At 40.6% G+C, this 481,712-nt stretch overlaps 1 protein-coding gene and 2 long non-coding RNA genes across 10 annotated transcripts; 1 reads left to right on the top strand and 2 right to left on the bottom strand.

Annotated features, from left to right (window-relative positions):
- Positions 1-30,994: 30,994 nt before the first annotated feature.
- Positions 30,995-338,931, bottom strand: FRMD4B (FERM domain containing 4B). Of its 8 annotated transcripts, XM_070576833.1 has the most exons (25): positions 153,811-154,208; positions 152,835-152,984; positions 152,387-152,472; positions 147,468-147,533; positions 145,620-145,714; positions 138,472-138,564; positions 125,807-125,891; positions 96,092-96,148; positions 95,282-95,304; positions 71,371-71,454; positions 69,775-69,840; positions 68,373-68,430; positions 66,856-66,942; positions 54,363-54,439; positions 51,816-51,954; positions 51,212-51,353; positions 50,012-50,145; positions 49,797-49,916; positions 48,404-48,632; positions 45,718-45,774; positions 44,340-44,487; positions 41,329-41,448; positions 39,741-40,552; positions 36,307-36,436; positions 30,995-32,655 (listed from the first exon to the last, which is right to left on the bottom strand). In XM_070576833.1, the coding sequence occupies exons 2-25, from the start codon at positions 152,866-152,868 to the stop codon at positions 32,535-32,537; spliced, it is 3,063 nt and encodes a 1,020-aa protein (XP_070432934.1). In that variant the 5' UTR covers positions 152,869-152,984; positions 153,811-154,208; the 3' UTR covers positions 30,995-32,534. The 8 variants fall into 8 exon arrangements, with proteins under 8 accessions (XP_070432934.1, XP_070432939.1, XP_070432937.1 ...); XM_070576838.1 differs by lacking the exons at positions 152,387-152,472; positions 152,835-152,984; positions 153,811-154,208 and adding exons at positions 245,469-245,596; positions 338,653-338,931; XM_070576836.1 differs by lacking the exons at positions 152,387-152,472; positions 152,835-152,984; positions 153,811-154,208 and adding exons at positions 245,469-245,596; positions 338,341-338,838.
- LOC139076132 (uncharacterized) lies at positions 213,450-220,856 on the top strand. The gene is made up of 3 exons (XR_011527421.1): positions 213,450-213,654; positions 219,368-219,573; positions 219,911-220,856. It is a non-coding gene; the product is annotated as an uncharacterized lncRNA (long non-coding RNA).
- Positions 338,932-463,591: 124,660 nt separating the features above from the next.
- Positions 463,592-471,174, bottom strand: LOC139076131 (uncharacterized). The gene is made up of 2 exons (XR_011527420.1): positions 471,036-471,174; positions 463,592-463,849 (listed from the first exon to the last, which is right to left on the bottom strand). It is a non-coding gene; the product is annotated as an uncharacterized lncRNA (long non-coding RNA).
- Between the last annotated feature and the right edge of the window lie 10,538 nt (positions 471,175-481,712).

The raw sequence follows: 481,712 nt of genomic DNA, 5'->3' as shown, positions 1-481,712 counted from the left end.
TTTTATGAGAGGGCTGGGAAAAAGACTGTTACTGTGTACCCTTTTCTAATTGCCAAATTTCGAACTTTGTGAATGTAATGCATATTCAAAAACACACGTGTACCATATGAAAGTTAAGATAATGCAAGTAAGCATAAAGAAAATAAAATTTTCCCCTTATTTCACCACTAAGAGCTACTGCTACTAACATTTTGGTTTATCATTCCAGTCCTTTCTTCTAGGTATATGAACTCAATCTTTTGTCATCTGTTTTCTTTGACTTACAATGTTAGGAATTTTTTTTTAGGTTATTGTATATGCTACTACTACATACATTTTAATAGCTCCCTATTAAGATTCTTTATATAGATGTACCTAATTTATGTGAGCAATCCCCAGTTGTTGGATATTTGGACTGTTTTCAATTCTCACAAGCACAAGCAGCTCTTTAAGAAACATCACTGTAGCTAAATGTTTACATACATGCAAGGTTATTTCCTGAGGATAAATTGAATACATTCCAAGAAGTGAAACTGCTGGGTCAAAGAATATAAAGGAATTAAAGGCTTTTCATGCATATGGCTGATTCCCTCAATATTGCTGCAACCCATCCTCAATACATATATATATATTATTTACAAATTATAAACATGTTACTGTTCAAATATTATATTTATAATTTATAAATATATTCATTATATTTTGTATATTATCAAATAATATGTTCTTAAATATGTTATATTTATAATATTTATAAATAAATGTTAACTTTTTGGCATATGTTTTGTTATACGGATGTATGCATATAAACATTATATATACATATATACATTATATATACACATGTGAAAAAATTAAATGTGAGAAGTTTTAAATTGGCATTCTAATATTTTCTTCCTACCCTAGTGGTTTATCTCAAATACCCCAAGGTTAAGAGGCTTTTCGTATACACGGCTAAATTATTCCCCAGAAAGACATTACCAATTTACTTGATTGGTCATTTGTAAAGTAAAGAACACAGGTACGCAGCGGCAACCTACCACTGGCTCTCACCTGTCGGGTCCTCTGTTCCTCCCTGTATAAGGGAGTAAGCGGTTGGCGTCTGTGGGCAGGGAGCTAAACCACTTTGCAGATGACTGATATTTGTCATTTCGTCAACTTAGTTTGCAGAAGAATGGTCTAAAGAGCCTCAACCAAAAAGAGTTTGTGTTCAAGGAGGTTTGGGAAATGTTATATTCTGCTTCTGTCCTTTAGAGATTTGTAAAACTCACGAGCTTTTAGAGACTCTGAGAAACTATACACGAAAAAAACCCGGTTTTTAACCCAATATTCCCCAGCCTTATCTAGTTAATTCATGCTTTTTTTTTTCTTTCAAAAATCATGCTTTTTTTTTTTCTTTCAAAAATCACTTAATAATATCCTGTACAAATAACTTTCCACAATTCATAGTTTGGGAAATACCCATCTAAATCTAAAAGAGGAGGGTCTGAACTCAGTCTGCTGGATTCAAGTCGCAGCCCTACTCCTTATAACCATGTGACATTGGGCAACTTAGCTCGGTTTCCTCATCACATAAAAGGGCTCTGAGAATCATATTTACTATATGCAATTATTGAGAGAACTAAATGAGGTTATAGACAGAAAGATAAATTAGGTAGGATGGTCCATGACAGAGAGTAAGCCTTCAATAAAAGTTAAATATTACTGTTCTCATATTTCATGGATAACCACAGAAACATTTAAAGAAAAACAAAGGCCATTGTAAAACACAATACATTTTATAAACCACTTCCATGATAGAAACACTATATTAATGGCAATAAACAAAAGGACTTAAAAAAAAATCTTGTTGCTTTTACAGAAAGCAAGTAAAAGACTTGTAGATGGAATTGCATATAAAGAAAATAGAAAGCCACCATTTTCATGTAAATATGAAGCTCTCCTGAGAAAATCATCTGAATCGTTGCTTGTAAGCTTTCAGATTCAAATTCTCTTCTGATGACTGCCTCTTGTTTTAATGTGACCGAATGTTTCTGATGATGAGCAGATTTAAGAATTTCTGTAAGAGGTGCTCCTTCGGCTAACTTCCATGTTGCTGAATGAGTTTAGGAAGAGGGTACATTTCTCCCAGCTGCTTCCACTGTGCATTTTATCTACATGCTGACTGGGAGGGTTTTGCTGGTGTAATTAGCTTCATTTGACACACAGATGATTTAGCTGCATTTTCTCTTAATGATGTGCTGCTGCTGCTGCCACCTCAGCAGTTTCTCACATCAGAATCCAGCTCTGATACTCAAAGAAAGTAGCTAGCTGTAGCATAGTCGATCGAATTTTATAGCCACACAGGGCATCACAGATCCGAATCTCTGGTAGAGGTTATTAAGTACATGGACGCACTGGGCCCCACCCAGAAGCTACTGAACGGGTCCAGGAGCTTTGGGTCCAGGAATCTGTATTTCTTGAAAGCTCTCCAGATAATTCTGATGTGTAATCACAGAACTATTGCAAGCCAGTCCTTGTATAGATCAGGCTGAGACAGCTTAAGAAACTTTGCATTTGATGTGGTTCAGAACACGCTACCCAAAAATGTGGCACCTTGGCATTTTGCATATTTTAAGCTGAAGGAATATGAGAAATGGCAGATGCAGGATGGACGCTCTGCCCTAGCCCTCTCCCCTGAAGGAGGTCATAAAACCCTCCCGTGAGAGGTGCCTTTCCCATCCCAGAAGGAAGGAGCATCTTTATCTCCAGACAGCGTGATGCCGAGAAGAATCTGAATGAACAAGACTTGCTAAGTTTCCTCCCATTTACTACCTTTTGCACATTTGATGCGGGATCGGTGAGCCGAGGAGTCGAAAGAAAGATTTCTTAGACTCTCAAGATCTGGCAGTAGTGCTCTTTTATTTAGAGAATAGTGTGGAATAGCATGGGGACAGGACCCATGGGCAGGCAGAGCTTCTGCTGCTGCTGCCGCTGGCATGGGGACAGGACCCATGGGCAGGCAGAGCTGGTGCGTGGGGACAAGACCCACGGGCAGTCAGAGCTCCTGCTGCTGCCGCTGCTGCTGCCCCCGCTGGCATGGGGACAGGACCCATGGGCAGGCAGAGCTGGTGCGTGGGGACAAGACCCACGGGCAGTCAGAGCTCCTGCTGCTGCCGCTGCTGCTGCCCCCGCTGGCATGGGGACAGGACCCATGGGCAGGCAGAGCTGGTGCGTGGGGACAAGACCCACGGGCAGTCAGAGCTCCTGCTGCTGCCTCTGCATGGGGACAGGACCCATGGGCAGTCAGAGCTCCTGCTGCTGCCCTGAGTTGAGGGTTAGGGCTAATTTTATAAGGCATGGGTACGTGACTTATTTTTACTGGAAAAAAAAGAAAAGATGATGTAAAAAGTCATTAAATGATTTCAGTGCAGATGGGGTCTGGTTATTGTGCGGTCATATAACTTTAGATACGAATCTGGCCATATAGATCGGCATGCAGGTGAGGATGCCCCGGGCTTCTCTCCCTGGGGCAGTCCTAATTCATACCATAAAAAAAGTCCACTGGGTCATATAGTTTGGCATGTAGGCCAGGTCACCTTGGGCTTCTCTAGCTGGGGCAGCCTTAATCCACATCACATTCCCTTTTGTCCTGTCACATTTTTCCATGACTTTCCAGTCTTCATCAAACCTAGTACAAAGACGCTCAAGTTTAATGTTTCATGGGGTCTTCATTTCCTTATGAAGGCCCATGTATCATGCAAAACTTACATTAAGTAAATTTGTTTGCTTTTCTCTTGTTAATCTGTCTTTTGCCAGTCCAATCTACAGGGCCCCAGCTGGAGAACCTAGGAGGCTAGTAAGAAAAAGAATTTTTTCCTCCCCTACACTGGGCAAGTCAGCCTCCATGCCTCAGTTACTTCATCTGTAATAGTGGGATAATAAATGTATCTACTTCATAGGATTTTTGAAAAATCTAAATGACATAATCATTAGTAAACGCTTATTTAACATTACTTATTATTATTATTTTTTTAAAGATTTTATTTTTTCCTTTTTCTCCCCAAACCCCCCCGGTACATAGTTGTGTATTCTTCACTGTGGGTTCCTCTAGTTGTGGCATGTGGGACGCTGCCTCAGCGTGGTCTGACGAGCAGTGCCGTGTCCGCGCCCAGGATTCGAACCGACGAAACACTGGGCCGCCTGCAGCGGAGCGCGCGAACTTAACCACTCGGCCACGGGGCCAGCCCCTAACATTACTTATTATTATACTTTCACAAATTAACTGTGTGACGCTTTTCTGCTTGGAAAGTACCTGATACCTAACAAATATTGTTCAAGACTGAAAAACGAATTTTATTTTGCAATTTTATTCTCAAAATTTATTCAATGTTCAGTTTTATTCTTTCCGAAATAGCATATAGAATACATGTAAAAGAAACGTGTAAAGCTTGATGCATTTAAGAAAAGTCCTGATGGTAAGAGGAAGCACTTCTTTCTTGAATCCATCTATTTTTCCATCCCACATTCATTCAGGAGGGGGAAGACTCTGGATAAGCCATCTCTTTCTTCAGCCCCAAGCACTAAGTGTAATGGACACAACTTCTATTTTCACACGCTATTTTCTTATGCAATTCCGTTTGGATCACCAAGACTCTGCTCACTGGGTACAAACTGCCTGAAGATTTTTTGAGTGTGAAATAAATGCCTACCTCTCTCCTCAAATTTCCCTAACCCATGACCGCATTGCCTCAAGACGGGCTCTTAAATTTATGAGGCAAGCGCTTCTCCAGAGCCAAAATAACCAGTCTGTCTTGCTTTTACCAGACTGCAGAGTAGTTTGAATTACAAGAGGGAATTTACTATTTTGTCTTAAGTGTTTTATTAGCCATCTTAAAATTCTTAAATAGATTTGATTTTGGTTTAATTTCAAAATTAAATTAATTCTACAACTACTGAAGGGTGTGAGGATGTTATTACACACTACTAATACTGCTCTTACACTAAATATTGCTGGTACTACCATTACTGCTATTACCACCACCACTACTAGTACTGTTGCTACTATTATTAGTAGTAATAATGTTACTATTACTGCTACTATTGATGCGATAACTGCTACTACTGTTGGTACTTTTATTACTATTAATATGACAGCCTGCTGCTACTACTGCTATTAATTTTGCAGCCACACTGCTAACATTTTTGGAGCACTTAACACTGCTAAGCCTGTGATAAGTGCTTTATTTATGATTTGTCAATTTCTTCACGTGACAATCTGGAAAGATGAATACTTTTGTCAACCTCCTTTTTCAGATATTAAAACTGAGGCACAGGCATTTGAGCTAACGACTGAGTGCCTCTAAAGTCAGGCCTCTTAATCAGTGTCCTCTACTTCTTCCCATCAGTCCAGCAGAAATGGCACCTCACATACCTACAAGGTTGGAATCGCACAGCACAGAATGCAATTGCTCTGCTTGTTGGTGCAAATAAAAAGTAGTGAAAACTGGCAGATTGCGAGTAATATAATCATCAAGAGCAGTGCTGTTATCATCCAACACCTATTGAGAAGGTTAAGACATTCCCAGAAGGATTCTTGGATCAAAATTTACCTGGAGAATGCTGGGTTAAAGAAAGCTAGAGATTTTCTTAACCAAAAAACTTTGAACATGCCAACAAGAATTGTGAATTTCTGAATCCAGAAAATAGTCATTCTTTTCTGAATTGACCACAAAAAGCTTTTTACCACAGGACGTATTATAAGACTAATGTTCCTAAGAACATATTTTGTGAAATGCTGATCTAAGGAAGTAAAATAAAATAAAGCAAGCAATATATCTTTTGTGTTTACATAGGAAAAAAGACTGGAAGGAAATACTCTAAAATGTTACAACTCCACGTGGAGGGATTACCAATGACTTTTATTTTATTTCATTTTATTTTTTGATCCAGCCTTCTTTCTATTTCCAGAAAAACAAGTAAATGCTGGTTACTTTTTAAAACATAGAAAATAACCCTAGATCATTTTTAAGTCAATTTCAGAATAACTGCTTTAATTTTCTTACTAATTTGGGCTTAAGAGGATTCTGCTAAAACAGGTGAAAAATAAATGCAGGTGTGATCAGATCTGCAGAACAAAACACTTTAACCCTTAAATCTTCAATATCTTTTAAAACAACCCACTCCTAGTTTTCTATGAGATTTGTGATTACAGCAGGCAAACGTCACGTCTTTCTTCTTGGATGCCTCACAGATATGACTTTTACCAATTACTTTGACACAAGTCCACATTTTCAAAGGCAGAGATATTAAAATATTTAAAAACCAAGAGCAAGCCTAAGATTTCTTGAGGGTTGTCTGCAATACATTTCATCATAAAGAGATTTCTTCAATCAAGCCGTGAATTCACATTCAGTTAAAAGCAAGAGTGATTGCATAACAATGTGACTGTACTTAATGCCACTGAACTGGATATTTAAAAATGATTAATCTGGTCAACTTCGCAATAACAGAAAGCAAAAGTAATGAAATATATTTAGGTAGCATATTTTATTCTGAAAGATCCTTACAACCTTAGATATTTAAAAAAGTGTCTTCATAGCATTGTTTATTACCGTGACCTGGAAACAACAAATTCCCAACAACGTGGGCTGATCAAATAAACCATATTCTACTCCTACCGCCTGATACCACAAAACCTGTTTTAAAAATGGATGTAGTTATATTTATTATTACAGAATGACATCTATAATTTATTAAGTGAAAAATGCCTATTATTAAATGGCCTACTTTGTTAAAAAATTTAAAAACATAAATGTAATCCATATATATTTATTTCATATATAAGCTCAGAAAAGAGTCTGACAGAATCTATATCAATATAAAACAATGATCTTTATTTTCTGCTTTAAACATTTCCAAGTCATTTGAATATTTTGCAAATGCATATAAGATTGTGATATGAGAAAAACCTTAAACCATATTTTAAGTGCATGTTAATATATAGATAATATCCTTGTAAGGATCATTTTGCATCATTAAAATGTAGGCCATTGTATACTGGCATTATCATGGAAAGGCTAGCATGACCCTCTGTTTTATTGTCTTTAAATGAAAACTTAGGAATAGAGACAATTTTTTTTCAAGGAGAAGACAATAAGAAAATGGGTCAGGGAGTCAAATTATGTGGGGGACAGTGAAAAACCATAACCAGTAAAATCAGTATTTTGAACATTTCTTCCCTCCAGATGAAATGAATTTATAGACTTTAAAATAATCATACCTAAAATGTTCAGAAAAATAAAGTATAACTTTTAGTTTTAAAATAGATTATATTTTAGATAGATTATTATGTAATAGGTAAATGTGAGAAAATAAGTGAGAAATCTTGGAAATAAGCAATATAGTTATTGAAATAAATCATGTAACGAGTGGGCTAAACTCTAGCTGGACAAAGAGTACATCTTTTAATTGGAACATAGAGCTGAAATGTTCAGAATGTGGTGAGGAGCCAAAAGGTTGAAAAAGCAATTGAGGTATGGGGAATGATTTTTAGGCTGCCACATTCATGTAATAGGAAATCCAGAATAAAGAGAGTGGAGAGAATGGCAAAGAAGCAATATTTGAAGAGAAGTTATTGCTAATTTTCCAGAATTGAAGAAAGACCTAGGTCCTCAGAGCGAAAGTGTTTCCTGAATACTGAGCAAAATAAATTGTAAGACATTTTAAACCATCTGCAATCTTAAAACATCTATACCTGGCCACACTTAGACAACTTGCAGTAAAATTGCAGAACTTCAAAAAAAAACACCAGAGAGAAAAAACTTTACAGAATAATAAAAATCAGAACAACAGAAGATATCCAAAATAAAAGAGTCAAAAAGTCAAAAGAGTAGTATGAAAACATGCATGGGCAACACAAGCACAAAACCCAGGAGAGTGGCTCTCTCTGGGCAGAGAAAGAGGCGAGTGAAAAGAAAAGAGAGACTAGGACTTCAACTCTAACTACAATATTTGATGCCTTTGAAAAATATCTGAAACACTGTTGGTGGTAACGTAAAATGGTGCAGCCACTATGGAAAACAAGATGGCAAAATGGTAAAAATAGAACTGCCATGTGATTCATCAACCCCACTTCTGGATATATATCCAAAAGAATTGAAAGCAGAGTCTCAAGAAGATATTTGCACATCCATGTTCATCTCAGCATTATTCATGACAGCCAAGAGGTGGAAGCAACCCAAATGTCCATCAATGGACAAATGGATAAGCAAAATGTGGTATATACATCCAATGGAATATTATTCAGCCTTAAAAAAGCAGGAAATTCTGTCACATGCTAAACATGGATGAACCATGAGGACATTATACTAAATGAAATAAGCCAGCCACAAAAGAGAAACACTGTATTCCTCCACTTATATGAGATACCTAGAGTAGTCAAATTTATAGTTAGAAAATAAAATGGTGGTTGTCAGGGATTGGGGGGAGGGGAGGTGGGACTTTATTTTAAATGGTTATAGAGTTTCAGTTTTGCAAGATGCAAAAGTTCTGGAGATCCATTTCCCAACAGCGTTAACATACTTAACACTACTGAATTGTAAACTTAAAAACGGTTTACATGATAAATTTTATGCTAGGTACTTTTTTACCACTACAGTCATGTGCTGCGTTTCAGTCAATGATAGACCATATATACAACAGTGGTCCCGAAATATTAGTACCATGTGGCCTAGGTATGTAGTAGGCTATACCATTAGGTTTGTATAAGTACACTCTATGACGTTCGCACAAAAACAAAATCACCTAACACATTTCTCAGAATGTGTCCCCATCCTTAAACGATGCATGACTGCATTTTAAAAATGCTTGAAAAAATGTTGAATTAAAAAAATATCTGAAGCAAATAATTAGATGATAAAGCTGAATGTTGTGTCCACTAGCATTTATTATATAAGATTCTATACAGGGGCCAGCTCCGTGGCCAAGTGGTTAAGTTTGGGTGCTCTGCTTCGGTGGCCCGGGGTTTCATGGGTTTGGATCCTGGGCGAGGACGTGGCACTGTTCATCAGGCCATCACATAGCACAACCAGAGACACTCACAACTAGCATCTGCAACTATGTACTGGGGGGCTTTTGGGGAGAATAAAAAAAAAAAAGATTGGCAACAGTCATGAGTTCAGGTATCAATCTTAAAAAAAGATTCTATTCATTTTTTTCTGAATTATTTCACAACATAAAAGCCACTTTCTTTTTTTTTTAAAGATTAGCACCTGAGCTAACAACTGTTGTCAATCTTTTTTTTTTTTCCTGCTGTCTCTTCCCCCGCCCCATACATAGTTGTATATCTTAGTCGCAGATCCATCTAGTTGTGGCATATGGAATGCCACCTCAATGCAGCCTGACGAGTGGTGCCATGTCCGCGCCCAGGATCCAAACTGGCAAATCCCTGGGCCACCGCAGCGGAGTGTGCGAAGTTAACCACTTGGCCACAGGGCCAGCCCCAAAAGTCACTTTTTAAAGAGTTGACGGTATCGAGTCCACTAACGGAAGAATAAGTAAACAAATATTGTACATGCATGCAAGAGGAGACCACTCAACGATAAAAATGAACTACTGATATACACGCAATGTAACTGAGTTTCAAGAACATTAGGTTGAGTGAAAGAAGCCAGACACAAAAGAATACATGCAGTAAGATTCCATTTGTATGAAGATCAAGAACAGGCAAAGTGAAACCATGGAGATAGAAACCAAAGGAGCAGTTGCTTGGGGAGGATGGGGATTGACTGGAAAGTTGGCACTAAGGAACTTTCTGGGGGGACAGCCATATCTTGATTGGGGTGTTGCTTACGTACATGAATATGTTTGTCACAACTCATCTATTTGTTCACCTGAGATTTGGGCATTTCGCTCAATGCACGTTTTAACTCAATATATAAATAAAATTTTAAACAAAAGCTGAAACTGAAAAAAAAGTAGGCCGTTCACAAGTGGAATAAAGAACCACAACACAAGTGGCACCAAATGCCTGAGGATCCAGGCAAAGGGCACTTCAGCTGATTGAAATGCAAGGAGAAATTCGGATATCACAATTCTGTTACTCAAGAAGCCTTCAGGACACTGGAGAAAAGGCCAGAGCTTCAAGAAACCGGAGAAGCACAACCTGAAACCATGTTCAGTGTCTCAAGAATTTTATCAAATCTTACTAAGGTACAAACAAGCCTCCTCTTTGGTCCCTTTCCAAAGAAAGGGCTGGAAAATATGGTCATCGAGAATAAGTTAATTCTTTCTCTCTCTTTAAATTAACTTGATTTTAATTAGATAAGCTGTACTTAATCGTTATAGAAAAAATAGAAAATATAGATAAGTAGAAAGAAAAAATGAAATCAGCAGTTAACAGATAACCACTCTTAACATGTGGTTACATGTGGTTTTTTTTTTTTAATGTTGTAACTTTTTCTTTCAAGATTCTTTCCTACCTTTTTGATTGCGTGAGATTCTGCAAATCTCACTTTGCAGAAACCTGTGGCTGTTTTTGTTGGCAAGGATCCAACAGTTAGATCATGAAATTATGCATATTTGCCCATAAGCTCATGGTGTGATCTGAAAATGTTTTCCTCAGTTTCTCTTTCTCTAAAGATGGGTCTATTGTTGTCTAAGAGAAATTAAATTTGTCTTCCAAATGTTACCATTTCTGACTAGGAATGTTTTGTAATTTCAAGATAGCAGTATTTCTCCATGAGTGATTTCTTCCTACAAATATAAAACCACCATTACCTATGCTTGTGTAGGAAATGTGACTACAAATGGTCGTAAAACATGATTTTTAAAAATGAGTACATTGGAGTTCACATGTCCAAATGAGCCTTTTCTCTTCCATAGTCTTTTCGGTAGGATGTGTACTTATCCAAAGGGTCTGTCATTCATCAAGGCATCTTTGCAATGCCTCTTTGAGAGCTGCCTTTAGCCTGTGGTGCATTCTGTTAAATATTCTCAATTCGACTATTCTCCATTAGAACACAAATGATGTAAGATCAGACTGTGTTTGTCTCATTTGTTTTATCCCCAGTGCCTAGAAGAGATAAGCAGGGGCTCAAAGTGACATGTTAAATCAATGAATGAATGGTAATAAATTTTCAGTTATGGAGGGTCAATTGATTGTTGAATTAATTTATAGTCTCCCAAGATGACTATTCCTCTTTCTCCCTCCCTCGCCCTCCCCTCTCTCTTTCCAGTGTGGTTGGGGGTTAATGAGTGAGGGTTAGGGTGATAAGGAGCAGATCTGTGGAGGTAGGCAGGGGCTATGACATGGTAAGAGGTCCCTATTTTATTCTAAATGCAATTGGAAGCAACTGCAAGAGAATTGCAAGGGAATAAAATGATTTTCATCTTAAAGATTCCTCTGACTGCATGAGAACAGATTTCACAGGTGCAAAAGTGGAAGCAGGGAGCCTTTAGGAATCTGCTGCCATGTGAGCTAGAGAGGTCATAATGGCAATGGTGAAAAGTGGATTGTTCGGAATGTATTTTGGTGGTAGGAGAGACAGGACTCCAGGAATCTAGTTAGCAGGAACTAAGGGGGGGGGGGGGAGTGTTTTCCACATGCCATATAGAGACAAATTAATCCCTACCATTTCAGTCTTCAGATTTCTCAGTTGAAGATTCAAATTCCAGAGAATGGGCATCTGATTATTTTAGCTTGGATGCCCTGGGGAGGGTGGGGCACCTTGACTGGCCACGCCACAAATACTCCCAACCAATGAGGAAAAGGATGGTGCCCCCAAAATTACTGGAGTGCTCTTCTCAGGAGAAGAAGGAATGGTTGCTGGATTGGCAAAACTACAATAGATATCCCCTACATGTGTGCTAAGTTTATAACCACATCATTGATTCTTTTTAGAAAAAAATATCATAGCATAGCATATTATGGAAAACGTTAATACTAGTTAATAAAGAAAGCATTAGTGCAACACACAAGTAAAATAGCAGTGCAAAGAAATTAAGATAATTCCTAAAATTTTCTCCCATATCTAAGCTGCCTCCAAAATCAACTTCAAATTGGCAAAATTTGCTATGTTAATTTTTAAAATTTTGAGTCCCTTTTGTTGCATGTTTAATTCTAATTGGCTTTCTGGAACTCAGGTGAAAACTCCAGTTTCAGTGATAAAATCATGTTGTCTCTAGAGTGTCCCAGGAGTTGCTTTCTCCATCTCATTCTCTTTCTGTTTGCTGCTCCCTTAGCCGGCATAATGCACAGCACTTGGTATTACGCCAGCTATAAAGTAAAGCTGTAAAGTAGTAGGAAAACCACTTAGTTGGATATCAGAAGGCTAGAGCCTGTCTCTTACAAGCTCTTTCCCGTGAGCAAATCATTGACCCCCTCTAAGTGAAGTTTCCCCATGTGTGAAATGTTATCAGTGTGGATACCTGGCAGGTGGTTGTTGGAACAGACTGAGAATGTCTGTGAAAGCACTCAGACATTTGTGAAGAACTATGCAAATGCAAGTTATGATTACTTATGTAGACTATTGCAGCATTAGGGATCCTGATCTCTTTGTATTTCCTGTCAAGTCGTCTGTCTCACCCTCCTTGTTTATACATTTGACTTGGAAAATTATCTGTATCCTATCTTCCTTGCTGACCTCAATCTGTTTCAAAAAACAGCTTAAATATCACCTCCTCCAAGAACCCTTCTCTCTTCTCCTGTCTGTTAGAAGTTTCCTCTTTTGACCCTCAACCACCTGTGTTACGTCTATCAGAACAGGCAGCACCTGGTACTGGTTCATGGCTTCAAGGCTCTCTCGTTAATTCTGTTTCCTTGTGCATTATATCTTCCATTTCAGGATTTTGTTGTCTTCCTCTCGTGATGTTAGTTTTCTCATCTGTTTGATGATTTTTGTGTGTATGTTGACTTTCTCATTTGAGATGAACTGTAAGCCTGTCATGAATGCTAATATCTGCAACTGCAGCCTGACTACAGTGATTACAAATAAGGGCTGGGCATGCTGTTGAACAGGATAAGCCAGTAGTTAGTTCTCCAAATGGTAATGTTTTCAATTAACATATTTTTTTTTCTTTTCTTCACTGTGTAAAAGAGAGGAGAGATGACATTCAATTGTATAAAAGATAAAAGATAACTGTTAGTAAAATGATCTAAAGTTTCCTTGGTTAGTCCTTGCATTCTTTATAGTGAAACATTTGCCAATGTCTCAAGCATCGAAAAGCTTTATAAGTACAAGGGCCATATCTGTTCTTTACGTCTTCACACAGTTCAGTGCACATAAAAGCTTATCAAGCATTTTGGTTGAGTGAATGAATGAGCCACTTAGGTGGCTGGGGAGAAAAGGAAGAGATGTATGGCACTCATAAGAAATAATTTGATAAGTGTATGAGGTCAATAGGAACACAAAGAAAGCCGCAACTCATGTGGCCCTTTCTCTACCCTAACATTTAGAACTAGGCCCTCACATCAGAGTCTGCACTGTGCGACAGAGCTTACACAAGGGGATTTCGCCTCCCACCCCATCAGGACACAGATGTCATCATCTTGCAATTGTGTGAGCCTGGAGAGCAATCAGAGTGTCAGCTTACATAGCGAGGCTGTTGGAGGTTGTATGACAACTTTTAAAACAACTTGAACCAAAAATAACTAATCGTAGTCCAAAATAGCCAACCACACTACGGCTGGTCCTCAAGTTGCAATTGAAAGTCACAGTCAATTCACCTTATGAACTCTTGTTATTCTAGATTAAATTGTGGAATTAGAGATGAGAACAGCCACAGATGAGCAGAAGTGAATCAGAGTCATCGTTTCTCTAGTTTTGAAGGCACAGCCAATGTGCAGGATTATTTGAGAACTTTTTGGGTTCACTGATCCATATTACATTTCTCAGTAAACCATTTCATTGGGCCAGTTTTAGCAATATGGTTCTTACCAACTTTGGAATTTCCTATTTGAAAACACATGTTTTCTTCCAGGAGTTCAGAAATTTAACCATCCAGAAAGGAGAAACCACCACTAAACTATTAGGAGAATTAGAACTGGAGGCTGATGTGTGGTCACTCCACCACCATAATTTTTTTTAGTCGAAATGCGGTTGTTTCCCTAATCCTGTGACCTACATCATTCCTTACGTACTTCACGTATTTCCTGGGTTCTATTTTTAAATTAATGAAAATGTCATGTGCTAAATACTTCAAAACAAATTTCACACTATTGGCTTCAATTTTTCCCCCTAATAAACATCACAAAGTGATTGATTTAATGATTGCTCTCTGTCTTTGGTTGCCAGACATCTCCTGACTTTACTCAGCAAATGTTTCCATGTAACACAAACTAGCATCACTTTAAAAAATACTTGTAGGCATGATCGAGGTTTCTAAAATTGAAAAAAATATTTATCTGCCTCTGTCCAACTGCCATCCACTGAAATGCAATCTGGGGATTATAGAGGGTCAGATGGTGCCTTTACAATAACAACTACCCAGCAACTAGAGGAATAAAAGAACAAAGCTCTGGGAAAGAGGCAAAGCTGTAGGGGCACAGTATATAAATGTTAATGGTTAGTGTAGGCGCCAATTTTGGGGGAGAAATTATTCTGCTGTAGTTTCTACTAAAATAATTTTGGAGGCTTCTTATATGTCATGGCATGTATAATTTTTATTAACATGATCTTCCCCTTTTTTCAAAATGTATATTTCAGGAATGAAGAGAAATCAAATTCCAAAATTTCATGAGAAAATAAAAATTAAGGGAATCCCTAGCATGTTTCAATCTAAAGTATATTTATTTCTTGCATTCATCCTAATAGATTTTCTGTCTTTCTGGGGATCAGAATATATTTTAAAAGCTTAAACATCTCTTGAGAGCTCAAATATGTGTGTATAATATGTTCATTAATCAGGTATTCAAATTGAAATACTATTTTAATTAGTGCAAAATTAGTTCATGTACATCAGGCAAGATAGGTAAACAGAAAAACTACCCAATTGCTCCCAAGGCGTCTGAATAACTTGCCAAGGCCATGTCAGGGCATGACCCAGCAGAAAATTACAACTACTACCACTGACTGAGGCTTATATTACAGGGATGACAAATGTGTGGCACTTGTATCCCTACTTCCCCTTGTCATGTCCACAGCAGACACCACTAATTGATCATGGCGCTCTCTCTATGCCCAGGAGCAACCTAAGAATCATTCACAGAGCCCCACACCGGGCAACCACTATCCATCAAGTAGGTGTCTGACATGAAACCTATATTCAACCCCTAATTAAAACCAGATATTGAGCAAGATGGACTAACAGGTTGTTCCTCACTTATATCCGCCTTCGATAACAATAATTTGGCATCCATCCACAGACAAAAGTGCCTTTGTAGGAGGTTTGGGATCCAGGTAGGAGACTATGAAACTCCTGTGCAGACCAAGACCGAGGAGAGCAGTTTTGAGAAGGCGGGCTCACACCCAGATGGTCGCCTTGCAGATCATGGTCTTGGCTACAGACCCAGAAACAGCTCTATACCCTGAGAACTTAGCTAAAACCCCATTTGGCTTTTGTTCTGTCACCAGCACCTTATGCCAAGGGATCCAGGAGGAGTAAAGCTGACCCATACATCGAGTAATAGGCATACAGACATCAGTACCAGTCGTGGACTCTGAAGTGGACCATGAACGAGCTCCAGCCCTTCTTGGCTGCAGTCTGGGAGCCCCCGGAGTTAACCCCGCCAAACTCAGATTGACTGTAGATTCTCAAAGGGCCCTGAAACAGGGCTTCAGCCTGTCCCAGCCACAGTCTGTGAGCAGGCCTGCTGGCACAGGGACCCAGCAGGAGCATTCCTATCTGTGCCACTGGAGGTCGTGAAAGACCCCTATACTCAGCTCCAGCCCCCTCACAGATACAGTCTGCCAGCAGTCAAAATCGGTCACGAGAGACAAAGAAGGTCACTAAATAGTGATAAAGGGGTTAATGCATCGAGAGAATATAACAATTGTAAATATAAATGCATCCAACATTAGAGTACCTGAATATTTAAAGCAAATATTAAAAGAACTGAAGAGAGAAATAGACAGCAATACAATAGTAGCAGAGGACTTCAATACCCCACTTTCAATATTGGGTAGATCTTCCAGACAGAAAATTATTAAGAAAACAGCAGACCCTGAATAACACAATAGACCAGTGGGATCTAACAGACATATATAGAATATTCCATCCCACAGCACCAGAATACATGCTTTACTCAAGCACACATGGAAAGTTCTCCAGGATAGATCACATGTTGGACCACAAAACAAGTCTTAACAAATTTAAGAAGACCGAAATCATATCAAACATCTTTTCTGACCACAATGATATGAAATTAGAAATCGATAGCAAGAGGAAAACTGAAAAATTCACAATACATGCAAATTAAAAAACACTCTCCTGAACAACCAATGGGTCAAAGGGAAATCAGAAAGTATCTTCAGACAAATGAAAATGAAAACACAACATATCAAAACTTATGAGATGCAGCAAAAACAGTTCTAAGAGGGAAATTGATAACCATAAATGCCTACATTAAGGGGGAAAACCCCTCAAATAAACAATCCAAGTTTATGCCTCTGAAAGAGAAGCAAAGGATGAAGTTCTAAGAGGGGCCCCAAATTAGCTCACTGATTTTACCACATTTCCTCACAAATAATAATACATTTCCTGAGTCCTTACTATGTGGCAGGCACTGTGCTAAACTTGACATCATCATCTCATTTGATAATCCCAATACCCCTCTGAGAAAGTTTATCAGTTAGAAGTTGTATGGGTGACAGTGTACCAATCCAAGGCCCCTGGGAAACCAGTGGCACTCTCAAGCCAGAATTGGGGGCAGGAATAAAGGAAACTGTCCAGGAGATATGGTGGGTGGGCATGGAGAGGGTCTTACACTTCTAGACCAGAGGGACAGGGGGATGGAAGTCAGTGGAACTCCATCAGTGGATGGAGAAGGAGCTGAAGGAGAGGACCATCTAGCAGGGGGTGTGGCTTTTGATGGAGGAACACAGCCACTGCCCCATAGCTTGGAGGGAAGGACCTGGGGGAATAAATTCTCCAGCCTCTCTCTTTCCCTCCTTCTCTCCAATTTCCTGCTAATGCATCCTCTTGATTGAACCCCTTTGGAAGCTAGAGGCCTCTAGCCTTTTATTATATTTCATGAAAGTTAGCCTCCTCTGGGGACAAAGCACAGGGCACGCATAGAGCTCGATCTGGAGGATCACACAGAATACGCAGCCCAGGCATGCGTACAACATTTTTAGTAAATGAGATTTACTTTTACTAAAAAAGTTGTCTGCCATTTATCTAAAATTAAAATTTAATTGAACATCTTACTTTTTACTTTCTAAATCTGACAATCCTAACTTGGACACACTGCCACCCCAACAAAATTAAGAGTTTTAGTAGATGGGGCTGGCCCCGTGGCCGAGTGGTTAAGTTCACGAGCTCTGCTGCAGGTGGCCCAGTGTTTCGTTGGTTCGAATCCTGGGCACTGACATGGCACTGCTCATCAAACCACACTGAGGCGGCGTCCCACATGCCACAACTAGAAGGACCCACAACGAAGAATATACAACTATGTACTGGTGGGCTTTGGGGAGAAAAAAGGAAAAAAATAAAATGTAAAAAAAAAAAAGAGTTTTAGTATAGAGAAGGGTGGTAAAAATACTGGCTACAGGTTGAGGTATAGCTGCCATAGACGAGTACTATTATTATTCCCATTTTACAGATTCAGACGCTAAGGTTTAGAGAAAGGGAAGAATAAGTTTAAATAGTTAATCAGTGTCAAAGCTCGATTAGATTCCATTTAGGCTGAACCCAGTGTCTTTTAGCCATTACATTATCAGCCTCCATAACTTAAGAAGCTTCAGAAAGCAAAAGAGAGGTCAAGTTAAGAGCTTTTTAATACAGTGATGTCCCCACCAGTGACATGTGGCTCAGTGGAGGTCAGATCATCATGGAGGTCAGGTCGTCACCAATCAGATTAGCAACCCCTCCTCTTAGAGCAATGGTTCTCTACTGGGGGACGGTTGTCCCCTCAAGGGACACGTGGCAACGTCTAGAGATATTTTCAGTTGTCACAAGTGGGGAGGGGGCGCTACTGGCATCTAGAGGCTAGAGGCCAAGGATTCTGCTAAACGTCTTACAGTGCACAAGACAGCCTCCCACAACAAAGATGTATCTGTCCCAAAAGGTCAATAGTGCTGAGTTTGGGAAATCCTACCCTAGAGGAAAGGATGAGTAGAGAAGTGAGGAAGAGCTCCCATCAGTAGGTACCCCCCGTACAAAGAGGGACTTGGACAAAGACAAAGATAGCCCCTAACATCTGTCTTAGAGAACTGAGCACATGCTATTTTCCTTATTAGATTTAACTTTCCCTACAACACAAGAGTAAAAGTGAAGAATATGCCAGGAGAAGATGTTGTACAACCAGAGAGACCAAGGATTTTAGAATTTATAACGGTTATTAACACCGTTATAGACCTATTTGTTTAAAACAAATTGCAGTATGTAACCACGAAATTTGACATCATTTAATTCTTAGCTAAAGCCAAGCATAAGTAGCAATAAATATGCTACTTAAAATCAGATTTATAAGACCAAATAGAGATTCTGTTTAGGTTTTTTTGGATCACCTGCACTACTGCTATCTTCTATGTTGGGAATGAATCTAGAGGATTAGGGTGCACGCAAATTTGATCTTCCCAGACTGGCTTTGCTTTTCATCCTAGAACAGCCTATGTCAAAGAATGACTATTGATAAGTGTTGAATCATAGATCCATCTATTTAAATTGACATATATATCCCTTTTCACAGATTGTCTTCAAAGAAGGGATAACAGTTGCTTTATTAGTGTCACTAGTGGATGACTGAGGGCAGAGAGCTAGATAGGGCCATTGTTCTACTTGTTAAGAATATATTGTTGATCAGAATCTAGGCACTCTGAATTTGGAACTATTTTCTTTCTCCTCCAGGGTTTATCTGATTACCTTGCTAGCCTTATGGCATGGTGACTTTTGATACTGCCCCGACATAGACACTGGGCTAAAGACGCCTATATCCCTTGAGATTCTTGGTAGATCTCCAGCCCAAACCTTCTTGCTCTGTTGAGACCATGCCAGTCCTACAGTATATGTCAAGCCAACAGCTTTGGAAGGATAGATTGGACCTTCATTGCTAGTCTAGTATTGTTTATGCATCAAATCTATACGTCACCATTTGATTTTTGAGGTGCTTGTGTTAGCTAGAACCAGAATTTTAAATCTATTAAAGATAGGAATTCCATCAGGCTTTTCCAAATGGGCCTCTAGCCAAAGGGTATTGGTTACTCAAGTAACCAAAGAGGATGGTTGCAGAGAGGGCTCATTTCTAAAGTGGTCCAATGGTATTAATCCCAGGGAGAGGAACCAGCGTGTGTAGGTCACTTTCTCTGTTAAGTACTGGACATGTATATTTCCTATCCACAACAACAAATCAGCTTCCTCATTTTCACTTGAGGGATAAGAAAAATGACCTTGGGCATGTAAGCTAGTAAGACATTAGTTCGTTTATCTATAAAATGGGAGTAATGAGTAGCTACCTCATGTGTACGTTGTGAGGATTAAATGGGCCAACACATGCAGACCCTAACTATATGACAGGAGCTTAACCACTGTTGGGTCTCATTATCATTATTCTACTAATAAGAATATGAGAAAATGACCCGAAAGCCTTTGTTCTTTCCACTATAACACATGACCTCCAAATAATAGGAGTCACAATTTTTTTAGTTTTATTTACATGTAATCTTAGGGATGGCTCAGATGGACCATACACATTGACCTTTTTCTGTCCCCCAAGTTTAACGTATTATTTAATTTCCAGAACTCCTCCTTATAGTTCCTAAAGAAGAAGAAAAAAACCTAGACAGCAACTTGTGCATGCTGCTCCCTAGTCTTAAGGTATCCTTTCCTTCAGATTTTAAGAAAATCATGATTATTTTAGTCTGGTGTGCTTGGATTACAGCAAGATAAAGGACTCATTATAGTAAGGATGATTCTGTGGCTACGGGTCCTGGACAGGAACCCATTAATTGGCTGGTGCCCGGCAATAATACGACAAACTGCTCACTGTTGACGCTGCTCTTGGCCGCCCACCACCCAATATTGCCTGATGCTTGATGATGATGATGATTACAAAATACATCCCTTTTTTAAAAAAAATTTAACAAGATAACAGCAATCTTGAACACACACACAAACACCCAAGTCAGAGGTCACTTACTTCAGGAAGACTTCCTTGACGCCACCCTGCCCACAGCTGGGTTCACTGCCCACATCCAGTTCCCTGATCATATCACTTTGCATTATATTACAATTACTTATGAACTTGGCTGACTCCCTGATTAGACTGCAAACTTCTAGGGTCACAGCCCATGCCTGAGACTGTGGTATTCCCATTGCCTAGCACATTATAGGTAATAATTTAATAAGATAGCTAATAATTTATAAATAATTATTTCCAAATATATTATTTAGTAAATAAATGAAGAGCACGTGAAAAACCAAGGAAATAAGACTGAATACATAGTGCATTTGCACACCCTTGCAGGGAGGCATTGGAGAGATTGGGGGGAGTTTTGAATAGATGGATGGTGGTCTTTGGAGATTAATTAAGCAGTAAGGTGAGCTAGCTTACGTCGACCTGAAGTATTCAGACCTGGTGACGTGGACCGTTGAGAACCATTTTTCCCCATATTTTTTTTTATCGTGGTAAAATACATATTGCATAAAATTTGCCATTAAGTGGCATTAATTGCATTCACAATGTAGTACAATCATCAGCACTATTTATTTCCAAAACTTTTTCATCACCCCAAACAGAAACTCTGTGAATGTTAAGCAATAACTGCCCATTCTCCGCCTCTCCCCAGCTCCATGTAACCTCTAGTCTACTTTCTGTCTTGATGACTTTGCCTATTCTAGTCATTTCATGTAAGTGGAATCATACAGTATTTGTTGTTTTGTGTCTGGTTTATTTCACCTAGCATAGCGTTTTCAAGGTTTACACATGTTGTGTAGCATGAGAACCATTTTTAAGCAGAGGAGTTGACTGGAGACCATGATATCTTGTAAAGATAGTGTTAGAAGCTGCATAGTAGTGAGGCATGGATTTATTATTGTGTAGAGCCTTTAATACTTTTAGTGGCTAGAAACCTAAACATTTCACAAGTGTGTCACCTAATTTTGATCAATATGTAGAACTAATATTTGCTGGGACTGAAGGCACACATGGTTTACAGTGCAACCTGCAGACGGTGATCCGTGTTGCAATGACATGGCCAGATGGGGGATACAATTGCTGGGAGGAAGGAGAGGAGCCGTGAACGACCGGTTGGAAGGCAAGTGAAGAGGGTGCTAACAGCGGATGCTTTCAGAGATGAGCATCATTGTGCCGTAGTAGTGGTCGTGTGGTGGTTATTGCTGGCCTTTTACATCTCGTGGGGCCCTTAATACTTTCTAGTGGCTGCCAAAAATGCTAGAATTGGAGAGTATACTATGTATACAAGAGATTTGATAACCAACATACCTAGAGTCATAACATGCTCCCATTTTAATATGTGAAAAGTCAACCCTACATGCCAGAGAGAGCCAGAGAGACAGAGACAGAAAGAAAGTTAGAGAGAGACAGAGAGAAAAAGAAAGGAAAAATAACTTTAAATTGTGCAAGTGATTCTGATTACCATTTCACTCAATGAGCGTGTACCCCAGAGTGGATGCGAGCTGGGAGATATACATTTGTTTTCTCAGTTTCCATAGCGTGATCTTCTTGTGCAAGAACATACATCTAGGGTTTAAAAATAAGTACTTTTCGTACAACGTGGTCATGAGAGAGAAGCTACTACTTCATCTGGGGCTCAAATGAAGGAGGATCACTGCATTGTAGAGTCAGCCAGGTTGGACTGACTGAAAGATGGTGTATCACTTTTTTTTTTCCCCGAGGAAGATTAGCCCTAAGGTAACATCCGTGCCAATCTTCCTCCACTTTATACATGGGTCACTGCCACAGCATGACTGATGAGTGGTGTAAGTCTGCTCTTGGGATCCAAACCCACCAACCCAGGCCACTGAAGTGGAGTGAGCCAAACTTAACTACTAGGTCATGGGGCCGGCCCCAAGAGGGTGTACCACTTTTTAATGTGGCACATCTCTAATAAATTTTCTGGCATCATTTTGACCAGACACAATTTTCACTTTATGGGTTGACTTTAGAACCTCACCCCTCCTCTGATTCTAGATTCGTCTCCGTTATAGGATTTCATGGACAAGTTATAGTATCCTGCAAGATTTCTTGAATATGGTCTGCAGTGCTATTGAGATTTTGGGATTGCAAGTAGCAGAAACTCACTAGAGCTGGCTCCAGCTTAAAACAAGAGATGACATTAGTTGAAGGTATTTTTTTAAAATCTGCATTTGTATATGCAGGTATGAAGATGGAAGGGTCACAACAGGTACCTTCCAAGAAGATAGTAGACTTTCCTCTAAGTGTGTCTCAAGCTGTAATGTGCACCCTATTAAAAATGCATCCTTACTCAGTAGGTCTGGGATGCAGCCTGAGATTGTGTATCATTTAACAAGCTCCCAGGTGATGTTGATGCTGCTGGTCCTCTGACAGGTTTTTGAGTAGAAAGATCCAAAGCTGCTATTTTGACACCATCCAGTCTCTGAGGCTTTCACTTCCCAATTCCAGATTCCTAAGAGGGGATGTGACTGCCTTAGCTTGGGTCAGGCATGCACCCCTGGATCCATCAACTACACCTAAGGGATCAGGTCATGAAGTAGCAAAGTCACCACCACCACCACTAGCATGTATTGAGTATTTCCTCTGAGCCTGTCGCTGTGCTATGCGTTTTATACATGTTATGTCCTTTAATCTGTACATGGACCCTTTGAAGTGAGGGGAGAAAATGGAGGCTTAGAGAAGGCAAGTGACTTTTCCAAGGTCACATGGCTAGCAGGGGTCAGAGCTGGGCTTTGAACCCACACTGCCTGACTCTCAACTTCAAATTTAACTGGGCACCATTTACTTTTTGTGTGTGTGTGTGAGGAAGATTGGCCCTGAGCTAACATCTGTTGCCAGTCTTGCTCTATTTTATATAGGATGCCACCACAGCATGGTTTGACAAGCAGTGATAGGTCTGTGTCTGGGATCAGAACCTGCGAACCCCAGGCCATCAAAATGGAGAGGGCGAACTTAACCACTACCCCACAGAGCTGGCCCCTGGGTATCATTTACTAATATTTGCTAAATCTGGCAGCACAAGTGAAATTACACTCTGGGGTAGAAACACATTAGCCTGCCTCACTTTGTAAATGGGAGGTATGAACATGATAGAAAAGGCAAGACATGAACTTTAGAATCATTCCAGTCTGGGGTAGATTTCTGCCCCTATACTTTTTTTTTTTTTGAGGAAGATTGGCCCTGAGCTAACACCTGTTGCCAATCTTCCTCTTTCTTTTTTTTCTCCCCAAAGCCCCAGTACATAGATGTATATCCTAGTTGCAATTCATTTCAGTTCTTCTATTTGGGATGCCATCACAGCATGGCTTGATGGGCAGTGAGTATGTCCATACCCAGGATCCAAACTGACGAACCCCACGCCACCAAAGCAGAGTGTGAGAACTTAACTACTCGGCCACAGGGCTGGCCCCTGGCCCCGATGCTCAATTATGTGGCCCTGGGCAGTGTATTTGAGCAGTTCCCTTGGTTCCTTTCTCTCTGTAAAATGGGTGTGTATAAGGTACTTGCCTCACCTGGTTGTTAGGACTGTCAGCACAGTGCCATGCAGGGCCAAGCCGCATTGGAGTCAGAGACAAAAGTAAAAATCACTAATGCTGAACCTGTCTTTATTTGAAATTTTGATATTTTCTTCATCATGGATTTTTTGGGAGGTTTTGAATTTTTTAAAAGACTACATTAACATATATTTTATCTCATCAACTGGATTTTCTGGTGCCCCCTTAAATTTTGCACCTGAGCAAGTACCTCACTCATTTCACCCTAATCCCAGCCCTAGCATTCAATGAATGTTAATTATTATTAATATTTAATATTTTAATTTTATTAATATTTAAATTTAATAATAATGTTAAATACTATCAACTCTTTTAAATTCCATGTCCTTTCAGTGTCACATTAGAAACAATAATGACAACAAATATTTATAAGGGCTTACTGTGTCGCAGGCACTGTGCTAAGCTCCTTGAGCGCATAGTTTTATTGAATCCTTACACTTCTGTGATATTGTTACAATTATTATTTCTAATTTTAGAGAAAATGATATTTTAAAAAATTCAAACGACTTCCCCAAGAAAACACAGTTACTAAATTGAGGCGTCGGGCATTCGACATTGAATATTTTTCTGCAGGGATGCAGAAACTTATTTGTATGCATAGTATTTGAATTTCGCATGCTGGGGCCTCCCCATCGGAAACCTCCTGCCTGCAAAGCCCAAGCAGCCCTCTAGGTGTCCTCGGTGACCAATTTTGTAATTGCCAAAATCCCAGGCCAAACTATTTTTAGGAAAAGTTTTCTCAAGCATGCTCTTCCACACATTCTTGTGCCTGCTTACAGACCAAAATGGAAGGTTCCTGGTCTGAAGAAAGGCTCTACACTGAGCAGGGCCAAGCTCTCCCTGGACAGGGAGGTGTGATGCCTGTCTCCCCAGCGCATCACCTGGAAGGGCTTCTCAAGCATCTGTTATTGTCCCACTGCCCCAGGCCAGAGGCCTGGCAAATGCAGTTGCCTGATGTCCTGTATCTATGGGACATGTTCTGTATTTAATGAGTTTGTTTGGTGTCCCTTACTGATTTTTTTCCCAAAAACTACAAAAATTTAGTGGTCATAGCTATTTTACAAATTCAAACGGCATCCTGTATTTTCGTTTGCTAAATCTGGCCCCTCTATGGCTTGTTTGCATTCTTATGCACAGGAAATGGCAGGTCCCGGTCTCTGAGCCAGCAGCAGGGCCAAGCCCAGCATGGAGCCTGCAGGGCAGCGAGGGCACCCAATTGAAGGTGCTGACTCTTAGGCTCTTGTAAGTGCACCTTGCCCTCATCCTGGCCTTGCAGGAGAGCTCTGGCTGAAAGGTCAGGAAAACACCTTAATCAGCTTGACTCCTTGGGTCAAAGCTTCTTACAGCCTCCCCCGCAGTGGACTCCAGAGTGGCCCGAATTCATACTTTCCAAAGTTTCTGATTAATGCATTTGGGAATTGCCATTCAGGCCTGGGTAACTTCTAGATATGTAACTTGAGCAAAATCCTTAACCTCCTCAAGCTTTTGTTTGGGATTAATCATTGCAAACTTGCTGTGAGGATTAAATAAGAAAAAAATATTCCAAGTGCCATGGCAGTACCCGAGGCATGATCTGTCCTCGACAATGATGAGTTGCTTCAACAGTGTTGTCATTTCAGTGGCTAACGTAAGGCAGTGCAAATCCTCAGAACCCTAACTTTCCAGATCTGGTTTAAAAGTCAACATGACTCACCACCTTTATTTCAGGAGATGATTTATATCACGAAGCACCTGCTGGGGACTAGATATTGTGCTGAGCTGTTTATGTACATTATCTTGTTCGGCCCACAAATTACCCTCTTGCAATATGTATTAGAGAGGAAACTGAGGACTAGGGAGGTTAGGAAACTTACCCTGGTTCATACGACCAGCAAGCGGTGAGGCTGGGATGCCCAGCAGCCAGTCTCCGGGTCCTCCTGACTTCAAAGCCCACACATTTAACCACTGCTTTATAAAGATGGTGATGAACGCCCAGACACCCACTGTCAACTCCCAGGAAGGCTTCTTTCATGGTAATTGAAGGGCTGCTGGTAATGCCCTTACCAGTCTTGGGCTGCCAGTATCCCGATGAGATCTTTCTTGCTCTGGCTTCCCAATCTTTGACTTCCTTAGGGAGCCATTTTCTTCTGAAAACGAGGGGAGGACAACATAAAGAATGGTGTTCCGGGAAAAGTCATGTGTTTGTGTTGGGAGCAACCCAGGCGAGAGGCTGTGATGTGAGTTTAATTCACCGCATCCAGAGCCTCAGAGTGCATTCCTCAAATGCCTTTGCTCCTTTCCTCCACCCTTCTTGCAAAGGTAATTCCCGCCCAGTTCGCTGTGAACTGGCCTTTCATTAGGAGTATCTTCAAGCTACACCCTGACCAGAAGTGTCTGAATTACACATCTTGAAGTTGCAGGCTACCCCGGACTGGCCTTTTCCCCGGTTATTTTCACCTCGCTGATGTGATTTCCAAGCTTGCTGGCGACCCTCCGTCTTCCTTCCTCCCCAGGCCCATCCTTTTGTTTATTCCATCTCTTACCTTCTCATTTTCTTTGGTTTCCATTTAAGAGAGGTGCTTGGTAAGCAATTGCTTTGTGTGTGTGAGAAGTGTGTGTGTGTGTGCATGTGTGTGAGAGGAAGACAGGCCCTGAGCTAACATCTGTGCCAGTCTTCCTCTATTTTGTGTGGGATGCCGCCTCAGTGTGGTTTGATGAGTGCTGCTAGGCCCACGCCTGGCATCCGAGCCTGCGAACCCCGGGTCACTGAAGGGGAGCGCACAAACTAAACCACTATGCCACAGAGCCAGCCCATACCAATTGCTTTTTATAATGTCGTGGTTAATGATGAGCATGAGATTTGGAGTCAGACAGATGCAGGTTTGAATTTTAGCTTTACAACATACTTTGTGGTCATGTAACCGAGGCCATGGTAACCGTTCTGAGCCTCTTCATATCCTTTTCTGGGATAAGACCACCTTTGTCACACAGTTGTAGGAAGGATTAAATGAAGTAATGTATGCTAACCCTTAGCCCATTGTTGAGACTACAGCGAGAGCTCAAAAATGGCAGCTTGCTTTCTTATTGCCTATATTGCTCTAATCCTGGCATAATGTGCCCTCCTATTCTTTTAGTTTCTAAAACTGGCTAAGCTTCTCCCAGCTTTATGGCCTTGGTGAATGCCATAAGGCCATTCTTTTAGCACTAGGAGAGCTTCTTTTCTTTTTTGCTTAATTGGGTCTTCTCTTACCAATCCCCAAGTCCAGGCTTAAGCATCACTGTCCCAAAGGGCCCACTGTGTCCTACCAACTTAGGATATCATCCGTATCCCCTTTCTTCTCTCATCACCCTTGGCTCTTCTAGGACTAATGATCATTGTAAGTTATTCAAATTGTTCGCTTCTGTTTCTCTCTCACTGGACTGTAAGCTTCAGGAAAACACTGTATCTTTACTGACTAGGACAGTGACTGACTGACACATAGTTGGTATGCTAATATTTGTCAGATATATGGTTTTTCAAATAACATACAATCTCTCCCCCACCCTCAGAAAACAATCATCTCCTTTGTTTCCTCCCTTCCTCCTTCCCAAATTGAGAAATCTCTGCTTTAAACACTGGAGGGCAGCACCCACAGAGGTTGATGTGACACCTTTACCTAGATAAGTCACCCAAGGCTTCCCAATGGGGCAACTCTGGGTGGTTGGGATGGAAAAACTATTTGTTGTGTGGGATCATCTCATGACTTGCAGGACATTTAATGTCCCTGGTTCCTAAATGCCGGTACCACTTGAGTTTCCAAAACAAAGCAACACATTTCCAAATGTCCCACAGAGGCTGGTAGAGCCCAGTTGAAAATCACAGACTCTTCATGAGCACTTCATTGGGCACTTCACAAGTGTTATGAGCATCAAGAGGAGATGATTATCTAAAACTCAGTCATCAGGTCAGCTCCCACTCCCTGCCTGGTCCCAGTATACCTGTGCTTGTCAAGGCTGTTGATATTCGAAAGAAAAAAAGCATGGAGAAAATGTGTTTGCGTCTTAACGTCAAGAATCAGATAAGTATTGCCAACACAAATTTCGTGCATATGTCCTACTTTCTTTTGCAGGGGAGACAGACTCTTTCAATAAATAATCAAAGGGAGAAGAGGATGGAAGTGTTTTAAGGACATTCTGGTGGTGGGCTCAGATTCTAAAGGGAGATGAATCTCAGATTCACTCTTTCCAAAGAGAATCAAAGAGTATAGCCCAAAAGCACATACATCTGATAGAACTGAATTCCGAGAGGGCTCCTCAGGGCATTGGTAGAAGAGCACATAAATTTCATACTATCATACTGCCCTGAGCCATCAGAAATGGGGACAGATCAATAGATATTTGCAGAGTTTCTGATCAATATTTAGCTCATTATGGCTATCTGTGATTGTAACAAGTATATTCACTGGTGTGAGACATTTTATTGACTAGAAAACAATTTAAAAAATGTTCTGGGTCCTCTGATGAGCTCACGTAGCAATAAATAATGCAGCCTACTGGGCAGCCACTTAAGACTAGGTAGAATCCTAGATAAGGGTTATCTCGACCTGTGTTTGGACTGAGACCTGCCTCTTTGCCTTTCTGCCACTGGTAAATGGAAGAAAATTAGGTCCATTATCTTTAAGAAGCAATGAGAAAGGAAAGCTGAGCTTAGCGTGTAGTCAGTCAATTTTCATTACTATATTTAAAAAAAAAAATCATTTGCTTCCCTTGCTATAGAGAAGCTGTTCTTGGAACAAGGTGGTGGTAGTTTAGGATCTGGAGTTTGACAAGTCAGGATCTGTTTCCTGTTTTTCTCCTAACAGCTGAGTGACTTTTTGGCAAATTACTTGACGTTCTTAATTCTCAGCTTCTTTATCTGTAAAATGGAGATAGCACTATATACCTCATTGGGCTGTTGGGATTAAATAAGCAAATATCACGTGAACACCTTAGCACATGGGTGACACACATTGAAGTAGAATTCTACAAATGCTAACTCATCTTTGCAGCAGGCTATTTTCTTTTTTCTACTCCAGGGTGGTACAAGGATGGGCGTGGAGAGGAGGCAGAGGAGTAGGAACAGACTTACGGGAACCCCGAGGAGGGGACAGGAATGGAGCGGGAAACATGAGCGATAAGAGGCTCCACAAACTTTGAGCTGAAAGATGAGTTAAGTTTTGCATCATCTTCTGGGCTCCACATAACGTGTTAAAAGATTCTTCTCTCTGGATATAAGCTGCATCTTCATACCCCGTGAGATAACAGGGGATCACAGATGACTTGCCCTATTAACGAGCAGGGATACAGAGCTTTCTTCGATAGAACGCCAGGTCAGTGCAACTCAAAGGGTCATCTAGAGACTCTGTTACTGGAACTTGGGACGAGGCAAGCACAGAAATTGAGAGTCAGTGTTTAGAAACTTTGATTGCAACTTGACAGAGTAGTTTTATGTCTGATGAATCTAATAATAAAAGAATGTATATTTTTGTATCTGTTATTTCACTTATCTAGTAATTTGTTTTTTTAGATTAACTTTTTTTCCTTTAGTAATTCACTTTTATTTGACTCTATAAACTACAGGCCCACAACGGTTGGAAATTTTAAAAACTGGTCTTTCACCATTGATAGTTGGGAAGCACTACTCTAGAAAATAGTCCAAACTTTTCTACTCTACTGAAGAAGGTCGTTATTCTAATTCTGAAAGCTCTTAAAGACTGACATTTGGGGAAATTCTTTAGTCTGAACCTCTGTTCCTAAGAACAGGCCAAACTAATAGTTTAAAACAATTCTGGAATCTTTATTGCTTAAAACATTAAGCTTTTATGAATACAAGGAAGAATTCTGATAATAGTCTCAAATGTAGGAAAAAATTAAACATCAAGGAAAGTGAGGCAACTTTTTAAATCTACCTTGTGAAACATACATCTTTGTGAGGTAGATCAATATATATTGATATGGAGTGAGGCCCAAGGTGTGTTAGGAGAAAACACAAGTTATAAAACTGTACTTATGGGGCTGGCCCCATGGCCGAGTGGTTACGTTCGCGTGTTCCATTTCAGCGGCCCAGGGTTTCGCCGGTTCAGATCCTGGGCACAAACATGGCACTGCTCACCAGGCCACGCTGAGGTGGCATCCCACATGCCACAACTAGAAGCACCCACAACTAAAAAAATATACAACTATGTACTGGAGGGATTTGGGGAGAAAAAGCAGAAAAAAACCGCTGTACTTATAATCCGATGCTGTATTTTAAACAAAATGACTATATGCATAGAAAAAATCTGAACAGAGAAAAAATTGATAATTTTTATATCTGGTAATGTTAGGCTTACCAGGCATGATTACGTTTTTGCTATATATTTGCTTCATGTATGAATTTAAAATTTTTACTTTTGAGTATATGATATTTTGTAAGAAAAAACATATCAATATGATAGGTTGAAAAATTTACCTCTGTCACTTTTTAGTTATTAATAAGCATACAAACAATATGATTGAGAGATTTTTTCAAAAAAGATAGGGGGAATTATACAGCAGGCCTGCTGCACTTCCATTTCTATACCTTCCTTTTCCATTTGGGAGCCAAGTTCTATTCGTTCTTTCAAGGTGCACTTGCAATTCTCAGCACACCATTTCTTGAACAGGAAAAGGTTTATTTTCATGTAAGGTACTTGCACAGAAATATTAAGGTCTCCCTACATTTGACTTCCCACTTTCCTTTCCCCATTGTGCAGGATAAAAAGATGTCAGATGAAACAGTTTCCTGAGTTTAAAAGACCTTTTGTTAGTTTGTGAAACTAGGATGAATTACTTGTTACAAATAAACAACATTCACAGGATTAGGAAGCCTAAAAACTCCCATCAGTTATCCTCAGTGAGGCAATAAACTACCATATTTCATCAATTCTAAGACAATTTTATAGTAAGTCGCAGCATCATTTTACGTTTCACTAAAAAAGAAAAAAACACTGTGAAATCAACTAGAACAAGCCATCAATCAAAAGATTCGCCCTGATTTCAGAGATATAAATACGAGAGAAAAGGTACATCTTGGAATCAATAAAATACGGTAATACCATAACTGCAATCTTGTCCAACATGATTACTTGAAGTAGAGAATTTTACACTGCTTTGTATGGACGCTGAACATAAATAGAAGAATATGGAAACATTTTCAGTAGCACACTTTTTGTTTATTGACCTATGTAAAAAAATAATAGGTCTTAAAAAGTCAGAACAGTAAAAGAATATGCAAAAGGGTATTTCTGTTTCTAGAAGACTATACAAATATGCAAAAAGGAATAAGTTACTTTTTTGGATGTCTTTTTTTTGTTCCAAATTTTTTCCCCAAACTTCATTTTTAATGATACAAATGACTAAGGACCAGTTTAACAAATCATCTTTATGTATATATTACATGCTTTGGAATATAGATAGAAAATGTTCCAAAAAAGGTTGTTCGGAAACTTCTCTATTCACAATATGAACAAGAAACCTGTATAAAAGGGGGAGAAGGAGCACCTTGTACACAATTTTGAAGCAGAGTAGAGATGACAAAAAAGATCAATCTGGAATATGGAAATATTTGTTCTTAAAAAAAACCTACAATAAACCATAGCTAATTAGTTCTTCCAAGGAAAGTATGAGGTAGTTTTAGCCTCATAATTAAATCTACTGCAGCTTGGAGTTTTTTTTATGACCAATCTTGTTTTTGTCACTTGGAGACTTAGAACCACCTGTGGAATCCAGACAGTATGCTTAATTTTCTAATGTTCACCATTTTAAGGCACGCAATTCATCTAAAATGATGTGGGTTTGTTGTTGTTGTTTTAGGTTCTTTCTGTATTACCTTAAAATACTTTTTTAAACGCTCGATTATTAAACTTTCCATATCAAGTCTGCCATTTCAAAGGACAGCCAGTTGGAAAGTTACCAGCCTGAATAATAGCTCATCATGCCATTGGTGTAGAAAGAAAAAAGGAGCTCAATGATATTGTACCTTAGAAAATTCTCCAAGCAGAGTTTGTCAATTATTCAGTGGACTGCTTCATTTTCCCCAGTCTGCTACCATAAACTTATATTACAGGATGCTACAGCGATAAGTCTTTCCAGAACCCATTTTATGGTGTTTATGAAAACCATCACTCTTTATAATATCCTAAAAACATTTACACTCATTCTGAACTTCATGAAAATCCAACTTCTCTTCAAGTAATTTTCCAATACTGTCTAAATTGTTCATGTCTGTGTAGAAATAGCATGTTATTCTTCACCAGCTCACAAATTCAAACTTTCTGATGGTGAGGAATGACTCAGAAGCTTCTAGTTTCCCTTCTCTCATCATCCTGAATTGTGCTCTGAAATTTCCCCTCTCCTTCTTTCCTAGTGGAGACCCTGAACGCACTGTTCACAGTTTCGAGGTTTGCCTTCAACAACTTTAATCCCATAAAAAGTGCTTGCTATTGATAAAGGCCGAATCCTCTCTTGGCAACGGTTCAATGTGTGGTCCAACCTTGGTTTGTCAGGTTAGTGACTGGACTTTGAAAGGCAAGTTGTTGTTTAGGGGCTCTGTGTGGCTTAGTGTGTGATTCACTTCCACCTCAGATGCCCTTAGGTTTCCAAAGACCAACAGCCTTCTGGGAAGACGAACACATTTTGCAAGGCACACTAGTGTGAGAATGCAGTGCTTGGTCAAGAGGTCCAACTGCAGTTCAGACTAATGTTCCAGGCTTTGAATCTTCATGCCAAAAGAGCCTCTGCTCACTACTGTCCAGGCTGTCTTCCAATCGGTTTCCATCTGTACCGTCCAGTTGACTGGTCTCTGTGTACTGTCTATGAAAGGAAACCAGAAAAGTTACTACTTGTGGTCATTTTTGTTCCCAGGGAACAAAGATTACTACACTCAAAGGAGTTAGTAGAAAGCACGGTTAAGAAAATCACCCAAAACTTGGAAATAAGGCAAAACATGACTGCGTGTTCTTTCAATGTCATACTGGCGCATTGTCCATCAGGCCCATGCAAGGATTATTTAGTTCTTTAGAGAGATATACCTTTGTCTGGCTTACATTTACCATTGGATTAGGATCCAGATTGTGTTAAATTGCATGTTAACTTGTAGGTTTTTGTTTGGAAGAAATACAAATAACTTCTGTTTAGTATAAAAGATTATGGTTATAGTTTTATCGCCCTGGACATTAACTGGTTTTGTATCTAATTTAGTAATCTTATTCTAGCATTTTCTCTTTCCATGTACTGAATTCAGTCTCTTGAATTCTCTTTAAACCAGTTTAACCATTCTTTTAGTTCTCTCACTAATGAGTTAAATAAATCTTTGACACATGTCCATTTTCTCTTTATCTTATTAAAAAGTATTTTTTGACAGCCACATTTTAAGTATTCTTCAAATTAAAGGGATGTACTAGATGTTTTCCTCAGAGACAAATGTTTAGAGGGAGACAGGGGCACCTCAGAGCATATTTTACATCTCTAGGGTATACAGGTCAAGTAAATTGGAAACAGCATCACATTTAAAGATCATAGGCCTTGGGTGGGATATCCAAATAAGAGCATCCTATTACACAAACCACTCCAGTAAGCAAAACCTCATTCTTAAAACCGTAGTTTAGAATAGGTTAGATAGTTAGTAGATTTCTTATTTTAAATTTCAATGTCTTTTAGTAAAGTGATTAAAAAGCCTTTGGAAGAAGAGCTTTGGAAAGAAGTACTATATGAATCCACATATTTAGTATTTGCATCTAATATAAAAAACAAAGTCAGATTTCCTTAACTTCACACATCAGTCAGGGCAAGCAAAACTTCTGCTACGCAAGAAGCAGCACACAGATCGGCGGGACTGTACTTACTACAGCTGGCTACCCTTAGCAAAAGAGAATTTAAAACTGATCTCATTTCTGGAGACACAACCATTTTCCGGGACAGAAGCCCTTGGTTTTGCCTAGTAATAGGTAGAGTTAGATAAGGAAGAGAAAGAAAAATGGAAAGCAGGAAGTGAAAGAAAAAAAGTTATTTGAAAACCCAGTTTGTAGAGCCAAGAATTTTATTATATTATATATTAGGTAGCATAAGAGACTTCAACATTTCTAATTCTGGAACGTTGATGTCACTGACAATTATACCAAATCCTACTAGGAAAAAAATTTTTGTTGGTAAATGTTTGTAGCTTTCTCTAGTATGAAGACCTGGACACTCCGGGGGAAAGGATTCTCTAAATAATATGCACTTCACTTATTTAACAAAACATTCACCTACTGCTAAGCATTTCAAATCTTTAACTTAAGGGCAGATCTAAGGTTTTTCATTTTTATCTTGAAATCCAATTTCTCTCTTATTTTAAGAATTATGTTTTCATCAAAAATAACTTATGCAATCTTTAAGCAAATTTCTAAAGCTTTACAGATGATTGTTACTATACTTGCCTTATTAATAGGACAGGTTAAATTAATCAGACTGTATCATAATGAAAAAATCCTAAATAAAACAGACAGAAATAAGTGCTCCCATAACTCCAGGGCTGGTGGGGAAGGAGGGTAAACTGGCAAATCTTTCTGGAAAGCAAGAGTTGGAAAAAAAGACACTTTTCAATTTAATCTATTAATTATACTTGTTAAGGTATGGTATATTTACTGAGTGGAATATCATATTGATCACATACAATAAGGTTTAAAGAGTTTTTTAAAAAATATAGGAACATACTTATGTTATTAAGTAAAAAAAGCCTGGGATGTAGAATTCCATATATGACAAAAGATGTAAAATTGTATATATGATATCATTACGACCATGTTAAAAATGGATACAGAAAAATGGGAGATACATGCCAAAATGTTAATAGCTGCTATCTCTCGATGGTAGAATTATGGGTAAACTATTTCCTACTTATTCATTCCTTTACTATTTTCCTAATTTTCCGTAATGAGCTCATATTATATCACACATATGCATGTGTGCGTGCACACTATCTCTCTCATACACACAATAGGGATCTTTAAATAGTTTCTAATTTCCCGTACGTTATGCCCCCTCTGTTATCAGATTCCCCTTTCAAGCCATCTTGGGCTGGCTGAAATAGATGGGCAGACTTGGTAAAAACAGATGTTCTCTAAAAATGTTTAGCACTTCCTGAGTCCAATGAAAGTGGTGTTAAGGATATTAAAACCGTCTTATGCACTGAATGTTTCATATCATTTCTAACTAAGTCAACAAAAAGAAAAGTAGAAGTATACAAACACGACAACTATTAGCAAACGTCTCATGCAAAATGATTAAAAAACTGAGCTGAAAAAGTTCAGCTCAAATTTTGGGCCAAAGTCATTTTAGTTCCTGCTCCTAACGCATTTTCAAGAATTATTTACAGAAGCCCAAGCTATTTGACATCCTCTGCGGTATATTTTCATTAAAATTCTATTTTGAGCACACCCTTTGTTGAGTTCAGACAATTGGCCTAACATTTCAAGCCAAGAAAAACTCCCACTGAATACGGAGAAGAAAAATAAGGCTTCTGGAGTTGAATATCTTCAATTTGCTTATAACACTGAGTGCTTCAATAAGAAACTTATGTCTCAAATTCACCAATATAGACATCTTTATAAGCTACAGTCTGTGAGTCTCCTATGCCTGAAGGAATCTGACGTAAAGAAAACAAAATTAAATTTTCTAAAAAAACCTCAGAAAATCCTCTACTTCTTGGCACCATGGGTGCGGATCATATTCTGTGAGAAAGTGATAGGAAGAAATGATCTCTTCAAACTTAACTCCTGTGTATACAAAGAAGTGAAGAACATGCAATTCAGAATTTGCAATCTTTTTTTAAATCACATTTTAAACAATCGATTCTTGAATATTTCCCTAAATGTTTACAAAGAACTACTTTCACAAATAGGACAGCTGGCTGCGTCTGTTGCTTCTTTTTAATGAACAGAGGGTCAGACACAAAAAGGCAGCAAATGTTTGAAATCAAGCCCGCCAACTGACTGCGAGGAATCTTGGTACGAACAGCCTTTTCTGGAGTAGAGATATTTCTCCTGCAAGGTTCCGGAAGAGTCTTAAGTGGATACACCAATAATACAGTTTCAAGTACTACAATTAAAAAAACCCTTCAGACACACAATGTAATGTAGGGAACTCTGAGAACAGGGTCAAATTTGAGTGAGCTGGATTGGGAGTCAACAAACTTTTTCTTAAAGGGCCAGGTATTTTTGGTTTTGTTGACCATATGGTCTCTGTTCAACTACTTAGCTCTGCCCTCAGTGTAAAAACTGTCATATATAATATGTAAATGAACGACTATGGTTGTTTTCCAATAAAACTTTATTTACAAAAACAGGTGGCAGTTGGTTTTGACCTGTAGACTATAGTTTGCCAACTCTTGAGGTAGGTTACTTCGCATTCATAAAGTAAAATAGGATCCCTGAGTTCTTTTGACCAAGTAGAGGCTACTAGAATTTGCAAGCATTGCTTCCTCACCTGCCTGGAGAGGGCAAAGGATTGTAGATGTTGCCATAGCAGCTGGTGTAAGAATGTGCGGGGGTCTCGTATTCAGATAGCCCTACGGTTATCTGGGTCCTCCAGTTCCCAGAAGCATTTGTAGAAGACACTAGAAATAAAGATAAAAAGAGAGATAAAGTTAGTGGAAATATTCAAAGTGAAAACTGTTTAAGCCATTTAGATGTACATTGTAATCAGCTGTGTGCAGAGTTGAGGTTAAGAGCAAGTGTTTGGAATCAACCGAGTTCCTGTTCCAACTTGGTCACTTACTGGCCGTGTGACCTTGGGCAAATAGCTTATCCTCTTTAAGCCTCAGGTGCTTCATTTGTAAAGCAGGGATAATAATACAAATATGTTCTGTGTAGGCATGATATCAGAATGAAATAAGGTAACGTATGAAAATATTTAAGCACTGTGCCTGATACAGAGTAAGCACTCATCAAATGATAACTATTAATATTATTATTAACGTGAATAAGGTTAATTAAAAGGCATGCTATAAAAAATAAACCAAAAGACAATCCAGAAAAAACACTTCTCATATATTGAGAGAATCTTCCCATTCCGGCTATGGTGGCTCGATACATAAGGCTTCAGCTGTAAAGGTAAGACGATGAGTTTGAATTTCTCGGAGGCCTTTGGAAGAAAAGCATTTCATAAGTTGACTTGTTGAGACTTGTCTGTCACTCAGCCAAAGGCAACACTGGCCACTAGCAGAACAAGGCAAATTTTTTGCCTTTAACAAAAAGGTGGGGAAGAGGGGAGGATAACAAGTACAGGAAGAATTTCAGGAAGAAGAGATTTAGTTCTGCTGAGGCACTGAACTGGAACAAGACAGGGTATAATTTGGGAGCAAAGCCCCACGAATGCCTCATTGCTGGGTGTTTGCTGTCCTCTCTATAAAACCAGTCCTGCTCCATGCCTAGGACGCACAAGGTGACCATGATGCCATGCTCGTCGTCCAAGACTCACAAAACCAGCACTGCTCATGGATCCTTCCAGCTCTCCTCCATTTCCTGTTCCTGGCAGCCAACTTCCTCCTCTTCTCTCACACCTCAAAGCACTTGTGTGGGACAAACACATTTCAAAACTCATCTGTGGGGGCTGGTCCTATGGTCAAGTGATTAAGTTCACGTGCTCCACTTCAGTGGCCCAGGGTTTTGCCAGTTCGGATCCTGGGTGCAGACCTAGCACTGCTCATTAAGCCATGCTGAGGCAGTGTCCCACATGCCACAACTAGAAGGTGCCACAACAAAATATACAACTATGTACTGGGGGGCTTTGGGGAGAAGAAGGAAAAATAAAAAGAAAATAAAAATTAAATGAAGTATTTTAAAAAACCCCAAACAACTCATCTGTGGCCCTCGATGCTCCAAGGTTTTGACTCAAAGACATAACATACTTTGAGCTTCCAAGAATGTTTCATCACTCTAAGTCGGGTACTGTGTGGCTTGGTGGTTAAGATGTCAGAACTGGGAGAGAATTCCCACCCCAGCACTTACTAGCTTCGGGGCAGGGTCATTTAAACTCTCTAAGCCTGGACTGCCTCAGCCGCAAGATTAGGACAATAAGAATAAACATAACAACAGTGCTCACCATATAGAACTGTCGTGTACATTAAATGAGATAGTGCATACAAAGTGCTGGGCATGCCACATGGCACTGGGTAAGCTGCCAGTAAATGGCGGCTGTCATTACTACTGAAACTGAGTCACCGAAAGGCTGGAAGTTATGACAAAGCCCCTGACTAATTTGGCAAATAATTGGAATCTTATCTCTCTGTGTGAATGAGGCATGCCTGTTGTAATACCTTCCTGTAGCTATAAAATGTAGGCAGGAATGAGGAAAATTCCACAAGAGAATTCCGGGAACCCCTTTAATTCCTTAAAAAAGTGATGCCTTTTGATCGATGGGGCCAATCCTGCTGGTATCAGCAAGGCTCCTACCAGGTCTGAATCAGGAAGTGTTAGCTCCATTCTCACCTTTGCCCCAGACACTGAGCCAACGGTCAGGAATGCTGATTCCTGAGTCACACCTGCTTCTCCCTGGCCTCACCGTGTAAGGAGGCAGTACCCCAGCCCTGTGCCCTGATGACCAGCCACGTACACCTCAGCCCTGCCTGTTTGATTCTTTCTTTGTAACACTATGTCCAGGTTTGGTTTCTCCAAGTTTTTCATGCAATGCCCTGAACTTCAGGGCGAAGAAAGGCGTTCTTCGATCAGAGCCATAAACAACGAGAAATAACTCCAGGGGCCTTTTCACATGTGAGGTGTAGTAATGGATGGGAAGGCCTTAGCAGAAGTCCAAAGTCCTACACAAACAAGAGAACTTGAACCCAAACAGAAATCTCCATGGAAATACCTCTTGTCAACAAGCTTATGAAACTTTTAAAGGTGCAGTTTCACTGACTACTACACAATGATTCAGAAATCCATATGTCTTGCTAAGGTGTCACGCTTAAAAGAGATGGCAAGACTCGTGACCTCAGGTTTTCACGTAATTCAAGAACTCATTCATTTCTTAGAGCTTTACAATTTCTAATTCCCATACACTCCACTGGCTGCTAACTAGACCGTGAGCTCATCAAGGCCAGGAACTGGTTCAGCACTGGCTCCTCAGCATCTTGGATGTGCCTGCTTGTTTGCTGAATGAATGAAACCGTAGGCAGACATTCCTCTTATCCTCCTATTTCTCTACTTAAAGTACTTAGCACAGCTGGGGGTGAGCAGTTAGTCCACCACAAACGTTAGCAGCGTTAGGGGACAAAGTCAATGCATGAAGGGAACATCTCTAATCAAAATTATTTTTGAAAATTCTTTAAATCAACCATAACGTGGAGTATATATTGAGTCAAGACAATGCAAAGTACTTAGAACAGTGCTAGGCATAGTCCTTAATAAATGCCTGCTCCTATCAGAATTATCAGAAGCCTTATGCAGTTACCTAAGGGTTCAGAGGAAACTGCCTTTTAGACGATCAAATTCCTGGTGGTCAAGAAGGAAGGAAGTATACTTCTAACGTTTTTGGCTTACCTGAAGGGTTTACTCTATTCTTTTAATGTATCAAACCTCAATGACCTGAACACATTTGAGAGATGTGACTGTCAATGTGAGACCTAGAAAAGATACAATATGCGGAAGTCCCTAACAAAGGGCAGCATATAGAATAGATGCCTAATAAACTTTGTTGGATTTCAATCTACAACTTGTTTCATCAGACTCGTGTGGACCATGTTCCTTGGAAAGCCAGGGGAACTGTTGTGAAGTTGGCAATTCTTACTGTAGCTCCACCCAATAGCTACCACTCTCATGACCTTCGGGGATGGTCTCGCGATCTTTGAGGTGAATGGTTTCCGGTGGGCAGGGGACATGGTAAATTAAATCCAGGTGTCAAGTGCCTCCACGTATTCTTACCTGAAGAGTAGGAAGATGCTCGACTGCTTGGAGAACAGGGTATTTGCAGCCCGGCAAACCCCAGGCATCTCTGCGATCCCCTGTCTGAGTCAAAGCTAGTCTGTGGGCTGTGCCCCTGCTCCTTTTGCCCAGAGGCCCGCTGGTACCAGCCACGCAGGTGCTCTGCAACTAAGGCCTTGTGGATGTTTTTGGTGATATGCTCCGACTTGGCAGCTGCCTTCCTTGGCAGCCGGAGAGTTGCATACGGGTTGTGGGGTACCCGGTCAACCTCGTCTTCATGAAAGGATCTGCTGTAGTCCCTTTGGCGGTCGTATCCATAATGGGCTGAGGACCGGTAGGAAGGATTGACACTGTACTGTCCCTCAGTGTCATTCTCATAGACATAGCCACCACTGTAATAAAGATCACACTCTGTATATGGCGTGTACCCAGCAATATAATAACTAGAAGATGGTTGCTCCTGACTCTTTGAGTAGACGCCATTCCTCAAACTATCCTTTTGTGCTAGGTTGGGCATGCTTCCTGAATTTGAAGTGGAAACATTCTGTTTCTTGGACCTTCTCCGACCCCTGGCACGAGTGTCCAGAGTCTGGGTGGTGTAATAGGGGCCGGCAACTGGTGTCACACAGTAATACTCCGTGCTTGATTGGCTGGTGTAGGAAGACCCGTCATCAAGGATTTCTGTGCTGCTGCTTCTTTGGGATTTGGAGAGGGAGAAAAATGGCTTATCGTTTTCCATCTCAGAGAGCAGGTGGGACTGGGACTCGAGGCTTCCACTCCGCTGGCGGCAGTGCTGAGATGAAGATTCAGGTCTGAAAGTGGAGAAAGGTAAACTCATAAATGAGAAAAAAGAAAGCACTGAAATAAGAAAAAAGAACACCATGCTGAATGATTTAGTAGCTCTTGAACTGCAAGAGGACTTTTAAAGTTTCCAAAGCTGACCGCACAACAGAAGCTACTGGTTCACATAATCTGTTGGTTCACGTGTAAGTTCACTATCATGGTCAAAATGCGAAAAAAACCAGGTTCTGTCAATGGCACAATCCACATCCTTTCTTGAGGATAGAAAAGATAAACTGAGGATGCTCAACCTGCAGCACAGCCTTAAAAACCCCACATGCCTTTGGAGGGTCCCCTCCTCCACCAGGACAGCAGGATACCTACACCAGGGTGGAGGCAAGATATTTAACCTCTCTGAATCTTGCTTCCTCCTTTGTAAAATGAGGACTAATACAGTATCTAATATCTACAATTAAGCTTGTTGTGGGGACTAAATAATATAGGGAATATAAAATAGTTAGCACAGCCTTCAGCAAACACTTCAAAATGTTGCTATTATCTTCATCTTCCATTGAATAATGAATGACAATGTCTGGCTTGGAAAATTAAGGTACAAAAATATCCAATATATACTCCAAAAAGTTCATTTTCTTCACCGACATATTTGAAACTGTGAGTAGAAAACACAGATCCACAAAATAGAATCCTGCAGCAGAAAGTCCCTTAAAATGATTTAAAAACACAATGTGAAACAAAACCTTAAAACAAAATCAACAGAGTCAAAGCAAGTGGAATAAAGGGCTCTTACTCCAAGTGGCTGCTGCTGTAGGCATTTCGGGTAAGAACCGGTGTGGTGGGCATGCTTCGTCCTCCTTGGGGCCGCCTCTCCAGGGTTTTGTATGGGCTGCTGTGTGTTGACAGCATTTCTCTGTGATGGGAAGAAGAATTCAGGAAATGATGAGCTCCCCAGCATCTCTGGTAAACTTGTCTCTGCTAAACAAATAACTTGTCATGAGCTGATTTGAAACTTAGTGGAAACTGAAGGAAAGGGAACACAGGGAGAAACTTGGGAAGGGTGTCTGTGGTTTAGTATCTGGTACATCCTAGATGAGTTTTAGGGGAAGCACAAGTGGTCTGATTCTCTGAGTCATAAATATGAAGGAAAAAAATGAAAGACTTTAAAAAAAGAATGTACTGAATAAAATAGATTGAAAGCAACTAGAACAAGGGTCAGCAACTCCTTTTTCTAGAAAGAGTCTAATAGTAAATATTTTTGGCTTTGCAGGCCCGATGATCTCTCTGTCTTAGCTACTCAAGGCTGTCCTTGAAGTGCGAAAGTGGTGTAGACAATATGCAAGTGAATGGCGTGGCTGTGTGCCAACACTTGACTATGAACACTGAAATCCAAATTTCATATAATTTTCACATCACAAAATATTATTGCTTTTGATATCCCCTCCAACTATTTCAAAACATAAAAACCATTCTTAGCCCATGAGCCATACAAAAACAGGCCACAGGATGGATTTGGCCAGTGGGCTGTCGTTTACTGGCCCCTGGACTAAAAGGAAACGTCCTTAGATCACGTTGCCTACTTCCCTGCACAGTGAAGACACAATTTGAAGTCAACTTTTTAATTAAAAACGACTTGATTAAATTTTTACATATTATAAAAGCACACCAAGTTCACTGCAGAAAAGTTAAAAAATATAGACAAAGAAAAATTTAAACGAACATAAGCTGATACTTCACATATAACCAGTTAATATTAAATGTTTTCAGGTATTTTTCCTAAGCATATATACTTATAAGCATTTATACTTTTTTTTTCTTTTTAAAGATTGGCCCCAAGTCAACATCTGTTGCCGATCTTTTATTTTTTTCTTCTTCTTCTCCTCAAAACCCCCCAGTACATAGTTGTATATTCTAGTTCTAGGTCCTTCTAGTTCTGCTGTGTGGGACGCCACCTCAGCATGGCCTGATGAGTGGTGCTAGGTCCGCACCCAGGATCCAACTGGTAAAACCCTGGGCCACCAAAGCAGAGCATGTGAACTCAACCACTCGGCCATGGGACCAGCCCTACATTTATACTTTTAAACAACAAAGGATGAGATCTTACTGTATATTTTCTTTCAAAACTCACTTCAAAGGGAAACAAACTTGTATCTACCGTTTTGTGTTGCTTAATAATCATCTACAATATTATTTTAATGACTGTATAGCATTCCACTGTGAAGACTTAACATAATTTATTTAAACAATCCACTAGTTGAGCACTTGGGTTAATTTCAATTTGCACTAGTGTAAACAATGCTGTGATGAGCATCCTGTAGTTAATTAATTCAATAGGAAAAATTCCTGTAAGTGAAATTCTTGGATCCAAGAACAAACTCATCTTAAGCTATTGGGGAGGTGGGCATAATAATTTTTAAGATAATGATTCCCAGTTATAATTCTTCCTTTTGTTAAAATAGGTTTGTTTTCCCTAATAGAATAAACATGCTTGTCCAGTGCTATCTAATAGGACTTTCTTCAGGGATGGAAATGTGCTATATCTGTGCAGCCCAGTATCATAGCCACTAGCTACGTGTGCCTATTAAGCTCTTGAAATGTGGCTAGAATGACTGAGGAACTAAATTTTTAATTTTATTTACTTTTAATTAAACTGGACAGCACAGCTCTAGACACTTGAATCTCTACTGTTTAAGACAAAAAGTTCTTAAGTGCTAATCCACAAACTGGGGCTGACATATGATAAAAGTTTTCACTGGTCTTTGACAAATTAGAACTATTACAAAGCATTGGTTTTCTTTTCATAAGTGAAATATTATTTAATTTAAATAATCTTCCTTTATTTTGAGATTAATTTCCATCTTCACTGAGATGCAGTATAACTTATTGACTAACATCACATCACAAGTTTTGGAGTCAGGCTACCTCGGTTCAAATCCTGATCCCAACATTTACTAGCTGATAAACCCAACAAGTTATCCGTGCTTTCTGGTCCTCGGTGTACCTATATGTGAATAGTCACGATAGTATTAATACTATCAGGATTGTTATGCAGATTAAATTCATTAATATATATTAAAACACTCTGAACAGTGTCTAGCATATAGTAAGTGCTCAATAAACATTAACTTCATCTTATTATTATTATGACGATGGATGTATTTCCAATATTTAAATGTCATTTTTTTTCATGAAATCATGGTGCTGTTTGTTTGAACATTCTGATTAGGCAAAATAAAGAGTTGGTAATCCTCTCTTGGGTCCTATTAAAAAAACAGTATTAATCTATGCAGACAAATTCTAGCAATCGCTGGTCCGTATCTTTTTAAAATCTGGTGTTATTGCCTTGATAATATTTACCTGAGACACCTGAGAAAAAAGTTGTATAATCTATTTTACAGATTACAAATGAGTTGGAATCCCATTTTTATTTGAAAGATCAGAAGTCAGTCCTGTCACTTGGTTTGGTAAAATGGTATCTAATGACAGTTTCCTGAGAGTATGGGTTATGAAACTGAACTTTGGATGCTGTACCCAAATCTAGATTATAATTAATGTTCTTATAATTTAACATAAATCAAATAGACTTTAAAATCCAGGAAACAGTAAAATTTTTTTAAAAGAGCTCTTAAAAAATACTTCCACTTGCTGTCACCAACAAATAACTGGGCTAGTTTCAATGCTTTGGTTTTACAAAATAACCCCTTCTGAAAGGAGAAATAACGTAATACAAAAATGAGTAGACTATTTTGGAGGAAAGAGCTGATAGCTGTGAGGCAATCACTTATTGATGATGTGACTTCTCACCTGGACTGCCTGGTATCCACAAACTGCTCATTGATGGATGACTTCCTGAAGTGGATTCGCTCAATACCAAGAGACTTGGGGGGAAGAATTCTTGGAGAATGAGGTACTGAACTTGATCGCTGCCCAGCAACAGCGAAGGTGTCATTGGCTAAAATAAGTAAATGAATGAATGAATGAATAAATAAGTAGGTAAATAATAAATAAGTACATAAATATCTTCCCAACACCCCTTCCTCCAAAAAACTAGAATATTTGGTGAACTAAGTGTTCTTCCAGTGATGTTGTTTTTAGAAGGATGTAACTTTCCAGAAATTTGTTTTTATATTTTATATGCTAAAAAAAGAAATTACTGAATACTCTTGTGGGACCTGATCAACTTTTGCCAATTCAATAGGTGCCACTCTGAGCAAAGAAATCACCCAGGTGGAAAGACTGATATAGCTTTTCTAAAGCTATATTACAGAAAAGCTCCAGTGTGTAAAAGGCTAAGAGGAAGTTGGCCTGGATCATTTTTGTTCAACTCCCCTTTTAAAGCTCTTAGGCCTCTCTGGCTGACCAAAGGCTCATCCTATCATTGACAGTGATGAAACTGATGTATACTGAGTCATTAGAGACTTATGTCTCCCACTGATATTTGTATTTTCAAAGAGGAATGGCAAGCATGACTAAACCTCAGCTCAAAGGAAGAATTTTGAAATGGTGGAATTTCATGCACCATAAAACTTGGGGGGAAGATTAAACAGCAGGAGTTAGTAGCTTTCCTGAATTCTTTAAATCACATTTGATAGCTAGCTACTCCTCTGCTTAAGTACAAGGGATTACAAGGAAATACTCTATCACTTGATATGAAATCCATTCCATCATGAAATGTGTTGAACAAACACAGGCCATCACAACAGATACAGCCTAACTCTATGAAACTGACACAATGACATGTAACCCAATTTCTAAAATGTGTATTTCTTCCTAAGGAAAATAAACTAAACTCCCAGTTATCCAGAATACAATGATCATCAAAGTCTACACTATAATTTCCTGGTTTGATATTGGACTTCAAATATATAAGATGTCACCATTTGGGAAAGCAGGGTGAAGGACTCTTTGTATTATTTATGCAACTCCTTGGGAATCTATAAGACTTGCTCATGTTATGTTTTCTGATTCCCTAAAGTCATGCAGTTTGTACGGTACTGCATTTAATGCTAAGTTAACCTGTGTAGAAGTTAACTGTAATCCCCCTTTCCCAACTGCTCTGCATAAATGTAAGTTAGTTGAATCTACTGTCCCCTAAAGAAAAACAAAGGCTTACCTTACTAAAAAAATTATCTTAATATTTCAGAATATGTAACATTTAAACCAAAAAAGGGGCGCTACTTACGATCGTCATAGGTGGCAGTGTCAGACAAGGAGCTGCTCTCTGATGGGATTATGTCTTCTGCAAATAAAAATAACTACCATTAGTATGATTGTGCATTTACACATCTATAGTGAGTTTGATCAAGCAATTCTCAATGAAGCGCATCTTATTTTATTTCAATAAATGTAACTAATTACAGTGCACTAAGAATAATTAACTATTATAAGAACAAAGTCATTTACTACTGATGATATAAACATCTTACATATTGTACAGATATTACATTGGACTATTCCTTAAAATGGAACAGACCTCAAGGCAGTTTTGGTTTTCAACTAGCTTCCACACAGAGCAAAATCTTTACTCTATACACTGAGGGCTTACAACTAACAAACTGGAAAGAAAAATCATGCCATTCATGTCATAAATGCTAACTGTTATATAAAATACACTTGAATGCTCATCTGAGAATCTACTGTTAGTATAGCTTATTTTTTGACCCCTCCCCTGATGAAAAGGGGCTTTGATTAACAGAGTGTTGACACTTTGCAGTGTATGAGCTTTTCAATTAAACCAGGGTTTCTCAACAGTGGCACTATTGACATTTAGGACTGCATAATTCTTTGTTAGGGGGAGCTGTCCTTTGCACTATCGGATCTCCAGCCTCTACCCACTGGCTATCAGCAGCAGCGCCATGTTCAGTTTTGACAACCAAAAATGTCTACACACGTTGCCAAATGTTCCATGGAGTACAGAGCTGCCCCTGGTCAAGAACCACTGAATTAGACAGACTTGGGTTCAAATCTTGGTTTTGTCAATTTTATTGACTACAAGACCTTGGGAAAATTACTTGATCTCTCTGAGCATCTGGCTCAACACTGACACGGAGGTAAGAATAGTACCTAGTGTGTAGTGCTGAGCGTTAAATGAAATAATGGACATAAAGCCCTTAGCCCAGCTCCCAGTGCAAGAGAAATGCTCAATAAATGTTAGCTATATTTATTACTTTTATTACCTAGACACAGCATTCTGGCGAAAGAACTCTGGTGATTGGAAATGCCCATAATGATCTGAGTATTACTGGTGCCCATCAAATGTTAAAAAAAATCTATTTAGTAAAAAGAGATATCTCAGATGTGTTGATCTGCTTTGGCAAATCATTCCATACTCTGTCAAGTACTGGAAAAGTTACAGGCAACTATGACACCTCAATGTAAGCTTCAAAGCCATTATGATGGGAATCTCCCCCATCCAATCTCAAATGTCAGTCTCTATCAGAGCCAGGCAGACTATCTCTTCATTGGACACACAGTGGAGCTTGAAGACGAGGCAGTTGCCAGTACAGTCAGCTGTCAGGCACACTTTAAAAATCCACCCAATATATGCTCAACCATGGGCACCATCTGCTGCCCAAATGTCAGTCACTGTAAAGGAGAACACTTGAATCTCGCACAGTTTGGTAATGAATGGGCCACAACAAATGGCTACGAAAGTAAAGCCCCCTGCTAATCACCCGTCTCTCTAGGTCCAAAATGTAACCACCGCCAAGGCCAACTGGATTTTGCATTCAGAGTCAAAGCCATCCTAAACTGTCCAGCTGTAGCTGACTAACACTTATGTGTGGATGTCTCTGTGTTCACTTTCCAAAAGCTGTATCTCTGCTTTATAAATCATATAAATCCTATAGTTTATGTGATATGAACTATATATATATATATATATATATATATACAAATCATATATCCCCTAAAGTATACCCTAAACTCAAGTATACTTTAAATGTAGGTACCATATTTTGTCAAATCTAAGATGCATAATTATTTTATGTCCCAGTAAAAAAAAGTACTGCCAACCATAATTGTAGCACACCATCTATAAGATAGTATCCCAATTTCACAGATGTTTAAATGTGGGGAAAAAAAAACCAGTCTTGGAGTCAAAGAAATATAATCATATTTCAACCAAAAATCAAGGCTGAAAACCATGCTAATAAATATTTAAGGCCAATTGGACTTGAAATCAATCTATATGAGATTTCTCAGTTTCTTTTTCTGAATATGAAAGTCTTAGACACATAATATTGAGAATTTTGAAAACACAGAAGAGTACTAAGAAGAAAATTGTTACTTGAAATTCTACAACTATTAGTATTTTGAAATATTTCTCAACCAGTCTTTATCTGTGCATATTTATACAATGTCAAGATCATGTTGTGGTTACAATTTTGTATCTTGCATTTCTGCATTTCATGTTTTATCATGAATATTTGCCCATATCTTTAAATAGCTTCCTATGCACGTGTGTTGGATAGGTCCTTAAAAAACTGTATGGTCTGCTGCATTAAAAGCCTTTGAGAAACTACTGGGGAGGACTCAGCTCTCTTAATGCCCTGTGTTGTCAAATGTATTTCTTGCACTGACATCAGGCCAGTTAAAGGTGAATCTGTCTTACTATGAAGTAATATTGCTGTGTATTTCTTTCGTCCTGAAAATTAAAGCAATGGAATAGTATAGTATAATAGTGTGAATGACACTGAAAACCAAGTTCACACACTTGTTAACTGAAATCCCAAACCATTTTCATCCTAGAAAATTTACTTTTAATCTTGTTCTTTCTTTTATCTCTCACCAAATGAATTGCATTGGAAACGCTCCATACCATCAAGAGTATTGACTATGTGACTCAAAAAACCTGGCTTATTACTAACCTGGTAAAATAACTGTTGCTTTCTGGCTGGGTTTCTTTCCACATCTAATTCGGTATTCATTTATTGCATTTTCAATCTCCTGAAGCTTTTTCACTGCGTCCGCGTAATCCTGCTTTCGTTTTTTCTTCACGGTTTTGCAAAGGTCTGGCTCATTGGCAAGTTTCTTTGCAGCTTCAACCAGCTTTTGCTGTATCAAGAAATTGCTCTCCAGTTCTTGCAAAGCAGGATCCTGCATTTATACAATGATACTGTTTTATTTTTATGGACACGTACAGTCACTCTCACACGCACTGGATAATAAAGCGATATTTCTTGTGCATTCACAGATCAGATGCTTTTTGAGAAGAAAATCTTCCTAAGTTTTACTGGATAGGTATCCGCAAACAGTTTCCTAGAAGACAACACCTCCTTCACCCATTTACTTAAACTTCTCAGTCCAAACCTCTCTCCTTTTCAAAGCAGGGAATGTCCTTTCATTCATTCAGTTGGTTGGGTGAAGATCATATTTTTTCAAGAGAGGATTCTTAACCCAAGATTCACAGATACAGAAAGTCTGAGTCACATGCACAGCTTTAGAAACAGATAAATTTGGGTTTGATTCCTCTTTCTGGTGGTTCCTGGTTGCATGACCCTGGACACACTGCTTAATTTTTTAATGCTTCAGTTTTTTTCATTTGTAAAATGGAGATAACATCTACCTTATAAAAGCATGGTGAAGATTAAATGAGATAACATATATACATTGCTTAACTCAGAGCTGGGTATACAGTGAGCACTCAACAAATAGCAAAGCCACTCTATTACTGATGGAAACTGCTAGCATTTTCTAAAGGCAAGATGGCTAAATTTCTGCAACAAATATGAATAGGGTCATACTGTCCGATGATGTGTAAATGAGAAAGTACACACTATATTGGCTAACAAATCTTTTAACTTTGTTATATGTGAGTGCTGTACACATATTACCCCATTGAATACTCCATGTATCCCTGAGAGGGGAGAACAACATTATCCTCATTTTATAGATGAAGAAACTGAGACTAGAAAAAATGATACTTCAGGGAGGGCAAACTATTTGCCAAAGGCTACTTAGTCTTAAGTGGAAGAGTCTAATGCTGGAGTTCTTAATACTCATAATAATGTTTCTCAATTTATAAACATTTGGGGTTCTTTTGACGCTATGTTTGGGGGAGTCAAGTAGTGAGCAATAACTCAATTTTAATTGGACTGTGCATGAAAGAAAGACTTCCATTTGGTCTACATTGTCAATTTCAGCTGGTGAGATGAAAACGTGCAGCAGTGACTCAAAAACCAAAGGAACAAGCCAACCACACTCATTCGACAGCTTTTCTGTCTCATTGTTAACAGAAATACTCAGAACCGGTGCTCATACCTCTTCACTGGGCAGCAAGTTGTCATCTAATTTGAACGCAGTACCTACACGCCTTCTGACCTGAGGAGGTTTCTCACCTATGTTCAGAGGATACTCCTTTGGTATTTTGCCTGTGAGCTCCTGTAAAACAGGACGGAATCGAGAGGGGGATAATTGACCTTGGCTGGAGCGGTCAAACACAACTTAAGAGTCCAAAAAAAGCAGAAGACACTCACAGCCTCCCGCAAACAGATCTTCTTAAGCTCCTCGACTTTCTTCAGGAGTTTTTCTTGCAACAGCTTTTCCTTCTTCTTGAGTTCAAGAATTTTCTCTCTCTTTTGCTCCTCACTTACTTCTGAGTCTTGAGAACCTGGGGGGGATGGGGCGGGAGCAGGGAAGGTTTATACAAGGGCACGTTTCCTTCCTTTGCAAAGGACAAAGGATTTTAAAGCCAAACCTCTTATTAAATAATAGTTTATTTCTTTTCTCCTTGTTTCTGAACATAATAAAAGGAAACTAGAGAACATTTTCTCATGCTTCTGGGCATCAAACAGAACCTCGTAATAAAATGTGCCTTTTGCATTTTGGCTCAGTCATTTTAGAAGCAATGATAAAATGCTTAATGTTTAAGACACACCCAAGGAAAAATTTCATTTTTCTGAGCAGGAGAGAAAGTAAGATGTACCTTGAGATAGTCGTTCAGAATGTTCTTTTAGAAAGCAAGCAAGCAAGGCAAAAGAATGTTCTGTGCTTCAGATTCACAAGTTGGCAATGGGATTTAGATGGGAAAATTCACATTAGCGGAGTTACATATACTTAGTGATAAGAGATTCCAGAACTTCTACAGTGGAAGGGCTTAGAGGCAGCCATCACATTGCCTGAGGGGATGGGGTGGTTCAAAGCTTGTAGTCATGTTTGATTTTATGATAGACATTAGAGAATTAGAATTAGACAATTGTCTGTACCAAAAACTAAATGTCGGGGCCGGCCCAGTGGCGCAGCAGTTATGTTCACATGTTCCGCTTTGGTGGCCCGGGGTTTACCGATTCGGATCCCGGGTGCGGACACGGCACCGCTTGGCAAGCCATGCTGTGGTGGGCATCCCACATATAAAGTAGAGGAAGATGGGCACGGATGTTAGCTCAGGGCCAGTTTTCCTCAAAAAACAAAACAAAACAAAACAAAAAAACCCCTAAATGTTGCGGGAAGAACCTGACAGAATTTATGGAAAGAAAATATCCTTTCTAGCCACCCCTAGGCACTCACTATATTTGCATCCAGTGTTACTTATACAACCTGGCTATTTATAATTTAACTTTCTTTATACTCTTTTTTAAAATTAGTTTAAAATTTGTATTAGAAACTGCTGCATACGACAAAATTAAGTGTGAAATAAAATAAAGATTGCTTATACTTCCTCTAATGCAAAATGTTACCTGAGGAGATTAAACTGCCATTGCTTGCCATGATGAACTGACTTTTCGCCTCCAATGTCACCAGTTTGGAGACCCTTGGTGTTCCCGTCTCCGTCAAATCCATGGCGATGTCGTCCAAACTCCTGGCTGAAGGAATTTTCGCCTAAATTGAACAGCATTGAAATGGAATTAATTCAATTAAACCTAATTCAAATTAATAAAACAATTAAATTACTATAGAATAAAAATGTCAACATGGAGGACAATTTAGAGTTTTTATATATTAAAGAGACACTCTTCAGAAACAAAATATAAGGCTTTGCAGCTAAAATATTTTAACAACTATGCATGATTCTCTCTCGTGGTATAGTTCAATCGTTAGCTTTAAAATGTCACCAGCAACACCACCAATGCGTATACACATGTGTGCCAAAAAGTTGGTAAATCTTACTACTTTCTAGTCAGGCTATATATCGCTCATCTTTTAAATGTAAGAAAAATTAAAACAGTTGGTAGAAACAACAAAAACCCATGTGCTTGCATCTTTTCTGAGAAAGCTTTTCTTCTGAACAGAAAGCAAATGGCACAGGAGTTTGTCTCTATAGAAATGCTTCTAGTTACTTACTTTGCTTTGCTTCCGGTCCAAGTAAAACTGATGCTGACTAATGGCCATTACCCAGATGGATTTGATGAGCGAAGAGTTTGCATACCACGTTTGCACAAAGAGGCCACTTTGCCCAAAGGTTCTTCTTGACACTGAAATCCTGAAATATTAAGGAAAGCACTCAAATTATTCACCTCTGGCCCAGCACAACACAAAAAGTACCCAGTGAATAATGTTGTTAACAAGCATTCTTTTTCATTGTTATTCTGCTGCCATACTCTTTTTCTTTTTTTTCAATTGAAGTCACATTGTTTTGTAACATTATGTAAATTTCAGGTGTATATCATTATATTTTGATTTCTGTATATACTACATAGTGTTCACCATCCAAAATCTAATTACCGTCCATCACTGGACACGTGTCCTTTTTCTCTTTTTGCTCTCCCTGCTCCCCTTCCCCTCTGGTAGCCACCAATGTAGTCGCTGTATCTATGTATTTGTTGTTGTTTTTATCTTCCACTTATGAGTGACATCATACAGTATTTGACTTTCTCCATCCACTCTTATGCTGACAGGGTCCAAGCTTCTGATTTTCTCCTTTTATGAAAAAACCAATCACATTTACATAATAGCTTTCCATAAAACTAGCATTTTAAAAAATGCATACATACACACTCAAAATCAGGTAAGAATTAGTCAAAATGGGCCAGCCCCATGGCCGAGTGGTTAAGTTCTTGAGCTCAGCTTCAGAGGCCCAGGTTTTCGTCGGTTTGAATCCTGGGCGCGGACGTGGCACCGCTCATCAGGCCATGCTGAGGCAGCGTCCTGCATGCCACAACTAGAAGGACCCACAACTAAAAATAAAACTATGTACCGGGGAGCTTTGGGGAGAAAAAGGAAAAATAAAAATCTTTTAAAGAAAAAAGAAAAGAAAGGGGCTGGCCCGGTGGCGCAGCGGTTAAGTGCACATGTTCTGCTTCGGCGGCCCAGGGTCCACTGGTTTGGATCCCGGGTGCGGACACGGCACCGCTTGTCAAGCCATGCTGTGGTAGTCGTCCCACATAGAAAGTAGAGGAAGATGGGCATGGATGTTAGCTCAGGGCCAGGCTGCCTCAGCGAAAAGAGGAGGATTGGCAGCAGCTTGGCTCAGGGTTAATCTTCCTCAAAAAAAAAAAAACAAGAATTAGTCAAACTAGAGGCTACGCTAAAAACATTTAGGTAAAAACTATAGGGTGTGCAATCATCACAAAAGGTTGGGAATAAATGTGATAATACTTATAAAACAAAGCAACGAAGCAGGGTGGAGGAATTGGATGAAGGGCGTCAAAAGGTACAGATTTTCCGTTCTAGGATAAATAAGTCCTGGGGAGATAATGTACAACATGGTGACTCTAGTTAATGCTGCTGTCAGCTATACTTGAAAGTTGCTAAGAGAGTAGATCCTAAAAGTCTTCATTACACACACAAAAAGTTTCTCTTTTTTTTGGGTATCTACACAAGATGATAGATGCTAGCTAAACTTATTGTGATAGTCATTTCACAATATATGTAAGTCAAGTCATTATGCTGTACACCTTAAACTTAAACAGTGTTGTATGTCAGTTATATCTCAATAAGACTGAAAGAATAAAATAAAATAAAGACAAAGCAACTAAAACCTGAGGGATCTGCAGTTTCCTCAAGGTGAAAGAGCATCTCAGTTCTAGGTAGACTTCTTGGGCTCTGAAATTATCAGAGGGTAAATAATAATATTGTCTGAAAATATGCAAATCTGAAACTGATCCAGGGTACTGCTTATGCACCAAATGAAAAAGAGGAGAGAGGGTCGGAGGAAGAGAGAGCATGAGAGAAGGATGGGGGAGAAAGGCAGATAGACACTGTGTGTGGCAGGGGAGAAAGGAACCAATGTTCTTTGCAGGAATTTAGCTTATCTCTTTAAGCTATCTTTTTGTCACAGCTGTTTTCCCCATCCCCTTGACCTCCAAACATCCATAAACGAATCTGAACAGCAACGCTGATAAAGAATTCCTCTGAAGAGCTTGGAGAAACTATAAGCCTGCCTTCACTTCAATCTGATAACTTGGCAACTGTTCTTTTTAAAGTCACCAGAAATAGCAAATTTAAAAATGAGGAAAGGATCTGAGTAGACATTTCTCTAAAGAAGATATACAATGGCCAATAAGCAATGAAAAGATGCTCAGCCGTCATTAGTCACCAGGGAAATGCAAATCAAAACCAGAATGAGCTACCACTTTACACCACCAGAATAGCTCTTAAAAAACACACACACCACTAAAAATAAAAAGCGTTAGGGAGGATGTGGAGAAACTAGAACCACACACATTGTGCGTGGGAACGTAAATGGTGTAGCCACTTTGGAAAACGACCTGGCAGTTCCTCAAAAGTTTAAAGAAAGAGTTACCATTTGACCCAGCAACGCCACTCCTAGGTATATATCCAAGAGAAATGAAAACGCATGTCCAGGCAAAAACTGGCACATGAATATTAGTAGCAGCATTATTCAAACAGTCACCAGGAGCCTGGAGAAAAAAAGGCTGTGATCCTTACCTCCGTGGATCGTGAACTTCAACAGCAAATTTTTTCTCACGGAAATATAAGTTCTCCAGCTGTTTCCATTGGAATAACTACGAAATGAAGAAAACAGAAAAGCCACAAAGTTTTAATTAATGTTAACTTTCATTAAATCTAGAAATCAGCTTAAGAATCAAATAATCAAGAAGGCGCGCTAAGATTGAGCATGAATATGTGTTGCGATCTTTTTACAAATCAACTACAACCTGAAACCATTTGACTCCTCCTTCTCAAAGTAATCTTCCCCTCACCAATAAATCTTCCTTGAACAATAAAACCAGGCAACTGTGGGGAACATGCATACTATTTTTCCTCTGACTCAACTAAATAAAAGAGTTATTGAGGAAATTCTCATAGATTCCAGTAAGTACATACCTTCTGATCAAAGATATTGACTTCATATTTAAATGGAAAGATAGTCAAAGGGATGTTTCAATGAGACCACAGATTAAATTTCAGAAGAACGCAAAGTGAAAGTAAAACAGAACCCCAAGGAGGGGTGATGCTCCATGACGCCAGCTTCCCTGCCTACAAGAGTTCCCCTAAATTAGACAGAAATCTAGCTCCAGGAATTGAGGCAGGGGTGGGGTGGGGGTGAAAGCTGGAGATGCCCTCCTGGTCTCTAAGCCTCCAGTTTTTGTGGCTAGAACCCACTTGTATATCCCCACCGCTGACAATCTAATGCTGCACTCAGTGTTAGTTGTCAGCTGGTTGGGAGAAACAGACTTTACTAGCAATATCCATTCGAAAACTAAATAATTTGTAAAAAGTAGCTCATTCACAGAACCGAGTGTGCCCTGCTGTATTTTCCAGGCTCATGCCCAACCCCTTATGGGAGACCTTGCAGCAGCCCGAGCCTCATCTTGTCTCTCAATTCAGACTTCATAGTTGAATTCCTCTCCTCTACCTCCAGTCTTGATGATTAGGGAAATAACAGCATGGTGATTTCACTCCATTATTAGACTTTGGCTGGATTTTAAAATTATGCTCAAAGAATCTTAAAAGGGCATTTTAATTGTCTAAATAATAACTTCTCTGCAATGCTCCATCAGCAAAACCATTTCCTGAAGTACAGACACCAACACTTTTCATGAACATGTAAACCTCATGGAAGGGAACAGCATGAGCTTGAGGTTCCTGTGATATGCAAGTTAGGAGACAAGAGTGTTCGAACTGGACCCCTGATCCCAAACAGTAAAATAAACCAGCCCTTCACACTAAGAACACAGCCCTTCGGGGTCTGAACATGTAGTCATCTGTAACAACACTCGCCCGAGCTGAAAGAGGAATTAGTGAAAGTTTAAAGCTACATACCGAGTTCCTAAAACGTCCATAGATTTGAGGCTTTCATTCTTTTAATCCAGAGGTTCCAAAAATGGGACAGAAACATGAGGGAAAACCCCATGGTTCTCTCTAACCTCCCCGTCCTAGACGGCAGCTCCGGTGAGTTCTGAACTGAGTTTCACAAGACACCTAGGTGTAACCGAATTTCACAAACCGAGCCTCCCACGGCTGACACGCCACTGACATCAGCAACCCTATCAGGCGACACCTCCCCAGTTCTACTCGTTCCTCTGATCGGGAAGAGGCAAGCAAAGCTCTCATGAGCAGATCTTCCCAGAAGAGAGACAAATTTTTAAATGCGGTAGAGTTGAGATTCCGATGATATTTCCTGGGAAGTAAATTGCTTAAATCCAGGCACAAATTTCACCAGAGGCTGGCTGAGGGAACTATTTCTACCCGGTTTACTCACCCTGGCCGTGAACAGGTTTTACAGGAAGAGCCACAGTGCAGCCCAGCAGTGTTTGCCTTTGTGTCCATTCCCACACACATAAAAACCAGGGCCGGACTTGAAACATGATCTCTGAAAGCCACTGCCTCCCCCTCTTATCACTGACAAACATGAAATCCTATTCGGCAAACATGCTCCCTGCAAGCAGAAGTCCTCTTTCAAAGGTGAAGGGCTTCAGTTTATTTAAAGAATTTGAAATAATTAGACGGCAACTGGGCTTGCCAAAGAAGTTAGGGAAATAAGACTGAGTTTTTAAAGCCTGAAAGGCAAAGCCATTTCCCACCTGATGTGTTAAAAGTTTATGCAAAACGTGATTTCATTTATGTGTCTGTAATAGCATAAAAGTGGATTAGAATGACACAAACTCAATTCACCATAGCGGTTGCCACTGGGGTGGCAGTGGCAGAACGTATGAGGGGCAAGTGGTACGGAAAACGTCAACATTACCAGTAATGTTTATTGCTCTTACTAATAAAGATAAGATGAAGTAAATATGACAAGATATTAGTAACTGTCAATTTAAGTGGTTATGTGGGTGTTGTCACATTCTTAGTACTCCTGTATTATTTTATCTCAAAATAAAAAAATAGAAGTTTATATAAAATGGACATAAGTTGGTCTATTTTAGACAAAAGTGAGATTTCCACCTCCTAATCATTTGGGAGGGCTCTATTATCACTGTGATTCTTATCAATGTTTCAAGTTTTTAGGAAGATACTTCTAATTGTAGTGGCCCTTGATCTAGCCGGCAGCTGGAAATAAGCTAGTTTTTCTTTTGAAATGTCTGAAATCATTCTTCTATTGTGCTTTTAAATTATTTTGGTGTTTTTGATCTCAGAGATCAGGATGAAGCTCTGAAAATGGCAATGGAGCTGAGGTGAAGTGAATTCATTTACTGAAAGACCACTCACGCAACATTCCTAGGACAGTGCCCGGCACACAGCAGGCAACTGACCAACCTTCGTTCCCTTCCTTTTTGCCAGTGTTTTCCTTAAAGGATAAATAAGAGGCCCCCTCTGGCCAAAATCATGCAGAGATTTCAGACCAATGGAAGAAGGGGAAATTGGTCAAAGAAATATCCCCATGCTGACCTGACCTGGGGTCTCTCCATTAGAAAAATGGCCTGTCATATAAAGAATACTCTAAATCACCTGAAAGAAGAAAAGAATTGCAAAGAGACCATTCTGCATTTGAGGAAAGATATCAAAGTTCAAAGGAAGGTAGAAAGAAACTAAGTGTGTTTCGCATTTTCTATTATTTGGAGAACATTGGTGCCCATATGGGTTAGGACCATTACAGATGGGATGTAATGCCTTATACAGTGGGACTGTTCTAGAGTTTACATATGTATGTGTGTGTATACACAAACAGATTTGTAATTTTCATATTAAAACCGAAAAAAATTGTCCAAGCCAAAACTCCCACTCTTGGAGATTCGAAAAAAAAGAGAAGCTTTATTTGCCTTGCAACAGAGTTGAGTACAAAACTGGATTCTTCTCAAGTGATCATTAAACGAGCATACTAACAATCATTAATTAGTAATTATTGTTGTTTATGTGGCACTCACTAGTAGCTATGACTTAGAAATTGTGTTGTTTTTAGAATCTATGATGTTCATGATGAAAGGAAATAATTGTATGGCAAAAATAAAACTATAAATTAGGTCTTCCAGATTTCTTTCTACTCCACACTTGTCTAGAATGATTAATTGTGCCCTTTAGCATCAAAAAAAGGAAGAAGATAGCAATAGATAGAGTAATAGCTGAGATTAACTCTGAGATTGCAAAATAAATAGAGATAAAATACAAAAACTAAAAGAGGAGCAATATAAGCAATGATATTAACAAAAAGATAATCAAAAAACTACAACAGAAGAGAACATAGCCTATCTCAGTAATCATCCTGTCTTAAAAAAAGTGTCAAAATATTTAAAAACTGACACAGAAAATCAAAGCCGAATCAAACTCTATTTTGAAAATGAACTTGTGCCAAATATTATAATGAGACTAAATTCTCTGTCTCCTTAGATGTAAAGGAAGTTGATGGTTTTAGAACAATTTGCCACACATTATTAAGGTTTATTTAATGAAATGCATGAATTGAATATTTAAGCCATTTTGTTGAAACCTATAATCAATATTTAGTTAGATCCCACCATCAGAGACTTAAAAAACTAGAAGAAATCACCTCTTTCCCTTTCCCATCTCACAATTACCATGGTTCCTAAATATTGGAGGCTATAGGAAAAAACACGATAAGGAAAAGCAGAGGGACTTTTAGGAAACCAGGTATCACATACTTTATTAGCTCTTGGAGTCATTTATTCATTCCATGTCAGTCAATAAATATTTCTTGTCCACCTTCTATGTGTAGAGTCCTATTCTTGTCAGCAAATAATGGACAGCTCCCCTCCCTCATGGGGCTTACCTGACCCAACTGGACCACGTCAGACTGCCTTGGTTTGCAATGTTGTTCTACCACTTGTGTTTTATTTGGCAAGTTGCTTAACTTCCCTGAGTCTCAGTTTCCTCATCTGTAAAATGGGACCAACAACGCCTGCCTCGGAGGGTTGTTCAAAAGGTTCCGTGAGATCACGTTTATGAAGCACTTAGCCCAGTGCCTGGCTCAGAATAAACATTCAGTGAATGATAAAGCTAGTTGTATTGCTATGAAGGACTCTCAGTCCAGTTCTCTGATTTTACCATGTCTTTGTGAAGAGGGAGAAGAGCCACTGAATAGCAGAAACAGAACTAGACACAGCTGTCTGGATCCCACATCTGTCTTTCCACTGATGAGAAACAGTCAAGTGATTCTGTTGACACATCTGTGTCACTCAGGTTTCCAATTCTGTGTTTCAGCTGCTGTAAAAACTGCTGTTTATTTCTGCTGATTTTATCCGTGGTTTCCTGATCCACCCTCTAGGTAGGAAATCTGTTCACTGTTCCTGAATGATGGAGGTCACAGATGAGGAGGGATGGGCGGGTCGAGGGCACAGGGAGATGTGTGGAAGGAAGCTCCCTCCCATCTGGAGTACCCAGAAAAGAAGGAATGTGCCCCAGCACGTACAAAAACGCTGAGAAGTGTGCACCTGCCACTGGCAAGGGGGCCCTCCTGGGGTAATGAAAGACCAAAGGAAAGTCTCAGATAGAAAGGATCAAACTGTCTTGGAATCTTGATGAATTGAAAGTAGATGTCACCCAAGGGTTTAACACTAGGCGAGGACTGGAAAGATGTCATCGGAGGCTTCGGGGTTTTTTTAATAGCATTTATAGTTTAGGTTAATCTTTAACTGCAGATTCACCTGGAAATGACTAAATTTGGGATAGTCATAGCTGTAGTGTAAGATTGTACACCAAACAATGACTCACATAGAGTGATCTCTTGCTAAAACTGGAAGCAAAACAAAATCATTGTATTATTGATCTATTCTTTTTTCATTTAAAAAAAGTGACATTGATGAATATACCGTTAGTACCCATGAACCAATTAGTGGATCTGTTTCGCCTTCTGAGTACAACAAAAATAAGATTTTGCAAGATTATGCGCTTTTAGAAAGCCAGATTGACCTACCTTCTATCGAGCCAGCTGTCCATCTATCCGTCAAACGTTTATGTGACCGAGACTGAGTCTTCCCAACAACCCCAAGGGGAGGTGCTACTTTTAACCCCATTTTGCAAAAGAGAAAAATGAGGCTCAGGGAGTACATTGGCCAAGGTCACACAGCTAAAGAGGGGCAGATCTGGGATTCATGTCTAGATACAACCTGGCTTCAAATACCCCAGAAACTAACCACACCACACCATCCTGTTTTTCTCACCTGGGAAGAGTGTTCTAGGAACATTTGTTATGTTAACAAAAAAAAAGAAAAAAAGGAGTAATTCCCAGTTCCACCTCACTAGGGGAAAAAAGCAGTAATTCTGGCAGCCATTTGTAGGAAAAGACTCTGAGTCCCTCACATTTTACTTAGACTAGTGGTTCTCAACCAATGATGATTTTGCATCACTTCCCACCCCCAGCCACAACCCCGAGGACATATGGCTATCACACTGAGAGGAAGTGCTACTAGCATCTTGAGTGGGGAGGCCAGGGATGCCGCTGAACATCATTCTATGCTCAGGACAGGCCCCCACAACAGGGAATTTCCTGGCCCCAAATGCCAGTAGTGCAGAGATGGAGAAACCTTGACTTAAAGGACACTATTTGGTGATACAACTAGGCTTTGGTAGGTGGAATGTATTGATGAAGAGGATCAAATTTTTGCTCTAAAATAATGAATTCTGGAGTTCTAGTTCTCCAAACTAGGTCATGCCTTTTGGAAAAACGGTTGTTTAGGTTGCTTTCTAAATGCAAATGTTACCTACCAGAGGGACTTACAACAACTGATCAGACTAGAAGGGGCCCTGCTACCAGCAGCAGGTTTGCCGAAGTAAAACTTCATAATATACCCAAATGGTACACACTCAGGCAGTGCAAATTACTTTTCCGGATGTGATGTCACAACATCATGCATGTAAAACATCACGTCTTAAATGCAAGGAGTAAAACGTTCTGAGTATTTTTGAAAAAGTTTAGCTGAAGTAGTTCTGGGTTTCAGGAAATACAAAATATAAAAATCTGATCACCTAAGAGGATGTCATCTCACCCAAATTTCCTCTGTGGCCAAATCTCTAACCTCCCAAGGGTGATCTAATGACTTCCTGCTACCAGAGTGCTCACTACATGTATTTCGTACAAACAGGGCTGAGCTGCTCTCATGGGCACCTGCCTGGCTCTTCTGGATGCTGGCAACCCGCATCTCTTCTGATAGGCTGGCACCTAATCTGGTTATTAATTATTTTCAATAAAATCCCTAAGTTTGAATATAATGCTGTCTTTCCAGATGAATTGTCAGGTCCTTGATGACAGGGACTTGGCTATTTCCTTAAATGTATCCCACTTATTATTTAGAATATAAAGTACTAGCTCAGGGCCCTTGAAAACAGAACAGCCTCGATAAATTTTTTTTTGGAAGAATATAAAATCAGGTACATTGCACTCTTGTTAGAAATTTGTTCCTGAAGGATGAATGAATTTAAACCAAACTGATCTCTAGTCCTAAGTACAGAATGAAGAAAGCGTTACTGTTTATGCCCCTTCATAGAACAATTTTTCACAATGCTTTATGTACTAACTGGTTTTCTCTGCATTTGCACTAGTCCATCCTATTAAAGAGCTATCTTTCATTTTTCTGTGTGTGCCAACAATTCAGCCTTTTGGCAAATGCCTAGAAATATAAAGTAAGAGATTAAATAATGAAACCTAATGATTTTAACTCTCCAGCAGCCGTTTCCTCTTCTTCAAACATCATCTTTCAGTTTCTACAGGGAACATTCTTACTCTTTGAGCTCTAGCAATAGTGGTCTCCTCGCAGTTTTTATGTGCCTACCTCCTTCCCATCAGCATACACTGTTCTCTGACTAGAACTGCCAACCCATTCTTCCTAAGCCTGACTCCTTCTGACCCAATGTCATCTTTCTCAGAAAGGCCTTCCCTGAACACAATAAATGTTCCCGACCCATCGCTTTATTGTCCCTCCATCTCAATTGTTTCCAACAGAGACTATTCAAAATTTATAATTCTGTCTTTATTTCTTTGCTTACTTGTTTCTCTCTCACTCACCATCCCCCTAAAAGACTTCAAAGGAAACAAACAGTGTGACAGAAACTACTTATCACCCTCAAGATCTATTTTTCTATTTTGCCCATGGCTACCCACCTAGAGCCTACACTTCCCAGAGTCCTTTGCAATTAGACTTGCTGACTTTATGCAAATAGGGCTGCTTTGGATTCTCGCCATCTGCCTGCTGGTTGTGACATGGAAATGGAGACTCACCATGCCCAACTGATTCTCTGAGAGTTCTCTGTCTTGGAAGAACTGCTTAAAATTCTAAAGGAGATTAAGCATAGGAGAGGAAGAGAAGTACCGATGCTGTCCAGTAAACTTTCTGTCAACTAGAGTATAGTGTGAAGGGAAAAATATCTACTAAGTGTAAGAATTCACCAACTCATTGGGTCCCTATAATGATCTGTGAGGTAGAGCAGACAGAATTATTTGAATCTGATAGTTGAGAAAATAAAGGCCCAGAAAGGTTGAGTGACAGCTCCAGGTCAGCCAACCAGTAAGCAGGAGTGCAGGACTGGTTCTTATTTTAAATCCATGCTGTAAGATTTGAGTTCTCCTCCCACTGACCCTGCAGAAGGTTTTAACAATCAGATTGATTATTGGTGTGGCTGGAGCTTAATTATACACTTTACAAACAGGATGGGCCAGTCTCCAGGTGACATTTTGCAATTCAACTTTTTTCCTCCACACCATACTTTGTTTTGTATTGATGTAGAAAGTGCGACTGGAGCACATACATTCTCTTCTTCTCCTACAGTTAATCTCATCTAGAATTTAAGTAGCATCAGAGGTAGCATCCTAATCGAGGTCCATGGTGATGTGGGAATGGTGGAAAAAGCAAGGATGGGTTAGAAATGATCAAGATGGCTGTGCTTAGAAAAATAAGCAAGTCACTGAGTTTAAATGAAATGAACCCTGTACTTTTAGGACAAGGAAACAGGAAGACTTTTGTGCTTGTTACTTAATTCACCTGGCTCTAGGCATTTGGGGATTCCAACAGTGGGAAAAAAAAAAAAAATCAGTTAACTGAAGGCTAGGAACACTTTCCCCACCCTGAGATGCCCTGGGGTGATGAGGTGCATCACAAGACTTTCTTAGCATGTTATAATGCAGAAAGATCCGAATCTTGAAAGGCAGTTTCTCCCACTCTAGTCTACTTATGACACCTTGACTAGCACGCCATTTTTCTTTTTCCCATCTCTGATAGGTTCTGGTTTTCCCAGATGAAATAACTTGCCAGAGGGCTACAAAACAGTCATGACATACACTAATTCTTTACTCAGCCACTGACCTACTGTCAACTTCTTTGTGAAGAAGACATTTTTCCTTGAAATACTAGATGAACAATAAAAACCTAAAAGGAACATGGGTTTGTATTTTTTTTTCTTTTAAAGTAAAACTTCATCGTTTCTAAGTTCAAATGTCCTACGACTGGAAATTGAATTCTGGTATGTTTTCACATTCCATAAGAGTGTGCAATGACACCTTTCACGCACAGAGGATTAAAAAGAAAAACTGTTTATGATCTGAATTTTTAATACCCTGAATTTTTGTGGTTTGTAATTCAGAATTTTAAAATTTTCTCTTCAACTGCATCCTGCCTTTGGGCATTACGATTAATGAATTGGGAGGGGTGGAGTGCTTACCAGTCTCGGAAAATAGAAAATTTCAGTGTGAACTCTCAGATGGAACACTAGGGCTATGCATTTGTAGCAATGTTGGGTCCTTCTCTAACCAAACAGTGATCCAAGAATATTTCTCACACCCTTCTTTATTGTCTCTCTCCCTCACTACTAGTGAACAACTACCAGTTACAGAGTGATGACTGTCTCAGGCACCATGCTAAATGTAATTTCATTTAATTCTTGCAACCACCCTATGCAGATGGTGGCATTACTATCAGCTGCAGACAAGGAAACTGAATTTAAAGAGATTAAACCACATGCCCAAGGTCACAAAGCAAACAGACATCAGAGACAGGCTTTGGGTTGCTTCCCAAACTCTTGCCCTGCACGATTATTATACACAGACTGAAAACAACTTGGCCTCCATGGGTGGCAAAAGCCTTATAGCCAAAATACATGAAGAGCACTTGCTGGGTGTTCTGGGAGGTAAAACAAACACAGTCACCAACACTCACAGGCTCTAACTGATAGACATTATGAGGAGAGGACAGAGGCCTCAGCCTGTGGATCTTGGACCAACCCTTTTTCAAAACAGCTTTTTGGCCTCAGTCAGTCTCTCTTATTATTGGCAAATCTTCTTCCTTCTGGCCTGTTTTTAAGTCACATAATTATAACACAGCAGGCATGTGGCGCAAGAGGCTGAACATCTAATCTACAAGGCTTCCCATTCCCGCCTTTGTTTCATTTGAATTTGCCAATCTGACCTTCATTCCTGCCCAGCAATTGGTAACTTGCTGTGTGCACAGGTGTGTGCAAGCAGCTGAAGCACGATCCTCCTTTTATAAGTCAGTGCTCACGGCCCTTTAAATGATGCATTCTTTCATTTGTGGCAACTGGGCCAGGACAGGGACTCATAGAACATCCCCTCTCCAATTAAACCCTTAAGTTGTTTGGACATGAAAAAATAAAGATACAGAAGCAAAATTCATATTTAATGGAAGAAGAAAGGAGGAAGCAAACAAGGGTACCGAGTGGACAGCTGCTAAAATAACCAAGAAAGAAAAGACAAGGCAGTGATAACACAAGAGGGCCTGTTTATGGTCCTTTTTGAATTGAATGCATGTCTTGAAAATGAAATAAGAAAACTCTGCAAACTAAACAAAGGAAGTGGCTTCTGACTCTTGTCTAGACTCTGGAATGAACAAGCAATTCTGATTATGATCAGTGTCAAACAATATTTACCAATTTCTATGAAACTGTGAATGTAAAGAAAGGCCTGTGAGTCACGAGCAACTGAGAGGAAATTAACTGCAATATTTACTGTGCAGATTCTGATTCACCATTATTTTGGAAGAAAGCCTGGTTGCTTTCAGTGGGTGCGTTTACGTTCTGTGGGAATCTCAATTCTATTAAGCCACATTAGCTAAATTACCTGTGAGTTGATTTAAATTATATTTCACATGCAAGATTCAGAAAAACCAGCAAGACGCCTGAATATTATTTCTTAAAGTGAAATTCAAGGGAGAAATAAATTACCAAAAAACATTAACATAGGTAAGATCTACCTTAAGAAAACATGATAGGCAATAATTTGATACCATAAAATAGATAAACTTGGGGTTATTTGCTTGGGCTGGGATTCATGATGCTCCAGCCCACTCTCCCCCACAATGAAAATAACCATAACGTCCATCAAAAGAGAATTGGTTGAATAAATTATGCATTTCAACATAATGGAATACTCGGCAGCTTTAAAAAGAATGAAAAGAGATCTGTTTATAAGTGACCTGAAGAAATATGACACGGTATGGAATAGAGTACATAGTCAGATTTCTTTGTCTCTGTAATAGCTTAGTATATACACAGACAAAATCTAAATGAACCAGTATCATTCTCTTGACAGTGGTTATCACGGGAGAGGGATGGAATTGCTGAAGGACTTTCTGCCCTAATTGGCATGTTTCTGTAGTATTCACTTTTTTTTGTTTCTTTTACAATGAATATTTATAACTTTTGGTAAAAAATTAAAATATGTAACTAAAATAAAAATGGTTTTTAAAAATATTTGAAAAAATTATACACCTATCATTTCTAACATTATTTATTGGAAGTTTATCTTTGAAGCGAATTTTCAAGTACAAACAAATTACTCATATTCCTCCTGGAAATTAAGTATTCCTTACTTCAATTTACTTTGGTCATAGGGCTTACAGAGACAGAATTCTAAGTGTATGACTACATACATGCTCTCTTACTGTCCCTCACACAGATGGGTCTTGGTTATTAAATAATGCTTTATTGTTTTTATTGATAATTTCCGATAAGAAGCCTCAAGGCCCAACTAGTCTGATCCAGGAGAGCTGAATTGCCCTAGGCCATCCTTTGGTGCTGTCTGTGTCTGTTTCACAACCATAAAATGGGGAGAAAAGGAGAGCTTTACTTATTTTCTTAACTCAAAGGAAGAGGGTGAGTATCGACTGAAGCTGAGAGAACACTGAGACGAAGAGTGCCATGAGATGATTACAAGGGCCTAACTTTATGAAAATTATGGCTGTTTTTCTAATACACATTAAAGCAAGAGACAGATGGAAATGATAGAAGTTATTTAAGGCTGTGATGTCGGGGTATGATAATAGAGGTGGCCTGACAATGCTCTGTTATTATAGGCCATTGTTTCACTGCTGGGATGGCATCAGGCACAGGGAAGGTAGCAAAACCCGCCAGCATGAGGAAGGCTTCACGTCATTACGATACTGAGTAGGCCAGGGCAGCCAGATGGCTACCTATATGGACTTACCAACTCTTATATACTCAAAAATGTATGCTTACGCTTGAGTCAAGAGAAACAGCTTCACAATCAAATTTTGAATCGAAAATAATGTAACTTATCGGCTCTGGAAAATCCAAATCCGGCAGAGTAAGACCCTTTAATAAACAGCAAAGAACTTATTTTTCTTTACACAAAGCAGACATGTTTAGTGTGGAAAATTGTGAAACAAAGATAAGCAGAAATAGTAGCAGTAATAGAAAGAAGATTACTCATAATACACCACTGAGAGGTAACCAGCACCCAAAATTTTGGCTTACGTCTTTACAATTCGCCCATCTGTTTAGCTATCCAATGTAAATATGTCGATGTATGTATATGTGGATATATATTCTATACATACTAAAATTTAATAAACAAATGACATTATCATGTTTATACTAACTTAAAATAGAAACTTAACTGCATGCCCTCATAAACTATGTTGTAATCAACATCCTTGTAGTTAAATCTTTGTATATACCTTTACTTCCTTAGTATCAATGATCAGATGCGGAATTGCTGGGTCAATGTGCATGAATGAGTTACAAAAAGTATTCTACACCTAACCTGATTCACACTTACTTTCCGAGGTTTCACCTTATCTTGTAAATCATACTGGCCAATTCCTTTATAGCTGATTCCAAGCCACCAAGGAAGTCCTTGTTTATCCTGGAAGATGGAAAAGCATGTGAACCAAGACCTAATTGTTAAGTCTTCTGGAGGTGAAGTAATATTTACCAATTTCATCCTTTAACAAGTATCAGCAAGTCAAAATAAAGCTGTCTTGGTAAACAAAACATTACTTAAAAACCTAACTTGTTATTAAAATGCCTCCTTAGAGTTTCTCCAAATAAGATCTATACGTCAAAACAGACCAATACTATTAACACGATCAAAAAGCATGAAGCATTGCTGTTTTGATTAAACAGTTGGAGAGAAGAAATAAAATGTAAGTAATTCAACTAAGAATTAATCCAGAGTACAAAGCCAGTTATCCATTAAAAAAAAAAAGGAAAGAAAGAAAAAGAGAAAAAGCTCTTTGTTCTCTTGAGAAGTAACCAGCTATAAAGGTCAGGGAAGTTTCCAAGAAGTACAAAGATGAGAAAAGTGGTTCCAAATCCTGATGTTTACAATACACTTAACAATGACCATGCACATACTGAAAAACTCTTTTGGAGAACTATACAAGTCAATGACAGGATGTTTGAATAACGACTTTCAGGTACCTATGGGGAGGGAAGGAATATATTTTTTTCATAAATTTATCTTTCAGACCTTGCCAAAGCAAAGGATGTATTGACACAGAGAAAGAAAAACTCAGGCTTAAATACATACATATATGCAAACAAATTAAGAACCAATAGAAATTAAAGTTGAACTGGTACACATTTTTAGTACAGGGTGCCCTACAATTTGCAGTTATTTAGTACCCAATTCCCCACCATTTTGAATTGCAAACATTGTCAGAACTTAGAAAATCACTCAAGATCCATCAATTATACAATTATTCCTCTTTCAAACAAGACTCCCTTCTTAACACTGCTTTACACCTCATCATCTCAAAATATTTCTTAGTCAATCTCTCCCTGCTTAAACATCTGAAAATACTACACAAATACAAAGCATACTGATTAAAAACTGATATTACAAATCCTGCAGAAATTTGAGGATATTATGAAGCTATTGAAATGACACTGGAGAGTGCACTATTCTCATACAAAGGCATCATCAAAGGAATATTGGGTAGCATTGGCCATGTGAACGATTGGAAAAGAGAAAAATCAGCACGGATAGCCAAAGGAATAGGTTTGCCAAAAGAGAATGACCTGAATATCTCAGGACTAAGAGAGGCTTTGGGAAAACATTGGGACATAGCACGTATTTTGCGAAAATAATGTGCTTTATAATTTGCTAAAAATGATAAGATATAATGAGGCTTTTATTTTTTAAGAAAATTAATCCTATTCTAACTGCTGAAATTTCTAGAGACAATTTACATAGATAAGCATACTGATTTACGTGATTTTAGAAAGTTGTTGTCCACTAACTCTCAGGAAATAACAAGGGCATTATGACATTTGTCAAGTAAAAGTATTTACCTTTACTGCATAATAATGGACTCCATAAGTCGGTAGAGCTTCTACTATTTTCATATACCTATGGAAAATCAATCTATATTGTAACTTCTTATTAAAATAGTCAGAGGGTCCTTTTGGGAAAAGTGATTTAAAGACACATAGTTTGTATCTACTTTCCTCATTATAATCATTACCAATGTCACTGACCAAAGGAGAAATAGAATAAATTACTCTAGGGAGGAATATATTACACCTTGTCCAAATGTTCTGAGGTTGCTAACAAAATTCCAATTTTAAAAAGCTATAGGAAATGCTATTTCCCGCATATTAAGATTTCTATCGCTTAGAAACATATTGTACTGTATTATATACCCAAATTGCAAGTATTTTTTAAACTGAGAAGCTAATGATGCAAGCAATGAGAAACAACTTTTGCGTCACGCTCATAATAAGTAAAAAATAAAGCTATTCCATATATTGATTGTGGTAAACTCTTAGAAATATATACTTAACTCTTAAGTCAAACCTCTTAGAAATATACACTTGAAAAGGGTGAATTTTATTGTATGTAAACCTGATTTTAAAAACTATGCTCCAGGGGCCGGCAGAGTGGCACAGTGGTTAAGTTCACACGTTCTGCTTCAGTGGCCCAGGGTTCGTTGGTTTGGATTCCGGGTGCAGACATGGCACCACTTGGCAAGCCATGCTGTGGCAGGCGTCCCATATATAAAGTAGAGGAAGATGGGCACAGATGTTAGCTCAGGGCCAGTCTTCCTCAGCAAAAAAAAAAAAAGGAGGATTGGCAGCAGATGTTAGCTCAGGGCTAATCTTCCTCAAAAAAAATGTAAAAAAAATTAAAAAATAAAATAAAAACTAGGCTCCTCCTCAAAGCTACAAGAAACAGATTATCCAACACCAACACTGTGTGCCCCACCCAAAGTAGAGTCACAAACCATGCAACTAAACACGGCCTCCAGATAGGTTGTGTTTGCCTCATACTATATTAATATTTTCTTAAAATTATTTTGCCATGTTTAAAATTGGGATTTAAAAATCAGAATTTCCAGTTTTTCTTGGAAAATATCAGAAAATCTGGCAATGCTATGCCTGAATTCTGAAGCCGAGTAGCCTTGCCTCTACCCAAAGCAAAAGCTCTCCAGTTTACCACAGTTCCCACCATTCCCTAGTGTCCTACACTGGCTTACATTTTCATTTCTGTTACCTACCTGACACTGGTGGGCATCTAAATTGATAACATGAATGTATGGAATGACCACAGACATTTTGTAATTCATGGTAAGCTATTTCTAACCAGATGAAGACTATATACACACAAACTACACTACTGAAATCATTTCAGATGACCTCTTCAAACAGAAGACATGAATATTCTATGTAAGCAAAAGGAAAGAAAGATACTTACTGAACCACAGCTTGACCCCGAGTCAGACCTTTGACTTTCAAATAATGCTCAATTACCCTGTCCTCACTGTAAAACAAGGAAGTGAAAAGCATGGCAATGGCTGATTACAGGAGCTACAGGCTCAACTTTAAGATTCTCAGATGGCTACGAGAGAAGCTCAAGAAAGGCCTTCACCAGCTGGTTTGGGAGAGAGAAGCTGGCTGACTTCTGTTTCTGCAGGACATGGATTCCTGAACCTCAGACCTTTGACTATCTCATCATGATTTCTTAATTTATATTTTATATAATAAACTTGTATAATATATATGGATATTTTTAAAAACTTAATTTTATTAGAAAAGGAAACATAATGTCAATGTATCAAATGAAAAACTAATATCCTTTGCCATAAATGAATGGACTATAATAAATACAAAATAATGTTATTAAATGCTAGTTAGAGAGCCTTGTTGGGGAAATTAAAAGGGTTACAAAAGAAAGATTAGCAAGTGTTAGGTATTAAAGACATTTTCCTTTAATTATCCAGAAAGATTTCGAAAGAATTAAAACTGCTTCTGAGTCTGTGTTCAACCTAAAATACTCTATTGCCACTATCTGGGGACACATACACTGCTTTTTAACAGAAAACCCTTCATTATTATCCTAGGATAAAACTTGACTAGAAAGGAGAGAAGCTGGGTGAAGTCTGGAAATTTCTGACATCATTCAGCTCTTGCAGTCTACTTTCAGACAGGTACTTCTTTCAGCCATATCTCAAGGAGAACCTAAAGTAAATGTTTTTATCTCTACACAACCAGTAACCAATGGTAATTGGTCCTTGCTTTTTTTTCTTAAAAAACTATCACCCAACAATGATTCATTTAGAATGTTCCAGACTCAGGATACAATGTAGCCTCAGTACTCACTTTCATTATTTATTTGGGAAATGTATTCTAACTTTCATATTAAAGCTATTAATGTTGAACATTTATTTCATAATTAGTTTTTCAGTGGAAAGGAAAACTGGCATCAGGATTTGGAGCCTTAAACCAAAAAAAATATATTTAAAGGGAACGTAAGTAATTCAAAGGGGGAAAAATGTAGTTTTCTAGGAAAAATGTCATATGGAAAATGGGTACTATGGATTCATTAAAATACAAATGAAAAACACAACTCAAAATACATGATTTCCAGCCATAGAGAAAACCTCTGGCCATTTAGGTCATCTCTGGCCACAGAGAAAACCTCTGTCCAAGGAAATCTGTATTTCATAACACTTATATTCCATTCTGCTAGGTTAAGGCTGCGTTACACAGTGACTGCACATCTGCTGAGCATTATGTCCCCCTAGAAGCACACTCTACAGAACTCGCATGAGCTTGAACGAGAAGGCACACAGCCACTCTTCACAAACAGCTGCAGTCTTGGTGCGATGATCTCCAGCGCGCTTTGACAAGGTCCTTTCACTGAAAGGATCAAGGTCTACTTATGGTCACTCTGACACATTCGATGGGCAATTTGATATTTCCCTCTCTTATATTTTAGTTTCCTGAAGAGCACGTAGTTCTCATGGGAGGCTAGGATAATGGGGTCACCTGTCAACTTGCTGTGGCTTACCAGTAAGCGAGGGATGGATGCTCCTGGAGAGTTTTGGTTGGAAAGGCTGGTAGTGTCTTTAAATCTTTCCTGGCATTTTCATCACTATAAAGAAGAGTAATACAGTAATGTCAGTCAGTGTTACCTAAAATATTACTCAAGCTAGTCATCACAAGAAATCTGAAAAATAACTACAGCACATTGGGCTCTATCAAAACATTGTCAGTACACATAAGGCTATGGACTATAACTAGAGGGAGCCCCCAATTTGACAACCCCTCCAAGTCATTTGATATATATTTTTCTTCTTCTTCTCCTCAAAGCCCCCCAGTACATAGTTGTACATTCTAGTTGTAGGTCCTTCTGGTTGTGCTCTGTGGGACGTCACCTCAGCATGGCCTGATGAGCAGTCCTGGGTACGTGCCCAGGATCCAAATCAGTGAAACCCTTCAGCGGAAGTGGAGCATGCAAACTTAACCACTCGGCCATGGGGCCAGCCCCTCATTTGTTATTTTGAAGTTTTTGTTTTTATTTTTTAAAGATTGCCCTGAACTAACAGCTGTTGCCAATCTTCTTCTTCTTCTTTTTTTCTTCTTCTCTCCAAAGCCCCCCAGTACATAGCTGTATATTCTAGTTGTAGGTCCTTCTGGCTCTGCTACGTGGGACACCACCTCAGCATGGCTTGATGAGTGGTGCTAGGTCTGCACCCAGGATCAGAACCAGTGAAACCCTGAGCCGCCGAAGTGGAACATGCGAACTCAACCACTCAGCCACAGGGCCGGCCCCTGAAGTTTTTAAAATGACAAAAAAATTAAAATAATAGTATTAAACTGCCATAATCTCACTTTCCTTACTCCCCTCATAAACTTGTAGCCATTTTCATTGTGTATTTCTAGTATGCATGTTTTATTATATAATCATGATTATAATTATGCATATTCCACATTCTATTTTCACACAGCATTTTTCAAATTTCGTTACACATTTGCTCCACATTCCTATAGCACCCTCATAATTTTCTTTAGTGGTTATATAATATTCAAAACTATTCACAGATTATCACCAATTTTTCATAATCGATATCATTACAATAAAAAGGCTTATGGAGACCTTCCTATTACTCATCTGTTATTTCCTTACCACTCTCTGAAATAACATAGACCAAGTCGCCCATCTGTGGAAATCACTTGAATAAAGATGACTTGAAAATGTGTTTCTAATGAAAGCCAAGGTATCCCTTAAATTGCATCAAGCGAACTAAAATGTACCTTGTGTACTAAGGTCAGTTATTATCTAATTATACAATGCCAAAATTCTGGTTGTCAAAAGAGAAGGGTGTGGTCTCTCTGGAACTTAACAGAAAGGAGAACAGGTAATACGACCCAGTCATAATTGGCCCTGCACTGTGCGAGAGACAATACTTGCTCACTGCCCTGAGTATTTACGGAGGTAGCCTATGAGGAAATAGATGTGACTCTAAGGTCTATTAAAGCCTGGGATAAGTACATGAAAGAGCCACTCCAATTCTGGATTGAACTGGTGTTCACCAAACAGCATATTGGTAACTCTTCTCCTACTTTCTACCTCATGGTATCTTTATCATTAGCTGCTCTCTGTTGAGAGGTTACCAAGAGCCAGCACCATGCAATGCACTTTTTGGGCATTATTTATCTGATGTAAGTCTCATCACAACTCTTCCCACGCGGTAGGTACTATTACGATCCCCACTTTACAAGTAAGAGTGTGAGGTTTAGAGAAGCTAAGCCCCTTGCTCAGTGTCTCACAGCTACTAAGTGGAGCCAGAAGGCAAACCTAGTCTGTTTGGCGTCAAAGGCCAAGACCATAACCACTGTATTCCATTACCTGATTCCCCGACAGAGCAGTGTCCTAGAGAGCCAACATAAACATTCTCATCTCTGGCAAGGCATAGCTTCCTTTCACTCTCACCCCTAGTTACAAATGGAAACACTGAACCAACTAGTTCCAAAACCCATCATTTATGCATTTTTACCTTAACTTCCCTGGGGTTTGCCCCAATGTGAATCATGATATTAAAAGAGATCAACCCCAAGTGGAGGACCAAACATTGAACCCAAGGCGAATCTCCTCCCAAAGCATTCACTCAATACTCATAGATCAATTATTATAGATCAAACCAGGGAACCAAGCATGGCCTGCAGATAGGTTTGCTTGGCCCACCTTACACTGCGCTGTATTCGAAATTGCTCACTCCTGTCACCTGATCAGGTTTGGTGTAAGTGGTTCTCCTTCAAGGTCTGCAGAAAGTTTGTTCTCTAGTTCCATCACCAAGTTTCCTGACCATGCCACGGGGCAACCAAGCGACTCCACTGAGCAAACTACACATAAATTTACCAGCTTTTAGTAAGAACAGATAGTTAGAGTTGAGTGTCACCTAGCTTGGAGACACTACGATTTGCACCTGTCAACATTACATGTCAAAACCAGGTCTGTGGCCCTTTCTAAAGGTGAAAGATCCGGCTTTACAAATTACTACAGGAAACAAAAAGTCACTTGGCTCCTGTTCTTACATAAGGATAAATCTCCCTATTCATTTGAAATCTGAGAGTATAGCTTAATGGCATTGACAATCTTGAGAAACTGGTTTGGGCTTCCTGAAAACCAAAATATACCACAATCCAATTTACTCATGTTAAAGGTCACCTGTCAACGCCTAGTAATGATATTTATTTTTCTTAATAATTTCTTTTATGCTCTGTCCTTCAAATCCCATTTCCTTTGCAAGGAAGTTGGCTTGTGAGCTTTTTATGCAGGGTAAATACATGTATATGTTCTAATAAGGACAACACTTTCTGTAATTAATCATCACCACCAACCACATGTGTGTTATCTTCTGGGTCCATGTGAACTATATGCTATGTTCCAAGAACTCAGCCTAGCACTGACTTATTTCTTTGGATTATAATTGACTTTCTAGCAATCAAGACCTCACTAGAGTAGAAGCAGCTGTCTGCCATAAATTTATTTGTTCATTTAGCAAATATGTATTAAGTGTATACCGCATACCTAGCATGTAGAAGCAAGTCTCATATGATGGAGTTGCTTTTAACTTAGGCAAACAAGGTCAGCCAAAAGAGAGAGGAGAGGGGGGAAAGAAACAAGGGAGAAATTTTATCCATCATTCTATTCAACAAGCTCATGGTTGAGAATAATTATGAAATGAGAGGCTTGAAGCTGCTGCCCTTCAAGATGGCTTTACTTCCTGTGTCCTCAAAGCACCAGCAATTCACAACACTGAGATTTTTCCAGCATTTAAGCATTTAATACATGCCACTAAACATATATAGCATGTATTTAGTGCCTAACTAAAGAAACAGCTATGCATTTCAACTGGAGAAAAATATTGCCAGTGTTGGATTTGTTGAAAGATAAACTTTGGTCTTTGACATGTCATCTTCCCAAAGAATTCTCAAGAGTAATTTTAACCATACACAATTAGAACCTATCCCAGTTGTAAGATGTGATAAGATGTTACTCATCTAGAAATGATGGCTGAATAAATCAATAAATTACCAAAGGTTAATCATGAACGAGCAACCTAAATAACAATGAGTATTCATTCATTAAGACTTTTTGGGTACTAGTCAATTACTGGGAAGCAACTAAAACGTGCATTAAAAAGGAAGTGGATTAGGGATCATTTTAAGGAGAATTTAGGCTACTTTAGAAGGAGTTTACTTGAATAGGTGGAACACAAGAGATTTTAGGGGCAGAGAAACTATTCTGAACAATACTGCACTGATGGATACACGATATTATGCATTTGTCAAACCCTAAAGAACTGTACAACACAGAGTGAATCCCATTATGAACTTGAGTTAATAATAATGTATCAATACTGACATCATTTCTAACAAATGTTCTAGACTAATGCAAGATGTTAATAACAGCGGAAACTGGGCAGAGCGGGGCTGGGGGGGTATATGGGAACTCTCTGTACTTCCTGCTCAATTTTTCTGTAAACCTAAAACTATTCTAAAAAAAATTCTATTAATTAAAAAATATATATATCTACATATATATACACTTTAAATTAGTGGTTCTTAACCTGGGCAATTTTATCCCTCAGGGGACAGTTAGCAATGTCTTCAGGCATTTTTGACAGTCATGATTGGGGAAGGAGGTGTTCCTGGCCTCTAAGAGGCCAGGATGCTGCTATACAGCCTACAATGCACAGGTGCAACAACAAAGAATTATCCTGCCCAAATGTCAATAATGTCGAGGTTGAGAAACTCCGACTTTGACTATTATAAAACTCCTGATAACTGAACCCTAAAACTTCTAATTGTAGCTTTTAGACTTAAAGGATTTTTCTCTAGTGTCAGTCATAGATTATAAATATTAGAATATAAATACATCTTTTTTTTTTTAAAGATTGGCACCTGAGCTAACAACTATTGCCAATCTTCTCTTTTTTTTCCTGTTCTATCTCCCCAAATCTCCCCCGTAAACAGTCGTATATCTTAGTTGCAGGTCCTTCTAGTTGTGGCATGTGGGACACCGCCTCAACGTGGCCTGACGAGCGGTGCCATTTCCGCACCCATGATCCGAACCAGTGAAACCCTGGGCTGCCACAGCGGAGCGAGAAAACTTAACCACTCGGCCACGGGGCCGGCCCCTAATCTTCTTTCTCTCTCTTTTTTTTTTCTAAATACATCTTAGATGCAAATGTCTAACAGGAGCCAAGTGAGAGAAGCATTAGAAAGTCAACTGCCTAAGCTAGCTGAAAAAAGGGAAGTCAAACTCAGCATCAGACACAGGGATACAACGGGGAATGGTGAAGACTGTGAGGAAGAGAAGAAAACACTGCCCATTTGAAGAATTACTTAGGATATAAATTTGACCGTGTATGACAGAGATCAGCATTTTAGTTAATTTCTCTTTACATAAAAGTCAGACCTCGAGCAGCACAAAGTGTTCTGGGGCCCAAACTCTTCTCTTGCTGCTTCACCATCCCCAGCCTTCACATGGTCCAAGACAGTCCATCACCATGTTCACGTTTCAGCCATCAGGTAGGGGAAAAACAACGAGGGAAGGCAAATGTAGTCCTTTAGGAGCAGAAAGTGAAAGCTGCCCACTTTCCCTAACCCCACCAGCCAGAACAATCACACGGTGATCCCTAATTGCAAAGGACACTGGGATATGTAGTCTTTTTTTGGACAGCCACATACCTAGCTACAAATGCTACTAATATGGAGGAAAGGGAGATTGGATACTGGGGAAGAACAATCAGACTCCACTGCTGATAGGGAACCACCATGTATACCCAGGTAATCTCCGCCATGTATGGGACTGTGGATCTACTATCGCCTAATGATTGCCTTTTCTCAAAAATAAGGCAAAAGTGCAAAGTTTATGTAAAATATCTGAACTTTAAAATATTGCCTCAACTAAAAAACAAAAACCTAAAATGAAAAATAAAAACTGAAACATTGTGCATGCCGTATAAAACATGCCAGCAGCCCATCACCATCGCTTTGACATAAACCATTTCTGACATAAACTTTAGGAAAGAATGGATAGGGAGATGCCTCCACAGCTTCTCAACTTGGTTTCCAGTTTTAGAAAATTTATTAACAGTGCAAACTGTCAGTAGTGCATGAAAAAAAAGAGACATATAAGTAATTTTGACAAATGGGGAATCTGGACTATCCCAAATGATTACATTCCCAGGAAAGACCACAGCCTTATTTTTTTGTATTAGAAAGATTACTTTTGTATTAGAAGATTACTTCTTCAAATTTGGTCATTTGTGCCATTGCAAAACATTCTGTCCTTGTGAACACACAACATCACTTTCCTCTTAAGAACCCATTAAATAACTCATTTCTAACAAACCACCGCTGATATTGAGGTGACTAACTGTGGACCTAGCTACAACACTCAAAGAGGGAGCATCAGAAGGATCAAAAAGTGGCTGAGACAGGCAGCCTGGCAGAAAAGTGGGTTAAACCTTTCAACAAACAGTGCACAGAAGGAGAAATCCAAACAGCTAACAGACAGAAGCAAGCGTTCAGCTTCATAAGTACTCAGGGAAAGGCAAATCAGACCCTCAAAATGAATCACCATCACACACCAGAGTGCCAGACTTAAAATTCTGACAATACCTAGTTGCCACGAAGATGCAGGGTAATAGGAATTCCTATCCATTGCTAGTGAGCATGTCAATTGGTATGATCAGTTTGGAAACTTGCATACCTTATGACCCCGCGATCCTTCCTGGGTATAGCCCTACAGAAACTTGCACAAAAGAGTAAGGTTTATAGCAGCATTGTTCACAATCAGTCAAATAAAGGAAACAACCCAAATACTCCCAAACAGTAGAAATGTCAAAACTATAGTGTATTTATCCAATGGAATACCATACAGCAAAGAAAATACTCTATAGCTTCACACATGATGAGTCTCACAAACATTAAGCAAAGAGACCCAAAATAATATATACATCACAGTCCCATGTACACAAAGTTCCAAAGTAAGCAAAATGAAACTAAAGAGAAACATATCACTTTTGTAGGTGATAAAAGTATACAAGAAAATAACAAATATCTACCAGAGTCAGAATGCCTCGGGGGGGCGGGGGGGGGGGCGGGGAGAGTGTATTGGGCGGCGGGGGGCACAGGACACACTATATTCCTCATTGGGTGTGGTTATGTGGCTGAGCATTTTCTAATTTATTCTTTAAACCATACACAAATGTTTTATGCATTCTTCTGTATGATATAATTCGCATCAAAAACTAAATCAACTACGGCTAGTGGGTGGAAGCGAGGGTGCTGAAGAGCAAGCCCACGGCTGCTTAGAGGGGAAGTGCGGCAATGCTAATGCGTGAGCTTAGAACTTACTGAAAACTGATGCCACCAAGCTGTCAGAAACACCGGCACATTATTCTAAAGCTCATCCCGATCATTTTCAGAGTTTAGGACCCAGCAGGATTTCCCGTTTGAGTGAACTGACAGCAGCTGAGTGCTTATTAGTTCACCCTCCAAAGAACCTGGGTGGGGAATTTGCCTGGGAGCCTGAGGCCACGTGGATCCACTGAGCTTATAGGGGCAGCCAGGTCTGGCTTCAGCACAGAAGGCCCCGCCCGGCTGGCAGGTAGGCAGGGCAGGAGGCTGGGTTTCTATGAATCAGTATCAACCTCAGAATCCAGAGGGAAGGCCCGAAAGCATCTGGGAGGTGAGCAGGCCTGGGCGGAGATGTCTCTGCCTTTCCCCAGCAGTAAATGCACTCACCCTGTCTGGACATTCTTGACCCTAATGGCCATGGAAATGTTATTTTAAAGATGCACTTGACCAGAATTGCCAAGAGAGATTGGTTTCTCCGGGTCCGAGCCAGAGAGAATGCCCATAAATCTACAAGACTTGCTACTTCTCCGTAACCAAACCAGAAATTACTTTTCCTCATCGTTTCAGCAGGAATTCAGATGTCACAATGAAGAACATATCTGCGTTTTATCTGATTATCTAGGCTGAACCCCTCCTTTAGGTATTCCAGATTCCTATTCTGACAGCTTTCTGGAAGGAAGCGGCCCATGAGCCACCATTTAGCCACTGTGACTACTCTTCAGGCGATGATTCCTTTTGGCATTCTCAAGCCCCCTTTCATGGGCTGTTGTTTTTCTTTACTGACCTCAAAAGCCCTGGAGGAATGTGCCAACCTCACTCATTTTTGAGCAAGCCACATGGTTGGCAAAACCGAGGCCACCCTTTGTGTGTGCTGGAGCACTTGTGTGGAAACAGCCACCCCCAGCAAATGTGTGCACCTGTTAGTGGCTAATTGGGAACTTGCTCCCAGCGACAATCAGCCACCTGCCATTCTGAGGCTGCCGTGCAAGGGAGGGCAGGCAATTAGCAAACTGTGGGTGCTAGGGCTTCCTAGAGCAAACGAACCACGGTGTTCCCTTGAAGATGGTAGCTGTTTGTGCTTGGAGTGGGGCATCCCTAGGTTTCTAGGACAGCTTGAAAAAAAAAGCCAAGCCCCAAACTTCCCTTTTCTTTTCGATGCTAAAGCTCTTCCTTACCTGAAACCCAAAACAAAGGTGTCTAAAAGGCGCATGTTAAATATAATGAATGACCCAATGGAAAAGGCTGTAGAAAATTCACAACACAAAGAAATAAACTAAGCTATTTAAAAAGCAACTTGGGACTGGAGTCTTTTTCTCATCCACAGACAAGCATAACTCAAAATCTGTATTTCATAACAATATATATACAAACGTAAAAAAAGCTATAGTTAATGCCTGTTTCAATCCTCAAGATAAAGACACATGTAGCCTAAATATTAGGAGAAATGAAATAAAGCGTTCTGAAAAGGGGCCTCCGAGAACTTGGGCAAGTTGTCACAGCTGAAAGCTCTAACACTGTGCTCCATGCAAACTAAAGATTGACCGTCATTAGGAATTGTGCTAATTGGAAACACTGGCCAGTCTGCTGGTGATGCCTTGTACAGACCCTGGGATCAGCCACTTCCTTATCCACGCGTGCTAGAAACCTGTGGTGGCCGTCACAGTTTTGCACTATACTGAAGGAATGGGCCAAAGTAATGATCGTGACGGTCAGAAAAAGTGTATTTAATGTCTGTTAAATGGTGTAACAGGTGCCAACTTATGACTACTAAAGCATTCGAGTGTGTAAGGATGACAGCTAGCTTAAACATGTCATTATTAAAAGGATCTTGGTTACAGTGTATAATTTCCTGGACTAATCTACTGGCATTGATCAATAGCACGTGATTAGTAGTTTAAGGTATGTTATCAATGTACTTGGAGCAGCTTTTCACTGGCAAGACTGCCTTCAAATCACCCTTTTTAATTTAAAAAGTCCCATTTCTCTCAGTTTTCTGGGAACTCGGCCTTCAATGATGAATGTACTTCACTATCTCCTTGACTTAGGAGGTTCTAACAGACTGTTAGGGGGTTCTAACAGTATATTTCTCTCTACCAATTCCTAGGAAAGGGATATTAACGGTGAAAAGCAAAAGAAAACTGCAGTTATCACAGTCCCCTGACCAGCAGCATCAGTATTGTCTGAGAACTTGCTGGAAATGCAAATTCTCGGGCCCCACTCCAGACCTACAATATTGGAAGGGCTGAAGGTGGGACCCAGGAATCAAATGGCTTGAGAACCACTGCAATAGAATGATAGAATAAACACATCATAAACCATGGGGAGAATTTCAAGAAAGAGATCGTAATCAACAATTTAAAATAAGCAAGAAAGTCAAGGAGGCTGAGGACAGCCCAGGAGGTTGGGTCAAGAGACTCTGAGAGGCTGACCCAGCAGTGAGGCTCACTGAGCACTGTCCAGTCAGTCCCCAGAAGAAATGCTTTGAACTCACAGCTCACACTCACAGGGCATTTGCAGGTGGCAGACGGGGCGTAACCCCCTCTCTACAGGCCTTTCATGTTACTATCACCAGCATCCCCATTCCACCGAAGTGAAAACTGAGATTTAAGGGAGATTAATTTAAACAAACAGCAAGAAAGTAGTAGATGTGATTCCAAACCCCCACTTTAACCACTCTGCCTAGCTCTTCCGGGATCCCGCAGATGGAGGACAGGAAATGGGGCTCGAGCAGGTGGGGAGGAAAGGGGGGACTTTCATCAGCTTAACTTGGGGCTTCCGAATTTTTAATTATGGTGGCCACTGATCAGTTCTATTAAGATGTTTGCTTCTTGGGTGAGGACAGGCTGTTTTTTAAACTAGATTAATCTGGATTAGCCAAAAACTGGATTAAGCCGCATAAGAGATCTGAACACAGATAACAAAACTGAATACGTGTCATCACTCAGGGTTTCTTGAACCAAACCAACTACAGTCGATAGTTGTCCCCTAATACCAAAGATCCCAAATTTAGTCTTAAAAAGAGCTACAAAATCAGACCCCTGTCCTTTCAGCAGAATTGTAAAACAGAGCATCCAAACTGACTCTCACTTTGGGTGAGAAGCCCAGTGCCCCGACAAAGGCTCCTTCAACCACACGAGGTATTCCTGATGCCCAGTTTCTTATATTGACTCAAAAAATTCATAGTAAGATCTCTCCACCTGCCGAGCCCTGGGACAAGGACAGGGAGAAAGTTGGAAACAAGTTGACACTTCCATTCATAGTCAATCATACGCAAAGGCAGAAAGCTAGGGCTCAACCCACTCAACGTCGTCTGATGCCGCTGCTGATTATGGCAAAGAGTGAGTTTGAAAAACTGCTTACAGACCGAGATAACGTCATAATAGCTAAAATGAAGTGCCCTCCTCTCTTTCCACCCCTCCAGACCAAACCCCAGGCAGTCCAGTGAGCGAGCTCAGTTCATCTGGTCCAACTCCTGCATTCACAGATGGGGGAAACAGAGCCCGCCGATGTAAGCTTACCAGAGGCCCCGCAGTGGGGTGGCGCTGGATCCAGAGGCCCCGCAGCTGGATGGCTAGTTCTCGGGACTCCAAGGCCAGAGCAGCAGAAGGTGCAGAGGAGGAAGGAGAGGAGGGAATTGGAAAGCTGGGGTGGAGAGGAGGGGGAGGGGCCGGAAAAGCCAGGCTGGCCGGGCCAGACCTCACCCCCCGCCCCCTTCCAAGTCACAGGGTCTTTCCATTCTTGGAATTTCCTCCCCACCCCGTTTAAACATTTCTTAATCACACCTCAAGCCAAATCAGGTTGTAGCCATTTACAGAGTGGAAAGTGAGAACTGAAAGGATTATATAAGCCATTCTCCTGGTCGCCTGCTAAACCTAGGGATGTGCCCCCCCCCCCGCCCCCCACCGCAGCTTCTGGGGAAGGCGGAGGGTGCAGCGGGAGCTTTCATCTTGACAAAAATGAAGTTCCTTCACTGGGGTTCAGGTGGGAGCACGCATCTCTAGGCTGCCTCTGGTTCCCAGCTCCCTCAGACCTCTCAGCTCCCTCACACGACAATAAAAGAAACTCTTGTGGGCTAGCCCGGAGGCGTAGTGGTCACCTTCACGCGCTCTGCTTTGGCGGCCCGGGGTCCGCAAGTTCGGATCCCAGCACCGCCCTACACACAGCTCATCAAGCCACGCTGGGCAGGTCCCACATACAAAATAGAGGAAGACTGACACAGATGTTAGCTCAGGGCCAATCTACCTCACCAAAACCAAAAACTCTTGTGGCTTTAAAGGAGACTGTCCTGGGCAGGTGCAGTGTGGTAGATAAGTGCTCTGCATTTTACTTGTAGGAACTCATTTAATCCTCATCACGAACCTAAATGTAGGTGCTATTTCTAATTTAGAGATAAGGAAACGCAGGTTTAGAGTGCTCAGCTAACTGCCCACCGTCCCACCAGAGCTGGCACAGGTGCAGCCAGGATTTAGATGCAGGCTCCTGCAAAGCTTCCACACACTTAGAAATAAATCAACAGACCAACCAACCAGCTGGACCTAGACCTGTGATTTGCAGTAATAAGGTTTGGAGTTAGAAGCGGATTCAGTCCCAGGTCTCCACGTTCCTATGGGTTTTGTGGTCTTAGGTAAACCAACCTTTGTTAGCCTTGGATTCCCCATTATAAAAAGAATAGTGACCTGACTTCAAGAGTTCTTGGGAAGATGACAATAGAGTGTGAAAGGCATCTGCCTATATTCAATACATGTGTTCTTTCCTTTCTGATCGTAGCACATGAAACCAAAGATTTTACCAACCACTTGACTCCTACCACTTTAGGACCAGGCTGGGAGGGGATTATTACCAGTGAGAAGAATCCCCAGTGGGTGATCTAGGTTAGAGTTACCAGAGTAAATATTTAGGACATACTTATACCAAAAGAATTACTGGCTGTTTATCTGAAATTCAAATTTAAGTGGGCATCCAATATTTTTATTTGCTAACTCTGGCAACCCTAAGGGTTCGTAAGAAACCACACAGGAAAAGAGCTTTGAAGGGAACTGCCAAGTCCCAAGTTGTAAGGAGTTTTAGGACGGGGTTCAACAGAATCCACAGTAACTGGTAGAAGTTCAGCCTTGAAACTTGCTCTTCCCACATCAGGACCAATCCACGGAATTTGAGTCAGACCCTCATCTCAGCACTTTAACCAAGATGCAAGAAATCTGCCTGTGTTCTGGGAGAAATAGTGTCCTCTCAGCTAGAATTCCTTTGTCATTAAATTTTTGTTTGCAGACTAACTTGTAACAGAGGACAAATTATGCCATCCGTCTGCATGCTCGATAGGGATCAACTGTCAAACTACTTTTTTTAAGTCTAAAGAATTTCTAATAATAATGAAAATGTGATGAGAGATTTTTCTAAACATTAGCCAGCTTGCTGAGGATTCTAATCCTGTCTACTCCGAACTTTCAACTCTTTTAGAAGAAATACAATCCATAAGAATGACTTAGTCTGGGAAGCAGGTTAACATGAAAATCTGTTAATATTTAAAATAAAAATATTTTACAAATTCATAGACACAGAAAGTAGAATGGTGATTGTCAGGAGCTGGGGGCAGGGGGAATGGGGAGTTGTTTGGTGGGCACAGAGTTCTATTCTTGTAAACTGAAGAGTTCTGGAGATTGGCTGCACAACAATGTGAATAAATTTACACTACTGAACTATATGCTTAAAAATGGTTAAGATGCTAAATTTTACATTATGTATATTTTACTACAATTTTTAAAAATTATCTCTCATACAAATCTAGAGTTAGAAGAAAGGGCACACAAAACAAATAATCAATACAGAGAGTGTTTTCCTATAAAAGAATGTAAAGTCAAAGAAATCTGTTCCTGTCCTGGGAAATATCCTACTAGACAAGTGAAAATTATTTATGGTCACCTGGAAGCCCCAAAGCTTTATCCCTTCTTCCTGCATGTGTGACTCAACGTTTCCTTCCTGATCACACAAAAACTGGATTAACCACATCAGCCATTTGAACACAGATAATAAGACTGAATATGTGTTATGTTGCCACTCAGTGTTTCTTGAACCAAACCGAAAGGCTCTGAATGTGTATCAGTGAGGGAATACAGACGTCATCCCCCAAAATGCCATCCCTTAGCTCAGGTAGACGCTGGTTGGTTTGATCTTTGAAGAGTAGAAGTTCATGTCATGTTACTTTCTATTCATACGGAATACCAAACATCCAAATATCGTAACCAGCCGCTATCTGAAAAGCCCAACCAGGCTGAGTTTCATTTTAGTACCAAGTAGCAGTAATGGGCGTCATGACCACATTCACTCCTAGAGAGGGAAACTGACAACCCAAATAAATCAAGAGAGTTATTTCCTGCACAGGATCCATCCTCACTGTGGTGTTAGCATCTGTTTAAGATGTATTAAGGTGGAACTTGGGGTTTTTTGTTTTTGTTTACTTGCATCAAGTATTTAAACTGTGAAACACAAAGTGTTTTGAAATGCAAAACACTTAAGCTGTGAAAAGCAAAGGCCTTGATTCCTAGCTTGATTCTGCCCCTAACTGCCTTAGTTTTCTGTGAAGAGGAGATGACACTCCTTTCCTCACAGGGTCATCTTAAAGTCTAAATGAGATAAAAGTCTGAAAAAGAGCTGTGTGAACTGCGAAGAACTATCAAAACAAACAAAAGTAATTTCTTCTATTCAAACACAGGCAAAACCTTTCTTTTTGAAAAGCAAAAGAGCAAAATAGCTTAACAGTTTGGAATACTTACTACATGCTAGGCATTGAACTAAGCACACATTGTGAGTTCCTGCACATAATCTGCACAACAATCCTCTTCCACAGGTAAGATTACCATCCCATTTTACAGATGGAAAAACTAAGACAGAGAGGTGATGACACTTGTGGAAGTCCATAAAGCTCCTCAAGGTTAACGTGGGATTGGAACCCAGCGTGACTCCAGGGTCTGAGCTAGTGCAGACAACATTACATTACCACCAGAAACAAGCCATGCAGAATCATCTGGCACGTGGGTCCAGGAGTTCCCCAGTGTCTAATTGCATTTGCATTATCAGCCCAGTCGAGTAGATACCATTAAACATCTTTGAGATTCACTTTTGAAGAATTATCTAGGGGAAAGGCAGAGTGGAAATTCAAAGGATGAGGGTTCACATCTAAGTTCCACTATATGTGGAACAGATACGTGACCTTGGCCACCAGGCCTCAGCCTCCACCTCTGCAGAGGGCAGATCTCAACAGCTACAATTTAAAGATAACATGACATAAAGACTCTTAGAGTACCTGGCACCTAGTAGATAATGGTAAGAGCAGCGTGCATAATGATGAAATGAGAGCATGAGCTCTGCTGTCAGTCAGGTGGCCTGGGTTTGAATCCCAGCTCCACATCTTATCAGCCGTGTGACTTGGGCAAATTACACAACTTCTCGGGGCCTCGGTTTCCTCATCTGTAAAATGAGGATAATAATACTACCTAGCTCACATAGTTAACACAAGGATGAAGGGACTGAATATTTAGGAAGCTTTTACAAATGAATATTCCAGGTGCCAGGCACTGTTCCAACCCCTTCATGTGCATTTTCTCTCTCGATGTTCACAACAGCCCTAGGAGGTAGAGATTATGTTACTCCTCACACCTCAGACCTGGGAGATCATGCATGTTGCAATCAGAAAAGAGATAAGCTAAGAGATACCCAGACATATATGCAAAACAGCTGGCTTGTAGCATTCTCTGTAGTTCCACCTTTCTCGATAGAGCACCTGTTTAGACCCCCACAAGAGAACCCCTTCTTTTAATAATGCATTCAACATCCAAGCCTCCTCAATGCCTTATGGTTTTCAACCGCCAGGACCAGCTACACAATTTGCCAGACCCAGTGAAAAATGAAAATGTGGAGCCCCTTGTTAAAAAATCATTAAGAATTTCAAGATGGTGACAGAAGAGCATCAAATCCAGCGTGGGGCCCTTCTGAGCAGAGGACCCTGTGTGACTGCACAGGTCACACACCCATGAAGTCTGCCCTGCTAACAGCTTTTTCCCTGGTAGGTTTCCACTGTCTTAATTGCTTCCTTTCTGCCTGGCCAGCCTCAGGCGCCTGTGCCCAGAACTGAATGAGCCTGTTCACAAAGGCACACAGGCCGCTGGGAGCCAAGAGGCTCTGGAAAGGCCTCCCACATGCTGTAGGGGGTCAGGGCTCCCTGCTCTGGGTGGCAGAGAAAGGCTTTAAGCCTTGGTTTGGGAGTTTCTGTTAGGCAAAGTGGGCAGTCTTCCACAAATCTTACATTCATTTTGAAAGAGGACACAGTGCGGGAGATCTGTAGGTCACCGTGCTAAGCTCTGAGTTTTTTAAAAACACAGAATAACATCTAAAAACATTCGGGCAGAAGCACTACATTTTCATTGTCGATAAGTGAAAACACACTAATATGCAAAGAAGAAGAAAAACTAAACATGTCTCTTCCCACCATCCTCAGACAACTGTCAGTCGCAACAACGATAATAGCTTTCTTCTGCCCCTACCACAAACCAGGTAGTGTGGAAAGCAAACAATACTGTATTGCATATTTGAAAGTTGCTAAAGGAGTAGATCTTAAATGTTCTCGTCACAAGAAAACAAAATTTGTAACTATATACGTGATTAATATCAACTAGACTTCTTGTGGTGATCATTTCACAATATATACAAATATCGAATCATTATGCTGTCCACCTGAGACTAATGTAATGTTATATGTCATTCATATCTCAATTAAAAAAAATAAGAACTATAATTATCCCTATTTAAAGATAAGGAAACTGAGGCTTCGGGATGTTCAGTAACTTAGCTAAGATTGTTCACCAATGAGAAGAGCAACCCAGAACCAAACTCAGCCTTGTCTAACTCGAGAACGCACTCCACTGTAGTCTCCAGGGTGGGGAGGTCTGCGGGTGTGCAGAAAGGAAATATTAGAACTTCCAATGATGTCTATGTGTGTCCATTCCTTTGAACGTGTTACTCTAGCTCATCCCTTTGGACGCATTATTCTTTTGTGAATATTTTAAAATGCACATGATTCTACATATGTATAATTATATAAATAAATAAATAAAAAGTATACAGATATTGAGACTGGGGCTGTATGAACAAAAAAATTCAGACGCCACTGCACTATGCTATAACTTATAGATCAGTTTTTATACATGTATCATGAGTTTGAATATATTGGTATACATGCTTTTTTAACAAAAATTAATAATATATATACTTCTGGTTTTTTCCACTTCATATATTGTAATCACCTTCGCATGTCAACAAACATTCACCTACAAAAATATTTTTAATGTAAGCAGTGGACTTTTTAAGTACTAATTTTGATGGGTAAGATCTGATCATTTAGAACAAGGATTTCATGTCAGTCCTACATTTCTACGCCCTCACCCCACCCCTACCCCAATAAATGGTGGAATTTAATCAAGTGTCTGGAAGTCAGGGACTTTTCTTACAAAATGCATCTCTCTTCCCCAAAGAATTGAAATCAGGGTTTCAGAGAGATATTTGCATACCCATATTCATAGCAGCATTGTTCATAAGAGCCAAAAAGTGGAAATAACCCAAATGTCTATCCATGGATGAATGGATAAATGAAATGTGGTATATACATACAATGGAATATTATTCAGCCTTAAAATATAGGAAATAGTGACACATGGTACAACATAGATGAACCTTGAGGACACTACGCTAAGTGAAATAAGCCAGTCATAGAAGGACAAATACTGTATGACTTCAGTCATATGAGGTACCTAGAGTAGTCAGATTCATAGACACAAAGTAGAATGGCGGTTACTGGAGGTTGGGGGAGGAGGGGAGACGTGTCATTGTTTAGTGGGCACAGAGTTTCAGTTTTGCAAGATGAAAAGTTTTGGAGATGGATGGTGGTGATGGTTGCATAACAACGTGAACGTATTTGATACCACTCAATGTACACTTAAAAATGGCTAAGACGGTAAAAAACAACAAAAACGCATCCCATTCTAATAGATGAGACTTAGTGGAAAGTGGAAGCAAACTTCCAGGTATGAAATTTCCATTCTGTACAAGGCACCTTGCAAGACACTTTATCGCATTCAATCCTCACAACAAAACTCTTAAGGAAAAGGGACCTTAGGTTCAGATGGCTTGACGATGGCTCAAGGTCACACTACCATCAGATGAGGAGGGCTTTGCTCAAACTCATGCCTGCCTGTCTGGATCCAGAGCCTATGTCTTTCCCCAGTGTCTCTTATAAAGGATGCAGAAGGATTGTGGTTCAGTAACAAAAGGAAGACCGGAAATTCAGTCTGCCTCCATCACCAAGCCGTTGCTTGGTCCAGCACCTCCTACACTGTGGGTATTTAATTGACAAGAATGAACGCAGTTGAGCAACGAGAAAAAGGCAAAGTATTCAAGGATACTGATGACCAAGTGCTCATTTCCTGCCTTCTCACTCTTAAGCTATCTCCTCAAGTGGCTAATGTTAGACTTGGGGCCACTCCACTGATAACACCACTTACCACGGTAGAGTCCACTGCCTACTGTCTCTCACTGCCTTCCATCGGGACAGCAAGGATCCATGCAGGCCTCCTCACACAGGTGTAAGCTAAAACGGGAAATCTGAGCTAGTCAGGGAGACCTGGGGACTGTAGGTCTGCTCTTGTCTACCTGAACTGTCATGACCATGTCACTCCTCAGTTCATCAGCTGTAAAATGAGGGTTCAAACGCGCAATATTGAGCAGCCCCAACATTCTATGCATAGAGCAGATGAAAACGTGCCCATTGGATGGGATGGATGATTCTCTCCAAATTCAGGGCTCTTTAGAAAAAGCAAGTTCAGAACTTGATGAGTGTTTACCCTACCTAAGAGTTAATGGAATTAAAATTGAGGGGAGTAATAAATCTGGCAGGGAGTACGAAGAACAGACTTGCCCAAACTGCTTACCTTTCAAAGGCGTTTTAATACAGAGCTTTCAGCAAATAAATAAACCCACACTTAACAAAGCGAAGTCCTTGAAACACTGGTCTGGCAAGATGCTCACACATCAGGGACAAGTGTCCCTGCTTATGAGTCTTCTGGGAGATTCGCCATGCACACGAGCAGATTGGAAACTTCTCGAACAAGACCTGAACTTTGTTCAACTTTTAACCAGGTATTTCCCATACTTATTTGCCCGTGTTTCACTGTTTGTTATTATCTTGTTTGCTTATCCAACATAACATCTCTTAACATCTGGCCAAGCCATTGGGAAATATCATACCATAACATAGTAATATAAATATAATGCCACACAAAGTTTCTTAACCTCACTTGTAATGTGGGGATGACATTATACCAACCTCACAGGGTGGAGAGGACAATTAATGAGTTAATGTTTGTAAGACACGTAAAGCAGCTTAACACAGAACTATTTACAAATCACTAAAAATAAATAAAATATTAATGTACTGAACTGATTTACGAAAGAACTTGTTTGTACCCTTAAGTCAAACCTTAAAATAGAGTCATTTCACAGGGAGAAACAAAAGCTACTTCCCAACAGATTTTTCACAAAAGCATTTTGCTGATTCATGAAAGCCCTGGCCTGAAATAAGACAGAAATGTTCCATTTCTGTCAAGTCAGCCTTCTTTATTCTGCCAGCAAGGAAGGTAATGATTCTTACAAGTTGATGCTGGGATAGAAAAAAGGAGGCTCTTGACAGCCGTAAAGAACATGAGGCTTGGGGTCCTAATTCGGCCACTCTCTAGACAGTAAGCTACTTACTTGCTCCAAAGCTCAGTTTCTCTGTCTGTAAAATGGGGATACTGGGCCTGGCCTGGTGGCGCAGCGGTTAAGTGCGCATGTTCGCTTCGGTAGCCTGGGGTTCGCCGGTTCGGATCCCAGGTGCGGACATGGCACTGCTTGGCAAGCCATGCTGTGGTAGGCGTCCCACAGAGAAAGTAGAGAAAGATGGGCACGGATCTTAGTTCAGGGCCAGTCTTCCTCATCAAAAAGAGAAGGATTGGTGGCAGATGTTAGCTCAGGGCTAATCTTCCTCAAAAAAAAAAAAAAGGGGGGGGATACTAATAGTGCTTATTGTCACAGGGTTGGTGTGACGGTAAACACATTAGTAATAATAACAATGCCATGGAATATTTATTGAGACAAAGAAACTGAGTTCCAGAGGGGTTAGTTACCCATGGTTATACAGCAAGTGGCTGGGCCTGGATTTGAACACAAGCAGCTAAATTCTAGAGCTCCTGTCTTCACTCCTGCCTCCCCATTGACGCCAGGAAGTGCTTGGTGCAGCCCCTGCCCTGGGAGCTGCTATTTTTATTATTGTCACTGATTTTAAGAGCCCTGGAAATGGAAAGATATTTTAGAGCTTTGAGTGCTCCAGAGGTGTAAGAACGAGGGGGAGAAGTTCTTCAAAGTCTTTGATTTTTTTCCCCTCCCTTCATTAACTACTCTCTGGCATCCAGAGAAGTTCCTTTCCCATGGGAAATAGCTGCATTTTGTGGCACAGCTGTAAATTGTGAATTATTCCTTCCCATTTGAAGCTAGGTGACAATACACGCTCATTCTGACCCAGCACTGAATTGTAAATTGTAGTCACTCACTTTTTCTTATAAGCACAAGTGCCCTCATCCCATAGTTACTTGGTAACTTCAACCTTTTAGGATCTTTAAAAACAAAAATGCTTTGCTGTTACAAACTCATTTGTGTCTGGCTCACTGATAATGCTTTGCCTCCTCCACGTGTCAGCTTTCAGGAATTCTGTGTGTTTGTGTTGTGTTACCCGAGTAGCTTGTTATCTTTGCAGCTTAAGGGCTGACTTGGAAATTTAGGCTGTCAACTATTTAAAGAAAATGGAAGTCCTCCCTCCACTATTTTAATTAACTTTCAGAGAGCAAGGTTTCCTACTGGTTATGATAATGCAAACTTAAAATACTCTTAAGGAAACATGGCAGGAAGCAAAATAAAAAGGGGAGGATTGTTGTTTTTATTTATTTTTTTATTTTTTAAATTATTTTATTTTTTCCTTTTTCTCCCCAAAGCCCCCTGGAACATAGTTGTATATTCTTAGTTGTGGGTCCTTCTAGTTGTGGCATGTGGGACGCCGCCTCAGCATGGCTTGATGAGCGGTGCCATGTCTGCACCCAGGATTCGAACCAGCGAAACACTGGGCCGCTGCAGTGGAGTGTGCAAACTTAACCACTGGGCCACCGGGCTGGCCCCAGGATTGTTGTTTTTAAAGGCAATCTAGAGAGAAGAGTTTGAACAAAGCCACAAAGGCAAAACAGTACAAAGTATGTGGAGAAAAGAGAAGAGAGGCATGACCAGATATTAAGGGATATGAACAGTAGGGTATGGGAGATTAAAATGTAAAATGCGGATTAAGTAGAGCCTTGAATGCCAGGTTAGGGTGTTGGAGGGTGGGTGTCTGTGCGATGAGAAACCGAAAGAGATTTTTGGAACTTAACAACAATGATCAAATCTATACCTTAGAAAGACAACTGGGAGTTACGTGCAGGTGGTAGCGTGCGACGGAATCAGAACAGATCTGGGAACTCTCTGGGTATGGGACATAGTCTCTTTGGGCCTAAATTTTCCATCTATTAATTTGTTAAATGGCGATGATAACAATAGCAGTGGGGATTGAATGAAATAAGGGATGGACTTTTTAAATAATGTCAGAGAAAGCACTCAAACAATATACACACATGCACTTCAACAGTCAGGTTGAGTGTAGGAGAAGGAGGGCTGAGAAAGCTAGGACTCTGAGAAAGAGAATGAAAGACGGGAGCTGTCTGACAGGTGGAGAAAAAGGGTGGGAAGGGAAAGGGGAAATCCTTAGAGATGATTAAGAGAGAACGGCGACGTCATTTAAGGGGCGACAATGGAAGAGGAGTTGGTCTGGGGGCTGGGATCCAGGTGAGCCCAGCATTGGAAATGCTAAATTTGAGACAGAGAGAGAGATTCACAAGGAGTGGGTGGACCAGAGCAGCTTTAAGAATTAGCCATTCAATCACTGTTTAAATTGAAAAACTACATCGCCCTGGTCTAGGAAGGATACTCGGGACATTTTTTGGTCTACATTTAAACCTCAGTGAGTAAACTCAGTGAAGTTCTAAAAGCCAAGAGCTGCAGCCACATGTAAACCAACAGAAAAGTGAAATTCCGAATTGCCACTAAGGCAGCTCTTGATAGAAAGCCAAATTCCTGGGAAGGAAGGCCCTGGCCCCTACATTTCTGCATCCTCAGGGCCCAGGCCGGTGCTGACACATTTTAGGCATTCAGGAGATGTTACTGAATAAAGCTAGGAATGTCGTGTAATTTTAATTTAGCAGTATCAAGAAAGGGTAAATTCCATTTTAGCCCTTTACCCTTTGCCTCCTTTAAGGAATTTTTCTTTGCTTGTTCCCACTTGAGAAACATCACTTAAGAAAATAATCACGTTAACCACAATCCAGACAACACAAAGATGTTCGTCACAGCATTATTTATATTAGCGAAAAATGGGACAGAATTCATATTTGAAACGACAGGGGAGTGCTGAATTATGTCCATCAATTTGATGGAATATGAAAGTGTCGACGCAGGCACTGTTCTAAGCAGTTTGTAAACATTAATTCATTTAATCCTCACAGCAATCCTATGGGGTGTATACTATTAATATAAGTTCCATTTTACAGATGAGGAAACTGAAGCTTGGAGAGTTTAAATAACTTGTTCAAGATTACATAGGTAATAAGGAGCAGACCTGGGATTCCACTGAGGCTATCTGGTTCTAGCGTCTCTGCTCTAACCACTGTACCACATTGCCTTATGGTATGTTACGGTGCCTGATTTTCTTAAATTAGTTTTATAACAAAATTTTGGAGGAAAAATATATCCTTCCATACAGGATAGGAGATGAGATAGGGAGGGGGCGGTAGCAATGAACCAAATTTCTACTTCATTGACACTGGCATTGACCCAATGACAAAAGTTCACAGTTCTTATTCTTTCTTTCACTCTCATCAGCAATAACTAATGCTTGTAAAACAACTTATAATTTACAAAATCCTTCTACATTATTTATCTCCTCAAAATCACCCTGCAAAGTCACTCTTTTCATTAATCTCAATTTACAGATGAGGAAACTGAGGCCAGAAAGGACAAATGCCTCACTCAGGGTCATGTTGCTAGTCCTATGCTCCTTCTACTACTCAGCATGGTTTAGGCAATTTCAAAACAGTGTCCTCCATTTCTGCAGCCTACTAATTACTCAGGAAACCACCAGGAACAAGTTGCAATTAAGTAAAAGGAGTGGTTTGGGCTTAGCCAGTCTAACTCACCAACCTTGAAGTCTTAGGCCTACAAGATCTGGCCTACCAAAGGATGGTCCCTTCTAAGCCGCCTTCTGCTCCAGGCAAGACATCTCCCCTAAGGAAGGTTTGTACAATCAACCTTTCTCTGCTATTCTTTCCTCTACCACGTTATTACAGCATCTTCAGACCCACTTTAGCCCCAAAAGTCTCTTCAGAGGTTGCCAAGAGACAAGACAGAATGACATAATGATGAGGGCAATACCGATACTATAATAATTAATAATAATAGCCCAAGTGTATGAGGAGCTTGCTACATGCCAGATACTACCCTGGGCAACGTTTACATACATTTATCTCACAACAGTCTTCTGGGGTAGGTGTCATTTTCCTGATGAGGAATGAGGCTCAGAGGGTGTCCATCACACGCTTGACCAGGAGAAAGTGGGGGAGGAAGGGTTAGCAGTCCACAGACCGCAGAGTGTGAGCTTTTGGCCCCGAATCCCTCATTTATAAATCAACTTCAGACTCACTCCCCTACATGACGGCATTCCTTGCATATCTGATCTTCCTAGGAAATACGGCTCCTCCAGGAAAGACAACAGCGGAGAACACAGCAGCCCTTGATGTTAACGATCTAGAAACTAATTCATCCTCCTTTTATCCTCTGGTATTTTCTTTTAATTAAAAAAAAAAAGGTGAGTATTGATTTTTATGATTCCTTCAAAGCATATTTCCTAATCTAAAAGAAAATTTTTTAAATAATAGAGTACAAAGCAGAGAATAGGAGAGTGTGGTAAGGGCATCACAGCGTGTTAAGTGGACTCCCCAGTCATTCTACCACATGGAACGGGCAGCGAGGGGAGTGCTTGCAGTTTGTGGAGAGAAGGATTACTCATGACTGGAAGTTTTCTAGCTTGGAAGGCATTATTTGGTTATCAGTCCGTTAAAGAACACACTATTCAAAGACTTGGCTGGGAGTGAGGACGAGGTGATCTGTAAATAATCTATGGGGAAAGTTTACCAGGAGTGGAACATTAACATGGTAGAGGTGAGGCTTTCAATGGGTCATTGGCCTGTGAGCTGTTTCTAATTGGAGGCCTTGCCTCCACCTTTAACTGCTTCTACTTCTCCGACTACAGCTATTGCACGAAAAGGACAGAAAGGAGCAGGTAAAGGGTGAATTCAAACAGAAACACTCTGATGAGGTGGCCAGTCCGGCAGTTAGAACCAGCCAGCAAGTGCTCGGTGGCAACAATACAACTGTTAGGTCAAGTGTATGAAGGGTGAGGCCCCTTCAGGGCAGCTGCAAAAAGAAAGCCCCCATTGATCCCTTAACTAAGCAGCTGATGGATTTAATCTTTGTGTGCTTACGGTATAACTCTTCAAACACAGGATTATTATAAGTTTAAAAAACAGCAGCACAGGCTACCAAAGCTTTTTATAGATTGCTTCATTTTGCTAACAGATGACAGAAAGTGGAACTTTGGAGGGCTTCTGATTACAATTCCCTGTCACTTTGGCTTGAAAAAATTGTAAGAAAGCCTCATTCCCCGATTCATTCACAAAAAGAATAGGTCTCTATTTGAAGACGGAAGAGACCTCGGTCTCTCGCCTTGGGCTTCACTTTCTTTTGATTTTGCCTCCATTGTTATTTAAAGTAGCATAAAAAAATTCGGCTAGGGTTATTTTGCATAGTGATATCAGAAAAGGAAACATTACCTGGTGTAGTCCCCTTTGGCTTCCTGAAATAAAAAACAAAAATAGATAATCAATTTGTATGTATGTTAATTAAGCTTAGGGAATTTTACTCTTGATGGTTTTCCCCAAAGTCCCTGAGTTTTGTTTTGCAGAATGTACACAAGGTACACTTTCCCTATGACCATGGAGAAGAACGTGGCACTGATGGGAAAACACTAGTATCTATGAAATAGTTTTGACTCTTAACAGAAGAGACAAATAGATCTGAACAAGCCCAGGCGATTATTGCTCCTTTTATGTTTCTAAGATCACGAGGATAACTGCTCTTCTATTCGAGTGGCACATTTTTAGTCTGGCTGCAGACCTCTTAAATCATGATACAGGTAAATCAGCGCATACTATTTGTTTTCTCTTTTTAAGTCAGCATGGAACACACTTGGTTTTTCAGCTGCTAGTAGAGGGCTCTTTAACTCAACCTCAAGAAAACATACACAAAAGTTACTAAATTTAAATGAAAATTACAGCTGTTGTAACAACTGCTGCCTCCCAAATTCAGTAACCCCGGAGCTCTTTTCCAGAAATATGGTCTTCACTTTTTTCCCTCAGCGCAGTCTAAATTTCATGTTCCTTTGAGACATATCCACATCACACTATAGCTCATGCAAACTACACTAAAACAGAAAACAGGAGCTCAGGTTTTTCACTGGCAAACCACCAGCCAGTTTAAAAATCCGTCAGCCACTGGCCCATGCAGAAGTTTCAAAGTTGCAGGCAGTTCACAGAAACCAACAAAAAAAAGGAGTGGGGCAGAGGCAGTGGGTGGATTCTTACCTGTAAAACCAGCGCCGCTAACTTGAAGGTGGTTTCACTGTCTACTTCGATCTGCCCCTGTTGGGAAAGGAAAGCATCACTGAGCACAGGCTGCCCTAGGTTGTAGCAAATGGCTGTGGAGCTGGGGAAGCTGTCACAGCTTGGCACCTCGAGTTTACGATCAAATGCAGAGCATACCATTGCAGGGGAAAGGGAGGGGGGCGTGGAGAGCCGCATCCTCCGTTAAGGGGAAGCCACATTGTGTGTGCGTGCGCGTGTGTGTGTGCGCGCGCCCTTTAATTAGCTGTGGGGAAGTTTCTTTAGAGAGCAGCATTCTGGAAGAAACACGAATAACTTTGAGGCTGAAAATTCAGACAACTTCTAAATTAATAATTTTTCTCTCTACAAGTTCACTTTTAAGCTCTGCAGATTTTCCTAGGCTAGTTGTTCAGTATTTTCCAGAGATATATTTTTTCTCTGTGTCATAGCATGGTTACTTCAGTAAACACACAATGCAAATATTATTAATAATATAAATTCACTTATGTGACTTCAATGACATATTATTGAATTAATATATGTACCATTATAGATGAAATGTGAAACCTTAAGAATCAGTTACAGCAAATGCTTAGAAGACTAAAATTCTGTTGCTTTATATTGAGGTTTGATAAACTCTAATTTACCATTTTCCCATTATTTTATTTTTTTCATCTTTCAAGATCCCAAAGCAAAACAGGAGTTCTGGGTTAACAGGGATCTTTTTCAGTGGCTTGGTTGGAATGTACAAATGTGTATGGAGCAGGTATTGCCTCTATCAATAATACTCACATATGCCTTCATTTATTTTGTTAAATGTGGTGATATATACAAGTACCATTACTACATTATGTGACAGATTACAGTATTGAGTGGTATAGAGGGATCTTTATTTAAAAATTTTTTTTTTGGTGATATGCTAGCTTATAAGCATAAGTACTGGCAAATATAATTCCAAATAACCTCCTCCTTGCGCAAATTCTGTATAATTTTTTTTTTTTTTTAAAGATTTTATTTTTTCCTTTTTCTCCCCAAAGCCCCCCGGTACATAGTTGTGTATTCTTCGTTGTGGGTTCCTCTAGTTGTGGCATGTGGGACGCTGCCTCAGCGTGGTCTGACGAGCAGTGCCATGTCCGCGCCCAGGATTCGAACCGACGAAACACTGGGCCGCCTGCAGCGGAGCGCGCGAACTTAACCACTCGGCCACGGGGCCAGCCCCTCTGTATAATTAATACTTGAAAGTCCACAGTATTTAAAACATGGAACTCATGGGCCTGGAAATTGCCCCCCACCCTTTTTACCTGTTGAATCCGGGCTGGAGAATTTTCTAGTTATACCAAATGAATCAGTGGTAAGTAATTAAGTAGTTTTTCAGTAAATGCACACTAGGTAGGTTTACAGAAGCAGTTAGCTCCGTGAGGATTTCTGCAAGGATTATGCTTTTCTCTCAGGTTTCCACATGATTTGATTGGCGTTCTCAAAAAACACAAACTAATAGCAATAATTCTTTCAAAAGCCATAAAATAAAATAAACAAACCAAAACCCCAGAACATTACAATGTCAGTAGTGATAATTATCGGTGTTTCCCTTAATTACAAAATGAAAACAAATTAATTTCATCCTCCAACATCTAAGGATCCCCGCTGAAACCCGAGGCCCCAGATCTGCTTCAAAGTTTTTGGCTTCAAAAGCTGACAGGCCCAGAGCCTTGGAATTCAAAGCTCGCCTATAATCTCTAGAAACAGATTATAAAATCAAAGAGAAGCCAGGTTGATTGTAGGAATCAATCGCCCTCTGTCTTTCAGGCAAGAGACGGTGGTTTTCTAATCTGGTGAAAGACGATGATGCGGTTAATCCAACAGGTGAGGTGGGTGTTGATCAAGATTAAATTTTAGAAAGGTTAAATTCCTTACCTTCAAAGAAAAAGAAACTCATGCGGGGGGTGGGGGGGGGAAGCTCAGAGTGGGAATTCAAAAAACTTCTTTGAGTTTGAAATTAGGCCCAAACTCAGAGTTAAAGTCAAATTTGTCTGAAAATCTCAGAGAAGAGGAAAAGTGGATTATTTCGGATATTAAAGTAACTAAACCTGAATAAAATACATTGAAAGTTATTGCCAACACTTCTGACACGCCATGACCCCCTTTGCCTCATCAGAACATTAGATGAGTCATCAAACAATATTTTAGACACCAACTTTTCAATTTAGTAAATGGAAGTTCAGCAGATAAAAAGACCTCAAACAGATACTCTTAAGGATGCTGCCAAATAATTCTCTACCTTAGAAGAGTTATCAAATATTAAAACGGCTGAAATGAGGAGCTGAAGCATGAAAAGTACCAGGCTCAGACAGCTCCAGAAAATGGGGGAGGCAAAAATGCAATTCACCTGTGGACTTTTCACCTCCACGAGGGGCCCCAACACAATTCTGGTGGAGGAGGGTGATGGTGGGGCCTATCAAAATCTTGTTCCAGGGAGACAGGAGAATGCATGGTTTGGCAAAGCCTCACATTCTTTTATACACCTCAGCCCCCACCTCACCTTCCTGTTAACCACTGTTCTGGAAATCCAAGGTAACATATTTTGAGTGTGAACGCTGACTGCCGAGGTTACTTGACTTGTCCATGGAGTTAGCCAAACAATGGATCAACCAAGAATAATACCATCTGCCTGGTTCTCAGCAATTATGTATGGTGAAATTTAATTGTCTTGTAAAGAACTCCAGAATTTCATGCCTGAAGTGTAAAAGTTCTTTAGAAACTGTAGGCTGCCCTAAGATGGAACATTTCTTTTACTTACAACCATGGCAACAGAGGTAACCTTATAGGGACTGGGCAAGCTAACACTTGAGAGGGGGATCTCCTCAAAGAGAGAGGTAAGGGGATCCTTCAGCAGTTTCCATGACTGTCAAGGATAAACAAAGAGAAGCGGAGAAGTGAGTCAGATGACGTGGCTGAATGCACAAAGGTAATATGAAACAGTATCAAGTCCTGGTGCTCCACCCTCATGGCTAATTTAGCTGGATTATGGATTCAGTCACAGGGTCGCTGGGTTCAGGCTCCACACTGGACATCTTATTTTTGCCTTGGCTCGTTGGCTCAGTTGACCAAGACATCACGCTAATGAGGTGAACTCTAGGTTTTGATTCACAAGTAGGAGAACGGAATAAAAGAAAGTTTTAGATCTTGAAAGGGAATTTAGTAAAAATAGGCCTTCTATTATTTTACAGATGATGGCACTGAGGATCAGGGAGATGAAGTGCACTACCCAATCCCATAGCAGATGGTGACTCCGGACTCCCTGTCTAGTGTTCTTTCCACTCTACCATGCACTAGTCAACTTTCTATGACTCCAGTGTAAACCTCTCACCAGGAATCTTCCAAAGGCATGCTTTTGGTAAAAACTGGAATCAGGTTAAGACTGGAAAAGTGACTCCAAATGCCACTTCCTCTGTTGGTGGGACAGTATGTCATCATCAAATGGACACACTCATAGCAGAATGGGAACATTATTTCTAAAGAGCCGTCCTGCTTTTTCTGTGTCGGTATAGTGCTCCCTGGAAACTTCCTCTGCTCTATAGCAATGGACATTAATAACTTGGTCACAAATACTTAGGATTTAGAACTATTTGGCAAACTGGTGAGAGATCTCAGTTAATTTCCAAGTCTATTACTAATTAGCTATTTATTTCAGGGTTAAGTCTACATAAAAAATTAACTCATGGAACAGCAACAAATAAATGTAGAAGAAATGAAAGAGACAGACAATTACTGTTTGCAAAGATCATAGTAGTAAGTGATTCGGGCAACTGTCTTCAATAAATACAAACTATTGGGTGAAAGTTAGATAAGAAACAGGATAGGATATTTACATAACCACAAAGGATCTCACCACAGGGGAAAACTAATTACAAAGGGTAAAATGGCATGTCTTCAATGGGAATATTTGACAGATACCATCTTAACCAAGGGATGAGATATCACCAATAACTGGATAGGCCAGCATCAAGTGCTCCTGATGGTAAGCATCGAGAAGGACACAACCTCACGTAAAGACAGCGCTGTGCTGGTAAATGCAAATATTTCACCACTGGAAGTGGGGGAGAGGGGCAAGCCTGATCTGTAGCATTTGTTGATTTCCATGGTGTAAATACTCCCACGTGGCTGATTTCAAGCTACCAATATGACAAACCAGAACATGGAGTTGGGAAGAAATGTGAGAATCTGCTCTCACAGTGGGTACGAGGGGCTCTAGCACACCACTGAGTAGTATTCCTGCCCAAAATACATCACTAGATCTAATCATGAGGAACCATGAGATAAACCCAAACTGAGGGATATTTTATCAAACATCTGGCCTATACTCTTCAAAAATGTCAATGTTGGGGCCAGCCCGGTGGCGCAGCGGTTAAGTTCACACGTTCTGCTGCGGCTGTCCGGAATTCCCCGGTTCGGATCCCGGGTGTGGACATGGCACCACTTATCAAGCCATGCTGTGGTAGGCGTCCCATGTATAAAGTAGAGGAAGATGGGCACGGATGTTAGCTCAGGGCTAATCTTCCTCAAAAATAAATAAATAAATAAATAAATAAATGAAATAAACAAATAAAAAAACAAAAACAAAAATGTCAATGCGATGAATGCCAAAGAAAGGCTGAAAAACTGTTCCAAAGCAAAGGAGAGAAATAAGTCATAACAACTAAATGCAGTACGTTATCCTGGATCCAGAGAAAAGCTCTTATAGAGGGCATTCCCAGTACAACTGGATTGTGTATTGGGCAATAGCTTGGGTTCAAAGTTAAATGTTCTGAATCGTTATATGGTTATATTAGGGATGTCCTCAATCCGAAGAAATATACAGTGAAATACCTAGGGGTAAATAGTGTAATGTACTCTCAAATAGTTCAGAAACAAATTACACATATTTGGGGGAGAGAGAGGGAGTGCCAAGTGTGGCAAAATGTTAACAACTGGTGAATTTGGTTTGATAGACATACTGGCATTTTTTGTGTGATTCTTGTAACTCTTCAGTAAGTCTGAAATTATTCCAACATAAAAAGTTTGTAAAAAAAAAAATTGACATATTTTCCCAGCGTGCTCTTGACTGTCTCCTATCCCTCCCTTTTTCTGGGCAGAATAAGTCATTCTTTTGGAGGGTTGCTCCTTTTCCTACTGGCTCTAGTGGAAACACAATCTTCCTTCTGTGGGCAAGTGATGGAAGCTGGTCCAAGGACCTTCCCAGGGATTCTCCAAATTAGAACTAAGGGAAGAAAGGCCCCAGCCTCTGGGGACAAAGTTGGGACGATGCGAACCAGAGAGAATCAATGCCCACAGATGGAGAGAAGGGGGCTTCTTGACATTGGGTAGTCCATTGTATCCACTGCTGAGCTGGGCCAGACTCCAAAGTCTGGTTAAAATTCAAAAATTGGCAAGAATGAGACCTTGGACCCTGCTTAGATGCTCTCATTTTGGTTTACCACTAAGCCTGCAAACAAACAGTGCAAAGAACAGATGTGATAAGGACACAGATGAGTGAGTGGATGCAGCTCCCTGGAGCCTCTCTAATTCTCTCTGTGGACACATCTAGGTGGAGGGAGTAATCTTCCAGGTCAGAGAAGCCCAGAGCTATGGGCTGACTAGTTTTTACACAGTTAGGCTGGTGGAGGGGCCATGTCAGCGCTTAATACCTACCTACCTACTATCTAATCAGGCAGTTCTTTCTAGGGCATAGAAACATACTTCCCTGTGTTAGTTCCTATTTTCTAGGGGTTATCATGCCCCTTGAAGGCCAGGCCATAACTATCATACCTGCACCCCGTTTCTCCCCATGTGTAAATGAACCAATACTTCTGCTTTTTTCATGCAAGCTAGTTGTGAGAGGTAATGTCTCAATGGAGGATGGTCTCAAGGATATACGGCCTGTTGGTTCTTCTAGACGCGGGTTTTGCAATGCAGGCACAATTGACATTTTGAGGCAGATAATTCTTTATTGTGGGGGGCTGTCCTGGATGTCGTAGGGTGTTAAGCAGCACCCCTGGCCTCCACCCACTGGATTCTAGTAGCAGCCTCCTCTCAGTTGTGACAACCACAAATGTCTCCAGGCATTTCCAAATGCCCCCTGGGGGGCAAAATTGCCCCAGTTGAGAACCACTGCTCTAGATTTTCTGTTTTATTCTTGGATTAGGCTAGAATCATCAGAAACCTACAAAATTGGGGCTGGCTCCGTGGCTGAGTGGTTAAGTTCGCGCGCTCCGCTGTGGCGGCCCAGGGTTCGGATCCTGGGCGCGGACACGGCACCGCTCATCAGGCCACGTTGAGGCGGCGTCCCACATCCCACAACCAGAAGGACCTGCAACTAAGATATACAACTGTGTACAGGGGGGGTTTGGGGAGATAAAGCAGAAAAAAAAAATATTGGCAACAGTTGTTAGCCCAGGTGGCAATCTTTAAAAAAAAAAAAAAGGAAGATTGGCAACAGTTGTTAGCCTAGGTGCCAATCTTTAAAAAAACAAAAACAAAAACAGAAACCTACAAAATTGACCCATAAGGTTGGTCCCAGGTAAAACTGCTTTTTTGGAACTGTGTTTTGGCTTTATACCACTGGCTTATATTGAGAAACAATATAAGAAACAACCCTCAGAAACTCATTATTTCAATAACTTGAGGTGTGTTGTGGAGGACATAGTTAATTACATCATATAATGTCATTTTTGGGAACCCGCGGGAGCAGTTTCTGATTTTTTAGGACCAGTGGTGACTATACCCCCACGAGCAGCTGCTTTGTTTTTCCCTTAATGACCACTGTGAGTTATGTAAGCAATCCTAAGTCCCTCCTTTGCTTTGGCTCTCAAGAGAAGCTGAATTTCAAACTGTGGGCTAAAAGCTTTATACTAACTGTGCTAATTGTTTTATATTAACCTTAATCTTAGCAGCATCTAATTATTTCTACCTTTATTTTCTCACTGACAAATAACTCTGATTTCATCACTTACTATATTTTAGTGTGTTTCTTGTCTTTTTTGTTGAAGTACATACAGCAAAATGCACAAATCTTAGTGTACAGCTTGATGAATTTGACATGTGTGTTACACTCTTGCAACCATCACTCATCAAGATATCAATTCTCACTAATTTTTTCATCTTAGGGGAACGTATGTATTTTCATAAACCACATCGAATCACTAAAATTATTTTTGCTAATTAGAAAAGTATAAAATAAACTGCAAAATTGTTTCAACTTGAAACTCTTTGATTACTAACCAATTTGAGTATTTCCTCTGCAAATGCGTATCATTTGCTATTGCCCGTGTGTGAAATGAGCTTTGGTTCGCTCAACGTATTTGAGAACTTATGTTTAATTTGAGCTACCGATATTAACCTTTTGTCTCATCTATTGGGTACAAAATGTCCTCCTGCAGTGTGTTCTCCTTCTCCGGGGCCTGTGAAGTTAGTTTGGACTGGGGCCAAACTGCCCGACAGAAAGAATCTGTGGGGTCCCAAGCAAATGATTTTTTCTGAAACTCAGTTCCTCATCTGCAAAACGGGGAATGATAATCTTGAATTTACTGAACTGTTTAGAGCATTCAATGGAGTACAAATACAAAGCATTTATCATAAAGTAAATCCCCTAAAGACGCTCTCAATGTTATTCTGGCTGTACTCAAGTTCACCATGTTGCTTCTTACTTTCTTACACATCATTATGTCTCTGGTTATCTACTTTGCTCTGGGCCACTGTTCAATTTTTGTGCAGTTCATAACATTTAATCCCTGTTCCACTATAATACATCTCAATATTAGATAAGACAAATGCTTTAATTTTCCATAATAGTCTTTGACATGCTCTTTCACTTATTTTTTAAAGAAATTTTAAAATAATCTTGTCAAGTTTTTAGAAAGATGTAATAAATTGTCCTCATGTTTCTACTGAAATTGCTTTTATAGTGATCATAAAGTTTTATGATATTCCATAAAGATCACACACAGCCTATGTTAAGATTAATACTCAGCATTTCCTATTTTCCTATACAAATGGGCCTCCTTTTTCACTCTATTATTTCTCTAGTTGTTCACACTACATAGGGTTATTATTGTTGGTGTATTTAACTTGTATTCAATTTCTTCATCAAAGCCCATAATGCCAATAAGTTTTAGCTAACTTATTTCCACTTTCTAGGAACGTACTGAAATTGTCTCCAAATAATATTTTGGCGCAGCTTTTTGGAACGCACTGGTCTATCTGATTGCATTGTATGAAGCAGACATTTTACTGAACACACTTCTCTCATACACCGCTGGTGGACTATAAGTTAGTTCTGGACCAGCTTTTTTGCAAGGTCTGCTAAAGCTTACCACACATATACACTACGGCCTGGCAATTCTGCTCCAGGTATACACCTGACAGATGTGTTTAAATATGCCCACTAAAAGACGGGCACTAGGAGCTTCGTGGCAGCGCTTCTGTGATAACCAACTACCGCAAGCTACCCAAATGCCAATCAACGGGTAAATGTGCTGCAGTAAATTCATACTATGGACTATTAATCAGCAGTGAAAACGAACACGCTGGCTGAAACTACATACAATAATAGGGATGAATCTCAAAAAAATAATTTGAGCAAAATTGGCCAGACATTAAAGAGTATATATTGTATGACTCCAGTTATATAAAATACAAAGTTAGCCAAAACTAATAAATGCTATTAAAAGCCACAGTACTGGGGGTATTGATGACTTGAAGAGAATATGCAAGGGGCTTCTCAGGTGCTTGTAATGTTCTGTTTCCTTGATATTGATGTTAAGGACACAAATGTGCTCAATTTGTGAAAGTTCACTGAGCTGCACAATTACATTATATGCATTTTTCTATATGTATGTTATAGTTCAATATAAAGCTAAGAAACAAATAGAACTCCTTCTCTTCCCTGTAGCCTTTTCCATCCTGCTTAATGGAAATTCCATCTTTAGTGGTTTAGATCTAAGATCTCCATGACACCATTGGGTACAGAGTTGGGCAGTGAGCTACCTGTGCAACTGTATTTAGTGACCCTGTTTGCACTTTCTAATACATTGTACATCTTATTTATTTTCTTTATTGTCTTTCTCCCCACCCATCATTGCTCCTGCCTAGTAAGTAAGATCCTTAAGGGCATGGCTTTCTAAAAAAATCTATTTGGCCCTAGTTATATCTCTAGGACCTAGACCACTCCTGGCACACAGAAGGTTCACAATAATATTTGCAGAGTATCAACTAAAAGAGTACTAAAGTAAAAAGTCAATGGGAGTATTTATATCTTTTCTTTTAAAAAAGAGAGTGCTTCCTGTGTTCCTTGATTCACCATACAGTTGATTTGTCTTGATTTTCAACTCAGAGTAAGGAAGCCTAGCTTTCTGAGCCATGAGAACCTAGCCCAAGCCTCTCCAGCTACGGGAACAGTAAGCAAAGTACCCAGGGGGCAAGAACTAGACACACAGACTTAAAACACTGAACACAAAGAGGGGTTAGGTGTCAAAAAGTCTTACTCTTCTCGCTTCACTTTCTAAAAACGTAACAGGAAAATGATAATACCTGTCCCACATACTTCATGGAGTTTTGAGGACAAAAAGAAAAACGAGATATAAAAATGCTTTGAAAAAGTAAAAAGCATTACAAGAAAAGCCAACAAGTACAGGTATTTTTGTGGGTGTGTATCAGAGTTTCAAAGTATCTGGGCAGACCACTTCCCAGAAACTTGATCACAGTGAAGATAGGAGCGAAGAGAAAGAGAAAGCTTGGAGCTTGTGAATTAAGTGTTTGGTTGTGGGAGGATAATACAAATGAACATACGAATATGGAAATGAGAAAGGAGGGAAAACTAGCCAGACCGTACTTTCCTGAGGTCCAGCCCAGGTACGGTTTGTGCAATGCATTTTATTTTTAGGTGGACAAGCGGCACATACTTTTGTTCTGGGAATGAAGTTCCAACTAGTTTAAATAGAAACCAGATCTTGATTTCTAGATAGCAATCTCCACTGAAAGGGAAAATGACTGACTCCAAGGCTACGGCAGTGGGAGCACTGTGAGCATCAAAATCAATGACAGAATGGATTTAATACATTGACTAAAAAGGAATCCATGAGTCTGTACTGATATCGAAAAATACTTTTAAAAGCTGGGGAAGGAGGAGAAGGAGAAATTATTCTTTACAGATGACGACTCAGAAATGTGGAAGGTGATGGAGTTAGAGGAGCACCATTTGAATCAGCATGGTACTGACCTAGGCAAGATCACCACCGGAGGCCAAGACCACCGGGTCAATGACTGTTGGGAACCAGGATGGTCAAACAGCCTCAAAGTGTCAGCTCCAGACAGGTGACTAACTACAAATGGGAAAAGATGAACAGAAAGCTGGAAGATGCCACCTTAACCAAGGACAAGGTACACTGACATTGCAAGCCTCTTGGTGAGAGACACTGAGAAGGACATATCATCACTTCTGTAGTACTGCTGCCACAAGGACAGTGGACTAGAGTAGTGGCTCTCAAACTTCGATGTGTAGCAGAATTACCCTGGGGAGCTAGTGACGAATACAGGGATGCAGGCTCACAAGCCTGTTCACCAGGATAGGATGAACCAGGACAGGGGGCGGGTCGCTGCATTTTATCAAGTCCCCAGACGATTCTGAGCCATGTCTAACACAACACTTGTTTGGAACCACTGAATTAGACAAACACATATTTCACAAACTGAGAGACATTCTGCCAGACAATTGGCCTATACTCTTCAAAATACCAGTGCAAGAAAAGCCAGAGAAAGACTGGACACCCGTTTCCAATTATGGAGACTACAGAGTCATGACAACTACATGCACCATGGGATCCTGGATCAGAAAAGGAAAAAAAAGCTATAAAGACCATCACTGAGACAGATAGAAACATTTGAAAGAGACCTGTGAATTAGATACATACAATTTGTGAAATATGGGATTAATCTCAAATAACTCTAAACTTCACACAGGCAGAGATCTGTTTAACTCACCATTGGACACCCAGTACCTGTAGAGTGCCTAGCACAGAGTGGACATTCAATAAATGATTTTAAATGAATTAATCCATACTTTAAAAAAAACTAAACGTTTTGATGACAATGTTCTACAAGATGCTGCTGCAAAAGGCATCATCCGGACTATAAGTCCTCCTCCTCCCAAATCTTACTTTTACTTCCCCCTGTTCCGAGATCTTGAAGCTCTGCCTCACTCCTTTTAAGTCCAGGAAGAATGAGATTGTCATGTGGTCAAACATCAGCAAGAATGGCTCCACCATTCTGCCAATATCTGAATCCTTTTTACAGACTCTTGCACCAACATAGTTTCAAAGCAAGGGAGTGAATGTTTATGAGACTGCCCTGAAAATTAGAGGTGTGGTGATCTACAACCAAATTGTCATGCGATGCAAGAAAGGCAGGGAGCCTAAATAGGTCAGGCTCTGCTAATAAGCACAAAGAGTCCAAGGCACCCACATCTGATAAATACAAGGGGAGACAATTGGAGAACAGATGAATAACCATCATTAAACAAACACTTAGAACCAAGCTCTCTACTTCTGCACTTACCCTTATGCATTAGAAGATTACATACACAGCAGACTTTAATTACACCATTCTAATTGCTTAAATGTACCCTGGCACCAACTTAGGACTACAATTTGAATTTGTAGCAGTGGAGTGTTCTGATGCAAAGCTAGTCATATTAAAAAAAAAAGTGCAAGGTGCTTACAAGATAATCAAGGATGATTAGAGGGAGAAACGGGTGAATCAGGAGAAAGAAAGTTATGGTCATGATGTTAAAATTAAGCCTTTGAATAAAGAAGGCTTGCTAAAGTTAATTTCTTGTCTGGGTTTTTTTTTTTTTTTTTGTAAGCATGGCAAGCATTTTCTCTTTTTTTTGTTTTCTTCTTCTTCTCCCCAAAGCCCTCCAGTACATAGTTGTATATTCTACTTGTAGGTCTTTCTGGTTCTACTATGTGGGACACGAACTCAGCATGGCCTGATGAGTGGTGTTAGGTCTGCGCCCACGATCTAAACTGGTGAAACCTTGGGCTGCCGAAACAGAGTGCACGAACTTAACCACTATGCCACTTGGCTGGCCCCTAAAGTTAGTTTCTTATCTGGATGTTTCTTTGCATGAGTAACTATGCAATAATACTTTTATTTTCAAGACTATTGTGCATCCATCTGATTGGGCCTCTCATTTATTGTTTTTTTTTTTCCAATAGGGCATACTACGTTTAAAATATTTTACCAACATTCTTCTTTTATTCCATAATTGTGGCTATTTATGCTCAAGTACTTCTTATCAATGAGAACATCTTATAATAGCCCTCTTGGGAATTTTGGAATAATATTTTCAATAACAATACCAAACCCAAGAAATACTTAAGTGCTGATTATCTGCTCCAAGAGGTTGACATATATTAATTCATTGAATCCTTAGGACAACAGTGGGAGGAGGTAATGTTTTTTGTTTCTTCTCCCTAAAGCCCCAGTGCATGGTTGTATATTCTATTGGTAAGTCCTTCTAATTCTTCTGTGTGAGGTGCTGCCACAGCATGGCAACTGACAGACAGGTGGTGTGGTTCCACAACCAGGAAGCGAACCTGGACCACTGAGGCCACTGGACCAACAGGGCTGGCTCAGGAGTTAATGTTATTACCTTACTGCAAGATGAGGAGACTGAAGCTTAGAAAGATAAAGCAGGTTATTGCTTCAGGCCACCCAGCCTGTAAGAGGTGGAGTCAGGATTCAAAGCTAGACAGTTGGGACTCTCCCTCCAAAGTAGCCTGCTCTTTCCCGCATCATGCACTGAGCCATACTTTGGGTGGTCTCTCCAAGGAGTGAACAAACGATCTTGGTTGGTGTCCAACACCCCGAAAATACTTACCAACTTCACTTCAGCTGAGATGTAAATTGTACTCTGATGTACATACTACATGTGTTCTTAGCATGTTTAAAATTGTAACCATTTGTGGCCAATTCAACAGGTTTAACTGAAATGGATATCTTAGTCTGTTTCCTAATGGATCCATATTGCAAGACATTAATATCAGTGCTACTTTATTATGAAATGGAAGTCTTTCATTCAATTTCTTCTTTCTGAAAAATAAAAATATAGCCCTTCAAACCTCTTCCTTAGGGCCTTAAGCATGTGTAATACTGTAGAAAGGCAAATTACATCTGTTTCTGGTATGGGTTAAAAAAATAGATGACAGATACATGATAGATGGACAGAAAATTAGATGGATGGACAAAGAGAGATAGTTGGTATGGGTAAATTCATTTATGGAAGTTTCTTTGCCATATTCCTTTTGAAATACAAGATTTTTGTCTTCAAGGATGTCAACCTAAGCATTTTCAAAAGCAGAAAACACATAAACAAATTTGATTTCTAAAATAAATTGAGAAAACATCTTACAGAGTCTTTTCACCCAGTCCTAGATTTTAAGGTATTGTATTTTCAGTTGAATCGACCATGTACCTCCTCCTCCGTCTGTCCAAGCCTTTATCATACTATTTTTATGACTTTTGTTGAGTAACAATTTAGCTGTAATGCTATTCTTATAGGCCATTTCTGAGATCATGGTTTGCCAAAAGTATCAGTACTGGGTTTACATGTTTTAAGATAATTCATGTTAAATGGCTTCATCATGAAATACAGGTCTTATATAATTGGATTTTTAGTAGCTCTGCTCAATGTATTCAACAAATATTTGAGTGCCTACTTATGCTGGCAATATATCAGTGAGCAAATAACTCATTCTTTGTAAATTTACCCTGACTAGTGCCAACTGGAGAGCATTTTCCTGTTCTCTACTCTAGAACCATGTCCTTTTACCTCTTTGGGCTTCAGTTTCTTCATCTGAGGACCCAACATCTTCCCCATTAGCACCTTAGGGAAAGTTAATGACATAGTGCATATGGAAAGTCCTTGAGGATTAAAACTGGCGTGTGTTATAAGCTATTATCATGAAAACTTTGATTCTCACAAATGCACAAGGCAGTATATATTTGAATTATTATGGTTTAAGACAAACAATTTTAATGTTAGGAAAACACAGAAGGAAAACCACATGAAACAGAGAAAGGCGAAATATTTACTATAAAACTCTCAATAGCCCTTTAAAATATGGTATTAGATTTCTTTGTTCCTTGTGGACTGGCTAGTCTTCAAACCAACTCTGTTTGGTTAGTGACTTCACTTGGTAAATATCAATGGCCGGTTATTATGAGAAGGCACACTTACCTCTCTGTAGACAGAACTTACAGCCTGCAAAATTCAATTTCTGATCTTTTAAATTATCACAGCATCTTGAAATGAGCTTGAGGATTAAAATATACACACATATGCACGCACACACACACACATGCACATATGCAAACACTCTCAAATCCCAAAGGCTAAAAATCTGCTAGGTTAGCAGATATACCAAATATATTTCAGTTCTTGGTAACTACTCAAATGTTGGTTGTTGAACGACATGGAATAATTCCAGGACAAGAACCATAAATGTGATGCTGACAGTAATGGATGGGCTACAAAGGAATATGCTTCATGTTCTGTTAGGTTAAATCGAGCTGAGATTAATGCCTCTCTCTTAAGGCGTTATAAATAGGAATAGTAACACTTTCCATGAGTGTGTACTTAAAAAAAAAAGTCTCTTTGCCATGAACAGGCAGCTGGAGCAGTACTAAATTATCAAAATATATTTCTAGGATTTAGGAGAATGTTTCCCTCTCAAAAAAACTCATGTTTTGATTATTCTGGAGCCTGTCATCTGACTTTTGGAATGGTTCATTTCTCCACTTTTTCTTCCATCCCTGCTTTGTTGCTGCCTACGTGGGAACTTTGGCTGTACTAAGAAGGAAAAAGGAACGTGAATAATATTCAGGTAGTTTGGCTGAAAGGTTGGGGTGGGAGATTACATGGGAAGACTTGTCTCAAATGAGGTTTTAGGATTAACTGGACTCCCTCTGCATATTCTCTCAATGCCCCAGTGTCCTAGAGGCAATCAAAAGTTGATGACTTATGTCCTTGGAATTCCAAGAAAAGATGTCTGAATCTAAGAGCAGAGAATCGTGTCAACTTATCCTTGTAGCTGATTTTATAGTGATTCTCCTACAGGTTTTCAAAAGGCAGTTCCAGTGAATACAGCAACGAAGGTTACAGCACGTATGCTGACGCTCCTGTGCTTTAAAAGCCGATCATGCAAGGCCAAAATGGTATTCCAATAGGCTTAGTATATTAAATTTCAAGGTTACACGTACAATATCACCTCTGGAAAATTGAATTGAGGAGCAGTAGCTCCATCTTAGGTAGCAAAAACAAAATAAAATTGAAAGCTGAAAAAGTCTAATTTTATGGTTGTTACTCTGAACTGATTTTCAATGTGGCCTGATCGTTTCACAAGCCCATTTTGCAAAATTTGATCAATTTGGTTGCTAGTGTAAACGACATTTATTTTGCTCACATAAGAAATATTTGCTGAGGGCCTAGAGTGTATGGCAGGCTCTGTCCCAAAGGTTGGGACATAAAGATGAATAAGAGTTGACTCTGGTCCCAAAGAGTTAGTCCAGTTGCAGGGTGACAGATATGTAGACAAAAAATTCAACACAATGGGAAGAGAGGTAGAAGAAGTATTTAAGGGATATTTTGGAGGTTGGGGGAACTTAATTCCCTGTAGGAAATGGTGGTGGTGGTGGTGTGCAAGGGGAGGGAAGAATTGCTTAACGGGCAGGGACTCTGGAGCTGAGTCCTAAAGGATGGCTGGAGATTTGCCAGAGGGAAATGAAGGGAGAGAGAAAGGCATTCAGTAGACAAACCAAAACATAAAAAAGAGAAAGACATTCAGCAGAGGGATAAGTATATAAAAAGGGCACCAACGCTTGAGAAAAACTGGTATTAATCAGGGAGCAAAGAGTTATTTCAGCGTGACCACAGGGTGAGTGTGGGAAGAGGCCAGAGTGATCAGCTAGGGCTTGTGTGTCCTAGAAAGGGGCCTGGTATGTAATAGTAGTAGTAATAATAATAAAAATATGAATAGTGCCAGACATGGTTCTATACACCTTGCATATGTTAACTCAGCCGTTTGAGACAGGAACTAACTCATCCATCGAGGTAGGAACTATTAGTAACCCTACTTCACAGTCGATAAAACTGAGGCTTAACAATGTAAGTAACATGCCCAGGTTAGAGCCAAGGCCATGTTTTTGAATCCACGCTGCCTGGTTTCAGTTTAAGCTCTCCATCACTGCCTCACACCGTCTCTCTAGGTAGCAGGGGCAGGCTAAGATGTTCAGCCGGGGAGGTACTAAGTCTTGCTGATTTTAAGTTTTAAATGCCTCAACCCTGCTATACATTTGTTCACCCTCTAATTATTCCCTCATTCGCTTAGTCATCCATTCTAACATCTAAGTCCTAGAGATTCCAACATAAAGAAAACCTCGTCCTTACCGTCAGTGTGCAAGTTTCTATCCTAATGAAATAAAAATGTGAATTTTCAAAGCATCCCGGCACTCTTTTCCCATGTTGCAGACTTAGTCTTAAAACATAACATATAAAATAGAAAGAAAAGTGGACCAGATGAGGACACAGGAGCCAAAATACACACAGAGTTAAAAGTCTAACAAAGTGTCAAGGGTAGGCAGCAGCTGATCTCAACCAAGAAAAATGTATGCTCAAAAGAAAGAGGTATGTCAAAATAATATAACTAATGCTCTAGTGTGGGGATCATGGATCAATTCCTTTTTTAATTTTTAGTACTTTTCTGCATCCTCTAAATTTTCTATAAGCAACATTTTTTTCTTTTTTTTTACAATCAGAAAAAACATTCTGTGTCTTGTCTTTAAGAGCTGACCTTTTGTCTTTCTAGATAAAGCAATTAGGAATTTTCAGCTTCCACTTAGCCCTGTCCAGGGAGGAAGATGCCTGAGTGTTTTTCTAACAGAGGGAGAGTGATCAGGAAAATGTTTTTACTCTCTCCATATGGCTTTAAAGAGCTAAAGTTTAATGAACGTACTCATTATTTTTCTTTATTTTTAAATTTAAAACTAATTCAAGCTTCTTGTTAAAAAAAAATTAGAGGGGGTTGGCATGGTGGTGCGGGGTTAAGTTCATACATTCCGCTTTGGAGGCCCGGGGTTTGCCAGTTTGGATCCTGGGTGCGGGCCTATGCATCGCTTATCAAGCCATGGTGTGGTGGACGTCCCACACATAAAATAGAGGAAGATGGGCACAGATGTTAGCTCAGGGCCAGTCTTCCTCAGCAAAAAGAGGGATTGGTGGCAGATGTCAACTGAGGGCTAATCTTCTTCAAAAAGAAAAAAGAAAGAGGAATCTAAGATCTTTTTATGTTTATCTTTCCATATTTCAGTAACATCTTCCATGGGACAATTCCTAAAGTTGGTGGAATACTGGGTGAAACTATATACTCCATTTTAATGGACAGGGCCAAATTGCCCTTCAAAGCCACATGGGCTTTTAAGGGAGCTTTGGTGCCTCCAGGTTCACACACTTAAACTCAAATGGCATTAAGATTCTACAGGCATTACGCAACGTGCTCTATCATTGTGAGTGTGGTAAGAGCAGGTGGGACGATAGGCTGAGACTCTCACCAACTCTGCTAATGAAAGGGCACACCTAACAAGGTCTCGGTCAAGAAATGAGGTAAGAGGGAAGATAAAAATGAATATGATTGGATAGTCTTGCAACAACTCTATCTTTTAAAAGGATTACTAATGTTTGGCTCACTTGTATGTCCACATTTCTTCAAAGTACAAAGAGATGAGTGCTTATTAGAAAAGAAAAGGGAGCACAATGAAATCTATTAAGGCTTTTCTGAGCCATATTCTCCTCCATCTTGATGTGTTATCTACACCTGCTAAGCCTGGAGCAGAGGAGGTCCCAAGTGGCTCAGTACCCAGGTCAACATCTCTTGATTGACTCCAAAGACATTTTATTTCAAGAATCAGAATAGACTTAGGTTTTCTCCAGTGGCCAGACCTAAGCTAGGGTAATATCCAAGAGGCTTACGGTTGTCTCTTTTTTCTTTCTTATTTAATGGTTTAGCATGTCTCTAGGACAGCATTTTCAAAAGTGTGGCCAGCAATCCATTAGTAAGTATTGCTTGAAAAAAGAATTTCATAGGCAAGTAAGTTTGGAAGAATTAGGTTAAACAAAATCACACATTTTTGCATTGAAGGACTTCTTGAAGCCTTTAATATGTCAATGCACGTGGTGAATTCCCAAGAAAGTGGTCCAACAGTCAGCTCCTTAAACTCGTTCGGTATGAAAATATCTCATGATCATGAGACAGACTTGAGCTGTAGAGTTAAACTACAGTATTCGTGTTTGTGTGTGCGTGTGATTACAAAATACTAATTCTGTTTGTGAGATTTCTTCTACTGCAGAGCTAGGAAAATGTCCCAAACTGCTTTTTATATAATTTTAGAAAGGAGTAACAAGCAGCATCAGGAATTCTGGGTATGCTCAGTCTCTCTAAGATCCCTGGCATCTTTCAGAAATATTACATCTTAGAAAGTATTATCAGACTTATTGCCTTTAAAATAAACACAACACACACCTACACACAAATGTACCGGTGAAAGAATCCTTAAGACTTAGGATAAGCCACAGGAAGGTACTAGTGCTAAATATTACCCTGATAACGCAGAACTCATAAAAAATCCTGGCCCTTAATAGGAGCACAAGGATTTCTTATTGAACGAATGAATGAATGAATGCATGAAGACAAATACTAGGGTTTCTGGAGCTAGACTGCCTAGTGATTACTCCACTACTAATGAGCTATTTCTGCTTTCATTTCCTCAATTGTTAAAGAAATAGTAATTAACAGTATTGGTTGCTGTGAGGGTTAAACGAGTTAATACATGAGAAAATCAGTGCTTGCTACTTGGCGAACCCTTGATGAAGTCAAGCTGCCATCCTCCTCTTTGTCCTCACCCCTGTGCATGATCTCTACCAGAGAGTACCTCTTGAAACCCACTTGCTCTTCCTTTTCTGCCATTTTCTGCCTTTTCATTATACTTTTATACACACCAAAAGAGACAAGGTGGCCAATACTATTTTAATTTTCCAAGCATGTCTTCAAAGCACTGATTTAAAAAAAGGGGTGGTAGTGATGAACGTTGATTGATTACTAAAATCACAGATATGGGCAAGGAGGCCACCAAAAATAATAACCGGGGGCAAAGCTACAGTCCAGTTTCATGCATTTAGGTTTTTCCAAATGGGCAACATGTTGTCCAAGGTGGACCACAGCCCACATGTTGAATGCTTCCAGGGCTACCCAGTGTCAGTTTCAGCATTTCCACATCATCACCGCCTGGCACAGGTGGTTGTTTTGTGAAGTCAAGGTGTGCCCCTCTGCATTCTCACCAAGGAGGCCAAACAGGTTCAAGAGCCCTCACTTGAAAGACAGCTCAGACAACAGCGCTCTCCCGAGGAATGCTTGACCCATATGGGCAGTTCCTAACTTTCTGGTAGGTTCTGTTCCAACATGAGTGCTAATGCACTTCTGAAACATCCTTTCAGAAGTGCTTTGTCCCCCAGCTCAGCCTGGGAAAGCCATTTGGCCCCTAATGTCCAGAGGCACCTTATTAACCACCATAGGCTAAGAGCATCGGCATTACAACAGTGTTCAGAATATCAGAAAGAAGGAGCTTAAATTCAGGATGCCGTGGATATGCCTCCCCCACATGCCATGGGTAGACAACTGTCATCCATTGAGAGGCAGTATGGGTAGTGGTTCAACTCACGGACTCTGGCATCATACTGCCTGGGATGAATCTTGGCTCCTCCACTTATTCACTGGGTGACCTTATATGTTCCCATGTGTAAAATGGAGGATAATAATAGAACTTACCTAAGAGGGTTAGAGTGAGAACTAAATGAATGAAAACACACAAGGGAGAGCCTAGCAGATTATATACAATCCTTGTTAGTTGCTATGACCTGTCCACTCCATAACAATAGCCCCTGAATTCTAAGTTACTGAGGACACTTGTATTTCCCTAGAGCAATGACTAAAAGGGAGCTAAGACAAACAAGAGGTGCTTTTAAGGGCCAGGGTCTCCTGGTATAACTCGCCAAGGATACTTTGCCCACCAACTAGCTCTGTGACATTAAGTAAGTTACTTACCCTCTCTGTGCCTCAGTTCTTTTACTTGTAAAAGGGGATCATAAGTTTCCTTCTTTGTCCGCTCCAGTGAGGATCAAATGTAATTAAATGTATATCACTTAGCACAGTGCTAGCCCACAATAATGGACAGAAAAGGCTCTTTGGATATTTCTTGCCTTCCCATTATTCTCAGAGCTGGAAATAGATTCATACCTTCCTCTGCTCTCCTGTTCTTCAGGTGAAATGCCTTTTTCTTTTCTAACTGCCAGTAAAGACAAGGAGGAGAAATGAAAACGCATCCTTCTAGTGTCTTATCTCTGGACCCTGATTCCGATTTCTCAAAGCAAGGTTTAACACGTATTTAACATTCTGTGTGCTTAACACGCAGAAAAGTCAGTGGTTCTTCAGCTGAAGGGTTCAGGAGAATTACCTGAGAACCCTGTTGAAAAGGCTGATTTCCAGCTCCCCTCTCAATTCTGATTCTGTGGCCTGGAGAGGGGAAACGAGGCAGGAAGCTTCTCAGTAAAAATGAGCACTTGTGATGAATCTGATAAAGGGAGTCAAAGGTCGCACCACGAGAAATGCTGCCCTAATCTCAAAAAATCACTTTGAAATGAGAAAAACATCTCAAGGAGGTTAAGCACCTTTCCTGAGACCACACAGCTGGTAGGGCTCAGAGGTAGCCCTAGCCCTGAGACCCTTCCTTAGAACTACATTTCCTTGTCAAGATCAATCACAGTATGATTCTTAATGTATTTTCTTATATTGCAAATTACAGCAGGTCATAGTGGACAGAAAACAGAAATACCTAATTATCCGGATTACTTTTTAAGGGCAGGCCTATATTCAGCCAGATTTTGTCATAACTACCGCTAAGGTAGACTTTTTTTCCAGAAAACAAATTTCATTTACACTGATGTTTAAGTTGGGATTTAAAATACCAGAAGAAAAATCAAGAAATCCTCAGAGCATTTGCAGTTACAAACAGCCTCAAACAGTGGTGGCAGGCAGCAGGCACTCGATAAATAATTGCAGAATAAATACTCTATATGCATTTAGCTCTAGCAATGGCAGAATTTGGCCTATCCACTGATGGCTTCATAATTTGAGTTGACCAGAACTAGTTTTCTATAAGATTACTATTGACCTTTAATTGATATCTAAATAAATTAGAGAAAAAGCTAATAGGCAATCTAAAAGTCAACAGGCATTTGACTTTTTGAAAAAAATTAAAAAAAAAAATGTGACTTGTTAAAAAATATTACACAGGACACGAAATCTTCTTCTTTACAGAAGCATTCTCACTCATTCTTTGATGAAAATTGTAATTAGAATTACTATAGCATTGCTAAATGTTATTAAGTAATACCTGGAAAATGAATTTTTTACAATTTTAGATGTTTAACTTCTTAGTAAGTTTAGATGCATTTCATACTCAATACTAGTCAAATTATACATCAGATAAGCTGTTTTTGTTTCTCTCTTGACTTCCTGGGAAGCAAGTGTTGATCATCAACAGCACCCATTCATTTATTGAGTTGGTCAACAACAATTCATTGAATGCTCTATTTGTATCAGACTGTAACATGAGAGTTTCTTTTGAAGCAAACAAAAGTGAGAAATCTTTATCCCTTTTCAGACTATCTGGGATACCCAAATTCAGAAATGAGGCACAATATTTCTTCCAACACATTTAAGTGTCGCCAATGGCTTATTCACTATGTAGTAAGTGAAATGATATTTACAAAGCCATTGGGAAACACCAGTGTTTCAAATGACACACTCATGAGGCTGAATTTGTGAATATAAATGCATATTGACATAGCTATGCAGAGTTCCAGCAACTGTATTAAACCTCATCACAAGTCCTATTTCTTACCAACCAAGCATGCAAAAAGATATTGTGGCTTTGTCTGTATTTACAAATGAAAGCTCTCTTTTCCTGTCTGTATGGTTCTGTCCTCAGTGAAAGGAAGGAACTGGCAGCAGGGGAAAGCTGCCTGGCAGGGAGGAAGAAGTGTGTGTAGGGGGTGATTAGAGGTGCTGAACACATCACTGGTGGGAAGAATGTCCCCTGCACAGAGTGAAAGGGAGCCCCATTCACTCTCAGATCTACGAGTGAGCCCCAAGTTAACAGCACCTACCACTATCAGTGACTGACGTTCACCAATCAATAATCCACCTACACGTGTTCTACAGCTGATGCTACATTGTCATAAAACTTATTTACTCCTGTGGCCATAATTCAGATGATTTTCCTTATACGGAATGTTCTTAAATTATCACACATCTTAAGAAATTACTTGAAAGCTGCTTTACCAAACAGTTGCCTGATCCTGTTATCACTTACCAGATCCTGTAACATCTCTTGGGACTGTTTGTTACTAGTCATCTGCATTTTACATAGATAGAAAATATTCAACTCTAAATTCCTACAAAGGAATTAAAAAGAAAATTATCCCAATAACAGTCATAGGGCATAGTGCCTTACAATATTATTTTTTGTTAAAGTTCTAAATTCTTTGACAAATCATGACACACTCCCTTTTAGACAGGAGCTCCCAGGAACTGACATTCATAAGATGGAGTAAAGTTTAAAAGGACTCTGCTTTTCACTACTTCCTCAAGACCAAAAGAATTTAGCATACAATGCTACAAGAGAACTATCAGGAGTTAAAATTTGCAGCCTATCTTTCTTTCTATCAGCAACAGAGCAAACAAGCAATCAAGAAGACTATTTCATTGGACCATGCCCAGCTGGGCAGTGAAAAATATCACAAGGGGTAATTGTATTTCTCCACACAGGAGATGATGACCAACTGTGGTTTACGAAATGTCTTCCTGACTCAGTAAATGCTGCATTTGCTGTATAAGTGTCTACTTATCAGTCACCCTTGGAGTTCTTAAGGAAGTCCAAGTCTCAGAAAAGACAGGCTGCAATAAAGCCTTTGGTGCTGGAGACATTTTACTTTCTCCACAGGATTTGCCAAAAACTCTGCTTTGAGTACTTCTGTTTCTGGCTAAGATGGAGTAACAGGGACTAGACTGACCCTATCACCTGAAAAAAACTTTAAAAACCTAGACAGTGAATATGAAACAACAGTTTTCAAAACACTGAACATCAGGCAACAAAGGACTGAACCTTGAACCAAGTAAACTCCATGACTGCGCCCACTTACTGCCATGAAAAGGTTTCCAGGCTGTGAAGGGGAAACCCAGACAGAGCACGGTGGACTCTCTGAGTTGAGGAAATGGAGCTGAGAGACCATAATGGATAGAATTTGCAGAACAGAGTGCTAGAGAAAAGACAGCTGCACCAACAGAGAGTCTTGAAGGTATGCAGAAGGCCTTCTTTGAGTATTTAGCAGAATATTGATCATAGTGCATGGAAAGAGACTACACATGGTTGGGGAAAGAACTTCCAAAAGGGAAGGGTGCCTGGTCCTCATGAAGGACTGGAAATGGTGCCTGTTCTCACCACCCAGACTGAAAAACTCATAATTCATGGAGCATCAGGAAGGTCTTGCCTCAGAAATGGGGAATAGTTAGCTCTAGAATGAGCAGTGCTCTGGGCCAGCCTAACAAATCATAAAAGTAATAACTGAAAAAAATCAAACTGCATCCAAGGAACTGAACTGTAGTCCCCCCAAAAATATCAAGAATATTTATAGGAATATAAAAATATGCAGCACCCCAAAATACAAAATTAAACAATGTCCAGCATTCAATCAAATATTACCAGGCATGCAAGTAGGCAGGAAAACATGACCTATAATGAGGAGAAAAATCAGTCAATCTAAACCACCCAGACTTGACACAGATATTAGAATAAGCAGATGAGGACATTAAAACAATTATTATAACCATAGCTCCTATTTCAAAAAGTCAAGTAGTCACGTGCAAGATGTAAAAAAGATCTAAATCAAATTTCTAAAGATAAAAACTCCAATACACAGGATGCGATAAGTGGCAGATTAGATTGCAAAAGAAAAAATCAATGAACTTGAAGACAGCAATAGAAACTATCCAAAACAAAATGCAGAAAAAATAACTAAATAAAAGGAAAAGGGCATCACTGAACTGTGGGACAACTTGAGGTGGCCCACTATGTGTGTAATGTAACTGGAGTTTATAAAGGAGGGATGGCGGGGGCAGAAAAAATATTTGAGGAAAAAATGGCTGAGATATTTCCAACTTGGATGAAAACTATAAACTCACAAGTCCAAGATGCTCAATAAACACCAGTCACAAGAAACATGAAGAATGGGCTGGCCCCACGGCCGAGTGGTGAAGTTTGTGTGCTGCACTTCAGCGGCCTGGGGTTTGTTGGTTTGGATCCTGGGCATGTACCTACATACCACTCATCAAGCCATGATGTGGCAGCATCCCACATAAAAGAACTAGAATGACTTGCAACTAGGATATATGACTACAGACTGGGGGCTTGGGGAGAAAACAAAAAAAAAGAGGAAGATTGGCAACAGATGTTAGCTCAGGGCCAGTCTTCCTCACCAGAAAAAAAAGAATACCTTAAAAAAAAAAGAAAAGAAACATGAAGAAAGCTACACCAAAGCACCTCATAATCAAATTGCTTAAAGCAGTGATAAAGAGAAAATCTTAAAAGCAGCCAGAGGTAATTGAATGTTTATACAAAAACAGTAACAGTGATGTGTGCATCTATAACATACCTAAGTATGACACGGATAGCATAAAGGCTGAGAGGGAGGAAATGGAAATATACTATTGTAAGTTTGTACTACACATGAAATGGTCTATCACTTGAAGGTAGACCTGATAAATTAAAGATGTATACTATAAACCCTAAAGCAACCACGGAAATAATGAAACAAAGAGTCATAACCAATAATTCAACAAAGGAGGTAAAATGGAATTATAAAATACTCAATAAATCCAAAAGAAGGCAGAAAAAAGGAACAAAGAACAGATGGGACAAATAGAAAACAAATAGCAAGATAAACTTAACCATGTTAATAATCACATTAAATGTAAATAGTCTAAAAATCAGTTAAAAGACAGAGATTGCCAAAACGGATTTAAAAAATCAAGATGCAACTATATGTTGTCCATAAAAAAATGCATTTTAAATATGCAGACACAAATAGTTTTAAATTAGAAAGATGGAAAAAGATTTACCATGCTAACACTAATCAAAAGAAACTTGGAGTGGTTATATTAATACCAAACGAAGCAGATTTCAGAATAAAGAGGATCATTTTATAATGATAAGCAAGAGAACATAGCAATCCTAAATATTTATGTCCTAATAACAGAACTTCAGAATACATGAAACAAAAACTGTAGAACTGCAAAGAGAAATAGAAAATCCACAATAATATCTAGAGATTTCAACACCCCTCAATAATTGATACAAGAAGTAGATATACAATCACAATAGTAGACCTGAACAATAGCATCAACCAAGTTGATCTAATTAACGTTTATAGAACATTCCACCCAATGACAGCATAATATACATTCTTCCCAAGTGCATATAGACAAGTTACCAAGATGGAGCATACTCTGGACCATAAAACAAGTCTCAATAAATGTAAAAGGATTAATCCATACAAAGTGTGTTCTCTGACCACAGTGGGATTACATTAGAAATAAATAACAGAAAGATCTCTAAAAATCTCCAAATACTTGGAAACCAAACTACACTCTTCTAATTAACAATGAACTTATCAAAAAAGAAATTAGAAAATATTTTGGAATGAATGAAAATGAAAACAGTGTATCAGAATTTGTGGGATCCTACAAAATCAGTACTTAGGGAGAAATGTTATAGGACTAAATGCCTATATTAGAAAAGAAACATCTGCAATCACTGATCTTAGCTTCTATCTTAAGAAACTAGAATAAGAAGAGCAAATTAAACCAAAAAGGAGAAGAAAGAAAATAACAAAACGATAAAGCTTATAATAAAGATCATAGCAGAAATCAATGAAATAGAAAACAGAAAAACAACAGAGAAAAATCACTGAAACCACAAGCTGGTTGTTTGAGAAGCTCAATAATGATACACTTCTAGCCAGACTGATTGGAAAAAAACGAGAGAAGACACCAATTATTAAGATCAGGATTGAGAGAGGTGATATTACTACAGAATGCATATGTTAAAAAGATAGTGAGGAAATACTATGAACAACCATGCCTATAAACTTGACAACTAATAAAAAGGCATGCAGATTGTAAAGGGAGAAGTAAAACTATCTTTATTAGCAGATGACATGGTCATCTATAAAGAGAATCTGATGGAATCTACAAAAAAGCCACCAAGAGTGATAAGTGAGGGCTGGCTCCGTGGCCGAGTGGTTAAGTTCGCGCGCTCCGCTGCGGCGGCCCAGGGTTCGGATCCGGGGCGCGGACATGGCACCGCTCGTCAGGCCACGTTGAGGCGGCATCCCACATCCCACAACTAGAAGGACGTGCAACTAAGATATACAACTGTGTACAGGGAGGGTTTGGGGAGATAAAGCAGGGAAAAAAAAAAAAAAAGCTTGGCAACAGTTGTTAGCCCAGGTGCCAATCCTTAAAAAAAAAAAGAAGATTGGCAACAGTTGTTAGCCTAGGTGCCAATCTTTAAAAAAAATAAAATAAATAAAATAAAAAAAGAGTGATAAGTGAGCTTAGCAAGGTTGCAGGATTCAAGATCCACACACAAAAATCAATTGGATTTCTATATACTAGTAATGAACATTCAGAAATTGAAACAAGAAGATACCATTTACAATTGTATCAAATAATATGGAAGACTCAGGGACAAATCTGACAAAAGACGTGTATACTGAAAACTACAAAACACTACAGAGATAAACTAAAGATGATCTGTATAAATGGAGATAGCTACCTCTTTCACGGGTCTGATAACTCATCAATTCTTTCCACATTGGTCTATAGATTCAGTGCAATCCTAATAAAAATCTCAACAAGTTTTGCGGGGGCTTTTTGGGTAGAAATCAATAAGCTGAATCTAAAATTCATGTGGAAATGCAAAAAACTTAGAATAAATAAAGCAGCTTTGAAAAAGAACAAAGTTGGAGTTTGTTCTGATTTCAAGACATTATAAAGCTGCAGGAATCAAAATAGTGTGTTACAGGCATGAACAGTGACAAATACATCAATGTGGCAGCATAGAGAGCCCAGAAATAAACACACATATATGGACAACTGATTTTTGAAAAAGGTGCATAGCTAATGCAATGGAGAAATAACAGTCTTTTAAACAAGTGGTGCTGGACCAACTGAATATCCATATGCCAAAAAAAAAAAAAAAAAAGAACCTCAATCCATACTTTGTGCCGTATAAAAATAAACTCAAAATGGATCATAGACCTAAATGTTAAACCTAAAACTCTAAAACTTCTAGAAGAAAGCACATGGGAAAATCTTTGTGATCTTGAGTTAGGCAAAGTTGCTGAGTTATGACATCAGAAGTGTGCAATCTATAAAAGAACAAATTGATAAAATGGACTTCATCAAAAAAATAAAAAGCCTTCTAGTCTTTGAAAAACATTGAGAGAATGAAAAGCAAGCCACAGACTGGAAGAAAATATTTGCATCCATATAAATGATAAAATACTTGGATCCAGAAAATATACACTCTGAAAACTCAATAGAAGAAAACAAACAACCCAAAGAAATTAGGCAAAAGAGTCAAACATAAAGAAGATATATGGATGGTAAATAAGCACACGAGAGATGCTCAACATCGTATGTCATCAGGAAAATCCAAATTAAAACCACGATGAGATACCACTTCACGCTTATCAGAACGGCTAAAATGAGAAAGACTAACCATGCCAAGTGGTGACAAGGATATGAGGGAACTAGAACACTCATAAACTGCTGGTGGGAGTTTAAAATAGCACAACCACTTTGGAAAACAATTTAGCAGGACCTTAAAAAGTTTAACTTATCTACCATATGATCTAGCCATTCTACTCCCGGGAATTTACCCCCCAGAAGGCAAGCATATATGCATACAACGGCTTGTACATGATTGTTCACAGCAGTTTTATCTGTAATAGTCCCCAAACTAGTACCATCCAAATGTCCATCAACAGGTGAACGGATGATTATTTCACAATATACACGTGTATCAAATCATCATATCGTACACCTTAAACTGACAGAATGTTATATGTCAATTATATCTCAGTAAAGCTGGGAAGAAAATTGAAAAAAGCCCACAGGTGAACAGATAAACAATTTAAAGTATAGCCATATAATGGAATACTACTCAGCAATAATCGATACACACAATAACATGGATGAATCGTAAAATAATTATGCTTATTGAAAGACGACAAAAAGATTACCTACTGTATGATTCGATTTATATAAAACTCCAGAAAATGTAAACATCTACCATGAGAGAAAGCAGATCTGTAGTTGCTGGGTATATGCACTATCTTGATTGTGGTGATCATTTCATGAGTATTATGGATATATGTTAAACTCATAAAATTGTACACCTTAAATACAGTCAATTATAGCTCAATAAAGCTGTTAAAAATACTCAAGCAGAGCTCTGCCCTTGCTGAGTCTTACACCAATTAAAGTTTTGTGCGTGCAGTGGGCCACCTTTAAGATTTTGGGAGCCTAGGGGAAGAGCACCAATGTCGGTTCTCTAACTCATAGCCTGCTGCCTTGTCTTTCTAGGCCAGGCACCATCCAGCTGTCCCTGGCCACCCCTCAGATTTAAAGCAATGTATATGGGCAGAAGGGGCTCCCATTGGCCCTGAAAGCAAGCATGGGATCTGAGATCCTGAACACTGAGACCATAACCTCGAAGGGAGGAGCTAGGCTCCAGACGAGCAGACCTTGGCCCACAGACTCCCTGCCCTGGCTGAGGCTGTGGTTTGAGGAGGTCAGAGTGGAGGCCTTTAAAGCAATGCTAGCCTGCAAGGAGACAGGATAAAAATTGAGAATGTGTCAAACTTTCATAACAATTTGACATGGCTGCAACATCCAAGCATGGGATCATTTTTCTAGCAATTCATGTTTATTGAATTTTCCCCAAACGCAATGTGTCCTCCACACCTTGGATAAAATTATAAACAATAAAGCAAAAACTGGTCCCTCACCACAGATAACTGAGACACTGCTTTAAAGCACGTGGTTCTGAGCAGAGGCCCCTAAACAAATATGGTAAATGTAAGGCATACTCTGATAAAAAGATTTCTGGCCCCACTTTTGTGAGGTTTTCCATCAGAATCTGATTGATCATCTTCTGTGTCTTTCTGGGCATTCTGTGTAGAGGATTAGTTGCAGTTAAGGTAGTAGTGATTGTGTGTGAGCAAGATTCCTCTGCAGATGACTGGCTTCCTCACTCAGAATTTGAGAAAAGCTGCCATTTTTTTTTTTTTTGGTGGGGTAGAAAATATCAACGGAAAAGCCTGTGGCCATTTTTCTTCGTTGGAACATCAAAAGACAGACAACACCGTTTCTTCCTCCAACCGCAGTCCCTCTGGAATCATTCACTCAACATAACAAACAGGCACCTTACCTTGTGCACACAGGACTTTGCATTCAGGAAAAACAGCTCCACGGTGGTTTTATCCTTTAGAAACGATATGCTCTCAATGTAAAACCTGAAACACAGTACAAAAGTTTGTTTCCTTGGATTTCTTTTCTTCTCTCAGCATGATTTCATTTCCTCATGTAGTCTCCCCAAAAGCAGAGAGAGAATTTTGAGCAATTAAGGGATGGCTGTGCGATTTTTTCCTTTAAAAGAAATCTCTAACACATATCTAAGTGTGTCTGTATGATGTGTGTGTATGGACACGTACGTGCAGATAAAATCTCTTGCAGAAGGCCTTTGTGTGTTGGAAGGTGAGTTAAAGAGAAATCCAAAATGGTATCCAACGGCAAACACAACCATATCTGTGTTCTCCATTCTCTGACACACATTCTGGGAGTTCCTAAGACCTCAGACAGCCTCAAAACAAAGCCCAGCTGAGCTCTGAGGGTGGAAAGCAGAAGTCGGCTGAGTAAGCACCACATAAGTGAACCCTGAGGCTCGCTTGTGGCTCAGTGGTGTCCAGCCTTGGGGTGGGTGTGAGGGCCCCACGCCTACCTTACCCCTCCACCAGGCAAGTTTCAATCACACCCTCCTCCCTCTCTCTCATCCTTCCAGGCTCTGGGCTTTCCCTTGGCTGGAAGCCAAACTCTCAGTAGTACTTAATCTTGGTCTTTTCTCATGCAAATCAGAGGATTCTGGGTCTCAGTCCCCCCACCACCTTTTTCGGGCTTTTGCTGTACAATCTGTGAGGCCACAGATTGCAGGTCTCTCTCTTAGTCGAGCTCTGGACAGCCCCTTGTGGGGAGGGGAGGAGAATCTTTAACAACCTCTGTTTTCATAATCCCATAACGATGAAGCTGGTGGGTGACGGCCGGTGCTCTGGGGTGGGTGAGCGAGCCAGCTGAGGCCCAGAAGTTTTTCTGAAGTGTTGGAGCCTCGCCTGATGAATAATGCATGAAGAGACATCATGCCCCAAGACAGGTCACAGCTCGGGGCCTGGAAGAGAACTTGCTCTGGAACTGGTGAGAGTCAAGAGAAACCAGGATGAAAGTGACACCGTGAGCCTGTCCTTAGCTCTGCCAAATCATGATAAACCTTGGGCATTTGTTCCCCCCACCCCCAACAATGACCAAACATTTGATAAATAGATAAAACTGAAAAAGGACACGAAAGATTTTATCACTGAGATGGTAAAATTATTTGAAAAATTCCACCTCTAACGTTGAATCATCAAGGGAAGTTCCAGAAAGAGAATAAATCCTTTATATTTCTACTTACAAGGGTTTATCTCACTTATAAGGGAGATTAGTGAAGACTGATGAGTGTCAGGTTTGTAAGAAGGGAAGGTTAAGTACTAAGGTAGGGAGGGAAATGAGGAATTGGGGGGGTAATAGGCAGTGAAATCAGAAAGATCTAGAATGTGGCATCCCACCTCCATCATTTATTAGCTACGTGGCTTTAGCAAATTAGCTTCTCTGCGTCTTTTCTAAAATGAGTGTCTTGACTGCACTTACCTCATAGGATTTTGGAAGGCTTAAATGAGATAATATATGTAAAACACTCAGTAAATGTTAACAATTGTTAAAAAAAATCCATTTTTTGGAATTTAATGCTATATGGCCTGGGAGAAGTGACTTAAGCTTTCAGTCTGAGATCCTTTACCTATAAAGTGGTGATAATGACTTTATGGGATTTAAATGAGCTATATTATACATAAAGTGCCTACTACAGTTCCTGGCACGTGGTATGGATTCAAGAAATTCCTTGTGGCTCAGTAAACCTTGCATTGTGTTAGAAAGGCTTCAAGGACGTGATGGGATTTGAGCTATATGTGAAGGCCAGGAAAAGATGGTATTCTATAGGATAAAAAGAAATCCAAGTGGGAAAAATATTGTAGCTAAAGAGATTCTCTTTGGGATAATGTGACAGACATTCATAGTTCGGCTTTCACCAAGACAGGATTTGTATAATCTGGGTATTCTCCCATCAGTTTAGTTTCTCCTACTCTGGCCACTGCTGGATAGACCAAGGATAGTCACCTGACTCAAAGGCAGCCAATGAGTAAGCTAGCCTGGAAAGAAGAGAGTTCAACCCAAAAGAGGCTCCTTATAGGGGATAAGCAACGAACAAACCAATCACGTATGATCTCTTAGACTGAGAGACAGAGAAAAAGGTCAAGAGGGAAACAGTGGAGGCAGAGAGAGGCACTAAGCAGAAGCCATGAGGCAGAGACAGAAGGACAAGTGTCAACAGCACGAGCTGACAGAGCAGAAGCAGAGAGTAGTGAGTCACCGCGATGGTGGACACAAAGCAAGCAGGACCCGAGGCCGGCTACTGCTGTAGACCTGGGATGAACTGTGTTTCTAAGTTTCCTTGCATCCCGAAGGACCTTCCATTCAACTGGGTGGTGGCTGTGGTTTCCTGCTTTCTTTGCCTTTGCATGCATTTTTATCTCTGTCCACTAAGATAAGATGAGCGGGTTTCCAGTGGGCAGCCTGAAAGGGCAGCAGTAATGTCACAGCTGCTGTTTCCTGAGCTCTTACTTTGTGTTGGGCCACACACTAAGTGCCTTCCACACAATGTTTCATTTAATTCTCAAAAGAACCCTGCGTAGGAGAAACCTATCAGTACGCCCATTTCACAGATGCAGAAACTGAGTTTTAGAGATCTGCCTACATGCAGGGTTAGGTCTTGATTTGGGTCCCTTTGACTCTGTAGACAATGTTCCTAAGCAGAACCTCCTCCTGGGCTGTCTCTCCTAGTTCCCTCGACCAGCGCTTAATAATTGTGTGTGGCTCTACCATGTTAAAAAATAGGCAGAGAAACAAGACTAGTGCAATATCCCCCAACATGTTAACATAGAAAGAAGTATGTTTGTTCTCTATTGCTTCAAAAAAGAGAATCAGAATCAATGGACAAAAAATATAAGGTGACATTTTGGATTAACCTATGAAACACCTTTTTAAAAGCTGGAGTAGTCTCCGAAGGGATAGGTTTTCTCAGAGGAAGTGCTCTCCCTGCCCTAGAAAGAGTCCAGATCAGACCCGCAGAACTTAGGGTCTGTTTTCTACACCAAGATTCAGTGATTTTTCTTTTTTCCTTTCACTTTTAATTACATCAATATGTATTTCTAACAGAGAGGGATTGTAATAAAAGTATAACCTTAACGAGTTTTCACACTACCAAAGTCATAATAATTCCCTAATATTTAAAATCCAGCCCTTATTCAAATTTTCCTCTTGTCTCCAAAAGTTTTTTTTTAAAAAAATTCTACATTTGTGGGCCAGCCCCGGTGGCCTAGTGGTTAAGTTTGGCGTGCTCTGCTTTGGCAGCCTGGGTTCAGTTCCTGGGCATGGACCTGCACCACTTGTCAGTCACCATGCTGTGGTGGTAACTCACATACAAAAAGAGGAAGATCGGAAACAGATGTTAGCTCAGGACAAATCTCCCTCAAAGAAAAACATTTCTATGTTTGTGTTACTAAATAAATAAAGCTGCAGTGGCCCGCAGCAGGAGTCACATTTGCAAAAGCCTTAATGGTCACTGGCTATATACATCGAACAGCAGAGCACATTCCTTCTATTGAGCTAGAACTCCCTCTCCAAGGTGTGGGCATGTGACCCCAGCTAGACCAGTCAGATTCTTTCACCACGGGATAGAAATATGATTAGAAAGCCTAAAGATCAAAAACGGTCAGAGTCCACTGTTCTGCCAGCAGTCCCCTGATGAAATTGTCCACTGGTTTCGCCTCCCTGGATCTCTACAGAAGCCTGGATTTCTATCTTTTCTGAGGCCTTGTCAGTTCAGTTTTCCTTCAATTCTGTTAGTTACCCACAATTGCTTTCTGTTGCTGGCAACCAAAGAATCCAAATTAATAGAGGGCTTCCCATGTGCTGGGGACAACACAAAGGACTCAACACGCATCATCTCATTTCATCTTCAGTACAACCGGAAGCCATAGATAGCAAATCATGAACCCATTTCACAGAGGAGAAAACTGAGATACAGAGATGTAAAGTCATCTTCTCCAAGCCATACTTGGAGGAAGTGGTGGAGCCATGATTTGAACTAAGGCCTGTCAGACTTCAAAGTTCATATTCCAAACCAATATGATGTAATGCTCTCCTACAATAATGATTACAACAAAATATAACATGTACACAGTGCCATGGGGCCCAAGGGAGGGATGTCATCAACTCAGCTTATGAATCAAGAAGGAGAAGGCTGCCAAACTGCAATTCATAGGCCTAAGTGTCACAGGACACTAAGTGTCCCCTTGGACAATTGAGCCGAGTCTTAAAGAATGCATGAGTTCACCAGGTAACGAAGGTAGGAAGGGCATTCCAGGGAGAGGACATACTAACCAGACCGATCCTCTTGCTAGTCTTTGAGAATTTAAGAAACCATAGGCAGGGAGCTGGGTGGCTGCGCACCAAATCAATTTGTGGCTTGTCCAACTCTACACAGATACCTTTGTGCTAGAAACTGGCTTCACCTTGTTTCTGAAGCCCAGGCCCCTGACTACCTTCTAGTTCCAGTAAACAGGTCCCTCTCTTGTTTCCCACTACTTTCTGGCCACCTGCCCTGTTGCCTTCTCCCTTTCTGCCTAGGCATCCGATTACCTGCTTTCTGAATCCATGATCCCTTCTCTCCCTCAAGGGGGCCATTGTAACGACTTCATATTTATGGAGTGTATGAAAAGTACATATGGTCCTTCGGGAGAATAGCTCCCCAGACACACCTATCAACACTTACCGTGAACTGAAAACAAAATTTAGGACTTCTTAATGACACGAAACGGACTATCCCAGACTCAAAAAATAAAAACCTTTTGTTTCAGCCCTTTTTTGGCAAAAGGATACTGTTTCTTTTCTGTGTGCTTGCTGAAATAGCTCACTAAGATTTTGTGAAGCTGAAGCCCATGGTTAAATTTTCAGCCTCATAATGAACCCAGGCTTTCTGACTAGGCATGTATTTGAAAACAAACCTCACACAGCTTAACAAGTATCATGTCTTGAGCAGAGGATTTTCTTGGGGTGGTTTTGTCTCCACTTTTTGTGGTCTTCCCAGTAGCATTTATTTTTCCTTTCTTGATCAGACGAGTGTTCACGTAACCACTCATCAGTGATAACAGAACATCACACCACAACAGCGTGACAAAGATGTCTTGGAGGGGAGGCAGGCCTGTCAGCCAGACGACAACACATGCGTGTCAAAAAGCAGAACACTCACGTTGTTTGGAACGGGCTGTCCTTTAAGCAATCACTTACACGTAGTGGTCAATATTTACATCTTGTGGCACTTATTCATCATGGTCAAAGTCAACACCGTGGAGTTGGGGAGATACTAGTTTGAACTCCAGCTCCAACACTGATGCATCTTGGGGCCCTGGGCCAACCGCTCCTCCTCTCAGTGCCTCCCTTCCCTCACTTGTGCAACCATCCACCGGAGAAATGAGAGACGTTTTAAACGCGCTCACCTTAGTGGGTGGCATGTCGTTCAGCAGTGATATTATTCAGCAATATATTATTATTATTATTCCTCTGACAATTGGACTATAATAAACGGCATTGACTTAGTTGGGAACCTCTTTAAAACTTTAACTATAAAAACAAGAATAAAAATTCTAGGTATCTTTCCTAAGCTCTATCTCTCAAGGAAGCAAAATGCTACAAAAGTGTCCATTTTGACACAGAATGGGAAGATACTGAAATGAACGTTCTTTTGACAAGCTACGACTTTTCTCCCCAATTGAGCATATGTTCTTTGTTTTCAAGGGCCTCGCTGTGTCTGAGTGATATCTTCAAAGAAGGTGAATTGGGCAAGACTTGTCAATTATTTCGCATTCTGAACAATGCTGAGTTTGTGACCGGCATGCAGTGAGGGCTAAAGCAAAATGCCTTATTCTGGGTTACGTTCAGTCACCGTGGGTAATTTTAGGCACTTAATGAAGCCACCTGCCCAAGTGGATTTCTATCAGATCTTAATCCACATTCGCAGCAGGGAGATCTTTGTTTATTGCTTGTAATGACCCTACAACGTCATAGTCTCACTTTATAATGCATGCTGAAGACAGCAGTGTAATTTCAGTGTATTTTACTTTCTCCAAGCACATCACTTTTTCCAAGCTATTATGCAGTGCTTGTGGGAGTCCCATATGCTCCCTTTCATCTCTGGGAGGGGTGCAGTCTTCGAGAATTCCCCAAGGGAAGTACTATTTGCTTCTACAACGTGCTCTCCTGCCAGGAAACTCTTTCTCACTTCTGAATTTCCAGGCATTGCCAGGAGACCCAGAGACGGCCCTCCAGGTAAGCCTGCAGAAACCTGCCCCGCTGTTCCTCTCCCACAGTGTGACTCCTTCTGAGTTCTCCAGGGAAGGGCTGGAGGCCCAGGAGGGGTCGGGCCTTGCTATGACCTGTCCGAAAGGGGAGGGAACCTTCTGCCCCAGGCAGAAGCGTCAGGGTCATGTGGTGAATATTTGCTTCACGTGGTAAAGTACTTGCTTCTTCACTTCAAAACTCCAGAACAGCAAAACAGCATGTCCCGTCCTCCATGAGGACAGCAGAGACACATGTTCTGAGAAGGAGGCAGGAAGGGAGGCAGGAGGGGTAAGCTGGATAGGAGGTGACGGCTGGGCACGGTGAATGATGAAGACAAACGATGAGTGCCGCCATGCAGCGCAAAAGTGAATGGCTCAGACCCAAGCCAGACAGTCCCAAACCTTCCACATTCAAAGGCCATATATCACATTATGGAATTTTTTACCCACTGAACATGGGATTGAGAGAATCTCTGTTATTTGCATCATAAAAATAGTGAGCATTTAATGAGAGTCTACATTACATGCTAACACTTATAATCCTCCAATAACCCCTGTACTACTACCAGCTCCAGCTCCATTTTATAGGTAAGGAAACAGGCCCAGTAAGAGGGTGCCAAGAGCCACACAGCCAATACATGGAAGAGGTGGGATTTGGACTCAAGTATGATGCTAATGCACTGGTTGTCAACAGGTGGGAGGAGTGCATTTGGCAATGCTAAAGACATTTTTTGATTGTCTTGACTTAGAGGGTGTTATTAGCATCTAGCGAGTGGAGGCCAGGGATGTTGCTAAACATCCTACAGCACAGCACAGCTCCCTACAACAAAGAATTAGCTGGCCCAAACTGACAATAGTGCCGCTACTGAGAAACCCTGCAGTAAAGGCCAAGCTTTTAACTTCTGCACCCGGCAGCTTTTTTCACCCTTCATAATACTCATTCTTTCCTCTGCCGTTTTGAGGACAGATTACAGAGAGGAGAGAGCAAATTCCCATAAACAATCTCTGATATTTGATCAAGGAGCACACTGAGAAATATAATCCTGTAAGAAACTGGGATCGGGAGTGAGCAAGAGTTTTGAAGGATTCTGTGTCTTTCTAGAACTCTCATATGAATTAGGATGTCGGATCCTCAAAGATGGAGGCTGCTAACCCACTGTCTGGAAGTTCAGAATGGGTTGGACCACTTAAGAGGTCACAGTTGATATTAAGGCAACCAACAACCGCATTCCTCAGGTTCTGAAATAAGGCGCTTTCAGAAGGGAGTGTGGTGGGTGGGCAAGGGCTCTGGCTGACCCACACATCCCCTTCAAACAGCCTCCACTGAGCCTACCATAGGAGGAATCAGTTATTTCTCTGGGCTTTTTAATCACATTCCTCCATGAAGAGATAAATTTTCCTGTCCTCTCCTTATTGTAAATTACTTACTCTTTGATAGCGTTAAAATAACTCATGGCTATCCAGTCACAAACATTTTAACTCTTCTTCCTTTTATCACTCCTCACACTTATATATATATATAAAAAATTGCTCAAGTAATAAGTTCATTGTAGGAAAAAAATATAGAGATAAGCAAAAAGAAATGAAAATCATTCCCACAGTCATTCTATCCAGAGATGAACTATTGTTAACATTTTTACCTTTTTTTCCTATCTGTATAAATATTTTACATAAATGTGATCACATAGCACACATTGTTTTGTGGTCTGCTTCTTTTCCCTAGACTATATTAGGAGCATCTTTCCACATCAGTAAATCTCGTTCTTCATCGTAGCTTTACCTGTTGTGTTGTATTCTATACATTTGGCTCTCTTAAAAAAAAAAATCTAGTGGAATGATGGGGACCCACGGCTGGTAGTTATGATGTTTCCTCTAATTAAACTCTTCCTAAGGGCCTGATGTTCCAAAACCAGGCCACAGGGTGCTGCAAAGGCACTCAGCATTCTTTCTAAGGCTCTGTGTTTGCAGCAACTTTGACAGAAATGTAGCAGTTTCCCCCAACGTTTCCTACAAGAACTCCCCACTAACGCAGAGAGTTCTCAGCCCCGAGAAAGACAAAGCTTAGGGCTACCTCTGAGTGGCCACTTACAGTCCTAGGGCATAGCAAAGCTGCCTTGGAAAGAGGAGGAAAAGAGAGGAGGACGAGAGGGAAGACCGCAAAGGAAAAAAAAAAAAAAAGAGCAAGAGGTATTCAGAAGAATAAGGGAGTGAAAGACACTGAGCTCCTGGCTTTGTGTGGAGCTGGGTGGTACCAGCCTGAGCCACCTCTGCTGGCCCTCCCCTGGGTGAATGGGCGCTTTTCCAGTGAGGTCAGGCCAAGTCCCTCCCCTCCGATTTAAATTCTTGCCCGCTCACTATCAAGCTTTTCAAATGCTCACATCTGGGCTGCATTACCAAAGAGGCCCATGTGTTTGCTGAAGATAATTTACAGCAGCAGATAAGAACCCCCGGCCTGCAACAGTCCCCCAGCGACCTGGGGGAGTCTGGACTCACATGGAAATGGAGAATTGGTTAAATGAATTATGGTGCATAAATAAATTACAGGGCATCTATACACCCATGTGTCACATACAGAGTTAGTACATATCATCTAGATTTTATAACCGAAGAAAAGACGAAGGTTTCATCCTGAAGCTCGTAAAGGGAAAACTAAGTGCCCTCACCTTAAATGTTTCCCTTCTTCCACGCAGAGGCAGCCTGTGTTTCTGAGCTGCTCCCTGCATTCTGGGGGATAGTAACCAGGAGAAAGGCTTACCCCCCAAATCTGCAGGACCCCAGTGCTTAGCTCAGGAATCAATGAAACAATACATGTCAAGTATTTAGCCCAGTGCATTGTACAGGGTTAATGCTACATTTCAAAAAAGAGGAAACTTGAGAACAAAACTGTATGATATTTTTCTTTTTGATAAATGCTACAATTAAAAAAAATATTTTCTTATATTTGCATAACACTTTGTAAAATCATTTTGTATCCCCTGACCTCTTTAATTCTCACAACCAACTTGCCCAAGACCATATTCACCCTCTCCAGTGCACTGTATCAGAATCTGGCCATGAGGGTACGCGAGCTGGGGGATTTGGGGGTTGGAAGGGCGTAACTGTGCAGTGTGAAAAATTTCCTGGGATGATTCAGATACGCCCCCCCCTCACTCAGAGAAGCTCTGAACTGCAATGTACTTTTTCATCTAATCTTTTATTAAAGTGATCATTGTTCACTATAAAAATGCCATAACTTACTGGGCCTATCTTCATTGTTAGCATTTGGATATTTGTAATGGTTTGCATTAAAAATAAGAGTGATGCACATCCTTGTAATGTGCTACCACTGTGGGGGATCCCTTCTCACTGTGCATTAGCCACTCAGCGACCGCACACCTGGGTGTGGATGAATGAGGGGCGCCGCACCACGTTCCAGTGCACGAGCAATACTTGCTGATGGGAGAGGCAATGACCCCAATACCAAAAGAGGGCCTCCATATTTCCTATAGTGACCAAATATCCAAACAGAATCAAACGCTATCTTTGGTTCTATTCTTCAATGACTACAAGTTTGGTCAACACAGGCAACTTACAGGGTTGGTGTCTTTTGGGATGTATCACCAATAGTTCTGTTTTCTTAAAAGAGGAGGCTAGAGGTCTCCTGAGAGGCAACAGACTTCGCCAGGGTGTGTGTGTATGTGTGTGACAACCCCATTTGTAAGACCTCCAAAAAACTACATTCCACTCAGTGACCTCGGTCAGTTCACTTAATTCTCTGATGGGTACTTTTGCTTTATCATTTCTTTAATTAAATTGGAGTAACAACAAGTACTTAATTGGAATAATAACAAAGACTATTATGATCTCACTATACTGTGGGGAGGAAAAGTTAAGAGAATAATTAAAAACTTGATAAGGGTTTAAACACGCAAGTAGTTAAGGGAAAGTAATGCCGAGTGATTATGGACACTCTCGAGATAATCGTTTAAGTGCTGAAACTCTTGAACAAGGAGCAGGCTACTCCGGCATCTCAGGAACCTGCCTGGAAAAGATAGGGCGGCCTTATGAATGACTGTACAGAAGGGAAGACAGCGTACTCTCCCCTGCTATTTTGAGACCAAAAATAGACCAGATATTAGCTGTCAAAGAACCAGTACACAAATCTGCCTGCTAAATAAATGCTACTTGTTAAATTCTCCAAAGGCAACGCTTTTGCTGGGTAGTTACGCTGCATAAACACTGCATGTGTGCACAAAGGTGGAAGTGCAAAGATGTTAACTGCAGCCCAAATTCTAATGTAAATCCTTGGAAACAGCCTAAATGCTTAATAGGAGACTGGACAGCTAAATTCTGGATGCTCAAAGAAATAAAGTAGAGTTGTATATACCCAAGGAAAGCAGTGCAAGTTAAAAAAAAGTACGTCACCAAACAACTTATCATCCGTATTTTTCTCTAAGAAGGGCAGCGAATTGGAAGTAGACATGTGAGAAGAAGGCTGGTGGAAAGTAATTTTTGTTTTTCACTCTATTCTTTCATATAGTTTGAAATGTTTAAGTGATAATATAATTCTTCGTGAAAAAATAAACTGATTTATGTTGAGCCATTTTTTCTACATAAGATTAAAATTTCTCTATTTTCTGACCCTTGCTTAGTTACTAATACACATTTTTTCCTATTGCTTGCTGGTTTGTGTTTGTCTTTTTCTCCATTTCCATGGACACAAGCACTCATGTCACACTCTTTCCAGGAAACTCCTATGTTTTTCTGTAGGATTTCTGTGCACTTTTCCATATCAGCTATGCTCCTGGACAAATCCCCATTATGCTACCTTCTTCCTGGGCTTTAAAAATATGATTTCTGGTGGTATGAAAGAAATTCTAAAGCAGATTTCAGGACAAAAAGCAAAAAACAAACTGGGGGTTGTCAACACTTTATTTACTGAGTAAGGAGTAGCTACCATCCATAATCACCATCAAGTCACTTAAAAAAGATCCTTTAAAAAATATATAGGATATGTTATTACCACACTTTGGATTTCATGATGTATACTGAAGTAAAAAAGAAAAAGTGTGGAAATCAACATGACTTTGCCAGGTAATCATAGTATAAAAATCCCCAAAAAGGGGGCTGGCTCGGTGCATAGTAGTTAGGTTCATGCATTCTGCTTCGGTGGCCCAGGGTTTGCTGGTTCAGATCCTGGGTGTGGACCTACACACCATTCATCAAGCCATGCTGTGGTGGCGTCCCACATACAAAGTAGAGGAAGATGGGCACAGATGTTAGCTCAGAGACAATCTTCCTCACCAAAACAGACAAACAAAAAAACTCCCAAAACAGAAAATAAGAAGCTCCCACTATCATGTCATAATACAAAGCATATTTCAAGATCCAAAAAATAACATAAGCCCAGAATACCATAGGAACATTCTTTATGTTGACCTAGCTTTATGAAAACATATTTAGATTTATAGGAAATCTACTACCTTAGCTTATTTTATATTTGGCTTCAGACCAGGAAAACAAAATTTATCATGAAATTTACTATCAAATTCAGGACTGTGGGAGAGGAGCTAGGGCATATGAAGGGGCTTTTAGCGAGGTTGGTACTGTCTTATTTCTTAAGCTAGGTACGGGAACATGGGTGTTACTTTTCATAACATTTTATTTATCTTAGAGTGTGAATAATTAATGCAAAAAAATATTTCCATCATGGGCTGGCTTTAAGAAATCAGTGATTTAGTTGAATGCATCCCATTCAGGAGGAAATCACTGAGGACCTTATGTATGGTTAAGAGACTTGCCCAAGCAGAGCTCAGAGAACAAGTCAAGGACTCCTCACATTATTCTCAGCAGTCTCTCTGCATGCAAGCGGAATGAATTCCGCACCATTAAGATAATTCTGTGAGCATTTGTTTGCATTTTATCTTCTATCCAAATGAAGGGGTGAAACTGTATAAAATTCAATTATTTCCACAGTCTCTAGTAAACATTATTCCTACATAAAATGTAATAGCAAATGTTTGCCATATTTCAAAATACAAAAATCCTAAAAGTATGTTGAGTGAGAAACAGGCTTATGTATTAAAATACGTTACCTGTGTTTTTCAGCTTTAAAATTGATTCAAGGGTCTTTGAGGAAGAAAGGAAGGTGATTCTATCCTTCATCTTCAAAGAAAACAGTCCCACACAGTATCTATGGTAACCTGGTCCCCAGACTAAAACAGTAGAGAGTCTCTTTCACATAACAAGGTTTTGATAGGTCCCTTTTTAAAATTCTCTATCTCTGATCATCAAAAAAAAAAAAAAAAAGAAGGGGGAGGTAAGGATTCTGGATGTGTCTATGGATACATACCTTACTGCGAAGTGCAAAATAGTCGGGCCTTGTTTCTTGGGCAAATCATGGTCAAGAACTCGGTGATCTAACTGCAGCCAGTTCTGGTGACCTCTGTGAGAGCAAAGAAGAGAAACAGGATTGAACCGAAAATCAGAGAAAAGTTCGATAACACAGTGTTGGCAAAGCTGCAGAGAAACAGTCACTCTCATACATTGATGGGAGGTGTATAACCCCTTACAACCAGTAATGAGGCTAACTGAGCAATTTCCATCAAAATTGTAAAAGTGCCTGCCTCTGAACCAGCATTTCCATTGCCAGGAGTTTATTGAGAGAAACTTGCACCCGTGAAAAATGGCCTATGTGTAAAGTCACTCACTGCAGCATTGCTGGTAATACCAAAAAGGCTTCAAACAACCTAAGTGTCCAACAGAGCATTGCTGAAAAAAAGGAATTTAAACTGAGCAATGAAATATAATGCAGCCATACAAAAGATTGAGAGTATCTTTGCAAACTTATTTTGAACAATTTCCAAAATATGACGTTAAACGGAAAAGCAAGATGCATAATGGTGAATACAGTATATTGTCATTTTTTTAAACTAAAAAATAGATATCATATATGTATATTATATGTATATGTATATAAATATATTACCTCTGAGAGGATAAACAAGAAACTGATAACACTGGTTGCCTTTGCAGGTGAAAAACTAGGCAACACTAAATATATTAATCTTTAAATTTTTATTAAATATGATATCTAAAATATTTTAGGTAGTCAAGAAGGGGAAAACTTCTGGTTTAATGAAATTGGACAGACAGATAACAATACTATGGATTTTTTTTTTAAAGATTTTATTTTTTTCCTTTTTCTCCCCAAAGCCCCCCAGTACATAGTTGTATATTCTTCATTGTGGGTCCTTCTAGTTGTGGCATGTGGGACGCTGCCTCAGCGTGATTTGATGAGCAGTGCCACGTCTGCACCCAGGATTCGAACCAACGAAACACTGGGCCGCCTGCAGTGGAGCGCGCGAACTTAACCACTCGGCCATGGGGTCAGCCCCAATACTATGGATTTTTTAAAAGTATGGGGTTGAATACTCTCTTGATGCTGTTTCTGTATACACATTATGGACTTCCTACGACAGTCATACGTTGCTTAATGACGCAGATACATTCTGAGAATGTCGTTAGGCGATTTCGTCATTGTGCAAACATCATGGAGTATACTCACACAAACCTAGATGGTAGAGCCTACTACACACCTAGACTGTGGGGTACTAATCTTATGGGACCACCGTTGTACATACTGTCTGTCCTTGACCAAAATGTCGTTATGGGGTGCATGGCTGTATTTAAGCACGTATGTATGTATTTATTTATTTACTCACTCAAGAGCCTCACCGAGTTCTTGGGGATAAACAGTTCTGCCTACATTTTGACCTATGAAGGACAGCAAGGACTGATGACACTGGCTCGGGATTGTTTACATGACTTTTCCAAGGTTGTCCAACTAGTTGATCTGTTGTAGACTGTAAATTCCCAGAGGGCATAGACTCCATTTTGCTTGCTTAATTAACACTTAAGGACATGCTGATAGTGGTGGGGTCTCAAATTACAACAAGACCTATAACAGCCCAGAGGACATTTTCCAATCTATTTTGGTTTTTGAGGAAATAATTTTAAAAGTATTCAGAAAACTCTAAGCCATATTCATTACAAGTAGATAGGGAAAGTGGGTCAAAAAAGTGGTGAAATAACAGTAATAGTAATAATAATAATAACATCTACTCTTTATTGAGCAACTACTCTGTGCCAACCAAGCTGGAACTTTGTATATATTAATGCTATATTTTACAGTAAGGTTGCAAGGAAACTGGCAGAGCTGGGATTTGAATCCAGGAGACTAAAGGCTGAATCAGCCTTTATAATAACTTTTGGCTTGATCTCTGTCACTTATTAGTCTTAACATTGGAAAAAGTGTCTTTTTCTGTAAATATAAGATGAGGCTTCTGATAACTGTCCCTAGCTTTCCTTGGAAGACTACTGTAAAGATAAATAAGGTGATATAAGCGACATAAGTTCTTAAAACTACTGCTTTTGTGTGTAAAAAAATATAAAGATAGGGGACTGGAAGTTAAGGGATTCTTACACTGTATTTCATCAAGATTAGAATGACAGATTTAAAGACACATGCCAATTTCAGAGATGTTCAAATGTGTTTCTTAAAATACAAATAATAATGTATAGTATCAGGTCTCAAAAGTTTTCTTAAAAAAATGAGACACATTTTGAATTGTCCTTTCTGCTTGTAATTACATAGGAGAGGTGTGGCATCATTAAAGGAGCATAATGTGCATTTACATAAACGTCCATGGAATGATGCCCAAGAATGGATAAAGCAAGTTGTATAATAACACATACAGCATAAAGCAATCACATTAACCACAGAAGCACACTCAAAACACTATTATATATGGATGAAAATCTTAGATATGGTTCTGGGGAGATATAGAGCAAATTTGCTACAGTTGGAGTGGGGAGGTAATTAAAAGGGACTGACCTCATTATGACAGTAAATGTTTTTATAAGGAGATATTCATGTATCATAAAACAATTTTTTAAAAGCATAAATCAGAAATCAGATTTTAAAAATCCATCCATAATCTCAACAACAGGATAAAGGTAGAAAAACAAAAAAGTGAAAATTTACCCATAACTTTATCAGTGAGACATAAATAAGGTCAGCATGTTGTTTTACAGTCTTTGAGACTAAAATGAGATCCAAAAGCACTTTTCTCAAGTTTTTCCATCAGCAAATATAATAGATCTAATCATAGCTCTAAAAAACCGGTTGAATCTACACATCACCTCTGCCAAGCTGTGCAGGTCAACTTGAAAGCAAGTTTCCTTTTTGGCTAGAATTGCATCAGTCACAAGGCCCACCAGCTCATGCCCATCGGAAGGGGCGGTGATCAAAAGTCACAATTGTCTTGTAAAACCTATTTGTTATTTCTTCATAAACAAAGCTTATTCAGTAAAACCTTTCAAAACAAGTGAAGAAATAAAAAAAACCCAAACGAGTTCAAGGAGATGGGAACCATTATGGCGAACAGAAGGGCCGCTGCCTCAGGAGGGCCGTGACTGCCCTCTAGGGGTGAAAGACTCACCCTGCACACAGAACGCCAGACGGGACTGAGGATAACCTCGGGAACTCTACCTCCCTTCCCTCTAACACGACCATGAATTTGTTTTCGTTGGTCCTCATCACTCCTTTTATTATGTAACGGCACAATTCTATTTTTCCATTTCTCTTCTTGGCCTGTGGAGGAGGGTATAGACAGTAGCCAGTTTCACTGACAAAATGTCCTGCTCAGCTTTGCCTTACTCTAGAGAAGTTCACCAAAAGCAAATGGCTGATGTGGCATCTAGGCTGGAAAGTGCAATTCAGACAGCATCCTGGGAGGGATTCGACTCAGTGGTTTTATGGGGGGCGGGGGAAGGAGAATGCCGAAAGAAAATACTTTCCAAAAATATTTACCAGACAAAGAAAAAGAACTAGGCTTGTGACCAAGACATTCCAAGGAGACACCCTTAGACAGAAGCAATTTTCCAGACCTGCTCTCCATAAAGGTGGAAATGGCTCATTCCCACTCCCCCGCCACCAAAAGCCTGGCTCATACTTCTTCTGAAAATAAACACAGCTACAGCCAGAAGACACCTTCCAAACTGCTCATAACTCAAAAATAGACTCTGCTGTCACTTGCAGGGGAGTACACACAGGACATTTTGGAGCCAGGCTTCTTGGAAAGACTGTAACCATTGACCACTGTCGCCAAAGGAGATAACTGGAGGAGACGCTTGAGTGAGACATTCTTCCCCTAATAGAGGATTTAGAAAGACATCCCCAGGGCAGACGAGGGGAAAGGTGGCCCAAGTCATTAAAGGAAGTCATTCATATTACTCCTTTTCTTTCTGAGAAGGTCTTACAGTCTGAGCGCCTGATTTATGCACTGTCTGGTTATGCTCACCTGAGCTCAGAGCTTTCCCAGAAGCCTTCCATGTGGCGAGCCCATCATGAACCTTGTAGTTTGGGGAACTTGTGGCACCACAATCATAAATCATGTCACTCCCCTGCATAACATCCTTCAGTGGCCGTGGGGTGCCTCCCCATCTATGTGACTCATAAGGCTCACCTATGATCTTGTCCCTCTTCTGTCTTACTCCACGATCGGGTCAGTCTCCTCGCCATGGGGCAAATGTACCATGTTTGTTACCATGCTACGCAATGTCCTACAAAACCATTGCCTGGAATGCCATCTCCTCCACCCTCTACCCCAGGTCTCCCTGCCCTCCAGGTCCACCTGTAGTTATCCTCCTGTGTGAGTCCCACCCCAGTCCTTCTTCAGCCTCCTTCTGAACACTCACCTCACTGCCAATACTAACCAGAGCATGAGAGCTCCCTTTAATTGTGTGTCTGTGCTGTGGGCTCTGCATACCTTACCTGACGTAATAGTACATAATGCTAGTGCCCTATTAAATGTGCCGTAGGTAGTGCTTATTATATGCGTACTATTACGACGCCCAGTGTACAGATGAGATAACTGGCAGGTCAGAGATGTTGTGTAACTGGCCTAAGATCACACTGCTACCAAGATTCTATGATATCCACCCCCTGCCTCCCTCTCAATCCTTCTCTTTTATCACTTTTCCTTTTACTCTCTATATGCTATCCAACTGGCTTTTTTCCTCTTTCTCAAAAATAAAAATTGAATAGTGAAGCTCAGTCCCAACTCAGAGCTTTGGCACTGGTTTCGTCTGGAATGCTTCCCCAGACTTCTGCAGAATGGGTTCTTGCTTTTTACTGTATGTCACCTCCTAGAAACCTTCCTAGCCCACCCTATCTAAAACTGTCCCCAGCTTTTCTGGATCATGTTCTTCAAAGCACTTGATCATTTCTGGTATTTTCTCCTTTATCTATTTGTTTACTTGTTCTGCTAGACTATACTGTTGCAATATAAGCCCCAGGAGAGCAAGAACCCTGTCTGTGTTATGGACAGCTGAATCCCGGGGACCTAGAACAATGCCTGGCATTTAGTGGGAACTCAAGAAATATCCGTCGAATGAATAAATTGCTCCAGTATTCGTGATTTTAGCCTCTACTCTATGTGACTTCTCCCTAAATTACAGTGTTTATGTACTTATGGTTTATACCATATAACTTAGGCATTATGTATTTATGGTTTTATGTCTTATACTGTTTGCTATTATTCCATTCACATTCAGACGCAACTTATGTGTGTGTGTGTTTAACCAGTGATTCACGGGAATTAGTCCTGTCTTTCTAGCTAGAGGGCATGGTCAACGGGCATCTGCATTTCCTATTTCATCCAGCAGAGGACGGATCATACAGGGTCTCAAAGAGTTGTTCAGTGAACAGATAATTTTGTGATTCAGAGTGAGGTGGGTGATGTTTTTTCTGTTTTGTTGAATCTTATTGAGAAAACGTCCTGAGTCTGGAATCCAAGTTTTCAGGTGTATTTATGTCTTCTGACAACTCGGTTGCCTGGCTTTGGCCCAGCCCAAGTCCTGAGCCTGTTCACATTTCTGGAGGTCTTGGGCTTGTGGCCTACCCAGGCTGGAAACAATCAGAGGCCACAAGGTGTTAAAAAGAAATTAACCCCTTCTTAAGATTATTTTCTGCCTGGTTAAACTAAAAAACTGAAAAAAACAGTTAAATTGGGAGAGTTACGGAAAGAATGCTGGCTAGTTGGCCAATATATTTTGTGTCTGGGGAACACATTATCTTGAATTTTAATATTTCAAGAGCTCTTTGGAAATTATCCCCATAAAGGAAAAGAATTCCTTTGATAATGTATAGAGCTGCATATAATGTAGGCAAATTGGGCCACCATAAAACACACACACACACACACACACACACACACACCCCCCGAGAGAACTGATAAGACCAAACAAATCTGCTTATGTGGAATTTTAAATTCTTGTGATTTTATTATTCTATACCTACCTCATTTCAGAGAGCATTTAAATTGCTCACAAATATATACAATATCCAAGTTAGCATAAAAAATGAAAATAAAGGAAATAAAAGATAGTAAGGAGGTAATGTAAAATAGACCTAAGTGGAAATGAAAAAGTTTATTCCATATTAAATTATATACATATTTTTCAGGTGGGCCACAAATTTGCCTTTATTTACTTATTTATTTTTTAATGGGAATTTCAATTCTCCTTCTCTCTCTTTTTTACTTTTTTTTTGCAGGGGAAGATTCACACTATGCTAACATCTGTGCCAATCTTCTTCCTTTTTCTCTCTTCCCTCCCTAAAGCCCCAGTACATAGTTGTGTGTATAGTTGTGAGTTCTAGTTCTTCTTTGTGAGCTGCCACCACAGCATGGCTACTGACAGATGAGTGGTATGGTTCTGTGCCCAGGAACCAAACCTGCATCGCTGAACCAGAGAGTGCTGAACTTTAACCTCTAGGCCATCAGGGCTGGCTCATAAATTTGCCTTTCAACTTTCTTGCCACCAACACCAAAACATTAATTCAGTTTCAAGATATGAGTGAATGACAATCTAGTATTTCTATCACTGATACACAAGCTAAATAAGCAAGCACAACTTCACTCCAAGAAGAATAACACACTTATCACAACAAAAGTTCTAAAACACTGAGCACAATATTTTGATTTCTTAAAATGGTCACTATTCCTTTTCTTCTCCCATTGCAATAATCCTAGGAGAAAAATCTTGTATTAACAAAATCTTTAGGAGCCAGCCCTGTGGCCCAGTGGTTAAGTTCGCGTGCTCTGCTTTGGCAGCCCAGGTTCGCTGGTTTGGATCCTGGGCGCTGACATGGCACTGCTCATCAGTCCATGTTGAGGCGTCATCCCACATAGCACAACCAGAAGGACCTCCGACTAGAATATACAGTTATGTACTGGGAGGGCTTTGGGGAGAAGAAGAAGAAAAGAAAATGAAGATTGGCAACAGATGTTAGCTCAGGTGCCAATCTTTAAAAAGACAAAAAAATCTTTAAGCAGGATGTATTTTAATTCTTGGAGCATTTCCCCCCCTTTTTTGCTAATTGTGAATGACAGCAAGCAGACAGTCCAGATAAAAACTAAAGAAATGAAAACTTACGTGTCATCTGTAAACGTTATTCCAAAGTACTCCTTTTCTTTCAGGTTGAAATGTGAAGCCACGAGGTCCAGCAACTCTCTTGATAGAAGTTTGGGCTGTCAAGGTAAAAATCTGATTAGAAACAATTTGGTTGCCTCTCTGTCTTATTGCTACCACCTTCTTCCACCTGAAATAGTCGAAAGCAGCTTTTGTTTGTTTTTAAAAAGCTGCCCCCTTTTGCTGCTTAGGTCAATCTACCACGGACCATTCTGTGAGAGACTGAGAAGGGGAAGAAATGGGAATAGGAACATCGATGAGATCATCGCTTTCATATACTCCAATTCAGTCCAGTACCTTACTTTTTTCCTCTAAGGTAATACTGTACATAGTAATATGTTGGTGTTTTGAAAAAACATTCTTTTATATGTATTATGGTACTAGTGACCAAGACAAAGAATATTAAACACCTCACTGTCTGGAATGTAGGAATAACGTTGCTTGGTGGGGGCCAGTTGAAGAGGCCCAAGACCCAAGTCTGTGGGGTCATAGATAGAACTACTACTATTGCTGATAATAAGAGGTACCATTTCTTGCGCTGAACTCCTTATACCCATGATCTCATTTCATCCTTACAATGAGCCTATGAGGTAGGGGTTCTTATTTCCATTTTACAGATGAGCCAACCGAGGCCAAGAGAAGCTAAGCACCTTGCTTGATGTTACAGTTAGTAAGGGCAGTTCCATCTGATTCCAAAGCCTAAGCTCTTCGTGTCTCTCTAGGGCTGGAGTGACTGTACCCATTGTGCACATCATCATCACCAGCGCTTACTGAGCACCTAGTCAGAAGAAGGATCTAATCGATGAGCTGTTGAGAAGCACTGGACCTGATGGCAAGAAGCACGGTTTGGAATCAGCCAGGATGTCCAGAGTGACAGTGGATGCTGGATTTGCAGGGACTGGAGAGGGAAAGGGGGATTGGCAGGAGGGCATTCTAGATGGATTCTTTTTGAACTTTGAGCCAAACAGTTTGGGTTCATTCTGGAGGTTTGAGGGTTGGATGTTTGCTGTTGGGGAAGAAAGAATGGTCATGATTTTAAAAAGAAGAAGATGAAGCAAAGAAAGAGGCAGAAATCTAGACTAAAGGTCTATTCTGGTGTGTGGACTGCACTATTTTCATTCTAATTGAAGCCTATGCCTAGCGGGCTAGGAACACGCCTCAGAAGGGAGAAGAATTTAGGTTTGGTCAAAGGACAGAATTCTAGCCATAGCTGTAGGTGTGGCTGTCAGTGGGGACTTCCCAATTTTTCAAGACTCTTGGTGTGGACTGTTGGGTGAATAAAGAGAGAAACATCAATAATTAAAGTATCATCACTCATCTAGTCCTATATATTTTATAAAGAGATTTCATTCACATGTATAATCTAGCTTGATTTTAACCATAATTCTGTGAGGCAGACTAGACAACCTTAATCCCAGTTTGCAGTTGATGAAACTGGATATTTAACTTGGACACTGTCACGTAGCAGGAAAGTGGCAGATTTGCAAATCACAATAACCCTTTCAGGGAAGCATTACAGTCCCCAGTTAACAACAAGAGGTTCAGAGAAATAAAGTCATTTGCCTAGGATCACATAGCTACTGAGATCAAAGCTGAGATTGGCACCCAAGCGTCTCCGAATCCATGTCACCAGGCTATAATTACTTGTACAGACAGACCAGGTTTTCTCACTTCGAAGCTGCCTTTCCCCCACCAACAATCCTGAGTCACTGGCCTTGAGGCACAGACGAGCGAGCAGCCTGAACACAGAGCCTGAACATGAGGCTCACAGAGGGAACAAGGATGGGCCGTCACTGTGTGGGCAACACCTACCTGAACCAGCAGCTCCAGTCTCCTGTCATCCAGGAGGTGCACCTGGCAGTGCCTGCCTTCTGTCATCTGTGAGGACAAGACAGGAAGAGTGGTGTCAGGGCCTGGGCTGGCAAGTACACCTCTGAACTCAATTTATCATTTGTTTCACATGTGACGTGCACAGCCTAAAAGTGGCTTCAGTTGAGTTAATCAACAGGCTTGGTCATAATCAGATTTATTAGGTGGCATGAGCTCTTGGATTTAAAAGAAGAAAAGAATGAAAAGCAAAGGCAGCTCAATATAATGAAAAAATAATGCCTATACAGCAAACCAAGTTCAAACAAGACACACAAGACTCTACTATGAAAGGTACGTTTCCCTCCCAGAGGAAACTACCATATTTTTCCTCAAATCAATATTTTATTTTTCAAATGAAAATGCATTCATTCATTGGTGTGTTTTAATAAATACAATACATGCATAATTACAAGAAGAAAAACATAGGATACTAAAGTTAAAATTGAAAGTCTGCATTTTTGAAACCTCTGCCCTCCCTTTATACTACATCACCACCATAGTTAGGAGTAATTAAGAACAGTTAAGATACACGTTAAGAACAGTTTGATGCATAGATTTCCAATTACATTGAATTTTTATCACTTACAATTGCAATACTGGGAAATATTCTTTGTAAAATATTGCACAGAATGCAAAGATCCCCCTGGATTAACTCATGCCCCAAACCATTTTATCTGCAGACATCACCACCCTGTCAGTTTGAGGAGAATCCTCATAGACTGTCTTTATGTGTATTTTCAGATATATACATATACATATTTTAAAAAACATTTTCATATTGAATGCTTTAATTCAATATTATTACGTTGGACATATTGTTCTGAAAATGAAGCAAGTACTCAATATTTGTATGTGTGTGTAACTATCAAGAAATTTTATACATATATTTGGGGCCGGCCCCGTGGCCGAGCGGTTAAGTCCGGGCGCCCCACTGCGGTGGCCCAGGGTTTCGCCAGTTCGGATCTTGGGCGCCCACACTGCACTACTAGTCAGGCCATGTTGAAGGGTGTCCCACATGACCCAACTAGTAGGCTGTGCAGCTAAGATATGCAACTAGTACCAGGGGGATTTGAAGAGATAAAGCAGGAAAAAAAAAAAAAAGATTGGCAACAGTTCTTAGCTCAGGTGCCGAGCTTAAAAAAAAAAAAGATTGGCAACAGTTGTTAGCTCAGGTGCCTATCTTTAAAAAAAAACCCCAAATTTTATACATATATTTGAATCTGTGTGTGTATTGCTGTGTCTGTGGTGTCTATGTGACGTGGAAAGAGAGAGAGAGAGATTTTTTTCCCTCCAATTCCAGTAAAACTCTGCCCTTCACTTTTTTAATTCAGTATTTCTTGGGGATCTTTCCAAAGTCGACACATATAAACCAACCTCATTCTGGTTTTTTTGTTTAAATCTTACTCATTTTTTTTTCTTCTTCTCCCCAAAGCCCCCCAGTACGTAGTTGTATATTCTAGTTGCATCTCCTTCTAGTTGTGCTATGTGGGACACTGCCTCAGCATGGCTTGGTGAGTGGTGCTAGGTCGGCACCCAGGATTCGAACGGGCGAAACCCTAGGCCACCAAGGCAGAGAAGCAGAGAGCATGAACTTAACCACTCCACCACGGGACCAGCCCCAATGATCTCATTCTTTTTAAAGGTTCTATAGTAGCAAATCATCGAGTGGACACATAACAATCTAATGAGTCTCCTGCTGAGAAACTCCTAGGTTGTTCCTAGTCTTTTGCTAGCACAAGTATCGTCACAGTGAACTCTGCACATCCAACTCTGCCCACAGATGTGGAACGGCTGGGTCACTTTTGAAAAGCATGGGCAGCGTTTTGTCTCTCTGCTGTTGTACAAAACTAGAAGAGCTGGAAACTCAGCTAACTCATATGAACACAATTTACAATGAAAACAGCCTCCGTTGCTGAGCACCAACCATACACTTAGCATCGCTCTAGGTGTTTCATATGGATCATCTCTGAGCTGCAGTCACCTCCTGGGATTGGTGTTAGTATCCCTGGTTTAAAAGATCAGGAAATTGAGGCTCAGAGTGGGATAAGCAACCTGTGTTCAATGTGAAAAATACTAATTACTGCATTTACACTTTTTATTGAGCTCTGATCTAACAGTCTAAAAACTACCGGAGTTGGTTAGATCATGGCATTATGGAGACGTGGCCCATAGGAACCACTGAAGTAGTGCTAAGTGGTAACTCGGAAGGCCATACTTTATGCCATGGCCCCTGATTATGTCCTTAACTCTGCAAAGCCAAGGTCAAATACGCCCCTTTAGTGGCAAGGGGAAACGGAACAAATCTTTGTTGTAGTCACTTAGGTGGCACTTTATGTGTATTATCTCATTAAAGCTCCACGGAAATCTACCACATGGCAACGTCCCCATTTTACAGACAAGGAAACCAAGGCACAGAGTTTAAGGTCATTTATTAAAAGTTACCTGGGCAAGAAAAAGCCAAGTTAAGATTTGAATTAAGGTCTAAGTGAGAAAAAAGTCATCTTTTTTCTACTCTACTATGGGAGGAAATAAATAAACGTGTCAGTTTCAGTCATTTTATTTCTTTTGTAAAACCCACACAAACCAACCCCAAATACATGCCCTATGGAGAGATATAATAAAATAATACTCAAGATCAACTCACGCAACATAAACCCATTAAGATGTCAAACTCACAACATATTTCAAGCTACTGTGTTGTTCCATAATAAAAATGAATTTATTTCCTGATTTGTAAAAAGCAGCTTTTTTCTTTCCATTTTGCTTTGGACCTTCCTCGGACTAGTCAACATTCCTTTTGTCAACAAATGATCTTATCGTAGCGAATTAAATAGTAAATGTTTTTTTGGTGTGTCTGCCCATCTCATGACAAACATAGGCAGTGGTGGCGGCCATATTTGTACAACTTGGTCCTGCCCCTTTGGCCTCAGTTGATTGGACCAGAGAATAGACACCTGACCCAGGCTGGGCCAATCAGAACCTCAGCCCACAGAATCTGGAATTGAGTCTGAGTGCATGAAAACATGGTTGCTGTGGGGCAGCCATTGTCCGCTGTGTGTGGAGAAAAAGGAAAGCCATCTGTAGAGAGAAAGAAAGAGAGAAATAGCTAGAAGGAGGCAAGAGAAATCATGCAGCCTGAGAGGAAAAGCTTGAGAGAGTTGCTGTCAGGGTTTCTAATGTCCTTCCAGTCACTTCTAGTCTCTTCCACTGGTCCGGGTGAATTCCTGTCCTTGAGTTCCATGAAACACCCCTGTATTCCTTCAATAAATCCACTTTTTTCCTCCGTCTCTCAAGCTAACTTGAGTCGGATTCTGCTTCTTGCAGCTAAAAGCATCTTCATATGATAGCACAGGAATCTATATCTGAGCCGAGGCAAAAGGTTCCCAAAGGATAGACTCCCCAGATGATGTCATTAATGTGGTGAAGTCTTCTACTCATAACCACTGATGTTCCCACCAACGACAATACAACAGACAAGAGAGAGGCTGACATCTGGGTTCGGGGGGGTGGGTACACACTGAACAAACACCTCACTGTGTGATGTAACAAGATACCACACAGGACAAGCTGGAGAAGAGCAGTGCAGATGAACTGGGGAGAAAAATCGCTCCAGTTTTATGCCCACCCTGGCACAACGGTGTTGAGTATTGACCAAGCCCTTTCCTATGTGGGAGGATGGCTCCTCTGGGAGGTCAGTGGGCTGATTTGCCCATTGTTAGCATAGAAAGGCCTGCCCTTGTTGCCCACTTCATCAGAGGTTGAAAGGTGGTGGATGTATTTTGTTCGTCAAAATAATGCTTATGAATAAATTTTAGTTGACAATATTAGAAATCAGGAGATGCTAGCTAATAAAAATTTAGACGGTAAGATCTGGAAACACTGGGATGGATTTCCTCCCTGGCAAAATTTGGCCAGGGTAGGGCAGAGCAACTCCCTCTTTAGATGGGGTTTGTGGTCTCTGGTTTATCCAAATTTATTATCTGCCAAGTTCCTGGCAGTCCTGTCACATGAATGAGCAAACTCGGATTGAAGTTCACGTGGTACCAGGGAAGAGACACAACCAACGTCAAAGAAGGGCCTGCTGTGCACCAGGCAAAGTGCTTGACACTTGACCCTCATTAACGTAGTATTTCAACCTCAACGCAAGCCTGTGAAAGGGCCTCCTCATTTTAAGGACCAGTAAACTGAGGCCTGAGAAATGATGTAACCTGCACAAGAGTTCAAAGCCAGACCTGGGCTCAAAATCATATTTTATCTCTGCTAGCTGTGTTACCTTGGAGAAGCTACTTAACCTTTCTGAGCCTCATAAGCAATGTCCTTACAGCTTTCAATCTGACACCACTGAGAGTGAAACAAACCACTTCTGAGGGCCACAATTATTATAGTCCTTATTTGCTTGAAAATTCACAAACAACTAAACTTTCCTGTATTCCACTTATTCTCCCATTTAAAAAACAATAAAATTTGTTAGTGGCAGGAATATTACTAACCCATTTTAAGGAAGGTAAATGACAGGTAAAGTCAACAAGCCAGTTAAGCATGTGGGAGAAAAATCCTCCAGAGCTGATGGAGCAGAGATAAAAAAAGAGAGGGGACCACTCGTTCCCGTGTGCCTTCTGTGTGCCTGGCACCCGGCTAGGCATTTTGATGACAGCAATAGTAATACCACTCACGGGCACTTTCTATGCTCCAGGCACTGCACTAAACTCTTTATGTGTATTAACGTATTCAACCCTTTGATACTCACATGACGTAGGTAGTTTCATCTCCCAATATTACAGGTGAATGAGGTTAGAGAGATTATAAATGACAAGATTCATAAATGGCAGAACCAGACCCAAACCCACAGCCCAAGCTCTTACCCACTTATACAGACACGGTATTCGACACACTGTAAGTGACAAAGTGTGGGAAAGCCTTCCCATGCAGCCCATTTTCAATGGAGTAGCTGAGTGGGTAGAAAAGGAAAAATGAATATCATAAAGCAGGCCCCAAAACTCATTTCAGGTCCAGAGCAAACTAATCTGACTAGTAGTTAGAATTGTAGAATTTAGAATCTCAAAAGGGATCTAATAACCACTGCTTATTTGAGACACGGGGAAATTAAGGCATGGGTGCCCAATGCCACACAGCTGGGTAACATGAGATCTGGAATTAAAACTCAGGACTCCGACTTCTAGGCCAGAGCATAAGGGGTGTGCACAAGGTTACTCAGCTAAGAAATACCATCTTATTCAAGTGATTTCTTTTTATTAAAAAAAATACTGTAACCACAAAAAGAAAAAAAAAATCAAACTGGGCATTTCTTACTTATTTTAAAACATGACTCCCACCGATGACTCATCTTCTAGTTTCAACAACAGGAGTTATATTTGAAGGTAGCTGTTCATGGATTGGTTGTATGATTACAATAATATTGTAGATCATTATTTACCATTACCATAAGTGCAGAATCACTTTCTAAAAAAATAACAAAAACAACTAGTTTTATTGAGCATATGCAATATATTTACTATGTAGCAATTCATTTAAAGTCATAAGGTCAATATCTCTATCATCATCATCATTTTACAGTTGAAGAAACTGGGCACAGAGAGGCCAAGTAATTTGCCCAAGGTCACACAGCTAATAAGAGGCAGAACTGGGATTCCAACTTAGGCAGACTAGCTCCCGAGCCTATGTTCTTCAATACCCCATTTTACAATGTAATTATTACCCATGGAAGAAATTAAGTACATATCTTTCCATCTCACGTTCTATTCGATTATCCTGACAACTTTCTTTCTTTACAAAAATAGGAATTTTTAAATTCCACTTAAAAAAGAAGAAAGAGTAAATAAGCCTTTCTCATTACAAACTGCCTTCTGTTAAGATTTAAGAGTCTGTATTCCTCTCTAGCTCCTCAGTCTCCTCATCTCAGACAAAAACTAGTCTGCTAAGATAGGTCACAACATTTCATCTAAGACGGTCCGGAGGAAGCACGTGTCTCTTTTTATAAGCAAATACAAGGCTAATGGCAATACTCTTTCTCCAGTCTGTGCGTGAACTATGTTAACAGAATCACTTTTGAGCCCCACAGAGACCCTCAGAAGTTTCAGGTCTGATCCCTACCCAGTGGCAGCTAATAGCAGCAATGCCTTGCATGGAATAAAAAACATGAAAAAATGATCTCTTTGGAAAATTTCACTCAACACCCACCCAGACTTGAAACCCTTCCCGCCATCTCCTCCATTCAACCCCAGGAATACGGAGGCTAAAATTGTGCATGTTGGATGAAGACTCCCACCTTGGTCTGTGGCTGCCCTGCGTTCGCTCGCCAGCTGATAGAGCAGGTCGTCAGAGGCGAAGCGCCGAGTGCTGCTGGACGGACCTTGTCCATCTGGTCAGTGGGCAAATGAGGAAGCTCGGAAGGGAAGTGAGAATCGGCCACAGGCCAGACCTCCAGCTTCATGGGGCGCCCTCCGATGGAGCCCACAGTGGGGGTCAAGGCTGTGTGAAAACACTCGCCCCTTGCCCAAACCCCAATCCCACTGCCTGACTTAGGAGATGCCAGAGGAGAGAGTTGCTAAGAAACCTGAAGGCGAGTCAAGACAGCATTCATCCTGACCGGGTCAGCTTAAAAGGCAACAGGAAATAACAACTACAAAAAAAAGACCCGAATGTCCTCCAGCCTACTTTGGTTTTGCTTTTAGTAGTTCTTTGGAATAGGGAAATATGAAAGCTTGGTAAGGAAGCAGCAGGCTTTTTCTCGTATCCTGTCTCTCTCATTCCCTTTTGACCTTTTCTGAAAGCTTAGCACAAGAGGCCTTGGCTCATAAAATGGCTCCTCAGGATTTTCTGCAGGGCAACCCATCCAGAGTCTAAGCTGCCATCATCCTTTGCCTGGATGTGGGCAAAACCAGCCAGGTGATGAGGCTCCATGCTTCCAGTCCAGCCCAGTGATGGTTTAATCTCCGCATGGCATGTGAGTGACGTCTCCAAAATACAGATCAAATACCTTCACTTCCCCGCTTAAAATCGGCCAACAGCCTCTCATTGGACACAGCAGAGAATGCAACTCCTTACCTCCTCGACAGTGTCCACATGACCCGCCTTCCTCCCCGACAATTTTATTTCCAACTCTTCTGCCGTGTCCTGACACATCAGCCACACTGGCCTGCTTTTCTTCCTCAAAATAAAAGTTATTCCTGCTTCGAGGCTTTGCATATGCTGTTCCCTCTGTCTGGAATGCCCTTCCTCAGACTATTGCATGATGGGGTGCTTTCACATCTTTCAGACCTTAAATCAAATGTCACCATCTCCGAGAGACCTCCCCTGTCCTCCAAGTAAAGTGGAGCCTGGATCGCTCTCATATCATGCTGCTTTACTTTCTTTTTTTTTGGATGAAGATTAGTCCTGAGCTAACATCTGCCGTCAATCCTCCTCTTTTTGCTGAGGAAGACTGGCCCTGAGCTAATATCCATGCCCATCTTCCTCTGTTTTATACGTGGGATGCCTAGCACAGCATGGCTTGCCAAGCGGTGCCATGTCCGCAGGATCTGGATCCCAGGATCTGAACTGGCAAACCTCAGGCCGCCAAAGCAAACATGTGAACTTAACCGCTGCACCACCGGGCAGGTTATAACTAATATTTATTTGTTTGCTTATCCTTCTCCATCTTTCACCATCAGACTGTAACTTCCTTGGGAGAGCACTTGATTGATTTGTTCACCACTGCATCCCCAGGCCCAGAACAGTGCCTGGCGCATGGTAAGAACGTGGTAAGTAACTATCTGCTGAGTGAAGGCATGCCTTCACTGGTGAGAACCTGGACACAGTTAACAATGACAGAAATTCACACGTGATTTAAATTTGCAGAGCACAACCCAAAGTGAGGATGTTCTGAAACATATCCCAAGCCTTGGCCCAGACAGACTTACACATTAAAAAAATGAGCTTTCCACCAGAGAACAAGGTGTGCTATTAAACCCCTCATCAGATGAGATATTCTGGAGGAACTGGAGAGAGGGAGAAGGGACATATCTAGGATGCTCTTACTTTGGGATCTATTGAGTAGATGGAGTTTTATATTTCGCCCAAATGATGTCAACCCCAGCTGAACAGGGCCCCTTTATATCATCTCTGGGTGTTGACTGAACATGAGCTCCTGACACTCCCGTTCAGAGAATGGCCTGACTGACACAGATGTCTCCAGACCGAGTCAGCTGTGATTTTCCCTCGAGTTCTTTAAAGACAGTGCCTCCCCTCGCAACGTGCAATCACTGGAATTTCTTTTTCAGTATCAATGACTCTCCTAGCTTCTGTTAACCACTTACTACATGTCACAGGAGCTCTAAGCACTTTCCATGTGCCGTGTCTCCTTTCATGCTGCTCACAATCCTCTGAGGTAAGAAGTGTTACTATTTAGAGTTTAGAGATGACAACACTGAAGTGCAGAGAGCTGAGTAACTTGTCTCGGGTCACGGTGCTATGAAGTGGGGTAGGAGCTCAGGTTCCATCAGGTTGTATAAAAGCAGGACGCTTGTGCATCCCTGGCAGGTTCACTGGGAGTGGAGGAGGAAAAAGAGACAGTGAGAGAGCGAGAAAGGCAGGTGGCATAAAAGAAGCAAAGGAAGAAGAAAATGGGCCAGGTTGGAGGGAGTGATAAAGGGGAGAATTCAGTTTACAAAGACCAAATTGAGGAACTGGGTTAGGAAAACTGTTAACAATAAGTAATGCCTGCTGATCATGTGTCTGGCCCTACCCTGAGTCCTTGCTTTTATTTACATGGGCTGTTTAAATTCATTTTCATAACAACCCTGTGAGGCAGCTTCCAATGCTAGCTTCACTTTATGGAGGAGAAAATTGAGGCTCAGAGAAGGTAAATGACTGGCCCCAACCTACAAGGTCACTAGGAAGAGGTGGAGCAGGACACAAAGGCAGGCATTCTGATTGCAGAGTCCATATTTTTCATTGCTATATTATTTCTGTTGCAAAGTATTGCCCATCTAACAGGTCTTATATAGTAAATCGCATATAGCTTAGGCATTTAACATATCATCTTGATCACCAGGCATAACACCGTTCCAGAAAAGCTTATCTAGAGTCACCAAATCAGAGTTGCCTCTATCTGGAAGCAAGACCAGAGGAGGAGGAAAGTTTTTGCAACCGCCATTTCTTGGCTATCTCCTGGCCCTGCACCAAAGAAATATGGGCAGCTGCTAAAAAAGGTGTCTATGTGTTTGCCATCAGTTTTCATTAAGCATCAGGATGGAATGAACCCCCACCTGTTGGGCTGCTGGCTCTCTCATGCTTACGTGAGCACTTAACAGAATGATATTTATCAGTTACGTGGCCTCCTGGGCCTGAACTCCACAATACTCTGAGCTTAAGATGTAGTGTAGCACACAATGCAATTAATTCAATGTGGAAAAGCTCTGGATTATGTGTTCATTCATTGACTCAACCAATATTTACTGAGCACTTTCTAAGTGCAAGCACTGTTCTGAGTACTAATGTATGTCAGCAAATGAGATCCACAAGGTCGCTGTTTCTGGAACTTGTCTTAGAGTGGGGTTTCTCAACTTTGGCACTATTGACATTTGTGGCTCGATAATTCTTTGCTGTGGGGGCTGTCCTGTGTATTGTAGGATGTTTAGCAGCATCCCTGGCCTCTATTGACTAGATGCCAGTGACACCCCCACCTACTCTGAGACAACCCAATATGTCTCTGGACATTGCCAGATGTCTCTTGGGGAACAAAATCATCACTGGTTGAGAACAACTGCTCTAGAGGTAAGGAGAAGAAAAGAAACTATTAACAATTAAACAAATAAGATTTTTTCAGATAACAATAAGGGCTCTGAGATAGATCAACCAGCAATGGAATTAAGTTCCAAGCTTGTGCAAAACCCACTCCTTACCCAGGTAGCAGGAGAAAGGAGGAAATTGATGGACAGAGCTTATATTGGACCACTGCTCTTGACAAGCGGCTCCCAGTAGAGACTGGAGGGATAACCCTGTTTCTGGACATTAGCATTCAACTGTAAGCTCCTTTCTGCAGGGCAGAAGCTGGAGGAAAGTAAACAAGAAAGGCTGGCCAGGAGATTACCTTTTCTGCAGTTCCAGCATCAACCTGGCAAGCAATTTCGGTCAGCTTTGGCAGACTCTCCCTGGGGAGGGCATTCTCATAAAAGATAATCCTTTGTCAGATTATAGCCTGATCTCACAAGCCTTGTGAAAAAGAAAGGCCAGGTTTCAAAGGAAGAAAGAAAGAAGGAAACAAAACAACTTATTAAGTCTGGAGCCGAAGGCCATCAGGAGACATCAGCCTAGTATCCAGGAGGCACGCCCAGTAGGCTTGGGTTTGTGTCCAGCTTTGCCATGTAACTAAGAGGATGGCCTGAATATCATGGGATCTCTCTAAATCTCAGTTTCTGACTCTGTGAAATGGGACTGACAAGAATCAATCTCATTTAGCTTTGTCTCTTGTATTAATGCAGATTGAAATTAAAATCTACCTCAAAGGTACAGATGAGAATCATATCACCAGTAATACAGTCTATTAATTGGGCACAGATTAGGCGTTAGGGTCTGTGCTAAGTGCCTCATATGCATTGTGAGCTTTATCCTTACCCCACTGCAATGAGTACTATCATTAGGAGAAATGATTTGTAAGCTGTTGAGTGCTACTGTGTTAATTGTAAGTGGCTATTTTAAAGTTGGTTAAATTGTGATTTTTCTCAAGAAAAAAAGCTCTCCTGGATTATTAAGAGGTCAGGCTGTCATATACAAGTTGAAAATCAATGCACGAGCTAAACCCTGGAGAGAACAGGCAACCCAACACCTGGGGATTAATTCCATTTTGACTTCTCAGTGATAATTAACAGACTTACTCAAAACCACTATTTGTAGCTGCCTGTGTGCCCAAAGCTGGCGAAATTCTTGCAAACTCTTGCTCCTTATCCGATTGCGACCAGATGGTGTCTTGGGCCAGCTACTCTTGTTTTTGCCAACAGGAAATGGAAATGGGTATGTGTTGACTGCTTTGTCTATCATGTGCTTTGACATACATTTCTTCCATTGAATTCTCAGAACCACCCTGTGAAGTAGATATTTTTTGCCCTGTTTTACACTGAAGAAGCTGAGACCCCCAAGAGGTTGAGAATAACTTGCCCGAGGTTCCTACTTAGTCAGGGGCTCAAGTTCAGCAAGGACTCACCAAATGGCGAGGGGGAGAAACAGATGCATCTTCATGGAAGCTTATTCACAAAAGAAGCTTCACAAAGCAGGATTCTCTTTATAAATACTCTGCACTTGTCCAATTAGAAGCTCAGATTAGGTACCCACGAGAGACTGCTAAGTGTTTATTTTCAGAAAACCATGCAGGATATTTCTGCTGTTCCTCTTTGCTGAAAACCAGTTGTTAGGCTGTATTTTTAGATGTCATGGTACAGTATCAATGAGTCAACAAAGAAAAGAAAAAATGGGAGGGCACGGATACGATAAACAGGAAAAGTCATAAAGCGTAACCAAGAAAAGCTGAGAGCACAGCCCGTGGGTTGTGGGAGAGTTTAGTTCTTGTCTGCACTTCAGGTTGAGCAGAAATGAAGTTCTCCAGTCGCCTGGTAGAAAATGGAAAGTTTGGCTTCGGTGATTATGCAAGTAGCAGACACCCTGTGGTTTGGAAACTTTTTGCCTTGCCAACTGTCAGTTTTCTGTTTTCCCGTGAAAAACGGCCCGCAGGAAGGAGCAAGAGGACTGCGTCTTTCAAAAACTTAGAAGGAAAGACAAGCGCAGATCGGCTGAAGAGATTTTAAAAATAAACCGCAATACTGGTTATTTAAAGATATTCTAGGTACTCCCCTGTACGGCACGTTCGGAAATCTCGGCTGAGTATAAGCCACCCACAGAGCAAACACATGACATTGTCACCCTAGAAACCTAAAAATAAACAAAAATTAATTAGAAAATCTACATCAACTTCACACTGATTTGGGAGGACACACTCGTCGTCAGAGTTTTCCTGTTTCAATCTGTCAACCACCCTGTTAGAATGTCTCTGATTTAGGCTCTTCAAAGTCTCTTTGTTCTTTGTGGTCTATGTATAAGTAGAAGCTGAAATAAGTCCTTCTGGAGTTTATAATTCATACAAACAGATTGTATTAGGTCCAGAGTCCTAGTTGGGCGGTGGAAATATCATATTTGGGTAAGGGATTTAGGAAGCATTACCAAATTGTGAAAACAGAAAAGTCAAACACATTTAGGACAACATAGAAAAGTTCTTAACGTTAATGTCCAGGGCTCATCTTACTGCTGCGGAAGAAACATTCTTTTTCGACCTAGAGCCTTCTAATATCTAGTGATGAAACTTCTTCGTCACCTCATGCACGTTGTGTTTTCAAGCAGGATCCAGTCTTTTTTTGAGGCTAACACAGGATTCAAACATTAAAACAAAACAAAACAAAAACTAGAAGGCCACAGGTCAGGGAGACAACAGAAATACGAAAAAGCAGCCAAAAAAGATTTCTGGGCCAGTACCAGAGAAAACAACGAGGAGGAAAGAACCCTTTGAGACAGAGAAAGGTGATGTGGAGCTGTCTCCCAGCAGCTCATGAGAGCCCACTGTCCCTTTTTCAAGCTGGTTGGTAAGCACAACCAATATTAAAAATTAAGTATATGCACTTACAATGAAATAAATTACATTAAAAATGAGGGTAATAAATGCTTAAAACTCATCACTTTTCAATTATTCTTGAGGTTACTTACGTCTATTGAATCTGTGTAGCAGCAATGACATTTAATGGTGTGCTGCTGCTCATCTCTTCCTGACGCAGGGATGTTACATTGATAACGTGAAATAAGGTCAAGGCGAGAGTATTGGCAAATGCTACAAATCGGCCCCCTTTTCCCCAGATTGCTGGCTGTTAAGCCCCTACAAGCACACGACTGAAGAAGTTCCATGAGAGAAGGCAGTCTTGGGGAAAGTGTGATGCTCAGAGCACCGTGTCAGGATGTCTAGGCCGTGGAGAGACCACGTGATAAAGATGAAAGAACAGAGACTTTGGATTCAGACCGAACTGTGTTCAAAGCCCAGCTCACTTAACTTTTCTAGGACTTATTTTTCACATCTTTCAAATGAGACTGATAATACCCATCAAGAGAGTTGTTGTGTTCATGCACGCCTGGCACAGTGTGGCAAACAGAGGCCAACATAAAAGGTGACTGTTATAATTTATTATTATGCTTCAAAAAATGCCCAGCGGCCAAGCCCACTGCTGAGGTTCCCCTGACCTAGGACCGCAGCTCTCATCTCAAATGCTAGCGTCATTCGCCTTTCCTGTTCTTTTGCCACTGGAATGTAAGCTTCATTTACTGGTTTCCCAGCTCCTAAGATAGTGCCTAGGCCATCGTGGGGCTTAATGAACGTGTGGAATGAATGAATTTCTCTTCATTTCCAGCTCCAGCTCCACTTCTGAGTTTGCTGCCCATTTCTCCTGTTAAGGTCTCATTGACCACTGACTCCTTTGTTTCTTAAGTGCCCGATTCCAACCAGCTGTGTTGCTGCTGTCCTTCTGGAATCTATCAAACCACTGGAACTCTTCTCCCGCTAAAGGAGGCCGCTGTGACCTTAAAGCACGAGTGAAAAGCGTTTCCAGCTTTTTCATTCACAGGCAGAATCGAGCACGTGTCATTATGCTCTGTCGGCAAGTTTCTCCCTGCGTCTATTCCTGCTCTGTTCTAATCTCACTTCCGCTCTGCCTCCTCCAGAACGGACGAGTCTTGTGAGAGGAAATCTTACCCAAAACTTGCAGCTGTAGCCAGGGAACCAAATATTTTCCCCTGTGGCCCTGCCTCAGCCTTGTTCCTGACACTTGCTCTTCTGGAGCAGCATTTCTGAAGGGGGCGAGGGGCTGGGTCATTTTTAAAAAAGAGTGGGTGCTTCTGGTAAGAGTGGCCTGGAGGGTGGGTTATGCAAACTTATTGAGAAGTCACTCAATTCCGGAATTCCTAGTGCTTTTTCCATCACACTCGCTTCAGTCAGGGGGATAAATCAGGGCGGAGCTGCCCACTCAGCCACTGGGAGCAGGGCGGTGGTTGGGGGCACCCCCTTGGAAGTCAGATGGCTATGGTGTCTGATCCTGGCTCTGCCCCTAACCAGCTGGCAACTTCAGGCAACCCGCTTCCCCTCTCTGAGTAGCTGCTGCAACACGGGAATAATTTTGCTGAGTGCACTGTAAGCACTCCGTAAGAAGCAGCTACTATTGCCTTTTAAAGTGTAGCACATTGTTTAAGAAGTCTGAGGGTCAAGAGCACAGGCGCTGGAGTCAGACAGACTTGGGTTGAAATCCCAGCTCTGCTCTTTAGCACCCGGGTGACCCTGCGCAGGTTACATTTCTTTCCAGCCTTGGTTTTCTCATCTGCAAATGGGGATAATAATAGCACCCACCTCCCTGGGCTGCGAGGGTGACATGAAATAACACACATAAAAGGCGTAGCAGAGTACACACAATTTTTAATAATATTTATCATACCTCTCAGTAATTAAAACCAAGCAATTGTTTTAGACTCCTTCAGGGTGGATGTTCTTGAAGGCCAAGCGCAGGTGCTGAGCAGGCTCTACTCTGCCCTTGAACTCTACAGAAGAGAAAGGAGCACGTAGCTCTGGCCATGTATAAACTTGGTGTGAATCTTATAATTCCGTCTGAATAATCTCCCCTAGCCTGTCTGGAGTGCTTTCAACTTTCAAACTGCCTTCCCCTCGCTTTCTTCTTTTAAAGGTGACACGTTTTGGCATGCCAGAAGTGTCATCCCCCCATTTTACAGATGAGGCCACTGAGGCCCGGAGAAGGGATGTGACTCCTTTGTGGTCACACAGCTAGACAGAATCAGGACTCCAGAGGTGGAGTTCCTTCTTTCTACTGCCCCAAATAATCTTCTGACCCTTACAAAAGAATTCACCCAAAAGTAAATTTAAAACAGAAAAACAAGAAAACTAAAATACAAGCCAGCTTGTGAATGCAATGCTTCATCTTGTGCATTTTATGGTGGGAAGGCTTCCATGACATTAAATTAGAATGTCACTTAAGTGACCTTCCCACTTTCCCAATCAAGATAGGGCAGAGGCAAATCCTTTGCATCAATGTCCAACATACTCTCTGTGATGACGGAAATGTTCTACAGTGTGTTGGCTGTTGGATGTGGCTGACACTCTAAAGATAATGGAGCTGTGATCAGGTGTGTCAGTCTCCAGGAGAGGTTCCAGAGGAAGAGAAAGAAAATAGGCCGGCTTCACAGATTCTTTAATTATTGGCTCTGTGGCCTTCGACATTGGATTAAGCTTTTTGAGCCCCAGTTTTCTCATTTGTAACGTGGGAGGATAATATGATCCAGAATCCTTAGCATAGATCTCCTCACCTTAAACCACTGGGAGTTTCTTCCCTCTTTTTTTCCCGGTTGTGATAAACATGGAAGAAAATAAAGTAGTGGGACTGAGATTAAGCAATTTTGGAAAATTTTGCTTCTTCCCCCTGCCTGTTGGATGACTTAGGAAGGGCACAGTAATCTGTAGAGCCCAGTAGACTGTGACAGCATCGTTCCTACTAGCTACCTTCACTCAATGACACTCGGGTTTCAGTCATGATTAAGCTGGGGGTCTGAAGTCTGAACACCTGGGTTCAAATCTCAGCTGGACCACTTTATCAACTGTGTGATTAACATCCATTCACGTATTCACAAATATTTCTCAAGTTCTAATTGTGTCTTAGACTTTAGAATAGATTCTGGGTATTTAGCAGTGACCCAAACTAGTCAAGGTGCTCCTCTCTTACAGACTTGCTAGTGAAGGAGACAGCCAACAAACAAGCAAACCAACCACCACACAGGATGATCTCAGATCACACTAAGTCCTATGAAAACAAGAAAACAGAATAATGTGATGCAGGAAAGTTTTTAATTTAGAGTAGTCAGGAAAGGGCTATTTGAGGAAGTGACTTTAATCTGAGAGGGGAATGATGAGGAGTCAACCTTAGGAAGATCTGGGAAAAGAACATTCCAGACAGAGGGCCAACAAGTGCAAAGGCCCAGAGGCAGAAACATGCTTCGTTTGTTTAAGATATGTTGCACAGCTTTCCCCCATTATCACACTCTTAAGGGGCCTCTCCAGACATTTTTTTTCCTAATGCCCTCCTCCTCCATGAAATTTTCATAGCACAGATATATTGTATATCTGTTAGGTAGAGTTGAGCTTGGGAGGGCCACAAACAACTGTAATATCTAAGGGTTTTTTTGCCTCCCAAGAACCAATTTTTATGACCCTTGGGAGTTTACCAAGAAAACGCACATTTTTAAGAAAAAATGCACAGTTTAAGAAAAAATGACAGCAAATGTGGCTGGAGCTTAGTCACCAAAAGGAAAAGTACAGGAGACAAGGTCAGAGAGTTAATGAGGGGCTCATTAGTGGTTCTCGACATGTGGTCCCTGGACCAGCAGCACCAACTGAAGCTTGCTGGAAACACGGAGTGGTGCCCAGCCATCTGTGTTCTGGAAAGCCTTCCAGCTCACTCTGATGCATGCTGAAGTCTGAGAACCACCGGGCTGGATCATTCACGGCACTGGGGGCCACAGGTAAGGAGTATGGGTTTCATTCCAAATGCAGTGGAAGGCCATTGGTGGCTTTTAGGCATGGAGGAGACACGATCTGGGGACATTTGTAAAGGATAACTGGTTACTGTGAGGAGATGACACTGGGAGAGAGGGAGTGGGCAAAACTGGAAGAAAGAGAAACAATCCAGAAGACTTTTGCATTGGTCTTCATCTGTAAAATGGAGATACAAATATGACCAACTTTATAAGACTGTTGTGAGGATTAAATGGGTGAATACACGTAAAGAATTGAGCACAGTGCTTGACACACAGTAAACATCCAATAATTATTAAAACTATTCTGTTTTGCCCCTGCATTCTCTCTTCCGAACTCCTACTGGTTAATATCCAAATATACATCCCTCCACTCCCTTTATTTACCCGTCTATTTATGCCAATGGTACCAATTCAGCTGGTGGGCTGGTAAAATATCTTTGTGGGCTGGTAAATCCCTAACATGTTTACAAGGCTGCTTTTCAGGTCACGTGGAAGGGCCCTAGTGTTTTATTCAGTTTCCTTTCTTTTTCTTTTTCCTATAAGACTTAACTGTTGGCCTAGAAAATGAAACAATGTAAAACTCGACTTTTAGAATCCTTTCTGTCATTAACTTTGGACAGTTTCACATCTGTAAAATAGGATGTGTCATATGCAGGGGGAGACACCGTGTAGGGTTAAGCACGGACTTTGGCATCAGTTAACCCTGGATGCAAGACCTGATTCCCACACCAGCTGGTGGACCTTGAGCAAGTCATTTAACCCCTGTAAATCAGTTTCTTTATCGGAAAAATATGGATAGTAACAGTACCTACCTCATGGAGTTGAGAACGAAGCACAAGAATGCCTGGAAAACCCCCAACACGGTGCCTGCCACCCAGTGTTAGACATGATGGTGACGATTATTATTGAACCTGCCACAGGCACAATGTGGCTACATGAACCGTTATGGAAAATGTAGTTCTACAGGCCTCAGAAAAGGCATAAAACATTTTGGCTTGGGAAAGACATCAATGGGACAGGCTGATGACACAGATAAACGATCCCAAGCACGCTGCTTTCTCTTTAGTACACAATAGTAAATTGATCTGCAAGAGCCCAGCCAGCTCAGGAGAAGTCCCCTCGTGGTTTTCATTTCACGGGCGTGGGAGGCTCCTGAGAGGGTCTTCTAGACTGAGGGGTTTAGCTTCAGAATTGACCTAATTCAATCAGAAAAAAGCTCCCATCTCTTACACAGCCCACCAAGCCCTGCTGGCCTGCTCCACCCCACCTCTCCTCTAGTCCTGTACTCCCTCTGCCTCCCTCTCAGCACTCCAGCCACACTGGTCCTCTCCTACTTCTTCCTCTCTATGATCTCCTTCCCACCTCAAAGCAGGAGGGGATGTGGAAGGTGCCTGGCTAACCTGATTTATCCTTAAAAACATAGATTCCAAGTCATTTTCTCATAGAAGTCATTGTGTAGAGGTTATGAGTGAAGATTCTGGAGTCAGACTGCCCGGGATTCAAATCCCGGCTAAAATATTTTGCTAGCAGCACAACCAGGGGCAAATGACCTCATCTCTTTGTTACTCTGTTTCCTGATCTGCATAATGGAAATAATACTGGGCTTTGCTCTGAGGTTTAGATGAGTTGATGCACACAGGATGTCTGAAATAGCTCTGGGCTCTGTAACTCTTATTATGAGTGTTATTTGTTCTTTTAGCTCTCTATACTTCTCTCTTGCAGCACTTTTCACAATTCTAATTAAATAACGATATCCTTTGTTATATAATATCTGCCTCCAGGGACCTTGTCTGTCTTCTTAACCACTGTATCCCCAGCCTGTAGGATGTACCTTGCAAAAGCAGCTGCTCCATAAGCATTTATTGAATGAAAAAATAGAGTGGCTTATTCATTGTTTGAAATTTGAGAAAGCAACATAGTCTTCTTTTTTCATACAAAATATTTTAAAAAGAAGGCAAAAGGGGTAATGCAAAGCAAGGTTCGCGGCCCATTGGACCTCAGTTCTTGTTCTAATAAAGAGGGGTGCTTGCTCCTGGAGGTGGGTTCTTGAGGACGTGCATGGTTACCACAAACAACCTTCTATTGTTCCAAACCAAATCAAGTGGCTACTGTGAAAGCTCTGCAGATTGTCAGGTAAATCCCCAAAGCCAAGTGACTGTTCTAATGGTGAACAGAGCAATTACTTTCAGGTCCTGCTAGAGTGACCTTCCTCTCAATTCAACACAAGGCCAAGTACCAGGAGGGAACCTGCCTCCTCCATACCCTTGTTGATGCTAAAGGTATGACTCCTGCTCCCAGAGGAGCAGTCCAAGTAGCTGCAGAGCAGGAGCAGCAGGACTTGCTCTCAGATTCTAAACACCTTCTATGGAGCCCATGTCAATTCCGGGACACCCCACTTCTAGAGGGTTAAAATGAGGTTAGGAGCTAAAGAGTTCCAGAAAAACTCACTTCTTGGGCATCACACACAGAGACCAACTAGTTTCTCATCATTTCTCTGAAAGACACACACAGTGCATTCCAGTCCTTCAGCTGGAATACACAGACCTCTCTCCCAGGTCTAGTGAAGAGGTTTGAGGGGTTTGGAACTCCCTCTCCTCTCCAAGTACAGGCAAAATGTGTTGGTAAGAATCTTCCAGGAAGACTTTCTGTAACTTTCATCGGATTTGCACTGGGTCCATGTCCTTAAAATGGTTTAGAACCAGGTGCTTAAAAAGATGAACACTTGACCTCAAGTTCAAGACTGAAGTCTGCAACGGACATCCTGAAATCACTTATTTGTGAACTCGTGCCCAGTGAAATCCAGACAAACATCGGCAGGCTCAAGGGATCTCACGTGTCCAAAATGACAGAAGGCTGATGGATAGCCTGACAATGGCAAGACGTGGAGAGATCCAAAAGTGGTGTAATGAGGAACTGGCTCATATTTATCCTATCGTGACTACGGAGGGCCCTGAAAAAAATTACCCACTCATTACTTTGTACACTCAATCTTTTGGTGGTGTCTACATATCTTCGTGACACCATTGTCTTTATTTGCTGTACTTGAAATAGATGTATAATAATATTATTATTAAATAATATTAGCTGACTTTATCAGGTACGTCTTCAGTGCCAGAGGTTAGTTTAACCTTATAAGGTAATTCTCATTATCCCCATCAGAAGGCCAGAGAGATCACTCAGTTTATTAGTGGCAAAGCAGGATTTACATGAGACATTTACTTGAAACATTGCACTCTTGCATTTTCTCTCTCTCCCTGTTTCAGTGGATAGAGCCTATCAAAACAGAACTTTACCTGTAGCCCCCCAACTGCTTCAGGGTGTCGCTGGTTGTTGTAGTTGACATTGTTCGATATCTACTTAAATACACTCTGTCAGTTTAATCTTTGACTTCAAAATCATATTAATTAAATTCCACTACTCACAGCCCTTTCATGCTAACAGCTTTTACACTCCTCAAGAGTCAGTTGCAAATGAACTAAAAGTCAAGCTTGTAAGAGTTACAGAGTCACTGGAGAGCTCCCACTGGTCGGAGCTTCGTAAATGTAGTGGTTGCATCTCATTCACTTTTGTAGACCCAAGCCCGGTATGTTGCTGGTGCAGTACACACCCAGGAAACACGTGATAACTTTTAAAAAATTTGGAATCCAAGAAGCAGTGTCAAATTTCAATACAAGAGTTGTATCTATTACCCACAGGTTCTGATTTCTTCCTGGATAGCATCCCTGTGTCTGATTCCAGTTAGCGGTTTCAGTAATTTCTCCATTTTCAACTTTGCCTTACTCAGTTTGTTCCTATCCATACACTGCCATTGGCTCTGCAGGCATCTGGGTCATTGTAGTCCATACCCTGAATTCCTTTCTAGGTGAAAAGGAAAATATCAGGGGGAAGGAAAAAAGAGGGAGAAAATGAAGGAAAGAGGAAGGGAAAAGAGGAATGAAAAGAGGGGGGAGACGAAGGTAAGCAGAGAGACAGATAAAGCTGCAATTTATCTAGGTAACAGGGAAGTGACTACAAATAGTGCATTTCAAAGCTGAAAAGGAGCCTCAGCATTAGTCTGACTTCTTCACCCACAAATGTGGATTCGGAGTCCCGGAGAGGAAAACTCAGCTCCTCAAGGCCATAGAGGTTGTCAGCCCTGGAATCCAGTTCTCTCTCTGACTACTATGCTTTTCAGCTATGTTAACACTGCCCTACGTATAAAGATTCTCTCTTATGGATGTTCAGCTTCTGGACTAATCCCATTCCTGATCGGAAAACCTGAATATAAACACATCTAATAGAAAGGGTGCTATAAAGTAAAATCTTGAAAGAACAAGTACAAATCTGCTGACGTGTTCATTCTAACAAGGAGAGAAGAAAAGAAAACCAAAAGAGAAAATACACCAAGAGAACAGACGTGAACGTAACTGCACAGACCCATTTGCAAAGATTTCCTTTAAAAAGAAAGCATCTGAAATAAACAGAAAATGTGCCCAATATCTTCCTTTTCTTAGATTGCTTTTATTGGAATAATGAACTGTTTGCCTTACCTTGCCAGATTATATTAACATATGTTAATGCATATTTTACCAGTACTCAGCTTTACCTTTCCAGTTTAGAAAAAGTCTTTTATTTAAACATTTTGTAGTTCTCTGACATTAAGCAAGAAAAAAGTCTTAACTGGAGCTTCATGGAATCCATCTTAAGAGCAAACAAAAATCTGACACTTGAATTAGGATCTTGAGACAGGCCTCTACTAAGAGTTCACTAATATTTTCAAGTTCCTACAATATTTCCAAAGTAATGGGAAAGTGTTTTAGGACATTTTTACCTGGTACTACAGCTTGTCATGACTAGCGACAAGACTTCTGGTTCTTTACTTTGGGGTCTTTCCTGCAGCCGCCCTCCGGTTTCTGCCAGCAGTTGGAAGCAGTGCACAACAAGAAGCAGAACCTCATTTGGGATGCAGCTTTCACATTTCTATTCCAAGATAGAAATGCATGCATGAGGAGAAACTCAAACTGCATGAAACGCAGAGATGCTGGAAATTAGGCAAAGTAATCAGCTGGTTCTAGAAACAGCATAGTGGTGGACAGAGTACAGAATCAGGACTTAGGAGACATGGACTCCAGGCTGGGCCCTGCCCCGAAGGGGACATGAGATCTTAGGAAAATTCCTTCACTTCTCTGGATTTTAATTTTATCAGTAATAGAATGAGGGGACTGGACAAAGTGACTCACAAGGTTTCTTCCAGCTCAAATGTCCCATGGCATGAATATATTTAATAATTCAAATTAACCAATGGTATCTGTCCGCCGGCCATCTCCCTCCCTTCCAGTAGCTACTAAGTACTCTCTCTATGCAGAGGCGCAGTACCTGTCTGCACAAGCCTCCACTCCAGTAGTCACCACTTCCTGTGTACTCCAGACGGAGGACCAAATAAACGGTGCACTGAACACACAGGATATGCTCTAGAGTGGAATTTGGTATGTCTGGGAATATTTTAGATCCTGTGCTAAGAGATGAGGTTTCTGATTCCTAAAGGGCTGCATTACAGGATGGTCTTATTCTAGGGAGGTTCTCTGGCCCGCGTGTTGAGAATAGGGTCATCTCATGTGAGGCCCTGGGTCACCACAACGCTACTCTGAGAATCCAGGTCAAAGGACTGCATTTTGGACAAGATTATATTCCTTTCCACTCTTTCAGATGATTAGATACCTTGAGACAGGACTGATTTAGAGACGACTGATTTATTTCTAAGGCCACACTATTGTGTTATGTTACGGAAGGGGGTACTATCCCAGTCTCTATTGTGATATATTTATTTCCTTGACGTTTCTCTTCTCTACCCAATCCTACCCACTTCCTCCACAGACTTCCTCATATACCCAAGGGCTTTGCAGTCTCCTGGATGAAACAATTTCCTTTGTTTTCTGAAGCCTCCCAGATTTTCCTCCCCTCCTCCATCTCCATCACCTACCCATTGGGGAAAAAAATGGACACACACAGTTGAACTTGATGAGTTTACCATAACCACATTACAAGGGAGGAAAGAAAAAGAAAACTTCCCTTTAATTAGGATGTAGGACTTCCTCTGACAAATCATAAAAGTTTTATTAACTAATTGATAGCCATCCCCAAAAATGGCATTTCCGAGGTCTTTTACCTTGAGCTGCTGAATTCTGATCACATGGCGTCTTCACCATAAACTAGACTGGGGAACAGAATTCAATTTCTCCATTTCTGTCTCGAGGCAAGACAGGGACATACATTAAAAGGTCCTTTCAGAGAAGCTACTAATGAGTTCTAGGCACCCCCAGGATCTTGCTGTCAAGTGCTCACAAAAACAGAGACGTTTCCAAACACGCTGTGCTGAGATGATTAACAATTGCAAATCTAAAAGCCTTTTCATGCTGCTTACTGACTAAGTGCCTGCCCTTGCGCTGTCTTTTCCACACCCGTAAAGGAGCTAGAGTCTTCAAAATTAAAAAAGAAGAAAGAAAGAAAAGGAAAAGAACGGTAGTGGGGTGGGGGAGGGCAGAGAGCTGGAATTATACACGTCAACAACAACTGCCAAAGTTCCAAAGTAAAAACAAGAAATCAGTCTTTTCGGACCTTTAAGGGAGCAGAGGTAGCATTTAAAACAATGACAGGAAAACCCTCCAAAAGACGGGCATTAAGGACCATTTTCACTTTGGTATCAAACAGGAGCATAGCCAACTCTGTTTTGGAAAAAGTAAATCTTTGACAAGAGCGAAGATAAATATTTCTTGTAGTTTCCTTTTCTGAAAGATGGGTCCTGGAATATTAGTACTTAGATTAGTCCATTCCAGTACAATATTAAAATCTGCCCAGGATTTTGCTAAGAAATGCCAGTAAGAGCACTGTTCCACTATCTGTAGTCAGAAGATTATAAGAGAAATTGTTCTTACCTCCGAACCATGATCTTGGCTCATTTAAGGGACTGGAGAGAACGTGCAGGACAAAGGACACATGTATTAAGCACTTGTGATGTGTGTGTGTTTTCTCCAAATACAAGCTGGTGGAAGTAGGGACCTAAAAACCCCGCCGCCTTCCGCTGCCATATAATCACAAGGAAATGACCTTACCATTTGTTGCTTTGATTAGAAACAAAAGCCTTTCGACATGAGTCAGGAGAGCAATGGGGAAAAAAAAACACAACAACCACCAAAAACTTCTGCTCTTTCTTTTGGCCACCTAAAGTCTCTCTTCAAGACCTGTTTCAAACACATGACGAAATATTTCCTGTTTTGTAAACCTCATTGATAATGCATGATCTAAATTAGATAAGTATTCAGAGACAGGCTTTGCCATCCAAGAATCCCAACTTCAATTTCGCTCTTCAGTCTGTACATATTCTCAGGGAATTTCATGAACACAAATAGAAAAAACACTGAACTCAACTGTGAAGCTCACAGCCATCTCATGTCAACAGATTTTACGCTCAGAAAGAACCTCAGAATTTCATGGGATAAACAGTAATATCAATCAGCATCAGTGTTGCTAGCCACAAACAAAAAACCTTGTCAGGAAGATTGTGGTCTCAAAAAAAGATTTAGTTCATCATTTGCATTTAACAAAATCATTACTATTGAAATTACTCAATGGATAGGGAATAATCAAAACATGTTATACTTCAAGGTGAAGCAGAGAGAAAAATATACAGAATACAGGAAAAATAATAAATCCACTTATTTTTAGAATGCCTAAGAGCTTGTGACATGGCACCGTGCTTCTCCCACTTGAAGAAAAGAACCTTCTGGAATTTTGCGCAAGTATGTGGTATGGCTAAGAACATGAGTTCTAGAGTCAGACAAACCTGGTGTTTTGTAGCTGTATGTCCTTGGTAAAATTACTTGACCTCTCTGAGAATCCATTCCCTCCTTAGTATAATGGTGATAAAAATCCCTATCTCATAAGGAGTATTGGAGGAGCTAAATGAGAGAAGGCATGCAAAGCACAAAGAACTGGCCTGACAGATAGGCATATAGCACATGTATTTAAATAAAGAATGAGGTGCCCTCCTCCACCCCCGCAAAAGTTATCCCTCAGAAATGAGGGAGCAGCTTTATCTTCGAGTCCTTTCAAAGACTCTCAATTACTTTGAACTACAGTGCATTGCCTGGGGAAGACACGATAGCCCGAAACAAGCTCAATCAATGCCAAGTGTGGACGCTTATACAGTTCCTCTGAGGAAATCAGTAGAAAAGGTGGCCAAGAATTGAACATAGATTTGGCAATTGTTGTGGGCATGTGACCTCACAATCGGAGGGGGTGGATGTTAGAAGAAACAAGTTACTTTAAACATCACTTTAAAAGACCATGCAGGAGGTGCTTATGCTGGGAGACCACGTATGTACACCTACAGGATGAATGGAACGAGGGAAAAAAATGTCACGTGGTAATATTCCCAGTCAAGTAGCATCTATGGAGATTCAAAAAGTGCTGTAGCTCAAACAGCTTAGGCAGAAGTGAAGATGCTGTGCTTGGGAGAGCTCCGAGGATGACTCCAAGAGGGACTTTTATTTCAGGTCCAACACACAGATGCATGTCAAGAGGCTGAAAAAACCTACTTCCGAAAGAGGGAGAGCGCAAGACAGCAATCACCCACACTATTAAACTCGAGAACAAATCATCTTAAAACATCAGAAGTAAATATTCCACTATTGCATCTACATTCCTAAATTGGAATGGCCCAAAACATTTGTTTTAAGTCTTCTTGGGAAAATGCACAATTACTTTACATGTGGGAGAACCTTCTATCTGGCTATATATAGCAGTAAAAACTCAATAAATGATGACTTTTCTCACTGGGTTGGACGGTCTACTGAGAGAACTAGCGTGATATTTCCGATTGTATGGTAAAAATTTTTTCACTGTTCAAGGACAATTAGAATTTTGATAGGCAGTTTCAGAATCGAGGCAACAGGATGGGCTTAAACCAGGAAACCAGGCCTCCTGAAGGGCCAGGTGAAGGCTGGCAGACCAAATACAGGAGTGGGGTAAGGTCAGGTTGTGGCTGCGGGAGAACGCAGGAGGATTAAAACTAGGAGACTACCAGAATAAGCGTCTGTTGTTTTTGCCTGTCCAGGGTCTGTTTCACCTTTTTGTAATCACAGACCCCTGCTTTTCTATGAGGGCACCATCCAAATGATTCGGGAGAGTCTGACCTCACGCCCCCATATGATGCGATGAAAGTGTGATTCAGGAATAACCAATAAAAACACTCTCCCCTCCTACTTCCTAGTTATAGGCAAGAAGTGTGGTTGTTTTGATTTGTTCTGGAGTTATAAAGCTGCTGGGAGGAGAGTCTGGGCTACCAGGGTGCCTCATGCCAGACAGAAAGGTTAGAGAGAGATAGTCTCCAATGCCCATCTGAATTTGGATGCTGCTAAACCTGAAGCCATTCCCTGGACTTTTCAGTTATTGAGTCTATTATTTCTGCTTCTGCTTAAGCCAGTTTTAAAGATTTCGATTTTTCCTTTTTCTCCCCAAAGCTCCCCAGTACATAGTTGTCTATATATATATATATATATATATATATTTATATATATTTTTTTTTTTTAGTTGTGGGTCCTTCTAGTTGTGGCATGTGGGACGCTGCCTCAGCATGGCTTGATGAGTGGTGCTGTGTCCATGCCCAGGATCCAAACTGGTGAAACCCTGCACCGCTGAAGCAGAGTGTGCAAACTTAACCACTTGGCCATGGGGCAGGCCCCTAAGCCAGTTTTAATTTTTAAAAAAAGTCATTCGCAAACAAAAAGGTCCTATCTACTATGTCAGTTCACGGGAGAAAGGAGAGCCGGCATCAGATACCCTTCACCAGCTGACCAACACTGTGCACCAACTTGGGTGCTTATCAACACAGAATTGGGGAGCTTGGTGGGCTCCGTGTGAAAAGTCACATGGATGCTAAGTGCCAGAGATTCAGTCTTGGGGAAATAGATAGTTTCTGCAAGTCTAGCATACCAGACAGGAGTTTTGTGGTCAGTGAATCGGTTAGAAAGTGGTCCTAGGTAGGAAGTCGTCCTAGAGAGTTGGCACTCAAAGGCTTGCACAGGAGTAGCAGCAAAGCTCAGTCTACATCCAACCAGAAGCAACTGCTCTGCCAAGTGGCTCCTGCCAGGCAGTCAGAGCCAGGGCAGCATCTAACCCAGGTGATACCAACCCTGATATCAGTTTTCCTCCATTAAACCCAGCATATATGGGGTTAAAACAAAAACACTCATTCCCTGCTTACTCCCTGGCTTCCTGGCTCCAGAATCCACTATCATCCATGGAGACAGACACTGCCAAGGACAAGCACCTGGATTCATTATCTCCTCCCCACCAAGAGATACAGGCTGGTGGGAAAGCTGCTGACCAGCAAGGTCACAGGCTCCCTCCTCTCTGCAAGTGTCTCAAGGCCAAAGACAGGCTGGTGGGAAAGCTCTGACCAGCAAGGCCATATGCACCCCCTCCCCTACCTAAAACCCCAAATAAAAACCCTTCCTTTTAGCTTTTTGAGGAGTTTGGGATTTCAGCATTAGCTGCCCTCTCTCCTTGCTCTGCACTGTGCAATATTAAAATTCCTACTTTCTTCCACTACACCCGGTGTCAGAGATTGGCTTGCTGCGCAATGGGTGAGCGAACTCACTTCAGGTTCGATATCACGGGGTCCAGAAATAAAGACTTAGAGAGCCCAGTTAAGGAGTCCCACTGAAAATGAAACTACAGGCATATCTTGTTTTATTGACCTTCGCTTTATTGTGCTTCACAGATATTGTTTCTTACCAGACCCTCCACCAGCAAAAAGATTATGACTCACTGAAGGCCCAGATGACGCTTACCAACTTTTTGGGCAATAAAGTATTTTTTAATTAAGGTACATACATATTTTTTTAGACATAATGCAGTGTAGTGTATACAGCATAGTGTAAACATAACTTTTATCTGCACTGGGAAACCAAAAAAAAAAAAAATTTGTGTGGCTGGCTTTATTGCGATATTCACTTTATTGCAATGGTCTGGAACCAAACCGGCAATATCTCTGGGGTATGCCTGTATATGCTGGAATGGGTCCCAATGAAATATGAGCATCTGTGAAATTATGCCTATAAAATACAAATTGTGCCACAATTGGCTGATCGCCTAACTGGTGAGCCTGGACAAGTGTATTGGTGTCTCCCCTGGAAGCGAGACAAGGGAACTATGTCCACCAATTTAGGGAAAAATATGTGGAAGTGTAGTCTTGATTTTTAAAGTATCGAGAGTCTCAGGAATCTTTACAAGAAGCTTTGCATTTATCACAAAACTATCACTTTCATCACAGCACACTTCATATACCAAATGAACGCCAGACACATCATAAAATCCCAAGTCAGGCAACGGACTGCAGTTTTCCAAAACTGACGGCTGAGCACAGCTCTGAAGCATTCGTCATAAACTAAGAGGACGAACTTTAAGGCTGGTTCATCTCCTCCTAAATTTAGTGAGGTTTGCACTAAAGAAAGGAATATTTCCTTCACAATTCCTCATCCTTTCTAATTCCACCTGTAGAACCAATTCAGCTAAGTTCAAACATTCATTGAGCATCACATACGAGCAGGGCCCTCCAAGGGAAGTCAAAGATGAAAAGGCTATGTATGGTCCTGACCCTCCAGGATTTACAGCCTAGACTTGCTGTTTCCCAAGGAGAGCAGAGTGATCATCTTAATTTTCCACCTCACAGGCAACCCTGCAGTTGAGGAATTATGCATCCCTTTCACACACATGCATGCTGGTTTCTGTTCTTAATCTTTTATCAGTCCGTATGTCAGAGCTCCTATGGTACCTGACGCTTTTTCTCAGATTTGCATTTATTTCAGTAACTATGTTTTGGGTGTCCAGTAGGTGTGAGGCCTAATAATAATGGGTGTGCGACCTGTGTAGCCAATAGGATCCTTTGCTCAGAAGGGTCCCACACTTGGGTTAATGCTTTACTGTCTTAGAATTCTTTTTTTTTTCTTTTTTTGCTGAGGAAGATTCTCCCTGAGCTAACATCTGTGCCAATCTTCCTCTATTTTGTATGTGGGCTGCCACACAGCCTGGCCATCAACAAACGGTGTAGGTCTGCACCTGGGAACTGAACCCAGGCCACCAAAGTGGAGGATGCTGAACTTAACCACTAGGTCACAGGGCTGGCCTCTTAGAATTCTTAATACTGTTTTTTTTTTTTTTTTTGAGGAAGATTAGCCCTGAGCTAACATCTGTGCCCACCATCCTCTAGTTTATATGTGGGACGCCTGCCACAGCATGGCTTGATGAGCAGTGCATAGGTCCATACCCAGGATCTGAACCGGTGACCTGGGCCGCCAAAGCGGAGCACGCGAACTTAACTGCTGCACCACTAGCCCAGCCCCAGAATTCTTAATACTTTTTACACATAGGGGCCCCAAATTTTCACTTTGCAGTGGGCCCTGCAAATTACGTAGCTGGTTCTGCTGGGTATTGGGATGGGTGGTGGGGACACAGTGAGAAAAAGGAAAGACATCTAGAGGGGGACGAGAAATAAAAATAAATAAATTAATAAGTAAGGTAATTTTAGATAAGGGTAAGACCTATGAAGAAAATAAAGCAGGAGGACGTGATAAAGAGGGATGAAGGGCTCTGGGAGGTGAGAGTGAGCTTCTGGGCTAGGACTGGAGGTCAAGAAGGTGCCAGCCGTGTGATAGCTGGGAGTTGAGTTCAGGACCATTTCTGCCCGGATCAGGGCTATAATATGTGGCACATGGAAATATCTCAGCTAATATTTTGAATGAATAGAACTTCTGTTTCAAAAGGAAGAGCATCAAATACAGAAAACTAATTCATAATTTACTAGACTGGGACGGCCTAGCTGACCGATAAGGAACATTTGACGTTTACTTAAGGTCTCTTTCAGGATCACATGTTTTAGCAGTTAGAAGGCATACACCATGTCCAGAAAAAACAACCCCGATGGAAAAGTCCATTAGTCATGTTCCCCTCCAGGCAGAAAAAGAGGGAAGCTTCTTGCTCTAGACGGATTCTCTCGCTTTCTTAACCAGAAATGGAAAAACAAAGGTGAAAAAGAGTTAGGGCGACAGGCAGGCATGGTGGGGGCTTTCCTTTCCATCTGTTTCACAGGATGAATGTCATGACTTTTGATTTGGTTTTGCCATAAGGCACGTGCGGTTTTTCAGGTAATGGACATAAACTTTGTAAAATCTCATCTCATCTGTGTGTTTGGAAAAATGAACAGAAAAAGGTCCTTTGAGGTTCAGAAGTCATCAAAAATGCTCCAACATTCATTGCAAAGTGCCCATATTCATTTTATTTTCTGATTTTAAATGCCACATGCAATAAAATAATAGTCAAGAACCCACATCTATTGAGTGCTGACTAGTACCAGGTACTATGCCCCACACTTTACACAGATTATCTTCTTTTACCCTGACAACAACCCTATGAAGTGGAACTGGTTCATCTCCATTTTACAAATGAGAAACTGAGGCTCAGAGGATCTGGTAACAGAAGTCCCCCCAGTTGGGGGTAGAAGAACAGGATTTGAACCTGGGGCCCACATTCTTAAACACAGCCTTTCCACTTGGCTGCTGCAGACAATGAGAATGCATCCAGGGGTTAACATTCAGGCATGCTCTTAGATTTCCTTCCTGTATTTCTGCAGAATATGGTTTTTTGTTTTGTTCTGTTTTCCCCTTTCTCTCTCCCTTTGTATTCCTTTAAAAACAAAACAAAACGAATGTTTTTTATGGTGGAAAATTTGAAGCACTCACAAAAAGTGACAGGCTGGTGTAATGAACCCCCAGGTGTCCATCACCCAGATTCAACACTTATCAACACATGGCTAATTTTGTTTCATCAATATTCTCACTCACTTTCTGTCCTTCTGCATGTATTATTTTGAAGCCAATTCAAGACTTCAAATAACTTCATCTGTAAATATTTCAATATAAATGATAAGGACTCTTTTTAAAAACATAACCACAATTACCTAAAAAAAGTAACAATAATTCCTTAATATCATCAGATATCAGTTAGGGTTCAAATTTCCAGTGGTCTTAGTAATGTACTTTTTTTTCAAGTTTGTTTGAATTGAGATCCAATTTTGCAATTTGTCAACATTTCCCTTGGGTCTCTGTTACTCTACAGGCTCCCCTTCCATCCATCTCACTCTCTCTTTTTTGTCTCCTCTCTCTCTCTTACTGCAATTTATTTGTTGAAGAAAATGGGCTGTTTATCCTGTAGATTCTCCTACCATCTGAGCTTTGCTGATTACATCTCTGTGGTGTCATTTACCATATTCCTCTGTCCACTGTAGTTCCCTAGGTTGGTTGAGTCTGAAGCCTTAATCAGATTCTGCTTGGATCCTTTTTGGCAAGACCGTCTCATGGGCCATCAACCTGAATCCCGTCATTAGGAGGGCCATCACTTTTGTGATGTTAGCAGCTGTTGATGCTCAATAGCTAGATCACTCAATTAATTAAGGGTTGCAAGATGATGGCTTTCCAATTCTATCGCCCTTTACTTATTAGCTAGAATATTTCCATAGTGAGAAATTTCCCCTCATTTACTAATGGGTGACCAAGTGATACAATTCATACAGAAAAGACAGAGAGAATGCTTGATTCTTTACATTTACTAGTTCTCAAAATAATGAGTTGGCACTTCCAATGGTGGCCAAAATGTATTTTTAAGTATTTATAAACACATGCATTTAAATATATTATAGTGTTTCAATCCATTAAAGTTATTGTCCTTACTACTGTTCAAATTGTCCTATGTTAGCCAGTGGGAGGTTCTTCAAGTCAGCTTCTGGGTCGTTTTGACACGACCCTAGTAGTCTTTGATATCTTCCTTGCTACCTGGGATGAAAAGATGCTGATCTTATACCTTTACTACCCAAAGCTCTGTGCAAGAGATGGTACTGCTTTTTGTTTCATTTTTAAAAACTGAGTTATGATTTATATGTAGTAAAACATACATATTTTAAGTATTACAATTTGATCAATTTTGACAAATGTATACACCTATGTTATCCACACACCTATTAACATACAGAATATTTCTAGAAAGTTACCTGCGCCAATATTTTCCCATTCCCATAAGCAACTACTGTTCAGATTTCTATTACCATAGATGAGTTTTTCCTATTCTAGAACTTCATATAAATTGAATTATAAGAGTATATATTCTTTTATGTCTGAGTTCTTTCACTGAGCAAAATGTTTCTGAGATTCATTCACGATGTTACATATATTTGCAATTCATTCATTTTTTATAGCTGAGTAGTATTCTATTGCATCATATACTATAGTTTATTTATCTACTTTCTTGTTAATGGAAACCTGGGCTATTTCCATTTTGGGGGTATTATATACAAATATCCTAAGAACATGCTTTTACAAGGTTTGTGTGTGTGTTCACGTGTATGAGTGTGCACATACATTTTCATTTCTCTTGAATAAATATATAAGAGTAGAACTACTACATCATAGGGTGGATGTATGTTTAATTTTTTAAGAAACTGCCAGTTTTCCAAAAGGCTGTACTATTCTACACTCTGACCAATAACATACGAGCGGTCTTTGCCAACACTTTGTATTATAGATCTTCCTAATTTAGCCACTTTAGTGACTGTGTAGTGGTCGAAGCATCTGTGTTTAAGTAACTTTTTTTTTTGCACAAGTATAGGTTTTGATGATAACTGTAAATTAATAATAGCAAACACTTGTATAGTACTTAATATACACCAGACCGTGTTCCCATACTTTACAAGTATATACTCAATAATACCTCTGAAGTAGGGATTATTATTATCTTCACTTTACAGATGAGAAAACTGAAGCACAGAGAGGTTCACTAACTTACATGAAGTCACACAGCTAGGAAATAGCAGATGCAGGATCTGAACCTAGGCAGTTTCGCTCCAGGGTTTAGGCTCCTGACTTGTAGGCTCTTCTGCCTCTTGCAAAGGTTAATTAGAATCTCTTGACTTCTCTAATGTTTTGCTGAGATGCAGGCAAATATCTCCAGTCAAGATTACATCATATTAATCAAAAAATCTTGTACTCAATGTAAAGCACATTTTTTTAGAGTTTCCTTCTATTTCTATGCATCTCACTTAGAACTTAAATATTTTTCCTTATATTAGCAGATCTCCAGTTCATTTTCCATTCTCTCTTCAAAAGTTTCTTATTTTGAGCACTGTTTTTGGTTAGGCAACTTTTCTGTAAGTCCTGATCTTCAAGTCCTAGACAGCTAATATATCAGAATGTTTTTTGCAGCAAGTAACAAACAAACAAAAAGGGAAAATAACTTTAATACTACAGTTCCATTATTTCAGTATCTGAAGATAGGGTAGTTCCAAGGTCCGTGAGGTCTGCAGATCAGCAATGCCATCAGAGTCCCAGTTCCTTCCATTTTTCCACTCTGCATGTTCTCCTCAAGCTGACATCCCCTCACGGTTGCAATAGAGCTGTCACTCTTCCAGGCATCACATCTCTATTCCAAAAGAAGGACCATCTCTTTTTTTCTAGGTCTCTTTTTAAGAGTAAAGAGAGCTTTTTAAGCAATGCATCAGCAAACTGCCACCATTGGCCAGAGCTGGGTTATATGTTTACCATGAACTAATCACTAGCGAGAGGAACAAGGTCATCATGATTAGCTTTGACCATAGCTTCACAACCAACGTGTGGATACAATGGGTAATAGGCATCCTGAGCTAACAGTCCTCTCAGCCCTCAAGGCAGCCTGAGACTCTGCAATGGTCACCTCTAACCCTGAGCAGCCACATAGACATTTACCCTGGGGCCAGACAAACATTATCATTTTGTATGGACTCTGTGACATGAAAAAAAGTTGGGAAGCAATGGCTTAGAGACCAATTAGGATATCCCAAGTCCCGGACGGGGTGATATTCATCTCTGAACCAATGCAGGCCTTTCAGGATGGAAGGAGGAGAATAATGGGTCTTGGAAGCAGGCTCAGCAAATGAACAGGAAACAAGAGAAGTCATGAGGGAGCAAACACGGCCAATATCATGTCATACAACTGTCTCGTCTGTGTCCCACCCCCGCTGCTGCCCCGATGGCTCTGCCTTCCGAGTACTCCCTGCTCTGGCCCAACAGTCAGAGGGCAGGAGCATGCAGGATCCGGCTGGCCAGGTGGAGGCTCTGACCTGCCCCCGAGCCGAACCAGGGGGCAGACAGAAGAAGATCTGGCCCCCTTGGCAGCGATGGTGAGAAGTCTCACTGGGACCTGCCTTTTTGCCATGTGCCTGTTGGGCACCTCCAGAAGGGAGATGGGTGCCAACAGGATGCCCACCGTGAGTGCTGGACAGCTGAAAAATGACAAAAGCTCTCTTCGAGGGGCTTCCTGAAGCACCTCCAACGTACCTCTGAGTTAGGCTGGCCCTGGGGAAAGTCTATACAAAAACGAGTCTGCAGGTCAATCCATCCTCCCCTGCAGGAGGCTATCTCCAGAAAGACCATGACATTAACGGGACTAGCAGGGTCAATTGTGTCCCAAGTAGTAGTTTGGGTGCTTCCCCAAACGAGACAAATGACAGTTTCGTGGTTGCCTGTGGCTATGAAATTTCCTCGAGACAATTCAACTCTGGCTAAATTATATTTAAGTTAATAAAGATGGATTTAGAGGGCCAAAGAAGCTTAAAGGCCTTGGGCATCTAAGATGAAAAAGAGAAAATAAATGGTGCATCTTCTGTTCTCCTGCCCCAAGCTCTATGCCTCGGTTAAATAAAGAAAGAAAGAAATAGCCCCCATCATCCCTCTCCAGCCTTCTAAACGAAGTTTAGAGCATTAATAGAAGAGATAAAACACAATTGCTGAAATCCACTGAATAGTAAATGGGGAAACCATAGTATGAAATCAAACAGTGCAGTGAACGTGAAAAGCAAGAACTGTTCTCAGCTATTTCCAAATCTTAAGATTTTAGCGCATGACAGAGAGGCTACATGAAAAGACTTGGATGCATAATCCTTAGATTTTAACCAGCAATGCTCCACATAAACTTATTTCAACTCTACAATGAAATTCCATATCACTTTGAGATGACAAACATTTTCCAAGAGACTGAAATTTGCTCTCCCCTCTGGCTCTGAAAACATGCAAACCAATTTATACTGAGATAAAATGTGAAATATGCTTCTCCTGATGTGCTCAGGCAAGAGCAGCTCGTGTTGCAAGCATCACGGCCCTTAAGAAAGTTAGGAAAATTGGACAGCTCTACTAACAAATGGGATAAAATGAAAACAGATATAAAATATAAATTTTTGACTAGTAGAATGATGTAAATCAAAGTTGTTGACTAAAGTGTGGAAAAGAAGGATTCTCATTCACTGAGTGGTAGGCTAAATTGGTGCAACCTTTTTGGAAATCTCAATTCCTTCCCAACAGGGTATTTTTCTTACAGAAATTCTCCCACAAATGTCTGACATATAAGGATGTTCATTGTAGCATTGTCTTAGTCAAAATTGGAAACAACCTAAATGTCTGTTAATAAGGGACTGGTGAAATTAATTATGGTACATTCATGCCATTAAATATACAACAGTTATGAAAAATAATGAGATAGATCAGTATCTGTGATATGTTAGTAAGTAAATAAATACATTTCAAAATAAGATGTATAGGATGCTCTCACCTCTGTAAAAATTTATATTAATGTAATATGTATGCTACTACATGTTTAGAAAATATCTGGTGAGGGGCCGGCCCTGTGGTTGAGTGGTTAAGTTTGTGTGCTCTGCTTCAGCAGCCCAGGGTTCGCCAGTTCGGATCCTGGACGTGGACCTACACACTGCTCATCAAGCCATGCTGCGGTGGCATCCCACATAGAAGAACTAGAATGACTTGCAACTAGGATATACAACTATGTACTGGGGCTTTGGGGAGGAAAAAAAGAGGAAGATCGGCAACAGATGTTAGCTCAGAGCCAATCTTCTTCACCAGAAAAACAAAAACAAAAATATCAGTGGTGAATGTATACCACTGATAAAGTACTTTCACTTTTAAGCTATGCATTTTTAGAACAATTAAATTTATGAACTTATGTGATTTTAATGATTAAAAACTCTATGGTTCTCAAATTAGCACAAATACTACTTTTCATTTAATAGTAATCACATCAATAATAATTAATGATCATTATTAAATGGACACACTAGTGAAACACTTGGAGAAGACACCACTACATGCTGGGTGCTGTGACACAAGGTCAGAGTGGACATATCCTGTTCTCCAGAAAAATTCTATACAATAGCCTGAATCAAAGGTTTTAAATAGGAAGTTTTACAAAATTATAAAAATTATAGGTATCCTGGCTATAAACATTTTAAGTTCAGAATTAGGAAAGTAAAACAAGTAGAAACTTACCCCTTCATCCACTTAACATTTTCTGGGGGTAAAAACTATTAATAGTTTGGAGTATATATGTCCAACTCTCTTCTCCCATGTACAGGAACATATACACACATTTCTTGCATATATCTAGATCTATTTCTCTCTCTCTATACACACACATATACACATGTGCATTCTGCATGTTGTTCTGTCCTTTTTGTTTTTACCCAAAAATACATCACTGACAATGTTTGAGGGCTGTGCCATATAGCTCTCCTTCATTCTTCCTGCCAATCTCATACAATTCCACGGTACGGAGGTACCATCACTTAATTAATCGTCCTCCTATTCACGTCTCCACTGGGTTGCTTTGCACATATACCATTCTGTGAGAATGCCCTTCAGAGGATTTCCTAAAACGGAAATGTTTGGTCAAAGAAGGCACATATCCTACATGTTGACTGGCTACAACTAAACCGTCCTACAAAAAGGCTTTAACGATTTACCAGATCAATTATAATTTAATTCTTCTGCTTCAAAATAGCCATCTCCTCTCTGATCCTCATTTTAGGTAACTTCCTCTAGATGAGAGACAAGAGAGCACCCCATTTCTAAGACGCTTTTCCTTTTCTTTTTTGCCTATTTTATAGTCAGGGCCTTTTTCTTAAACTACAGTTTTTTGAGTTCTTGTCATGTCCCAGGCCCCTTATGTCTAAGCAGTCACAGGGCATTCTCCCATTGAAACCTGACCACAGCGCTATGAGCTATCATGTTCCCATTTTATAGATGAGGAAACTGAAGTTCGAAGAGGTTAGGCATCACGCTCGGGGTCCCACAGCCAGTAAGGGATGAGGGATGGGATCAGAACTTACATCCATCCGACTCCAGCATCTTAGCTCCCAAAGGATATGTGCAAATCACCAAAGGAAACAGATGAAGCTGTTCACCCCATTACAGTGTCTATTAAAACAGACCGATGTCATTAAATATCTGTAAATAATGAATGAAGCTGCTTTTGCTCGGGAAGGCACTGTTGTTTCCTAGGTTGCTGCTTCTTTTTCTTCAAGGTCCCTCAAGCCTGTAGCCACCTGCCTCATCCTCCTTCTCGTACAGAGGGCTGCTGGGGAAGGAGAGTGGACAAGGGCCGCATTGTGAGTAACTCACTCTCCTGCTCTCTACTTAATACTCAGTACCCCCAGTGGGGCCGCCCACGGCATTGGCCCCATTTTACAGACGAGTGAGCCGAGCTGAGCCAGGAGGTGACACAGGAGCTTCAGCACATAACCAGTTCTCCGGTTTTCTATTTTCTTCTTTTGAAACCAAGGGAAACAGATGAAGCTGTTCATCAAATTTTCATTTGCTGAACTTCAGCAAAATTAATAGCAACTTCCTAAAGAATACAATCTATTACAGAACCTAACCATATTATTGGCACTGACAACTTGTTTCAGGGTCATAATATAAGTTTAGAAGTGTTGTTGAAGACTGGGGGAAAAAAGCTTTGTTTGGTGAATATGTTGGCTCATGGTTTTATTTTCTGGAAAAACTTCAGATACAATTATATATATATATATATATACACACACACACACACACATATGTACATGTATTTATACATTTTTTGTATATATGTATACACATATATACATATATATAAAATTCATTTATTTATACATTTAAACATGACCTATTTAGCTCAGGGAAAACACACACACAAAAAAAAAACAAGAGAAAAGAGAAAAGAATAGAAAGAACAATTAAATTAATCAAACATAATTAAAAAACAAATAAATTGATTTATTTAGAACACACAATATATAGCATAAAGGTGTGGCAAATTTTTGCTGTATTTGTAAGCTAATGGAGTATATGAGCCTAAAAAAAATTAAACTGATGCAACTTGGTAGTGAATAAAGGGCACTATTCAAACTCTGGCACTAACATCGCAAAAAAAATTTTTTTGAAACTCAGAGTTGGCTTCTCCATAAACTCAGAAGTTTATTAAAGGAAAAATACATTCACTAAAAAAAAAAAATCTCATTTCCAAAAAGAATCTGAGAGCAAAATCTTATGAGCTCGGCTGGAACTCTATCTGGCATCAATACCTAGAAAGATTAATATGTAAAAACCTTAAAGAAGAAAGAACCCCATAAATTTAAATATGAGCTAAGATTCTTTATAGCCTGACCAAATTGTTTCAAGCTTAAACATTAACTGTGTTTAAAAATTGGTATTAGACTAATTATGAAAAGTAAAGGTACTCTCTCTTCAGGAAATATTTGGGAAACACCTAGTATTACTTTTTGTTCTAGAGATTATAATTCTGTCATTATTTGTGGTTGATAATTAAACACAATAACCAGCTCTTGTAACTCAAAGGGTCAAACTCTCTTTATATTGTCCGTGCTTGCAGAATTTTAAAAAGCTTGGATGCAGCCAAAGACTTGGGGAGAGCAAGCTTTTAATTAAACACTAATGAAGACCAGAAAAAATGTTGGGTTTTTTTTTGCTCCCAAGAATCCAAAAAATCCAAAGGATCTTTCCGTCCTTCACTCCAGTGGATGGGAACGACCTGAGACAGGGTCAGGATGATAAGCGACGTCCACAGAATGCCAAAACGAGAAAGTAAAAGGTCTGAAACGCCTGTCAGCATTGGTCAGGCCAAACAGGGCACCTTCCAGAGCCTAACCACAGGGCTGGGCTCAGGAAACAGCCATCACTTGACAGTCGGGGCTGACAAGAACTGCAGAAACTGCCAACTTCCCCACCCAGGCCTGGCCATGGGCGGGTACTTGCAGCTGGCTGTGCACAAAGGCTAGGGTCCTCGGGTGAGCTGCTTTTCACAGGGGCTGGAGGAAATCATCTGCTCTGTTCTCTAAAACGCTGCTTCCCTAATGAAATGGCCACCAGAGAACCCAATGAATGCATTCTCAATCAACGTACACTGGCCTCCGGCTGTTTTCCACAATGAAAACACGCACACACATACACAAATACATTTCAACATGCAGGCTTTTTTCCTGCATGAGGTTTCCAAAACTTCACAGAATGCAAACATTCTCTTTGGACAGAGTCCCCAGAATGTGGCTTCCTCCTCCTCCAAATCCTCAGTGTCTTCCTGGACCACATGCTGCCATGACTCTGGCCTAGATCCCCGTGACCTCTCAGCCAGACATCAGACAGGGCCTCCTAACTGCTCTTACCCCCTCCCCAGCCATTCCCCCAGAGGGGTCTGCGGAAGCTTCTTAAGATGTAAAGCAGATTCATTTGCTCATTTAGTCAACAAACGTTTCCAAAGGACACATTAGGCTCCAGGCACTGAGGATGCTATGGGGAACCAAGCAAACTTCCTGCACTCCTTCAGCTGACATTCTGGTCTACAAGACACAATCTGCATACAAACAAATTCCTAACGTCAGGTGGTGATAGACTTATGGAGAAAAGTAAAGCAGGATAAGAGAGAATGGACGGCGGGGGTGGGGGGTGGTGCGGGGAGCGCCAGCGCCTCTATGGTTGGGTGCCATCTGAAGAAAGACCTTCAGGAAAGGAGGGGGAAGCATGCCGTGTGGACTTCTGTGTGGACTTCTGGGTGACGAGGTTCCAGGCAGAGAAAACTCCAAGGGCAAAGTCCCTGAGGCTGGAACGTGCTTGGCAGGTCTAAGGGGCAGGAAGGAGGCCAGTGTTGCTGGAGGAGAGTTGGATGGGGGAAGAGCGTTGGGAGTTAAGAGCAGAGGTTCAGTGTGTTTGCTGTGGGTGGAGGGTAGAGAGACCCAGAGAAGCAGGAGCCAGTCACACAGAGCCTTGTAGGATCGGGAAGGCTGGCTTTTTCTCAAGATTGGGAAGTCACCGGAGGGTTTTGAACAGGAGAAGGACATGATCTGACTGACTTAGAACAAAATCACTCTGGAGGCTGGGTTCAGAATAGACTATCGGCATCAGCCAATTAGTCTCCATGAGTTCTTTGAATCCTGCTATGGCTCAGAGTCGGGTACAGGAAGAGATTAGAGCCTGGGAGAGTCCTAGGAAGGACTCCATGAGGGCAAATGTAGAAAAGGAAGAGGCTGAATGGTTTGCAAACTAAATCTATTCCACATAATGGCTGAGTGAGTAGGATTTGAATTTAGACAGATCAGAGCTCCAATCTTCACTCTTGAACAAGTTCCTTACCAGCTCTATACAACTTCCACATCTGCCAAATGGGTTTAATAATACCTATTCATGGCATTGTTGGGAGAATTAAGTGAAATGGTAAATAGCAAGTGCTTAGCACTACATCTGTCATATAGAAAGTGTTCATTAAGTAGAAATAACCAAAGCCAGCACTTTTTAAATGCTTACCATGAGCCAGGTGCCTAGTGAGGTCTTTATTTATATTGTCCACTGTTGTCTCCTCAACAGCCCCAGGAGGTAGGCGCTATTACCATCTCCATCTCATACTAAAGACAATGGGGCACCGAGAGGTCAAGTAACTGCCCATGTCACACAGCTATTAAATGTGAGTGTTTGGGCTTAAATCCTGGTCAGAGTTTGCACTCATAGGGACTAGCATGACAACTTTTGGCTTAGGATCAAGTTTGTGCAAGGAGTCCAAATTTTTACATTTGAAAATCTACTATTTCTCAATGTTATTTTTAACCTTTATACCAAACAAAATATAGATCTTATTTTATCTTTTGTATTGGTAAAGAAACAGGCTCAGAGCAATTAACTGGCTTGGCTCAAGGTCGCACAGCTGGTAAATGACGAAGCCTTGATTTTACCCCAGGTCCAGCCGACGACAGCCCATTCCATTTCCCTATTTTATCAAGGCCCTTTTCTCTCTCAGACAATAAGCATCTAATCACATTTTAATGAGACAAACTAATTTCTGTAAAAATATTTGCTGGCTACATTCCCAAGGGTAGCATGATGCTTGTAATAACTGGGTCTCCTTAGCAGTTGCAAATCTAAGGGTCATACTGAAGGAGAGCTTACACGGAGGAGAAAGACAGCAGTCAGTGGAGCTCCATAGCCTTCAAGCATGAGAATCTAGGCTTCTTAGTCCTATGGAGTAGGGTTTGGGGTTGGAAGCAAGAAAGTTAAATGGCTTCTTGTTGGAGAGACAGAAATAAAACAACTAATATTTGTCAGCATCTCTGCTTTCATAGAATAAACCAAGAAGACAATAGCATTAAGATGTCAGAGACTTCTGATAAAAAGCTGTGCCATGAAACCACGTGGGCACGGCGTCTCTATGCAGTGGTCAGTGGGCCTCTTTCCTGCTTGCCACACTAGACTATAATTCTTAATGGGGGAGGAAGGAGGAGCCAAGGCTTCTGAAGATTCTAGAAACTCCAAAGGTTATTTATATGCCTAAGAAATTGAGAACACTGCACATATAATTATTTTCCATCCATCCATCCATCCACACATACATCTAACACTGTTTTCAGTGCTTTTAAATATCAACACATTTACTTTTTATAACGATCCGAGGAGAGTAACTCTCTAAGGGCAGTACTATAATTGCCTATATTTTACAGCAGAAAAAATTGAGTCTCAGAGAACTCACATGGCTAACAAAAAGTCTGTTAGGATTTGAATTCAGGCAGTTTGGGTTGATAGACTTCATTTTTAAGCACTAGGCTATGTTTCCACCCAATGTTTGTTGAGTGAATGAATAAATGAATAAATAAGATTCTATCTTTATGTATTTACTTTTTAATAAAGTAGCAAGTCAGTGGCAAGAGGCTGAGCATGAGAGTCAACTACAGCTCTGTTCAAATTCCAGCATCATGACTTATTAGCTAATAAGTATATAAAACCAATAAAATGGGGTTTGTGATATCATCTTGAAGAGTTGTTACAAGGACAAAGAAAAGGCATGGCATCTAATAGAGCTAAAAATCCAGCCAACTCTCCCTTTCATTAGGGTATATACCCCAGAGAAGCTCTTTTATTTTTATTTATTTATTTTGAGGAAGATTAGCCCTGAGCTAGCTTCTGTCAATCCTCCTCTTTTTGCTGAGGAAGACTGGCCCTGAGCTAACATCCATGCCCATCTTCCTCTACTTTATATGTGGGATGCCTACCACAGCATGGCTTTTGCCAAGCGGTGCCATGTCCGTACCGGGGATCCAAACTGGAGAACCCCGGGCCGCCGAGAAGCAGAATGTGTGCACTTAACAGCTGCGCTACCGGGCCAGCCCCGAGAAGCTCTTGCTTATAAGCACAAGGAGACAAATACAAAGATTTTCACTGTCGTATTCTGCAACACTGAAAATTTGGGAACAACCTATATATCCATCAATAAGAGATTGGTATATTCATGCAATGGAATACAGGGTTTAAAACGAATTTAGAGAGAAATCCCAAAAACTGCTGAGAGAAAATAAGGTAGGAGAATGACACAACCATATATAAATTTTACCAACACAAAATAATGTATATTGTCTATAGATGCAAGCATGTGGCAAAATTATAAAAACATGCTGGGGAATTAAAAACATGAACTACAGGGTAGGATTAGCTTTAGGGAGAGGGGGGAGGTGCAAAGGTGATTTCAGCTGATTCTATGAAATGTTATTATATTACAAAAAAGTATCTGAAACAAACATGGTGAAATATTAAGATGCCTGAAAACTGACTGGCAGGTGTATGGGTTTTTACCTATATTGTCTTTTATATTTTTGTGTACTGAAATAATCCTCTAGAAGTTTTCTTTTTTAAAAAAAGATAATACATGCAAAGTGCCACATACAAGCCCTAGCACACAGCAGCTGTTCGATAAAATTAATAGCTTTTAGTCAAGGCAAGATAGTTAGACTATATAAAAGCACTAGTTAAGGAGAAAATAATTATTTAAGCAATGGGTTTTGCCCAAACAAAAAATCAAGAGACTAAAAAAAATTAGGACATTAGAGGAAAATGGTACTTTTTAATTTACCATATTCGCCAGCCTCTTTCATGGCAAAAGTTTATTTCAAGGATGCCAGAACGTATATCTGTTATATATGGATATATACACACACATGTATGTAATTACATACGGAGGCTTAATTTCTGCCTCTTTCCATGCTGTAAGTCATATGGTTTTGTTTATAAAATTTAGAACTACAGATCTTATTTCCTATTCGAATCATTCACACTTTTCCACAACCACCAAATTGGACATCACAAATATAATGTTCAGAATAAATGTAAGGAGGAGACGAACAGGAAGTTACTTTATGCTGCAGCTCCACCAAGAAAAGAGGGAATGAGAAAAACAAATACCAAGTAGAACAGGCAGGAAAGTCTATTCTTAACTTGGTGTTTTTCAAGCTGTGTAATAAAGGTTCAAAAACGCTTTTCAAAGATCCTGAGACTAATCTTGTGGATTTTAAATGACACAGTCTTTTCGAAATTTATTTACGTCAAGCGATGGGCTAAAATATTAAGATAGTTTTCCTTCTCAGTTTTTGGGTACCTTACCATCTTCGTTCCCTGCCATAAAACCCCAGTCTTCGGTTACCAGAAAAAGTGGAGGAGGAATTTTCTCAGTGATAAGTGAACTGGTATTTCATTTATCGGCAAACTTTTCTCTCCTTTCTGTATGTGTTACCACAAGTAGCTGACTCCACGGCTTCAGCAGAGTGTGGGATCCAGTCAGGACACCGCCCTGATAGTCAGGCCATGTTTTGAAGCTGAATTCTACGTCCTTCACATCAGTGCAATCCTTACTCTCCACTTCCTTCCTGCTGGGCCTGCCTTAGCTCAGGCTTCCATCCTAGCACCTGTTGGGCAGGCATGTGCAGAAGATGTCAAGTCTGCCCAGCCTTATTCCCTCAGCTGTCAGGAGTGTTTTGAGCTGACGGCTCTCAGCCCCCTCTGGGAATTGCCCTTCCTTAAATGTGAGCTGCCTACTTCAAAGTCACATTGCTTTCTCCAGGGCAGTCCGTCTCCAGTGATGGGTTAATGAAGGCGGCGGGGAAAGAATCAGCCCTCTTGTTCCAACTGGGGACAACTTTCAGTTTCAGAGCTACCCGTGAGGTCAGCTGAGGCCTTTGTTGAGCCCGAATTGTAGCCCAACTTCTCCCTCTGCTCCATCCTACTTCCTTCTAGTCCCTTCTACAGGTGTTGATCCTCAGAGCGCTCTCTAGTAAACTTCTGGCTTATTCTTCTGTTTCAGAGTCTGCTTCCTAAGAAAGCAAGTCTGCATCAGCTTTCATGCTGCTCCCTGGCAGGACTGCTATTCCTGGCCCCTGTGGTTGAGTGGGTTACGCGACCAGCACTGACCAATAACACATGAGAAGTGATGTGAGCTACTTAAAGGCCAAGCATTAATTGCCAGAGCAAAGCCCCAAAGAGCTCTTCACTCTCTATCATGGCAATTGGCAATGTTCAGGAACATTCTGGGAGCCTGAGTGACAGTGATGAGCAGAGCTTACAGGGAACCAGTGATTGGATAGGTAGTGAACCAAAAATAACCTTTTAGTTCTTTAAGCCCCCTGGGGCTGTTTGTTGTCATAGCAAAACCCATCCTATTCTGACTATACACCTCGTCACTGCAACAGCCTCCTAACCTCCCTTCCTTTCCTGCCTCCACGATGCCACCCTCTCCCAAAGCTGTCAGCCTCACTGCTGCCAGGGAGAGTCCTAAATCAACCTCTGCCCTGCCCTGAAAGTTCTGAAGAAAAACACCAAAATCCTAATCTTCAAGTACAAGATCATTCAAGTTCAGATGTTATTCTCAATCAAAATCTCTGTCTCTGACTCTGGTTCTGTCTGTCTGTCTCTCTCAACTCATCAGCCTTAAAAAATTCCTTAAAATTCCCCCACAGCCATGTTTTCCCACACCTGAAATGCCCTTCTGCCTTTCTTCATGTAACTCCTACTTGTCCTTCAAACCTCAGCTTGAGAATCACCTCCTCCAGGAAGATTCCTTGGCTCCCCTTCCCTCCCCAGTGCTTTAGCCTGGCTGATTTAGAGTCCCTCCACTGTGCGCCTAGGTCATCCTGGGCAAAGCCCTTCCGTAGAGTTTCATTTCCTTAACTGTCTCCCCCACTTGACAAGAGATTTCTTGGGGGCAGGAAAAAGATCTATTTTGACTTTGTGCTGCTGACACCTTGGCACAGTAACTGGGACATGGTAAGCCCTTGATAATCATTTTAGGTACCAATAAATGGACAAATGCATGAATCAGTCTATAACTCCAATGAAGGACCACGTAAAGATAAACTGAATATTTGGTTATTAATTTCCTGGTGACTAGGTTTTTCATGAGAAAATTCTTCCATATTCCTTCAAGTTCTATTTTTCTACAATTTGATTCTGGACTTTTCTTCCTCTAGCATTCTCTGCCTAACATATTGCTTTTTTCCTAGTCCAGGGATTGGCAAGCTTTCTCTGTAAAGGACCTGATAGCAAATATTTTTGGCTTTGTGGCCAATACAGTCTTTGTATCAACTACTCAGCTCTAAGTAGTTGAGTCACGACCATTCAATTCTGCCATTGTAATGTGAAAGCAGCCATAGACAACATGTAAATGACTGAGCAGGACTGTGTGCCAGTAAAACTTTATTTACAAACAAGGAGGCTGGGGGCCAATAAAACTTTCTTTACAAACACAGGAGGCAGGCCAGTTTTCTCCTGTGGGTTATAGTTTGTCAGCCAGCCTTTCTAGTCGATATAACTCAGGACTGTGGAAAGCGAAGGGTGGGGACAAGCAAGGTGCACATGGTTTGAAATGCACACAGATCACTGAATGCTCAACAGGGAACTGTCCTTTGGGGGACTTGGTCTTTTGCAACCAATGTGGGGGGATGCAAAGTTCTGGTGTTACCAGTTTATGGTTCATTAGAGTCTTGGCTATAGAGAGATCATTTCCTTAGAGACCCTTGTGTGAGCTGCCTGTGACCTCCTAGATTTTTTGTATGGGTTTAAAGAAAATGTGGGTCTACGTGTGGAACACAAGTCCCAATACCCAAGGTCCACCCTACACACCCTGCTCTGGGAAATTTCAGTCTCTTACTGAACATCCTCGCATGTTCAGTTTCCAGAGAACCAGTCTCACTTATAAAAACAACAGTAATACTCTTAGCTACCCTCTATCAAGTACCTTCCATGGGTCTGATGTTAAGTCCTTTACACAACCAAGAGTTAACATTGACTGAGCATTGGCTAGTGCTGGGCTGGGTGCTCAGCGTTATACACATTTTCTCATGAATTTCTCACCCTACCCCATATTGCAGGTACTATAGTTCTCCCCTCTTAGCCAGGAGGAAATGAGGCTCAGAGAGGAAAAGCCTTTTGCTCAAGGTCAAATGGTCAAGTTGAGCCTACAGCCTCTGCCATGTTCCGCATGCTAACCACTCAATGCCCGCCACCTGCTTCCGGGGAGCCTCTTACGGTCACTTAAATATCCTGGATTCTGTCTGAGTTGCCTTCTGCTAGAAGCAATGACTGTACTCAGGGTTTGCAAGACATTCTAACTTTGAGACATTGGGGATGAGAGGAAAACTTAATCCCAAATAATAAACTGAGGGCTTTGTTAGAACATGTCACACTTAATAAAAAGCAAAGTGTACTGATCTTTTCTCAACAACATTCTCTCATCATTTTCTGCCTCAACTGTTTGTTCAACCTAATTAATTGCTATAATGCAATCCATCCAGGCAAGATTTAAGCAAGACAGACATATAACTGACGAATCAGCTTTTAAAATTGAGCCCCAAACTGAAGGTGAATGTCCTATGCCTGCAAATTTAACCTAATCCAAATTTGCACGCATAAAGTCAGTCTTCGCTAAAAGGCAGCCTCAGCCTGCTTTTTATTTAGTTGCCTTACTACAAAAATGCCTTATAGGTAGTATCTTACTTATTCATGGTTGTTGGCGAACTGAGGCACTTGCTTGTCCAATCTAGAGGTGGAGGAAGTGTTCAATTCCAAAGAAATTATGCCTTCCCAGCTTTGCCAGTCACGCAATAATGCTGTTGCCAAATTCCTGATGAATAGGTGGGAGATCTTATTTCACTTATAGTATATGAATAAACGAAACCCTCCCAGGGGACTGCCAGGTATTTCATGTAATGGATCTCTCCTGCCCCACCCTATTTCTCTCTAGAGTGATTGAGCCTGGGTTTCCTTACAAACAAGACTATTCAGACTAGAAGCAAGAAAAATGACACCTTTTTATCATCAAGAGGATAAAAAGTTGAGTCCAGTAAAATATGTAACTCTATGGTGTGTGTTTCCAGTTCATATGCCAGAAAGCTGGACAACATCATGGAACATTCCCCTCTATGGTTTGGAACTCATAATTATGGGATACCAACACAGGTATTCTAATGATGGGCCCCCACTCCCGTAAGTCAAATTACTGTGGTAAAATACTTACAAATGGATTTGTGCACTAATCCTTGTACTTACCCTGAAAACTAATTATTTTATTTAAAGAGCTCTGGATTTGAGATTCTAATAACGCAGGTGCAATGCACATTGCTGACTGCATCTCAACCAAGCATTGAGCTTCCCTCATTGTTTAGCGGGTTTGTGGTCTAGGGGCCAACCTCACACCCAGCTTCAGAAACGGGTCTGTTCCCCCACCAGCCCAAGCAAATCAAGATAATTCAGTGTTTCTCAACCTTTGTGTTCATGATCATCCCCTTAAGGGGCTTTTTAGATATTTCTTTTTGTTTTCTAGTCACTGTCTCCCCAAATTCTAATGCCACAGATATACTGTATATCTGTCTAAGTATTGTATGTCTGTGCTTTATATGTAAAAAGGGTAAGGTTTTTTGCCCCCCTCCCACCCCCAAGAAACAATTTTGCCTCCTGGGGGCATACCACTTCCACTGAGAATGCATGTAGTATAATCTTGTTGCCCGTGCCAATTGGTGCATGTCACTGGGGGTGGGCACAAACCCTAGGTTGACCTATCAGAGTGAAAACTAGGACTTCTTTTTGATAGTTGGTCGATACGAGAAATTCTCTTCCTTTCTGATGGGTTGATATGTGGATCTAAGCACTGGAACTGCTGCAGCTATCTGCTGTCACGAGGGAAGAAACCAGAGAGGAAAAAGCCAACACGCAAAGGAGACAGGGCTGAAAGAATCATGGGGAACAAGCAAAGTGCCCTGATCAAACCATACCTGAAGTTTATGCTACTGCTAGACTTTTTAGTTGTGTCAAAAGTCTCTTTTTATTCTGTAGGTTAGTTTGAGTTGGTTTCCTATTAAAATAAAAAAAATCCTAACTGACAGAACAGATATTTATTGAATGCTTCCTAAGCTCTAGGCACTGTGCTAAATGTCTTACACGTCAATTAATTCTCTCATCAATCTCTGTGATTGGTACCATTATATTTTCCATTTTATAAATGATGAAACTGAAGCATAGTAAGATTAAGTAACTTACTCATGGTCATACATGGGAGGAGGTAGGATTCACTCCTATGTCTGTTTAACTTGGAGCCTAAGGTATTAACCACTTTATTTTACTGCCTTTCAGTTCTATGCAATTTAAATCACCAATTTCTTGCTTGATGCTTAAAAGGCATTAGAGAAAATGGTGTTTCTTTGTTAACAATTAACTGTGTTGCGCAACTAAGAAATCTGTGGTTCTCCCAAGTTTCGAAATGTTTTTAAAAATCTTATTTCTCTAAAGACACAGGAAACTTCAAACTCAGAGATCATTTTCTCCTTCTAACTCAATACTCATAAAACGGCCAACATTATTTTGATATTCTTTCCTATCATAATGAGAGGGAATTGACTCAGTCACCATCTGTTTCACAGAAAAGAAAACCTATAGTTTAGTAGATTAATCCTTCAAGTTGCTGTTTCTGCTTAAAAATAATTATTGATCATCCTTATAAAGAACCCATCGGGTCTCAGGTTCCTGGAAACTTCATTTTTGAGTTGGTCACTAACAGTCGAAGAGATAAGTCACAGTCCCCTGAATCCTTAGGGACAGAGGTATGGAAGCTTGCTGGTTGGCTACAATACTTGTGTTCTCCTTTTGAAAGTTTCTCAACATTAAAAAGCAAAAAAGAAGCTATATCCAGGCGCTTCTCCTACAGACCAAAGTGCACAATGATTTCCCAGAAGAGAAAAAGGGTGGGAGGAAGACATACCTCTGGCTCCAAAACCCCAAGTGATCTGTGTCATGTGGCCAGATGGGAGACATCCACAGCTCCAGAATACTCTCAAACCCCCACCTGCTGCCCTGGTTCTCAACCTGGCTTTTGGATTCCATCAAAATGCAAGACATCGCAGACATGTTATCCAGAGCCGGCATCATGAAAGCACGAAGCGAAATGTTCCTCCCATTTTCAGAAGGATGACAGGAGGTCAAAGATAACAAGGGGACACTGATTCTTTAGATGCCCACAGTTTAACCTCAGGTGCTGGTCTTTTAATTTTGCTTGATTGATGGAAGACAAGGGCTTGTCAAAATCAGGTGCTTGACCACATATGGGGCATAATACAATGAGATATAAATTATGGCCATATTGGGAGTGGGGTCAGGGTAGGGGGAATCCAGGAACTGCAACAAAGCTATTTGCATCACAGGAAAGAAAATGTGATGCTATATTCTTATAGTAAACACCAAGTATAATCTTCCTAAACACAATGTAGGTTTTTTTTAATCTCAAAGATATTAACAAACAAAGCACAGGACTTTTAAATTCACAAATGACTGTTAAAAATAAAAATCCAGGCAAGCTGCAGTCCCACAGATGATAAATGGTCTCCTAGTTGAACAAAGTTGCTGCATTTTTTGCCTGCAGGATGGGACCTAGCAGAGAAATAAAGAGGCTGTGTTGTGTGACAGGGAGTAAATCCAAACGTAAGCATTCTAACGCTCAGCCAGGCCACCCCTCCCTTCCCCAGCCCATCATCCTCCTGCAAAGTGTTCACAATTTGCTGTCCTTCCTTCCAAAAGCCAGTAGACACAGAATCAGCTTTTCCTGGCTCTGCCTTGCAAGTTGGGGCTGCCTGATGGAAAACTGAAATAAAATCAAAGTGAAGAATGCATTAAGGCCCCTCTGCCTGTAAACTGGTGTGAAATCGTTGCTCCTGAAATGCCCACCTCCACACCAATGAAATAAAAAAGAAGGAATCATTTGAACATCAAAGTGGCTTCCGGCAGACCGTCTGCTGCAAAGCTACAGCTTTCTTAGCTAAGTGCCAGCCAGCACACCATCCCTCTATAACAGATGTCTGCAAATGCGAGGACTAACTTGCAAATGCCCCCTCAAGCCCGATGGGGAAAATTCACAAGCTCTGTCAGGCAACAGTTACCCATAGCTGCTGAGCATTTGACCCAAGAGTCGAGCAGCCCGCTAGGAGTTTAAAAAGCGAGAGGTGGAGGGAGAGAGAGAATAAAATCATACAGGTGGAACCGGCTTCCCCCGAGCGCCCGGCATCCTGCAAGGGCCCTCGGGCGCCGCGCGCCCTGGCTCACCTGGTACACGTCCCGCAGCCCGCACCACGTCCGCAGCACCTGGTGGCAAGCCCGCAGCCTCTCCGTGTACCATCTCCGCAGCGTGGACACGGTCAAGTTCCACACGAAGCGGCTGCCGCTGAACAGCAGGTCCTCCACTCCACACATGAACACCGAAGCCATGCCTCCTCCTTCCCTCGGAACCCGGGGGTGCCCGGTTCCCGCAGCTGCAGCCAGCGAGTGCGCCCACAGCTGCCCGACCGCCTGGGCTCTCGACGCCGGCTTCTGCTGGCGGCCGGGGGTCAAGCCTTCCACCAAACTCGTCTTTCACCGGGCGTCCTGGCCAGGCTCCGGCGGCATGCCCCCGGATTGGGCGCCCGCCAGCCAACGGCTGCGGCTGGCACACACAGAGCCCAGTGTCCACCCCGCCCGCTAGCTGGCTGCGCCGAGCAGGCTGCGCTAAGCTCCGCCAGGCTAGCCCTCGGTGCTCCCGGGGCACGGGAAGCCCTGGCCGGCGAGGACTCCCCCTGGCGCTTCCCGAGCGCGCTGGGCAGGGGGTGGTGCGGAGCAACTCTTTGCAGGCAAAGAAGAGAGCTGCATTTCAGCGCCCTCGGCTTGCACGTCCTGCACACACCGCATACACACATAAACACACGCGCGCGCACACCCCCTCTCCGCCCCCGCCCGAGTCTCCTAATCTGCTTTGGGGAACACCGTACTCTACACTACAGGGTATTTCCTTGGCATCTTGCTCTGTCCACACTGATAAATACCTCTGGGCAGCCACAGATTCAGGAGGAAAAAAAAAGGCTCCATAGCATCCCTTTGGACCCCACTCCTGGGGGAACAGCCTTGAATGTTTCCTTGGTTGTGCTGTGAGCCAGGAGATGAAGATAGCAGTCCCAAAGCAACAGTGTGTGTGTGGCTCCAGAACCTGCCTTTGCTCCTAACTTGAGGGTCTGGGAGAAAATGACAACCTGCCTGCTGTTGCCAGCCAGAGGCAGGTTCCCTCATCCCTTGCACTGTGCTAATTCCACAGCAGTCAGTTCAGGAGAAAAACAGAGAGGATTCTTGGGCTCTAGCAAATGGCTTCCAGTTACTATCTGTGGGGAAATAGAGGCTCACAAGAGAATCCTTGGTTCGGTTCTGGAAAATTCAGCCTCTGGACATGTCTACCAGCAGCTACCAGCACAAACCTGCACAGGTAGTTCATTCTCCAATCAAAACTGAAGGAAACTCTTCCACCACTTGCAAAGTCACCAGATAATTAATGTTTTTTCAAAGTTCTCCCCCAGGAATTGATACTGCCTAAGGCATTTGGAAAAAGGAGCCGAGGAGTCCCACATACCAGCAGTCTCCATTTTCCTTTAGAATCGGTGTAGATTGCAGCCCCATCTCATCCTATAACATTTCTCACAGCAAAAGCACTCAGCAAATCTCAGGATGTTGTTTTTCCCTGAATCCATCTGTAGGACAATTGTCTGTATTTGATTGGTGGTTTCACACCTGGGCTGTTATCTTTGCTATTAAGTGGCAGAAGGGTAGGCCTTTCCCCTGAACTGGCTCAGAAGGCTTTGGAACAGATTATCAACAAGGAAATCAGCTTTATTTCAGGTTTCAAATGTGCCTTTGGAATCTTAATACAGGTGAAACTCAATCAGTCAAAAGAACACAAAAATCTGTTCTCAAAGTGCCTGTTGTTTTCAAAGTGACCATAATCAGGAAACTTTTAGACGATGTCTCTTTGACTACTTTTCACTTCTTTTTATTACTAACAAAATTGCCCGAGGGTTTGTTAATTCGGTTAATAGGACACAAGACCTGATCCAAGATTTGCAAACCTTTCTTCACAGTAAATCTCCTCCATGTGTTCATTAGTATTAGCAGTCTGAAGATATTCTCTGAGATGGTGGTCACAGTGTTTATACAAAATCAGAATATATTGGGTCTTACTGAATCAAAAGAAAATGAACTAAGTATAGTTTGAAAAAGAAATGTCATCATTCTAATGGAAAACTACTGAACTTCAAAAATGGCCTATTAGTATGAGTAAATGGTGGTGGTACATTTATTTTTTAACGATGCAGTGCGACTGTGTTCTCGGAAATGTCAGGCAGCCAAGGGAATACCAGAATAAAATCTACAACAGGTCAATTATCTCCGTCTCATGACACCATCCTCTCAGAAGAGATGCTCTAGAAATACCATGGCTGTTACCTATCTGTGCATAGGTCCAAAGTCAGTGGTCAATTCCAACCTCAGGCATTTTCATTCAAGGTTTCCAAAGTCGATTCTTACACTATTTTCTAGAAAAGGAAATGTGGGATAATGGGGGTTCTCAAAGTGTGGGCCCTGAACCAGCAGCATCACATCACCTGGGAACTTGTCAGAGATGCGAGTTCTTGGGCCGGCTCCAGAATCAGAAACGACGGGGTGAGGTCAGTGATCTGACTTCTCACGTGGCCTCAAGGCATTCTGACTCCAGGTGAAGTTGGAGCACTCCTGTTGTAGGGTGTGGGAGTTAGGACCTGCGTCTCCTAAGAGACACACACTTGACTCAAACCCCTGCTCCTTAAGACCTGTGGCCCCTTGTACAAGCTCCTTAAACCCACAAAGCCTAACGTCCTCTTCTAAAAAATGGGGATAATATCAGAATCCACTGCATAGGGTTTTGGGGAAGGTTGAGTAAAATATCCCATATAAAGAATTTAGTGTAGAGGCTGGCAAAGAGTAAGGACCCAAAGAAAAACTACCACCACCACCCAAATCAGGATTTGTTTCCATTTTTTTGTAGTCAGATAAAACAGTGTAAGTAAAATGTGTTTTTTAAAAATTTCAACTATTTATCTATATCTGCTTTCCTATCTTTTTCCGTGTGTTGGAGGTTAAAGTTGGCGGTGGCTTGTTTTCAGGGAGCAGTTCTGCGACTCTCACAAAAGCACAAGTTCCCAAAAAGCTTTTCAAAGCTCTACCTTCCCCACCATGGCCAGCCTTTCCTGGGGACTCAGAGAAGTGTACGCTCAAAGCTGGATGCCAGACAGGAAAAGACATCTTGTTCCTACCAATGCAAACACTGATGCTGCTTCTTATCCGAACAGCTTTCTCTCCTGCAGGAGAAGTTCGAAGTGCTAGGACAGTGGGATTTGAGAGGGAAGGAAGTGCAAGTTCCTCCACACCAGGGACTGACAGTGGGAGGCAACTGAACCCAGATGTGTGGCAGTGGAGAAAAGAGAGACCCATGAGTGGCATCCTTAAAATGGACTAGCCACAGGGGACAAACCAGATCCCAGACACACACCCTTGAAGCTGGTCTAAAATTTCCTATGGAAAGGGAGCTAAATCAAGCTAGCTTCAAAATTATCTTGCTGCTTCTTTTTTTTAATGTAAGAAGAGGGTTTTCTTTCCTCTCCGGCATGAAAGTTCTCTGCAACACACTGTAATTTCCTGCAGCTCTCTCTGGAGGCTTAAAAAGATGCTTCAGGTGACAGCATTACTCATAGACCTGGGAGTTCTGCTACAGACGTAAAAGAGAAATTGTCATTATCCCTGGGGCTCCTGCAGGTTCTCCTTTGAGCAAGCAGCAGGAAGAAGAGCACAGTGCTGAGAAAACAGCACAAAATGCCAACCCCTGTCTCTAGAAAGCGGCAGCCAGTTGGGAACACAGCAGCTTCCAGTGGTCCCCTCTGCCCATTAAAAAGACAGAGTCCAGGGGCTGGCCTGGTGGTGCAGCAGTTAAGTTTGTACACTCTGCTTCAGCAGCCCGGGGTTTGCTACTTCAGATCCCAGTGTGGACCTAGCACCATTTATCAAGCCATACTGTGGCAGGCATCCGACAGAGGATGATGGGCACAAATGTTAGCTCAGGGGCAAACTTCCTCAGCAACAAGAGGAGGACTGGGGGCAGATGTTAACGCAGGGCCAATCTTCCTCAAAAAAAAAGAAAAGAAAAGAAAAAAAAAAGACGGAGTCCACCTAACACCTATGGGCATTTTTAAACTGTACTCTCTACACACCTGAAAAACCAGTGTGGCTAAATTCTGACAGCGCATGAACATCTGACATAGGGCTCGAGGGGGATGAAAACAAGGTCTAGTTCAAGGGCTCTCAATCAGGCGCAATTCTGCACCTCCCTTCCAAGACATCTGGCAATGTCTGGAGACATTTTTGGTTGTCACAACTGGACGGTGCTACTGGCACCTAGTGTGTAGAGGCCCGGGATGCTGCTCAACATCCTGCAGTGCACAGGTCAGCACCCACAACAAGGAGCTCGCTTGCCCCAAATGTCAGTGGTGCGGAGCCTGAGGAACCCTGCTCTAGTCAAACACTATACTCTGCTCTTCCTCTCTCGTGACTTTTGTTGTGGGGAAACATTCTCCCCTCTTGATACTTTTCTCCCCAAAAGGCAGATTGGGGAAGAAATGCAACAATCACTCTGTCATGGTTTTCCCGCACTCACAAAGAGCTGTAATGAACTGAAAGCCTTTTGAGAAAGAACTGGAATGCCATTTCCTATTATTTCCATTTACCTTTTTGGGTTTTTTTTGATATTTATCCTAAAACCGAGGCATAGTAATTTTCATCATAAGCTATTTATATTTTGACACTTTAACTTTTGGTTTTATCATTTCATTTAAATTAGAGGCTCTTTAGTAGGGACAAAGCCTTTTTTGGGCACATTAAAAAAAATTCTCCCCAAGTGACCCCAAGGTGGAATGCCGATGCCTCCGGTGGGCCATGCACTGCTGCAAGTCTCTCGTTGCACACAGGACAAGAGGTCTCCCCTTTCGGTCTAATTCTCTCGGTTAAACTGTAAGCTTTGTGAGGAGAGCCTGTGGGTGAGGTGGAGGTGGGGTAGCTGGATGGTCCCTCCTTGTGCAGAAGTACCCCATGCTTTGGAAAATGTTAGGTGACCTTGGGCTCTGCCCACTACATGCCAGTAGTGTCCCTAATCATTATGACAGCAACAACAAACAGCACCTCCACACACTTCTGAATGCCCCTCGGTGGGGTGGTAGCTACCCCCCTTCAGAAACTGGTGGAAGTAGGGAAAGGGTCTTATTCATATTTGTTTCCCTAGTGGCTGGCACAGGGCAGGCAATCAATAAACGTTTACTGAACTGACAAATGAATGACTATTTGTCTCAACAGTGAATACAGAAAGAAGTTCATCCATTCCCAAAATACATACTCTTGTTCATTAAAAAATTATGTATTGAGTTTGCACGATGTGTCAGGCAGGGAACGAAGTGTGCAGAATGCACTGTGACAAAACAGAGATGATCTCTGTCTAAGTGGGTCTTAGAGGGGGAAGGCAGACCTTTGAACAAGTAACATAAAGGAGCAGGCACTGCCACTTGTTACGTAACAGAGACATGTAATGTCGGATGTGGGGGCAGGGCTGGGGATGCCTCCCTCAGGACAAGACAGTGCAGCGAGACCTGAAGGGGAGGGATGGGGGGACACGACACAGAGCTGTAAGAACTGCATGGCAAGAGGGATCCCGTATTTGTGGAACTTGAAGGAAAAGGGCAAGAGGGGATGCTTGAGAGGTAGGGGGCCAGGGGAGCCCAGCTGGGAGGCAGCCGCAGAGTTCTAGGGGTGAGAAGAAAGGGCCTGAGGTAGGGTTGTAGGAATGTCTACAGAGGATGAAGGAGTCAACACAGTTCTCCACCCTCTGGGACCACTGGGCCTTAACACACAGAATGGGGTGAGTTTGGCGGGCCCTTTAAAGCAAGCATCTCTTGCGGCCTCTGAGAGGGCTGAGCAGCTGTGCAGAGGCAGGCTCCTCACTCAGGGGGCTGGCATGCCCCTCCCCTCTGTTACATCCGCCCTAGGGAGGAGGCAAGAGGGCTTGGGGAGAGACAAGTTCTGCTTCAATCCCTCTAGCGCCAGAGGCTAGGTGGTCATGCTCCTCCCTCCTCCCCTGCTTTCTCTCCTCTTTCCCTTTGGCTGAGCGAGCGAGGAGCCTCCTTCAGTCTTGGCCTCAAGCAGGAGGAGCTGGAGGGGAGCAGGCAGAAGCAGTGGAATCCTGCAGGGGAGGGGACCAGCCATTATCACCCGGAGCCCGGCTGACTAGCAGGTTGGTTAAGTTGTACAGCTGCCTTCAAGACCTTGAACATCATAAAGGGCTAAAAACACTACACACTAAATAATATCCAGCCCTGAGGCATCTCTCCAGCTTCCATTGTTTGGCAAACTCATCCTACTCCTAGGAGAAAATAAAAAAAAGAAAGAAAACAAAACAAAAGCTTCCCATCATCCTCAAAAATCTCTGTTATTTTATTAAATCAAATTCTCCTTGCTCAAAGGAAAAAGGAGGGCTGCTCTCTTTATCGTGTAAAGTATAAAAAAGGGAGCAGCACATTAGACTCTCCACTGGATCCATTTTTACTAGTTTATCCACTGAGCAGATATTGGAAAGTCTTGCCGGTCTAGTTTTACAAGTCATCTGTGTAGATGTGAAAGCACTTGAACGGGATGACGGCTCCAAGGAAGCCCACGTAGATCAGAGGGAAAGGGCTGACCTTCTTCCTGAAAGAAGAAATAGTATCAATCTTGTGATTTACCTCCCACCCCGAAAATTTGTCACCTTTCATTTACACTTAATTTATATGCACACCAACCAAGACAAGAATAAAATAGTAATAAATTGGTCTATATAACACCCATTTTTCCTAAATAAATAACGGCAGCTCCACATGTAGCGTCAGTTGATTCTCAGAATATTCTCCCAAGGCCAAATGGAGCAAGGCATTGCTGGCCCCAATTCACGGGTAAAGAAACTGAGGCGTAGAAAAGCAAGGTGATTTGCTGAAGATCAGTGGAAAAAGCATTTACCAGCGTCTGAAATGGTGTAGCTGCTAATTTTTCAGTCCTTCTACTTTAATTAAAAGACAAAACGACAATTTCTTTTGTATTTATTTATTTATCATTTGCTTTGGCCTCATACAAAAATTGATAGGGTATAGATGGCTCTAGGACTTATTTGTTCCTCCAGGAACCGAATGTGACAAAATGCCTACGTTTTGGGTTTACCCAATTTAAATAAGAATAAAACAACCATGAGAAAAAAAAGAAAATCTATGACGAAAAGTCACTAAATATTTTGGGGGAAGATAAGAGAGTAGTTATTTGAAACCCAATGAGCCTTCCCTCCTGTATAATAAGTGGTAGAAGAAAGAAAAAAGATACATGAAAAATCTTGCCTCTCCAAAGATCAATCATACTATCTATGTGCAGATAATTGCAGTAAAATGAAAAACAGAAATCGGCCAGGATCAGTGGCTTGCAAAGTAGTAAAAACTCCGAAGGCCAGGTATGTTCTAGTCATCAAACAAATATGGGCAATAGGTTATAAAAACAGATCATTTTCCCATTATTACTAAAAAATACAGACTGATTTGGTAGGATTATTGCTAGGAATTTCAACTATTTGGCCCTTAGCAGCAAGTGCAAAATAAAAGCAAAGTCTAGTATCCAAAAAACAGGGACATAAAAGTATTTCTTGTGTCTTGCTACCCTAAAATTAACTTAAAGTTGACAGTAGCGACATGTTGTTCTCAACTACAAAATGGACAGTCTACAAGAAGATAAAGAAGCCAAAAGCAGCATGCTACCGGCCTCAAGGCCTACGGCTATTTTATAAAGTTGAGAAAGCAGTTGTGTATTCTTCGGACCAAGAGTTCAGAGAGCACCAGGCAGTATTTGAGAGGAACGAAGCAAAGAACTACTGTACACGATCTGGTCTTGAGTCATTAACAGAGGAAGAAAACAGGGGTTTCGCTTCTGAAGGAGCTGGCACTAAAGAAATTTAAGGCAGACCTCCTCACCCTAAAAAGTTTTCATTATTGTCTCAATCTGGTGGGCTTAAAGATAATTTTGGTTTATTTTTTGCATGTTTATGTATTTTGGCACATAGTGTTGGTTGTCTATCCATCAGCCATTTACCCCTTTTTCAGAGACTCTGATTTTGTGGGTGGCCATTTGTCATGCCCCTGGGATGAACTATGATTGATGTAACGGAAGGCATGACACCCCATTCCGGCAAGAAGATATGAAATGAAGCTTTCTAAACAGTTCTGGAAAATTTCCCTCTTTGAAGAGCTGGAACAGCCTAAGAATTTTGTCAGCACATCCCTTGCTTCTTGCTTAGGAAACGGTTGTATGAAGACGCCACGCACTGAGGTACAGCAGCCATTTTGTGATGAAGAGGACATGTATTGAGAGCAAAGATAGTAGAAAAGAGGATGGTAAAAGCCTGGGTCCTTAATGAATTGTTTAGATGTCAAACCAACTCAGGAGCAGCCTACTTTCAGATGACTTGTAAGAAGATGTAAATAATAAATGGTCTTACGTAATTTAAGCTGCTTTTAGATGGATGTTTTGTTACTTTCAATAGATCACATTTCAAACTTACTACAAAGCTACAGTAATCAAGACAATGTGGTACTGGCATAAGGATAGACATTTAGATCAATGGAATAAAATCAAGAGTCCAGAAATAAGCCCCATGTTTATGGTCAACTGATTTTTACTTTTTTAAAGAATTTATTTATTTATTTGTGAGGAAGATCATCCCTGAGCTAACATCTGTGCTAACCTTCCTCTATTTTGTATGAGGGATGCCACCATAGCACGGCTTGATGAGCGGTATGTAGATCTGTGCCTGGAATCTGAATCCATGAACCCTGGGCCACCAAAGCAGAGCACGCAAACTTAACCACTACACTACCAGGCCAGCCCCTGTGGTCAACTGATTTTTGATATGAGCGCCCACACTATTCAATGGCAAAGCATAGTCTTTTCAGCAAATGGTTCTGGGACAACTGGATAGTCACATGCAAAAGAATGAACTTGAACCCCTACCTCACACCATTTACAAAAATTAATTCAATATAGATCAAAGAACTAAAAGTAAGAGCTAAATTACAAAATTCTTAGAAGAAAACATAATTGTATATCTTTTTGACATTGGATTAGGCAGGGGTTTCTTAGATATGCCATGAAAAGAATAAATAACAATAGAAAAAATAGATGAATTGGACTTCATCAAAATTAAAAACTTTCGTGTTCTAAAGTTAGACATCACGAAAGTGAAAAAACAAGCCACTGGCTGGGAGAAAATGTTTGTAAATCTTATATCTGATAAGGAACTGATATCCAGAATGTACAAAGAGCTACAAATCAACCATAAAAAGACAAATAATCCAACTTAAAAATGGGCAAAGGATTTGAATAGCCATTTCGTTAAAGCAGACATATGAATGCTTAGTAAGCACATGAAAAGATGTTCAACATAATTAATCTTAAGGGAAATGCAAATCAAAAACACAATGATACACGAGTTCATACCCTCTAGAATGGCTACAGTCGAAAAGATGGACAATAGCAAGAGTAAGCAAGAATGTGGAGAAATTGCAACCCTCACACATTGCTGGTGTGGAGGTAAAATAGTGGAGCCACTGTGGAAGACTGGTGATTTCTCAAAAGGTTAAACATAGAATTACAATATAGCTCAACAATACCATTCCTAGGTCTATACCCAAAAGAAGAGAAAAAAATGTGTTACAAAAATCTTTTTACATGAATGTTGTACACGAATGTTCAAAGCAACACTGTTCATAATAATCAAATGGTGTAGACAACCCACATGTCTATCAGCTGATGAATAGACGAAAAAAAAACTGGTATATCCATATAATGTAATATTATTTAGCAATAAAATGGAATGAGGTATATACCCAAGAGAATTGAAAATATATATTCACACAAAAAGTTGAATGCTGAATGTTCATAGCAGCATTATTCATAAGAGCCAAAAAATGGAAACAATTCAAATGTCACTTGATGAGTGGATACACAACATGTGGTATAGCTATAAATTGGAATATTATTCAGCCATAAAAAAGAATGAAGTACTGACATGTGCTACAACATGGATGAATCTCAAAAATACTATGCTAAGTGAAAGAAGCCAGTTGTAGAAGACCACATATTTTATGATTCCATTTATATAAAATGTCCAGATTAGGCAAATCTATAGAGACAGAAAGTAGATTAGTGATTGCCTAGGGCTGAGGGAGTTTGGAGGGAGGCTAGGGGCAAGTGGGGATTGACTGCTAATGGGTATAGGGTTTCTTTTTAAGACAATGAAAGTGTTCTAAAGTTAGATTATAGTGATGGCTGCACAGCCTATAAATATACTGAAAGCCATTGAATTGTACACTGTAAACAGGTGAGCTTTATGGTATGTGAACTATATCTCGACAAAGCCATTACCGAAAAACAAGATAAAAAAAATAGAACATAACTCTTTACCTATATTTACTAAATATTCTACAATGAGCATGCAGTACTTATATCTTCAGAAAAACGTGTTCAAATTTCTCGACTGGGAAAAAATGCCTATTATACAAAACAAAGTAAAAATAAAAGCAGGAAAAAAGTCCTAAACATTAACTCCATTGTGAAACTGAGTGAATGCACACAGAAAAAAAAGCTAGAGGAAAATATATCAAAGTGTTGATAATAGTGATTTCTGAGTTGGGATCACTGGATGATTTTTATTTCTTTTTGGAGGGGCTTTTTTTTCTTGGTTTTCTATATCAGCACACATTACTCTTTAATTTCTAATTTTGAAATGCACAGGCAATCATACATAAGGCGATTCAGTGAACCAAACGCAGGCCTCTCTTCTCATCCGTGTTCCCTAGTTCCTCATTTCCAGAGCTGCTATGTAACATTGTTCAAGTTGTTTACTGCACAATGGCATCTGGCTAGGGCAGTAAGTGGAGGTTATAATCTAGCTGGGGCTCTGCTGGATAAGCCATAACTCATGGCTCTGAGGAGAGTGTTTTCCATCTAAACCACAGGAAAATGCTATGTAAGTGGCAGCCCTGCTCTTCTCCTCTCCACAAAGGCTACACCACGCCTTGTTTCTTGTAGACCCCTCCACAGACAGTCTATGTTAGCCAAACATATACTATATGTACGAAAAAGTTATTTAAAAAGAATAAAGAAATAGTAGAAAAAGGCCATGCAATATAATCAGAATTCAAGTACTTCTAGAGAAGTCATTCAAGGTAGCATGGTAAATTGGATTTAAAGGAAGAAAAACATATTTGGAAGGAGTCTTAAGGGAAGAATCCTAAGTGCAAAGATCTTTGGGTTGTTTTCCACCTTAGCAGTCCCCAATTCACATACATTGTTTAAGCAGCAAAGGAAATTGGTTGCACCCATTGCCAAGGGGGTAGATATTTGGTACTTTATTCACCACGCCCCCCCACAGATCAAAAGAGTGTGGTGGTGTGTGGGGTCCAGCTTCCACTGCGAAAAGTGTTAGGATTTGAATCTGCTGAGAAACCTGAGAATGAGTGTCCCCACGTGAAGTCTGGCACGGCCATTTCCCTCCCTCTAGTGACCTTGACCACAAGGAGAAGTGCTCGCACAGAAATCCTAGGGCACTCTATTAATTTGTACTCTAACAACTCTATATTCATTCAGCCAGGTTGAAGTTTCTACTTGTTAAGGGAAAATGATGGTTAAAGCAGTAAATAATTCAAATGATGAGATCTGACTACAAGGACTGCTCTGTCTCTCTGAATAACCTTTTAAGCTAATTGTCTATGTTTCTGTTTCGTTTGCCTCATTACAGAAGGCCATACTGGTCTTCTTTTGGCGTCCAACTCTTTGGCCTCAGGCTCTTCATATTTGCTCTTCCTTTGGTCCTGAACTCTCTTCTCCACCCCAGAATTTCATCCAGGGAATTCCCAATTCACTATCTTTCAAGCCTTAGCTTGAATGTTGATCCCCTGAAGCAGGTGAGCACCCCATCGCAGCAGCTTGATCTTTCCTTCTCATAACCTCCACCACATTTACAATTACCTGCTTAATGCCTGATTTCACCACCAGACCATAAGCTCCTTGAGTGCAGGGACTATGCCTGTCTTGTCACCATTGCAGCACCATTGCATGGCACAGTGCCTGGCTCATCATAGGTACTCAATAATCCTGTTATTTGAGTCAATAGAAATGTAAAACCTGTCCATGGCCCCACAAAAGGAGAGCCTTTCCTCATTTAAAAAAATTGAGTGCAATTTAAGAGAGAGCTTAGAACTGATTGAGAGCCAAGAATAATGAGGCTTGGAACCCACTCCTTAGGTCTGGAAGCATTTTCCAAGGAAGAAGTGGAGAGAAACATAAGGCTGGTATTGGATTACAGACAATCATTAAATGAAAAAGAACAACAACGGGAGAAATGGTTGACACCCAGGAAGGCAAAAGCTTAAGTGCAAGATATTTCTAATACAGTTGGGGACACTGTGTGCTAAGAAAGAAGGTGACGTGTAAGATCTCTGAAACTGAATCATCTTAATTTTAATTTGACCTGATTCAGATAGGTCTTGACAGTAGCAGCAGGGATTATCTGAGACATATTTGTTGTCCTAAGTGGCTTAGTTCTCTAAAGCCCCTCTCCAGCGTGCTTTGGGACATTCAGAAACTAGTTTGTTTCTGTTACTTCAAGTTATGCTAGGAGCAAGATAAGAAGACTTAAACTCCTTTGCCTTGTGGATTTGTTCTCTGTTTCTATTTTTAAACAGAATACTTAAGTCTGTTAACTGATTAACTATAAGAGTGCAGAGAAAATGTCAACAGTTACTGGCATTCTTTATTTCCATTCTGAATGCATTTACCATACATGCTACTATATAGTTTTAGAGAGGATAAAGAATTAAATAATTTAAGATATGCAGCATGGAAATATGTAAAATGCAAACATCATATTTACACAGTAAAGCACAACTACCATAAACATCAGATTGTTTTCAAGCCACAATTATTGAAATATGTTTGTGTGGAAAGGAGAACATCCAGATTAATTTAATTTCCTTCACAATACTGAAAATTTATGGAGACTGGTCCTCTCCAACTATTTCATCCAAGTAAACTACATGGCAAAGGGGAGAGAATGCATACCATCAAGGGCCAGGCGTATGTCCCAAAGATATTTTAGCCGTCAGAAATTTAATTCACCTACTTTATTTTAAAGATTTACATAGATTTTGTATTCTTATTCATAATATATCTTTGATTTTCTTTCTAAAAATACAATAAGTAAATGATGTTCCAGGAAGATGCACCATGTTTATTTTCCCCTAATCTCTTAGGAAGCTCCCCAATACCCTGATGAGGAGAGGGCATTACCCCAGTGTAAGAAGCACAGAGGAACACATCAGGGGATACAGTTATTGTCATCTATACAGACTTCAGAAAAGCTTTTAGCTTAGTTAAAAAAAAAAGTTTCATCAGTAAATGATTACATATGGTAGCTTATGTAAAGATAATTCTTCTAGAATCTCATAGCAACTCCCATCATAGCACATATCACACTATAGTGAATTTCTCATTTCTCATGTCTGTCCAACTGGTGTGGTCATGGAACGATTACCCAGCATCCATTCCCCCAAAAATGATTGGCCTAAACCAGTTATGGTAATCCCATTCTCCTCACCACATGATTGGTTTAGAAAAGGGCATGTGATCCAAACTCGGCTATTAAGACCTAAGGGAAACTCTAGTGAGGGGGCTTCTGGGAAAGCTTGCCTGGAATTGGCACAGCCATCTTGCTGCCAGCTGGAGGATGAAGCCAATACAGAGATTCAGTTTAAGCAAAACAACCACCAAAAAGGGAAAATGGAGCCTTCAAGTATTGTGTGCAAACAGGAGCTGCCCTACTTCAGGATGCCCATTTCTGTGAGATAATATGCTACCTTATTAATTAAGCCAAGTAACGTGTGACTTCTCTGTTACTTTAGAAGATCTTTAAGGACACAGTTCACATTAGACTGGAGGCTTTGTCAAAGGCAGGATGTATAATTGATTTGTCTTTGTATCCCAGAGCCTAACACAATATTCCACATTTAGTAGGGAATTAATTAATATATGTAGGACTAAATTGAACCAATTGTGAAATTTAAGATGTACCAAGTGAATTTCCCAGTCACTCCTAGGCCTCCTGGACATCTAATATCCAAATAGGCAACGCAGATTACAGACACTATGACATGAAGGTAGTGGAAGATTGTTGGCATCAGGAGCTAGTACAACTCATCTTAATATGTATTTATATTGTATATGACATACAGCAATCAAAAGGGATAAGGAACCAATGAGACGCAAGTATGGAAATGGCTGGCTAAAGAACAGTTGAAAAAGATCCAAAGTGATTATTTTGTTTAAAAGAAGCACACACAGCTCTGTAATGTCTGGATTATGGTACCAATGGTTCAACTACAGGATGCAGGAGAGGAACAGCGCTTGCGTATCTGTGGAACATCCAGGAGGACATGCCAGAAGCAGCTGGATGTGTAGACAATCCTGATGATAATTGCATGAAAACAGAAACCTTTCTAGGTAAGATCCACACCACCTTATTTATATGAATGGCTGAGATCACAGAGATGCTGTGAAGTTTAGCGTGAATTCAGGGGCCTCAAATGGGCAAACAGATATTTCTCAGAAAAGGAAGATTTACTCCTTCTCAATATTCCTAAGAAAAGAAGCTGTGTGTTAGACCTTGACTTAGGGGGTTTCACATCCACCAACCCACCCTAACGTCCTCAGCAACTCAGAAGCATTATCACCATCCCCACTTTAGCACTTTAGCACATCCCACTTTTAACTACTTGGGCAGTTGCTTCCATTAACTAAGGAATTCATTTAATAGTAAATGCAACAGGGAATGCCATGTATCATAGCATTCTGCCAGAGGTCCTTTTCTAGCAAAGTAACAGGGTTTAGTGACAAGGATTTCAACAAGGAGGAAGGGAGATAAGTAGAGAAGCAGACCCCATTCTTGCCATTGCTGCTCACCCCAAGACTATGAACTATCAGGCATTATTCAAATACGGTTCCAGGATCCTTCACAGAGCGGAGAAACAGGTTTGACAGGTTTTGAAGTGTAGAAATCTCAAATATGCATTTAATGCAATCAGCTTGAAATGAAAAGAGGCTTAAGAACATGGTCTGACCTTACAAGTTCAAATATACTCCATTTGTGAAGCAAGGAATTTTTTGTCTCTCTATTCCACACATGTGTGCATGTACACATGCACACACACAGACACACTGGTCTCTTTTTGCACATTTTATTTCTACCTAGAATCAGAGACAAATCTATTTCTAGGAGCATTTTCTTCTGGGTTCTCTTAAAGAAAATTCAAATAGGAAATTCAGCGCAAATGTGTTTGTCCCCCTGAGATTCCTGCCCAATAATAGAATGCTGAAAAATTAAAATAAAAAATATAGAAGCTTTCTAGTCTAGAGGATCCTTTTCCTACTACTATTTTCTTTAATACTAAGGATGAAAAAGATGTTATTCTACATTTAAACCTGTTTATTAGAGTTAGAAGTATCAGATAACAACTTTAGCTATTATATACTGATTTCTTGTTACCCATTAAGCATTTAATCCCCACCATGACCTATGTATAGGTATTATTATTACCTCTATTTTACAGATGATGAAACTGAGCCTTAGGGAGTGACAGGTTAGATTCAGAGACCAGACAGAGCAGACATTGGGGTTCCCAGAGGCCAACAATCAAGGCAGAGCAATGAATTTAGCACTTGGTACTGGATGGAGTTGGGCGCAAACAAAGTAGGTCAAGAAAGATAAAAAGTCAAGTTCATGTGAGCAGTTGGGAACAAGGACACCAACAAAGGAGGACAAGGCATGCGGAAAGGTGAGTCAGGTGGTTCAGAACCCCAAACGCCACAGGAACAGAAAGAGGGTGCAGAGGTCTTGTTATGTCCATGCGTGTCTACCAACAGGGCATGGACCACGACTGTCTTCCTCATAGTCTCAGCCTCAAGGCCTCTCACAGTGCTGGCACAGTCACAGGCACTCAAAGAAAGCTTGCTGGAGCAGGCACGAATGAAAGAGGTTGGAAACGCGGCCCAGCAGCTTAGGAGAGAAATGCAGGGTGCTAGCTACACAGAAGTTGTAACGTCCTTATTATCAAAGCTCTTTGCTTACAAACAATAGAAACATAATTCTAACTAATTTAAGCAAAACAGGGAATTTATGGGCGTATGTGGCCAAACTGGGAAACAGGCAGGGTCGAATGGGGCTTGGAGATGCCAAGAACTTTCTCTTTCTTTCTCCTTGCCCTTACCACTGCTTCCTTTGTGTGGTTCATTCATTCTCTCCAGTGTGCTCCTTTGCACTGTGCTTTCATTCTCTTGGGTGTGCTATCTTGACAGGGTATAAAACCACAACAAAGGCAACTCCAGGTGCATGTCCCTGTAACATACCAATCAGAAAGGAAAGAGAGCTCTCCCCTGCCAGCTCCAGTAAGTTAAATCTTAAGAAAGGATGCTGATTGACTATCATAAGCATTGTGGCCAGGGTGGAGGGGATGGGTGTGTGAGTAGTGATTGGTTCAACCAGAAGCAGGAACCATCCTAGGGTCCAGGAGGGTAAGTTACCATGATTGGCAGCCCCCTACCAGACAACTTGGTTGGAAGTGTGGAAAGAACATTTCCCCTGGTGAAGGCAGTTCCTGTTAACAGAAGAAGAGGGTAAAGGGATGCTGGGCAGCGGAAACAGCAGACATTCTCTACAAGGTCTCTTGCCTTTGAGGCAAACCAACACCCAAACTAAGGGAAGATCATTGCTAAACCATGACCTTCTTCCTTTGGAACACACCACGATGTCTAGCTTACTCCAATACTATATTTCCCAGTCCTTCTCTCGTTTATGCCAGAAATTAAACCATCCATGGTGATCTGCTTTCTGGTCTACAGAAAGAGCCTTCTAGTTCCATGGCAGCCCATCCAACTAAAATTTAAATTGAACTTGGTCCCTCTTAGTGTAAGAGTAACCTGGGATATGCAACATATTAATAGTAACAGCCTTTATATTAATGTGATTTCAAATAGTATTCTGTTGCATTTTCAATGATTTGGTTATCCAGTACCTTGGGTATAATACTTATTAAATTCTTCCACCTGTTCCAGGAAGGGATGCATTGCTTTTTTCACCCAAAGAATATCAATAATACCACAATATTAATTTTCTTGGGATCCCATAAATCTAAAAGCTTAAAACAATATTAAAAAGGTCCTCAGTATTGCCATCTGGGAGGGCACTTCTCATTCCCTTTCCATAAATCCAACACAGAAAGACACAAGATGCCAAATGCTAAAACCTTTTGCCAAGGTTGGCTTAATGTTTTTCATTCGCCAAAGGCACGCTCGCACTCTCACTGGCTCAACTTTTAAAGCTCCAAGTTCGATGAACAATGGCTCTTGGAAAAACCTGCGGCGGGTTCCAGCTGACACTTCACGGCAGTGCATATAACTTTGCTGTCAAGATGCCAACTGTGCAAGGCTCCAACCAAAGTGTCCCAGTGCGTCTGGATCCTTCCAGTCAAGAGTTATCATTCCTACAGGCTCAGATGCTCCCCAGTCAGTAAGAAGGGGCATAATCTCCCGCCAGCTGCCCCTTTAAATAGCCTTGCTACATTTCCTTTGTAAAATATTCACTTTCCTTCCTGTCCTCCTCTCCAACTACTGGAGGAAAAAAGAAGCCAGAAACTACTAAATGATGCCGCCTCCTCATTTGCAACTCACCTATCACCTCTTCTCCGTAGGCCAGTTCAGTCTGTTGTGTGGCAGCAAATATGGCCTTTGGGGCAGGTTCCCACAGCTGTTAATGGATGCCTATCTTTAGCCAGTTCTTATCTATCATCATTAATGCCAGGTTTTTGAGCAAGTATCTCCACCAGCATTTGAAAAGAGTGTCTTTTGGGGGCTTCCTGAAATTTGAATAAATCAGAACACGGGGTGAGTGTAGCTTGGTTTAAGAAATATAACATATATATGGTATTACAGACGCCTCTACTCCAGCCGCTGGCAACACTGTATATGTGCTTTTATCTGATATGAATTCCACAACTGGAGCCTGGCTAAAAGAGAGGGTAAGAGTCAGCCATGAGAGAGAAAGAAATAACATAAATAGTGTCAGTGATTCCAGGTACAAAGCCACTCAATGAGGATGACATTGATATGGGACTCTAGAATACTCTCAGTGGGCCTCAGTTCCTGGGTGCCTCTCACAGAGTGGGCATTGCACACTGTAATGAATCTCCTATTTAAAATGAGGTGGAGGAATTTTTCATACAACATGGTCCCTAATCACAAGCCCAGTGCTTCATCTGGTACTTAATCAAAGAAACAGAAACAGTGGATTAAGTTCCAACTCTGGACTTAATAAGAGATGCTATGTCTGTCTCTGACATGGCGAGCCAAAGGATGTTCAAGGATTATTTATTAAACATGATTTTTGTCTTATGTGGTTCTCTGATCTGATGGTGGTCACTGGATTGGGGATGCAAAACAGTTTTCCACTCAAATGCCAACTCTGATTGATTGGTAGTGGCTGCCTAGGCATTGCTTTGAAGAAAGAATCTGAGGTTCAGTGGGAAAGAGGCTATGATTGATTAGCAATGTCTGCTAGGGGCCCAGAAATAGGGAGTGGCTGCAGAAGCATCACCCATTTGCTTTCCTTAAGACTGGACTGTGGGTGAGATTGTGTTTTACCTTTTCAAAAATCAGGCATTTGATTTTGTCTTTTCTTGTGGGAGCCCAGGCTATGTGAAGTTTTTATTCCTGGTCACGTTGTGGGAAAAGGAGTTAGGGGGTTATAGAAGAGTATGTATGACCCAGTTCAGGGTCAGCACATTTTTTTAAAGGGCCAGACAGGAAATATTTTAGGCTTTGCAGGACATACAGGTCTCAATTGTGACTACTCAACTCTGCTGTTGTAGTGGGAAAGTGCTAGAGACAATACATACATCAATGGGCATGGCTGTGTGCCAATAAAACTTTACTTACAAAAACAAGCCATGGCCTGCTGACCCCTGATCAAGATTATGAGTGATATGGGTAGGAGAAAATGCACAGGTGAAATGGGAAAGTAAAATTAGGAAGAAATTTGTATCTGGAAAGGAATTCAGGAGCAAACCTGGAAAGTTCCCCTTGAAGTAATGGAGAACCTTGCATTTCTGGAACATAAAACATTCCTTTCAATTAACAGTCAGTAATGCAAACATGGACTCGCCCATGTGCAAGCAAAAGACCGCTGCCTCACCAGTGTGGTTCAAGAGCCAAATGCCCCCCAAGGCATCATCTTGCTAGTCTGAAATTTCCACCTAGTGAGCAAGACACTTTCTCCAGAACGCCCTGGTTGAAAAGTAAACCTGTCTCCATGGGACATTTAATACAAAAACCCACCAGCTTTGGGGAACATATTAGCTAATTGATTGCACGGCTATGGTGAAGGAGGACCTGGGGCATGAACATTTTGAACGGAAAATGCTGTAAAATGGGGAAATGAAATGAGAAAAGAGTCAGGGCTGAAAGCACTGGTTGGACAGCGTAGGTCTGCTTGGGGCAGTAAACAAGACAGCTCTCCTGAGATGGAGGCCACCAGCATTTGGAGACACCGTGTGGATTCTGGCACAGGGACAGGGCCACTCTTGGAGCAAGGATGGCCACGGGTGAGGAGAATTTCAAGCAAGGAGGGGAAGACTGGAGAGCTTGGCCCCAAGTTCCACCCGAGGGCCGACTCTCAGAGTGTGTTTATACAGAGAGAGAGGTCGAGGAGAAGCTCAGGGCTGAAGCCAGATTCTGCCCATCCTGGGGTAAAAATCCCAGCTCTGCCCTACCCACCCTATAGTCTTGGAAGAATTATTTAACCCCTCTAAGGTCTGGTTTGTCATCTGTAAAACAGAGCGATAACTACCTCCTTCCTAAGGTTGTTAATGAGGAATATATGTACCGCGTCTACAGGGACAGTCTCCGGCTCATAGCGGGTTTTCAGCACAGTAGTGTCTATTGCTCTGCCACTCAGACTGGCTCAGCAGGACACTGGCTATCACTTGGTTCAGCACTTCTTTGTAAAGCAGGGGCCACAAAAGGAAGAAGGAGTAGGTTACTAGCAAATTCTGGCTTAATCATTCTCCTGGAATTAGATGCTTGAACTTCTCTCCTTCATGCGAAGAGGCAAATCTCCTGGGCTGAGGAGAGATTCCAAATAATTTGTAAAAAAGGAAACAAACCAGGGAGATTCTTAGGCACAGCTCCGTTTCTCTGTGTCTACTGCACAAAGGTTATAACGATTCGGGAGCAGGGTTATTAGTGTGTCATCCATCTGTCCCCATAAGGTATGAGGAACATAAAGAGCTACTGCCTGATGCCCTTTAGACAGCAAAGGGTTTGGCTGGGTGGCACCGTGGCCACCAACATCCATCCTCCTACTTGGTGTGAAAATGCAATTTTTAGACATTATCCACCCACACACAACCCATGTGATGACCTAATTAGCACAAACCAATTAGTATGGTGGACCTGGGACATAAGCCAGTCCATTAGAGGGACTCTCAGGACTATTGCTTGGAATTTGGGGATAAAAGTGCCCTCTCTTCTCTGTAAATGTAAGGGACAGATGTGAGGATTAAACTGCTACTGCCAGTCTCACTACTATAAAGGAAGAAAATATGATGATGAAGTCCATGTGTGGGGAGGGCAGAACAGAGAGAATTCAGAGAATGGTGCCTGCCTCTTGATCAAGCCTCACCTGAAATTAGAACTCTTTGGCTTTCTCGGTTACATAAGCCAATAAACACCCCTTACTGTTTAAGCCAGTTCAAACTGGGATTTCTATTGCTCATATGGGTTCTTCTACCTCCAGGATCCCCAGATCCTCCAGCAATGCCAACAAGAACTCTACCCTTTCCTCAAATGGGTCAGATTTCCTGACAACAAATGAGATTTACTAGTACACAGAACAGACCCTGGCTTGCTGCCCTCAGGTTATACAGCAAAAGGACAAAGGATAAAGCTTACCTCTGGCAGCTTCCCACCTCCTCTCTGAGCCCATCTCTTGCTCCTGACTGTTCCTCTCTGTCCTGACATTCCTTTTGGAGTGACTTGCCATCAACCAAGTCTGACTAACTTCAAGTTCCAAAAGCAGGTCCTATATCAGCCCTGAAATTCTGATAAGTCTGCACATCTTACTGGCATTCCTGTGCAAAAGAGTGAATGTGTGAGCATATGAGTGTGTGAGTGTGTGAACGTGTACGTGAGTGCAAGCGTATGGGAGTGTACGCAGTGTGTGTACAGGCTGTTTCTGGATAAGTACTCCACTTAGGGGTGGACTGTCAAACTGATGTCCTCTGATGACACAGGAAGTAAGTATGACCCAGGACTAGCCACTGAGAAGAATGGAAATAGTGTGACAATTTACCCAGAAGGCATAGCATTCTCTTTTAATGAAGAGTAAATAAGAGAAAGGTTGTGGAACAAAGAAAAAAGGAAACAATATTTTTTATTGTAATAGAAAATTCTACTTTATACAAATCTAATATTTCAAAATCTGTACTTGGCCTACAGAACAGGGGCTGCGAACCGAGGAGGGTGAGCCAGGTGAAAACTATGAGTCCTGTGGGCTGTGTACTTCTATGAAAGACTGAAGATGGTATGCCCAATCGAAAGCGGATACTGCCATTTAGCTCTGAGTGTTGACAAGTGGAAATGATGGCTCAGTAGCGCCAGAACTCTGATTTTAAAACAAAGCACACCAGAACAAGTTATTCCAGGTTTGTATATAAACCATCCCCATTTCCTATATGGTGGCTACTCATTCACATGGTATTCAAACTGTTAGTCACCAGTATGCAAGCCATGCTTAAATTCTGAGTTGCTTCTTTAGATTTGAGAAGGCTTAACTTAGGACTCCTTTAAGTTCTCTTTGCCTTGAGAGTACTTACAAATGTGACTCAACTCACAGAAAGTACAACTGAGCACCCCACCTCAGTCTGAAGCGAGATACATGTGGATGATGATAAATGCGCCTAAGCAACACCATTCAAACCCAGGATGGAGAGGGAGGAGTCGACAGCATTGGGTTTCTGAATTCTATTTTTCATCCCACAGGATATGAATCACGCAGGGCCCAATCCCTCGGCAAGGAAAATCTCTTTGTCAGAAGCATGAGGAGTTAGAAATGTTCTGTCTCGTTGCCGTCACAAAAATATTTGCCTACTGAGCAAGGTCTTCAGTTCCAAAGCCGACCCTCCGTTCCTTTCTGCGGAGCCTTGAAGAAGTCCATCACATCAAGTAGCGAGTCATTCACAATAGCCTGGACAATATCCTGGGGACGCGGTTGAAATAGAATTCACAGTGGAATTCTGGTTAATGACACACTAGTTTCAAATCTTAGTCTCACCACACTCTTCTTAAAGTGAAAAATTTCTGAGGGCCATGCTTTTGAACAATTCCGAACAAACCCCTGACTGAGTGATTTTTAAATTTGATTGTCTTTAAGCCGAGTTGCAGAAACAAGTGGCTGAGTGCTCAGAACACAGCAGGAATATTACTCACTTGCTGATGTAGCTAGAAATCTCACTTCCCTCTAGAGGACAACAATAATGGCTAACATTTACTGACTGCTCACCACGTGCCGGGCACTACTTTAAGCACTTTTCACCTACTAATGTACTCATGTGTTCAACATCCCTAGGAGGCGGGTACTTTGATTATCCCCATTTTTTTTTTCCGATGAGGCAGTAGAGGGTTAAGAAAATTACGCAAGGCTTTCTAGCCAGCGGGTGGTGGAGCCAGGTTTCAAAACCCAGGCTAACTGCACACTGCACTGAAATGCAGATTCAAAAGACCTTTTGAATTAGAACAATGGAAAGAGAAACAGAGGACACTGATGTCACAGGAAAAGCACACCTGGAAGGTAGAAGAGTTTGTCATTGGAGTTAGACTGTGTGGCAGATTGGCCAACTTTCAGAAGGCTGATATTATTTTATTGACGCATGTTTTTCTGATAACCCAAAAGTTAGAGAGAGCACAGGGGAACCAAAGTAGGCAGAAGTGGGAGGTGGAGGAGATAAGGGTGGAATGCAGACTGCCTGAAGTAAGCCAGAGAAGTAACATAGGCCCTTGCTCAAAATTCCTGTGGCTGAGATTCAGTTTAAGCACAATGGCTGTTATATAATGCAGTGCAAGCTTACGAGGCATTCATATCTTCCTAATCAGGAACTTACTCAAGTTACCTGAGATTCAGAACTTGACATTAGGGGCTGGCCCCGTGGTGTGGTGGTTAAGTTTCCGTGCTCCACTTCAGCAGCCCAGGGTTCACCAGTTCAGATTCTGGGTGCGGACCTATGCACCGCTCATCAAGCCATGCTGTGGCGGTCTCCCACGTAGAAGAACTAGAAGGACTTACAAGTAGGATATACAACTATGTACTAGGGCTTTGGGGAGAGAAAAAAAAAACCAAAACAGGAAAATTGGCAACAGATGTTAGCTCAGGGCCAACCTTCCTCACCAAAAAGCATACCTTGAAAAAAGAAAACTTGACATGTGCCTCTCCAGTCATTTAAGTTTTACTGTGTCAGATGCTCAAGTTGGGGCTCTGGGCAGCAGGGATGGGGAGGAGGACCTGGGCGGCAGTGGATGGAGGGCAGTCAGAGCATCCTTGAGAGAATGCCAACAACAAAGTCCATTTTCCTTCCAGATCCTCCAAGTTCACTGGGGAGCTTCATCCCTCCAGGCATTAACACCTTCTTGGTGGGTCCCTGTAGCACAGGTGGGTCTCAGAGTTATCATGGTCTCCCCTTTGGTCTACTCAGATCTCTATTACAGGAATTCCCATTGTCTCTGGTAATGGTTCATGACTACTTTCCTGACACCTAGCACAGTGCCTGGCGTATACTTGGCACAAGAGTCATATATGTTGAGTGACTGGATTAAAGATGCCCAACTAGACCAATATGAGAAACTAGTCAAAAATATCAATAAAAACAATAGCTAATATTTACTGAGCACGAATGAGTTAAGTACTTACACGTACAATAATTTCATTTAATCTCCCAATTACTCTTTCTCCATTTACATTACTCTGATTATCTCCATTTTACAGTCAAGGAAACTGAGGCCCAGAGAAGTGAAGCAACTTACTCAAGGTCACTTTGCTAGACTGGACTTGGCCAGGTGGTGCCTGGATTGGACCTGAGGCAATCTGATGTAAGAGTCAGATCTCTTGACCTTGCATTGTACCTCCCCTCACCTCTGTCCCACCTGAAGCCAATTAGGCATCCCAGGTTCCCTCACCAGTTCTTCTGGAATACTTCCCCCGTACCACCCCTCTCAAAACCGCACATGTACATTCACAAATCACTGTAACCTCACTTCACATCCCGGCTTCCCTAAGTGTCATCTGATCCTAACAGTGGCTTTAAGACAGAGACAAATATGCAAGATGCTTGAAATAGCAAGGTTTCTCCTCTTCTTCTCTTTCGCTGGCATTACAGTTTGACTTGATTGCCTCGTTAATCTTAAGAGACCGTGATGAATTCACCGTGCATCCCAAAGATGTGCAGCATTTCGAGAAGCAGCAAAATGAAGACAATAAAACCCTGCATCTCACAGTCTGTGAGCTGTAGAGGAAAGGATAAGAAGAAGAACACAGTGCAAGCTGCTCCTAGTCATTTCTCAGGGATGGAAGGGAAAAGAAGGGAGAAAAATTTCTATTTGCTTAATTTCTTCTGTTTACACAGATACCATTCTCCTCCCTTGGAGATTTGGAAACTTCTGGAATTATTCTGGCTGTTTTATTGGTATTTTCATTATACTGAATTTGTTTCTTTTCAATAAGGATGATGTTGGCCTGGGGGAGAGGTATACATATGGAATAATTTCACCTGTTTCTCATGACATGTATGCTCCTATATCCAGAGGGAGACTAGAAATTATCACACAGCGATATTTCATTCATACAGAGAGGGAATCCAAAGAAGAAAGGTGCTTACAGGTAATCGATGCATATATGAATAGAACCATAATATATTCTTGTATTAAACACACAACACCCTCCTCCAAAGACTTTAAGCAGGAGAAAATAATATACTGCTTTAACGATAGAGAGATACACACTAGAATAGGATTGCCCGCCAAGCAGATGAGTAGCGCAAACCAGTTCTGTGCTAACAGTACGCCCCCGCCCGTCTAACGAATTTATATTATGTGGCTGCACCATGCATCTTAGAAAATAAATGGTTCTTCCTTTCAGCAAGGGAAAATAATACTTCCTTTTAATTAGAAAGTGTTCCTTCAATGAAAGTCTAGTGGTCCATGGGCAGAAAAAGTCAATGGTAATCTTAGATCTCCAACAGGGTTAAATCAATAGATATTGTTTCTTGCCGCAGGTTAGCACTGCCATTAAATTGGGTGTGACGTGTAGCACATTTCAAGGTGCTGCATTTCAACACCATCACAGGTGTCCACCCAACGTAGGGGGTGTGCCCTGGAAGCAGGTCCAGCCGGCTTTCTGCAGGCAGCTGTGTTGTCCTCCTGGTGCCCATGAGGACCTCTCCTCTTGTCTTTCTAATCTTGGCTTCTACCTAGGCTGAGACCCACACTCACAGGCCTTGTAAGGCATTGGCCACTGCCCAGTGAGAAGAAAGGAATACTAGATATGTGTATTCTGTACAGACAACGATAAGAGTGACTCACTGAAATGAATGTAGAGAAAGCCCCATAATGGCTTCTCAAGGCCGGGCAACCACTTGCAAAGAGAAGCAGGGTCACAGGATGTGGTGGATTGGGGAGCAGATTTAGACCTCCGTTTGTTTTCATTTCAACCATGTGTACTTGACCTTCCTTCAAGAGTCTTCTGTGGTCAGTCTTCATGGTCAGGCCCTGCCTACCTTTCCAGTCTCACCTTACCCTGCGCCTCGACTGCCCTCTCAGTCCTCAAATCTACCACACCATCTGGTCATACGGCCATTGCGCATCTTGTTGCCCCATAGGAATCCTGGGCCTCTTCCTCCTTCTTCTGGCGGAGTCCTACTCCATCTTCAGCTCTCAGCTGAAAAACCACATCCAGGAGAAAGCCATCCAAGATCCTCCAGCCTAGGCAAAGTTCTTCTGCGAAATAACATCCTGAAAACGTGTTTCTTTTCTTCAGACTTAACTTAGTCTGCAATGACACATTTATTCATGGAACTATTTAATTTTTGTCTTTTCCATGGGGCTGTGGGTTTTTTGAGAGCAGGAAATATTGTGTGTTTTTGGTCTCTATCATATCTCCACCCCTCATGGCACATTGTAGGGGTTCAACGAATGTTTGTTGAATGAAGAAATATTTAAAATATCTGGTTGACATATTAAGGACCAGAAAAAGATAGCAGCTGCCGTGGAATTAATCACTTATACAAAAGGAAAACTAGACACCTCTCCCCACTGAATAAAGTGCCCTGCCCTCCCAGTTAGAAAGACTAAATATCATACTTTCAGATTAAATATGAAACGTTTTACATTGGGGAGCACTTTTTGCCTTGACCACCATGTAGCACCAAGAGCTCAAAGCCAAATTTGTGGTCTGCCCTTAATAACTGGCACCGTTTAGCAGGTGGTTCTGAGTAACCTATTTCTAAACAAGCATCTCAAAAGATGCAAAGCAGGTATTCCAAGGACCTTGCTGGGAGCAATATTACAGTCACATGCCACATAGCAACATTTTAGTTAACGATGAACCGGCTCTACGATAGTGGTCCCATAAGATTAGTACCACATAGCCTAGGTGTGTAGTAGGCCGTACCATCTAGATTTGTGTAAGTAAGTGCCCTCTATGATGTTCACACAACGATGGAATCACCTAACAACACATTTCTCAGAATGTATCCCTGTCACTAAGCAACACTTGACTGTATTTTATAAGTTAGATCGAAATCTGGCCAAATTGTCTTCAGGCTCAAAAACCTCAGGTGCAAAGCTGATTCTAAATAAGACAGTATGGCCATTATACTGGTTTCCTGTGGCTGTGGTAACAAATTACCACAACGTGAGTGGCTTAAACACAGCAGAAATTTATTCTCTCATGGTTCGGGAAGTCAGAAATCCAAAATCAGGTTCCCTGGGCTGAAATCAAGGTGTCAGCTGGCCACACTCCCTCTGGAGGCTCCTGAGGAAGATCCTTTCTTGCGCCTTCCAGCTTCTGGTGGCTGCCAGCATCCCTTGACTTGTGGCCACATCATTCCAACCTCTACCTGTGTCTTCCCATCACCTTCTCTTCTGTGTCTCTCCTATCTCCCTCTGCCTCTCTCTTATAAGGACACTGTGATGGCATGTCGGGCCCACCCAGATAATCCAGGATAATCTCCCTTCTCATAACCTTAACTTGATCACAGCCGCAAGGTCTTTACCATATAAGGTCACATTTACAGATTCCAGGGGTGAGGATCTGGTATCTTGGGGAACATTATTCAGCCTACTGCAGCTATCTTTTTCAACCCTGTCATGCACACGCACACACACACACATTATAACCAATAAGACAGGTTTACTAAATCTATACCATGTATGCAGAGCAACTTTACTAATCAATAAATGTCACTACTCTGAATTGGGTTTAGACCATTTGGCGGGAGGTTAACTGGCATGGTAGGCAGGATTCTAACACGGCCCCCATGATTCCCACACCCTGGTGTTATGCCCTCTGAAATCTCCTCCCCTTGAGCGAAGCTGGAGCTTGTAACTTGCTTCTAGCCAAGAGAATATGGCAAAGATGATGCGATGTCACTCCCCTAGTTAGGTTATGTTATATACCAAGGGCGATGAGCTGTCCCCCCCAGGATCACTCCATCTTAGCCGACTGGAGAGAAAGACACTCTCCTGCTGTCTCTGATGAAGAAACGGCCATGTTGTGGAGGCGGCCCCATGGTGAGGAACTGCAGGTGTGCCCTAGGAGCTAAGGGCCTCAGCCCTCCGACTGTCATGAGCTGAATTCTACCAACAGTCAGCGATCTTGGAAGAGGCTTCTGAGTTTCAGACAAGATCATGGTCCTAGCTGACACCTTAGTTTGGTCTGGTGAGACCCTGAGCAGAAGATCCAGTTAAGCTGTGCCCAGACTCCTGATGCACAGAAACTGTGAAATAACAAATATGTATTGTTAAGTCTTTTAATTACTTCGTGGCAACTTCAATGGCAGCAATAGGAAACCAATACACTTGGGTTGCAAAGTGTTTATTATCCAGATCTGAGGTAGGGAATGGACAATCACAGATAGCCCAAATGAAAAGAGTCAACTGCACCACAAGCCCAGATAGCAAAGTACCCCAGGGAGAAAATGTACGTTGCATACATGTGATAGTTGCATACATCTGATAGTTTCAAGCCAGCCAATAGATTCACGTTAGCTGGGAAATATATCGAGAGACAGATTTGAGGGCCATTTAGATATCGAAAGGGGAGAATTGTAACAGAACTCTCAGTTACAGGGATAGAAATCCAACTCAAACTGGACAAAGCAAACACGAATAAATAAATCCAATAAAGGTGAATGTGGGGAGTTGACTGGCTCACATAACTGAAAACTCCAGGGGTATCTGGCTTCAGGCCCTGATGCTCTGGACTCCGTCTCTCTCTGTCTCTCAGTTCTCTCTACTCTGTGTTGATCTCACTCTCCCTTCCCAATGGAGCTAGAGGCAGCCACTAGCAAGTCCAAGCTCACATCCAGCTAGTTTAGCAACCCCTGTGGAAAGAGAGACTCTCTTTCGCAATAATTCCAACAAGAGTCCTTCAGTTATTCTTTACTGGCTCTGATTGTCCAGACTTGAGCCACATGTGCAACCCTGACACCAGAAAAGGCTGGTGGAGCAGCCTCACTAAGCCAAAGGGCAAGTTGGGTGGGGTTCTCTTATCAGAAGAAGGGGGACTGAATGCTGGGCAGGCAAAAATCACAGATACCCATTCCCCATCCTGCAGCACGGCAGAAGTACATTGATACCAGTTCCACTTGGGAAAAGGAGGGAAGAGAGCTTTTTAAGTCAAGGAGCAAGCAGTCAACGGAAGTTTCTATGCAGAGTACACACAGCAGAACTTGCAGATTGAAACGCAGGAAGAGATTTGGGGGGTTAAAATGGGTCAAGGTGGTTGATCTGCTGGAATTTATAACACAAAGTAACCCCAGGGAAGGATTTGAGAAGGCATGTGGCCTGATGAAACTAGCAGATCCCTGTCTAGCAAAAGCCTGTAAGGTGTATGGGAAGACGAATGCTACATCCTTTCCATCTATAGAGCCATCATATGTCACAAGTGCCACGCTTTTTACCTTACATTCCTTATCAGATTTATTCCTCACCCACAGCTCTGCGAAGTAGCTACTTTGACACTTGAGGAAATTCAGGCTCAGGAGGTTAAGGGATTATTCCCTAGGTCACTGACCTGGCAACCCGCAGAGCAAGGACTCAAATCCAGGTGAGTATGTCCCCATAGTCACTGAGCTAAACTTCCTCTTTCTGAGTTAGTCTTGATCTCAACAGGACAAGAAAATGGAGAAATGCCCAATAAAGTTTAACTCTCAGATGTGAAACACTATTTCAAAGCTTTCTTTGTGGACTTAAGTAAGTATTTTGGCCCAAGATTTAATTGACTAGGACTTCAGAAGTAAGTCAAAAGGCCTTTGGAAAAAGACTGGTGGACCCAGATGAGCAGAGGAACTGCATGAAGCAGAGATACCAGGGTGGATAAGCGCCCACAATGGGTTATCACACGCGCCGTCATTGAGCACATTGGCGATGTCAGAGGTAAACAATGAGAGAGGAAGTTGCAGAGGAAAATGGCCAGGGAAAGTTCAGGCCTCTCTCCCTCCCACGCCCTCACTGCCCATTGTGGCTCTCACTGAGTCAGCCCAGATGGGAGGAAAGCAGAGACCTCACTCACCCAATGTCCAACCTATGCACGGCCTGGAAGTAGGGGAGGATGAGGCTTGTGAGCACAGATCAGACACACCCAGGTAGTGCGTAATACCCGCCTCTCCCACCACCCACACACACCCAGAGATTTCCTCAGGGCCCTGGAGTAGAGAGAGCACCGGCCAGGGGTTCTGGAGTGAGCCAAAGTATTAATTATTGGATGACTCTGGGTAAGGTACTTAACATCTCTGTGCTTTAGTTTCCCACATGAAAAGTACAGGGTTGAATTAGACTAGAGATTGCACATTCAAATGCCAACAGAGATTAAGCAGGTAATGAAAATGATGCAGCAGGGTGAGTGTAAGACAACAGGGAGCAGTGGGGACTAGAGATCACGGGTCTCATTCAGAAAGAGCAGCCCCAGTGTCTCTAGATGTTCCAATTTTCCACGAAAGCCAGAATTTGGACCTTTATATAAAATCTCCCCATCTTTATATGTTGGCAACAAATCCAAACTCCTTAAAAACACTCTGCAAGGCAAACAGGCAAACCTGCATACCAGTTTGCTATCTTGAGTCTAGATGTGTCCTGTTCCATAAGGTACCACGAGCCACACATGACTATTTCAACTTAATTAAAACTGAACACAAAATAAAAATTAAATTCCTCAGTTGCACTAGCCATATTTCAAATGCTCAATAGCCACATATATCTGTGGCTACCATAGTGGATAACACAGATGCAGAACACGCCCAACTCTGCAGAAAATTCTCCTGTATAGCCTTGGTCTAAATGATCTCTAAGAGAACTTTCAGCTATTAAAACTCCAAATAAAGACAAAATGAAATGAACTTCACTTTCTTAATTGATAGGAAACAAAGCTACTGGAATTTCACTGCATAACCTCAACACAAAAGAGTTGGTGTCATCACTTTCTCTTCGCCCTGATGAATTCCCTCCAACTGCATTTAAATTGGTGGCGACAGATTTGTTCACGGAAACAGTCTGATACTTTCTAATCTGCTTCAACACACGAAGTATATTCTTGAGTTATTTAATTCACAGGGATTTGAAATGTAAACTTGTATTGAAAGGAGGAGGTGGGAGTGGGGAAGGGAGAAGCCCTATTTTATGTTGCCTTGAACTTACCCCTCCCCTGCTACATGGAGTTTCACTGCCATACAGAGCTTTTAATTGCCTGTGCAAGATCCTCCAGTGTAACAACCAGCCGTGTTTAGATCAGGGGTCATCAAATGTTTCTCTAAAGGACCAGAGAGTAAACAGTTTCAGTTTTTTGGGCTATACCCTCTCTCTGGCGACCACCCATCTCTGCATCATGAGAGAAAGCAGTTGTTGACAATGAATGGGCGTGGCTGTGTTCCAGTAGAACTTTATTTATGACCACCGACATTTAAATTTCATATAATTTTCAAGTGTCCTGAAATAGCCTTCTTTTGATTTTTTTCCCCTTAGCCATTTAAAAGTAAAAAATCCTTTCTTTGCTTGGGACTGTACCTAAACAGGCAGTGTGCAGGCTCTGGCCCAAAGGCAGGAGTGTGCTGACCCCTAAGTCCTGCCCGCTCTCTGATGGAGAGACTGTCGGGCTCCGAGCCAGGGAGGGGCGAGCCCTGGCACGCGTATACGACTCCCTGGGCATTTACCCAATGGAAGCTCTATACTCAGCTAATGCTGCTCAGGAAGTGAGCAATAGACCACACAGGCCCTTTTTCGTGAGACTATCTTATTTATAAAGTCGATCTTCATTATTCACGAATTCCATATTTGCAAACTTGTCTACTTGCTAAAATTTGCTTGTAACCCCAAAAGCAATACTTGTGGTGCATTTGCCAGCATTCTCAGACATGGGCAGAGGGGCGAAAAATCTGAGGGACCTCTTGAGCAAGGCCCTAGCTAAGGTCAAATAAGGCAACGCTCAGCCTTCTTGTTTCAGCTCTCACACCATAAACGAGTGTCCTTCTCATGGTCCTTCTAGAGCAACTTTTAAAAAAAACTTTTGTGCTTTTTGTTGGCAACTTTGCGGTTTAAAATGGCCCCCGAGCATAGTGCTGAAGTGCTGGTTAGTGTTCCTAGGCATAAGAAGGCTGGGACGTGCCTTATGAAGAAAATATGTGTGTTAGGTAAGTTTCATTCAGGCGTGAGTTATAGTGCTATACACCGTGAGCTCAACACTAACAGAGCCACAATATATAGGAAAGTGTCTGCAAATAGAAACACACATAAAACAAGGTTATGTATGATTAGTTGATGAGAATTTTGTGACCAGAGATTCGCAGGAAGCTGGCCCTGTATTTCCCTTAGGAGCGATAGCTGGCTATTAGCAAATTCCATGCTTGGGGTGACTTTACAGAACATAAGTACCTCACTGTCAATATTTTTACTGACATTAAAAAGAAATCTCTGTATCCTGTATGCTCCCTCTCCTCCTCCTTATGAACTGCCCCTGAAGTTTACCTGAGCAAGTTTACCTGAGGAAGGCTGAAACTATTTTACATGAAGTTTTTGGATTATTTTATGATTTTAGGTTTCCATGATTCCCTGGTTTCTGGTTCTCCAGACAAATGAGCTGCTGCCTGGTATATGGCATAGAAAGTGATTTTCAATAAATTCTTCGCTTGTGTGTAATTTGCAAGCTCACAAACTGGGCTCTAACTAGAGAAACACCTCAGGCTTCGAATCTCAGCAGGGCTCTGCTGGAAACTTGCCTGGGGAACATTTTGCCACGTTGTAAATATTCACCAGTTTTGTAGACTATTTGAACAGTACCACGTATCAATCATAACTAATAACCCCAGCCGAGCATTCATTGTGTAAGTCAACCGGGGTTTTATAGGAGACCTGGAACCTTTATTATGTCCTTGGGTGCGATTTTCATTTGCAAACGTTGCATGAAATGCACTGTCTTTGTTCTCTGGAAACACATCATGCAAGGTGGTCCAGGAGGGGAAGTTATTTGGAAACGGAAGGGGATGTTGGGGAGCTGAGCCATCTGACAGCTGAAGTTGAGGCAGAGCCAAGATGAATGAAAAGATGTTTCAAATGCATTCAAAAGAACAGTAACAAGTAAGCTGATGCGTCTTAGGGACACCCACACATACTTTTTTTGTTAATGACTAACTTCTCTTGACCAAGTACCATCTTTCTGATTACTGATGCAATCACTGGCATTCATTGAGCTCTTCATACGGCCTTGGCCTCTTCCCCAAGCATTTCTAAAACTTAGATGACATTATAGTGCTTTCTATATGCCAGGCACTATTTTAAGCCTTTTAAATATATTCTCCCATTTAATCTTCAAATAATTTCATGAGGTAGGCACAGTCATTATCATCTTCATTTTCATGTGATGAAACTGAGACTCAGAGATGTCACTTAACTTGTCCTGGGTCACACAGCAAATAACTGGCAGAGCCAGGATTTAAACTCGGGGAGTTGTTCCAGAGTCCTTTCCCTTGACCACCATTGCTACATTGACTCTCAATAAAGCACCGGATAATTGTGGAAGAAATCCAGCTCTGACACGAAAGGGATTTTTGCAGCGACTGCCTCCATTAGCAGCAATAATGTATTCAGCCACGTAACCACCAGCACAATCAACACTGAACAGTTCTATCACCTCAAAAATTCCTCCACATCCTACCCTCACCCCAGCCCCGAGACCAGGGAATTTTAGTCAGGGAACCATGACCCCCAAGAGATTTTCACATAGATTTCAAGGATAGAACTTGGACTATCGTAAAAATTACATCTTTAAAAATAGTCATTACTAGCTTCTAATTAAAATTTAGCATTCCTTCCGTTATGAATATAGGTAACAAACTCTGGAAATAGTAGCAGTACCTGCCACTCAGTCTCCAGCAGACACCACAGATGTTCTCATATCTCATTACAGTGCTTGGCTACACTGCAAAATACTGTTCACATTCCAGACTACTTTGAAATTATGGTCCACTAGATCGTGTTATTGATTGCATTAATAAACAAGCACCTTTGGTATTATATCGCAAATGTTTTAATAACTCCATTTAAATATGCTTTAACTTAAATTTAATTTTAAAACACTTTTTCTCTGAAAAGAGATTCAACTTACTGAAGGGGTCCCCTTTCCCAGAGCATGGCGCTAAGAGAAACCATATTTTGGCAAACCAAGTCACTCATAACTTAGTCCACCTTCCTGGGCAACAAAGAAACAAACAAGAAACACTTTTGCAACTCATCCCAATGGGCGTTTGCCCAGAGTGCAAGATTCAGAAATGAACAAGGTTCAGTTGCTGCCCGGGCTCACGGAGGAATTATGCGTCTCCTTCTCTTAAACTGATGGTGGCAGTGGGGCTGTGCGCCTTTGCAGCCAAATGCCGCTGCTGCCTTCTGTCGAGGAGGACTGTTTACCAGCTGTCTCCACGGGACTCCACATGGACTGCAAAGACGCCTGCTCCCCGAGTCCTCCGCAACCTGCCACAGGGCCGACAGAGACCAGACACGCCTCGGAAAGAGGAACCAGCCATCTGTGAGCTCCAGACTGACTCCAAGAGGGCGTGAGCCGTGGAGACACTACCTCAACTACAAAGATTGAGCAGAAGCTGAAAATGCACGTTCTGCAATTATTTGGAGTCACTTTTCAATCGGGACTATATTATTAAGACACATGACTTGTACTTTGGTCTCACCTCTGAATCAATTCTTTCTTTCTTAATTTATTAATGTAATAAACAAATCAATAGACAAAGAAAGGAACAGGCAGTTTTCATAAGAAATACAAATGTAAGAAAATATATTTAATATATTAATATATTATATATTATGTATTCTTATATAATAAATAGAAGAAAAAGCCCTGACTTCACTGATAATCAAAAATACACATTAAATGAATTATATACAATTTTTCTCTTATCAAATTGCCAGAAGCTGAATTATTCTTGTAAGACAAATGAACCGATGTAAGACGTATGCTGACTGCCTTAAATCCCAGTATGAAAATTCATAGTTGAAATAAAAGCAAGCTTTGAAACTGAAAACATGAATGTGAAATTTGCTTAGGTGGACTGGGATATTTTCTGAAGCTAATTTCAAGTCAAAGGGCTGAAAGAATGAATGTAAGATTTTAAATCACAAATTTAATAGAAGCAATATAAAAAGTCACAGACGCTGTTGATTTTAACTTTACCTTTTCGTACTCAGGACTTTGGAGCATAGCAGCCTTGGTGTCTCCCTGCCCCTGGCTTCTGTCTTTACTACCTTTTGCCCCATCCCCCTCCCTTCCACTGTGACTTAAGCCAACAGGAAGGTGGGAGACGTGCCAGAGCTTAAAAGATTTCCTTGTCTTTCACAGTTTTTCATAGTGTTATTCTTTTCTTCACTAATTTCTCATTTATAGTATCCCCATGATGCTTTCTTAACAATCACCAACGTCTCAGTGTCACCTCCTCCTTACGTTGTAAAGTCCTCAAGCACATCTTTTTCATTTCAGAAGCGTATTGCTCGGCGATGACATTTCATAAATGTTAATCAATTCTGCTGCCATAAGAATATGGATGGAGTTAAATTTAACAGGAAACAGAAGCTAGAGAATTAACGGCAAAGTTGAACTTGCTGCTCATCATTTTCGGTCACACTCCCCTGAGGGGAAGAGCGACACTGGCACCTGAAGCCAGCTTTGGAAGCAGATATTCTGTTCACACAGCACCCCCCACTGGCCACTGGGGAAAGTTCACCTCCAATGCGCAATTTAAAATGAAATATTGCCTCTGTTGCTCCACCACCTAAATCTCACGTCTGATGGATCTGGAATTCAAGAACACGTATGGCCTTCTTTTGTCCCCACCTTTCACGATGGCTTCAGCTGAAATGTAAGAGTACTTTAAGAGAGGAATAACAATAGTATCATTCCAGTGCTAGGTGAATTGAACGCCCGATTCCATTCAATCCTCCCAATGATGTTTAATACTTGGTACAAAATAGATGCACAATAATGTTTATTTTATAAATGAAACGAGATAAGTATTAGTATTATCTTTATTTTTCAGAAGGCTTGGAGGGGCTGAGTAGTAACTCACCAAAGGCTGCAAAGCAAGTTAGTGGCAGAGCAAAGAGCTGAACCTCATCTAATTCCAGTGGCCACACTTAATGACTACACTCCACTGCCTCCTTTATTAAATTATTAATGAAGTTTACATATTAATATAAATTAAATATAATGCATTCAATAAAAATATTAAGTTTATTAAAATAAACCTTCAGCATTAAAAAAAAACACCCATCAGATGATAATTAGTTTCTAAGCCTACCATAGTTGGTTAGGGTTTCTTATCCCTGATACAGCTTTTGCTAAAGTTTGGCAAAGAGCACAGGCTACTTCCTGATCAGCTCATACAAAAGCAACGCGAAGGACACGCTAATTAAAATGGGGCATGTGCCACATGATACCAATAACCATCAGAAGTTAAAGAACGGAATGGGCCAAGTTTGGAGCCTCCAGCACATGCTGGGATGTAACAGCCCCCTCTTCCAATTAGGCGCAGCCCCTGTACAGTGTGCTATCAGAAGGGATGGATAAGAAGATGACATGGCTATAACGGGGACTTTCATTATTGTGGATCTAAATGAAGACTGTTTAAAGCCTGTGTGTGTGTGTATCTGGTCTGTGTGTGTTTTGGGTAGAGGATGAGGGAGATTAAAATCATCTGTGAAAGTCACCACAGAAGGTTCTAGAGACGGGTGGAATTTATACCCTAGGAGTGCATGAGAGAATTTCCCCACTCACATTAATAGCCATCTATTGGTAATGCCTGCCCGGAGCCCAGTGTCAGGAAGGATTATGAGATGGGTTCTGAGTTCTACAAAGAAAGCATGCTGTGTTGATTAATAATGTCTGCCCTGGCACAGGAAGTGAGGGCAGCACATTTATTGCATATTTAATCAGGACTAGAACATTCACAGGACCGCCCTGTCTGCTCACCACCACAGAGGTAGCTCAGAGTTGCCAACCAGGACTGAGAGACAAGATCACAGTGCAGATCTGGGAAATTTAGACAGAACAGAATCTGAGCCGTGAAAACAGAAGGGTCTGTGAGATTCATCCTCAGTTGTGATAAGATAAGCCCACAGATGCTCTGGGGGCCGAGATGACAGAAAACAGGAGAGGCAAAAAAGCCAAGCAATATGGCTGAGAAGTTGCCTTCTGTGCTGGTCCGAGAGCTTGGCAGATTTGCTATTCCTTCTGCTCGGCCTCACAGATTTTGGAATTGTGACTCTTTACAGGGCTTCTTATTTTTCTTATTTCTTTCCATCATCCCTTGAAAGTTTCTAGCCAAGTCTGCTTGAAAATGTCAGCCTGTCTCAGGCGTGCTGAGGGGAAATAAAGAAAGTTTGGGTCAATGTTTAAGTCAGAATATAAAGGGGGCACGACACTGCCCCCTGGTGGTACATCTGGAAAATCCGTAGTACGAGATTCCCAAAAGTGTTCCAGGGAGCACAACCCTTCATGAATTTCCACAGGAGAAGTACTCTGTGGTAAAATAACTCTGGAAAACAACTTTATGGTATAAAACATATACTTATATATTATTTAATATATATATTATATCCCTTTCTTGGCAATTCACAGTATTATTAGTACGTTAAGTCCATAAGACATCCTGCAGTGAAGAAACTAACTTCTTTTAATTCAGTGTTTCCTAAATTTATTTGACCATAGACATAAATCTTTTTCTTTTTTTAATTAATCTAACATTTTAGGAGACATGAATTTTGGGGGAAGGAAAGACCATGAGGTCATATTTTCTCTTTCCAATATGGAGATTTCCTTTCCAGACCTTTTCTGTGAGAAGATCTAGAAAATCTACATTTTTATGCGGAGCATTCCCTTGTGTCTCCTTTACGACTGGCATTCGTAAAAAGCTGGGTAAATGTTAAAGAGTAATTTCCAGCTGGAGACAAATTATTTATATGGTTCAGGTCACAGGCCGCTACTGAGAGAAGCTAACAGGATATCAATACAGTCAAGCTTTTCAGTTATAACTGTCCAGTAGAAATCCTAGAAATGATCACAGTTTATAGACAGCTCTCTTAATACTAATGCTCTTCAGAGTCAGGAAGTACAAAAACTTAGTGGCTCAGAGTGCTGTGGGCTCGGGAGCCATATTTCCAGTGTTTGACCACCAGCTCTGCCTCTCAGCAGCTGTGTAACCTTGGGAACAAGACATAACCTCTCTGTTCTCAATGTCCTCATCTGTGAAATGAAAGTAACAGTATTTCCTAGTTCTGTTGAGGATTAAGTGGGTTAATACATGTAAAGTCTTAAAAGACTGCCTGGCAGTTGGCTAGTAATTTGCTGTTTCTGAATTTGCACTACTGAAGTCAGAAGTATGAGGCATCATTGAAAAGAAAAATAATAGAATTTTTTTTTCCTTTTAAAAATATTGTACTTTTGGTTTAGGCCATGATGGCATTAAGAAATTTTGGCTATCACTAAAATGTATTAGGGTGATATTTTAAACTATTACCTTTGTTTATTTGGAAACACTTGGGATTTTTTCCTCTTTTTAATATTTTTTTAAAACTCTGTATGACTCCACTCATAGGTGGTAGTTAACATATGGACAAAGAGAACTGATCGGTGGTTGCCAGGGGAAAGGGGGGTGGGGGGAGGGCACTAGGGGTGAAGTGGAGTATCTACAACATGACTAATAATGATGTACAACTGTAATTTCACAAGGTTGTTAACTATCATAACCTTAATAAAAAAAACTGTGGTAAAATATACATAACATAAAATTCGCCATTTTAACCTTTTAAAGCGGCATTAAGTACATTCACATTGTTGTGCAGCCATCACCACCATTCATCTCCCAAACATTTTCATCTTCCCAAACTGACACTCTGTATCCATTACACAGAATCTCCCCATTTCTCCCTCCTCTCAGCCCTTAGCAACCTCCAGTGTACTTTCTGCCTCTGAATTTGACTATTCTGGGTACCTCATATAAGTAGAATGACACCATATTTGTCCTTTTCTGTCTGGCTTATTTCACTTAGCATAGTGTCTTCAAGGTTCATCAATATTTCATTCCTTTTTAAAGGTAAATAATATTCCAGTGTATGCATATACTACATTTTGTTTATCCACTCATCTGCCATTGGATGCTTGAGCTGTTGGGAATAGTGCTGCTAAGAACATTGGGACACAAATATCTGTTGAGGTCTCTGCTTTCAATTCTTCTGGGTATATAACCAGAAGCGGAACTGGTGAATCGTATGGTGATTCTATTTAATTTTTTTAAGGAATCGCCATACTGTTTTCCACAGCGTCTGCACCATTTTACATTCCCACCAAGCTTATACAAGAATTACAATTTCTCCACAGCCTCATCAACACTTTTTTATATATAAATAGCCATCCTAATGGATGTGAAGTGGTATCTCATTGTGGTTTTGATTTGCATTTTCCTAATGATTAGTGATGCTGAGCACTTAACATTTCACAGTGGTTTTCAAGCAGACTTCCATAGAGGAGCACACACTTTAATCTCTAGCACTCATTTGACATTTAGATTTTCCTGTATTCATGCATCTTTGATGCCTTTACAGTCATTCCTTCCTTTTAAAGGAAAAAAGGACATATGTCTGTTGTCTTTCTATTTATTTTAACCAAAGAAATGTTTAACAGTTAACTTACAGGAGTGGGTAATGACAGCTTTAAATTTTCAACATCACAAAATACTCTTAGTTTGAATATTTTCCAAAGTTAGGCATTAATTTTGAAACAAAAAAACAATTTTAAAAATAAGAAAAATTTAAAAATAAAAGCCATAATGTTGTGAGACCTCAGAGCCTAAGGAAAGTTTGTTTGTTTCAATCAAACTTCAGCAGGAAATTTAGGCACCAGCAGAAACACATTAAATTCCTCAACACTTAATGTTATAAACGCCGGCCAGTCTCCCAGTATCTGTTCCAAATCCTGTTACTTATACCTAATGACTGTCTATTAAATGCCCGGAAAGATGTTTAAACTATTGTGTTTCCTTTTTAGTTTATTAATTAGTATATTTTACCTTAAATGTATTTTAACCAACTGTTGTATCCAAAGTCTAGAAGCTACATGTTTCTCAGCAGACTCAAAAAATTATTTAGAGCTAAAAAACAAGCAACCAACTTGCTGGCTTCTAAATACGAAAAGAACACTGCCCAATCTAAAGTAATAAATATTTAACTTAATGTTTACAAAAGTTAACATATTGTCAACTTCATTATTTGATAAGTGTAGTATTCGTTAAATCGCATTATGTTTTAAAATGATTTTTAGGTAAGAGTTTTTACTCGGCATGAATCACCAAGAATGCATGATGAGTCCTGAAAAATTATAGTCAATAATAAATGAAATAAGTTCCTTATAACAAACAATTTGAACAACAAAATTATAGGGTCTTTAAAAAATGTATAGTGTAAGAAATTATTTTTAATGTGGAATATATGTACATTTTAAAGATTGGCACCTGAGCTAACATCCGTTGCCAATCTTCTTTTTTTTTATTCTTCTTCTTCTTCTCCCCAAAGCCTCCCAGTACATAGTTGTATATTCTAGTTGTAGGTCCTTCTAATTGTGCTACGTGGGATGCTGCCTCAGCATGGCCTGATGAGTGGTGCCATGTCCATCCCCAGGATCCGAACCCGCAAAAGCCTGGAGCGCGCCAACTTAACCACTCAGCCAAGGTGCCAGCCCCTATGTATGTACATTTTAATATGCTTGGTATCATGTGGGGTGGATATCTAAACGTAAGAATTCCTAGGGTGGCTGACAAATATTTTAAAATATCCCTCACTTTGTAATAGATCAAATTAAAACAAGTTAAACACATTAAAAACTTCCGCTCTTTGAAAGACATTGTTGAGAAAAAGAGAAATGTGGGGACCTGAAATTGGCCACCCCAAGATATGTCTCTTTGGCATCAGGATTATTTGAGGTTGATTGCTTTTGATAAACTGGGACAGGGAAGGAGGCTCTGAGGAATGGAACTTGCCCTTTGTTAGGACATGTTTACATTTGTAAGGTAAATCTCTATCTGTAAAAGGTGCCTCCCTCTCTGTACCAGGAAGAAGAAAGGAGATGACCTTCTCTCTAAAAACTCTTAATCAATACCAAAGGCAAGGACATAAAATCTGCATTTTATTGTGCTAGTCTGGTAACCTCCTGTAACTGACTTCCCTCCCCCTCCCAACGTTGGCATTCCTTAAAGATTAAGCATCTTTCTTTAGGCTAGGAACTGATTGCTGAGCTCACCTGTGACCGCCCAGCTCCAGACAATCGACTTGCCTCCGGCTAGCCCTCCGAGACAGCAGACCACTACCTGCTGTGTCCATCAAGCACTGTGCTGACGGGGCAATCTTGTGACTATTGTGGGAGGGACATTTCAATCACATGTGAAACACCCCGTTTGGGGGTATACAACCACTGTCTGCACCCCACTTCTTCGGTGCCCTTTCTTCCTTTGGGAAGAAAGGCCCCGGGCCATGGTTCCTCATTAAAGCTTTGTTTAATTTTCTCTTGCTATTCTGTCTCATGTGAATTTAATTCGTTCTCCAGCCAGACGAACCCCCATTTGGGGAGAGGAAATGTCCTCCTCCCCTACAGAAAACAAGCTAGCAGCTGGGGGAAAATATTTGCAAAGTTTACATCTGATAAAGGACTTGTATCCAGAATATATAAAGAACTCTCAAAACTCAACAAGAAGACAAACAACCCATGAAAAACGCACAAAAAATTGGGTCAGACAATTCACAGAGAAGATATACAGACGGCAAATGGGAACATGAAAAGATATTCAACATTATTTGTTATCAGAGAAATGCAAGATAAAGCACAATGAGTTACTACTACATACCTATTAGAATGGATAAAATGAAAGACTGATCATATTGACAAGGATGTGGAGGAACTGGAAATCCATGCAGTGCTGGGGGAATGTAAAACGATACAGCCACTTTGGAAAACTGTTTGGCAATTTCTTAAAAAGTTAAACATACACCTACCATATGATCCAGCCATTCCACTCCTAGGTATTAGCCCAACAGCAATGAAAGCATATGTCTCTATGAAGACTCGTACATGAATCTTCACAGTAGCACTATTCATAACATGAAAAACTGGAAACAACGCAAATGTCCATCACAGGTGAGTAGAGAAACAAACACGGTTTATTCATATAAACCCTGAGTGAAAGATGCCAGACAAAAAGAGTATGTACTGTATGATTCCATTTATATAAAATTGCAGAAAATGCAAATTGATGTATAGTGACAGAAGCAAGATCAGGGCTTGCCTGGGGCAGGAAAAGGGCTGGGCGGGGTAGGAGGGAGGCATCACAAAGGGGCCCAGGGAAACTTTTGGGAATGATGGATATTTTTTGGTTTTGTTTTTGCTCTTTTTTGTGAGGAAGATTGGCCCTGAGTTAACATCTGTTGCCAATCTTCCTCTTTTTGCTTGAGGAAGATGGTCCTGAGCTAACGTCAGTTCCAGTCCTCTTCTACTCTGTATATGGGATGGCACCACAGCATGGCTTGATGAGCAGTGCATAGGTCTGCGCCTGGGATCCGAACCTGCAAAACCTGGGCCACTGAAGCGGAGCATGCAAACCCAAACACTACGCCACCGGGCCGGCCCCTGTGATAGATGTTTTCATTATCTTGATTTTGGTGATGGTTTCTTGGGTGTATACACATGTCAAAACTTATCAAATTGTACACTTTAAATATGTGCAGTTTATTGTAGATCAGCTATACCTCAATAAAGCTATTAACAAAAGTCCTTAATTGTAACAATTCAATAACACAGCAATTCAACAATACACAGTTACAGAAAAAATGGAAACAATCTCCTTTCATCTGATGCCATCTATCAGATAACCTCCTTGAGGTTACCAATATGGATGGCCTGGTGTTGCATATCCTTCCATGCTTTCTCTTTACTTACACAAACTTATGGCCACATTATAAGGTTTAAACTTTTTATAAAATGGGTAACCCATTAAAATGGGGATTTTTTCCCTGCAACTTTATCAGGGTTTTAAAAAAATCTCTGATTATGCATAAAGGTTTCTAGGTTTTCCGATATTGTGGCTCATTTTTTTATAAGTAACATGCCTTAACTACTTTATACCAAAGAAAGGGATATAAGACTACAAATAGAAGCATCTTGCTTTGCAGTAAATTACTAGAAAGAGGAGTCAGTCTTCACTGAGGAGGGATGAGACCAAACTCTTTCTATAGCGCAAGACTGTTTTTGCACAAGATGTAATTTAATCTAAAAAAAGAAAAACTGTTTTATGTTTTAAACTATAATTAAATTCTCACTTCAGGTTAAACATTGCACGGGGATGTTAGACATGAGCAAGTTTAAGTGCAAACAGATCTTTCCGGATTCTTTTAGTTGCACAAGCTAGAAAATTGTACCAACTCCAAAGTTTTACACCAGATCAGGATGACTTAAAAAAAAACCTTCAATTTAAAAAATTACAAAATATACGCTCACTGTGAAGAATGCAAAAACTACACAAGTATACATGACAAATATACTTCTCTCCTGCTCTTGCCCTAATTTCATCTGTCAGACATATCACTGTTGACACTTTGAAGGTATCTTTCCAGACTATCTGGTCTGCGTGGGCACACATGCACGGGTTTTCCTGCTTTTATTTTTTGTCTGTTCATTTGCTTTTTCTTTAAAGTTTTGTTTTGAAAAATTGTGGTAAAATATATATGACATAAAATATTCAATTTTAACCTTTATTTTTGGTGGGGAAGATCAGCCCTGAGCTAACATCTGTGCCCATCTTCCTCTATTTTATGTGGGATGCTGCCACAGCGTGGCTTGACGAATGGTGCTACGTCTGTGCCCGGGATCCGAACCTGCGAACCCCTGGCCGCTGAAGTGAAGTGTGCAAACTTAACCACTACACCCCTGGGCCGGCCCCACAATTTTGACCATTTCTAAGTGTACAATTCAGTGGCATTAATTACATTCACAACGTGGTACAGCCATCACCACTATCTATTTGCAAAACTTTTTCATCACTCCAAACAGTACCCATTAATCAGTAACTCCCGTTCCTCCCTCATTCCAGCTCCTGGTACTCTCCAATCTACTTTCTGTCTCTCTACATTTGCCTACTTTAGATATTTCATATAAAGGTATTCTAGAAATTTCTAGATGTATCATATATCTAGATAATTCATACATATTCGAGATATACAATATTTTTGCGTCAAATATTTCATACAATATTTGTGTCATTAGCATAATATTTTCAAGGTTCATCCGTGTTGTAGCAGGTATCAGAACTTCATTCTTTGTTATGACTGAGTAATATTCCACTGTACACCAAATTTTGCTTATCCATTCATCTGTTGATGGACACTTGGGTTTTGGTCATTTGCTTTTAACAAATGTGATCATAACATACAAAATTTCATCAGCTTTTTCCCTTTCCCTTAATATATTTTAGAGGTCTATCCTAACGCTTTTTACAGGCCACATGGTATTCTACTAGATGGAAGTACCATCATTTATTTACTACTCTTCTATTAGTAGATATATAAACTGCAGCCACATTTTTGCTGTTAAAACAGTGCTAGAGTGAACATATTTGTGAATACATGCTTTTGTATTTGTACCATTTTGTCTGGAAGATAAACTCCTAAAAGTTCTATTGCCTGGTCAACAGGAATGTGCATTTAACACTTTAATAAATACTGCCAAGTTAGCTTCCAAAAATATTGCCTCTATTGGCATTTTCATCAACAGCGTCTATGAGAGCCTTTTCGTCCATAAGCTTCCTACGAGGAGTATTTAGACTTTCTTTCGTCCTGACTAGTCTGACAGGTGATGACCTTGGTTATTTAGGGCAGGTATGGAGGGGATGTGCAAGTATGCAATGAGGACAGAGAGTGCTCAGGGGTAGAATGTGAGGGTGCCAGAGTCCTCCAGCCTTATCTGGATGACTCTTCATATGGATTCAAGGCAAAGAACAAGATCCCAGTACAAGCAGGACCAGAGGGCTTCCGCTTGTTACTGTAATCAGGGCTGATAATCAGTAGGAATGCACTCCAGCAGCTGTGCTTCATGTTAAAATACTGAAGTTCCTCCATAGTGGTTGGCAGTTAATCACTGCCCTGACCCTACCCTCGAACCCCACGCCACCTCCCCACAATCCAGTAACCGAAGAGTAAACACTGCCCAGCACTATGGCCGAGGTCCATGCAAGTGGATCCTTATTTGTTAGTATTTTGAATATCGCTCCTGTCTACATGAGTAAATTTTTTGTGAGACCCATTGATCCACTCCTCTCTATTTCGGAACCTCCAGCGCTGTAAAGCAATCGTCTATCTCAACTACAAGACCTCAGCTCCAGAGGACAAGGAACCTGTGTTTCTCATTCATTCTTTCACTCCCAAAATGTTGATCAAGTGCCTCATATACGGCAGTTGCTGGACCAGGATCCCAGAATGTTAGTGGGAAAAGACAAAGACTGTCCCAGGCCTCATGGCACTAACATACCCGTAAGGAAGGTAGGTGAAAAATAACTGAAGAGACAAATCAAGAAAAGAATTCCCAATAGTAACGAGTGCTATAGAGGAAACAGGCTCTGAAGATGAGCTAATGAATAACTTCTGCCCTCACTGCATATCTATGCCTCCTCTCTTATACCTACTTTAAATAACCAAACTCATCACTGGTCAGACCAGCAAGGACAAAAAATTTTGAACACTCTTTGTTGCAAGGATATGGACAAAAAGGCTCTCAGTTACTGTTGATGAGAATGTCAGTAAGGGAGATATTTTTTGAAGATGTCACAAAGGGGGCTGCTCTTTAATACAGAAGCCAGAGAAACTCCAGTCTGAGATTGGAAGGAAAAGGCAAAGGAGTCAGGCACAAGGGAGGGAGAACGCCCAGGCTGCACGGGTAGAGGGTACAAAGGTTCCAAGTGGAAAAGAGCCGGTGTGATGCAGAGGGTCTGGAAGGAGGTCAGAGTGAGCATGGAGAGCTGAAGGGGTGAGGCTGGAGAAAATGGCTAGGACCAGGTCACACCAAACCTTACAGATTATAGCAAAGAGTGTGAGATGATCTGATTTGTAATTTAAGATCCTGCATCATTTAAGTCTATATTCTCAATACTTCTCTAAGTCCCTAAATTGGTTAAGAGTCTGAGAAATGCACTGAGTCCCCTGGAACTTTCTTTTACCTCTGCCTGGTGCCCATGGGTTCCTGTGCCAGCCACTTGGACAGTGCAGATAAGCCCAGGGTTAGAAATATTACCGTCCACTTCCCCAGTATTTTTGGGGTTCTTCCATATTTCTACTCCCCAAAAAATAAACTGAAGTTTCCATCCCTGAAATATACTTGACTTCACTCAAAGATAAAACCAGCTAATAATTACTGAGCACTCTTTATGTGCTTGGCATTCTTCCAAGTGCTTTGTATATATTAATTAATCTCACCTATTCATCTCACCTACTCAAGGAAACTGAGGCAAAGGAACATTAACCATTTTGACCGCAGTCATATAAGTGGTAGTTGGAAGAGCAAGAATCTCCAGTCCATGGCCTTGACTGCTACATACGGTCCCCTCCAGCAGGGGGTGGCATGCGGAAGTTGCAATTCTATCATTTCTTTCACTTGAGGAAGCCTTCTGAGAAGTCTGTGTAAATGCTGTGTAAACTGTTGTACATTCTACTTGTGCACAATTCACACTTTTGCACACTGTACATCAATACCCTTCAAACCACCTTCGCCTGTCAAATGTGAACTTCTGAGATCACTTAACAAAACATCTTGAGATATCATATGATAGTGCTGCCCACATGCCTGGCACATTACCATCATTATGGCAATGCTTGGGCAACCATTGAAATATATCATTTCCCCCCTTATTATATTCTTTTTTTTTTAAGGATCAGCACCTGAGCTAACACCTGTTGCTAATCTTCTAATCTTCTTTCTTTTTTTTTCTTCTTCTCCCCAAAGCCCCCTGTACATAGTTGTATATTCTAGTTGTAAGTCCTTCTAGTTGTGACATGTGGGACGCCGCCTCAGCATGGCCTGAGGAGCCGTGCCAGGTCCGTGCCCAGGATCGGAACAGGTGAAACCCTGGGCCACCAAAGCGGAGCGTGCAAACTTAACGACTCGGCCACGGGGCCGCCCCCTTCCCCCTTATTATATTCTAAAAAGCAGTGGAAAATGGAAAAAAATTCCAAAGTATTGATACTAAAGATACAAAGCACACCTTTACTACTACTAAGCTAAGGATGAAAATCATTGCATGTATAAAGATAATCAACAGTTAGCTTGCTCAGTTGTTCACTGGACTTAAGCTGGTCAAGTGTTTAACTGTGAATAAAAAGAAAATAATTTTACAAATGTGTGTATAAAGTATTGGAAATATATTGTAGGAAATGTGTGTACCACACAGTACAGTTAGTACATTTTTTATTTTGTTTTTTGTTGGTTCTGCTCTCTGGGAAGAGAACCCCTTTATAAAATCTATTATTCAACTTTTGGGCATTTACCTTTTATTTGAGAGTGGGGGACTAATTGTATGTACTAGTTTTCTACTTCATTGTCAGCAACATAAATATTTTGCTGGTAGATCGTATCATACATCATCTCATCTCCTATCCCCACTTGACAAGTCTATGTGAACTCACACACGAACATGCATGAAGTCACTTTCCTGCTCTAACATAGCAGAGGTCAGCGTTTCCAGAGACGTCCACTTACCTTTAACTAGTAAGTATTATATCACCTTCCTTTTGTTTTCACTGCGTTAATCTTTGGATTTTGTTTGCCATGCACAGCCGTCATCTTTTTCTTTCACACATTCTTTCTTCTGGATTTTTCATCAAAGCCTGTAACACGGAAGAGAGAAGCTCCTTAATTTCTGTAGATGCATAGGAAAGAACTAGAAATCTCAAGTCAGTGACACTTCTAATTTATTTCTAAATTTCCCCTGGCTGGCTATAGTTTAATCACAGTTTAAGAAATTCACCTAATTAGATAAGATTTAGAATAGTGCTCTCTCAAAATACAAATGAAATTGAGGCTATTCTCTTTAATAGCTAAAGATTTCATACTGATCTGGCTTCTTACATAATGCCTTTCATGGAATAAATGGTGTTAGACTTCTACTGTCTCTGTAGGAGGAGATTCTGAAGCGCTAAAAGTTATCCACGGTCAATTGTAAAATCAGGGCTGTCAAAGTGGGAGAAATCAATAAAACATCACCTTAGAATCCATGTTTCAGAACTACCGAAACCAGGATGGCACTCCCAAATCTCGTTTTTAACAGATGTCAGTTGTGGAGAGAATGAAATGCATGTCATGAATACTGATGAAATTTAGTGTGTATATTGCACCATAAGATAGTCATTTATATGTATTTGTCATTCTCCCCATAAAAGAAAAGGAAACAGCTTTTCCCCAGAAGCTCTCCTTAAGTCAGAAACACATTTCCCCTTGTCAACTGTGGGCCCAAACTGTTTCACACACACAAGTGTATAAAAACTGGACAAGAAGAAGAGGGTGGAAGCAGCAGATGTGGTATTCATTGTTCTGCCGTGAGGTTAAATGAAACTACTGTGACGCCATCCCCACTGCACCTCCCATCCCATCTGGCCCTCGACGCTTCCCTGATGTGGGCGCAGGCGTGAGGTGGAAGATGGCGGCAGGAAGCAGAAAGAACTCAGTAGGATTTGTTCACACGCGCTGTTGCTCCCACTCTCCTAACTGATGCCATATGACAAATTCATCTTTTCTAACAGGAACTAGATAGTCAAAGGGCTCAACTACAATGAGAGCATGTGTAGGTGGGGAGCTTCTTGTAGGCAATATTTTTCAGTAGCCTTTTAGAATGAAAATAGAGGGTTTTAGGAACAAAATAGTTCACTTATCTTTGAACTCTTAAAGCTAATAAGAGGCTAATTTTATGTTAGGTGTTTGAAACTAAACATTAAAATGATAACAAAATTAAATCTAAATAGTGAAATCAAATGTTGCTAGAGTGTAGTCCTGAGGATGGGGTTATGGTTTGGGGAGTTCTAAATCAGGATGGGGACCTCTCACACCCAGTCATCCCCTTGGTGCCGATGACTTTTAGGTAAAACATTGGGCTTAGAAAGAATACACTAGAGGTTTGTTGTAGTTCAAGCCCCCACTTTACAGATAAGAGAAATGAGGCTCAGAGAGACAGAAAGTGACTTACAAAGAGGGAGACCTGGGAGTGGAACGACTCAGCATATTTTCTGCTTATCGAACCATCTCCCTATAACTGTCACATGCCCACCAGGCAACAAAAGTTCCTTGAGAGGTGAAGCCTTGGAAATAAGGATATAATAAGCAGCGTCTAGCATCCTGTGTAAGGAGCTAGTTAAGTCTCTTACTTCTTTAGCTGTGTTAACAGCTGTCAGTTCAGATCACAAGGGAAGAAAAGAGAAATAAACAGATACTTCCTGATTGTCTAGAAAAGCTACCATTTATTGAGCACCCACTCCAAGCCACAGCGTGTCAGGCACATCACTCACATTGCCACTACTGCTTCTAGGACATACTATAGATATAATTATAATACAGATAGTAGTATACCATAAAGATGAGGAAACGGGGTCAGGGAAATATGATACGTTGTCTGAGTTATACACATCTGGTAAGTTCTCTGATCCCACAGCCCCAAGCACACTGACTTCCTGCTTACAGTAAGCATCGCTATAAACCAAGGAAACATGCATCTGTTTGAAAAGCCCAGTGCTCAGGAATAGAAACAGAGTGGACAGTATTTGTCAAGAGACTAAAGAGAGGAAGAGCTAAGAGGTAAGAGCAGTATGGGAATATATTCTATAATGACTCAACCTGCGGGTGGGATATGTCTTAAAATCTCTGAACATACCAAATATGCAAATGTAATTAGAGCACATTATAGAACTTCACCCATAAAATTCAAGTAAAGATACTTGTGATATTAGGTACCTGAGGATAAACAAAGAAGGTCAAGGTCTCAATGAGTTAGAGTAAATGAGATATGATCACCCACTGTATTGGGATCACCGCTTGGGATGCGTAACAAAATACCACACAATGGGAGACTTCAACAACAGACATTTATTTTCTCACAGTTCTGGAGGCTGGAAATCCAAGATCAAGGTGTGGAGGGGCATTAGCCAGCGTGCCCCTTTAACGGCTATGTGTCCTTAAAGCTTCTTCTCTGGGCTACATGCCAACAGTCATGATGATAGCAGTCCTGGGCTTGGCCAACCCAGCTGCTTTCTCTTGGGATAATTGACACCAAGACCCTCAGGGTCTCGGGGAGGGAGTCGGGGAGGCTCTGGTCCTTGGAATGTAGGTCATACAGGGATAATCCCCCTTGGCAAGCATGCAGCCTTTGTTCCTCTGCCTACTTAAGCAAGCTTCTCTTAGGGGGCAGCTGCGGGTGCACACTTCCGTCCAGCCGGCCACCACTGGATACTCTCCCTGTAAGTCAGTCCCGGTAAACCTACATGTCTCGTTCGTAGTCGCCGGGTCATTTCTTCGGGCTCTCGGCACGATACCCGGCCACCCTAGCTCAGCTGGTCTTGTGGCCTTATAAGGTGCCACCAAGGGTCGGTTTCTCCTGAGGCCTCCCTCCTTGGCTTGCAGATAGCCACCCTCTTGCTGCCTCTTCACATGGTCCTTTCTCGGTGTGTGCACATTTCCGGTGTCTCTGTGTCCAAATTTCCTCTTCTTATAAGGACAGTAGTCAGATTGGATTAGGACCCACCCTAACAACACCATTTTAACTTAATCACCTCTTCAAAAGCCCTATCTTAAAAGAGTCACATTCTGAGCTGTTAAGGGTTAGAGCATCAACGTAAGAATTTTAGGAGGACACAGCGCAGTCCATAACACCCACTCTATCACTAGTTCTGGTGCCACAGTAATGAAAATCTGGGTACTAGAAAAGTGACAACCTGCTACATGCCATCAACCTTCAGTGTCACTCATGAAGAGTTGAAGCCCTTTAATTTTTGATTTCAAGAATCCAAAGGTCAGGGCTGGCTCTGTGGCTGAGTGGTTAAGTTCGCGCGCTCCGCTGCAGCAACCCAGGGTTCGGATCCTGGGCGCGGACATGGCACCGCTTGTCAGGCCACGTTGAGGCGGCGTCCCACATCCCACAACTAGAAGGACCTGCAACTAAGATATATAACTGTGTACTGGGCGGTGGGGGGGGGGGGGGTCGGGGAGATAAAGCAGAGAAAAAAAAAAGATTGGCAACAGTTGTTAGCCCAGGTGCCAATAAAAAAAAAAGCCATCCCATAGATTAGGTTTAAAAAAAAAAAATAAACCAAAGGTCTACTATAGGTTTTAGTTTAAAAAAAATGAAGGAAGGACCATAATTAAATAAACTTTGGTCTAAACCAGGGGTCAGACAACTACTGCCTGCGAGCCATATCTAGCCTGCTGCCTGGTTGTGTAAATAAAGTTTTATTGGCACACAGCCACATCCATTCATTTATAGATTGTCTTTGGTTGCTATGGAGCTGCAACTGCACAGCTGAACAGTTGTGACAGAGACACAAGGCCAAAAGTATTTACTATCTGGCGCTTCACAGAGACAGTTTGCCAACTCCTGGTTTAAACTATGTTAATTGAGTTTCTTTATTATAGGATTTTTCAGGGGCTTGAAAAGATATACTTTCAAACTTCAAGGGAGGATATCTAGTAAAATTGCATCTTACCGGGAAGTAGTTTCTAAAGTCAGCTCAAACTGAAAACAGGGTCTGGTGAAAATCAACACTGAGAGTCCCTTCAGGAAAGCGCCATGGTAGAGCCCATTATCGCACGTCATCATCAATATAGCCAGTTCTTCTCCAAGTTGTAACAGATGAAATTTTTTTGAGCACTGCATGGAAGAGTTGGCTTAATTTATGGGCCACTTGTATAAAAAGGTGCACATCTTTAAATAACAGAATCACTCCCAGCTTGGTGAGATACTTGAAGGAGGTGAGACCAACAAGGAAAGGGGAGATTCAGAATACCATCTTATGCTCATGGCTCGAATTTGCCAAAGTCATATACAAACTTGATCTGACTTTGCTGCAATTTGCATTGTTTCTCAACTTATTTAACCACAGAGCCTCCCTCTCTCATTTTTGCCCCCAAAGAAGACTCTAATAGGACCTATGTTCCATGGAATGCATTTTGGAAAATGCTTGAAATATAAAAAACATGGGTATTATGGATCAATCAGTTGGACAAAAGACACGTACAATGCTTTCTTAACATTAGTAGGACAAAGGCCCGATGAGACACCATGTCACGCCTGTTAGGTTGGCTATCTTAAAAAATGGAAGATAACAAGTGTTGGTGAAAATGTAGAAAAATTGGAACCCTTGTACATTGCTGATGGGAAAGTAAAATGGTGCAGCCACTGTGAAAAACAGTTTGGCAGTTCCTCAAAAAATTAAACATAGATCCAGCAATTCCACTTTCAGGTATATACCCCAAAGAATTGAAAGCAGGGACTCAAATAGATATTTGTATACCATGTTCACAGCTGCATTATATATTTTATTGTTCACAATAGTCAAAAGGCAGAAAAAACCCAAGTATCCATCAAAAGATGAATGGATAAACAAAAGGTGGTATATACATACAATGGAATAGTACTCATTCTTAAAAAGAATGAAATTCTTGGGGCCACCCAGTTGCATAACGGTTAAGTTCGTGTGCTCCACTTTGGCAGCCTAAGGTTTGCAGGCCTGGATCCCAGGCACAGACCTACACACCACTTGTGAAAGCCAAGCTGTGGTGGTGTCCCATATACAAAATAGAGGAAGATTGGCAAGAGATGTTAGCTCAGGGCCAATCTTCCTCACCAAAAAAAAAAAAAAAAAAGGAAAGAAATTCTGATACATGCTATAATGTGGATGAATCTTGAAATCATTAAGGTAAGTGGAATAAGTCAGATGCAAAAGGACAAATACGGCATGATTCCACTTGTATGAGGTAGCTACAGCAGTCAAATTCATAGAGACAGAAAGTAGCACAGAGGTTATCAGGGGATGAGGGGACTGGGGAACCAAAAGTTATTGTTTAATGGGCATAGAGTTTCAGTTTGGGAGGATGAAAAAGCTTCTGGAGATGGATGGTGGTGATGGTTACACAACATTGTGAATTACTTAGTGCTGCTGAAATGTACATTTAAAAACTGTTATAAGGGTAAATTTTATGTTATTATATTTTACCACGATAAAAAAAAAAAAACTCAGAAACAAAAAAGAAGTGTAGGAGCATATTTGCAGGGATGGAGATGGGAAGGACTTAAATTGTTTAGACTTCAGTTGAACGTCTCATTCCGCCAAAAAACTGAGGAGCTGACAAATTCCTGGCTTGCTTAGATGACAATATCAAAACTTGGAAGACAGCGGAAGCAACAAGGGGAAGTGTTATTCTAAGAAGAACCTTTGGGTGACAGAGAAATGAAGCAAAAAAGTGGTCACATCCCTTTGGAGTTCAAAGCGGTATCGGCAGGGATGTTGGGGTCCTCACTTGGTTCCTCCGACACTGGACTCTGCTTCCAGCACTGCCTTGCGCCCCATACTCACCCTTCCACTCATCCCATCCCCTCTCCACTCAACAGCCCAAGTAGGGGCGAAAACAGAGCAATATGCAAAGCACAGTGTGACAAACTTCTGTCCATGTACCCATTGCTCAAAACGAGCAAATGCTGTTGTTTTTCGTATGTATTTCACATCCTGCCTTTACTCTTTTAAAAGACAGAATCACACAGAATTTAAGACCCCTGTCTTAATGCTACTTTCTCAAGTCCAATTCTTCCTTCCTCTTCTGAGGCAACCACTATTATGAATTTGATGGCTATCCGGTTCATGCATGTATGTGTGTATGTATCCAAAACAATATATCCTATAGTCTTGTGGTTTTTAAACTTTTTATAAAGTGTATCATGCTATATATTACATTCTACTCAACAGTTTTTTGAGATATTTTCATTTTGCCCCATACAGATCTAATCGTATAGAGCTCTATCCTGAGACTATATCATAGTTTAATTTTCCGTTTCTGGAATGAAGGCTATTTGGCAGTGTCCAGTTTTTGGTCATAATAAAGGATGCTCCAGTGCACACCCTTCACAGTTCTCGTTTGATGCCCAGGTCTCTCCGTTCAGCTATAGAGGTTGTCTAGGCATTCGTATGTGGCAGTCCTGTGTGCGCATGTGTCGGACTTTCTTCTGGTGGGTACCAACTGGGGCAGTCTAGCCCTCCTAGCAGGTATTTGGAAATGAGGGAGAGTTTTTTGTGAGTTGGGGGTGGAGGGCAGGGATGCTAGATAACCTGCAGTGCATGGAGTCCCGAATGACAGAGACTTGTCCCACAAAAAATACGAAGAGCCCCTTCTTTGAGAAACACTACCGATGTCTGTCTCCAGTAGAATCTCTGTATTGTAGAATATGTGCATTTTTAAGTCTGACTAGGGAATGACAACTTGCTCTCCCAGGTGCCTGTTTAGCTCAAGTCTGTGCCAAGTCTCATTGTCAGCCTTTTGAATTTCTGCTACTCAGACAGGCGTGAAATGCTATCTCATTGTGACTTTAAACTTGCATTTCCTGATCATATTAGTGATATGGAAACCTCTTCAAATTTGTATTGCTCATTCACGTTTCCTCCTCAGGGAAGTACCTGTTAAGAAGCTGCCCATTTTTCTTCTGGGTAGTTTGAGTCTTCCTTATTGATTTGTAGGAATTTGCTAGAGATTCCAGAAGCTTAGCTTTCGTTATTTGGGGTTGCAAATATCTTCTATCAGTTTGTCGCTCGCCTTTTAATTTTATGGTGCTACTTTGTGCAGTTATTCATTTTAATATGGTCACATCCATCAGCCTTGTCTTTCTCGAGTGTGATTTTTGTGTTTCTAGCTTACAAAATCTACTCTACCCTAAGAGCATAAAAACATCCTCTATATTCCTCCCTAGAGGTTTTAAATTTTTACATTTTATATTTACATTTTTAATTCATCTCACAACTTTTTTTTGTACAAACTGTGAATTAGGAATATGATTATTTTTTTCTTACGGAAAACCAGTTGTTCCAACACCATTTACTCCTGATACTCCATGTTTCCCACTTTGACTTCCAATGCCTCCTGTATCATATAGAAATGTCCATATTTGGTCAGCCCATCATTGGGCTCTCTATTCTGTCCCATTGATCTATTGTTCAATACCCCTTCACAAATAACACAGTGTCTTAACTACTATGGTTTTATAATAAATTTTGATAGCTAGGAGAAGTCTTCATTCCTTTTTCTTCTTTTTCAAAACTCCCGTATTAGATCCTTGAATTTTTATATTGCCACTCACATTTTAGAATACTGCTGGATTTTTGCTTAGAACAGCAATGAATTTATACTTTTTTGTAAAAATCAACATTTTATGAAATCGATCTTCCCCTTCCATGTATATGGTATATCTTGCCATTTCTTTAGTTCTTTTATGGTTTTCAATAAACTTTTCACTTGAAGTAGTTGCATATCTTTTTAAAACTTACTCTAGGTTTCTATGTAATTTCAAGCACTTAAGTGATTGAAAAAAAAAAAACCACAAATCTGAAGATATTGGCTCACCCCTCCGTGAATGTGGCTCTGCTAAGGCTTCCTATTACGCTTGGCATGAAATCCAAACTCCTTCCTGTGGCGTGATTACGGTATGTGGCTTGGCTGTCTGTCTTCCTCTTGAACTTTATCTTGTATCTTCTGTTAGTCATTAAGCTTTAGCCACACTGGTTTTATGTACCCTAAACATCCCAAGCTAATCTACCTTGAGACCCTTGTCCTTGCAGCTTCCTTTTTCTGGAAACTTGTTCCCCGGATATGCACATGGGTGGTTTCTTCTTGCCACTAGGGTCTCAGTTCAGATGTCATCTCTCAGAGAGACCATTCCTCCCTGGCAGAGAATGGCTCTCATATCATTCATAATGGCATAGCCCCTTTATTTTTTCACAGCCCTTGTCACCATTTGAAATTATCCTGATTCACTCTTTATTGGTGTTTTCCCATAAGAGACCATAAGCTCTACATAACAGGCGATCCTGTTGACTTGTTCTCTCCTGCAACCTCAGCACCTCAAACAGTCCCTGGCACACAGTAGGTGTTGAATGAATATTTGTTGAGTAAATACATGAGTGAGTGAATAAATGAGGTAACTTAGATCTCCCCTGATCCCCCTTGCTCCTTCTGTGTCCTCTTACATCAACAAAGGAGTATTCCCTTTCTCCCATTGGCCATACACACACTAGCAAATAAATATTATTATGTAGACATTTCTAGTCTCTCAAAGAAAATACCCTACCTGCAGGAATATGCATAACAGGAGTTTTAAACACATCTATGTTCTCCATATCCAGGTTTCTAAGTGGCTTAAAACAGTGAGGCCCTACTTGCCCATTCACCCCATGTCTACTCTCAAAAGATAACCATTAACAGTTTCTTAGCATATAGCCAGAAACTTTTTATCCATTTACAAATATCTATCTATCTATCTACCATCTATTTATCATATATCTATCATAGATTAGACAATTCGAAGGATTCAGTATAAGAAGTTTTATTCCTATTGACAAAAGTATTATTTTTATGGCTCTGAGTTTAAGAATGCAGTTTCCCAGTCCACTCCTAGAGGTTCTGATTCCACAAACCTGGGGCGGGGCACAGAAGTCTTCATGTTTAACAAACACCCTAGATGATTCTGATGCATGTGGTCCAAAAATCATTCTTTGAGAAATATTCACCAAAGTCAAGGCAATTTAATGCCATCCTTTTTTAATACCATACAGCCTCCCAAACACCAGGGGGCAGATGGAGCCACACGTATGCCCAGTGACAAGACAGGTCACAGTTTTTGCTGAAGAAGAGGGTGGAGCATATGCTTGTGCCTCCACTGAGACCCCAAGTGCTTATGAAGCCATATAAGACATCAGAGAAGCAGTTCAAAACTGGGAGTGAGGAAACTTGGGTTCTTGACTCCCCACTACCCTGGGCCTCAGTTTCTTCAGGCGCAAAATGAGAAGTTGGGCTAGATAATTGAACAAGTCCCTTTCAGCTCTTATATTTTATGAGAAACTTCAACATGTCATGGATTTCCTTGTGATTGGGCTATGGCTGATTTTTATCCTGTACCTTCCAAATTTTCTAGAATAAGCTTATATTATTTTTATAATGGAAAAGAAAATAATCCAAAACATCTTAAAAGATAACATTTCTCATGTTACTCAAACAAGATTTTCACAATCTGAGATGATTCTATTCCAGTGTTAAGTTCACTACTCTACTCTCCGTGAATAGAAAAGAAACAATAAAATTTCGACGCATACTTAGCCAACAGATTGTTTGAAAAAATTTAAAATTTGCTTGCATAGACAAAATTGGATCTATGACTCTATATAAGATGGTAAACATGGAACTAAACAGCCCAAAGACCCCATCTCAGCCAAAATCTCATACCACATGGAGAAATTAGCAATACTTAAATATTTAATAATACCTTGTAATTTTTTTAGACTTCTGGGCTTCAAAATTTCTGACAAAGTAATTCCCAAGCCATAATTAACAAAAATAGGCAAACTTCCAGAAAGTCTCGCAGAGCAAAAGTCAACTCCTCAGAGCACTTCCCCTGCCGTGAGCATGTCACGAACAGTGACATATAAGCAAAAAACAACAGAAGCCAGAAAGGGCTGGGATCTTGCCCTGAATTGGTGTCTACCGAAAATGGCTTTAGGAAAGGAAGGTTGTGATTAGAAGATCACGACATTTCCAACACCCACTTATTAGCATGTCTGGAGAATCACAGAAGGGTCTTTACAACCAGAATTCCCACCACAGGATGTTTACAAATACTTACTGCTATCCAATCTTCAGGGTAATTCAGTCACCACGCTAAAGGCGGACAAAGGATGCAAACACCCTAACCGATCACTCCGGGTGGTCTCCTATGAAAGACTCCCACCACCTCTGGGTTGCTCAGGCCATAAAACCATGTATTCCTTTCCCTCATCACCCTACTTCCCATTCATCAGACTCTGGCAGAACTACCTCTAAAACACATCCCCTCAATTTGTTCATACATCCTTATTTCCAATGCCATCATTCCAGTCCAAGCCACTATCTTCTCTCCCTTAGACTAATTCAATAGCCTTCTTATCAGTTTCCCCACATGACCCATGAGACAATCCCTTCTTCACATAGTGGCCATATTTATATATCAGATAATATCTCTCCCCTGCTTAAAACTTTTCAGCATCTTCTGATTTTTACAGAATAAAACTTAAACTCCATCCCCTCTCCACCTTTCAAAGCTGGTTTCATGACAGTCTCCCCACACTGGCCTCCTTTTCCTTCCTTACTTTGCCAAGCCCATTCTCACTTCTTGTCCCCACTGCTTAGATCTCTGTCTCTCCAGATTGTCACATAGCTGGCTCCATCTCATCTTTCCAACTCAACACACATGCCCTGACCTGACTACTGTATCCTAAATAGTATCAACCTGCATTTGTGTTATTCTCTACCTGTTTATTTCCTGAATGATCCTGAAATTACATTGTTTATTTGATTGCTGCTCCTCCCCCGACTAGAATGTAAGCTCCACGAGCAGCAAGATCTTGCTTGTCTTTTTCACTGCTAAATCCCCAGAGCCCAGGACAATGCATACAGTAGACACTTAGTGACTTTTTGTCAAATGAATGCATGTGTTGTTTTAGATTAAGTCAGGACCCACCTTTCCAATGCTCCTTGTCCATTCAGAGTCAAAACTCAATTTCTTGCCCGGAAGACAAGTTGTTAATTTTCAGAAGAGACATATCTCTCTCTATGAATATCTTCATCATTACCCCACAAATAGGTGAGCGTCTCCGACACAGAGCTCACTGCTCTGAAAATAGACGATTCTTTGGAGATGTGAAAGGAAACGTGAACCTCGTTGACAAGCTAAGACGACTTATAGAATGTGTCTTGACTTGGGGGAACGATCGGTTGTCACTGCTGGAAGTGACGGCTTAGAGTCTGAGTGGGTTGATCGGTGTGTCACATGGCCTGAGGCAGGTGGATATTTTTAAAGTGCTAAGGAAATTTGCTGAGATACTCTGTGCTCCTGCCAGACGTTCAATATGGGGAGTTAACTTGGGACTCAGATAAGAGGATCAACTAACTACAATTTTATTTTTATTTTTTTCCTAACCATAATTTTAAATGGGCCCCATCTCAAAGTAATTTCACTCTGACTTGCAGAATGAACTGCAGAATGGTAGTGACAGCCATTTTTTTGCACAGTACCATGATTAATAATTTACTTTTACATATTCATCATTTCTTTTGTTTCTCAGGACAATTCCAAAAGGTTGGCCACATGTAGTTATTATACCTCTTTTATATATATGAGACTCATGATCTCACAATGAGGAAATACCAAAACTTGATTTGGAATCAAGATCTTAGAAGATCAGCTTCTAGAAATGCTAATGAAGCAACAAGAGAGAAATGGCTAAAGGCATTTTAAAAATCAACTTTACTGAGGTATAATTTACACACAATAAAATACTCCCATACTCTCATTTTAAGTGATGAGTTCATTGGATTTTGACAAATATATACACTCCTATACCTAATAGCACAATCAAGATATAGGACATTTCTATCCCCTGAAAAGTTCCTTCATGTCCCTTTGCACTCTATCCTCCCCATCACCTCCTCCTCTGTCCCAGGCAGCCAGTGATCTGTTTTCTGTCATGATATATTAGCGTGGTTTTTCTAGAATTTCAGATGAATTGAGTCATACAGTCTGAACTATGTTTGAATCTTGTCCCTTTTGCTTGGCATAATGTTTTTGAGATACACCATATTGTTGCATATATTAGTAGTTTGTTCCTTTCTTATTGTTTCCTTTTATTTTATAGTATTCTGTTGGATGGCTATACCCCAATTTGTTTATCCATTCTCTGCTGAAGGATATTTGGACTTTTTCCAGTTTGGGGTTATCATGAATGCAGCTGCATAAATATTCCAGTACAAGTCTTTGTATGGACACATATTTTCATTTCTCTTCTGTAAATACCTTGGAGTAGAATGGGTAGATTCTATGATATGGGTATTTTTAATTTTATAAAAATTGAAGACTGTGTTCCAAAGTGGTTTTACCATTTTATGTTCCCATCAGCAGTGGATGAGGGTCCCAGTTGTTCCATATCCTCACCAACACCTGGTATTGTCAGTCCTTTAATTTTAGCCATTTTAATAGGTAGGAGGTGGTATCTCATTGTGGCTTGAATTTGCATTTCCTTGAGGCTAATAATGTTGAGCATCTCTTTACATGCTTATTGCCCATTTGCATAACTTCTGCAAAGGGCAGTTGGAGAGGTAAGATATATAAATAATTTTATTTCTCATGTGCAAGAACTTGCTTTATTTTAGAAGCAACTTTGAAAAATGTAAGCTGGAAAAGGATTTATAAAGTATTCAGACTATCAAGATCAAGCATATTTGGAGGCTAAACCAAAAATAATGAAAACAATAATATGGTAGAAAATATTCACATTTTACTAATTTTGTATTCTTTAGTATACATTCATCTAATGCTTTAAGAAACTAGCGGGCCTGAATTTGCACAAGGCGCTGGGACTGAACGAACTAGACCTCAGCAAAGAAGGAAAAAGTTTTGCTCTCTTCATTTCCAATTACTCTCTCTTCCCCAGACTTCATTTTATAGACCATGGGCTCAATTATTCCCAGTACTTTTTATATCTGGTCTCATAAAACTGTAAAGTGAATCATTACAGAATTAATATTCAACAGGCTTTATATAACTCTGCTTAATGCAATGCATAACTCAGATTTTTATCACCTCAAGGCCTCTCAAGATCTATATATGCAACCAACTTAATAAAACACCATGTATTTTAACTCTAACATTTCCTTTACAACCTCAACAGCACAAAACCAATCAATGTAGACTAGACAACCAGACAGACATTGATGACAGAAATGGACTATACATAAAAGGCCAAGTTATCCACGAAGACTCCTGTGACGACAACCAAGATTGTGTTCTAACACATTTGTTTTGAGAAACTCATGGTTCTAACAAAAAGGAGCTTATTTTGCTTCCAGAACACTCACACAATGAATTTTTTATACCATGTGGTCCCAAAAGAGTTTCTACTCTAAATAATCGTCACCTCCCAGGAGGAAAAAAAGCTGACAAATACATCTACTAGATCCTACTTCCTAACCCCCACTGAAATAAATGTATATAATCTCCAACCTAGAAGGAATCTTATAGATCTTTGAATCCAATGACCACATTTTATAGAAAAGGAAACCAAGACCCAGACAAGTGAAATTATCAGACTAAGGTCAGACTGCCAGTTAAAAAGAGCTGGGTATTAAATTTACATCTTCTGATTCAGACTCCGGAATCTTAGTCTTGTGATTTTTCTTTCTTTTTAAGATTTCTTCCTCCTGATTTCAGCAGTTATACAAATGGAAACTAGACTTTTGGTGGTGAACATAACGTAGTCTATATAGAAGTCAAAATTCAATGATGTACACCTAAAATTCATATAATGTTAATAAACCAATATTTAAACCTCAATAAAAAAAGAAGAATAAAAATAGTTATACAAGGTAGATGTAGAAATTTTGGAAAACTTAGAAAAGCAGAAAGAAAAAATACTGTTAAATCTCTTCTAATCCCAAAACTCTGAGATAATTACTCTCAAACTTTGGGTGGGGCAGAATGATGCAGAGGTTAAGAGGCCTGCTTTCGAAGTCATACACTTGGCTTTATATCCTGGCTCCTATGTTTGTGATCATGAGAAAGTTACTAAACCTCCCTCAGCCTCAGTTCCCTTGTCAGTAAAACAGGGATAATAGAGGCACTTATCTCGTAGGGTTGTTATGAAAATGAGGTGGGATGGAATTTGCAAAGCGTTTCATACAGTGCCTGGCAGCTAACAGACACTCAATAAACATTACCATTCGTGATTATTTCCTTTCGGACATTTGTCCATGCATATGTTTTTATTCTTTAAAAAAAAAAAGCAAACCAGTTCTGTGGCTTTTTTCTGCTAACAGCATATCTGCCATGAAAAGTCATTCACAGTGGGCTTTTCACTAAACCAAACTAGCCCAGAGAAACCCAAATTTAAACAGCTAACTGAGGAGCCACAGTCTGGCGTTCTAACTACTAAGAAGAAATCCCCACAGTCCAGCAAATATCTCAGAGTTTTGGGTGATGTCCCAAAAAACAAGGCTGTCGCCCCCTCCCCAGCCAGGTCCTCATGATGACTCCCTAGCAGAGCTTCAGAAGGAATAGGACTCCTGGCCAATCCCCTCGAAGTCTTAGCCCATTCAGAACTCTGCCACCTCAGTGTTGCCAGGAACCAGAAGGGCTCCAGTGACTTTCCATACCAGGGTCATCTCAGACCATGATTGGTGATGTCATCATGACCAGGGTGGTGATTTCCAGGTAACGCAGGAAAGACTTTTGAGAATAAAAACTACTATCCTTCTGTGATCTCTTCTTCCTACCCTGCCTAACAAAAGAAAGAAGTGTTGGCCTGGCAGTGATCACTGACTGATGGGTGACAGCTATAGGGAGTGCTGTGATCAGGTTTATGAAGCTGCACCCTGGATCAGTGGGAAAGGATATTGTGATTGATTAGCAATGTCTGCAATGGAAGATGGCAACAGCAGGGTGGTACGTTTGCCATGTTGCTGTCCTTTCTGATCTATTTTAATGTCCTCAATTTTAAGCTATGAAAACTAAGGTTCACAACAATAAGGAGTCATGGCTTATCTAAGGTTATTGAGACAGTAAGTGGCAAAGCTGAGATCAGTGAGCATTCCTTATGGTTTGTATCTCAGGGCTCCTCTCTCCATGCCAGACTGCCTTACTTCTCTGGTGGGCAAGATGGCTTACTGTCTTATAACCATTAGGTGGTCTTGGCACCTTGGGATCCATTCAGACACTTCCATAGTGAGTAAGTTATGCCAAGATAATTAAAAAAAACCAACAGGCCTAGGTTTGTACCAAAACCCTGGCAACAGCTAGCACACAGCTGTTATGAGGATGCACATTCTATTTTGACAAAAGACAGGTGGCTGGTTTTGTTGTGTTGGTCTGAGATAACATAACGTGCAGAGAGACCAGCAGGGGAGGAGAGATTTCCTCCCCAGACTCTTACATAAATGGATTTCAGCTTTGCATAATGAAGCCCTAAATAAATAAAATACAAAGTGAATGTTTACAATATTACAGTTGTTGAGGAAATGGCTATAGAGTTTTATTCCAATTTGTATCCTCTCAAGGAAAATGGAATTCAACATGAATGTTATAATGGTGGGAGGAAGAAGGGATCATTATTTATTCCTTCACATGTTCAACAGATATTTACTAATTGCTAACTGGGTGCCAGGCATGTGCAGGGTACCAGGGATGCAAAAGTGATCAGAAGAGAAATAGTTTCTGTCTTCCCACAAAGTATACTGGGAAAGATAGAATATTAACAAGCATTGTAACAAGTTCCAATATACAGATTCAGAAGACAGGATTTAGGGAGCAGCTGGGCCAGAAGAAAGCAATATCAACAGGATCAGCAAGCAAAAGTGGAAAGGGCACATGATTTGGAGCCAGACAAAAGAGTGGTGGAATCTTGTTTCCTGCCACTTACCTCGTGGGTGACTGGGGATTATGCCAAGTATTGAGCTAAAGTTTATCAAGTTCCCAGGGGAGCCTGGCACAGACTATAAGTTCAATACATATTTGTTAAATGAACGAAGAAGTCATTACCAAACGCAGAGTGGATCTCTAACAGTAAAAGGGGCAATTGGGTAGAGAGTGATGAAACACAGTAATGAGACATTAGTCCCGTCTTATATCTAGTTGGAGAGACTGAGAATATGTGTGTGTGTGCGTGTGTGTGTAACAAATATATAGCAAAGTCGCAAAGAAGCACATCGGATGCATCTGGTCAGTGAGGGCTCTACAACAGGACTGTCTAATAGAAATATAACATGATCAGGGGCCAGGCCGGTTGCATAGTGGTTAAGTTTCCTTCCTGGCACCCCCAAATGCAGTACAGTCCTTGATGTATGGGAAGCACATATAGGTAAAAGTGATTTCTTCTCTTTACAATACAGCTCTAAATAAAGAAATCACCAAGTGAAGACTTGAGATAGCCAAGCTTTGGCTCCCAAAGACACTAGGCCTGTCAGAGCCCCAGTTTGCCCTCTAGCCACAGACAGCTATGATCTAAACAAATGTCAAAACCATTCCCAGCAGAAGACGCATCTGCACTTGGGCTCTGAGTATGGGAGAGATGGCACATGGCCTGGCTGTGGGATGTGGCATTTGGCAGAGATGAACCAAGAAAAGTAGACAACAGTCTGACCCTTGGTCCTGGCCAAGTCCATTTTCTGAAGTGAGATAGAGTAGGGAGACCGTGTGGCAAAGAAGCGTGTGGTGACACGGACTAAAAAGAAATTTAGACAATGAATAAGGCAAAAATGAAAAAGATGGACATAAATGGAGAGGGGCAGAAGCTCAGAAACCAAGAGTAATTTTACAGGCTGTCCCCACAACAGCTTGGTATACCCTCCCCTAAGCAAGCATCTGAAGTGTCCCCTACAGTCCGGCCCAGCTGGGTCACAGTGGTGGGCTGGAACCGCACCTGCCTCTTTCTCCTCCATTCTGCCTTGTCCCATCGCCCAGCGGTTAACAGAGGGGCAACAAACTCAGGCAAGCAAGTAAATAAAAGAAGTGGCTTGGATGAGGCAGACACGCATTCTCCCACAACTCCCTGCGGGGTCCCAATAATAAAGTTACTGTTGCTTTGAAGGAGGATGAATTTATGAGTGTCCCTAATCTTAGCTCAATAATATCATGTCACAACACATGTCCCCTGTGTAGAAGGAACCACTCTCAGACCCACCCAACTGTCAGCACGTGGGAATGTGACCCCAGATCTTGCGATTTTTCCAAAGTTTTAAGGGTGGATTTTATGTGACATTTTCCAGTTTTAAAATGTTTGAAACTATGTCAATGAATTTTGACATACTGTGCTGGCCCACAGTGTGAGACAAAGAAAACAGGCCCCAGGGCTGCCAGCCTGAGATTTCTACTCTAGGTCAAAAAGACACAGTCACGGTCCTGTTCCACCATCATCGGGCCATTTGCCATTTCTCAGTTGCATTCTGGTCTGAGGCTTAATTCAGATCATGCACGTGAAGGGCTTAACAGTTTCTGGCACCCAGTGAAGGCAGTTAATAACTGGTGTCAGCTAGCTCTAAAGAACTTCTGAGATTTGTTTCTAACTATTATCTAAGGATCAAATCACAAGATGCCCCCAGAAACAAAACATCTGAAAGAGGGCTTCATTCCCACAATGATGCCCTACCTCTTCATTTCTGTTTCCTGGCTTAGAATTATGCCACTTTCATTTTACATTGTCAATTCACGAAACTCAATTTGGTTGCACAAAGAAAGTAAGGAAAAGAAAAAAAGGTCAGCCCAGGTGGAAGCGTAAGTTGACAAAAGTTTTCTAGAAAGCAGTTTGGGAATGCCTAACAAAAGACAGAAAATATTTGTATGCCTTTTGACTCCACAATTCCATTCCACTAAGGAAATTAGCCTAAGTGAGAAATGATGGTTTTAATAAAGATTTAATCCCAAGAATATTTATGGCAGAGTAGTCTATGATAGAAACAATTAAGGAAATTAAATGCCCATAAATAGGGAATTGGTTGCAAAAGTTATAACACGCCACAATGCTGATTTTTGTCTATCACAGCCCCCATGAGTTTCAGAGTTCTTATTATGCTCATTATGTGTCTCCTGCAGTAAACACCAGGAGAGCAGGGTCTGGTCAGTCTTGTTCACTATTGTATGCACCACTGTATACGAGCTGGCACATAATAGATGTCAATAAATATTTAAATACATACAAGACAGCTTATGTAGCGTGATTTCATTTTTGTAAAAAAAAAATACATGTATTTTTGAAAGTATATTATTATTCTTTATCCTAGAGCAGGGGTCAGGCAAACTAAAGTCCCTGGGCTAGCTGCCTGTTTTTATAAATAAAGTTTTATTGGAACACAGCCACGTTCATTCTTTTACCTATTATCTATGGCTGCTTTTGCACCACACTGCAGAGTTGAATTATTGCGACAGAGGCTGCATGGCCTGCAAAGTTGAATATATTCACTATCTGGCCCTTTAGAGAAAAAGTTTGCCGATTCCTGCTCTAGATGGTAGAAGTTCTTTCTGAGTGCTCTAATAGACATACACACACACGCATACGTATACGTATATGTACATCTGTGTGTGTTTTTATACATATGTATCATTTTTTTACAGTGAACATGTGTTACTTTTGTAACTAGACAAAAGTTAAAACTATTTTTAAAAAACAAAGGAAGGACCAGAGGGCAGGAGAGGGAAGGAGGGAAGAAAAGAAGGAAGAAAGGAAGAGGGAAAGAAGGCAATTGTTTATCCATAATTACCAATATAGAAAAATCTCCCAAATAAATGTTAAGTATGATATGAACAGCTGGTTTCATGTTTGTAACACCTGGATAAAGCACCAAAAGGAAATACACAAAAAGGGTACCATGGCTTTATCCAGGTAAGAGAACTATAAATGGCTTTTATTTCCTTCCGTGCTCTTACTTATATGTTCAAAATTTCCCAGGATAAACATGTTTTACTTTCGTAATAAGGAAAAGAGAAAATAAGCGCTACTGAAAAGCAAGATAGAGAAAGAAAGTATCGATCGACGTAAGCAGCAGCACTGTTTCTACCAGCCTTTGACAGGTACACAAAGGAACATCTACGTGGGTAATAGGGGGATGCCCTGTTAGGCACACTGCTGATATTACTGCACTCCAGTAAAACGGTAACATGCCAAGGTGGAGGGGTTAAAACCCAGGGCCACTTTTTTTCATAAAGTATTATTTCATAAAGCCTTAAGGCCCCAACCTGGCTTGCATGCTTTTTCTTTACATTAAAAACATTTGTTAAAAATAATCCACTTAATTCCTCCCAAAGCACAGTTTACCATTTCTATCTAGATTAGAAAATGTGTTTAGAGAAGACGTTTTCTGGTTTAGTAGCCAGACACTTGCAATGCCAACACCCCCCACCTCCCGCCTTCCCCCTCCAATTCACATTTCCCTGATTTGAATCTTAGGCGGACATTCTGGCAGTGTTGACAGCTCCCACTTCATGCTTGCACAGTGTGTCTTTCTGCTTTTCTGCCTCCATAGTGGGTAGGGGAAGGTAACAGCACAGGGGGCAACCCTCATTGACGGAGCAGTGGATAAACACCCTGGTCTCTGGGCCTCAGGGTCCTGGCAGAGAGGAATGCCAGTTGCCCATAGAGGCCATCTTTCTTGCCTTCGTCTCCTCCCCTTGCTCACTCCTCCCATCTCTTTCTCAGGCTTCCTGGAATCTCCTCCCAAATTAGCTTCCTGCACCCAAGATCTTGTTTCAGGTTCTGCTTTGGAGGAACTTAAACTAAGAGAGTTCATAAACAAATATCAAACCAAAAATAAGAATTACACCCTAGAGCCCCAGAAAGCTCTCATAGATGGTGTGAAATAGAGTCCATTAGTTTCTGGGGTATATTTCTTCATTGTACAACCATTTCTTAGACTTCTATACTGAGCCACACACAACATGCCGGTATGCAATGGTGAACTAGATAGATATAGTCTAGACTTATGGACATTAAACAATGATGATGCAAATTATACTATGAAAGTATACAAAAACATAGGAAAGATTCATGTCAGGGAGGAAAAATAATTTTCTCTCTGGCCTTCTGAGTTTTTAGCTGAGACCCCTGCAATATAAGACAAGACTAACAAGAGAAAAACAGAAGTTTATTAACACATATATCTCATGGATACATGGGAGATAGCCAGGGAAAAATGAGTAGCTCAAAAAGGTGGCTTAGAGTTCAGGATTAAATACCATCCTAATACAGAAAGGGAAGAGGGCAGGTAAACCTCTTAGGGGAAAGTACATGATTTTTAGGAAAAATGAAGACACTTAAAAAATAGATGAGAGGTATGACAGTTGATGACAGAGTTTGCCTGACATAGTGTGGACCCCCAGCCTCCTCTCCCGTGATGAATTGATCTTCCTTGGTTGAGGAAACCCTTGGGAAGGAGATTTATGACAAGTGAGTTCCTTCTGGAATATCTGTCTTTAGACAGATAAGGGCAGTTCAGAGAGAGCCTCTCCCGGGATCTGCTGCCCCCCAAAATAATCAATATATTAAGCAGCATATCTTGGGGTGGTATGTCCTGAACTCCTACAGTCATAATTTGGGCTGGCATATTCTGCTCCTCTTCACTAACCTAGTCTGAGATGACTCAGCATGGGTTTTTTTGAGAAGACCACGTTTAAACTGGGCCCAAAAGCAGAATTTCACCAAAGAGTAGGGCAGGCCTATGAAATTTCCTCCATGTGGATGTTGGATGGGCTGGCTAACCATGTGAAAGGTTTGAGGATTTCAAAGAATATTTGGTCAGCAGACATTCTCCCTTTTCATCTCACATGAGTTAAATATCCCAAGAGCTGAACAAGCACTTGGACACCTTCAGGGTATTAATTGCTGAGAGGACCAAAGTTGGCCATTAAGATTTAAAGACAGCCTGGAGAAGCATCCTTGCAGTCAGACAGTGCACCTGGTGGATTCTGTTCTTGTTAACTGGGGAGAGCGTGGCTCTTCCACTAGGTGACAAAAAGCCCTCTAACATGTTTCAAAGACCCACCGCATCAGGTTCACAAAGATGTCACTTTAGATTGGTTGGAAGAGCGCCTGCTCCCTGATTCCCCCAAAGTAACCTCAGAAGAAGCTGATCCTTTCAAACCTCTAGGGCACACACACTTTCTCAGAATCTCAATCAGTTTAACTTCTTCATTTTTTTTTTTTTGAGGAAGATTAGCCCTGAGCTAACTACTGCCAATCCTCTTTTTGCTGAGGAAGACTGGCCCTGAGCTAACATCCATGCCCATCTTCCTGTACTTTATATGTGGGATGCCTATCACAGCATGGCTTTTGCCAAGCAGTGCCATGTCTGCACCCGGGATCCGAACCGGCCAACCCTGGGCAGCCGAGAAGTGGAACGTGCGAACATAACCGCTGCACCACCGGGCTGGCCCCTTAAGTTCTTCCTAAACACATGTGTACTCTTGCACAATGCTTTGTATGCTAAGAAAACACAATAAATACATCTTCAGTGCTTTTATGTTTATGATGGAGTGCCTTTTTTCTTGTAGAATCTTGTAAGAGTTTGATTTCTTATTTTTACTATTCTCAGTGCATACTAAATAGCAAATTCTGGTTCTCTGGTTCCTACTTCAGAATCATTTAACTGATTTAATGAGCTCTAATTATTACATTCCACCTTTCACATGAGAGTGCAGCAATGTTTTGGCTGAAATAGCTAGTAATAGCTCAAACACTCAGAAAGGAAAAAAACGAGGATGGGTAATGCAGGACTCACTGCAGTTCACTGTACGCCAGATACAATTCTTAAGAATATAGATCTATCCATACTTTCATTAATTCATTCATACATTCATTATGTATGAACCAGGCATTGCAAAAGGCACCAGAGCAGCTTAAAGGGTACTTTCTTAGGTCTGCATCCCTCTACTGGGGGCATAAAACACAGCAGTTAAGGACTCTTGAGCTAGACTGTGTATATTTAAATCCTGGCTTCACCATTTCTCAGCCATGTGACCTTGGCCAAGCCAATTAACCAATTTGTGCCTCAGTTTCCCCATCTGTAAAATGGGGGTTATTACAACAGCTACCACCACAGGCCTATTGTGAACATTGAATGAGTCAGTAATATAAAACATGTAAAGGAGGGCCCAGGGCATAACAATCACTCTGTAACTGTTGCTTCTTGTTTGTTACTATTGTATTGTGTCTTGTCTATAACACTCATGGCAACTGCAGTTGTCTATCTACTTATCTAGCTAACTAGTTACCTAGTATTATGGTTTGTTTGTTTGCCTCCTTCATCAAATTACAGGATCCATGAAGACAGAGAGTAAATTCCCTGTGCCTGGCATCATGCTTGGCTTATAGGAAGGCATCCAGTACGTGTCTGTTGAATGAACAAACCAATGAATAAATGATCCTCTTTCGGGATGCATGACCGCTCCCATTCTTGACAAGACTTTCACTTCTGAGATTTTCATGACACATGTCTATCAAAAGCCATTTGTGGAAATTCCACATGGTTTTCTATCCAGATGGTGCCCGTGGCAAAGGGAAGGCGTTCTGGCATGCAGGAAAGTTACGATGCCAGATGACGAGCCAATTCACTGTATTATTCATCATCAAATGTTGTTGGCTAGAGAACTGATTGCTGTCAGTGAGCTCCACAGTGGTCAAGTGAAGAGGCTGGTTTTTAACAGAAGCTAGGATCATTGTTAGAGAGAAAGGGTGCTGTGGTAGGACAAATAGCCTTGTCAGTATGTATGACAACTGTCCGCACAACCTCCAGGGTAGGCCCAGGGGCACCAATAGTTTCCTGTGTTTGCATCCTAGTCTACTATTACCAGCTATGTGATGGGCAAGTCACTTGACCTCTTAAGCCTCAGTTTTTTCATCTGTAAAGTAAGAAGTTTCTCAGTCTTGTCTTGGCTTTGCACCCTTGGGTAAGTCAATTATCTGGGCCTCCCCTTTTACATATAAAGGGCACAAATTGTCTTCTGTAATTCCTAAGTTTGATTGTGCATCACAATCTTCTGAAAAGCTTTTTAAAATATAGATTCCTCTAGGCCAGCAGTCAGCAATGTTCTTCTGGAAAGGGCCAGATACCAAATATTTTAGGCTTTGCGTGCTATGTGATCTCTGTTGTAACCGCTCAGACTCACGTCTCCCATTGTGTGGTCAAAGCAGCCATAGATGATATGTGCATGAATGACCGTGGCTGCATTTGGCCAGCTTGCCTGGGGATCACGGTTTGCTGACCCCTGCTCTAGGCCAGGTGCAACCTCTCTGGGTAAGGACCAGTTCTCTGCATGTTTACAAAACCTCCTCCAGATGATCCAGCAAGGCAGCCACATTTGGGAACCACGAGATTAGACGCTATAAGGCTCCTTCCAGCTCTTACTGGAGCTCTAATGCTACGATGCTTATTTCACTGCGAGAAGTGGCTACCTCAGTCAACACTATTTGGACGGTAAACTTAATATTCTTTCAAACGCATCACATTTGGGTATTAGCTTTCTACATCTGAAGTTTTTACTCTCAAAATTCAATTCTCTGCTCTACCAGGAGGAGTCTGAAGGGTTCTTTTCATCGTTTTAGATCTAGGGCACTTCTCCCTGTGTGCGATGTCCCTTGTCAGTTCTTTGTAAGTGACAATGTCACTGCTAACTTGAAAATGAGAAGTTTGATATTACTCCTTTTAGGCACTAAAGTGATACAATACAGGTGAGCCTCCACTTAAAGAAAGGATAATACACAAAAATAGGAAATTATGAAACAGTTACTGGGTATTTATAGTGTTTGGGCTAGAATTCCTTTGTATAGAGAATTCCTTTTCTACTGAAGTCCTGACTGTTGGGTGACAATACATCCTGGTTTTCCAGGGATAGTCCCAGTTCCCACCTGTTGTCCCTGAGTAATTAATATAGCACCTGCTTTCATTCTCAAAAGTGTCCACCTGGATGATAAATTATGTGGATATTCTCATAGGCGACCTTGAGGGAAAATAGTCAAAATGATTGCTCCAGTGACTTTGTCCTTCCTTTGAGGCTTTATCTATATTGTCCCTATTAATTGTTACAATATTTTGCTGAAGGTTGATGTCCTTAGGTTGCGTTTCCCCAAAAGCATACCCTGAGACAAGGATTTAGGGACAAATAGTTTTTTGGGGAAATGCTCCCAGAAGCATAAATAGGGGAGTGAGGAAGCAAGACAGGGAAAGGAAGGAAGCCAGTACACAGTAGGTTACAGCTGTGAATAACCAGGGCCCACTCTCACTGGCAACCCTCTGAGAGGTTGTGTGAGCATTCCTCAGAATTTCCTCCAGGAGGGGCAAGGAAGCTGCAGGTTTATTCCACAGCTACCATCCTTCACTGGTTGAGGGTCACTCCTGGAGATGTCTACTCTCCCTTCTGTATGTCTGGCCGGTCCCACAGTTAGAAGGAGCTCACTCCTGTGGCTAGAGAATGAATGCTCTCAGGCGAAAGACACAAATAGCCTTGTCAGTGTGTATGACAACTGTCCGCACAACCTCCAGGGTAGGCCCAGGGGCACCAATAGTTTCCTGTGTTTGCATCCTAGTCTACTATTACCAGCTATGTGATGGGCAAGTCACTTGACCTCTTAAGCCTCAGTTTTTTCATCTGTAAAATGGGGTAATAACAGTATGTGTCCAGGGTTTTCACCAGGGATAAATGCAATAATATAAGCACAATGGTCATCTGTTATTTTGTCTACCCAATATCCACGCCTTCTGCCCTTTGCACAGATCCTTGATTCTCTTAGAATAATCAGCCTCTCCTAGGCCACGGTGCTTGAGAGAGAGAGAGACAGAGACAGAGAGACTACTCTTACCTCCAGCAGTACAACATGATTGGTCCCTCAGAGCACCACATGCTCCTGGTCATGACTGGTATAGATATGGGTACATGATCCATCTCGGGTCAATGGGATCCTGGCATGGGACTTACTGCTGCAATTACTTAAAAGGAGAGTGCTCTTTCCTCTGGGATGTTGAAGAAGTGGGAGCCAGGCAGGAGCCGTTAGGCCCCTGCGCAAAGAGAGCACACCAATGTGGAAGAAAGCACAACCAAAAGATGCACTCACCTAGGCCTAAAGCCACCTCTGAAAGTTTCAGTCACACCAGAAAATAAATTCTGTTGGCCTAAAGCCATTCTGAACTGATTAACTGAGTTCCTGGCAAAGAGCAAACACTCAGTAAATGTTAGCTACCATTATGGCTAACACAAAAACAGATCAAATTTCTCCTGCTACTTTTTCTTCAGTTGCTTTGCTTGGATTATTTAAAGTTTTTTTGTTTTTAAATTACAGATAATTTCAAATCGGTGCAAAAGCAGAGAGAAAAGTATAAGGAACCCCCATGAACTCCAACAATTGTCAATTCATGGATAGCCTTGTTTTGTCTATACCCCACCCACCTCCCCTTTCCCATATTATTTTGAAACAAATCCCCAATATATACTTTTTCCAACATATTTCTTTTCAGATGCTTTTATAGTGTTTCCTTTTGTAGTAGACACTGTTGGTGGTCTACCCAGCATCCATTTCCTCAATTTTTCCACCCAATATTATTCATATCTCAACTTGTCCCCTATGTAGCCAGAGATACAGACATTACTGAAGCCCCACTGGTGGAGGTGTTTGGCCTAGGAGTAATTTCATTCTCCTTGTCAGTAACAGGAGCAGGAATGTGACTCCATGTTGGCCATTGAAACATGACTGGAATACTGCTGGGGAAGCAAGATGCTTCTGGAAAATTTTCTGCTCTCCTAAGAGGCAGCCACAGAAAAAATCATCTCTCTTTTTCCTATGAATGTCGTGGTGTCTGGAGGTGATGCTCAGAACTGAAGTACCCATATTTGCTACCGGCCTGAAGATGAAGTAATACCAAGGATGGCAGAGGACGGGGGAAGGAAGCCGAGTCGTTAATGATATTATTGAGTCACTGAATCAAGCAACCCGAGCCTGCCCCACCTCTGGACTTACTGTTCTGAGAGTTAAAAATTTGCTTCATTGTTTAAGCCTGTGTGCATCCAGGTATCTGTTATCTGCTACTGAAAGCACTCAACTTTGCTGTTAATACAGAGCAATGACCTGTATAGTCTGGGTTTGAAAAGCTGAGTAAGAAATCAGATTAGATGCTATAACAAAGATGCCCTCAAAGAGAGTAGCTTAACCCAGAAAGAAGTTGATTTCTTCCTCATAGAAGAGTTGGCAAAAGTGGTCCTAGACCAGTTAAGGTGGCTCTACAATCATCAGGACCAAGTTTCTCCTGCCATCCTTACCATGCAGCTTCCATCTTCTCTTCTCAGCAGGCTGCTCTGACTTCACCAGCACATATACATTCCAGCCACTGGGAAGAAGACAGAGATGATGCAGACACCAGTGCCTTTAAGGATACAACCCAGAAACTAATCACATACATCACATCTCATTGGCCAGACCTTAGTCACATGGCAACAACCACTGCACGGAAGCTGAGAAATATAGTTATTATTCTGGGTGGCCATATGTCCAGCTCTATTACAGCTAGAAAAAAGGAAAAATAAATACTGGGGCACAGCTAGCAGCCATTGCTGGAGAAGAAGCAGTGAGGGTTAATTTGATTCAATGAAACTGACAGTTTTTAATTAAAACAACTTCAGAATGTAAACAAGCTTTAAAAGAAATGTTCTTAAGCACTCCCCCAAATGATTTAACAGAGCCTATTTTCTTAGAAATTGCTAAAACTATACATCCCTTTCATCTCTGCTTTAGATGTGGCTCTCAGGATTCCAATAACCGGTAATCCCAGGTTAATCCAGTTTATTACCTTGTGTCCATGAAATTAATAAGTGAATGTCACCGATTTCCTTTAATTCCAAAAGTCTTTTCCTCAATTATGACTATGGTTTAATTACATTCCGCTTGATAGTCATGAGAATCCCATAACAAGCTCCTATTTCATAATCCTATTATTAATCAGAGTAATCCAATTTATGAAAAAATAAAGACAGACAAATAGAGAAAAATGACAGAAGCGGCAAGAAGCACAGTATTCTGTAGCCAGCTGAAATGGCTGTCAGTAAAGGGTTTATATAGTGAGGATATAAGCGAGACTTTGATTCAGTGGCAGCAGGTTTTAAATGATGCATGAGAAGCCACCAAAGCAAATCCCTTTCTCCATGGTCCCCTCAGGGTCAAGTACCATGTTTCAATTATAATTTCACCAAATTGCTGTGATGCGGCAAACCTTTCAGATTAATAGCAGTACAGCACGATTCTCTGCGGGACAGAATCAGAAAATCTAGTTCAGAGGTTTGTTGAAATATACCCCAAGACACTCAGCTGCAAAATACATTAAAGACGCCAAGATGATGGGAATATTTCTGATCTGTATTCCCCAAAGAGGTTACTTTTGCAGAAAACAAGTTTATTATTTATGGTAGCAAATAAAATTTCTCAGTGCAGCCAAGGAGGCTTCTTGCAATTGCATCAGGAAGGCACCACGGCACAGTACCTTATGGAAATCATATTTACATTAATTGAGAAGGCTATTGTTTTGCCAAGATGCATATTTCTTATTGGAGCATGCTCATGATGAGCTTGCAAGGACGTACTAGTTTGGTTTGGCTTTTCATTTCAAATGGCTCTAATCCTTGGAACAGGATTTTGTATAGAAAGACATTATTTTGTAAGTTCTACTTTAAACTACCTGTCGAGTTTTAAGAGGATGCCTTACAGGGGCTTGCTATGGGTCAATGGTCATGGCATTGCCATATTGGGCACATTGGGAGTAGAGTTCCAAAGGACTGTGAGTTTGGTGCATACTGGTGGCTGTATTAGTATTTTCAAGCCCTGAAGTGAGCCTTTGGGGAACTGTTTTTTTGGCTAATTCCCTCTGCATACCTTATCTGAAAGAAGTAAGAGCAACTTGGGATCTAACTTCCATATTGATGGGTAGTGCTTACTAACTCTACTTATGATTCTAAGTAGAGGAGAAAGGATCTTCCCTAAAAGAGATGGAGGTTGGAGGAAAGACTTCGGGACCCTTTCTCCAGGAGTAATCTACCTGATGAGAATGGGAGAAGACCAATTATTAACATAACAGCCTGTGCTTTCTTTGACTTGTTCTCTTCCTAAACTGCATACCTACAGCAAGCATGCACATTTTCCCTGCCCTATTCTTGGGCTTGACAGGGGTGAGGCAAGTTGCAATCTGCTATCCAACTAGTGGGTAAATGTCCACTATCCTCCATCAGCTCTTCCCACGTTTGGGCTCCAAAGTCCAGATACGGGCATGGAACATAACAAAGACCATCTTGGCTTCAAGTCCACAATGTGGCTTCATCATCAGTAGAGCTCATATCTTGATTTCTATCTCACTCCTCATTCTGAACTTGGAGAGATGGGAATATGATTCTCCCTTGCAAACCCAAACAAACGCCTGGAATGGCTCTCATAGCTCCGTCTTGGACTTAACCTTAATTTGCCTCTCTAGCCGTATCTGTCTTCTTTCCTATAGGCATCTAAGTACATATATTTCCATTTCTCCAACATCCTTATGTTTTTGCATCTGTTGAAAATTCAACTGGTGGTTTATAATCTATCTGCATGGGCACACAGAGAATTTTTTAATATTCAGTTTAATACAACTAATGTGATTTATGAAAAAATTTGTCACTGTTGAATGTGACACGAAAATTTAGGTGAAAAAACAAATGAGCTTTAGCCAAGAGGTTTGAAGGAGTGATGCTATGCAATGTTTAGTCAAGATGGAGAAAGCCTATCAAATTCAGTAAGAGAAGGCTGCTCCTACTATTGTCACCCCCAGCAAAATATTGATCCAAGCCTTAGCTCTTAGGCCATCTTATCTCCCTAGCCCCTTCTCCCATCCTACCGCACAACTTCTCTTCTTCTTTTCCCACCTTCCCTACACAATCCAAAAATTAGAGGTTCACTTCCCTTGTCCAAGTTCTTGTCTAAAATGCAAGTGCCCAAAGGATGGTAAAGATCACCAGTAATTTATACAATGTTCTGAATTACTTGCTCTCCTCTTGCTTTCTCATCTTTAGTCTGGTCTTAGCTCATATACCTGCTAGGGACTACTGAGTACCTGTGACAGAAACCTGTTCTAGCAAACTGAAGTTAATAAGAAAGGAAGAAAGAAATGTGTTTCCTGGTACTTCATCTACAAACATTTCTGTCCCCAAAGCTACAAGTTTAAATACTACATGTATGGTTACAACAGCAACTGTTCATCATGGTGAAACCCAAAGAATTACAACTGAAAGATAGGTTCCAATACTATACAGCTCAATTGTCTTAAACACCAGAACATTGCTGCAGACCCCATGTGCTATTTTAGTCATGCATTTAGTCACCATTTAGGCATATTAAGCACATGTCACGTGAGAGGCAATAATGAACAAGACAGACAAGCTTCCTGCCTTTACAGAGGCTTCTATCTAGTGAGGCAGATGGATTGCATAACAAGCACTTAAGTCAGGATAAAATACTATGAACAGAGAAAGAGAGGGTGGTAGGAAAGCCTATAGCAAAAGCAATCCATCTAGTCTAGGATTGGAAAGGTTTTGTGGAGGAAGCAGCTTTTAAACTTAGACCAAAAGGATGCGTTTGAAGGAAAAAGCAAACATCTTGGTGTTGGGAGATTGATTCAAGTTATAGGATTGCTGTACAACAGCTATGTGACCTTGGGCAGGTCCCCTTGCCTCTTAGGGCTACAGTTCATCATCTGCAAAATAAGTGAGGGTTTGGAGAACTTAATCTGTAAGGCTCCTTCCAGCTTTATAAATCCCACAATCCTAGAAGAGATTGCCAATCAGTTTAGCGCATCTTCAATCCATCCTTGGCCACAAAAGGCAACTAACACAAATAAGAGAAAATCAAAGAAATCTCAGTTTGGAGGGTACAATGACGAAACTGAGAAAATAGGAAAGCTTTGCACCTTCAAGGTGCAAATCCTGGTTCTGCCCCTTCCTAGCTGGGTGACTCTGGGAACATTTCTTAACTTCTCAGAACCTCAGTTTTCTAATCTGTAAAGTGGGGAAGGACTATTACTTACTTCCTAGTATTGTTGTGAGGACCAGAGTCCAAGATATTATAAGTCAATTCCCTGGCCCATGTCTCTATTTTTGTCTCTGCTCATAATACTGTTGGTTATTGATTCAGACTCGATTGTGTAAGGATCACTTGTCACCTACTGGGCCTTTTTGTGGTTACAGATGAATAAACCCCAACATGAAATACTCTAAGCAAAAAGGGAACTTTAGAGAAGGATATTCTGATATTTTTACATACCAGTTAGACAGTAGGAAGGGCAGGGAGGAAGCCGGGTCTCAGAAAGGACATAATCAGGGGTTCAAATGCAAACAGAATGCTAACTCTCTCTACAAGTCAATGTCAGTCTTCTGGTTCACCGACTTTCTCTATAGAGAGGACAACTTGGCCACAACAGCTCCCAAGCTTCACCTTTTACAACTTCAGTTCCCTGAGACAGAAAACCTCTACCCTCAGGGTCCCAAGTTCAAGGATCCTAGGGAAGAGCTCCAGTTGGCATATGTAGAGCCAGGTGCCTATCCCTGGACAAACCAGCAGTCAACAGAGAGCAGGGTCCTGGCGTACAAAATGGCTGCTCCTACAGCAACCAGGGAAGTTGGGCTTGATTGGGACTTCCCAAAAGAAAGAGACTGAAGTAGAGCTGAGCAGAAAATCTAACAAATGTTGACTAAATGTTATACAAACTGCTTCCCTAAAATGACACCAAAGACATAAATAATTGAATAAATGAAACAAATTCTTTTAAAAGCTGAAATCTGCTTAAGAAAAAAAAAATCGCCACCTGGGTTTCAGAAATCACTGAGCATGCATTCACTGGCTTTGTTCATGCCAAAATTTACTCAGGAACCTGTAGTTTTCACCGCCCAAGTTCAGTTTCCTTAGACTTTAGTTTGCTTTCTGAGGAGATGGGGGGGGGGGGGGGTAAAAGCTGCAGTGAGATGTAGCACTTTAAAAATACCCTAAACAAGCATTGTTGCTGAGAGCTTTTCTGCAGCTCTAACTAAAAATATCACAGAACTGGGTAAACTGGGAATTACAGGTCATACCCTGAAGACATCAGAAGTGTATCTGCTCCTGCACTTAACGATCAAAAACACACTCCCACAGGTGACTGTCCTGTGAAGATGACTAACAAGGAATGAGAAGGAGGAGGAGAAAGAGGGAAAGGAAAGGAGGAGGGGGAAAAATGAAGGAGAGAGACAGGAAAATTAAGCCAGTCTGACCTGGGGCACTGCTGTAGCATCTTTGCTAAAAAAGCAAGTTTTATGCAACCATTTCACACAGTAGAGATTTTTCTGGAAGCTCAGTTACACCAATTTTCCTCTAACTAAAGGACCAAATTTTTCACCAACCCTTTTCTGAAATATATTGGAGGGGGCAGAAAGTGCCAAATCGGTCCAGGGATTGCCAAAGTGTGGGGCTTCTGCCACTGCTTGAGATGACCTTGTGGGATGGCCAGAGGGAGCCCTAAATAACACTGCATCCCAGGGTAAAAAGTTATCCCTTTTTGGTTCTCTTTTTATCCCTCTGAATAGCCCTCAGAGAATCTCGGTTTGGTGCTGTTATATATTTAGCACCTCTCTAAAGCTGGCTCTATCCCGTGTTGTACAGAGAGAAAGCAGAGCCTCTGGTAGGCAGCAGGACCTGAGTAAAGTTGAATAACACTGGTGTGTTTTCATCACATTGAATATCCCAATAATATTCAATTTTAGGCTAGGAATATTGGTCTTCCTTCTATAGTAGGTGTGTAAATTTACCCTAAATTTTTTTTTCTTAATTTGAAAAAGGCAGCAAATTTAAAGCAAAATATCAAGAGTGGTGGTACCAGATGGAGCAAAGACATGGGAAGTACTCTGTTAGTGAGCATGTGTGATTGTACGGTTCATGGGTCAACGGGACAACCCATGTTCCCAACACATGTCAGTGTGGGAATAACAGTCAAAGACTTTAGGTGGGAAAGAGTGCCAATGTATTCTGAGACCTCTGCTAGAACTCCATGTATTTTGTTTTTATTTATTTATTTTTTTAAAGATTTTATTTTTTTCCTTTTTCTCCCCAAAGCCCCCCAGTACATAGTTGTATATTCTTCGTTGTGGGTCCTTCTAGTTGTGGCATGTGGGACGCTGCCTCAGCGTGGTTTGATGAGCAGTGCCATGTCCACGCCCAGGATTCGAACCAACAAAACACTGGGCCGCCTGCAGTGGAGCGCGTGAACTTAACCACTTGGCCATGGGGCCAGCCCCAAGCTCCATGTATTTTAAAATGAGTCTTAAGAGCTTCTTCATTCCTCCAGTGCAACACTTTCCCTTACAAAGTGCTTATATTGGTGACAATAATGATTATAACAATTTAGAATCCTAAAGAGCTTTCTTTTTAAAATCTTTAGTCTAAGAAGATACTGTGGAGTCCATGATAGAAAGAAAGTGTGCCAAGGTTCAGTTTTTGACTAATGGAAAGCTTAAAATGGATGGTAGAGCTGCCTCACCTCATATTAATGATAAAACACTGAAAAATAAGGGACCGTCTTGGGAACCGGCCACCATGGGACATTTCCCTGCATTTCATGCTGGGAAACTTCATGAGGAAGAGAAGACACAGAAAACCTGGAAACTGCTGGTGGAAAAAATAGTGACCAACTCTTTGCCAACTCCTAAAAATAAAAGCAATAAATGTTAACCAAGTGTGGACCCGTAAAGTTATTTTTTAAATCAACAGAAATAAAAATGGAAGACAATTTCCATTATGATGACCTTACCAAAAGCCCCAAATTGATTATTTTATTTGAAAGAAAATGTCATTTAAAAATAAAAAGCCAGTTACATCCAACAAATAAATAATGAAAGCAGAATACTGCCCAGTAGGCTTTCGTAGGTTTAGCTTGCAGATTTGGTTCTCCTTTAAATAAAATATATTTTAGCTTTCCTTTCCCTTTATACATGAAATCATGACCACTCCAGTTATTACATTCTCCTTGCTTCTTTGGTCCTAGTTCTTTATTTGAATTTCTCCTCTATTTTAACTTAAACTCTTTTAAGCAAGGGGTGGGATATTTTGAGCTAGGATTGGGAGGTTAAAATGAACTTCATGCATTTATTTAATACCTTACAAATACAAGATCTCATGGGAGGTATCATAGAAGGAGCATTTCAGCTTAATAGTGATCCAAGACAAACACACAAAAAGAGAAGAGCAATGGAGGAGTGATCTAACAGTTAAGAGAACAAAGAGAAGGGAATCATAGGACCTTACAGAATTAACTGCTGGGTCAGGCTCCTGCAGGGGCTGGATGGGGAATGTACCGGAATGAAGGGAAGTGTAAGGTTGGTGCAAACACATACACCTTGGCTAGATGGGCAGCTCAACGGAGAAATCACATGTAGTTGCCATGTGGGAATACAGAGCTCAGCTTCAATTTTTTCCAAGTTGGCTGGAAATCTTTTTTTTTTTTTAAGTGAAACCTCAGGTTTGTAACTGTTGGCAATTAACTCAAAAAGTTGTTTAAAACACTATGTGGACTAAAGAAAACATATCTGCAGGCTGGATTCGGCCCATGGATTGCCAGTTTGTAATCTCTATCATGTAACTAAGCTGTTAAGCCTTGGGACTTAAATCCATTACTTCACTCTGGAGTAAACAGAAGGATATTGAGTCTCGAAAGAAAGGGATGATTTGTATAAGGAGAAGGGTAGGAGAGCACACACTACATGAGGAACAAAGGGTAAATGTGGCCGGAAAGCAGGATGGCTCAAGGCATGCCCAGGAAATGCTCAATAGCTAGTTTGGTTAGAAGAGAAACTCATGTATGGAGGAAGTCAAAGAAAAGGCTTGGAAAGCAAATGAAAGACCAGATGGATAAGGATCTTGAATACTAAGCTGAGAAGTTTAGGGTTTATCCTATAGACAATGAAGATTTCGTGGTCTAGAGATTGATGTAACCAAGGAGGTTTTCCATCAAGATTAACCCAACATATCTGGAAGAGAAAGAGGCCATAGGGGAAGAGACTGGTCAGGAGGTTACTGCACTATTTCAGGAGCATCAGTTGGAGGCAGGGAGAATGGAAAGCAAGTGGATAAGACAAGACCCACGGCAACGGATAAATCCATGGAACTGATAAATTTGTTTCCTCTTAGAAGATGCCAGAGATAACTTGTGTTCGAGGTCTTCAGTGTTGGTAGGCATCCTAGTGCAAATATCCAGTAGGACCTTTGGAACTTGAGTTTAGGAGACTGTCCAGAGATACTGATGCAATTTGGAGTGTTATCCACATAAGGATGGTCCAGGGAGAAACTTCCAGAAGCAAAGGTTTAGGGATAAGAGGCATGAATCTTGGAGGATGAATGCCCAATGTCTATGTTTCTTACGGCTTACTTCAAAACTTTCCTAAATTGAGAAATCATTATCCTTGAATTTGTGTGATTAAGTGATCTCAAATATCCATACATTCTACTCTATTCACATTATTGTATGCTTCGCCTAATTTACATGTGCCCTTTGTATCATGACTATAAATCTCATTTCTTCAACCCAGGTTATATTTTAACAGTAAAAAACAGTAAAAAAGAAAGAAGAAAAAGAAGGAAGCTTTAGAATAGATATTGCACTGCCAAGGATGGTTAAGATGGAGCCCCAATAAGGATCTGAGAATTGCCAGAAGATTCTTTTCAGTACTGTAAGTAAATAACACCAGAGCCTTCATCCATAAATTCTTTTTATAGCCAGAGAAAATGAAGCCTCTTCAATCCAGAACTTACCCAACAGCTATCAGCTGCTTTACTACCCAATCAGCTCTCTGAAGGCTTCACACCATGTCAGAAAGATGCCACCAATTAAAAATGCATCCTCCTGAGAGCCCAGAAATAAACCCTAATGTTCATGGTCAATTGATTTTCGACAGAAGGGCCAACATAACTCAACAGGAAGAGAAGAGTCTTTTCAACAAATCATACTAGGACAAGTGGATAGCTGCATGAAAAAGAAGGAAGTTGGACACTTAACTCATAGCATAAACAAAAAAATAACTAAAAGTATCACAGACCAGATATAAGAGCTAAAACTATAAAACTCTTAGAATAAAACACAGTAGGAAATCTTTGTGACCTTGGAATTTCTAAGATGTGACACCAAAAACACAATCAAAAAAAGAGAAGACTGATAAATTAGACTTCACTAAAACTAAAAACATTGTGCCTCAAAGGACATCTCAAGAAAGGGAAAAGATAAGCCAATGTCCAGGGAGAAATACTTGCAAATCATATGTCTTATGAGGAACTTACCTCCAGAATATAAAAAAGAACTCCTATAACTCAATAATAAAAAGATAAACAGCCCAATTAAAATATAGGCAAAGAAAATATATGAATGGCTAATGAGTACATGAAAAAATGTTCAACGTTCTTAGTCATGAGGGAAATGCAAATCAAAACCACCATGAGATACCACTTCACACCCATTAGAATGGCTGTAATCAAAAAGATGGACAATAACAAGTCTTAGCAAGGATGCAGAGAAATTGTAACCTTACACATTGCTAGTGTGAACACCAAAGGGGGCAGCCACTGTGGAAAACAATTTGGTAGTTCCTCAAAGTGTTAAACGTTGGGTTGCCATACAACCCAGAAATTCTCCTCCTACATATCTACCCAAGAGAAACGAAAACATATGCCCACACAAAAACTTATACACAAATGTTGATAGCGGCATTATTGATAACAGCCAAAAAGTAGAAACAGCCCAAATGTCCATCAACTGATGAATGTATAAATAAAATGTGGTACATCCATACAATGGAACATTATTTGGCAATAAAAAAGGAGTAAAATACTGATAGTGCTACAACACAGAAGAACCTCAAAAACTTTATTATAGGGCAGTCATAAAAATCCATGTATTGTATGATCCCATGCATATGAAATGTCCAAAACAGGCAAATCTGCAGAGACCGAAAGTACGTCAGTGGTTGCCTAGGTCTGGGCAGGGGAGCAGCTGGGGGCATGGGAAGTGACTGCTAATTGGGTACGGAGTTTCTTTTCAGGATGATGAAAATGTTCCAAAGTGAGATTATGGTGGTGGTTGCCCAACTCTGTAAGTAAACTAAAAGCCATCAAACATTTTAAATGGACACACATTTTTCATGGGATGTTGGTCTGTAAATTACACCTCACTAAATCTATTTAAAAACTATATCTAAACCACATACTGCATGAAGTTTTCAGCACTAGCCAGACAGCGCCTGCTGCTCTTTTTAGTTTCTTTTCATTAGGGCCTTTGCACCAGTTCTTCCCTTTGTCAGGAATGCCTTGATGCTGTTGACCACAGCTGGCCCCTCTTATCTTTCAGAACAGATGAATGTTCCTGTCTCTCAAACATGCCAGGCTTGTTCCTGCCTCAGGCATTTACAGTGGAGCTTCCTTCTACTTGGAGAGCTCTTCTCCCAGATCTTTGCATGGCTGCCTCCTCCTCATTATTTTGCTTCAACGCAAAAGAGAGGACCTGGACTTTCGTAGCTCACGCAGCGCAAAGTCACTACCTACCACTCACTGTGTTTTCTTCACAGCACGCATCTAACATTAGCCTCTGGGTTCATTTCCATGCTCACATCTGTGTGTGTTTGTTTGCCTGCTTATGGATTTACTGTCTGTCTTCCTCACCAGCGCATACACTCCCCGAGGGCAGGAGCTCTGCCTTAGCTGTTCCTGTCTATAATCAAGAGTTCTTGGCTGACCAACTTTTAGATTGAATGGAACACAAGATAAGACTGCCTGCTTCTGTCCTTGTAAGTGGGTGAAAAAAAGAGAGCCTTCTTCCTCTCTAAAACTCTACCCTCATTCACCCCAATTCATGCCAAAAAGGAGTAATTTCCTCAACAACGTTTGACACTAAACATCTCTCCTCAAGAGATTGATTTCAGGAAAATAAATTCCCTTTCACCTGAAGCTCCAGCAACGGCTCCATGAAAATTGCCTTTCAGTGAAACTAGAGTCTGGAGCAAGATCAATGAGAGGAAAGAGAGAAAAGCAAAGGACAGAGGCTAGCTCGCGTTTCTATGAAAGGAAAACGAAAGCGAGCTCAAACAATAGATGTCAGGAAACCATGCAGTCTTGTGCTGTGTTTCTCCTTTCAATGAGGCACTCTCCAGTTAAAGATTACCCTGACAAATGAGGATTGCTCCAGAAAACAAAGAGGAGAACGAACCATGGCTTATTGTAGAGTTTCTCCTCAATTTATAGCCGCCTCTGTGTGGCTAATCACAAAACATCAATCTTTGAGCCCTTCAATCTTTATAAAAGAGAGAAGAGAAAGAGGGGGAGGGAGGGAGGGAGAGAGAGAGAGAGAACAAGAAAACAAAAAAAAACCCGAAAAGCAAGAGCATATCCCCACCTAATATTCTTCCAGATAATAAGAGAATCGAAAAGAAACGACACCTATTTGAAAGTAAAGAAACTTTCTGTAAAAGCAACATAGCTTTTTCCATTTCCTGAACTATTTATTTCTCTTCTGGAAAAAAGAAATAAGGTTAAAGTTATGAAAACAAAGCCATTCAACTGATGCTTGATTCCTTTTTAACCTAAGACAGTGTTGGTGAACAGCACAGTCAATAAGCAAAACGTCAGAAGTCCTTCATGATGGACCTGACGTAGTAAATTGAGAGCCATCACATTCAAATAACTTGCTGATACGCAAGCCTCAAGCCAGAGTCACAAGAGAGATGAAGACTGAGTTCAGATATGGCAAAACAACTCATACCATTCTAACCCGTCTTCTGGGCATGAAGGTTTGAAGACCAAGAAGACCATCATATCTGAAAGACCACTAAATATTTAGGAGCATCATTGAGGAAATGTTCTCATGTTCAAAGAAGAGGAGATCAGAGATTACAGAAGTATCCTTGTACCTAAGCCGCCTCTCCCCTCTCTTCTGACCTACTCCCACACTTCCCAGATGGTCTGCCAAGAACAAGTTTAGTATCAGCTTATCATAGGCTCTAGACTTAGCCTTGCAATGACATCCTGCCCTGGCAGGAAACTGAACCTGGCAATCAGGACTTCCTCTCGTCTCTGATTTCTACATCTTGCCTGTTTTGGGAGGTGGCAGAGCACGTGGAATGACCACATGCAGAGGTAAGAGTTTGCAAGACCTGCCTTAGAAATCTGGTTTGGGCACTTCACCGAGTGAGCTTGGGCAGCTGGTGTTTGTCATTGGTGAAACAGTGCCAGCAATTCTTCTTTTAGGGATATGGAGCATCTAACAGTTCCTGGTACCCAGTAACCATTCAATAGGGGTTAGTTCTCTTTAAATAAGGTTTCTAAGATTTTCCAGCAGTAGATGGGTTTATGCTGCCCTAGAGGAGAAATTCAAAGATCAGATGCCCACAGCACATCAGTGGTTAAGAGCACAGGATTAGAATCAAATTAGACCTGCATTTCTGGGAATCCTTTGCTCAAACTCTTCTTTACGACCTAAAGATGCCCTAATACTCAGGATTTACCTAATCACTCTCTTCCAGCCCCTTGACAAAAGGAGGAGATCAAAATTTGTTGTCACCCTGGGCTCTGTGTGTCCCTAACCAGAAGACCTTTTCTACATATTACAACACAGGGAGGGAATGGTTAATGTTTGTAAAAGTCCAGAGGGAAAATTCTTATGAATGTTTCTATTAGACCATGGTAGAGACCTGCCCGTTCAACTGGCTTCAAGTAAGGACATAGAATTATGATTTGATGTCACTGGAGGTAATCACTTCTGTCTCAGGGGAGATAATAAAAGGGTCAGAGCATCTCCTTCCTTGAGTCACCTGTGTCATTGAACTTGTTCCATCCTCTGGCCTAGAGAGCTATGCCAACTCTGGAGCATACTGCTTGGCACTCTCCCAAAGGATGACCAGACAATGAAAATACACTTAAATAATCTGATGTCCTAATAGTAATTTGGTCTCAAGGAAATTTGCCCAGCCTGCTCTAAGATTGAACCCTGTTGATCAAATTGATTAAAAAATATGGGAGACATTATCAACAAAGCTACGTAACAAAATATGGAAAGACTCCTTTCTATCAAGTTCTGTAGTTGAATTCCAATTAGATATCAACATCTGTTTAAAACAGAAAACTTTTATTTTATGTTACATAAAGAGTTACTCTCTGTTATATTATTTTTTTCTATTCAGTACACAAAAAAGAAAAAGGAGCAGTACATTCAAGAGAAAAAACAAGTTTGAAAGTCTTAGAGTCAGTTAAACGCTATTTGGCAGAAACGAAACGCAGTACAAGAGAGTGAGGAAGTGAACACATTGCTTCTGGACCAAGGCGAATAAAGTAGTTCGCTTTAACTTTTGAATTGAGAATCGAAGGTTATCCATGTGGGAAATCCCTGTTCATAGAGGTTTCATGCCTTAAGTTTCATTTTGCCCTGAGCAGGAACACACATTTTGGACTGTCTCATCATAGCCTTGCCAGGAACCGAAGCCAACTTGACAGCACGTAATAACGAGGAACATACATTTAATTATTAACTCCAAACCTCTTTATTCCCTAAGGGAAATACGATTTTTTTAAACCCTAATTTTTCTTATCGCTGAAAAAATAATCTATACTTTTCCCCTCTATTTTAAACAACTTCTGATAATATATTTTTTTAGAACTCACATCTATAGTTCTCCAGAACTCAAAATTCTTTAAATATCTCTGGATCAAGCCCGACCATCAAAAGGCTGTAAACTTGGGCCATTTTTGACTTCGCAGAGTCGTAGTATTACGCCCTTGGCTTTTATCGAAGGCTGATACAAGCAACACCATGGTGACAAAGACAAACATACAAGGGTGCCCACTGCAGCAGTGTCTGTAGTCGCAAAAGATTAGAAATATTCTAAATGTCCATCAGTAGGGTACTGGTTAAATGGATTACGACACATCCATACAATAGAACACTATGTGGATATTAAAACAAATGACATAACTTTACACGTACTGATAAGGAGTGACATCTAATAGATATTAAGTAAAAAAAGCAAGGTACAGAATAATGCATATAGCGTGCTCAAAATTTAAACACAGACACACATACTGACACATATATGCACATACACACATACAAACATGGTAGCACACGCATGGTTGCACATCTCAGACCTCGAAATCAATGTCTGTCTCTCAAGAGAGACTCTCAGAGGCAAAGGTTAAAGGAGGACATCCTTTTTCACTGAATATCTTTGTGTACTCTGAGTTTACCAGAGGTATATACTACTGACTAAAAAATTAAACCAAAAAAAGAATGGCGGTTATGAAGTTCATTCTGGCCCTGTGTGCCACACACACAGAAAGAACTCTTCAAAATGCTAATGGGGTCCCACAAAAAAGGATTTGTGCTCTCTCCATCTTGGGGTTTCACAATGCACAGTGCTATATTAGAGGCACTGAGAAGGTATGCAAACAAAAATTTTGTGCAACCCAATTTAACCCAACGTTTCCCAAATTTCTTCATCATAGAACCTCTCCGTTTTTTTGAGGGTCATTGTCTTGAACACCACACCTTGGAGAGTACAACACTGCAGTATTTATTTATCTTTTAAAGATTTTATTTTTGGGGGGCTGGCCCCGTGGCACAGCGGTTAAGTTCCCACATTCCGCTTCTCGGCGGCCCGGGGTTCCCCGGTTCAGATCCTGGGTGCGGACATGGCTCCACTTGGCAAGCCATGCTGTGGTAGGCATCCCACATACAAAGTAAAGGAAGATGGGCACAGATGTTAGCTCAGGGCTAGGCTTCCTCAGCAAAAAAGAGGAGGACTGGCAGTAGTTAGCTCAGGGCTAATCTTCCTCAAAAAAAAAAAAAATCTTAAAAAAAAAGATTTTATTTTTCCTTTTTCTCCCCAAAGGCCCCCGGTACATAGTTGTATATTTTTTAGTTGTGGCTCCCTCTAGTTGTGGCATGTGGGACGCCGCCTCAGGATCCGAAACAGCAAAACCCTGGGCGGCCGAAGCAGAGCGGGCGAACTTAACCACTCAGCCACGGGCTGGCCCCTGCAGTATTTATTTTTAAAAAGCTTTGGCTATTGCAGCATGAACTGTCTCTAACTGACAGGTAAGAATTTACCAGTAGGGTCACCTTTGTTTACTCTTAAGAATTAATGTACTTCCTATGCTAAATCATAAGAAATCCATATTTTAATTAGAATTTTTTTACACTGTGGCTGCCAGAAGGCACAGAGCAACTATGCCTCAACTTTCTCATCCTTAGAAACGGGCATAACAGCACCTGCTTCGTGGGTGGTTGTAAGGTTGAAATTGGATATCCTATATAAAATGCGCCTCATAAGTGACGTGTAAGAGAAGTCCAACACTTACTAGTCCTTGCCAGGCTTTCTTCTCATCTAGATAACGGTCTCATAAATGCACGTTATTGCTCCCAAAAGGCAATGGAGTAATGTTCTAGGCAAACCCATCAGCACCACCGATGACAACACTGGGGCGCCGACAACACTGGAGTGCGATGGACGCCCTCTGTACAAAGAACAGAGTCTTTTAGTCACCTTTGTGGCTTGTGACCAAAAAGGTCAGTGGAGGAAGGGGGTCGGGGGGTGAAGGTGAGGGCACAAGAAGCTGTCCTATTCACCATCACTCACCGAATATTTTCCAGGCTCTGGAAAGATTAAACGCAGTTGTAAATGAGGCAGCTCTCTTATCGGTGGTTGCCTCAGAGACCATTCTATTTGTAAACATTATCCAGGATTCACACCGACCGGGGCTTAAGCTTGGTGTTTATTCACCAGCTGCCTTCCCGGCAGGATCCTTTCATATAATAAAGAAAAAGTGTGAGTAGATTTTACCCAGGAGGCCACCCCAAGAGTTTAATAGCTGTGTTGGATTAAAAACCACAGCATGTAGAAAACAAATTTTCACTTACCTTCAAATTTTTAAAGGAGGAGAAAAGTCAGTTTATCTATAACATTTTAAATAAATAAGATTACGAGACTAATGATACTTAGCTGCCTATGTGCTGTGAAATCTTGGGTCAAAATTCCACTGGCAAGAAATTATTTTTCTGGATATTAACCACTCTCAAGAGGTTGGTAGCTGGATTATGTACTTAAAAGGACAAAGTGAGACAATTTAAAGAGACTATCATCTGCCACTTATAAGTCTCTGTTGATTTTCATTAACACCAGACTACAGGCGGTTTCTAGTTGAAGATGACAAAGACTGATACAGGTAAATACAATTTGTTCCCTTGAGGGATATCACTGTCCTAGGAATGTCAGAATCTCTGACACCCCTAACAGGATAGAGTCCCCAAGGGATGGGTTCTTTAGAAGAATAGAAATTGCAAATATCTCCAGGTGTCACAAGAAACACAAAGGAAAAGCTTTGTAGTTCATAGGATGAAGAGCAGGGACCCTTCAGATGACAAAGGAAGTACTTATTGTGCTCAAATGAGAGATAAAGATTGGATTAGAAGTGTGTGATATTCAAAAGTCTAGAAATTATGTGGACACTCTTTGACCCACCATTGTCATGTCTAGGAATGCATTCAAAGGAAATAATTAAGTTGTGTGTGAAGATTAAGCTACAAAGGGCCAGCCCCATGGCTGAGTGGTTAAGTTTGTGCACTCCGCTTCAGTGGCCCAAGGTTTCACTAGTTTGGATCCTGAGTGCAGACATGGCACCACTCGTCAGGCCATGCTGAGGTGGCGTCCCACATAGCACAACCAGAGGGAGCTACAACTAGAATATACAACTATGCACTGGGGGCCTTTGGGAAGAAAGAGAGAAAAAAGATTGGCAACGGATGTTAGCTCAGGTGCCAATCTTTAAAAAAAAAAAGATTAATCTATAAGATTATTCATCACGGAAACAACCCAAATATCCATCACTGATGAATGGATGAATAAAATGTGGTATATCCATGCCATGGGATATTCAGCAATAAAAAGGAATAATGTACTGATAGTGCTACAACATGGGTGAACCTCAAAAACATTAGGCAAAGTCAGAGAAGCCAGTGCCCAAATACAACCTATTGTATCATCCCATTTATATAAAATATCCAGCATAGACCAATCTAGAGACAGAAAGTAGATTAATGATTGCCTGGGTTTGGGAGGGTTGGGGATGGGGATGATTATAAGGGGTACAGGTTTATTTGTGGTGTGACAAAAATGTTCTAAAATTAGATTATGCTGATGATTACACAACTCTGAATACACTAAAAATCATTGAATTGTACACTTTAAGTGAGTGATTTGTAGGGTACATAAGTTATATCCCAATAAAGCTGTTCAAAAAGATTATTCACCATAGTGCTGTTTAAAATAGAAAAACATGGGGAAAACATAAATGACCAACAATAGGGTCATTATTCTGAGCCTGTAAGATATTATACCCTCCAGCCATTAAAAACAGGTCCACAACAGAATATACAATACGATTCCAATTATGCAAAATATGTATGTGTGTATACAAAAGCTTTAGGAAAAGGTCTAAAAATATGCCAACATATTTTTTTTACAATGATCATATATGATCCTGTAGAATTAGAGATGATTTTTTTTTCTCTTTGCTAATTTAAATACAATAACCATTACTTTGGGGACAATAATCACATGTCACATTTTACTGAGTACTGATGATGTGCCAGCAGGGCCTGGGCTACGTGTTTGAATGGATGTAGTCTTACTCCTCCAACAACCCCTAAAGCAGGCACTGTTAACTGCTGTCATCTTACAGATGAGGACGGTGAGGCTGAGAGAGGTGAATTTACTCGAGGTAGCCCAGTTTGCCCGCTAGAAAATAGTAAGTCTTAACTGGTGCTCCCCAAAGTGGGGCGTACACATCCCCAAGCAGGTGTGCCACGTAGGGTATGGAAAAATATATTAAACTTCAACTTATATATTTTTATCTCATCCTTAACAATCTTGTGTTTGGGGGTTTATTTTTTACTGCAGGGTAACCCACATTCTGCTGACTTCATGCCAGGCATGGTTCTCAGGGTTTTGCAGATACTCATTGAATTCTCCCAACAACCCCATGGAGAAACTGAGGCAGAGGATCCACGCTCTCCCCCACTATGTTATACTGTGAGCAGTACCTTAGGATGGTAATATGCATCTACTATATGCAATTTATAAATAAATAAATATGCAAATTTTGGTTTGCCTGAATTTTTTTACTAAGATACATAACCAAAAATAGGATTCTGTCTTAAGCATACACACCACCACCTCCTGAGCAATAATAAAAAATACAAAGCTGCATTTCTGCAGCTTCTGGCATAAGGTCTTCTCCCAAGGCGTTGGCCACCAGCTCATCCAGGGCTCCCTTCCAGCTCTCCCTTTTCTGAGTGAAATGTAAAGAGCACCACTGTCTCCCCATACGCTTTGCCTGATCTCCAAACCAGATATTTTGGCTGTAATGCTTTCCAGCGCCTTTCCCCGAAAGGTGAGATGCCATTTTAGGAAACCACACAAGACACAAACTTGGAGGCTTAAATCAAATAACCTCAAGCCCACTCTTCCTGTGTAGGGATGTGAGTCTTTGAAGCTCTCACTCCCACTCCTAGTCTGCACGGGAAATGGACTGTGACCACCCCGCACGCTGTCCTGCCCCCCAACTGCCCTCGTCTTTGCTGTGAGATGTTTTCTAGTTCTCTCTGGGCCCCTGTCCCCCTCTGCCAGCCAACTCCCAACCAGCAATAAGGGGCCAAGCTGGGGCCTCCTATCCACACTCCCTGCCTGCATCCCACACCGCCCCAGGGAATACCAGGACTTCCCACGCTGTCCACACACTGTAGCCTTCATTCTCCAACTCCCTCACCTTCTCACCTGTGGCGGTTTAGGGGTGTGATAAGGTTTTTAAGATTATTATAAATCAGTAAAAAGAAACAGGGAGGAGGAGGGGTGTGTGTGTGTGTTGAAAGACAACACTGATCCTATGCTTTGGAGTATTGAATGAACTTCCCCTCCTGTTCCATCATCCTCCCTTCCCTTCTCTCTCTCCCACAGACAGGCAGGAGATGACAGGAGGCGAGGGGCGGTAATCCTTCCTGGTTCCTCCTCCTTCTGGGCCACTTCTCTGGCAGGGACTGCTTCCACCAGGACTCCAGCCTCTGCTATGGCTGCAGGTGTCACCTGGCTCGGGTAACTACAGTTGTGCCCTTTCTCTCCTTTGGCCCTGAGGGTGGTAACAGCTTGCCCTGCTGCTAGCCTGTGGGTGGCTCCCCAGCTCCTGTTTGTACCCTTAGCCCCACCCACACTTCTGCAGGTAGTTCCCTCATTAATTCTCTTCATCTGAACCATCAGAGGTGAATCTCATTTCCTGCCAGGATCCTGACTGACTGACACTCTCCTCTGTGCTCAAGCAAGAGACTTTACAAAGTTCCAGGGGGTAAGCATGACCCACTTGGTGTCAGAGTTCAGATTTCCATCTGCAGTAAGAATATGACCCAGGGACCCTCGTGTGTCTTCAACCAAGAAACGCTCATTGCCAAGCACAGCTGAAGTTATAAAATCTATTTTCATAAATCCTGATGTGAATTCTGCCAGAAATGCATGTGTAATTTTGACCACATGCCTGACCTTAGTCTCTTGTCCAAGGCCAACTCCGGAGCAGCCTGGGGACAGCTCGCCCTGCCCTGCTCTTTGTCCAAGCCACAGTGGTGGCCCAGGTCCTCCACACCACTGAATTCTGAGACCTGCTCTGACTGTAGAAAGCAGGGAGCCAAAGGGGCCAGGCTGTCATCCTCTGGCCTCTGGGGACCATCAGATGCCCTTGACCATAGTCCAGATTCCTCTCTGGAATCCAGTCTGCCATCACGTGCTGGCAGGCACGTACACAAAGAAGTCTTGTTGACCAGGTCATGACGCTGGATCCCGGAAGTAGACTGCAGACAAAGGTCAGTACTGGGCAGCAAGAAGGCCAGTCAGGCCAATATCGTCAGCCTCGTTGCCTTCTTTTAGTTCGAAGGAACTGGACACCAAGGCAGACCCCATCACGGGCAGAGCAAATAGCCCACTAACTTAGTGAGCAGGCTTGGAGCAGACATCGGGGCAGGCAGACCTGCATTTAAATGCAACCTATAAATATCAGTCTCTCTCTCTCTCTCTCTCTCTCTCTCTCTCTCTTTCTTCTTGTAGATAGAATAATAAGATAACACTTCAAAAGGAAGAATTCCTCACCAGAACAGGCAATTAGATACTTGCCTTTCAAAAGAGATTGCTGAATGTTAAGGAGATCTGGGTTGAATCCTTAGTATACAGCTTCATGATTTAATTGCTTTGGTCAAAAACTTAGAAGTTGCCCTTGTTTCTATTTTTTCTTTATGTCTTACATCTAGTCCACCAGCAAACCCTGTCAGCTCACATCCAAAAGATACTGCGAATTCACCTGCTTCTCCGCATCTCTATTCCTACAACAATGGTCCAAAACACCAGCCTTTCTCCTCAGTTGACTTTCTTCTTACACTCTGGTGCACCTACCTTGTCCATTCTCCACTCAGGAACTAGAATGATCTTCTTCAATCCTACACAGATCATGTGACTTTGCTGCGTAACACCCTCCAATGGCTTCCCACTGCACTGAGAATAAATTCCAAGCTCTTTACTGTGGCCCTAAAGAGTCTCTAATCTCTCGCCCCCCAACCCTAAAACCACTTGTCTTTCCCAGGTTCATGACATTCCAGCCATGTGGCTTTCTCTTTCTCATTCTAAAATCTGCCATGCTAGTCCCTGCCTCAGGACCTTTGCACTTGCTGTTCCCCCTGGAATGTTTTTGCCCGAAGAATTCCTTCTCATCAGCTCAAATATCTTCCCTTCACAAAGGTCTTCTTTGACTAAGCACCCTTTTCAATGAGACTTACATTCTACCCCATGCCCTGTTTTATTCTTCATGATATTAAATGAAATTATATTATTTGCTTGTTTGCTTAGTTATCTTGCCCAAAAGAGCATGAGTTCTATGAGTACAAGACATTTATTAGAATATATTATTTACTTGAGAATAGTCCTGGCACACAGTAAATAATAAATATTTGTTGAAGGAACAAGTCTTGGGTATAAATATAAGCTTTGAACAATAATGAGTACCTATGAGTCCATAAGCAAGTTAGCTAATATTTATAAGTCTCAGTTTTCTCATTTATAAGTGAGACTTATAAGTGCCCACTAAGTGTTTACTCTTATAAGAGTTTACCCTTATAAGAGTTATAAGTTATATAACTTATATTAGTGTATGCTTTTATAGCTAAGCCATAACTCTAATATAGTCTGAGACATAATAAACACTGAGCACAGCTGAAGCCATAAAAGTTTCTCTTCATTAAGTTGCAAAGCTAATTCCTTGAAAAGCATGCTGTTGGGTGACATCCCTCAGGCTTCACAAACAGCTCTGACAAGTACTGAGCATCAGGCATTTGGGAGGAGGGGGAGGGGTGGGATGGAGGCCACACAACAGGTTGGCTTCACAGTGAGGCCTGGGGCTGGAATATTCAAATCATGTCCTCAAGTATACATTATACTCTGGGTACTTGTATTGACCTTGGCCACGGATTGTGCAACAAATACATTATACCCTAACTTTCTTCAAACACTGGGCTTTCAGGGAAATCAGCTCAAGCATCAGTGATGGGACATGTTATCAAGTTCCATTTATCTCTGCCCTAATTTGCTCATACTGGGGCATACACTTCACTTTATTTTTTATGATGCATTTGTGAGGTCCTGGAGGCCAGGCGGGGAGGCCTAAAACTCAAAGTCATTCTTGACATCCCTTCCCTCTTCTCTCTCAAACAATTCTTCACCAAGTTCAGTTGAGTTTGCCTCCTGAAGATTTCTGAAACTGGTCCACTTCTGTCTCCATTATCGCCTCCCTGGTCTAAGCCATCCACATTCTTGCTGGGATCCTTGCAGTAGCCTTCTAACTGGTTCTCTGTGCACATTATTGAATCTTCATGTCAACAACGAAGCCAGAATAATCTTTTCAAAACACAAATCTGACCACATCATCTCCCTGACACTGCCAGACAAGGTGATACCCCTTTGGTAAACATCCTTGTGGTTCTCAGCACTTTCCTTCCTTGCAGTTATTCTCATTGTAATTTCATATTTATTTACGTGATGATTTCACCACCTCTGTTCTTTCCCAGACTGTAGGTTCCATGAGGGTGACAGACAATGTCTGATTTCACTCACTATTGCATCCCAGGAGCCTAGCACAGAGCCTGGCACATTGCAGGTGCTCAGTAAACACCTGCTGAATGAAAGAGAGAATGAATGAGTCTCTCCATCCTCAGCCCCTAACATGATACCTGAACACAATACCTGAGCAAGGAATCTGTATTGAAAAACAGAAGACTGGAACTGTCCACAACTCCCAGAAAATATTTCTAAGCCCCAGGCCTCCTTTTGCCCTACTAGTGTCATATTCTGATCCTTTCAGAATTTTACACAAACACACACACACACACGCTTTCAATCCAAATCATTCAAAAGACTTATTCTTCATTATTTAGAGATATTTGTCCTAACAAGTATTTTTGTCATAAAATCTTCTTACCCCTTTTCCAAGAATATTAAATAATAAGTTCGACCAATGTAACCTTTGCTCTCTAGCAAAATAAATTTGCCCAATGCCAGTCGTAAGTAAAGAAGAATGTTCAATGACACTGGCTAAATTCTGGTGTCCTTCTGAGTTCTGACTTGAGGACCAACTCTGCAGGCATCATTTAGCTTCAGAGTACAAAGAAATTCAGAGGATAAATGGCTATCCCGCTTCTCAGTACATTCCCTCCACTCCCATCCAACTTTCTTGGCAGCAGTCTCCCCAGTTACTGTTTCCTGGAATGGTATAGATGCAATTTTAAAAGTAATGTCTTGGGAGCCTCCCCAGAATGCCATCTGTTAGGGAGTGGTGTTTAATATGGGTTAAGCTTACCTTGGATCCCACCCAAGGGGGTTTGTTACTGGAAGCATCAAAAAGAGTGCATCAGGGCACTTTCCCCTAACATGGTAAAAATGATACTTACTGTTTACTGAGTATTTTCCTATGTGTTTATTGTTTAACTCTATATGCATAAAAATGCTGGAAAGAAGATAGTATTATAATAAGGAGGACCCTGAGACCCAGAGAAGTTCAGTGGCTTACCAGTTATTAAACCATGTGAGACCAAGCCCACGTCCTCAACAACCACTGCAACGTAGCAAGGCTATGAACACGAAAAGCTGAGAAGAAACCAGTCATCCCAAATTCATTTTTGATAACTTGTAGGATATAAATTACAAACAACATTATAGGAGCTCTAGGTTTATACTCATTTATAAACTTTGGCAAGCATTCCAAAGAGAGCAAGTATATTAGTCAGCTTTTGCTAGGCTATGCTTCAGTAACACCACCACCAAAATATCAATGGTTTACAATAAAATAAATTTATTTCTTGTTCATGTTACTTGTCAGCTGTGGGTCAGCTCAGGTTCTGCTCCAAATATTGTCTCCATTCTGGAATTCATCCTGGGATTTGATGGCTACTTGTCAGAGAAAAAATAGGAATGGCAGAACCACGTGATCACCTTTAAAGCTTTTGCATGGATATGGCATATGCCATTTCTTCTCACATCCTATTGACCAAAGCAAGTCACATGGCCAGAATTGACATCAATGGATCAGAGAAGTATTCTTCCACAGGGTAGGCAATGCTAGTCTCATCAAAATGGAGAGCATGGAAGTTTATTACTGGGAGAGGAGCAAATAATCAGTAATAATAATATAATCCACTGTAACAACTATGAAGGTGTAAACTCGTGAGAGTCAGACATAATCAACATATCTCACCTATGTTACTTGAAAGTAGATATAAGTGACAGAAAACTCAACTGGCTTAAGCAAAAAGGGTGACTTTCTTGGCTTGGGTTAATGAAAAGTTCATGGAGCTACATGTATGACTTGATAACTTGGCCCAGACACCCAAATGATGTCATTAGAACCCAATCTCTCTCTCTTTCTCTCTCTCTCTTCATCTCTATTTCCATCTTTCATCTGTGCTCTTCTTTATGCTGGCTTCGTTCTTAAGTAAGATGGTTGCCCACAGCTCATGGCTTGTAGCCTTATAACTCCAAACCAACCTAAAGCATCATGTCTCTTCTGATAGACACTGAATAAGTCCCAGGATTGACCCTAACTGGACCAGCTTGGGTATCCAGCCCATGTCTAAATCTATCAATATGGCCAGAGAATTCAGTGTTTTAATCATCTAGCCCAGAGGAGGTGGGTCCTTCTCAACCCCGTACACTGAGAGTATTGACTCCTTTTCTCTAAAATTCCTGAAATAACAAAATCCCTGGAGAGTTTCAATATTAACCAATTTCAAAGCATTTATAGTACCTTGCATAGTCAAACAGATTTGAGAGTCTGGCATTTTTACAGTATTTACTAAAGCTACCATCTGTAACAATTTTCCTTCTCTTACTTTACCAATCTAATTTGTCTTCTTTACAAACAATAACTAATAAGATGATGTGAAAGATTAACTTAACATTTACTGAGTAAAATAGAGGAAATACTAAATAAAATAAATTTTGAGTTGAAACATATCCTAACCTACTTATTAAGGTCAGACGCAAAATATTTTCCATCCAGGATACAAACCAAATATTCATAGTCCGTTCTCATGCCATAAAATCACCGCATACTGATCTGAGTGATTTTAATTAGGGCAACCTGTGTGGTGAATTACTGGCAAATTTTAAGTAAAACAATGGTCCACAATTTAATATTTCAACCTCGGCAGACAGCAATAAAATATATTGCATGTCCATTTCATAAGCTAAATAATCACAATTTCTTTAGCACATTTCTCTCCTTGTATTACTTACAGCAATGCTAGCTGCTGTGACAAACAGAGCCCAAATTTCGAAGGTTTAACAAAATAGAGGTTTATTTTTCACTCTCCAAGGTGTGTGTTCCAGGTCGACAGGAAGCTCTCCTTGATGCAGTGATTCAGGCACCCAACCCTCTTTCATCTCTCAGCCTTGGGGCTCTCCATCCTCTAGAGCAGTGTTTTTTAATCTTGACACAATTTGGACCAGATATTTCTTTGTTGTATGGGGGGTGTTTTGTACATTGTAGGATGTTTAGCAGTATCCCTAGTCTCTAATTACTAGATGCCAGTAACTCCTTGATCCGAGTTGTGACAATCAGAAATATCCTCAGATTTTGCCAAATGCTCACTAGGGGGCAAAAATGCCCCCTGGTTAAGAACCTCTGGTCTAATATCAGAACTGGCATTAGTTTTGTTAAGATTACCAGGTGATTCCAATGTGTAATGAAGATTAAGAACCAATGTCCTCATCATTAACTATGTCCAGGAGAAAGTATGGAGAAAACACAACCACTTCTTAAAAGCCTTGGCGTGGGAGTATCACATATTACTTCCACTCACATGACGTGGTAAGAACTGGTCATACGTGCGCCTTCTCGCCCTCCCATCTCCCATGCAGGGGAGGAAGAGTGCTGGGAAATACAGTCCCTGGCTGGGCAGCCACTTCCTAGCAACAACGCTATATGGATGGGGAGTGCAAATTTTGGTGAACAGAGGCATCTCTCCTCGTCTCTCAATTTTCCCTCTTTTGCTAGGAGATCCCACCTCGCACATGGACGGTACCTGTGTCACAGGCTGAGCTAATGAGTCCTTCCTAGAGATGGTGTCTTTAATGAGAACTGGCAGTTAATCATTCTCCACCCTCTGGCATCGGAATTGTTAGGTTATGAGCCACAGCTGCTGGTAGCCAACAACAACACAGTACTTTCTATGTACCAGCCACCATTCTAAGTGTTTTACATTTATGTACTCATTTAATCCTTGCAACAATCTATGATGTAGGTGCTATTAATTATGCCCATTTTATAGATGAAGAATTTGTCTAAAGTCAAGGGGTAGAGGTGGGATTCACAGCCGGACTGTGGGATTACCTGAGTTCATGCTCTCGACTACTAGGTTACATTATTCTCTATGGGGAAAGCCCACCTCCAACAGATGAGAGAACGAAGCCAGAACAGAGAGCAGCACAGGCAGAGAGACCATAAACCCCAAGGCCAGCTCTGCTCCTGCCTTCGCATGCTGTGTTTACACGAGCCAATCGATTCCCCTTTCTCACTTAAGTTAGTTTGAATGATCTTTCTGTTACATCTAACCAGAGTTCTGATTGCGAAACTGCATGATAGCATTAACCCACATGGGTTCTCTTGTTCTGGAAATTACACATTCTGGAATCATATTCATCCAGGACAAAAGGTAGGATTGGGAGCTCTTCTCCCTATAGCCAAGGGTACTGATCTTAGCCCCTCAGATACGGGAACTCATGTGTCCTTGAATAGGAGTGGAATTTATTAGGGAACTCAACACCAAGCAACACTAATGCTGGCGTGGGCCTGACCTGGGCCTCAGTGGTTGTTCTGCACGGATGGTAAGGCTGAATCTACACCTTGCAACCATTTCCGGAATTTTAAAATCCTAAACCCATTTGGATGCCCAGATGGTTTCTTAGTTCCTTATCCCCTACTGGGGCTTTCTCTTACCTTTCCTCTTCTTACCACGTGTGTGAACTTAGCCTTCAGCTCCTGTGGACTGAGTTCTAGCATCAGTTAGCTTACCTGAGGCAGACTGTAGACTTTTATATGAGCACACAGATCTTCCCTGGATTTTCTATTTTTACCCATCATCAGACATCCCTGATGCCAGCAAATTGCTCAGATTACTAGTCATGCCTTATCAGTATCCATAAAACTTGCTATTTTCTGTCTTACTGAACTTCCTTGCAAAGCTGGGTCCAGTGCCCAAGCACCTCCCCAGCCTAGTGACCACATCTATTTCCAGCCCTTGTCCCCACCCAATGTAAACCACCTCACTATGGTTAACCATCTGTGGTGGACCAGGATCACGAGTGATTTCATTCAGCAAATACTTACTGCATCACTACTATTGCACTAAGTGCTGGGGGTACCAGGATGAAAAAGATAGATCACATAATGATAAGACACATCACACTCTTTGCTTCATCCCCTCAACAATCTTTATGAGGACCAATTATGTGCCCGACCCTGGCTAGTGCTTGTAATCACAACCAAGATCAAGATAAATGCAGTCCCTGCTTTCATGGAGCTTAAAGCTGAGAGAGGGAGATCATAAACAAGTAAACAGATAAAAAAGGAAACTAATTACAAAGACTGAAAAAGTACTAGGAAGGGAATAAAGGGTATAGTGGAATAGAACATAAAAGAAAGGATCTACTTGGATACAGTCGTCAAACTTCTGAGACCTGAAAGTATTTCCCTACCTTGTACTAATCTTCCATTCCAGTAACTAGAAATTGTCAAATGGCAGCCAGTCCTGGTGTAAATACAGTCCTTAGTGTATTTTATTTGCCCAAAATAATATTTTTTGAAAAGTAATCCAAGTGGGGCATGGTGCTCCAGTTTGCCCCAGGCCCCACCTTTCCCTATTGCTTATACTCAGCCTTGATTATACACTTACGTAATCTGCCTTATTGGGCCCCTACCAGCATTTTAAGTTTGTAACTCTGACTCAATCTTTAAAATACTTAAGGCAATAGATTAGATCTCCCTCCACTCTCCCAATCCCATAATTTGATAAATTCATGAGCTTATTTGGCCAACACTCCTCCTCTTCTAAATGTTAAACAGGAAATTAAGCTAAACATCACACGTGTGAATGTGAGTTTGTGCTCTTAAGTGCCTATAAAAGAAAGCACACTGTTGGCTGCTTGCAAGAGAGAAGAATTTAAGTCTGCCAGCTCTTCAAGTAATAGCTCTTGCCTTGATAATGACTTCAGCCAGTCACTTAAGAATCCTAATGGAGCATCTGAGACTGAAGATACAGAGGTGGCTACGCTGAAACATCTCTCAGCCTTGAAACTCTCATACACAAAACATAGAATTTATGTCACATTTATGTCACACCTAGAGAGCTAAAATGTATCTGGGAGTATTTTCCAGCCGTGAAGTGGAGAAGGTATATTTAGAAAGCTTGTAAGTAACTACGCAGACACACAAGACATTTCAGACACGCTAGAAGATTGGGTCGCCAAGCATCTGAGTTTGTAAAAAATCATGACTGTCTAAATGGAGCATTCAGAGTAGTTACAGTTGAGCCTGCACTTTATGGAACACTGAAATTACAAGTCAGGTAAATTAGAAGAGTGGTTCCTTGACAAAACGATTTCTTCAAGGGTCACAGAAGGGCAGACTGTGTGTGTATTTACGCACATAGCAAGGTCCCCGGGCCCCTTCAAACGTATATGTTTGTATGGGATCTATCTCATGCTTTATTCCAGAAGGACCAACGAATAGCGCATAATAATCCATAAAATAGGGGCCAGCCCAGTGGTCTAGTGGTTAAGTTCGTGCGCTCCACTTCAGCGGCCTGGGGTTTGCAGGTTCTGATCTCGGGTGTGGACCTAGCGCGGCCCTCGCCCGTCAGGCCACACTATGGCAGCATCCCACATATAATGGAAGAAGATTGGCACAGATGTTAGCTCAGAGACAATCTCCCTCAAGCAAAAAGAGGAAGATTAGCAACAGATCTTAGCTCAAGGCTAATCTTCCTCACACACACACACACAAACATCCATAAAATACAATCAGATGATGTAAAATGAAGAACTTCTTTCCTGTCAAAGCAGAGAGAACCTGGTCAGGTAAGAATGTCAGTTTTCTATTTAGCTAACATTATACCTCCCAAGGTCTCTATTACCTCCTATATAAAAAGAGTGGAATAGGGGCGGCCCTGTGGCCAAGTGGTTAAGTTCATGCGCTCCACTTCAGTGGCCCAGGGTTTCACCAGTTCAGATCCCGGGTGCAGACACGGCACCACTCCTCAAGCCATGCTGAGGCAGCGTCCCACATAGCACAACCAGAAGGACCTACAATTAGAAGATACAACTATGTACTGGGGGGCTTTGGTGAGAAGAAGAAGAAAAAAAAATCAGCAACAGATGTTAGCTCAGGTGCCAATCTTTAAAAAAAAAAAGAGTGGAATAATTTTGCCTACTTCAAGGGGTGGTTGTGGGATTAAATTATACAGTTCCCGTAAAGCACAAAGTACACTGATTATAACAATAGCTATTTTTATTAGATTAGAATCCTTAAAAAATTAGACAGATGATAATATCACAGCACAAAATATGTCAGTGTCAGAAGCCATGGCCAAATGAAGATCAGAAATGAAGTCAGTCCAGGGCCCGGCCTGTTGGAGTAATGGTTAGGTTCATGTGCTCTGCCTCAGTGGCCTGGGGTACATGGGTTTGGATCCTGGGCACAGATGTACACACTGCTCATCAAGCCATGCTGTGGCAGCGTTCCATGTACAAAATAGAGGAAGATTGGCTCAGCGACAATCTTCCTCAAGCAAAAGGAGGAAGATTGGCAATAGATGTTAGCTCAATGACAATCTTCCTCACCAAAAAAAAAAGAAAAAGAAAAAGAAATGAAGTCAGTCCAGAAGTCTCTATACAAAATATCAAGCAGTTTCTCTCATGGTGGTAGAATTACAGATGTTTTATTTTATTTTCCCCCGATACAAAATTGCCTTAATATTACTTTTATTATCAGATGAAACAATAAAGTAGTTTCCATCTGGGGTGAAGCTTAAATGAAGTTCAAGCATATCTGAAATGACAAATCAAGGATAAAACTGAGTTCTATTTTCAAATTCTTGATTTCATGCACCCTCAGAGGAAACATACCAGCACGTAAGTGCACTTGTAAATTACAGATCTAAATTTACACATGGAGGGCTACTGAGTTCAAGGAGGCAAGGGGAAAATAAAAGGTGTTGATGACCACAGCTGGCAGGCTCACACTTACTAATGCCATTGTGGCCCTAATCTCCCACACATTACACTATAAGCAAAGACCACCAACATTTACACTAACAAGTCAACATACAGGGTAAGTCAAGAATTTTCATGCAGTCAGGTCATGGTGCCCAGATTTCATGCCTGCCCTTTCCTGACACTTCCTCTTTGCCTCACTTCAAAGTAGGGAGCATGGGAGAATTATCAACATTTTTATAGCTGACCAATAAATCTGACCAGTTTTTTCCCCTGCAGACCAATAAAGTATTATATTTACATGTAGGGTCATTTATAAATAGAGTACTTTATGAAACTCATAAAGATATCTCAGAACAAACAGCATCTTTCCCAGAACAATGAATAAACTCTTGGGCTTAAGATTTGCTTGGGAATAGGTATTTCTAGCACTTGACCTGATTGACTGCCACAGGGACACTTATTTCATTGAATTACATCTAACAGAGATTTTCAGGTTAACGTTCTTAGAGTTGTACAACCATCATTGTAGATTGTATTTATTTTAACTTCATTTTTTTTCCCTCTAGGGCACATTCCTCTTTAAACTAGGTGGAAGAAAATTTTTTAAATAAAGAACAATCTTTGTAAAATTTAAAAGAATTTAAAATTAATTTTAAAAAACTGTTCAGGTTGCCTTTGTTTAAAATGTACCAGACACTGTGCTAGGCCCTGGGGATACCATGCAAAACACATACAGAGCTTAGAGTACAGAGAGGAAAGAGCAAGAAGAATATAGTGCCTGTATAATCATACATGCCTGTGTAATCATAGACAGGGGGCTCAGAAAGCCTATGTGGAGGCCTTCACAATGCACCACTCATGTCTCCAACTTCAGGGAACACAGCTCACTGACAGCCCCAGCTCCTATTCCTGTTGATCCTGTGGGCTTCTCCTAACCAATAGCTGAGGATGATGGGGCCCATTCTTGTAGGAGGCAGGATCCCTCTAACAGGGAAGATGAGCTTGAAGATACCCCATTGGCTTCACCGAAATGTTCTTAGAGCTGCACAGAGCCTGAGATTCTTCCTACCCGCCCCTCTTTCCTCTCCTTTCACCTTTCACAGGGACTAGACTTGCATCCTGGTCTGAAGGCTCTCCCTGTCTACTGGTCCTCCCAACTCCTCTCCTCCACCCTTTATCCTGCATAAGCGTTTCCCCTAATAAATGCCTTACACATCTAATCCCTTTTTTGGTATCTGCTTCACAGAGGACCTGAACAAATAAAACATATAAGAGATGAACACAACTTAGTTTGAGGGGTCAGGGAAGATTTCTTGAGGGAGGTGACAACTGAGCTGAGATAGGAGTACAGGTAGAAGGCAATGAAGTCAAGAAGAAGAGAAGAACATTCCAGATTCATAAATTAGCATGTGCAAAGATTATCTGGTCACAGGAGAGAGTGTTTCAGTTGGAAAGAAGAGAAGAGAGAAAGAAGAGAGCTTTATGTACTTTACCCAGAATAAAAAGCAGAAAAAGAGAGCAAGAAGAAGTTGCAGAGGTAGGCAAGGATCAGAGGAAGATAAAAATAAAAATATCCATTCCTGCTCACCATAGAGAGGCATTACATGGTTAAGGGGAAATTACTGGAGTCAGGAGGAAACAGCCTATGCAGACCTGGGTCCTATTTTAATTTTTCACAAGAATTTATTTACGTATTTAGTTTTAATGTTTTAATAAGGAAAGCCAACAACAACAAAAAAGCCAACACTGTATAATTCCTTGGGTCAATTTTCCCAATTCTCCACCAGTGAAAATGGGGGTAAGAGGGAAGACAGCATCCAATTACCCCAAACTTAGATGCAAAGGTACAGCTGCCTGCAAGATAGGCTGAGAAAGGTAGTCTGTAGTTGGGCACCCATGTGCCTAGACGAAACCTAGATAAGTATTCTATTATTAAAAAGACAAAAGGCAAAGAAACAATGGGCCAAAGAAGAAATCACAAGGGAAACTAAGAAAATACCTTGAGGCGTATGAAAACAAAGACACAACACACCAAAACTTATGGGATGCAGCAAAAGCAGTGCTAAGAGGAAATGCTCTAGTTGTAAGCACATATTTAAAAAAAAAAGAAAGATCTTAAATCAACAACCTAATTTCACACCTCAAGGAATAAATAAGAGAAAAACAAACTAAACCCAAAGCAAACAGAAGAAAGGAAATAATAAAGATTATTCAGAGGTAAGTGAAAAAACAAAAGAAAAAAATCAATGAAACTGAGTTTGTTTTTTGCAAGATCAACAAGAATCATAAAATTTAGATTAACTAAGAAAAGAAGACAAGACAACTAAAATCAGAAATGAAAGGGGAGATATTATAACCGATGCCACAGAAATTCAAAGGATTATAAGAAACTGCTATGAACAAATGTATACCAACAAACTTGATAACCTAGAAGAAACAGATAAATTCCTAGGAACACACAACCTACCAAGACTGAATCACAAAGAAATAGAAAATCTGAACAGACCAATAAGTAGTAAAGAGACTGAGTCAATAATCAAAAACCTCCCAACAAAGAAAAGCCCAGGACCAGATGGCTTCACTGGAGAGAATTCTGCCAAACATTTAAAAAACAACACCATGGGGGCTGGCCCCATGGCCGAGTGGTTAAGTTTGCACACTCCACTTTGGCAGCCCAGGGTTTCCCCAGTTCAGATCCTGGGTGTGGATATGGCACCGCTCATCAAGCCATGCTGAGGTGGCGTCCCACATGCTACAACTAGAAGGACCCATAACTAAAAATATACAACTATGTACCAGGGGGCTTTGGGGAGAAAAAGGAAAAATAAAATCTTTAAAAAATAAAAAAAATAAAAATAAAAAACAACACCAATCTTCCCCTAAACTCCTCCAAAAAAGTGAAGAGGAAGGAACATTTCCAAATTCATTCTATGAGGCCACCATTACCCTGATACCAAAATCAGACAAAGACACTACAAAAAAAGAAAACCCCCACCCAATATCCCTGATGAATGTTGATGCAAAAACCTCAACAAAATACTACCAAACCAAATTCAATAACACATTAAAAGGATAATCCCACCATGACCAAGTAGGATTTATTCCTGTAACGCAAGGATAGTTCAACATGAAAATCAATCAACATAATACACCACATTAACAGAATGAAGGACAAAAACACTTGATCATCTCAATCAATGCAGAAAAAGCATTTGAAAAAATTCAACACCCTTTCATGATAAAAAACACTCAACAAACTAGGAATAGAAGGAAACTACCTCAAACTAATAAAGCTGTATATGAAAAGCCCACAGCTAACATCACAATTAATAATGAAAGACAAAGCTTTTCCTCTAAGATCAGGAACAAAACAATGATGCCTCTTCTTACTTCTTCTAGTTAACACAGTATTGGAAGTCCTAGCCAGAGCAACTAGGCAAGAAAAATAAATAAAAGGCATCCAAACTGAAAAGGAAGGAGTAAAATCATCTCTGCTCAAGATCTCTGTGATCTTGTACATAGAAAATGCTAAAGATCACACACATACACACTCATGCAAAACTGTTACAACTAAGAAATAAATTTAGCAAAGTTGCGGAATACAAAATCAACACACAAAAGTCAATTGCATTTTTATAAACTAACAATGAACAATCCAAAAGGGAAATTAAGAAAACAATTCCATCTACAATAGCATCAAAAAGAATAAAATACTTAGCAATAAACTTAAACAAGGAGGTGAAAGATTTTTATGCTGAAAACTACAAAACATGGCTGGAAGAAATTAAAGACGACAAAAATGAATGGAAAGACATCCTGTGTTCACGGATTGGAAGACTTAATATTGTTAGGATGTCAGTATTACTCAAAACACTTTACAGATTCAACACAATTCTTATCAAAATCCCAAAGGAATTTTTTGAAGAAATAAAAAAAGAAATCCATCCTAAAACTCATATGCAATCTCAAGGGACCCTGAATAGGCACAACTATTTTCAAAAAGAAGAACAAACTTGGAGAAAACTCATTTCTTGATTTTAAGACATATTACAAAGCTACAGTAATCAAAACAGTGTGGTAATGGCATTAAGACGGGCATATAGACCAATGGAATATAATAGAGAGCTCAGAAATAGCCTCTGCATATATGGTCAAAAGATCTTCAATAACAGTGCCAAGACCACTCAATGGAGAAAGGACAGTCTCTTCAACAAATCATGCTGGGAAAACTAGATATCCACATGAAAAAGAATAAATTTGGGCCATTATCTTATATATATATATTTTTTTTAAAAACTCAATGTGGATCAAAGACCTAAACATAAGACTCCAAACTATAAAACTCCTAGATGAAAACATATGGGAAAAGTTTTATGACTTTCGGCTTGATAATGATTTCTTGGATATGACACCAAAAGCATAGGCAACAAAAGCAAAAATAGGCAAATGGGACTACATAAAACTTAAAACCTTTTGATCATCAAAGGACACAATCAACAAAGTGAAAGGCAACCTATGGAATGGGGGGGGGAAATTTTGCACATCATATATCTGATAAGGGGTTAATATCTAGAATATACAAAGATTTCCATCAAGTCAACAACAAAAAAATCAAATAACCTGATTTAAAAATGGGCAAAGGATTTGAATAAACATTTCTCCAAAGATGATATACAAATTGCCAACAAACATCAAAAGATGCTTAACACCGCTAATCATCAGAGTAATGCAAATCAAAATCACAATGAGGTATCATTTCACACCCATTAAGATGGCTACTATTAAAAAAAAACAGAAAATAACAAGTGTTGGGGAAGTTGTGGAAGAACTGGAACGCTTGTGCACCACTGGTGGGACTGTAAAATGGTGCAACTGCTCTGGAAAACAGTACGGCAGTTCTTTAAAGAATTAAAAATCAAACTACCATATGATGCAGCAATCTGTCCTCCGGGTATATATGCCAAAGAATTGAAGATAGGGTCCTGAAAAGCTATTTTCACAACCTTGTTCATGGCAGCACTATTCACAACAGCCAAGAGGGTGAAGAAGCCCTAATGTCCATCGATAGATGAATGGATAAACACAATGTGGTATATACATACCCTCGAACTTCAGCCTTTAAAAGGAAGGAATTTCTGATACACGCTACAACATGGATGAACGTTGAGGACATTATGCTAAGTGAAAGAAGCCAGCCACGAACAGACAAATACTACATGATTCCACTTATATGAGGTATTTAGGGTAGTCAAATTAACAGAGACTGAAAGTAGAATGGTGGTTTCCAGGGACCGGGAGAAGAGGGGAACAGGGAGTTGTTGTTTAATGGGTATAGTTTCACTCTTGCAAGATGAAAAGGTGCTGGAGATGGGTTGCACAATAATTTGCATATACTTAACACTACAGAACTGTACTCTTAAAAATAGTTAAGATGATAAATTTTATGTTACACATTTTTTACCACAATTTTTTTAAAGCTATAAAAGTGGGGGAAATCATATGCCTGATGCCTTCTGGATAACTTGAAATACATCAACATAGTGAGAGTTTAGAGTAAGATGGGGTGTGCTGAGAAATATCACTGCAGAGGGGTCCGACCATGAATGGGCTCTCAGGACGCTAAGGGGTTTACCAATTCCTAGGAGCAGTGGGATGTGTTCTCCCCAGGAAGGTGCTGCCTTTAACTGTCCACCAAGCAGCATGCTATGAACTTGACATTACCACTTTTTCTCCTCCTCACTACAATCTACAGAGATAACTGCTACCTTCTTTATTTTACAGATGAGGAATCTGAAGATAATCATGTTCATGTAGTCCACCCAAGGTCACAGAGCAGCTTGTAAGTAACAGAGCTAGAGTACGAACCAAATTTTTCTGATTCTGAAGCCCACAGTATTAACTACTATATAATAGCAATAATAGGACTGGCTTCAGGCTTAGCAATTCTGGAATCAGGCAGCTAGAGTCTGAATATTGACTCCAACTCTTATTAGCTGTGTGACCTTGGGCTGGGCAACTTATTCTCTGAGCTTCAATTTTTTTTTTTCAATATGATAAGTACGATTCAGGGAATACAGGAGCTGTGGGGTTTCAATTTTTCAAGTTCATTTGTAAAAATGAGATGATAATGATAGCTAACACACAATGAGCATGACAAAATTATTAGCTATTACTGCAATTATTTTATATACTTCTCCTCAATCTAAATATCATCTCAAAGAGAAGCCACTAGAAAGAAAGAGAAAGTCAAAAGAGGATGAGTGTAAGTTGCATAGGGTTCTATAGAAACAGTGCTCTGATAGAGGGTTGGAGGTCTCTGTTCCATCACTAACTCAGGTTCTATGTTTAATCTCTCATAAACGGGGTTACCAATATCTCAGCAATTGAAACCACAGGGTTATAGTGAGGATCAAGAGGGATAATGCATATCAAAGTGCTGTAAAAGTACAGAGCACAGTACACATGCCTCATATTAATATTAAAATGTCACATGGATTCAATCATCTGATATATTTTTATGAAATGTCTCCTATACTCTTGGCACTGTATTAAGGCTGTGAAAGCTCTTAAAACGTAGGTGAAATATTACGTACTTATTCATGCTTGTAACTTTCTTGGAACTGGCACCATAACTTTTATCAGATCCTGCAAAGGAGGCATGACCCAAAAAAGATTAAGAAGTACTCTGCCAGATACTATGAATAAAAAGAGTAAGCAATTGCCTCTAAGATCAGGAACAAGACAAGGACGTCCGCTCTGATACCTTTTATCCAATGTTGTGTTAGAAGTTCTAACTAGGGAAACTAAGCAAGGAAAAAAGGCATCCAGATTGGAAAGGAAGAAGTAAAGTAATCTCTATTTCTAGATGACATGATCTTGTATATAAAAAATCTTAAGGAATCCAAAAAAAAAAAGCTATTAGAGCTAATAAATGAATTCAGCAAGGTTGCATGATACAAAAAGATAAAATCAAGATACAAAAATCAGATACATTTCTACACACTAGCAATGAATAATCCAAAAATTAAATTAAGAAAACAATTCCATTCACAATAGCATCAAAAAGAATAAAATACTTAAGGAATAAATTTAACAAATGTAGTGCAAGACTTGTACTCTGAAAACTGCAAAACATTGTTGAAGGCAACTGAAGACCTATGCAAAGTGGAATGACGTCTCATGTTCATGGATTGGAAGACTCAATATCGTTAAGATGGTAATACTCTCCAAATTGATCTACAGATTCAATACAATCCCTATCAGATTCCCAACCTCAAAGAACAAAGTTGGAGGGTTCACACATCCCAATTTCAAAATTTATTACAAAACTACAGTAATCAAAACTACGTGGAATTGGCATAAGGGTAAACATACAGATCAATGGAATTGAAATAAACCCATTTATCTATAGTCAATTGATCTTTGACAAGGGTGTCAAGACCATTTAACGGAGAAAGAACAGTCTTTTCAACAAATGGTTCCAGGAAAACTGGATATCCGCATGCCAAAGAATAAATGCGTACCTTTGTCTCATGTCATACGCAAAAATTAACTCAAAATGGATCAAAGATCTAAATGTAAGAGCTAAACAATAAAATTCTTAAAAGAAAACGTAGTGGTATATCTTTGTGACCTTGAATTGAGCCATGATTTCTTAGATATGACATCTAAAGCACAAGCAAACAAAAAAATTAGATAAAATGGATTTCACCAAAATTAAAACTTCTGTGGGCTGGTCCCATGGCTGGGTGGTTAAGTTTGTGCATTCCACTTTGGCGGCCCAGGGTTTCACCAGTTTGGATCCTGGGCACGAACATGGTACCACTCATTAGGCCGTGCTGAGGTGGTGTCCCACATAGCACAACCAGAGGCACTCTCAACTAGAATATTCAACTATGTATTAGGGGGCTTTGGGGAGAAGGAAAAGAAGAAAAAAAGAGATTGGCAACAGATGTTAGCTCAGGTGCCAATCTTTAAAAATAAATAAATAAATAGATAACAACAAAAAATCTTTTGTGCTTCAAAGAACACTATCAAGAAAGTGAAAAACAATCCACTGACTGCAAGAAACAGCTGAAATCATATACCTAATAAGGGCCTAGTATCCAGAATACATAAAGAACACTTACAATTCAGCAATAATGAGACAAATAACCCACTTCAAAAGATTTGAATAGATATTTCTCCTAAGAAGATATACAAATGGCCAATAATCATATGAAAAGATGCTCACCATCATTACTCATTAGGGAAGTACAAATCAAAATCACATTAAAATACCACTTCATGGGGCCAGCCCCATAGCATAGTAGTTAAGCTCGGCACACCCTGCTTCAGCAGCCCAGGTTTGCAGGTTCAGATGCCAGATACAGACCTACACCACTTGTCAGCCAAGCTGTCGCAGTGACCCACATATAAAGTGCAGTAAGATTGGCACAGAGGTTAGCTCAGGGCTAATCTTCCTCAAGTGAAAAAAAGAGGAAGATTGGCAAGAGACGTTAGCTCAGGGCTAATCTTCCTCATCAAAAAAATAAATAAATATCACTTCCCACACACTAGATGGCCATAATAAAAAGACAGAAAATAACTAGTGTTGGTGGGCATGTAGAGAAACTGAAACTCTGAGACACTGTTGGTAGGAATGTAAAATGGTTCAGTCACTTTAGAAAACAATCTGCTAATTCCTGAAAAAGTTAAATGTGGAGTTAACATATGACCCATTGATTCCACTCCTAGGGATATACCCAAGAGAATTGAAGACACATGTTTACACAAAGACCTGTACATGGACATTCATAGCAGCATTATTCATAATAGCCAAAAACTGGAAAAATCCAAATATTCATCAATGAATAAATGGATAAACGAAATGTGGTATATCCATACAAAAAGCACAGATATACACACTGCTCATCAAGCCATGCTATGGCAACGTCCCACATATAAAATAGAGGAAGGCTGGCACAGATGTTAGCTCAGGAACAATCTTTCTCAAGCAAAAAGAGGAAGATTGGCAACAAATGTTAGTTCAGGGCCAATCTTCCTCACAAACAATCAAACAAAAAGGAATGAAGTACCACTACATGTTACAATATGGATGATCCTTGAAAACATTAAGCTAAGTGAAAGAAGCCAGACACTACATATTTTATGACTCCATTTATATGAAATGTCCAGAATAGGCAAATCTATAGAGACAGAAAGTAGATTAGTGGTTATCAGGGGCTGGAGGAAGCGGGATTGTTATGGGTATCTTTCTAGAGTGATGAAAATGTTCTGGAATTAGTGATGACGGTTGCACAACCTAGTGAACATGCTAAAAAGACAATGGACACTTTAAAAGGATGAATTCTATGGTATGTGACACCTAATCTCAATTTTTTTAAAAAATTAAGATTTACAGCTACTGTTGTCACATAGTTTATACCTTAATCTGAAGCTGCAAACTCAAACATCTACGAGAGCTAGGCAAGTTAGAAATATGTTGTGGCTGGTGAGCGTAAAAAACTAAGTGCTGAAGTGCTTGTGTGATGACCTAGCACAACGCCTACCTCTTAAAGCAACATCTGGCCCAAAACACAGCCAATCAATAAATGTCTGCCAGTCATATTTGGTCCTGAAGCTACAAGTTTGCAGCCTCCAAAATTATTTTGGGAGGAACCAATAAAATAAAATTGGGAGATGTCATTGATGAAAACTATGAAGGGGAAAGAGGAAGAAAGAAAGGTCACCTGACTTTAAAAAGGTGGGTCTTAAATTCACCCAGAGTAATATGGAAAGAGAAATGATTATCTGAGAGAAATATAATTTTTTTAAATAAAATTTTTATTTTAGAACAGTTTTAGAATTACAGAAAAAATTGTGAAGATGGTACAGAGTTCTCATATACCCCCTCAAAATGTCCCTCATATTACCTTCCTCCATTCAAATAGATTTGCTACAATTAATGAAACAATATTAATACATTATTTTTATCAACCAAGTCCATACTTTATTCAGATTTCCTTAGTATTTACCTAATGTCCACTTTCTATTCTAGTTTTCCACCTGAGATGCCACTTTACATTGGTTGTCATGTTTCTTTAGGCTCCTCTTGGTTGTAACAGTTTCTTGGACTTCCCTTGTTTTTGATGACCTTGACAGTTTTGAGGAGTACTGGTCAGGCGTTTTGTAGAATCTCTCTCGATAGGGGTTTTTCTCATGATTAGACTGAGGTTATGTTTTGGAAGGAAGACCATAGAGGTAAAGCGTCATTATCAGCACATCACATCAAGGGCACAAACTATGAAAAAGACATCACTACTGATGTTGACCTTGAACACCGGACTGAGGTGGCACTGCCATGTTGCTCCACTGTAGTTACTCACTCCCTCCTCTTTCTATACTGTCCTCTTAGGAAGGAAGTCACTATGTGCAGCCCACACTTAACGAGTGGGGGTTTAGGCTTCCCCTCCTTGAGGCTGGAGTATGTACATGAATTATTTGGAATTCCTTGGCAAGGGAGATTTGTCTACACTCCCTCACTTATTTATTTAGTCAGTAATTTATTTCTATCAGTATAGACGCATGAGTATTTTATTTTTTCCAATTTTATTGATATATAATTGACATATACCATTGTGTAAGTTTCAAGTGTACAATGTGACTATTTGATACATTTATGTAGTATTGTGAAATGATTACCACAGTAGGGATAGTTAACATCTCCATCACCTCACATAATTACCTTTTTCTTGTGGTTAGAAAATTTAAGATTTACTCTCTTAGCTACTTTCATGTATATAATACAGTATTGTTACCTATAATCACCATGCTGTATATTAGATCCCCAGAACTTACTCATCTTATAACTGGAAATTGGTACGCTTTGACCAACATTATCCCATTGCCACCTCTCCCGCGCCCCCAGCCCCTGGCAACCACCATTCTACTCTTTCTACTCTGTTTCTATAATTTTGGCTTTTTCAGATTCACTTGTAAGTGATATCATAACAGTATTTGTCTTTGACTTATCTCACTTAGCATGATGCCCTCAATGTCCATCCTTGTTGTCGCAAATAGAATGTTCTTCTTTCTCATGGCTGAATAATATTCCATTGTATCTATATACCACATCTTCCTTATCCATTCATCTACTGACGAACACTTAGGGTGTTTCTATATGTTGGCTATTGTGAATAACGCTGCAATAAACATGGAAGAGAAGATATCTCTTCAAGATCCTGGAAATATACCCAGAAGTGTGATTGTTGGATCATATAGTAGTTCTATTTTTAATTTTTTGAGGACTTTCCATACTGTTTCTCATAGTGGCTTTGCCAATTCACACCCAGCAGTGCACAGTGTTCCCTTTTCTCCACATCCTTGCCAACACTTGTTACCACTTGTCTTTTTGACAACAGCAATTAGAATAGGTATAAGGTGGTGTCTCATGGTGGCTCTGATTAGCATTTCGCTGATGATCAGTGATGTTGGGCATCTTTTCAGGTACGTGTTGCCCATCTGTATGTCTTCTTCAAAAAAAGTCCATTCAGGTCCTCTGCCCATTTTTTAATCAAATTGGGGTTTTTGTTTGTGTGGGGGTTTTGTTTGTTTTATTTGCTATTGATTTGTAAGATTTCCTTATAAATTTTGGATATTAACCCCTTATCAGATATATAATTTACAAATATTTTCTCCCATTCCATAGGTTGCCTTTTTGTTTTGTTGTTTCTTTTGCTATACAGAAATCTGATGTGGATCCACTTGTTTATTTTTGCTTTTGTTGCTTGTGCTTTTCATGCCATATCCAAAAACTATCATTGATCTTGATCAATGTTAAAGAGCTTTACCCCTATGTTTTCTTCCAGGAGTTTTATAGTTTCAGGCCTTATGTGTAAGTCTTTAATCCATTTCAAGTTAATTTTTGTGAATGGTGTAATTTAGGTATCCAATTTCATTCTTCTGCACGGGATTATCCAGTTTTCCCAACACCATTTATTAAAGAGACTATTCTTTCTCCATTGAGTATTCTTGGCTCCCCTGTTAAATATTAATTGACCGTATAAGTGGGGGTTTATTTCTGGGTTCTTGATTTTGTTCCATTGGTCTGTGCATGTGTTTTTATGTCAGTAACACAGTATTTTGATTACTATAGCTTTGTAACATCATTTAATCAGAAAGTGTGATACGTCCAGCTTTGTTCTTCTTTCTCAGGATTGCTTTGGCTATTTGGGGTCTTTCGTGTTCCATACGAATTTTAGTATCTTTTTCCTAATTCCGTGAAAAGTGCCACTGGAATTTTGACAGAGATTGCATTGAATCTATAGATGGCTTTAGATAATATGGACATTTTAACAATATTATCTCTTAGGGGCTGGCCTAGAGGCACAGCGATTAAATTCGCATGCTCCACTTCGGCAGCCCAGGGTTTGCTGGTTCGGATCCCAGGCACAGACCTATGCACGGCTTATCAAGCCATGCTGTGTCAGGCATCCCACATATAAAAGAGAAGAAGATGGGCAGAGATGTTAGCTTAGGGCCAATCATCTTCAGCAGAAAGAGGAGGATTGGTGGCAGATGTTAGCTCAGGGTTAATCTTCCTAAAAAAACACCAAAACAGTATTATTTCTTGATAAACAGGTTATCTTTCCATTTATTGGTGTCTTCTTCAATTTCTTTCATCAAAGTTTTCAATGTACAGATCTTTCATCTCCTTGGTTAAATTTATTCCTAAGTGTTTTATTGGTTTTGATGCTATTGTGAATGGGATTGTTTTCTTTATTTCTTTTTCAGATATTTCTTTGTTAGTGTATAGAAACACAATTAATTTCCATATGTTGATTTTGTATTCTGCAACTTTACTGAATTTGTTGATTTGTTTTTTGGTGGAGTCTTCAGAATTTTCTATATATAAGATCATATCATCTACAAACAAAGACAACTTCACTTTTTCATTTCTGACCTGGATGCCTTTTATTTCTTTTTCTTGGCTGATTGCTCTTGCTAGGACTTTTAGTAGTATGTTGATTAAGAGTGGTTAGAGTGGGCACCCTTATCTTGTTCCTGATCTTAGAGGAAAAGCTTTCAATCTTCCACCATTGAGTATGATGTCAGCTGTGGACTTGTCATACATGGCCTTTATTATGTTGAGGTATGTTCAACATACCTCAATATACCCAATTTGTTCAGCTTTTATCAGGAAAGAATGCTGTATTTTGTCAAATGCTTTTTCTGCATCTATTGAGATGATCAAATAATTATTATCCTTCATTCTATTAATGTGATATATCACATCTATTGATTTGCATATGTTGAACCATCTTTGCATGCCAAAAATAAATCCCAATTGATCATGGTGGGTTCTTTCAATGCGATCCTTTTAATGTGCTATTGAATTCAGTTTGCAGACATTTTGTTGAGAATTTTTGCATCTATATTCACCAGGGTTATTGGCCTGTAGTTTTTTTTTTCTTGTGCTGTCCTGATGTGGCTTTGGTATCAGGGTATGCTGGCCTTGTAAAATGAGTTTGAGAGTGTTCCCTTCTCTTCAATTTTTTGGACGTTTTTGAGAAGGACTGGCATTAATTATTCTTTAAACATTTAATAGACTTCACCAGGGAAACCATCTGGTCCTCAGCTTCTCTTTATTGAGAGGTTTTTGATTACTAATTTGATCTCCTTACTCATTACTGGTCTGTTCCAATTTTATATTTCTTCATGATTCAGTTTTGTAGGTTGTATGCTTTTAGGAATTTATCCATTTCTTCTAGTTCATCCAATTTGTTGGCATGTAATTGTTCATAGTAGTCTCACGATCTTTGCATTTCTATGGTATCAGTTGTAACATCCTCTTTCATTTCTTATTTTAGTTATTTGAGTCTTCTCCCTTTTTTCCTTAGTCTAGTTAAAGGTTTGTTAATTTTGTTTATCTTTTTCAAAAGCCAGCTCTTAGTTCTGTTGATCTTTTTGATTGTTCTTCTGGTTTCTATTTTGTTTATTTCTTCTCTGATCTTTGTTATTTCCTTGCTTCAGCTAAGTTTGGGCTTAGTTTGTTGTTCTTTTTCTATTCCTTGAGGTGGAAAGTCTGGTCGTTTATTTTAGATCTCTCTTTTTTTCTTAATGTAGGCATTTATCACTATCAACTTCCCTCTTAGAACTGCTTTTGCTTCACCCCATAAGTTTTAGTATGTTATGTTTTCATTATTATTTGTTTCCAGATATTTTTGATTTCTCTTTTAGTTCTTCTTTGACACATTAATTATTCAGGAATGTGCTCTTCAATTTCCACATATTTGTGAATTTTCCAGTTTTCCTCCTGCTATTGATTTCTAGTTTCATTTCTAGTTTCTGACCATTGTGGTCAGAAAAGATAGTTGGTATGATTTCAATTGTCTTAAATTTGCTAAGACTTGTGACCTATCATATGATTTATTCTGGAGAATCATCCATGCGCATTTGAGAAGAATGTGTATTCTGCTCCTGTTGGATAGAATGTTCTGTATGTATCTGTTAGGTCCATTTGGTCTACAGTATAGTTGAGTCCAACATTTCCTTATTGATTTTCTGTCTGGATGACCCACCTATTGTTGAAAGTGGGGTATTGAAGTCTCCTGCTATTATTGTATTGTTATCTATTTCTCCCTGCAGATCTGTTAGTATTTGCTTAATATACTTAGGTGCTCCAATGTTGGGTGTGTATATATTTATGATTGTTATAACCTCTTAATGAATTGATCCCTTTATTGTTATATGATGACCTTGTCTCTTGTACAGTCTGTCTCTTGTTTGGCTTAAAGTTTGTCTCTTGTTTGGCTTAAAGTCTATTTTGCTTAATATAAATATAGTTACCCCTGCTCTCTTTTGGTTTTTGCTTGTATGGAATATCTTTTTCCATCCCTTCATTTTGAGCCTATGTGTGCCCTTGAACCTCAAGTGAGTCTCTCATAGGCATCATATAGTTGGGTCTTATTTTTTTAAATCCAACTAGCCACTCTATGCCTTTTGATTGGAGAATATAATCCATTTACATTAAGAGTAATTATTGATAGGTAAGGACTGCTAATGGTATCTAATTAATTACTTTCTGGCTGTTTTATAGTTCCCTTGTTCCTTTCTTCGTCTCTTGCTGCCTTCCTTTGTGAACTGATGATTTTTCCATAGTGGTAGGCTTTGATTCCCTTCTCTTAGGCTTTGTGTATCTACTATACATTTTGGTTTGTGGTTACCATGAGGTTCATGTAGAACACCTTATAGATAAAACAGTCTATTTTATCTCGATAACAACTTAATTTTGATGGCATACACAAACTCTCTCTTTTATTCCCCTCTTTTATGCTTTTAATGTCACAGTTTACCTCTTTTTCTATTATGTATTCATTGACAAGTATTGTAGCTATAGCTGTTTTTAATGCTTTTGCCTTTTACCCTTTATACTAGAGTTAAGTGGTTGGCACACCATTCTATTACAGTATTAGAGTACAAAGAATTTGACCATATACTTACCTTTACTAGCATGTTGTGTATTTTCATATATTCATTTTACTAATTAGTGTCTTTTCATTTCAGCTTGAAGAACTCCTTTCAGCATTTCTTGTAAGGCAGGTCTGGTGGTGATGACCTCTCTCAGGTTGGTTTGTCTGGGAAAGTCTTTATCTCTCCTTCACTTCTGAGGGTCAACTTTGCCATATAGAATATTCTTGGTTGGCAGTTTTATTCTTTCAGCACTTTGAATATGTCATCCCACTCTCTCCTGGCCTGCAAGGTTTCTACTGAGAAATCTGCTGATAGCCTTACGGGATTCTCTTATAAGTTATGAGCTTCTTTTCTCTTGCTGCTTTTAAGATTCTCTCTTTGTCTTTGATTTTGACAGTTTTATTATAATGTGTCTTGGAGAGGATCTTTTTAAATTGAAGTTGTTTCGTAACCTATGAACTTCATGAACTTGGATATCCAAATTTCTCCCCAGATTTGGGAAATTCGCAGCCATTATTTCTTTAAATAAGCTTTCTGCCCCCTTCTCTTCTCCTTTTGGAGCTCCAATAATTTGCAAATTATTTATTTTGTTGGCATCCCATAGATCCTGTAGGCTTTTCTCATTCTTTGAATTTTTTTTTTCTGTTGTCCCCAGGCTGGATAACTTCAAAGTTCCTATCTTCTAACTAACAGATTCTTTTTTGGCTTGATGCATTCTGCTCTTGATGCTCTGTACTGTATTTTTCATGTCATTAATTGCAATCTTCAGTTCCAGAATTTCTATTTAGTTCTTTTTTATGATTTCTATCTCTTTGTTAAACTTCTCATTTTGTTCATGTGTAGTTTTCCTGATTTTGTTAAATTGCCTTTTGGTGTTTTCTTATAGCTCGTTGAGCTTCCTTAAAACAGTTATTTTGAATTATTATTGGGTAAACTGCAGATCTCCATGTCTTTGGGGTTGTTTACTGAAAGATTATTGTGAACCCTTGATAGTGTCATCTTTCCTTGATTTTTCACATTCCCTGAAGTTTTGTGTTGCTGTCTTCACATCTCTAGGATCAGTCACCTCCTCCAGTCTTTACTAACTGACTTTGAGAGAGAAATATCTTCCATCAATCCTGCTAGGGATTCTGAGGCTTTCTCAAACCTTCTATGGATATGCCTGTTCCACACTTCTTGCTCTCTGTCATGGCAGAATTCTTAAGCTTGTGTGCCTTCTCTTGATCCGGGACTGCTCCAGGCCAAGTGCTGATAGCTTCCCTTTTGCTTTCCCAAGGACAGAGCTAAAGCTCAAATTTGTAGTCTCTCAGGCTCACAGATTCAGGCCAGCTTTCTGAGCATACTCACTAGTTATCTACCAAAGCTCACTCTCCTCACTGTTGGGAGTGAACAGGAAAGCCAGCCACAGTGGCGGAGGGGTGGGGGTGGAGGGATGTAGATGAGGTGTGCAGAGTGCTGTAGGTGGGTGTCCATGGGACAGTTAGGGGGATCTGTGGGTGAAGTGTCACCAGTGGCTCAGGGGTGGATTTCTTTATGGAGTCTGTGACACATTAGTAGGCTCTGCATCCCTTTAACACCCTCTGAGAGTCCTATCTGATACTCCCCCATCCTCTTCCCACCCCCAAGTCATGCACCTCATGACTGAGTGCACTGGATGGGAAGAGAGAGAAATGGTCCTCTTTGGCAACAACCCAGAGAGCTGGGGAAGCTAGGTGCTCACTGGCACTTCCCCTGAGGGAGAAATCACAGGCTGAGGTTTTGCTTGGCACTGACCTGTGCTGCCCAGGGGAGTGGTGATGCAGGTAAAGTCAAACTGTTCCTCTGATCCTTTCCAATGCATCCATGATTACATTTTTTTGCCCCAACGGTGTGCTACAACTTCTCCAATGGAAACTTGGACTTCCACAAACGCTCTCTTATCTGTAGGTGATTGTCGAAAACAGTGTTCTCCAGGGGCTCCTGGACCACAGCTAAGAGGGACTGGAGTCTATTCATGGGCTACTGCAGGGTCTACAGTTGGGACCAAGATCTGTCTGCCTATTGCCCAAATTATGAGTGGGCAGACTCCTCTCGGGTCCCTTGGTGTATGGTGCTGTATCCCACAGCTCTCTCAAAGGCACTTTTGTCTGTGGATGGATTTCAAATTGTTGTTGCCGAGGGGAGGATGCAAGTGAGGGATGCCGCATTCAGTCATGTTGGTTACATCACTGACTCACGGCAATTTTATACTTCAGGTGATAATCCAATTCTACTTTATTTATTTTCTTGCTCAAATTATTCCATCTTTGGCCCTTGGGAGTTCTTTCTGTTGACTCCTGTGTGCCTTTGACATACCCCATCATTGTGGTCAAGTATAATCTTCAAAATATTAAAAACATAATTTCCTTACAAATATATAGAGAACATGAATCAAAAGATTCATTTAATTAATGAGGAAACCAGAAGGATAACAAAGATAGTTCAAAGGAAAATACAAGAAACTGGTGCATACACACAAATGTATAGATGTCTGACCCTGACCCTCTTGCCTTCTTCCTGCACATATGTATATACAACACATATGTATACACATACATATGTACACACTATACATATATACACACAAATATACAAACATATACATATATACATATTATTTATATTCAATGTGGATTGCTAAATTAGGTACAAAACTGGTTAATGCCATACAGTGCATTAAACCATAACTTTTAGAGTTAACTTCTCTCATGAATGAAATCATTTGCATCTTTGTTGTAAGCAGAATAACGGCCCCCTAAAGATATCCATGTCCTACTCCCTGAAACCTGTCACTATGTTACCTTACATGGCAAAAGGGTCTTTGCAGATGGGATTAAATTTTGGATCTTGTGATAGAGAGATTATCCTGGATTATCCAGGTGGGCCAATGTCATCAGAAAGGTCCTTACAAGAGAAAGAGGAAGGTGAGAGCATCAGAGTCAGAGAGATTGGAAGATGCTACATTGCTAGCTTTGAAGATGGAGAGAGGGGCCAAGAACCAAGGAATGTAGGCAGCTTCTAGAAGCTGAAAAACACAAGGGAATGGATTCTTCTCCAGAAACTCCAAAAGCAATGGAGCCCTATCAACCTCTTTACTTTAGCCCAATGAGACCCATTTAGGACTACTGGCGTCCGGAATTATGAGATGACAAATTTGTGTTGTGTTAAGGCACTAAATTTGTTGTAATTTCTTAACAGCAGCAAAGGGAAACTAATATAATCTCTACTAGACAGAATGCATTTGGATCTTAGTTTCCTACAAATTAACATTTAACTTTACAGAATCATGAGCTCTAATCAATAGTTAATCATGAGTCAAAGTTACCTTTCCCTGGAGAGCTGGAATACCCCTGGGCAGGCCTGACTGAACAGTGTTCTAGTATGGTGTTGAAAAGACACACAGGAATCTTTTTCCTTTATTTCCAAGTTTTAAATAACCTTTCTTAACATCTATTTGCTCTGCTCATATGTCTCTCTGAAGCACTCACATACTTCCATCCTCTCCCTCCCTCAAAAATCTATGGATCAACCAAGTCTGTACATCAACCAGCACCATTCCTGAAGTTAGAATTTGTAAGTGCATTATTTCTTGTTTTTTCAGGTAGCACGTGGTATGTACAACACCCTCCTTTCGTTCCACTTTTCCTCTGTGATGACTTGCCCTGCTACTACCCTACGTCAGGTTGATTTGTTCAGCCCAGCAACCTTGTGGAAAAAGAGCACCAAGTCACACACATAAATTTTAAAAATGAACATCATAAAAGCTAAGAAAGACTTGAATAGAGGGAAAAAAATTTTAAATGAAAGTAGCACTAAGATCAGATATATGACCTGAATGTTTCCACAGGGGAGGAAAACTGGCCAGCCATCAAAGCTCATCATAAGATAATGTCCTTTCGAAGGCCTCATTGCATAAGGAGTCCAAAACTAGCAAAGGCCCCAGGTGAAGGAGTAATGTGCTCCTATACGTTTGCAGTGACAATGCAGATGCCTTGCTGTAAAAAGAGCCAGTCTTCCTGACTCCAACCTTGTGCTTTCAAATCCATCCTGCGGGTCCCACCTAGCCTTTGCTCAGGAAAAACTTTATCAGCTCAGGCCATATTTGTGCCTCATTTTGATTCCAGTTCAGGCTCTCAAGTGCCTTGATCATCCATCTGGCTCCACTCCAGCCGCCATGTTTAAGAAACCCCAGCTGACCTAGTGCAGTGGTTTTTGTACTTAAGCATTTGTCAACATCACCTGAAAGGCTCCTTAAAATACAGACTGTTGGGCTCCACTCCTAGAGTTTCTGGTTTTGTAGGTCAGGGGTGAGGCCCCAAAATTTGCATTTCTAACAAGTTCCCAGGAGGTGCTGATGCTGCTGGTTTAGAGACCACACTTTGAGAACCACCACCAGAATCTGATCTCTGGACTACCCTTTTCTTAAGCAAATTGAGAAGAATTAAAAAATGGCCCCTTGCAAGAAGAGATTTTTGGGGTGATGAAAATATTCTATACCTTGATTGGCACTTGGTTACACTGGGGCATACATTCGTCAAACTCATCAATTGTCCACTTAAAATGGGTGTATTTTATTATATGTAAATGACGCCTTAATAAAATTGATTTAAAACTTTTAGAAAATAATGGAATCCTGTGCTCCTGCACATTTGCCTTGACATATCTTGTCAGTAACTATTTATTGAGCCCTTCTTGGTGACAACTAGTCTGGTAAGTTCTGGGAATATAAGGTAGAAAAGATGGTGGTCTTGTCCTGAAATTTCTCCCAGTCTAATGGTGGATACTGAAAAGTATACTGCCAATTATTATATAGTAAATAGGAGAAACCCAATAGGACATTGTACTAGAAATAACAATTTCTCTCAACTGCTGTTCTTTTTCTTAAAAAACTACCTGGTCCACAGTCATGGCAGAGAAAGTGACAACAGGAGCCATCTACTTTTTCATCCCCTGGGCCATGGCTGGCTGGAGCAAGGTGACCCCAGACCCAAGCTGGATCAATCCAGGTGTTTGCGATGGGATTCTGCAGCTGAGCCAAGTAGCCGTGGGAGCTATAGAGATGAGGACTGAGGGAGCTGTGTGTAAGCAACGGAGGGTAACTAAGAAGACCAGCGGGGAAACTAGAGACCAAGCTCCTGCAGATCTAGGGAGATGCCTGACAAGGTTCTGGTTCCTCTGGCCGTATGTTCTCTCTGCAAAGAGCACTGGGAGAGTCTCCTGGAGCAGTGGTTCCCAAATATGAATGAGCAGAAGAATCACGTGGGCTGCTTATTTCTACACCAGTTCCTCAGACTCCTGGTAGAGCAGGTATGAGCCCGGTGCAGGGATGGGTACTTACAACAAGCACTCTGGTGATCCTGATGTAAGCAGTCTGTGGATTACATTCTGAGAAACACTACCCTACATCCATTGGTTTGTTTTTAACTTAAACCTCTTTGGCAGAGGTCTGGCTCTTAGAATCAAAAAGCTCTAATTAAGACAGTGCACACTGCCAAATTTGGGGCATTAAGGAAAGCCAATAGATAAAGTGAGATGTGGGTCTTCAGAGATGAGTGAGGATTAGCCAAGCAAAGTGGGTATGTGTTTATGGCTGGGAGGGGCCGAGAGGAGAGGCTGTGCAAAGGACCTAAGTCAAGAGAGTCTGGCGTATTTGGGGATCCAAAGTCTTTCAATTTGGCTAGTGTAGTGTGTGTATGTGTGTGTGTGAGAGAAAGAGACAGTGAGAGAGAGAGAGAGCACACTGGCCAACAATCAGGAAACCCTCTGTTGAACAACAGTTTCCTCTTACCTCTTCCCACAGGCAACCTTCTATCCCGCCTCATGCCTCAGGGATCTATCTGGCTCTTTGGCTGCCATCTTCTATTTTCGCTAACTAGACCATTTTTCTCTCTGGCTGGCTTCTCCAACATTTCTAGAGTCAAACCCCAGCATTTTAAAAGAGTATTTAACAAACAAGTCTACAGGGAACAAGCTTTGGGCTTTCTGCCCTGGGGCCTGGCGGGGAATGCCTGCCAGGAGCCACAGAGTGTGAGTCATGAGCAAAGCTGGAAGTGTGAGGGAGCTGACACCCATGAAGCACCCTTGACCAAGAAGGGGACAAGAGTCCATGGAAAATACTCCCCTTTTCCTTCCCATAGGTAGAAAATTCTAAGGTACATTTTCTATGGCGTCTCAGAGAGTCCCCAGTGGGATTGAGGTCCAGGTGCTCACCGGTAGTGATCTGCATCCTTCTTCCCTGTTTACACAATCCCACTCCTGCTCCTTGGGATTTGTTCCCAAAATAAACCACGGGCACCCCACCCCTTGTCTCCAGCTCTGCTATAGGAGGAAGCTCAAGCTAAGACAGACAACCCGCAATAATGACGAAAGGGAAGAATTAAAGACAGGAAAATATTAGACTTGGTCTTACCTGGAATGTAAATGAAGCTTGTTCAGGCCCTTAGCACTCTCACTTTTTTACTTTGCTCTAGTTATTCCCATGAGAATACCCTTAGTTCCATCTGGAGTGAGCACGTATTTTACCAGCACTTCCAGTTCCGCTTAAGTTTCTCGGAGTGAAGCTTGAGAGTGATGACTTAGATGCAGTTGCTGCTGGTTGTGTGGGAAGGCCAGCCCCTTTCCATACCCACTACCTAATCCTCTCACGGGCAGTGAGCGGGACCCAGCGGCGGCTGCTCCACCCTCTCACATAGCAGATGCTCACCCACTCTTGGGGTCTGGCCAGGCCCTGTTGCTGAGGAAGGTACTTTGATTTCTGCCTCTAAGGAGACCCTGAGTGGGCTTCATGACACAATGAACTTCCTGGCAGCCTCTTCCATCAGTCTTTATGTTGGTTTCTTTGGCCCCAGGAGTCCTGTCCTCCTCCCTCCATCTGTATCTCTCTATCTTAATTGGTTTGCTCAAAGCATGTTTTGCCCAGTTCAAGCCACCATGAGCACTTGCCTGAAGCATGGGCACAACTTCCTAGGTAACCTGCTGCTTTTATTCAACATTCCCCACCTAGTAAATATTCCATGTGATTTTTTTAAAAAGTGTGAATCAGCTCATGTAGTCTTTTGGCAAAGCACACTACTACCTCAAACAAAATTGGGGTTCTGTTACTAAGAATGGAGGAAGTGGGTATCAGGTAGACCAATAGTAGTTGGCAGTGATGGTAAAGATGTGGCTTCCCAAGTTAGCAAGGGAAAAGTGCTGCTTATGAAGATATTCAGTTCTCCCCTCACTAGCTAGGTCTCCCAGCCTCACACCCCTACCCAGGGTGGACCATTGTGAGGGATCAGAAGGCAACACCCCAGGGAGCCTGTCTACTGTATCATCAGACATATCCTTTGCCCCACTAATTGGACTATATCCTTTACTTGAGATAAGTAAACGCTTGCCACTTACAGTGGTCTGAGGGAAACACATGGTTTCTGCCAACCTGCTAACTTACTATGGATCACCCACACCATTCAGAAATTAGCAAAACTAATTCCAGGCCTCAGAGCCAGTTGGTATAAGTTGGTGCGATTTGGTCAGTAACAGCTCAGCATTGTGAATGACTAAATAATGATTTGAACAACATAAATAGCCATCTTTCACTGATTACTGACTATGTGCCAAGCATTGTGCTGGGCATTTTACCCCCAGACGCCTGCTTCAGAGCATTAACTATGGTTACACATGCCACAGTTTCAGAAGAGGTTTAGACTCGTTTCTTGTTCAACATCATCCAGTTAGCAAGTGGCAGAGCTAGGATTAAACCCAGGTCTTGCTGGCTCCAACTCCCATGATCCTTCCAGTAACTCCCAACTGGCTGAGGCTAAGCCACAGGCTAAACTTCATATGAGTTAGTCTATAGGTTCTTGGTTTTAACAGAGACCAAGTAAGAGTGGTTTAGATTAGTTCTGTCTTGAGTCCAAGTCCAAGTCCAAGCAGAGGGTGGTCTGGCAGGGAGTAGGGGCTGGTAGTACAGCTCTGCTCCACACAGAGGTAGACAGACCCAAACCCCTTCCACCTTGATGCTCTGCAATTCCCTGGTGTGGGGCAGGTCATTGAGAGGACGTGACTGCCAGTTGACCAGCAAGCTGGACCCAGGCAATCGGAGACTCCTTACCCCTCTCCCTGTCCTGGGAATGTATGTTCTGCCCACCATCTCCACACTAGGAGCCATTTCAAGGATGCAGCCATGAGAGAGCAATGTGCTGTTGAGACTATCTGGACTCGATGTGTGACTGAACCCCCTTAGGGCCTCTATATAAACTTTTAAGATTCTGGCAAGTGGGCGCAGAAATCTACTTCTTGCGGCTACCCTTGCTTGTTAAACCTGCCAGCTACCAATCCGGAGTGGTCAGCTTATGCTGGTTCCCAGGTCTCCCAAGTGGGATGAAACTCTACCAGCCCACTGTGGTAGCTGGATTGACAGCACACTTTTTGGGGGCCCCCCACCCCATTCCTTATCATCTCCATTTTACGAATGAGGAAACTGAGGCTCAGGAAGGTTTCCTGACCTGTACAAGGTTATAAACGTTAAGTGACAGATCTTGGATTCAAACACAAATATCTTTCTGGTTCCAAATCTACTTATAACTTTTCTATTGAGCCCCACATATTTACTCCAGGATCTAAATTGCCTGGTTTGATACACAAAATCATTTTAAACTTCAAATTCCCAGATCTTACTTTCACATTGTGCTGTGTAGACACATCTGCTTTCTGATTCTCAGAGATCCCCACATTCTGGCGTCATTCACACCCTTTGCTATTTATGTTCTCAGTCCTGAGGCATGGCTCTCTGTCTCCCTCATCCAGCTGTGACACACTCTTCTAATTTGGGTGCAAAGCTTTCACAAGTTCATATCTCATTAAAATGCAATGTCACTAAAAATAGAGTAACACCCAGGAGAAGAAAAATGACAGGTAACCCAGGGCAGAGCAAATGCACATTTAAGGGTTTTATCCTTGAACAGAGGTAAGGCATCCTTTCTAGTTTCCCTGCTCATCTTTGAGGAGAGCACCCAGAGCTTCAAATGTGGGGTGCAACCTTGCAGAGCCCCTGCTCCACTGACTGAGTGGAGGCCACGAAAGGGAAGAGGGACTGAACATTTCCAACTTCATTCCCTTAACTAACAGTGTTGTGTTAGCCCACAGCCAGCCAAGTGCAAACAGCAGCAAAACAGAAGCACAGACTAAAAGGAAAACTGAAGTCACACTATTAAACTTACTCAGCCTTTTGTAATTAGAAATCAAGAAAGAAGCTATGTATTTCAGCATGCATTTAAGTTTGGGGTGATTTTAAAAGTATAATTTTATTTTGAAATACATATATATTGGGAGGACGTGATCTCTCAGGGGTTGGAATTTGAAAGGTCCTATGTGCCACCGGCAGCTAGAGCAGGATGACCAGTTCACCCCAGTTCGCCCTGGACTTTCCCAGATTTAGTACTAAGAGTCCTTCCTCCCAGGAAATTTCTCAGCCCTGGGCAAACCAGGATGGTTGGTCACGCTATTAGAAAGCAAATTGGATTCTCAAATCTCCTCAGGCAGGTTAAAACAATCCATCAATCGCACTGGAGGGATTTTGATTGCTTCTCACAAAATAACCCCCTAAAAGAGTCCCCGCTTTAAGAATCCGTAAGGCTCTTGTACTGAGGAATCATCAATTCAGCCACCTATATGGACAACACTTCAATAAGCAAAGAAGGTGAACTGCACAAAAGCTTTCCACCTATTCTCTCCTTTCAGAAGGAAAATACTCCCATTCTTCTAGAAACCCACAGCCCATGCAGTCCTTTATCTTCCCTCTTTTAGGCATGGGATGGACAACTATTTCTCTACCCAAGAAAAAACTCCCCAAGCATGATGAAAAACAAGGGCAATTCAAATTTGGCTTCCGTGGTAGGGACTATGGTTTTCTTAATCTGATTTCCTCCAGAAGCCAACCTCGGACAAGGATTCAAGTGTAAGGCATTTTCTGAGAGGCCATCCCAGGGAACACTAGTAGGAAAGCAGGAAATGAGACAAGAAAGTAAAGGCCACCAAAAAAAGAGTGTCCTATTAAGTCAACTATCACCGTGTGTGACTGGAGTTTAACTCCATGGGGAAACTCTCGAAAATGGTGCAGAATATACACCTTAGTTATCCCACCAGCTGGGCAAGGGAGCTCCGGCGTCTATATGCTAAACCCTTCATCATTGGAAGGGTGAGTGTTAATTCCCCAGCACTTCCAACCCACCACTTCCACAGTGAGAGAAAGTCCTCAGACAAATGAAGGCAGATGCTGGCAGAGGGAAGTCAAGCTCGTCTGCACTGGAGTGGCAAAAGCAAGGACACAGGCTGGGCACCCGTCAATAAGTGACAGAGCCCATGGGCCGCCATTGCTCAGGGGTAGTCAACTTTGACCATGCGGCAGTGCAGCCAGTGTTGTTAGAGCTTCTGAATTTTTAACAGAAACCACGAGTCCAGAATTTGTATGGAATCTCCTGATTCATACTTGCTAATGATTAATTCAAATATTTTAAAATATCTAGGGGCAAACTGAGCTCTCTGTAGGCAGAATTCAGCCTGCAAACAACCAGTTTGCATCCACTAACCACGGTGAACCCCCTAATTTTGAGGAAGCCAAGGCCCTAGAGGGAAGTGACTCGCTTAAGAGCACACTGCAAGCTATAGGCTGTCTGAGCTGTTAAACCCAGTTCCCCATAACTCCCAGGTCAGGGCCTTTCTAACCCACTGTGCTGCCTTCACTAGCAAACCTCTGCACTACTGCACGTCCATCCATAACAGGCAGGGGCCTTCTTGCTCCCTCCATGCCACCCCAGAGCAAAGGGAGTCGTCGTGCTTTCCATCAACACATTGCAATATTTTGTCTCACTGGAAATTGGATTCATGACAATTCTTAACTTCACAAAAAGTTACACAGCGCTTATTTCATCCTGGGCACCCTTCTAAATACTTTACAAATAGTTCCTTTAATTCTCAAAACAACTCAATACGGTAAGGACTATTATTTCCCAATCTCAATGACAGAAAACTGAGACACAAGAGGTGAGATACTTACCCAAGTTAGAGTAGTTAGTGGCAGAGCCAGGAGACAAATCCAGGCAGTTGTCTCCAGAGGCCACAGGTCTAACTACTATTCTGCACTGCCGTGGAACGAACTACCTAGTTAGGCTTTTTAAATACTAAAAAAAGTGGTGCTTTTTTACCATTATAACAGGAGTTGGCAAACTACAGGCCCGTGGGCAATTCCTGCCCGTTGCTTGTTTTGGTAAATAAAGTTTTACTGGAATACAGCCTTATCCATTATTTTATGTACTCTCTGTGGCTGCTCTTGCCCTACAAAGACAGAACTGAGCAGCTGCAACACAGACCATATGGCCCGCAAAGCCTAGTATATTTAGAAGCTGGCCCTTCACAGAAAGTTTGCTGACCCCTGCATTATAGACTTGCTATGCATTCTTCTGACTGCAGGTTTCTAGATGCTGCTGCTTAATCATAACACAGAAAATCCTATAATCCCCCCAAAGCCCTAGCATATACAGTGATGAATTCACAGGTTAGACTTCCAGAAACTGCAGCTGTGCAGAAGATGTCTGGCAACCTAGGAATCAGCAAAAAAAAAAAAAACCCTCAGAACCACATGTAAGGAAAAAGATACCAAAACATGCTTCGTAAAAGAGGCACAGGCTTAATCTTGGACCCTTATCTGAGTGAAGGTTTTTAAAGCAAGGGGATAGACAGAAATATGCAGAAAGGAGAAACAGAGCAAGAAGAGGCAAATCTTGGAGTAGCTATCAACAGGCACCTTCTTAGAGACCCAGGTTTGAATCCCAGCTCTACCACTTGTGACTGAGTTCTTAAATCTCAATTTTCTCACCTGTAAAATAGGATGAATAATCTCATCTCTTGGGGGTGGGGGTTGGGCAGATTAGCAAAGATTATAATGTAGATGAAGTTCTTAACACCTGCCTGAGATTTGTTAACTACTCAGAGGAGCCCTATTATTAAGAATAACGGTAGGGGGCCGGCCCCATGGTGGAGTGGTTGAGTTCATGTGCTCCACTTTGGTGGCCCAGGGTTTTGCTGGTTTGCATCCGTGGCACAGACCTAGCACCACTCATCAAGCCATGCTGTGGCGGCGTCCCACATAGCAGAACCAGAAGGACCTACAACTACAGTATACAACTATGTACTAGGGGGTTTGGGGAGAAGAAAAAGAAAAGTTAAAAAAAAAAGAGTAATGGTAACTACAAAAGAATAAAAATCTGTGATTATTTGTACAGAAGCCCTCAGCTTCGCACAATTCAGCTGTCAAAGAGTAACAGGATGATGGCGAGGAACAAAAAGTGATGTTTATTATGAGGACCCCAAGTCAAGGAAAGATCTACCCATATTTATACACTCCCTGTAAAAAAGTAAGGCAGCGTGTGCCATGTTTTCATCAAAGACAGTTCAAGCAAAAAATAATGTGAGTAGGCAGAGGTAAGCTTTAATCACCTGGAAAAATCACTTCAGTGAAACAAATTTTTTATTCCTTGACAATGCTGTATACATGAAACTGCATAAGGAGTGGAAAAAACGTTTGCATTGTATACTCTGAAAGAAGACAATTTCCCCCTCTTATTATATAGCGAAAGTATCTATCGAATAACATGAACACTTGCTGACAAACTGTCAATTTTTAAATATGTTTCATCTTTATCATTTTCACAGCTTTTCTCTGAGATCTAAAAAGGATCAATGACAGTCTTGCAGAATGCTTTCCCAAGTGTCATTCAGCTCAGCGCTAGAAAGGACAATGAGAACCACCCCTGATTCGAACTGTTTCAAGCAGCTGAATCATTGCAAAAAACGATGTCTTAATTTGTTTGAATCAAACTTTTGACCTCTAGTAAACTGGACACCCCATTCTTTTAGGCAGTGAAAGTACAGCTAGACTGGGAACATGGAGGTACATAAAATAGAACGCTTCTTTTTTCTCTTCAAAATACAAATTGAATTAATTTAACACAGTTGGAGCAAATTACCATGATATGTCCTCAATTTAAGTCTTATGGCCCCTCTGGGATAGGGCTCTCTTGTCCCAGGGGCACATGGTTTTCATTACTTAATGAGGATCCTGCATTTCAACTGGTACACCTAAATGGATGCAATCAGTCCATTTGTGATGACCTCAAATACCCTTATCTTTCCCGCTTTATCAAAAAACCCCACACTATCCTAATGTTTCGAGGTTCGTCTAAATACTGAAGGGTTACTTGATATGACAAGTTACACCAAATATCATTTTTACTGCACGGCAAATAATTTTACTGAAATGTTCCACCGACACTACTGATAAGGAAGCCGTTTTAAAAGCATTTATTTATCTGAGACCTTTCTAAAAAAAGTTAAAGTGAGAATAGTGCAACAGGTGCAGATAAAGTTCAGGGAGCAGACTTCTGGTGGTTCACAGCACAGAGAAAGGTTCAGAGCGGGAAGGGACCTCAAATGTCACCACCCACTCGACAACCCAGAGGGCTAATTAACATGGCTCAGGTCAGTCTGCTGCTGAGATGGGATTAGAAACCAGCCTTCCTGATTCTCCACCTCTCTCTCCTCAGCTCTTACTTTATCTGGTAGAACCCTTCCAGAGTATTCAACTTGGATGAACCACCACCGGAGCTGGCTCTGTGAGCTTTGCGCCTGGGTCAGGACACAGATGGTACTCCTGCTCTTTTGCAATGACTGAATTGATGGGATGGACTCAGTCAGGTGCAACAAGAGAAGCCTGAAAACAATCCTCAGGCCGCATCCGTTGCTGGGTCCCCTACGGATGCTGTCGGCTGGTATAAGCACCAGCTGGAAGATGGATGCTGGTATTCCAGAAAGACCTTTAGAATCAGGAGGGGCAGTGATGGACCCCATGCTGTGCCGCAGGCATAATTATTTCCAATAACTGTCTGTCGAGGTCACTTGGTGATTTCCAAAGGAAAGCACTTCATCATTGCGACAAAACAGTTAGTGCTTATTTGGGGAGATGCGGGACAGTTTTGAACTTATTTTTTATGTAAGGTCACAATGCCGAAAACTTGTCTGTTATAAGTTTATTTAGCAAGGCAGAAAGGAATATCATCTTTTATAAATAGTGATGAAGGACAAACTACTTGACAACTTTGGATCTTAGCTCAGGATCTGTTTTAGGGGGTAATGGCCTCACCTGAAACAAGATGGGCCATTAGAAGCTGCTGTGAGGTATGCTCTCTGGAGAGAAAGCTAAACCTCTCAGGCTGCGACTGTCACGGATGACAAAGGGCAGGGTCCCTTGCAGAGTGGTGTGGAAGAGCACAGACTAGGCTCTGAGTGTGAATTCCAGGTCTGTCACTAGCTGTGTGATTTTTCACATAGCCTCTCCAAGTCTCAGTATCCCCCTTTGTAAAGTGTGGGTTATTGTAGGCCATTCTGGAGGCAGAAGGAAATACTGTATGGAAAGCACTTGGCAAGAGCCTGGCACTTATAGAGACTCCATAAATCCAGACTATTAATACCAGGCAATGGGGCTTGTTCTTTGAAGAGGGAGGTTATTCTAACCAAATGTTCCAGACTGATTCTCTGTGTTGATCATATTGTTGCTGAAATCTCCACTTTGCACATGTAGGCATTTTTTGAGTTTCTTTGCAGGCATTTTTGTTTTTAATCTTCCCTACTACTTGTGCCCTTTTTCCTGCTCATCAAGCGTATCCTGGAACTCTCCGGCTGCTGTTACAAATCTTTCAGGCCCAAATGAAATCTCACCCCACCCGCCCCCTCTCCCATCCCACTACGGCAGCCCCAGGGCCGACCACTGCACTTTCTCCGGATGGAGGAGTTCCCCTCCCATGTTCATTCACATCTTCTCTCCCCAATTAGGTGATGCTTCTGGCAGACAGAGGATTACCTTACATTTTGTGCATCCTCCACAGCCCTCAGCACATGTCCAAGAATCTTCTAGGTTTTCTGATCCCTTGCTAGGCAAAGTGTGGTCAACAGACCAGCATCATGGGCATCACCTGGGAGCTTGTTAGAAACAGACTCTCAGGCTCCGCCCCAGAAGCTACTGAATCAGCCTCTGATCCCCGAGTGATTCAAACACACAGAGTTCAAGAAACATTGCTCAATACAATCCAGTATTTCCCAGACTTCAGCCATTCACATCTTCCCCTCATAGGTTTACCCATTTTTCAATACCTCCCCTACTATGTTTTACCTAATATGGATTTTTAAATGAACATGAATACTATGTCTTTCTTCGCCTCATCCTAAGCAGTAATATCCAGTCTGTTAATTGTTTATTTGGCAAGGCAGAAAAGAATGTATTCTTCAGGAAGATTTGAAAGTCTAAGTAAACATACATTTTTGGTACACATTAAAATAAATAAATAACCATCACAATAAAATGATTCTCCATTTATCACCTAAAATTAACTCATGTACCACCGGGAGTTCACCTGCCCCACTTCAGTAAACACAGAGCTAGACTTCTCGTAGCTGGGTTAGAAGACATCTCCCCTGCTCCTGAGCCAGTGCTCCTGCTCTGTGCCTCCTCCCACCCAGCACCGCTGCCCTGTGGGGTGGATGCATTTGTCCTCAAAACATAGATGCTGGTGGGAGGCAGACAACCTGGTTTCTGGCCCTGCACCATCCCTTAATAACTTACCACGTCACATCGCCTCTTAGGGGCTCATTTAGTGGGTTAGATGACCTCAAGTTTCCCTTCCAAGTCTAACAATACGACATAATAAACGAGAGCAGAGGCTCTGGAGTCAGAATGACTTGGGGTTAAAATTAAGGCTCCATTACTTGCTAATTTCATTGTCTCAGTTCTCCCTATCTGTAAAATAGGGGTAATAATACCAATAAATGAAAATAACCCTCATATCACAGGATTTAGAAGAATAAAGAAAATGATAACTGAAAAATGCTTAGATTAAAATCTGGTACATAATCAGTGTTCAACAAATAATATAGCTATTATTTTTTTCCTAGTTTCCACAAAGTACAAACAATAATAGCTAAGATTCATGGAGTGTTTACTATGTAGCAGGCACTATATGAAACCCTTTGCATTCTGCCATTTAATCCTCAGAATAATCTGATGAAGCAGAACTCTTATTCTCCCCATTTTATTGATGAGGAAACTGAGGCACAAAAAGGGTTCAAAGTCACACACAGAGTACGTGGTAAAGTTGGATCTGAGGTCAGGTCATCTGACTCCATAGTCAGTGATCATAACCAGGACCCATTCTGCCCTTCTGGAAAATACTAGTCAACATGCAGACTTTACCAACTCAACAAATATTATGTGACCTTGGCAGAGTAATTCACAGCACAAGTGAGCACTTGGTGAATGTGGGCTGCTCGTTACCATGAGTTCTACTATTATTGATTGAACCTTCACATCTGAACAAGACACTACTAGGCATCAGGAGTTCCATCCTTCGGTTATGGTGAGGATTTTATTTAAATGCTTTTTAAAGCATAACATACATTAAAAAGTTGAACACAATAAAGTACACAGCTCAATAATTATCTCCAAGTTAACAGCCATGTAGCTAATACTGTGTCGCCCCAGAAGCTCCTAAACACTTTTCCTACCCCCTCTTCAGATGAACCACTGTCCCAGGGTTTCTCACCCTTGGCACTATCGATATTTGGGGCCTGATCCTTCTTTGCCGTGGGGGCTGTTCTGTGCATTGTAGGATGTTTACCAGCATCCCTGGCCTCCACTCACTGGATGCCAGTAGCACTACTTCTCCAAGTGGTAACAAACAACAATTTCTCTGGACATTGACAAGCGTCCCCTGGGAGACAAAATCACCCCTGGCTGACCTTTTTGGTAGTCATTTTCTTGCTTTCCTTTACACTTTTACCACATGAGTGGGCATCCTTAAACATTATCATTTAGTCATGCCTGGTAAAAAGAATTCTTTGTAATTTAATCTGTTAAAAAGACCCTTAATCACTGCCCCCTAAAATATCCTTTACAGGAGGGGTGACCATATAATTTATCATCCAAACTCGAGGCATGGACATTGATGGGGATTGACCTGAGCCAGCCAGCATGGTGGCTCTCCTAGGGAACCTCTGCTGTGAGTAAACGCTACCCTCACAGCCACACACAATTAGGACCCCCTTTCCCACTGGATAATTGTACATGAAGTGACAGAGGACAATTAAAAGCAGCACATTCTCAGAGGCAAAATAACACAGACCGAGATAAACACCTCAAGGCTGAAGAGTTGCAAGGAGAGAATTTATTAGCAGCAGGCCTTCAGGAGGTGTATTCTTCAGATAATGTGTTGGAAGACACCATTTAAATAACTATTTTCACCACATTAGCACAACACATTGATTAAAATAAATGCCTTCCAAGATTTGCACATAAATGCAAAAAGGTTCACCATCACCCCTTGTAAGAGGTCTAGGGTCGGTAGCGGGTTTTCAATCAATCTATCTGCCTTTTTCCCCTTAACGTCATTGGAAAGTTGAGCAAGCCCTATCAATTTGACTTGCTCTTCATTTTGATCTCATAAGTCCTGATATTGACCATGTTAAAAGTGACAGCTAAGGCTTTCCTTACAGACATGAGACATCACATTGATAAGCTATTTGCCCGAATATAATTCCACTCGTCCTCCATTATTGGGCATCAAAGAGAACAGAAATGAGCCTTCACTGAGATAGGCACTTGTGCATTGTGGTGAATATTTATTCGACTTCCTCAACATCCATTTCCCCTTCGACCAGCAACTGAACTCATCTGGAGGCCCAGCCCTCTGGTATACACAGTCCACGTGGTCTGGGCGGAACTCACCACTGGGGCAAAGCCCTTGACCTCTGCAGAAGTCATTCGGCACAGGGCTTCCTCCAGCCAACTCAATCAGGCCAGTCAGAACTGGTTTTGAGACTTTTTGTTCAACAACTGGGGAAGGGGGTTTATTCTTTTTTCCTGGACTTGAACCTGGACTTGTGTAAACTGGCAACTACTAGAGTCTTCTTGCCGCCCAACAAGGAACCCAATACACAGAGGGAGGAAGAGGAAGGCAGAGCGGAAGATGAAGAGAAAGAAATCGGATCCTGAAGTCATTGTTCAGCCCTGAGCAAGATGCTCTTGACACCAGTCCTATCTATGTAACTTGAACCTGTATATATGAAAAAAATTTACATATGTATATATGCACATATCCTAATTATATTTAAATCGAGTGTTTATCAATTATAAAAATACACCCTGTGGAAGTGGCTTTCAAACATTTCTGGCAGCGACTCACAGTAAGAATTACATTTTAAACTGCATCCCAGGATGTGTACACAGTCCCAGATAAAGAGCTGACTCAAAGTTTCATGAAATTACAGAATCCTTAATAAGAAATGATAATGCTGCTATTTTCTGTCCTGTTATACTGAAAAAAAAAATACTGGTTGCGACCCACTAAACTGATTTCATGACCTTTATTTTGAAAAACACTGTCTTATGAGATTAGGTTAAAAATTGATTTCACCAGGAAGAAGGAGATAAGAAATGACATAAAAATTTCAGTGAATCAGGTTATTGAGGAAAATAGAAGGTTGGGCCCCTTCATCAAGCATCTAGCAACAGAAAATTGCCATCTTACCATTTCTCTCTGACTGCCCATGGCACACATTTACCAGAAGACGAGAAAAAAATCTTAATGACCTAGAAATAAACGAATTACCCCCCCCCCAAAAAAGCGCCTTCTAAAACAAAATAAAAACCACATCTAAAAAGAGAGAGGAGAGATACCTAAGTAAGGAGAGAGACACCTAAGTCCTGCTGATGAGCTGAATTACATGATTTATTTATATATAGGCTGAAGATAGTAATTTCAGTGAATCTCAGCAGTCGCTGAGTATGTAAAAATAGTGCCTTCCTGATAAGATCAGATCTCTGGGCAGATCTAGAGGGAGGGAGGAGGAGAGATGGGGAAAGAGGGAGGGAGAGAAGAGTGGAGGGAGAGAGGGAGGGAGAAAAGGAGAAGGGAGGGAGGGAGAGAGAGCAGAAGGATGGAGAGGAAGAGAGAGAGAGAGAGATCACTAGCAGTATAAGCCTCAAGCCTTTACTTATGTGTGTAATAACTATGAAGAGTTCCTGAAATTTCAGACAATTACTGCGGGCTGGATAGGACAGTCAGGGTATTTTTAACTGTTTTCCATGTACCTTATTTGTATTGTCAGTTAGCCAAAACTTCCTTTTTGTCTGCTCGAAAGCACTGCAGAGTCTTGATTAAATCTGTGGAATCAAAAGGAGAACTAGGATTCTAAGCCTTGCTGGAAATAGAGGCCAGGGACAGTAAACAATACTGAGAAAAGTTTAGCTGCTTTTCCCCTCTGGGAGGGCTGGAGAATGAACTCCTCCCACACTTTTCTAGATTTTTAGGCTCAAGCGCAGTTGCTGCCTGTTTAGGAAGCCCATGAACTTTTCCGCCACTAAGATGAACATTTATTCATTTTAAAACAGAGTGAAGTTTAAGACAATCACTTTCACACCCAGAAGTGACTCCTGAGAACTTTTCCAGAGAGGATGAAAACCACACCTCACTATAATAGTACTTTAGATAGATATCTTCATTTCCCATCATCATATTGTTCAAATACATTCCACCTGCATTACTGAATTTAAGCAAATAAAGTATTTGGTTAATACTTGCAGGCGTCATAAAGACGAGATAAATTTCTCCTGTTCATGTCCTTGGAACTGCCTGAATTCTTCTGGCCTTCTTTTAGGAAACGTAAGCACTGTTCAAAAGATGCATGTGCGTGCACTTTACTTTTTATTACAAAATTTTGAGATATACAAAAAAGAAGAAAGAATTATAGAATCATCAATATACCCAGCACCTCATTTGTGACATTTAATTTAGAGATCAAAATATATACTGAGTGTTTACTTTGCGTCAGTTACTCTTTTAAACATCATCTTATTTAATCTTATGAAAAAATATATAAGGTAGTTATTGTTTGTTCTTATTATTTCCTTCATCATCATCAATGCCACCAGAGCACATCCCTTTTACAGGCACTGTCTTGGTTGAGCCCAGTGTCTGTAATCAGACCTCGCATAAACCCCAGATTGGCGGTGTGACTTACGGCGAGTTACTTAACCTCCCCCTAGGACTCAGTTTACCACTCTATGGACTGCTGGGGATGCCCAAAAAGTGGCTAGTGGGGTGTCTGACACACAGCAAGCGCTCTCAACCTCATTCTTAACGGTCTGTGTATGGCGGATGAAAGCGCAACCTGATGAGGTTAAGTAAGGCCCTCTAGACATCTGATGTGGAAGTCCCACAGATCCATTCTCTCTAGGACAGGAAACAGCATGTCAGGGATTGAGCCAAAATCTTGTACACGTCCTCCAAATTGGTTGGTAAGTTTCTGGGGCAAACACTAGCTAACCTTGAAGGATCAACCAGCTTTCCGGAAAGACTGCTGCTGTCAGCACTCTGGGGTCTTTCTTCCCGTAGGGGCCACCTTCCAGAAGCAGCTGTCTGGGTACCAAGAAGCAGACCAAGTCGGTTCGCAAAGTTCAGAAGAGTTAGCTCTGGTATGTTTACAAGTCCTAGCAGATCGCAGGAATGTTCAGGATAATTATTACCCCACCCAGGAGCGCCCAGCCCAACCCTCTCACATCTGGAAGGAAGCGGCCACACAAAGGAGAGCGAGAGACCTCCTCCTGCGGCTGCTTTCCCAGCCCCGGGGAAGACTTAACGCAAGCTCTCACCCCTTTTGTGAACGAGCCCAGGCACTGCTCAATAGTATCGTTCAGAGCAAAGGACATTCAATGCAAAGGAAGACTTTATCGTCTAGTCCAGACCGAATGGCATTTCTCAAAATATCACCTTTGTTTTTCCTTCCCCAGATGAAAATGAAAAGTGAAATACTCCAGGAAATAGACAGGGAGCAATGCACACGCACACAGCTTCTCCCACAGAGGAGCAGCGAGGCTCTGACACACCTATTTAAAAAAGGGCATCCAAACCCAACCCATAGTATCCTCAGCTAACGCAAGAAATTTCCCCCACTCCGTTCCCTGCTTTTTGAAAGTGTCTCTGGGCAGCCGGATCTGGGATTCATCAGCATTTCTCCCCACCTCCCACGAACGCGCGGCACCAGCGCACATGGTCCCTTGGCGGCATTTTTGCAAACCCCACCAGCGCCAACGCCTCGAAACCGCCAAACTTCCTACCTCCACACCACCAAAGCGACCAAAGCGACGCGCCAAGAGCCGGAGGGACTCCAGCGGAGGCTGCAGGCAGCGCCGGAGCCGTGGGGCGTGGTTTCCTGCTCGCAGGAGCGCCCGGGACCCGCACCTCCACTGGGGGTCCCCAGACGTGCGCGCTGCGCCCGGGGCGCAAAGGAGCGCCCGCTCTGGCCGCGTCTCGCCGTCGCGCCCCCGTAGCGTGCTGGAGACACCCAGGGCAGCCGCCCACCTACCTGCTCTGCTGTCTCCTCCCTCGGGCGCTCGGGGGTCGTCGACCGCTACTTTATTGTCTCGGCTGCTCACTGCGCGGGACGTGGGGACCCGGCTCTGCGCCAGCCCTGCAACTCCGTTCAGCGCAGCGCCTTTCCCGGCGGTTGCCTTCCTCTTCGTTCTCCTCTCTGCTGGGGTTCCTGCTCAGCACGTGAGCCGCGCAGCCCGACTCCCCGGCGCGCTGGGCAGCCAGCGCCCGCCGCATCCCCCTGCCCAGGGCCGCTCGTCGCCCCCGCCGCCGCTCGTCGCGCGTCCTCGCTTTGATCCACACTTACAGTTGTGCCCCGGGCCGCCTTCCTCGCGTCCTTCCGTCCTTCCGTCCTGCCTGCCTCCTCTCGCTGTCAGCCCCGCTCTGGGCTCCTCTCTCCCCAGCTGCCCCCGCCCGCCGCCTCTCCGGGGGCTGGGGCGGCCGCTGCCAATGAGACTCGGCTGATGCGCTGTTCCGGCCCAGTCATTGTATCGGGAGGGGAGGAAGGGGAGGGGGAGCGGGAGGAAAGGAGGGGGCTCCCTCGGCCCCCGCCGCGCGACTGCGGGCTGGGCTCGCCTTCCCCGACAGAGAAAAGGCGCCGGTGCCAAGGGGCGCGGAGCGGCTGGCGCTGCAGGCCCTGCCAGGAGTGGGGGAAAGGGAGGGGGTCCAGTGCCCGCGCCTCTCCATCTCTCCCTCCGACTCAGAAAAGCGCTGGGAGGGACTTGATTCCGCCTCCCAGGCTTCAAGCATCCCAAGACCCGACTGCCCTTAGAATAAAGGGAATGAGGCACCAGCAGCTGCGGGAGGCACGGAATCTGACCAGGGATGGGAATGGGTCTGGCTAACGACTTGATCTGAGATTCTGCAAACCTGGTGTGTCTGCACTTGAACGCGAGAGAGAGAGAGAGACAGACAGACAGACAGAGAGAGAGAGAGAGAGACAGAGAGAGAGAGAGAGAGAGGAAGGAAGGAAGGAAAGATAGTGAGAGAGAAAGAAAGAGAGAAAGAATGAGAGAGAAGAGAGAAAGGAGAGGAAGAGCCTGTCCCATTCAGGCATTTATCCTCCAGCACAGTTCTGAGATTCAGGAGTGTTTTATTGTGTTTTCTTTACAAGATGAAGAAACTCCAGAAGTTAACTCGAAACAGCCAATAAGTGGCAGGGCAGAAATTCCAACTTGATCTGATGCTGAGTGTAGTATAGCAAACAGGAGAAGAAAGGAGGACCATTCAGGAAGGATCTCCTGTTGAGATTTTCATATTGTCTCCAAATGAGTCAACAAGTAGAGCCGCAGAGGCACACTGACAGCGGAGAGAAACTGTTTCCCAAACAGCTTTAAATGCGTGTCCCACTACCAGACTTACTTCTCTACACACTATGAATGAATTCACTTTAAAAACTACATCCCTTTTTAAAAATAATTATCTTGCTGCTGCACAATTATATAGCTCTGTATTTTGGTGAAAGTTTATTTGATTCATCCAATGTCAACATTTGAAAGAGACCACAGTTTCTGTAACCCTGGTTTGGCATTTCTCTTTCTCTTCCTTCTCTTCCTTCTTCTTCTTCTCCTTCTCACAGATCACCAGCCTACAAGAAAGGTTGGGGTCAGGGGAGGGAGGGCTCTTGAGCTCCCAGGCCCTGGCATCGCTGCTGCTGGCATAAGGTGGAAAGCAAGATCTGACATGGTAAAGGCCTGAGGTGGAATGATGTGTAATATTATATCTGTGTGATGTGAGGTTTAATTAAATTTTTTTCTGGTGTCAAATGGACTGCTTGCTTTTAATTAAGTAGAATGTGTTGAATGACTAGCTAACATTTATTGAGTGGCTATTACATGCCCCTCAGACCTGAGCTAAGTTAGTGCTTCACTTGGTGTCATCTCATTTGGTTCTCCTGGGAGAAAGGGGATGAGCAGGAAGCCCCATGAGGCTGCCGTCTACGTTTGCTTTCTTCAGCCTCTGGCACATAGCAATGGCTCATTCAATGTCAGTTGAGTTAATGAACCCCCGTTTTGCAGAGGAGGAACCTGAGGCACAGAGAGGTTAATTGACCTGCCCAAGAATATGAAACTAGAAAGTAGTCGTGCCTGTCTTTAAACTTAGGTCTGACAACTCGCTCACCACTTCACATACTGTCTATTCAACATGAACAGCAACATAAGGACCCCAGGTAAGGGGGCAATGCAGAGAGTAATAGCTTCCTTGGCCCTCATAAGTACATATAATTTCTTTGGTGAGAAAGCCAGTCTATGTGGCACAGTCACTAGAGGACATCACAGGGAGTGTAGGGCAAAGCAGAGCAATGCAGGGGAGATGAGTAGCACAAGGCTGGGCATCTAAAAAGTGCTTGGTATGTGTTTGGGGGGAAAAACTAGACACAGACTATATGTGAAAAAGATAGTGTAGGAGAAGTCAGTAAGGTTGACCTGGGTCAGAGTAGTCCAGAAGAAGTTTCTGGAACATATGGGATGTTTACTGTATTTTCTTGGAGCAAAGGGTCTCTGGCTTAACAATGGGAGCTCCAGGGCTGTTCTATCTGGGTTTGAAGCCCAGCTTTTCTCATTACTCAACCTAAAATGGGGATAATAATAATGCCAACTTTATAGGGTTATTGTAAGGACTTAATTAGTTAATACTTAGAAAGCATTTGGAACAGTGCCAGACCCATGGTAAATGCTTAATACATATAAGCTATTATTATTATTAAAGGGGGAGAAGACGCTGATAAGTAAATATTTATAAAATATCAAAACAGCTAAATTACAAAAAATCACACTAGAACAAGAAAACCTTTTTCTTTATTCTTACCCTAGTACGGAATTATCACCTCTGGCTGCATAATAGCAGGGAGGGTTTGTTTTTTTTTAATACTTGAGACAATTGTATTGGAATCTCTGAGGGTGGGTTAGGCTCCATAGGTGAAATTAATATACATTCAAGACGGAGAACCACTGAGACGTTGGTGAGCACAGGAATGACCTGCAGAGCTTGGTAAAACCTCAAGATTCCTGGACCCTGGTTCCAGAAGGCTCATGGGCCAGAAATCTGCATTTTTAACAAGCCTTTCAGGGGCCACTTGAGAAACAGTGCTTTGCTCTTCCCTCCACATTCCTTGCTGTCCACCCCACCTCACTGACCCATGGATTTTTTCCCATCCTAAATTGCTAAACTCTTGTGATGAATCCAATGCTGCGTGTGCCTTCCTGTTTAATTCAATGCACACTTATTAAGCACCAATTTTGTACAAATCACTATAATTGGGATCTAAAAATGAGTAAAACTCTTCGTGCTAGCAAGGAGTTTACAGTCCAGAAGAAAAGATGAGAACATGAATAGCTGAAACAATGAGGCTAAGGTGTTTTGAGCGCTTTCAATGTACAAGGCCCTGTGACAAGTGCTCTACCTGTAGACAAGGTGGAAAGCAATGTATAAGAGAAGTTCAGAGGGTGCATGTAGGGGAGGGAAAGCAGAAATGGTCTCATGAATGAGGCAGCATTTCTAAGCTGCTTTCCTGAAAGAAATCACTCCAGTTATAGGAAAGCATAGTCAGAAGCCAAAATAGAATATGGACAAAGCAGTGAAGGCCCAGAGACTGTAAGCTTCAAGAATCAACCAGAGAGCTTCTCCGAAGTGACAAACCCAGGGACCAACTAAGTAACAAATTAGTGAACTAGACAGGTGTGAAACAATGGGGACTGGTGGGGACTGCAGAAAACTGGAGAACATATTCTCCCCTTCGGAGGGAGGCAGCCACTGTCATTCCTAGCACACTGCTGCCATGTGGGAATGTTGATTTGATTGGCTACATGTTTAGATTTTTTTCAAGAAAAGCTAGAAATATAGATGTTGGTATGGAATTTCCCAATGTCTAAAGAAATCTTGGCAACCAACTAAAAATTTGAAAATATTCTATACACAAAATGAAACATGTCTGCAGGCCAAATTCACCTATGTACTGCTCATTTACGATTTCTATTGTGGGTTTAGCTAGAAGGACCACACCCAGATTAAAAAACAACTAATAATTCCTCTACTTGTTGGATGACTAATGAATACTTAATGCTGGGCTGGGCACTGTGCAGAAATCCTGCAACAAAGGTAAAAGAAATGAATCTTGACTTTCCGAAACTCATAGTTTGGTTGCTGAGATGAGAAAAACACATATAAGCAAAATGACAGCAATGAGCAACAGGACGAAACAATTCTATCCTGAAATGTAGACTTTCTAAGTGAAAAATGAGGGCCTTGCCAATTGCTTTGCACATAGTAAATGTTGGAGGTTGAGCTTTTTGATGCAAAATGGTGCTAGAAATTCCCCAGACTCTACTTGCAAGCCCTTTATCTCGGTTCTGTGCAGTATAAAGGAGTGTCTTTTGGTATGTGTATCATGAGATTCAGTTACTGAATTAATAAGAACATGCTTCATGAATATTTTATTTTCAAATTAAAACATTTATTTATTTATTTACATATTTATGTTTGTATTTATTTGTTTGTGCTAAAGTTAGATATATTCTCATTGGGCACGTTTTTGACAGTCCAAAAAATACGTAAAATAAAAATTGAAAATTACTCACAAGTTCACCACCCTGAATGAGCACCTTTAACACATATACTCCTTTTTTTTTTTTTTTTTTTGGTGACGAAAATTTGCCCGCAGCTAACATCCATTACCAATCATCCTCTTTTTTTTTGCTTGAGGAAGATTAGCTCTGAGCTAATACCTGTGCCGATCTTCCTCTATTGTGTATGTGGGATGCCTCCAGAGTATGGCTGATGAGCAGAGTAGGTCCACATCCGGGATCCCAAACCGCGAACCAGGGCTGCGGCTGAAGCAGAGAGTGTGGACCCTTAACCACTTCACCACGGGGCTGGTCCCAACATACGTGATCTTAGATTTTTAAAAATGTACATGGATCCCATCCAACTGTCCATTCCTCTACCCCCAACCCAAGGCAATTCTTTTCCTTGGGGGAAATTCCCCTGAAAAAAGTACATTTCCCAGACTCCTTCACAACTAAGTGTGGCAGAGCCAACTTTGGCCTATAATACCTCAGCATACTCCCTGCCTTCCTCATTGCTTCTCTCCTCTTCTCGTTCTGTCTACAGATGTGGGACACAGATGTGGGACTGGAGCAGCCTTCCTGTGACCATGAAATTAGCATGTAAATGAGAGCCGGACAGAGAGAACCAGATAACAGAGCAGAAAGATAGAGGCCTGGATGTCGATACCACGGAAATGCTGTGCCAGCCTATGTTTTTCTGGACTTCTTTTTAAATAAACCCATGCTTGGTTAAGGCATTGTTGGCTGGTTTCTGTTACATACACAAACACAATTCCTGAGTTGCAAAAGTTGTTGCAAAAAAATATATATATATATATGTGCAAACACACATCTATTATATTGATGTAGCATAATTTATTCACCCAATTCCCTATTGATGGACTGATGTACAACTGGGCTTGTTTGTTGTTAAAGGGAGGTCACACAGCCCCCGCAGCGCCCTGTTCCTCTTAGCTTCAGCAAGTTCGTGCTTTCCAAAGATTTCCTGCTGATAACTCGGATTTGGTATAAGAACATATACACTGCTTGCACATCTTATAGCTAAAGGCCAGTGGGCACATGTTCATTAATTTGTAATATGAAGGACACATGCTCGTGTTTGTTGAGCACTTTATGGATGTGGTCTTACTTAATTAGTAACCCTATGAAGTAAGCACCATTGTCCTCCCCATTCTACACAGGAGGAAACCAAGGCCCAAAGTGCTGAAATGACTTGCTTAACATTATCCAGCCAGTAAGTCAGGAGCTAAGGTTTGATCCCAGGTCTTTCTGACTGGAAGTGGAGGTCTTGCCCACCATGACAGCAGACCCAGCCTTTCTTGATATTTTTGTTATTAATGCAATGGCCTAGGTGGATTGCGCTGATTTCCGGGTTCTCAGTAGACTCTTAAAAAAAGTTAAATCATGAAAATATTAGACATGAAAAACCACACTTGTAGCCACTCTGTTGTTCAAGGTCAATTTTTGTATTTTCTTTCTAAAGCATTCTTTAGATAACTAAGAACCCCATTAATGAGAATCACAGCCATCTGTTCACACGCTCTAAGTTACTTTGCCCCTCTTTCAAGGGCACCGTTGTGTCATGTATTTCTGTGTAAGCCCTAGACATTCTCTGTACCCCAAAGGCACTTAACATACACCGTAAATAATAAAAGGATAACCTGTTACTTCATGCCTCTGTGGGGAGTGTTTCTTGTAATTGATACCTCACCTTTCCATTTAACCCCAGGGCCTTTTCACAGACACTGAGATGAAATTAAAGACTTTCTTTTCACTAACCTAACCAAGGCTGTTGTGCTTTTAAAATCAAATGTAGCACAAAAGTGTTAGGTCATTATCTCTAATCTTGGAATGTCACGTGATGGAAATAAACATAGATAACTGCTTTATTTTAAGTGTGCTAATTAGGATGCCCTGAAATTAAAAAATAAGAAAACTTAAATAATTATATTGAGACACAGGCTGCTATTAGGTTAAATCATAGGAAACTGCCATTTTGTGGTTAAAGGCCAAATATTGGCAATTTCGTAGGGTTCAGCCTAATATGAAGCTGTTGCTGATGATTAGCTATGAATATGAATTTGTGTCAATAGGCTAACTATGGCTGCACTCACTTCCAGATGACAGAAGTAATATAATCGACTGGGAACCTAATAATAATGCACGTGTAACTGTCTTTTGAGGGTATATCGCTAAGCTCCTTTTATATGTGAAAATGCTTTTTAATAATGTTCTTTTGGCATTTCACTGGCTGGAGCACCTTGGAGAGAGGCCAGCACTGCAGTCCAGCTTCTCAGCGAATAGCGTGAGCACTCAGGTCCAGTGGAATCTTAAATCAGAGCGTTCAGAGAGTATCATCTTTCCTTCCAAAGCGCAAGGACACTCCATGGGAAATAAAACAAATGTTCTTTAGTTATTTTGCAGTCATGTTACTTAATCACAAAGACCCTAATCGTGTTAGAGTAAATAATTTGGTAATGACTTTGGAAAGGATTCTTTTTCACTGGAGAGGCTGCAAACTGACATGTGTTTCAGCCTGTGTGGTGTTTTCTAAGTTGCTGGAGGTTAAAATGTGGAAAGTTTAACTTAAGCATCTGGATTTATGTGTGGATATACCTGAGTGTATTTGGAGGGAGGGTTAAAACCCAGGCTGTACAATTTGATGTTGTTCCATGACTTCTAAAAGGAGGTTATTTTTAATGTTATTCTAGACATGCTAATTGTCTAGAAACAGGCCATTCTTTAATAATTAGACTGCCCTTTCATACTTGTAGGAGTATTTCATCAAAAATTCATGATGTCCTTTAAAAATGAATAAAACAAGGAAACAAAAATTCCATTAGCTCATTAGCTCATCATAGATTTCCTTCTCGCTTCAGAAACAAATAGAAAGGCTCTTCCAGCTTGATGGAGGCCTTGTTTCATTTTCCCTTATGTCTGTCTCAGTTTGAAGATCTTGTGGACTTGTTGCAATCCCTTTTGCTCTTAGCATCAAGATATGATAAAACTCACAGGAATTTAGAGAACTTCTGGTCTGAGAGTTATAAATCAAAGCTTAGAGGGGCCAGGCAAGAACATAAGTAACTGTAGCGGGTTAAGTGTGTAACAAAAGGAAATAATGGAGAATGTGGCAAATTAGAAAGCGTGTGCCCTGTCTATAGGGACCTCACTACTCAGTAACAACCAATTATTGAGAAATAGTGTGGCTAGATTTGCTTTCTGAGAGAATCCATAATTCTGCATTTTTATTAAAATCTCTTGATTATTAAATGTTGACAACCAATTTGAAACCATTTTCAAGACTTAGTCAAACAAAAACATATCTGCAGACCTGATATGATGCAAGGACCCCCATTGAGGGTCCAAGATGGCAGCATAGGAAGATCCTGGACTCACTTCCTCCCACAGACACACCAAATCTGTGCCCACATATGTAGCAGCTCTTCCGAAGAAGAACTGAGGGCTGATTAAGCAGCATGTACACAACAAATGATAGAGAGACCACATGGAGACAGGTAGGAGAGATGCGGAGACATGGTATCCATGGGAACCCCACCTCCTACGCAGTAACCTGCAGCTGGGAAGGATGTCACTGAGGGGCCCAAGCACAGGCTTGCTTGCCCTGGGGCACAGTGAAAAAAACAGCAGTTTAAAGGGCACCTAGACTACACAGGAAAGAAATCCATTTACTAATCACAGAGCATCTGCCAAACAGGCAGGGAACTGTTGGAACTCTCTCCAGTGTCAGAAGCACCAGTGTGTGCCATTTTTTTGTATTTGCCCTCCAGCTTGATTGCATGGGGGTTGCATAGTTCAGACACTCTAGCAGGCCTGCTAAGGCTCCCCCTGTACACCCTGGGGTCCCTGTCCCACATCAGCCGTTCCACCAAGGCAGCCCCCACACAGTGCACCTCAGGACCTCTTGACCCACACCCACCCCAGCTCTAGCCTGCCTGCCAAAGCCACCCAGCACAAATAGTCTACACAGTGAACGCTCCTACACAAGGTCACTTCTTCAAGGCCTCTTCTTCAAGACTTAACTGTTTTGCCTAATTCATAGAAACAAAACACAGAAAGTCAAGCACAAAGAGACACAGGAATATATTATAAATGAAGAACAAGATAAAACCCCAGGAAAAAACCCTAATGAAACAGAAACAGGTAATTTACCTGATAAAGACAAAGTAATGGCCATAAAGAGGTTCATTGATCATGGGAGAAGAATGGAGAAACACAGTGAGAACTTCAATAAAGAGGTATAAAATATAAGAAAGAACCAATCAGAGCGAAGAATACAGTAACTGAAATAAAAAATACACTAAAGGAAATCAACAGCAGATTAGATGGTACAGAAGAATGGATTAGCAATCTAAAAGACAAAATAGTGGAAATCACCCAATCAGAACAGCAAAAAGAAAAAAAAAATTTAAAAATTAGGATAGTGTAAGGGAACTCTGGGACAGCATCAAGTGTATTAACGTTTGGGGCTGGCCCCGTGGCCGAGCGGTTACGTTCGCGCGCTCCACTGCAGGCGGCCCAGTGTTTCGTCGGTTCGAATCCTGGGCGCGGACATGGCACTGCTCGTCAGACCACGGTGAGGCAGCGTCCCACATGCCACAACTAGAGGAACCCACAACGAAGAATACACAACTATGTACCGGGGGGCTTTGGGGAGAAAAAGGAAAAAATAAAATCTTTAAAAAAAAAAAAAAAAAGTGTATTAACGTTTGCATCGTAGGTATCCCAGAAGGAGAAGAGAGAATGGGGCAGACAACTTGTGTGAAGAAATAATGGCTGAAATAATAAATAATGGCTAAAAGAAATAATGGCTAACCTGGGGAAGGAAAAAGATATCCAGGTCCAGGAAACACAGAAAGTCACGAACAAGATGAACCCAAAGAGATCCACACCAAGACAAGGCAACAAGAGAAAAATAATAAGTAATATACAAAGGAACCCTCTTAAGACTAGCTAGATTTTTCAGCAGAAACTTTGCAGGCCAGAAGGGAGTGGTATGATATATTTAAAGTGCTGAAAGAGAAAAACTTACAACAAAAAATACTCTACCCAGCAAGATTATCATTCACAATTGAAGAAAGGAGAAAGAGTTTTCCGGATAATCAAAAACTAAAGGAGTTCATCACCACTAGACAGGTCTTACAAGAAGAAGAAAAGAAAATACCGTAACTAGAAATAAGAAAATATATGAATGAAAAAACTTCACTGATAAAGGTGAATATTTAGTAGAGGTAGTGGATCAGCCACTTAAAAAGCTAGTATGAAGGTTAAAAGACAAAAGTAGAAAAATCAGCCATAACTACAATAAGTAGTTAAGGGATATGCAAAATGAAAATATGTAAAATTAATGTCAAAATCATAAAGAGTTGGTAGGGAGAGTAAAAATGTGGTACTTTTAAAATACATTTGAACTTAAGTGACTATCACCTTAAAATAGACTGCTATATATATAGGTCCATATATATGAACCTCATGGTAACCAGAAACCAAAAACTTACAATAGATTCACGAAAAATAAAGAGAAAGGAATCCCAACACAACACTAAAGAAAACCATCAAACCACAAGGGAAGAGACCAAGGGAAGAAGAAAGGAAGAGAGAAGAACTACAAAAATAACGAGAAAAAAAGTTAAAAAATGGTAATAAGTACATACCTATCAATAATTACTGTAAATGTAAATGGACTAAATGCTCCCATCAAAAGGCAGAGGGTGACTGAATGGATTAAATAAGCAAGATCCATCTATATGCCCAAAGAACCTCACTTCAGATCTAAAGACAGACATAGACTGAAAGTGAAGGTATGGAAAAAGATTTTCCAGACAAATGGAGACAAAAAGAAAGCTAGGGTAGCAATAATCACATCAGACAAAACAGACTTTAAAACAAAGATTGTAACAGAAGACAAATAAGAGCATTACATAATGATAAAGGGGCCAATCCAAGAAGAGGATATGACATTTGTGAATATTTATACACCTAACATAGGATCCCCTAAATATATAAAGTCAATATTAGCAGACATAAAAGGAGAAATTGATAGTAATACAATAATAGTAGGGAATTTTAATACCCCATTTACATCAATGGATGGATCATCCAGATAGAAAATCAATAAGGAAATATTGGCCTTAAACAACACATTAGACCAGATGGATTTAATAGATATATACAGAACATTCCATCCAAAAACTGCAGAATACACACACTGAATTTCAAGTGCACAATGAATATAAATAGATCACGTTAGGCCACAAAAAAAGTCTCAATAAATTTAAGAAAATTGAAGTCGTATCAAGAATCTTTTCCAACCACAATGTTATGAAAGTAGAAATCAATTACAAGAAGAAAACTAGAAAAACACAAACACATGGAGACTAAATAACATGGTAATAAATAACCAGTGAGTCAATGAAGAAATCAAAGAGGAAATTAAAAAATACCTTGAGACAAATAAAAATGGAAACACAACTTTCCAAAATCTATGGGACATGGCAAAAGCAGTTCTGAGAGGGAAGTTCATAGTGATACAGGCCCAATTCAAGAAACAAGAAAAATCTCAAATATACAGTCTAACTTTACACCTAAAGGAATTAGAAAGAGAAGAACAAAAAAGCCCAAAGTTCGTAGAAGGAAGGAAATAATAATGATCAGAGCAGAAATAAATGAAATAGAGACTAAAGAAAACAATAGAAAAATCAATGAAACTAAAACTGGTTCTTTGAAAAGATAAACAAAATGATAAACCGTTAGCCTGACTCATAAAGAAAAAAAGAGAGAGAGGGCCCAAATAAATACAATCAGAAAGGAAAGAGATGTTACAACTGACACCACAGAAATACAAAGGATCATAAGAGATTACTACAACTTTATGCCAACCAAATTGGAAAACATAAAAGATAAAGATAAATTCCTAGAAACACACAATCTTCCAAGACTGAATCATGAAGAAATAGAAAATCTAAATGGACTGATTACAAGTAATTAAATTGAATCAGTAATTTAAAAACTCCTAATAAATAAAAGTCCAGAACCAGACGGCTTCACAGGTGAATTCTACCAAACATTTAAAGAAGAGTTACTACCTATCCTTCTCAATTTATTCCAAAAAATTGAAGAGGAAAGAATGCTTCCAAACTCATTTTATAAGGCCAGCATTACCCTGATACCAAAACCAGACAAAGATGCCACAATAAAAGAAAATTACAGGCCATATCCCTGATGAACATAGATGCAGAAATCCTCAACAAATGTTAGCAAACCGAATTCAACAATATATTAAAAGGATCAGACATGAGCAAGTGTGTTTTATTCCAGGGATGCAAAGATGGTTCAACATCTACAAATCAATGTGAAATACCACATTAACAAAACAAAGGGGAAAAAATCATATCATCTCAATAGATGTAGAAACAGTATTTGACAAAATTCAACATCTTTTTAGGATAAAAACTCTCAACAAAGTGGGTATAGAAGGAACATACCTCAACATATAAAGGCCGTATATGAAAAACCCACAGTTAACATCATACTTAATGGTGAAAACTGACAGTTTTTCCTCTAAGATCAGAAACAAGACAAGAATGCCCACTCTTGCCACTTTTATTCAACATAGTATTGGAAGTCCTGGCCAAAGCAATTAGGCAATAAAAAGAAATAAAAGGCATCCAAATTGGAAAGGAAGGAGTAAAACTGTCACTATTTTTAGATTTCATGATACTATATGTAAAAAACCCTAAAGGCTCCACCAAAAAACTATTCGAACTAATAAATGAGTTCAGGAAAGTTGCAGGATACAAAATTAATATACAAAAATGAGTTGCATTTCTGTACACTAATAAGGAACTATCAGAAAGAGAAATTAAGGAAACAATTCCATTTACCATTGCATCAGAAAGGATAAAGTACCTAGAAGTAAATTTAACCAAGGAGATGAAAGATCTGTACTCTGAAAACTATGAGACATATTGAAGATGACACATGTAAATGGAAAGATATCCTGTGTTCATGAATTGGAAGAATTAATATTGTTAACATGTCCACACTACCCGAAGCAATCTGCAGATTTAATGCAATCCCCATCAAAACACCAATGGAATTTTCACAGAACTACAATACAGAATCCTAAAACTTGTATGGAACCACAAAAGACCCTGAATGGCCAAAGCAATCTTGAGAGAGAAAAAAAAGCTGGAGGTATCACATTCAGATTTCAAACTAGACTACAAAGCTATAGTAATCAAAATAATATGGTACTGGCGTGAAAACAGATACATAGATCAATGGAATAGAACAGAGAGCCTGGAAATAAACCCATGCATATATGGTCAATGAATCTATGACCAAGGAGGCAAGAATATACAATGGGGAAAAGACAGTGTCTTCAATAAATGGTGTTGGGAGAGATTGGCAGATACATGCAAGAGAATGAAACTGGACGACTTTCTTATACAAAAATAAACTCAAAATGAATTAAAGACTTAAACATGAGACTTGAAACTATAAAACTCCTAGAAGAAAATATAGACAGTCAGCTCTTTAACATTATTCGTAGCAATATTTTTTCAGATCAGTTTCCTCAGACAAGGGCAATGAAAGCAAAAATAAACAAAAACGGATTACATCAAACTAAAAAGCTTTTGCCCAGTGAAGGAAACCATCAATAAAAGGTAATCTACTGAATAGGAAAAGATAATTGCAAATCATACACCCAATAAGGGGCTAATATCCAAAATATATAAGGAACCTACAAAACTTCATGTCAATAAAACAAACAATCTGATTAAAGGGCGCTGGCCCCATGGCACAGTGGTTAAATTCGGCACACTCTGCTTCAGCAGGCTGGGTTTGCAGGTTAGGATCCTGCATGCAGACCTACACCACTCGTCAGCCGTGCTGTGGAGGCATCCCACATAAAAAGTAGAGCAAGATTGGCACAGATGTTAGCTCAGGGCTAATCTTCCTCAGCGAAGAAAAAAAAAAAGAGCAAGTGGATTAAAAAATGGGCAGAGGACTTGAATAGATATTTTTCCAAAGAAGACATACAGATAGATGGCTAACAGATGTATGAAAAGATGCTGAACATCAATAATCATCAGTGAAATGCAAATCAAAACCATGATGAGATATTACCTCACACCAGTCAGAATGGCTATTATCAAAAAGACAAAAAATAACAAGTTTTGGCAAGGATGCGGAGAAAAGGAAACATTTGTACGCTGTGAGTGGAATGTAAATTGGTGCAGCTGCTGTGAAAAACAGTATGAAGTTTCCTCAAAAATGTAAAAATAGAACTACCAAAGGATCCAGCTATTCCATTTCTGGGTATTTATCTGAAGAAAATGAAAATACTCATTCAAAGAGATATATGCACCCCAATGTTCATTACAGGATTATTTACAATAGCTAAGATATGGAAGCAACTTAAGTGTCCACAGATAAATGAACAGATAAAGATGTGGTATATACACACAAGGGAATATTACTGAGCCACGAAAAAGAATGAAATCTTGACATTTGCAACAACGTGGATGATCCTAGAGGGTATTATGCTAAGTGAAATAACTCAGACAGAGAAAGACAAACACTGTATGATTTTGCTTATATGTGGAATCTTAAAAAAAAATCAAAACAAAACAAAATAGAAACAGACTCATACATACAGGAAACAAACTGGTGGTTACCAGAGGTGGGAGTGATAGGGGTATGCATTAAATGGGTGAAGGGGATTAAGAGGTGCAAACTTCCAGTTATAAAGTAAATAAGTCATGGGCATGAACTGTACAGCATTGGAAATATAGTCAATAATACTGTAATAACTTTGTATGGTAACAGATGGTAACCAAACTTATTGCGGTGATCATTTGATAATGTATACAAATATCAAATCACTATGATGCACATCTGAAACTAATAGGATATTGTGGGCCAATTATCCTTCAATTAAAAAAAGGGCCCCCTAGTTTGCGACTGTTGATCCATTCCAACGCCCTCATTTTGCAGACCAGGAAACCGAGGCTCAGAGACTGAAGGTGACTTGCCCAAGAGCACATGGCTATTTAATAGCAGAACAGGAAGCAGAATCTTGGCTGCTTGGCTTTTAGTCTAGGGCTTTTCCAATACAAACATCTGCTTCTATTTTCTTGCTAAGATTTAAATGATGTTCCTAATTACGTGATTTCAAACGTTGTACATTGTTAAAAGAAAATGATGATGATGGTATTCACTGGCTTTGGAGCACATAATTTGCAATAAATCGCTTTCCAGTCACATGATCACATAACCTAAATTGGTTCTAAGGTTTCTAAGACCAGTATAATTCTACTTTCGTTCACGTACTAAGAAAACTTTCTGCATCTCTACTCCCCTACACTTTCCCTCCCTCCATCTGTTTACTAAATCCAGCCAGATATAGAGAAAAGGTAAAATATTTAAGAGGAACCATGTTGACTTCTCTACCATGAATAAGAACTAGGTGAGCAGGAAAAGAAAAACACGCTTGCGAAACAGCCACTGTGAAAAGTAAGCCATGCGTACAAAGCATTGCAGGGCAGTTCGCTTGTTTTGCCAAAGCAAACACAATACACAGTAAACTTGTAAGGACCCCAATACACTTTGGAGAAGGAGTGGAAAGAATTTTTCTAAGAGTTTCAGTAACTGGAAACCTCTATCATCTATCTGAAACTTTTTTTTCTTTTTCCTTTTTCAGAAATTTTTTAAAAATAAAGAATAGTTCAGAATATAATACAGTCCTGTGCCGCATAATGACATTTCATTCAACGATGGACTGCATATATGATGGTGCTCCTGTAAGATTAGCACCATATAGCCTAGGTGTGTAATAGGCTATACCGTCCAGGTTTGTGTAAGTGCACACTATGGTATTTGCACAATGATGAAATCGCCTAACAATGCATTTCTCAGAATGTATTTCTGTTACTAAGCAATGCACAACTGTATAACAAACATCTCTATAGCTATCAGTCAGGATTAGAAATTTTAACATGTTTGCCCATTGTGCATTATCTTTTTTTTTTTTTTTTTTGCTGAGGAAGATTCACCCTGAGCTAACATCTGTTGCCAATCTTCCTTGTCTTTTTGTTTCTTTGAGGAAGTTTAGCCCTGAGCTAACATCTGTGCCAATCGTCCTCTATTTTGTATGTAGGATGCCTCCACAGCATGGCTGAGTAGGTCTGCGCTCCAAACCCACGAACCTGGGCCGCCGAAGCAGAGCACGCAGAACTTTAACCACTCAGCCATGGGGCCGGCCCCCATTGTCCTTTGTTTTTAATCAAAGATATAAATCTTTACAGAAAAGTTGAAGTTCCCTTTGCCTCCTATTCCCAATCTTATTTTTATCTCCAACTCCCCAGAAGCAACTACTATCATGGACTTTGTATGAATTCTTCCAAACTTCCATGTAAATATATGTATTACGAATATTATATAATCCTGATTTATCTGTGTTTTTAAACTTACATATGTGATATCACGCCATTTGTAAGGTACTATCACCTGTGTGTTTCATTTAATAACAAGTTTTTTTAAAGAATCAATCCAAGTTGACAGATATGGATCCAGTTCATTTTTTTAACCACTGTATGATATTCTACACTTTACTTCTTCATTTCAGTAGATGGCTATCTAGGCCATTTCCAATATTTGAATCACTTTATCTTAAAATATTTAAAGTAGGAATCAATTTTCCTGAAAAGAATGACAATCAGTATTGAACCAGTAGTTTTCTACACCATCCAAAGGGTGAGGAGTAGAAAATACCCTACACTTTTTCTCTAGATCCAGAACTGCTGACCTCACTAGGATATCGGGAAGCCATTGGCCCTACTGAAAATTTGTTGTGAATGGTATTTTTACGAGGAAATCATCCATAGCTTTTGTAAGAGTCTCAAAGTTATCTGTGCCCCCGAAAGGATCATGAACCATTATTTGAAAATGTCTGCTGTTTACCATGGGAAGGAATCATTGACCTTCTGTGGTTCTTCTGCCTCTCACCACCATTTTGTGAAGGAATTTCCATCTTTCCTTGTGGTTTACCATTAAACTAAATTCAACAGTTAACTATTGAGAATGCACTGAATGTCTGCAGCCCAGACAAGTTGCCAGTAGCAGGGACAAGAATAAGCCAGGAAAAGCCCTGGCTCTCACTGACCTGAAAGTTTAGGGAGACAGACAGTGCCAAAACCCAGGGTACTGCTTCTCAAGGCTAGCACTATTGACATGCTAATTGAATGATTCTGCGCTGTGAGAGCTTTCCTATGCATTATAGGGTGTTTACCAGCATCCCTGGCCTCTACCCACTAGACGGTAGCAGACCCCCTCACCTCCAGGTTGTGATAACCAAAATGTCTCCAGACATCGCCATATGGCCCCTAGGGGGCAAAATCCACCCAGGGGAATAGCACTGGTTTAACGCAATGAGCAGCATGAAGCGAAGCATGGATTCCAGTTCACAAAATACTTCATTTAACGAGCAATCTGTGCAAAATGGAGGCATGAGTTCACGCAGGGCAATTAAAATGGACTGGAATACTCAGAGAAGGATGTTTTTGCCTTGGCAATGTTGCAAATTATTTTATGACCTTAGGCAAGTCATTCAACTTTTCTGAGCCTCAGCTCCTTTCTTTGTAAAATAGGATGTTTGGATACTTCTGGCTCTAAAATTGGACATTATCCTCGACATCTGAATCCTTGGGGAATGGTCAAGATGGGATGGGGAACTAGCATTTGGAAGCTGCCGCTACTTTGGCAAAAATAAACACAGAGAAAGTGCTCTGCTAAGTATTGTATGTCATCAAAAGTGACCTTTTTATTAGAAAACATCGCCTCTGGATGCGTTTGCCACATTACTTCTGTTTAAACGATCTTGTCAATTGCCTTCCTCATTATAAAGCAATCTTGTAGACTCTATTAACAGGAATTGCAGGCTGTTTTCCTCTCTTGTAAATTTTGTCTTCTGGAAAGGGGGCCAGATTTATAGCCAACGATATTTTAAGAGTGCTTTCTCTTAGCCACAGAACAGATACAGCCAATGAAAGCTTCTCTACACCACTCAAAACACGTGATCTTGGATGAACTGTCCTGAAAAAATACAGTAATGCCCGTTCCACTAGCAATATATCTTTGATTTCTACTTTGCCAGTGGTGATATGGAAACAAGTCCATTTGTACCTGATGGACACTAGAAATATACATCATTAAAGCAACGGCTTAGCCATTGAACAGCTCTGGCTTTCAGTTTCCTAATCTCATGGTCAAGATTCCACATGAAAGGAGATTTGGCCCTGGACATTCTGAAACTCTGCCCTATGGTAACTATGCGCATGCTGCTATTCCTGCCTGGAACACATTTCCTCCAGGTCTTTGCTTGGCTGGCTCCTGTTCATTATTCAGGGACGAGCAAAAAGGTCACCTCTTCGGAAAGTATCTCCCTGCCCACTCTAGATAAAGCAGTCCTCTACACTCTCTATCTTATCGCTTACCTGTTTATTATCTGTGTTTCCTTACTACAAGGGAAGCTCCATAAACAAAGGACTTCTTTTGACTTATTTATTGCTGTATCACCAGCACCTAGAACAGAATTGGCACATAGTAGACATTCACAACGTACTGTTTCTTGAAAAAATTTTTAATCATGCTTTCGGTGTAATATTTAACATCTCTTTGCCCAACTCCAGGTCATGAAGATTTGACTCTATGCTTTCTTTTAAATGTTTTATAGTTTTTCGTTTAACATTTAGATTTATGATACATTTTGAGTTACTATTTGTATAAAGTGTGAAGTTTAGGTAAGAGATTCATTTTTTAAACATATGGATGTCTAATTGTTCCAATATCACTTATTGAAAAGTCTAACATTTCTCAATTGAATTGTCTTATTCCTTTGTAAAAACTCCTCGGGCCATTTTTGTGTATTTCTGGACTCTTCATTTGGTTCTGTTGATCTATGTTTATATCCCTTAGCCAATACCACACTGTCTTGGTAACCACAGTTTTATGGTAAATTGTAAAATCAGGTAGTGTGGTTCCTCCAACTTTGTTTTACTTTGTCTAAGACTAAGTATCTCCTGAATGGATGAATGAATGAATAATAAATGAATTAAATGATTTCCTCTCCCTCTTTGCTTTGTTAACTCCTATTAATCATTGGGATCTTAGCTCAGAGATCACAGTCTCAGGGAAATCTTTCCAGATGATTCAGGCTGTGTCACGTCACTGACTGTACACTCTGGAGAATACCATGAATCTCTCTCTCTGCTTGGCTCTCACTTGGGGGTGATTGTGCCCCCCAGGGGACATTTGGCAATGTCTGGAGAGATTTTTGGTGGTCACAGTTGGAGAGGAGGGATGTGGAGTAGAAGTCAGGGATGCTACCACACATCCTACAATGCACAGGTCAGCCCCTTAACGAGGAAATATCCAGCCAAAAATGAGTATTGAGACTGAGAAATCCTGCTCTAAACATATTGGAAATTTTACATCTATTCATGTAATTCTTTGTTTAATGTCTGTCTTCCCTACTAGGCTATAAAATAATGACTAGAACTTGAGATTTGAAGCCCATGAAATCTCACCCAGCCACTCTAAAATTAGGACCACCAGGCAGCTCACTTAGCTGTTGACTTTGCCAGTTCCTAGACGGAGTTGATAATGAATTATATCAGAAACAAGCCAAACATTAGTTCTCTTTGGTAGGAATATAGCAGAGTAGATATTTAACCATTTAGCCAGCATAACAGAGCTCGAGAAACAAACCCCAAAATGCAAAGAGCTCAACACTGGAGAGTATCCAAGTATTAATATATAAAACAGTCAACCATAGGAACACAGGGAAGAATTTTCCTGTGGACTTACAAATAAGATGTATCATACCTACAGCTTTGGATATGATGGGAGGATAAGTTAATCAACTCCAGAAGGACCTAAGCATAATATATATAAAAACAGCATCCCCTCCATTTGAAAGAGGGAAACCTAGTCATCTCTTCCATTTGAGAGAAGAATAGACGTCCACAAAAAAGGAGAAGGAGTGCACACATCCACCTACAATGAAGAAAAGATGGAGAGAGGGGCTGGCCCCGTGGCCGAGTGGTTAAGTTCGCGCGCTCCGCTGCAGGCGGCCCAGTGTTTCGTTGGTTCGAATCCTGGGCGCGGACATGGCACTGCTCATCAGACCACGCTGAGGCAGCGTCCCACATGCCACAACTAGAAGAACCCACAACGAAGAATATACAACTATGTACCGGGGGGCTTTGGGGAGAAAAAGGAAAAAATAAAATCTTTAAAAAAAAAAAAAAGAAAAGATGGAGAGAATGGTTATGCAGTGGTCAAAAGAAAGTCTTGTTAGGAAAGAGTAGCTCTTTAATACCTACAAGGATGGGTTAAAGCTTCCTCCTCTGTAGCTAATTTCCAATGAGTCCAAAGAAGATGATCTAGTTTATTTTTTTCATGCCATTAAAGAGATCAAAATAAAGCAAGGAAAGTTCATGTGTTCTTCAGATAGTTTTCTAAAATTTTTAATAAGAATCCAAGATATCCAAGGGTTCATTTTTGGCTTCTACACTTTTCACTAACAGATTCTGTCTAAGTTGACGGGGGCCCGATGTAGCATAGACCGTTTGGCTGCCAGTGTACTTCACTCAAACATATATATCACCAAGAGACTGGAGATACACACTTTGAATTGGATTTAAAACAAAAAAGATTTAGTGTAATCCTTATGGCCTTTAAAGTTATCCACAAAGGCCCCTTTACTGGCTTACTTCAGGGATTCAAAAGACTTAAAATTTCTGTCCTTCTCTGAAACTGCAATAATCTGAAGTGAGGGATCATTAGGAAACAGATGGTAAAAGAACGTTTGTTTATTTTCTTCTTGTTTTTGATTTTAATCTTTTCAAGTTTCCAAGGACTCAAAACAGATGTTTGTGACCTTCTTTTTTTAGGCAGTAAAGAGAAGCTGACCCAAAAGTGTTAGACAGAAATCTGTTTAATCAGCGGTTAGATTTGATCTACCAAGTTCCCAGATAGTCTTTTAATCATTCAGGACAAATCATGACACACATTTTTAAACAATCTTCTTTACTATGTGAACCTCTTTTCTAAAGAAGGACACTGTGTAAAAACGCTCTGTACTGGTCTTGAAGTAGAACTCAACTATTCACTTTGGTGCCAATTTATAGAGAGAGTTCTATTTATAATCTCCAGGATCCAGATGACATCTTTCATCCTTTACAGTTACGCTTAAAGGAACCGAAATAAGAGTTTTCTTTGGACATCCACTTTCCCACCCCTGAACCTCAGATCTCTGGATTTAATTTCCTGGGAATATACTATCTATGATGAGAGGTCCTCAATTTTGTCCCTGAACATTTGACAATTCCTAGAGGTGTTTTTGGTTGTGACAACTGGCTGGGGTAGGGGTAGGGGGTGTGCTCCTGGCTTCTAGTGGGTAGAGGCCAGGGATGCTGCTAAATATCCTACAATGCACAAGACAGCTCTCATAAGAAAGAATGATCTGGCCCCAAATGTCAATAATGCCAAGGTTGAGAAACACTAATCTACGATTTTTATCACTAGCATTAATGGAATCAAATGTGTACATGCCTAGCAGACGGTTCTCAGTAGAGTATTTTTAAAACAAGATTAGCCTTTGCTTTCTTATCTTTCAAGCAGGTTAAAATATTAATGGGGAAATCAATGATTTCCTCAATTAAGACTCCCAACATCAAAACTCCATTACTGACCTTTCAAAATAACTCCTCTATTTTGGTACCTGGGAAAACCATGTAATTATAGTTAGTGAAAGTTCCAGCAGAAAAGTCATTCAAGGAAATCCGGAGTTGGCACCTTCTCTAGGACTTCAGAGAAAAGGCTATTGATTTTCTAGAGTCCTTTATTTTTTTTTAATGGGCTACACACTGTTGTGGTAAGGTTTTATTCTAAAAATGCCAAAATAAGTAAGTGCTGGCTCAAATGGCATCACTGAGGGTCCAATATTTTTAGAATTGCATTGTCCCAAAAGATGTGGGCCAAAGGGAATGAAGTACAAGTCAACATACTTCCTGGTGTTACCCAATCACGATGTTCTGTCTACAGGAGATGCTAGATAAATGCCCACTGGCCAATTTTTCTGAGAACGGATTCTCCCAGAGGCAGATCCTAAGCCAAGAATCAGGTTCTCCCATCAGACATAGCTGAGGGAATGGAGTAAGGAGGGCAGGAAAGGGAACAAGGCCAAGTCAATGGAGATCTCAGGTCCAGCCTCAGCCTCAGTGTGACCCACAGGGAGCTCTGGAGCAGGAACTATACCTCAGACCTTATTCTGCTTGGAGGCGAAGGAGCTGGGTTTTTGTGCTTCCACATCAGTCAGTCATTGGCTTCTCTGGATTAAGGGAGGAAACTCCCAGACACTTTGGCTTTCCATCCAGGGTGGAGGCTGCAGTTCCCAAAGGCAATCCTCTGAAGAAGGTCCTGTTGGGAGCAGTTAAGAGTCAAGCGGCAGATGCTAGTGGTAATAGGGATCTGAGAGGATCTGTGCCTTGCATTGCTTCACCGCCTTAAGGTGACAGTGCATGCAGTTTATGGAATTGGAAACCAGTATTCATTCAACGAATACTTTTCACATTGCCACTGTGTGCCCTGAGTTGTGCTATGAACTGGAGATAAATGGCATACAGGAAGTGAGGACAGCAAACAGGCAACTGCAACACAGTGCTCGAGTGGGGAGTGAAGCCTGCTGCAGGAGGAACTGGGAGAAATGATCCTGGACGAGGCAAAATTGAGTTTGAGACTTGAAAGATAAGAAGGAGTTAGCCTGTGAACCATCTAGAGTTCAGGATTGGGCAGCAGAGTCATGAAGATTCTCCTGGGCACAGGGACCAAGGTGGACAACATCTTGGATGACACTTTGGGATCTGAAAATACTGGAAGAATAGGAAGCAAATAGAAGCATGTGTTTAAATTGGGAGTCCTTAAGCAAATACTCGTGGGCTCTTTCCTCTCTGAAGCCAGAGACATCAATGCAATATTTCCTGGGGACATCATCTTTTTAGGAGGAGTTTATACTTCTCCCAGCATGTGTACCCGTGAGGACCAGGAAGCTCTTGCGAGCTGTTAGTTTGGAGGGTGGGGACCAGCTGGGGCACCACGGGTTTCATTATCAGTGTGGAATATTGCCAGAGATGAGATGTCTTAGAGAGGCAGAGATAAGGACAAACAGAGGCCACCTAACCTGCCACTCTCAACTTATCAGATGAATGGTGTTTATGGGAACCAGCTCCGCAGCAAGGTCCTAAAGACCCTCAGCTAGGGCTCCATCAATCTCAGTCACTGGGTCCCAGGGGAGGGCTGCAGTGGTTGTGACCAGTGGAGGACACAGAAAAGCTGGGGACAATGGCTTTTTACCAATTAGTATACAGGTACTTCACTATTTTAAAAACTAGTAGTGCCCCATAGGTGTGTATCAGCTGAGTATTTTGTGAATGAAGGGAGATGGATATAAAATTTTAAAAAATCTTAAATTGCCTAGCCATTTCTGTTCCCTGCTTTGGGTAGAACAGGGGTACAGGGAGCATTTTATTTTTCTCTTTACTGGAAGAAACGTCATAATATAGTGTAACGATAGTGTTACATATATAATAATAATTTGGAAATATAACAATAGTGTATGTAAATAATGTAAGTGTAACAAAGAGAAAAATAGGTGGTGCTAGAGATGGTGACAAACTGGAGAAGTAAGTGTACCTGATGGAATGGGAGCAACTGCCACTCAGCTGCAGTCAATTGGGAACCATGTGCGAAGGCAGGCCAGGTATTGCCAAAACTTCTGATTTTTCAAGAGAAGCCAGAAACTACAAAATTTAAGATATCTCCTGATGTTTAAATGTTGGCAACCAGCTGAAAAATTGTTTTTAACACTGTGTTAACTAAATGAAATATGTCTGTGGCCTGGATTTAGCCTATGAGCCACCAGTTTGCAAGGCTCTGGCTCCTCAAAGAGCCGAGGTCAATGTCGGTCTTGCTGCCATTCCTCTTTCTCATCACTCTCTTCCTTCAGTTGCTAGAATTCTCAGGGGCTGATGGACCAGAGCGGCCAGTTCCTTCTACTTGAGACAGTCCATTGTTTCTTACAATGGTGGTCACAGCTGACACAGGTGTCAGAGGACATTCTAGATATGTTATTTGAATGGTGAAGATGATTAAGTTTGCTCATGTTGACGTTCTTGACAGGAGAAAGGCTAGGATTGGTAGGATCTCACAGTGGAGCTTAAGACAAGGGCTGTCAATCATGTTTACTTCACAAAACCGGGAAATCTGTCATTTGAAGTTCTTGAGAATAGTAACAAAATACTCAAGTGACCTATGAATGGAAATGTGGCTTCCTACCTACCTTGATTTATCAACCGTCTCTGTCAGATATTTCACTCTCTCATGACCCATCTCTGCTCTATGTGCGGAGACCAGCACTTGCTTCAAAGTCAGCATTCAAAGAAAGAAGAGCTATAAAACAGTGGAATCACATCACACATGTTCTCAACGTACTCAAATTCAACTCTGTGAGCTTGGCCAAAAGAAAAACATCTTTTAATTTACTCCTTCTCCCTTCCACCCCTCAAACTAGACTCTGGCCGCTACCGCTTCAGGAAAAGAGAAGCCACAGCCCAAATGCAAAAGAAACATAAAGAAGTTAATTCTTGGTTTTTGATCTCCCTGGAATCTGAGCTCTGGTGATTTAAGGACAATTAATGAATCTTCAAAGGAAATTTTGAATATATATGACTTTTTTTTGCTTATTTCCTGACTTTCAAAGCTGATCTCTTCATAGGGTGAAACTTCTTAACAACTGTCATCTTAATAGTAAGTACAGTAATAATAGCTATCATTTATTGACCACCTTCTATGTGCCAAACACAGAGCCAAACACATTACAATGTAAAACTTATATGCATTAGCTTATTTAATCTTCCCAGCAACTCTTTGGTGCCAGGCACTATCATTATTCCTATTTTATGGATGAGGAAATGGAGGCCCATATACATATATAGTAATCAGTCTTACGTCTCATGACTATGAGTGACAGAGCCAAAAGTCAAACTCATCCATTTGACTTAAAAGCATATATTCTTTGGAGGGAATATTCATAGTTATCCCCTTGTCTATGGTGGTAAAGATTCATCATTTGTTTAACAATAATAATAATCACTATAACAAGTTCTAACTAAGAGCGATGTTTCTGACAATGAGCTAGGTGGTAAAATACAGTCTTGCCACTTGGAGTCCGTGAATAAATGATTAAAGTACAAGATGAGAGCTATAATAGCAGTTTCCCCAGGATGGTAACTTTTCGAGTTTCTTTTCCATGTGTACTGTCATCAATCTCAGTCCTGAGCTGTTGGACCAGTTGGAAACTCCTAGGTAACTCCTCAAATCTCTGGGTAAAGAATCTCATTGGCAAGTTGTACCTCTGAGCAAGCCAAGTAGCATCTACTCACCCTTCTTAATTAGCTTTCCTGAGCTTGTTAATCGTGGAGTCTGCAACTTTTAATATCTAGTTGTTCTGACATCATCCACAGAGATTTCCTCCTGGGGTTCAATTTCCTAATGTCCTCACAGTTCAGTTTATACTTTTCTTACTGAGAAGGCTGCCAAGCATTAGGCAATAGTCAGAGTACTAGGAGGTTACAATACGGTGGTTCGCCTTTCTCTCTGGAGTCTGGCTAATAGTCCAACACAATGGAGCAGGCCTGGAAGGAATGCACCAGCAAAACCACTACAAAAGCACGAAGCTAAGCAGAGGAGCCCTCTCATACATTTCAGGGCTTTGGGGCTTAGATTTCACTAGGCTGAAAAGATACAGACTGACCTTTGGCTGCAAAACAAATAGGTTAATTACTGAGCAAAGATAAGTTTAAGCAAAGACGATTATTTCATCTGACATATTTGCTGAGAGTATTTTTCTCCCGTGAATTTCACGAATACGCTGAGTATTGTCAAGAAGAACAGCAATGCTGCTAATATTCTTTAGAGAATGTGGTTTCCTGGGAAGTGATATCTCCAGAGGGATTGCTAGAGAGTTTCTGGCCTGTTGTTAAATTGCCTTCATAAAGATATGGGAGTGAGGCAATACAACATAGAAGGCAGCTTATGTCTCTGCACACCCGATGACAGTCAGGGCCCCCCAGAATTACCCTGTTAAATCTCCATGTATCTTATTAAGGTTTATTATAAAAGCCATCATTTATTATGCATCTACACTGTTCCAGGCATTGAACAATAAGATTTATATCTATTATCTCTAATTCCAAAGTGAGGCAAAAATGTTAGAACTCAATCTGTGCTGTGGGTCTTTTAAAAATACGCCTTCTCTGGGGCTGGCCCCGTGGCCGAGTGGTTAAGTCCGTGTGCTCCACTGCAGGCGGCCCAGTGTTTCGTTGGTTCATATCCTGGGCACGGACATGGCACTGCTCATCAAGCCACGCTGAGGCAGCGTCCCACATGCTACAACTAGAAGGACCCACAACGAAGAATATACAACTATGTACTGGGGGGCTTTGGGGAGAAAAAGGAAAAAATAAAATCTTTAAAAAAAAAAAAAAAAACGCCTTCTCAACAGGAATAACATCGTCTCCAAGGAGGTGAAAATTGGTTTTGGGTGTGGGAGAACTTACCTTTCTTTTGGTTCTGTTTTGTTTTTCTAGCTTTATTGGCATATAATTGACACACAACATTGTTTTAGTTGTACAACATGATGATTTGATATACATATATACTGCAAAATGATTATCATAATAAGGTTAGTGAACTCATTCATCACCTCACATAGTCACCATTTTTTGTGTGGTGAGGACTTTTAAGATCTATTCTTTCAGCAACTTTCAAGTAAACAATATAATTAGACTCACACTGTACATTAAGCTTCCAGAACTTACTCATCTTCTAACTAGACAGCTGTATGCTTTTTCCTAACCCCACTGCCCTTGGTAACCACTAATCTACTCTCTCTTTCTATGAGTTTGGCTTTTTTTAGATTCCACATGTAAGTGAGCTCATAACTCTACTCTCTCTTTCTATGAGTTTGGCTTTTTTTAGATTCCACATGTAAGTGAGCTCATAACGGTACTTATCTTTCTCTGTCTTACTTATTTCACATAGTGTAATGCCCTCAAGATCTATCCATGCTGTCCCAAATGGCAGGATTTCCTTCTTTTAATGGCTGAATAATATTCCATTATATCTCTATATCTATCTATCTTTCTATCCACCTGCCTATCTATCCACACATATACATACACACATATAGCTCACAATTTCTTTATCTATTCATACATCAATGGACACTTAGACTGTTTCCACCTCTTGGCTATTACAAATAATGCTGCAATGACGATGGGGGTGCAGATATCTCTTCAAAATAGTAATTTTATTTCCTTCAGATATATACCCAGATGTGGGATTGCTGGATCATATAGTAATTCTATTTTTTATTTTCTGAAGAACCTTCATACCATTTTTCATAGTGTCTGTGCTGATTCACATTCCCACCAATAGAGCATCAGGATTCCACTTTCTCTACATCCTCACCAACACTTGTTATCTCTTGTCCTTTTTTTAAATAATAATCCTTCTAACAGGTGTGAGGTGATATCTCATTGTGGTTTTGGTTTGCATTTCCCTGATGATTACTGATGTTGAGCACCTTTTCATGTACCTGTTGGTCATTCATATGTCTTCTTTGGAAAAATGTCTATTCAGGATCTTTGCTCATCTTTAAAATGGATTATTCAGTTTTTGACTATCAAGTTGCGAGTTCCTTATGTATTTTGGATATTAACTCCTTATCAGATATTTCATTTTCAAATATTTTCTCCCATTCCATAGGTTGCCTTTTCATTTTCTTGTTTGTTTTGCTGTGCAGAAATAAACTTTTTAGTATGATGCAGTCCCACTTATTTGTTTTTGCTTTTGTTGCTTATATTTGTGGTATCATATCCTGAAAATCATTGCCAAGCTCAGCATCAAGGTGCTTTCCCCCTATGTTTTCTTCTAGTAGTTTTACAGTTTCAGGTCATGTATTTAAGTCTTCAATTTATTTTGAGTTAATTTTGTGAGTGGTGTAAGATAGGGGACCACTTTCATTCTTTTGCATGTGACTATCCAGTTCTCCCAAAGTTGTTTATTGACTAGACTATCTTTTCTCTATTGGGTATACTTGGCTCCCTTGTCACGTATTAGTTGACAGTAAATGCATGGGTTTATTTCTGGGCTCTTGATTCTGTTCCATTGGTCTATGTGTCTGTTTTTATGTCAGTACCATACTGTTTTGATTGCTATTGCTTTGAGTATAGTTTGAAATCAGGGAGCAAGATACCTCCAGCTTTGCTCTTCCTTCTCAAGATTGCTTTGGCTTTTTGGGGTCTTTTGTGGTTCCATACAAAGTTTAGACTTGCTTTTTCTGTTTCTGTAAAAAAAACAAATGGCATTGGAATTTTCATAGTAATTGCATTGAATCTACAGATGGCTTTGGGTAGTATGGACTTAAGAATACTAATTCTTCCAATCCATTAAGAAACTTATTCTTTTCATGTATAAAGTACAGGTATACATACAGTGTTTAAAGAGTTATGCAGTGTATCTGTGCTATTAAATTTTATGGTGGTGGTGATTAGTAAAAAAATGTCTAAAAAGGCTCCTGAGCGGGGACAATAATGAAGAAAATGGTTGAGAAACACTGCTTTAAGAGACAGCTAACTCTTAGTTTTGTTTTGGGGCGAGTGAATTTTGTTGTTTTCACATTCTAAGTAACAATTTTTGACCTATTTTTATCGTTACATAGTAAATCATGACTCAAAATTTCCCACTTGAGTATCTTATGTCATGTACTCGTATGTTGAAGTTTCTTTCATGTTTTGAAATTATGAAAGAATATTCCTTTCCTAGGATTGACAGGCCTTTACCATGGATTGGGGGCACATGATGACACATATGGACCGGCTCATACTCTCCGCATCCTCTGCCTTGTAACCCATGCTTGTGGATGCTGTGCTCATGTGTAATTCTCACAACAACCAGCAAAGGAATCTGCTATCATTCTCCCTTTACAGATAAGGCAACTAATGTTTTGAAAGGTTAAGTCATTCGTTTCCCCATGGTCGCATAGCTGGTTTGTAGTGGACGGGATTAAAACTCAATTCTGGAAGGATCCAATGCCCATGCATATTTGATCCATACCCCGGGATTCTCAAAATGGTAGCCCATGGGCCAGATCTAGGCCACTGGCGTGTTTTATTTGTTGGATTTAGTATATTTAAAATATTTGAATTTGTTTTCAACACTTAAAAATTTAGAGAACTTTACATGAAAAAGTCTGGATTTCCAACTTCTCTTTAAAAGATTAGAGGCAGTCGGCTTATACCCTACAGGGCAACATGACTGAAACCACGTGGTGGATATTTTTTAAAATATGATACACAACTTGAGTTTGCCTAAGTCCCCAGCCCTCCCTATCATCTTATGCCCAAACTCCTTCATTCGAAGGCCCTGCAGACATTTGGCTCTGTGACTCCTGATATGTGATGTGTCTGATTCCTTTGACTCCCAATGTTTTCTAAAATCCTGTGTATTTCTTCAGTACCTTTCCTTTTTACTCATTCATGCAATAATTTTAAAGAGTGATTTATGAATCCAGTTTAATTTACTACTTTATTTTTTTAAATTTTCTAGATCTCTCTAGCAGACTAACTTACTCACTTTCTATAAAAATGCAACCCATTTTCTTTTTCTTCATCCAATAGCTATATTATATTTTATCTGAAAATCCTTTTTATTCATTTCTTATTTCCTTAGAGTCTCCATCTCTGAAATTCATATGCTGCTAAGCCTTAAAATATTCAGTCTCTCCCAGCCTGTAGTTTTGAGCTACGCTGCCGGGGCATATCAGTTGGACTTGACAGTTCAGAGTTCTGATTAGTGATATGTGAGGACTTTCTTCCCCCTCTGACCTTTTATGGGTTAAACTGAGCTGACGAGTCTATATAAAGCTCTTTCCTTCTTGAATTCTTTCCTTACAAGTGTCTTTATTTTGACTTGTGGTACTTGGTAGATTAAGTGCCTGAAAAAGAAGTGGTCTGCATGCCAACTGTAAATGAAACTCAAGAACTCAAGAACTTGATCAGGGAGAAGAAGGAAACACTCAAGGAGAATAATTGGTTGGGGCGTTCCAGTCTGTCGACAGCTCCATCTCTATGCAGGAACAAATGCAAAGCAAAGACAGCAGCAGATAAGAGGAGGCATTCCCATCCTGGAAGCAAGCGTCTGTTTTCACACGGCAGGTTTATACTGTTCCATTTGTTACTGTGGTGTTGCACTTTTTACCAACAACATCTGGCTCTCCAACAATGATCTAACTAACTGAAGAAAACACAGACGCTACTGGAAAACAAGCGCTGTATTTTGATACACCCAACATAACTCTTTCTTTTGTGCTTTGCTTTAAACATTTTATTTGTGTGTAAATCTACTTGTAAAACTTAAATCAGAGTACAGAATTTAACATTTTTGCCCCAATTTATTATAAATGTATTATATTCATTGTATAGTTCTCTCGCTTACTCACCTGTTTGTTTGTTCCTTCATTCATTCTACATTTAGTGAGCTTTTTATTGTCCACTGTGGAGCTTTTAAAAATACAGACACCAGGGCTCCAGGCTCAGAGATTCTGATTCAGTTGGTGTTTGGTGGGACCCCGGCACTGGTATTTCTAAAAAGATCTCTCGGTGTTTCTACTGGTTAAGAACCAGTGTTTAAAGGGAATCTTTTGCCATGGTTTTTCCAACAGAAGTGATTATTTGACGCATTATTGTGGAAGACTTTTCAAACTAAAGGTGGACACACCTTAGGATAAATAAGAATAATGTGCCTTAATAATGATGGTAGGTAACATTTACTGCGTGTCATAGGCACTTGGCTAGGTAATTCATGTCTGGGGACACTTTATTTAATTTCTACATTAGCCTGTAAACTGGATATTACTATCCTCATTTTGTGTTGAGGAAGATATTCAGAGAGCGTGCCTAAGGTCACACAAGTGGAAGTGGTTTAGCTGTTGGGATTTGACATCCATATATCTGCCTCCAAAGTTATGTTCTTTCTACTCCACGCACTCATTCAGAACTTGTGTTTCCACATAGCTATATTAGTGAGAATAACTAGTATTTTTTTTCACAGAGCATTTTCAGGCATGATCTCGTTCAGTAGTGCTGACTGCTCAGAGAGCTTAAGTATGGCAGAGCAGAGGCACCAGGAGCTCTGGGATGGCGAGTGAACCATTGCAAACCACTCAGCCAGTCTGCCTAGAACTTGAGTTACAAATCCTGGGCTTTCCCCACTGTGCCGCCAGACCTCCTTGTGTCTTTTTCACTTTCTGATTCTGTAGGTTGCCAAATCCAAAGGACATTTGTTCAGTCCTTAACACTTTGGATGTCTTTGCCCCTTTGGAAATATTTGTTGATCCACCTTGCAGTCTTGAAATTCTTTATTTCTTTGGCTTCCGTGAAAACATATGCCTGGTTCTCTTCCTACCTCTTTGCCCACTCATTCTCTTCTCCTTTGAGATTTCCTCATCCTTCTCTAGCACTTTAAATATTGTGGTCCCCAAGATTCTGCCCATGACCCTCTGACCTCCTCCCTTCACTGACATATTTAATCCGGATGATCTTATCCACTTGCATATTTCCAGTCCCCACCTGTTTGCTGGTGCCTCTTAAGACTAGAGCTCAGTCCTGACCTCTCTTCAGAGGACTTCAAATTTACATAGGCAACAGCTAATTGACTTCTCCATGTCCGTGTCCCCGGGCATGGCCAGGGTAACACATCCAAAACTGAACTAAAGATCCTTCTCAGAAATCCACTTCTCTCTACTTCCCCTCTACCACTGCCTTAATAAAGACATGTCTCATCTCTCAACTCAACAGCTTCCAACTCTCTCCCTGACGCCAGTCATGTTTCCCAAGCTTACTCCCAAGCGTATGTCCCCTCTATGGCTTCCTATCTCCTTCAGGGTATATTCTAGTCCAGGAAACTTTTTCTTAAAAGCCAGATAGCAAATATTTTCAGCTTTGCAGCTCTAGGCAAAATTGATGGTATTATTTTGGTTCTTACATAAATATTTTTAAAACAATTTTTTAAGATGATAAGAACCATTTTTAAATTGTGAGTTGTACAAAAACCAATAATGGGCCAGATTTGGCCAGCAGGCCCTAGTTTGCCATCTCTTAGTCTAATTTATTCTCCTCATGGGGTGCATAAGGTCCAGCTTGATCTGGCCCGCTACTCCTCTCTATTCTCATTTCTCACCACTCTCCTCCCACTTGGTACTTCAGCAAAGCTGCGTGGTTTGTAGAATCAGGTTCCACGCTGTTTCCTGCCTTCTGGCTTTGCTTATGCTGTCGCCTCTGCCTGACGTGTTTCCTCTCCCCTCAACTCCTCTACAGACCAATTCCTAGGCACTTGTCACTACTCAGCTCAAGGATCCTTTCCTCTAGGAAGAATTCTTATACTCTCCTCCTTCTCTTGGCTAACTTAGCGGTTTCCTTCTGAGCTCCCACAATTCCCTGTACCTGTTTCCATCATCACTCTCACCACATGGCAGCATAATGATTTGTTTTTATGTCTGTATCAAGTACCAGACTGTGAGTTCCTTGATGAGCAGAACCGGATCTTATTTATCCCATATCCTCATTGCTTAGCACAGGGTTTGGCACAAAGCATGCATTCAATAAATGCCTGTTGGCACTTAATTCTGGTATTACCTATTCTTCATTAGTAGAGGAAGAGTGCTGTAGCATATTCTTTGAAATACCTGTATTGCAGCCAACCACATACAATGTCAATGGCCTATTTCTAGCTCAGGGAGATCTATTGAATTTTAATAGTTTGAAAGTCGTTTATGGATGGCTAGCTCCTTTGGGTGGTGCATGGCCCTAATAACACCAAGGCCAGGGATTGAATAGCTATTTAGTTGAGAGTGCTTTGCTCTGTCGAGTGACCACAGGCTATATCTCTAACCCAGCTGGCTGTTTTTCAGATTCCTGCCATTTGTCACAAGGAACTGTAGGCTCCAGACACAGAAATCCATCACCCACAGCTAGGGAAAACTGTTCAAAGTACATAGCGCTGATTAGAAAATAGAACATGCTCCTTGTAGGAAATGAACAACATATAAAAAGAATATTTACTATGTTGAGTAGTATAGAAAAAGAATAAACACAGAGAAGTAGAGAAAATGGTTCAGCCATAATTCCACCAACAGGAGGCAACTACTGTTAAAACGTGGACACTCATCTTTTTTCCATAATTTTAATTGTTGCTATGATTCTGTTTATGCAATTTAGTTTCCTGTATTTTTCCTCTACTTAACATTGTGTCTAGAGCCTTCTCCCAAGCCCCCAAAACTCTTTGTGAATGTCATTTTAATTATTGCTTAATATCCCATCACGTCTATACAATGATTTGTATCATCATTGCTCATTTATTGGAAATATCGTGGCATTTAAAGTAAAAGAATGTAACATGAAAGCCTTCCTTTGTTCTAACCTTTCAATTCAGGTTCACATGTTAACCAAAATTATTTCTTTGTCTACCTAAATAAGCAAGAGATAGACAGTATGTAGAATGGGCATTGGGGCTGAAACAAACGAGGAGATAACTCCCTTCCTCCCCTTGTTTTACAGGTGAGAAAATGGAGGTGCAGAGAATTTATGATCTATTCTGGAGGCCACCACCAGGACAAGAACTCCCCTGCAAAGAATCCAGGATTCTTTCCAAGAAATGTGATTCAGGGTCATGCTGGCTCAGAGAGAAATGAAGCAACTGAGATGGCGCGTTTCCTTTTCAGTATATGCTGTTTATATCTCTGATAGCAGAAGGTGATCCTCTTGGGTTCAATGGCATCTCCTATACTCTTCTCCCTGTGACCTGCCACCCCCACCCATTCCCATAATTAAAAAAATTACAATCTGTGTACAAAAGCATTAAAATAAACATGCATGCAACATATAGTATTTTATTCCATTCATTTATGGGAACAGAAATACTCCACTAAACCCAGCTTATTCGTGCATGGATTTGGTCATATTTTACCAGCAAATGAAACTCAGGCATGAATTTCATGATGTTTTCTGCAAAGAGTTTTCAGAGAGAGAGAATAGCATGAGTGAGAAATAAAGCTCAAATAAGAGAAAAAGTTCACCTGGGCTGGGGCACTCATGAGCAAAAATATAGGATTGTAGTATCCACATTTTATCTGAAAATCATAAGCATGGAAAGAATGAAAAATAGCAGCCCTCATATATTACTGGCAGACATAATGTTCACATTTATTTGTCTTGGCCGTCAGGTTTTTCTGAGTGGGAGCGTGACCATATGCTTCCCTTTCTAGGAACACAACCATTACTAGTCAATATGCTAGGTAGGGAGCAAAAGATGGCTTTACAGCATATTTAATTCCATCCTTCACTTTGAAATGAAAATTGATGACAGTTCCCCCCACCCCATCAAGCTGTTTTCCAAATGCTAAGCTCCTTTCTCTTTCATCAAAATTCTCCCTATCTCATTTGTCAATGTCCTCTTACTTTTTCACAAATATTTTCTACTAACCTTAGGTTTAAAACGAACTTCTTTCTGTCTTACCTGCTGACTCCTTACAGCAACACTTTCCTAGTTCTTAGAAACCCAGCAATAGAAGGCCTCCGAAGAATTCCAAAGGAAGACAGTGTCAGCCCCATTGTCCTAGGGAGACTCCATGGAAAGAGAGAGAGAAATGTGCCACTTACCTTCCATCAGCATCTCCCAGGGAAGGGAGAATATGAGTTATTCACCCCAAGTAAAGAGGACTCTTACGCATTTCAAGTTCAAAAGTCTTACTTACCATGACCTCTAATATAGTTTCCTTGTAAAGTGGCTAGAGAATGAAGCAGGACTGAAACATTTAAGAATCAAGCTAGGATAAAGCCAAGTCAACAGTCCTCATTTATTGAGCATTTACTGTTGCCACTCATTGGCTAAGTTCTTCACATACATTACCTTGCTTGCATCTTTATGAAAATCTTAGAGTTAAAGATATTAGTATTGTCTTCTTTTAGATAAGAAGACTAGACTTCAGAGAGGTTGAAACACTTGTCCGAGCTCACATAGGTAGTAAGTGGTAGACTGGGATCCAGATTTCATTTATCTCGGAGCCCTTGCTTTTAACTACCAACTAATATGCTTTTCTGGTAAAGTGTCCATGGAAGAATCTGAGCCAAGACGTGGAAAGCAGGTTGAAGGACACAAGGTAGGAATTTGAAACAAAAGGGAGCTGCAGAGATTACTCAGGGAGAGTGGAAAGTGGTCACCTCACCTTGGGCGGGCAGAGACACCTCAGAAACACATGCCAGACAGAATTCCGGGGCAGAAGCTCAGTCCCAAATGGTCTTGCTCCTTCACCTTAAATTGTGCTTCACTCTCGCTGAGTGCTTGCTCTTTTCAGACTCTCCCTGTGTTGTCAACTCTGCCAGATTCTCCCACAGTCTCATATTACCTTCTCTCTCCCACTCAAACTCCAACCATACTGAACTTTGGGTCCCTCAAATGTGCTGTGTGCTCTCCCATCTCCAGTGCTTACCACTGCTCTTCCCTCTGACTGGAGTCCTCTTCCCTTAGCCTGATTAAGTTCCCCTGGGAGGCTGCATTGCATCCTGGTGGCAGGTATGGATCTAGAACCTGGTTACTTAGATTCAGCGCCTAAATCTGCTTCTTACATGTGTGTGTGTCCTTGGCCAAAGGATTTAACTTCTCTGTTTCCTCAGCTAAAGTGTTGTTGTGAGGATGATTGACTTAAAACATGTAAAGTGCTTAGCACAGTGCCTGATGCAGGGTAAGAGCTCACTACATGTTAGCTGTCATTGTTCCTCATCTCTCAAACTTTAGTTTCCCCTCATCTGGGCGGAAACTAGGAGCCCCTTTCTGGTACACTCTGACATGGCAGTTCCAGTCCTGGATCATAACCATCTGTGTCCTCATCCATCTCTTCCAATGGACTCGAAGCTCCTTGACAGTAGGAACCACGTTTGTCCTGTTCACAACTGTTCCTCTAGCACCTAGTTAAGTGCTTAGCGTACAGTAGGACTCAATAAAGACATGTGGAATGGCAGCTTTGCCTGACCCCTCAAGTTCGACATTTGACTGCTGGTTCCTGACTCCAGGTCCAGGTTCGCTCCAGGAGGTATCACACTCCTAGGAATACAGCTACCGTTGATAATTTTTGTTTGGGAGAAGCCGCCTCAGGATCCTCTTCCTTCTGTGCTAATTTGCAAGCAGGGTTTTCTGGGTTTAGCATTATTATGACCAAAAGATCCCCCCAAATCTCAAACACTGGTGTTCTCAAATCACATGACCTGAAGGAAGAGAGGACTTCGAAAAGTAGGCAAAGAAAATCTGCATACATTATTCTTATTTAAAACATTATATTATGGAAAATTTCAATCGTATTTCAAAGTAGATAGAGTATATCCTGAACCCTTGGGCATCCATCACCCAGCTTCAACAATGACCAACTTGGGGCCAATCTTGTTTTATCTAGATTTCCATCTACTTCTTCCCTTCTATTATTTTGAAGCAAACTGTATTTGTCATATCATTTATTTATTTTATAACTGACAAAAGTGAGGTTTGGAAAGGTTAAGTAATTTCAGACAAAGTTAAGGTGCGCAATCATTTTCATTTATTCACTCATTCAAACAAACACATGCTTACTGAGTATTACTATGAGGCAGGCACTGGAAAGTGAGAGGTAATAAATAGGACAGAGACTCCCGGCTTTCATGGAGCTTGCCTCCTTGGGGTAGAGAGAAGGAACCAGACAAACAACAATTGAGCAAATACACAAAGGAGAAAAGTTTAGATAATGGGTAAGCACTGAGATGACAACAAAAGAGAGGAATGAGTAGAGATGAACCATGGGAGTGGTAAGAGATCTTTCTAAGGAGGTGACATTTGAGCTAACCCCTGAATTAAGAGAAGTCAGCAATGGGACGATCTTAGGCCAGGGGATTTTAGACAAAGGGAACAAGTACAGAGATTTCAAGGTGGGAATAAATTGGAATATTTGAGAAAAAAGGAGACCCAAGTGGCTGGAATGGAGTATTAGAAGATAATTTTCAAAAAAGAGTAAAATCATGACTCTCGCACAAACATAAAATAAACATTTGGTAAAGATTTTATTTAATTTATTAATCAGTGATGAAACCCAGCAGATATTATCAATGTTTCAAAGAAGTCACAACAGCACAAGTTTATATGGAGCAAAGGAATATTGAAATGAATGTGCCAAGGTTGGCAAAGGTAGCGTCTTCCACAGGTTGGCTAGACAGGACAGATGTGCGTGTCTAGAGAGAAGAATTATTTTCATTGCCGAATTACAGAGTTGTGAAACAGCTTCCATAGAATCAGAATCAGATATCCTAGAGGGATGTCCTCCAGAGTCTAAATAATGTATTGTTTTCCTTGGAAGCACAATTTTTTTTCCTGTGCTCTGATCGAGGGAGATAATCATAAGAGATGAGATACAAGTAGACAGGACCCAGATCCTGCCTGGCCTCCAGACCAAATAATGACTTCAGATTTTATTTTAAGGGGAATAGGAGACCAGAAGAGGGTTTTAAACCCACAGAGAGGCATGCTCTGTTTACCCATTTGATAAGGACCACTTTGGCAGTTGGGTGAAAAATGAACTGTAATGTGGCATAGAGACAGCTAAGTGACCGGAATGTAGTATTAAAAAAAATAACTTTCAAAAGAGGGTAAAATTATGATCCTCATACAGATGTAAAATAAATACTTGTTAAAGATTTTATTTAATTTGTTTATCAATGAGGGAACCTAGCAGTTGACTCAATGAGAGACGATGAAGGCTCAGACTAGGAGGTAGCAGTGAAGATGGAGAGAAGTGAATGGATTGAGGATGAGTTAGAGCTGAAAGAAATGGCTCTTGTTTTTACTTGGAGTTTTGTTGCTAATAGATACTCAAAGAGAAAAGGCCTTGAACCTCCAGGGCTGGAAGAGGAGGGTAAAGAAGAGACGACTTTAGTCTTGCACAGACAGTTGAGTGCATCAGCAAGAAAGAACAGAGATGGAGGCTGGAGGCACCGATTTTTCAATGGGAGTGAAACAGAAGCTAAAAACACGGGGCCCTGAAACTGTTACCTATACCATGTGAGATTGTGGTTGATAGTAATCTTTATCCTTATTGAACTCCTAGCCTGGAAATTCCCTGACATTTAGCCAAAATAATGGTGAATTCAGCTCTGCAGGGGAAATGGGACAAGAAGGTACCCACTTGAAAGAGAAAAGGGGCTGAGGTTACAACCGTCAATGGTTTATCTGTAGAATGGAAATCTACCCCACCCACCTCTTCCTCATCACACAGGGCCCTGTGATGTTGGAATTTACCCAGTCTAAGTGGCAGCAGGAGGCCAATTATGGAAGTCTTGTTTGGGAGCTGCCTGAGGGGACATATTCCATGACAACTACCAAGTCTTTGTTTGACAGATGTGAACATCAAGTCCCGAAAAGGCTAAAAGATCTGGCTAATGCCACAAAGAGGTGCTGTCACCACTGGAAACTGGAGCCTCTTGGCTCTCGTCAGTGCTTTCCTCATGGCACCATGCAGCCATCTCTCTACAGTGCTGATTAGTTTGAAACAACATCCAGCTCAATTTTCTGTATCAGCACTGTCCAAAAGCACTTTCTGCAATGATGGAAATGTTCTATAACTGCGTTGTCCAGCACATTAACCACTAGCCACACGTAGCAATGGACCGTTTGAAATGTGTCAGTGACATGGAGGAACTGAAGTTTTAATTTAACTTAATTTAAATTAAATTTAAATAGCCACACTTGGCTAGTGGCTCCTGTCTTTGATCATGTAGTTCTATACCATAGCAAGCAGTACATTTTTTTATAGAGCTGCATTGTGAATATTTGTCAATTGCTTTTTGCCACTCCTAATGTGTTTGAGGAATATTTTACTATGAGTTTGCATCTCTCCAAAGAAGAAGTCAGAAATACGCTTTCCCAGCCTCCCTTGCATCTCGGTGCAGGCATGTGCAGTAGGCTCTGCCAATCGCATGCAGGCACCTGGTAGACTCTATTCTGGTGAGATGGTGGTGGATACTTCCAGCTACCAGAAGCAGCAAGGGTAGAGGGGCTGGACAAAGTGTCTGGATCAGGGTCAAATGTAGGCAGTGCAAAGCACAATGCCTATAGTCAGGGACATTAGCTGTGTTGTCTCCACTGAAGGTGGCATGCAAAATAGTTTGGTCATTCTTCCTGGATGAGTAGACCCAGCTTTATTATTGTGCCATTCAGAGTTGGAGTGAGCCACCTAATATCCTTCAACAAAGTACATCTCCGTTTACACTAAACAGAGATATTTCTGATATTTACAACTAAGAACTCTAATTGCCAACAACAAAACCCTGCCCAGGAATTTTTAGCCGAGAGGGAAGGTGTGTGTACCAGTCAGGGAGGCTAGATTTAGCTGCAGTAACAAACAATCCAAAATCTCAGTGACTTATACCATCTGAGTGTATTTCTCACTCATGCTACACATCATGGCTGTTGTTGACTGGCTTCATGTTCCATGCATGTCTTCACTCCAAGATTCAGACTCTTGGAACAGGTCCTATCTGACACATTGCTGGTGTCATGGGAGAGACAAAAGCGAAAAATAGGGAATCATGAGCTGGCTCTTAAAGTATCTTCTGGGAAATGATAGTCCTATCCATGATTCACCGGCAGAAGCAAGTCATTTGGCATTCTTGAGTTCAACAGGGCTGGGACATGTAAACCTCCCCAGGAAGACACACAGGATATTTTGAACCATAATATATTCGACAACCCCTACAAATAGCTAACATTTATTGTGTGCTTATTTTACACCAGCCAATAGGCTAAACACTTTATATAAATGATCTTAATTAATTTTTCCAATGATCCAGTTTTGTTATTCTCCACATTTTAAGGTGAGAAAACGGAGGCTTAGTGAGGTTGAGTATGTTGCTCTGAGTCCCCACCTGGTTAATAACTAGTGAAGCCAGGATTGGAGCATAGTTCTCTTTGACTCCAAACCCCATGCATGCTTCCTTTTAACTTACTGCCCTGGCTTTTGATGTAAGAGGAATATTTCTGAGAGAGATGGGGAAAATAACCTAGATTTCTGAAGAAACAAACTTTTCTTCAGGCCTGCAGTTTAACCCTCTTGAGACTGGATAGCTCCATCTTCCTATGATTTTCTCAAAAGTGTGAAATCCAAATCACTTTCCTCTGCAATTCCTCTGCTGCAAAATGTCTTAGGACTCTAGCTTAAGTGTCAAAACAATGTTCTGCAACAATAAAATTTTTCAGCTCATTTACAAAAATGGACTCCTCTAATTTATTGTCAAAATTTTGGTGTAATATCACAAATAAAAGCCTTCCTTCCCCTCCTCTAACATCAGTTGCTTCTTCCAGAGGAAACCCCAAAATAGTAGGCTGTGTTACCTCCAGACATTATTTGATACATCTATAAACATATGTATACTCCGTATAAAGCTATTAATAATATGATTTTTACACAAATGGGATTATGTTATCCCTATTGCTCTGTTCCTTGCTCTTTTATCATATCACAGACAGCTTTCCATGGCAGTATATATAGAACTCCCTCGTTCTTTTTAACAATCCACTTTATTTTGTAAAGCAGAGTTTAAATTGTGATTATAATAGATCACATTCTCCTTTTTCCCCTATCGACCACTCATACAGGCTCATAAAAAGAATGCTGGGTCTGGAGTTCTTTAAAATGAGCACCGGTCTATTTCCCCTCCTGGTATAACTCTAGTGGAAATAATTTTTCTCTCGCATGCATTTTATTACCTGGAGTGCTTCATTTCCTCCTGCCTGGAGCTTGGTCTTCAGTGTGAAGGAAGCTTTTTTGCTGCCAATTGTTCTGTAAAAAAAAAAAAGTGGGGTCCCAGATGGATGGACCAGCAATGCCTTCCAGTAAACTCTTTCAAAATGACCATATGCAATCACCTGTGTGCATGTGAGTGTTCTATGAGGAACAGATAATTTAACATGAGTTGGGGCCCCGCTGCCTCCTAGTTTTGTGCATGTAAGAGACGGTAATGAACAAGCAGATTAGTATTTAATGCACTAATCTGTACAAAGCTCTCCTCAATAAAGCTTTAATTATTTAGATGGTCTTGAAGGCAGCCAACATGCTTAATACACTGCACAGCGCAATGCGCAAATCACCAGAGCAAGGGAAATTACAAGTCAAAGGAAAATGAACGGTCAGCTCACAGTCAGAGCCCATCAGGTTCTCCACGATGCCACTCCACTTGCAGCTGAGTACTTGCACTGGGCAGCAGCACTGAAGCTATTAGCCTGTATGTGCAAGAAGCTTTTAAAAATCATGTACATCCTGAGCCCTTAATTTTAAAGATCCCCATGGGGGGTGGCCTCTGTGAGCTTCACTAAACTGCAATGTTCTGGTTCAAGATGGAAGAGAGACGTGGGGGAGGGGTCATAAACCAAGCTCCTGGAAAGCCCCCAGGGTTATGTCTTCAGGGACCAAACCGGCTGAGGCTTTCTGTCATGGTTCCAGGATGAATAACTCACACAACTAATTAAGAGTAGTCTCGAATAATTAACATCTGTGCAACCAGACAGTTTTGCCTCGGGACCATTAAGAAGCAAATCTAAAAGTGAATGGTAGACAATGAGCCAGGGGTGCTTCGGCAGAAATAAGACCCCCTTTTGCCCCCCTTGTCCTCCTTGGCAGACGGTTCTGAGATGCATTTCCTAAGGCTCCTCGTAAGTTCCCAGGGACCCGGCAATAGTCACACAGAGCAGGGGCTTTACGTTGTCTGTCTTACCTTTGGCTTGTCGCACTCCCTGTCTCTCACTCCTGTTCCCTGGGGTCACTTCCCACAATAAACCACATGTGCGCGTGCACGGGCGCAACACACACACACACACGCAAACACACTGTGAACGGCCTGGTTTGGAATCACAGACGTTGCTTGGGGGAGGTAAGGGAGAGGAAGCAGCAAAAAGGATGGAGGAGATCTCTTTAATTGATATCATCAGAGTTGAAATTAAGTTCGGATATATCAAAGTAGAGTGAATTCAGGCTAAGAGATCCACTGTGATATAAATCCTATACTAATCAGACTAGATTAATCAGAGTGATTTACAATTCAATATAAAGAAAGTAAATTGTGTCATTTGTGTTTTATCTCCTCTGTTTCAAAAATTAATCATTTTTTCTGTTTATGTGTATGATAAAAATCATTTTCTGTTTATATGCATGTTAAATATACACATAAAATAATCATATAATATGTGTAACATGTGAAATAATATTTATATATTATACATATTATATGCTATATTTGTTACAGCTTAAACCTGAAAAGATACACAGAATGCAGATAACAGTGGTTTCCTCTGAGGTCCAGGATAGAAAGCGGATCCCCTACAGACAGCAGAGTGAACTGAGGCTCATTTCTCACTACAGATCCTTTCGTATCTTTTCAATTTTGTATCCTGTGCATACACTACCTCAGCAAAAATTTAATTTAAAAATCATGCTTGAAGGATTTTTGAATGATTAATTGATTGATTAATCATTGAATCATTGATTCAAATGATTAATTTAAAAAACAACAACGTAGAACCATATAATGACAGAAGTTGGTCAAACATTATTCCTCTCAGGGCCTCCTACCCAGCAGGAAACACCAAGGGTTTGATGTGTATTCTTCTGGATCAATGGTTCTTAACCTAGCTCTGTATTGGAAATATAATACGTATACGTATAAGCTCAACAAGTGTTTGCAGACTATTCTACTCGTCGTCTAGGTTGCCTTTCTTGACTTCTTTAGGTTACAGAGTAACAGACTTTAGGTTTAACTCTGGCTGAGTTAGTATCACGGATTCTAAATTTGCTCCTCCCATAATAATGCTTAACAGGAATCTCTCTCTCTCTCCATACATATATATATATGTTTGTTTGATTGAAGTATAATTGACATCCAATATTATATTGGTTTCAGGTATACAACATAGTGATTTTATTTATTTATTTATTTGGTAAGGAAGATTGGCCCTGAGCTAACATCTGTTGCCAATCTTCCTCTTTTTGCTTGAGAAAGATTGGCCCTGAGCTAACACCTGTGCCAATCTTCCTCTATTTTATGTGGGATGCCACCACAGCATGGCTTGATGAGTGGTACTAGGTTTGCACCTGGGATCCAAACCTGTGAACCCCTGGCAGCTGAAGTGGAACTCGTGAACTTAACTGGCTACTGGTCCAGCCCGATATTTTTATATATTATGAAATGGTTGCATATGTTAAGTCTAGTTGCACTCTATCACCGTACGCTGTTATTAGAATATTATTGGCTATACTCTCCATGCTGTACTGTACAACCCCATGACTTCTTTATTTTATAACTGGGCATTTGTGCCTCTTGATCCTCTTCACCTATTTCACCAATCCCCTTAATCCTGTCCTCTCTGGCAAACACTAGTTTGTTCTCTGTATCTAAGAGTGTACAGCTGTTTTATTATATTTTTTCGCTTGTTTTTTAGACTCCTCATATAAGTGAAATCTCATGTGGTATTTGTCTTTCTCTGTCTGACTTATTTCACTTAGCATAGTACCCTCTAGGTCCATCCATGTTTTTGCAAATGTGGCGAGATTTCATTCTTTTTTTATGCCTGAGTAACATTCCATTGTACATTTATACCACACCATCTTTATCCATTTTTCTATTGATGGACACTTAGGTCACTTCCATATTTGGCTATTGTTAATAATGATGCAATGAACATTGGGGTACATATATCTCTTTGATTTAGTGTTTTTGTTTTCTTCAGTTAAATACCCAAAAGTGGAATTGCTGGATCCTATGGTAGTTCTAGTTTTAATTTTTTGAGGAACCTCCATACTGTTTTCTATAGTGGCTGTATCAATTTACATTCCCACCAACAGTGTACAAGGGTTCCCCTTTCTACACATCCTTGCCAACACTTATTATTTATTGTCTTTTGGATAATAGCCATTCTGACAAGTGTGAGGTGGTGCCTCATTGTGGTTTTGATTTGTATTTCCCTGATGATTAGTGATGTTGAGCATCTTTTCATGTGTCATCTGTATGTCTTCTTCGGAAAAGTGTCTGTTCAGGTCCTCTGCTCATTTTTAACCAGATCGTTTGTTTTTTGACATTGAGTTGTATGAGTTCTTTATATATATATCGGATATCAACCCATTATCAGATATATTGTTTGCAAGTATCTTCTCCCATTCAGTAGGTTGCCTTTTCATTTCGTCGATTTTTTCCTCCCACTGGGCAGAAGCTTTTAGTTTGATGTAATCCCTTTTGTTTATTTTGCTTTTATTGCCCTTGCCTGAGAAGACTGGTGCAAAAAAATATTGCTAAGAGTGATGTCAAATAGCTGCCTGTCTTTGTTTTCTTCTAGGCATTTTATAGTTTCGAGTCTTACATTTAAGTCTTTAATCCATTTTGAGTTTATTTTTATGTAAGAAAGTGGTCTAGTTTCATTCTTTTGCATGTATCTGTCCAGTTTCCCCAACACCATTGAAGAGACTGTCTTTTCCCCGTTGTATATTCTTTCCTCCTTTGTAGATTAATTGACCATATAAGCATAGATTTATTTCTGGGCTCTTTATTCTGTTTCCTTAATCTGTGTCTGTTTTCATGCTCGTATCATACTGTTTTGATTACTATAGCTTTGTAGTATAGTTTGAAATCAGGGAGTGTGATATCTCCAGCTTTGTTCTTCTTTCTCAAGATTGCTTTGGCCATTCAGGGTCTTTTGTGGTTCCATACAAGTTTTAGGATTCTGTGTTGTAGTTCTGTGAAAAATGCCATGGGTATTTTGGTAAGGATTGTATTGAATCTGTAAATGTTTTTGAGTAGTATAGATATTTTAATAATATCAATCCTTCCAGCCCGTGAGCACACTTTATCTTTCCGTTTACTTGTGCCGTCTTCAGTTTCTTTCATCAAAGTCTTACAGTTTGCAAAGTATGGGTCTTCCACTTAGTCAAATTTACTTTTAGGTATTTTATTCTTTTTGATGCAATTGTAAATAGGAGTTTTTTCTTAATTTCTCTTTCTGATAGTTCACTATTAGTGTATAGGAAATGCAACTGATTTCTGTATATTAATTTTGTATCCTGCAACTTTACTGAATTCATTTATTCTAATAGTTTTTTGGTGGAGTCTTTAAGGGTTTCTGTATATAGTATCATGTCATCTGCAAATAGTGACAGTTTTACTTCTTCCTTTTCAATTTGGATGCCTTTTATCTCTTTTTCATGTCTGATTGCTGTAGCTAGGACTTTCAGTACTATTTTGAGTAAAAGTTGTGAGAGTGGGCATCCTTGTCTTGTTCCTGATCTTAGAAGAAAAGCTTTTGGTTTTTCACCATTGAGTATGATGCTAGCTAAGTGTCATATATGGCCTTTGTTATGATGTTGAGGTCTGTTCCCTCTATATTTCATTTGTTGAGAGTTTTTATCATAAAAGGATGCTGAATACTGTCAAATGGTTTTTCCACATCTATTGAGATGATCATATTGTTCTTATCTTTCATTTTGCTAATGTGGTGTACCACATTGGTTGATTTGCAGATATTGAAACATCCTTGCATCCCTGGAATAAGTTCCGCTTGACCATGGTGTATGATCCTTTTAATGTATTATTGAATTTGGTTTGCTAATATTTTGTTGAAGATTTTTGCATCTATGTTCTTCAGGGATATTGGCTTGTAATTTTCCTTTTTTGTGGTGTCTTTGCTTCTGGTATCAGGGCAATGCTGGCCTCATAGAATGAGTTTGGAAGTATTCCTTCCTCTTCAATTTTTTGGAATCATTTGAGAAGGAATGGTATTAACTCTTCTTTAAATATTTGGTATAATTCACCGGTGAAGCTGTCTGGTCCTGGAGTTTTCTTGGTTGGAAGTTTTTCAGCTGTTAATTCAATTTCATTGCTAGTGATTGATCTGTTCAGATTTTCTATTTCTTCCTGGCCCAGTCTTTTTTGTTAAGGTATGCTTTTCTGTGTGTGTGTGTGAAAGATTGGCCCTGAGCTAAATCTGTTGCGAATCTTCCTTGTTTTTCCTCCTCCAAGCCCCAGTACCTAGTTGTCTATCCTAGTTGTAAGTCCTTCTGGTTCTTCTATGTGGGATGCTGCCTCAGCATGGCTTGATGAGCAGTGTGTAGGTCTGCGCCTGGGATCTGAACCTGCGAACCTTGGGCCACCAAAGTAGATTGCACAAACTTAAGCACTGCACCACCAGGCCAGCCCCTGGTTCAGTCTTTGAAAATTGTATATTTTTAGGAATTTACCCATTTCTTCTAGGTTGTCCAATTTGTTAGCATATAATTATAGTGGTGTTTTATGATCATTTGTATTTCTGTGGTTTCAGTTGTAACTTCTCCCCTTTCATTTCTGATTTTATTTATTTGGCCCTCTCTCTTTTTCTTGATGAGTCTGGCTAAAGATTTTCCAGTTTTGTTTACCTTTTCAAAGGACTAGCTATTAGTTTCATTGATATTTTCTTTTCTTTTGGTTTCTATTTCATTTATTTCTACTCTGATCTTTATTATTTCCTTCCTTCTGCTAACTTTGTGTTTTGTTTGTTCTTATTTTTCTGGTTCCTTTAGGTGTAAAGTTAGACTCTTTGAGAATTTTTCTTGTTTCTTGAGGTAGATCTGTATGGCTATGAACTTTCCTCTTAGAACTGCTTTTGCTGCATCCTACAAATTTTGGAAAGTTGTGTTTCCATTTTCATTTGTCTCAAAGTATTTTTTGATTTCCTCTTTATTTATTGTTTTTTTTTTTAATAGTAAGTTTCTTCTAAACCAGTGGTGTAAATCTTCCACTTCTATAAAGTGACTCAAGGACTTAGGTTCCTTCTAGCTAATGACTTCCTTGGTTCTTGATCCTCTGCTGGAACTGTTCATGGCTAGTCAATGAGCAAAGGAAGAGAGAATCTGGAAGTGCTAGTGGGAGAATTAGGGAGGTATGTCTGGAAGGGATGTACACCCATCCAACCATATTCCATTGGTTGGGACTCAGTTACATGGTATGATTCAAGTGCAGGAGAGTCTGGGAAATGTCACCTAACTGTGTGCCCAGGAATAAGAGGAGAACATGGGTGCTGGTAAGCACTAGCTGCTTCTGTCATAAGCAGGCAATGTAGGCTGAACTAAACAAAAAATTGCATAATGTTTAGGAATCCTAGAAGTTATGTTCTCTCTTTTCTCTCTCTGGAGTCACATCATCTGTTTTTGTTTCTCCTTGAACAATCATATCATGCTTTTCTACTCTCCCCTCTCCTCCCATTCCTTTCCTTCCCCTCTCTCCTTCTCTCTCTCTCTTTCTCCATCTCTCTTTCCCTCTCCTTGCCCTCTTCTCCCTCCTCAGGTAGTCTTGAAAGTACATCTGTTGTTTGGTCTGCCAGACAAGGTGCCTGCTCCCAAAATAAATACCTTAGTCATAAGTACTACCAAGTAGAAGTTCAGTTTGCATTGAAAGTCTGTGACAGGAGATTCTGACTTAGTTGAGGAAGGCTTCTCTGAGGGAGTAACACTTCAGCTTATCTGAAGAATGAGGAGGGATAATGGATGGCAGGCAGGGGAATGGTGGAGAGCCCCAGGCAGAGGGAACAGCATGTTTTACACAAGTTGTCAAGGAGAGGCCAATGGAGCTACCCGGGTTAGTCTGGAGCAAGAAGGAACTTCTAGATTATGATAAAAGTTTTGGATTCTTTTCACCACAACATGGGAAGTCAGTCCCTTCTTTTTAAATACATACTCTTTAGGACCACTCTAACTCTTAGGCTTTTTCTTCAAAAATTATCAAGAGTAGCATAATTGATGGGGGACGGTGGTTTTGACCACATATTTAACTATAGCCATAGGGAGTGGAAAACCGAGTCATGACCAAGCTATTCATTAACGCACACTAACCACATAGCCCCCTCTTCTTCCGATCAGCTAATCCATGCCATCAGGAATGTGAAATGAAGCCATTAAGAGTTAAAGTCCTGGAAAAGATTTTTTATAATATATAATTGCCTGAAAATTGATAAACATAGCAATTATCAGGCAAAGATTGAGCTGAGACATACCTATTCCACTTATGCTAAGATTTTGTTTATAGTGTGTTTTATATGGCTACTCACTGGCTGAAACATTACAGACATTGATTCTCTCTGTACAGTAATCACCACAATGCATATTTCCTTGTTCTGGATGGAAAGTCAGTGGGCAGAAATGTGCTGTTAACGATGTGTTGGCATGGCATTTCCCATATTACAAAATATAGCCTGAAATATTAAAATATTCTCTTATCAAATGCAAAGTTAAACAAAGTTGTTCTACAAAATGAGTATAAATTTCTTAATGCTGGGAGTAATATTATAGATGCATTAAAAGGAAATGCATCCATGACTATAAACACTAACTTTATATCATTTTACAAGTATTTGGTGAGAGAAAGAAATAATACTATCAATATTTTTACAGACTAAGTATTGAAGTAAATATAAGTATCTTGCAAAATAAAAAGAGCTTTAAATTATCATGAAAATTCTATTGTTCTTAGTTTTCTAGCAATCCTTTTTCATATGCAATCTCTGCTCTAGTATTTGCTAAGTATATGGTCTTAGGCAATTTATTTAATCTCTCTGAGCCTCGGTTTTCTCATCTGTAAAATGGTTATCTTAATTAGATCATACTCTATAAGTTTGTTTTGAGGGTTGAGAGTCTCTATCCAAAGCATGTAGCACAATTCCTTGGACTTAATAAAAGTCAGTACTCAATAAAAGATCATTCTTGTCTATAAAAGAATTTCATAGCAACTCTCAAAGCTTCCATATGTTCACTCAATAAAATACAGTTTTGAGATACTACTAGCTATTTGAAGGTAAATAACCAAAGAAGTATAAACGTCATTGTCCCTACCTTTCAAGAGTGCATAGTACTTTTGTGGGGTACATCACTAGTGAGGTTAAATACCCCACCAGGAAATATGTAATTAAGTGATAAATTAATGTTATAGAACTAAATTTCCCAAAACAAGATCTCTTTTGAAGAAAAGTGCTCTCTCAAACTCCCAGGGTTGACTTGACTTATTTTTACTATAATGCTATTTAAATATGGATAAACATAAAAGCATGTTATAAACTCTTTATTGCTCTTAGGCAACTATAAAACAAAAGCAAATAAGCAAATTAAATAAAGCTACCAAATCAATAAAATTCAAATCAATAGCATTTAATGTGTGCAATAATGTTTGCTGAAACCAAGTGGTGTTTTAGAAGTTTTTGGTTCAGGGAAGTAGGGAGGGAGATGTCGGGCAAGACTTTCTGGTAAATGCAGGGTTTGAGATAGCAAAGAAGGGGAGGAGAAATAATATATGCAAGGTCTCTTTAGAGAGTAAGCCAGCTGCCTGGGAACCTGAATAGGTCGTTTACCAGAGAATTTTGGAAAAAGGAAGGAAAAAAAATAAGATGAGAAGTGAAAGTTACAAAGTTAAGAAATTTTTCTTTCAAGCTGGGGTATAGCTGTGCTTGTTGGATGACACAAAGAAGGAACCAGTTGAAAGGGAAATACTGATGAGGCAGCGAAACAAACAAGAGACAACTGAGGGAAAGTCAGGAGGGAAGAGTGCCGGCATCAATGTAGTACAACTCTCATACATCCAGCACCTATTCTCCCCTTTCCTCCAGTAACAGACCACCCCCCGCCCCACCCCACTCCACTGTGATTGGTCTATGGAGGGGCCTCTGAACCAAGTTTAGCCAATCAGATTGTTTCTTCTGAGATTTTGAAACTTGAGCAGAGAACTCAGAGTGTTGAAGGGAATCTGGTGCTATCATGGCATCATTTCAGAGGAAAGACCCACAGCCCCTATTGCCAAGGTCTTTAATACATCTTGTTTTTTTTAACTTTCTTGGATAAATCAATCTTTGCCTAAACTACCCAGAAGCACATTAAATTAAATATCACTAAAAGAATGTTAACTGATACATAAGTGGGGACTCTAAATGTTGATGTAGAGACCCACTCTCCTTTCTTTGGGACTTACAAAAAGTGTAAGAGATAGGTGTTACTCACAGGTTGACAGACAGGTAGACGAAGGGTTCTTAACAAGGCCATGACCTCAAGGTTCTTAACAAAGTAAGCGGTTGGATTGCCTGCCAAGTGTAAGGTGGTGGAGTGTGATTATAAAAAGAGCTTAACATTCAAAAGCATTTTTATCTCCTTGGCTCAAGGCACAAATCTCTGTAGAGAGAGATCCAACATTGTTTTGAAGATATTTTGACTAAACCAATTGCAAGCCTTTGGGATCTAAGTTTAGAGTTTGAGGCCACTTTTTACAGGGGAAAGGGAAGGTAGTGTGTATAATAAAGGAGTGGAAGAAAATGAATCTGGTGTGTGTTGGGGATGAGTAGACAGAATTTTAAGGAGATAGTAACAAAACTGAGTACTATTTAGAGGAAAGGTGAGAGAAGAAGACCGCCCCCCGCCCCGCCATAGTCACCAAACCAAAATGGAAATTTGATGGGATAAGAAAAGACTAGTGAATGAGGATTTATTAATGTTTTTTTGCTGAGTGGTGTGTGATTTAAAAAAAAAAAAATCATCTTCAGAATCTTCCGTAAGAAAGCTTCCATAAACGTTCCCTCACTCTTTTCTGCTTTAGAGACAGCAGACATTTGTTTGTGCAGAGGGAGTGGGAAAGGGTAGACTAAAAGAGTTGGACAAGATACAGCTCTCATATAGGTTATACAACCAATCACTTGGGAATCAACAAGAGATAATAAAATGTTTTCAAGCAAGAATCTGCAGTAGAAAATGTTGTTGGTGTCCCAGGACTTGTTCTGACAATGCCATGGTTTGAGGAGCCTGGAAGAAAAAGAAAAAAAGCATATGGAGATGGAGGTGGTGTAGATTCTGGTTACAAAGGAACAAGGAAGTCAACAAGTCCTCTTTTCAAAAAAAAAACTGTAAAACTGGACAAAATTGTCAAAAACAATCATTTCAGGGCTCTGGAAATGGACCAAAAGGAAACAACAAACTGAGGAGCATATACTCTTGAAAAACTGCTGAACTTTGTGTAGGAATCTGTGGCTTTCTTGCCTGTGGCTGCTCCCACACCCCACCCCAACTTGGTTGGCGCACTCTTTCTATCAGACAGGACTGACCATGAAAACCAGCAGCTTTGTTGTTGGGGGATTAACTTGTGTTAGAGCAGTGAATGGAAAATCTGTAACCAGTAATGAATAGGAAAAGCCTGCAGCAATCTGAGCCTGAGATTTCAGTCCCTATGGGGGTGAGTAACAGACTGAAGGATGATCAAGAACTTTAATAGGGAAATGAGTTAGACTTTGAAAGGCTTAATAAGCGTTCCACAGACCCCTGGCTGTTTGGGAGCCTATGCTCATCCGCAATGGAGAACTGACAGAGTCCAGTGGAAAGTAAATGCTAGGATAGACTTGAAAACTGCCCAAACTTTACATACTTTCCTCAAACCAAACATTGATCCACCAGCAGAGGGTGGAACCCTTTTGGGCTGAAGGTGTTTGTGTACAACCACTGATCAATCATTGGTTGACCACTAGGCTATGCAGACACAGGCTAAAAAATAAAAATTAAATTAAGTAAAAACTGAGCAGAGACATCAGAGGCTGCATACCATACGGTGACAATCTGATTCTGCAGATTAAGTACAGGCACATTACTTAAAACAACAACAAACAATAACTGCAACAATAAAAAACATCATAGGAAAAAAGAAAAATTAGAATCCAGCATCGCTATAATATATTATCCAAAACATTCCATTTTTGACAAAAAATTATAAGAGTTATAAAAACAAGAGAAGGTGACCCAGGTTCAAGGAAAATAGTAGTCAATAGGAATTGTCTCTGCATGGGTCTAGATGTTGGATTGAACAGAATAGACCTCAAAGAAGCTATTATAAATATGTTCAAATAATTGAAAGAAACCATGTTTAAAGAACAAAAGAAAACACGATGACAATGACTCAACAAGGAGGGAATATCAATAAGAAATAGAATCTATTAAAAAGAAACAAGTGGAAATTTTAAAGTTGAAAAGTACAATAATCATAATAAAAAGTTCACCAGATGGACTCAATAGCAGAACTGAGACGCAGAAGAAAGAATAAGTGAACTTGAAGATAAATCAATAGAACTAATTCAATGTGGAGGACAGACAGGAAAAAGACTGAAGAAAAATAAAAGCCACAGAGATCTATGGGACAATATCAAGTGTATTAACATGTGTAATGGATACCTCAGAGAGAGAGGAGTAGAAAGAAGCAGAAAAACATTTGAAAAAGTAATGGCCTAAGACTTCCCAAATTTGATGAAAAGTATTAATCTGCAGTGCCAAGAAGTTTCATGAACTCTGAGTAAACACAGAAATTCTCACCTAGACACATCATAGGCAAATTGTTGAAAGTCAAAGAAAAGATCTTGAAAGCAACAAGAGTAAAATGACTCATTACCTACAGTAGAATAAGAACACAGTCATGCATCACTTAACAGCAGAGATGTGTTCTAAGAAATGCATCCTTAGGCAATTTTGTCATTGTGCAAACATCATGGGGTATACTCATACAAACCTAGATGGTATAGTGTACTACATGCCTAGGCTATACAGTACTAATCTTATGGGACCACTGTCATATATGTGGTCTGTCGATGATCAAAATGTGGTTATACAGTGCATGGCTGTACAATTAATTGTCGACATCTTATCAGATACAATGGAGGCCACAAGGCATCTCTCAGAATTGCTGAAAGAAAATCAACTACCAACCAAGAATTTTATATCCATCACAATCATTCTTAAAAAATGAAGGTGAAATAGACCATGTTCAGATAAACAAAGGCAGAGAGAATTCATTGCTAGAGGCCTGCCTTACAAGATATACTAAAGAAAGTGCTTCAAGCTGAACAGAAATATATCCAGGCAGTAATTCAAACCCATGAGAAGAAAAGAAGAGCACAAGAAATGGTAAATATGTAGGTGAATACAAAAAACCTGTACAGATATATTTTTCTCTTTTCTACTCTTGATTTCTTAAATGATATGATTGAAGAAAGCAGTAATTATAACACTATATGCAAACAGTAACCATAAGAAAACTGGAGTAACAATATTAATGTCAGACAAAATAGACTTTAAGATGAGGAATATTGCTAGAGGCAAAGAAAGAGATTTGATAATGTTAAAATGGTCAATATATCAAGAAGATATTACAATTATAAATGTATATGCACCTACAAAAAAAGCCCCAGGAGCCAACCCTGTGACCAAGTGGCTAAGTTCATGTGCTCTGCTTCAGTGGCCCAGGGTTTTGCTGGTTTGGATCCTGGGCATGGATATGGCACCGCTCATCAAGCCATGCTGAGGCAGCATCCCACATAGCACAACCCGAGGGACCTGCAACTAGAATATGCAACTATACAATATAGAATGTACTGAGGAGCTTTGGGGAGAAGAAGAAGGAAACAAAAAGGAAAATTGGCAACAGATGTTAGCTCAGGTGACAATCTTTTAAAAAAAAATAACCCCAAAATACATGCAGCAAAAATGAACAGAATTTAAAGGAGAAATAGAAAATTCAAAAATTATAGTTAGAGATTTTAAAGTCATGTTGTAAATAATTAATAGAATAAGAAGACAGAAATTCTTGTCAGCAAGAATAAGGAAGACTTGAACACTTTCAACTAGTTGACCTAATTGACATTTAAAAAACGTTCCACCCAATGACAACAGAATACACATTCTTTTCAAGCGCACATGTAACATTCTCCGGTATAGACCACATGCCAAGCGATAAAACAGTTTCAATAAATTTAAAATTTTAGAAATCATTCGAAGTACATTCTCTGACCACAAAACAATTTCATTAGAATTCAACAACAGAAAGAAATTTTAGAATCTCTGAATATTTGAAAATTAAACAATATGCTTATAAACAACCCATGAGAAGTTAAAGAATCTTTTTAACAATGAAAATGAAAGTATATAAATAAAAAATTGGGGGATACAGATAAAGGAGGACTTGGAGATTTATAGCATTGAATATTTATAATGGAACAGAAAAAAAGTTCTCAGACCAACAATATGTTTCCATCTTAAGAAAAGAAAAAAAAAACCCTGAGCATAAATCAATGAAATATAAAACAAAAAAAACAATAGAGAAATTCAATACAACCAAAATTTTGTGTTTTAGAAATATCAACAAATTGATAAGCCATTAGCCAAACTGACCAAGAAATGAAGAGAAATTATCAAAATAAGAAATGAAAGAGGTTGTTACTACCAACTCTACAGAAATGGAAAAGCTGTAAGAGAAAATACAACTCTATTAGACATCTTAAAGGAAATGGGTGAATTCTTAGAAAGATGCAAGTTATGATAACTGACTCAAGAAGAAATAGAAAAGCTGGATAGATCTATAGAAAGTAAAAAAATCAAATTAGCAAGTAAAAATCTTCCCACATAGAAAAGCCCAAGGCCATAAGTCTTTACTGCTACCTTCTGTGAAATATTTAAAGAAAAAATACCAATCATCCAAAAACTTTTTCAGAAAATAAAGAGGGAACACTTCCCAAGTTGTTTTATGAAGTTAGTATTACTCTGATAGCAAATACAGACAAAGACATTACAGGAAAAGAAAACTACAGACCAATAGTTATCATAAATACAGATGCAAAAATCCTTAACAAAATATTAATAAACTGAACCCATCAACATATAAAAATAATTACACATCAAGTGGAATTTACCCCAGGAATGCAAGGTTGGTTTAACGTTAGAGTGCAGCATGGAGTCTGCCACCAGCTCAGCTCAATCTGGTTTGCTTAGGCAGAGAATAAATTCACTGGAAATACACATAGCTCATTGAATTAATAGGGCAGAATCAAGTATGAGAAACAGGCTCAGGAATTCAGTGAACTCTGTGGCCTGAACCATGGTCAAAATTAGACCACAGCATCAATTTGATTAGCCTGCTACTTGCGCTTGGCCTGGCTCCTAAAGTGCCTGAATTCTGCGGCTGCTCTCATCAGAGTCAGAATTAACTATCACATTCCTGGATCCAGAGCCAAGGCCAGAGGGGGAGCATTTGATTGACTGTGCTCCTGCCAAAAGGGAGTGAAGACAGAAAGTCACAGGTCTTTGTGCTGAAAACATTGAGGTAGTAGAAAGCATGCTTTGGGGTTTGTCTAATACAAAAGAGAGAATCATCTTCCCTCACTTCCATACCAAACGAGCTGTTGAAACTTGTATTAGTCAGAGTTCTCTAGAGAAACAACCAATAGGAAACACAGGCATACCTTGGAGATAGCGTGAGTTTAGTTCCAGAACACTGCAATAAAGAGAATATTGCAATAAAGTGAGCCGCACCAATTTTTTGGTTTCCCAGTGCATATAGAAGTTATGTTTACACTATATTGTAGTCTATTAAGTGAGCGATAGTATTATGTCTAAAGAAAACAATGCACATGCTTTAATTAAAAAATACTTTACTGCTAAAAAATGCTAACCATCATCTGAGCCTTCAGTGAGTTGTATCTTTCTGCTGGTGAAGGGTCTTTTAAAAATGCAGTATCTGTGAAGTGCAATAAAGCAAAGCGCAATAAACTGAGGTATGCCTGTATATACATAAGAGGAGATTTATTCTATGAATTGGCTCATGCAGTTGTGGAAGCTGAGAAGCGCCAGGATCTGCCCTCTGCAAGAACACCAGGAAAGCCAGTGGTGTAATACAGTCTGAATCAGGAAACCCAAGAACCAGGAATGTGAATTCCGCTAGGGAAAAAGCAGAAAGAGAATTCCTCATTCCTCCACTTTTTTGTTCTACTTGGGCCCTGAACAGATTGGATGATACGCACCCATGTTTGGAAGGACTGCCTACTAAGTTCTCCTATTCAAATGCTAATCGCTTCCAGAAACACTCTCACAGATACATCCAGAAATAAAGTTTTACCCCCTATCTGGGCATCCCTTAGCCAGTCAAGTTGACACGTAAAATTAGCCATCAGAGAACTGTTAGGAAAATAATGGCCATTCTCTTCAAAAGGTCAAAAGCCTTCCCCTCTCCACCCTTTCCCCATGGGAGAGTTGAACAGTTCTGTGAAACAGCATTTCACCTATATATTCCTAGAGTCACAAAGACAGTTTGAAGGAATGAATAATAAAGATGTATATTACCCCTTTGGGTCCAATTTTGTATCGCTTATTTTCCCCATATAACGCTACAGACATTGATATTTAATACTTTTCTGCTGGAGAGAAGTCTGATCGTGAATTCGGTTTTTGTTACTTTGTACTTTCCCCACAACATCCTCCCCACCAACCACCATTCTAGGCCTTTTTAGGATTTATATATTTATTCTTGCTACTCAAAAAGTCTTCCAGGATATGCTAAGTTTTTCACCGATTAAACAATGGCAAACCCTTTAACAGCTGTATACACAGGGTTTCTTATTGGTTGTTTTGTTTCTGCTGTAGAAGGTTTACTCCAGTAACTTATTGAAGATTGCTGTGTTCAAAATAGCCAGGCTCTTTCCTTAGAAGTACTTGTTAATGATTAGGTATAATCTCCATTCCAAGTGCACTGAATTGTCTTATTATCTTTGTCCTTTGCTTCTGAGACTGGAAGAGAATCTTAACTTCATCTTCCACAGCCGTGATTTAATTTTCACCAGTGACTGTCTCTTTTTTGATCCTACATGAAGTTTTTAATTCTGCCACTGCAATCTTGATTTTCATATTATCCTGCCCATTAATCTCATTTTCATTTTACTCCATTTTATTTTCATTTCAATTTGATTTCTTTATGGCAACCTTCTTTACCACCTTCCTTCTTTATCATCTTGCATTCAGTTAAAGACGGCATCTTTCTAATTTTTCCCTCTGTTTTTGTGGTAAACCATTTTCAGAGACTAGTTGTTCTGAATCTTCAGGGTAATGATTCCTTTCCTTTTTCTGCTGTATTTTTCTTAGATTCCTGTTGGGCTTTTTTCTCTTTATTCATTTAAAAGAGTGACAGAGTCCATCTGATCTCTTGTTTGTTAATTAACAAGGTATAATGATTGCCAATGAATCCATACTTTGTCCTCTTGGTTGTACATGCTATTAACATTATCATCTTAAAGGAGGTTCTTATTTTGTGCAAAGCAGCCTTGACAAAGGACCAAAATATAACCTTGGAAAACAAACTCATGTGTATAGCGCCCATCTCCATTCTCAGTGTCTCATGTGGATTTATTGAGTGCAGCTCTGTTGGCCTAATATAATCATATCCTCTTACCACTACCTAGTGTTTCATGAAATAAATGAAAAACGACCATTCCCAGCTAGTATCAGGGACACTTCCTGTGTCTTGTCTTGTCATTCCTCTCAGCTTCCTGTCCATTTGGTTTCTAGGAGCTTTGGTCTCCTGTTAGATGTGAAAAGGAAAGATCTTGCTGGAGTAGGGAGGGAGTGAGGATGAATGGAAAAGGAACAACATCAATACAACCACTGCAAAAAAAATCCCACCCATAGGGTAGGGGGGGCATAGCTTAGTTTACTGGTAAATCTAATTGGTGTTTTGAAGAGGTCTTACAGATAAAGGCGCTTCCGCTTCCTATTAAATAGCCATTACAGTCAGTGGAAATTTATACAACATATTGGCTCTAGATTGACCATCAGTCCTAGTTTGGGTTATTACTCTGAGTTTTCACCTTGCAACATGTCTTCCCATGAATTTTAGTGGGAAGTTGTGATAATGTGAATCAGGGGCTGCTAATCAGATGCTGTTCTAAATCTGAAACCACAAGGGAAAACTTTAACTGAGCACTTACCAAATGATGATGAATGTCAAGTCAGTGGAATCTGAAATAAGGAGATCTGACTATATGAGAGCAGAAAATTCATCTTTTCTAATTAAGCAATGGTCTCAGTTTCACTGCATTTATTTTTGTTAGAGAAAAAATAAAAGTCTATCTATAATGGATCTAATAATATTTTTAAAGCGGCAGAAAGCTCATTTTTGTTTTGTATTTTACTACACTGCAGCTCTTCTATAAGTTAGAAATGATCATGACACGATGAGAATTTATTGACATCATAAATATGGTGAGAGTATTTTATAATAGTGTTACTCATTTCTAATCTTCCATATTTCTGATTCTCTAGAGCAGACAAAGGATGACTCTAGAATCTCACATTTAATGAATTTATTGGTACATATGTTAAGAAAAACAGTCACTATTTCTTTCTTCTCATGAAAACGTATAATAAACTCATTCACTATTCTTAATCACAAAGTATCTTTTTCTATTGTTGAAAGTTGCGTTTCACAGAGTCGAGTCCAATTTTGTTTGAACCCTTCATGATTTTAGTGAAAACACCATTTTTTAATGCTTATTTTCAAGTCGGGATCAGACAAACAGCTCCTGTGACAGCAAAACAGGCTTTTGCTGGGATGATATGAAAGATGGCTAGATTGCACATACTATTAACATATGAGCTTTTAAAGGAGGCTTTTTTAAAATGTAACAAGCAGTCTCAAGAAAGTATTCAGTGCCATTGTTAAAATAACAGCATTTATACTTGTCAAGGGGAATAAAGAGGCATCAGGCTGCTATTTTTCAAATTATGCAGCATTGATTCGGTATAGACTACCATGGAACATTCTTCATACACTTGCTATGTAAAAATGTATTCTTAATTCAATAATTTTTCTCCAGGCTCCTCCCACCCTAGCTTTGTCTTCATTTCTCCAATTCTGTGCAGGAAATTAGGGGACTCATTATTCACGGGTCGGGAAGAATTCAATGAATCATGGAGAAAAGGTAATTTATGAAGGCAAGTCACTCGCTCATCTTCAATGTGCATAAATAATAATAATTTATTGTCATGATACAATGACCTGTTTCTATTTATAGCTTTAGCCCTGAGAAAAATTAAGTGCAACATAATTTCCATGTAAAAAGATCAATTTATGAGCCACTTGTCTATCAGAGGCAAGCCTCCCGTTTGGAAGCAATGAGTATGCCAGTGAATTGTATTGTTTCTTTTGGAAACGATACAAGCTCAGTTATGACATTCACTCCTGCTTTTTGACAAAGAAAATGATTTCAAAAGTGAACACTAAATTAATTATTTCAAAGCAGAGTTCTTTTTGGTTACTATATATTGGTTTGATTCTATAATGTTCCTAAAAACGTATATGTTTATTTTCTCCAACGCTTATGTATCTATCTGAATTATGTGATGCATATACTGATACCCTCCTGCCAGGGATGCAATTGATGACCTGGTTGTTAGTTGAAGTCTGATAAAGCAATTTGCTTCTTAGTCCTATTAGAAGCTACAGCATCAATTGAGTCTGGTCAACTTTTTGGTTAAATCTTCTTTTTGTCAATTTAGCTAAAGAAGGCTTTTTAAATTGAGGTAGAACGTGCTTACAGCAACATGTGCAAATTCTAAGGGTACAGCTGGATGAATATTTACATATGTCTACTCCCGTGTAACCTCTATCCAGATCAAGATATAGAGCATTTCCAGTCACCCAGAAGGCTCCTCATGCCCCTCCCCGAGATGTAGCCAGTACTTTTACCTCTTTCACCATGTATTAGTGTTTTCCTGGTTTTGAACTCCTTATAAATAGAATCTACAGCATGAACTCTTATGTTTACTTTGTCAAAGGAGCCAAACATAAGAGCGATTTCTTTTCACTCAGTTGCTCTTTGACTGAATAGGGCCAAATTGGTAGTTTCTCTGATTTTTTAGAGATCCAAGAACAGTCTTATTTTTGAAAATAATTACGTGCTTCTTCCTCAGAGGGCTTTGGGTGGAGTTTTGTCCTCTTTGGAGAAAGGAGCATTGATTCACTCATTCACAAAATATGTGTTAAGCATGTACCATGTGCCAGGGCAGTGCTAGCGGAGTTGGGAGGATGAACAATAGAATGGACATGGTGACCAACCTCAGGATTTTACAGTCCACTGTGGAGATGGACAAAAACCAAGTGCATGTACAAATGCTGGTAAGTGCAATGAAGTAAAATCAAGGAGATCAAGAAAGAGAATAACAGGGGAGTCATACGTCAGAGGGGTTGGTCAGAGAGGGCCTCTGAGGAAATGATATTTAAGCTGAAATCTGAAGGATAAGAATAAGCCAGCCAGTGGAGAGTCAGGGGAAGAGCAATTGAGGCCAAAGGAACAGTATGTGTAAAGCCCTGAGGTGGGAGAGCACAACGAATGGAGAAATTGAGAGAAGGCCAATGTGACCACAAGGCATTGATGGAAGGAGAAGAGAGTATGAGATGAGATTGAGAGTGGATAGAGGCAATATTCTAGAGGATTCTCTGCAGTTCGCACCTGAAACTTAACACTGATTTCAATCCTGAATATCGTGTGATCTGGAATTCCCACTGGATTTTTGGTTCCAGTGGGTGAGCACAGAAGAGTGTCTTGGGGCCATCAGAGGAGGGTGAGCCTGTGAGGAACAGAGAAGGTCCTCAGTATAAATCCTGAGACAGAGATGCTATACAGATATTGAGGATTATTACCATTATTTTGAGTTATCTAAGGGAGGAATTGAAGGAAGAGATTTTATACCCAAGTCAGGGGGATCACAGTGGGATGGAATTCAGGAGTTCCACTACCAGTTCAAACACTAGGATACTGCTTCAGGTCCAAGTACTCTTTATTTTGAACTAGTGGCCAGATGAGTATTTTATTACTGACCTTGTTTAAGACTGTCAGAGTACAGTCCTAATAAAAAGTAGACAGACTTTTCTGTTGGTTTTACTTTTGTTTTAAATTCTCTACAGAAAATTCACCCCTTTATTGCCGATACCTGGGCTTCATGCATCCACTTTGATGCCCCTCTGTTTCGAAACACTGATCTTGGGAAATTTTTATTTCAGCCATGAGAGTAGCTTAAAATTTGGAGCTTGAGAAGAAGTTCAGAAAGGGCTCTCTATTCTCCAAAATTCACAAGTTCTGGGATTCCACAAGAAAAATATATAATTAAATATAAAGGAAAATTATAAATTCTCACTAAAATCTAATAGAACACTTGTTTGACTTTTCATAAGATGGTAATATGGTGATATCTAGTTTATATAAAATATTTATAAAAATTATTTGTGCTAGATAAAAGCTATCACTGCTAATGCTGTGAGCATTTTGAATCATACAGCATAGCTTAGAGTGCTGGTTCTCAAACATTTTGGTCTCAAGACCTCTTTACACTCTAATATTAAGAACCCCAAAGAATTTGCTTGAGAAAATTCTAGAAAACATTGGGACACAGAAGCACATATTTCTTTAGCCATCAGAGAAATGACATCATCACAAGAAATGAAGCCTCTGGAAAACTCCACTAAACTATCAAAAGAGAGTGAGAGTAGAAAAGATGAATAATGTCAAAGTATTATTAGAAAAATAGTTTTGACTTTTCAGATCCCTAGAAAGAGTCTTGGAGATCACCCTCGAGGGTTCCCAGACCACACTTTGAGAAATGCTGGCATAGAAGTTGATAATATGAGCTTTAGACAACTTAAGTTCACCTCCCAGCTGCTCCATTCCTGATATTCTCTGAGAGTTGATATCTTTAGATGTAAAATGGGTACAATAATACCTACCTCACAAGCTTGTGGTCAGAGAAATATGGTAAATTATGGATAGTATTTCAGCTAGGAATCTTGGGTTGCAAACAATGGGAAACTCAACCCAACTTAGCTTATGAAAAGCAAGCATATTTAATTGCTCACTTATCTTAAAAAGTCCAGAGGAGTTTTGGCTGCAGTGACTGTTTGATCCAGAGTTCATGGAGTCATGAGGGATCTAGCCCTCCTCTAGGTGTTGGCTTTGTCCCCAGAATGACTCACCTCATCATGCAACAATGGCTGCAGAAGTGCCAGGCCACACATCCTCATACCGCACCCTCCAGCAAGAGAGAAGTTATCTCTTCTAATGGCTTCCATGGAAGAGGGAAACATCTTCTTTTCCCAGTACCTGGGATTGGTGTGTTTTATTTCTATGCCCATTCCCAAATCAATGGCTGCAGCCAGAGGAAAGAAATACATTTTGTCAAAGCAATGGGAGCCCATCTCCAGAGAGGTGAATCCAATCCTACCTAAACCTCATGGCTGCAAGCATGGAGTGAGGATTTCCCGGAGGAAAATTGCCTGCTTTTGGTGGTAGAAGAGGGAGGCAGATACTGGGAGAGAACGAACAAATGGCTACAACAGTATGTAAAGGCTAGCATATACGGCTCCTCAGAAATATCAATAACTTTCTCTAATTTGAGAAGTCCTTTCACGGTTCTCACTCCTGGGATCACCCCACTGGTGAACAGCATGAAACCTCTCTGACCATATAATTGTGTATGGTGACAGTCATGGGAGAGAGACTTGACTAAGTCTAACCGGCACGAATGCCTGTCTCCTAAAAGCTGTCAATCTCACTAAACATCATTTTATGCTTTGAGGTGTTTTGTAGTCTAATAGTGCTGAAATGGCTAAAGAGATTGTCTCTAATGTGAAATGAAAACTGCACAAAAGAACAAATAGCCTGTCGGGGAAGAAAAATGTGAGTTCAGATGTTTTTGTCTGCCAGACTGAGATCCTGACAATCAAATGCTGAAGATGAAAATGCTGGAGTTCATCTCCCATAAATAAGCTGGGGCTCCAGGGAAGACCTGTGCGCCTGAGTCAAAGGAGGTACTATTTTCTAACCAGTATTGCTCTTAGAGAAAATTCCTAGCTGAGTTGTTTTTCTATAAAGTGGCGTTCATTTTGGTGCAAAGATTTGAACACTTAAAAGGCACACATCTGTAGATGGCACTATTTTGAGCAGGTTGACTGATTCAGTGTGTGATGGCACAGGATTTTGACATGTCACAAGTACCTGAATATCAGCACGAGTTATAAAAACAGAGAGATCAGAACAGATATGATGTCTCTAAATATCATTATTTATCAACCAGCATAAAGAGGAGCAGAAAGCCTCTTACTTGCTGCATTTTTCTTTTCAGGTTTTTATTTCAGGATTTTATGGTAGAAACCTCTGACATTTTCTTCTTGCCAGCAGTTTTATTTATAGTCTAGCCCATTCTATTTCACTTCTTAAAAGATGCTAAGGCTTGAAGAAAGAAAAGATTAGATCTGAGAGACTCAAGAGTTGTCCCAACTGAAGCTCTGCCTTCTGTCTGTCTAATGACTTCTGTCCTCCTTTCTAATACATGCAACAAATAGCTGCAAGCACCTCTTAAAATGGGAAATCTAAAAAGAATTAATCCAGCCATCCATTGTTTAGGACTGATTCATCGATTAAGTCAGCAAACTTATTATGACTTTTTGAGATAGATTTTGTAATTATTGCATCCTCATTACAGAAACTTGGAAAATATAAGCAAAGTATAGTTTAACTAAGAATTACCCATAATCCCACAAAGCAGAGCCAATTAGCATTCTCACTAAATATAGTTCTGTTCTGCTTTGTTCACTTAACATTATATCGGGAACATTCTCCCACGTCAGTAGAAAACTTCAAAAAAAATTATTGAAATTAAATAGAGCACCAATTCCTTGTTCTGAAAATCATCAATTTGAGAAAGAAATAAGGATTTATCCTTTTTGCTGTGTAAACTCTATTTCAGGGTGATGAAACAGCTATGATCAGTATATGAAAGTTGCTGTTGATAGAAGAACTCTAGCTGAAAATGCGGAATGGCAGAATTCTTTAAATGACCATTTTGCACTCCCTAATGAAGTAACTGATTCAGTCAAAGACCATCAGTGAGGCTGGAAGGACCCACTGATGAAAGGTTGGAAGGATCAGGCTTTGGCCACCTGAACTTACTGCTCACCTTTAGCTTAGTAAGAATGGAACAGCCAGACATTATGTGCCAAGATGGGAAGCAATATGAAGAACACAGCACCACGCATAAAATATTCTCTCTTTCAAAAGAAAACTCCACAACCAGTAGACAGGCTAAAATTTAAAAAACTGACAATACAAAGTGTTGATGAAGACATAGAGCAACTTCAACTCATACCTTGCTGGTAGAAATGTTTTGGAAAACAGTTTGGCAGTTTCTTATAAAGCGCAATGTAGACTTACCATACAATCTAGCCATTTCATTCTTAGGAATTTACCCAAAAGAAATGAAATAAGTGTCCACACAAAGATCTGTTCAAGAATGTTCATAACAGCTTTATTTTTAACAGCCTTAAACTAGAAACAACCCAAATGTCCATCAACAGATTAATGGATAAACAATTTGTGGCATATTCATACGATGGAATATTACTTGGTAACTAAAAGAAAGGACTGCTAATATACACAGTAAAATGGACAAATCTCAAAAACATTAAACCAGTGAAAGAAGTCACAGATAAAGGAGAATATAATATAAGATTCTATCAAAAGAAATTCTAGAACTTCCAGAAAATTTGCAACAATTTGCATAGCCATCAGCAATGTTTGAAAGTCCCCATTTCAGTACTCACATCATCACTTGTCAATTTCTAAAGTCTATTAACTTGATGGGCTAAAGTAGCTTCTCCTTGTTTTAATTTACATTTCTTTGTTTCCTAGTAAAATCAAGCCTTTTTCATTTTCACGGGATTTTTTTTTTTTTTTGCCATTGTTTTTTCTTCTTGGAAATTATTGTTCAATTTTTTTTTCTATTTTTCTATTACCAATATGCTATTTTCCTTGTTGACCTATAGCAGCTCTTTATATATTAAGGGTATAAACACTTTGTAATATTTCTGGCAAGTATATTTTCTGTTTGTTTGCCTTTTCATTTTATTTATGTTTGGAAGAACAGAGCCTTTTTCTGTGATAATAGCCAAATTTATTGCTCTCTTTCTTTGAGATTTATTCCATGTTTTTTTCTCCACAGGCAGAGATATAAAAATATTTGCCTAAATTTTACTACAATTTTTTATAATTTAATTTTTATGTAAAGATTCACATTCATCTGGATTTACTTTGGTATTTGATCTCAGATATGAAACTTCATCTTTTTTTGTATATAGACAATTTTGCAATGTCTTTTTTATGATCCATTCTTCTGTGTCATTTATCATATGTCCATCATACATTAAGAACTTATATATAGTAGACTCTATTATGGAGTAGTTACTTATTACACAGAGCTGTATGTCTGCTATTATGTGAGTCACACATGGTTTAGACACTGGTTGCTATATATTCAATATTTAATATGGCTTGTATTTCTACCCATGTATTTTTGGGAAGCTCCTTAGCTTTTATCATCCATTTCATTCTCCAAACACATATCGACTCTATTCTGTTTGCCAGGCACTGTGCTAAGAAGTGGAGCTAAAAGTCTGAAAGGATAGACAAGCTTTGACTTTTCATGTAGAAATGTATGAGTGCCATAACAGCAGTAAATCACTAAAATACCTAACACTTAGTGCTTCCAATGGGCCAGCACTATTTAAATGTTTTACATATACTAATACATTTAATCTTCAAAACAATCATATGAGGTAGGTACTATTCTATTCTTTCTTATTTATGACAGACATTGGGCACAGAGAGTAACTAGCCTGAGGCTGCATAGTTAGTAAGTAGCAGAGTCTGGATTCAAAAGTGGGTAGATCTAGAAACCGGAGCTCTCTTACATTACTGATGGGAATGTAAACTGATGCAACCACTGTGGAAAACAGTCTGACGGTTCTTCAAAAAGTTAAACATAGAATTACCACACGGCCCAGCAATTCCACTCCTAGGTGTATGCTCAAAAGTAGTGAAAATAGGTATTCAAACAAATACTTGTACCCAAATGTTCATAGCAGCACTATTCACAATAGCTAAAAAGTAGAAACAACCCAAATGTCCATCAACCAATGAATGCTTAAACAAAATGTAGTATATCATGCAACGGAATATTCTTCAGCCATAAAAAGGAATGAAGCACCAGTATATGCGACAACATGGGTGACCCTCGCTAACATCCCAAGTGAAAGAAGCCAGTCACATATTGATATAATTCTATTTATATGAAATTTCCAGGGTAAGTAAATTCATCGAAAGTAGTTAGTGGTTTCTACAAGCTGAAGGGAGGTGAGAATGGAGGAGTGACTGCTTAAATGGTACAGGGTTTCCTTTGGGGGTGTTAAAAAATGATTTGGAACTAGAGAGAGCGGGTGGTTATGAAACACTGTGAATGCACAAAATGCCACTGAATCGTAGATCTTAAGATGGTTAATTTTATGTTATATCAATTTTACCTCAATAGAAAAGGGGAGAGTTTGTTTCTAGAGTTGATGCTTTTAACCACCAGCTTTACTGCCATGTAAAATGTAGAGTAGCAAATCCAAGGTTACCTGATCCTGAGGGTCAGGTATAGCTTTACAGAGGAGCTGATGCTTGAGCTGGGTTTGGAAGAATGAGTAGGGCTTCACTAGATAGATTGTGTGTGTGTGTGTGTGTGTGTGTGTGTGTATTCAAAAGAGAGAATGTAGAGAGACAGAGGAGGTAGCATTCCAGCAGACAGTAGAACAGCTTGTGAAAATTCATAGACATGAAACAAGGTAGCTTGGTGATGATGGCATCCAGGGCTTTAGTGGGAAAGAGGGAAGCATCAGAGGTGAGGTTGAAGCATGATATTAAACCAACATGTATTTACCAACTGCATGTTTTCAAAGATCAAAGATTGGAAATCTTGAGACCTATTTGTGGGTAGCAACATAAACTCATGTTGGCTTAGGACGCTTACTATTACAGTAGTGTCCAAATATACTTAGCTGCTAAACCTCAATATGTAAGGATGAGTTGCTTATGCATCTCTGGTTGTAGCCTTTTTTTTTTTTTGCTGAGGAAGATTCACATTGAGCTTACGTCTGTTGCCAATCTTCCTATTTTTGCATGTGAGTTGCCACCACAGCATGGCCACCCATAATCGAGTGGTGTAGGTCCATGCCCCCAAACCAAAGTCAGGCCACCAAAGCAGATCACTCTGAACTTAACCACTAGGCCACTCAGGCTGGCATAGTTGTAGTCTTTGAGCCAATTCTAAACAACCTCAAGCACATTTTCTACAAAGGTATTCCCTTACCATTCATGTCTCTACACATATACCAATTTAATTTTTACTTATCTGTAGCAGACATTGTCAGTGTCCTGCACATATCTCTTTGGTACTGACCATTTCTGGGACTGTCAGCCTGACTTCCAAACACCAGTGCCTGAGTCTCCTTGCCTGTGATCTTCCTTTGCCACAAGAGCCCACACTTTCCACATGCACAGTGGGCCAGAAATGCTGGGGAATGACACCCTCAGAAGCAGCCTTCAACCAATGGCTGTTGGGAGCTGTTAGATACATACCTCAACACCCTCTCCTCTTTGGTGAAATAAGTCTGAGGTGCATTTTCAACACAGTCTCCCAGAGTCCCAGGCAGAATTAAGCTCCAGGTGTCACAGTGGTAATTTGCTTGATAACACACCATTTATTGGCTTCCTTCTCTCTGTTTTCTTACTTCTCCACTCCCCTGCTTTCTTTTAAATTCTTGTCTTAGGGTTTTGTCTGCTTGGGGAGAAACCCAAACTAAGACACTCACAGGTTTCAACTCAAATGTAGTTCCTCAGTACATCATTCAGAGTCTAGTCAGGAAAAGAGAGTCCATCCTAGGTATTTCAAACACAGGGGATTTAATACAAGGCATTGGTTGCCAAGAGAGAAGAGGTGATATTCAGTTATCAGAAGGTGTTTCTCCCTCTGGCTTGAAACCAGTAGGCTACACTGGAGCACAGACAAATAATACTTAGGGAAGTCTTTATTGACCCCCTAGACAAGGTAGCAACCCTCTATTATCTGCTTTCATAGCTCACCACTGCTTTAGTTTAACTTTTATTTCTGTGTATATTCGATTCATGTCTATCTTCCCCATGAGATTACAAATCCAAGAGAGTGGGAACAACATCTGTGTTTTGTTCACTATCGTATTCCCAGAGCCTAGTACAACATCTGGCATGGCATAGGGGCTCACTAAATATCTGGTTGAAGGGATGACTGAATCAGTATTGTGCCAAAGTCCGCTTGTACCAGCTCATAAAAGGCAATTATGCAATTCTCTTCCTAACTCCATATTCAGGTCAACAGTTTAAAACTGACCATAGTGGGAGTATTTACACCACAGAAATTGACAACCACTACAAATAATGGCTGTTTTATTTAGAGCACTGTGTGTTAAACATTTACCAGCATACCACTAACCGAATCCTATCTAACAATGCAACATACACAATGCATCCATTTCCATAGTTCAATTATCACGACTTTCAAGGAAGGTCTTAGCATTTGGCTATATTTGTGCAAAAAGATAAAGAAATTCTTATGAACTTTTTCTCCTAGGCATGATTGGCTCATGTACCTTCAAGGATGTCTGCTGTAGATTTTTGCTGTTGCATTATTTAACAAGTAGAAGGAAGAATCAAAAATAGCAAGTTCAGTTGGCAATGGGCTCATCACTTCCAGCGTTCATGGACGCATGCAGTTCTGGCCCCACAGCCTGCTCAGCAACATGCAGGACACAGGGAGGCCTCCAGCCAAGCTGTCTTTCAAACCTCTGCAAGCTGAGGAGCATGCTGATGTGACGGTAATGTTTCTCCAGATTCAGTCTTTTCATGTGGATTTCTTTGTGTGCGGAGGGAAGTAAATGCTTTCCCTGGGATGCTCAGGTTCTGCCCTGGAGCCTTATCTAAGCATCAAGGTATGCTGCAGAGAAGACGGTAACTTCAGCTACAAGGAGAAGATGGAACTTACTTTTATGGGAGAGGGAGGTTTGTGAGCCTCAGAACTTTTCCCGAGACTGCTCTTTGAAACAGTTACTGCAGTTAGGTTTTAGAAGAATATTTTAGAATGTGAGGAAATGGTTTAATATAGATTTAATTTAAAAGTAGGTATGTTTTTGCATTTCCAATCCATAGAAAAACTGGAAAAATACACATAAAATTTTTCTCTTGCCATCTCTGCGTGTGGTAGCCTTACAGGTTGTTTTCATTTTCGTCCTTATTTTTTATGTATTAAACAATATGTGTATGGCACTCTATAGAGAGAAGGCACCCTATAGGAGTGGAAGCTTGGAGATTGCATGCTAATTCTACCTTTGGAACTAATTTGGATCAGCATCTTTCATGTGTCTCTTTTTCTGTCTCCAAAAGACACAATGAAAGAGCTCAGTAGTTGTCAAAGTATAGTCTAGGGCCTTCTATGCTCCCCACAACCCTTCCAGGGGGTCTGTGAGGTCACAACTATTTTCATAATAATATTAAAACATATTTGCCTTTTACAATCATTCTCTCACAAATATAATAGTTTTCCAAACCACATGATGAGTGATGACATCATGACTCTAACAGATAATGGAATATAAGCTTGTGGATTCTTGTGCTGTCTACACTTGTCAAAGGTAGGAGCGTCAAGGTATAAGTATATATCTTTTCAGAGATGGACTCAGTTTGTTCTCAATACTCCTACTGTGCTCTCACTACCTATCATAACCTCATTGACATCCAATAAAATTCTGAAATCCCTAAATTTTCCTTGTACATGCCTGAAGATACAACCAGAAGTGAGTACATTTTATCTTATTTTGTAATAATGTTATATTTTTTTCAAAAACTCCTCAGCTTAGAATTTTATCTAAATTATTTGAGAATTTCTATTTCATTCTAAAATGAAAGAAGATTTATTAATGTTTTTCTTATATTTAAAGACAGATCATTAGCTTATAAAAGGGAAGTTGGAAGACTGGCTTTCTGAACCCACACCACACAGTGTATGTCTGAAGATGCTGAAAGAGAGGAAAGTGATACATCAGAGAACTTCTGTCTTGTAGAAGGGAGGAGTCTATCACAAAGAAACCAGGCAAAGCTGGAAATAAGAAACAAAGCTGCAACGTGAGCCATCTTTATAGGAGTTAACAATTTACCTCACTGTGGTTTGTCCAACAGAACATTTTTAAATAGTATGTTGGTGCCAGTTGAGACATCACTTTGGGAAGAATCATTAAAAGTTTAAAGAAAAAGGAGTTGAATATTTTAACCATAGGTGTGACGAGCTCTTTAAAAGCCAAAAGTTGTTTGTTACAGATTTTCAAGCTGCAGCTGAAACAGCTATTGAAGCATCTTACAGGGTAAACATTTCATTGGTTGGAGAAGCACACAGCGACAGCTGATAAACTGATAAATCCTGTACAGTTGACATTGCTGCGTGCCCGCTGCATGAAAAGTTAGGAATAGCAGCAGTGCCATTTTCCAATGATACAGTAACTCATCGATTTAAAAATTCAGCTGCAAACATAAATTAATGTATTAATATCTCACCTGCAAAATTGTATTGTATCTTGTAAATGGATGAGTTTAAAGATGAGCTGGGTTTGCTGTTTTGCATGCATTTGTCTGCTGTCAGCATTAACTCTTCATTATATAATACCTTTTTTATGAATGTTTGACAACAAATACAAAAAGATGCTAAAATATTCAAATTTTGAATAACTTTTTGAATTTCATGGTTTAGCCCTTGAACAATGGTTTCGACATTTGCACGTCTGGTGCGAAAGCAATGATGGGCCCAACTGCTGGGCCTCAGCATGAATCAAGACAGGGGCACCAAATCTCCAGCACTCATAATATTCTTCACTGCTGTGCACTCACAGGAGCAAATAACAATAATTTAAAAATAAAAATAACAAACTGCTTTCACTTAAGAATGTCCTTGATGAATCAAACTATTAATTTTATTAAATACCAACCCTCAGCATTCCGTGTGATGAATGGAAGTAAGCATGAAGCGTTTTTGCTGCGTTTGGATGTACTGTGGTTGATTTGAGGAGAAGCACTTGTACAACTGAGTAATGAGTTGGACTAACTGCTTTTTTCATGGAACAGGATCTGTTTGAAAAACTACTGACAGACAAAAACTATGGTTACTCAGACTTGGATATTTGGCAGACAATTTCTTGAAAATAAACAAAGTGAGACTGTCACTTCAAGGAAAACAGCTGACAGTATTTGTTGCCAATGATAAAATTTGAGGTTTCAAATGAAAATGAGAATTTTGGAAAATTTTATAATCACTATTGTGAGTTTGACACCAGGGGTTGGACACCGTGAGTTAGTCTAATGAGATTGGTGGTACTATTCACATAGGTGATTTTTTGGTATTTTAATGAAAAGTGCAATATTTGGAAGATCTGGGTAACTCAGTGAACCAGTATTTTCCAAATAACTGACCCATGATGTTATAAAATCACACATGGCTAACAGATCCATTCAAAGTTTAAGTTAGACAAACGGATTTTAATGGAAAAGAATGCAAAAAGTTCATTGATAAGGTTTTGGATTCCACATTGAAACTAATTATTAAGAAATTACCTCTTGTCTTCCCACAGTGATAGCAGAATGAGAGCAAGCCGACCACTCCAAGACTATCCAAGCTTTTTCTCGCGTCATGCCTGCTACAATTCCATCAGAAAAACACATCACACAGCAGAGCCTAAAGTTAGAGTCGGGGAGGAGAGGGGAGGCCTCCAAAGTTACAAAACAAAGAGTGGATATAGAGTGGGGTGGTGAATCAGTGCCACTTTTGCAATCAGTCAGAGCTATAATGACCATCACTGAGCCTGTCACTCGATGCTAGGTGGTTTGCATAAATTAGATCAAATTCTGAAAATAACTCTATATGTGGGTATTTGTGTAAATAAAGATTCTTGATTGCAAGTGACGGAATCCCCACACAAACTAGTTTAAGTGAAAATGCATTTATGGGCTCACTTAACCGGGAAGAGAACCAGTTAGGGTTACTAACACAACCGAATTATGGCGTGGCTGGGTCCAGAGGCCCAAATGAGGTCTTTGATGTCTGTCTGTCTACAGCACTCAGTTTTGGTTTCCTCTGTATGTTGGATCCATTCTGCAGATGACATTTTCTCTGAAGCTAAAAGAGGTGTCTCGTGGCAAGTCCAGGTTTACATGATCCTCGCGGTTTGCAATTCTGGAGGAAGACGGGCATCTTTCCCGATAGATTTGTTCACCAAGTCCCTTGGAGGCCCTCACTGGCCTGGCATAGGTGATTTGTTTATGCCTGAAAAGGTGTCCTGAAGCCAAGAACTTTGAGAACTGTTGAACTAGGTCGCCTCTAAGGTTCCTTCAGTTCTAAAATTCTAAAATTACTTCTGTATCATTTGTTATCTCCTGGTTGAATTATAGCAGACTTCACATTTGGAAGCAGTAGTATCTGAACCATTATAGTATATTTCAGTATCACATCTCGTGAAATGCCCACTCACAAGGAGCTGAGATAAGTACACTTAAGAATCCACGACCACTTGGAATCCGGCTACGGTAGGAGACCGGACAAAGCAGAGTCCACAGTTCTTCGAACCTTATCATGTTCCTACAAAAGAAACAGCAAAACTAAAAGAAAATCTGTCTTGTCAAGAACTGTATGGCCAGTAGAATTACATTTTGTGTAGGAAATCTGAGTTCACCAACTGGTTTTATTATGCACATTTAGATAATCTCTAATTTATCTATCCTAAAAGGAAATCCTTGCTTAAAGAGGGTAAATAGGTTCATCTTTTATGCCAAATCCAGCTAATTTGTAGTAGCTGCCTGGATTGCCAGACTGCAAAGGATCTTGAAGCCAGAGAGAGATCGGTGTTGACAGAGACGTCTGCCATGGTTACAGAAGGGAGGAATGGTATATGTGCGCAATTCTTGGCTTAGCTTGTTTATGCCTTCAGGATCTAACAAAAAATAAGACATCTTTCATATAAGACACATCATTGGAAAAGATGTAAGTATTTTACGAGTCTCCTAGAGGCAACTCCACAAAATTTGATTTAATAATTTCAGCAGAAATAAGCAGCACCAATTGAACTAACTTTGCAAACTCAAACCAAACAGCCACAAATGTCTCATTCATTCATTCACTCTGTAAACATTTACCAGCTGCCTACCTTGGTCATACACTATACCAGGTCCTAAGTGTTGACGAAAATAATCCATATCCAATCTATAAATGAAAATTTGGGTGAGTTTATTCTGAGCTTAAATCTGAGGATTATAACCCGGGAGAGTCTTTCCACAAAGGAACAGAGCACTCCAAAGAAGTGGGGGTATAAGGGTGGTTATATACCCTCAAAGAGGATGTTTCACATAGGATTGAAATGTCTCTTTTACAATAGTCGCGAGACTGCTCTGTCGGCACAGCGATTGATGGAAATAGCAGGTAGGTCTGCTGTCTCAGTGAACACAGCAGGGTGGCAGTCTCTTGTCTCCAGCTGGGTGGTCACAGGTGAGCTGGGAGGTGAGTGCAGCAATCAGTTCCTAGCCTAAGGAAAAATGCTAATGTGGGGGGAAGTTGCATCTTTATCACAAGGGCCTTTGTTCTGGCCATAGGAAATGTCTAAGCAGATATGCAATGCGTGCTCAGGCCCTTTTGGAGGAAAAAAAAGAGAGAAGTCAGGCCGAATTAGGTTTATACCAAATGGCTTCCTCATATACTCCAATATATCCTATTGCTTGCCATTTTTATTTGTCATAAGGGAACCAAGAATTATAAAATTTGTTCCATGTCCCCAGATACCATACAGTCTAAGCTCAAAAAGCTTAAAACTTTGTTTTCCGTGAAAGGGATAGTCCTGGTCTTAGGTAAACCTGTTTTCAAGGGCATGTTGTATGTTATTACTGCTAAGCAATGAAGCTGACCCAATAGAATTAATATTATGAAATTATCTAACCTCAAAGCAACACTTTAACCTCATCCACAATACCTTTCAGTTCCAAGACTTTGTATCCTTTTGGCACAGGCTCTGAAGGAAATTGTATGCACACACTCAATTACCTTTATAGGCACAAATTATCCATTGCTGCTTTCTCTAATGAGAATATGACTTATGTTTACTTGCCTGAAATACGACCCATTGTACTCTATAGCAGACATGTAGCTGGATGGGTTAGGACTCGCTCTGAGGCTCCGACAATTTTTATTCTTCTGCTTTGACGCGTCTCACGGCTGCACAGTAGAAACAGAAGGAATACCCGTGGTAGTCTTCACGCTGCTTGTGCAATCCATGGTGGGTGATTTCTACACTGTAATTAATATTTTGGATCTTCACTCATGGATTTGGCAAAGAAAAAATAAGAGTCCATATTTGACAGTTGCAATTCTGACTGGCCGAGCTAATTATGTTAGAAGGGAATACTTGTTCCCAAAGTCTGTCCTTGTGACACAGGTCATGATGAAGTCTTTACCTCCCCATTGTACCAGGCATGTACTATCTCATCTTTGCAGTGGTCTTGAAGAAACTCATTGCAGAAGAGTGAACAAACACAATAAAAAGTTTCCAGAATGTTCTCCACTAAGCCAGCTGTGTTTGTCTATGTAGTACTGTTTAGCAATCACGGGGACAGGAATATAAATAAGCAGTAGGAAAGATAACAATCCATTGCAATAACTAATCACCTTCCCTCTTGAGTTGCATTTTCTGTTAAAATTTCCCTAATGGTCTTTGTGTCTGGGAGGCTGCATGCTTAGAGGAAAAATCATGGGCTTTGTGGTCAAGCAGATATGGATTCAAATTCTAGTTCTCCATTTATAACTGTGTGCTCTTAGGCAGGATTTTTAACCTATATGTTACTCCTCTATAAAACTGTGGTAGTGATTACTTACCGGACAAGGTTGTTGCAAGGCTTAAATTAAATACTAGATATAATGCAACTGGCCCCAGGCTGGTGCTCATTAGATGTTTTTCTCCTTCCTCTTGGATCTATATCACTTCATAGAATTTCCATGTTAAGGCGCATTTTTGTTGGCTGACCAATTTTTTATAATTTTTTCAATGCCTTTAATAACTAAAGGCTGGTTGTTTTTTTACCCGAGTACAGGGTAAAACACTGACGTGGAATGTTTAACTGTCTTACTCTATTGTTGTTAACACCATATCCACAACAATTATTTCTCCTCTCTCTTGCCACTCTGTTTGTTGAATAGACAAACACTCAAGCCATAGCTATTTATCTTCTCCGTTGCTGCTGGTGGGTGACCTGCTCTGTGCGCAGTTGAGACTGAAGAGAACAATGGCCTGTCATGCCTTTCACCCAGCTTAGGAGGCTCGTCTGTCTTTTGGCCACTGACTCCAGCTGCAGCTTTCCAGTCATTGCCGAGCAGAGCAGCAGTGGTTTTAGGACCCACAGAGGACATGAAGGCCGTTTGTTTTTCTCTTCTAGTTCTTTCATAGAGCCCCAGCCATTTTTACTCCGGCAACAGCATTGTTGCAATGAGCCATGTGGTGTTTCTCCAGTGCTGCCAGTCTCTGCAGTGTACATACCACCAACTGTCAGCTTTGGCTGCTGCTTGTCTCTCAGGAAGGCCAAAAGAGTCATTTTCGGCAAAGACACTGGAGATGTCCTTAAAGAATGGACATGGAGAGTCCAATTTCTCTTAGTCTAAGCAATAGAACTCTCCTCCTCTGTGCTCCCTACATAGGGGATGAGCCACAGTACCTCAGACACAAAAGAAATGGATGGACGCTGCGTGTGGCCAATGGCTACTCTAGGGCCAGTGAGGGAGACGGTTTCTAAAGTGTCAGGAGCCAATGGGAACTTGAGTGTGGCTCAAATGCGTCCAATGGCAATTCTTCTCAGTTTCCCTCATTAGATATAAGGGCAGGCAGGGGAGGGAAAATTTTCCTGGCACCTCTGAACAAACTGGAAGACAACCTAAAAATCTCAGGTTGTCCAACCAGTTGTTTATGTTTCAGCAAAAGGAATTCTTAAGCTGTTCTATTAATTATTCATAGTTTGCCGGAAAGAATTCTTGAGGAGAAATCCCCCTGGAAGTGGCCTTTATTTCTGTGTTTTCCACCAGTGAGTTAGAAAGTAGGGTATTTATAGTTTCTCATTATTTCAATAAGTACAGTTTTGTTTTCTAAGTGCTACATAGGGCTTTCAGAAAAGTTGTATTATGACTGCTATAGGCAAGCAGCCCTGGGCAGAGGAAAGAGTGCAGTTGATTGTGGTTGAACCCTGGCTCGGCCACTCAATTTGTTATATGACCTTGGCAAGTCACTCTCAGAGAGTCTATTTTTTGGAGATTCTATTTCTTCATCTATAAAATGGGGACAACAGTATTCAAATGACTTACCTTGTATATTCTGGATCCTTTTCTCTGGGTGTCTATCTCCTCCACCCACTTTTAGTAAGATTCAGAAAGAGTTAACCCCAGAATGGATTGGAAAAAGACCTAATCTTAGCCAAAGGCTTCAGCTTCCTGACCATGCTCATTAGTTCAAGAATAGCCATATGACCTAGGTGAGGCCAATGAGAGTCCAGCAAGGGATCTTTCTGCCAGTTCTATTGGGAAAATGCCCTCTCTTCCTCTGGGATTGCAAGTAGGATAGCCAATTCATCTGTATTTGCCTGGGGCTTGCTCAGTTTAGCAGTGAATGTCCACATCCCAGGAAACCTCTCAGTCCTAGACACACCACAATGGTTGGCTGCCCAAACTGCAAGCTATGAGGGTGATTTAAACCTGGAGTTGCTACAAGGGACTTCATGGGAAAAGTTGTCTCTGCAATGGATCCAGCACACAGAGGAAAACAGCTGAGAGATGGAGAGAGACAGAGCATCAAAGATCACATTTGGGCCCCCATATCCAACCTTGCCATAACTCGGACATGTTAAGTAACCTTGACTGGTTTACTTCCCAGTTAAATAGACTTTTTCCTGAAATTGTTTGTATGGGCACTCCGTCACTTGCAATCAAGAATCTTTATTATCATAGTAATGGATTACTGTCAAGATTTAACCTGCTTTATGCAAAGCACCTAGCACAGAGAGAGAGGCTTCAGGATCACCATCATAGCTCTGGTTAATGGCATAAGTAGCCCGGAGTTATCATCCCTCCCTTATCTGTGCCCTTTACTGTGTAACTCTAGTGACCTCCCACTCTGATTTGTCATTTCTTTGGGCCAAGAGGATGTTATAGCCATGATGCTTGGGGGACTGAACTTGCTCTGGCTCTTTTTATCACCATGAGAAGGATATGCCTGAGCTTTTCTGTTGGAGGGTGAGACCCAAGGAGCAGAGCCAATCAGCCAACAGCCAGCTGAACCCTACTCACTCCCGAGCTAAATAAATTTGCCTTCGAGTTTGAGAATGATTTATGTAGCATTATTGTGGCCACAGATAACTGACAAAAGGGCTAACATTTATGGAATGCTTACTGTGTGCTGGGTATTGTTCCAGGGGCTTTTTGCAACTTCCTGAGATGTTACTAATTCCACTTTACAGACAAAGAAACTAAGGCACAGTGAAGTTAGGACACTTGCTTATATGCAGAAGAGCCAGGACTCAAATGTAGACAGCCTGACTCCAGAGGAGTTTTAACCACCGTCCCATAATCTTGGTCTTTACTGCTCTGCGCATCATAGGCATGCCACATGTAAATCAGCGTTTGAGACAACAGCCATGACTCACTAGTGGGCCATGAAATCAGTTGGGTGGGTCATCACCAACACTTTAAGAGTGGAATAGAGTAGAAAATATCAAAGTGTTATTTCATGAAACTCAGGTTTGTTTTATACATAGTCATCTTTATGTTTGTATGTCCTGAGCTGCCATGTAAAATGTATTTCTCACTGTGAATCACAGTTGAAAAGTTTGAAAGCCACAGCAGTAAATGTTAACTATTCCTATTGTCATTTCTAAATGCTATTACTTAGCTAAATGTTGTTTATGCCAAGTTTGCTTTTGTTCCACTCCCTGCCTGTTCACCACTGGTTCTTATTCCAGTATTTAAAGGGCAGTTTCCTGACCTCACTAGAACAGAGGGAGTGGTGTTGTCATAGTCCTTTGGAGCTGTCAATTTTCAGATGTCACCATGTCTAAGGAGACAGGAAATCCTGTCACTGTGCAAGCCCAGGAGATTCCTTTGTACTAAATGAATATTCTCCAACAGGCCTGGTCAGATCCACATCCGTAAGCCAGGCAAGGTAACTCCACCCCTAAAAGATCGTGTATTGGCTGGGGAGACGGATTTTTAAATTGAATTGAAGTTTTTAGGCTGCCATTTTCCCTCAAGAGGCCTCTGGTGGTTTAAATGTGTTAATCAGTCTGGGAGCTCTGTAACTAAAATTTATATCAAGTCATCCATGCTCTGAGGAGTCATTAAAATCAATGCTGTAATTGATAGGTAGTGAAGGGCCATTTTGGGCACATAATTTCATAATTTTGTCCACTTACTCTCTGTTAAATAGTGCCAACCAAGCAGAAAAGATAGGAAGAGATGGGAAAAGTAAAAAATTATGACACAAATAATTCTTCTCCGCAATCTTGGTGTCTGCTATTCCCTAGACCCAAAGAGCTATAGGCAGCACTTTTTGTCTTCCTAGATACTGAATCCTCTCATGGAGATGGACCTGTTTGACAATTATATTTTGAAGTTTCATTTAGACTGGTATAATGAGTATATGATAGAAAATGTAGAATACTGTCAGGATGATGTCTGCATATTGCATCTTCATGTGGAAAGCAATCAGGGAACCGAATTACAGGAAATTGACTTTGCCCCCTATGAGAAGGTGTTTTGACATTTACATTGACAGTTACGTAATGAAATGGTGGTGTTTTGGTGATGACCCGGGGGGACCTTGCACCATAGGCACTTCAGTTTTGATCACCTAAGAGCATCATTCCTCTGCTCTCTTCTGTGTGGTAATGGGATTGTCTTCCATTCAGGCACACATCCTCTATAGGTTTCTCTTCTTTCACAAAAGGATGCAAAAAGGACCCTACCTCCAGTTAGATTTCCCCTGAGTCATTCAGGTCTGAGTTCATCCAGAAATAGAATAGCTGCTTTCTAGGCCAACAGGTAAGATCTCATTCAGTATTCTCTGTCTTCTTTCTAGTATGTGGAATCATATCTTATGCAGAGGTTAAAAAAAATTGTGTGAAGTCAAAATCCCCTTGAAAAAATGCTTTAAGTTAATCACAAGGTACAGTGTTATTCTATCCATCATTAAGGCAACAGTCAGTTTCTCTTCCAGCCCTGGAACAGATGGCTGGTTCTGTGGTTGACGCCAGATGAACTAGTTGGCTTACACTGAGGAGCCATGTTGTTTGAGAACTACATCACTTTATATGCCAGAATCACACCTCAGGACAGGAAGATTCTCACTCTCTGAGGGGCACGAGGGATGTGAAACCAACTGAAGGTCACAGATTCGCGTCTACCAGCGTAGGCTTATCGTGGAGTACGTGTCCATTTAGTAAAGGGCTCACCCTTTTTAAATTGTTTTCTCTCTCTCATCTTCCTTTATTTCAGTGGAGACCTCACTGGTGCAGAAATTTGGCAGCCTACTTAAAGGGAATTAGAAGACTCAAAATGACACTAAACAAGTCATGAACAATTACAACACTGTCACCGCTACAGCATGACCTCATCTTACAGTGTGGAGAAGGGTCTCCAGTTAGCACACTATTTGCTTTATCATCCCTCTGCACTCTGTCGCAATTTCGTTAGAACTGTCATCAGCTCTCATTGTGTTCTCTTTGAAGAAACACACTCCTCTCTCAGTCTCCATCGTGTCCCAGTCTTTATTATAAGCTACATCCGGTGGTGGACGGGTACCTTGACTCTTTGAGAGAGAAATAAAACACTTATTTACAGTGTTTGCTAATTTCCAAAGTGTAAATACTCCCACTAAGGCTGATTTTAACCTGCCAACATGAAGTCACCGAACGTGAACTTGGAAAGAGATGAGCATAATCCACTCTCTCGAGCTGGCTCCAGCAGCCGCTGGCTCCTCTTTTGTCCAGGCTCGCCATAAATTGTACCTCCCTCTACACGGTGTCCTATGACCCCTACACAGACTCCTATGACCCCACAATGTCATAGCAACATGTAATATCATTCTAGATATTGGAGACAACTTCACAGCACATCTATGAAAGCTTTTCAGCACACGAGTGTGGATGGTACACTGGCTGAGAGTCATGGTTGTTGGTAGTTGCCAGAAAATAGAACCATTTGCTCTTCCAGATATTCTAACATCTACTTTGGATCAAGCCAGGACAGCAGACACCTGGCCACCTGCTGTTGCTAACAGCCCTTCTCCGTGAGCCATCAGTGTATATTGTGGGAATGCTCTCAGAAACAACCTTGTGCAACAAGATTGCACACATTTTGTGGAAGTTGTTTTGGTGGTTGCTGCTGGCATCTGGTAGTGTGCTCCTTACGGAGATGCCTCGGGGAAATTTTCATGAGTTCTCAATACCAGGAGTGGTTGTACCTTTGCTGAGCGATTTGTTTTTTAATGTTAGAGATCCTGATTTGTTTAATTCATCAGGCCCCTTTTTTTTTATTGGCAGCCTTGAAACGTGGTCTCAAATTTTCACTCCACTCATAACAAAGGCATCAGATCATTATGATGTTTTTTTTCTTAGCTTCATTTCTGTGTCCTCTCTCCTGCATGCATTCATTCAACAAATATTTGAGTACCTATGTGTCAACTACTGCACTAGTGGCTTGGGATGATCTTAAAAACGAAAGATTGCTTATTCCCTGATACTTTTGGACTAGTGGAGTCAGTCATTAAATAAAGTGTCGTGCAATTAAATGTATACTTCTAACTGGTTCTAAGTGCTCAATTAAAAAATGAGGGATGCTGACTTAGATTGGGTTGTCACCTTGCGCCACTAATCTTCTTTTTTTTAATCTGGATTTTGAACTATCCCATTGTGTATTTTACGTATTCTTAAGAATAAATAGCTTTAAGCAGTTTTTTAAAAAAACATGAATGAATGACTAGAAAACCAATGATAAGTTTTTCCACTCAGACCATAACAGCAGTTGCCATTTAAGTGCAAAGCATGCTCTTGGAAACTCAATATGAGTTAAATGAATTATAATAAAAATAAATTATAAGAATAACCATATACCAGACATTGCTTCAAACGTGTTATGTATTTTAGCAGTTGGTGTGCTGTGTGGCCCTGACTCCCCTCTATGACTGTTACCAGCTGACAGCTCTCAGTGGTCAATGCTCACCAGGAATTTCCCTTGGTTGGAGAATGTCACCTTGCCCAAGGTCAAGCCCCTTTTCAGAAACAGCCTGTGTCCAAAGACTGGTGGATGCAAGAGCATTAACTGGCGGCACCCCACTACAACCTGGGACACTTTTAAAGGGCTATCCGAGTTATAGAGCTGAGATCTTACTGAAATTGTCTCACAGCTTGGTTTCTCCTTTTCCCATTCTATTACACTCGCTCCCTGACACAGCTGATGCTGAGGGTACTCCCTAATAGGCTTCCTGCCTCTAGTTTTTTCAGACTCTGCCTCCCCAGACACCTAACTTGCAATGCACAATTTGTGTGTAACCCTCAAATTTATTACCTCATTTCACAGATGAGGAAATGGAGACTCTTATGGAGCTGGGTGTGTGTTTAATCACACCCAAGCAACACAGCTACCTACCAGGCATCTAACAGTGGACACCACAGAAGTGATTTAATTCTACCTGTTGCTTTTGGCAACAATCTTTTGCTTTTTTTGACAAGGAACTCACTATTTAAAAAAACGGTCTATTTCATTATTAGTCAAATCAAATGATTAGAACTTTTTTTGTTATAGAAAGCCAAAATCTGTCTTCCTTTAACTCCTGCCGATTGGTCTAGCTTCTGCACTTTCTCATAAGGCAACGTAATTCTGCAAATATTTGGAAGAAAGCACCATGACTCACTTATTCTTTCCTTCAGTCTAGGGCAGTGCTACTCAAAGTGTGGTCCCTGGACCAGCAGCTTTAGTATTACCTGGGAGCTTGCTAGAAATGAAAATTCTTGAGTCCACTGGAGACCAACTGCATCAAAATGTCTCGGGTTGGATCCAGTGCTCTGTGGTCGCACAAGTCCTCCCGGTGATTCTGATGCATGCCTTTGGAAGCAAGTTTGAGAAGCATTATTCTCAGCCCCGCAATACCCAATGATCTACATACATGAGGTACTTGGAATCCTCAATACATTCAGGAGTTGGTTATCTTACCTTTGGGAAGAACCACAGCCCAGCTTTACAAAACTGCCTATTTTTAATCTGTTCACACACTTGCCTTTTGAGTGGTTTTGACCCTCCCCACTTTAGATGAAGTGAATCGTGCACTGTGATTTGACCCTGGAGCCTGATCTAAGAGGTGACACTGGTGGATGGCTAGCCTGATTGGATCTACCAAAAGATACAGTTCTTTCAGGATGTTACTGCTCTTCCTGTTTAGCCAATCCTAAAAATACCTGTTGACAGGCCTCCCAATCCCACTTTGATAAACTGCTTTTGTTTATCAAAACAAATCACATTGCTAGACTATGTTAGACTTTGGCCTAGTTCTTACAAAGGAAGCAATTGCAAGTGTTGAGCTCTTACTAGGTGACTGACCCTGTGCTCAGGCTTGACAGGTACCCTCTCATTATACCCTCACAATGACAAAAGAGGAAACTGAAGTCTAAAGAGATTTTGCTATTGTCTGAGGTCACCAGGCTGTGAAGGGCAGACCTAGGACTTGCAGCAGGTCTGTCTTTTCCAGAGTCCTTGCCCCCACCACAGCGCCATGGTTCTCAAATTTTAGGTGTTGTATTCATTAGTTATCCATTGTGGAGTAACAGATTAGCACAAATTTAGCAGCTTAAAACAATAGACATTGACTATCTCACAGTTTCTGTGTCAGGAATCCTGGCGGGCCTCACTGGCTTCTCTGCCTCAGGAGCTCAGCAGGCTGCAATCCAGATGTCGGCTGGGGCTTCATTCTTATCTAGAGGTTCAACTGGGGAAAGATCCTCTGCCATGCTGCCTCATGTTGTTGGCAGAATTCATCTCCTTGTGGTTGTAGAACTGAGACACTGGTTTTCTTGTTGGCTTTCAGCAGGGCCCACTCTCAGTATCTAGAGACCGCCACGGTTCCTGCCACGCAGACTCTCAGAAGCCCCCTCACAAGGGAGGGTCTCTAGCTCCTGCTAAAATGGACTCCGATAAAATGTAACAAAGTCATGGGAGTGACAGCCCATCACTTTTGTCCTGTTCTTTTGGTTAGAAGCAAGTCACAAGTGCTGCCAGCGCTCAAAGGGAGGTGAATACACAAATGTGTGGACACCACGATGTGGGAAATCATTGGGAGTCACCTTAGGGCCTGTCCATACAGGCGTGCATAAAACATACTTAGGATGATTGTTTAAAATTCAGATTTCTGAACCTCAATCCCAGAGAGTCTGAGTCATAAAGTCGAGGGTGAGGCCTGAGAACCAGCATTTCTAATAAGTCCCCATGGTTGATTATGGTCCCAGTGCGCAGGAGCCCATATCTAGAGAAACAAGGCTGTAACCTTGCCCTAAATCACACCTGCGGCAATTTACCCATTTCTTTCTCCTGCTCCTGAAGGACGTTTCAAAGAAGCTGATTACCATTTATTAAAATCATCCTTTTAGGTCTTTCTCCTTTGTCTTTCTTGGGAAATAAGCCTTGCTTTCAAGTTTGACCAATGACATCATCTGTTGATTCGTTGCTCTGCTGATATCTCTCCAGGCTCATTTTGCCTGAGGCCTGTGTTCCAAATATTTGGTAGTATTCTCTGCTCTAGAAAAAAGTTTAAAGAGGACAACTCTTCCTGAGGTTTGCTCTGAAACTGACAGAGAGACTGAACGAGAATGACCCGCTTATCCTGTTTGCCTGGAAATGCGAGCATGCTGGGAAGGTGGGACTTTCAGTGCTAAAACCCAGAAAGTCCCAGGTAAACCGAGACAGTTGGCCACCCTACCTTTGTTGCTGGCACAAGGAAGAGTTTAAGGAGCAAACAAACAAGTCCAAGTTTGTTTGGGACTGAGGAAGTTCCTGGAACTTACAACTTCCAGTGCTAAAACCAGGATAACTTCAGTCACCGCGGTAGGCTGAAAAATGGTGCCCACTCCCACCCAAAAATATCTACATTCTAATCCCTGGAACGTGTAAATGTTACCTTATTTTCAAAAAAGATAGTTGCCAATGTGATTAAATTAAAGATCTAGAGATGAGGGTATTATCCTGGATTGTCCAGGTAGGCCTAAGAATGAGTCCTTACAAGAGCGAGGCAGGGCAGGTAACAGACTCACAGAACGGGGGGGAGGCAGTGTTACCATGGAGGCAGCGATGAGACTGACGCAGCCACAAGTCAAGGACTGCCAGCGGCCTCCAGAATCCGGAAAAGACAAAGAACAGATTCTCCGCTACAGCCTCCAAAGGGAGCATGACCCTACTGAAGCCTTCATTTCAGTCCAGTAATACGGATTTGGGATTTGGGGCTTCCAGAACTGTGAGAGAATGAATTACTGTTATTTTAAGCCATCAAATTTGTGGTAATTTGTTACAGCAGCCATAGGACGCTAATGCAGTCACCCTACAAAGGTTGCCTCACTCCCTAGATGTCAGTTAGGGTCTTGGTCTAACTCTGGCTGACTTAAACAAAACAAACAGCTTGTTAAGCAGATAAGTAAAATGGAAAGCTATGGGGTGATTTTGAAGGAAACACGGAAAAATCAGTCTTGGGGAAGGAACCAGGGCAGAAACTAATGGGCAATCTGTGGGAAGCGGCCAACAGGATACATAAAATTAGCTACTTTTACTCTTTGGTTCATTCTGGAATCAAATTCCAGAATAAAACAGCATATCTGATGAGCCTAGCTGGGGTAAAGGGAGAGTGAGGCACCTTGAGTGACAGTTCCTCCATGACTGTATCCAATGGCAGAAAAGGAGTTCAGTGGAACCAAAAATCAGAGGTTGTAACTGGAAGAATAGCCAGGAAAAAACAGCCGATACCCACTATACTTGGTTCTTACGTATGGTTCGCACCACCAGCAGCATCAGTACCACCTGGGAACTTAGTAGAAATGTAAATTCTTGGGCTCCACCCCAGATCTACAAAATCAAAACCTCTAGGAGTGGGGCCCAGAAATCTGTGTGTTAACAAGCCTTCCGGGTGGTTCTGATGCAAGCTAAAGTTTGAGAACCATTTCTTGAATTCAAGGCTTGCTTATCTTGACCTAAATGCTATATTTAACAAATCTTTCCCCTCTTTCTATTGTTCTGCCATGCTAGTTTGAGGTAAGCCTTAGGTATCTCTTACCTGAATGATTTCAGTAGTGTTCTCATTGGTTTATTTGCTCTCGTCTTAACCCCCACAAATTCATTTCCCACTCAGGGTGCAAAATAAACTATATAAAATACTTATATGACCATGTTATTCCCCTGATTAAAATCCTTTTGTGGTTTCCCTTTATTTCCAATATTGGCAGTCCGTCAGGAAAACTGAGGAGCTTTTTATAATACAAACTTCCAGGCCTTATCCCAAACCTACCAAACTACAGTGAATAGAGGCAGAACCCAGGACTCTTAGGATTGTAATGCTGCCAATCCAGGACTGGTGCATAGACTGGTATTTGGGTGCTAGTTTCTATAGATTAAGTGTAAAACTCTCGAGAACTTGCCCCTTATCTACTTCAGCAGTTTGTCTCCTATTAATTTTACCTCGTATCATGTGTTTTCACAATACCGAATGGCCTCTGTTTCTCTGCTGCCTAGTGTGTGGTCAATAGCTATAAAACATTCCACATGAGCTTGTAAAGAATGTATATCATGAGGCCGGCCCCGTGGCGGAGTGGTCAAGTTCTCGCGCTCTGCCTCAGCGGCCCAGGGTTTCCCCGGTTCGAATCCTGGGCGAGGACATGATGCCACTCATCAAGCCATGCTGAGGCGGCGTCCCACATGCCACAACTAGAAGGACCCACAACTAAAAATATGCAACTATGTACCGGGGGCTTTGGTAGAAAAAGGAAAAATAAAATCTTTAAAAAAAAAAAAAAAAGAATGTGTATCATCTACTCCCTTTGTTTTCCATCCTTCTTTATTATTTTGTTCAGGTATGCTCTGACACAGAACATGTAGGTGGATTATATTTTTTTATTCAATCTGATGTTCTCTGTCTCTTAATAGGTGAGTTTAAATTATCTTTATTTATTTTGTTTGTTAGATTCGTATTAATTTTTGCAATTGTATTTTGTGATTCTGGTTTGCCATGCTTTTGTTTGCTCTTTTTTCACTTTTACTGCCTTCTTTTTAAAATATCTTTTACTTTTAAAAAAAACCTTTTTTTATGCAATGCAGCACACATTCTGAAAAGTACACACAGTTTAAATGCACAACGTAACAGATAGTTATGAAGCAAACATCTCTGAAACCCACACACAGGTCAAGAACTAGAACATTGTCAGTAACTTACAAGTTCATCATCTATCTGTTCCTACCAGTAGCAACTCCTTCTCACCTGGAGTTAGTGATACACAGATCTTTATTCTGTTTTTTCATCCTATGCTAGTTTGGAAGCTATCGAAAATATTTCCATTTAGTGTTTACCCAAAATTTTAAACACATAAAACAAGTTGTAAAATTCCCAAAGTATAAAGTTATTCAGCATCTCCATCTTCCTACTGAACCAAAAAGAATACCACCATTCTTCCTTTTTATTCTTACCCACTTTTTTTTTTTGAGGAAGATTAACCCTGAGCTAACTACTGCCACTCCTCCTCTTTTTGCTGAGGAAGCCTGGCCCTGAGCTAACATCCATGCCCATCTTCCTCTACTTTATATGTGGGACGCCTACCACAGCATGGCCCGCCAAGCGGTGCCATGTCCACACCCAGGATCCGAACTGGCGAACCCCAGGCCGCCAAGGAGCAGAATGTGCAAACTTAACCGCTGTGCCACCAGGCTGGCCCCCTTACCCACTTTTTATTCAAAAAAAGATAAGCTTTTAAAAAAGCCAATAATTCACTAAATTTACCAGCATATTTATACAATTTCGGGATTTACCATGGTTTTATGTAGCCCACTTTTCCCCTCTGGATGTAACGTCTTTCTTCCTGAAGCTCGCCCTTTCGTAGGTCTTTCAGTGGGGGTCTGTGAATAGTAAATTCTTCCTGTCTTTGAAAGTCTTAACTTGACTCGTTCTTGCTTGAGAGCTGTTTTAGATGTTCCATACTCATATGCAATTCTAGGAGGACAGTTATTTCTCTCAGCTCTATGGCGTACTTCCTCTGCTGACTTCTGGAATTTACTGTGCGTGAGAAATCTACTCATCCTAGTTAGAATTCCTTCCCAGAAAATTGCCTTTTCTTTCTGCTACTTTTAAGATTTTTCTTTTCATTCTTGTTCCCCAGATTTACTAGTGTTGCTTTACTAATGTTGCTGGTATGGATTTATTTTTATTTCACTCTTCTTTTCTCATGATCTGCTTTCAATCTGAAGACCTTGTTCTGGATTCATTTCTAAACCACTGTCTTTTAAAATACTGCTTTGCCTTCATCTTTTCTTCTGGAATTTTTCTTAGTTTTTATTGAACTAACTCAATCTATTTTATGTTTCAACTTTTCTTTCATGGTATTCATCTCCATATTGCATTTTCTGTGAAATCCTCAGGACTATCTTTTAATTTACAAACGTTCTTGTTGATTGACTATACGGTCACTGAGGTTATTTTTTACTTCAATAATTATATTTTCATTTGCAGGATTTCTAGGTTTTTAAATCCTTCTTTTGTTATTCCTTACTGCTCTGTATTTATTTCATAATTTCTTGTACATTTTTCTGCATGTTATTTTCTTAGAGAATCCTAAGCAGTTTGTTTAAAGTTGGTTACAGATTTCTTCATCATTTTCGTTTTGTGTGGAGTGACTTCTTCTCCCAATTGTTGATTTTGTTGTTTGCCTTAATCTTCTTTTTCTTCTTGTGTTTTGGAATTTTGGTCTTTGAGGCATAACTTAAGTGGGAGCTTTTCTTTGTCTGATCTCTCTCTTTCTGTCTGTCCTCCTCCCATTTGCAGTTGCCTCTATGCAGCAATCTGAGTTCTTCTAGCCCAGACCATGTGTATGTTATCTCATGCTTCTTGTCCCTCAAAGATAGGAGGTGGGTAGCACACATCCATTCTTCAACCAGGTCTCAGGTCCCGGTTCTAAGACTGAGTCCACTTCCTTCCACCTCCTGGGTTTTTGTTTAAAGATTTTATTTTTCCTTTTTCATCTCAAAACCCCCTGGTACATAATTGTATATTTTTTAGTTGTGGGTCCTTCTAGTTGTGGCATGTGGGATGCCACCTCAGCATGGCTTGATGAGCAGTGCCATGTCCGTGCCCTGGATCTGAAATGGCAAAACCCTGGGCCGCTGAAGTGGAGTGTGCAAACTTAACCACTCGGCCGCAAGGCTGACCCCAGGTTTTTATCTTCATATAAGGTAAAGACTGAGACCAGTCATGCTTTTCCCCATGAAGCTTTTCAGACCTGACAGACTGGTCTAAGTGCCTCTCTTCTGCGCTCCCCTATTGTACTATTTCATTATTTACCGCTGCATGTTGAAAATAACTGTTCATCTGATTGTCTCCTCTACTAGACAGTAAACTTCTTGAGGATGGAGACTGTGGCTCATTCATATGTTCCCTGAATATTTTGCACAAGTGAACCAATCAAAATCTGCTTGATGGAGGAGTGATATAAGAAACATGGCGGAGCGAGCTGTTCCCTTTATCTTTATCACTTTGAACTACAACTAAATTGACATTCATTGACCAATGGAACATATCCATAGAGCACAACAGGACACCTGAGAGACCCATGTAGCTGTACATCTGAAGGTGGAAGGACTGGCCCCTGGGAAGCAGTGGAGATAGCTGAGCATGAGCTTCCCTTCCCTGGCAGCCCTGTGTGCAAGCCTGAACAGCTTTTGGCTAGTGTCAGTGTCTATAGTACTGCAGCTGCCCTGAAAGTGGGAGCATGCCTCGGCACAACTGTGGGAAAGGGCAGCAGCAGCCTGGGCCCCACAAGTGAATGCTTTCCTGGTTGATGGGAGAGCCCACCCTGCTGCTGTGGTCCCAATGAGTGGCCCAGGCTTGGACCCAGTAAAGAAATCCCACCCACTAAGCACAGCAACCAGCATGACCATCAGAAGAGGTGGAAGCCCTGAGCCCATGTGTGAACACTTTCCTAGCCTGTGGGACCATCCACCATATCTGCACAACTTCCAGCAGACAGGGTGGGATCAGAAACACAGCTCCTATTTCCTCCCAGTGGTTGCAGGTGGAATCTGCAATTTGATACTGCCACAAATGCCCTGGCCAAAGATTAGTTCATCAAACACCATGAGAAACTACAGCAACAATTCAGAGCAGAAGGAGAATGGCAAATCTCCAGAAATCAACTCTGAAGTCACAGAAATTTATAATCCAAATGACAGAGAACTCAAAATACCTGTCATGAAGAAAGTCAATGAGTTACAAGAAAACTCAGAAAGACAGTTCAATGAGTTCAATGAGGAACAAAATTAATGAGAAGAAGGAATACTTTGCCAAAGAGATTGAAACTATGTAAAAAAAACCAAGGAGAAATTATGGATATAAAGGACACAATAAGATAAAAAATAATCTCGAATCCTTAAAAAATAGAGCTGATGTTATGGAGGAAGGAATTAGTGAGTTAGAGGATAGAAATGTAGTAATGCTTCAGGTGGAGGAGGAGAGAGAACTAAATTTTTAAAAAGTGAAGGAATTCTTTGAGAAATATCCAACTCAATTAGGAAAAGCAACATAAGGATTATAGGTATTCAAGAGGGAGAAATGAGCAGAGAGCCTGTTCAAAGAAATAATAGCTGAAAACTTCCCAAACCTGGGGAAAGAACCAGACTTACAAATTCATTAAGCCAATATAACTCCTGATTACATCAATGCTAAAAGACCTTCTCCAAGGCATATAATAGTAAAACTGGCAAAAGTAAATGAGAAAAAAATATATATTAAGGGCAGCGAGGCAGAAGAAAATATCTTACAAAGGAACCCTTCTCAGGTTTTCAGTGGATTTCTCAGCAGAAACTTTACAGGCTTGGATAGAATGGAATGATATATTCAAAATACAGAAGACAAAAACTTTCAGCCAAGAATACTGTATCCAGTTAAATTATCCTTCAGATACAATGGGGAAATAAAAACTTTCCCAGATAAACAAAAGCTGAGGGAGTTCATCACCACTAGACCTCCCCTACAAGAAGTGAGTAAGAATGCCCTCATACCTGGAAAAAAAAGGCAAAGGTCTACAAAGCTTTGAGCAAGGAGATAAATAGACAGACATGATCAGAAACCTGCAGCTCTCTACCAGAACAGAGTAGCAAATATTTAATTATAACATAAAAGATAAAGGGAAGGAAAACATCAAAAGTAACTAAAAACACTTCAACTTAGTCACGAACTCACAACAAAAAACAGGCTAATTTGTGACAACAATAACTCAGAAGGGGAAGAGGAAAGGTTGGAACCTGCTTAGGCTAATGGAGATAAGAGGCTATCAGAAAATGGACGTCTCATCTATGAGATCTTTTATATAAACGTCACAGTAACCACTAAACAAAAAATCACAGCAGAGCCACAATTCTTAAAAAAAGAGAAAACTGAGAAAAACTCCATAGAAAATCACCAAAATGAAATGGCATTCAAAAATACAAAGGAAGAGAAACAATGGAAATATAGAACAACCAGAAAACAAGAGATAAAGTGGCAGTATTAAGCCCTCATATATCAATAATCACTCTAAATGTAAATGGATTGAATTCTCCAATCAAAAGACACAGAGTCACATGATGGATTAGAAAACAAATCTAATTCTGGAGAACAAATCACCCAGGAATATGCTGCCTCCAGGAAACACATCTTGGCTTTAAAGACAAGCACAGGCTCAGATGAAGGGATGGAAGATGATACTCTAAGCAAATGGCAAACAAAATAAAACAGATGTTGCCATACATACATCAGACAAAGCAGACTTCAAGATAAAAACGACAATAAGAGACAAAGAGAAGCAATATACAGTGATAAAAGGGACTTTCCAACAAGAGGACATAATACTTATAAATATATATGCACCTAACACAGGAGCACCAAAGTATGTAAAGCAACTATTAACTGTCCCAAAGGGAGAAATTAAATGCAACACAATAATAGTATGGGACTTCAACAACCCACTTACATCAATGGAAAGATCATCTAGAGAGAAAGTCAATAAGGAAATAGTGGATTTAAATGAAACTCTTGATCAGATGGACTTAATAGATATATATAGGCCATTCCATCCAAAATCAGCAAAATACACATTATTCTCAAGTGCACACAGAACATTCTCAAAGATAGATCATGTCTTTGGAAACAAGACAAGCCTCAATAAATTTAGGAAGATTGAAATCACATCAAGCATCTTTTCTGACCACAATGCTATGAAACTAGAAATCAACTACAAGAAAAAGCTGGGAAAGTCACAAACATGAAGAGACTGAACAACATGCTACTCAACAGCCATTGGATCAATGAAGCAATCAAAGGAGAAATGAATAAAATACCTGGAGAGAGATGAAAATGAAAATACGACATACTAACTCTTGTGGGATGCAGCAAAAGTGATTCTAAGAGAGAAATTCATACTAATACAGGCCCACCTCAACAAACAAGAAAAATATCAAATAAATAATCTTAAACTACACCTAACAGAATGGGAAAAAGAAGAACAAACAAAGCCCAAAGTTGGCAGAAGGAGGAAAATAATAAAAATCAAAGCAGAAATAAATGAAATAGAGACTACAGAAAGAGTAGAAAGGATCAATGAAACTAAGAGCTAGTTCTTTGAGAAAATAAACAAAATTGACAAACCCTTAGCCAGACTCACTGAGAAAAAAAGAGAGAAGCCTCAAATAAATAAAATTAGAAATGAAAGAGGAGAGATTACAACACATACCACAGAAATACAAAGAATAATAAGAGAATACTATGAAAAGCTGTATGCCCACAAACTGTATAACCTAGAAGAAATGGCTAAATTCTTATATTCATACAACCTCCCAAAACTGAATCCAGAAGAAATAGAGAATCTGAATAGACCAATCACAAGTAAAGAGATTGAAACAGTAATCAAATGGTTTTGGGAAAACTGGACAGCCACATGCGAAAAAATGAAGGTAGACCATTATCTTGCACCATATACAAAAATTAACACAAAATGAATTAAACACTTCAATGTAAGATCTGAAACCATTAAACTCCTAGAAGAAACTTTAGGCAGTACACTCTTTAACATAGGTCTTTCAAATACCTTGTCTACTCAGGCAAGGGAAACAAAAGAAAAAATTAACAAATGGGACTACATCGAACTAAAAAGCTTCTACAAGGCAAAGGAAACCATCAACAAAATGAAAGGACAGCCCACCAACTAGGAGAAAATATTTGCAAATCATATATCTGACATGGGGTTAATTTCCAAAATATATAAAGAACACATACAACTCAACAACAAAAAAACAAGCAACCTGATCAAAAAAGGGGCAGAGGATATGAACAGACATTTTTCCACAGAAGATTTACAGATGGCCAACAGGCACATGAAGAGATGTTCACCATCACTAATTATTAGGGAAATGCAAATCAAAACTACAATGAGATATCACCTTATACCGGTCAGAATGGCTGTAATTACCAAGACAAAAACCAACAAATATTTGAGAGGATGTGGTGACAAGAGAACCCTCATACACTGCTGGTGGGAAAGCAAATGGGTGCAGCCACTGTGGAAAACAGTATGGAGATTTCTCAAAAAACTAAAAATAGAAATACCATACAATCTAGCTATCCCACCACTGCATATTTATCCAAAGATCTTGAAATCAACAATCCAAAGAGATTTATGCACCCCTGTGCTCATCACAACATTGTTCACAATAGCCAAAATGTGGAAGCAACCCAAGTACTGTGCTGTGGATGAATGGATAAAGAAGATGTGGTATATACATACAAATACAATGGAATACCACTCAGCCATAAAAAAGGACAAAATCGTTCCATTTGCAACAACATGGATGGACTTTGAGGGTATGATATTAAGCAAAATAAGCCAGACAGCGAAAGGCAAATGCTGCATGACTTCACTCGTGTGTGGAAGATAAAAAAACACATTGAGTTAACAAATTATTGGTTACCAGAGGGGAAAGGGGCTAGGGAGTGGGCCTGATATTGGTTCCCCTACATTAAACTCAGCATATGTGGGGTTAAAACCAAAGCACTCATTCCATGCTTACTCCCTGGCCTCCTGCCTCCAGAATCCATTATCTTCCATGGAGACAGACACAGCCAAGGACAACCACCTGGATTTGTTGTCTCCTCCTCCTCCTCTCTGCCAAGGAGCTACAGGTTGGTGTAAAAGCTGCTGACCAGCAAGGTCATATGCTCCCCCTCCCCTACCTAAAACCCCAAATAAAAACCCTTATTTTTAGCTATTCAGGGAGTTTGGGATTTCAGCGTTAGCTGCCCTTTCTCCTTGCTCAGCACTGTACAATAATAAAGTCCTACTTTCTTCCGCTACACCTGGTGTCAGAGATTGGCTTGCTGCGCAACGGGTGAGCGAACTCACTTCAGGTTCAATAACAGGCCAAAGGGGAAAAGGGGCACATATGTATGGTGATGGATAAAAATTAGACTATTGGTGGTGAGCACGATGCAGTCTATACAGGAATTAATAAATAATAATATACACCTGAAATTATACAATGTTATAAACCTTTACGATTTCAATAAAATAATTGAAAATATGTATATATATTCTTGATGGAATAAAAAGTGTACAAATAAATATGATTCTTCCTGTTTTGTGAATATGCGCTACAAACAGCACGTTCAGCAACTAGAATATGGCTTGAATGTTACAAAATGTCAACCCCCTTTCTTACCACTTTGCAATGCTGCTCTGTGTCAGATTTAGAATACACTGTTATTCTGTAGTTTTACAGCATATTACCAAGTGAGTTGGTGTCAGCTTTTTCATTGTTTCATGAGATTTCTAGATTTGGTGAGGCCAGAATGTGACAGTTAATTAAATGTTGCCGATGGAATAAAGTCCAATAGAAGCTTAGTCCTGTGAAAATAGATTAGTAGTGGAGAGCAGCTCATAGACTCTTCTGGGACTTTCTGAGTAGGACTGAACTCCACGATTTCCCTGAATTTTGTTGAAATAGCAGAGAAAACACTATTATCTAGCCAGACTTGCCATAACTGGCAGAAGTTAGAGGATTTTTAAGTGTCTTTGGCAAAGTTCCCCAAAAGATAAGTGCTTAAATCTTCCCAGAATTTGTGCATGTGAATGAAATCGTAGCCAAATCTGAAAATGTCAGACATGAGCTTTTTACACCAAAGGGAGTCAAAGTGTGGGATGTCTTCACTCTTCTGTCTGTCCTTTAAACTGAGCCCCTAATAATGTTTCTACCACCAGGGCAAACATTATTGGTTAACAATAGAATTAAAGGTGAGGACTGTTTTGCTATTTATTTATTACATCTTATACTTTTTCTTTAAGAATTTGACATTTAATAATAAAGAGTGCTTTACGGGAAATTTAGGGAATAGAGAAAAAGATTGAAGAAACTACAAGGAAACAATCTCGCAAACACAGAATGTGGGACCTTCAACAGAACAATTTGCTTAGTCTGTTCAAAAAGTCAATGTAATTAAAAAAAAATTGGTAGAAGAAAGTGGCTTAGAATAAAGAGATATGACAACCAAATGCAAAGTATGAAACTTTATTTGTGTGTGCTAAATATAGCCATAAAAAGCATTTGGGGGGTAATTTTGGAAATTTTAATATAAATTAAATATGAAATGATGCTAGGAAATTATTGATAGTTATCTTATGTTTGATAATGGTATCCTGTTTATGGAGGAGGATGTCCTTATTCTTAGGAGATGCCAGCTGGAATATTTGTGGGTAAAACGTTTATTTGACTTTGAATTTACTGCAAAACAGTCCAACTAGAGAGATGAAAGAGAGGAGGAAGGCAGGGAAATCAAGGAAAGAATGTTAAAATGTAAAATCTACGTGATGAGTAAATGAGTGTTCATTGTGTTATTTTTCAACTTTTGTGTCTATTTTAAAATTGACAATAAATTTGGTGAAAAAAGAGCTGGGACCTTGGAGTTAAGCCTGCCTGCCAGCTCTGCCACTTATTAGCTTGATAAGCTATCACAGTGCTCTGAACCTTGGTTTTCTCATCTGTAAAGAGAGATTAATAATATTTCTTACTCCCTAGAATTGTTATGAAAAGGAAAGCTTATGTGTACTTTAAACAAGTACTTCATTTTTATCTATTATTGTCATTGTGATAATTACAAAGGTAATTATTATTACCTATTACTAGGTAATTAATACCTTATATTATTATGATCAGTTTTTAAGGTGCAATTCTGGCTTTTCAGAGCACTTTCATAAGTATCTTCCTTGAAATTCACACTAAGCCTGCGATATAAGCAAAAATGGGAAAATATTTATCACATTATTTACCATTTAACACATATTACCTAAGATTTTCTATGTATTACCCTTATTATATTAGAATTATTGGAAATAAATATGCACTAGAACAAAAGGAAAACCATTACAGTGTTACTTTTCAAAAATAAACACCTGCTCTTTAAAATAAAGCAGTGAGAAATACTCTGAAGATATGATTTATTTTAAACAAAAATATTCTAAGCAATTAAATATTTTAGTGTTAATTCTTCTGAACCAGTCACTTAATTTAAGAGAGACAATCATTCTACTCCCTTTTCTTTAGAACAGTGTGAGTTAGATCGTGACTATGGCTTATCAAGGAATAAATAATTCCATTGTATCCTGTTTACAACAAGACTTGAACATCAGCTGTAGGATATACTTATAAATCAGGATAACATTAACACAACAGAAGGTCCTATTGATTTTTAGCATCTTTCTAAGAGATGCAAAATTTACCGTCATTAAAAGGCTGGGTGGGGGAATAAGGAAAGCTTGAGCGTCAACCATTGGTTTTGGTCTTCTTAATAATAATAATAACAACAATAATAACAGCAGTACCCATTGATTGAAGGCTTACTATCTGCCAAGCATCATCTAAGTTACATTTCTCACGTTACTTTGGGCAAGTGTTTCTGAGCCTAATTTTTCTTTTCTGATATAACTGAGTTATTAATAACCACCCACCTGTTCCATCTCATGCAAGGGCCAAATGAGATAAGACAAGTAAATGTGCTTTAAAAACTGTCAAGTGCTGTGCAAACGCAGTGTCATTAGTATCCACTGAGATATCGCCCTGGGAGGCAGCCGAGGCAAGGGTGCTTTCATTTCTCTCTGGAAGCCTTTGCTGGGCCAGCCAACGCAGAAGCGCTGGAGCTGGAAACGTGTATTTGGGAGACAAAATGCCTTTCTCTGGTGAAACTGGAAGGGACAGGTTGCTTATTGCTTCCCAACCTCCCACAATTTGAATTTTCTTTGCCTTTATTCTTTTCATTGTGCGCTCATCATTTGCAATTTTATAGAAGCCCATTGTGCTTCTCCTGAGAGCGTGTCAAGGAAGAAGAATATATGCCACCCAGGCCTGGGCCAGAAGTGGAAATTTGTAAAGAATAAAAATGCTATGTTTGTACTTCAAATAAAGCATTATTGATTTTTTTCAATGTCAAAATTTACTGACTTGTTATATGATGCCAAACCATTGAATTAATCTCTTAGGAAAACACACGATTTGGAGATTGAAATTTTTCTGCTCTTCAGCTTTTGGAATGTTTCAAATGCCATTGATATTCTACTCATGCCTAGACACCAAAGGGTGAATGTAATTTAAATGCAATGAGACAGTGTGTGTCAAATAAAAAATGTTCTTCACCCACGTGTCTCTAGCACATCTGTGCTGTGTGTCACCCCAGAGCGGAGAATCATTGAGAATTTTCCTTTTTATCCAATGATACTGAGTTAATAAAGCAAGAAAGACTTTCAAGTAACAATGGATTCATTCTAAAATTTAAGGCATCAATGAGGTTGTAGGATGTGGTATTTTTTTCCTGTTTATAATAGGACAATGATGATTGTCTGTATACTTGAAGAGTTGGACTTCTGAGGAGGTCCATGGGGAATTTATTTCTATCCCAGATGTCACAGCGAACAGTCTGAGAATAACTGACTGGTTCTTTCTAGAAACAAAAATGACAGTGAAAATACATAAGATACTCCACAGCAGCAACCTGGATTTTTTTTTTTTTTTTTTAAGTTTTAAATGTCATCAGTCAGCAGGGGTAGTTTCTTCCTGGACTGCAATGAGATCTGTCAATTGTATTATCCTGGGATCCCAGTATGAATCTCGGCAGGTACTATAAACAGTATTTCAAAGTCAGACTGTTGGGTTCATCCAACCTGCAAACTGTTATTCCTTTAGGAGATCTGAACTGGGAGCTGGGTAGGCCGGGTAGGAATGAGCTAAATGTCAGGCCTGTTGGGATTTGTGCCGTCTGAACTTGTTCACCTAGGAATCTCGTATTAAAATGTTTCAGAGCTTGTTAACTGTCCGCTGTTTGGTACAAACCAGGAAGAGTTGGAAGCTCTCCTCACTGTCATTGGGAAAACCAATTATGTAGATATTAAGACACTCCTATGAATCAAAATGTAAAGTTTGTATATTCTTTGATTTAGCAATTCCACTTCTGGGAGTTTACCCTAAGGAGGTAATCAGGGGAATTCTCAAAGGATTACGTCAAAGTGGTTCACCAAATTTTTCATGATCTTAAAAAAAAAAAGGAAAATAGCACAATCTCCATCAATAGGGGATTGGTTAAATAAATCGTGTTAACTGAACTCTGCAGATGTTAAAAACAATGATATAGATTAATTTGTATTTTAATTTATTAGTATTAATTAGTATCAATGTTAATATTAATAAATTAATATTGTTGAGTGAAAAACACATTATGGAACTGTAGAATTTTATGTCAGGAAAATGTGTGTTTGGGTGTGTGTAAGTACACAGCTGAAAGGCTGATCCCCAAAATGATACATGTCCCTCTCTGGGCTACAGAGAAGTGATTTTTATTTTCTTCTTTATGTTTCACCATTTGGTTAGGCGTTTTATAAAGATCACATGTCATTTTTATCATTGAAAATCATTTTTACTCAGAAAAATTATTCTCTCTGCAGAATCCACACTAATTCTTAATTATTTGCTGACAGGAGGGCACGATTTCCTCCACTCGGTAAAGGATTTATTGATTTGTGGAGACAGCCCTATGAAACTCGACGTGTGTGTGCTGGCAAAAACATCCCAGGACTTGGGAGCCATGAGACTCAAGTGTAAGCCACAACTTTGTTGTTACCATGTCAAAGACATGTCTGCTTTTCCGTCTACAAAGTGAATGTCGTAATCATTGCCTTGCTCATATCATGAGCTGTTAACAATATCCTAAAGTGCTATTGCATGTCATTTTCACACTGCCCTCTGATGCTCGCCAGTAGCCGGTAGGCAGGAGTATCTCTGCTTCTTCATCTGTTACATGTGAATAAATATCATACCTACCTCAAAGTGTTCTTAGGAAAAGTAAATGAATTAATACATGTAAAACTCTTGAAACAGGGCTTGGCATATAATTAATCCTCAATCATATTAGCTTTTTTTCCTGTTATTATTGATATTATCATTATTATTAAGCAGCTCAAATAGTTTCAGAACTCAGATGATTATCATCTTTTCAAGTTATCTGTTGAAACTCTCTTTGCAATGGCAAAGCTGTACCCACTCTTAACCACAAAGCCGAGAGCCCTGTGGCAGGGCCGCTTCAGAGGTGAAATAATTTATTAAAAGTTTCATTTGATGATTAAGATAGTAAAACTCTTTGAGACGTATAAAAAATGTATTTTTCATACTGAATCTATACTGATCTATAGAGAAAATTAATCTAGCAAAAAATAATTTCTGCTTCTTCATCCATTTGGAATGAAAAGAAAACAAATCCTTACATTGGGTGCGTATAGCTAAGCACTTAGCAGCCTTAATAACATTTCTTCTTGCTTGCTAAGAAAAGTCAGTAGGATTAAGATGATGTAAATTACACTGTCAATTACATTATCTGTACAATGGCATTCTGTGCCACCATTCAATCTCATATTTTAGGAGAATATTATTGATATGAGAAAATGTTCAATGTGTCTTGTAATTAAAAATTGGCGGGCTACAGGGCAGTGTATAACCTAATAAAAATGATAATAGGAATAAACAATAATAGCGTATGTTGAGCATTTCCTCTGTGATAGGCATTGTGCTGAATACAGTATGTGCATTTTCTTATTTGCTCCCCAAGACAACCCAAGGAGGTAGGAGTTGTTACATTATCCCCATTTTGCAGGTAAGCAAAGTGAAGCATAAGTAATTATTTAGGATTCAGCTGGGATTAGAATCCAGGTGTGTCGGAATCCAAAATTCAGGCTTTTAAGCACTATGGGGCGTGGGGGTGTGTGTGTGTGTAGAAGAAAGAAGGAAGAATGAGGAGGAAGGAGTTGAAGGGGCAAGGAGGAAAAAGAGGAGAAGAGACACAGGAAGATGATGATGTGTTTTTAAGGGTTTGTCAATCTTCCCGATAGTGACCATCTCTTAGTGGCATCACCTGCTCCGCCATTTACAACAGTAGGAATTATAGTAAGAGGTAACACTTTTCATTGCGGTCTTTCAGAGTCGGTTTCTGGTCATTGCTGAACCCAGATTGACACAAAACAAGCCCTTGAGGTCAACCTTCTGGGTTTCAGAAAAAAAGATATTTTCCCCTGTAGTTGGAATGACATCTCCCACAGGCTGTCCTGGCAGTGGAGTCCTCCCCTGTGGGTGACCAGCAGAGATCCGCCAGCCTCCACCAGGCAGCGGATGGACCTCAGCCACCTGTCATCATGGCAGCCGGAGGGCCGAGGGAAGGGGCTGGCTCCAGAGGGTGACCTCTGGGTGACACACATGAGCACTTAAATGGAAATATTTGCGTCGACCTGGTGTTATCCGTGACCCCAGTCTCAACTGTACAGAATTTTCCAGTCACTTTACCTGGCGTCCTGCTCTCCATGAACATCTTTAGATGAACCCCCAGTTATCAATAGTTTTTAGATACCATCTCCAGGACATGATCTTCAAATACAGGGCACCCTCCAATGGATTTACCCAAATTTGGACTGAATTCTAAAATATTTTGAGGGGAAATAAAGGCCTATAATAGTCTCTGATCTCCATAATAACTATTAACCACACAGTAAACCGATGCCTTATCACCGTGTAAGGCAATTATAAGTATTGTAAGTTCTCTGTGCATTTCCCAGTTCTGGCTGTAACTGTTTTCCCACTCTGGACAGCAGATGAGGATGCAGGACAGTTATATTACCATAGGGACAACCTTGAAGCTCTTCTAACTTATATTTGAAAATTACTTTTATTTGCCAATTTTACTGTTTTAAGTGTTATAGCGGCATTCACATTATACACGCATTTAACTTCTGCAAATTCAAATATGCGTTGGTATCACAAAAGTACTGCAAAATTACATTTTAATACGCACCCTTTTAGAAATCTTATTGTGTTCAGATTGCTTTTATAGACAATACTCCAGATCTATACTGCATGTGTATACTGTGCTTTATGGGTAATCTAAGGAGTTTCCAAAAATAATTTTGGCTATAACCACTTTTTGCTTTAGGCAACATCTCCCCTCCGCCTCCCACCATCTTAAGCTGAAATTCCACTGTGTTTATAACAAATTACTTTTGACACTTTTCAACGGTAGCCCCAGAATCCACAAAGTGCTATCAGCTAGTGTTTAACTCTAAATATTATTCATGACTAGTTCAAGGTAGCAGCTGTTTTTTCTTGGTTCATATTTGTGAAGCTCCCGTCATCATCTGTTAATATTGCATGTCCATCCCCACTGGGTACCAGACACTATATTACTCTAAAAATATATTTCCTTTTCCACTGGGCTTTGTGAGTAGTCTGAAAACTGATTTGACTGCATGCTTTTATTTTTTGTGTCACTAGCAAGGGAAAATTGTGTATAATAGTTTCATGGACATTAAGGAGGCTTGGGTTTGTTTTTCCTACACAGATCGTAGAATAATCTTTGTACAACATAAATTTGATTTTGTTACACTTCCATCGTTAAAATCCACAGGAGCTCCCCCTTACCCGTAGGATGATGTCCAAACTTCATGTAAGTGTGACTTACAAAATCTGTATGTTCTCTGCTGCTTCTCCCAACATTTCTCTCCCTTATGTACTCTGTGGGCTGGTCAACCAAGCTCTTAGTATTGCTCAGTCATGCCAGGACTTTTCACAACTCCAAGTTTTGGCCCTGCTGTTCCCTCTGCCAGAAATACCTGACATGGCTCCCACCCCCTTGGTGGGTTTATATATCTTGAACACTGTGCTCAAATATCACTTCCTCAGTAGTGCCTTGCTGGACTTCCTGACCACACTTACATACACTCAGTATATTTTTATACCTCGATTGAGGCAGTTATCGCACACTATCACCCTCTATCAGGCTGTGAACGGATCAAAGCAGGGGCAATGCTTTATTCACCTTCATAATCCCAGGATTTAGCATGGTGCTTGGAACACAGTGGTTAAGTAAATCGTGAATGAATGAATGAGTGTAAGAGACACAATATTAGAAATCAATTGGTATAGGTGTTTTTGACCGGTGTCCACAGATAAAGTGCAGCGGTTCAATGAATTTACCCTAAAATCAATGCTAATTGTGATTGAATCTGCATGTGGCTATTCGAGCATATTTTTATCTGAGTAGCTGGTCCGTGGCATCCATCCTATTCCTAAAGGAATTCATGCCACAATAATAAGGTTACAAATTATTGATATAATTCAATCTCTTCAGAAAACTGATGTCCATCTTTTCTCTGCTGCATGACGAAAACAAACAAAAAACAAAGCCAAGGGGAATGGGGGCTTTTGAGAGAAGTAAGCGTGGCCGTTAGAGTCCCTGAAAAATGAAGTCCGCAGGATTGTCTTGTTTCATTCTTAAGAGCGGAGAATACTAAAAATACCAGTGTTTGGAAGGATTTGGACCTAAGTAGAATGCAATGCAAGCCCCGAGCTTAGCTGATTCACTCTCTGACCGTTGTGAAATTATCAAATGACGGGGTGTGGGTGGTGGGAAGGCAGGTGGATTCTTCTCCCTTCCTGTTGAGTCATTCCTCCAACAGTCTCGCCATGAGGTTTGGAGTGTCAGGGGAAGTGACATTAGTTTGTGGATTCCTTGTTATTTGAAATTGGTAGCTAAATTACAGCACCACTCCTTATGGCTTTTTTTCTTTCTTTCTTTCTGGCCTCATAAATTTCCCTTACATTTTCAACTGGGTGAATTATTTGCCATTTGCGTTCATAATCTGGTGTTTGTGCAATGTCATTGGCAAACGTTAATATGTGCTTCTTGCTACCCCAGGGATTCCTGCAGCTCCGTAATGACGGAATTAATCTATAAATGTGGTCTCTAAAAGCACCTCTGGGCCTGACTCTTTGAATGAAAGGCAGAGTGGAATGGACGGGATCTGTTGGCATCATCATCATTATCTAAATGGATGCAAATGCAGCAGATTGAAAACACTCATCCTTACCAGAAACGATAAGATCAAAAGGCCTGCTATTTGCATGTTTAATTGTGATGGTGCTCTGAGACCAAATTACCAAGTCGGGGTTATGAGCACTTCACAGAAGGTAATTGGCCCCTACATTTACTTTTGCCATCTTGATGGGTATTAGAAGATGGCTAGGCTTTCTCAACATTTGTGCCCTTCCAACTTGGGAGAATATTTTGGCACATTAGGAAAACATGGCATGAGTTCAAATGAGCCGAGTTACATTAGCCTCCTTTCTAGTTAATTTGGGTCAAATGGCAACCTGTCTGTGTAGTGCATAGTGGCTGACTTTTGTTGAGCACAAGCTATGTTTCAGAAACAGTGCTAAGCTCTTGACATATATCATCTCATTTAACTCTCACATCCCTATGAAGTAGATCGTGTTATTATTCCTGTTTTACATATAGGGAATCTGAGACGGAGAGAAATCAAGTAGCTTAGCTAAACTAAGTTCACATACTAAACGGTTAGGTCAAGATATAAATACATACGTGTCTAACTCTAAAGCCAAGGTTGTTGATACATGAAATAATTTCTTTTTCTATCACCAAAGCATTCATTATTTATCAGCTCATTGATTCATTCAACAAATACTTATTGACCAGCTACTATAAGCTAGCTGCAGCGCAAAGAACAAAATGAAAGCAAACCAGACATTGTCCCTGCCTTCAAGGACTTGCAGTGTCTAGGGAACATGCTAGAAATAACCAGAAATGAAATTTTGTTCTTTTTTATGAAAACATCAGCAGCATCATTCTTGCCATCTTCCTCCTCCTCGATGTTGTCATCATCATCATCAGACTTACTATTCATTGAGCCCTTAATATGTGCCAGTGCTATACTGGGCACCATTTACCTCTGACAACCTTTTGAGATAAGTATAATTATCCCCACAATATGGTTGCTCTGCGAGCTGTGTTCGCAGAGCCTGGATGACTTCACCCATGTCACCTGGCTAGCAAGTGGCAGCGCCAGCATTGAAACACTGATTCTAATGCTTCATATTTTAATAATAATAGCAACTAAGGGTTCTGAGCTCGTTCTGAAAAACAATGTCAGCTGAGGATTTTTTAGAGGCTCATCTGAAAACAACTGAGATAAAAAGCTTAATGAATAATGAAAACTGTTATGTACTGAGTGCTTACCGCCAGGCCCCATGCTAGGAGCTGCTCGTATATGCTCTCCTTTAGCATCAATATCCTGCAAGTGAATCTTGTTAGTGCTGTTTTTCTATTTTGCAGATGAGGAAACTGAGGCTCAGAGAGATGAAGTAACTTGCCCAAGGTCACACACAATAGGGGAGATATTTAAGTCCAGATCTGATTGGCTCTAAAGCCCCACATTTTACGACATCACCCAGACCATTCCTGAAGAAATGCTCATTTTCAGAAAGAAGCCAAATAAAACCTTCTAAAAAGGAACCTCAAAGTAGCCTGAAGGATACAGACTGCTGGTCAGGCTGCATCTTAACAAAAATCTCCCATTCCCCAAGACACAGGTGACATTATTTTTCCCCTATTTTTCCCTTTTGTTTTTCCTTCTTGCTTAATAGGAGGATGGTGTGTCTGTGTTTAGGGGGATGGAGCAATAAAAAGAGAAGGACCCTTAGAGATGAAGGAATTGTAGAGAACTCAGGAAACCCAAGTTCTTCTAAAGGCTCTGGGGCCTCCTGCAATCTTGCTTTGTCTGCTGCTAACAGCTCACCTCTGCAGGGCCAGTGGGGAGAAGACTGTCATTTTTAAAGAGGAGAGCCTCTGGCTGAGTTTAATGAAACCCTTTCTCCTTATACAGCAAAGGGCAAGCATCCTGCCTCTCACAGCTTGCCCTGGAATGTTGCTGGGTTTCGGATTCTAATTCAGCTTCAGATGTTTGGGATTCACAGGGAATATGAGAAAGATTGACACGATAAGAACAAGATCATGTATTTAGCGCCTATTATAATAGTGAATACTTTGCATTCATTACCTGCTTTTCACCTGCCCTGCAAAGGAGGCATTTTTTTTTTGTCCTTTTTATAGACCAGTAGATTGTGGTGCAGAGTCACAGAACTTGCCTCAGGGCTGTACAGATAGCCTGAGCTAGACCTGGGATTCAGATCCGAGCTCAGATTTTAAGTACAATTTACTTCTCTCTTCAGTGGTCAGAGACCAACACTAGGACCTTCAGGTTAAACATGGCGGCTGTCTGACACCCTTATCTAGGTCACTGACCCATGAGTTTTCTCCCTCCTTAGGCCTCGACCTCTCCTTTTGGCCCCTTCCCATCACCCATCAGTATTGGACTTGCAGGCGAGGATGTCTGCCCTGCCATCTCTCCCTTCCAGGGGATCTTCATCCCTAGGTATTCCTTATGCATGAGTTCAAAACCATATTACAACCAGATAATCTCAACCACAGACTGGGAATGGACAGGATGCCTGAGAGTAGCCAACCCATAGATTGGCTAGTAACCTGTGAAGTGAGCTGCAATGAAAGCCTTATCCAGACAGGTATGATGGTTACTCCTTTGTTTCATTCTCTTCCTTTTTCTCTCTGCCCCACCCCCTCCCCCAGGGTGCAAATGATGTCAAGTACTAAGTAAGATGCAGGGACAGAGCTGGTAGTTACCTTTAGGAGTAGAAGCTGCAGTGATGTCCAGAGAGAGACCATAAAAAAATCTGGGGTCATGCAGGAAGCAAAGATATGAGCTAGTAGAAGCTATGGCCTGATGGAAATAGAGGGGAGCTCAGCATAACGGCAGGGGATCCATGAGCTCCCATTGCTTATGGTATAGCCAATTGCTTTAGATCCTAAACTGGTTCTCCATGAGGCCCAGGAAATCCTATTCCATCTTTGGGATTCCCACTTCTTTTGGTGCTTAACTTTATTTCCATTTAAACCCAATTATTTGGAGTAACGTGTTGAGTCTCTGGTGCTTGCATTCAAAGATCAGAACAGACATGAAACTTCAAGAAGAAACCCAGTGCAAAATCAAGGTGACTCCCAGCTTGAGAAACACTTGGAATTCTTTCCATTGGGCTCTACTAAGAATGCTAAAATGTAAATATAAATCTGGATACAGAGACGTTTTACTACGTTAAGTCAAATAAAACCCTGAAATTGGCAGGGAATTTAACACCAAGCCGCTCAAACTCTTTACCTAATCCATGATTCCCAAATAAACACACCCAACTAGAAGTCTTATCTGTGTTTGAATACTTCCACCAATGGTGAGCTCACCACTGTGATGTAATTATCTGGAGGTTTGAATACCTAAAAGTTTTGCATACCAAGTAACTAAGGCACCAACTTCGTATAAAACAGAGTAACATATTTCTAGTACTTGTCCCCCAATTATAAACATTTATTCATTGTGCTAGGCATGGGAGTGAACAAGACAAGTGAGCTCCCTGCCTCTGTGGAGTTTACATATTTTTCCGATTTTTATTATGAAAACTTTCCAACATGCAGAATAGTAGAGATAATAGTATAATGAACACCAGTGTGCCATTACCCAGCTCAACAGCTAAGAACATAGAGCCCTTTTTGTTTCTTATCTGTCCCTTCCCCGGAAGTCTCCCTACTACTCTATTGGATTATTTTAAAGTAAATCCCAGATGTCATATCATTTCAGATAGTTCTCTCTCTTTTTTTTCATATAACCACAATGTCATTCACACCTAAAAACATTTAATAATTTCTTAATATCATCTAATTTCCAGTCAGTTTTTTTTCTTCAAGTTTTTCTGTTTGTATTATAAACGTCTTTTTGCAGTTGATTGTTTGGAGTTTTACATTCTAATGGGACATGTTCTTGGAAGATAAATACAGCTGAATTTCGATATTTTACCCACATAGAAGAAAATATATAGTTTTAAATAAAATCACTAGTTATCCGTTATTTTTCATTTTTCCTTGCTTTTTTCCTTTCTTTTAGAAATTTATCTTCTAAGAATTGTTATAAACACGAGATTGGACACAACTGTTCCGTTTTCGCTGAAATGGTTTTCTTTGTTTTTCACATGGCTTTCGTAGTTAACAAAGCACAGGTCATGTTCACGATACAATGCTGCTGCTCTGCGGAAAGCCTATTATTGTGAAGGCCTGTCATCCTCAGAAAACATTTATTGCAAGCCCACTAGACAAATAGAATGGTAGAGCTGTGGATCCAGCAATCCTACTTCTAGGGCCTACGAATACAAAAGAAAATATGACAAGAGCAGAAATAGTATGTATATTATATAATCATATAAGTTGCTAAAATTTTTGGTTATAAAGAACAATGAGATACACATCATTATATAATACATTATATACTACCATAATATGCTATACATTAAGCATAAGATTTATCTATTAAACACATAGATTGATATATATTAAGTATTCATATATATTTATATATAATATATATTACATATTTATACATTATGCATAACAATGTCTCATTGTTAATTATAACATTGAAATTTTTAACGTCCATAGATTAGGATTGATTAAAGAAATTAAAGTCCATCTACACAATGAAATACTATGAAGCAACTAAAAATTATTATGTAGAAATATATATTACATGGAGAGAGAAGCCGGAAATATTTTTAGATGAAAGGTAAGCTATGAAATAGTGTATAGCATTGTTATGCAAGATCGCCAAGATACATTAATTTTTAAAAGATGCAAAAGAAAGACTTAAAACAATTATATATAGGTACATACATATATTTATATATTACCTATGTATTATAACTTATATATATAATACATATACATATGTAATTTTTCTATGTATGTATACATATACATATATGCATGTATATGAAAGAGTGCACATAATGTGGTCCCATTTGTGATTCCTCCATTTACGCCCTGACACCCAAAATGTATGTATGTATGAATAGTGTGGTTGGCTATATGCCAAAGTGTTAACAGTGATTCTCTCTGGGTAATAGGTTTACTTGAATACATATTTAATATTTTCTGTATTCTGAAATTTTTAATAATATACATTATTTTTATATTATAGAAAATATTTTTTAACATGTTAGAGTGAGAGAAATTTCTTCAAATTATCATATTAAAATTCTTCATTTCGGAGAAAGTAAAAGTGACTGGTTTAAGACTACAGACAGTTCATTTCAAGCCAAGACCAAAACTCAGCCTTGAGAGCCATGATACTTGCTCTTTCCCTATTTAAGGTAAGCTTTCTAGCAGGAGGTTTCTTGTCACTCGTGTAAATAAGGTTCTGTTAGGCCTGTCCTAAAAGTCTCCAAACTTGGACCTGGCCCACCTGAATCACAGCCTTGGCCTGAGCTTGGATCCCCTCCACCCCGCCCACCATGTAGGTTTAAAGTTAAATCCCAATACAAGGTAGTTTGTGCTAGCTGGGGCAGTGGTACTGTAGGACATGAGGTGTGGGAACAAGTTGTTACCATGAGCCACAGTGGTCTAGGAAGGCTTCATGCAAAGGCAAGGCGGGAAGAGCACACACACAGACAGGCAATACGTGCTCAACATGCATCAAAGGAATTGAGAGGAAACAATAATGATCAATGTCAGGGCCACTGTGTGCAGCTGTGCAGGGTGAGCTCTGCACATCTCCTGGGGGTTGGGAGGACCATTTACATCAGAGACTTAGAAGACTTTACGTGAATGATGCCTCCCTGAAGGTGTACAGTGCACAATCTGTACAACTGTACCTAAAGGTCCTGGGTTCCACTGGGGTCAGGGGAAACTTCATGGAAAGGGAGTGCCTTGAGATCATCATTTCAGGACCAATCCATTTCTTAGTGGTTTACTAACATTGCAGTGCTAGTATTCTAGTAAATTTTTATTATATCTACTTTAAATGTATATAAGAGAAGATTTAAAACTACAATGAAAGATATTCGTACTCCTCTCTCAAATAAAAGAAGCTCTCTTTATCGAAAAAAAATTTCAATGAATCTTTAGTGTACTCTGGGGCATATCAGGTTTATTTCTGTTGAAATTAATCTGATTTTCTCAAAGTATTTCCTGGGAAATATGAAACCAGTTATACACACACTGATGAAAATGTCTTTCCCACATTGGCTGACATGAATCAGTTTTTTCTTTTGCTTCATTGCTTAAGATAATTACTTGTGCTTGTGAAGAACACCTATCTTACTTAGAAATTTCCAAGGTAGGATTTTAAACTGGGTATGATAGAATTACCCTCAAGTTTCATTCAGAACTTTAGGATTTCTTAAGTTTGAATTTAAGAAGCCAGAACTCAGTATTTATTTTTAAATAAAAAAGGAGAAATCCTTTCCTTCCTCTATCCTCTTGCTTTCCTTCCCTCTTTCTTCCTTCCCTGGCTTGAAGTTAGCATATTAGCGGAGAAAAATGAGTAATTAAGTATATCAGGGATAACAGGAGCCAAGTTTCTGACAGCCAGAGAAGATATTTACAAATGTGGAAGGAGGAAGGCTAGAAAGAACCCATCAGTGTTGGATTGGAATTAAAGATAGCAGGATAAACTCATGGTTTTATAACATATATACACACAGGGACATAAATATTTATAAATGTGTGTGCTTATACACTCACGTGTATGCAGATACATATATATTTTTTCTAGCTCTGTCTATTGAGAGCCAAGAAGCAATGACAGCCCAGTAGCATTGAGCACAATGAATGCCCAGATCTTGGTTTCTAAATGCCATCCTTTCTAAAACGAACCAGAGCTTCTTGGAGGAATGGCTGATTCCAGGGTTTTGGGACAGGGACAGTTCAACATGAACCTGGAATGTCTTATTGTGCCAGAACATAAGGAAATGATCAAGAATAATGGATTAAAGGATATAAGAGGCAGCTTGAAGGAGCCCCCACTTACCAAACAGGGGAAATTTTGAGCATCAAAATAAATAAAGATAGTAACAGACTACAATCCACTGAATAAAACAGAAATCTATGACTCAATACTGACACAAATAAATAAATAATAAATGAGAGCATAGAGGTGGTAGATTGAGGTGGGAGTCATTAAGAGATGCTAATGCTGGTAAACGGAGATTTGATAAGAATTAGGATTTGGGTGTAGTTTTCAAAAACCTCCCCACAAAATACTAATCAATTGCAAGGGAAACTAGTGAATTTAAGGTATGAAAACCATAGACACCAATTTGATCAGGTGACCAAAGTTAACATCATTAGTAAGGGGACAAACAGATATCCTGCACCTCCTTTTGTGATGCACAGAAAAGGGCACAGCATCGTTTCCAGGGTAGTCCTGCCAAGAATGCATGGCCAGAGTTTGATCATGAGGAAACATTGGCTGCTCCCAGGTTGAAGGTCATTCTGCAGAGTGAAAAGCCTACAATCCTTAAAATTGCAAAGGACATGAAATACAGGGAAAGACAGAGGGACTGTTCCAAACTGGAGGAATCTAAAGTGACAACTAAGTGATAACTAAACGCAAAACATATAACTGGACCAGAAACAAAAAAAGAGTCATTATTGTGATGCTGGCAAATTTGAGAGGGATCTGTGCATCGGATCTGTGCTGTGCTGACTGGGAGGTTCAGATGCTGATTTTGCAGGAGAACGTCCTTGTTTTGGGAAACACACTGGAGTCTTCAGGGACGATGGAATACCATGTCTATCATTATCATGACTAATGATAATGGGAATATGTATAGCGAGCATGGATGATGGAGTATATGTATAACGTTAACAATTAGGAAGTCCAAGCAAAGAAAATTCAAGACATTTTTGTACTATTCTGGCAACTTTTCCTTAAGTTTGCAGTTATCTTTTTAAAAAGTTATTTTTTAAAAGCTTAAATAAATAAATAAATAGGGAAAGCTGAGAATACTCTTGACAAACTATGAAAAATGGTAAAATAAATAACAATATTATCTTCCACTCATTAAGTACCAAGCACTGTGTGTACCTTATCTCTTATCCTTAGAGGAATCATCTAGAGAGGTATTATTGTCTGCCTTTGAAAAGGATATAACAGAGGCTGAAAAAGATTAAGTTACTTGCCTAAGGTCACTCTGCTAGTTAGGAGTAGAGACCAGATTCCAACCTGGGCCACCTGATCCCTAAGCCCACACACTCAGCCCTGATGAATGATCAAAAAAGGCACTGGATTACTAGCGTTATTATTAAGCATGTCTTATGGACCAGACACTGTGCTAAGTGCTCTTACCCGCATTCTCTCATCTAAGCTCTCAACTTTGTGACCTCAATTTTACAGTTGATTCAGTGAGGCCAACACAAGTTTGATTCACACAGCTGGATAGTGTGGGACCTGGTGTTTGGAACCCAGTCCTATCTGGCTTCAAAGATCCTGCTCATTACACCAAGAAAAGAGAAACTTCTTGCTGAATGGTGATAGTAGGAAAGGCATAGAGGGGGCTGGTTTCAAGTTTTAGGCCCAAGCTTTGCAACTGTGCTAATTCTGAAGTGCCTTGATTGGTACTTGATAAGTTTGCAGTGGACACAGTGCCTAGGGCCTAGGTCACATTTAGGGTCTCACAAAAATATCATTTATTTTAAAATCAGATAAAAAATAGATATAGTTCAGCTTGGATTAAATTTGTCTTAACATCAACGTAGTGACAACATGGAGTTATAAATATTTTTTATGGAGGAAGGGGCTCATGAAAGCAAAAGTGCCTAAGGTCCGTGGAAGTCACAATGTGGCCCAGCAAGCGTGTTTTTAAAAACCAGCAAAGTTGCAAATGTGCCTCTGTCAGGATGCATACAAGCCATACTTGGCAAAAGAACAACTCTGAATTATGGATGCGTTCACTCAGGATAGATTGCATTAAGATCTACTGCAAGGGGCAAATTGTATTGTATTGACTTCATGAAGTTGAAAATGATTAGCTATACAGTGAAAAAAATATTCAGTCCCTGGGGAGAAGATATTAAAGTCATATCTCAAAGCAGCAACAAGATAAAGGCAATAATGGACTTGTGATTTGGCAGACGTCCTTTGTGTTTTTGGTGTCATGAGGTATTCTCCTACAGATCTTTTAGTCGTTGCGTGCGACAATACCACGTCAATGTCAAAATTTTATATGCGATTTCACTAGCCAGCAATTGAAAGACTGGCCACGTGGAAGGAGTGGATGAGGATTTTTCTTTAATTCTGCAGTATTCTGTGTCAGACTACATTTTATTTTATTTTATTGATATTCCTTCAACCAGACTATTGTCAGCCAAAAGGGAAGTTATTGAATCATGTAATTCAAAAGATCAAGGCTAGTCTGTCTGCAGGTGTGGCTTGCTCAGGGCTTAAACAAAGTGACCAGGATCTAATTCCTCTCCATCTCTTAGCTTGGCTTAACTGTCCTCTGTGTGTTAGTTTTTTTCTCAGGCTACATGAGATGGCAAGATGGTGACAGCAATTCCAAATACAAGCAGAAGAAAGATTTTCCCAATATTCTCGTAAAACTCACAGCATTCACTGTGTGGACCAGCTTGGGTGACATGCCCACCCCTGATCACTGTGTCCACTGCTCATTGGCTGACGTCTGGGTTACAAATTCTGCCCAGGCTCAGACTGAGGAAGAACTGAATTTCTCAATGAAAAGTCAAAGTAAGTAAAAGCTATTGACAAAACCAAAAAAAACCCCAGAAGTCTGCATATACCCCAAGAGCTATGAATTTAGCGTCTAGTGATATGTTCCTGGACATACAGAAGAGGTGGTCTGGCTTGGTGATAGGAACCCAAGCTCTAAAATCAGAGTGGCTGGATGACTCCTTTACATGTTGGGCAAGTAATTTAAACATTCTATTCCTTAGTTTCCTCATCTGTGAAGTTAGGATGATAACATCGTTTTCCTCACCCTGCTTTACTTGGGTCCAAATAAGTACCTGGCATATGCTCAACATTCATCTTCCTCTATCCCATAAGTGGAATGCCACCACATCACGGCTCGATGAGCAGCCTGTGGGTCTTTGCCTGGGATCAAACTGCCAAACCCAGGCCTCAGAGCGCCCAAACTTAACCACTAAGCCACCAGGCTGGGCCTGATTACTGCTATTTTTAACTTTGAGGCACAGCATGGCATTTACAAACCACCACTATAATTACTAAAATATATGACAATTTTCTATAGTCATAAAAACCATTAAAGATTATTTTCATTACACTCAAAGTCAAAAGTGGTGACTCTTTAATAAGTAAATTGTGAGGGGGAAAAGAGATGGAGAGAAACTATAGATTTTAAAAACTTAGGCTTGTTAGCCAAATTTAGTATGTGGATTACATTTGGATCCTGATTCAAATTTTTAAAAAATATTACTGCTATGGGACCACTGGAAATTTTAATATTGACTAGATGCTTGATGATATTAAGGAATTATTGTTGAGGTAACGCCATTGAGATTGTGTATTTACAAGTCCCTGTCATTTAGAGACGCATACTGTAATATTTATGAAGTCATGTGTGGGATTTACTTTAAAATTATAACAAAATAAAATAATAATGTAGAAGCTGGGTGATGGGAATGTGGGCTTTCATTAAACTATTCTGCAAACTTTTGCTTTTATTCAAAATTTTTCATTATAAAAAGTTAAAAAGGAAAAAGGGGAAGTGCAAAGTTGAGGCCAAGAGCAACTCAAAGCCCCAACTCCTCCAGCCCTTAATGTCTCCAGTCATCTCAATCTTAATCCTTAATTTTAATCTCCAGCATGTTAATCTGAGCATAACGTGACCAGGGCAAGAGGCCAGTTGGGAAGTGAAAAGAACTCTCAACTGGGAACAAGACATTCGTGGGTCATAAATTCCAGCCTTATCTGAGAGAGCTGTGGCTCAGAAATGGCCTCCTTCATGCACTCAGTTTCTTCACTTGTAAAATGAGGGAGTTATACTGGACCAGTCATTTTTTAAACTTGAAAAAATTTTAGTAACAGAAAACACCTTTTGTCAAATGAACTCTTCTACAGAAGTCCAATATCTGAAACAGGTATAAGCAGAGTTGCTTTAAAACAAAGATTAAAGACAATAGGGAGCTATGCGGGGTGAGTGGGTTGAACATCCCCTCTGAAGTCTCTGAGTTCATGGTAACCCAGGATAAAAGCCACTGAACTGCGTGATGATGATAAAAATGTATGGAGTGCTTGCTATCATTAAGCACTGTTAGGCATATCACATGTATATTAATATCATTTACTCCTCATATTAGCCCTTAGAGGAAGATGTGATTTTCATACGCATCTTGTAGATGAACAAACTAAGGCCCAGAGAGATTCTGTGTCCAATATCACACAGTCAGCAATGCGGCAGAGCCATGGAATCGAACTCAGCTCACTGTGCCGCCCTGGCTCCAACCCCTCCCTCCCCGCCCAGCCTCCAGCATCTTACATTTTCATTTTTTCTGGTTTATTTACTAGGTCGTTTGCTCCATGAAAACAGAAAATGACATGATGTTTTGTAAAATAGTGTCAACTCTACCCCTAATTAAAAATGAATAGATAAAACAGACCTCCTGCCCCAAGGTGCTCAGACTCCTAACACATACAAAGTAGGCTTTCGGGAGACCCACAGATCAAGACAGCCGAATCCATTGTTTCTTCCTCCACTTTTCATTAGACCATTACTCTGATGAGAATAAGCAACGTAATTAAGCAAATTCCAGCAGCTGTCTGATAGAAACCAGGAGACGTCAAAGTCTCTCATGAAGGTTACTAAGCAGGTCCAAGAAGTCGCCGTACGCCAATATTATTCCATTATTTCCAAACATCGTTACTGAGTGTGAATGCAGGAAAATTGAATTAATTTCAAAACAATCTTTATGTATCTAAATATTGGCATCTTTTTAAAATGTGTCTTGCCAGATGAGTCTTCTCAATGATGTTTTCTTGGGAATAAGCTGATGGCTCAAGTTGGCTTACGGTCATTTGTCTCTTTTCCTGGGGTGCAGAGACGTGACCATTATTGCCATTTACTTCAAGCGACAGTTGTCCCCAACTGGTTTGCCCTAGTCTCCTTTCTTCCAAATGTTTGTACAGATGTATCCACCCACATCTGGGCGGGCTTTCTCATTCACTCAAGATTTCAAAACTGAAATCTCAAAATAACTCCGTGTTCTCCCAGCTTTTCCAATCAAGAGAACCACAAGATACAAATGTGGACCTCTGCTAATCTGCAGTCCCCCTGTTTTTACAGATCCCACTCCCCCATTTCAAACTGTCTTTTATTTTTTTTCCCTCTATACTCTCCAGGGAACTAATTATTCACTTGAACAACCCCCTCCCTCACTTTTTTTTAACTAAATAACTTTGTCCAGGAGTCTTTAAAATTCAAATCTAATCCATCTCTCCACTTTAAATTTGATCACGTTTTCATGCCGAGGCTTTGAGCTTCATGAGGATGAGCTCTTGTCTAGTTCCTTCCAGAGTCCACAACAATGTGTTTGCTTTTTAGGCCCCTGGATAAATATTTGGTCAGTTCCTACTTAGAGTCAGTAAAGAGTTAAAAACACAGACTGAAAACTGCTTGAGGACTTTTATTATTTTTATATTTTACCGTATCTATATTTGGTTATTTACATACACAGAATTCTTAGTATAGGCAACTGATACTCAAAAGTTACATATAAAAGTCATTGTTATTAGCTCTACACACTAAATCTCCCTTTTCTGGGATCTATGTTAAAATTTTAAATAGAATTGGAGGAAAATCAACACACCAAGTAGAGTCGTAAAGCATCAGCAATTATTCTTCCTTCACTGCACAAGTCCGTATGATTTACTGAGAACCTGGAGGTACCTGGCACTGTTTTAGCCATCCTGTGGGAATAGCTGGGGGGAGGGGAAGGGCAATTTGTATTTGCAAGGATGTGCTAATATTGTTAAGGGAATCCAAGGGTTTGTCTTTGTTTTGGAAAACTTACAGAGCCTTTAGGCCTTCAGGTTTTAGAAGCTGCCTCTCACTGTCAGCCTGGACCAGTGATTCTGACCTTAGTATGTTTGGACCAGGTATGAAATTTCCCATATTTAAGGGCTGACATGAGGCTGCCAAGTAAAGACATTAAACACACATGCACACTATTTATTATGATCATTATTTCATAAGAGTAAGGACATATTAGTATTAAAAATAAAGGGATAAAGGACAATGTTTTCAATGGATTAAATTTTGGCTTATGGAAAAGTCATGTGTGGTTTTTTTCTTTCCCAATTCACTGGGAAGTGACAGAAATCCTGCTACCAATCCCCGCCTGGAAACCACTGGTGCGCCTCTGTGAGGGCTCTCAGTGTGTGAAGTGCTTGTTTGTATTATGTCTGAGGGAGACAGTGAGCGGCTTGGCAGCTGTAGGGATGCTAATCAAGATCTAGCACACTCGGGAGCTTTCTGTCTGCTCCCCGGAGCTAGATGCACAGCAAACATCAGGACTATTTGCCTCTGGCCCCTGGGAAATGAGGACACATTGCAGGGAGCTTTCTGTCTGCTCCCCGGAGCTAGTTGCACAGCAAACATCAGGACTATTCGCCTCTGGCCCCTGGGAAATGAGGACACATTGCAGGAAGGCCGTGAGGTTGGCTGTCACCTGCCCATTGGCACTGTAGGAAGTTCGAGGGTGTGGAGAGGAAATGGTGTGAATTGCAGGAAAATATAAATCTTGATAATGCCCTAGGGTGGGGTAATGTGCTCTGGGCTGCCCCACTCATTGACACAGCCTTCACTTACATTGCTGAGCTGGGGATCAGCCAGAAAGAGCCAGTAAGACCTCAAATGCTGCCCAGTTATAAGCCGATATTCCACGTCTCACTCAAGTATTGTTTGGTCTGGCATAACTACTGAGCTGCAAGGATTGAGTCTGGTGTGATATGGCCCATGGTTAGGAGCTCAGGATGCCAGAAAGCTTTCTGGAAGTTTGCTAGACCTTTAGGAAGGTTCCTGATCAAGAGGTTTCTCACACATATGCTACACCCTAGCGTCAAGATCTGCTGAGGTAGGATAGGCAGGTTCCAAATCAGGAAATGGGGTTATTTTTTCCACATTATTTTTTACTGCTGAACAGAAACTGAGAGGAAGAACCAGAACTGAGGTGCCATGAATGTACATGAGAGAGAACATGGGTGTATCAAGCAGTGAGCAGGCTGTCCAACCCAGAGAGAACGCGAGCCACGTACGCCATTGTAAATATTCTAGAGGCCACACTAAACAAAGTAAAAAGAAACAGGGTGAAATTAATATTAGTAATATATTAATAATATGTGGCAATATGTTATTTAACCCAGAGAAACAGAGTGAAACTAATTTTAATAATATACTATTTAACTCAATATATCAAAAAATATTATTTCATCATATAGCCAACATAAAAAACTATTAATGAGATATTTTTACATCCTTTCTTTGTACTAAGTCTTTGAAATCCAGTGTATCTGACACTCACAGCACATTTCAATTCAGACTAGCCACATTTCAAATGCTCAGTAGCCCATGTGGCCATCATATTGGACAGTGCAAGTGTAGAGGTTCAAAAAGCACCTTATTATTAATTTTTATTTCAAAATCTTTTCTTTTTCCTTTAGTATCAAAGGAGAAAGATTTCAAAATATAAAAAGTTTTTAAAACTAGGTTACAAAACAGTATCGAGTTTTTGCTTTTATTTTTAATATGTAAATATATGCATAGAAAAAGGTGGAGAGAGTTATGTGCCAAAATAAAACCAGTGGTTACCTATGAGAAGTTTGATAAAAGTGGATTTTTTCCTCTTGATTTTTCTTCTTGACTTTCTATATTTTCTCTTTTTTTCCTATCATGAGCATGTAATATTTGTATAACGGAGAAATAATGTGCAGGCCTTTCATATGCCAAAATGCACTGAGAATCTGCAACAAAGGACATAACAGGAAGTGTTTTTGCCATCCTTTCTTTACTCGGAACGTTAGGGACTAGGGCTCTACCCAACACACTTTGGGAAACACTATTCTATACCTCAAACAACGATGTAAATTGTATAACGCTTCGAAAAAGTGGGGCTCACATTATTCAAAGTCCTGGTAATCGCAGGCTTAAGCCTAAAGTCATTTGGTTCATTTGTTGCCATATTTGTTTTTGGAAAACTTTGTCCAATGGTACTACGCTCCTCCCTAGAATACAAGTGAATTTGTCATTTGTTAGGTGACATCTGGGCCTTCCTACCCGAGGATTGTGGACTTATACTCAAGCGGCAAGAGACGTAGACAAGGCTGGGATGAAGCTATAAGAACACCAGGATGTTTCCTGGACGTTGGTGGGTGTATTTGTTTTCTACGCTGTGTGACAAATGTAGCGGCTTAAAATTATACACTTTGTTATCTTGCCATTTCTGTGTGTCAAAACTCTTGTGTGGCTTAACTGGGTTTTCTGCTTTAGTGCAATCCAGGGATGGCCTGGGGCTGAAGTCTCATCAGAGGCTCAAATGGGAAAGAAATCACTTCCTAGCTGATTCAAATTGTCAGCAGAATTCATGTCTTTGTAGCTGTGGAAATCATGGCAGTTTGCTTCTTTGAGGCCAACAGGAGAGTCTCTACGCATTCTGCTCAGATAGACTTTTATGTAAGGAAATATAATCACAGGAATGACAGCCCATCACCTTTGCCATATTCTGTTGGTTAGAAGCAAGTCACAGGTCTTGGACTTGCTCAAGGAGAAGGGATTACACAAGGAGGTGTCACTGGGGATCACTCTAGGGTGTGTCCACCAGAGTAGTTTCTAAAATCCCGGGTGGGCCATTGTTTTCTTTGGCAGAGCCCACATCTAATTAATTGATGGTTACATCTGGTTAACCCAGTCATTTCTTTATCTCATTGGTATCAACTGATAGATACTAGTTTTTATTCAAATTGTGCCTTTTTTCTGAATCTCTCTTATTTATTCAGTTAGATTTTTTAAACTAAAAGGCAAGGATAGCATCTCTTAGCGTTCCTCATCACTATTAGTGTAGATCTCAAAGTAGGCTTTTAGTGAACACTTGTGCATACACGAGTGAAGCCCTTGGCCTATGTTAGGCCATTCCTTCCGAGCTGGGTGATCTTTAGCAAATTGCTTAATCACTCAAAGCCTCAATTTCTTCAACCATAAAATGGGGATAATGATACTTCATGGAGAAATCTCATAAAAGGGTAACTTAGACCCTATCACTCCCAGGCTTTAAACCTTCAATGAACTGAGAGTTAAATTCAGACTCCTTGACCTTGATCCCCAGGCCCTCCATGATCTGGCCTCAGCGCCCTCCTCTACTGCACCTCCTGACACTCTTCTACTCAACTTGCTGAATCATATAGACTTCATAACAGTGCTGAATTATACCCAGGTCTTTCCTGCTTCATGCCCCTGCATTTGCTGTTCCCCAGCCTGGAACATGCTTCCCCAGAGCATATCACCAGTTTCTCCCTCTCATCATTCAGGACGCAACTCAAAAGCTGACGACTCGAAGGGGCCTTGCCAGACCACCTCCATTTGCCACTCTGCATTTCCTTACTCTGCTTTCTTTCTTTGCGCCAATGGTCATTTCTGAAACTCTGTTCTATCCATGCACATGTTTCGTGTTTGCCTCTGCTCACCAGAACACAAGGTGCAGAGAGGAAGGACTTTGTCTGGCTTATTTACCGCTGTATCCTCAATTCCTAGCACAGTACTTGGTATATTTGTTGAATAAAAGTGTCCTTTTGTAAGATAGATATAGATATAGATTTATGGCAAAGCATAGTTTCTGAGACACAGTTTAAAAAAGACAGAGAAGTATGGAAAAAAAAAGTAGTAATAGTAAATTGACATTTTCAGGTTAAGTAAAACTGGCGTTCTAACCAGAACTAGCAGCCTCTAAATTCCAAATTCCTCCCTCCTACCCCTTGATTATTATTTTTCTGCTTATTATTTCTTGGTATTTACAAGAAAGGGAGCTGTCTAGCAGATCGATTGCCATTTAGTGGCTGGCACACATGAATAGTAAATTGAACTGAAATAACAGCAAAATCTAATGATATTGTTATTGGAAATTTATAAGGCAAAAAGAAAAAAAAGAAATGATAGAACATCCCCTTACATCAGTATTTTAAAAAAATCATTCTCATTGACGCAAACTCTTTTATATTACCATAAATTAATCTCATACTTATGGTGTTGAGTTAGTGAAATAAATTGAGCTCATTATTTGAGAATTTAGAGAAAGGATTCAAATTGTTATTATTATTGTCATTATTATTTTGGTGAGGAAGATTGGCCCTGAGCTAACATCTGTGCCAATCTTCCTCCATTTTGTACGTGGGATGCTGCCCTGGCATGGCTTGATGAGCAGCATGCAGGTTAGTGCCAGGGTCCAAACCCACAAACCGGGGGCCCTCCAAACAGAGTGCACAAACTTAACCACTACACCACCAGGCCGGCCCCAAATAATTATTTTATTTCACTTTTCCAAAGGTTTTACTTGCAGTGTGCAGTTGTAAGGTGTGAGCGTTGCCTATATTTCTGCATATACTTGCAGCGGCTTTTGAAAACATTTGGCGCCGCGGTGGGGGGAGGGGCAGAAAAAATATCAAAACTCTTTGTCTGACACTGCCATCTGCTGGTCAAATTCCAAAGTGCAACCTTGGACTCCAGTCTCCTCAAAAATGTGATTCAGTGCACCAAATTCCTCTGTTATTTAAATTCACGTAAACTCTGGGATCTAAATTAGAGCTTTGCTTGAATATTAATGAAATATAAATAAAACTTTAAGCTATCAAAACAACTGAGTGGATAGTTTTCCTAAATGCTGAAGAAATGCCAATCTCAGATTTGAAAAAAAAAATTCCCATAAAAAAACAATCATCATTATCATTTAACCATCTTCATGGGGCTAAATCAGCAAATGAAAGAGCCCAGAGCCCTAGTCTCTCTGCGGTTTGCTAGATTAGAGCTAAATTAGTTTAATTTTCTTGGTCAAGTGCTCATCACAGCATTCCTCTTCATTTCATGTGGAGATAACACAAACTGACAATTCTAAAATAAGAGACTCGTCTTTGCTCTGCCCGATCTGGAGCCCATTGGTGACTACAGTCTTCAGTGTGTCCTATTCCTCATCTGCTTCAGACACGGTCATCAGCAGCCCCGCTCTCTGTGTTCAGGTGATGGGGATTGAGTTGGTCTATAGCAAAGGGAGCTGGCTGTTCCTGGGTGGGCTCTGCAGACTGGCAAGGCAAAGCCAGGATGTGCCCAATGGCCAAAGGGACTGTCCTGCTGTGGGATGGCCCCCAGGCAAATGGGCTTTCACTTTCAGCTCTTTCCTCAGTTGGAAGGCAAATGCACTTTCCCCAAGGTTAATGAAGTTTTATTAACAGCTGTGATGATCTCTCTTCAAGTTAATATTCTTCAATCTGGCACCAGCATGCTATCTCATTTAATCTAAATGTGCTTGGGTTTGAATTGACCGTCACTTCTCAGGAAACTACGTGGTGTTGGCTTCGAAGCCGTCTCTGGGTTAAACGGATGTACATTGCAACATGCCTAACTCCTTAATCGTTAGGTGACCAGGTGCAAATTACTGCTGCTGGGGGCTCTCTGAGCCTGTGTTTCCTACAAAGGATTTCTTAACTTCAAGTTCATACATAACTTCGTATTTGCACTCAGAGAGTTCCATGAGTTGTGAGTGTGTGTCTCACGTGGTTGCATACATTTTTGTTTCCAAAGTGTCCCTAAGCTTTCATCAGATTTTCAGAGTGGCCTATAACTTCTCCCCACCCGCCAAACAGTTAAGACTTTGTGGGATCCTGCTAGTAAATGGGGATTTTCATAGTACACACTCACAAAGTTGTTGTGGGGATAGAGTAAGGTTAAAAATCACGAGCAGAGAGCCTGGTACCTGTAAATGTTACTCTAGATGAGGAGATCAGAATAGGGATCAAACCTATTACTAAAAATAAGAGCCACGGTAAATGTCATTTGGCTCAGTGGACTTATTTTGAATTGCCTAATGACTGGCAGCATCCTCCTCATCCGCTACATGGGACTGCCTCTAACGGGTCTGATGATGTTATTGCCATTATCATAACTGAGCCTGATTTGACTGAGGGGAATTGAACTGTGACCTTTGAAGAGGTCAATTTTTTTACCAGCAATCCTGGATTACCAGCAGAAGTAAGTGCTTCTACGTCAAATCAAGGGCTTCCAGATTACTCTAAGGGTTTTAGAGTCCATCGTCCATTATGTGATTAGTGAGGAAATCAAATAATGCCGAGGTAGATGCTTTGTAAACATTGGTTCCCATCCCCTATTTAATCTAGGAAAAACACAGTTTAATAAAAGGAATTCAGCCCCCGCTGAATTAATCAGGTTTTACTTGATGGCCGGTATTGTCCAAAGTTCTATTTCATTACTCCAGGAAAGCAAGTGTGATAGAGTGAAAAAGGCATTGACTTGGGAATCTGAAAGACTTGATTTTAAACTTCACTTCTTGGAGAGGGTCTTGGGGTAGCATCTTGGGGAATTAACAAACTCCCTAGGACTCCAATTCCTCGTCTATAACGTGGGAATTTCTAAAATTAATCTTTGGATTCTATTTTAAAAAGAAATTAATTTAATAGAAATAGCATTAGTCTTCTTCCACTTTTCTCTATACTATTTTGATAAAGATTAGAGCAAAGTGTAATTGCTGACAACTTACCTTGAAATTCTAAGTGTTTTTTCCAGAATAAAGTGTAGTAGGTAGCACTTTTAGAATATTTCAGAATAGCAAAGGTTAAATAGTATTGAGAGGATTTCTCATAAAATGGGGATTTTAACCCCTGAGTTATGAGGAGTCATTGAAAGAACCAATGCACACGGGAGTCATTCAGTAGGTGGTGACTCGATATGTGAAGTCAGAAAACGTCCCTGCCCTCCCAGCACTTACATTCCTGTGGGAGGAGATGCAGGTGTATAAATACCTGCCAGAATGTCCACCTGAAGGATAGGGAGCATTTATCACCTGGCTCTGGATTCCAGGAATGTTACCCCCTCACACTTTGGGTCTGTGCTTGGACGCTGGCTGAGGGGCCTCCCAGAGAGTCAGAGGTGGCCCCGAAGCAGAAAGAGGAAGGAGAAACTGGGAGCTCGGAGCCGATGCTGCAAGCACAAGGTGAATCTGAACTCATGGAAGTGTCCACTGAAGCTGAGGCCAAAGGCAGAGGGGGGGCCGAGAGGACAGGAAGAAGAGATGGTAGGTTTCTGCTACACTGGGGTGGCAGTATTTTATAGAGAGTGGTCAGAGATCATGTCCTGAAGGAGGCGATATTTAAAGATGATGAGGAAGGAGCACTTATGTGAGATCTTGGGGAAAGAGTTCCATGAGAAGGGAACATCAAAACGTCACGGGGCAGAAACAAATTTTGTGTTTCGGGTGCAGTGGGAAAGGAGGGGAGGGGTGGAAGACCCAGCACTTTGCACCTGCTCTTCCCTTGCCTAGAAAGCAATTCCCCTGGATCTCCGTAGCTGCTGCTGGTGTTCACTGAAGTCTTGTCCTGACCACCTTGTCTAAGACTGCCCACCTTGTGCTGGACCCCATCACTCTCTACTCCCTTCGACCGTGTAGTGAGTTGAATGGTGGCCCACAAAATTATGTCCACATCTTAATCCCTGAAATCTTTGAATGTGACTTATTTTGGAAAAAGGGATTTTGCAGATGTAATTAAGGTAAGGATCTCAAGAGGAGATCATCCTGGATTATCAAGGTGGGCCCTAAGTCCAATGACAAGTATTCTTACAAGAGACACACAGAGAGAAGGCTGTGTGAAGATGGAGGCAGAAATTGGAGTTATGTGACCACAAACCCAGGAATGCCTGGAGCCACCGGAAGCTAGAAGAGACAAGGAATGATACTCCCCTAGAGCCTTTGCAGGGAGCATGGCCTTGCCCACACCTTGATTTTGGACTACCAGCCTCCAGAACTATGAGGGAATACATTTCTGTTGTTGAAAGCCACCTGGCTTGTGGTACTTTGTTACAACGGTCCTAGGAAACTAATACTGTACGCCCTGCCAACCTTGTGACTTATTCATTACTGTCTAGCTCCTCCTACTAGATCATGAGCTCCATGGGGGCAGGGACTTTGTCTTGTTCACTGCTCTGTCCTCAGACTTGTGCTGCTACTTTCCACTGATTCTGTCTTCTTTTTTCTTTTCTTTTCTTTTTTTTTTTGAGGAAGATTAGCCCTGAGCTAACATCTGCTGCCAATCCTCCTCTTTTTGCTGAGGAAGACTGGTCCTGAGCTAACATCCATGCCCATCTTCCTCTACTTTATATGTGGAATTCCTATCACAGCATGGCTTGCTGAGCGGTGTCATGTCCGCACCCGGGATCCAAACTGGCGAACCCCAGGCCACTGAAGCGGAACATGCCAACTTAACTGGTGCGCCACTGGGCCAGCTGCATGATTCTGTCTTTAAGTCACCCTTCAAAATAGGGAAGACTCAAAGCCATTGTCTTCCCCTGCCTTGGTTGACAGGAAGAATACCTGTGCTTCTGCTTTGTGGATGAAGTTTGATTCAGAATGAAATCCTACGTCAGGCAGGGTTCAGTTAGGAAAACAGAAAACACACCAGGTATTTTAACAGAGGAGATTTAGTATAGGGTATTAGTACATTAGATGTTGGAGGGCTTAAAGAGCAAAAAAAAAGAGCATGCACTGAGAGATAATCCAGTTTTTACCCCTAGAACTGGAGAATTAAAGGGAAAGAGTTTGAGGTTATCAGAATTTGAAGAGCTCGGAGGTGGAGCCTTGGAGAGCTCTGAGAAGCACAACCTGGCTACTGTTGGCTTCTCTGGAGAACATGAGGCTGATCCTGGGAATGTGAGAAGGAACTGGAGGCTGGAACCAGGTGCTACTCTGGGCTGAAGAGCCACTGCTGGGGTGACTTTGACAAGAACAGTAACGAAATAGGGAGAAGGAAGTCCCTTCTTCAGAACCTCCTGCTTTCTTCTCACTTCCTCCTGTCTTCCAAGCTCCCTCTATACTTCTTGTTAACAGAATTTAAAGAAAGCCACCTGGCAAAGGCATCTGGGAAATGTAGTTTGTGCATAACCAGAGGCCAGAATATACAGAGAGATGGATTTGGAGCTCAGAGATATTAGCTTGATAACCAGCGTAAATGTGATGATGTGCTCTTTGGCCTGGCATCAAGAAAACATAACAAGGATTACTCCTTTGCAGCCCTATGCATATATGTAATTATTTAACTAATCATGCCTGTAATCTTTTGCCTAATGTCTGTCTTCCTTGCTAGACTTCAAACTCCCTGAAGATGTCTATTGTCTATTTTCTCCCTGCAATATCCCTGGAGTCAAGAACAATGACCGTCATGGAGCTGGCATTTCTAAAAAGTTGTTAACTGCCTGACTGTTTTCCTGGATTTTTATCTCACTTGATTTAATTTTTATGAAGGACTATGCTATCCTTTATGTCATAATGAAAAGTCTTCTTTCCTTGTATAAACATGACACCGCCCTTACTCTTCAGTGCTATTATCCCAGAGGCAGGGTGGTGAGTGAAGGGGAAAGTTGGCAGGAGGCCACTCTGGAGTCTAAATTACCTCATTGAGCTGTCTGCACCAGACCAATTATTGTCAAATCTCCAGTATCTGCTTCTATTTGTTTCATGTCGACATAATCATGGACTCTTTCAAGATGGCTTTGTTTGGGAAATTACAATTGGTCTTTATGAAAACTCAAAACTGATCATTTTCCCTCTGAATAATATGAATATGATTTAGTACATGGTTCTTAACCAGGGATGATTTTGCCCCGCAGGGGACTCTGGCACTGTCTGTAAACATCTGTGCTTACCGGAACTGGGGAATGACACCAGCATCTAGTAGGTGGAGGCCAGGGAAGCTGCGGAACATCTTACGATGCACAGGACAGCCCCCACAACAGCAAATTGTCTGGTCCAACAGGTCAATAACGTCAATCAAGAAATTCTGATCTTGTTTGAAATGTATGTTTTATTCATTACTCCATGAAAGAAAGTATAATATGGTGGGGAAAGATCAGCTTGAGAATCCCAAAGATTTGACTTTAAATCTCGTTGTTTCCTCGACTCAGCTGTGTGGTCTTAGGGAGTTAGCACGTTGCTCATCGATGAAGTGGAGGCGTCAAATATCGGTTTGTGGCTTTATTTTGAGGGCTGCTTGAGTTCACCGATGTGCAGTGTCGGCACGCAGGAATCCCTCAGTAAATAACTGCTGGAAATATGGAGAAAGCAGACGCATTCGAACACGTTTATGCTGAGACAGGCTACCCAAAAAGTACTTCTTTAACTTCTTAATTGCTTTTTCCCCCTCAAGGAATAGAAATCTGAGGAACCATGTAAAGCACACATTTCTCAGAGCAAATTTTTCGTTAATGGTATTTACTTTAACAAGACCTTGGTCTACACAGTGTACTTGTTCTAAGGGTTTTAATTGGAGTAACTGGAGTAACCACATTCTTCAAAGCGATAATCTCCTAAGAATCAGAGTTAGAAGAAGTCAAATATGAATATATGAGGACAATAAAAACAAATGTTTGAAATTGAGACCTATCAACGCCATAGCTAGGAAACACTTTCAAGGAGTTATAAATGTTAAAAAGAAAAACAAACAGCCATTAGATTTAGGCTGCACAAAACAAAACAAAAAACACTTAAAACGTTCACCCTTACTTATGAAAAATCATCTTAATATTAAAAAAAGTCCATTGGGCTATACCACAAATTAATTGGATTTTTGCTCTCTCTAGAGCTTGCCTAAGAGAATACATTTATAAAAGTTAACTTTTCTAACTATTAAAGCAATGCAAGCTCATTCGAGAAAACCTAGAAAATATAGAGAATAAAAAGAAAGGAATGATAAAAATCACCCATAATCCAATAACCTAGAAAGAGATACTCTTAACATTTCAGCATATTTCCCTTCTTCAAGTCATTAAATGAATATTCTTGAGAGCTGGGGCTTCTGCTCCGATTTGTATTAGACTGGGTAGCTCATCTGTTTCTGTATTCTTAGCACTTTGCACCATACCTACCACATTTGGGGGGCACATCTTCCCCAAAACATTTGTTGATTGGTTGAATGGGTCCTTAATTAAATATATGTGTTTACACTGTAAAAGTACATGAAAATAGCACACCCACTAAAGACTTAAAATCGCAAGTTACCTTTTATATCTGCTTGCGGATTAAGTTGTACCATATGAAATTGCCTATATATATATATATATACCAAATTTTGACCTAAAAGGTGGCAATTTAATTACAAGCCTCTATTATATCACAAGTTTTTGAGGCCTGAAAGTGATTATTATTCCTCTTTTATACCACCTGCAAAGCTTGGGTGAGAGCTTCAAGGAAGGAAGATGTTCAAACATTAAACACTGTCCGTGCATACATGTGTATGCTCTGAGGCCCCCCCCCCGAAGCCTCCACGCGAAGCCAAAATTCCACAAAGTCTTTTGTGAAATTGTGTGTTTTATTAATCTTTCCTTATATTTAAATAATAACCATGTTTCTACATTGCCGGTAGGAATGTAAAATGGTGCAGTCACTGTGGAAACAGTTTGACGGTTCTTCAGGAAGTTAAACATAGAATTGCGCTATAACACAAAAATCCCACTCCAGGGTGGATACCCAAAAGACCTGAAAACAGGTGTTCAAACAAATACGTGTACATAAATGTTCAGAGCACTATTTGCAATCGCCAAAAGGTAGAAAGAACCCAAATGTCCTTCGACTGATGACTGGTTAAACAAACTGTGGTATGTCCATACAATGGAATATTGTTCAGACATAAAAAGGAATGATTTTTTTTATCCAGAATAGCCAAATCCATAGAGACATAAAGCAAATGAGTGGTTGCCAGGGGCTGAGGGGAGGGAGGAATGGGGATTTATTTTCTAACAGATGTAGATTCCTTTTGAGCTGATGAAAATATTCTGGAACTAAATAGTGTGATGGTTGCACAATATTGTGAGGCTTCTAAATGTCACTATTATGTGTTGTGTTATGTGTATTTTTTCACAACAGAAAACAAAACTAATCTCATATTTGTTACCTGAATTCGTCAGGATTGTTTTGTTTGTAAGGGAGTGAATCTAATCAAATTGGTTTAAAAATGGGGGAGTTGTAGGGGATAGAATTAATTATATCACCAAACTCAAAAGCCCAATGGTAGAGAACTCAGACAGTCATCAGGATACGTTCTCTCTCTGTCTGTCTCTCTGTCTCTCGCTCTTTTCCTCCCTCTCTCCCCTCCGTCTTTCTCTCAGCTTTGCTCTCCTCGGAAAGCTTGCCTCACTCTCTCCTATACAGGTGGTCCTCCACTGTGTGGCAGAAGAAGGCAGCACACAGCCTCACATCGACCCAGGCTTCCACCCCAGAAGGTTTTGAAACTGGCCAGGCAGTATTGGGTACAGTAAGAAGAAAGACCTCCCAGCCCTCTGACTTTACCAGCTGGGTGATCCTGAGCAAGCCACTTAACCCCTTTGAACTTCAGTTTCCTCATCTGTACGATAGGAATAATCGTAGTATCTACCTTCTTGGCTTGTCATGAGGGTTAAATGAGTTCATATCCATAAAGTGCTTACAACTGGGCCTGGCACATAGTAAGCGCTTGTTATAAGGGTTAGCTACCAAATCCTCACTGTCATCATCTTCATCATCATCATAGCATCTATTTGTAAAATCCAAAGGAAGGACTTGATTGGCCAGGCTTGGGCTGATGACTTCCCCTGTGCCCAGGGTGCTGGGGTGGGCTGGCCAAAGGCAGTTCTCGCAAAGGATGAAGTCATTCCAAGAAAAAGGGAGTAAAGGAGCTGGGCAACATAAACACCCAGTGGTTACCTGGTAACCTACCACTGCTACAGAGTTTCAAAATCCCCACTCCCTGTGGTGTAAATATGTATGCGTTTGTTCACTATGTGCCGAGATGTGTTTTCAGTCATTTATGTTTGTTTCGTCATTTGTTCCTCCAAAGACCCTGTAAGATAAAATATCACTATCAGTACAGAGGAGGCGACCACAGGGGTGAAAGAACGTGCCCAGTGGTTGCCAGGCCAAGGCAGGATTTCAGACAGTCTGTCTCCGAAGCCTGAATGCTCAGCCATCAGGCTCTATTGCCTTCTGCTGAACAGCAGTTAGAAACAAGTTAATGAAGAGGTAAGAAAAAAGTTGGGCAATTTGCACAGGTGGCTGTTGTGTTGGCCAAAAAGAAAAGGACTTTTTTTCTTAGGAGTACAAGTATGTAACAGATTCTGCCTTAAAGACAACATCAAGAAAGCTCTGTTTGCAGTCCCGATGTGAAGAATAAATGTTTGTCAGCTTGAATAAATAGCGGTGCTTTCCTAAGTTTAGAGGCTTGGAGATGGCAATCTTTGAGGAAAGCCCAGACCATCAATTCTCTCGTATTTGTGATCCTCAAGGAGCCGTCTCTTTCTGACAGGCTTAACCCAGCGACCTCCGGTTAAGCCAACAGGTCATTTTCTCGGACGCCGGAAGGATAGACTGCAGCCTGTGGCACGAATGAGTTAATTCTGAGTCTTCCACTGCGAGTCTGGCTGAAAGCACCTCTGGGTGAGAAACAGGTCTTAGGACAAAGAAAGTGCCACAGCTGGCAGTTAAATAAAGTGAAATTTGCTTCTTTTGGCCAAACATCTCATACTATTGGATAAAGAAGGAAACGAACAATGTTTAAATAAGCAAATAAGGAGAATGTGGAGGACTGGATCCATTCCTGCATGTGACAAAAGAGAGCTCTGCTTTATATTTTGAGAACTGAGATAGATTGAAGTCAAACATATTTATTTAATAACAGAGTAAAAAAGAACAGCTGTGGAAAATATTTAGAAGATGATGATACATAGAGAATCACATACACAGATACAATTAACGTTCAGACAAAAGACTGGTGCCAGGATATCAGAGTGTTTCTTTTTAAATCTCATTTCCCCGAAACTTAAAAAAAAAACCCAAAACTTGTGATTTAAATGATGCAATTAATAAATGTAATCTATAAAAGATTCAAATAGCACAGAAATGTGGTAACTCCTATCACTTTTGGGTACCTGCTATGTCCCAAGTAATATTCTAAGCATATTAATCTATTCAGTTCTTTGAATTCTATGAAGGTGGTTATTGTCATTAATCCAGTTTTAGCAAAAGGAGTAACTGATACCCAGAGTCAGGAAATGCCTTGCGTAAGATTTCTCAGCATCTAAGCTGGACCCAGGCAGTTGGATTCAAAGCTACGTGCACGACAGCTACTGGAACTTTCTGAAGCCTATGGAGGTTGTTTAAGGAAAAAAGCAGAAGGCCACAGTTCTGCCCCCATCATCCCTCACCCACCCCACCTCCAATCCCGTCACTGCCCAGAGGCAAGTGACCAACTGGTCCCTTTTTGCCTGAGTCTTTCCCAATTTTAAGAACCAAAGTCTTATTTCCCAGGAACCAGAAAACTGGGATGGCTTTTCACCCCACCCAGCGGGCACATCCCAGAGAGCAGTCTGTTTAGTATCTTTTCTATGACTATATAAATGTACTTTCATAGCTTTGTTCACACACGCGCTCCTCTTTCGTCACGTCTCAATGTAGCAAGCAGTCCTTCCCCTTCCACTCTTTTTAACGACTGTATATGCTTTCATTGTCAAGTTGTTCAGTCGCTCATAAAGACACCCCCTCCGGATGCTCTGTTAGAGTGAGAAAAAAAGTATTATAAAAGAAGAGGAATAATGGTGATATTTGAGGAAGAAGCCAACACTTTAAGGACAAAAAAATAAAGGAGAGATAGAATAAGAAGAAACAAATCTCCAAGGAGCAGAAACAAAGAAGAAAAGTTGCATCGGAAGAGCAATGAGAATAATTTTATTTTCAGAGGAAGGAAAGTCTCAGTAGGTGAATGTCAGGAAGTCAGAAATCCAGCTCTGGCTCCACCTCTGGACAGCTGTGTGACCGTGGATGAAACTCTCTACCTCAGTTCCCACATCTGTAAAATGGGAACAGTAAGTTCTGCACAGCCAGCTGGAGAGGATGCCTGTGAGGACTGAGTATAGAGCACTTTGATGAATTGTGCAAATATAAAGCATCATTGTTAGTATCCTAGGTAAAGACCTAACTGACAGGCTTTACTGTGATCCCTGAAGAACGGCTCAAAGGAAGAGATCACAGGCTGATGAAGGAGTTTAAGGTGGTGATTCTCCCACATGCAAGATTCACGCAGGGAGGTTGTTAAAAAATGAAAGTCAGGGGCCGGCCCTGTGGCCGAGTGGTTAGTTCATGCACTGCGCTTCAGCAGCCCAGGGTTTCACGGGTTCGGATCCTGGGGCGGACATGGCACCACTCGTCAGGTCATGCTAAGGCAGCATCCCACACAGCACAACCAGGGGCACTCACAACTAGAACATACAACTATACACTGGGGGGCTTTGGGGAGAAGTGGGGAAAAACGGGAAGATTGGCAAGAGGTGTTAGCACACTTGCCAATCTTTAAAAAAAAAAAGGAAAATGAAAATCAGGAGCCCTACTCCAGAATTATTGAATTAGAGTCTCCAGGAGTGGACTTGTGCATTTGTCATTTTAATGAGTTCACCCAGAGAATTCTGATGCAAACCATCCAAATTCGTGAGCTGAGGGCCAGGGTGCCACACAGAACAGGGGGTGCCATTCACTTGTCCGGCAATGTGCATGGCAGCAGCTGGAGCCATGCGGTGCCCAGCCTGGGAAGGCAAATCTGGCCTTGGGACAATCAGGTCCCATTAAAAACTATCAGAAATGGCCCTTGACCCTTTGCTAATGACAGAGAAAGGGGCATGAATTTCTGCTGAGCACCTGCTTTGCATTAGAACTTTGCATAGACATTCTTTTTTTTAATCAATTTTTTGAGTGAATTGACATAACGTAAAATCAACCATTTTAAAGTCTGCAACTCAGTGGCCTTTAGCACATCGACAGTGTTGTGCAACCAGAGCCTCTATCTAGTTCCACAAATATGTTATCTCATTTAATCCTCACAGCATTCCGAAAAGTCAAGTATTTGTTATCTGCATTTTCAAGTGGCAGAAGGAAGGCCAGAAGAACTTTAGTAATTTGTCCAAGACTGGACAATTAGTAAGGGATGAAGCTGGGGTCCAAATCCATGTCAACCATCCAAAGTCCTTTCAAAACATGAGTGGAGGCAGGGACCCCAGGATTCCCTATTTTCACAGAAAATATGGAAATTGAACTTAGGACATTGCATCTTTAATTTCATAACATTAGTCTTAAATAAATAAATAGATACAATGCTGTATCTCTCTCTACCTTTTCCCATTTCCCACCTCCAACCAGTTACCTTCCTTTCCTAAAGACATCTTCTACATGGATGTCCAATCGCAAATTTAAATTTAACCACAGGGTAAATCAACAACTTTACTCTGATATATAACCTCAGGAAAAGAAAGGCAACCTTCCCAGATTGTAGGAAACCAATGGAGAATAACATAAGATAGGATGTGTCTTCTGTCCCAGGACCCATGGGATCTGAGTATATTTGACTCAAGTCTGCTGACTAAAGTGGAGCAAACACACTTTCAGATAGGATGACCGTGTAATTTATCACCCAACCAAAACATTTTCAAAAGGATACTTGGACTGGACACCAGAACAACAGGCCAAACTGAAGCTATCCAAGACAAACGAGGACTGATAGTCACCCCACTTGCAGAACCTCTTACCAAGAGGCTGAAAAACTGTCAGTCCTCAGCAATGTCCAAAAGCAAGAGAGGAGCAAACCAAGTATAATGAGAAATAAACACTTAGAAAACAGTCAAACTCGACGAGGAAAAACCAAGCCCAGTGAAATATCCATGAAGATTTAAAGTTAGTTGATTGCAAAACAATAGGGAGGGAAAGGAGGGAAAAATAAAAAAAGTACACAGGAAAATATAGAGCTGGCCAAGGCAGATGAATGTCAAAAATTGAGCACCTATAAAACAAGCAGGAACATAAAACTTCAGTGAGAGCCTGGACCAGACCAATTAAGTCCAACTATAATGGCTGTAAAAGAAAATGCATCTTGAAGCTGGAGCAGAAGCTAAATGGAAATCAGATGACTGAGAAGAAAGCCAGCAAATGACTCATAAAAATAGCCCTTGAAAAGGAAAAGTTAACAGAAAAACAGAGCAACATCCAAATAAAATGAATTCTACTAGTTCAGGGTCTGGTCCAGCAGAAGTTTTCTTGTGGCCTCTCAAGTCACAGCCACAGGAGAAAAGGGCCAATCCTGCTTCTAGCACAGCTCACTCCATTGGGTTGGAAAGGTTAGGAGATGGCTGCTGTGTGTGTGTGTGTGTGTGCAGAGCTGAGCAAGAGAAACGAGGAGCTGCCCAAGGCTTAGCAAATGAGTTACCCAACTCCCAGCCTACCTGCCTCCCAGTTCTCAGTCATTCTGCCTGCCGGGCCCTTCCTGGGCTCCCACAGCGTAGAGGGCTTCAGGCCTGTGTGGGCCCAGAGTAAACACCACCTGCTTCTTGGCTGCAGGTGTTGCAAGTAGCAAAGGCAGACTGAGGCGCTGAGCAGGGAATTTCATAAGGAAGGAAGAAAAGGAGGGGAGGGTGGAAGTTACTGAGCACAGCCACAAGCCTTTCACTATTTTGAGGGGACTTTTTCTTGCCCTGCGCTGCAGTGTTCTGCAAATGTTGCCCTTCATGACCAGATTCTGATTATTTTCCTCATTTCATCTTGGGGGATGGAGGAGCAAGGCTTTGGCAAAGCTGAATGTTTTCATGAGTAGCTGAGTGACCTTCAGCATATCCCTTTTGCTCTCCTGGTCTTAATCTTCCTGTCTGTAGACAGAGAAAAATATCACTTCTCCTGATACTTGTGAAGATCGAGACGATCCTGGGGAACTCCCAGGGCATTTGTCTAGTGCACAGCGTATGCTCACAATGGGTCCTCCTTTCCCCTTTCCCAGAACAGAAAAGAAATGGTTAAAGGCAAGGAAGACTTAAGCTCTTACTCAAACAATATTTAGTAGCCATGTCGGGACTAGGATTCAGTGCTTTTGCTTCCCTTCAGCATAGACGCTGCTCTCAGCCGGCTCACCGCCCTGTGGCCCACCTGTGTGTGCGCCCGCAGCTGGGGTAGAGGGTCTCCAGGGTGCGCCAGCTCCCAATTCAAGTGCTGGAATGGCTCTGCTCTCTGCCTCATGACTTTCTCCAACACCACAGAAGTGACTCCACCTCCATCAAGACGAACCTGGAAGCGCAGGGTGCGAAGGGGGTTAAGATGTCCCGGAGGCAGACCTCAACCAATGAAGGTCGGGAGTCAGTGGACAAATAGCCCCCAATCTCCCCGTCCTGGTCCCCCAGTATGATTGCATCCCATTTGCCTAGAGTGGTAACCTGCTTATTCTACGCCCTTTATCTGTTTTTCTCCCTTGCCCTGTCTCGCTCTCCCCACTCCCTCCCACTGCTTCCTGGCTCCCGAATAAGCCGCTTGCACCCAAGTCTTTGTCTCAGGGCCTGCACTGAGGAAACCCAACCAAGACATCATCCATTTTCTCTGTCGTAGGTGGGGACCCAACATGGCTCTGCTTTTCGCCTTCTGCTCTGAGAACTGCAAATATCTCACCCCCAGAAGAGCATCATAATATGGCCTCCTGTTTACTGAGTATGTACTGTGTGCCTGGGAATGGGCAGAGGGGGAAAACGTTAGTATAACAAGTCAAATATAACAACAACAAAGAACCTTTCTTCTAATGACGGTAGCACGTGTTCTGTCAGTGTGGGGACAAATATTTCTACCTCCTCCTTCCTCACACAGAGAGCAAAGGGAATAATGAGCCAGACCTGAGATTTTTTAAAATTATGTTAAAGAATGGATGCATGTCATAGGTTCTGTGCTGCTTTGCCATGCCGGAGGGTGAAGGTCCTTTGTGAGGTGGCTTCTTCTAGAGCAGAGCCCCTTAATGGGCTTTCAGAGTTGCAGAGCTCGGCACAGTGTTAATTTGAGGTGGGGCTGAAGAGCTAAACACACAAAAATTTAGGAAGCAGTTATAGGCGACTATGAGAAAGAAAAAGTAGGTGAGGCCTGGGCGTGTGGCAAGGGGGAGGTCCCCAGCAGTGACACATCCACGGACAGATTTCCACAGGGGGATGTTTAAGATAAATGTTTAAGAACAGGTAAGTTTATTTGACTGCTACATTGTGCTGGGAGATAAGTCTTCTCTGCTGCCCCCAACTTTTGTTTTTTTTTGCTGAGGAAGATTCACCCTGAACTAACAGCCATTGCCAAATTTCCTCTTCTTTTGCTTGAGGGAGATTAGCCCTGAGCTAACGTCTGTGTCAGTCTTCCTCTATTTTGTATGTGGGATGCATCCACTGCATGGCTGATGAGTGGTGTAGGTCCGCGCCTGGGATCCGAACCCATGAACCTGGGCTGCCAAAGTTGAGAGCATGGAACTTTAACCACTTGGCCATGGGGCCCATCCCCTGCTGCCTCCAACTTTTATTCAGCATGGGCCACACAATTGCCTTGTGCTAAGTGACTTTTGTTGGGGACGGGTAACTATTCCACATTTCCTTCAACGTGGGGTAGAGAAAGGAAAGCGGCAAGCAAAGGTAAGTTACAATTCAGAGGGAAAAGGAAATCAGAGTAAGAGGCTACTAGGAGAAAAGTAACCAACCCCCCAAACTGAAGACTACCCAGGTACCCCTGGATTTCACAGTGCAGATGGGAAGATGGACTTGAGCCAGCATTTTTTATAAGGGAAAGTGACCCCAAGAGCTGACTATTAGGGTTTTGGAAACACCAAATGTTTGACGTATAAATTCATTTTCTCGCTTAATTCTCAGTAATTAAATGGTGATATCCACTTGATGGTGAAGACATTGAGGTTCAGGGGGGTTAAAGTGACCTGTCTGAGGTCTCAAAGGTGGGTTTGAACCCAGCTCTGACTTTGAAGCCTTACATACATACATCCTAGACTCGACTTACATTAGACCAGAAAGGGACTCAGCGCTCACTCAGAGCTGTACATTTTGGACTATGCTTTTTAAAACCCTGGTTTAAAGTGTTTTCATGTTGGCTAAAAGTATAAGATCAAGGCCTTGAAAATTCATCCAATTCTTTCTTCTCTCTTTTCACCCTCTAATCATCAGAGAAGAGATTAGTTCTTCCTTTCACCTTTTATTCATCTTCAAAATCCTGTGTGGATCACACAGGTACGCGCACACACGCTCACCACAGCCTACTTGGGATGGTGCAAATCGAAGTTGCATATGTGTCCCTGCATGTCTTTTGCTGATCAAGTACTACAGATGTCTGCTTGGGTCCTCTGTTCAGGACCCAGAGATCAAGTTGCTGAAATGATTCCTATTACAGAGTTTGAATTGTATGGAGAAGGAGCAACATCTGGCACCAAGGACTGTGGCTTTCCATGCATATATTCAGTGCAACCAAAACACCCAATATCTTCAAGGTCCCCAAGCACTTCATGTCACGTTATAGGAGAAAGCATTCATTCATTCATTCATTCAGGAAATACTTATGAGTTTCTTCTATGTGTCAGGCACTGTTTATAGGCACTTGGAATCAAATTAGACCCAAAAAAAGTAACAGAAAAAACAGAAAATAAATAATAAGTGTAAGAACAAATAAGTTATGTAGTACATTAGAAGGTGATAAATGCAGTGAAAAAGAAGAATACTGGAGCAGCATGAAAGGCATTGGGAGCAAGTGCGGTGTCAGTTGCCCTTTTAAATAGAGTAGGACTCTTTGAGAAGGAGAAAATTGTGTAAAGACTTCAATATTAATAATCCATGAATAAAATTGTTAGGGAGCTTTCTGAGAATGGCTCGGCAATGAAATTCTGGCCTGGAAGTCTCATGACCGTGTCTCTGCAATTCCACAGGGAGGCAGCAGATCCTAGTGATGACTGCAGCCCTGGGGAATTTGGACGGTGAAGGCTTTATGCTTTAATTGCAGAGGAGGGTCTCAAGGGACCAGTCCTTGGCCTGAGAGCTTATCAAGGCATTTCTTCCTTTCATTATTCAAGATGTTAGCTGGGTGCGGTGCACGGCTGTTTGTAACAATAACAGAAACAATAGCTTTCACATATTGAGACTTTACTATGTGCCATGCTCTAGATGCAGTATGGCATTTACGATCTCTGAGCTAGATCTTCTTATTGTCCCCGTGTCTCACATGAGGATGCTGAGGCTCAGAATCTCATCACAAGTGAAGGTGGGAACCAGGATTTACCAAGAAGTCTTCGGAAAATCTTCAGACCATGAGTTGATAGAGGGAAGGAACTTTTTTTCAGATTGGTTCATAAAATCCACTTGTTTCAGATGGGATGTGATTCATTTTAGAAGCTAGAAGCTTAAAGACCAGCGATATCAAGGTGATAGTAATAACGAGTGTTTACTGAGCAGCACCAAGTGCCGTGCTAAATGCTTTACATACGTTGTGACATTTAATCCTTAACCACTGTGCTGAACTGCTACGATGGTAAGAAGTCACCAGTCTGGATCACTCCACGCTAGGCACTGTGTATATTGTTAGGTCTATTTCCCTCCCCAAATAACTTTATTCATAAATGTCATACATAATCAGTGTAAATATTCAAACAAACCAAAGGCATACGAGGTGACACAGAAACAAGACAAAACTTCTTCCCCCCATATCAACCATCGTGGGAGTCTACATGTTTGCTTCCCTAATTAAAAAAGGATCTGTATCTGCAGCTATAGAAACATAACAACTGAACACTGTACATTTTTATTAAACAGGGTAGAATAATATAATATGAAAATTATGTCTTCTCTAGTCTCACTACCTAGGAAGAATTGTCTATAGCATATTTGGTTTTTTTCCCAGCAGTTACTGTTATAGCTTTATATACTTACGCCATTAGTTCTTGCTTTGGCAACTTCAGAGCATAGCTGTTTTCTCCTTGCCAGCTGGATATTACCCAACAAACTCCCAGTTTGTTGTTTTGTTTTGTTTTTGGTAAGGAAGGTTTGCCCTGAGCTAACATCCATTGCCAATGTTCCTCTTTTTGCTTGAGGAAGATTATCGCTGAGTTAACATCCATGCAAATCTTCCTCTATTTTGTATGTGGGATGCCATTAGAGCATGGCTTGATGAGCAGTGCATAGGTCTACACCTGGGATCTGAACCTGTGAACTCTGGGCCGCCAAAGCAGAGAGCGTGAACTTAACCACTATGCAACTGTGCTTGCCCCCAAACTCCCAGTTTTTGTTAACTCTATTTTTTCAGTTTTTTCGACTGATTAATTTTGTGGCTTTGAATAATATATGTAAGTTTCTACTTTAAATATATAAAGTTTAGAACATGTCTGTTAACTTTTTCATACTCAAGAGAAAATTAATGCATTGATATTTATTGTATCTCCTATGGTCCAACTTCCTCCTGTCTCTTATCACTCACCGGTCAAGGTTTGCCCACGGAAATTAATTCACCCCCAATGCTAGTTATGTCATCCATCCCTTCTAGGGGAAGCCAGAAGCCACACCACTTCCAGAAGTGGTGGGAAGAGCCAGAAACTGTGAAGTGTAACTGGTTGGCCTCAGCTGCTGCCACAGTGGGCAAGCTGAGGCTCAGCATGCTGTGTGTGTCTGTGAAACTGGTGAAGCACAGAGAATCTGAGCTGTACACTAGCTGTGTTAGTTGTATCTAATACCATCTTATTGTCCTTTTTTATGTCTTAATTTCTTGTTTCGTATATACAGTATTTTCTTGAATATTATTAAGGCTGTTTATTAAAATTCGTTAATCTCTTCTATTCCCTGACTGATTCTCTAAATGTTTCCTGGATATTCAGTTGTTCCGTTTGTTTAATGTGGGCTTTTCATTTATTGGTTTTCCTCAGATGGCTGAGGTTTAGGTACTTGTTTATTTTAATAATTGTAGAATGTTTGTGACGGCAGCAGCAATAACAACAAACACTGAATAAATGCTTACCAAGTGCTGAGAACTGTTGTGAGACTTTTTAGAATCAACTCCTGAAATCATCACATCACATAAGGAACTGGAGCTGTTCAGTGGACGATACAGGATTCAAACCCCAGCCCTCTGACTGAAAGCTTGAGCTCTACACCGCCACATAACACAAGGTGTTGTATTTGATCTGCGTTTAGATTTTACTTTGATTAAAGTGTCAGAACTTTAAAGTAGTCTGAAAGTCAAATAGTGCTTGTGGGAATGACTGCTAGTTGATCCCATATCGACTCTCCTGTTCTTCCATGGTAGGAAATCTGTTTGCTGGGCGTATGTCTGTCCCAAATCAACACTATGCTTCCAAGCTTCCTTAAAGCTAAACATGGGCATGTGATAAATTCTGGCCAATGGGATGCAAGTAGGAGCGTTGAATGGCTGTTTCAAGGAGTCTTCCTAAAGAGACCACTAGCCCCAGCCTGATAAGCTTTCTTCTTAGTCCCTTCCCATCTTCTTGCGAGGACAGTGGCTTTGGACTGTGAAGATGGCTGCTTCCTGGGGGTGGTGAGCTGGGAGGAGCTTTATTCTTCAGAGTTTTGTTCATGGAATGGCGCTGCCATCCAGAACTGGGCTACACCCTATGGACTTTCACCTGAGCAAGGAATAAAGTTTCTCATATTTAAGTGATTGTTATTTGCGTACATTTTGTTGCTGTTGTTGTTACTTGCAGCCCAATACAATCCTAACTAATACACTGCTGAAAAGCAGGTAATGAAAAAATAGCAGTTGCTTGGCCCATGGCCAGCTCCCCAGTCACATGCAACACTTCTTGCTCTTTCTCCCAATATTTGCATCTACACTTTTAAAGATATGCTTTTCCCATTTTTTCTTGATCAATTTTGGCAATATTTATTGACTGTCTTTGATGATAGATGTAAATTTTACTCTCTTAAATCTTTCCTTCTTCTTCCCCCTCACTTCCTAATAAAGATCTATTACAATATACTTAGTTAAATTTATATTCTCTAATTACATTGATATGATTAAGTGAATATTAGTCACTGATGAGGCAAATTGGTAATTTTGCTTACATCTCTTTTTTTTCTCCTTCTTCTTCTCCCCAAAGCCCCCAAGTACATAGTTGTATATTCTAGTTGTAGGTCCTTATGGTTCTGCTATGTAGGATGCCACTTCAGCATGGTTTGATGAGCGGTGCTAGGTCCGTACCCAGGAACTGAACTGGCGAAACCCTGGGCCACAGAAGTGGAGCACATTAACTTTACCACTGGGTCACAGGACCAGCCTCTGCTTACATTTCTTCTTCTTTTTTGGTATAATTTTCCTTTTGTAAGTGTAGGTTTTCTCCACAATTGTGAAGTTTTCCTTTAGTCCTCCTTTGGACAGGTTTTTAATTTCCATTTTATAGTTGAAGATTTTGAGGCCCTTTTTGTTCACTGTAGTGATAACAGCAAACATTTATTGGGCGTATACATTATACCAAATACTGAGCTCGATGCTCATTTAATGCTCCAGAGTGTCTACTATTGTTCCCCCTTTACAGAGCATGAAGTTAAGACAAAAGGACTTAAGTAACTTGCTCAACATCACAGAGCTGGGGGGACAGAGTTAGGACTCAGACCCAGGTCGTTCTGACCTCAGAGCTCACACACACCTTAACCTTCTTAATTACGGATGGGGAGGAGGAGGAGAAGGACGTTGCCAAAATATTTAAAATTCAGTCCTGTGTGAGAATGAGCAGACAGAATAGACGCTAGCTTGACCAGAAAGGAAGACAGCTATTATTAACCAGTGCATACCAGATAAATATCAGTCCTGTCGTAACTAAGAACTCCTGACTCAGAACCAAGTTGGAAGCACAGCGTTTTGTTTTTGATTTTCACTGCAGGTCTATAGATGAACCTGGAGATTTTGCTTTAAAGTAGAAGGGCAAATGACCGGGGCCCACAGACCTTCATTTTCCAAATACAAAGCTTGAATTAAGCAACTTGCCTGTGGTCCCACAGCTAGACGATAAGGGGAGGATCACCCTGGCTCCTCAGCGTCCAGAGCCCAGACTCTCCTCACACTGTGACATCGTTCACGGTTGTGCCGTCCAATTTACTGCCTCGACTCTCTGTGGGGTTTGGTGAGGACATTTTCCAAATTGGAATTCACGCACTCACGATGGAAAGATGATCTGGCCGCTTGTGCGCGCCAGCGGCGCTCTGGGAGACGATTTGGGAAGCTCTAATATTGGCACGTCCTTGAGAGAGATTTTGATGATTTCAGGGAGAACACAATAGGATCTTCAAAATTGGAGCTGTCCCAGAAAATCTGGGGACCTGTCACCAGAACAGAGATATTGGAGGTAATGAGATTCATAACGAGACATTAATGAAGTAATGGCCTAACTCCTGCCCTTTGAGTCAGCACCTTCCTGCGTGTAAATAAATAATGAATGACAGGACTAACATTACCTGAGATTCACAGAACATCTCCCAGCTGTTGGAAAAGCTGTCGCTCCGGGAGGATTAGTCATAGGAAGAGTTTTTTTTTAATTATCTTGAATTACTAAGATTATCATTTAGTAGTGAATAATCATTTCCTACTGGACTCTCAAAAGTGCTTAATTATACGTAGAGAATAATTTGCTCCAGTTTTAAAAATAAACCTGGATATTGCCTAAAAGTCCCTTTTTTAAAATCATTAGGGGAAGATGCTACTAATATAAATGAAATCAGTGTCTACACAATTCTCAGAGTAGTGTGGATCCTTACCCCAGTCTGTAAAGTTAGTATTACATTGCTTACCTCTCAGAGTTGTGGTGAAGGCTGAGTGATGATAATCAGCAACTGGCTACACACCAGCCTGTTCCAAGTGCTTACATATGTTGACTCATTATCTTCACAATAACCCTATGAGGTGGGTACCAGTGTTACCTTTATAGGTGGTGATACTGAGGCACAGAGAGGTTGAGTAACTTGCCTAAGTCACACAGCCAGTAAAGAATACATCTGGGGTTTTAACTCAGAATGTCTGACTGCAGAGCTTATGCTCCAGGAAACAAGAAGGAGGTTTGACTGAGACAGATGATTAGTGATGAAATCTCATGGGAGGAAAAAACAGCCAGCTAGAGCAGGAGAGAATAGTTGGGCCACGGCTAATTGTCGATGCTAGGTGCTAGGAGTCTTTAGAAGGTGGAAAGTGAGAAGCAGCAGCGTTCTCGGCATTAGGAAAGGACTAGAGGTCTGTGCCCCACCTGTATCTTGAGGACCCACGCCCACTGGCTGACCATGCCCTAGGTGGGGAGTGTGGGGCTGGCAAGACTAGAAGGGAACGGCTTTAGTGGGCACCAAGGAGGCAGTGCCCAGATGCTTGACCATGGAGCTCTGGCCACAGCAGTGACTCCTCTGCCCTACAGCATGGCAGGGAAGCAGAAAGCCTTTGACTTCAACAGTCAATTTTTATCAATGGGAAGCTCTGTAGTAACCAGCGTGGAACAAACACTGAAGGTATCACCTCAAATATTTCACCCTGTACAAGACCCCAGGACCTTTGAACCACCAAAGGAGAGGAACTCAATTTCTGTCAGTCTCACCTGATGGGGTTAGCAGTTGGATTTCACTAATTTTTTAAAGGAAGAAATGTACTATTTCAGATGAGAGTAGAAATGAAACATGATTGGCTATTAGGTGATAATTTTTGAAGCTAGGTGAGAAGTGCAGTGAGGTTCGTTATACCATTTCATCTGCTTTTGCTTCAGTTTTAAATTCTCCATAAGAAGATTTAAAAGAATAAGTATGTTATTTCTTGCACACCTGAGATCATCATGGCTGCACATTCTTACCTGCTACTCACGGATACACCAAAACCACAAGGAACCTGTAAGCTGAGAGTCTTGTGTGTTTGATTTAAAGAGATAGAGACGCTCGGTTCACCTATAAACACACTGAGGCTAAAAATTTCTCTGCAAAGTGAAGATTTCCTCCTTTGCTCTCCTTCAATAGCTAACATTTGTGTTAGCACTTCTTAGAGCTCTAACATAACCTCATGCTATCTGATTTTCACAACTCACCTGTGACATGGGAAAAACAGATGTTATTATCCCCATTTTTCGAGATAAAAAATCCAGATTGAGAGAGATTGTGATTTTTTCCAAACCCTTATGGAAAGCAAAGGAGAACCAGGAATCAAGTCTCTAAAAGCTAAGCCACAGAGTTGCTTTCATTAGCATCTCCCAGGGCAAAATTGGGCGATATTGGGGCCATGATTGGCCCGTAAGTCTTTATTGATTAGCTGGCCCCAGTTGCCATGGAGAATTTATTTAGAAATAGGTGAGTGATAGTAGTTTCTAATAAGGATTCCATTTCATTTCTTTTTTTTCAAAATTATTTCATTTCACTTAAGGACACACCCTTCAAAGCTAAGTCCTGGTTGCAGAGGTTACAGAGAAAGGGAAAAAAACAAAAGAATTTGTTAAAAAAAAAAAACAAAAAACAAACACCACTAGTGCTAGGTCACTGGCCTGGAAGTCACTGGGGATCTGACAGCCAGTTCCATTCATGACACGAAATTTACTGCAATGGTTTCTTCATGCTTTCAAGTGTGATGATGGAGTGAGAAAGGCCATGGCCACTCTCAGAGTCCCTTGGATGATCAGAGCAAACAGGATCTAGTGTTTAAATTTGAAATCTCATTCTTAGCTCTGCCTAATGTAAGAAGAGGAGGTTTCTGTGTGTGTGTATTTGAAAAGAGGCATAGTAGATGGTTTCCATCTTTTTAATGTTATTTTCTTTTGTCTGGGAATCTTAGGAAGTTTTCTCCTTAAACAGAGCTTTTGAAAAACAGAAGTATAGAATGTTTCTCCCCACTTCACTCTTCCATTCTTCTCCTCTTCCCCAGAAACACAGTGCCCATCAAACATCCATCTTTGCCGTATAGATGGAGGGATGAAGGGACATATTGCTTCCCGAGACCTTTCATGGGGGTTCTTTTCACAAAAGAGAAGCCCCTGGAGGCCCGGGCTTAGGATGTTCGATAACTTCTCTGTGCTCGTGGAGGAGCATTTGCATTTGGTCCGTGGTGTACCCTTTATGTGCTGCAAACTTCTGTGATGCAAAGAATGTTCCTGGGACTTTGGG

Source organism: Equus przewalskii, chromosome 15 (assembly GCF_037783145.1).
Source record: "Equus przewalskii isolate Varuska chromosome 15, EquPr2, whole genome shotgun sequence".
Lineage (NCBI taxonomy): Eukaryota > Metazoa > Chordata > Mammalia > Perissodactyla > Equidae > Equus > Equus przewalskii.
Note: the sequence above shows the minus strand (reverse complement) of the source record. Positions and strands in the feature narration are given on the sequence as shown.

Excerpts from the sequence above, each read along its gene's own strand:
- FRMD4B (XM_070576832.1), bottom strand. The coding sequence starts at position 153,975 with ATGAAGCTGGAGGTCTGGCCTGTGGCCGATTCTCACTTCCCTTCCGAG. Across the intron at positions 48,633-49,796 it reads ACTTGCTGCCCAGTGAAGAG|GATCCTGCTTTGCAAGAACT; the intron begins GTATGAGCACCG and ends GTATAAATGCAG. Across the intron at positions 40,553-41,328 it reads TACAGCAGCAGCCACTTGGA|ACCTGAATCTTCATCTCAGC; the intron begins GTAAGAGCCCTT and ends CTCCACTTTCAG.